Here is a 576,716-nt window from a genome sequence, read left to right on the forward strand (position 1 = left end):
GTGTGTTTGTTTTTCATAGCAAGAAGGGAGCAGCACAGAAAACAGAAAAAGTCTATTTGTGCCATCTATAAACTGTATAGTATACAGGCCTCCTAAAGAAGGAATTACAAATGTAGTAGGATGAGAGAATTTAAATTCTTTTTAAGAAAAAAAGGAGTTGTCTGGTATCTGCCAATCTTCTATTCTTTCGTTCACTTAACAACTACTTTTCACTACTCGGGCATAGTATGTAACACAGTGCATTAAGACCAAATTAAAAATACACTTGCACAATGAAAAAGTCCTTGCTCTCATGCAAGACAGGGCATACACTCAAAGAACTATTATAAAAGTCTGTAAGTGAGGGGTCAAGACCTGATGCTGATCTTATTTACGAGACTTTTATTTATATAAACTGGGAGGAACATTTTCAGGCCCTGGCACAGGAAACAGGAGAAAACTTTCTATCAGTTATTTCATGAAAAGAGAGAGAGATCAAATTCCATTAAAAAGAGCATAGTTACCATCTAAATTATTTTGTTATTTTTAGATTTTGGATAAGTGGGTCATTGACTAAAGATTGGAAGTTTGTTTTTGTAAAAGAAGTATTTTATTCATCACTTGTTACACTGGATTTTTTTGCATAACAGATTCTTTTAAGCCACTTTTTTTTCTTGTCTAAAAATCTTACTGGAAATGTCAGGTAGGTAAACAGACAAGACTTGCATTAGTCATGTTCCCATTTAGGGGAACTTACAAACACACACACACACATACACACACACACACACTCACACACAAACACACTTGTACAATTGTAGCTAGAAGTTCACGGTGTGCTTTAAGACTCTTGATTTCAAGTGAGGAAACTCAGTTTGAACTAAGAAAGAGAGACACCATTGATTCATAACAAAGGAATGGGTAAGAGTGGCTGGAACAAGGGACTCATACATCTTCAGGACTCTTGCTTTCAGGTTTCTGCTTCTTTCTGTATGTTATTCACTGCTTAATTTCTCCCAGACAGGCAGGGCTCTCCATGCTGTGAGAGATTTGAATGTGTTGCCAATAGCATCTGTGTTCAAATCATCCCAGATTCACCATCATAAAGAAGAAATTCTTTTCCGCTATTCTTGACTCTTTCTCATGCCAATCTTAGTCTGAAACCTCTCTAAAATGGACAATGGTAGTAGATGTCCATTTGGAATCACCACTAAAGCCAGTGAGGTAGTATCAGGTGGGAAGAAAGGAAGCTCCAATTCAACCATGTGGAGATAGCTGGGTGGGGGGCATGGGGAGGAGAAGGAGAGAAGTCTACAAAGGTAGGAAGAGCCAGTCCTCCAAAGAGAGGAATGCTAGACATAGAAGTAATTAATGACCTCAAATGTGGTTTAAATATCTTCAAATGTTTGATGCCATTGTGATTGTTTTTGTCAAAGCTTTATAGTTTCTGTGAAGGGTATATGTTCATTTGTTATTGATAAAGGAGTTCTAATCTTGTTTTGCAATTCAAATATAAAGTATATTACTTGTGATTGAAAATAATGGAATTATATCTGGGGGTATTATTTGATTCTTTGTATTTTATTATATTTTTACAATTATTTAACCTCAACAAAGGTGTTATAATACTTCGCTATTGCAGTGATAGTTGTAAAATCACACAAAAAAATATGAGCTTATAATGCCATAATTAGAAGCAACATATTAGAGATTTGGCCGTTTCTAGTACAGCCTATTTCTTTAAACATTTAGAGTCAACATAGATTTTTTTTTTAAGTGCCTCTAATAAATTTAGACAGATCTCTTCTTATAAAGCAATTTATTTCTATATTGTTACAAACAAAATGTCTTGTTCAAACTAACTTTCTTCAATGGTTTAGGGGGAAAAACGTACTTGTAGATAATTTTAGCCTTCTCAATGGCAATTTCTATTCAAGTTCAAATTGGAATTGACTCAAATGAGTGAAAATCAGTTCCGTTATTTTCATTTTCTACAATGCCCTTCACTTCCATTTTTTTAATACCATGAGCTAGTCATTTCTTATTTTCTTCACTTTTCTTCCGAGTAAATTCATATGCATAGCTTCTAATTTCCCAGATCTGCCATTTTAATTTCTTAAGGCATAGATTAGATTTCTAATTTTGAACCTTGTAGCACAAAAACGTAGAATGGGTCAGACAGCTGAATGTAATTAAGGTTGATTGGCCAATTCAACAATAAAAACAACTAGCCAGATAAGGGGTTAGTGTTTGTGCCAAGCAAGTAAAAAAGAATCAAATTACCTAATCGCTGGAATGAAACGCTTGAATTTTGAAAGAATAAAGACTGGTGACAAACTTGAAAGTGCACTATATGTACTACAATGTACTCTCTTTGGGCCAAATATAATATGCCTGCTAGGAAGATCCGTGGAGATGTGTTCAACCACAAATAATAAACTGAAACTTGTTCCATATTGGTGGGCGACCATAAGATATTTCCACGTAACCACAGAGCCCCTGGGTCTCAGAATGGTGTATAGCAGAGTTTTCATGAACCCTTCAGGCACTATTCTGTAAAATCCAGTGTGCAAAGTACTAAAAGTCATATGATCATTTTTTTTTTTAATTTAAAGTGTACTTATTTATTCTGAGACAGAGAAAGCACGGGTCAGGGAGGGGTGGAGAGAGAGGGAGAGAGAGAAAATCTCAAGCAGGCTCTGCACTGTCAACACAAAGCCTGACACAGGGCTCAAACCCACAAACAATGAGATCATGACCTGAACCTCAGTCAGAAGCTTAACCAACTGAGCCACCCAGGCACCCCCATGTGATCATTTTAGATGTCACACACAACACTTTCCTTTTCCTTTTACTCAACTTTTAATACATTGACTATAATATAAACATTAGAATTATATATTAGATAAAATACAATATCACACCCACATTTTAATGACTAGTTTGTTAAGACTAAGACTGAAGTTGAGATTTAAGATTAAAAAAGGATCAATTTGAAGAAAAATATCCAGTATTCAGTTGCTCATTCTACAAGTATTAAGCAGGTAGCCAGTGTTGACCTTGTTGAGAAGGTGAGATCTGAGCCAACTTGGAAAAGGTGAAGGAGGGAGCCAAGTTGATATCTGGGGTAGTGTTCCTTGCAGAGGGAAGTTAGAACAGAAGCCCTAGAGTAGAAGTGGCCCGTGTGTGGGAGGAATAGTAAGGAGGCCAGTGTGGCCAGAGAAGAGAAGGAGAGGGGGCCAACAGATTATGGGGATCCAGACCATGTAGTGCATTCTAGGTGGATGACTGTAGAACTATCATACAATCTGGGATGCTCACTAGAGTAAAGAACATGTATTTGTTTAGTAGTTACATCAAAACAGCATGTGTAAATTGGAGCTATCCCAGGAAAACTGAAACATAGGGTCACTCAACTCATACAACAATGTAAAGACTTTGGCTTTTACTCTGAGCAAAATGGAGAGCCATTGCAGATATTTTTAAAGGATTATCCTTGCTGCTATGTTGAGACTAGACTGTAGTAGGGTGGGTGTAAAAACAGACAATAGGTGATAATTGAGGTGATACAAGCATATGACCAAGTCTAGAAAGTACTGTTCTAGCACATATGGCACTGTTAATCCTCCTGATCCAGGATAATTCTGTCAGGTCCCTAGAATAGGTGATGTCAGGATATGCCTAAAGAGTTTGTTCCACATCCCAAGAGATTAACACTTATTTTCTATAGCACTGAGCTAGGTACTAGAAATATAATATTGAAACCATACACCTAGACTCAAGAAATTTGATTGGAGAGATAGAAAACAAATTTATGTGACAAATAATAAACCTTCAAAGATTGTGGATTGGGAATACTAGCAGCCTGGTGAAGTTATTCTCCTGATGTTAGAGGAGAAACAAGAAAAGACATTCTAGGCAGACTCCAGCAGGTGAGTTCAAAGAACTCATATCTCATTTTTTCTTCTGAAACTTCTGACAAACCCCCAAAAAGAGTGTGTCTAGTTTTAAACCTAGAAAACACTTCCTGGTGATTCTAATATTAGTGCTTAAGTTGAGAACCATTCACCATAGTGAAAGTACACTGGATTACGGGATATTCTTTTGGGACTTGTTTTCCTCATTTCAGAATTAAAAACAGTGTACAGTTACACCCCATTGTGAGCTGCTAAAGATAGAAAAACTTGGAAGAGACTAGACAAAAACATGGGTTGAGTCAAGTTTTCATTTGTATAAGGAAATGCAACTAGAGACAGACAGATAGATGGAAATGATAGATAGAGGTGATCCCTGAAGAGCACAGATTTGAACTGTGTAGATACACTTAAATGTAGAGTTTTTTCAATAAATATATGTAAAGTACTATAAATATATTTCTTCATCCTTGTGATTTGTTTAGTAAGATTTTCTTTTTCTCTAGCTTACTGTAACAGTGCAGCATATAATACATATAACATACAAAATATGTGTTAGCTGTCTATGCTATTGGTAAGGCTTCCACTCAATAGTAGGCTATTAATAGTTAAATTTTAGGGGGAGTCAAAAGTTATAGGTGGATTTTCAACTGCACTGGGTTGACACCCCTAAGCCCCACATTGTTCAGTGTCAACTGTGTATGTATTAGTCTGCCTGGCCAAAGGAGATACCACAAACTGGGTGCCTTGAACATTTATATCCTTACAGTTCTGGAGGCCAAAAGATCACAATCAAAGTGGCTTCAGAGCTGATTTCTGCTAAGAACTCATTTCCTGGCTGTTCTCACATGGCAACTTCTCTGTATGTATAGACATAGAGAGAGAGATCTCTGGAGTCTCTTCCTCTTATAGGGACACCAGTCTTTCAGATTAAAGCGCCACCCTTATGACCTCATTTAACCTTAGTTACCCCCTCTAAAGTCCCTATCTTCAATAAAGTCGCTGAAGATTAGGGCTTCAGCACATAAATTTTGAGGGGACAAAATGAAGTCAGTAGCAGTATACAGTAAAACCTCGGTTTGGGAGCATAAATTCCATTCTGGAAACATGCTTGTAATCCAAAGCACTTGTATATCAAAATAATTTCCCCAGGGGTACCTGAGTGGCTCAGTCAGTTAAGCATCTGACTTTGGCTCAGGTCATGATCTCACGGTTTGTGAGTTCAAGCCCCGCGTCGGGCTCTGTGCTGACAGCTCGGAGCCTGGAGCCTGCTTCTGATTCTCTGTCTCCCTCTCTCTCTGCCCCTCCCTGCTCACTCTCTCTCTCTCTCTCACACACAAGAATAAATTAACATTAACAAAATTTTAAAAAAAAGAATTTCCCCAGAAGAAATAATGGAAACTCAAATGATTCATTCCACAACCCAAAAATATTCATATAAAAATGATTACACTACTGTAATATAATACAAAATAATAAAGAAAATACAAAATATTTTTAAAAGTAAACAAATTAACCTGCACTTACCTCTGAAAACCTTCATGGCTGATGTGAGGGAGACAAGAGAGAGGAGGGTTATTTTGTAGGAGGACTTTCACTATCACTAACGGAATCACTGCTACCTATTGGCGTAAATGAATATTTTTCTTTTCTTGCAACTTTAACAAAGAACCTATCCAATGGCACTTGCTTTTGCCTCTTTTTGAGGATTTTGAGGAAATGTGACATTGCACTGATGATCACCCACAATCCCGCAGCGAGAGAGAGAGAGAGAGAGAGAGAGAGAGGGGAGTGGCTCAGATATGATCATGTGACATTTTGTGTCACATACGACCCATATTGCAAGACATCATTCATTTATCAAGTTAAAATTTATTAGAAATGTTTGCTTCTCTTGCAGAACACTCTCAGGAAAAAGTTACAATCTGTATATCTATAAATGTCTATGTATCTATATTTATATATGAATCTAAATATGTCTGTCTGTCTGTCTATCTATCTATCTATCCATCTACTAAACTGTTGGCTACAGGTAATTCAGTAGGGGATAAGTACTTTGAATTGCTAGGTCCAAGCTAATTGTTGCAACTCTTCTGATAAACAGCAGGCCCGTCACTTTGAGAAGGAATTGATTTCACTTTGACTACATTTAATTAACTCAGAAGCAAAAGAAATATATCATTTGTGTATATCTTTTGTCCAAGAGCTGATTCGAAATAAGAGCTCTGACTCAAAATGGTTGCCACATTACATAGCCTGATTATACCTCAGGAGGTAGATACAGGCAAAAACCCTTGTCTGTCTCAGAGTCCTTACCATTTCCAGACAAGTGTATAATGACTAACAAATGCACCAGTAGGAATTCTTGGTAGAAGTAAACGTGCCTCTTCTCAACTTCCTCTAGCACAAGATGATAATTTCAGTGACCTCTGTCCTATTCACCAAACCTGTTTCCCAATTGTTATGCTATATGATTGTACAGGTTCATCACCTTTTCCCCAATTTGGGCTTTAGCTCTTGCTTTAATTAGCTTATGTTTTAGTAGAATGAACTGAACTTGACACCTTTAAGCTCTCACTTTAAATTGATCTAAACTCTTTTGTATTATACATGCTGTTCCTTTTTATTTCTTCCAACTGAATCTTACAAATTGAATATCATCTGCATACTTGAAAGAAGAATTTCATGTCCTCTCTCTGCAGCTCTCCTGTCTCGTGGATAATAGTAATTCTAAGATGGGTTTGTGATAAATCCTCTCTGAAAGGAATTTAGGGAATATGCAAGTAAAAATGCACATTAAATGTAAACTCTTCATTTTACAGAGGAGGAAATTGTGGTCTATAGAGATTCCATGATCTGCTTAGAATTACTCAATTAATGTCAAAGCAAAACCTAGAACCCAGAGAACTTAATTCCAAATAAAAACAATGTTGTACTAAGAAAAGGATCTTACTGAAATGTTTTAAGAGATAATTACTCATTTTCTGAATTAGAAATCTAGACACCAATGTGCCCATTAATAGATTACCACTGGGAAATTGTATCTTCTTTTGTTATATGTTTATTTTATATGCAAAATAAAAGAGGTACTCTTGTCAAACACCTTAAGGGGATATATAAATTCACACTACAAATATTAGGAACCAGCAATAGTCACAAGTGATATTCTGTGATGTTCTTTGATATGCATCTCCCAGAAGCAGAATTGACAGGCACAATCTTCATGTTACATTTTTAAAAATGGAATGCACTGCCAAACATATAGAAAGCCATTCAGGCAAAGAGCAGTGTAGAACAAGCCAAGAGGTGATATCCTGGCCAAATAAAAGTCAGTTCTCAAATAAATATGTCTAGAAATGGAAATTTCAGTTTATGTCTTCAGTTGTATAATCTGATTATTGTAATAAGTAACATAACAATAACGATGATGATGATGACGACGGTGGAGATGACAACAGTTAACATTAACATGGTACAACATGCCAGGCACCTTTTCAAGCATTTTACATTTATTTGATCCTCAGAAAAGTCATATAAAATAGGTACTATTATTACCCTTTTTAAAACTTCTTTTATAAAAAGCATAGGTGTGTGTGGAAGGCAGAATTTGATAAGATCAATGGAAAAGAGAAAGGCTAAGAGAGTAGCCTTGATGAGGAAGCCTATGTTTGGTATATTAAGAGCAGGGATTCTTCTGTCTACTTGAGAAGAAAATCCAGCTCACAGTGGCTTAATTAAAATGGATATGTATTGGCTTGCATAAGCCAAAGGCTGGATCTAGGGGCTCAAATGGCGTCCTCAGCACTTGGTTTCTTTCCATCTTTTGCGTCTGCTTTGTTCTGTGATGGCTTCATTCAGGTCAGTTCTTCCTGGAGGGCTAGAGAGTAATAACCACAGCTCCAGGCTTAGATCTCATCACTTTAGCAATCCCACCAAAACTAGAACTTTTCCATTCCAATCATCAAAGCCATATTACTATACTGGAGTTTCATTGGACTGACACCCATCAAATTGGGCCTATGTCCATCACTGTGGCTATGGAGCTAGAATATGATTCAACCAGAACTAGGCCATATGCCTATTCCTGATGCTAATCATCCTCCAAAGAAAAATCAGTTTTTGTTATTAGATGAAGGGAAAATGACACCAGGAAAGCAAAAGTCAAAGCTGTCTACCAAAGCATAGAAATAAGTGCGTAAACATACAGGGCAAGACAGAAATCATAAAATAGTGGTGAAGGGAGTTAAGGTAAGACAGTTCCTTTAGGAGGGGAAGAAATCATACAGACAGAAAAGAAAACGTTAGAATGGGGTATAAAATGTTCTTGTCATTATGCAAGTAAAATAAAATCACAATGGGGTTTAACTTATATTATGACTTTTATTCTGCATTGGGTCTTGCTGTAATTCCCAGGCTCTATGAAAAGTAAAAGACTACATTCAGCTGGGTTCTGCATTAAATAACCTAAGAGCATGTAGCATCAGCTCCCAAATTTAACCCAATGCAACAATCAAGCTGTTTGTGAAGCTCTGGGTTAAGCAGTAAGTGACTGATGAAAAAGACCGACTTACAACCAACTACATCTCAAAACAGACCATGGTAAGTACTATAACAGAAATGCTGACAGTTATTTAGTGGGGGTGGGAATCTGGAAGAGGTTATTAGAGAGAGACAGAAGGTCACAGAAGAAAGCATCATGGAAGAAGTGGCATCTCCAGTAGGCCTTGAAAGATGAGAAGAACCTTGACATGAGAAATTATGGGGACAGTATTTAATGGTAAGAGGTGAAAGAAAGTAGCATCTAGTGATGTGAAAGCAGAAGTCTTGAAAGAATTCTAAAAATAAGACAAGGTTATAAATGTAGCTGGTGAACAGAGTATGAACAGCATACGGGGGGATTAAAATTCTTCAGGCAAAGAGGGACAATTGAAGAAGACCTTCAAGTATAAGCAGAGTGTCATTAGTTGTGTAGTGCTAATAGAATTGTCCTACAGAAAGAATAATCTGTGGGCACCTGGGTGACTCAGTCGGTTAACTATCTGACTCTTGGTTTCGCTCAGGTCACCATCTCCCGGTTTCTGGGTTTGAGCCCCGTGCTGGACTCTGTGCTGACAGTGCGGAGCCTGCTTGGATTCTCTGTTTCTACCTCTCTCTCTGCCCCTCCCCTTCTCGTGCCCTCTCTCAAAATAAGTAAATAAACTTGAAAAAAAAAAAAAAACATTCTGGTGGTAGAAGACAAATTGGCGGAAACAAGCCCGAGGCAAGGAATCCCACTGGGAGTTTATGGCAAAATTTTGAATGGAAGAATAGTGGAGATGAAAGGAGTAACAAAGGAAAGAAAGGAGAACATAAAGCAAGAAATAGTTTGGAGTAGAATTCATAGAACTTGTCAATAATTAGTTGTGAGAATTGAAAGAAGAGATGAAAAACAATTTCAAGACCGGGAGCTTAGGAGAATGGTGAAATGGCGATGCCATTAATGAAGCTAGATGTCACAGAAGGGAGGCTGGTTTGTCTGTCTTATTTGTCCAAATTAGTAGCGTGGGGCAGGGCGTGCATGGGGAAAGAGTGAAGAATAACCTCACAGCAAAAAAGAAACAAATGCATGATTGGAAACACTGTATGATGCAGGTGAAGAAGACAACCTTTCACAGGTTGTGACTGTTAAGCTATAATTTAAAGTATATTTAGACTTTTTAAAATGTTACTTATGTTCTCTAGCTCCTAACTCTGAATCAGATTCATATAAAATGAAAGCTTAAAAAATACCAGCTAAATCGATTTTCATTTCCCTGACTGCACCTTACTAATAATCCTGAACCCTTGTCATCTAGACTTGCTGCTTTCTTCATTAAGTAAGCCTAAACTTTTAAGAAGGAATTCTTTAACCTGTACAAACTTTAGTTCATTTCCTGTCATTTTCAGAGAACTGATTCTTGTCTTGTGCAGTCTCCAGGTTCTTTTCTCTAAAGATAGTGGAGAAGTAAATATTTAGTGACTATGCCCTTATCCTCTGACACAAGCTCTCTAGTCTGCTTTTAAAACACCCTGCAATTTCTTTCATCTTAAAACTAGCCAGGGGGAGAGGAAGAAGTTGGAGGTGATTGCTTGAAATCAAACATCATTTTTTGAAAAATGTCAAGCACTTGTTTTGAGTGAGATTCTAGGTGGACAGGGAAGGGAAGCAAATAACCTGACAATAGCACTCATAAGGGATGGTTTCAGTGATTATAATGCCCAAGCAAATCTTTTTCCTCTGGCCTCTGTGTTCTCAGATCAGAAGTATTCCGTGAAGAATTCATCCCAGATTTAACATGATAAACAACATGCACTGAGATAACAATGCATCAGGGAACCCAAAGTGACTTTTGGTTAACTATCAAAGCTAAAAATACTTATTACAGCTGCAACTCCCTTCCTCTTGTCCAAGATGTTGGGGTATTAACTGAAGACTCCATGAACGGGAGCACGGCAGCGGCAAAGACAAGCCAACCGTGAAAGGAAGAAAGAGAACTCGGACTGAAGGGGAAGACGGGATAAAGGGTCAAATAAAGCTGAATGTTGCCCTTAAAGATAAAGTGGTCACATTAAAAAAGAAAAAGAAATACTTATTACACAGGTAGCAGATTTGCCTTCCCCACTGCCTCTTCCTTCTTTATTATTGTTCACGAAGCTCTATTTTTTCCCACCTCTCCTCAGATGACTTAAAATTAAGTCCTAATGAAGTTTACCAATGTCAAGAAAAATAAATCCCATTGTTCATACCAGTGATGGGCTGAAAAATGAATGTATTATATAATTCTGGCCAATCGGATGAAAATAAAGATCTGCTGACTGGTTTCTGGTGAAGTTCCCTTGCTGCTGCGAAGAGGAACACACAAAAGGATGTCCATTACTCTGCTCCCCATATTCTTTCAGATGGTGTCAAGTGTGAGTGTGGCAACACCTAGAACTTGAGCAGCAACCATCTTGCTACCATGACTGGTGCTAGTCAAAGACAGAGTCAGATGGCAGGGCAGACACCAGGAGAGCTTGGGTTCTAGGGTATTTCATTTAACTGCTGAATTAACCAATCTGGAAGCCACTGTTAAAATTATTATAATTTACTTTAAAATACTTCAGCATATACAGGGGCACCGGGGTGACTCAGTCAGTTGAGTATCTGACTCTTGATCTCAGCTCAGGTCTTGATCCAGCATTGTGAGTTCAAGACCCACATTGGGCTCCACACTGGACATGAAACCGACATCCTACTTTAAAGAAAATTCACCATAGATTGTGATGTTATGTGAGTGTAACTTGGGTTGAGTTCTAAGCATTGTAATCAAACATGCCCTATCCCAGAGTGATCAATGACCATGGCAATCAAGAACCCAAGAGTGATCTGCTGGCATTCTCATCAGGACATCTGTACTTCCGAAAGGCTAATTACAAGCACTTCTGTTACCTGGATCTTGCTCAATAACCTACACTTTGTTAATTAGCATACTAAATGTCAGAAAAGGGCTTTGAGTGATAAAAATAGCAGCCTGTTGACTAGCATGATGCATGCTAAAATTGGGCTCTCACTGGTGAAACGGAAGGTATTTAAGTTGTGTTGATTTGCTAAAATTATTTTACAGACACTTCCTACTCTTGCATGAATAGAGAATAAGAGTTAAGCAAGGTCATAAACCTGTGCTCCTCAGGATTTTTTCCCAGGCTAAATTCCTAAACCACATAGTCCCTAGCCCTGGAATCCAGAATCCTATTTGCCTGCAGCCAGCTGCCGGGATGGCAGAATCTTGTCTCAGGAATCTTCGTGATTATCTTCAGTGGCCCTTTCATACAAGATGGTGATCTGAGACTGTAGAAGGGTAGGGAGATGGGACTTCCTCAAGCCTAGAGAACAGACTGTACAAATTCTTTGCATTCACGTGCCCACCAATATATGTTTAGCACAATAAATTTCTGTAACAGTGTCATTACACTTAGATTATTTTGTAACGTTACCCACCTTAAGGCTGCTTATTTTGATAAGAATGCTTTTATTTATTGTCTGAGATGGCTGAATCAAGATTTTCTATTACTTGCTGCTGAGAGCATCCTAATTTATGTACCCTACCCACCAATATGGTTCAGCAGTTATCTCTGCAACTTAGGTAATAATTTGAAGGGTATGAGTTATAGGAAAGATTGGGGGGGGGTGCCTACATGGCTTTGTTGGTTAAGGGTCTGACTCTTGATTTTAGCTCATGATCTCATGGTTCTTGAGTTTGAGCCCCATGTCGGGCTCTGCAATGTCAGCACTGAACCTGCTTGGGATTCTCTCTCTCCCTCTCTCTCTCTCTCTGTCCCTCCCCTGCTCTCTCTGTCTCTCTCAAAAATAAACTTAAAAAAAAAAAAGGAAAGAATTTTTTTTTTTTTACTTAGGAAATGTGTTGTAGAAGAAAAAAAGAGTGAAACAGGAACTCATGAGATGAAGTTTGAGACTCCATTCTGTGACAGCCTTGGATATATCATTCAACCTCCCTAAGAATGAGTGACAGGCAAAGTAGCAAATGAAGACGAGGGAGTCAGACAGCCTGGGTTTAATCCTGGCTTCATCACTTACTAGCTGTGTGAGCTTTTTAGGCTTTAATTTCCTTATCATATAATGGGCTAGTACCTACTTACAGTTGTTGTAAGGATTAAACAGGACATGACACAATCAACCCATAGCACAAAGCCTGGCATGGTAAATAGGAAGTAAATATCATCATTATAATCTCTAAAATAAGGTAATCAGTCTGATTGGTCACCTCATTCCTCTTCTTTCTTTCTTTCTTTTTAATTATTTACTTAATTTGAGGGAGGGAGGGAGGGAGGCAGGGAGAGAGAGAGAGCGAGCGAGCACAAGCAGGGGAGGTGCAGAGAGAGTGGGGGAGAGAGAGAGAGAATCCCAAGCAGGCTCCCAGCCATCAGCACAGAGACGTGGAGCTCAAAGAGCTCATGAGATCATGACTGGAACTGAAACCAAGAGTCAGTCACTTAGCCAACTAAGCTCCCCAGGCTCCCTCTCTTCTTTCTAATACTTTGCAATTTTACTTTCATTGTTGTATGCTCCAGAGAAAGCGTTAGTAAAGAAATGTAAAATTCATCTATTTTAAATTCAGTGTTAATCCTTGGGTAAGGCAATACCATCCACTCCCTTATTTATGTAGTCACACATTTATTGAGTGCCTACTGTAAACAAGGCACTGTGTAAACACAGGAGATATCTCTGAGGAGCTCCTAGTCCTGCAGAAAAACCAGGAATATCTGTTTTTCCCCCAAACTGAAATGCTTGCCCACATATATTCAAGTTTCATAACAGTCCTTTCTCAAAACAGGGCTTTGATACAAATTTGTGCTCCGTGTTACATAAATCTGTGTTCCAACTTTGAGCCCCTCACCCAATACGGAAATTAACATTCATCCCTTTGTTGGTGGTGAGGGAACAATAGCTATGACCAATGAAGAGCCTGCAGAGAGTTAAAGGAAACCATGAACCATGCAGTTCTGAAGGATTTCAGTGCCATTGTCTGCAATCACAGTCGCTTGTAATCTGACACAGACCACTAAGGAGACCTTCTATACTAATGAAATAAAGGGCTGAAAACAAGGATCTGAGACAAGGAGCTTCTTTAAAACTGGTAACTCTTTCTCCCCCTCTTCTCCATAGGCCTCAGTTTAAATTTGCTCCTTAAGCAAGAATGCCAATATTTTCCCCTCTGATCATGAAACACTGCTTACAAATTGAACTCTTTTTATCACATGCATTCTACCACGTGTGAGAGCGCAGTGAGCCTTGGCAACCGGAACAAAGCCCCCATGTGTTTGGACCCACTGTACTGCACACACTTGAAACACCATCTGCAGGCGGCCTTTCCTCTCCAACTTGTCAGGGTAAGCGGCAGAAGAGAATCATGAGCTGAGATGCTTCGTTGACTGGCAGTAAAGCTGTCAGTACGAGGGGAACATCTGTACCAGCCAAATCTGGTGAAAATTAAACCATTAACTAAGTCTGAACATACAAGCAAGTGAGACTCTCAATGTCCTTAAAACAAAAACCATGCCTCTAAAACCCCTGATTGTGTCTCCATATCTTAGCATTCACTGCAAGCACCAGGGTCACGTGAGGGTCATTTAAATCTTGGAAATGTCTTAGAGATGCTTCTTGGATCTTTAGAGTGCTGGTGTCTTAAGGGGTGTGTGGGAGGAAGCTGGGAATCAGTAAGCCTTGCCCTTGTCCTGATCTTTCTTCACCTTTCTCCATGGTGAAAACAGTGAATTATCTCAGCATGGACAATATTTCAAAATTTTCCCCTGAAACAGTCTCTAAAGCATAAGTGTTTATGATAGGAGGTTTTGTGAACTACAAATAAAAAAAAATTTTAAATCAAAACTCTCTACTTCTGCACCAATTGAAACAGGTTGATCCTCTCAGTGTGATCCCTGAGTTTAGATTTGTTAAGAAGTCTGGCTGAAAAATTCTGAAGAAAGCCTGTATGTGCACACAGAAAAAAATTGGACAGGTAGAATGATAGCCAGCCAGTGAATCTTATGTGGGCTAACCCATGAAGCATGTTAGGACTTCAGTTAATGATGGCAGTTGGGGAAAGGGAGTCAGGAAGGGAGTGTCAGGGAGGACTAGAGTTCATGGCTCAAAGAGCGACCAACATTGTGAATCATGGCTGCCAAAGTGTCAGAGCGAACTCTGGCTCCATCCATACCAGCACTCACACCTAACAAGGAAGTGACCTAGGACACAGGAGTTCCTAGGCTGTAGGTGGCGATACTGGTTGAGTAAAAGATCTGAACCGGAAACCACAGGTGCAGAAAGCAAGGAACATTGAGAGATAACCAAGACATTTGGGCTCCAAATAAGTGACCTAGTGTTAGGGCTCTATTCTGGGTGGGTACTTGTAATGCAGACAGGGTTATCTGACGAGTTGAGTATTTCACAGTGTAGGTAGAGAAAAAAGCTACCATAAGGTGCTCAGGTGATTGGGGGCTCATCTCAGGGACCCCCAGTTTCTAAGCTGAAGCAAGATAATTACAAACCCCCTCTTGTGGGAGGCAGAAGTATCCTATTGTATATGTTGGCAATATATATTTAGCCAGTATTGGCTCAGGGACTAGGTGGTTTGAACCTGTCTACAGCCTTCAGTGAATGCTGCTGAGCAGGGTCTGGAAAGGCAAGGACTGGCATCTGGCAAAATTTTCTTCCAGGACCTCTCTAAACTCACAAGCATGTTGCTCTTGGCCTAGGTGTTTCTTTATCTCCTCATTCTTGGTACTTGGTCACCACCCTACTAGTTAAAATGTATTTTTTAATATGGGAGTCCTGACTATATCTATACACACACCTGAGAGGACTGTCCTTATGAAGTTAGCCATCATCCCAATCGCAGCTCTTAGCCCATCATTATCCTGACCCCACTCTCAGCATGAACATCATTAAATATCTACTGCAACCACTACACTGACATAATTATCAGTAAATAGGAATAAATTAGGGTGAGGACCTGCTTTAAGATGTCACAATCATCATTTTCTTCTCAAATAATTAGAAAAGAAGAGAAAAATCTGGAGATAAAACAGTGGATTGAATAATATTTCCATGAGTCATTAGCATACTCAAAAGTGACTCACAATAATAAGTTCTGAGCTCTGGAAATGTTCACCTACTTAGCAAATTCTGGGAAAACATCAGAATCTTTGGGGATGAGGTCAACTCTCTGTAAGTATGTCACTCCTGCTTCCCATGATCTGTTGATGATTTAACATGTTTTTTAAATTTTTAAATGTTTATTCATTTTTGAGACAGAGAGAGAGAGACAGAGCATGAGCAGGGGAGGAGGAGAGAAAGAGGGAGACACAGAATCCAAAGCAGGCTCCAGGCTCTAAGCTGTTAGCACAGAACCCAATGCCGGGCTAGAACTCATGAGCCGGAATCAGACACTCAACTGACCGAGCCACCAGGGGCCCTGATGATTTAACATGTTTAACAGGGCGACTTTGTAAAATAATAATAATGATAATAATAATAACAATAATAATAATGGTTTTAGCTTGTAGTTCATTCACACCAACTCCCCAAAAGGATAACACAGAGTTCCTAAAATTTCTTTTGTGACAAATTGCATTGAGTAATTCATGAGGAGAGAGGTTGGGAGAAAGTAGCAAAAGGGAAAGACATGGGGAGGAGTTTGAGGTGGGTTTAGGGAAGAAGCAGAGATTGCCCTCATGGTAGCTGGCAAGGCCCTGAAAAATGGTTGGGTATCACCCATTTAAGGACCCAGAAAAGCTGCAAACTAGACTGAAACTAACAACCTCATCACAGAACCCATGTACAAGTAAAGAGCCAAAGGAAGCTTAGAGAGTGAGGGTCTCCACAGTGACCAGGGGGGAGCCAACTTAAGAATACCTCTCTCCTCTTCCGGACTGCCTCAAACCCTTCCTCTTTAGCATGGCTCTAAAGAAAAGGGAGTCATATTAATTACTGGGATTGAATTTCTATGATTCTGAATAATGGGGGGTTTATGGGCAAATATAATTTTATTTTGAAAAATGAAGGATGGTAAAACTTTCCCATTCTAGTTTTGAGGAAGGTAAAATTTATACCCACTGCCCATGTAACAGACTAAAGAATATTGCCCAACTTTGTGTTTGTACAAGGAAAGAAGAATACTAATAGAACATTGTAATAGGTAATGGGGGAAAGTCTGGAGAAAAAGAATTCGAAAAGATAGGGGAGTGGCTCCTCCATGGTGTCCTAGCACCCTTTGCTCCACTCCAGACATGCCATATGGGCAAAGGTGTGAACTGTAGCCTGAGTCATGGCAAGATGCCTTATGAACTTCACAGAGCAGAAATGAATGGAAGGCTAGGGATGGCTTGGAACCATTGCACACCTGCCTTTCTTTCTCCCCCAGGAGGCTGTCACGAGACAGTTTCCCACTGTCTCTGCTGAAGTATGAGAATTTCAGCCCCTCCTCCTTGAAGGTACAGTGACAGACTATGAAACCACTTAGCTATAGTCTAGAATGGGCTGCTTAGCAATGGGATAATCCACAACATGCAATACAGTCATTCAGTCCCTGTGGGTTCCGTGGCATCTGTTTTGTGGTGTGGGAAAGGGAACTGGCATTCGGCAGCTTTAATTACTCTTACATGGATGGTCTATGTAAGTAATAAACTCTTAAAAAATGAAAAGTGGCTCCAGGGTCACTGTTGTCAAATCAGGGTCAAATCAGTGTCAAATCATTTTGGCCTTGCCCTGTCTTCTGTGTGCAACAGGAGAAAGAAAAAAGCTAGAAAGGACCACTGAAGTCTCTAAAAGAAGCATGGAAAGCTATTCATGAAAATTTATTTTACAATAAACTTCTTAAAAGTAGTTCGAAAATATGTAGTAAAGGAAAAAATGGTGCTTGTTTTAAACTCCCACCTTGTCTACACACATGAAATGTACAAGCCATCCCTCACGAAGTGAACTGTGTGGTGTGGTCCCTCAGGTGGGCCAGTGTGGACGGTCAGAGCTGAGCAATGGAGGGCCTGCCATAACCAGGATCAGAGATTACGATGCCTGCGAGGAAGCACAAAGTGTCCTTCCCGTGCTTACATATTTCCATTATTGGTTTTTCTATTTTAATGTTTAATGTTATGAGATAGAAATAAGTTTTATTAAAAGCGGATTCTTTTTGTTTTCTTGTTCCTATATTCCAGGTGAAGTAATGAAAGTTCATTTAATGACAGGAAAAGACTTTAAGCCAAGAAGGAGCTCAAGTTTCTAAAACTGTGCTTCCTCCTTGCCCACGTAAACAGAGTCAAATCCCAAGAAAATGTCTTGGATTTGTTTTCGATATTCTGTCTGCAGCAAACACTAAACCATGAAGGGGGCACAATGATACTGAAAGGGCAGGGCTACACTGATATGCTATTAATATTTCCTAAACTCATATTTTGTGCCAGAACCAAAAAAAAAAAAACACACAAATTTTATTCATTCCCTGACTGTTATGTGAGCTAGTTGTTAGTAGAGCCTCTCACCATGTTCTTTCACATTTGTTTAGTTTAGCTGGTGGCAAAGGCTTAAAGAATAAAACTAGAAATTTAGAGAGAGAAAAATCCTAGAATACACACACACACGCACCTAGACAAACACTCACATATATAAACATAAACTTTGGCACTTATTTCAGGGAATAAGATGTAAAGCAAAAATGTTAACTAATTTAAGAAAACATCTAGAATAACATTCCAATTTTTAAAAAACACCTTAGGTTGAAATATGCTTTCATAAAGGAAATGTATGTGTATACTTCTTTTCCATAAAAACAGTATTCTTTCTTCTGAAGTACAGTCTCACATGATTTCATATTGAGTGACAAAGAGTCAATTTGTTTTAAGCTGTAATTATTCCTTTAGAAAAATTAATTCGTGGATGTCATTCAGTATAGGTTTGTAGTAAGTTTGCTTTCACCTATACTGAGAAACAAACTAACAATGACTCTTCATCCAGAAATTACTGTTGTTTCTGTATATATCACTCCATCCCCCATCCCACTCCCAACAGTGATTGATACATGTGATGAGGAAAATGGAAGCTGAAAAGGTAATGAGGCCAAAGAAATCCCATGAATTTTTTCGCCCTGCCTTTAGCAGCCTAGCCTCAATTAGTTAATAATACTCTGACACAGAGAAGAATGACAAAATGTCACATCTGTTTAAGTAGTTATGAACTTTCTTTAGTTTTAAATTGCATTTCTTAGAATATTCAACCAGTGATTCGCTAACTAGCAAATATTTATTGAGCTCTTCATGTATGCCTGGTTCAACCAATTAAAAAACCTAGGAACTTCTGAGTCTGGGTTATTGACAATGGTTCTAAGGCCATCTTAAGTAGCCTAGGACATCAGAAAAGATCTCTAGAAAGCTGAATTCTTTAGGACCACCTGGGTGGCTCAGTCAGTTAAGTGACCAACTCTTGATTTCACCTCAGGTCGTGATTTCACGGTTTGTGAGTTCCAGAGTTCTTGCTGTGAGCAAGGAGCCTGCTTGGGATTCTCTCCCTCTGCCCTTCCCTTTCCCTCTCTCTCTCTCTCTCTCTGCCCCTCCTTTTCTTTCTCTGTCCCTCCCTCTCTCCCTCTCTCTGCCCCTCCCCGTCTTGCCCAGGGATGTGTGTTCTCTCTCTCTCCCTCAAAATAAATAAACTTAAAAAAAAAAAAAAACAGCCAAATTCTCTATCTTAAATCAAGGGGATTTATAAGAAAACTACTATGGCTTTAGAAGAAAAATTCTATATATTATATTCTTAATGGACCTTCTTCCATTTTCTATTTGTCACTGGGTAGAGGAAAGGCAATTGATTAAGCATCTGACATCAGCTCAGGTCATGATCTTACAGCTGGTGAACTCAAGTCCCACATGGGGCTCTGTGCTTACAATGCAGAGCCTGCTTGGGATTCTCTCTCTCTCCCTGTCTTTCTGCCTCGCCCCCACTTGCATGTACTTTCTCTCTATAAACAAATAAATAAACTTAAAAGTGTGTGTATATATATATGTATACATGTATATATATACATACATATAATAAAAGTGCAACAACAAAAGTAGCTATAGTTTATTAAACATTTTTTATGTGCAAATCACTTAACACCTAATTACATCTTTTTCCTTGTTTAAAATCTGGGGGTCCATTGTTTTCTTCTTGGGAATATTGAAGAGATAACACATTTTAGATTGGATATGGTGGATTTGAAACCACACACACACACCTACTTAGAATTATTGCTATTTTTCAGCACACTGCTTAAACCACAAATTACTACTCTCACTACCCTCACTGACATCCAATTTTTTATGTTACATTTGTTTCTGTAGCCTAACTTCAGCATTTAAGAACTAAGAAGTAATAGGAAAATTTGGTTTCTTTACCTCTTTTTTTCCTATTTGTAAGTAGAGGAAAATGTATAATTCCATTTTATTTTTAAATTGGAATATTCCTTAACAGTATGAAAATAACAGTTGAAAAAAAAACTAATGAGGAAAGCACTACTTCTCTTGGAAAAGCAGTATCCTCAACTGAGGCAGATTATATGATTCTTCATGTTAAATCTCAGGAAAAAAAAGCTAACATTTGAACTTCAATTCAAGGGTCCAATTTGTTTCTGAATTTCAGACCAGCATTAAATATGATACAGTGTCAGGCATCATATTTGGATTCTGAAAATATTGGTTTTGAAAATATTCCAATATACTTAAAGGGATATTAGAGATTAAGGAAGATGAGCATCACTTCATGTATACTAGAAACTGGAACTGCAATAACTTGTTACAGAAATACGATTGCTCTAATCTGTCTTTCAGATAGCACTAGACACAAATATCATGCATATTTAACAAGGATTTAAACAAATATTTAGCCAATATTAACAAATATTTGCTAAAAAGATGATCATTTATTAAATCTGTTAAATGATCCAGCTAAATAAATGAGTAATTTTTCAGAATATTTATACATGTCAAGCCTAGTATATAACACATGCAGTACAGTACATTAATTCTCTCATGTGTCTCCATAGGTCAATGGAATAATAAACCCCAGTCGTTCATTATAAAGATGGAATGCTGATGTGATTTTCTTGGGACTCTAAGCCATAGGACTTCTACCCTGAAAATATTGAAAGATTTATACTTCAAAGATAAATTATCAACACAGAGATTATGCTTCCCAGTGTCGGAAAATGTGAAATAACAATAAGGTAGTGGTCAGAAAACCATATTTCTCTACTTATATTGTGTGACAGACATGAAAATAAACCATAGGACCTAAAGAAAAATTGGGACGGCTTTAGAGCATTTTATCTGTGTCTCTTTTTTCTGTTCCAGTTTATTTGGTTTTCATGAGATCCTGTTTATAAGATTCTCTAGGAGTCTTTGCTATAGAGTGCCTTTTGTTTCCTTGACCTTGTGACATGAAAAGTAGATGAATATAAAGGATGTGGGGAGGGGGAGGAGAAAGACATTTATTCAAGATAATATAAAGGTTCTCGCTCTCACAAGTTACAGAATTAATGATTTTTGACACTAATTCTAGGGCTAAAGAAATTCTTTAAGGGGTGATAGAAAAAAAGTGTCTAGTTGCTTAACTTATCATCATTTATTGCAAACCTAAAGGTTCTGACTATAGTAGATGGACTTTCTTTAATTCTACACAAAGACAAAGTAACTGTCTCCAATATTTTGCCCCCCCACCACAAACTCTAGTATGAAACAAAGTAATAAGGCCCAATATTCGCACATCTTACTATCACAGAAATTAAATAGATTTCTAAATCACCGCATGAGATTTTAAGTATATTCTTTTGACATGTATTACTATGATAGTAATTACCAGCTTATAAATACTCCTTCCACAAACATTTATTGAACACCTATTTGGTGTTAGACATATTGGTAGTCTTAGCAATGCATGGCCTATCTCTAACCCAGTACTTTTCAAACATTACAGAAATGACGAATTCTCTTATCTGTTTTTTCAAACAGACTTGTATTCCTTGAAAGCAAAATCACTGTCAGTAGAGTTGCCAGTAACAACTCCCCAGAGAAGAAGTTACTTGAACAAAATTTTGAAAGCCACTAATGGTAATCATAGTATTGATAATAATTACAATATTAAGAAGGAAGAGGAAAAGAAGAAGGGGCAATATTGAAGGGATTGCTAATTACTAGTATTCTCTGTTTATTTTTCCATTTAATCCTATCATAACTCTATGAAGGAGATAACATTATGGATCGATCCCATTTACACATTAGTAAGTCAAGATTCCAAAGTGTTAGTAGCAAGGTGTTAGCATGATCAAATTCATCCAAGAAATAGAAATGAGGAGGTGGAGAGTGGTAGACGGAGAGAGGGGTGTCTGTGGCCCATCATTATGAGGCACTAGATATGTATATCTGGATTTTGGAAGGCAGAGGTCTGGGTTGTAGACATAGATTTAGGAGTCCTTGACTTACACAGAGTAGTCAAATGCTTGTACGTGTATAAACAGGACAACAAAGAAGAAGAAGATGGGTTGAGTAGAATACTTACAGAATACAGAAGGGAGAATATTATGAAAACAAAAGAGGAAATGATGTCAAGGAAGAGTGATGGAAGTATCAGATTCTGCAGGAGAGGTGAAGTAGGATGAGAAGGGAAAGTGCACATCATTTGAGAACTTGGGGTAGAGGAGTATTTGTAGTCATGTGATTGAGCATGTGATGTGGCAAAAGCAAAAGCTGAGGGCTATGGAAAGAAACAATGGATACATGCATCCCAATATTTATAACAGCATTATCTACAATAACCAAACTATGGAAACAGCCCAAGTGTCCACTGACTGACGAATGGATAAAGAAAAGATAGTATATACATACAACGGAGTATTACTCAGCCATAAAAAAAAGAATGAAATCCTGTCATTTGCAACCATGAGGCTAGAGCTCGAGAGTATAATGCTAATAAAATAAGTCAAAGAAAGACAAATACCATATGATTTCACTCATATGTGGAATTTCAGAAACAAAACAAACAAGTATAGGGAAAAAGAGAGAGAGGGGGCAAACCAAGAAACAGACTCTTAACTATAGAGCACACACTGATGGTTACCAGAGGAGAGGGAGGCAGGGGGATGGGTTAAAAAAGAGATGGGGATTAAGGAGTGCACTTGTGACAAGCACTCAGTGTTGTATGGAAGTGTTGAATCACTATATTGTGTCACCTGAAACTAATATTACACTGTATGTTAACTAACTGGAATTTAAACTAAAACTTTAAAAGAAAGAAAGAAAGAAAGAAAGAAAGAAAGAAAGAAACAAACAAACAAACAAACAAACAAACAGGGGCACCTGGGTGGTTCAGTTGGTTAAACGTCCAACTTTGGCTCAGGTCATGATCTCATGGTTCATGGGTTTGAGACCCGTGTAGGGCTCTGTGCTGAACAGCTCAGAACCTGGACCCTGCTTCAGATTCTGTGTCTCCTTCTCTTTCTGCCCTTCTCCCACTCACACTCTGTTTCTCTCTCTCTCTCTCTCTCTCTCTCTCTCTCTCTCAAAGATAAATAAACTTTGAAAAAATTTATAAAAGGAAAGAAAAGAAACAACGAAGACATGGAGAGAAAACTTCTCTCAAGGAACTTGGCTATAAAAAAATAATATAGAAGTAAGGGCAATATAAGATAAAGGAAAGAGCTTTTACATTTTTAACATAGGAGATATATAAATATGTTTCTGAACTGAGGATAACTTAGTAGCTCCCAGGAATAAGTGAGATTTGAGATGGAGAAGAGAGGTGACTGATATAGGAGGTTGGGGATCATGGAATCCAGAACAAAGTTGGAGAAATTAGGAAAAGCTAGCAAAGAGCCTCTAAAATGAATGTGGGTGAGTTAAGCCATAAACTAAGTCATTAAACACACAAACATACTGGAAAAGAATGTGTGTATTATATTGTAAACAGCTAATCTCCGAGTATATACAAGGCTCTTTGAACTCCGTGAAAGTATGACCAACAATCAATAAAAATAGGGATATGATATGAGTAGCAAGGTCACAGGAAGGCAAAGCAAACAACCTATAAAAAAGATAATTAAATTCACTCAGAACAAGAGGTATACAAATGAGGATATACAGAGATATTTGTTTTCACTCATCAGATTGTCAACAATGCAAAAGTTTGACAACTTTGAACTTTTGTTATTGTCACAACCTTAAAAAGAAGGAAAACTTGCAATATATACATATCATAAATTTCTTTACCCTTTGAACTAGGAATCCCACTTCTGGGAGTTTATCTCATCCTTAATTTAAGAACACCTTGGTCTTTCAGGATTCCTTTTTTTTTTTTTTAATCTTTTGTTTCTTTAACTTTTCAGATTCTGAACTTCTTGGACTCAAAAATTCCATGTCATTTGAAACATTTTTTTTAATTAGAAAATATTTGTATCACTCACAAAATAACATATATTCAAGGTTATTTTTTGCAACATTCTTTATAATAGCAAAAGATTAGAATCTCTCTTAGTTTCCACGAATATTGGACTGACTAAAAATGTCTTATGGTATAGACCATATATATATATATATATATATATATATATATATATATATATTCTGTGTCATAATATATCATCAGAGTATGTGATGTAGAGTACCCTTGGATAGATTTAAAACTAAAAAAAAAAAAAAGAAAAGAAAACCATGGTGCAAGACAATGGATATAGTAGCCTTCATTTGTGAAATGAAAGAGGAAAATAAGAATATATATTTAAATTACATGAAGAACCACAAGTCAAAACTAAAAGTTAATGCCTACGAAAAGGGGCAAGAAAGGGAAAAGATATGAGAATGTGACTTCTCAGCATATATCTTTTCATATCATTCTGATTTTTGGATAATTTAACTATGTTAGCTATTAAAAAAATAAGAGCATTGAAAGAAAACATGAAATAAAATTTATTGTTGGCACTCCTAACCTTTATTCATGATTAAATCGGTAAATGCTGCACAAAAGCTGTTCTCAGCCATAAGGCTCTAAAACATTTTGTCTCCATCAGATGTGAAGTATTCTGTATAATAAAATATCAAGGTTAGGAATGATTTTTTTTAAATATATTAAAGTCAATGTTTTCCCCAATACTCTCATGCACTTAATATCCAATGTGCATTTGGAAATGCAGTGCAGTAGTCTTGACCTTATGCACAGGGATTCTTTCCAAGACCCCCCACTGGATGCCTGAAACCAAGCACAGAACTAAACCTTGTATATACTGTATTTTTTCACTACACATACATACCTATGATAAAGTTTAATTTATAAATTAGGCACAGTAAGAGATTAACAATAACAACCAATAATATAAAGTAGAACTATTATTAACAATACACAATAACAAAAGTTATGTGAATGTGGTCTCTTTCAAAATATTTTATTGTAGTGTACTCATCTTCCTTTAAAAATTTTTTTTAATGTTTATTTATTTTTGAGAGAGCGAGAGAGAGACAGAGCGCAAGCAGGGGAGGGGCAGAGAGAGAAGAAGACACAGAATCCGAAGCAGGCTCCAGGGTCTGATCTGTCAGCACAGGGAGCGCGCAAAGCTCGCATGGGCCATGAGAACATGACCTGAGCTGAAGTCGGACCGGTGCCCCTCACCTTTCTTTTTTAATTTTTTTTTAAGTTCATTTATTTTTAAGAGGGGGTAGGGGGAGAGGGCGAGTGCAAGTGGGGGAGGGGCAAAAAGAGAAGGAGGGAGAGAATCCAAAGCTCGTTCCTCACTATCAGCGCAGAGCCTCATGTGGGGCTGGAGCTCACAAACCGTGAGTTCATGACCTGAGCCAGTCAGAAGCTTAACTGACTGAGCCACCCAGGTGCCCTTGTACTCACCTTTCTTATGATGATGTGAGAAAATAAGTTGCCTCCATGATGAAATGAAGTGACGTGATGTAGGCATTGTGATGTAGAGTTAGGAAACTACTGACCTTCTGATGATTCATCAAAGAAGGATTGCCTGCTTTCCCGCTGAAGGATCGCATGCTTTCCGGCAGAAGGATCACCTGCTTGTGGTTGACTTGATCACAGGTAACTGAAACAGCCGAAAGCAAAACTGTAGACAGACTACTTTACTTGTGGTCTCAATTGGCGCCAGGGTCTCTTGTGAATGTGACTCACATGTGAATATTATGGCCACATTTTATTGTAGAGAAGCAACAAGTTTAGCAAATGCTATTCTAGGGTTCCCCCCAAAAATGTTTAAACTAGAAATCTCAGCTTTGTTTGTATCGCACTGTTAAAATGTGAGAGACAATTCCTAGGAATTTCTACCATCAAAACAGGAAGTATAATGGTTTACCAATATATTACCTGGAACCCAAGAAAGACCATGACTGCCTGGTTCTCTTTTGCTCAGGTTCTGAACTTCTTAGACACAGAAGTCCAGCTCTTGGGAAATATATATGTGTATATATATATATATATACACACACACACACACACACACACACACACACACACACACAGGGTTTTGTTTCTGTTTTTGTTTTTTTAGTAAGAAGGAGGCTATTTGCATTTGAAACTATGAAGGTTCACAGGCCAAATAATGTTTTTTAACCTCATGTCCAAATAAATTCTGACAGAGAGAAAAAGAATAATTTTTCATAGATGTTATTTGTATATCAGTCCCAAAGAATAAATGCTTTCAACACTGCTGCAAATAGCTCTCAGCTAGTGAAATTTCTGCAACAGACTTTTTCCTCTAGAAAGTGTAAAATAAATAAACAAAACCCATCACAGTGCATTTGGTGGCTTGAATTCTAGGTAGTCTGAATTTAGAGTTACAAATTAGCTTAGCTCTGTGTATCCAAAACCTAAAAGAAATTGAACTGTGTAAATAGATGAATAAGTAATAACTGTGAGTTTACCCCCTACCCAATGAGAAAATTGATCTACAGCATCAGTTCTGATATGGTTCCTTAATCAGTAAAATTAAGGGTCTTGGATTAGACTGTATATAGCCCTCACTACCTTAAACATTCTGATTTCCCTTCCTCTTGGTTGCACTAGGAAACAAAGTTGCATTTTCCGGTGGTCCTTACTCTGAGACCAACATTTCCAACCACATCACTCACTACGATAGACAAGAAAATCTGAGGCTTAAACTATACTTTCTGCCAAGAAAAATTTTCAGAGACATATTCTGGAATGAATGGGAGCCCTCTACAATGCAGAGCTCTGAGAGATGAGAATCTTCTTTTTTGTTCCAGCATTTTCTGAAATTCAAAAGCATTATCATTGCTTCATACCCTAGCTGAGCAATATAAGGTTTCTTTCCACAATCTAGGTTGAGAGTACCATATAAGAAAAAAAAAAATCGAAGTGATCTAACAGCATTCCTCTAAGGTGGTCTGCAACTTTTGCCCTTTCTTAACTGAATATTGAAAAATCTGAAAAAAACACAGCTCAAAGAAAATAGGTTTTATATCTTTATTAACTTTAGATGTTTCTCCCAGGAAAGAGAGATTGTTGGCAGAAAATAATGAAAACACAAGGGCTTGTGCTGTATGCTGAAAGAATTGCTCCTGAGATTATAAAGGTGAATGCAGATAAGGACCATCAAGATGCAGCCTATTTGCTTTGTTTAGTTAAAGAAAATTATGTTTCCATTCCATTCCTATCCATCCTGGCTATGAAGTAACTGTCAACCCAGAGATGTAGAAGCTCCAAGTAAATAATGTAGACTTAATTACTTTGGTGCCCTTTAGGTATCTAATGCATACTATAGATGATTGCACTGTCATTTTATCACTGGGAGGTACAAAATAATAGGTCCATCTTCAAAGGACATGGCCTTAACAGGACTAGTATTTTTACTTTTAGTATCCAGAATACTGGAATAAAGGTAATCATTAACTATAACTTAGGAGTATGGAATAAAGGAAATTACTAACTATAACTTAAAGCAGAAATATGCATACATTTTAGTCATTGCAAGCACTAAGTCATTTTAGGTATTCTCAATGCCACATTTTAATGGAACCAAATTTTCCTACTTGAAATAGGAATTTTATAATAGTCATATGTTAATGGAACAGGAAGAAATTTCTTGGGCCATCTCTGTGCCATGTGGTCCACTGAAACCCCAATTGTAAATAATTTGACCTATTTTGAGACACATATTATCACGTTTAAACATTCATCACCTCCAAATGCATCTTACATTAGGTACTGAATCAATTTAATTGGCAGTGTTTTTCTTTTTCATTGGTACATAAAATAACAGTGCAACTCTGTGATCATGAAGAATGGTAAGTGACTGATGCTTTTCTTGTCTCATATGGTAAGAGGATTACTTATTTCATGGAATGAAGCAAATAAATAAAGCATTAAAATCAGCGTATGTTTTCTCCAGGCACTAAGGGATGTTAATAGTAAAGCACGCAGTAAAGACCATAACATTATTGTGTGGTAAGCCGAATAATGTCTTTCAAAGATGTCCACATCCAGAACCCCAGAGTCGGTAACTATGTGGCCCAACATGACAAAAGGGATTTTGCAGATGTGATTACATTAAACCCCTTGAGATAGGGAGATTATCTTCGATTATCTGGGTAGAGCCAGAGTAGTCATAAGGGTCCTTATAACAGGGAGGCAGGAGGGGCAGAGTTCAGGAGAGATTTAAGGATGGAAGAAAAGGTTGGAGTGATGTACTTTGAAGAATGAGGAAGGAATGAAAAGATTGTTTTAGAAGCTGAAAAACATGAGGAAACATTTTCCTTCAAAGCCTTCAGAAGGAATGTAGTTTTGCTGACACCTTAAATTTAGCCTGTAAGATCTCAGATTTCTGCCTCCAGAACCATAAGATTAATAAATTCATGTTGTTTTAAGCCTGCGAGTTTGTGTGATATTTTTAAACAAAACGGACATTTTTACAGCAATAGGGAACTAATACAATCCTCTCCAAGAAACATCCTCTGAAAAATACAGAATATATTTTACACACCTTCTGGTTGGTCTCAATATATATACATATAGTAATAATTCCATTCTTATTTTATAAGAAGATACAGAGCTCAAAAAAAAAAAGATGGAACAATAGATGTATAGAAAGACGGGTAGATTAGTGAGTACATAATAAAGCAAAAATAGCAACATGCTAATTACAGAATTGAGGAAGTAAGTATATGGATATTGGCTGCATACTTTTCCTTTCAACATTCCCATATTTTTTTTAAACATTTTGTAACAAAATATTGGTAAGGGGAAATGTCAAATGCATATTTGAAAGCATTAAAATAGAGATGATGTTATTCTTTGAAAGAAAAAAAAAAAACAGCTTTCAGAAGCGACCCTGCAAAAAGATAAGCCCGTGCATGGCTAGCACTATGTAATTGGGTTAAATCACAACTTTTATATTAGTCGTAATTTTCATTTATGAGGTGTTTTATATATATAAAGCCAAAACCTGGAATGAAAAAAAATGATTCTTTTTCTTCATTAAGAATAATTTTTTATTCAAGCATGACTTTTAAAATGGTAAAAGAAATCACACGCAGAATTTAACAACATGTACTGAAAGACATGCTTGCTGCAATTCTTATGTCAGCAAAAGAATTATAAAACAACCTTAATATTTCCCAGTCCTGGGAAAAAAATGTGAAGTAGAAATTAGCCTTTAATTCTCTTCCACCCTGTCTACTAGGTCCCACTCTCTTGACCTCCCCCCCAACCCCTCTCTACAAAGGGATTTGCTCTGTATCAGAGTTGGAAAATGAACAGCTAGGTTGTTCTTTACCAAGATGGTTTTATTTTAGCCGGCCTCTGCTAAAAATTTCAGTGCCTTTAGTTCTTACAGTGAATGAATAAACAATGGCAGAGTTCCAAGTCCTGTTCCAAGTCCATGCCACAAAGTATCTGTGAATCTCCAAAGGATGAAGCCTGGCTTGCTTCCAAAATCAGTTCATGAGGTTAGCACTACAACCTATGCGCGGTGAATAGCTCCTGTTACCTGGTTAATAAGTGAAATCATGTAGGAACTGTAAAGTAGACTATTGTTTTCTGATTATTTCCATATCTTTGGATTCAGTTATGCTCACAGTCCACAGCACTGCTTCTGAAATTTTAGAAGAAAACACAATTAATAGGAACAATAAGGTATAAAACTTTTATTCCACCTTTAAATTCTGTGACTGATTTTCATTATCACACTTATATCTCAACTGGTTAATTGTATTTAATTTTTTTCATATTCCTTCTACTTGTTTCATTATATCTATTATCCTCTTAAAATTGCCTATAACCTACAGTAGAGTATCTTCAGAAATTAGCCAATTAAACAAAGGCACAGACCATTAAGTAACTTAATTGTTTGTTCAATGGACTTTGCCAGTTTATTTTAGATTATCCTATTTTAAAAATTCACTTAGATGTACTGCCAACATGTAAAGTGCCCTGCTTGATCTCAAGTGAAACCATACTGTTATTATACCTTTTTGACATCATCCTTGATTACTGTTGATAACATTTTCCTCCTTTTAGTTTTAAACTGAACTCCTCCAAAAAAGCATCCCTTATGTCTTCACCTTCTTTGTTAGTAATATAAAGAATAGAGTCCTCTCTCTCTTTTTTCTCTCTTTCTTTTTAATTGCATTGGATTAGATTCCTCAGCTGGGCCCCCAAGTGCTACTCAGCAATTCTTTTATTTAACTCTAATTGATTCCCTATTGCACTTGCCACAGCAACTGTTTGAAAATGCATCTCAAGGCTCCTAATCCACACCTGTCATCCTTACTCTCAGTAAATAATTTTGCCCTCTACCTAAATCACACAGACGACCAAAGCCCTCTGAAGGAAATTCCCATTCTGGTATATATCCAGCATTTGATATTTTCTTGGAAACTTATTCTTTCTGATTCCTCTATGATCTGAAGGCAGGAATGTTACTTCCTTCCAAGACTAAATCTTCTACATTTTCCACTACATAGGAAAAAACACTGCTTCATCTATAATGTTTGCCCTGTACGAACAAGTAGATTTCCCCCTTTCTACCCCATAGCACACCAAACAAGTCTGAAATATTTAAACATGACTTTACTGAGGGCTAGAGGATAATGAAAGAGAAAAAGTTCCAAAGAGGTATGTGTAACCAGAGGATCTGATTTGCAATACAATGGACCCGTCTTCAGTTTATGGCCTACTACAGGGTCCTATCTTCTTGGCTTCCTAGACTACCTACACAGAATCCAACAGCATGCAGGAGCATACATCTGGATAGATGTCCTCCTCAGGAAGAGGCCAAGATAGCAGGATACAAAGACGTAAGTATTTGCTTTCTTGACTTCCCAGGGACCACCTTCAGAGTATTCTTTTCTTTTCTTCTCAAGATGGAGGCTAGGAATATCTACTCTACCATGAAAATCACTCTGTGTTCTACCTACATAAATTTTTTGCCCACGTTCTGTAAATACTTTCCTTATCCTGATTTATAGTCTTTGTTCCTGGAGTACATTTCCTCTGCTTCCCTTCCATGAATTATCTACCCATTCCTTAACACATTTCCAACTTTCGTTTCCTCCAGATGATCTTCCCAGGATTGGGAAGGTCTCTAATTGCACTTATTTGTTTTTCCTCTGATGTAGATGATTCTCAACTTGTAGGATATTTGTTAGTTGTATATTTGGCTGCCTCTTTCACGGGATTGAACTCTTGGGAAGTAAGAAATCTGCCTTTTTCATAATAATATCAAAAATTACATATACGTTATTATTATAATTTATACTTACATGTATTGATCCCTTTAGGCTGCTTAACAAAAATGCCATAGACTGGGTAGCTTATAAACAACATAAATTTATTTCTACAGATCTGGAGGTTGGAAAGTCCAAGATCAAGGGGCCAGCAGATGCTGTGTCTGTGAGGACTTGCTTCTTGATTTATAGATGGCTGTTTTTTTTTTTCTCTATATCCTCACCTGGAGGAAGGAGAAGGGGAGCTCTCTGAAGTTTTTCAATAAGGGTTTTAGTAAGGTTTTTTTATAATCCCATTAGTGCCCTCATGATCTAATCACCTTCCAAAGGCCCCACCTCCAAATACTATCACACTGGGGATTAGGTTTCAACATCTGAATTTTTGGAGGACACAGTCAGCCTATGGCATTGTGGTCACATATGTATCCGATGGTCTGCTTTCAAAGTGTTATCTCATTTAATCTTTACCACAAACTTAAGAAATAGGTTCTATTATTAGCTCCATTTTACAAATGAGGAATAGGGGAAAAGAAGTTCGATAACTTGCCCAAATTCCTACGATATTAAGGATTGAACCAGGCTTTATGAGTAAGCATCTAATTCCAGTGATCTCGCCCTTGTGTCTTACACGACCCCCACAACAATCCCTTTCAATAACAGGTACTACATAAATGTTGGTTGACTTTGAGATTGCAATGGTTCTTCCACTTAAAGCAAGGTAAGTTTTAGCTCTCAACTATATTCCATGAGATAGAAAAGATTAGACTTTAAAAATAAAGTGCATCAAAAAGACCACTGCAAATAAGAGACCTCAACTCATACAATTTATAGGAAAAGGTATGGTTTGGGTTCATTCGGAATATCAACATGAGGGTTATTGGCTCCTAATTTAAAATTTTTTGCAGAAAAATAATAAATAAAAACCAAGAGACCATGTGAAACCACTTACATTTTCTTTATACACATATTCTTGCACACCTAAGTTATGTTACCAAGTCTGATTGAACAGACTATGTTACCATAACATGTCACCATTTTATTTAACCCTATCAGTAAACAGTAGTATTCCCCATAGTACTTTCCTTTTCAGGCTCTTAAGTTAACTAAGAGCTGTATCTTCTAAATGAATCATCTCTTACAGGGAATTCTTGATGAATGTTGGCTAATACAAAATAAATGAATTTTCTTGGGAAGGGCAGTTAAGATGGCAAAGTAGGGGACCTGGATTTTCCTTGTCCCTCAAACACAGCTATATTTAGGTCAAATCACTTGGGACACCCATGAAATAGATCTGCGGAGCAGCAGAAGGATCTCCATAGCTGGAGGAAGACAACTTGGCAGGACGGAGGTGTATATATGTGTGTTGGGAGAGATAAAACAGTGGAGCTGTAGAGGAAAGGGAACCCTTTCTGTGGAAAGACAAAAAAGAGAGAAAGAGAGAGGGGTTGTGAAAATATGGCATGGAGTTAGCACAAGAGGAAAACCTCTCTGGACCACGGACTTGTGCAAACAGCCTTTGGAGCTGAAACTCCAAGGCTTTGAAAATGCACGACTTTCTCCAAAGCAGAGCCACAGCGCGTGCTCCTGGGGAGGGGGAGAGCTGGCCCAGGGGTGCATAGCATGGTGTAGTGATCTCCGAGGCACACTAGGAGAAAATGCTTCCTTTCCTGGAGTACTTTGGGAAGAGGGCTTATTGCCTCCCCAAGGACAAAAGACCCTGCAGGTTCCAGCCACAGGCCTTTCATCAGCAGGGTGACAGGCTCTACTCGTGAGCAGGGGAGAGAATCCACACAGTGCTGGGTCCTTTTAAGACATGGGGTTTTGAATCCCAGCTGAGCGCCAAGAAGAAGGAGCAGGAGAACTGTGGTGCAGGGCAAGCCAACTGCCCTCACTCTTCTGTGAGGGCTGCCTGAACAGCATGGGTTGAGATTCCTGGTCCACAGTGGAGAAAGTGGGGTGACACTGACACCATTTTTCTCCTCAACACCAACATGGTGAGACTTCAGAGAGCAGCACAACAGCTCCCAGTGGAGGCAGGACAAGCTTATAACCAAACATCACCCTTCCGTGCCTGGCAAATGGTTAGTTACTGGAGCAAGACTGACTGAGCCAACACAGCCAATACAGTGACAGCAAGGATGGGAGAAGCAGAGGAGAAAATAGATGAGATAGAAAATAAAATTATGGAAAATAATGAAGCTGGAAAAAAGAGGGAAAAGGAATTACTAGATGACAAGGGGATGAAACAAAACAATACCCTTATCATAGGATTCCCAGAAGAGTGAGAAAAAGGCGCAGGAGGTTCATTTGAACAAATTATAGTGGAGAAGTTCCATATTCTGGGGAAGGAAACAGGTATCCAAGTCCAAGAGGCCTAGAGAACTCCCTTTTAAATCAACAAAAGCAGGTCAACAACACAACATATCATAGTAAAACTTGCAAAATACAAAGATAAAGAGAGAATTCTGAAAGCAGCTAGGGACAAAATGTTCTTAAACTAAAAGGGTAGACCCACAAGGGTAGTAGCAGACCTGTCCACTGAAACTTGGCAGGCCAGAAGGAAGTGGCAGGAAATATTCAATACTCTGAATATGAAAAATAGGAGGCCAAGAATCCTTTATCTATCGAGGCTGTCATTCAGAATAGAAAAAAGGACAGTTAAAGACTTCTCAGACAAACAAAAACTAAGAGTTCATGACAACTAAGCCAGCCCTGCAAGAAATTCTAAGGGGGACTCTGTGAGTAGAAATCAAAAGAGACTACAAATGACCAGAGAACATCACCACAAACATGAAATCTATGGATAACACAATGGCACTAAATTCATACTTTAAATAATCACTCTGAGTGTAAATGGACTAAATGCCCCAAACAAAAGACATAGGGTATCAGAATGGATAAAATAACAAGATCCATCTATATGCTGTCTAGAAGAGACTCATTTTAGACCTGAGGAACCCTACAGGTTGAAAGTGAGGGGATGGGGAACCATCTATCATGCTAATGGAGGTCAGAAGAAAGCTGAAGTAGCTATACTTATATCAGACAAACTAGATTTTTTTAATTTTTTTTCAATATATGAAATTTATTGTCAAATTGGTTTCCATACAACACCCAGTGCTCATCCCAACAGGTGCCCTCCTAAATACCCATCACCCACCCTGTCCTCCCTCCCACCCCCCATCAACCCTCAGTTTGTTCTCAGTTTTTAACAGTCTCTTATGCTTTGGTTCTCTCCCACTCTAACCTCTTTTTTTTTCCTTCCCCTCCCCCACGGGTTTCTGTTAAGTTTCTCAGGATCCACATAAGAGTGAAAACATATGGTATCTGTCTTTCTCTGTATGGCTTATTTCACTTAGCATCACACTCTCCAGTTCCATCCATGTTGCTACAAAGGGCCATATTTCATTCTTTCTCATTGCCACGTAGTACTCCATTGTGTATAAACCACAATTTCTTTATCCATTCATCAGTTGATGGACATTTAGGCTCTTTCCATAATTTAGCTATTGTTGAGAGTGCTGCTATAAACATTGGGGTACAAGTGCCCCTATGCATCAGTACTCCTGTATCCCTTGGGTAAATTCCTAGCAGTGCTACTGCTGGGTCATAGGGTAGATCTATTTTTAATTTTTTGAGGAACCTCCACACTGTTTTCCAGAGTGGCTGCACCAATTTGCATTCTCACCAACAGCGCAAGAGGGTTCCCGTTTCTCCACATCCTCGCCAGCATCTATAGTCTCCTGATTTGTTCATTTTGGCCACTCTGGCGTGAGGTGATATCTGAGTGTGGTTTTGATTTGTATTTCCCTGATGAGGAGTGACGTTGAGCACCTTTTCGTGTGCCTGTTGGCCATCCGGATGTCTTCTTTAGAGAAGTGTCTATTCATGTTTTCTGCCCATTTCTTCACTGGGTCATTTGTTTTTTGGGTGTGGAGTTTGGTGAGCTCTTTATAGATTTTGGATACTAGCCCTTTGTCTGATATGTCATTTGCAAATATCTTTTCCCATTCTGTTGGTTGCCTTTTAGTTTTGTTGGTTGTTTCCTTTGCTGTGCAGAAGCTTTTTATCTTCATAAGGTCCCAGTAGTTCATTTTTGCTTTTAATTCCCTTGCCTTTGGGGATGTGTCAAGTAAGAAATTGCTACAGCTGAGGTCAGAGAGGTCTTTTCCTGCTTTCTCCTCTAGAGTTTTGATGATTTCCTGTCTCACATTTAGGTCCTTTATCCATTTTGAGTTTATTTTTGTGAATGGTGTGAGAAAGTGGTCTAGTTTCAATGTTCTGCATGTTGCTGTCCAGTTCTCCCAGCACCATTTGTTAAAGAGACTGTCTTTTTTCCATTGGATGTTCTTTCCTGCTTTGTCAAAGATTAGTTGGCCATACGTTTGTGGGTCTAGTTCTGGGGTTTCTATTCTATTCCATTGGTCTATGTGTCTGTTTTTGTGCCAATACCATGCTGTCTTGATGATGACAGCTTTGTAGTAGAGGCTAAAGTCTGGGATTGTGATGCTTCCTGCTTTGGTCTTCTTCTTCAAAATTACTTTGGCTATTTGGGGCCTTTTGTGGTTCCATATGAATTTTAGGATGGCTTGTGCTAGCTTCGAGAAGAATGCTGGTGCGATTTTGATTGGGATTGCATTGAATGTGTAGATAGCTTTGGGTAGTATTGACATTTTGACAATATTTCTTCTTCCAATCCATGAGCATGGAATGTTTTTCCATTTCTTTATATCTTCTTCAATTTCCTTCATAAGCTTTCTATAGTTTTCAGCATACAGATCTTTTACATCTTTGGTTAGATTTATTCCTAGGTATTTTATGCTTCTTGGTGCAATTGTGAATGGTATCAGTTTCTTTATTTGTCTTTCTGTTGCTTCATTATTACTGTATAAGAATGCAACTGATTTCTGTACATTGACTTTGTATCCTGCAACTTTGCTAAATTCAGGTATCAGTTCTAGCAGACTTCTGGTGGAGTCTGTCGGATTTTCCATGTATAATATCATGTCATCTGCAAAAAGTGAAAGCTTAACTTCATCTTTGCCTATTTTGATGCCTTTGATTTCCTTTTGTTGTCTGATTGCTGATGCTAGAACTTCCAGCACTATGTTAAACAACAGCGGTGAGAGTGGCATCCCTGTCGTGTTCCTGATCTCAGAGGAAAAGCTCTCAGTTTTTCCCCATTGAGGATGATGTTAGCTGTGGGCTTTTCATAAATGGCTTTTATGATCTTTAAGTATGTTCCTTCTATCCTGACTTTCTCGAGGGTTTTTATTAAGAAAGTTGCTGAATTTTGTCAAATGCCTTTTCTGCATTGATTGACAGGATCATATGGTTCTTATCTTTTCTTTTATTAATGTGATGTATCACATTGATTGATTTGCAAATGTTGAACTAGCCCTGCATCCCAGGAATGAATCCCACTTGATCATGGTGAATAATTCTTTTTATAAGCTGTTGAATTTGATTTGCTAGTATCTTATTGAGAATTTTTGCATCTATATTCATCAGGGATATTGGCCTGTAGTTCTCTTTTTTTACTGGGTGTCTGTCTGGTTTAGGAATCAAAGTAATACTGGCTTCATAGAATGAGTCTGGAAGTTTTCCTTCCCTTTCTATTTTCTGGAACAGGTTGAGAAGGATAGGTATTATCTCTGCTTTAAACGTCTGGTAGAACTCCCTTGGGAAGCCATCTGGTCCTGGACTCTTATCAGACAAACTAGATTTTAAAACAAAGACTGTAACAAGAGATGAACAAAAGCATTATATCATAATTAAGGGGTCTATCCATCAAGAAGAGCTAACAATCACAAGTATTTATGCTCTCAACTTGAGCGCACCCAAATATATAAATCAATTAATCACAAAAATAAGCAAACTTATTGATAATAATACCATAATTGTAGGAGACTTTAATACTCCATTTACAACAATGAACAGATCATCTAAGCAGAAAATCAACAAAGAAACAATGGCTCTGAATGACACATTGGACCAAATGGACTTAACAAATATATTCAGAATATTTCATTCTAAAGCAGCAAAAAACATATTCTTTTTGAGTGCACATGGAACATTCTCCAGAATAGATCACATATTGGGTCACAAATCAGCCCTCAACAGGTACAAAAAGATTGAGATCATATCATGCATATTTTCAGATCACAACGCTATGAAACTTGGAATCTACCACAAGAAAAACTTTGTAAAGGCCTCAAATACATGGGAGTTAAAGAACGTCCTATGAAAGAATCAATGTGTTAACCAGGAAATTAAAGAAGAAATTAAAAAATACATGGAAGAAAATGCAATGAAAACATGATAGTCCAAACCCTTTGGGATGCAGTAAAGGCAGTCTTAAGAGGAAAATACATTGTAGTTCAGGCCTATCTCAAGAAGCAAGAAAGGTCCCAAATATACAACCTAATCTTACACCTAAAGGAGCTAGAAAAGGGTCAGCAAATAAAGTGTAAAGCCAGCAGGAGAAGGGAAATAATAAAGATTAGAGCAGAAATAAATGATATAGAATCCAAAAAAACAGTAGAACAGATCAATGAAACTAAGAGCTGGTTTTTTGAAAGAATAAGCAAAACTAATAAACCCCTAGCCAGATTTCTCAAAAACAAAAGAGAGGACCCAAATGGATAAAGTCATGAATAAAGGAGGAGAGATTACAATCAACACCACAGAAAATAAATGAATTTTCTTAATAAAAATAAAAGATGATCCAGACTTTTGATGCATAATATGTAAAATGAGTTGCACCCAGGCAGGAACAAGTTGCTGATGAAACTGTCAGTATCTTTGAACATAAACATTCCAGGACCAACTGAATTTTTTGTCTAAGTGAAAGTATTTTTCTTTTTCAAATAATTAGGGAAATGTATAATATCAAGACAGTAGCTATCAAGGGCATCCACCTAAATTGAGCTTATGAGACTAGAATATAAAATATATATAAACAAGAGACAGAAAGTAAAGCATTTTATTGGATGGGTTATTATAATGTAATATCGAATATTTTTAAAATATCTCATTTCCCAATTGTTTTCATACAATTGTTTTTGTTTTCCTTTAAGTGTATTTTAAAGTAAAACTGTGAATATTACCATATTAGCTGCTGCACAAAAAAAATTGTTCTGATATATGGCCCATATAAGAGATGACAAGTATTACATCTTCTTTAGCTCATTCCAACACCACTCAACTTCTTCTGCTGTACCTTACTTGAGCAGATGCAAAAATATGTTACAATATAGAAATCCTAAATACTGCTTTTGAATTCATACAGTTTGTATTTTATTGACTTTTTAAAATCAGTTTGTTTCTCCCCTTAATATTAGTAGCTCAGCACATCAATTTAAGAGAACTGTGCCCTGATGGATAGAGAGCCTGGATCTCAGCAGTATTTTCTTTCTACTAGAAGCAATAAAATATAGGATGAGCTATTAGGATTGGGAGGTGGTTGAGGGAAGAATAGAGGGCAAAGGTAAGGAGTGTCCAGAAAAAAATCATGAAGCATTCTTAAGCCTGCAGGAATTTATTGGATAATTTTAATCCTTAAAAGAGATCTTTGAAGATTTTCATGCTTTCTTGTTGCCAGCAGTGTTTCTGTTGAAATAAGATAATTTCTGTAATTGTGTACCTCAGAAAAGAAAAAGAAAAAAAATTGAAACATTGGCACATTTTTTCTAAAATACCAAATTAAACAGAATGACAGACTGAGTTAAGGACAGAGAAAAGTGGCAAAGCTTTCCACATGCCATGACCTCAGATATCCTGCCATAAATTATGTGGATGCTATTTATATGCTTAGAACAAGTATCTTTGTGAAACATTTACATAAAACATGATAAAGGTAGCCAGAGTTTACTGATGAAGTACCTAAGAGAACAGAATTTCTTTTTAAAATTGCTGAGGTAGGGGCATTTGGGTGGCTCAGTCAGTTAAGCAACCAACTCTTGGTTTTGGCTCAGCTCATGATCTCACAGTTTGTGAGTTTGAGTCCTGCATTGGGCTCTGTGCTGACAGTGTGGAGCCTGCTTGGGATTCTCTCTCTCTCTCTCTCTCTCTCTCTTTCTCTGCCTCTCTCTCTTTCTCTCAAAATAAATAAGTAAACTTAAAATGAAATAAAATAAAATTTCTGACTTAGGGGGTGCCTGGGTGGCTCAGTAGGTCGAGTGTGCAACTTTGATTCAGGTCATGATCTCAAGGTTCCAGCTCCACATCGGTCTCTGCGCTAACAGATGGATGCTTCTTGGGATTCTCTGTCTCCCTCTGTCTCTATCCCTTCTCAGCTCTCTCTGTCTCTCTCTCAAAAATACATACATATAAGCAAACAATTAAAAAATTCTTTCAAGTTAGAAGTAATATGTCAATTACATGAAGAACAATGTCTGGGTGTAAACATATTCCAAGTTTTCATAAAATGAACAATGTCTTTTTTTGTCTGAGGCAACAATAAAGTTGAAGGAACAAAAAGCATGGCAGGGCCTGGAATGATGATGTTGCTAACTAGTTTCATGAAATAAAAAGCTTTAAGCTAATATTATATGATATATATTTATATTTACATATAAAATACATAAAAATGTATTATGTATAATTATGTATTATGTATAAAATACATAAAAATACATATATTTCACAGATTTCCTTATTCAACCCTCCTCACATGGTACAATGTCCTTTAAAAATGTGTTTTTGTTGAGTTTATTATTCAGATTCATATCCTCATGGGATTTAAGCAAAGGCTGAGACACATTTATTAATGCCTAAATATGGTTCATCTCACTGCAGTGACATGAATGCCAAAAAAAAGAACCACATATTGCATTTTTCATCAAATATTGAAATAGAGATTATCTAGTAAATGCAGTTTTTTCCAGGAGCTTATGGGAAGTAATTGTATGTATGTGACAGATATCTGAGCATCCTTCATTTAGTGTATGTTTTTGTGTATATTTGCACATATTTTAAAAATGCCACCCTACTTTCAATGTCCTGAGCCTGCAGGCAAACTGACACTGACCAGAGCCCTTCCACCATCTAGACATCCCTCAGCAGGCCATGGAAAGCTTGGTGACTTGATGATCAAAAAGCAAATACCCATGACCACATACTCTCGTTTCCCCCTCTCCTTCTGCCTTTGACATTCTTTTATGCCATTCATGTAAAAACTCTGAGCTTATTCCTCCAGAAATTCCACAGGTTTTTAATCATCTACCTATCCAATAGGGTAAACCTGCTCACCTACTTCCTCTCAACCAGGAGTCTGCCTCCTGCTTCTCATGAGCCTGTCACCTTGACAACCTTCTGTGCTTCCCCTGTTACTTGTCAGTTACGTATAAATTCCCAGCTGCTCAATATAGTGTGAGAGATGACAGTATTTCATGTCGTATGAATTTTAGTGTAGTCCTAGTGAGAATATAAAAATGAGAGGTTATAGGTTAAAGCAGTAGTTCTCGAAGGTTTTGGTCTCTGTTTCCCTCCATACTCTTAAAAATCCCAAAGACCTTTTTGGTTTATGTAAATAATAGCTACTGATATTTTTTGTATTAGAAAGTAAAACAAAATTTTCAAATATTTATTAATTCATTTAAAAATAATGGGCGTTTGGGGCGCCTGGGTGGCTCAGTTGGTTAAGCGTCCCACTTCGACTCAGGTCACGATCTCGCGGTCCGTGAGTTCGAGCCCTGCCTCCGGCTCTGGGCTGATGGCTCGGAGCCTGGAGCCTGCTTCCGATTCTGTGTCTCCCTCTCTCTCTGCCCCTCCCCCGTTCATGCTCTGTCTCTCTCTGTCTCAAAAATAAATAAACGTTAAAAAAAATTAAAAAACATAATGGTCGTAAACCCACTACATGGTAACAATAATATATTTATGAGAACAAAATACCCTACATTTTCCACAGTGAAAGAAATTCAGTGAGAAGAAAGCCATTGTTTGCATTTTGGCCAATGTGTTTAATGTCTGATTTAATAGTCAAAATTAAATGTAAATTCTTGCTTCTCTTATCTGCTTCTACAGTTAGTCGCTTGTGATATCACATGTCATATAGATACTGGAAAACACTACCTGCTTCTGAGCAAAAGTGATAAAGGCAAATATCTGTCTTGTAATTTAACCTCACGGATTGTGGGGTCTTTTATACTTTGTGTGGCATAACTGTAAAAACGTTTCAGCATCTCTCAGCCACCCCCCGGATTTCATTGTGAGATCCTCTGGAATAAAGGACTCTGAGAAAGGAACCATTGAGAATACAGTGCAGTGCCTCTTAAAGGTGAATAACGAACAGAATCCTTCTGAAGTAAAAATAATTTCAGGGACTCTTCAATGATTACTTAAACTATCTTTAATATGATGTAAATATAAACTAAAATCTAGGTGGAAATTCATTGCATAAGCCTTTGGACAACTATTAAATTGAAATTTAAAATTACAAACTACATAAACAAAAAACAAAATTCTAATTCTTAACACTGATTTAATGTGACAGGTGATATTTGCTGGATATTTCTAACATGAATACAATACTCACTGTTCTAGCAGCAAGGCTTGTCAGTATGTGTGTGCTATCATGTCCCATGTGTAACACAGTCTTCTCTCTCATGCTCTCATTGGAACTCAGGTGCACAAAATTAGATAAATCATCATCTATAGTTCAGCGCACATTGTCATCATTAATCCATTAATAGTCCTCTTACACTTAGTTAGCTGGTTAATTTTTGTAGTGTTACAAACGACAGTAAACCCATCGCTCAAAATAAAACTCAGGATCCTGAAAAGGACGGTGATAGTGACCACACATTAGGGTAGACGTTTTAATTCCTACTCTCCCCTTACCTCAGGCTTTATTTCTTCAGGCACACAACTGGCCCTCTTTGACCCTCAATTCCTCACTTGTAGAAAGAGGAGGGCTGATCTACATTACTTCCAAATTTCCCGCTGGCTTTCAGAGGAAAAGAAAGCAGATTCTAGTCAGATCTTTTTTCTTTAAATTTTTTCTCCATCACCCAATAGCTTAGTTCTCACTTTAAAAAATGAGGATGTATACATAAGGGGTGAATCACAGGAATCTACTCCTGAAATCATTAGTGCATTATATGCTAACTTGGATATAAATTAAAAATAAATAAATAAATAAATAAGTTAGTCAGGATAAAAACAGTACTGACCTGATAGAGTTGTTGTGAAGATTAAATAAAATAATATGTATGAAACAGTAAAACACAACAACAAACACAGAAACAAAAACTTAGGATCCTGACAATAGCTTACACTGACAATACGACCTCCTATTCTATTCCCTAGGCTCCTATGCCTGTGGTAACCATCATCCTAAATTCTGTACTTACGATCATTTTTGCCTTTTAAAAGATGGTTTTATGTCATATACATAATTTTATAAATGTATAAGAAGGATTATATATTTCTAAAAAGTACATATTTTATTTTTATTGTTTTTAATTTCATAGGAGAAATATGATATTTGGAAACATTTTTTCCTTTGATATTATATTTCTAATATCCATCCATATTGTATTCCTGCATGGTGCCGCGCTTTATTCACTTTAACTACTATATCACATTCTATTGTGTGAATATGTAGCAGTTTATCCAGCCACCTTTTTATTTGTGGGTAATGGGTTATTTCCTATATCTTCACTATCAAGAACAATGCTTCTTTGAGCATTCTTATTCACACATCCTATTGTACATATGTAAGTCATTTCTTCTACCATTTTTCTCTATTGGAGTTATAGTAAAACCTATAGCATACCTGATGTCACATGCTCTTCACTTGGCTCAAAAACATAATTTATATAATCAAAAGAATAGAGCATTTTTGAGCATTTACTGTATGGCAGACGATATTCTAAGATCTCTACTCATATCAACTCCTTTAATATTCACACTAACCTAGTGAGGTTGGTAGTTATCATTTTGTCTATTTTACAGACAAGGACACTAGCAACTAAAAGTCAGAATAAATTTTCAGAGCTATTGCCAGGATTCAAACACAGGCAGTTGGGCTCCAGAGCATGCTCTTTTATTACAACCATCATTAATTCTTTATCTTTAGCTCACAAAAATGACTTGTGACAAAAGCAATGAAATTGCATGGCAGTCCTCAATTAGAGGGTCATCCAGATAAACAAGACTATTTTTACATAAATTATTTAAAGTTAGAATTGAAATGTAAATGAACATTTTAAAATTTGTATATTGTTTCTGGACATTCTGAAAATATGTCTGTAGACCCTAGTTTGAGAAATAATGCTATCAAGGAATGACTGGTTGGACCTTCTCTATAATCTAGGACTTCAGTCAAGTTTATTGTTAGTGATAGGAATGCAACTGAAAGTGGTATAACAATAAGATAATTTGTGGTCTCACAGATTTAGGCAGGATGCAAAGTAGTCAGATGAAAAAAAAAATGTTGCAGGAGAAATAGACAAATCTGTGACAATAGTTGGAGACTTCAATACTCTTCTTTCAATAGTTAATAGAATAAGGAAACATAAAAATCAGCACAAATAAGGAAGAATTTAATAGCATAATCTGTCAAAATGATCTAATCAACAGGTATAAAACACTCCACACTACAACTCTTCCCATTAAAATTAACTGGTCTATCTTGCATTTTAAGTTAACCCTTATTGAAGAATGATTCAATAACATCATGGATGGTCATGTGAAAAATGTCGGTTCACTGAGTTATCCAAATCTTCCCTATTTTATTGTGCAACATAAAAAAGTACGTTTGCTAACATCATCACTGACCTTTAAGAAAAATCTTTAAGCACTGGAAAATACAAGTTTTCCAAAATTCTAATTTTGCTTCAACGTCTGGTATTTATTACTGGCAACAAATATTGTTATTTATTTTCCTTGAAATCACAGGCCTGCATCGTTCATTTTCCAGAAAATATCTGCCAAATACCTAAGTCTAAATAACTACACTTTCTCTGCCAGTAATTTCTTTTCAAGTAAAAATGGTGTTGCGTGGAGACGCAGCTATATTAGCTCACAACTTCAACAATTGCCCCAGTGCTTTTCCTCATAACAATAGTATTTGAGTACGCAGAACGGCTTCATGAGTACTTTGCATTTGGTGACACAGAACATGAAAAAAATGGGTATTCAAGTAGCAAATGTAAGAGTTATTTTTACTGCTACATCTGTGACATTCTTAAGTAAAGTTGGCATTAAAATTTTTATAATGTAAGTGTATGGCTATAAAAAAATATTATTCATACAATTTGGTGCCTTGATTCATATTAAGGCACCAGCAGTTTTACCCATGATTTCTTTTGTGCCATCACTACAAATGGAACACAGTAAAAAAGGCAAATAATGTCTTAGTACTATTATTTTTTTTTAATTTTTTTTTTTTAAAACGTTTATTTATTTTTGAGACAGAGAGAGACAGGGCATGAACAGGGGAGGGTCAGAGAGAGAGGGAGACACAGAATCTGAAACAGGCTCCAGGCTCTGAGCAGTCAGCACAGAGCCCAACGCAGGGCTCGAACTCCAGACAGTGAGATCATGACCTGAGCCGAAGTCGGATGCTTAACGAACTGAGCCACCCAGGCGCCCCCTGTCTTAGTACTATTATTAAAGAAGTTTTGACTTCATGGACCCCCTGAAAAGGTAAGAGACTCTCAGGATTCTAGGGACCACATTCTTGACAGCACTGCTCTGTTGGAACAAATCTTTTGCTTCTCTGGTTCAACTAGTGTTTCCATCCTGCTAGAACAGTAACTAGAATGTAGTAGGTAGTCAATAAATATTTGTTGGATAAAGAATGGAGGGATGAATGAATTATCCCTGTAGACACTTGGTTGAAATTTCTTTACCACTCTGTAAATGTACAAAGACTAATAATTCATCCATGAATTAGTTAATTTACCTTTTTAAACAGCATCTAGCCCCAGAAAGGAGAAAGAAGAAATAGTTCTAGTTTGATCTCTAGTGTATAAAGTAAGATGCAGATAAAAGAGTACATCTAATACGGATATAAAACAAAGATATCAATAAGGCATCAGAGAAATGGTGGGTTTTTTTTTCTAATCTCAAACTTCCATGAAAATTCAAAGGGAGATGGTAGTAACACTTTTATATTGATATGAGTCAGATGATAAGTTCATTATAAAAATATGGCTTTATGGTTACTTACAAGAACCTATTAAGCCAGATTTTCCCAGGAGAGAGAGAAAAAGAATGTCCATAACAGTATTCCTTTGGCATGATTATTCAAACACCTAATACAATTATTATGATTATCTATTTTTGTTACAGATTAAATGCTCAGTAGACAATACTCTGCATTAAATTTTATTCTTTAATAAACTGTATTTTTATTATAAAACATGCCACTTCTTCACCTAAAACATAGGGAAAGAGACTCCATTACATAAAGTAGCTATTAGAATAAAAAGCAAGATTCAAAATCTTCCCCTTTGAATAGTCATCTACCATTTGCAGGCAGCAGTGTGTAGCCAAGACTTTGGGGTTAGAAGGAATAGAAACCAGAGTCAGAATCCCAGAACCATTTTTTTCCAGCTCTCTAAGCCCCTGGATGAGTTTTTTGTTTTTTGCTTTTTGTTTTAATTTATCTAACCTGGAGTTCTCTCATGTAGAGGAGATCACAAAATTAATTTCAGGTCAAAAGATTTTTGTGAGTTGCCAATTCATGAAGTAATGGCTTTGAAAGTGGCTGACGAATTATAAAGAAAAATCAACTAATAGTAATGTTCATTGCTATTTTTGCAACTCAGATAAGTGTGCTTATACCTAATCAGTCTTAAGTCACGTCAATATTGGAAAAGAATAAAGGTTTTCATCACGAATATTAACCTAAGGGAAAATGTCTCTTATTTTTGATAATAAAAAATACTGGCAATTTAAGTCATCATTTCCTATCTGCAAACTGATGAGCTCTAAATCTTGCATTTCTAAGGCTTCCAATAAAAACAGAAAAAGAGGATTATAAGAGCCACAATAGCAGATTAAGAAAGGATTAATTGCAATTTACAAACCACTGAACACTTAAAAAACACCTATTGGACATTTAAAAACTAGCTACTAAATATGACCACATTAAGGTAATATATTTTATTCCCCCTTTAAAATATCCTTTGCATGCAAAGTATATCTATCTATCATGTAGTCAATTATCTTACACAGCATGAGATCAATCCTAACATATGCACATGAGAGTAATAACATGGTATACTGTTTGTTTGAAAGTAATAGGTACACTAGAATAGTCTACCATACCGACATACCTTTAATGTCCCAGTGTTAAAAAGGCTCTTTAAGATTGTGAATTAGCAATAGTGTATGAATGCTCCAAATATGGTACTGATGCAATTACTTAGAATGTTAAATGCATTGGGAAATCTTTCCTTTTATTTTATTTTCTTCACAAATGCAGGAGAAAAAAGCTATTGGGATCATTTCTTGTCTTAGTCTGAGAACCCCTGTGGAGAGGATCCAAGCGTGATGTTTCCTTTGAAGTGAATGGAATATCCATTCTCAGATCAGCCATGAGGATATATAGAGGAGAACAAGAAACTGGCTGAATGAAAACTGACATTAGCATCTAACACAAAGAAACTAACAATACAAAATGTTCAAAAAGCTTAAAGGTTAGGTCAGATATAGGAGATCTATAGCATATTGAAATATCATAGATGCCAAGTATTCCTACTGTGGATACACACAAAAGTCCTGCAACAGCCATGGATTGTATGTGTCCCAAATCCTGATTTTCATTCTGTATTTAATACTAGTAGACTGGCAACGAATAAAACAAAACACAACAAAAATAACCACCACAAAACAATATTCCAGTTAAGAATTCAAGCATAAATCTTGCTGATGTGAGAAAATACAGCATAGGAAATATAATCTTCTTTTAATGCAAAATGTATCTGCCATCTATAAAACCAAAATAGAAACCATAATCAGTGATTTCAGCAGTATCCATCATCTGTCAGTCAAAAACTAGGCTTTGAATAGCAGCAGTGTTCTTGGTCTGTTCAGCTGAGTTTAAGTCATGGCTCCTGATTTTGATGTTTATACGTAAGAAGATAGCTAACTATATAAGGCAATATATGTTGAGCACCAAAAATTTTTTGAAGGAAGAGAATCTTAGTAAGTTAAAATTCCCTGAAAAGGTTTCCTAGACAGTTCTCAAAGGATGGAGAGCACCTAGCCCAACAGAGTGGAATGTTGAGGTCCTGCACATAGAGGGAGGTACCCAAGCAAAGACTTGGAAACAGGCAGGAAGAGTGAGTTTGAGGATGAGAAGAGGACCAAAGGTCTCTAGAGCAAAGAGACCTAGCAGTGTCTGGTGAAAAATAAAGGAGGAGAGGAAGGTTGGGATCAGAATGAAGAGGGCTCTCTAGTCAGAGCTCTCATGGCAAGTCACAGACCTAAAGAATCATAATTGGAAGGGCGTAGTGGGGTTGATCAGGCCCAACTTACCGAGTAACCCTTGACTGCCTCTTCAAGCACCCATGGCAAATTGTCATCCAGTCTCTGCTTGCAGAATGATGAAAAATTGATGTGCATATTAACTTTCTTAGGTCCCTGGTGTTTTCCCCTTGTATACATCATGAATTCATAAAATATGAACCCCCAAATTGTGTGTTGATGAATGACAGAATAACATACTCTTCGTACTGGGAGAATTCAGGGAATGGAAATGGAAATAGCCAGGAAAGGTATCATAGAAAAGGAGGACATCAATGTGCTTTGAAAAATGGGTAGTACTTAGGAAGTAGAGAGGAAAGGGATGGATTCTGCACAGGTAGATTTTAGGAGGAAAACCTCAAGGGCAAAAAGAACATACATTAAGGAGAAAAAACTACAAAGATCCACCTTTTTAGCACAGATTTTTCATTAAGAAGTGGTGAGTGTCAAGACCATCAAAAAGATATCAAAAGACTTTGGATTTGTTGATGTAGACAATAAGTTGCTACAGTAAATTCTCGAGTAAAATTAGCATTTAGAATGTAAGGAAAACATGCTGAAAGTAGCATTTTTAGGAAGACCAAATTAATGATAGTGGACACGATAGATGGATTTAGAAAAAAACTGGAGTCAGAAGCACTATTTAAGAATCTTTTTTTTTTTTTTTTTTTTTTTTTTTTTAAATTTTTTTTCAACGTTTTTTATTTATTTTTGGGACAGAGAGAGAGACAGAGCATGAACGGGGGAGGGGCAGAGAGAGAGGGAGACACAGAATCGGAAACAGGCTCCAGGCTCCGAGCCATCAGCCCAGAGCCTGACGCGGGGCTCGAACTCACGGACCGCGAGATCGTGACCTGGCTGAAGTCGGACGCTTAACCGACTGCGCCACCCAGGCGCCCCAAGAATCTTTTTAACTGGAAAAGCAATAAGAATGAAATCGGTGTAAGCATTTTGGAAAACAATTTGGCATTACCTGGTGGAGCTCATGGCCCAGTGATTCTGCTCCTTGGTATAGTCCCTAAAGAAACTTCACATATGCACCAGAAAACATGCATATGAATGTTTGCCGCAGTATTATTTATATTAGTAAAATCCTGGAAACCTCTCAAATATTCATTAACAGTAGAATAAATGCACTGTAGCATATTCATAAAGAGCAATGACAACGAGTGAACTAAAGCTCCATCAACATGTAAATACCACCAAAACATAATTTGACTGGGAAAAATAATTCACAAGAGAATTTTATATATTTGTTAATGTGTGTGTGTGTATATTTTTAAAAATATATTTATATATTCATGTGCCTGAACATAGATTCTCTTGTGGGAATTTTACTTATTATCTTGTTTATTATATATACACATTTATATATATAGTTGTATGTGTATACATGTATAAATTCTCTTGTGAATTGTGAATTTTTATAATTTCACAAACATATAAAACAACCATATTTTTGTTTAGGAATGCATAAAAATGTGGGAAACATATAAGGGATGGTAAGGGAATGATAATAAAGTTCAAGATATTATTTACCTCTGGGGAAAAGAGCATATGACTGAGGAGGGAGGGTCTTTCTGAGGTTTTGGCAACACTATTTCTTTAACTGCATGTATATCTGAGTTTATTTTGTTATTAAACAGTGTAGCTATATTTTATATACCCTTAAGTAGTTGTGATATATTTCACAAGTTGAAAACAAATATTAAGGATTTGATCTAGGGTGGTCACAGTGGGCATACAAAGAAATACACACGTGGTGACATTCACTGCTCATTTGTAAGATTACAACAAGTGTTAATTTTGTACTACTAACACTAGTGCTGAGGATAAACTGTGCAAACCAACAACGCACTAAAACTATGACTTAGATTTGGAATGAAAGAATAGCAATTCTGGAAGTCTATTACGTATGGTTTTTGACAAAGGGTAGCATGGTAGAGGGGAAAGAAGTCGTGAACTGTTGAGGCATGCTTGAATGTTGTCATCCACTCTGAAGTACAACGTGATAAGGCTCCCCTAACATGAGCTGCAACATGTTGGCCTTCCATTGTACCCCTCTTCCATCTCACCAATTCCATACCCCTTGTTGATTCCTGGCTAATTGTGAAAGTTCTCTTTCACTTTTCCAAAAATATTTGTGAAAAATGAAGACTTATGTCTCCCCGTGATACTTTGATTTACTATATGCATATGGTCCTTCAGATGACCAGAATACATTTCTCATATGTGTGTATGTGGTCTTCATTCAGTTCCTGGCTCATAGCTCCCCAAACCCTCAGAATTTTCTGAGCAATAACAGCAGTGGGAGCATCTTTTGTTATATTATTTGGTCTCTTGTCTTCAGTTTCTGAAAATGCTTCAAAGCCATAAAGGTAAAATGGGTGTCTTGTTACTCATAACAACCCCCTTTTTACACAACTGGGTTTATGTTACTGCAGTGACTTTTGGAAAGCACCTAAGGATGGGGCTGGTTGCCAGAAGAACCAACCATGATTAGAGGTTTGGAATTTTCAGTCCCACTCCTTGATTTCTGGGAGGTGAAAGGGGCTGGATATTGAAGGGTCATCAATGAGCAACTAGTTAACTCAGTCATGCCTATGTAATGAAGCCTCTATAAAAACCCAAAAGGAGGGGGTTGAGAGAACTTCCTGGTTGGGGAATCAGAATGTTTCCTTGTGCCACCGTGCCAGGCCCAAGCTCCATGAGGACAGAAGCTCCTTTGTTTGGGACTCACCATATATACCTCTTCATCAGGCTGTTGATTTGTATTATTTAATATCCTTTGTAATAAATCAGTGATCTAGTGAGTAAATGGGTTTCCTGAGTTCTAGCAAATTAAGTGAGTCCAAGGTGGGGGCCAGGGGAACCTCTGATTTATAGACATTTGGTCAGAAGTACAGGTAAGAATCTGAGCTTGTGATTGGAACCTGAAGTGGAGGGTGGTCCTGTGAGAATGCACCCTTTATTTTTGGAATCTGATGCTATCTCCAGGTAGATAGTGTCAGAATTGAGTTGAACTGAGTTGAATTCTCACACACTTCCTGAGAATTGTTTGTTGGTATGGGGCAGAGTCCACATACACAAGTTGGACTAGGGGTCCAGGAACTAACATACTATTTCTTACTCTCCCTCCCTTTTATCTTACTTTCATCACCCAATATTTATTCAAACTAAATGTCAATTCCATGCAAAGTACTGGGAGCCAGAGGTAAAGAGGCATGGGTCATAGCTTTCATTCAAGATACAGTGGATGCATTGCTTTTCAATAATTGTTGTAACAAATTACCACAAACTTAGCATCTTGAAACACAAAATTATTTTTATCTTACAGCTTTATGGGTCAGAAGTGCCAAGCGGGTCTCACTAAGCTAAAACCAAAGTCTGGCAAGGCTGAGTTCCTTTTTGGAGGCTTACGGGAGCATCGATATTCTTGCTCACCTAGATTATTGACAGACTTCAGTTTCTTGGGGTTATAGGACTGAAGATCCTTTTTCCTTGCTGGCTGTTGGCTGGGGCTCATTCCCAGCTTCTAAATCCATGTGCACTCTTTGGCTTATAGCCCTCTTTGTCTCCGAAGTCAGAAAGGCAGTTAAGTCTTTGTCAGGTCTTATCTCTCTGGCCTCTTCTCCCATCATTGAATCTCTCTGATGAACTCTCTTGCCTTCCTTATCCACTTTGAAGGACTCATGTGATTGGACTGGGCCAACCCAGATACTCCAGGAAAATCTCCCTGTCTTAGTCATATCTGCAAAGTCTCTTGCCATGTAAAGTAACATGGTCACAGGCTCCAGGGATCAGGATGTGGACATCTTTGGAAGCCATTATTCTGCCTACCACATTGGATTTTTTTTTTTTAATTATAAAATGAAAACCAAAGCCACATAATTATTAATGTGTGGCCATGGAGTGGTGATTAATAGTGCAGCCATGGTAACAAAGGATAAGAACTATCATTTGCTTCAGTACATTTTTCTATTTTTTTTCCTGGGAAGACAGAAAGATGCAACAGGTGAGGAGCACAGCACAGTGCCTGACACATAGTAAGCCTTCAACAAATAAGAGATCTCATGTGACCCAAATGCTGTCAATAATCCCATCCTCAGATGCCTTCTCTTTAATATTCAAACAGTTAGCCAGTCCTCCACCTAGCTGGACTGATAGGAAGGGCTGCCTTTTACTATATTTCCCATCCCAGACAATTTAAGGGTCATAAGTGTTTCACCATCAGGCACCGTTACCCTGGGCTGCTCTGAAGGTCACAACACCATCATTTCCGTCTCCTGCAGCTGTTACAGATGTCTCTCATAGAGCTTCCCTAAGCATTAACCCATATCTTTCCCTTCATTCTCCAAAACTCAGCAAAGTCAGCATGGTGAGATGAGAAAATGGATGGACTGCAGACAGGGAAACTTATCATTGGATCCATTACCTGTATCCCTACACAACCATCTTGCTACCGACCATCTGCTGTTGATGGCTTTGCTTCTGGGACCAAAGTGGCTGCCAATGACCAGAGTAGACTGTGACCAATCCCTCTATACGTGCTTCAGGTATTCAGGCATTCGGTGTCTCAGGTGTCCTTTCCTGAGAAGAGTCAGGCCTTGATCTCAGGAGAGTAAAAATACCCACTAATGCCTCCTCCCAACAGAAAACCCTTCCACAAAGGGCAGGAGCAGAGTGCCTGCTTGCCCAAGCCTCAAGAAAAAGCAGGCATTTAAAAATATGTACTTGTTTTTTGTAGCCATCAATATTTCAGAAACATAGGGGTCTAATCCCAAAGCACTTCCTTGAGTGAACTTTTGCTTTTTTTTTGTTTTCCATAAAATAATCTTATGTTATTTTTGAAGAAACTTGAAGTTTAGGCCAACCTCTCACCATGTACTGGAAAAAGGACAGAGAGGAGAAGTGATGTGCATGTGACACAACTCATCAGCAATAAATGCACAATAAGGAGAATCAGGTATTCTGACCTCCTGTATGCTATTTTGAAAAGCTTTTTTTGGTTCATGATAAAAACAAAAAAAAGTAACACCCATATGTGGTTTTCTTGCTGCTAAATAGCACTGGAAATTTTGTCATTCTTTACATATCCAGGATTTTGTTGTTGTTGTTGTTGTTGTTGTTGTTGAAAACAAATCTCCATTGCCATCCCACTAAGAACCTAAAATAGAGAGGCAAATTTACAGGTGTAAAATGAAAAGAAAATACAAATATGAGAAAGAAAACTGTGAAGCAAATTTACTTCATTTTCAGTTTTCAAGTCACTGAAAAGAAACAGGATGCTATGACAAAGGATGTAGATCATGCCTTTTGAAAATAACATTGGTCACTTTCTAACAATAAATGTATTACATGTTATTTTGGAAAGTCCGGAAAAGTATAAACCTTTTTAAAAAATTCAACAAAATTGAGGTCACATACGCAAATAATTTCAAAGAATCTATCAGTCCTTCTAATTTCCTTTACATGTACTAATAACCATTTGTATATTTTCTACTTGAAAAATATGGGGGATTACCACTTTCTATTAGGAAATCAAGTAAGTCCATTTGGTGAGAAATTAACTGAATTTCTTATTTAAAAAAATCTAAGCTCATGGAGCATTGTTGGAGTCATTGACTTGCAGAAATTTCTAGTGACTCAGTGGCTATTCTAGCCTTCATCTCTGCCGTACCACCTTTATAAACTGCTAGTAGTCACTCCAAATAAGGTAATGAAGGAAAGCAGTAGTAACTCAGATTTAACTTGACCTTGTAATCTCTACTGCCGAAACACTATTAGCTCATTCACCTTCTCCAATATATCAATTTCCTATCAACTGATTTCTTTCTTATATCCCCTTTTCCCACCTTGCTCTCTCTTATCCAAGCATGCTAAATTGTATGAAGAGAGCTTTTATGGTTTAAATATGATATTGTATATAAAACCTATCATGTATTCTTTTTCAGGTTAGATTATTTTCATTCCATAAGCATATTCAAAATATTAACTACTTATGTGAAATTGCCAGAAGCATTTTGACACTCCGTTTTCAGAATCAAATATTTCTTTCTTCATTAGTGCTGAATCTACATAAAACTGATGATCCTGGTTATTCTCGTAATGATTTTGTTTCTAAACCTTGGACTTTATAGAAATAATTAATTATAGCATGTATCCGTTTTTTAAAGGCTAAATTGGATAATGGTTTAATAGCTCAAGGAGATTACTTGTGGGAATTTAAGACTTATAAGATTCGGTTTTCCCCAAGTCTATTTTCCTACAGTGATCCATGGCTTTGATTCCAGTAAATCACCAAAACCAGGGTAGGTGATACACTTGCATTGTGAGCTAGCCTCGCTATCTTAGCCAAAAAGTTAGGTAGAGAGAACATAATTTGGTAAGGAAAACTTACCTTGTCAAACCAAATTAACAACTTTCGTGATTTAAAAAAAAAAAAAAAGTAAAAAATTGCACCCAATTGGTAGGTCAGTTCATATTAAATAGTATATTAAAAACGAATAGCTTTATTTTTATTTGCTACGTGTTCACATGCTGCCAGTGGCTGCCCTGAGTGCAAATAAAAACCACCTAGAGAATTAAAGGAATACCTATCCTCGGGCTCCACCCCCCATGGAGTCTTGATTATTTGGTTGAGGCAGGCTTGAGACATAGGATTTTTAAAGCTCCCCAGATAATTTTAATATGCAGTCAGGATTGAGAATCACTATGTCTAGCCAATAAGACTGAAATGTATTTTCCTCCCCAAATAAGGGGATTCTATGAAATTAGAGGGACCAGTTCCTGGGGAACGTGGGATATATGAATCATAATTAGGCCCTCTAAGTGTCAACCACAGTCTGGGCAGGGAAAACCTGTTGAGCCAAGGATTAGAAATGAATGATGCCCTTTGTACTGCAATGATAATACATTCTACTCTCTGGGAAGCTATTAAGATATTCCTCTTAAGAATTTTTTTAAAATCTATTTTAAAGTGTCACAAGTAATATGAGGTATTCAAGAAGGCTCTGTGTACTTAACCTGGCAGGGCTTTCTGAAAAATATTTTGGTATTTTATTTATGTGTGCATCATGCAGTGAAAGAGGGGAGAATGGGAGTTTGCCTGAGAAAAGAAAAAGAGAAAAAGGTTTTATATTTGCATTACATCAAGGAAGTTTGACTTGGCCTAACTATCTCTTATTGCACTTTTCAAATCTTGGGGTCTATTTGATGCATAAATTTCATAAGAATCAAGCCTCATTTAAATGATAATTTATGTCCTTAGAATGCCATTTCCAGCCTTGTTCTTCTGCACACCCCTGGAGCTGATCAGAGTGTGGTGATTCCTTTGTTTTCAAAGGAAACTTCATGTTCACATTCTCTCTACAGGGGTTAGTACCTCGACAAGAAAATAGTTCCATAGTGTTTCTGCCAGTTTATGAAGAAAATTTTTCCTCCTACATATATCACGGTACATAATTGAATTAGTACTCCAGTAGGAAAGGGTTTGCTATTTCATACTCCTATAGTTTTTTCTTAACACCATGAAATTAAAGACATGCCAGCATGAAGCTGCATATTCCTGATCACTTTCAAATAAGCAATGTAGTATATTATTTCTTTTATGTGCTTTTATAGCACATGCTGTGCAAGATAATTGACTCCATGACAGATGTCTGTATTTCAGAGGAAAATTTATTTGTGAAAGAACACACATATATTACTTTAACATGGCTCTATTCTTTATGTGGTCCACAAGGTGCTTTTTGATGACTTGTAAATTGAAATTAATATTTTCTCTTGCCATTCTGTATATGCATAAGCAAATTTGAGTGTTTGATATAACCAATTTGAAGCTTATTCTACTACTGAATATAACCCTCTGTTCTCAATCAGGGTTGGGTGCTCTTAGATCTTATTGGAAGAGCTGCAGAATGTAGAAGGATGCAGTTTTCTTTCTTTTCAGAGAAGCCCATAGGCCTGCACATTCCCCAACCGTCCAGGATAACTTCTGTCCATTGGACCTGTCTTTACAATGAAATGACTACCAGAAAGATCCAAAAGAGTACAGGAAAGATTTTCCATGGATCTCCTTTTATTCTGTCACTTCTGCTCAAAATGTCACTCTTTCCCACGACAAGCACTGGTAGGCAACAGCATCTGAAGTCCCTAACACTTTTCTGTGAGGTGTATTGGCTTGGAGAACTGGTAATATTGGGTGGATGAGGCTGCTGGGAAGGCAAATCGAAGCAGGAGAGGTTTAAGGAGGACATGCCCATCTCAGTGTACTTTGTAATACTTCCTGAGACCAATTCTCCTTCCTGTAAATAAACTCTCCCATTCTTTTTGGCTACAAGAATTTTCCTAGGGAAAAAAAACTGGACCCTTTATCCCCATCAGCTGGCTGGACACTTTTTGCCATAGGATTGTACCATATATATAAGATCAAAATAACTAATAGATATAGAGGGATTATCATATTCAGAAACGAGGCAAGTTTAATAAGACTCCATTTCAGAGATGGTTTTTCTTTTAATGAGAAGAGAAGAAGAAACTTCTTATTAGGGCAGGTCCCTTCTAGCCTCTGGGACTTTTAATGGCTTAGCCTTTTGTGCACTAGCAGAAATAAGGAAAGGAGATTTCATAGTTGAAATTGAGGTAGCCTTTACAATAGTAACAGTGGGACACCAGGGATGGTTCTGTAATGGCACTTCTACAGGGCAAAGCTCAGGGGAGGTGGAGCCCTGAGGCCAGGAGAAAAGAATCTTCTCACCTACAAAGTGGGGGTGGTTGGCTCTCTTCCATAAGTTGGTGCTAAGCTTGTGTGTGCTCGGTGGCTGGACTGCACACAGACTGGAACGTTCTGAGGCTGTGATGTCTGACTTCTGAGCTTGGGGGGGACTTCCTCAGGCAGACTGGCTCTGTGTCAGTGCAGGTGAAGCTGTGGCTGTGCGCACCCTCTCGAGACTGTGAGAGAAGGTTGCCATCAGGTAAAATAGAAAGCGCTGTCCCAGCCATTCTCTTATCTTGGAAAGGAAAATTTTCTTGACATAAAAATACACTGAACTGAACTTAAAAATAACAACCACCATAGTCTTAGGACTTCCATCCCTCCCCACTTCCTTCTTTTCTCATCAAAAGTGACTTCTTAGTTCAAGGGAGGGTTCCAAGTGTTTGTTTCAGTAAATAACCCAGGCCAGGAGGGAGGGATAAGTGAGTTAGAGGATGCCTAAGGCAGAAGAACAGCCAGGCCAGCTGTAAACCTGACCCAGCTGTTTCCTTGTATCTCCTCAATGACCCATCACTTCCCAGGATGAATTACTCATCTTTGGCCAAGAGCTAGAGGGGTTATCAGACTTCCCAGGAATTTAGGAGGGAAGTGGAGCTGGTGAAGGCATGCTCTAGGTCCTGAAGTTTATCTGTGACTCCACTGCTCTCTGGGAATTCTGTTGGAGATGGTCCAAATTTTCCAATCTGTCTACTGCAAGCATTGATGCTTTCCCAAGGGAGAAATGGATTTTCTTTCTTGGAGTTGCCCTATGGCTGGAGGGCTTTGCTTTCTGTCTTACAGCCTATCTCCTGAGTTTTCATTCGGTTTGCATTTTCCTTCCCTGCCCTCAGTCCACCGGCTTATTTTTCTTCCTCTTCACTGTTTCTCCTCCCAGATTGCTCTTCGCTCCCCAATCCCCCAACTCTCCCCGCCCCCCCCCCCCAAGACCCCAGGAGGATCTGCTATTTGAAGAACCAGCTGGAATGGGAAAGGCTGGGAGAAGACAGAGTGGGATTTAGGGAGATGAGAAACGGCTGGCGCTGGGGAGGGAAAAAGCACGGTGCATGTACCCAAGAGCTCACCTGTAATGGGATACAGAAAGTGGCAGACACGGCCCTCGAATTGTACGCGTATTAATTTGTCTGTGGGATCAGTAACGCTCAGCATGTCACCTCATGGGTACAGAACCTTCCCGCCGAAACTACCCGGATCCACGGCACCCTGTTTCCTCCTGCTTTGAGGTGAGGCCCGGAGGGAGTTGGCTCCTTAGTTCCTTGCCCGCACGTTAGGGGAGAAGTGGTCAAGAGAGTGCGCGCTGGGCGCGCTGCAGGATTAAGATTTGGGCGGGGCGGAGGACCTGCAGACCTAAGTGGGAAGCCAGGCTAGGAAAGGGGGTGCCCTTAGGCCTGGGGTGCGGGCAGGAAAGGACTGCGAAGACGTGAGCGAGGAACCTGAACTCAGGGACCGGGTTAGGGTGTGTGTGTGACTAGAAACCACACCTTTTCCGCAGGTTCAACCCCCAGTGCCCGGTCTGCTAGTTGCCTACCCTCTCTGTGCTAGAGTTCCCAGCCCCAGGCAGGAGCTGGGGGGGAGGGGTCCTCGGTTCCCTCGGGAAATGTCCTCCCAGCCCCTCGCTGGGCGGAGGGAGAGTCGGACATTTTCCTCGGCCTCTTTCCGGGCAGCCGGCGTGGCCACCTCGCAGGGCTGCTTTTAAGGGACACGGGACTCGGGCGGAGCAAAAGGAGACTTTCAGGCCCGCCCTTCACCCCCTGCCCAGGCTCAAGAACGAGCCCCAGCTCTTGCCCACCTCCTGCCCTCACGTAAGTGCAAACACCCAGGACGAGCGATCCCCGCGGGGAAACCCCGGCAAGCTGCGCGCGACCAGGAGGTGACTCTGCGGGGACCTCGTTCCCAACCCCCGCGGCCCCCCGCCCGAGGGGGCAGGGGCGGAGCGCAGGCGGGCCCGGGGGCGGCCGGGAACCGCGGAGCCGCCCCGGGGGAGGGACTGAGAGCTGTCCCCGGGAGGGGAGGGCGAGCGGCGGACCGGGCTGGGCCCCGCGCGCGCCAGGAGGAAGGAGCCCCCGCCACCGCGGCCGCCGCGTGCTTAGCCTGTCCCCGCCCAGGGAGCCGGAGCCTCCCAACTAACTCCGCCCGCCGCGCCCGTCGCTTCGCCGCCGGCAGGCTCTGGCTTCCGTCCCGGACTGTGCCCGCGGCCGCGCAGGTTGGTGCCGCCGCCGCCGCCGCCGTGGGGCGGGCCGGGCGAGGCTGGGGTGGGAGCGCCGAGGGGGCTCGGAAGTTAGGCAGATGCTGGGGCTGGGGCGCCGACCCTGCCCCCTCGGCGCCCGACGCGATTGTTGATTTCCTCCTCGGCTGCGGGTCCCGGGGAAGCCAGCGCCTCGGCCGGGGAGGGTCGCCGGGACTGAGCCTTCCTCGCGCTCCCCTGGTCTCTCCCTGGCCGCCCCGCCCCCCCCCCCCCCCCCCCCCCCGCCTCGGCCTCGGCCGCTTCGAGAGGGGTCACCCCCTCCTGGCTCTCTCACCTTCGCACTTCTTGCACCCATTAATTCGTTCTTTCTGCCCCCAACTTCGGGAACTCTCGGTGCCGGTGAGAAAGCCTCCATGGTTCCCGGCTTGCTCCTGAGACTAGTTTGGGGGGAAGCGGGGTCCGCCGCGCGGGGAGAGGGGCTGGAGCTGGGGAGCGACCTGGGGGGCTCGAGAACCGGCGGGGAAGTGCCGGGAAGCGGTGGAAATTCCCTCTCGCCCGTCGCGTCCTTGCCCAGCTCTGCCCTCCTTCCCGCCGTTCTGCCGGTCAGACGACTGCGCCCGCTAAGGGTGATCGCAGAGGCGGGATGGAAAAAGCCGCCACTTGGCGCTCAGTCGGGATTTCAGTCGGGTCTCGGTCATCCTCCTGTTTGCGTGGCCTTGGGACTCGACCCCTGGGCACTGGGTTGGTGTCTGCAAAACGTGCGTCCGCTCTGCCCACCGCGGAGGGTCGTTGTGAAGATCCAGTGGGATGACTTAGGGGTGTTCCTCGACTTCGAGCCTTGTCGCCCGTCTCTCGGGAAGCTCCTGGATGGCGGGTCCTGTGTTCTAATCATCGGAGTTCAGGTGCTTCTGCTGAGATGTAATTGTGTCTCTAGGTGGTTGGGCGTGTAGCTCTTCTGGGATAAAAGGCTCGTGTTTCCGGATCGGGTCAGGAGTGTTCAGGGTTGAAATCGTTTCTTCCCCACCGAACCCAAAGTACCAAGCTAGGGACCTTACGTATATATCTATGGCCATAGGAATTCAAACAGCAGAAGATCGTTACTGGCCTCGTTCTTTGTAAACGAGAATTGTGTGTGCTTCCGATGTTTGCCAACCTTTGCAATCGCTTTTCCATCTGTACTGAAATTTAAATTTGCTAAAAATTCAGGAAGTAGACCTTTATTTTAGTAGGTAAGTTTAGACATTTAGCTCAAAGAAAAGATAGATACTCTATCGTTGGCAACTTTTCAGTTTAAAATCATAGGCACAAGAAGCATGGTTAGCACCATTCTAATTACTGTATGAAGAAAGCAAGTAAATGGCCTAAGAAAGTCAGCTGTAGACTTGATATTAAATGTCTGAGTCCCGCCATCCATGAATTCCTGATTTTGTAGACATTTCCTAGGTTCCTGTATTGTACAATATACATGGTGATAGGTGCTTAAAAAGACAAATATACAATATATTCCTTGTCCTAAAGAGGCTTCCAGTCTAAATTAGAGAATAATATTTTTACTTCCTATTTTTATATGAACATCGAATATATCCTAATGCTACATACAGCAAGTAGAATGATATCAAGAATACATTATTGAAGGCCCTTTAAGATAATTAATTTGGTGAATCTACTTAATAGGTTGAAATAAAAAGTTAACCTAAGCCAGTGTTTTCTGAAGTGAAATTTCAAATGTTATTTCACCAAATGGGAGGCATTCTTTGTAATAAAATAAATTCTGTGTTTTTAGAATGAAAACTCAGAAAAAGTATCCATGCATATATGATATGGTGATCAAATGTTAAAAGCTATAGAAAGTTCAATTCTAATTCAGCTCTCTTTAGTCAAGTCAATTTATGGTGCCCATATATGTTTTTTTCTCAGCTCTTTGAGAAAGGAAATTAAAATGGCTAGAAAAAGTACAGAGATTGAATGTAATATTTTTAATAAATTGAAACTTGAACACTTAAAGGCCTATGGGCCCTGGATTGACTCTGGAAATTTGACTGAAACAGTTACAAGATTCTCAGTAAGAGGTTGTGTTTTTTTGTTTGTTTTGTTTTTGTTTTTCCCATTTTAAAAGAATTTAGCTTGGCACAAAGGATGGGCAAGAATTCCATCTGGAAAAGATTGACCAGGCTGTGTTGTATTTGGTGCAACATTAGTGACATCTCTGGTTCTTGTCAGTGAGGCAAGCCACCTTGAAGGACATCCTGAGGGAGATGAAGTTAACTTTACACTTGGCCTTTTTGCTTAGCACCTTTGGCTTTTTTTTATAATTTTGAGTTGAGATTAAAGATCCTGTCACTGCTCTGGAAACTGTGCGGTTTGGTAAATAGTCATGAGTCTTCAGCCAGGAAGCTTCTTATGTAAGAACTTTATTTACCCCTTTTAACTCCTTTAACTAGTAAAAGCTAATTGTTAAAACTACATACACATAGCTTTACAAAAAAAGTCTCTGAATAAAGTTGTTGGTATTATGTTCTCTCAAGTCTCCTTGGAGAAGTTTTGGTCATCTTTATCTCCTGTCATTTACTGTACTTGTGTAGAGAATAAGACCTTCATTTTACCCAGCGTTGGACAGCTAGTTAGTGGCGGCAAGAGTAGATCTATAATTCATATTGCTTGAATAATAGTTCTGTGGGTTTCTTTCTTTCTTCCTTCCTTTCTTAACCCTGTGTGGTCTTTTATCATCTAGGGTATATTAAAAATCTCATGTTTGTAAATTGTATATGGTTAAAACTTTTGGATTTGGGGTCTAGTGGGCCTGGGTTTGAATCCTGCCCTGCCATTTAGTAGTCATGTAATAATGGGTAAGTTACTTAACCTCCCAAGTCCTCAGTTTCCTCATCTCCAAAACAGGGATAATGGAAGTACCTAGCTCAAAGGACTGTTATTAGGATGAAATGCGCTTAGCACATTGCCTTTATTTAGTACAAAACCTACTTCTCTACTAAAGTAGTTATTTTAGTTTTTTGGGGCAGGGGATGATGTTTCAAAATATAAAAATAAATAAAATTACATTGCTATTTAACATTTAAAAAATAAAAGCAAAAACAAAACTATACGTCACCCCCCTCCCCAATATTTTGAATTGGTCATTCTTCAGCTAATGTTTGTTTATTTAGTCAGCAATGTTTATTGAGCTCCTACTGTGTGTTGGACTTTTTCCTAGGCACTGGCATACAGTGGCCTAGAAGGTAGTCATAGTCACTCTTTTATGACCTTAAGAGTCTGGGGAGGGATTTGGACTTGTAAACAGAAAATTATAATCTCATGTGATTAGTGCCATGATAGGGGTAATGCAGAGAACCACAGGAGATGGGATGGTGGGGGCCTGGGTGCAAGAGTGTCCTCCAGTGCATCACCTCATTGTACCTGGGGCTGGTGGTGGGTAGGGAAAGCTTACTGTGAATACACTAAAACCTGAAGAATTAATGATAATTAGCAACTGCAGAAGTTGGGGATTGAGGAATGTCGCAGACCAAGGGGAACAAACAGAGCATGATGCGTTAGAATGGAAGTCAGGTAGATAATGTAAAAGAATAAATGAATGAGAGTGGGAAGGAGAGGTGTGGCACCTGCAGAACCCAGGCTTTGTTCAAAAGAAACAGTGATACTCAACTCCAGCCAAGTGTTGTCAGGTTGGGATGCAGGCCTTGTATGGCCAGATGCCCTGGTTGTTGTTGTTTTTAAAAAAATTGTTTTTAGTGTTTATTTTTGAGAGAGAGAGAGAGAGAGAGACAGAGACAGACAAAGCATGAGCAGAGGAGGGGCAGAGAGAGGAGACACAGAATCTGAAGCAGACTCCAGGCTCTGAGCTGTCAGCACAGAGCCCGATGTGGGGCTCAAACTCACATATTGTGAGATCATGTCCTGAGCCAAAGTCAGACACTTAACCAAGTGAGCCACCCAGGCGTCCCAGAGGCCCTGGATTTTTAAGAAGAGCTGACTGTCTAGTGTAAGAGATTTGGGTACTCTAAGCTCAGGGTCCCCCTTCTGCAATGCAATCATTAGGTATCACTTGCCCTGTTTGCATCATACTGTGGGAACTGGGTTTCAAAGAGCTGGCACAACTGTATTAATACCCTTGCTATTGCTGTTTCCGTGAGTAGTGTAGTCCTTTGTCTCATACTTAGCAATCTCCTATCTTCTCCCAGCGTGTATAAAGCTGTGGCATGCTTATTTGTTAGCTTGCCAATTGGGTAAAATCTAAGATCCTTTACAGTTCTTTAAAGCCACTAGCTACATTGTTTAAATTTAAATTTTAGTTAATTAAAAAAAATGTTAATTCCTCTGTCACACTGGCCACATTTTAAGTGTTTAATAGCCACATGTGGCTAGTGGCTACTGTTGTAGGAAGAGCAGATACAGAACATTTCCATCATTGCAGGAAGTTCTACCAGGGATTGCTGCTTTAAAGCTTCAGATTTTTTTGTGTGTTCTTGGGTGAGTTGAGATGAGTTGTTGATTTCGACAGCCTAAAAATGATAACTTGTTTTCATGTTAGGCTCATAGGAGTTCCTTTATACAAAGGAAATATTTCAGTTTGGATAATCAATGCAGTATTTGGTTCAGGCCTCTTGGGAAAATAAAAGCAGAAAATTACCTAAAGTGTCAGTTTGGAGACTGGACAGACGAGGGCCATGTGGCAACAGAAATTCTCCATGTATATGGCATTCCTCAGTATCATGTGGAGATAGGATCTGTGCCCAAAGGAGCTTGAACTTCTGCACACTGTCTTCAGTTTCATCTACTAGGCATGTTTACTGTGAAAGGGTAAGAGGTGCGCATTCGCAAGGAGGTTCTGGAACACTGCCAGTCCACCAGCACCCAGGCTGCTCCTTCTGCCCTCCAGCTGTGCCATCTGAATTCATATAGAGGATGGAGGAAAGGAACAAGATTCCCAGTGGCTCTCATTCAGGGAGTTTAAAGGGACAGCCTGGAGGACAGAGCAAACTAGATTCAAACAGGAGAAAAAAAAAAGTAGTACTTTACAGCACAACTTTCAGTGACACCGCGTGGGTGGGAGAAAATGCCAGGAAACGATAAAAACAGCAGGTCCCCTCTCTGTCGGGGGGCGGGGGGGTGGCGGGAGGGCAGTTCATTTTGAGGAGGTCATGGATCACAAGTCCCGGGAAGGAGAAGCACAACATTATTTCTATCATTCTTTCTGTCATTCTGTAGGCCCAGGCAACAGCAGTGGCAGCCTCAGAGGACGGTTTTTTACCTGCATTGACTGTGAAATTGACTGCAGTCATGTAGGTACAACATAAGCAAAACAAAGGACAGTGGTTGAAATTTAAAAAAAATGAAGGCGGAGGCCCTTAGGGAAGAATCATATTACCACCTGCTATTTCCCTGGCTAGAAATGCCCTATAAAAAATTTCAGATTTGGGGAATTTCATTTACGTGTGGCAGAAGAAATTTGCTTGTACGTATTTCTAGTGTAATAAAATGGTTCGTACATGAAGACAAATTCAAAGTTTTAAAAATTTGAGTTTTAGAATATTTTAAAAATTGCATTTATTGTTCACAAGTTCTTACATGCATAACCCAGAGTACGCTATGGCTGTCTTTTAGAACTCTTTCACAGAAGACTTTTATAAAAGAGACAGGTTAATTTTGAAGTCGCAAGATGATTGGATGATTGTTTGCATATAACTGGAGGGCTTCTGTGTTATTTAAAGAAAATTTGTGTAGGCTACACATATAGCTCTTGTTTACCCTGCTAAATGCATAGACAAACCCTTATTTTCACAGATACTCTTCAGGTTTTAATAGATTTGGGGAGAGCTGGATCATGTGCTGTTAGGGTTTGTACCAATGTAGAGTCCCCTGCATAAATTTCTCAATTAGTAAGGTTTTACTCCATTTTGTGTTTCAGTGTTACTTTGCTCCGTGTCTTTTTGTGTGTGTGTGAATTTTGAAATCTTAATTCTGGAGGGGTGGAAAAGGTTTGTGATCTTCCCTGTATTCTTCCTGCCCCTCCCAGCCTAAATCTCACACCATCAGTTTTTTAGCATGCTTTCGTTTTTCCCTTTCTGTTTTGTTTGCCACAGTTTGGTTAGCACACTTCAGGCTTGCATTTCCTTGTGCCTCCTTTCTCTTCATATCAACAGCATGAAATTGGAAGTAATCATTGTCTGTTGTATTTCTGAAGATCAGAATTCTCAGCAGTTTCATGCTGTCCTTTCGCAGGCAGGGTGTGGTAAATCATCTTTGGAGAACTGGCTGCAGTAAAACTGGAGTATGTGGTTGAAACTGTTGTGCCCTTCTCAGAAACAAACCCAGGAGACTTGGCTGTTTATTGCATGAGTCACTGATGGGCTCAAATGAAAGGAGATGGTACTAGGTTGCTTTTCATTCACGTCCACGTTACCTCTTATTTTAAAAGAAGCCTGAAATAAAGAAAAACCAGTAAGTTCTTCCTTTTCCCTCAGAATTTAGAATTACATGGATTCAGCATTAGGTGATAAAAACAACAACAGTTGAGGGTTACAAATCAGGCTTTGTCGTTTAACCCCTGATTTCCTGTGGTGTTCAAAAATTTTTAGTGTGTACATTTCCTCAAGTCATACATGAGTGGCTTTAATCAGTAGCAAAGTGGGTTCTTTCTATTATATGTCATTTCCTCCATAGACCTTGCCTCACTTAGCTATTGCTCTATGCCTAATTGACCACAGTGAAATGTCTTTAAAACATTTTCCGGGGACTGAGGACTTTTTTGAGAATTTTTATAAGAGCAAATGCCAAGAAGGAAAGTTTGAATAGTTTCTTTGCAGAGACAATTGTTTCCAGAGAGACTGATGAGTCAAGGAGTCCTTAATAGGATATGTAGATGTAACCTTTCACCTAGTTACTGTCATTACCTAAGTCATAACTATGTAGTTTTAGCAAATTGTTTGGACTGGTTCTTGTCTAGTTCTTAATGTAACAAACTCTCTTCGTGCCATTCTTTTCCAGTCTGTAGTCAGTGTTGTTTCAAAGTTTGTATTGCCCTCGGCTTCCCCTTGTTCCTCCTGTTTTAGTGCCAGCTTGTTATCATATTGTACATTTTCACTAGTATCTTTGTCTTCAGCTCTTCTTCAGTATTTGTGGAAAGTTTTTATATGTGTATTTGATACTGGCTTCTAGCTCTTTGGTTCCTACCAAGGTGCCTTCTTTCACTTATTCAACAAATATTTATTCGGTGCCAGTCATGTACTAGGCACTGTTCTTGACCCTAGAGATTCGATAGGGAGCAAATTATTCATGATCTGTGCTGTCATGGAGTGAAGAGTCCAAGATGAAGACAATCATTAATTTAAAAATACCCACAGCAACTAAAATTACATAAATGTACAGAGTTAAATGCTCTGAATAGAACAATACGGTGTTATGGGCTTGTGTAACAGGAACCCGAGTAAGTAACACTCGATCAATATCTGAAAAATGAGGTGGAGAATTTGAGAGAGGGTGGGGAGAAGAATGGTCCTGACAGCAGACAGAAGTTTGTGCAAAGGCCCTGTGAAGGTGGTTGGTCATGGGGAGGAGATGGATGGCTGCTGCATTCCAAGTAGAAATGACCATGTGCATTACACCTGTTTGTATGCTGTGGAGTGGTAGTGAAGATGGATTAAAAAGTGTTTTAGAGGATAACATCAGCCGTATTTGGGAATAAGATTCTTTTATTCAGTCAGCAAATATTTATGAGTCCCTGCTTTATGCCAAGATTTGTGCCAGGCTCTGGAGATACAGCTGTGAATAAGACAAGCAAGATCCCTGTACTTGTGGAGTTTATGTACTGACGAGAGTAATGGCTAATCAATAATTTAAAAATAAATATAATTTGAGGTAATAACAAGTCTTATAGAGAAAAATGAAGCCATGTAAGGGAATGGAGAATGACAAGGGGAGAGTCTTCTTGTATAGAGTAGTCAAGAACGATCTTTCTGAAGAGGTGGGTCTTTTGAACAAAGACCCAAATAAAGTGGGGGAGCTAACCATGCAAAAATCCTCTACCAAGCAGAGGGAGCAGCTAGTACAAGGTCTTGAGGCTGAAACAAGAACCCCCCCCCACACCCTCAAAAAAAACCAAGAAGGCCAGTTTGTCTAGAAATATGTAAGCTGTCAAGGATGTCTTGGTCGAAGCTGAAACTTGGAGCATCTAGAGAGATTCATTATACTCTGTGTAGTCATGACCACTCTTTCAAAACCACACACTGTACCAGTCACAATCCCACTTTGCTCTGCCATTAAACTGTTGTTAACACTGCTACTGGGACAGTTTCCTTCATCACATCACACACCCGCTGAAAGTCAGGCATTGGTAACTGCTTGTCCATCATGTCAATGATAACCCTTTGATCGGCTCAATGGAAGGACCCCTTTTTTAAAATTTTAACCTATTTTCCATTATAGCCTTCTCTGGACTTCTCCATTTAGTCATTTGAAGGGCCCGATGTTTGTTTCGGCCTTACCCATAATTTGTTATCTTTCTCCTTGATGTTACATTTATTCACCATGGTGCCTATTTCCTTTTTGTTAGTCTGTTTCCAGCTCTTCCTTCAAGGCCAGGTTCATAAATTACCAGTTACTTTTTCTACCAGTTTCTTCTGAATTACCCCATTTTATTTGGATCACTGAGCACCTCAGCCTAGTCCGTCTGTAGGATACTATTTTTTTCCTTTGTTCCTTGAGTCATTGAAAGAGGCACCACTTTAAAGTGCTACTGTTGTTTCAAGTTAAAATACTTATGTTTCTATTCTTCCTAGAAAAGACTGGGCACCAATACTAGCTCTGCCATATGCATATGTGACTTTGGCCAACGCATTCAACCCTTTGAGGTTCAGGTTCCTTGTCAGTAAGATGAAGATGATAATCCTCCCCTATTTCATTCACAGTGTGGTTGTGAGAAGTAAATGAAGTAAAACACAGGAAACATGTTTTAAACAAATGTAAGTCATTATTTTAAATATTGTAGATGGGCATATTTCATTTCCTCATCTAAATTGCAAGTTTTTCACACCAGTTCCTAGTGTGGAATCTCGTGTGCTGCCGGAATTCTTTGAGGCTTCTTGAGCTTCTAGCCTCACTACGCAAGCTTGGGACATGCCAGTCCATGTCCTGTGTAATAGTTTCCTGGGGCTGCTCTAACAAAACACCAGAAACTGGGTGGCTTAGCACAACAGAAACATATTGTCTCATGGTTCTGGAGGCTCTGAGCTTAGTGTATGGTCAGAGTGGGTTCCCTCTGAGGGCTGTGAGGGGGCATCTCTTCCATTCCTCTCTCTTAGTTTCCAGGAGCCCCTGGCATTCCTTTGCCTGCAGATGCAGTTCTCTTGGTGTCTTCACATCACCATTCCTCTGTGTCACTGTGTCCAAGTTGCCCCTTTGTATAAGGACAGAGTCATTGGATTATAGCCCACCCTAATGTCCTCATATTAACTTGATCACTTGCAAAGATCCTATTTCCAAATAAGATGACATTCACAGATACTGGAATAAGACTTTAACATCTTTTTTAGGGGATGTGATTCAGCTCACATCTGCATGATTCAATACACATTAAGAAATGGTAACCACAAATATCATGAATTAGTTGTGTAGTATTAGAATGATTGATAGAGGTGATGGATTAGGTATGTAAGAGCTAATCTTCTGTATGACATAGGGCAAAATAAATGAAATACCTGGTCAAAGTTCCATGTGAAATTCTGAACGTACGTATATACTTATTTAAGAATTCTGCAATTCCTGTTAATTTCCAGTTGGTATAAATTAGAATAGAGAGGGACAACCATACTTTTCTTTTAATAGTACATTCAGATATTGTACTGATGTGAATGGAAACAAATATGTAATTCTTCTACTTATTCATATAATCTTTATGTAGACTCTTGTGTGTGAAAAGTTTTATTTCTTCAATTGCTTCTTTGGCCTAAGCATACTTCCTTTGACTCTCTGGAAGGCCACATGTGGTCCTGTGACACAGACTAACCACTCTCCACTAAACGTGTGGAAGGATCTGTGGCTTTTATGTTATTAGATGGCTCAGCCTCGGTTGATTAAAAACTCACTCTTCTCTTAGGCTTAAAAATCTCATATATTTGTTTTTATCATCAGTTTCTTTTTTGTTTGCATTTATTTATTTATTTATTTATTTATGATACCGCAGGGAAGAGTTTAATATGATTCTATCTGTTGATGTTGGAGAATACTTAAGTGCTTCTCTTGCAAGAGTTTTTATCATATTTGGCATTAAGGTGTTCCATTTTTCGTGTTACTCTTCAGACGGCCTCTTCTTCTAGTGTTCAGGACAACCTTTGTTACAGGGGCCCTGAGGAAAGGTACCTGCAGCTGGTGTGGTGGTATTTTCCTGTGTACCTGGCCGACCTGTTTAAAAGTCTGACCATTTTTTATTTTCTAATAGTCTAGCATGTAGATCACATCTGAGAAGCCTATGGTAGGAAGCCATTCAGATTTAGTGAATAGAAATTGAATACTTGACCTTTACCACAAAAGTGGCTATTTTTGGTCAATCAGAACTTTTTTAGCATAGCTCTTATATTCCAAATAATTATGTGATAGAGAAAGGTTTTAATTGTTGCACTTTAATTAATTTGTTTCACTGTTATTGCTATATTGAGATTTTTGCTAAAGGAAAAACGGCCATGGATTATTTCTGCTTATACTTTTTTGTAAAAATTTTTTAAAGAAAAAGGCAAGCAGTGAATTTCAGATTTCACTGTTATTGTAGAAATAAATTCCCTCTTGGTATGCAGTCAAGTAGATGTCATCAGGAGAAAAAAATGTTTTGATCGTTATTTTCCAAATCTACTAGAACATCTTCTTTCTGAAACTAGAAAAAAATTGAAAAATCATATGAGAAGGATAAAATCATCACAGGAGATTAAATTTATTGCTACCTTAATCTTCACTATCTGCAAAATTTGATTTTTCCTTGTTCTTAAGCAAAGTTTTTGACATATATTTTACTTTCTAAACATAAACACCAGAGGGTCAAAACAGTGACTGAAGCGATAACATCAACCAAAAATATGTTGAAGAGAGAACATGTTAGATAGAAAATTTCATGGGTTGAGGAGTGAGACGTGGGGAAAACATTTGAAAGAAGTATATTTGTTCCTGGAGTCAGGAAAGATCTTGATTCTGGTCATTTAAAATTTTTTGGTATTTTTGTTTTGGCAGCTTTTCATTGTTCCACTTTAAATGTGTATATTCTTTCTCCTGAAAACATGAGCTTTAAGCTATACTTGGGACTATTTGGTGTTTCATGTAATCTCAGCATGTAGTAGAGATATTTGACCCAAGGGGTGCTTAATCACTAGGTTCTGGGGCATTCATTCCAGAGCATCATCAACTTCATTGATACTGGTTGTCTCATTGAGTAAATTCTCTATACTTGAAAAATACAGTTTTTGTTTGTTTGTTTTGAGGTAGTTAAAAGGATGGACTTGAGAGTTAAAATGCCTTATGTTCAGACTCTAGGTCTGACTTTTACCAGTTTGTGACTTCAGACAAATGACTTATTTTCTCTATGCCTCAGTTTCCTAATCTCTGAAATGAAATAATAATAATAATAATAATAATAATAATAACAACAACAATGACTCCTCACAGGGTGCCTGGGTGGTTCAGTCAGTTAAGCATCTGACTCTTGATTTTGGCTCAGGTTATGATCTCACGGCTGTGAGATTGAGTGCTAAATCAGACTTTACCCTGAGTACTGAGCCTACTTGGGATTCTCTGTTTGCCTGTCTCTCTCTGTGCCCTTCTCCCACTCATGCTCTCTCTGACTCTCTCAAAATAAACAAGTAAGCTTAAAAAGATAATAATTCACCAGTAGCCCTTGTGATACTGGTTATATGCCAGGCATTGTTCTAAACATGTCACATATTTTTAACACATTTAAGTCTCACAGCAACTTTGTGCCATAGGTAGTTATTACTCCAGTTACAAATAAGGAAAATCAGCTACTCATAGGTCAACGTAATTTACCCAAGGTCACATTGATATTAAGTGGTGTGGCCACTATTTGAATCCAGGGATTCTGGCTTGGGGGCCTATGCCACCCTGGAACAGATAAGATGCTCATGTAATGCACTTATCCCGGAGTCACGCACTTATGAGCACTTGAACTACCGCTCCTTTTCACCACTACTGCTATTACAATAACTACTACTACTGTTTATATTGCCCACTCTGATTCATACCTAACTATATTTTAATAATAATCATTTTCCCAAACACTCTCTATAGACTCTGAAAAAATGACTTTACTAGTGTCTCTCTTATTGTTTCCCCTTTTTTAGTTATTTTCAAGGCATTGATTCCTAAAGGAGTTTTTGAACATAATATTTTAGCATGTCCATATAATAAAAGTATTTTGTACAGTGGAGCCATTTATAGGTCGTAGCTATACAAAAAAAAAAAAAATCCACAAGGTGTTGGTTAAGCTTTTGGGAGTTATAAATTCTTGACAGCCATTTTATTAAAAAATTAAAAAGAAAATTTAATGTTTATTTATTTTTGAGAGAGAGAGAGAAAGAGAGCATGAACAGGGGATGGGCAGAGAGAAAAGAGAAGGAGACACAGAATATGAAGCAGGTTCTACGCTCTGAACTGTCGGCACAGAGCCCACCTAATGCAGGGCTCGAACTCATGAGCCATGAGATCATGACCTGAGAAGTCTGACTGAACCACCCAGACACCCATAAAAAATTTTTTTTAATGTTTATTTATTTTTGAGAGAGAGAGAGAGCAAGCAAGTAGGGGAGGGACAGAGAGAGACAGGGAGACATAGAATCCTAAGTGGGCTCCAGGCTCTGAGCTGTCAGCACAGAACCTGACGTGAGGCTTGAACTCACAAACTGCGAGATCACGACCTGGGGTGAAGTCAGACACCCAACCAACTGAGCCACCCAGGTGCCCCATTGATAGCCATTTTAGTGTCTCTTCAAAGAAGTTAAGCCCTGTCACAGTTTAAAACCTTTATATTTCAGTACATTGTATACTTGATTCTGGGGCGGGGGGGAGGGTGGGCAGTAAGATGTGAGGGTAGTTGGGAACTAAATCTAATAACCTTTTTTTCCCATTGCTAAAAATTATAATTCTGATAATCATTTAGGATGATCTTTCTTTCTTTCTTTCTTTCTTTCTTTCTTTCTTTCTTTCTTTCTTTCCTTAAGTAATCTCTGCACCCACTGTGGGGCTCAAACTCATGATTCAGAGATCAAGAGTCTCATGTTCTACCAGTTGAGCCAGCCAGGTGCCCCTAAGATGCCTCTAAAAAATGAAAATAAACCCATTTTCCAGTTAGGAATGAAACTGAAGATTTTTGTCATTGGTACTACATTCTAAGCAGGGGAAACATAGGAAATGGCAAGAAGTGGTTTTAGTTTTTAAAGTATAACCCTGTATGGAGTTTAAACACACCAACTTTGCAATGTTAACCAAGATTTTTTTTTATTATTTGTACAAAAAACTTGGTGGTGACAATGATTTTGGCTCCTTCCCATAAGCACTGTGTACTTATGCCTAGTGACTTAGTCTAGAGTTATCAACTATGGGAATACAAAGGGAGGAAACACTGGGGGAGGAACCTTTTAGAATCCTGAGAAGAGGAAATTGATGTTTACACTGCTGTTGGCTAGTTTTGAAGCTTTTAAAAATAAAGTTGCATTGTATGTCTCAAATTTTGTAGGAAGAAGACTAATGCCAATTGGAAAATAGCATTCTGGGAAGGTTTATGACCTGAGTGGCTCGGAAACCCCCTCAGAGGCCATGGCTCACTAGAAGGTCTGTGGCTAGGTTTAAAAGAAGAAATGTTTATGTGTTCTCATTCTAGTAAACTATGGACATAAGTATCATGATAATTGCTCCCATTTATTGAGGGAGTTTTTTATAAAGGAGAAGAAAACCAGCTTCCTGGCCTTAGATATTTTGGTTAAGTCTTAGCTCTCCATTTTAATAGCTACGTGACCTTGGACAAATCACTGAACCTCTCAGTGTCTTAGCTTTATCATCTTTAAAACAAAGATATGCTAGTACCTATTATATGTGGTGTAGTGGTTGTAATTATTTTTTGAAGTGATGCATATAAAATGTTATGTGTGTATAAAATGCATACAAAATGCCTAGCACATGATTAACTGTATAGTAAATATTAACTATTAGTATTATTATTACTGTTACATGTTGTATACCTACCTGGAGTACTTCTGCTTTCTATAACCCTGCAATGCAAACCATTATCCCTGTTTTACAGAAGAAAACTGAAGCTCACAAAGGTGAAGTATTTTGTTCTGAAGGTGAATTCATGTGAAAATGGTCCTTCTTTTGGCATCATTTTCATCCTGATGGTTATGTTCTGCTGTTGCCCATTAATACCAAGCTTGTGAGATAGAGCATAAGGGGTTTGCGATTGTTTTTCTCAGAATTTATGTACTAGGATTATGATGCAATTTACAAGATACAGCATTCTCAAACTTATGAAATACAAAGGCCTCTTTTCATCCTTATTTCCAGTTTGACTTAATTATGTTTGTCGTAATGTTATGTAAATATATCCCAACATGGAGTAAATGTCTTAGTTTATAGCATTTACAGTTATAAAATAAAGCAAATTTACAAATTGAATGCCAACAAAACTGCAAAAACAATAAAATTCAAGTAATGACATTAATTTATGTGACAGATGTGTTATTCTGCTGCAAGTAAACTGTCAATTTTGGGTTTATCCATACTCCAGATGGGTTTTATGTTTAGTCTATGACTACCTCTTGATTTAATACTATTAATGTGTTATAAACCTTTGAATATCTATGGTTTCATGTGTTCCAGCTCAAGAAACAATGTCTTTTTAAATGAATGTTTTATGATTTGAGAGCAATTTCAAGCTGTTTGACAGTTCAGAATAATAGGACTTTAGGAACACCAGTTTTACCGGGTGTTACTTGACAAACCTGAAAAGCTGTTGTATTCCCTTCAGAGTCAGTGTTTAAGTGTAACCTTGACCCCAGTCCTGGCCCTGAGCATAGGACCTAGAGTCAGACTTCTTGGGTTCTCATTGCTGCAACAATACATTTACAGGAAACTTTAGGTGAATTATACATTTCTTTGTGATAAATGAAAATTACTGGGTCAACTCGTGTGAAGATATGCATATTTTGTTTTTCGTTGCATTTGATTGCCATTTACAGCGACAGTGTAGAAGAGGGCCCAGTTTACCATATCCCAAATTGGGAGACAACAAACATTTCTTGGAAAAAGCCAAATGGGATAAATATTTTAGGCTTTGCAGGCCACATGCAATCTCTGTTCCAACTGCTTAACTCTGCTGTTATTTGTAGACATTGAAATTAAACTTCATATAATTTTCACGTCACAAAATTTTCACGTTACATGATTTTTTTTCCCCCCAACAATTGAAGAATGCAAAAACCATTCATTTTTAGCTTGCAGACCATGCAAAAATGTCTGGCAGGGCATTTGAGTTCAGGGCCTGGTTTGTCCAGGCCTGCCCTCGACGACATGTGATAGAGTGAAAAGGTATCTCTTTTTTCCTTTTATTTATGAAGGCAGTAGAGTGTGGTGAAGAACACAGCAGCTCTGAACAGAGCCTGTTTGCCCTTGGAATATGACTTTTTCGTTGACTCCGTTTTCTCAACTGAAAAATAGGGGAAAGTTTTTTTTTGTACCTCGGTTGCAGGAGATGAGGTAAGAAACTGGACGTATAACATGTAGCACAGAGTACATCGTCTGCAGCTTTAGCTCTTGTGATTTCTTTAATTACTATTGAGGTCATACAGTTTTCATGTACTTATTGGCTATTTTAATATTTTGTTCTTTTATGACTTCTACAGTCATATTGACTCTTTATTTTGATGCAATGCCGTACTTATATATTATCAACCCATTGTCAGACACTTAGTGAATTATTTTTGTTTGCCTTCTGGTTTTGTAGTGGTGAGTTTTTTAAAAAAAACAAAATAGTCTCAGTTTTATATATTTCAGTTATTGAAGAAATGCAATTATTTCAGTTGTTGAAGATAAATGCAATACATTTATCTTCTCCATTGTTTTTATTTTTGTAAAAATATTCTCACACTAAGGTCAGATAATATTTACCTATATTTTTAGTCTAGTTGTTTTGTAATTTCACATCTTAACTGTTTAATTCTGGAATTAAATCTTACGTATGTCATGATTAATACTGTTTAATATAGATTGTTACAAATTCGTTCCACATCATGAATTGATGAGTTATTTCCTCCACACCCGTTTAAAGTGCCACTTTTTTCTGATTCCAGGTAATTTGGTTGAATGGAATTGGACCTGAAAAATATTTTGGTGGGGAGCACCTGGCTGGTTAATTCAATAGAGTATGTGACTCTTGATCTTGGGGTTGTGAGTTCAAGCTCCATGTTGGGTGTAGGGATTACTTAAAAATAAAATATTAAAAAAATTTTTATTTTAAAAACAAGGCTGTCAGTATGACACTATTCTTTGGCCTTCAGTATTGGTAATTTGGTACAATATGAAGCTTTTATATGACTTTAATAATTTTTATCTATCTTTTAATTGTGGTAAAAAACATCACAAAGTTTATCATATGAACTCTTTTTAAGTGTATATAGTTCAGGAGTATTAATTAAATTCATATTTTTATGTAACAGATCTCCAAAACTTTTTGTTACTTATAAAACAGAAGCTCTATACCCATTAGACAACAACTCTTCACTTCCTCCTCCCCTTGCTCTGGTAACTACCATTCTGCTCTATGTTTCTATAATTTGACATTTCAGATAACTCATATAAATGGAACCATGCAATATTTGTCTTTTTGTGACTGGCTTGTTTCACCTAGCGTAATATCTTAAGTTTAGAACTTCTTAAAAATATTTTTTTCTAGGACACCTGAGTGTCTTAGTCGATTAAGCCTCCTCTTTAAAAACAAAAATTTTTTTAACGTTTATTTTTGAGAGAGAGAGAGAGAGACAGACAGACAGACCTTGAGTGGGGGAGGGGCAGAGAGAGAGGGAGACACAGAATCCCAGGCAGGCTCCAGGCTCTGAGCTGTCAGCCCAGAGCCAGACATGGGACTCAAACCCATGAACCTTCAGATCATGACCTGAGCTGACGTTGGATGCTTAACTTGAGCCACCCAGGCACCCCTAGCCTCTGACTTGATTTCTGCTCAGGTCATGATCTCACGTTTGTGGGATCAAGTCCTGCATCAGGTTCTGCACTGAATCCCTGCTCGGGATTCTCTCTCTCCCTCTCTCTCTGGCCCTTCCCTGCTGGTGCGTGTTCTCTCTCTCTCTGTCTCAAAATAAGTAAGTAAACATTAAAAAAATTAAAGTAAAATTATAAAAAAAAATTTTCCCATTATTTGGTATCTTGGTAATTATGGGTGAGATTGAAATGTTTTTAAATCTAGTCTCTTATCTGATGGGATTATGGATGTCCTTTATGTCTTACTGCTTTCAGATATATCTTAATGTATTTATCATACATTTTGTAGGAAAAAATGATGCAAGAATTTCTGCTGGACTTTCAGGTTATTTTCTGTGTGTCTCTTGCGGTAGGACCTGTAGCTGGTCACTAGCCCTGTTCTGGCTCATTGGCTGCACAGTTATTTACCAGATCTTCTCTGTGTACCAGAGTACCAAATCTGATCATCCCCTATTATCAAAATTTGATTTGGTCCTAATACATCACTTGTATCAAATACTTAATTGTTACAACTTATCACTGTGATTGGACATTGAGTTTTTCCAACTTAAAAAAAAAATTGTGATGTGCCAGAGCAGGAATTTTTAGCAGACTGAAATTAATAATGAAATAAAAAAAAAAGAAGGAAAGGAAAGGAAGAAAGAAAGAAAGAAAAAGAAAGGAAGAAGGAAAGAAAGAAAGAAAGAAAGAAAGAAAGAAAGAAAGAAAGAAAGAAAAAAATACCAAAGCAATATATAGGAGAAAACACTTTTTAACATGAACAAAACACTTAAAACCAGTTTTAAAGCTGTTCTTCTCTTAGGTGCCCAATTTGCCATTATGTGAAAAATATCAGTGAACAAATTAACTACATAGCTTTGAAAAATAGATACCGTTTAAAGAAAATTAAAAGCTACAAATATATTGCATAACATTAAGAAACTGAACACAAACCAAAAGGGAAAAAGAATCAGCCAGAGTCAACTACTGTTAACGTGAGTATTCTTACAAATAGGTGTGTTGATAAATATAGAATAGAATCATGCTGTGCTTACTGTTTTGTAACCTGTTATCTGATCTAACTTGTGGATATATGTCAGTTGCTTCTTTTTCTTCCTTTCAAATGATTTGGTAAAAATAACCTAAATTTTCTTATTTTTTTCCTCAATCATTTTTTTTTCTGTGTCCCCATTCTTAATTCTTTAAGGTTTTTGTTTTGTTTTGATTGGTATGATTAAAATAATTTCAGGGGTGCCTGGGTGGCTCAGTCGGTTTAGCATCCAACTTCAGCTCTGGTCAGGATCTTGTGGTTCATGAGTTGGAGCCCTGTGTTGGGCTCTGTGCTGACAGCTCAGAGCCTGGAGCCTGCTTCAGATTCTATGTCTCCCTCTCTCTCTGCTCCTCCCCGTCTCATGCTGTCTCTCTCTCGCTCTCTCTCTCTTTCTCTCTCAAAAACAGTAAAAAATAATAATTTCAAAGTCTTGTCCACATGTACATTGTAAGTCGAAATCTGTATGTTCTACAAAGTGATCACCACTAAAAGTCTAGTTACAGTCCATCACCATACAAGTGAACCCCTTTCTTCCATTTTGCCCACCCCTTGCCATCTCCTTCCCCCCGGTAACCACACATTTGTTCATTGTATCTGTGACTTTGTTTATGTTTTCTTTAGTGTGTTCATTTGTTTTTTAAATTCTACATATTAGTGAAATCACATGATACTTGTCTTTGACTTATTTTACTGGGCATGATACCTTCAAGGTCCATCCATGTTGTCACAAATGGCAAAATTTCACTCTTTTGTTATGACTGAGTGGTATTCCATTGTGTATAAATACTGCATCTTCTTTATCCATTTATCTGTCTGTGGACTTTTAGATTGTTTCCATTTCTTGGCTATTGTAAATAACACTATAGTGAACAAAGGGGTATATGTATCTTTTCAAATCAGTATTTTTGTGTTCTTTGGCTAAATATCCAGAAGTGAAATAGCTGGATCATATAAGTTCTATTATTAATTTTTTGATGAATCATGATACCGATTTCCACAGTGACTGTACCAATTTATATTCCCATCAACAGTGCACAAGGATTCCCTTTTCTCTACATCCTCACCAACACTTGTTGGTGATAATAGCCATCCTAATTGGTGTGAGATGATATCCATTGTGGTTGTGACTCGCATTTCCATAATAATTAGTCATGTTGATCAACTGTTCATGTGCCTGTTGGTGGCCATCTGGATGTCTTCTTTGGAAAAATGTCTTTTCATATCCTCTGTGCATTTTCTAACAGGTGGTTTGGTTTTTAGGATGAGTTGTGTGAGTTCTTTACACATTTTAGATATTAATCTGTTGTTGGATATACGACTTGCAAAAATCTCCCATTCAGTTGGTTACCTTTTCATTTTGATGATGGTTTCATTTGCTCTGCAGAACCTTGTTAGTTTGGTCTGTAAGCCCATTTGTTTATTTTTGCTTTTGTTTCCTTTGCCTTTGGAGTCAGATGTACAAGAGCATCACTAAGACTAATGTTCAGGAGCTTACCACCTACATTTTCTGTATATACAAACCAAAAGACTCTGTCATAAAGCTGTTAGAACTAATAAATGAATTCATTAAAGTAGCAGGATATAAAATTGATGTATAGAAATGTGGCATTTCTATACACAAATAACAAATAGAAAGAGAAATGAACACTTACAATTGATGCATGTACATTTACATCAGAAAGAATAAAATACCTAGGAATCAATTTAACCAACGAGGTGAAAGACTTGTACACTGAAAACTATAAGACAGTGATGAAAGAAATTGAGGAAGACACAAATGGAAAGATATTTTGTGCTTATGGATTGGAAGAGAATCAATATTATTAAAATATCCATACTACCCAAAGCAATCTGTAGATTAAATGTAACCCTTATCAAAATTCCAATGCCATTTTTTTACAGAACTGGAACAAATAATTCTAAAATTTTCATAGAACCACAAATCATCCCAAATAGCCAAAGCAGTCTTGAGAGAGAACAAAACTGGATATATCGTGCTCCCTGATTTCAAACTATACTACAAAGCTGTAGTAGTCAAAACAGCATGGTATTGGCATGAAAACAGACACATAAATCAATGACACAAAATTGAGATCCCAGAAATAAACCCACACATGTATTAACAATTTATGACAAAGGAGCCAAGAACACACAATGGGGAAAGGACAGTCCCTTCGTCAAGTGTTGGGAAAACTGGACAGCTACATGAAAAGAATGAAACTAGACCACTATCCTATACCCTACACACAAATTAACTCAAAATAGGTGAAAGGTTTGAATGTAAAACTTCAAACCATAAAATTCCCTTCAATTTTTTAATCTACCTGGGTGAGTGAGTGAGTGAGTGAGTGTGTGTGTGTGTGTGTGTTGTGTAGGTCTGTGTAGTGTGAGGTATAATTTTAAGTTGATCCCTTCCCCACGTTGCTTAAAATGATTTAGAGCATAGTGTATTTCTTCTCCATTGAGCTGTGGTTTTTCCTTTATGTGTGAATACAGAACATGACTTCCTGGGAAGTTTATGGGTTTATTCTTCTCCATGAGAAGATGTATCTGTCTATTCTACAAGTACCAGACTGATCTTATTTTTTGTAGTTTGAAGATAGGTTATATGACTGGTAAGTCATGCTTTTTAGTGATCCTTTTTTTCCAATTAGATTCCCTATCATTTGTTATTCCCAGTCATTGATTCTTAACCAACGTTATGCATAAAAATTATCTGGGAAGCTTTGACCAAATATATGTGACATTTGTAAGTTGTAATTTCCTAAGTGTAAGGTGGGACACAGGCATGTGTATTCTGATAAAACTCTGATGGATTGTGATATATGCCTATGTTTAACAACCACTGTTCAGAGATGTTAGCATTGTTATGCTCATTTATGCTCTACCTTGAGATTTTTTTTTTAGTGGAATTGCATTAAATTTGCCAATTAATTTTGGAAGAAATAACATTTTTATAGTATTTACTCTTCTCATACAGGGTAACAATATTTATTTGCCATTGTTGCATAACTGTATTTATTGCTCTCATAAAAATTTTATTTTTGTGTATCTCACACGTTTTTTATTAGAGTTATTCCTATATATTTAGGGTTGTTTTGTTTTGCTTTGTGAATGGGTAAGGCCTCCCTTTTGCTCCCTCATATTTTCTTACTTGTTTTTGTGGGTATGCAGAAAAGTTTTTGTGGGGAGAGAAGAATGTTTGTATTGTAGGGCAGTTTTCTTTATAGTTTCTGGAACTTTATCTTAGTTGAAATGGATCTTTTTCACAATCACCATGTAGCAACAAAAATAGGGATACAAAAATGGAAAAAGTGAGGCAACATATGAGTTGACTTAAAATCTAGAAAGGAGATTTTCTGTGAATTAGACTGTTCAAGTTACTTTCTCATTGAGACCTACCTTGACTGTGCTGTGTGAATTTGCACCCCTGCACCTCTAATTCTTTATCCTTTTGCCCTGCTCTCTTTTTCTCCCGTAGAACTTGTTATTGTCTAACATATTACATAATTTACTTTAAATATTTTCCCCTTACTGTCTATCTTGATCAGAATCAAAGCTTCATTGGGCTCATTTTTTAGAATAGTGCCTGGAACCTAGGAAGTGTTCTATAAATTTTAGTTGAATAAAACTTTAGTTAGGGAAAAATCAAGTATTTAAGTGAGGGTTTCTGAAAATAGTGACCTACTTGTCTGAGTAAGGGTGAGAAATCTGTTCTACTAGAGAATTTAAAAATTAGCCAAATGAAGCTTTTTCTTTGCGGAAGGAACCCATAGGTAAAATGTGCATTAGGGAAGCAGGCTTTTAGCTAAGAGGTCAGTGATTTATATTTGAATATGTGAGAAACAGGATGTTGCTCTTCATGCTGAGGGCTCTGTTAACTATGTGGAGATCTATTTTCTTTCAGCAATAGCAGATTGGGTTACCCCTCTTGTTTCCCCTACAAAAGAGAGGTCATTGAAGCTATCATTCTCCATTTTTAAAGATGAAAATAAACATGAGAGAGAAAAGTTGTTTTGCTAGATTAGAGATTAATAGGGGCTCGTTCTGTTTATTTCTCCTGTGATGTTGTAAGTGAAATGTCATCTGCCAAATTTCTTCCTGCCCTTGAGAGACCTGTAGTCATTTCTGTTACAGGCAGAACTGTATTAATTATGGCTTAACACTTGAATGGCACCAGCCTGGATATCTGCTATATATATTTGTATTGCCCTAATATATTATCATGCCCTTTTATAGTATATATAATATTTATGATCCAATAACATTTCATGTAAATGCTTAGTTACAATTAAGTGAGAAGATGTAATGAAGTATTCAGAATCAACTCTTGGAGCCCCCACTAGTTCGAAAAAGTTCAAGGGAGAAAACCCACATCACAGAAAATTAAGAAGGAGACTTGGGAGGGCCGCCTTTCAGCTTCTCAGCTCCCCACATTTTTTTTTTTTAAGATTTGATTTGTCTTCCCTTTTAATACTTGTGTATAGTTCTTCCGCAGTCTCCTTGATTTTGCCCTATGCTTGTGTTTATATGTTTATATTTGCTCTGTCTCCTGTTTTAGGTGGTAACATTGTCAGTGGCAGACAGTTTGTCTCCTATTTTATAATTCCCTAGAGCATTCTGTACAGTGTTTTAAACAAGAAGCACTCAATTAATGTTTGCCTCACAAGTAAATGAGGGAAAATTAAGGTTCCAGGAAGGAGATTGTAACATTACCAAAAATTATATTAAGGAGTCAGAATAATCAAAACAGGCATTTGGTCTCTCTGGCATTCAGAGTGAGATGAAAAGTGGACCTCATACGGATGGATAAAATGAGTTTGGGGACTGCTCAAGTAGATTACTGTTATTGTTTGCTTCCAAAGCCTGGTCTGTGGCATTTGTTCCAGAGGAAATTCTAGATCGGTGGTGATTTAATCCTGCCAAATGACAAATGTCTGAAATGAGTCATTCCCATTTTCATTCACTTGGTTTTTATTTTATTTATTTATTTTTATTTTAGAGAGAGAGCACAAGCGGTGAGAGGGGCAGAGAGAGAGAGAGAGAGAGAGAGGAAGAGAGAGAGAGAGAGAGAGAATGAATCTTAAGCAGGTTCCATGCTCAGCACAGATTCTGACCCAGGGTTCTATCCCATGACCCTAGGATTATGACCTGAGCCAAAAATCAAGACTCAGACACTCAACTGACTGAGCCACCCAGGCGCCCTTCACTTTGTTTTTACATGGAAGACCACATGGACAACCAAATAAATGAAGCTGAGCTTTCTGATTGGTTGGCACTGACAATTTTCACAATTCATCCTTGTCGTGGTTCCCATAGTAATATTTTATATGTGGATCCTGTACAAGATGGGTTTATATTGTATATTTGGAGGGAATAGTTTGTGTGAATTTGAATCAGGCAGTCCCTACCACTCAGAGATCTTTTGATAGTGTGAATCTAAGACCAGAATTACCTGTCATGGAAAACTCTTGGACTTGCCATGAGGAACCTGGGCTCCTCTCCAGGCATCCAACTTGACTTCCATAAAATGAAGGAGTTGAATAAGGTATTCTGTAAAGCAAAGATTCTCAACCCTGTAAGATCCAATGCTTCTTTTTTACAGCATATGTTTTGTAGTACCTTCTTTGCTACCATGAAGTGAAATCCTATATAATATAACCTCCTTGCATGCATAATTTTATAAAAATATATATATTATTTATATTTATGTGTATATAAAATTCCTACCTGTAATATAAAATAACAATACAAATCAAGTAATTTATAATGAAATAATATACTTTTAATATGTAAATTAGTTACAGTTACACAGGAAGACATAATGAAGTATTCAGAAGGCTGTGCCTATATGTAGAATAACAGTGTATGTGATGGCTATACACATAGATTGATGTTTTTGTTATATTGCCCACTCAGATACTATAAATGGTGTTGGTGATGTTATTTTTCCAGAATGATGAGCAACTCTTGGCAGAGTTCCAGATTAAACAAAATGCTGCCTTCTCTTGATTTATGTAGTTTCATTTCTAAACATAAAAGTTTTTAAACCATACAAAAAATTTTTTTGTGTTCATATGTATGATGGAATTAGGCTCTGGCCTAGATAATCATAAACACGTTGATCACCATTGTGGTTCATGAGACATTTGAAAGTTCAGTAGCATACGGTATGGCACTCTATTAAGAGTGCACATTGCATGATGTATCCCTGGACCTGGCCACCTAATGCCTGTAGCCCCCTTTTGTCACACCAACCCTGATGCCAGATTTGTGCATCACCTTCTAGGGGACAGTACTGCCCCCATGGAAAACCATTGTCCTAGGGTGCAGTTTCTTAACCTTAGTAACACTTTTCACATTTTAGGCCAGGGAATTCTTTATTTAGGGGAGCTGTCCTTGTGTTGGAAGATGTTTAGCAGCAATCCCTGGCTTCTACCCACTCGATGCCAGTGCTCTCCCTTAGTTGTGATAAACAAAAATGACTTCAGACATTGCCAAATGTCTCTTGGGGGGTGAAACTACTCCAGGTTGAGATGCATTACTCTGAGGTCTCTACCAGCTCCCCAAATCTGTCATTAGAATTATGTAATATTTGTTTATATGGATAAAAAACATTGCATACCACACTAATAGGTAGTATTAATTTTTCTGTCAGGCTCAGCACTAATGGAGGCTTTTACCAATTTCTCATTCTTGATTTTCTAGTTATTCAACAGTGGGATTATTTTATAGCCTGGCTTTGGAGGGGTAGGAAGTATGTACAGTGTAGGATGATAAATTTCTTAGTATGAGAAAAATGAGAATTTCAAGAAAAACTACCCTAAGAAGACCCTCTGATAGGTAGGAGTTCATGGAATTCCTTTCTGACAAGTTTGACATTGATGTTAAAGGTTACAAAATCAGAATTTCAGTTCTGCAGGAAATATTAGAAATTCTATGGGTACTTTCTCATTTTACAGATGAGAAAAGGACTAAAAGCTAAAGTGCGGTCATAGTTTCAGTGTGAACCAGTACTTTAATAAATCTCATGGGTGTCTCCCTGATGCTCTTTGTACATTACAGTGTCTCCCAACCAGGCTATATTTGTAAAAATAGTTCTGGTTTTTTGCAAGCTCTGACTCTTGATGCGACATGAAAGACAAAATAATACTTTTCTTTAAAACCTTGATGTCCCATCATGCTTGCCAGGAAAAACAAGTGAGAAGGTTCACTATCAGATACAGGGACTTATATTCCTAGATTAAACAGAAATATTTTTAATACTAATGTTAATAACACCACTTCCATGAAGCTTTTGTGGACTAGGCCTTTTTCCAAGAATTGTATCTTTTAATTCTTACAATAGCCCTATGAAGTAGATACTGCTTTTATCATCCCCCTTATGTAGGTGAGGTGCCAAGAGCCCAAGAAGCCTGCCCAAGGTCATGGGGTTCCTACGTGGCAGAGCTGGGATCTAAGGCCAGTCAGTCGACTGCCAGATCCCACGCTCTTGTTCGCTACCTGCTCCAGTCTACTTGCTTCAAGCCTTAAGCACTGAACTCATGAAGGACAGATAGCTGTTACATCCTGCTGGTGAAACTGGTATTCTTAGGAGTTAAACGTTTGGAGCATTTCAAACCTGAACACTTTCGGGACACATTCTATTTTCTCCAAAGATGAAATCATTCTTCACACTTCTCCAACATTTACACCGAAGGTGAACTCACTCTTTATAGGGTATAAGAGCTCCTTTCATCTTGTCCATATCTGAAGCAAATAAAGCAGAATTCTGGCATGAAGTTCATAGCAGGAAGGAACCAGGATCTGAAATGAAAGGATTATATGAAGTCATCTTCCTTTTTGTTTTACCCTTTGTTATTCTCCCAGAGGAAGGAGAAAGGATTTTGAAAACATTTATTGCAAAATGAGTTCAAACTCATATATATTTGATTGACAGCTATAAGTAGAAAGAAAGAAAAATCCAACCCTTAAGTAAGACAGTTGATGGAAAACCATCTGTATTTATTGAGAAGTGAATGCAAACCTTTTCAAAGGTAATATTTGAAAAATCAAAATAGCATTGCAGGGTTTAGAAATATTTCCAAAGTCAATATTAGTTTTGTAAGTGCAGGTAGTAGAGAAGGCAGAATCAATTAAGTTCTGTATTCCCAGTGCTTTCTCTCTTTCCCTCTGGTTTTATATATTATTGGTGATACTGGTATAGGCAACATGTTGGCTTCTTTTTTCCATTTACCTTTTTTTTTTTAATTTTTTTTAACGTTTATTTATTTTTGAGACAGAGAGAGAGACAGAGTATGAACGGGGGAGGGTCAGAGAGAGAGGGAGACACAGAATCTGAAACAGGTTCCAGGCTCTGAGCTGTCAGCACAGAGCCCGACGCGGGGCTCGAACGCACGGACCGCGAGATCATGACCTGAGCCGAAGTCGGACGCTCAACCAACTGAGCCACTCAGGCGCCCTTCCATTTACCTTTTTTTAAAAAGAAATTGTGCTTTTGTGAAAAGTATTTCTTAAAATTTTCATTCTTTCCGTATACTCTCCATACTGTTGGTAGTGTTTAAATCTCTAAAGGGCTTTCATTTCCAGGTTTTTATTTCCTAGTTGGCAGCCGCACTTTTACACCTTCGTGCAGATGGAAACTTGGCAGGAAAGTTGTACATCAGGGTGTGTTTCTGTGGGGGATTTGAAGGCAGGAAAGGAAGATGCTGAAATAAAAAGAAAGTTTTTCATTCAGTGTGATCTCAGCTGGTGTTGTATATTACTCCGTTCATTCATTTACCTTATGAACTTAATGTTTAGATTTGCTGTCATGCTCAGGAGGGGTTACACAATTTGTTGGGCCCGGTTTGAAATGAAAATGTGGGTAGGGCTACCAGATTGAGCAAATAAGAATAGGGGACACCTGGCTACATTTGTGGGTTTTGGGGTCTTTTTTTCAGTGTTATTGAGGTATAATTGACAAATAAAATCTGTATATGTTTAAATTTTTTTAAATGTTTATCATTTTTGAGAGAGAGAGAGAGCAAGAGGGGAGGGGCAGAGAGAGAAGGAGACACAGAATCTGAAGATCTGAAGCAGGCTCCAGGATCTGAGCTGTCAGCACAGAATCCAACGTGGAGCTCCAACTCACAGACCGCGAGATCATGATCTGAGCTGAAGTCAGCCACTTAACTCACTGAGCCACCCAAGCGCCGCCCCCCAAATCTGTATATTTGTAAGATGTACAACCTGATGTTTTGCTATAGGTATACATTGTGAAATGATCACCACAGTCAAGCTAGTTAACATATCCATCAGGCCATATAGTTACCATTTTTTTGTGTGTGGTGAGAACACTTAAGATCTATCCTCTTAGCAAATTTCAAGTACGCAATACAGGGATGTCTGGGTGGTTCAGTCAGTTAAGTTTCTGACTTCAGCTCAAGTCTTGGTCACATGGTTTGATTCATGGGTTCAAGCCCTGCGTGGGGCTCTGTGCTGACAACTCAGAGCCTGGTGCCTGTTTTGGATTGTGTGTCTCCCTCTCGCTCTGCCCCTGCCCTGCTTGCACTCTGTCTCTCTCAAAAACAAACATTAAAATTTAAAAAAAGAATTTAAATTCAAGCACACAATACAGTTCACAATAGTGTGCAAATCAGAATGACCTGGAGGATTAAAAAAAACTCCACACAATGAAATCCTGCATGTATTTGGTTGAGGGTATATGGCAGGGCATTTTATGAAACTTGCCCACGTAGTTTTAAAGTGTGGTCTCTGGCCCAGCAGCATTATAACCACCTAGGAACTTGTAGGAAATGCAGATTCTTGGGCCCCATCCTAGTCCGGTCAAATCGGAAAGGGAGAGGGGTCTTATGGCAATCTGTTTTAACAAGCCTTTCTGGTGAATGTAATATACTTTATAGTTTGGAAATCCTGCTTTATTTTTTTAAATTTTTTAAATGCTTATTTTTGAGAGGCAGAGTGAGACAGAGTGCAAGCGGGAGAGGGGCAAAGAGAGAGGGAGACAGAATCCGAAGTAGGCTCCAGCCTCTGAGCTGTCAGCACAGAACCTGATGTGGGGCTTGGTCCCACAAACCGTGAGATCATGACCTGAGCTGAAGTCAGACGCTCAGCTGTGCCACCCAGGTGTCCCTGGAAATTCTGCTTTAAATGATTGGAAACTTAAAAGCTTTTAATTTTCTTTTTACGTTAGAAGAGAACTCTGATAGAGATTTATGAAGGACTGATTAAAGAATAAACCAGAGGATAAAGCAGTCTGTTAGAAGCTGTTACCATTACAGGTTCCTGGGGTAAGAAAATGGGGCTCAGAACTGGAGCAGTGGATACAGGAATGAAGGCAGGTGACAGATTCGGGAGATGTGCCAGTGATACATTTGGCAGAATATTGTGATGAATGATTGCATTGAAGGTATTGAAAGAGAGCACGGGCTGAAAAAAATATGAAGTTTCTTTTTTGGTTGATTAGATGATGTGATTAAACAAGGTAGAAATGTGTTTGGGAAGTGTAAGCTTGGGGGAAGAGATAAACCTGTTGAATATGAAGTGACCTTAACCATCCAAGAGGTTTCTTGCCTAAAATTTGGCTCCAGAACTTTGAAAGCAAATGGGGATTAGGGGGTAATTGTGAGTTCTCACTATGGTATTTACATTTTTAAAATCACTCATTTAAATGGTTATATATGTACTAAATTTTATGTATGTACTAAACATGTCCATTTCATATCAGATTGAACCAAAGATGCTGAACTTTAAACACATCTGTAAACTCTCTTATTTGGATCATTTATATGGAGTTATTTTTAGTAATAAAATCTGTAGAATATGTTAGCAAAATTATAGTAAAACAAAAGTTACTTTTTGTAAACTTACATTGTTCCATTCTTGGGTCAAACATACACAAAAGATATTCATTTCAGAGAAAGAACTGAGATAGGAAAAAGAAAAAAATCTTGTTGCAGCTTTTAATTAAAGGAGGTGGTTTGTGTCATGATTACAACTACAGGTTCTGGGGGCGCCTGGGTGGCTCAGTCGGTTAAGCGTCCGACTTCAGCTCAGGTCACGATCTCGCGGTCCGTGAGTTCGAGCCCCGCTTCGGGCTCTAGCCTGATGGCTCGGAGCCTGGAGCCTGCTTCCGATTCTGTGTCTCCCTCTCTCTCTGCCCCTCCCCCGTTCATGCTCTGTCTCTGTCTGTCCCAAAAATAAATAAAACGTTAAAAAAAAAACAAAAAACAAAAAAAACCCTACAGGTTCTGGAGCTAGACTGAGTTACACCCACTTACAGTAGTAGTGACTTTGGACATAGTACTTACACTCTGTGCTTTCGCTTCCTTGTTTGCAAAGTGGCTTAGTTGGTTGGTATTATCCATTTTACAGGGTTTTATAAGCATTGATGAGTTCATTTCTAAAAGTATTTTGGAAAGTGCCTCGCATTTAGTTAGCCATAATTAAATTTAAGCTCTTCCTAATACTGAAAACAAATTTTCCCTCTTTCTACTTGGTCTTACTTTCTAAATTGCTGCTGTTAACAGTTTCTGAGTCTTCTGTTATTTCTGTCATTTTTATGAACTTCCAGACATTGAAGGGAAGATTACAAACCAGCAGATTTCTAGGAATTGTATTCTGAAACGTTCATGGAGAAAAAGTAGAAAATACCAAAAATGTAGTACAATTTATATATATATGAAAACTAAACCTTCCCTTTCAGTTTTGACACATTCCAGTTTATTAGCTAAAAGTTGACGGTCAGGAGGAGCTAGGCTCCAAATTCTTTACAACTTTAAATCTATTCCATTAATCTTCATTCTGAGTAGTCAGTAGCAAATCAATAATTTACTCTGAACAGGAATAAGTAAATTACTACTCTTTTGATGCAAAGTATAAAGGTCAAGAATATATCATAACAATTTCTATATCAAAAGTTATGTGAAAGAAAGCTACCAAGCAAAGTGTGATTATAATTAGGTATAAAAATGATAATTCCCAGCTGTAACATTTGACCCTTACAACGCAGTGAGAAGAAGGTAGCACCTCTGGAAGCAGAAAATCATCTTATTCTTCTATCTGAGTTTTGTAAATTAAAACTGTTCATCACCATTCTTGAATTATAATGGCATGACTTTCACTTTAAATCTTCCCTTAGTTTAGAAATCATTATGCAGATGTAAAGGCCAGGGAGAAATGCTCCATCTTTAACATTTTGCTTATCCTCTTCAAAAATGGTTTTACAATCCACGTTTTCCAACCCATTTCAGTTGAGGTGGGGAGCTGGCAGAAGAAGAATAGATGTAGTCCTGGGTATTTGTATGTCCAGGCCCTATCAGACCCATAGGACTCTTGCAACTTGGGGATATGCCCAGCCAGGTTCTAAATATAGCTTTCACGATCCTGTGCTACTTGGAATTCTTGTGTTCTGGGAATGGCCCATGGTTGGACTCAGTAAAAGGTGTGGAAAATATGCCACGTTATGGTTTAAGTGCCTAAACTCAAACTTCATTTACCGCAGTCACCTTTACTTCCAGAAGAAAACTATTGTGCAACTCTCACCAAGGAAATCCAAATTAACGATATTCATGGGGGGCAAGTAGAGGTGTGGATTCTTTGGCAAAACAGATAGGGCTTTACAAAAAAACTAATGTTCGATATTCTCAGGAAATATTGGTTATTTCCAGTATTGATCAATTGCCTCCCATGTAAGGAATTGAAGTTCTCTATGTTAGGATTTAGCATGTATAGTGAGTACATTTTTGGGATTTATTAAGTGATGCATATATTATAGATATTTCAAAGTTGTTAGTATCAGTGTTGATGGATTTGGCAAAATAGATTCTTTAATTTTTTTTCAATTTGGTTTATTCATTTAATATTGCAAAATGGTGGCATCCTGGGGCGCCTGGGTGGCTCAGTGGGTTGAGCGGCCGACTTTGGCCCAGGTCATGATCTCGCGGTCCGTGAGTTCGAGCCCCGTGTCGGGCTCTGTGCTGACAGCTCAGAGCCTGGAGCCTGTTTCAGATTCTGTGTCTCCCTCTCTCTGATGCTCCCCCGTTCATGCTTTGTCTCTCTCTGTCTCAAAAATAAATAAACGCTAAAAAAAGAAAAAAAAAATGGTGGCATCCTAACTCTATCATTCTATCTTCACTTTACTTTTTGATTTAAGAGCTAAAATTGTATCACGTCGCTGAAAACTTATTGTTCTTCCTCGCTGTTAAAGTAGTTGAGGGAAGTCTTGTCCTATTTCAATTAATTTGTATTTCCACAGCTCTAACTGACTTCAGTATCAATCACTGGACCCTAGTAACATAAATTGTATATTTGATGTCTTGGAGGAGAAATGGACAGATATGAAGTAATTTTCCATTATAACTTAATCACATAATTCAGCTTGCTTCAAATTGTTTGTTAACAATGTGTGACAATTTATGTATTAAAGATAAAAATTTATAATAAGTAACTGCCCACATACTTTACTTGAAGGGTAATTACCCTTCATAAAATCCATAATTCACCAGCTTTGATGAAGGTGGCAGTGAGTTATGATGGTCTTTACCTTGTCAGAAAGACTTTAATAACTTCATCATGCCACTGGTATCTTAAAATTATGGATTGTATGCAAGGCATAATAACTCTATTTCTTTTTGATAGAAACTACATTTCTCTTCTCAAGTGGTCAGTAATTCACAGTTAGGAATTCAAATTGGCTTTGTATCTCTAGAGTATATTTCCACTCACTATAGTGATGAAATGCCTTTAGTATATTTACATAGTTTTAAAAACTACTCACATATTAATGTGAGTATAATCCTCACATATTAATTTTTTTATATAGTGGAATCCTTTTGTAGTACCACTGAATAACAGATAGTAATATTTGTATTCTGGGCCAGGTATATTAGATCTGGCTTTTATGGTGGTATGAAATTACATATTGTGTTGAGAGAGAGGGTCATGATTTGATCTGAAACATACTACCTTGTTCTTACTCTATTTGGTTGAAGTTCTTCCTATTAAGTAACTATTAGTTTAACAGCAGAATTGTGAGCATTGTGGTGGGCATTTTCAAAATATGTATGTGTTACTTGGAAGCGGGAGGTAAGAATATGTTAATAGTTGGAGGGGAACGTATCAGCTACAAAAACAGAATGGCTTGGTGGTTTAAGTGCCCTGATGATTCACACTGAAAAGCAGAGAATACAAAGTGTGGGGAAACAGGAAGAGTATTTATGGATGACAGTACCAAAGAGCGATGCACTTTGCTAGGGAAAAGTTGGCTAATGTTGTTATTAGCAGGAGGTTTACCATTAAGTCTTAAGTATGAAAAATTCTTTTATTTTTAACTTGGGTTTTTAAGGCATACCCTGAAAGAGAGTAAAATAGCTATTTTGCTGTTAAAAATTCAGTCTAGAGACTGAATTTGATACTGATTTTTAAAATATCAAAAGATATGTTTATTGAAAGTTGGAATTCTTAAAAGCAGAACTTACCTAGCAGTTCTCTTTTGTGTTTATTCCCAAAAGATTTGAAATCAGGAACTTGAACAGATATTTGTACATCAGCGTGCATAACAGCATTATTCATAATACCCGCAAGGTGGACATAACCCAAATGCCCATCAATGGATGAATGGATAAAGTGGGATATACATGCAGTGCATATTAGTGTTAAAAAAGAAATGAAAATCTGACACCTGCTACAACATGGATTAACCTTGAAGACAGTGTGCTAACTGAAATAAGCCAGACATAAAAGGAAAAATACTGTATGATTCCACTTGCATGAGGAACTTAAGAGTGTTCAGATTCATAGAAATAGAAAATAGAATGGTCGCTGCCAAGGGCTGGGTAGGAGGCGGGCAGAGAATGGGGAGTAATTGTTGAATGGACACAGAATTTTGGTTTGGAAAAGATGCTAAAGTTTTGGAGATGGATCGTGGTGATGGTTGCACAATAATTTGAATGGGACTTAATGTGAAGTCTAAAAATGGTGAAAAGGTAAATTTTATGCTATGTATATTCTACTTTAATAACAAAAACAAAACTTACTACAATGGTATCATAAAGTAATAAAATGGTTCCAGTTAGAGAACAAACTAATAAGACATATAGAAGGGTTAGCTAATTATTCATATTCATAAATATTCAGTAGTCATCGTTAGACTGAATTGGAGGAAATAAATTCCTTGTCTTGTATATGATCTAGGGAGTGATTTGCCTAAATAATTAAAAATATTTTCTTTCAGTACTTGACATAATTCATAGAACATGGAAGATGCTCAGTAAATATTTGTTGATTGCTCTTTGTTTATTCAGGAAATTATAGTCATATCTTCATGTGCAAAATAATCAGCTTAACTGTAACTCGTTAAGCCTACTTATAAGCTCAGTGAACAGATAGAAAATATAACCTTTAAAATATAGACAATAAAACTGCAGTATACAATATATTAGATTATGGGAACTGGTATTTCTTAGTTATTATAAAATAGGCCAAGACTTTTTGTCGTTGGTATTTAAAACAGTATTAGTATTATCTTGAGAAATGGACAGTTCGTCGCCTGAAAGATTGGCTATAGGGTCGATAGTGCTATTATCTTCATTTTATAGATGGACAGAGATCACTGTGGGTCTCGTGGCCATCTCGGTGCTTCTTTTACCATGACCACAGCTTCATGTAAGCCTGTGGTTCTTATGAGGGTGATTTGACTATTTTCCTGGGAAGAAATCTAAGTGGCGATGCAGAAAACCTATCTAAATAGTATGGTATTAGGTTATGTAACACTGCTTCATATGGCTGGTTTTGCCAGGTTGAGAGTGATGCCACTGTGTATTTTTTGTTGGCAAAGAGTTGATTTTAGTCTTTTATAGGAACATTATTTTCATTATTCTGAGCAGTATGATTCTAGTTACCAGAAACTATCTCCTACATAGGAACTTACAGTTTTGTTTTTCTGAGTTATTATGTTGTCTCCCCCTTCTCCCACCCCGGCCCATTACTTCTTGAATTATATTCATTCATTAGGCAACATTGGCAAATGCAAATGCAAAAAACAAAAACAAAAACAAAAAACACAAAGGTAATGCTATTTTTTAAATTACTCATATTTTACCACTCAAAGATAAGCACTGATATCATTTGTTTGCATGCCTGCAGTTTTCCTGTTCTGCCCCACATGTATGCACACACAGGAACAGAGATACAAAACTGGAAGACATAAAATTAGGATTGTAATGGTTACTGTATTTTATAACCTGCAATTTTTTTTTCACTGAGTGTTAAATAGTAAACATTTTCTCGTGTCACTAAATATTCTTTTACAGCTGCTTTCTAAGTAGCTGCATTGCCCTTTATTTTATGCCTATACCAATTCTCTATTACTGGGATTTTAGAATATTATTCTGTTTTTGTTATTATAAATGGCAGTATGCTGGAAATACTTAGATTAATCTTTTGCCTATTTCTATTTATTTTCTGTAAAAAAAATTGTTTTTAAGTTTATTTATTTATTTTGAGAAAGAGAACACAGGCAGGGGAGGGGCAGAGAGAGGGGAGACAGAATCCCAAGCAGGCTCTCATGACCTGAGCTGAGATCAAGAGTTGGATGCTTAACCGACTGCGCCACCCAGGCACCCCTCTATTTTTTTTCTTAAAATAAATTCCTAGAAGTAGAGTTAAGTAAAGGAATATGAACATTTTAAAAGGTGTTTGATCCATATATGCCAAATTGTCCTTCAGAAAGATTCTTCTGGTTTATACTTCTGTGACGTTCTATATGAGAGCAACAACTGCCCATTCTGGAATTAGTGTGCGTGTGTGTGTGTGTGTGTGTGTGTGTGTGTGTGTGTGTGTGTGTTTTAACTGCCAATTAGAGAAATGAAGAATTATGATCGTTTATTTTAATTTTCAACGGTGACTTGAGCATTTTTATATGATTGTTGAGCATTTATTTTTCTCCATGTCAGGGTTAATCCTATGTGTTCCTCTTTTCTATTTGTAAGACTTATTTATATGCACATGTAATGCCCCCTATTTCTAATCCGAGAGACCACCAAGGAGCAAATACCACTGCAAACGCATGAGGGTTTATTTGCAAGCTCGAGCTTGCGCCCAAGTATACCCGACACAGCGGAGCAGCGACTTGGACCCCTAGGTTAAGGGGCGTAGCAGTTTTATAGGGGCCAGTGGCCAATGAGATTGTAACACACACAGAAACTTGCATAGTCATGTCAGTCCACACACAGGTGGCCAATTGAATTACAATTTACCCTATAGTAACTGTTTGAACTAGCCTATCACTCTGGTCAGAATTGGCACCCAAGTTTGGCGGGCAAAAGGCGGGGTTTAAGAATTGGCGGTTAGGGGTTCCGCATTCCTATATGAGCCGGTTTCTAGTAAGGGTGTGCTCAGCGGCTTGACTAGGGTGGGGGAGTGTCTTAAACAATAAGTAGGTCATGTGGGGGGTATAATGAGATGGTGGGTGTAGCACAAAATGGAGTTAGTCTTGCTTTGCTTGTCCAGGGGTAGGGGATTTTTGTTAAGTTCCTTGGGTCCCACACACATTAAAGATATTACCCGTTTTATGTTATTTTTTTTTTTTTTGCAAATACTTTTTCTCCAGTGGATTTTTCTATTTTCAACATTTTGCCAAGTGTTACCAAGGTAAAAAAAAAAATAAATTAAAATAAATTAAAAAAAAACCAAAAAAATTCTTTTAGATAGATTACTTAACTTTATTTCAGTTTTGTCTCTGAAGGCAAGATAGTTTCCTTTCTTCAACCCCAGATGAGAAACATTTACCCTGTCAATTAGCCCTAAAGCATTCAGTCTTATAACAATAACTAGGTAACTTTAGATCCTTTGTTTCTAAAGGGATTTGTCTCTGATAAGGGGTTTTATCTAGGTGTTAGTAGTTTATTGAAGGAAAGTGTAGGTAGAGCGAACATTTCCATTTGGATATGTTCCATTACACCAAGTATTGCTGAAACACAACAGCAGTTGGCATTTTTGCTGGGTAATATGCAAACGTGGAGAGAAGGTGTACCCATGCTAATAAGGAAGATAATAATTTCATTGTGTAGAATTGTGTTTCTTACAGCAGAGTGTTTAAGTAACTAACACTTTTTCCAAGAAGGAGATTAGAGCCATTTATTGTTTGCAGGTTATAATTTATATTTAAACATGGTACATATGCAATTTAGGAAATTCACTTCAGATATGTGAAAGTAACACTGATGTGTATACATACATGTGGGTTTGTATATATATCAGAGGGGATGGGGTGATGAAAGTAATGCCAAAATCATAATGTTGAGAAATATATTAAAGGTAAATTAAATCTTTATGGTCATAAATTGCTCTCCAATCCAATAGTGATAAAGTGCATGTGAAAAGACTTTAAGGTTACTTTCAAAACAAACAGTTACCAGGTTCCAGGAAATGAATGTATTTGCATAAAAAGCACTTGGCAATTACAGAAGGCCTGTTCTTTATCTGTTTACCAAGCAATTGACTGTTAAGGTCTCTTAGGTTGTGTTAGGGGCCCTTGATGTGCACTCTCTTCAGCTTTCAAAAACATGATACAGGAGCACCTATTTGCCACCAACTGGCATTATGAAGAGTTGGAATGGGGGCAGTGTACTAACATAATCTGATAGCAAATTGAGTTTTTGTAATTTGAAATCCCTTCTAAATATATTAGAGGTACTTGCTGTTTAAAGGAGCCCTATAAATTGTAATTTTGTCAAGTGAAGAATTTGCAATTCAAATTACCATTGGTTTAAACTTCTTGCAAATCAGAATACAGCTTGACAGTCTTTGAGGCTTATGGTAGTTTCAGTTTGACTATGAACAAGAAATGTGCTGTCTGTAGCCATCTTAGAGAAAAAAAGTAACAAAGTCTCAGGTAGCAAGTAAGTTAATAGTGCTGCGAAGTAGACTCTGATGTTAATCAAGTATATAGAAATTTTTTTTTCTCTCTAAAACATCTGCCCTTTTTCATCATGGTTGGTTAGGAGTCTTGGTCGTCATAGGAACGGAATACATTCTTTTCGTTCTATACCAAAATGTCTTAAACCTACTTTTTCCTTTACAAATTGTGTAAGATAACTTGTATGAATTTGTGAATTTTTGTAGAACACCTGATTCTTTGGTTTTAAAATTCTTAGAAGAAACACCTAGATATATATTTGACTATCCATATACATTGAGTTATGTCTGAAGTACCTAGGCTTTTTCATTTCTAATGTTTAAATTAAAAGCTTTTGTACATGGGAATTTGTCAAAATTTGAAACTATTACAGAATGTTTAGAACAGTTACTGGTTCAGTGTGGTATTTGAAGCGTATTATATGTATAGTATATTTAAGTAAACTAAGTGCTGTAAGTACTGGTTTTATTTTAAAGCTCAAAAATCACAGATATAGTAATGTCTTATTTAAAAACTGAACTAGTAAAAGATTTTGAAGCATTTTGAAAATATTAAATGTGTTAAGTAATTATAGCAACACTGTAAAAAATGTTTATTTATTTTGAGAGAGAAAGAGAGAAGGAGAGAGAGAATCCTAAGCAAGCCCTCACTGTTAGCACAGAGCCCTATGTGGGGCTCCAACCCACATACCATGACATTATTACCTGAGCCAAAATCAAGAGTTGGAGGCTTCAGTGACTGAGCCACAGGCACCCCAGAATAGATTATTTTTACATTAAGAATTTAAAGCTTAAATTTTTTTACACTTAAATTCAACAATATGTGAAACATATTGAATATATTGTGTTATATTTACCTGAGAGTTTCTGGTTTAATAAATGAAAGGCACATTGCTCTCTTTTTAAAAATTTGTTAAACAGGCACGCCTGGGTGGCTCATTTGGTTGAGCATTCGACTTTAGCTCAGATCATGATTTCGTGGGTACAAGAGTTCAAGCCCCGCATTGGGCTCTGTGCTGTCAGCCTGCTTCGGATTCTGTGTCTCCCTCTCTTTCTGCCCCTTTCCCGCTCACACTCTATCTCTCTCAAAAAAATAAGTAAACATTAAAAACATTTAAAAAATTTGTTGGGGCACCTGGGTGGCTCAGTTGGTTAAGCCTCCGACTTTGGCTCAGGTCATGATCTCACCGTTCATGGGTTCAAGCCCCGCATCAGGTTCTGTGCTGACAGCTCAGAGCCTGGAGCCTGCTTTGGATTCTGTGTCTCCTTCTCTATCTGCCCCTCCCCGACTCACGTGTGTGCTCCTTCCCTATCTCTCAAAAATAAACATTAAAAGATTTTTTAAAATTTTGTTAAGTATATGCATTCATTCACAGATCTCTTTATTGAGGAATTTTAAATAAAATTTATTACTTATCTAATACTTTTGAGTTCATAATGTACTTAAAATGGTTTATTTATCCTTGGCCAGTTACTTCTTGAGACTCATACTTTCTATTTTATAGGGCTAATTTAAATGATCATTTAAACATGTTTTGTTACCGGTTATCTTCTATTTCTGGTATATTGAGGGTCATACAGGACTGGCTGTGATCACCAGGTCTCACAAAGATGGGAGTAGAGGCAGAACATTCATCTTAATAAAGTCCAAGAATGACCCAGCCTGGAGCAGAGGTGTGATTTGGCAGGTGGAAATGAATATTTTCCTGGAATGAATTGGCAGAAGTAGGTTCTTACTGATTTAGATACATTTTCAACCAACTAAAGGTAGGAATTATTAAATCTAGGATTGAACAAAGCATTTCAAGCATTTTATTAGAAGTGATTAGATGAGGGAGATTTTTCTGTCCTTAAAATTAGACAGAAGATATTAGTATGATTATAATAGCAGATTCTTCTTAATCTGTAGTATTTCTAATGTAGACTTTTACTAAAAATTTAACTTTTGTAGAAAACTGAAGCCATTTGATTAAATGTGAAATTTAGTGAAATTTACAAGTATTTAGTTATGCTGTTCCCCACGAAAAAATTGTTGTGTGTATGAATTAAAGATTATCAGCTTTAAAAATGTATATCAATTGGACATGTAAAATGTAACTATGTAAATTCTGATGTTGATGTTTTGCTTGATAACCACGCACTTCAAAATCTGACACCATGTTTCATGAGAGTGATGATTTTATTTCCACTGTTATTTACTTAGGTTATGTGACTTTTCACAAAATTAAATATATGTTAGCTGGTTCCTCTAAGCAGCGACAAATAAAAGAATAGAAAAATGGTTGGAAAGGAAGATGGGTTATGTTGCCCTCATAATTATTCTGTTTGCTTACTGCTGTATCTTTCTCAGCACACCCTTAGGTAAAACTCTGTACTTATTATTGAGATCTTTGTGGCCACCAAGTGAGACAAGAAGAAAAGTTTAAAACTGCTGCTTGACCCCTAATACTAGAGATGCTCAGTTGTTTGAGTGCCAGTAAGTTTAAAAGTGCTTATCAGAGCAACTCTTTACAGCCTTAATTTGTGTGTAGATTGCTGTTTGTGTTGGGACTATCTGCTTTGTATCAGGCTTGCTAGCTAATTTCCTTGTTTATTAGCTAAGTGATTTTCTTAATGGCTACCCTTTTGACAAAGGAAGAAATCTTAGCTACTCTGACAGGGAAAACAAATTTAAAGACTCACGGTGAAATGAATGAGGAACATCTGAATTCATGCTGCTGCTGTATTGTTGGTGTGGGAGAAAATCTGGTGACTGACCTTGAATCTTGACTGAAGTCACAAAAATATGCATAATTTGGCCTTTATCCATAAAACAAATAGCAACAGTCTCCAGTCAAGGCAGGGATTCAGTTTCCTTTGTTTGGGGTGTGGAAAAAGGAATCTTTTCCAACCTTATTATCTGAGATTTAGTGAATTTTTTACTGAAATATTTTAGAATCTTCATTTTGACAGATGCATTTTGTATGATTCCATGTTTTATTAACAATGAGGTATTTTGTTTAATTTGTGTTTGAAGATTTACAGGCTTCCAATGTTGTGTTTTAAGGGGAAATGTTTTTGTTGTTGTTTTATTTGTTGAATAATCAAAGAAAATTCAAATACCCAGTTGCACCAACAAAACCTCTCATGATCCGATGATAGGTTTTGGATTAGGGCCCTGGAAAGATCACTGGGCACTTATATTGGAGAGCCAGTTTAAGATTTCTTACAAACAAATTTAGCATGGCTCAAGTCAGTGAGGGTAACACCAGGGAAGCTGAGACCTCTCTAGAGCTAACAGCCTGGGAACTCCACTGACCCTTTTTGAAGTCAGTCTCCAAGAGTTGCCCTTGATCCATCTTAGAAACCAGGTTTATTTATTTATTTTATTTTTAACATTTATTCAGTTTTGAGAGGCAGAGAGAAACAGAGCATGAGTGGGGGAGGGGCAGAGAGAAACACACACACACAGAATCCGAAGCAGGCTCCCGGCTCTGAGCTGTCAGCACAGAGACCGATGTGGGGCCTGAACCCACAAACCATGAGATCATGACCTGAGCCGAAGTTGGATGCTTAACCAACTGAGCCAGACAGGCGCTCCTATCTTAGGAACCAGTTTTATAGGTGAATAACATAGGGCTCTTAGAAACCCATTTCTGCCTCTACAGTTTGCGAATCTGACATGATACCAAAATGTGTATTTATCCATTGGAGGTAATCTCAGGGCTTGAGCAGTGAGATTGGGTATTTGCAGTCCACAAAACAGAAATCCATCTTTTAAGTAAGACAAGAAAACGTGATCTTCCTAGTGTTTAAGTAGAAGTCATCTTTGCCTTTGCAAACCAGATTACAATTCTCTTACCTCTTTATTTTGTTTATTAAGCACACCACCATCAGTAAGATTAGAGAAGATAGTAAACAGAAATAAATAGAAACAGAAAATAGAGAAAAATAAAAAGCCTTTGTTTCTCTTCCATCCTTTCTTTTGGCTGTCCTTGACTTAGACCTCTTTTGTTTTCTTTCCTGTGGTTGCCCATCACATCAGGACTTCACATTTTATAAACTGTAAGTGTCCCTCCTTGAAATGTAGCCATCTGCTGTCTGTATCACTGTGAGCAAATTCCTCAACCTCTTTGTGCCTTAATTTCCTTATTTGTGAAATACTGATAGGATAATACCTATATCATCAAGTTGTTGTGGGGATTAAATGCATTAAGATTATGTCATGTACTGAGTTTAGTACCTGGCTATACAAAGTGCCACATGACCAGTCATCTAATAATTGCAAATAGAACCTATTAATATATTAATGATATTGAGCTATATACTTCATTGCCAAGTTTCAAAATGTTAAACAAGACAGGGTTGTGAATTCTTTATGTGCAATGGCACAGAGGCTGGTGTTTTGCTTCCTTTTTCTGAATGACTTGTAGAATGTCTTATTGATACAAAAGGACTGTTGGGTCAGTCCCCAGAAGACTACTGAAGGGTGAGAGAGAATGTCCTAAGAATCCCAGGAATCAAATTAAGTCTGTCACTTTATTGGAAAAAGAGACAGTGGTAGCCATTGTGTTGAGCTGCTTGGTTATTATATGTTTTCATTTATGTATTCATTTCTCTCATAGTAGACGTGGTACTTTCTTTATCTAATGTGAATACTCCAAATTATATGACCCTTATTAAATCTTATTTTGAAATTAACTTCTGGCATGGTGAGTGTATTTCCTTTCAAGGCATCACATGTTAAAACATTTAGAATATAACTTCACCCATTTTACATTGAGAATATTGTATGCAAAATAATTTTGAAGGGCATTTTATTTCCTAGTATGTGTTTCCAGCAGGTGGCTAATGGCTTTTGACCTGCTGTAGCAGCATACAGAACTGAATGTCAGACAGAGTATTTTTTAAAAGCTGCATTTTCATCTTGCATAATGTGCACAGTGATTTTTTTTTGAGATTGTCTTGCATATTTTTCCAAGTAGTTATTGATAGAGATGTGTCAATTTGATAGGAAATAGAAAATGTAATGTTACAGCATTTAATTTTTAACAATATTTAAACTTGTTCAGATTAGTAAATATAAGTATCTTAATAAATAATATCAGATCTAATATGTTTACATGTTAAAAACCATTTAAAATTCATGGTATCAGCCTTATATCTTTCCCATATCTTTGAACCATTGTTAAGAAAAATCCCACATTTTAATCCATTCACTTCTCTTTTTAGTGATTTCCATTTTCTCTTGAAATTTATACAGGATATTCCATGGCCTATTTCACACAGCCTTTGAGAATTATACATACTAAATAATAATTCTCAATTTTTGTGTGAAAACAGACCATGATATATACTCTATAAATGATAGAGATTGCTCAGGGTTCCAGGATTAGCAATTATAGATCATTGTCAATGTTAGTTTGAAGTTAATGTTGGCACAAATTTTCATACAACCATAGTCTTTACAAGGATTTCCCACATGGCTTGTACATGTGAGTAACACTCCTGATTTCAACTTTGTTGGATTTTTGAGATGAAGTTGCATATGTAGCTTGATTAATGCCCAGAGTACCTTGTGGGGTGGTGAATCAGAAAATGCCAATGTAAATAGTTCTGTTTCCTGTACTGAGCATATTAGAGCTGGCATTTTGCCCCTGAACTGTATGATGAAGGAGGAATATTGTTTGTGTGTTAATGCATTTAAGGCTTAATTTCTGAGGCTGAGTTCTAATCTTGTTTATTCCCTCAAGTAATTACTGGTTTTCAAAATGCAAAAGAAGTATATCATTGGATTTTTTCAAATGGTTAAACTTGTAGATGTCCTTTTTTTTAAATTTAGGCACTAAAAATTCTCACACATCAAAGTAGCTTGTGATTCTCATTTGTGGCTAGAGAGTTAATCATCTTTCAGTAGTGCTTTGAAGTTGGCTTTTCTTCTTCTTCTTTTTTTTTTTTTTTTTTTCTTAACCCAGCATGCATTCATGAATAAAACTAACCACTCTGTTAGGTATCGTGCATTATTGCTTTTGCCTATGGCTCTTGCTAATAAAAATTCAAACTCTGGGTAGTTTGCTGGAATTAGATCAATGTAGTATGTGGCATACTTTTTTCCTGTTATGAAGCCCTCTCACAGAAAATAAGTGCAAAGGAAAGCATGGTGGAGGGAAGAAAGGACAAGGCAATTCAAGATTAAATATATTTAGCTTTTCTGCCTATGGTGTGGTTAGTCTGTAACCTACACAAGAGTTTTTATTTCTCAGTGCCCTAGAATCCTTGAAATTCAAATTACTATTCCTTAGGACATTAAATTCCTAAAAATTTCTTTTCTTTAGTCAAAGTATATGAATCTGCTTTTGTGTGTCAGGATGGGGTAACAATAACAATAGCAGTAACTTCATTGATACAGGGTATCTGTGGGCTTGCCAATGCAGCTAGATGGGAAGCCATCAGCTGAAGAATAGGTAGGTGATGGCTAAAATAACTTGGAACTCTGACAGTTGCTAAAATTAAGTCATTTTGCTTACAAAATTACCTAATAATCAAATAGGATTTGATATTTTAACAACTAGGATGTTTTCCACTAACATCAGCACAGAAAAAGAATTGTGCCAAGATGCTTCCTTAAGAAAGCAACATGTTAATTTAGAAACCAGCGAACATGCCAGAATTAGAGAGATGATTGAACAAGACATTCCATCCTAGAGCCAGATGTGCTAAGCTCAGCTGGAAAGACCCTTAAAGTGCAGTTAGGGGAATACATATAAGGACTTATTTAGCAAATTTACATGAATATATTACAGTGGGTAGGAGCATGGTCTCAGGAGTTAGAGATGCCCAGATTTGGTTCTTAGTTTTAATTATTTGAAGGCTGGTCACTTTGGGCAAATAAATTATTCCCTCTCAGCCTCAGGTTTCTTAATTACGTAATAGGAATAGTAATGGTATCTAATTTATATTATTATAAGAAAAAAGTACCAAAAATTTAAATGAAATTTATAGTGAACAAACACTGCTAATTCTAGAGCCTTGCTCTAGAATTCTAGAGCCTTGGAAATATGCTACCATTTATATATCTTGCATATATTGGAACACGTTGTTACCCAGGCTCATACTTGGCCTCAGAATCCTGCTCAACACAGAATGCCCGGAATTTTGTAGAAGTTGGCAGTCAACGTGAAACATTCATTCTCCCTAAACTAATCCACTTCTACCAGTCTTCTCTCTTCCTTCTGTTTTGCTGACAGTATCCCTAATGCAGGTGTCAATTCAGTTACTTAAAAAGTGGGAATAGAGAGATTATTCATAATCATAATGTTCAGACATTGTGCTGGGTGTTAAGTAGATGTTTCCCAAATTTACATTTCCAGTTCTATCCTCTACCCCAAGCACCATTCATGAGTTCATTACTTGGCTTCTTCACTTACTAGTCTAATAGGTATCTACATTTACTGCTCATTGCTCTCTGTCCTCCAGCCACATTGGGCTTCTTTATGTTCTTCATACATTATGAGCTTGTTTCTGTTTTAAAACTTTTATTCTTCCTGATCAGTTATTTTACACATCTTGCTCCTTCTCCTTATTCAAGTATCATTTCTTCTGAGGTTCAGGTTTCTCTGACAAGTGTATCTAAGTCATCTTCCCATTCAGTCAGTTTCTTATCTTCTCATCCTATAAGTTTCTTCACAGCCCTTTTCCATACATATAAAATTATGTTATTTATATAATTTTTTATTGTTTTATCTCCCATCCCAGAATGCAAGCTTCCTGAGAGGAGTGACCTTGTGTGGTGTGTTCAGCACTGTGTATTCTCAGTACCTAAAAATGTGACTGTTTCCTAAAAGTGCTCTCAACTACATTCAGAGGTAGGATTATTCTTTCCTTAATTTTATAGGTAACAAAAGTGATGCCAGGGAGGTTGAAAGCTTGTCCAAGATCACAGGAATGGAGGTGACAGAGCTGAGATTTAGACCCAGTGCTGCGCCCTAGGAACCTGTGCAACAATGCCTCCCTTTTCACAACTGAAGGTCAGGGACATTAATGGGCGGGAGGGGGCTCTGTTGAGTTCTTGGAACTTCTCTGAGTCTCTGGGCCACAGTTATTGTTCCTATAGCATTGTCAGACAAGCCCTGGTCCTGATCACTACACTCTAGTATTCTTGGCTTATCTTCTCTTCCCTTTGCCTTCCCGACTCAGTGCCCAAGACATGCATGATTAATATTTTACAAGAATGCATTCAGTCCCTTGGGAAAGACAATGAAACAGTGGACTTTAAAGAAGCTCTTGAAGGGCTAGAATTCATAGTTTTGAACCCAGATGTAATTTTCCACCTGGTGTGGTTCTTCCTCTTTCGTAATGCTATATCCTGAGCATCTATTACTTGACAGTGGCATTTATTAGGGCTGTAGCTTTTTGTGTGTGAATTTGCTTTAATCACACAGATAATGGTTTGCTTGTAGTTGGCCCCTATTGACTAGACTAGAATAGTTCGGCTTCTGCCCTTTTCTCCTCCATCCTCTAACCCCCATGCAAAATGTGATGCTGAAGCTGGACCACTTATATCGTTTTAGTCCGACACACTGTAGAATACAATAGGCAATCTTGTAATGTATATATATCATTTAAATGTAGAAATATGTTGTAGCTTTTGGGGGAAAATGAACAGAAAAAGAAAACCAGGGCAGTTGATTAAAAAGGGATAATCCACTGCATAATGAGTCACACCCAGCAAATTATAGAGGAAGAAGTTATTGGTGCTTTTTACTCTAGGACATTTGCTGTGTGTTGCTGCATTTGACCTTTTAGAAGCTATTGACATCATTTGGGAGCTGCCTGTAAACCTGCCTTAATCAGTTAAACGGAAGGAATCTTAGCATTGTGGAACTGACCGGTTGATTAATTTCAATCCAAACACGCAGTCCTGCCTGGATGCCCTCTGTGAGACCCTTGCACAAAAGGATTTCATTCAGAAGCATTATAACCCACATCCTGCTGTCAGACCCTTTCAGCTCCGTTGGTCTCCTTAGACTGCAGGCAGCTTCTTTAACCCTGCTTATGCTCCCTTTTATTTCACGAAAACAATATCTATGCTGTGATTCATACAAATGCTCTACATTTCCTTCAGAGTTCTTTATTTGTATCCTAGGGAAAATGTATTTTAAAGTTCCACTAATTGAGAGACTAAAATGGGAATTTATTTTAAACTGGCTTCTTTAGAAAAAGTGTATTAGAACTTAATCCAGAGCTTCCTCTGGGAATCATAATCAAAATTAGAATCACGAAATGTTGAAATAACTTTTTGGTATTAGACTAAGCCATCATCTGTAATTCCTTTGACTTTTAGATTCAAAACATTGAAGGCTTTATAATCTGTGTTTAGCTTTGGGAAAACATTAATTGACTCTTGAGTGAGTTCAGAGGTAGTATAAAGATCTAGTTCTGGATCTTTAAATGAAAGCAAAATTAAAATTCTTTAAGGATAAAACTTTGAATAATTTCAGTCTGTTACATAAAGTGAGAAAAAAATCCACACATTGGGTTCTCTGCTGGGCTTGGTTACAAAAGAGGGCAGATATCTGTGGGGAGGAAATGAAAAAAACTGCATTCTATAGAATGCTTCCACACATGGAATATTAGCTGGAAAAGACCAACATCCCCATTTTAAACACCAAAAGACTGAGCCCCCACCCACCCCCACCCCCACCCCCACTCCCACCCCCACCCCTGCCGGCTACTTGATTAGTCAAGTTCTTAAGGGCCCTTACTTGGTCAGTTTCTACTTCCTCATCACCTAATTACAACACTTTTCTGGAATACAAAGGAAGCTTTTCAGAGATGGTTGTATAATCTGCTTCTCTGGTTTTGTTCATTTTCGTTAATTTTAATAACTACTACTTACTGAGTGTTTGTGTTGTGCTGGTACTTTGTGCCTTATATTTGTCTTCATAACTACAATACGAGGTAGCACTCTTCTTCCCTGTTTGAAAATGAGGAACTGATGTTTAGCAAAGTCAGGGGCTTGCCCAGCGTATCAGTTACTCTGAGAAGGTAGGATGAAACAGAGGAAGCAGCCTTCCTATGATGGTAGCTAGATATAGGGAAGATAAATTGTAACAAAAGATGTTTCTCCCAAGCCTTGTAAGTTGACTTGAGAATATTATGGTGAATGCATGACTATGCCATGGATCATTGGTAAGATAGAAAAATTAAGGCCATTTTGGCCTGAATTCTTCAGAAACAGCAGATCCACTTTGTAGGAATATGAGGGTACCTCCTTTCTGGCTGCCATTAGAAGTAGTGGATGTCCAGGTGGGGAACATGTTGGGAAATCAGGGAATCTAGAAGCTGTGTGACACAAGAGAATTCATGGCATCATTCTGAGCTTCTGCTTCTTATTTTTACTTCTAAAAGTGAAATTCCAATTTCTACTTTATGCTACCTACCCTGCTAGCTTGTTTCAAAGATTAAGTGCAATAATTTCATCTTAAGCACTCTGGAAAATGAAAAAAAAATTAAGACATAATAAATTTTTGTTCATTTATCCGATAAGTATTTATTGAATGAATGCCAGATGCAAGGCAAGGTGCCATGTAGAGAATAAGAGGCAAATACAGACTTTTGTCTCTACCTTTCAGAAGGTTAAATGGAGCAGGGAGATAAGACACATGCTAATAACTAGACAGTGGAATGCTTTAAATGCAGTTAGTAAGATAGAGAACACTGGTGTTTCTGAGGAAGAACCCATTCCTGATGGAAGAGATGGGCCGTAGAGGATTGTTAGATTGATAGGGAGGAGAGACAGGAGTTGTGGATCAGGAAGTAGGTGTGGGATTTCATGAGGAAGAGACAGAAAGCTCAAAGGCCTGGAGGAGGGAAAGGATGAGGACATATTAGTGTGCCTCACCGGCTGTATGTACCTCATTGGCTGTATTTAGTTCATTGACTATGTAGCTCAAGGAGGTAGGTTTGACAAAGATGGGTTTATAGTGAAGCTGTGAAATCTGCAGTTGATTCCGTGGCTCACAAGGGGCCTGTTAAGATGTTGGATTTTTGTGGTAACCTGGTAAGAAAATGTTTTGTGATGACTCATTAAGGACACAGTGATGCATGAAATGATTAAAGAAGTGAGCAAGACACTGAAGTCAGGGAGACCCGAGACCACAGCACTATGGGAGGACTGATGGAGAAGGCTGCACTAGAGGGGCAACTATGGGACAGGAACAGAAAGGAGATAGATCACTGAAATTTGGCCCCTGACTGGACTTAAGGACAATGGGGAGTTACAACCCTTTTGCCATTGGAAGTGATACTTTCTTGTGATACTTTTTTTTTTTCTTTTAATTAAATCAGTATGAATTTGTTTTAGTGAACTAATTTGAACCCAAATGCTAGTATAATCCCATATGCCACTGTCATTTTTGATTGTTTTTGTACTTATAGTATGTCTAACTGAAATTAGGAAAAGGGTTGTATTAAGACCAGAGGAGCCAAGAACATTGCTCATCTGGGCTAGAAATTCAATGTAAATTATGAGGCAGAGCTGATTTGGGATTAAGGGTGTTTATATATATCATCAGAAAAGTGATTTGGGGGAGGAGGTAGGCTGGCTACTGTGGCTGACTATTAAGGCTTTAGAAATCCTGGCCGAACATCTCCTCATAAGTGGCACTTTAACCCCCATTTGCTTCTGAATCAGCACTTGCCAACATAAATTTACTTTAGTTTAAGAAACAGGGTCAGCTCAGGGCCTTGTTGAACACTAAACTTTGATTTAAGGATTACGGTGGTTGCATGGGAATTATATGAGATTGATCATACTTTGGTAGTCAAGGGGTGACTTCTTTGGGAAAAATGCTGTCTTTTGTTGTTGTTGTTGTTGTTGTTGTTGTTGTTTTTGGAAGAGTATTTTCACCTTCTAACTTTGGTTTTCTTTCAGTTTGAGAAATTATAATGTTGATTATCTGTGAAGCCTTGGGATCTGCTAGGAAATAAGAAGTGGATTTTCTGATGTTTAGGACAAATTAAAGGGGTGTACAGTTATCCAGCAAGAATATGTCAGAGCTTGGTGGAGCTCATGCTGTCATTGGGTAGATTCTGTCCCTGATCCCAGCTCTGTGCTGTGAGTGGCTTAATGTAGGTGTGTACTTCACAGGGCTTCTCTGTGAGATCCTCAGGGATCCAAGGAAGAGGTAGTGATTTTTGTACAAAGTTGTCCATTTAGGAAAGCGTTTATAATCTTCTCTAAGAAGGTGGTGAGATTGCACTGATTATAAAGTGTATTGGAGTGGCAAGAGGAAATAGAACACTGATGAGAAAATGATTTGTAGATTAAAAGGAGAATAAAAACTAAATGAAGCCTGGAGTTAGGGAATGGAAGTTGGAGAGATTACGCTTCTTTTCTGTAAAGTAGACATCTTTTAACTTTATTTTTTAATGTTTATTTATTTTAGAGAGAGAGAGACAGAATGCAAGCAGGGGAGGGGCAGAGAGAGAGGGAGACGCAGAATCTGAAGCAGGCTCCAGGCTCTGAGCTGTCAGCACAGAACCCGATGCGGGGTTCTAATCCACAAACCACGAGATCATGACCTGAGCCGAAGTCGGATGCTTAACCGACTGAGCCACCCAGGTGCCCCTAAAGTAGGCATCTTTAATAAGACCCATAATCTGGCTACCTGGGGCCATTTGTCTCAGTGACACTTGATTTCTATTCCTGCTGGTGGTCTTCCATGTTGCGTTCAGCCCTTTGGTCGGAAATCTCTTGCTTTGGCCTTACTTTTGGATATACTGTTTTTTAAGCTGTACCTTTTTAAAAAATGTAACAAACTAGCTTTACTGTTGGACTATTCCTTTTTGATTGTCAATTTTCTACAAAAGTCCATTCACCTTCTCCCTTTTGTGTGTGTGTTGTCCAGATAGCCTTTATTTGCTTTTCCCATCCAATTCTGTTTAGACAGGTGGATCATCTTCCTTCTGAGAACTGTTTAAAGCAACCTTAAAATTGTCTGGCTGGCATATTAGGATATAGTCCACTAAAGCTGTCATTGGTCTTCTCTGAGAGCAAGTAGAATAGAATAACAAGTTCAAACACATTTTCCATTTTTTGAATTACAGTTGTAATTCATATCCATGGGTAAGAAAAACACTTAAAAGTATAAAACTATTATATAAAGTAAAAATTGGAGCATACTCTTAGTCTGTAATTGGATATGTAACTTCTAGACATTTTCCAATGCATATTCAGGTAAGCAAACACATTTATTTTAAAACATGAATCACATATATAATATATATGTATATATGTGTGTGTGTGTGTATATATATATATATATATATATAACTATTGTCACTTATATCATGATACACTTTGCATATGTATTTACATTTTCATTTATATCATGATAAAGTGTGCATATTTTGCTTCTCAAACTGAGGATCTCAGGAAGAACAAGTGAAATGAAGGGAGTAATTCCATTTTGTTGGAAGGCTTTTTCATCTTACCAAAGTTAAGGAACCCTGAATTTCATGTTTTTTTGTGACAGCTGACTATTCTACTTTCACAATTCTCCCTAACCTCTACAAGCAGTGAAAAGTCCAACTTGTCAATGAGTATAAATTCTCTACATTATTCCGGGTTGTAAATCGGTGCTGTTGTATTCTATTTTACTATTTTTTTAAGCAGTATTATCGCTATGCATTTGTACACTGTTTACTCACAAGGGAAACATTAAAAGGCGGGCCGCACCTCATCTAGATTGAAATAGAGATAATAATAGTTTCTTTGAAGTAGCTTAGATCTAAGTATACTGTACAGAATGACAACCTTCATTTTTTATTGCGTTATGAATATCTTAAAGACGATCTGCCAAGTTACTTGCGTTACAATTACAGTATTTGCAGGAGAAAAATTAGACCAGGGTATTGTTTAAAAAACATGTCAATCCAATCTTCATGGAGAAGAAAACAATAGTTTTTATAGCACAGATGATAAATTGTATACTTATTAAAGCATCACATCTGATCGAATAAACATGGTATATCATTACAGATTCAGTCTGATGTTGAAGTGTTGTTATTTTGAGCAATTACTTTAAACCTGGTATTTTTTAAAGGGATTGTATTCCCACGAACGTGGGTGACAGATGTGGAGGAGGACAAATAGTTCAAAGGGAGATTTAAATTATGTGTAGTTTTAGGGAATGTTAGAAGTAGAAGTAATTCTGCGTGTGATAGAAGAGACTTAATCAAAAAGACTGTGTGGCAGTAAGACAGCAGATTTCTTCTGATTTTATCTGGGTGTCATAATTAGGCATTTCGCTGGAGGTGTTTCCTGGATAAGTGATGTATTGGCAAGGCTTTCCTGGAGCTTGGAGATAAATGGAACGGGCAGCTGCTGCCTCCTGGAGAAGTAAATAGAATCAGTTTTCATTGTTATCAGCACATTGACCTCCGAAGGCACAGATGTGAGCTTTCTTTTCAAATGGAATCAAGTATTCATCCTCAAGGAAAAGGATGTTTGTAATGCAATAATATTAATGCTCGTTAAGTGAGAAAACCATCTATGAATACTTACACTGTTGCTACCTGGGAGCATTATTTATTGACCTGTGACTTTGTCAGAGCTTCAGCTGTGAGATGAATATTGCTAGTGGAATCATGTAATGACATTTGTCATTAAAAAGTCGCGTCTCAATGAATAGATTCAAAATTCACTGAGTCCCCTTGCTCTGTGTCACATTTGCCGCTTCTGTGACAATCTTCACTTCCCACTTAGCAAATCTGAGCCTGGTAGCTTGAGCCCCAGGAAGTTGTTAAAGCAATTAAAGGCTTCTGTCTCCCAGCACATTGCTTGGTTACCATAGTATCCTCTGCCTCCAAGTCTCTCCTGATGATGTCAGTATGCATACAGGGGTTGTTCAGAGCTTTTATGTGGGGATGATTCACCCCGCAATAAAGCCCCTCTCCCGTTGCTCGGTTTCCAGCGCACTTTCAGACGTCCCTAGAAATGGAAGGTGAGTGCCTTGTTTTGCATATCAGAGAATTACTAAATGCCTCTATTATTCTGTTTTAGGTATGTGAATGGTTTCTTCTTTCTAAGATATACTAATAACTGAAATCATACTATATGGGAGCATTTCATCCAATTACCTGGAATAGACTTACAGTTTGTACTCAAAGTGTGTGTTTGTGTGTGTGTGTGTGTACGCATGTGAGATAGGCTTATAAAAATAACTGAATGCACAATGTAATGCTTGCTGCTCTCCCTGGTAAGCAGCATTAGCAAACACAGTAGGGCTTTTGATTACAAATTATTTGAAATACATAAATTCCCTAAAATATTTTGACAAGCGTCACTGTTTTTAAGTCTGTAAATTATATATTTTTATTGGTAGTTTGTATATTTTATCCAGTTTAAATATTAAAATTTTAAAGGTCAAGATGACATGGGCAGATACTAGAAAAGAAGGGCCAGGTTACATTGAGAATTTGCATTGTTAGAGAAATTAAAACTTCCATTATAGCAACAAAGATTCAGTTACAGGGAGATGTATGAAGAAGCTTCAAGTATATTAATAACTACCATTTCATACTTATGCTTTTAATGCTTTTCTAAATAACTCACAATTTGATAGTAAAAACAATGCTCCTATTGTCATGTTAAATGAAATTAGGGCTTTATAAAAGTTTTCCTTTAATGCATATTCATGCTTCTTAATGATAAGCCAGCTGAGTTCAGCTCTATGACAAGAATACTTTAGAACCACTTACAACATTCTCCTAGAAGAGCCATGAACAAACATTTCCCTTGAAAAGTTAGTTTTGTGTTTCAATTTTTCTACTATGGTATGCCTCTTCAATAGACAATAAATGATGACACACAAGGCAGGTTTCTTCCTCCCAGCCTGCTTCTGAGTCTCGATGCATTATGAGAGTTCTGTCCATATGACAAGATTAGTCTTGCATTTATTTCCTCTTCTTGATTTCCACAGGACTGGTTGAGTATGTCTATGCAGACCATGCTACTGTGTATAAATGAAGTTGGTAGGTGAAGGCAGTTTCTAATTAATTAATGGATAGCTTTGCAAGAGAAAGAAAGAAAAAGAGTAGAGTGGATGGAGTAGAGAGCCCCTCTCCCCCAATTTTAATGTAACTGAACCTTCATTGTGTGTGGAAGTAAACAGGTGGCTCTTTTGAGATGTGGGTCAATGGTTTAAATGGTTTAGTCCATTCCTAGAGAGACATTGATTAAAATTTTTGTTTTATTTTCGGAATCTTCTAGAATATACCCTCCTTTGTTTTTGTGTGATACTTAGTGGACTGGTGATACCTTTCACTCACCTTTCTACAGAGAATCTGTGAGAAATAAAGTTGTGAGGGAGTGTGAAAAAAAGGTTAAAAAATTTAAATTTAACTACTTGTACGTGAAGAATTTCTGTCTTAAATATCATAAATGCTTATTTATGAGTTCTATTCTGAAAACATGCTAAACTACTTTGACTTTTAATTACTTTATGTTTAGAATACTTAATCCTGTTCATGTGTTTGAAAATTTGCTAGTTAATTGCTATCAAAAAAAATTCCTGGGGCACTTGGCTGGCTTAGTCAGTAGGGCTGTGGCTCTTGATCTCAGGATTGTGGATTTGAGCCCTGCATTGGGTATAGAGATTACTTAAAAATAAAATCTTTTTTAAAAAGTTCCTGAGAAGTAGAGAGATATTATGACTTATTTACATATTGAGATATGTATTACATATATTACATTTTTACATTACATTAATGTAATTAATAAAGTACATTACATTAATATTACATTACATAATTACCTTACTACATATATTGCATAACTTAGATCATGGTAGGTTAAATACTAAAGAAATTAAGTCATTGTAAAGTGTTTTCATACTTTGAAAAATTCTTTTATTGAAAACCTCTTTCCAAATGCTTGTGTTAAAAACGAAACTTTTATATCCAGGCTATGTTCCATGAAATTTTTGCTCATTGTTGTATTAATGTTTTGGGTGATATAATTTAATCTATTGAGTAACTAACTGTAATTAAAAAATACTTCTGTAATTTTGAGCCCTTAATATAACCATGAAGATATTTTCCTGCTGACTTAACAGATATGGGTGGCAGTTTATAGAGAGTATGCTGTGAAGATTACAGTTTCTTTTATCCTTGAGTTAAGAAGTAATTCCAAGCAGTTTTAGGCAGGGGGTTTTAAAAATTGTCTTAGGAGAGTTTTCATTTTATTCTTTCATTTTATTCCTATGTCATAATAAGAATGTTTTAAGTTTGACAGATACTCAAACTTGTTCTTGCTCGAAATATGAAAATGGCAGGTCTGTAGAGTTTGCCATCATGAGACGATGGACAATGGCAGGAGAAGCATCACTTTGGTTGTCACCAGAAAGACAACAAGCTAAATGAAACTAGTATCCAAAAGAATTGGAAGAAGCTGTTTGGAGCAGATAGACCTGAAAATAAACATTCTTTTTTCCAATGAGAGAAAACGGTTCAACTTGTAAGGGACTGGTTAAGTGCTTTGCCCCAATTTTTTTTTTTTTTGTTATTGTTTGTTTTGTTTTTTTTTTTTTGTTCTTTTAATGGCATAGCCAGGGCTAGAATCTGGACGCCCACACTCTCATAGGCCGGTTTTCATTATCATGGCAGCATTCTCCCTAGTTGGAGGTGAGCCCTTTTTCCTAGTCAACTTTTCAACCTACTTCTCCCCTGCAAAAGGAAGGATTACAACAATATAATAAGTAGGGAGTTTATTAGTTTTCATGTGTTGCTGTAACACATTTAGCCAACATGGTGGCTTAAAGAATACGGTATTTTATAGCTCTGTTGGTTAGTAGTCTGGCACAGCTCTCAATGGACTACAAAGTCAAAGTATCAGAAAGGCTACATTCCATTCTGGAGGCTCTAGGCGAGAATCCATTTCCCATCTTTTCCAGCTTCTACGAACTGCCTGTATTCTTTGGCTCATGGCCACTTTCCTTCCTCTGTACAGCTAGCAAATGCTGAAGGAATCCTCATGCAGCCATCTCTCTGGTTCTCTGCAATTGGGGCAGAGTCTCGACTTTTAAAGAATTCATATGATTAGATTAGGCTGATTTTATAACCCAGGATAATCTCTCCATTTTAAGGTCCTTAACCTTAATCACATCTGCAAAGTCCTTTCTGTCCTGTAAAGCAGCATATTTACAAGTTCTAGGGATTAGGAAAGAGGCATCTTTCGAGACCTTATCCTGCCCACCACAGAAAGCTTACAAAATGTATGGCTGATTTTATCAACATTAAATTCACACATTGGATATTTTTATTGACAACTATAAGTTAAACTGGTGATTGCCTACAGACACTATGAAATTTTGACCTAATTCGGTGGGTGCAGCCATCCCCTGCATAATTAATGAGGAAAAATCAGATTAGAGAGTAGTGTTTCACCAATTCAAACATTTAAAACTCTGAGGTATGGATCTGAGCCTTATAAAGTGACACAATTCTCAGTTTAATATTTTTAGTGAACGGCTCATGTCAAATGAAGTTAATTAAACAAAACTGATTTGGGAATGCAAAAATTCCATTAGTTACCTCGTATGTGAATCATCCTGGGTTTCTTTAGATACTGAAGGGTAATAGTGGGGCTGCCAGACGCAAAGGTGAGCCCTGGTAACCCTGAGTTTTGAATAACGCTGTCATTCATTGATCTGCCGTTAAGCCATTTGCGTCAAAAGACACAGCAGATGAATCTGACAGGTATGCCCTAACTGGTTTCCTAGGAAAGGCACAATATATTCCCACAATCAATAACACTAGACTTGAGGCCAACAGCTGCAAAAATAGTTTATTTTATTGTTCATATCCTGTGTTTATCATAGATTTGAGCCAATTCATGGCACATGTATCCATCCATACTAAGCATTAGGTCATTTATATCTAACAGTAGTTTTTAAAACTTCTTTGCTAAACACCAGTGGTAAAAGATGCAGAGGAGAGAGAACTGTAGCATATTACTTTTGGACAGAAAGCCTAAAATTACTTTTTGCTGTGGTTCTCTGAAGGAAAAGAATGGGAAGAAAATCAGCTATATTCTTTCTCATATTCCTTTTTATTTTTGGAATCATTTTCTAAGGAAAACTGAACACTACCTTACGACCCTTGCTTAGAAGACATGAGCTTGTGGAAGGCACATTTCTTTGCAAGAAGTAACTATGGGTCCTTTTGGTACTAGAGGGGTGCAACATCCTTAGGATTCTATATAAAAGCATAATCTGATTTCATCCCATCATGGGATTTATTTTTCAATAAAAATATCATTATTAAAAGAAAGGTGTTATTTGACAATGAAGTTGAAAATAAAATCAGCTAAACAATTTGATAAACAACAAAATAGCTGTGCATCTATAGAAAATATCTCTAAAAATTTAGTTGAAAGTTTCTTCATGCTCATATTAAACTCACTTCAATGTTTACTTTTATCAATAGTATGTGTTAAATGCTAATATAAATGAAGAAAACACAAACACTTTTAAACATTAAAAAAATGTGTACACAATACTGAATACTGAATTCCCCAGCTATAGTACATTAGAGATTAAATCTCTTTGTTTCCTTAAAAAAAAAAAAAAAAATCATGGAGCAGCTGCCTTCTCTGATAGAAGAGACTATTTAATCTTTAAATCATTTTGAACTGGCTCAGTTACTTTGCCGATCCTTTAACTTTGTTAAAAATTATCTTAAAAGCTTATCTTTGAGAGAAATCAGAGATAAAGGAACTAATTAATGGAGATGAGAGTTTTGAGGTTCTGAATCATATGTGGTCAGTGAGTGGTGGATAAGGTGGAAGGAAACTTCAAAATCGAAACTTAAAAGATTGTTATGATTTCTCACAGACTGTTTTGAAAACCAGCACGGTTTTATTTCTAGGGGGATTTTCTCAGGCAATGGGAATAAAGGCAATCAGCAAAGAAAGGATGGAACTAGGCAGTTATCCTAAATCTTTCTTGTTCCAAAGCCTTTGTAGATCAGAGCTCTACTCACTTTCCTCACTGACCTTGCATTCCATTGTTTTCCTTTAATTGTTGCTTTAATTTGACTTCTGTCCTTAAAATAGGTGAGCCTTGCAAAAAGTTAAGCAATTATTGAAATTTTTATGAAGAAAGTTCTGTTATTTTAATTTGTGGAATGCCCCTGTTTCAATTTCCACTATGGAAGCAAGATTCTATAACCATGGACCAATTTTTTCATTAACTCCTTCTTTGGAGCGAGTATTAATGGAAATAAATGGTTCCCATTCTGCTTGCAAAATCTGTGGTGGGGCTGGGGGGCAAAGTCAGAGCAGCAGTACTTAAATGACAAAAGGCACAGGGAGAGAGTCTTGCCATCTTCTGTCAGGGGGTTGCAGTGAGGAGGGCAGCACAAGACCAGCCAAGAGGCTGGAAAGCTTAGCACCACTTCTCATGCCTGGTTCTTATTGTATCCTAGATGACTTTACAACAAGTAAGCCTATGTTGGGGGTTAGGAGGTTGATTCCTGGGATTTAGCCACAGTCATGCTAGAAAATAGAGCTGTTCTCAGGTGCTTTCTTCCCGTTCCAAGGGTGTTGGAGAGGGGAGGCAATTGCAGACCATCATGTGGCCTTCAATATTCCTGAGTAAGGGAATGAGCTCACCAATGATTTAGCTAAATTGAAACCTTCTGTTACCAAATACATACCACAAGTTAAGTTTAAAGTTTTCCCTAGAGTCTTAGGAGAGACAGTGACAGATGAATGTAACTTACCAATTGGAATATTAGAGTATGACAGGAGTCAGGTGGCATTGTTTTCCTTTGTTGGCAAAGGTCAGTCTTGTCCTCTTCAATCAAAGTGCAATCTCAGTGATTACTATTGAATGCTGTCACGTGCATGGTGGTGCACTAAACACAATGCAGAATTAATCAAAGGACGATGTGACCTTATATTTCAAGGAGTTTCCGCTGAAAGAGGAACTACATATGGACAGTAACTTTCTTATCACTTAATAACCCATATTGTCTTATTTTCATGGTTATTTTTACCAAGTGGCAAGTTCCAGTTGGAATTTGATAAAGTCATTTTATTTACATTCTACTGAAAAGTAATGTTTTTAAAAATGGTAAACGAGGGGCGCCTGGGTGGCTCAGTCGGTTAAGCGGCCGACTTCGGCTCAGGTCATGATCTCACGTTCCGTGAGTTCGAGCCCCGCGTCGGGCTCTGTGCTGACAGCTCAGAGCCTGGAGCCTGTTTCAGATTCTGTGTCTCCCTCTCTCTGACTCTCCCCCGTTCATGCTCTGTCTCTCCCTGTCTCAAAAATAAATAAAATGTTAAAAAAAAAAAAACGGTAAATGAGTTGATGTATTTACTTGGTGGCAGACTTATTGTTATGCTGTTAAGCATTTTATCCTCCCACCTTTTTGGTCCTACTTGCCTGACTTAAAAAAATTTTTTTTGATGTTTCTTAATTTTTGAGAGAGAGAGTGAACAGGGGAGGAGCAGAGATATAGGGAGACAGAATCAGAAGCAGGCTCTAGGCTCTGAGCTGTCAGCACAGAGCCCAATGTGGGGCTCGAACGCACAAGCCACGAGATCATGACCCGACTGAAGTCGGACGCTTAACCAACTGAGCCACTCACTTGCCTGACTTAAAACTCACATACTTTCTTTGTGTTTTTTCTGTTGTAGAATGTCTTTCTCTTCCTTATTACCCACACAAGTAACATGCACATGCTGACATACATGGAGTTACTTCACAATGAATGCTTCCTATGTCAGTCCTTCTCTTTACTCTTGTTTGCCTCTTCCTTTAGGCTCCCTATAATATTTAATGCAAGCAGCCCACCTCCTGTTTATGGGATCCCTATGGAGTGTAAAGCATCATGCTACACTTGGAGGCCTCTGCCTCTCCCTTTCTCCCGCTGCAGAGCCTTGATTGTATAGTTATCAGTCTCTTCCATGGGTGGAAGGCAGGTAAAATTAAAGGAGAGACAGGGCAGAAGGAAGAGGCATGACTGGTTCTAGAGAAAAGAAATTGAAGGTCGATTTTGTAAACCAGGAAAAGGAACTGAGAGCACTGATTGTGTTGAGACACTGGAGTCTTGTTAAGTTGATAGGACAAGGTAAAGAAGCAGCACCAGCAGAATTATTTTGACTGTTTCATAAGGCATTTTATGGTGAGGAAAATGGATTGCAATATTTGCACATTGAAACTTCTGCACTAAGTTACCAGTGTATCCTTTTCAAATGGCTAACACCCAAGTGCAAAAACCTCAAAACCTTACATTTCTTAGAGATCACCTCAACTATTCTGTTACCCTGCCCATTCTCTGGCCATCATTTCTCAATCTTGGATGCTAAACTTGGAAAGTGAATTTTTTACTTACTATTTAGAAACAATGTGTGTTTTCTAAATGAAACTTAAAGAGCCCAAGATTTTTTTTTATGCCAAGAAGCAACATATATTAGGCTTGATAATAGTTATCTAGAATTGCCTCCTAATATGTTAACTCTATGAGGACTTTCCAGTAAAATTGAACCATTGTTGAAAGACTGATTGTGCAGAAACAATAGCCTGAAATTTGCCCAGACGTAGTAAAATGTTGGAAGTTTGAAGAAGAATTGATTTTTCTTGTCGTTGTATTTTTCACTGTAACAATCTCCTATATTGATTTGGTTTACAGTCTATGGTCTTTTTGTGTCCTAGCAGATAACTCACTGGTTATCTGCCTGAAGTTTCAGTGTTTGGGATTTTTTCATCTTTGCAGTAATGTCAAAGAAATGTAGTGGTTAGTAGTTTTTAAATGCGAAATTTGGCAAAAAGAAAAAGCATCCTTGATGAAAGTGTTCACTGAGGAATTTTTACTTAGGCTTCATGACACCCAGTAATTATCAGATTGCAGTTACTTTTCAGAGGTGTTTACCCTGAGTTGAAGTTTTCACCAATCGATGATTTGAATCATGAATTAACTTTCATGTTAATCCATTGATTTACCTCAGCATTCAGTATGCCAGCTTGTGTAAAATTACTATATTGTTGCTAGGCACGTATTTTTAATTCGTTGCTGCAAAAGTTAATACTGGGCTCAGACAATCCCTGTTTTAAGAAACTTACATCAGAGTGGGAGAGAGAACCTGAGAACATAAGGCTATGATTCTACCCTCATACACCGTCTTTCTTTGCCCTCCTACACAGCAGAATGCTCAAGTGTGGTTGTTGAATTTTTCTGCAGTTCATTTCCTCCTGGTCTGTCTTGAACCCACTTCTTTTGGAGCCCCCTTCTCCACCAAACCTGCTCATGTCAGGACCGTGACTCACTTTCAAGTCAATACCTGGGTCAGTTCTCAGTTCTCCTTGGATGTTACTTGAAGTATCTTTTGAAAGGGTGGTCCTTTTCATTTTCTACTTCTACAACTACCACATTCTTTTTGTTTTCTTTCAACCTAACTTGCTGTCCTTCCCAGTCTTGTTGGCTGGTCCTTCACCTCCTTAGAGCTTAGGACTCTTTACAGTCCTCCTTACTCTAAATGTTGGATATCCTAGGGTGCAGTCCTTGGTCCTGGTTTCTTTTCTGTTGAAACCCAGTTTCTTAATGATCTCATACATTTTCTTGCCTTTAAATTCTATCTAACATTGACAGTTTCCAGATTCATAGTAGTGATCAGAACCTCCCTCTTTAACTCTAGATAACATATTCCACTTGGGGAGTCTAATAGGCATCCTAAATGTAATATATTCAAAACTTCTGATCATCCCCCTGTGTCAGATACTCTTCCTATAGTCTTTCCTCTATCAAATATCCCAGAAATGATCAATGTTAATTAACACTTTGACATACGTCTTTCCAAGCTCACGTGTGTGTGTGTGTGTGTGTGTTTCTCATTGCTATTCATGAGATCATTTTGTATATACCATTTTTTCCTCTGATCCTTCCCTACCCACCCCCTGCCCCACTTTACTATGAACATGTTTTGTATACTCTTGAATGTTCTTTGGGAATCTTGCTTTTAGTAGCTATTTGGTTGTACCATAATTTATTAATGACTCTTATGAGTGAATATTGGATTGCCTCCCATGACTTGCTATTATAATTTAAACTATAACTAGCATCCCCATTACATCTAGTATCCGTGTTACAAAAGGAAAGAAAAAGCCACTTAATCATTTTAGTTCTGCAAGATCCCAATATGGTAGCCACTAACCATATGTGGTTTTTGAACACTTAAATGTGACTAGACTGAAGTAAATGTGCTGTAAATGTAAAATACACACCAGAATTCACAGAATTTGAAAAAAAGTACAATATCTTATTAATAATTTTTATATTGATCACTTATTGAAATAGTATTTTGTTTTATTGGGCTAACTAAGATATACTTTAAAAATTGATTTCATCTTTGTCCTTTACTTATTAAAATGTGACTATAAGAAAATTAAAAGTGGGGCGCCTGGTGGCTCAGTCAGTTAAGCCACCAACTCTTGATTTTGGCTCAGGTCATGACCCCAAGGTTGTGTGTGGGATCGAGCCCTGCGTCAGGCTCCGTGCTGATCATGGAGCCTACTTGGGATTATCTCTCTCTCTCTCCCTCTGCCTCTCCTTCACTCATAGGCTCTCTCTCAAAATAAATCACTAAACACTTAAAAAAAAAAAGAAATTAAAAGTTAACATGTGTGACTTACACTATGTTTCTTCTGTTGGACGGTGCTGTTTTAGTAGCTCGGGTCAAAAACCTTGGAGTCATCCTTTTCTCCTCTCTTCCTTTTCTACTACTTATCCTGTGAATGCTACCTAGAAGCTGACCACTTTCCCCACATTTGCTACTGCCACTCAGATCCAAGCTGTCATTATTAACTCTTGCTTAGATTCTTGCAACAGGCATTTAACTTGTCTCCTGACTTTTACAGTCTAATTTCAATATATTGGCCGAGGTCATTGTTTTAAAACATGTCAGATCGTGCCTCTCCTCTTCTCAAAACTTTCCAGTGGCTTCTTGTATTCAGGGTAGAGGTTAAGTCCTAAAAAAGCTGGTCTCCATCTACCCCTTGGACTGTATTTCTACACTCTCCCTGTGGTGAGCCAAACTTGTTGCCCACCTGAGGTCTTTACATTTTCTCTTACGGCACCTGGAGTGCTCTTCCTCAAGTTATCTGCCGGGCTGTACCTTCACCTCTTTCAGGTATTTGCTTCTTTGTGAAATCTTCCATTAACACCCTATTTAAAATTATCAGCCTGTCCCGCCCAACTGTACCCAATAATCCCTAATTCCCTTTCTCGATTTTTTTTCTTAGTGCTTATCATCTAACATATTTTTCTTATCGATTGAGTTGATTTTCTGTCTTTCCCCACCAGAACATAAATTCCATGAGGGCAAGAACCTTTGTTTTATTCACTGCTATCTCTTGAGCTCTGAAAACAATGTTTAGCATATATTAGGGGATAGATAACTATTTGTCAAATGGATGAGTAAATGAATTAGCACTACAGGTGCTCTAAGGACTTGAAGTGAAAGATTATAGGTGTTTCGTGAGATAAGACAACTGCTGCTTTCTTTACTGAAATGAACTAAAAGGAGGTAAGATTGGGTAATCATGGTGGGGCATTGTTAGAGAGGACCTTAAATCCTAGGTGGAGGGATCTACATTTAACTCAGTGGACTATTAGGAGCCATTCAAATTCTTTAAGTAGAAACACAATAGACTGACACTTACTTTAATCCTGTAGGTAAGAGAATAGATAGATGGACAGAGAGACAGTTGATGAAACAGTGCATAAAAGAATAATTGATTATATCACAGAGAGACCAGAGACAAGAAGACCAATTGAATGGATAATGAGGTCATGCAGTTGAAAACTAAGGACTTGCTACAGGAACCTACAGGTTTTGACAACCAATTGTATGTGATAAGGGAGGAATAAAAAGATAAAGATGACTGTTCTTTAATCCCCAATGGCAGCCTTGATGGTAAGGTAAGAAGAAATGGGGAATCCTGAAGGAGGCAAATTTTGAGGGAAATAAGTGATTTCAGGCTAGGGAAATCTTAAGCTTAAAGAGATATGAATTCATGCAATGTTTTCATGCGCATTTCAAGTTTCTTCAATGATGAGAGCACATTTGACCAAACTTGGGAGCTTGCTGCCCCTTAAATTCATGCTATGAAGATGTTCTGGGAAAGGTAGTAGAAGGATGACCCTGCTTTTATTAGTATTTGCCAATGGAAATATAGTGAACTCTGCTTTAGATTTGCATATTGCAGAAACATTAATTATTCCCAAATCAGTCTGGGCCTAACAACAACCTGGAGTATTGGTGAAAGAGATAATGTCTAGTGTAGAGTGTTTGCTTGCTGCTAATTAGTAGTGTTGGGATTGGCATGTTTGGAGCAGTCATTAGGACTGAAACTGAATTATTTTAGTCATGTTTGCAAAGAAAGTCACAGAATGCATTATGAATTAATTTGTGAAATTACATTTTCTGACTTCATATAGTCTTTAAGAACTGAAGTTTGCATGTCCTTGCTCATTCAAAATGTTTCTGTAGTATAATCAAGGAGCTTTAAGTAAAGTTGTTTTACATGCTATGCCAGTGTTTGTGGGCATCATAGATAATCTCATTAATTTCTTCTGGGTATTTAAGGATAGATTCAAATTATTGACCTCACCAATGGGTTTATCTCTTCAACGTTTTTTTTTTTTTTTTTTTTTTTTTTTTTTTATTTTTTTATTTATTTTTGGGACAGAGAGAGACAGAGCATGAACAGGGGAGGGGCAGAGAGAGAGGGAGACACAGAATTGGAAACAGGCTCCAGGCTCCGAGCCATCAGCCCAGAGCCTGACGCGGGGCTCGAACTCACAGACCGCGAGATCGTGACCTGGCTGAAGTCGGACGCTTAACCGACTGCGCCACCCAGGCGCCCCTGGGTTTATCTCTTATTTTTGATTTTTGGTGACATGTCTTTTTTTGAAGTTATGACTCTACTTCAGAGGTAGCTTGTTAGATGGTCTTCCACCTAAAACATAAGTTGCAGTGAAAGCTCATAAAACTTCCACCAGGCTAAACTTTTAACCACTATACAAGAAATGAAGAGGTTTATGTATCATTAGCAACCGTCTGTTTCTGGAACTGATTTGATTCATTCGACAGATATTTTTTGCAAATCCACTATGTGTCAATACTATTGATCTACCAACAAAAATTCCTCCCTTTATGGAGTCTGTATTCTAGTTGTGTAAAACTGACAATAAACAAATAATTAAAATATATTGACTGTTTGAGTATGGTTAGCACCGATAGAAAAATAACAAAGCAGGCAGTAGAGGTAGGGAGTGATGAAGTGTTTGTGGTTGGGTTTGCAATTCTATTTTGAGTGGTCCGAGAATGACTCACTGAGGGTCATGGTTGAACCTTTGGAGGTGACAGATGAAAAAACAAGGCATCGAGGGGCCTGGGTAAAGAGTGTTTAAGCCACAGGGAAGAGCAAGGGCCTAGGCCTTGGGTGTGTGCAGATGTGTTTGAACAACAGCAAGGAAGTCACTGTGTCTGGAATGGGGTGAATGAGGGTGAGTAGCTGGGGATGAGGTCAGATAGGTAATGGGGACAAGATGGTGCAGGGCCCTTTTAGTCCCAGCAAGAGCAGAGGCCAGTGGGAGTTTTGAACATGGGAGTGACTTGGTCCGATTTGCCTTTCTTAAAGCTCACCCCGGCCAAGGAAAGGAAATGATCAGTTGGGAGGAACTGTGGTAACCTTGGTGAAAGGTGCTAGGGACCAGAGAGCAGTGGAGAGATATTCTGAATATACTTTGAAGATGGAGTGGAGAGAAAGGATTGGGTATGAAAGAAACAGAACTGGGGATGACTCCAAAGGTTTTTGATCTGAACAACTGGCAAGATAGAGTATCTAGATAGAAGATTATAAAACATTGTGTAATATTTCCTGGTTGTTTGCAATGATGCATAAAATAGTTTACTTTAGTTGGTTTTTGGTAGCCTGGAGTGATTTTTTTAGACTCCAAGGTTATGAATATCGAAGAATTTCCTTTCACTCACCTGTCACTTCCTAATATTCCTCTTTTTTACTCTTAATTTAAAATTTTCACCTTTCTCATACATAAGGAATCTATTATTTCCTGAACCTTATATCCATTGCTGTAATGGATTATAGCTGCCTTCTCGCCGTTTTATTTAATTGGATGACAGGCTGCAATTATAAATCTAGCAAGTCAGGGGCGCCTGGGTGGCTTAGTCGGTTGGGCGTCCGACTTTGGCTCAGGTCATGATCTCATGGTCCGTGAGTTCAAGCCCTGCATCGGGCTCTGGGCTGACAGCTCAGAGCCTGGAGCCTATTTCGGATTCTGTGTTTCCCTCTCTCTCTGACCCTTCCCTGCTCATGCTCTGTCTCTCTCTGTCTCAAAAATAAATAAATGTTAAAAAAATAAAAATAAAAAAATTTAAAATAAAAAAAAATAAATCTAGCAAGTCATATACATTTTCTTGTATGGAGGAGAAAAAAAAAACCTTTGATGTGGCAGTATAACAAAGAGTATAATGTATTTTGTGCTACTCCACATTTAGTAAGTTGGCCTAATAAATACTTTGTTATATGGAGAACATATTTCCTTAAAAAATAATCATGATTTTTTGGAGCAGGGAAAAGGAGTTGGGTGATGTGGTTTCTAGTCTTCTAAGAATTTAAAGTTAAAAAAAAAAAGGAAATAAAAACATCTAGTTATTAAAACATCTCATTGTTTGGTGTTGGATTGGTAACCTAGTTACCTTTTATATGTGGATGAGGTAGCATTTGATTGAGGATCAAGGTTCTGATAATTATAAAATGGTGGTGATTTTAGGGTGATAATGGTGATCTGTGATATATTTCTAAAAGTTTTGTGTTTTTAGAACATTTTGAAAGTGTTTCTCTTAGTATACTCATTATCTGTGTCAAGGGACTCTGATAGTGAATTGATATCTGAATTCCATAGCAAATATGAAAATTGGCTCAAGGCAAGACCATTTCTTTACCAATGCTGTGAAAAGGTAGCATATATTAACTGTCTTGTCATTACTTGTTCTGGGGATAAAACTGAGAAAAAATATGAGAAGGTAGGTATCATTAAGGGTGGGTGATAATTTGGATAAGAAAAAATAAACTGGATTAGCAAAAGTTACATATGATTGTATAAACATTTTTGGTTATTTAATGTAAAAGGAAATAGTTCTTTACTTGATCAAGAATAATTCAATGAATAATTTTGAAGAAACGTAATTCTTCAATTAGTTATAAAAATAAACCAAACTTTATACAGTCCCACTAAGAGCAGCCATTTCTGTCCGATTTCAGCCTGCTTAGTTCTGAAATCTTCTTTCCACCCTGTCTCCTCTTAAATACTCACCCTTCTTCCTCGCTCTCTCCCCTTTCCTCTTCACCTTTCCCCTACTCCTCTTCCTGCTAAACTGCTACCCACTTCATTTTCCATGTATTTTGAAACCTGCTTCAAACCTAAGACTGTTCTGTAAAAAGTCACCAATAATTTTCAAATGGCTAATTGTAATGGGTCCCTTTTAGATCCTATGCCAAATAATCTCTTGGTTGCATTTGACCTTTAGATCACCATTCCCAAGAGATAAGTAGGCAGGAGGGAACATTATGAACTGTCAGGTGTCCCTGCCTTTCTGCATGCTGTCCCCCCCATTTGATATGTCTTCCCCCACTTCTGCCTTATTTGTCTCAGTGAAAGCATTTATCCTTCTGAAAGTCCCCCTGAATCCCAACAAGATTACTCTTTCCCTCCTCTCTGCCACCATTCATGTACTTTATTTATACGTCTCATTACATGTTTTTGTTTTGCCTTCAGGTACTTACGGTGTTGGCCACTTAGCTAGACTCTGAGATCCTTTAGGGCAGGGGCCATCTTTATTCATCTTTACTCCAACCCAGCATATAATAAGCACTTGATAAATGCTTATCGGATGAATGAAATTATTTTGTCATAATGCACATTTAGAGTTTAGAAATCCTTTTACTGTCATTACTTGTGTATGTTCCTATAGTTTCTCAAACTTCAAAACGTAACTAAAACTTTGAGGTCGCTGTGAATCCCTGAAGTTACTCTATAATCCTTGATGCTAAATATTTGGTGCTAGTGAGAGGTGGCAGGGAAGACTGAGTTGGGAGAATACAAAATGTTAAGGCAAAAGAGACCTCTTTCCCTTTAATCCCTCCCTATACTCTTCTTGCTTGCTTGCCCATCCCAGTCATGGGGAGCCCCTGAACACATCCAGGGTGGAAGTGCAAAGTCCAAGTCCTGTCTGTACTTCTACACTTCCTGTCCACATGGTGATGAAATAAGGTGAGTCCCAGAATGAACTCATTTACGAGAATAATAGCACGATAACCAAACAGCCTAATATCATTTGGGAGAAAATGAACAGGGTGTCTGTCACTTACCAGAAACGTTTTGAAAGCTCTGGTATTTCTCTTACTGACATGAATTTTTATAATAATCTAAAGATATATTAAGTATAATATATACTATGTAATTACAAAAACACAATAATATAAATTTGCATATTACAATAAATGAGATTTTCTCATTTTATTGAATTTTAGTAGGATTACTCTTTGGTGTCCAGAATATTTGGATCATATTTTACTTTTCAATGATTACCTCTTTTGTGTATATAATTCTCTCATGCACATTAGAATTGCCTTAGAAAAAGAGTATAACATAAAGCTGAGGTAAAATAGAAATATTTTTGAGAAGATATTCACACTATCACTAGATTTTGTTCTTAATTGACAGTGCTCTTTTTTTTTTCTAGTACATGGCAATTTCTACTTTAGTTTTTGAAAGAAATTACGTGTTATGTCTCTTGTACTCTATGAAAATGTGCAGCTCTGGCAGTTACACTGGATGGTTTTGCTGTAGTAATTAAAACACAGATGGAGCTCATTTCTTTCCCAAGTGTTTGATTGGCAGATAGTCTGTGATCAACGCTTCCCTCAGCTGAACATGTCAGCACCATCTGCCTTCAGTCAGCTTGGAGAGGGGGGTCGCAGCAGAATTTCCTGATCATCACATGAGCCAGTTTAAATAGAGTATATTCCTCTTGCTGAAGCCACCAAATGACTTATGTAAAGTTACGTATAATATATAAGGGTTTTCAAGACAGTTGGTTTGCAACTTGATGAAATATTCATTAATTAATATATGTTTTTTAATTCACCACTTCCTTCCTCTGCTTAAAATATTTGGAGCATAACATAAAGTCACCATACCTTACAAAGTTAAAATTTCTAAACAAATTGAGCTGATGGGGCGTTTTGTTTTTAGCGAGGTTATTAGAGATGATTTTAAATCAGGGTCCTGTGTTTTGAACTATTAGTGCAAGCACTAGTTACAAATAAAAATTCTTCAGTATGCTGTCTCCTAAACCCAACACAAAAATCATTTAGAAGAATATGCTAATTTTAAAAAATTGTGTATTTATAACTGTTAGAAATAAATTATGATGAATGGTGCTTATTTAGATATCAGGGTAAGAAATGGATAGAAATTTATGCTCATCCAATTTTGATGCAGCCGAATGAATGGGGGTTGATTGTTATGTAGAAAACATACATTTAAGGCACTGGAAGCACCGAAATAAGGACATTTTTTAAAAAGAAGAAAAATATAGTTATTTCATATTCCTGGAAATGTATTTTGGAATCTATGATACTTGTGCAAACAGATAGTCTAGATTTGTAAAGACTGCACATGTATTCATAATAACATGAATTCTTTTTTTTTATTTAAAAAAATTTTTTTTAATGTTTATTTATTTTTGAGACAGAGAGAGACAGAGCATGAATGGGGGAGGGGCAGAGAGAGAGGGAGACAGAATCGGAAGCAGGCTCCAGGCTCTGAGCCATCAGCCCAGAGCCTGTCGCGGGGCTCGAACTCACGAACCGTGAGATCGTGACCTGAGCTGAAGTCGGACGCTCAACCGACTGAGCCACCCAGGCGCCCCACATGAATTCTAAATATAATTAAATAATGGAAAACTGATTTGACTTCCCCCTTCCCTGTCCAAATGGATACATAGTTCTGAGTGCCAAATGAAAAACATGGTCTACCGCACTTGTGGGGGCAAGTGAATGAAGGAGACTGTTGCTCACAGAATGTTAGCACAAAGAATAAAGGAGTTGGATTGAAAATCATTCTGAAGAATGTGGAATACACTCATTGCTCATGGTTCCTGTGGAAACCCACTTACAGTAAAGGGCAAGTGACTTTGGGGACTTTGACAAGCATTTGAAGATTAAATTGGTAAAGGTAATCACTTCCCAGTTGGACGGAAAAATACGATGAGTTGTGGAAGGGAGAATACAGAAAAGAAAGAAAATAATTATGTATGTATAGAAATCTATCATCTTCTATTACCAGAAACTTTTAAAGATAAAACTTTGGATTAGTTTCTCATTTTGTTTGAATATATAATCACCTCTGTTCAAGCTTGCAGTGTTTCCAGGCAAAGAGTAGGGGTGGGAAAGAAGAAAAGTTTTAATTTTAGTTACGTAAAATGCATTTTAGTTTATGTAGAAAACATTTATCCCAATGATCCTACATTCTCCGAAGGGGAAGGATGGGAATAATTTTGATTTAACAAAACAGATTGGGATAAGAACCATAAACAAAGTGCTGCAGAAATTCAGAGAAAGGAGTTTCCAAATTGAGAGGCACCCCAGAGCACCTGAACATACAGTCATTTGCTTAAATTCTCCTTCTGTAACTTACGTTGTCTCCTTTCCCAACCTGTTTCTTCTTTCTGTGACAGTTTTATTGTGTGTCAATATTTTCTATATAGTTTATGTTTGCCAATATCCATCTCATTATGATTATCTATCTAGTGTGGATCTCCAGAGAACTTTGGCAGATGTCACTTGGCTAATAACAACCAACATTTATTGAAGACTTCGTGTGTGCCTGACGGTTTTCTAAGTACATTCTTAGTTCATTCCTACAGAAACCCTATTATTATTCATTTTGCAAATGAAGAATCCCATAACCCAGCTAATCCAGTAGAGGGATTGATATTACTGTGGGAAGATGGGCTCCAGATTACTGTTCCCTAGTGCCATTTAGACCCACCTGGCTCCTAGAAGTGTCCTGCGTGTGAAGAGTACATGTCCCCTCCAACCTCATCCTCTCCAGATTAAACCCAAGAAAGGGCAGCAGAGGAGACTGAGAAGATGGTGTCACAATGAAGTGTTAAACTGAAAAGAGGGAAAAAAAGCTGAGAAGGGCATTTACGTTTGGGAGAGACTGAGCAGAGGGCAGACTGCTCTAGACATGCACCCATGACAGGTATGGACTCCCTGCCATTGTTGCCCACCTGGCTTCCTCCTCATCCCAGTGTCCAATGTGTATCCCCCCCACTCATGTCCAGTCCAAGTGCTGATGGACAACCGAGAGACAAGGGGAGGAAAAGTGCTTCTTAGGGGAAAAGACGTTTCATCTCATTAATTATTTTTTTCCAGTTAAAAGAGATTTCTGAGCACCTGGACAAGGTATTGAATGGGATGTGGAAAAGTGAATCTTTTACTTCAAACATGATAGAAAGTGTACTGGCCTGAGAGAACGTGAGTTCCCTTGTCTTAGTCCCAGGATTTATGCTAACTTTCTGTTCTTCGTTTTCTTGTGGGTCATGTGAGGGAGTTGGGTCACCAGTTCTAGAGTCCCTACTAGCTCTGAGAAAATTGGTGATGATAAGGAGCTTACAGTTTAGCTGAGCAGATATGAGGCCTGTCCACACAAAGTTAACTACAAGGAAAACTTAAAAATGGGGAAAGAGATACGAAGAGAGGTTCCCCCTGGTGGTGTGGGGATTGGTTGGACTAGAAGTTCCCTACTGATGTGGTGATGGCACAGGTGTATAATTCATTAAAATTCATTGAATTGTATATTTAAGATGTGCATTTAATTCAAACAGAGCAAAGAAAAAAAGATGTGATATATTTTTTTAAAGTATCTCAAATCAGTGTAGAAATTCCATATAACAAACTCTAGGTATGGTCTAAGGGTTTAAGAAAGGTGCTATATCAGGAAGGTGGAGGGTCAAATGTGATAAATATATAAAAGATAGCCCAGTAATAGACCCTGCTTTTTTGTGTGCGATAAAATACTATTTTGCTTCCCTTAACTATTTTCATTTCTTTTTCTAAAGATTTTTTATTATTTTTAAGTAATCTGCGTACCCAGCATGGAGCTTGAACTCACAACCCCGAGATCAAGACTTTCATGCTCCACTAACTGAGCCAGCCAGGCACCCCAACTGTTTTTATTTCTTAAGATAGTTTTTAGACTATTACATTTTTTTTCTTTTTCCTTGTCTTTTTTAAGTTGCGTCACATTTTTCTTTATCCTTTCTTTAAAAAATTAGCTCTGCTATTTCTTCAAATTTCCCTCAGTTTTTTTTTTTTTTTAATATGGCAGTTATTGTGTGAGTCTGGCATGTCTAGACAGTTCCTGGCACATAGTTAACACCCCATAAATATTGGTTACACAAACCAAGTTTATATCACTATAGTTGTTTCTCCAATTAAACAATCACCTACATTTTCACCCCTTTCCTAAAGAGATGATGCATTAGGTATACTTTGGGCTGTTCCTTTAAAAACTTTTTGTTCTTATTTAAAATTTTTATCCAAAAAGGTGTTTTTTTTCTTTTTTTTAATCTTTGGTTAAAATCTTAAACCATTATTTCATTGTCACCTTTCACCTAACTTACCCATGCATGCCAACAGCAAATTGAGTGACGTTGATCGAAATTTTTGTTGTTTTTGTTATATCCAAGTGTATAAGTTAAATAAGTGGTTGGCAATACATGATCTGCTATTACACGACACCAGGATTCAAAGATAATATAATTAAAAATGCATTTTACTAAAATGTCTTGCATTTAAACAAGATGAGGAAGATTGGAAGAGAAGGAATAGGTGAAAGAAGTCGGAATAATGCATAGCTTAAGAGATGAAGTATTAAGCATGGAAAGAAGCAAAAGAGAAGGGAGGGCAGCAGTTCCTGCCCTGCTCCTGACACTCCTTATATTCTGTACTATCCTGATGCCATTATCCAAGTTATCCAACCTTGGTTTTTTGCTGGTTTGAATTCATTCTGGGCCATGCTGATTTACTGTTGGTTATTTTTGGTCTTTTTTTTCCTCCTCGGTCCCCTAAGTTCTTAAAGTCTGTGCCAATGTTACTTGTTTCCAAAATCCAAAAGGCAAAACTGGCCCTGGAAAGGGTCCTGCCTCCCAGGTGAATCTAATTCAAAAGTGCCCAAGAGGTTTGATTTGACTTTCAATATCTAAAGGTGTCCAATCTAAGAGTTCTGATAGAACAAAAATAGGTTATGGGCAGTGGTGATGTCTGAGATCTTGAGGATGAAAGGGGTGGGATTTAAAACTTTAGGAAGAAAATAAATATGTTTGTAAGGTACTCTGTTCAAATTTAAAATGCTCCATTCTTTGTAGTGTAGTTCAGTGGGAGGCCAGATTATGTTCTAAACTCTAAGATGAATGCATCTCCAAATGGGCAGTGAAGAGAAGCTCATAATCCCAAGTTTTTAGGCTCCTCAGTTAAATCTGAATGTTGACACCAGGTCACAGAAACTGTGGTGTATTTTGAATGTTTTCATTTAATTTGTTAACTCCTCTTACCACAGTCCCAAAATACAATGACTGGGTGTATAATATAGTTTGAGGATAACAGTGTAAGTTTGAATGAAGTTCAGCCAAGTTGCTGTTTTCCCACTGCCATCCTTGTGTAACGTCTGACTAATGAATATTTAAACTTTTCCAGATGGACATGATAAAGAATATTTCTACAGAATTCTACAATATTGAAAAAAAATTCTCAGAAGTTATCTTTTGAAATATAATTTTGGTGGAGAAGAGGAGAATGAATGAAGAGTATGGAATTATAGAGAAGATAGAAAAACTATGAGGAAAAAGCATTAGCTCCTTTAGAACTAGATCTCTCACATTTGTGTTATCAAAGCTGAGAGTCTTAGGAATATGGGATGTTGGGACGGGATCAGAATAAAATCACAATGTTTGTTTAGCCACATTAGGTTAAAACAGTCATAAACTGCTACAAGATCTTAACTCACTTTAAGGGAAGAGAGTTACATGAAAATTTAAAAAGATTTTTAAAAATATAAGTAGGAATTAATGGTATATAGTTCCCCTAATTTTAAAATCAAAGGCTAAAATAAATTTTTTTTCTCCTTAGAATGTTTCATTTTAAGTATGTGACCATCATGTAGAACTTTCATGTGGGAATTAATTAGACAGGAAAGACTGAACAACTGGATGATCCAATCTTTCTTGCATCTGTGACTTGATTCCTGGAAGGAGCCCTGGAACAGATGTCAAACTACAATCAGGGTGAACAGTTAAAACTAAGGAGTCGTAGAGCATACTTGCCTAGGAATTAGAGTTATGGATCCTCTCTTTTTCTATGGGCATTTTTCTCCCCAAGAGTGGCCATGAAGAAAGAAACTGCAGTGATTGGTACCAGTGGTCTTGAGTTTAAATTTACTATAAATCTTTACATTCCTGTTCTCATTTCTACTTTGTAAGGCAGAGTCTGAACTTAGGATAATCAAGTCACAAAAGGAAACTAACTATATATCAAAAAGACTCTGACCCTGGAAAAGAGTTTTGCTCCCTTCTCTGTTTAGGAGAAAAATACTTCAACTTTCATTACTTAATCTTTTCTTTGTGTGTTCCTAGTTTATTAAGCATTAATTTAACCTAATGCTTTTATTGTGGTTAGGAGCATTGGAAATGGAAACATTTAAGATGACATTTGGTTTATTAAAACCTCCCAAAACTAGCAGATGGTTTAGGAAAGCAGCATTAAAGATGCTACTTGATCCTTAATTCCAGACCATACTTGATGCTGCATCTGGAAGAAGAACTATGCCAAGAAAAACGCTATTGAGTTAAAGACTGTGTTATTCATAAATATTTAGGAAAATAAGAGACAAGTGTTCATGAGCATAGCTTGTGAAACCAAATAGATATTCCATGGGAGAAGGGTTCTGCAAACATTTCCAAATCCGTGGTATTTATTCTTAGAACATTTTAATAAACCTATTGAGAATAGAATTTTATAATGAATCCAGCCAAAACTTGATAGCTGTGGTGCTTTATCTTATCCATTCTCTGTACAAATGGAAGTTGTCATTTGTTATAGTCACTAGGATGAATAGTCACTGTGTATTTAAACTCCTTCACACCAAATATAGAATCCTCCAAGTTTTGACTTTAAATATTTTCCCAGCACTTAAAATATTAAAAAGCTGAGTGTAATTAATTGGTACCATATATAACTGTGATAGGTGGCATCTGGTTACTTTTCTGTTATTAAGTTTACTCTTTTGCTGTAACCATTCTGTTTGTGAAGTTGTGCTTCCTGCTTAATACATGCTAAATGTTTTGTTTCCTTTGGGTGAGGCAAAGGAAGCTTCAAAACTGTTAAATACAAGTGACAGTGTTTCCTAATTAGTTTTATGGGAGTAGAAATAAATTACTTAAAAATTGTGAGAAATAAATTACTTAAAAATTTAATTCTTTTATTAAGAAATGTAAACTTTATACAATACGGGCTTTTGTAAACAAACACTTTTATGTTCTAATCGTTGTAGTTACCATATTGTTGCTGACCTATGTCTAGATGGCAAGTTAGACTTCAGAGACCCTGTCAGATGCTGAAATGGTCAGGAATAGGAAATTACCCATTAGTTAATGAAAGATCTCTTTGGACTTCCTAAGATCCAAGAAACTCAACAGTGGGGGAGACACTGCCTTTTCTACTTGAGCAATCATGGTCTTTGGGAGCCCTCAGGCTCTGAGTTGTAACATAGTCAGCCTCTTGTGTAAGTTAACAGAAAATAGAAAAATCTAAGTCATACTCAAACATACGAATTAAATGGCTAATAATTATATTTTAAACATCAAATATTTCCTTATTGGACTCCTGAGAAGAAACCTTGGATAATGGATCTCTCTAGAGAGAAATGATTTTAGATTCTATAATACTATTATCTTTTGTTCAACGTTGCAAAATTTAGATCTAAGTCTTGGGTAGGAAATTATATATTATGTAAATCAAATATATTCTTAATAGTTGAAGACAACAGAATCAGAAGAGAATCAGTGACATGTTTAATAGTAACCTGGCCATTTACTGTTTGCCTGTGTATGAGATCAAATATCTAATGTCAGATTTTAATAGCAGCATGATATGCCAGAAAGACCATCTTATGTGGCCCCAGGAGACCATTTAATGTAGCCTAAAATTCAAGCTCCAAGAGTACAGACTGTGTGGACTTGGCCAAGTCATGGAACCTCTTTGAGTCTCAATTTCACCACAGTTAATGAGTAAATAGGAGACTAATCCTACTTTCTAAAGTACTGTGATATGTAAATAAGATTATGAAAGTGATTTATGCATTGTAAAAGCTGGGCTTGAATTCTGACTTTACCACTTTCTGGCATTGTAATTTTGGATAAATTATTTAACCCAATGGAGTCATGTTTTTCACAATTTAAAATAAAGATAAGAATCCAATATTTGCAAACTTACAAAGTAAGAGCTTCAAAAATGTTAGTTGCTGTTATAACTTACTATTTTTACTAAATGTCTACACATCTCTTGTCATTTGGAGATCTAAAATAATGTAATAAAATTTTATTTTGTTTGAAGTTATTGAAAGCCTATTCTAATAGTTTTTTTTTTGTTTGTTTGTTTGTTTTTTTACTTGAAGACTTGTTACTCCCCATGCTTTCTTGTAAATTAGAATAACTTAAGCTAAGGCAGTATGTAGAATGAGGAGCTTTCTTCCTAAACTGATAATGCCCTCTGTATGTAATGTTTTAGCTTTCTGATACAAGGGACTTGAGGAGGAATGGATGTCCAGAATTCTTTCATTGTTTATACTGTGCCATAATTAATTACAATTTAAGTCTTTTTGTTGGTGTGTTTGGCATAAAATAAGAGAAGCTTGTATGACTCTATAGAGAGAGGGTAAAGTTTAAAAAAAAATTGCAATGAGAAGACATTTGAAGCCACTCTGAGCTGCTGGTGCCCTCCTGTAGAGAACATATTTGAGACACACAAGCAACTGCCTACCTTTTACAATCCATTTAGAGAGTCAACCTCAAACCTTTCCTTAGGTAATGGGATTAACACTCTGCTGGGACTGCAATCTTTAAAGATACAAATTTGTTTCTAAATGTTCTAGCTAGTAATCCTATGCTCTTTAACAGGTTTTACAATGTAATTGACACTCTTGGAATGGAAAACGCAGACCTCAGACCTCTTTCTGTCTACTGGATTAGGAAATACGAAGGCTTTAACAGAAAGCACTCTGTTTTGAGAAAGTTATAATTCGTTGCGCCTCATCTTTGTTCTTCAATGGTAGTATCATTGAAGGGATGTGAAGAGTAAGGTGAATTTAGAATACAGTGATACACAGTTGCTTTTATAAGCCATTCAACCATACAGGAAAAAATTTCCTTTTAATATCCTTAATTTGTACTACTTCAGAAGAAAAGTGTGTTAAGAAACATTTTCAGTTTAAGCATATTGCTTGATAATTAAAAACCTTCAGATCCAGTTAGTTTAAATATAAAAGGAATAAAAGTCAAGAACTGTTCAGTTCTTCTCTTTACTGTCTTCTTTGAACAAGCCATACCTTACCTCCCTGGAAGGACAATATAAGTATTTTGAGACATTATGATCCTTGGAAAATAAAACAAGATAAAATCTTGGTAAACTTCTTTTATAACACATTCCTGATCATATTCTAATATTTTTATTCCCTTTTATTTTTAATTATATCCTAACATGAATAATGACTGAACATTGTAAACAAATATTATTACTTTTAGAAAAGTGCCTATAAATTGATCTATTCCAAGTCCGTTTTCATGAAGCATACTTTTTTTTAGAGCTAGGATTCCAATGGTCTATCAAATATAAATTATAATATCTTTTGAAGGTTACTGTGAGTTTAATATAAACACCACTCTTGTTACCACATCGAGTAATTTATTTTTTTTGAGTAATTTAGATAAAAAAGCAAATATTATTCTATAGTAAAATTTTACCCCACATTTGTTGTAATTTTTCTTTTGAAACTACACTCAATTTCTTCTAAGATGTTCTATTTCCCTTTCTTCTTTATGTACTATATTGACTATATCTTTACCTTGTCTTGATGGCTTCTGATCATAACTCTGAATATGAGTTGTGTCTATGCTGTAGAAATGCTGGGGTACACCCTAGGGAATACTGACTTTGGCATCAGAGGCCTGATTTACCACTCTTTGACTACCTACTGTAAGTTATTCAGTTTTTTCATCTGTAAGATGGGGCTAGTCATATACATCTAGGGCAGTGGTGAGGGTTACATGAGATTGAATTGTATATAACAGTGTGTGACATATAGAAGGTGTCTCCTAGTTCAATAAGTTTAGTTTCCTAGTTCATGGTAGATAGAATGGAAATGCAGATGGTTGGGTGTGGTTTGGGGTTTGGGTTTGGACAGTTCCATGCTTATATGCTGAGTGAATCTGTGGCCTTGATGTTTATCATATTATTATTTCTTTGCTTCCTTTTTATTAATTGAAAAAAGGAGAGGAAGAATGAACCTATGTAATCTCCAAGGTAGTATCCTTTAGCTCTCAGCATAGGCTGAAAGTATATATGACTTAATCAACTGCATTTGCAGATAAGAAGTTCCTACCTCATAGGGTTATTTTGAAGATTTAAAGATATAATAATTCAAAGAGCTTATTAGCACCTGCTAAGTGCTCAGGAATGTAAGCTGTTACTAATATAAAGATGTGACTCTTGTGATAGACTTTTCATACTGTGAATTTTGGCCGAAAGTTATATGTATAAAACATTTTCTGGGTACTCCAATTTAGGCTAATCTATATGTACTCCATTTTTTTTTAAAGACTAAGCTTTTAATGGTTATAATTATCAATAAAAGTTGCTAAATTGTAAGAACATTTGATATATATTCGTGTAAACAAACAATTCCTTTTGGATTTTTAATATGTAGTCTTTAAATAAAAAAGCCAAAAATTAGCAAGTAAGAGATTTTTGTCTTTAGAAAAGAGTACCTGTTAGGAATAATTCTGAATATATCTTATATTTTATCCAAATATATACAGATTATCTGTGTGTATATTACCTTTGGAAATCTCAGAATCTAGAGAGAATTTACTTAGTCTCTTTTTCTGGGCCCTGGTCGTGCATCATGTCAGTAGTCCACTGGTCAAACAACATATATAGAGCTCTTTCAATATACTAGGTAAATATTTGCCTGTAACCATGGCTGATGTCTAGCTGGGATACGCTCATCTTCTATTAATTAAAAATCCTATACACAGCAAATTAGGCATTTTTGCTTTGAAAAAAATGGAGGACCTAAAGGAGTCTCACAGATTTTATAGGAATAATGCTCATCAGTTGTTAAACTTCTCCCTCTGCTCATTGTGGTTATGAGTGTCAGGGTCGCAGGGTAAGTCAGAAGTCAAGTATCTCAATTTATAGATCAGAATATGAACTTCAATGTGGTTAAGGTACTAGCCTAGGGATCATAAGTTTCAACTTCTGTGTCAGCTCTGCTCAGTTGGGTTTTGGCTGCTTGAAGGTCATAGACTTGCCAGTCAAGGTCACACAACTAGTTTGTGGCAGACCTTGGACTAGAACCTAGTTCTTTCGGTTTCTAATCTCATTTTCGTTTCTCCTGGCCATTTTATTATAAAACTCTTGGAAACCTTTATATTGAATACATTTTTATAACCTTGTAATCCATTATGTAGGCATAAAAAGTTAAGATTCTGACATTTTTATTATATGCAAAGGAAGTGAAAATTATCTTGTTAAAAATATCATGCTTATTATTCAATTTTGAAAATGCAGACAAGATGTGTGAAAGAGGAATGTAGCTTCATATGCATATCTTTTAAGTGTGACCCTTTGTTACTGTGCTCTGTTGTACAAAGTATGCTATCAGCTTTTTTAAGGACCCATTTCAACATGGATTAAGTCTTTAGGGAATTAGCTTGAACTATTTTTTGGCAATTGCCAAAACATGCATATGTGTGGAGTAGAAATATATTATCAATAGCTGAAAGTAATTGTGATGCTATGTATAATATGACTATATTTCATACGGTTTTTAAGCCCGGTGGGTGAAGTTTGTGTATTTCCTGGGTAGCATTGTTAGCACACAGTAAATATCTAACAATATGATAACTCTTTCCCCATATAGTATTTGCTTTAACTGGAAAAAATTTACTGCTATGCTAATATGGTACAGTTCTTAAATTATGTTAAGATGCTAAGTGAAATTCATGGCATTTTGTTACAATATTGTCATTTTTTATAGGAACTAATTTGTCTTTCTTCCTCTTGCTCTTCTTCTGCACACACTACACCTTCCTCCAGTCATTGAACTTTCCTATGACATGCTCTATGTTTTCATCTAACTGCCTTTGTAACCAGTAGTACTAAAGTTCTACATTCCCTTAAAACCCAGGCTTTAAAGATGGTTTCAGAGCTGTTCCCTTTACGTCTTTTGTCTAGTAGTTCTTTATAACCTGAAAAATTTATAAATGTCTGAATCTAACCATGATTGCAAATTTCCAAACTTTTCTCTGTTTTTATAATTGAGTCCTACTTTACCTAGTAGTGTATTGATTATTTGGGGACACACAGTAATTCCTCTTAACAAGAATACTAAAATATTATTGGAGCTAACACCGTTTTAAGTCAGGCCTGACATTGACCCATGAACATAGCTAGGGCAAGGCCAAGCTAGTCTGGTATAGCTTCAGGAGCTTCCATGTATGTCCCCTTTCTCCCAAATATTGTCCTCCTTTTATTCTTACATATTGCTCTTTATTCTGTAATTAGATATACCAATTTTTCAATAACTGGTTAGAAGGATAAGTCACGGAGAACTCATTCACATGAAAGTGTAATACCAGACAATTGGGTACATAACCACCTCTAGAGCAACGGGAGGTGAAACAGCTAAGTAACAAGGGGCACAAGCTTTGAGTCAGACACTCCTAGGGTTAAGTCTTTTTTTTTTTTTTTTAGATATTTTGTCATTTTGAACAAGTTAAAGTTTGTAAGTTCATTCAGACCACTGTTTCCTCACTTGTAAAATGAAGATGATAATGTTTCATCAACTATATTATTAGAAAGTGAATAAATGAGAAGCTGAGGCCCCTCCAGGCATGTTTTGTGGGGATCATATCTTTGCCAGGAATCTTTCCTGTTTACTTCTATTGGTTGAGGAAATGTAGAGGCCATGTTAATGCTTACAGCTGTGCTTCCCGTTATTTATAAACATTCTTTGCTTTTCTTGGATGATGTTATAAGTGGATTCATCCTCATCAAACTGAGTCTTTATTAATTGAGGATTTCTGCCCTCAAGCATCCGTCATGCAGAAACAGTACGGACATACAAGAAACAGTTAAAATACAAAGCTTTTTATATAAAGGTCATCAGTGCTACAGGATGTTGGGGAAGGGAAAGAACACATTGTGCAGATCAAACACCATATGAATGACAACTCCACTTTTCTCTTTGGTGTGGCCATTGAGATAAGTGGCATAAAAGGATGTTTGATACTGGGACTCAATAAGGGTAGTCCCGTAAAAATCTGTAAAAATCATAATTTTGTCAGATCTTGTTTGCAAGGTTTGGTTTCATAGAAGAAATTAGCATATCTTTTAAAAATATTTAATTCATTTACCATCTATACTTGAAAGGCAACTTGGTTTTTTCACATTCCAATGAGTGGAGCTTAGTATTATTCACAGGGTGAAGGATGCTGCGTTCCCCACACCTATCCCTAAGGGCTCACATTTTCTGAGAACACATCCTACATTGAATTTGCTATTGTCCATGAAGCTGTTATAGAGTAATGGCTGAAATACAAATTTTATCTTTATGTGTTTGTGGCAGCAAAATGCAGAGTTCTCCTACTTGTTTGAGTAGCAGTCTTTATTTCATATACAGAGGAGAAGCAAAGGCATATATAATTAACTTAATTATTGAATGTGTCTAACACTAAATGGTTCCCTTTTTAAAAAATTTTAGTCAAAGATGGATTTGAAATGTGTTCTTTAATTCTACGTTGACTAATTAAGTAAAGGTTTTATGAATATGTTGGAGCTCTCCTGAGTTTAATGCCAATTAGTTTATTTTGTTTTGGATGATTTTTTTAAATTTCACTTTTGTTCCTCATCTTTGTATAATCTTTTCCTCTTCTTTTGCAATGGCTCTTTCCCCCTCATGCAATGGCCATGGTAATTTCTATATCGTTTCAGTTTTCGTATATGTGCTGCAAAGAGAGCACCCATTCTTTTTGGAACGTTTATCTTGAACTGAGTACAAAAGAGTTTGTTATAATATTGTACTAGTTGAAAGTTGCATATCTGTTAACAAATATTTGCTGATGTCTTGCTATGTGTGAGGCACTATGCTAGGTATTGGGGGTATAATAGTGAATAAAGCTTTCAAAAATCCCTACTCTCATGGGGCTTACAGTCAGAAATTAAAGTAATAAGTAAAATAGGTAATATTGTAATTAAACTAAACACTTTGGAGCAGTACAGGGTGGTGGGTGATCCTAGGAGCATGGGAAATGTTGCAATTCTAAATGTCAAGGTCAGTGAAGACCTCACTGTAAAGGTGATAATTTATCAAAGACCTGAAGTGAGCAAGAGAGGAAACCAAATGGATACCTACCTACGTGGGGTGAGAATATTCTTGGCAGATGAAACAGCAAGTGCAAAGACTCTGAAGTGGGAACATGCTTGTGTGAAGTACAGCAAGAAGGCCAGTGTCCCTGTAAGAGGAAGGAGGGAGGAAAGACCCATGAAGAGGGGTGGGCGGTGGGAGAGGTTGGTTTTGTAGGGCCTCGCATGCCAGGATGATGACTCTTGCTTTTACTCTGACTCAAATGAGAGGGGTGTTAAGCAGCGAGATATGAGCTGCCTTACCAAAGGCTTACTATGATTGCTGTGCATTGAGAACAGATTATAAGGTGTCAAGGGCAAAAGCGGGGAGATGAGTTAGGAGGCAATTACAATAACCTGGGTATGAGAAGATGGTATCTAACTACTTACTGTGCATTCATTGCTGCGTGCATTGTATACAGAGACCAGTGCAAAGGGACCATTTCTATTTAGTTTTTAGTCTCTGCATTGTTTCCCCTTGTGGCACAAATCTTACATGAAAGGAAAACAAATCAATGAAAGTGACATCCTTCACATTGTTTTAGTCGTTACTGTGATAATATGAATCTTGTGTGTGTATGGCATTATATAGTTTTTCAGAGCTTTCTTATATATATTGCCACATCTAGCCCACACTATAGCCTATTTAAAGGATGATAGTCCTGAGGTTTATAGGACATGGCTAGAGTCATGCAGCTGGTTCCTTCTTTTTTCAGGAGCGTGCACGTTGGCTTCTGTGAATATGTATAAGCTAAGCAATAACCAATAACCATCTATTCATGGAAGATGGGATTTGGGTACACTTAAAGAAATTTACTCAGCTGCTGACTCATTAAAGAGTATATTTATCATTGGTGGTGGCTGGGTTGTCAAGCTGAAAAAACAGCTTTGTTATTGGAATTGACTGTAAATTCTTCAGAGGAGATACTTTATAAACAAGAATATGCATTAATTTTCTCCTTTTAAGTTCATCATTTCTGTTTGCAGGATTCACATGTCTAAAGATGAAGTAGATAAAAGTGTTCTAAAACTGGAAGAAACTTCCCCCCAAATGGGGGGGGGGATTATAATACCGAAAGATATTTAATTTTTGCTGAACAGTATTACTAGGTACAGTGTCGCCTTGTGTATATCAAAATATTTCAGACAGATGATTTTCATATATGGAATTTAAATAACAAGGCTCATGACATTTTACTTTTAACCTACAAGATACATTGAATACAATTAAAATAGTCAAGTTAATGTCAAAGGAAATAACAAAAATAACTTCTCTGATTTAATTTAAATTTAAAATATATTTTCAGTGTTTCAGAGAAAGAGTGAGGGTATTGCAGAAATTGCTCTATGTTATAGTAGTTGAGAAAGCAGAGTGTGTATTTTGTGTGATGTAACACCTATTGCAACATTTGAATGAACAAAATCTGAATGGGAAAATACACCTTTGTAGTCAAAGGGAATAATATATCACTTGAATTGTGTTCCTGAATTGCCATTTGTCTGGGAGATTGAATTTTTGAACATAACAGCAGTAAAATGCAAAAAAGGCAGATTAATATAGTGATGACTGTGAAAAAATTTAAGTGCTCAGGATCAGAATTTGAACTTATGGTCCACACAATAGTACTCCATTTCTTTCTTACAAATATGATTATTGAAAAGATTAATATTTTATGTTGAAAAAGCCACTTATTTGAATAAGCTCTCAATTATAATATTCCCCATTAAAGATGTTTTTCCCCCACTTTTTATTTGAAATAGCAATATGTATAAAATGCAGTTGATGTTCTGGCTTTCAATCTGACAAGCTTTTGCAATATGTAGAATACATGATAGGCAGAGCCCTTTCAAAATGTTCTTTTTGAGCTTTTTTCTGGGTAATGGTTTCTGGATTAGCCTAGGGATTGGTGCCGCGGGTAGCATCTGAGATAGTGGTTTCTTTTTCTCTAATCCTGTTCTTTCCTATGTGGCCCACTCTTTAAGTCCTTCTTCTTCCCTCCTTTTGCTTCTTTTCTTGTTGATTTCATTCTTCTGTTCAACAATATTATCGAGTGCCTCCTATATGCCAGGCATTATTCAATACAGCTCCTTGCTCTCTTGAAGCTTCCCATCTTGTGAGGCAGGTGAACCATCACACAAACAAGTGAAAGTATTCACTATGATTAGGCCCAGAGAGTAGTGAGAGAGAGCAGGGCACCTTTGTGCTGGGGAGGTGGGGGGAGGCAAAGTCCGCTCACTTCGTGTGGAAAGATGGAGCTGTTACTTCCTTCTTGAGCCTTTTTCTGTTTATTCTCAGCCTGATTCCTAATAGCCTGACTGCACTCACAACTTTCATGTACCCGGAGTTGAAGCCAGTGCCACAGTGTGTCTCTTCTCCCACTTAGAGATCTGCCAGTGACAGAAAAACATCTCCCTAATGTGCTTTTGCTTTTCTTACTTCCTGTTAAGCATAATGATTGAGTATTTTACAAGGCATTCCTGATCCTTCCACCACCACCTAGCTTCATTCTCTTAGTACCACACATGTTGTATTTGCTTCTGTTATAGACCCTCTCACATTGCCTTATAACGTTTCTCTTCCATCCCGTTATTATGCCACCCCAGCTGCCCCTGTAAAAGCCAGGTAAGCATGGTTTCTGTTTATCTTTGTTTGTTTTTTCCCCCAGAGGTTAAACAGTGACTGAGGCAAATAAGTTTCAATAACTTATGTTGTATTTTGTAACCATATTAATAAATGGGTTATTTTTATAGTACTTACAATAATTCCAAGCCACAAATATACTTTTTTCCAAGATGTAAATTGTTAAGTGAAAGCACAAAATGTAATATATTATGGGATTAATTTCAGAAACTAAATGCACTCTTGTCAATTAAATAAAATGTAAAAGGTACATTAATAACTAGTTTCCTCTGTTTCAGTATTTATATTTTTCATAGCCAAAGACAGCAGGATTCTGAACCACATTTAGAATTAATCAGAAGAAACCTAAGAGGCATGTAGAAAAACAACGTAATTATATATGTGGTTTTATATATGCACTGCAAAGTGAAATTAGATAAGTCATTTGAAGAGTTGTATGATTCATTATAATGCAATCCATTATGTGGCTCACCTTAAATTATAATGTAACACTGCAAAAAATGCCACGGCCCTAAAGAAATATTTTATGTGAGGGATGTCATCATGCATTTACCGGAATCAGTATCGATATTTATAAGTTTTCATAGAAAAACTTCTAAACATTTTAAAGCAACATTTAAAAAGAACGTTACATTATGAATATTTAGTTACGTGTTTTTATTTGTTCACTACTAAGATGGAGAAAAATTGATTATATTGAGATCATTCTTAAGGTTTTAACAGTGTTTGCCATTATTTCCATTAGTTAAAAAAAAGTGAATAAGTATCGATTTATAGATCAGCAGTCATTGACTTGAAACATCAAGGCATTTTTGTATTTTGTACAGCCTTTTAAAGTCTACATACGTTTTTACTATCTTTAGTCATACCAATTTTATTTTTTTTTTTTTATTTTTTTTTAACGTTTTTTATTTATTTTTGAGACAGAGAGAGACAGAGCATGAACAGGGGAGGGGCAGAGAGAGAGGGAGACACAGAATCGGAAGCAGGCTCCAGGCTCTGAGCCATCAGCCCAGAGCCCGACGCGGGGCTCGAACTCACGGACCGCGAGATCGTGACCTGAGCCGAAGTCGGACGCCCAACCGACTGAGCCACCCAGGCGCCCCTAGTCATACCAATTTTAAAGAGTGGTCATTAAGTTCTTTGGTCATGAATTACTTGCCCCCAAAAGAAGAAGAATATTAATAATACAAATACTTATGTTTATTTTTTTGTAAAAATATCTGCATTTAAAGTTTTATATTGTTCCTTTCAATATGTCAGTTAGTAGATAGTAAAATGATAAATTCAGCTAAATATAATGGAGAGAAGGGAAGAAAAAATGTGAATACAACTTAATAATTTCTTAACCTTTGTTTTCTTCTATGTGTCAGAGAAACTTATTTAAACTCAAGTTTTAGTTGAATGGTAATTTTTATTATTTAAAAGAGAAATGTGGCATCATTGTAATTATACTCTCAAGGTGTATGTTTGCTTTGTTTTGTTTTTAATTTATTGTGAGTTCAAAGGGAATAGCTGTCTCATAATGAGTTTCTGTCCATGATCAGGAAATAAAATTAAGAAGAAAATAGTGAGGAGAGGGTCTCTGCTTCATATTCTAATCCATCAGGATAACACATATGTCATGCATGTTCTTAATTCTTGATTAAAAATCTCGATTAAGATGGAAGAGATTCTGGTTTTTCACCTTTAAATATTCTTTAATATAGAGAGTTGACAGTGATGGATTGACTAATAAGTAATAAATATAGAATCAGAGGTCTGGAATAATCTTTGAAATATCACCTCCAACTCCCTGAATCTCAGAAGTAGTACATTGAAATACTTGAATTCCTAAAGATCTTTAAAGAAAATTTCATCACTTTTTTATTGTGATATATATCATACATACAGATGAATGCATAAAGCTTAGACAGTTTAAAGAATAGCCATATATTCCTATGGGACCAACACCCAGTTCAAGAAATAGAACATTACTGTTGCCCTAGAACATTACTCTTTCTCTCTACATGAAATTGCTTTTACTTTCTATCAAAACCAGTTCCAGTTGTCAAAGTTTATGTTCAAGGATTACATGTAGAATCACTGTGTTCCCGTTACCTCCCAAAGTTTCAGGGCTTTATTACTGGAAAGAGTTAAACTCAACAGAGACCCTGCCTAGACCAGAAGTATTTCTATTCCTGGTGATTCTGAAATGCATTTAGTGGCTGAAAATAAAAGTGTGTCATTTAGGTAATTGTGCCAGGTGATGTGTTTGTTGAAAGAGCTGTGGGGAGCATCCTCCTATCTGTCTTCAAAATGCAGAGGCTTAAGATGAAATGTAGAGATTTGGGCAGATGGGACTGAGAAGAGATTCTTGGGTTGACATCGATTAAATCCATCTTTCAGGATGATAGAAAAGATCCAGTAGTACCACAATCAGCTGAAATAGTAGGGTAGAAGGTGACTACTGGGAGGCAATTTTCAATTAAGACATCAGACAAATGTGGGCACCCGGTGGCTTAGTCAGTTAAGCCTCCAACTTCAGCTCAGGTCATGATCTCACCATTCGTGAGTTGGAGCCCTGCATCAGGCTGTCTGCTGACAGCTCAGAGCCTGGAGCCTCCTGCTTTGGATTCTGTGTTTCCCTCCCTCTCTGCCTCTCCCATGCTTGCATTCCGTTTCTTTCTCAAAAATAAACAAACAATTTAAAAAAGACATCAGACAAATGACTTCAGTGAGTGTAATCAAGTTTTTCAGAAGGAAAAAAACGAGTACTGTCATTTTTTACTAGACACTAGATCTTTAAATATACACCTCAGTGTTCTGCCCACAAAACATGTTGCTTTTCTTCATTTTGATAGGTACAGCATTATGTCCAAACTTATTTCTTATGCCACTTCTTTTTTTTTTAAGTTTATTTATTTTGAGAGAGAAACAGAGGAAGAGCTTGAGCAGGGTAGAGAGAGAGGGGGAGAGAGAATCCCAAGCAGGCTCCATGCAGTCACTGCAGAGCCCCACACGGGGCTCACTGTGGGGCTCACTTTCAGGAACCGCGAGATCATGATCTGAGCGGAAATCAAGAGTCAGACGCTTAACCGACTGAGCCACCCAGCCTCTCTTCTTATGCTACTTTCTTACATTAGGGCCCTTTGTTTGGTTTTGTTTTATTGTATTTTGGATTATTAATCACTGAGCAGATACTTTATTATTATAAAAGGAATTATAAATATCATTGAAATGGTGCTGGTGTTGAAGGAGCAGATGGGTGCTGATTTCTGCAGTTTTTTGTCTTTGTTTTTTAATATTTTCCCAAAATAGCTGTTGGCAAAGTATAATAATCTGTGATCAGATTACTGGAACAGAAGAAAAAAAAAAAAAAAAAGGAAAAGGAAATTAACCATACATAGGTCTACATATATTTTTTCTAAAAAGAGAAAAAACCCAACACCTCTAAATATGGATATTTGTTATAATTAAAGAACATAGAAACACTTCTATCAGACTTAATATTGCACCTCTCCCATTTCATGATTTTCATTTTCCCTTGCCCTCCTGTTTACCTCTATGCTCTGTAGTGGATCTGTGTAATAATCATTGCTGCCAGGGCAAAGCTCCCACCAGCCAGAGATGTGACACTTCACAAAGAGAGATGTTTTGGCATTCCCAGACAGAGAGGACATTAAATTTGGTGTGAGACAGAACAGGTCTTCTTTATTTTGACCTATAAAACATAGATGCTATTGTAAAAAATATCACTACACAAAATATCTTCAGCCAGTAGCTTTGGATGATATCAATCTTCAAGGTTTGCACTGTATTTTATTACTGTATGTTTTGCCTCCTCCTCTTTATATTTTGAAAAGAAAACCAAGGGGATTCACTATACTATATATCAATTTTGAAGCAACTTGTCTGGCTTCAGAGGCATCTCTGAAAGGAGTGTCCCATTTCGTTGTTAGAGTATATTCTTTAACATGTTAAAGGATCACAGGTTTTAATATCACTAGCTGGGGTAAAGGGCAAGAACTAATCAATATTCTTTCCTAGATCTGTCCCAGGGTGTCTTGCAACCCTATCTGTTTCCTGTTTCTCCTTTACTTCTTCTGCTTGAGAGCTTTTCTAGTTAAAGTCTCCCACATCTCATACACAGTCCATTAGGATATCCCACTTTCTCTACCTATAAAGTATACTTGGAATCCAACCACTTGTTACCTCAACTGCTACCACTTTGGATTGAACTACCAGGATAAGACAGAAAAAGATAATAAGATATGAAAATACTACCTAATAATAATATAATTTATAATAATATAAATGTATAATGATTTCATAAATTAATGAAATAAATTTATAATTTATAGGGGCACCTGAGTAGCTCAGTCGGTTGACCATCCGACTTCTGCTCAGGTCATGATCTCAAGGTTGCTCAATTTGAGCCCCACATTAGGTTTGCTGCTGTCAGCACAGAGCCTGCTTCAGATCCTCAGTGCCCCTCTCTCTCTGCCCCGCTCCCGCTCATGCTCTCTCTCTCAAAAATAAATAAAGCATTAAAAAATACTGTAAATTTATAATACTATAATATAAAAAGAAGAATATACTTTCCTTGCTTTATCCCCTTTCTCCTCCATTCTTTCCCTCAGTCCACAATCTCCATAAAGAAGCCAAAATGATTAATTTGAAATATAAATCCAATCATGTCCTTCTTCTCGGCCTCTGTAGTGACTTTCCATTTGACGACAAGCCATAGTCCTTACAGTGACCCATAAAGCTCTACTGATCCAATCTCCATTACCTGCCTGAGCTGCTCCCCTGACTTGATTCCAGCACATTTGCCTTTTTGTGGCTGCTTTGCTCCAGCCCTTTCATCTCCCTGGAGACCTCTGTAGACAGCCAGTGTTCTCACTCCTGACCTCCTGGGAGTCTTGGTCACCTGTCACCTTTATAGTCTCATAGTTTACTGCTTGTCTTATCCTAACATTCTCATTCTCTTTTCCTCTGCTCTCCTTTTCCCATGATGATCATCACCTTCTAACATACAATGTTATTAAACTATTGTGTGTTTATGGTCCATTTTCTTGCTACGATGTAAGATGCATGAGGGCTGAAATCTTCCATTTGTCCATGGTGTATTTTAAGCACTTAGAAATTATTTATTCAGTAAATGAATCCGTATAAAATAAATGATTGGTATACACCTTACTGGCTCTTCACTTTTCTTCCTTCCAGATCTCACAGCCGCCCTTATTTGTAACTAGACAAATGGGTGGCATCAGCACTAAATCTCTTAGATGTAGCATCCTAAACCAAATATTAGAACCAAAATTTTAAAAGGAAAGTGAATCTCAAATATAAATATCTTTAAGTCGTTTTTTAAGCATGACCATAACACCCTTATTTCTGTCTCTCTCAAAAACATCTACAAACTTTCATTATCGCTTTTGGTTCCAAAAAGGAGTTACCAAAAAGAGATGTTTTCAATCTAGATTTAATATCCCTATTGATATCCATGTTACTCTAAGGGTAATTCAGTTCTCCACTAATTTATAGATGGGAGGAATGAGAATCTTGGAATAAATGCTGAATATGATCAGAAAAGAAAATAGATCAAAATCTTCTTGTCATAGTCCTTTTAGGCTGCTATAACAAAATACCATAGACTGGATGGCTTATAAGCAAAAGAAAGCTATATCTCAAAGTTCTGGAGGCCAGGAAGTCCAACATCAAGATGTCAGCAGATTAATATCTGATGAGAACCTGCTCCCTGTTTCATAGGTGGCCATCTTTACATTGAATACTCATGTGGAAGGGACAAAGAAGCTCCTCAATGTCTCTTATAAGAACACCATGCCCTCCTCATGTACCACTGCTACCTAATCATCTGTCAAAGGCCCCACTTGCTAATATCATCACATTGGGTGTTGGGATTTCAACATGAATTTTGAGGAGGGACACAAACTTTCAGTCTATAGCACCTCTCTATTCACAGAGATAGAAATAAAATTACATCAAGATTAAAGGTGGAAAGTTTTTAGGAGAAAGTTTGGCATTAAATACCACAATAATATGGGATGCCTGGGTGGCGCTCAGTTGGTTAAATCTCCGACTCTTGGTTTTGGCTCAGGTCATGGTCTCATGATTGGCGACATAGAGCCCCACGTTGGGCTTTGCACTGGCAGCATGGAGCCTGCTTGGGATTGTTTCTCTCCCTTTCTCTCTGCCCTCCCTCCCCTCAAAATAAATAAATAAGCATTTCTTTAAAAAAAATGAAAATCCACAAAAATATGAAAAAATTCGTTTCTGGCAATAGTGTTTAAAAAGCAGCCACTCTATGTATCATGACCTTGTTGAAAAGGGTAATTATTTAGGTCAGTATGTGAGTATTTTGTGTGAACTTACATGATAACATTTGAAGACAGTACAGGTTCTGAATGAAAGAGTAAAGATCTCATATACTCATATACTCATATTTTTCCATCTATAATGGAAAAATATAGATCCACAGAAAGTGTAGTGGAAATATGGGTTGGGTGCTAGAACAGGAAGATAGATTAAAAATTTTACCAAAAAATTTTAACCAACTTTGGCTGAAAAATTTTACCAAATGCTAATCAGTGAAGGGAGGAACCTTTTGTTTCAGTTTTACCCCTAAAGTAGGTCACAGTGTCATACGCTAAAAAGCTAGAAGGGGGGCGCCTGGGTGGCTTGGTCGGTTAAGCGTCTGACTTCGGCTCAGGTCACGTCTCACGGTCCGTGAGTTCAAGCCCCGCGTCGGGCTCTGTGCTGACAGCTCAGAGCCTGGAGCCTGTTTCAGATTATGTGTCTCCCTCTCTCTCTGCCCCTCCCCTGTTCATGCTCTGTCTCTCTCTGTCTCAAAAATAAATAAACATTAAAAAAAATAATAATAAAAAAATAAAAAAATAAAAAATAAATAAAAAAAAATAAAAAGCTAGAAGGGACAGCAAGTGCATTTGATTAGAAAATCAAGGTCCCAAATATCATTTGAAATGGGTTTGAGCAAAACAAATATAATTTAATGCAGTAGTGAGAACTTCTATAGTTAGTCCAAAAAAAAAAAAAAAAAAACCTGCATAATGAAAAGATGGTAAAGCTGTATAGCGTAGAAAGATCATTAGAATTCTAGTAGCTACCAGAAAAAAGAGTCTGATGTGAAGATGAACTATTGTAATGAGCACTCAGGGTACAAGGATACTTCCTAGGATTTTTTGCTTTCAGAAACCACAATTTAAGAGGGACTTGAAAAATGGAAACTCCAAGAATGTTCATCAGAGTGGGAAATGAAGGAAGAGGAATGAACTGTCTGGAAAATACACTGCTTAGGCACTGACCATGAAGCTCATTTAATCCCCTTAACTCTGCAAGTGGATTAATGTCTCCACAATATAGAAAATTTAGTATTGCTCTTTTTACTAAATCGAAATTATCAATGAAACTTTCAAATGGACACCATCTTGGGAAAATATCTCAACAGAACTAACTCAAGAAAAAATAAAAATTGGAAAAGGTCTGTAACCATTAAAGGGATTCAGTCACTAGTTAAAAACTTATTTACAAAAAAATCTCAAAAGGCCTAAACATTTTTGCAGGAAACTTCTATAAACAATTTCAAGAATATACAAACTGAACAAAATACAGTCTAGAAGAATGTTTTATTTGCAAGTCATTTTATAAGGCTTGGATAATCTTGATGTCAAAACCAGAGAAGAGAATATGATAAGATAAAATTAAAGGTAAATCTTATTTGTAAAATTAGATGAAAAAATCCTCAGTGAAATAATAAAAACTGAACCCAGCCACATATTTAAAACATGTATCATGACCGAAGGTGTTTTATCGAAAATGTTAAAGAGTGGTTTGACCTCAGAAAATTTATTAAGGTAATTTCCCACATGAGTAGATTGAAGGTTAAAAAAAGCACATTAGTAATGATTTCACAAAAATATTTGATAAAATTCAGTGTCCCATTGTAATAAAAACTCTTAGCAAACTGGAAATAGAAAGTAACTATCCCTAACTGGATAAAGGGAGTCTACTAAGACTCACAGCAGATGTCATGCTTGATGCTGAAAGATGTGAAGTGTTCGCTTTATATTAGAAATGAGGCATGTCTACTCTCACTGCTCCTATTTACTGTTGTAGTAGATGTCCTAACCAGAGCAGTAAAACAAGAAGAATGAAAATTCAAATATTATATATAAATGTAAATTAAAATTAATATATAGTTACATATGGTTAGATTAAGATACGTTAAAAATAGTAAACATTCTTTTATTTGAAACAACATTGATCCAAACTATTTTTAAATGATGCATAAAAGGGAGGAAAATTAGGTTGTCTTTATTTGTTACTTATGGGTTTTATAAATATGTTCTTTGTTTCTATTCAAAAGTGCTGATATTAATGGGAAAAAAGCCATGGGCAAAACAAAGTCTAGAGGAAACGATTATTTTGTTTTGGAAACTCTTTGACATAAAAATTCTTTAATTAAACCGTATTGTCTTAGACATAGTAGATTCAATTTAACTAACATATAGTATAGTATTGGTTTTAGAAGTAGAATTTAGTAATTCATCCCTTACATATAATACCCAGTGCTCATCTAAACAAGTGCCCTTCTTAATGCCCATCACCCATTTAGCCTATCTCCCCACCTACCTCCCCTCAATCAACCCTCAATTTGTTCTCTCTGTTTAGGAATCTCTTAGGGCTTGCCTCCCTCTCTGGACATAGTGTATGTTTATAACAATGATAAAAAAATTTCTGTAGAAAACTTGTTTAATACATTGGGTCCCACAGACTTTAATCCTACTGGGCAGTAGTGGTATATAATTTGGGAGTGGATTTGACTACATACAGCAAAACAAATGAAAATATTTCAATAAGATAGCAGTTAATTTCATTCACAAAGGAAAGAGATATATGTGTTTTGGAGATAAGGTGGTCTGGCTTTTCCATATATTCATCAGGGACCCAGGCTCATTCTAGCCTACCACTCTAGCATCTTTAGGTATAGTCCTTGTCCTCATGGTTCAGCCCAGCTGTGAAACCTCCAGTCATAGCATGCCCTTTTTAGCCAGCAGGATAGATGAAGTGGCAAAGCAGGACGTACAAATAATACTTTGGCTTTACCTATCTGCTGTTGAGGGTGAGGCATGTCATCCTATAATTGAGCAGCAATGTGACTAGCTAAAAATTAGGGTTTTTGTGCTGAAGGTGGAAAGGGAAAGGGATATTGTAAGGCTAGTGGTCCTTGTTACAGGTCAGGTGGCTGTTTAACTTCATAATAATGATGGTTTAATTGTTGGAAGATTAGAGGAGACATACTATTTTTTAAAGTTTATTTATTTATTCTGAGAGAGAGAGAGAGAAAGAATCTCAAGCAGGCTCCATGCTGTCAGTGCAAAGCCAGGTGTAGGGCTCAATCCCATGAACCATGAGATGATGAACTAAGCCAAAGCCAAGAGTCAGATGCTCAACTGACTGAGCCACCCAGGCACCCCACAGAGGAGACATACTCTTCACTTGATTTTTTTTTAATGTTATTTATTTTTGAGAGAAACAGAGTGCGAGCAGGGGAGGGGCAGAGAGAGAGGAAGACACAGAATCTGAAGCAGGCTGCAGGCTGTGAGTTGGCAGCACAGAGCTCAACATGGGGCTCGAACTTACGAACCCCAAGATCATGACCGGAACCAAAGTTGGATGCTCAATCAACTGAGCCACTCAGGTGCCCCTTTACTTGTTTTTACCTTGTCCCTTTCAGTATAGGAGTAAGTCTGTCATCGAGCACTTATTTTTTTTAAGATGACTTTGTCATTATGAATGGTAAACACACTAGCATAGAAACAAGAAATAACACATATAATAAGCTTCATTAAAATTCAGTTATTTAGAGTGAAATTGCCTAATTCTTCCAGGCAACTCATACTAACAAATTGTACTTAGCATAATTGCTGGGTTAATATTATCTCTTTTTCTAAATTACATATTTTTGATTCACATTTATTATGGCAGTTGTCCTCTGCACTTGGAGTGATAACACACTGTTTATTTATACATTCTAGGACCCAGAATCAAGCTTTGATTTTTCTACCATCTCTACCTGCTCACTCCTGAACTGTTACAAACACACAGACATACACACACAGACACAGACACACACACACACACACACACACACACACACACACACACCCACATCTTCATTATCATTTCACCTATTGATGGACCCTTATGTTACCTCCATATCTTGGCTATTGTAAATAGTGCTGCAATAAACATAGGGGTACATATATCCTTTCAAAACAGAGTTTTTGTTTTCTTTGGATAAATGCCTAGTAGTGAAATTATTGGATCATATGGTATTTCTATTTTTAATTTTTTGAGGAGCCCCCATACTTTTTCCACAGTGACTATACCAATTTACATTTCCACCAACACTGTACATGGGTTCCTTTTTTCCACATCTTCACCAACACTTGTAATTTCTTGTGTTTGAGTTTAGCCATTCTGACAGGTATAAGGTGATATCCCATTGTGGTTTTGATTTTCATTTTCCCGATGATGAGTGATGTTGAGCATCTTTCCGTGTGTCTGTTGACCATCTGTATGTCTTCTTTTGAAATATGTCTGTTCAGGCCCTCTGCCCATTTTTTAATTGGGTTGTTGTTTTTTTGGTGTTGAGTTGTGTATGATCTTTACATATTTTTGATATTAACCCCTTATCATTTGCAAATATTGTCTCCCATTCAGTAGGTTGCCTTTTGTTTTGTTGATGGTTTCCTTTGACGTGCAAAAGTTTTTATTTCGATGTAGACCCAATAGTTTATTTTTGCTTTTCTTTCCTTTGTTCTTAGGAGACATATCTAGAAAAATGCTGTTATGTTCGATGTCTGAGAAATTACATCTTGTGTTATCTTCTAGAATTTTTATGGTTTCAGGCCTGACACTTAGATCTTAAATCCATCTTGAGTTTGTTTTTGTACGTGGTGTACATGTAGCTGTCGAGTTTTCCTGACACCATTTATTGAAGAGATTATCTTCTCCTTAGTGTATATTCTTGCCTCTTTTGTCATAGATTAATTAACCATATAATTGTCGGCTTATTTCTGGGCTTTCTATCCATTGATCTATGTGTCTGTTTCTTTGCTAGTACCATACTGGTTTGATTACTACAGCTTTGTAGTATATCTTGAGAACTGGAATTGTGATACCTCCAGCTCTGTTTTTCTTTCTCAAGATTGGAGAAAAAGAGAGCAATTAATGGATAGGCTGTTTTGAATAACTTTATGAGCCAGACTTTGAGTACGACATAATTTCTCCACTGGATATGCACAATGATACTAGGATTTGGGTAGTTCTGGAATCTAGAAACATTCTTATTCCACTATCAGGGGCTATTCTAAGAGAGGAGGAAGAGGGGGGCATTAACATTGTTCTAAGAAGCAAGTCAGCACAATGCCAAATGATAAGTCTTAACAGCTTGGTCAGTGATATGTTGTACAGTGTTCTATCCTCAGTCCTGATGCTTTAAAGAAATCACTACAGCCTAAGGGCTTGCTGATCCATGAGCAGAGGCACCGCCACATGTGATCCAGCACATGATAAAACATTTTAATATTTCTAGAACTGTGCTTTCTTACTTTGGATATGTACATTTAATGTAATCACTCTTGTTTTTGTTTTTTTTTTTCCTCCTTGCAAAGTTTCTATTAAGTTGAGGGTATACTTCAAAAGTGATGGTTGGCCCAAACAAATAGAAATTCAAAGGAAAAAAAAAATAAAAATAACTTCAACCTAAACCTCACAGCTTATATAAAAACTAACTTAAAATGTATCACAGTTAAATGTGAAACATAAAACTACAACACTTTTACGAAAAAAAAATAGGAGAAAATCATCAGGACCTAGGGCTAGGTGAAAAGTTCTTAGACCTGACACTAAATGCACAATCCATAAAAGGGAAAATTGACAAATTGAAGTCATCAAAACTAAAAACTTTTGCTTCGAAAAAGATGCTGTGAAGAAGATGTGAAGACAAGGTACAGAGGCAGAGATATATTTGCAAACCACATATCTGACAAAGGCCTTTTATCTAGAATATAATATAAGCTTTCAAAATTCAACAGTAAAAGAAAAAAAAAGCAATCCAGTTAGAAAATGGACAAAAGACATGAGTAGACATTTCATTGAAGAAGATATATAGTTGGCAGATAGGCGTATGAAAAGATGGCCAACATCATTACTTACCAGGGAAATGCAGATTAAAAGCAAAGTAAAATATTACTACACACCCACCTATCACACTGGCTAAAATGTAAAAATAGCGATAACACCAAATAAAGCCCAGGGTGTGGAGAACTGGATCACTCGTACATTACTAGTAGAAATCATTTTACACATAGCCACTCTAGAAAAGAGAATGACAGTTTCTCACAAAATGGCCATATGACCCAGCAATTGCATTCTTGAGCATTTATTCTCAGAGAAACAAATTTATGTTCACAGAAAAACCTGCACATGCCTGTTCATTGCAGCATAATTTAGAGAAGCCTCAAGCTGGAAACAATCCAAATGTCCTGCAAAAGATGATTAGTTAAACTATGGTACATCTGTACCATGAAATAAGACTCAGCAGTAAATAGGAATGAATTATTGATATGTATAACAGCTTGGATGTGTCTCAATGGAATTGTGCTGAGAAGCCAATCTCAGACGATGATCCAGTGTATGATTCTGTTTATAAAACATTCTTGAAATGACAAACTTATAAAAGATAGAGACCAGATTTCCTCATGTGCTGTGGACGATAGTTGAACAGGATGTTACCATAGGGAGATATTGGATGAAGGTTATCTGGGATCTCTCTGTATTATTTCTTCCGAATTCATGTGAATCTACCATGATCTTAAAAGCAAACAAACAAAAAACTAAATGGTCCCTTCAACTCAAGGGAAAACGGACAAAAGACTCAACCTTGTAGTTAAATAACTTGCCCATGATCCCACAGCGTGTGAATATAGCAGTGCTTAGACTTGAACTCAGAGAGCTGACTTTAAATCTAGTCTCTGTTTCCACAGCACATGCCATCCTCCTGGTCCCACTCAAGGTAAATGGCAGTAATTTTTACATGCAGGCCTTTGCAGCCATTTCTCCAAAGGAAAAAAAAGTGAGAAAGAAAGAAACATTAAAATTAAAGAAATTCAAAGAAAATTGGGATCAGATGTTAGGTTGTAGTCAAACTCTCCTCAACTGTGCCTCTCAAACATCTCAAGGTCACCTGGGGTTCTTGATAAAATGCAGATTCGAACTGAGTCAGTCTTGGGTGGGGCCTGAGACTAGTTCTGATAAGCTCCCAGGTGATGCTAAAATTGTAATCCATGGACCAGTCACTGAGCAGCAGGGATAAAAGGATAAAAGAAACAGGGATAGCTGTTTGTAACTAAGGTAACGAAGAATGCCTTACAACAAACAGCATTTCAGATGCGGTTAGGATACTGCACTCCAGTGGCACATGGAATGAGAGAGGAAGAAAAACATTGTCGGGCTGTAGTTTAAGCCTGGGGAATCCATCCATAAGTGAAGACAGCTGAGTGGAAAGAGACACACACTCAAGAGTCAAAGCGTTGTGTTAAGATGATGCTTTGAAGTCAGTTGCAGCAAACAGCTGTTGTAAATGTGAGGTTGTCTACTTTTTACATTTGTGTGTAAAAGAAATTATTGATAATGTAGGAAGTTTATTGTGTCCACAGCCTAGACTGTCATCAGACCTGACAACTCCAGTTCCATTCAGTTAAGTGTTTTGGGATTTGATTTGTCCTGTTATCTAAACTAATTAAGGTCAGAATATCCAAAGTTCCATTTATTCAGGGGTACGTATGTTTAATTTTTGTATTACTGAATAGCACAAATAAATTGTGCCAAAGAGTTTTAGATGCCCTTCTTTGAAAGTCACTCTTTAATTATTAATGCTTTTATCAGGCTTTCTGAAAGGTGCCATGTTTCCGAGAGTAACTAAAGCTTGATGGGGCTTTATGTTATGATAGGAAATTAATAAATGAGTATGAGAACTGAGGAAATGAAGTGTGAAATTGTGTGGTATTTCAAAGTGTGAGCTTCTTTTGTCATCTATATTTTATCACACACTAGGTCATATTTGGTGGAGTATTTGCTCATGGGTCAGCAAGCCCATAGGCTGTAGTAGTTTCTTTAAAACAACAAGCATGAAGGGTGGAACACTGATCAACTGCACCCCTGGCCGAGCTGCAAGACCTTTTAATTTCATGGGGTGTTGTACTGACTTGCTTCTTAGGAACAGGCGAATGCCTTTTTCTTTTCCCTCCTCCCTTAGAACAGTCCCTGATGGTAGAAGTAATGACACACAAAACTACCCTTGAGAAGCTTACTTTCTCATTAGTCTCTCGTCTCCACTCTTGCTCCCAGTTCCTCCACTTCAGCCTCCACTCCACAGCCAGAGTTTACAACACACCTGTGATTCCATCACCTACAGGATGAAGTCTCAATGTATCTCGGCATGGATCACAGGGCCTCTTGTGTGTTGGCTCCTGCCTTTCTCACCAGCCTCGTTTTCTAGCCCTCCCCACTTCCAGTGTTCCTTGAGCTCTGGCCCTACTAAACTACTTGTAGTTCTTAGAACTCACCTTGCTCACCTGCCTCTAGGTTGACCTATAAGCTGTTTTCTCTTTTTGGCATGTTTTGTTTGTTTGTTTTGTTTTGTTTTGTTTCCGCTTGGCCACCTGCTGGACACTTGATCCCTAGCTTAGTCACCTCCTCCATGAGGCTGCCTTAGTCAAGGCTGTTTGGTTTCAAGGTCTAGAAATCCACCGAAATTATCACCAAAAAAGTGTTTATGTAAATGAAAATCAGGCCACTTCATGCTTTTCTGAACAGGACAGGAAATATGCTAGGGCTTTGGAGAGAACCCAGTTAGGAACCAAGTTGGCTCCCTTGGTGTTGTGTAGTTTCCATCACTCCTCTCTGTGACTGATCCATTCTTCTCTTGATTTGTGAAGGGATGTTCTGGCTTCTCTACCCTTTTGTCACTTCAGCTTGCTAATGGCTTTGCTTTGGATTCCCCTGATACCATTTGGCCCTGATATTACATGAATTTCTGACTCAGCTAACGTCTCATTTTCACAATATCAGATTTTTAGGCAGAGATGTTTACACTGGCCCAGTTAGGTCAAGTGGCTGATTAGCTGTATACAGAGCTATATACAGGATTGTATACAGAGTGAGGTCCTACCGTAACTTCCATGGAGCCCACCATTCAAGGCTGGGAGGTGTGTTTGGTGCTGCTTCTCCGATTCTACCGCTCAGAGGGAGATGGTCCTTCCCCTTTCTCCGAAGTCTCACTTTACAGAGTTCCTACACACAGTTCTACTTATACTGTATAACACAGTTATACTTAAGTTATACTTAAGTATACCCTTCACTCAAAGGGTATACTGATCTCAGATTTTAGGGCATGACATCTCAGTTCATATGAATAAGCCCTTTTCCAAATTCTGGGGTGGTTTTCCCTCTCATGGTTTTCTTGCCAAGTAAGAAGAGGAAGTTCACTTTTTGGAATGGCCGTGTTCTCACTGGGATTATTACAAAAACTTTGTTGTTGTTGGTGGTGGTGGTGCAGGGGACTCAATTCTGTTTATTTGGGGACAATTATAATTAAATTTAAGAGAAAATTAGGTTTTTTAAATCTCTTGTGCTGTGATAATGTATCTACTTGAGTGAGCTAAAGATAGTAAAATTACATCTAGGTTAATATCATTCAGCTCTCTAAACTCCTTCCTGACTATTCCGGTGAGAGTGCTTTAGATGATAAGGGGCAACATTTTTCTAAGAAAACTTATTTAAGTGGAAATATCCTAAAGAAACTCAATTAAAGCTGAAATCAGAGAATTATGGAGTTTTCTCTTTAAATACATACCACATCCTACAAATTGTTCCATGATGCTCTATTTTGAGAATTTATCTCACAGAATACCAGTTCTATAATAGAATAGGAACATGGTGAAGATTTTATTGATTAGGGCAAAGAAAAGTACTGTTTTTGAGAGGCCTATTCCATATAGCCTGTGTGATCCTCTTGACACACCTCTTACTTCATGCTGAGATTTGCTGAATATATAGAATGATTTCCCACTGTGACTGTCAGGAGAAGGGTATACCTGAGGAGAAGAAAAATTGGGTAAAAATTTTTGAATTGTAAAATGTGATCTCTTTCTTTCTCTCCATTACCTTCCTCCTCCCCCCCCCCCTTTTTTTCTTCTTTATCCAGGAAGCATAGAACTTGATTGTGCTTTATTTTTCCCACCCATAAGAAAATGAACCTATTGCCCTTATGTACTATGATTATTTGGGGGAATCTTGTGCATGTACCTTATAAACCATAATGTTTTAGAAAGGTGAGACACTGTTAAGGGTCTAGTATGTGCAGTGAAGGGAACAAAGATGCCTCACATGTGACCCCTACCCTAAAGGGTTAGCACTTATTTGGGGAGTCAGGATAATCTAGTCTCCTTGTCTGAACAAGAGAAAAATCATTTGGAGTAGAATCTGCTCCTATTTTAAAAGCCCTTTCCCTCCTATCCCAGATTATTCTTATTATTGGATCAGTTTGGGAAATACTGACAAAAGATTTCATTTTCATTTTCTTCATTCATTAAATGGAGGATAAAATGCCTACCCAGGAGATTGTGACAAAGTATGAATAAGGTAACATTCCTGAAAGTACCCGCATGGTGCTTGGAACATGATAGGTGCTTAGGAAATGGTAGCTTTCCTTCCTTTTAATAGAACGAAGAAAGAATTGACAGAACCTGAATGGAAGTACAAATTAAAGTGTCCTGGTAATTCAGAGCAGAGGAAGAAGAGTTTGTTTCCATTTGGGAAGGAGAGATGAATTCCCTGTACTGGCCCATCACTCTGAAAGGTGGTGTGTGCAGCAGGTTTAGCGGACAGGCACTGGCATCTCTTAGTTCTACAAGACTGGGTTTCAAATCCTGGGTTTTCACTGAACAGCTGAGGAACCTGAAACATGTCACTTAACCTCATGTTATCAGTTTTCTTATTTATATAATAAAAGTAATTAAAAAAACCTAACTCATAGGATTGTTGTCAGACAATAAAGCCCTCATTCATTCATTCATTCATTCGACGAGTATTTTTGAGCACTTGCTTTCTGTCAGGCATGGTTCTGCATGCTAGGGATATAGCAGTGACCAAAGAAAAAACAGCACCCCACCATATAGTCAGTGCTCAACAAATGAGAGCCATTGTTATGCTGTAATAAAAAGTATTCCAGCCCTGTTAGTCTGATTTATATTTTGTTGCCATGACAGATATATAAATTACTGGAGCTTTAACCATTTGCTGGAACCACAGAATCAAAATAATAAGCCTTAGCTGGAAAGAGCGCCAGAGCTCCTATGGGACATTGCTGATGTTGCCCATTGTATACACATCTGGTAGCTGTTGATGCACAGTGAGTGTGCCCCATTATTTATTTTTTTAGAAGTAGTGATTGATTGATTGATAACTGTGTGATCTAGGTACATACTCCTATTAAATCCTTCTTGTGAGTCAGGGCTCATATTTTGAAGCACTTGATGGTGGTTATACTTGTAATCATTGACCAAAGGCATAATAAATTTAACAAGTCCACATCATGTGTGCATATGCATATTTTGAAGGCAGGGCATTGACAAGGAAGATGAAGGAGAGGACAGGAGTAAGGATATACCACCTTAACTTCGTTATCATTAGCTACAGTTGGTCAACAACCAGTTCATTATGGTCAGGATTACCATATTAATAGTTTGTGCTGAATTGTTCCTAGTCTTAGTTTGGTGCTTATTTGTTTTGCTGAGGATCCTCTTTGTATACATGCATTGGTAGTGCATCAAGACCTTGAATTAGAATTTTGCAATGTATCGAAAAGCCAGATACTCCTTGTTAAAGTGTTATGATAACAGAAATAGTCAAGAAAACCAGGTGGGAACTTAAAAGATGGTAGGAAGAGAAATGCCATTATTACATTTTAGAGGCATTGTTCTTGAGTGCAAATGCATGGATGTCTTCGTGAATTATGCGAGCTGAGAATTAGCACTATGAGCTTTTGTGAAAATTAGTGTTTGTGCAGTTTATTGATGGTGTAGATGCTACACGAAAGACATTTACCACCTTCATGAATAAGAATTCTCTTTTTTAGTTCTATTTTTAGTCATTTAGTTAAGGAAACAATTGTCTTCACCTTAAGATAATTTCAGTTTTGGATAGAAATTTGAACACAATTTTGTCAAAAAAACCTCATTCATGTACATACTATTTTCCAGAAAAAAGTGTTGCCTTCAAAGTAGACGTATGTACATTAGATTTTAATGAACAAGTCCTTTGTCAGTTGTCCATCCCTCTATTTATCAGCTGTCATAAGATGTATGTGGATTCATACTGACCTGTTTTTAACATTTTAGATGGTTAGACAAATATCCAAGTTCACCTTATTCTCATTCAACTAACAGAATAATTTCCTGCTTTCTGGGAATAAAAACATTGAATGGAAAATGAATAAAGGTGTGCAAAACAAATGCTGGATTTTTCATAATTCTGCAAGGTGGTATACTCCCTGACATCTCATGTTTCTTTTGGTTCATGTGAAGCTTCTGCTTTTGCCAAGGGCCAGGAGATAGCTACAGAGGCTCCAGTCATCCTTGAATATACGGTGGTCTGAGCCAAGTAGGGGTCAGAGAGAACTAAAATGCACATGAGGCCTTCTCTTGTCATCTTGCTCTGTTTCAGTCATAGCCATTGACATCAAGAGATTTCAGTGTATCATTACTGGAAGGGAAAGGAGTGGGGATAGTCTACCATGACTAGAAGACTATTTGGCTGTGTCCGGTTTCCCTTATACATCAAAACCCACCTATTCCCTCATGGTAGCCTCTGAGCTTTTTATTCTTATCCAGATACCATATTTAGAAACAAGGTATATTATCCTAGATTAGTGCAAGTGGAATGGTTTTCCAGTACATCCTGTGTTGTAGGTCAGTCAGTTATGGTTGACCCAAGAAAGTGAAGACCCAAGGAAGAAAAGTCAAGGAGGATAAGTTTCGTGGAAATAATAGACTTTGATCCTAAGGGGCCCTGATGGGATCCTGTTTGTTTAGAGCACTTACCAGTAGGGTGGATTATTATGCATCAGATTTACAGAAGTCTGAACATCATCTTAAGACCCTGGAACACCATGCCTGTTGCAGAGTGATCAAAACTCCTAGGCCATGGTTTCAAAATTGATCCTCACCCCACCTGCATCAGAATACGCATTCCAGGTCCTTACCAAAGCTACTAGATGTGAGTTAGTAGGTGTGTGCTCTGGAATCTGCATTTTTAAAATAATCTTATTAAGAATAGAGAATTTAATTACAAAGAAATAATTAGTGGCAGCTTATTTTCTTTTTGAAATTTTTAAAAATTTCAATTTAAAATTTGATACCAAATTCTCAAAACTAATTTACCCTCGGTTTACTTAATTTAAAAAATATTTGTATACATTACTTGAAGTCAAACAAACAATATTGTGATGCATTTTTAAAATTTAATTTTTTTCATAACAATTTCCAAAAAAATATTTTCATTGAAGAGTGGTAAGTGCACTCTTTAACCCTCATTCCCTATTTCCCTTATCCCCCCATCCACCTCCCTTCTGGTAGCCATTAGTTCTCTATAGTTAAGAGTCTGTATCTTGGTATTTCTTTTTTTTTTTTTTTTTTCTCCTTTTGCTCATTCGTTTACTATAAAAAGTTTCTGCACAGGGAGGGAAACAATCAACAACACTAAAAGGCAAACCTACTTACTGGGAGAAGATATTTGTAAATGACATATCTGATAAAGGGTTATTATCCAAAATATATAAAGAACTGATACAAGTCAATACCCAAAAAAGAAATAATCTGATTAAAAATGGGCAGAAGACATGAACAGACATCTCTCCAAAGAAGACATCCAGGTGGCCAGCAGACACATGAAAAGATACTCAACATCACACATCATCAGGGAATTGCAAGTCAAAACCACAATGAGATACTACTTCACACCTGTCAGAATGGCTAAAATCAAAAACATAAGGAACAGCCAGTGTTGGAGAGGATGTGGAGAGAAAGAAACCCTCTTGCTTTTTGGTGGAAATACAAACCAGTATAGCCACTGTGGAACACAGTGTGGAGGTTCCTCAAAAATTAAAAAGAGAAATAGTCTACAATCCAGTCATCACACTACTGTGTATTTACCCCCAAATACAAAAACCCTAATTCAAAGGGATACATGCATCCCTAGGTTTATTGCAGCATTATTTACAACAGCCAAACTATGGAAGCTGCCCAAGTTTCCATCAATAGATGAATGGATAAAGGAGATGTGGTATATATTTACAATGGAACATTGGTCACCCATAAAAAAAGAATGAAATCTCATCATTTGCAATAATATGGATGAAGCTAGAGAGTATAACGCTAAGCAAAATAAGTCAAAGAGAGACAAATGCTGTATGATCTCACTTATGTAGAATTTAAGAAACAAAAGGAGCAGCGGAATCTGTATTTTAAGCTCCCTGGGAAATAATAAAGTTTGAACAATATTGTGTTATGGGGTTGTAGGAATCAAACTCAGATTTAGGAAGACCCAATAGTGACCTGAATCCAGAAGATTTTGCTGGAAACAGTGCTCTGATTTTGCCTCTCACCTGACCCATTTGGACAATAATAGATTGGCTTTGGTGAGAATGACATTGATCTGCAGAACAGAGATTCACAACCTGGAGAACTTTTAAAAATCACACATTGCTTACCCTACCCCTCAAAAGGTCAAACTGAGTAGGTCTGAACTTAAGCATTTATATATGTATGTAAGATTCAAAGATCCTAGAATCGGAGGACTCTTGTACCAAGCAGGTGTATGACTTTATTTATCTAGTCTAATTTTTTTCAAAAATAGGCTCCCATCTCCCACTTTGCTTTTTGACATTTCGTAAATACTTTGGAATAGTTCAGCAACTGGACATAGATCAGTTTTGATACTGTAAGACTGATGCTAGAGTATATTGGACTTTTTGGAGCAGTTTCTGTCTTCATGACTGATTCTCATGGAAGAAAGTCTTTTAAAGTAAAATATGCAGAGCCTCTCATGGCTATTGTCTTTCTTTGTCTTCCAAGAATCCCTATGAGATAAAGGGGACAAGAATAGGTTTTATTGTTCTCTTTTAAATACTTGTAATTAGAGCAAGTCCTGGAAGATTCCTTGTGAGAGCAAGCTTGGATATGGTACATAGACATGCATTCATGAACAAATGAAGACATTTGCTTCAAGAGCAAATTCAGGAATGTATCTTGACCTAATGGTCAAGAATCCCCAGTTACAGAATACTTGGGTCTATTTCTATTACTAATTTAAAGGGATTTGAATAATCTAAGTCTAAACCTCTCCTCAATTAAGTTATAGTTTATTCAAAATATGGTTTAATTGTATTCTAGGTATTGGGGGCTCCCACTGCATTCCTGAATAAATAGCTAAAGCACACATATTTTAAGTCTCTAGTCCTAGAATTTCAACAGAATTAGATAAGGCAAAAAAAAAAAAAAAATAGGAGGAAGTGTATGGAAATGTTTTTGCCACTGATTACATGGTTTTTGTTTGTTTATGCCTCATTAATTAAAAGCATTTGTTTTATTTTGAAATATCCAGTTGCATCTTTATAACTATGTTGACAAAATTAAATAGAAACTATCTTTTTTCCATTGAAAGAGGTAGTGTATATGTTAAGGTCATAGGCGAGTAGATATTTGGTGATATTTTAGCTACGAAAGCTGCCTTGAAGTATGAACAATAACAAATATAATTGCTGTTGTGTTTTACCTATCTTATTTAGAATTAAGCATTTTATTGTTTTCCTAAGAAAGGTAAGTATTGAATATTTTAAGCTTTTCTTTTATTATCAAGAGTTATTTATTAATGCTTTCTGATTTCTTTTGATATATGACATAGAAAAAAAAGTGCCCAAATTTTAGATGTTTTTGGTGGCATTCAGTTGAATTTTTAAAATTCTACCTCATCCAGCCATATTTTTGTCCTATAACCACTGTTTTAGTCCTTAAACACCGTGTCTTACTTATAGATATTGAAGCTGCTTCATAAAATTCGGAGTGTATCACTTTTTAAAAAATGGCTATCAGATAATGAAACTGTAATAAAAAATGAAGAACTACCCAGTGATTCCACAATATAGAATACAGAGAGTAAGAGTCAACATAATATAATTGGCTTGTGCAGACGGACAGAGTCCAGAGAATCAAGCAGTAATGTTGGTGGTTTATGCATTCTGGGCACGTGTCAAAATGCAGGACATTGCAGGAGTGGATTCTATGTTTCATGAAAACAGCCTTGGTGAAAATCTGTGAAGCATGGATCCCTCATCGCTCCTGACATAGAACCTCTGCCAACACACTGCCTTTGTTCTCCCCTTAACTGGAGCTCCCGTGGCAATATCTAGTGCAAATCTCAGCTGCTTCGTGGAGCTTTTTGGAATTGCCCTGTCCCTCAGGGATGTCTCCTTCTCTCAGCTCCTTGCTGCTCATTATTTTTGACACACAGCATTCAGTGTATGCTCCCCTGAGTTATTAGTTTCCTCTTTAATTATGTAATTAGTGGATGGTTCAGTGGTATATTTCTTGTCCCTTATCCAGAAGGCCAGAAAAATGCTTTTCTTAGAAAGACGTTCTACTGGGAGTCACAGAAATCCTGGACTAATAGACAGGAGACATTTTATCCCTGGTTCTCCTCTGATTGTGGGAAAGGAACTTGGAGCAGAGCACTTAACCTACCTTTGTTTCTTTCCTCTGCTATTAAATGAAGGAATTGAACTAGATAATCTCCAGATAATCTACTTTAAAATTGTGTTTCTGAGACTTCAGGTTCAATGTGGCAGATTAAGTACATGATTTTTATCTTTTTTATCTCCCCAAATCTCTCTAAAAAGGGTGGAAAAGGAGTTTTAAAAATTATAAACCTGAAAAGATAAAGAGACTAAGAGAGATTCTACAGCAAGTAACAGATTAATACATATTTGGAAAGTGGAAAGTAGAGAACTGGTAATAAGCTTCGTATAACAGGAGGTGTTACAACTAAGTGTCCTTGAGAGGTAAGCCCCATGAGAAGCAAGCTGATTGGTCTAAAAGACCACATGAAAGTTTCAAGCCTTGGTGATGGGCTATGTGGAAATTGGGAGTGCTATCTGGGGTTGCAACCAGGGAATTAATATGCAGTCTGTTCCAGCCTCCTCTCTCTTCCTGCAGAACACTGGCAACATATTTGACCCTTTCAGGAGATGGGCAAGTTCTTCTCTAGAGAATTGAAAACCCCCCTGATGAAGAGGAACTTAGGTGTCTGAACAGAAAAGGAGAATTTAAAAAAAAAGAGAGAAAAAGGAAAAGAAACTCATTTGGAACAAGCAATGTAGAGAGGAATAGAAATTAGAAATAGCTGAACACAGAAAATAGAAAAAGTTGAGGAAATCTCTAAGAAAGGATGTAAACAAAACAGACAGTAGAAAGGAAATGGTTTTACAATTTGAAGAGCATTCCAGCAGATCCCACATGGAAATATGGAATTCTGAAAAAGAGAACAGAGATAGAGAAAAGAAATTATCAAAGACATATATAAGAATATTTATCAATAGAATGATTTAAATCTTTAGATTAAAATGACTTCATAAGATGAATAAGAAATGCCTGAGAAAATGAATGAGAAAAGACTTCATTAGGGCACATCAGTAAAAGTTCAGAACAGGAGGCTAAAGAGAAGATTTTTAAAGCTTCTGGGGATGAGAAAGGGGAGATTAAGAGAGATCATAGATAAATTGTGAAAAATCAGAATTAGGTTGGCGTCTGACTTTTCAACAACAGGATTATAAGAGAGAATATAGAGAAGTAATATCCTTAAATCTCTTAGAGGAAATGATTGTCAGCTTGTAAATCTATATCCAAACACAATGAAGGATGAAGCTAAAATAAAGATATTTTATTTTTAGATAGATATTTTAAAGATAAGTGAAGGTGATTAAGAGGTACAAATTTCCAGATATAAAATAAATAAGTCATGGGGATAGTATAGCATAGGGAATATAGTCAATGAAAAAAAATCCAAACATGGTTCAGAAACCATGCCATAGTTCTTGAACTCTAGTAAAAATAAAAAGGTGTTCAAGAAAGTTAATCATAGGACAATTACTTGGCTCAGTGAAGAACAACATTTATATATCTTTAAATTATGGTTTTACTAAACCAGTGCTAGTATTTAATACAATCTAAATACTGATTTTACTAAAAATTGTGATATGTCCAGTACTGAATATAATAAAGGCCTTATATGAAAAACCCACAGCAAACATCATACTCCGTGGTGAAAAACTGAGACCTTTTTCCCTTAAGGTCAGGAACAAGACAAAGATGTCTGCTTTCACTGCTCTTATTCAACATAGTATTGGAAGTCCTAGCCACAGTAATTAGACAACATAAAGAAATAAAAGGCATCCAAATTGATAGGGAAGAAGTAAAACTCTCACTGTTTGCAGCTGGCATGATTATATAGAAAACTCTAACGACTCTACCAAAACATTACCAGAACTGATAAATGAATTCAGTAAACTCATAGGATATAGATTCAATGCACGGAAATCTGTTAACATTCTTATACACAAATACTGAAGGAGCAGAAATTAAGGAAACAATCTCATTTACAATTGTACCAGAAACAATAAAATATCTGGGAATAAACTTAAACTAAAGAGGTGGAAGACCTGGACTCTGAAAACTATAAAACACTGATGAAAGAAATTCAAGAGGATGCAAAGACATGGAAAGACATTCCATGTTCACACATTGGAAGAACAAATGTTATTAAAATGTTTACCACCTAAAGTAATCTACCATTTAATGGAATCCCTATCAAAATACCGACATCATTTTCCACACAACCAGAAGAAATAATCCTCACATTTGTATGGAACCACAAAAGACCTCGAATAGCCAAAGCAATGTTGAATATGGAGAAAAACAAAACTGAAGGCATCACAATTCCAGATATCAAGTTACATTACAAAGTGGTAGTAATTAAAGCAGTATGGTACTAGTATAAAAATAGACACATAGATCAATAGAATAGAACAGAAAACCCAGCAATACACCCAGTTGTATGGTCAATTAATCTTTGACAAAGGAAGAATGAATATCCATGGGTAAAGATAGTCTCTTCAACACATTGTCTTGAGAAAACTGGACAGCAACATGCAAAAGAATGAATCTGGACCATTTTCTTTCACCATACACAAAAATAAACTCAAAGTGGATTAAAGACCTAAATGTGAGACTTGAAACCATAATAGTCCTTGAAGAGAGTACAGGCAGTAATCTCTCTGACAGCAGCCATAGCAACATTTTTCTAGGTAGGTATCTTAAGGGAAATAAAAGTAAAAATAACAATTGGGACTGTATCAAAATAAAAGTTTCTGCACTGAGACAGGAAACAACAAAGTTAAAAGGCAACCTACTGAAAGGGAGAAGATACTTGCAAATAACATATCTGATAAAGGGTTAGTATCCAAATATATAAATAAGTGGTACAACTCAACACCCAAAAATCAAATAATCCAATTAAAAATAGGCAGAAGACATGAACAGACATCTCTCCAAAGAAGACATCCAGGTGGCCAACAGACACATGAAAAGATACTCAACATCACACATCATCAGGGAATTGCAAGTCAAAACCACAATGAGATACTACCTCACACCTGTCAGAATGGCTAAAATAAAAAACATAAGGAACAGCCAGTATTGGAGAGGATGTGGAAAGAAACCCTCTTGCTTTTTGCTGGAAATACAAACCAGTATAGCCACTGTGGAACACAGTGTGGAGGTTCCTCAAAAATTAAAAAGAGAAATAGTCTACAATCCAGTCATCACACTACTGTGTATTTACCCCCAAATACAAAACCCTAATTCAAAGGGATACATGCATCCCTAGGTTTATTGCAGCATTATTTACAACAGCCAAACTATGGAAGCCGCCCAAGTTTCCATCAATAGATGAATGGATAAAGGAGATGTGGTATATATTTACAATGGAACATTGGAACAATGGAACATCAACCATAAAAAAGAATGAAATCTTGCCATTTGCAACAACATGGATGGACCTAGAAGAGTATAATGCTAAGCAAAATAATTCAGTCAGCGAAAGACAGATGCCATATGATCTTACTCATGTGGAATGGAAGAAACAAAACAGGTGCGCAAAGGAAAAAAGAGAGAGGGAGAGAGGGAGAGAGGCAAACCAACAAACAGACTCTTAACTATAGAGAAAAAACCAGAGGGAAGGTGGGCAGGAAGATGAGTGAAATAGGGAAGGGGGATTAAAGAGTACACTTACCTTGAGGAAATAAAATAAAATGATAAAAATTTGTGATATGTTTATTAGAAAGCAGGTGGTATGAGAAGGGTGGTATAAGAGACTTCAATCCTCATCTTCCAAAGTAATAAGTCAAAAGATAATGAATAGAACTGTGAATCAGTAAACCAGAACATTAACACATTTGGAAAAATGAAGTAAAATACCTGAATAGTCTGCTAACAGTTTGCAAAAAGTTGCATCTGAGGAGTGGGACTCGAGGTAGTTGGGCAGAGGACGGCTGTTTTCACTGTAGGATTTTAGCATTATTTGACTTTTAACTATGTGTATATACTACTTTGATTTAAAAAAAATTATTTTAAAGTTTACGTCCAGTTTTATACAATGTAATATATATGCAAATTTTGGTATATATAATTTTCTCAAACTTTACTGTGAGCCCCTCGAGAACTGTGTGATGTATTTCTTTGTATCCCTTGTTGGCATTCATTTGCTTAACATTTATTGAGTATGTCAATGTTGGAACAGGTAGGATGAAGTCCCAGTCTCCCTGGATTTAAAAACAACAACGAACAAACTTTTTCTACATGGAGATGAGTATGAGGCCTTAGCAAACATAGTGCATTGGGTAGGAGTAGGCATCCGAGTGTATATTGAAAATCACACCCTTTATTCTGTGTAACTCATATAAACTTCTTCATAATGCGTACCCTCCTGGGTAGTTGGGAAGTAATGAAATTTGCCCATTGGAATTACCTGGTTCTTCTGCGTTAACATTCTTTTTTCATGTAAATATTTGCCTAATTTCTAAATCCAAGTCCCTGTAAAGATGGCTGTTCGTTTTATTTGCCCTCTCCCTTCCCCAGGGAGGGTCTTGGTTCAGGCTCCTGGAGCAGCCTCCCTCTCACATCACCCATCACTGAGCAGGAGGAGTGGGGGTATTTCTGTAGGTAACACAGAAGGAAAAGAGGGAAAGAGAGTGGTGAATTACATAAGGGCTTTTAAAACTTGAGTTTGGATTCACACAGTTCACTGCTATTCCCCTTTCATTGGTTAAAGTAAGTCACATACCCATTTGATGCCAGTCCTGGTGATTCCCCTACTCAGCTGGGCCATAAGCTACCCAGCTGTGGGGAAGTGAGGTGTGTTTCTATAGCAGATAAGGTGCCTACAAAACTCAGACTCCGAAAATTGGGACATGAAGAATAGAGAAAAAAGACAGAAGAGCAGCAGTAGCCATTGACTACCATTAGGCCTCAGATTGAAATACCTTAATTTGTGGGCGAAATATGAGGGGACAGGAACTTAAATTAGCAGACTCCATTTCTAGAAAGCTAAAGACAGGATAATGTGCTGATTGGATCAGTGCTGAGCAGTAGGGATGTGGGATCGAGAGAACCTGAACATGAGCACGTGTGGAGAATTCTGCTCCAGAGTCAGATGCATTCTCCAACTTAGAAGATAGTTTTACATGCATAAAGAGTAGGATTGCTTCTCCAAATTTTTCTATAATTCTATTAATTTTGACTTTCTCCTTAGAAGACAACTTCAGAAGGCTTCAGTAGTGAATGAAATACTTGTGTGCATATGTATGTATTTTGATTATGTATTGGAACATACTGCATAATTAAACTTAAATATTTTAATGATATCTCATTTGCTATATCCTTGGAGGATAATTGTAACTCCATAATTTCCCCTCCAGTGTGTTTTGTTTTTACATAACAAAGGCTGCCTTAATGAACCTTTATCTCATTACAATGTAATACCAATAGTGATTTAAATATCAAAATGAAAGGGAAATTTTAGCACAGCTTTATTCTATTTTAGGCAAATTAATACTGCTTAATCCATTTATTTTTCTGGTTTTGATATTAGCATTTGGTTAAGATAAAACCTACTGGTAAAAAAAATGCTGACCTCTTTGATAACAAGCAAATTTTTGGTATTTTATGAGAAGATAACAAGGCAATTACCCAGTTTTAGGAACAAGAAATAAAGTAGGCCATCTTAAAATGTTACTTTGGCTAAATCAGAATGAAACAGTTAGTAGTATTTTTTTAATATCTTAAAACAGCTCTGTGGCTTTGAGTTCAAGACTAAGAGAGCTGTATTATTATTTATAGAGGGAGAAATTCCACATTTTTTTCCCTTAATCTTGACCTAATCAAATACTTTAAAGTATATTTTCCCATTGTTTGAATTGACTCTACTCATATTTAATAATATTTTTTTTGTTTCTGTCATTTAGCTTTTGTTTAGTCATGAATGAAGATATCATGAAGTAAAATACAAATTCTGCCATGCCCAAAGAGCAGGATCTGGTATCATACTTTCCTAGCCGTATACCAGCATCACCAGCCTGGCACTGCCTTCCCTTTTGGTATCCATCCCTGAATCATTGAAGCACCTATCTGCCAGCCATTATGATGGTGGGAATGACCCGCTGATCAAGCATGGGCCATTAATTTTGAATCCGTTGATAGAGACATAAATTTCCCAGAAATCATATTGAAAGATAAAATGGTCAGCTTCTTTTAAGTACATGCTAATATACCTCAGGGATGATTGGAACCACTGATTATTTTATAGTTTTATTTTGCCATTGGAATTTTAAAAGTTTTTTTTTTTTAATTTTTTTTTTTTAACATTTATTTTATTTTTGAGACAGAGAGAGACAGAGCATGAACGGGGGAGGGGCAGAGAGAGAGGGAGACACAGAATCGGAAGCAGGCTCCAGGCTCTGAGCCATCAGCCTAGAGCCCGACGTTGGGCTCGAACTCACTGACCGCGAGATCGTGACCTGAGCCGAAGTCGGACGCTTAACCGACTGCGCCACCCAGGCGCCCCTGTAATTACTATACCTTTATGAATAGTATGTTTAAAGGCCTAAGGTCCTATTTGTTTTTACTTCTGTTTTTACTAAATATTTAGGGATGTGCTGTTTCAAAAGAGAGAAGTCTTCTGGTGGAATTAGTGGACTGGCAGTACATTGTTTGCTTTCTCAGTAGAGTTTTACATATTGTCATGAGTTGTATTATGGCCACATTTTTTTATCTGCAATGATTTCTTTGCTATTTGAAAGAGTCTTAACCTTATGATAATGGAAATTCATTATAACGGGAAGCAAATTTTTAAGAAAATAAAATTTGTGCATATACGCCAACTATTAAAATTTCATTTCAAAGGCTCGAAAAAAATTCTATTTCAGAAGAACCAACTTCCAACAAAGTAATTCACATAATCCCTCTATTTAGGAGTAAATATTAAATTCAGTAGGGTCAAGTAAATAGTAGTAAACTTGATACCTCATATAACATTTAGTATTTGTGTAGCAGTAGTTACACAGCACATTTCATCTTAAATGCTTCAGCAACAATAAGTTATGTTTCTTGTCAATATTCCTATAAGGGAATAGGCAAGTGTTACTAATAAGAATCTATTTGTCTCACTTAAATCCCAAGCACCTAGTTGGGGCTACCATTTTATATTTATTTGTTCCCAGAAAATAACTGCTTGTAGAATATAAATTCATGTTATTTACCTCTACCACAGATGTCTTTGGGCAGCTGTTTCTGCAAGCCTGACTCTGTATAGTTTCCTTAAGTCATGTGACACAAACTCAAAGGCCATGACATACTGTACCTGTCAGTGCCCATACCCAGTAAATGTTTCCTAATAATCTTGACATAACATTGGTAATTCCCTTGAAATATAAATGTTATTCCTGATTACTGGAGCACATTTCAAATGATTTAGGTTGACTTTAGTTCTCTTTTTGCTGAATGACAGAGTTCCTGCTTTTGCTCTTATTTTTCTTGTTAGGAAGAGTTTAAATTTGGATCTTTTAGCCCTATTTTTTTTCCTGACTTTTCAAGGATAGTTTTTGGTTTGTTTGTTTGTTTTTGTATTCTCAAGTTAGTTAACAAACAACGTAGTCTTGGCTTCAGGAGTAGAACTCAGTGATTCATCTCTTACATATGACACCCAGTGCTCATCCCAAAGAGGGCCCTCCTTAATGCCCGTCACCCATTTACCCACCCTCCCACCATCAACCTGCAGTTTGTTCTCTGTATTTAAGAGTCTCTTATGGTTTGCCTCCCTCTCTGTTTTTATCTTATTTTTCCTTCCCTTTCCCTATGTTCATCTGTTAAGTTTCTCAAATTCCACATATGAGTGAAATCAGATGATATCTGTCTTTTTGTGACCGGTTTACTTCACTTAGTATAATACCCTCTAGTTCTATCCATGTTGTTGCAAATGGCAAGACTTGCTTCTTTGTCATCTCCGAGTAATATTCTGTTGTATAGTTGTATATCACATCTTCTTAATTCATTCATCAGTTGATGGACATTGTGTTCTTTCCATAATATGGCTATCGTTGATAGTGCTGCTGTAAACATTGGGGTGCATGTGCCCCTTCGAATCAGCATTTCTGTATCCTTTGGATAAATTCCTAGTAGTGCAATTGCTGGGTCGAAGGGTAATTCTATTTTTAATTTTTTGAGGAACCTCCACACTATTTTCCAGAGCAGCTGCACCTGTTCCCATCAGCAGTGTAAAAGTGTTCTTTCTCCGCATCCTCGCCGACATCTGCTGTTCCCTGAGTTGTTCATTTTAGCCATTCTGACCAGTGTGAGGTGGTATCTCATCATGGTTTTGATTTGTATTTCCCTGATGATGAGCGATGTTAAGCATCTTTTCATGTGTCAGTTGGCCATCTGGATGTGTTCTTTGGAAAAGTATCTATTCGTGTCTTCTGCCCATTTCTTCACTGGATTATTTGTTTGCAGGTGCTAAGTTTGGTAAGTTCTTTATAGATTTTGGATACTAATCCTTTATCCTGTATGTCATTTGCAAATATCTTCTCCCATCCCGCCAGTTGCCTTTTAGTTTTGTTAATTGTTTCCTTTGCAGAAGCTTTGTATCTTGATGAAATCCCAATAGTTCATTCTCGCTTTTACAAAAATGGATAATTTTACAGTATCTCTCATCTGAAGATGTTCTAGTACTCCGAAACTTTACTCAAAGATGAGGTATAAGTAGATTCAGAATGTACAGTACAAAATTAGAAAAAGAAAAGATTTAAAAATTTTTCCATTGATAAAGCTGAACCTAAAACACCAATAAGAACTTCTGTCTCTGTGACTCTTTACTCTTTTCAGAATTTGCTCACGGTAGCCCTTTGGTAGTACGTTTATCAATTATCCCTCTTTGGTACAGGGAGAAACCAAAGTGCAGAGAAATGTGAAATGAATCCCTAAAATGGGACTTGAAACCACAACTTCTGATTTCAAGTGCAAGTCTTCACGCTCCATTTTACACCAGTAGTTTGCATCTTTGGGTTCAGAGTCTGCTGGAGGAGAGAGATTTTGAGATTTAGCCTGGAGTCACCGATAGAAAGCAGGCGTTATGAGATGGGAAATATCATGTCTCATGCTTATGTGTATTACTGGTTTTAGTTATATTGGGAATAAAATAGAAATTCATTGAAAATCATTACTCAGTCAGTAATAGTTTTTTTAGCCTTTACATATTTTCTTAATAAGCAAATACCAGACTTACAGCCTTTATCAAGTGTAGCCTGACATTTAATAGCTCCTACCTCTGGAATCAGCCATTGTCAATGTCAAGCAAATTCCTTAACTTCTTTGTGCCTCTATTTCCTCATCTGTAAAATGGAGATAATACTCTAGTTCATAGGATGTTGTGAGAATTCAATGAAATAATACATGAGAAGTACTTAGAACACTGTCTAGCATTTAGCAAATACTAACTGTTAAATAATTTAATTATTAAAAGTATCATTTATTATTATGGATAGGTCCATGAAATGTTGTGACTTTAGAAAGAGGTTTTCTTACTTCAAATATGGGAACCAATTTTCCATATGGTACTGTTGTGGGCCTCTTTATTTTGGTTAAAATTGGCAAACACAATTGGTCTATTTCACATTTTTCTGTGACTTAAAAGCTCAACTTTTAGTTACGATATAAGTCAAGGTTAGGGCCTATAACTTCCACAATGGAAAGAGGAGGCAAATAAAATCAACAGGGTGTGCTCAGGCCTCCCCTCCTGGGGGAAGTACCACCAGGACTGTACCCGGTGTGTGCTCCCAAGCCCAGAGGGTCATGGGCCTCATCGTTTTTCAGCGTTCATTTTCAGTGTCCGGGTGTAGTGCACATCACTATGGGAAACCTTGTAAAGAAGACTAAAAATGGGGGAAGAGCGAGCTGGTCTGTAAGCATCTTGTTAAAATAAACCACTTCTTCCAAAGCTCAAGGCAGCAAGAAATGGTTTAGTAGCAATGAAATAAATTCACCACCTGTTTGTGCAGCGGTATCAAAGAGTTCTAGCAAACATAAGAATGCTTTGATCCTTTCAGTCAGAAGAAAATTATGAAGCTCCTCATTGGTAGTTCATGGGGGAGTTTGGGGACACTGATCAAAGAAAACTATTGCTGTAGACGAGAAATTAAAATGTCTGAATATTAGCTACTTTAATACATTATATTTCTTTCAATGGTGGATTGCATATTTACAGTTTCAAATGCTGTTCTTATTAAGTTAAATTTTATTGTAGCTTCTATGCCATAAAATAAAAAACTTTAAAGTGGTTTTAAGCAACCATGTTCCTATTGTTAGTGGCTTTCAAATTATGTAGCTGAGACGGATTGAGGGGGCACTGTGTGCCGTAGATTTTATAGAATCCCTCTAGGTTGCTATAAACTCACTTGAGCAAAATTATATAAATGAGAGAATGTTTTGACATTCTTTTATGATCCTTAAGAAAAATTCCCATGTTTTTCAATTATATAATAACATTATCTAATTATAGATACCACTGTTAAGTGCTGTAATTATCGAGCTGAGAGGCTTGAAGAAAAGGATAGCCAGACAAACTTATGTAATAAAAATGGGTATGTTTATAGGCATTTTATTGTAAGGATTGAAACATTTGAAATGAAAAACATGAGAATCATTTGAAAATTTAATTCTGCTATGGGAGAAAATGCTTCTATGTGAGTATCACAAGAAGCAAAAGATAAAGTTAAGTCTTATTTTTGAATGGGAATCTAGACATTTTCCTCTAGATTTTTTACTTATCAAGAAAAAGAATTCTTATTTTTAAACTTATTTTTAGCGTGTTCTGGATCTGAGGTTTTATGTGTAGTTAATAGCTCCTGCCTCTGAAGTCATCAGGAGGCATTTAACAAAATATGGAGTAAAATGCTTTGGAAATAACCATGCCTAAGGATGTAGAATCAAACAGGAAAAAGAACCCTCAAAAGAGGACATCTCATTTAAAAAAATGTGTTGATAATTGCAAGACAGAAGGAGAGGCAGATCCCAACTATAGACCACATCCGTCTAAGCCCAGTGGCTGGCATTAAATATTTGAGCTTAAATATGGTACCTCCCACCCAATTCTGTACCAACTTCCTCTTCAAAATGGGAGAAAATAATAATGCAAAGACCCACAAAGGAAGCATTACAAAGGTAATGCAAAAGACCTTTCAATAGCAAAATCAGTGGGCCTTTCAGTGATCTACACTTTATTGAAAACCACAAGACATTTGAAATTTATTCAGGTCTTGGGCATTAGTTTCAAACTAGTTTCTTAAAAACTTCACTGAAGAGGAAGAAGAGAGTTTATTAATTTTCGAAGTGGAAATAGCCTGTAAGTTTAGGTCCTCACATCTAACTCTGTGAGTTAGCACAGAAATCACTGAGGGCTCTCCACTTTGCTAAGAGACTCTGCAGGAGAAGACTAACACCCTGTGATCCAGCACTTGATGGGAATATTTAAAGGAAAAGAGTGGTGAAAACTATAGATGTGCTTTGTGTTCTTTTTCTGAAACTAAATTCTATGTGATATTCTGAGCTTGTAAATAAATAAGATGCCTGCTAGGCAAATGAGTAGCATACAGAGGAGCTGGTCTACTTCTCTGACATCATCAGTAACAGTTAATGCTTTCCTGTGCAAGAAACTAGTTTCCTGAGGACTGCCCAATGTAGTCCTTAGAACTAAAAGATGTGTGCTGATTGGAACCCAGGGATCTGTTTTCTCTTACAGTAAGATATGCCAGCAGTGACTTTAGATACATGTGTTATGAAGTAACATTTATATTAGTCAAAGCTGAAAAATTTAATTAAGAATAATGTCTCTTTTTTTTTCCCCATGGAAGTATTTACAGAACTGAGCGATTTGATGACTAATGAACATATTTAAAGGGCATCTGGTACTGATCATGGAAACCAAAAAATAAAAGAAAATTTGTTACTGTTGGCAAGTTGTTATTCCAGTAGAATCATATGCTGAATGGTACCCCTGAGATTTTTTTTAACATAAATATTCTATAGTTACCCAGCCAGTTTTGACTTTCAAGTGAAAAATACTTCAAATTGGCTACATATTGAAATAACGAATTCCAAACAAATCCACGTGCAGAAAATGCCACTCAATTTGGTGTGCCTTAGTAATGAAGAGCGAGAGAAAGAAAAGGAGGAAGGAAGGAAGGAAGGAAGGAAGGAAGGAAGGAAGGAAGGAAGAAGGGGAAAGAAAGAAAGAAAGAAAGAAAGAAAGAAAGAAAGAAGGAAAGAGGGAAGGAAAGGAGAAAGGAAGGAAAGGAAAGGATGGAAGAGAAAAGAAAAGAACAAAGAAGAAAAAAAGAAAAGAAAAAAGAGCAGCAACTTAGTATATCAGAGTGGGCAAACTCTACCCTACGTACAGGGTCAAGTTTACCTTTTCACATAGAGAAATGCTGTGCCTCTGGGGTTACCACACAGATGATTTTAGGGTCCAGCTAGTAATGTTAACAAACAAAACAAAGACCTCCAATGAATAGACAGACAACAACTATACCTTCATGCTGAGTGGCAGTTGCAACAACTACTCTTGTCTTCAGGATCTGGAAGTAATAGGGGGAGAGTGGGGACCGCGGCAATCTGCAGAGCACTGGCCTCGTCTAAAAAGAAGACACTACTTGGCTCAGTTAGTTGTTGCCATATGGAAATGTGGGTCCAAGGATGCCAGATTTTACAATTCTTCAAAAGACACTTTTTATGTGAAATCTTTTCATTTTGAAATGTTTTCTCAGAATTCAGATTCAGTTGGGAAAAATTCATGCAAGCCAAAAGAAACCTAATTTTGGACCAGACTTGGACTTTAGTCATAAATCTTCAATTTGTTCTTTCTGAATTAGCTAAATGAGTAATGTTAGTAGATTCACAGAGGAAATGTGAATGCTTCCTAATATGTGAATGAAAAAAAATAAGACTCGGTAACATTGCTAGCTGAGTAGTTAAGGTCTTCAACTTTGGTATCCGATTGCCTGGGTTAAATCTCAGCTATGTACCCTGGGTAAATTGCCAGTTCTCTTTGTGTCCAGTTTCCACTCTGTAAAATGTGAATGATAATGGTATGAATTTCGTAGAGTTGCTGTGAGGATTCAGTTGAACTTATTGTCCACACAGTGCCTAGCACACAGTAGTTGCTCAATAAACATTGGCTATTAGTTTATAAAATAATGATCTTCAGAGGACTTGGCCTTTTTGTTCTTGAAGAAAACATTCCCTGTGAATGTAGAGTCTTTTTTATGTTGAAAAATAGGAACTAAGAGAATATATTCTGGAGTCTAAAGCCAGGATTTGAATCCTTACCCTACTGCCATATAACCAGGGCAACTTATTTTTCTAAGGCTCAGATCTGTCATCTATAAAATGAAAATAATAGCCTGTACTTTAAAGTCATAAGAATTCAGTGAGATAATATGTATAAAATCAATACTTGGCATATAAGTCAATAAATGTTACCTGCTTTTTTGATTGTTATTTTCCTATTATTTAGAAGTTCCATATTTGCAAGCACTTTTGTTTCTGGCAATTTATGTCTCACTATATGTATTTGAAGGAAACTGCATCACATTCGATTTACAGATTAAATTTCATGTTAATGAACCATATTATAACATTGCTTCTCAACCAAGGTGATTTACCTTCCAGAAGACATTTGGCAATGTTTGAGACATTTTGTTGTCACAACTGAAGAAAGTACAACCGAAATCTAGTAGGCAGACTCCAGAGATGCTGCTGAACATCCTGTAATGCACAGGCCAGTCCCCTACAACAAAGAAGTATTTTCCTAAAGTGTTTCTAGTACTGAGCTGGAGAAATCCTGCATTATGGCCATATAACCACCATAAATATTAGCTTATAAAGTTCTTGCCAAGAAAGGAGAGTTATTCATTTTTCAAAATATAACCTAACTCAGATAGAAATTAACATGTAAATTGAAATATATAGATTCATATCCAATAAAATATTTTAAAATGCATATCTATATCTGTATATATTTTTTCTGGTTACAAAAGTAACATAAACTTATAAAAGTTGAAAGCCTACAAAAACATATAAATGGAAAGTGAAGGTCTGCCTTTTTCCCCACCTGTCCCCATTGAAAACCGCTGGAAATACAACTGAATTATATTACTTCAGGTTTATAAATGCATGTGTATATTGTTGTATAATTTGATTTCTCTTTGAACAATTCAGTCCTACAGTTATTATGTGGGGCAGAGCAAGGTAGGCATTTAGAAAGGGCAGCCTGGCATAGGGTATGGAACCAATCTCATGGAAGGAGAGTGTCCATGTGGTGGGTTGGTGGCCTTCCATGGGATGCCATAGCCCAAACAAGGTACAGAGGGCATCCATGTGTGTGAGCAGCCCGCTATAGGATGTCAGCGAAGGCCAAGTGGGGTGAAGAACACAAACAGAAAGCCCTGGTGCTAAGAGGGTTTTGAGCCCAAATGAGAGAAGAGGCAAAAAAGCAAGAAAGTGCTCTAAGGATAATGGGACAAGTCAGAAGGACACAAAAGCTAGCTTAAGGGGGCCACAATTGAAGTAAATAATGTAAATAAGTAAAGTTAGTAGCAGATTAAAACCCACTGAATAAAATGAGTCCGTTATGATGTAATAAATAGTAAATAAAATGAAAGTTTACTTAGAATTATAATATTTACAAAGTTAAAAAATAAATTTTCCACCAAAAAAAATAATGACAAAGGGAAAAATATCTTTACAGTGGAAAAGCCTGGAAGACACGCCTTAATCAAATGATTTAACATCATCAGCAATGAGACAAATTAAAATTGCATGCCATCTCATGAGAGGCTGTTGTAGCCAGCTTCCAAGAAGATGATCCTTGCCTTCTGGTATTCATGCTCTTGGGTAGTTTTTGTACACACTGAGTGGGACTGACCTGTGTAACCATAGGATATTATAGAAATGATGGCATGTGACTTCTGATGCTAGATGCTAAAAGACCTTGCTCACTCTGGCGGAGGGCAGCTGCCATGTTGTAAAGGCCCTTAGGCAGCCCTGGAGAGAGGGCCACATAGTGAGGACAGGTTGTTTCTGCTAACAGCCAGCACTAATTTACTCATCCAAGGTGAGTAAGCCACCTTGCAAGCAGATCCTTCAAACCTTCAATTGACTGTAGCCCTTGCCAACATCTTGATTGTAACTTCGTGAGAAAATCACCCCACTAACCTTCTTCTTTTCCTTATGCACAGAAACTATTTGAGATAATATTTGTTGTTTTCAACTACTAAGTTTGGGGATAATTTGATATGCTTCAATGGACAACTAATACAGATACATTGAAAAAATACGGATACATAACCTTCTGTGATATTCCTACCAGAGATGCACAACCAGAATCTAGTCCTTATGGAAAAGATAACAAATACTAATTGAGAGGCATTCTGCGAACTAACTGGCTTGAAATCTTCAGTAAAGGTCACAAAAAGTAAAGACAGACTGAGAAACTATCTTGTCATGAAGGAGACTAGATACATGATAACTGTACACATAAGGCTTGATTCTAAACTGGACTTTTGCTATTAGAGATATTATTGAGATAGTTGGCAACATCTGGAGACTGAGGATTAGATGGTAGTAATGTGTAAGTGTGAATATGTTTATTTTGATGACTGCATTGTGATAATGTAGTGGAACGTACTTAGGAAATACATACAGAAGTTTTCAGGGATGATGAGGCACCATGTCAGCAATTTACTCTCAAATGGTTAAAGGAAAAAAATTCTTTGTAACTGTACTTGCAACATTTCTAAGGTGCTCCAGTGGAGCAGCAGTCAGTGGTTAGCTCCACAGCAACATTTCGTAAGTTTGATATTGTTTAAACATTTTTTTAATTATGCAAGAAGAAAAACAATATGTCATAGAATATGACCTTGCCTATAAAAATAGACCCATCTTGTCCTATTTGTTTGTTTGTTTGTTTGTTTATTTATTTATTTATTTATCATTCATTTATTTAGAGAGAGAGAAAGAGTGTGTGAGCTGGGGAGGGGCAGAGAGAGAGAGAGTGAGAGAGAGAGAGAGGGAGGGAGGGAGGGAGGGAGTGAGAGAAATCCCAAGCAGGCTCCACACTGACACAATGCGGGGCTTGAACTTAGGAATCTTGTGATCATGATCTGAGCTGAAACTAAGACTCCAACACTCAACTGACTGAGCCGCTTAGGCTCCCCTCTTGGCCTTTTTAAAAGGGATTCATAGTATTCAAGTTTTAATATTAAAAAAAAAAAGCTTTTTGCCATTCTCTCATTGATGAGCATTTAAACTGATTCCAACTCTTTGCTTATTATAAATATCCAGTTCTTTGTTATTATAAACCATGTCAGTAAATATCACTTTAAACATGTTTGTGCTCTTGTTCAATTTTTGCTTAAGAATAAATGCGGAGAGTTGAATTGCTATGTGAGTGGATATGCATCCTTTAATCAGTTTAATCATAAGTCATTGTAGGAAACCACATAAAATCTTCGTAAAAGAAAATGAAATTTATAATTTGGTAGTTATTTTCATTTGTTTCCCCCCCCCCCACTAGAAATTAATCTCTATAAAAGTGAGAACTTTATCTGTCTTGATTATCACCATCCCCAGCATTAAGCAGTCTTAGGCACTCAATAAATATTTGTTGCAAGAACAGTAACAGTGAACATTTATTATATGTCTAGCACTATTCTAAGGATATAAATTCATGTACTTCTTGTAACAGCCCAAGAATAGGTAGTAGGATTATCCATTTTACTTTTGAGGAAACTGAGGCAAAGAGAGGCTAGGTACTTGCCCACTTTCACAAGGCTATGAAATGATGGAGCCAGGGATCCAGGCAGTTTTCCTTTGGTTTACATGTTCTTTGCCACTGTGCTATCTTGGTTCTCTTGTTGAATAAAGGAATTAATGGCCAATGTATTTATTTGATTCTTTGGTCAATTACAGATTTCAACTACTTTTTTTTTTCAAATGAAAATTGAAAGGAATGGAATTCTCACTTTGTAAAAGCCAAATTCATTTTATGGTCCTTTCTACTAGGCTGTACTTAACTTCATAATGTTACTGTTCCTGAAATTAATATTCTGTACTGTATAAACTTTACATCATTCTTGCTACAAATTTACGGACATGGAAACAGAATATTAGCTTTGTATTACAAATAAAATAGTAACTCTGGGTCTGCAGCTTTAGTCTAGCAGGCAGAATCTTTGTCACTTATTTTTCAAACATATCGTCCACTCCCCACTTGGGCGCCTCTGCCCCTGCCCGTCCCTCAACTTGGAATATGTGTGTCCATCTCCCCACAGTGGAAACCTGACCCTCCAAACTCCCACTTCCATTGGCAACTCCTATACCTTTCTCTTTTTCTTATTCTCCTCTTGAAGGTTAAAATTATCTTTTCTTCCTCAAAATTCCCTGAGTCCTTTTTAGAGTACTATAGTATAGTATAGGAATACTACATTCTAAACATATATTAACTGTGTTAAGTTCTCATCCCCCTTAATAGACTATATTGTCTTTTCATTTTATTCATGTTACAAAACCCAAATATATATTCCAACATTTTGAACAGGATATGAAATTCAGTATTGTGGTTTTTTGGATGAGGGAATGGATTATCTCAAGGAAATATATTTTCAATTTTTCAACTACTGAATAAAGACTACTAAGATTTGGATATTATATATTCCACAACTTTCAGGAATTAGAAAATAACAAATGAAATGGCTACACTTTTTTTTTTCATATGGTGATTTGTATTTTGTCTTTAGTTTACGAGGCATCAAGAACCAGAGTAATTAGCTTTCATTTCGATGGGACCTTCTTTTCAGTTCATGGCTGTAAATACCAGCTTTGCTTCTACCTACAACTTTGGTTCCCTTTTCTTTTAATGGGTGTTTTAGGGACATCAAAGGTAATAAAATTAATCAGAGAGATAAGTGGAATATTTTTTCAAAGGCTAGTACTTAAGGATGTGTTCCTGTTAAAGAATTTGAATACTGAATTTGTTTCAAGTGTTTGTATAATACCATATCTCCCTGCCAACTGGAAGAAGGACTGTCCTTGAATCCTGTTCTGCATGAAATAATAAAATATAATCCCTTCTTCACATACGTTTACAAAAAAAAAAGAAAAAAACACCAGGGAATGGGAAGTATTGTCATTAGACAGGATTATATTTTCTTGCTGGCAGAGGCAATACTATAGCCTTCGGGCCCGTTTTTTCTCTTCCCCCATAAGGACTTCTTTCCTTTACCCACAGGATTCAGACAAAGCTGAAGGTTTTTGTTGCAGAAATCTCAAACAGCAAACCAAAGAGAAAGTTCAAGCAAATATCATCAGACTTTTAAAAATGTCATTGCTTGTGTAAGTTAATTGTGGTCTTTTGGGTGCTGGTGAGCCCCGAGCACCCCTTGGATTGGTCAGATATTCAATCATTTTATTTGTATTTGGTGTAAGGTATTCTTCTGGAAAGCACTGATCATGAGGTTTTCTGATTTAATTTAACGTTAGTGCATGCTTTTTTGTTTTAACTTTGTTTTTTGCTTGTTTGATTGTTAGGTGTGTGTTTTTTTTCAATTAGCTCAATATCTTGTGCATTCCAAAAGATAATTTAGAGGCTAATGTATTATTGTGATGTACTTCTATATGATCTTACTGATTTTTTGTTTTTACTTTTATTCATCTAGCTAATAGATTTATTTGAGTTTCCCCAAACCATGTTTATAATTGGTGATTAAAATAAAACTTTAAGGAACACTGCATGTTAGCTAACTTGACCTCAAATTATATGTAAAAAATTAAAAATAATAATAATAAAGAAGAAATATTTTTCTTTGGAACTATTTTTATATTGCGAATGATACATATGAAAATAATGTCTTCTATCTAAAGTTACAAACGATGCATAGTCTGAGTTAAGTTCAGAAAAACAGTAAAGTCAACATACCTCTTTTTCAGAATTTAGCCTATTTGACTCTTCCTCCTAAAATCCTGAGTTCTGCAGGGCTTCTCATTTCTATTAAGTTCTTGGTCATACCCTGTGTAGGTGAAATTCATTTGGGGGCCAGCTGAGATTTTCCCTACTGTTTCTAATTGCATTGCATTGTAAATCTCCAGACTTTATTCAGGAAAGTTTATCTTTTGTGAGGCATGCCTTATAAGTAAGAAATTATTACTTTGTGTATCCAATGTAGAATTTTAAAATCGGCATTTACATTTCATATATCATGTCAGCTGTAGATCTTTTATTTGTTTTAACATTATCCTGAGAACTTCAGAAATTACTTCTTTGGTGATCATTCTTGAGGGGGGAACCGTTCTCCTGGAATCTGTAACTCTGGTGCATGTATATAAACATGCCTTTGTTCTCAAAGTCTTTTTCTATTTGATTACTGTTGTATCCAAGTGCTTTGTCTCTGCCTTAGTTGTTTTTTTTTTTTTTTCCTTCCCTTTTCTTGTACCTTAGTGTGTCGTTTGTGTGAATAACTTTGTTTACATTCAGCAGAGGTACTAAGTGCATTTTTGATAATAGAAGGGAGTGATACAGGCAGTAAGGAGAAGACATCTGGAGAATGGGGTGGAAGAAAGGGAAAAGGAGGGAACAGTTAGGAAAGGAAAAGGTGTGATGGAGGAAGAAAGAGCAAAAGCCAGAATGGGGGGGGGGGTGGTATGCAGGTTTGTGAGATCTTGGGGGCTGGTCGTGGGGGAGGGAGATCAACAGACCAGCATTTTCCCCAGGCTTGGGCTCAAGCTTGTGAAAACTCCTAATGTGTTAAACAACCTCAGCTGGGATTTGCTGAGGACAAATGCTGTAATGTGTTAGTCATCCATTATCTGCTTCTATTTTTGCAGGTTCTGAATGATGACTGACGCGCGTTTGTGTGATAGCCCTCACAGTCCCTGTCATTCCCGAGTGATAAGGCGCCCGCACCACTAGCCCCAGCACCGGGGCAGAAGGGAGCTCTGGAGGCTGGAAAGCTTCCGCTCGCGGACCGGACAAAAGTACCGCCTTCCCAGGGGCTTGTGCGTGCGGCTGGTGATCCAGGCGCCTCACCTCGTCCGGCTCGCCGCTCTCGCGGGCAGATGGTGTGCGGCCGCCGCAGGACGCCCGCCGCGCCCGGGCCATGAAGTAGCGGCTGCTGGCGGCGCCGCTGCCCGACCGCCGGCCCCAGGCGAGCGCTGCGCTGCCGCCGGGTCCTCTCCCGGCGGGGCCGGAGCGGCGAGGACATGGCTGGCGTGCTGAGCCTGCTTGCTCTCCTTCTTGTTTTCCCAAGCAGCTGTTTGGGTTTCAGAAGCCCGCTTTCAGTCTTTAAGAGGTGGGTGTGTGTTTTTTCAGACGGGCGGGATGGTGTTTGGATGGTTCCTGTGCATGCTGTTGAAAATGTAATCACTTTTATGAACCAGAGTGTTGTGGAAATATGCGAGGTTGATTTACTTGGCTGAAACGACTTGGGATTTTAGCACAGTAACTTGTTGTAAAGTCCCTCGTACAGAAAAAGCCCACTGTATTGTCGCCAGGCTGCACTGGCTTTCAAAACTCCAATTAGAAGTTGTGATTTCCAATACTAATCACTCCCTCTCCGGGAGATATTTCAGAAACTGCAGTAGAGTCGTTTAGACTTGAATGCTTTCTTGTTTAAAACAGCCTGAAGAATAAAATATCAAGATAGATAAGTGGTGGGGAGAAGCAGATCATGGACTGTAATAGCTCAGGAGAAAACATTGAGCTGTATATACACTCCTCATAATTACCATATTAAATATTCATGCACTTGTACATTTGTAATTCACATCGCAGTCTTTTTCCCTCCCTCATACAGCTATGCCTACTAGCAATATTATTGTTGGTGTTTTGTTTCTGGCTAGTGATCCTGGATACTCACAAAATAGTTACAAAATTTTTACTTGGTTATAGTTAATGTTTATGCCATTAGAAAATTGATATGCCTGTGTTGATTTCTAATTTATGAATACTGTATTAATTGAGTAGAAACAAATATATGTTTTGACAAGCTTTTATTGAATGGAGTTTTAAATGTAGCCAGCCTGCTCGCTCGCTTTGGTGATATTTTGTTTCCAAGTTGGGCATATGTTGCTCCTAGACTATAAAATGCAATTCTGATGTTTTAGAACATTATATAGTCATTACATCTTTTAGACTTATCTTTGGAACTAAATCAATAATCTTTTATCTTAAGATCTTAGAATTCTTTTTTCCCCCTTCTCATGTTAAAATTCCATTATGTTCAAGGATATTGAAATGTTCTTTTTCAAGGTTTAAAGAAAGTACCAGATCCTTTTCCAATGAATGTCTTGGTACCACCAGACCAGTAATTCCTATTGATTCATCAGATTTCGCGTTGGATGTTCACATGCCTGGAGTCACGCCTAAACAGGTGAGAGGCATTCTGCATTTCATGATTCCTTGTTCTGTATCCTGTCTGTAACTGAAGCAGGGAAAGTGCATTTACAGCAGTAGTAACTTCTTTGAAAGTAGGCATTTGATTTCAGGACTCCTCAGGTAGGCCCAAAATAATTGAATATTATAAAGAGGAGTAAATCTTTCAGGGTAAATCTTTTGGTTAAATTTCTTTTTTAAAAATTTTACTCATATTGTTATTTGTGTTTTGAAATAGAACCTTGGAAATTTATGTTTTGAAATTCTCAGTGGACTAATAGCCTCTGTAATGCAGCATGTAAGGATGTATTAAAATATGAAAAATTATTCTAATAAAGGGAAATGATATTGAGCAGCTGCATCTAAGAAATTATTTAAATACCCTTCTATCACAGCCACAAATTAAGAAGTAAAAGCATTTGTTTTCCTGCCAAGAATTTGAAAAACAAAACATCACACACTTTTAAGAAAACTGTTCAAACAGGTGGTTGATTGTGAGTTTTCTTTGGTGTGATTTGCTTGTTATAAAAAATATATATTTTGAAGAAATAATGGCAGAGCTCATACAAGTATGCCCTATAGAGTATTTTGAGTAAAACTAGGTTGTTGCCAAGGTTTTCCCTGTTTTAGAAGAAGCTCAAACTCAGTGCTGTGGTGTGTGCAGGGTGTCTCATTAGGCATAAAAAGGCCAGAATTAATTATGCTTTGTAGTCAGGCACTGCGGGGATTTATGTGTGTCATTAAAAGATAGTCTTCTTCTTTTGAAGGGCTGTGGAGACAGGGAGAGACCTGGGTGGTGTTGTAGAGCTGCAGTGACTGATGACTCATTGTTGCAGATAACATTCTAGTTTCCTTTCCTTTTTTTTTTTTTTTTTTTTTACGTATTGAAAAAACAAAAGTCGGAGAGAATTCCTTTGAAATTGACATCCAGATGCTCTAAGAAAATACACATGGCCCTTTTTTGGGCGCCTAAGGGTTGACATTCATTTGTTTGAAAACCTGTGTATGATCTAGCTATCTATAAATAACTACTTTACTATTGTAAAAGGACCCTCACCCCCACCCCTGCCCATTCTCACATGACCAGGCAGATGACTTTTCTGTACATTCAGTTGTTAGTGTCCTGGCCTTTAATTCCATAAGCTGTTTATTTAGTACATAGTCAGAAGAGGTGTAATGAGATTGGGAATAGGAGAGAGCAGTGACAGTTGCTCACTTGTGAAGAGTGCTCCTTCTTATCTCTTTTCACTTTTTTAAAAATTTTTTTAATGTTTATTTATTTTTGAGAGAGAGACAGACAGACAGAATGTGACCAGGGGAGGGGCAGAGAGAGGGAGACACAGAATCCAAAGCAGGCTCCAGGCTCTGAGCTGTCAGCACAGAGCCTGATAAGGGGCTCAAACCCACAAACTGCGAGATCATGAGCTGAGCCGAAGTTGGACGCTTAACTGACTGAGCCATCCAGGCACCCCACTCTCTTTTCACTTTTAAAAGTTTTTTTTTTCACCTATATTTGCTTTATGTTAAAACTGATTTTTTTTTTAAATCCACTAATTGGCCTTTAAGCCCTCTTTTCCCCCAGGAAAAAGTTATTTTCTCAAGTAGTCATTTGTCATGGTTCGTTATTATTCTGTTTTTTCTTCCTGTTATTTTACAGAAATAACATTTAAGTTATTTAACAATAGTAATAATAGGTAACTATGTTGGAGTCAATATTGTCAGAAAGATTCCTAGAGGAATTGATTATTTTAAAAAAATGTAGAGAAGATCAATTTTCATAAAATAAAATGTGTTTACTCATTTTTATAATTTTATAATTATCAAAATAAGTCCTTGACAAAAGAACTTACATGAAGTTATAGCTTGCTATTCTCCACCATCTGCATCCAGTTTTTGCCTTATTCAGTGGGCAGTTTCTTCCCAGCAGACGTCTCCTCGTTGCTCCTTCTCTTTAAACCGTGTGGTTTCCAGGAGCTTTCTACCCAAGATCTAGAGGGTGAGGATTAGCCAATCACTGCATCCCATCTCCCCTCCCACACTAATTGGTTCAGAAGAAGGTGTGTGACCTAGAACAGTACAATTAAACCTCAAGACTTTTGCTGAGAATGCATTTGTCTGTTGCATGTGAGCAGGAGGCATGCACTCTTAGGGTCTGCTGCATCCGTGAGGGCAACCGTGCCTAGAGTAAAACTAATACCATAGAAGGTAATGCAGAGACAGGGAAAGAACAGATGTTCTAGGTGACCTTGCTACTTAGGAAGTTTTCAGTTACATTAGGCTTTTTGTTTCAACCAGGTTGAGTTGGGTTTACAAGTTCTGACTTGTAACTGAAACTACCTAACAGAGTAAGTGATTCAGTTGTGCTGCCTCATCAGCTCAGAACTGGTTGTTGAAGGTTTCTTCCACTTCCCCCATCATGTAAATACCAAGAGTATTTACTCACGTGATCCAGCCAACCTAGCTATACCTTGGAAACCTTCCTGAGAAATGAATTATACTCCCTACTGAGTGTAGCCGGGAGGAGATGGACGCAGAAACCCATTTCCTTCCTGAACTTGGTGTTGTTGGTGAGGAAGACCAAGAGTTGTGATAGTATGAATACTTTTGGTAGAGAAAGTATTCTTTTCCCAAAAAGCAGATGAAACCAAATTTAACACAGATACTTAGAGGAATGGAGATTACAAGGCAAGAAAAGGAAAGTGAAACATATTAGAGGAAAGAAATAAAAGAAAGGAATAAAAAGAGTTGGTCCCCCCCCCAAAAAAAAATTCAAGAGAATAGAACGATCAAGAACAAAAATAAAGGACAAAAAAAATAACTATAATCTGAAGAACAGAACATTTTAAAAATCTTATAAGAAAATGAGGAGTAAGGAAACATAAAAGCAAGGAGAGGCATGGAGGAGTTAAAATCTTTTTTTTTTTTTTTTTTTTTTTTAAAAGAGCAGATCATGAAGAGCAACACAATTTAAAGAAAGAAGTATCTGAGGGCCCCGAACTTAAGAGTAATTGAAGCAGACCAAGTTGGTTAAAGAGATATATTCACTCAACAGATTTTTTTTTTTTATAACACATATCTTAAGTTTTGGCAATAACAAAATAACAATGTACATCAGTGAATCTGCTCTAAGACTTTTCCTTGGGAAACTTGAGATTGTTAGGTAGGCTTGAATAGAGAAACAAACAGATGCGGAACAGAGGTGGAGAGAATTTAGCTATAATACTAACACAGTATAAGTAACTAATTTTGCTGGTGGAATACAGGACAAATTAGTGTGTTACCAAAAAATCTCCAGTCATGTCAGGTCTCTGAGTTGCAATCCATTCAGCCATATCATAGACTCCAGAGCAACCTTTAAAGAGTACTCTCGTTGAACCAGCTCTGGAGAGTCTGGGGAAGGTAGTTTAATTACCTATTGCAATGTCAATTTTATATTCAAGATAAGCTCACTGTCTTCTGTGACTTGAAATTTTAAAAAATAATTTCTGTCTTCTTTAATAAATTTCTTATTAATCTGTATGTTCTCAGACTTTGGGAAGAGAGGGAGAAGAGAAAGCAGCTAAGTAGCCTAGAGTAGAGGTAAAGTAAGCACATCTGGTTTCTGATGGCACAGGCCTCAGACCCAACAAAGGTGCAGAGTGTAGTGTCTTGAGGCTCTTAGCACTTTTTCTTCCTCATTTGCTTCCTTTTCTCACCAAAGACCCTGCGGGCTTTTGCTGTCGCCAATTCATATCAACAAACAAAGCAATTTGATAAACTGCCAGTTGATGGTCACAGTAAGGTGCTATCATCAACTTGATGTGCATGGACAAATGTCCATTTTAAAAACAAAATAAATGAGGCATAATCATGACGATTTTATATAAAGTCTGTTGTCTAAGTCTAAGCCACATCTGGTGTGTTATGTAGACTTCAGGGCCAGGTTGAGAGCATTCTTGTCCCAGCTTTTGTGGTGTCAACTATGGTGTGGTTTTTAACCAGCAGGTCCTGCTCCTTCATCTATAGATGGAATAATAATTGTCCTTACCCAGGACTATTTTGTGGACTGAGCAAGATAATCCCAGCGGCATGTTCAGGTGCCATGCATATGATAAGTTCTCATGAACTCTGAACTTGTATCATTATTGTGATTTTGTATGTTGAGGGAAATGTGAATGAGGGTTTTTTTTTGTATTTTTTTTAAAATTTTTATTTATTCTTGAGAGAGAGAGAGAGCATGGGAGGGGCAAAGAGAGAGGGACAGAGAGAGAATCCCAAGCAGGCTCCACACGGTCATTGCAGAGCCCGATGAGGGTCTTGAACCCACAAACCATGAGATCATGACCTGAGCTGAAACCGAGAGTCAGACGCTTAAATGACTGAGCCACCCAGGCACCAGAGTCTTAAGAAAGAAATTGCCAGCCTTTATGCTTTCGGAAATAACTTCGTGGGGAAGGTAAAACATTGTAATAATTTTGAAAGAGAGGAAAGTTAGCCAAATGAAGAAAAATAGAAAGCATGAACCTGGACAAGAGGAACCTGGGCAGGAAGAAGTAAGTGAGGAAGTCACTCTTGCAGTGTGCCCATTCCCCAGAAGTTATTTCTATTAAAAATGGCTCTCATGATCAGAGAATGAAGGAACACTGAGGATGAATATGTTTTTCTCAAAGTTCTTATATATTTTTCATACTGCTTAGAAAAGCAATTACCAAAAGCCATTTCATCAGTATAAAGTCTTATTTTTTTTAACATCAATTCGAAATTATCCTGGATTTCTTCACTTTGCTGGAGACTTTATACATTGACCTTATTTAAAAAAATCACTCTTACCTAACATAAGTCTTTTCAAATCCTGGGTTTAAATAACATTTTGTTTATTTGTTATCTCTGCTCTTAGGCCCTCTGCAGTCTTGCTAAGGACTTACAAATGTTAATTAATTTGTAAAAATATAATTTTATAGAATTAAATATTTTCTTTGAACCTAATAACTTGAAATCGTGTAACAATTGAATTTCTTTACATTAGGATATGTTAGGCTGTCACTAATGTGGTCATTTTCCTCCCTTATTTTGGGAGCAGTTTGAGAAATAAAAAGGAGTACACTTTTCCTTTCTGAACCTCTTGCAGATTCTTGTCGCATTCTGTATTTGTCTTTTGAAGAGTCACAGATTATGCTTTGAAATCAGAAGGCAGCCTTCCCCTGTGTTCCTGAACACAAATGTCTATCACCAAGAAGAGCAGGAAATGGAAAAATTCTGAGTTTAAAGATTATATCTGATATCCCTGAACATCAAGCTGAAAAACCTTAGAGTCTAAAGTTATCACTTATTTTAAAATAACACTGAAAGAATGTAGTCATTGAAATAAAACCATGATGAACAAATTACTCCTGTGAGATTTTCTCAAAAGCTTCCCACAATGTTTCTCTTTGCTTTTTTCTCAAAATTGGACAACTATTAGAAAATGTTTACTAACATATTTTAACTTTTCATTCTCTGACATAAAAAGAAAGAGATTCCCTTTGCTTTCCCTATGCATATAAACATGTAATAAGAACCTAGCTTTTGTAGACTTTTCTTACTGCACCTGTTTAAAAAATCAGTTTCAGAGGCACCTGAGTGGCTCAGTCGGTTAAACATCGGACTCTTATTTTGGCTCAGGTCATGATCTTAAGGTTTGTGAGATCGAGCCCTGCCTTGGGCTCTGTGCTGGGCTTGGATCCTGCTTAAGATCCTCTCTCTCCCAACCGCTCTGGAAAACAGTATAGAGGTTCCTCAAAAAATCAAAAATAGACCTACCTACAACCCAGCAATTGGCCAACTAGCCATTTATCCAGAGGATAACAAAAATGCTGTTTCAAAGGGGCACATGCACCCCAATGTCTATAGCACTATCAATAATAGCCAAATTATGGAAAGAGCCTAAATGTCCATCGACTCATAAATGGATAAAGAAGATGTGGTGTGTGTGTGTGTGTATACATATACATAAATACACACACACACACACACACACACACACACACACACACACACTAGAATATTACTTGGCAGTCAAAAGGTATGAAATCTTATCATTTGCAGCAACGTGGATGGAATTAGAGTGTATTAGGCTAAGCAGAATAAGTGAAAGAAAGAAAAATACCATATGATTTCACTCATATGTGGAATTTAAGAAACAAAACAGATGAACATAGGGGAAGAGAAGGAAAAATAAGAGGGAGGCAAACTATAAGAGACTCTTAAATGCAGAGAACAAACTGAGGGTTGCTTGTGAGGTATTGGGTGGTGGGGTGGGCTAAATGGGCAATGGGCATTAAGGAGGGCACTTGTTGGGATGAGCACTGGGTGTAATACCTAAGTGATGAATCACTAAATTCTATTTCTGAAATCATTATTACACTCTTTGTTAACTAACTTGGATTTATATTTTAAAAAGAAGAAAATAGGTTAAAAAATTCTTTCTCTCTCTGCCCCTCCCCCACTCACGTGTGCATACTTTCCCTCAACACAAACAAACAAACAAACAAACAAAAATCAGTTTTAAAAGATCAAGCTAGTATCATAACTTCCCTTATAAACAGCATTTGCTTAGGATATATGTTTATCAAAAGTAGTATACAAAAGTAAATGAAGAAATCGCTATAATGTCTTAATTTTCTTAAGTTCAAAATTGCTGATAAAATTAGATGTTTTCTTGTAGTCACTTGTACAAAGTTTGGCTTATGACTGACTTGTGGAATATTCTAATGTATTAAATCTATATGTTTTTATATTAATCATTATGGGGGATAAAAAGGAATCCCAATCAGTGCTTAAAATTCAGGACAGAATTATCAAGGACACCTGCCCTGCAAATGAGGCTTTACTGGAATAGTTTTCAGTTCTTTGGGGGTTGTGATTTACTTGTCTCCTTCTCTCTAGTTATTAATATGTAATAATATTTGCATTTTTTTAAATAAAAATTCCGAGGTATTTTTTGAGCATGAGAATAAAAAAGAGGGATGTACTCCATATCCCATTTCAAGGCTAGTTTGACTTTCAGATTAAGCCTCTTGTACAAGTGGAGAAAATTAATCTATGGGCACCAACAGCCTTCTGGGCACCAGCAGTAGGTTATCTGTTGCACTCGTTGGAGAAAGTGGATTCAAGGTCTTCCCAAAATAGCAGGATGATTGCTGGGAAATGCCCAGAGAAGATCCCTATCTGACTCTAGAGTTTATGTATCTGGAACCCCCATAGATTCACTGACCACCCGTATGTGGCCAGTGGCCATGTCCCATCCTGCCTTCCCTAGTCCTGTGACCTGTTCTTCCACTGCACCCTCATCCTCTTCTCATTCAATCTATGCATTAGGACAAACATGGCAAATAGGTTTGCTTTTTGAGGCAAGTCCATTTGAATGAGAGGAGGTGCCTAGAAACTGTTAAGAACTGTGAGACCATGAGTGTGAAAGACAGAGGTAGTGGCTCCAGTAACCAGTTCTATGCCAGTGCATTTCTGTTGCCAGAAAAAATATATCATGGGTAAAGGTTGATTGCATTAAGTCATTGTCTTAAAAAGAACATGAATCACAGCTTTTAGTGTTTCTTAGTTCTTAGTGTTTTAGTTTTTTTTCCCTTTACAAAAACATTAAAGGAGCATGGTTGTCTTGCTACTGAAGGAGGAAAATCAAGGAATATCCTAATTCTGGACGAGTATTTGCTTTTTATTCACAAAGACTTAGGCAATGTGTATAAATTTCCAAGAGTTAGAAAACTAATAACAAGAGAGATTAACATGCTATACCTTCCACCTTCCCTAAACCAAGGAAGTAATATTATCCATTTTACCAATGGAGAAGCTAGTAGCAAAGACAATTCAGTGATTATTAGAAAGGAAAGTCACCAGACCTTTGTTTTGTTTACTTAGCTGACTCACATTAAGTTGTTTTTTCCACTTTATTTTTTGAAAGTTCAGGATTGGTGTCGTTTAAGATGCTACACGTCAAATTCTCTGGCTGGATTTGTATAATTCACCTCCTGCTTCATCAGCAAGGCTCAGTTATGTGAATTAGGTAGAATACAAAAACACTAAATGGATCTTGTAAACTGCAAATTAAAGTCATACATTGTTCACTGCTAATTGTTTAAGTTTAAATCATGATGCTTCCTCTTTATTTTTACTAAAACCTATATAATGTCCACTTGGGAAAGATATGATTGAACTATTAACAGTGTTTTCTTCTGTGAGAATAATCTGAACATCTCCCAAATCTGGGTTCAGAGCTGCAAATACACATCAACCTTTTTTTTTTCTTTCTTTATTAAAAATGAGAAACAGGACTTTTTGTTTTCAATTATTTTTTGTTATCTTTATATCAATATGATATTTAAAGAAAATATTTTACAAAGTAACTATAGTCTAAGAGACTCCCTTATGATCACCTATTTTCTCAATAAGATTTTGAGTTCTTGTTGTTTTTTATTCTAGTAAATTTTTTAAAGGAGAAAATATATTTATTGAGTGCTCATTATGTAATACCATTCTATTAGGCACTATATAAGCATTGTCTTATTAATTTTCATAAAAACATTGCATTTACGGTACTAGTAGTCCCGTTTTTATATGAGGTATAAAAACTCGGGGAGATTAAATAACGTAGCAGTCACCAAATAGCCAGTAAATAGGAGAACAAGGATTTAAATACAGATTTATTTGAATCTGAGACCATGTTTGTTTCATAAACCTGTTAATGGTTTATATGTATTTTCCAGGGAATGTTTCTATATATATATTTTATGTGTGCATATGTGTGTACACAGACACTTATACTTTTTCTTACACATGTATTATACAATAAAAGCTTTCTTTTGTCACATAAACTAAATAGAGATCACTGGTTCCATCCTAAATCCTTGAGTAACTTTTTTCTTCTATTTTCTCATGTCCATCCAGAAAGAAATGTTACTAATCTGAATTCTGATAAGGTATTTCTGATCACCTCGCTGTTAAAAGAGCCTAGTTCTGTTTTATACAATTTTGGCGTATCCCTCTCTGAATCTAAGTCAGAGATTAGCAAATTATTTCTTAAAGTGTCACATAGTAAATATTTTCAGCTTGCCAGCCGTATGGTCCCAGTTGTAACTGCTGTAGTGAGAAAGCAGCCCTAGACAATATGTAAATGAATAGCTTGGCTGTGTTCCAGTAAAAAAATTTATTTACTAAAACAAGCAGCCACCCATGCCCTGTAGTTTCCTGATCCCTGATTGAAAACCATTGCATATGCCATTTAGGCTAATAAATGGATTTAACCTTTGACATCTTATGAACTGTGTCTTCTGACTTCTAGAACATAAAGAATAAAAATACCAATGCAAGGTTAACAGCTCTTTGATCTTTGTTCCTTAGTTACCTATTTGGTTTTCGTGAGTTAAATGGTTAAAAACAAGACTTTTCTTATTTGGAATATTGTGTTTCAGTCTCCTCCATCTCAGTGAACAGCAGTGCCTGTGTTACATAGTTCCTGTAGGAACTAGAAAGACACTGGAGTCTTTCTTGGTTCCTCTTTCTCACACCCCATGGACAATACGCCAGCAACTCCTGCTGGTTCTACCTTCCAGATATATCCAGAATCCAGTCCTTTCTCACCACACTCATCTCTCCCACTCTGGCCCGTGTAACATTCTCTCTTCCTGTATTATTACAGTAGCTCTCCTCACTGGTCTCCTTGCACCCTTTATTCCTATAGTCTGTGCTCCATCTAGCAACAAATTGCACAATATCATTCTATAGAATATTATGCAGTAAGTGGAAGACTGAGAGAGATCTACATGTGTTGCCCTAGAAGTATTTTCACTGTGTGTTGAGTGAGAGAAGCAAACTATAGTCATATGCAGAGTGTGATCCCATCTTAATAAAAATAAATAATAACAAAACTCCTGAATGTGTGTGTGTGGTTAGATATTTTTGTACAGGCATGGAGGAAGCTGGAAGGAGATACATTAAACTGTAAACACAGGTTCCCTTGGAGAAGTTAGCAGGTGAAGGAGGATAACAGCAGATTTTTTAGTATATATCAAAGTTGTTTCATCATTAAAAAGATCATCTTTTATTTTGTAATTGTTAAAAATTAATAAATAAATAAGCACTATCACCAATGAAAAGAATACACAACAACAACAACAAAAGATCTTCGTTTCTGATATAAACCCTAATGTTCTAGAAATCTCTAGAGGGGTTTTCTACGCAATGCCTCTAATTGATAAATTTTTAATCCCTATTCCTCTGCTTTGCAACAATGCTATTAAGAGAGCCTGATTAATTAAAGAATTTAGGAAATTGGTACACGTTTAGAAACAAATAGAGCCTTTTTTGTAGGGGGTCATTCTTCTATTTTAGTTGGTCTGAAGATATTTGTCGAAGGCAACCATGCATATCTTTCCACATTAGCAAGAGAAGTGATTCTCTTTGCACTTATTAGCCACCAGAAAAATCCTCTTTGTTTCACTTGTTTTCAGATTTATGTAGTCTGAATTAATATTTCAATAACCCTATTCAAGAGGAGCATTCGGAACCATTCCACGTGAATGTTGCCTTCTTTAAGCAAAAGTGCAGAACACACTCTTTCAAGGCACAGATTGCTTTTCACAGATAATGTATTCTACTTAATCATATATAAAGGGACAAATCTGAGGTACACATTAAAGGAATAGCTTTGTCTCAGCATGCAAAAGTCACCTCATCCAACAAACCTCAGTGCAGTTTTAAGGAGGAAGATATATAAAAATAGCCAGTACATTTCTGCTGTACATTGTGTCATACTCCCACCCTCCGCGAATCCAGTGTTAAATGAAAACATTTGCCATGGCAACATCGATTTACAAAGGGCAAATGATGTTTCTGAGATATTGGAGTACTTCCTTTCATAGATCTCAGATGTACACACAGTTAACACTTTAGCACTCTTATTTAATAATTTTATATATAACTGAACTTGATTATTCTTAAATGTTTTAACTTGGAAATAGAATACAAAACAAAACACTACACTCTCAACAAAAACTGACACCAAGTTAAATATACGCTGGAAAATATCACTAAAATATTTCAGCTTTCACTGTTTGTGGAAATCAAAATTATTTCATGTGGTAAGCTACACTGAACTATGGTTAAATCTTTTGCTTTCAACTGAATGAACATTTTGCTTTGAAAATGCAAATTATCTGTTTACCTCACTATTTCTATAATTGATGTTACTAGTTATAATATTTAGCTTCCCCATTTTGGACACATTAAAATATTAATTTTATCTCCTTAATGTATTTTTCATAAATGCTACAGCAGTACTCACAGATATTTTACTGTTGTGGTTTTCATCCACTTGCCTCAGACTTCGAAAGCAGACTCAGGAGCTGTAAGAAGGAAGATAGATTGGTAGCCTGGGTAAATGTGAGTATTAAAGAGGTGACTGTAGTGGGGTCAAACAAGTTTAGAAGTTAACAAATAGTCTCTGTATTGTTTTTGTGCTCTCATAACCACTCTGTAATACAAAATGGAAAAAACTATGCTCAGGGGTAAGGAAATTAAGTTCCCGCCCTAAACAGCTCAGAGCTAAGGGTAAAAAATTTATCTTACTCAACATGAATTCTTTGACTCTGCCAGAGGTATATACTGTTCTATCTTACACCTATCATTTATTTAATCAGCACTGTAAGCTTGGGTCTAAGAAGCCCATGGCTGTTAGGTGTAAGGGGACTTTTAGTCCCTCAATCAATTATGGCAGGAGTCAGTTGAGATAAACAAGGTATTTCATACAGTTACAACCCACAATATTCCCTTTTCACTTTGGTTTGTGATGACCTGAAAACCTTCTACAATAGCCAAAGAGATTTGAAGCACCACTGAAGCAAATAAAAGCCAAATCTAGCGTTCTTTTAATGCTTTCAAGTCTGCTGCTGGTGAGGGACTCCAAATTTATTGGAAGACTGTGTATCATTTATTTATTTCCGCTTCCCTTCCTTTCTCAACATGTATTCCCCAAGATTCAAAAATGTCAGTTGTCCAAAAAAGGTTTACAAATATATGAATCCAAGGCAGTTTCTTTGCTTTTAAAAGAGATAAATCTTCCAGAACCTATTTATTGTAGTTATGAACTTTAGAGAGAACAGGAATATGCAAACCCATGAAATACTCTGTTATGAAGGAGGACATTAATTAAAAAATGATCTTGTCACTTTATTGTGGTAGTCAGTTCAAGACATCATGGACTGACAATGCTTTCTTTGAGGTGTGTTCAAATCTGGTAATTCAGGCATATATGACGATGTTCTAAGTAACTTCGAAATGTAAACAAGATTGAAATGGTTTTTCCAATTCTTTCCTTTCTAAATATCAGTCTTCCAGACCGTTTCTCCCCAGGTTTTTAAAAATAATCTTATGTAACCATCGTGACATCATTATATAGCAGTCATTATACTACACCTAGCCTATCACATATTACAGTGAATAAAATAGTCTCGATAGCTAGCCCTTCCTTATAAAATTACTTGTATGAGTCAGGGGAAGAAGTCTGAATTCAGTCTGAGTAGTCATCACTCAAGGAACAAATCCCTGTTTCGTGTCCACTCGTTGAAGTATTATCCCCACTTCTGTCTTTTTCGAGATATACGGTCAAGAATGTAAGTTCCTTAAGAGAAAAGGCTTGTACAAGTTTCGTTCACTCTTGTATCCCCTGGGCCTAAAACAATGCCAAGTGTCCAATAAAGATTAGTTGAAAATTTTTTTTTTCAAAAGGGAAGGAAGTTACCTTCATACTGAGGATATTCCCTGCCCCTTCCCGATACCCCCAAACACACACACATACATGCACTTCCTAGTGACTGTGGTATTTTTTTTTTAATTTTTTTTTTTAACGTTTATTTATTTTTGAGACAGAGACAGAGCATGAACAGGGGAGGGGCAGAGAGAGAGGGAGACACAGAATCTGAAACAGGCTCCAGGCTCTGAGCTGTCAGCACAGAGCCCGACGTGGGGCTCGAACTCACGGACCGCGAGATCGTGACCTGAGCTGAAGTCGGACACTTAACCGACTGAGCCACCCAGGCGCCCCAGACTGTGGTATTTTTTATGCCTCCACACTGATGACAAATCTCCTGCTTGTGAATCCCCTGCTGCCATGCTCCTAATATGTAAGAAGTCTTCATCAGATCAATTATTTTTATTTCAACTGTAATCTTTTTACTTTTGCGTGATTTTTTTCACTTTTATCAGCTTGAGATGAATTTACTTAAAAATAAAAATCACCGATTTCAAGAGTAGAATTCGATGAATGTTGATAAATATATATGCAGTTGTATAATTGCCCCTTAGTCATGGTAAATAACATTTTCATCACCCCTGAATGTTCCCTTGTGTTCCTCTGTGCTCTTTCCCATTCCTTCCCCAAACCCAGCCTCTGGCAAGGACTGATCTCTCTGTCACTACTGTTTGGCCTTCTCTAGATTCACATGTAAATGTAATCACAAGAGTATATAGTCTTTGGTATCTGGCTTCTTTAACTTAGCATGAGACATTTGAGATTCATCTGTGACATTGTGTTTATCACTAGTTTGTTCCTTTTTAGTGCAAGTCATAGCCGTGAGGGAGGCTGGACTTTTTGCCTTAGGCAGACTGGCTCCAAATCTTGTGCTTTTAACCATTATGTTAGGATGTTTTTCAGTTCATATAATTTTCTTATGATCCCCATTAATGCTGTTCTCTTACTGGGAATCTTCAGTGACTCCTTGATCTGACCTCGTATGTTTCCTCGTCCACATTCTTGAATTCTATGTCCAGTGGTCCCCATCCATCTGTGCCACTTTAACTTTTGTTCCCTGCATTGCTACTTCTTGACTTTCCCATTTTCTACCATGCTTAGCCTGTTTGTTATTCCTACAAGTAGATGCCCTGGAACTGATGTCATTCTTTTGTGCCTGTTATAATGTCTTTGCCCTGCATCTTCACTTATTGAAATCATACACTATTAAGTTAAAGAATCCATGTACCTTTCATCATGAAGCTACCCGATTCCCTCAAACTGATCTCATCTCAGTGCCGTGATCCTTTATACCACCATTCTAGACCTGTTGTATTTTCACTTACAGTGAATCTTTCTCGTGTTTTAAATCTCTCCCACTAAAAAGTCTCTCAAACCAATGACTGCATCTTATTCATCATTGTGCATATTTTTGTCAGTTTACACTTAGGCTGAGCAAACAGACATCACAATCTTTAAAGAAGTCAGCTCATACCTGTCCTGCAGATTAGATATTTTTGCACAGTGTTTTGTATCATGCCTTGCACATAGAAGGTACTCAGTGAATATTTGTTGATTAATAGATCTATCTGCCTTAAATCTGTGCCCAGCTATTTCTTCTGCTTTTGGGTACGTGTAGGAAAGCAGGTTGGCTGATGACTCATATGATGTGATAAAGATTGTCTGTCTAGTTAAGGCTATATGTTTACAGATTGATGAGGCTGTTGCAACATCTCATCTCCTTGGTTAAAATGATTGGAATAGCATTAGACTGTGTTCCCTTTCTAGTGTCTAAAATCGAGGTGTCTACAGTTTTCATTTCTTCCTTCGAAATGCCTTTCTGGTCTGTCCCTTTTCGTCTCCATCCCAGTGACACTGGTTTCTTCATTCTCGGGTCTTCCTGCACTCCCTGTCCAGTTTGGCTCTTGCTGTGTTCCTGCTGTGCTTGCTCTTCCCTCCCTGCTTGCCTTGGGTGATGCCTTCCCAGCTTTCCAGCTTCCATGTCTCAGTCTGATCACCATTCTTTCAGAGGAGCTTGTCCCGACCACCTCCTCTTCCCTCCTTCCCTGTGATGCCCCTACTCCACCTTTCAGGGAACTGTCATAGCCCCCCCAGCTCCTAGGATGTGCTTCACCACTGCAGTTTTACACTTGTTCGTGTCATTACTCTCCTCATGCCTCTGTTTCGTCATCAGACTGTGGACCGTGTGAGGGCAGGAAACATACCTGTTTTGCTCACCATTGTCTGGCAACGCTAGACTTAGTATATATTTGTGGGATCAATAGATATATGGACCGTATGGCCAGATATATGGACATATTTCACTGCTATTCTCCGGTTACAGACTTAACCCAGACTGAAAGCAACATCTCCTGGTTAGTTTCCAGACTCCACTGCCTTCTCCCTCCCATTGTGTCTTTATTGCTAATTCTCAGTTCCATCAGTGTATTCTTCCTAAAGGACTGCACTCATGACTTAATGCCCCACACCTCACTCTCTTGCTATAACCAGCCTCACATCTAAATAGATCAAATTGAAATTCACTTTATCTCCCAGGCCCTTTCTATTACCTAGCTTCATTCAATTTTTTCAACTTCCTTTCTCAGAATTCCCTAAAATGTCACCTCCACGCCTGTTCATCACACTTGCTCCCATCTGGGTTTTGTTTTTGTTTTTGTTTTTGTTTTTTTCAAACTAATTTTATAGCTTAGAGGGGCTTTCTCTTACCTCTGTTTATCTGAATTCATCCCCTCCTACACAGTGACTCAGCTTCTCTGTTCAAGGTCTCTCAGATGCTAAGAGAACTCTAGGCCACTTCCTCTGTTTTTGTGGCTTCCATTTGATCATGGAATATTAAGAAATGCCAAACCAAGAGTGTAAAAGGAGGGATGTATTCTACTTGCTGGGAATTCTTCATTGGCCTCTCCAGATGTACTTTCCACTCATCTCTAGCCTTCTCTGCTCTGCAGGAGACTTACCTTTATGGATCCCATCCATAGGCTCCCTTACTCTCTGGCTTCCTGTTGGCTCTAGTAATTGGGAGGCACAGACAGAAAACTGAAAAGCAGGAAGATGTGCTGACAGAATTTATTTCCTTGGCTCTTTCTCTGTTGGGCAGCTGGTTGACACTGACAATTTCTCTTGCTTTTCCATAGCTCCTATTCTCTCTTATGGCTAAAGCAGCTTCTGGTTTTGACAATTCTTCCTCTTATTGCCTTATATGTCTTTAAGTGGTAACAGCTTGCTACTTTGTGAATCCCTGGGGTGTTTCAACATCACCCACATGCTTCTTTTAACCTAGCCCCTACCTTTATTCTTGGTTCCTTGGTTACATTTTCCTTAATTGTCCCCTTTATTTTGCCTTCTGTTTCCTAAAGAAACTTGACTGATATATTTTAATATTAAGTATAGCAAATTAATACTTTTATTACAAAGATGGTACAGTGCCATTCACAAGAAAATTACAAGATTTGTAAAATATGCTAAGTCTGTGAATTACAAGTGGTGAACAAGTTGGAACTTGTAAGATAAATGTCATCTTTTTTCAGTCTTGTCTGTGTGTCTCTCTCTGCATAATCTTGTTAGGAGAAAAGGCCCTCTGAATGTTAGGCCCTGCCAGATGGCCCTCCTCCCTGTCCCCTGACTGGTCCTATCTAGGACCAAGTCATCACTCTCCCTTTGCTGAACTCCTCTGTCACTCTTCTAGCCCTTAACACTAAGCTTTACACCTCACTCTTCCCTAAGCCCAGTAGGCTTTGTCTCCATTAGATTTTAAAGTTTCTGAAGGGAGAGAATTATTTGTGTGTATTTTTGTGTACCAGGATTAAAATATATATGGACTCAAGATATGATGGTTGTTCAGTTTGTTTGTTATTGTATTAGTTGGTTGATAAGTTGGTAGCAATGATTCTTTGGGACAAACTGTACCTTTTTTATATTTTAAACATTTTTAATGGAAACTTCTAATGTACACAAAATTAAAAGGCTTATATAATGAACTCCCACATACCCATTCATGATGATAAACTCATGCTCAGGCTTATTATCATTCCTTCCCCAACACACACACTGAATTATTTTGAGGCATCTACTAGACATCATTTCATTTCATAGTATTTCAGTACTATTTTTAAAAATAAGTACTTTATTTGGAAACATAGCCACAATTACCATTATATCATCATATATCTAGTCAGTATAAAATTTCTCTGATATGTATTTTTTTTTTTAATGTTGGTTTGTTTGCATCATGATCCAAACATAGTCCCCATGGTAAATTTTGTTGATAGGTCTCGTTTATAGGGATTCTTGAAATTCCTTTTGTCTCTTTTTTCTCCTGTAATTTATTTGTGAAGAAAATGGTATTTGTCCTAAAACGTTTTCTGTGTTCTAGGTTTTGCTGATTGCATCACTAGAGTATCGTTTAACATGTACCTCTGTCCTTTGTATTTCCTCTACTGCTACATCTAAAGTCTTGATCAAATTTAGAGTTTTTAGGAAGAATTTTTCATAGGTGATGTTATATTAAACCAATAGGAAGCATATAATGACTGGTTGTCTCTCTTCTTATAATGTAAATCCTAATAAACAAATTAGGAATTGTGAAATTGATTGACCCATTATAAAGTTCCCTATAAGTTTTTCACCTATTGGTTTTAGCAGCTATGAATATTTATCATTGCCTCGATTTGTTAGAAGTTGCATATGATGAGTATTCTAATTATGTCATTTCTCCCAGATTTGTCAATGAAAATACTTTTATAAAAAGAAACTTTCCTCCAGGGGAACTCTTGTGCATTGTTGGTGGAAATATAAATTGATATAACTACTGTGAAAAACAGTATGGAGATTCCTCGAAATTTAAAAATAGAAATACTGTAGGAGTCAGTAATTCCACTACTGGGTATTTACCCAAAGAAAATGCAAGCGCTAATTTGAAAAGATACATGTACCCGTAGGTTTATTGTAACATTATTTTGCAATAGCTACATTATGCAAACAACCTGAGTGTTGATTGATAGATAAATGGATTGTATATATATGTACACACACACACAATGGAATATTACTCAGCCATAAAAAACAATGAGAGCTTGACATTTGAGACAAGATAGATGGACCTGGAGGGATTATGCTAATTGAAATAAGTCAGACAGATAGAGATGAATGCCATATTATTTGCCTTGTATGTGTAATCTAAACTACAGAGCAAACAGACTCTTAAATACGGAAAACAAACTGGTGGTTTGTCAGAGGGGTGGTTGGTGAGGAGGATGAAATAGATAAAGGAAATTGAAAGGTACAAACTTCTAGTTTAAAATAAATAAGTCATGGATGTGAAAAGTACAGCATGGAGAATAAAGTCAATAATATTATGATAGGGCGCCTGGGTGGCTTAGTCAGTTAAGCGTCCAACTTTTGATTTCAGCTCAGGTCGTGATCTCACGGTTTGTGAGATAGAGCCCCACATTGGGCTCTGTACCGATAACACAAAATCTACTTGGTATTCTCTCTCTCCCTCTCTGCCCCTCCCCTGCTCAGTCTCTCTCTTTCACTCTCTCTCTCAAAATAAATAAATACACATTAAAAAAATAATACTGTGATAATATTCTATGGTGACAGATGGTGACTCTACTTATAGTGGTGAGCACTGAGTAATTCATAGAATTGTTGAACCAATGTGTTGTACGCTTGAAACTAATATATTGTATGTTCATTATACTTAGCCAATAATAATTACAAAAACCATTTGATCACTCTTAAATTCAGTTTATTATGTTTACACAGTTTATATCTTGTAACTGCTAGATATAAAAGGTCATATTTTCTTATAGCACCTACTAAGGGCTACTGATTGTTTAGTTTATTGTTCTTATTATGCTGTGTATGTATAAGTCTCTGAAAACTTCAAGAAATGAAGCTGATTTTAAAATGTTGAATCTACTTTTTCTTTTAGTGTCAGGGATTTCCCAAGCTGGTTTAACAAAGGATGCCAATACTAAAGTGCAGTATTTATGTTTATAATGTAAAATTAACTGATGACAAGTAAAAATATATCTGGGAAATGGACATTTTCAGTTTCTAAGCTCTTTGGTTCATTGCAATAATAACTCCATTAACTATATGACAAGTATCCACCCCTGGGAGTTGAGATACAAAGAGAAGACAACCTTTGTAGAGTCATTCATTTTCTTGAATTATTAATTTGTCTTTCAATGGAAGTTGGAAAGTTGCAGTGGGATAAATTTAGTTTGATAGTCTTTTTTTTTAAAGCATAAATAAAATCCTTAAAGGAAAAAATGACTCACTGCTCTGGAGCTATTTTTGTAGGAATAGGCCCTTTGTGAAATGTTACTAGTCATGCAGTTTAAAAAAAAATTCAACAAACAAATTCAACCAACATTCACTACATACCCAATTCTTATGCCAAGTGGTCTTTGGCAATACAAACAAGAATAAATCAAGGCTTCAGCCTTTAAAACACAATGTAATAACAAGGGAACACACTAGCAAACAAGGAGCTTTGTTCTAACCTGCCTGATGTTGAAACAGAGATGTTTATGATGTGCGAAGGAAAAGCAAAGAGCATTCCAAAGAATATTTTTATATTTGATTTTATAGTTCCTCTTAGAAATTCAAGGCAAAGGATGCAAATCTGTAGTAATGTTTTCTTTATGAGTTGGAAATCTAAGGAAAATGAACAGTTTGCAAAATCACTGGGAGGGAGGTTCAGAGAGACAGAAGTGTAAGCATATCATGCCTGTGGTACCTCTTGTTTGGAAGAAAAAAACATTTTTCGGAAGGTACAATTATCTTTTTTTCACTTACAGTTAAACTGGTTTTCCATCTCTTATTTCCCTCAAGATCCTCAGGTTTGCCAAACTGGGAATTTGGCATTTTATCCGCTCCTGGCCTCTAAATCTTAGTGTATTTTGGCACCTACTCAAGAGATGCAACAGAAAATGTCTAATGTAGTATATATTTAGTTGACATAATTATTTTACTAGGCAAGAAGAAAAGATTTCAAAAATTCTGAATATTGCAGAACAATACATTGAAATGGACCCAGCTACCCAAAGATTATCTACCACTGGTTAAATTCAGAATTTTGAGGATTTTTGTTTTTGTTCTCAGTAATATTCTGTCAGGACATTTTGGTTGCCTACTCTACCAGCATTTTTTTTCTCCCTTTCTTTCTTTGACCTTCCCTAGCCCAGAAAGTGAATCTTGATTAGACTAAGCCAATCATAATATTTGTTTTACCTTGTAATGATTAGTTTAGAAAATGGCATGTGATACAGTTCTGGCCATTTAGATGTAAAGGGAATTCTGCTGGAAGCAAATGCTTCTGGGAAAGCTTCACTCTTGAAAGGGAACTGAAGGAAGGACTTTCCCTCTGTTGGCCTTTGGGAATTAACCTGAGAATATGACATTGAAAGCTGCTGCAACTGTCTCGTAATCACGAAGAAAGAATCCTACAGATGAAAAGCGATATACTGAATATGATAAAGTTGATAGATGGCAAGAACCTAGTCTTTGATGACATTGTTGAGTTGCTGGATGAAATAACCATTGCTGCCCCTGTCTTGTTTCTGGAATTCACACACACACATTATGTGAGAGACTGCATCTCTGTTTAAGCCATTTTGAGTTCTTCTGCAATTTGCAACAAAATGTACTCTTAGTGATCACAAACGTTTTCTTAGGCCTTTTACATATGACTGAGATGGTATGTATTTGATTTAGTACGGTCTTTGTGATATGTCCTGGTGAGTGTATGCTCAATCCATTACAGGAGAAAAGGGCTGTTTCTGATAAACACTTTCCTTGATAATAATGCCTCCTTCCCTTCCATTCAAATCCGCTCCTAAGTCATGTCTGTTTTACCATTTAAATGTCTCTAAAATCTGTTCTCTTTTCTCCTTCTTTAGTGCAAACACCCAGTTTCAAGCTAATATCATCTTTTTTTCTGAATAACTATGTGGCCTTTTTACTTAACTCATCTAATCAATTCTAGCCTCCATGTCACTTTCCTACAAAAAGTTTCATTGGCTTTCTGTTGCTCTCAAGAAAAACAAAACGGGGGTACCTGGCTGGCTCAGTCGCAAAAACATGCGACTCTTGATTTTGAGGTTGTGAGTTTGAGCCTCACATTGGGTGTAGAGATTACTAAAAAAATAAACTTAAAAAAAAAGATAATAAAAACAAAAAAAATAAAACAAAACAACTGGAGTCCTCAACATAGACCACAAGGTCTAGCTGTATGTACTGCATCTCCTTTTCCAGTCCAGCTTGACACATGTGCCCTTGTCTCTATGCACTGACTTTTGTTTCCTCGATCACATCAAATTCTCTCCAATTACAGGACCTTTGAAAATGCTGTTTCGTATGCCTAAAACTTTGCTAACCCCCCTTCACCTGGTCATTTCACCTGAATTACTGGCTCTTATAGCAACTTGTACTGTTCCCATGTATTATTTAAAATGGGAAAAAATTAACATTCATTTGTGTGATTATTTGTCTGCTCTGTTAGTAGACTGCAAGCTCAATGAGAAGAGAAACGATATATACCTTTGCTCACAGTTTCATGAGTGTAGCCTAGTGCCTGGTTCCTAGGAGTCTCCCAACATATATGTTTGTTGAAGGAACAAGTGAATGGGTAGATGAATGGATTTCTACACAGACATTAAAACAGACCTAAAGGTAGGCAAGTATAACAATAGCAGAGTGGCGCAGCGGAAGCGTGCTGGGCCCATAAAGGTAGGCAAGTATTAATGAGATGCCTATGACAAGACATGTGGGAACAGGCCCAGAAATTGTATTGACCACTTTGTTTGCTGATGGTTCCTTTTAAATTTCAAGAGAATAGGAGGCAACTCAAGTGGGAAGGTAATTGACAGACCTGTTGAATTCTGGAGCTTCTCTTCCACGATACTGTATTGCCTCAGAATCAAATGGAAGGCACTTATCACAGAAGCCTGGTGTTTGGGGGTAGTGACTGTGGGGCTTTTTTGTTCTGAAGTGTCTCCAAACAGATCTGAGGTAGTTATTTTCCAATTTGCTGTGCTAAAAGATAGAAACATAGGCGTGGCTAGTTAATGTTGGTCAAAGTTTCTGAAAGTTGACTCTTTTCATTCTGGGGAAATGATGAAAAGCATAAACCACTGGCTTAAGCTTGGAGAAGGTAAGTAGTAGAGGCCATCAGCAACCTCTGTTCAGAACCCTAGTTTCCTCTCACATAAATTCCCCATAATCATGAATCCAAAGAGAAACCCACCACTGTCACCACCTGTTGTTTCATAGGTGATTAATTATAGACTGTTATTAGTAAGCTCCTTTCTGTTTTCTCTTAAACGAAAGCGTGTGAAAGCTCTAAGACAGATGTTCACTCACCAAAATATTTTTTCCGTCATCATTTGCTCACACAGATTTGTAATTCCCAAAGAGCCCTTGCCAGGAAGTAGCTTCCACTTGAGCTAGTTGGCATTAAGAATCTTGTCATCATCAGCCACAGTGTGATTATAGTTTAAAAATGCAAATGGGATTCTGGGATGAATCAACTGAAGGATGAAATTCATATGAAAAAGTGATGCTGTATAAAACCCTAATTAGGCAGCATCTATAATACAGGTTTCAGTTCAGCCTTTCTTAAATTGTCAGTTTATTGCCACCAAAGGAAGAAGGTACATGCAAAATTCAGCAAATATTTATAGAGCTCCCAGTATGTGCCAGATATTATTCTAAATAGGATGCAAAACAGACACTGTTACAAGAAGATTACATTCTAGATTGGGCTAAACATCCAAAAAGTACGAGGGGCTGGGGCTTATAGCTTAATATTAGGGCAAGTGTGGAACAATTTGGAGAATACTTTCTTTTAGTCAATTTGGGAATGTTTTAACATAAAATCTGCACGATGACTATTTCTTCCAGAGCCTGATGAATACAAATATAAATAGGCACATATTTTTTATTTATATGGTAAGGGAAAGACAACAGCAAGGGAAAAATGAAGATCGACTATATACAAAGTCACAGTTTAAGGGATTTTATCTGTCAGTATCTTAAGTTCTGGTTTTAGAGAAGTACACTTTTTTTTTTAATTAAAGAGTTTTTTATTCCTCATCTTCCTCCAACTTCGCAACATAAGTATATATTGGTGAAGAAGTTTAATAGCTTATTATTCTTTTAATATTGAATACAGCATCTAAAATAGAAAGTCTTGTTTGTCTTCTTTCTTGATATTTTTTTCTCCAAATTTTCATTTAAGTTCCAGTTACTTTGCAATGTAATATTGGTTTCTGGTGTAGAATTTAGTGATTCATCACTTACATACAACACCCAGTGCTCGTTACAAGTGCCTTCCTTAATGCCCATCACCCATTTAACCCATCCCCCATCCACCTCCCCTCCAGCAACTCTCAGATTGCCCTCTAGAGTTAAGGGTCTGTTTCTTGGTTTGCCTAGAGAGGTGGACTTCTTAAACCTGAGTTTTTCACTTCAGAAAATCCTCCGTGCTTTGCTATAATTTTCCTTTGCTTTAGCTTTCTTTTATACTAGGATGATGTTGAAAATACAGACTACTTTCTTTTATACTAGGATAATATTAAAAGATACAGTATAAGCTTAATAAGCATGCATTAAAGTCACTTTGGGAAATAGCAGTTTGATTCCATTTTCCATCTGGATCAATTAAACGAAAACTTTGAAAGATAATTTTCCAGTTGCTTCCTTCCTCTCCTAACTGAAATCCTTGTCAAAGAGGCCTGATCACTTCCTGGGCCTTTCCCTTGTTGGACTGGCATCACCACCATTAGTCCCTGAGATTTCCACTAGTTCTTTGCAAAATGAAACTTACTTAAACCCAAAGTGAGTACTGTATGAAAATGAAGGGCTTTGTGGATCCTTCACACTTTGTCTAGATCAGATTTAAACTGTGCATGATCTGGGTTGGTAAAGAGGTTACTACTTGCTTTGTAAGCAATACTCTAAGGCACAAAGTCACAGTTGCCACCATGAAATGGTTTCACCACTCTGGTTATTTAGCAAGGGGTGGCTGAGAAAGGTTACCAGAGACCATACCATACACAATATAATATTTCTACAGGTTGTGGCCTATTAACAGAAAACAACCAATTTGCAAAGGGCCACGGAAATAAACATGTCCAGGTAAAACTGGGTCATGTCTATTTGTAAACCTGTTTGTGTCATTACACTGAGTAGTCTCCTTAAGAGAGGTTGTCTGCAGGGATTTTTCAAGCTCAAACAATATAAAGACAGCGAGGGGGGTGCCTGGGTGGTTCAATTGGTTAAGTGTCCAACTTTGGCTCAGGTCATGATCTCGCGGTTCATAAGGTTGAGGCCCACGTTGGGCTCTGTGTTGAAGCTCAGATCCTGGAACCTGCTTCAGAGTCTGTCTCCATCTCTCTCTTCTCTCCGCCCTTCCCCTTCTCGCTCTCTCTCTCTCACACACACACACACACACACACTGTCTCTCTCTCTCAAATATAAATTTATATATATATATATATATATATATATATATATATATATATATATATGAGGCTATATCAGTGAGGATATTATCTAATCAAGATCAAATGATAGTGTTCAACACTAGAATCTGAATAGTACCTCTGGTTTCCCAAAACAAAAATTACTAGTTTTATGTGAACAGATGGTTTTGTTTGTCCCATATTAATTTAAATAAGCAGTTGATTTTGTTAACTACTCATTCCTTAGAAACCACTGCATCTCTGTCTCACAAATGACTAAATCAAAATAAAGAACACTTTTTAAATAATGTAAGGAAGGTGTTACTAAACCCTATTGTCTATGGGAGAACTCTCGTTTTAAAATGGCTTGATTTAATAGAATATAATAGGAGTTCTTTAATAACAAGTACTTTTTTTTCGTTTCTAGTGCATTTCTTTTGTTGGAAAAATGTGCTTTTCTTGGATAGTTCCCAGTAGCAGCAGTAAAGAAGCATCAGCAATATCATATCCCTCTTGATTCAGATTTGGCTGATGTGCCATAACAGAGAGCACTGGGAAACACAGCTATGTAGATTCACATTATTTCTCCCTTTTTGTACATCTGAGCCTTATGTTAGCAGTTTGAATCCACAGTACAGTACAGACAGTCCCCTGGCACCAAGCTCAGATCCAATGTTTTTCCCACAGAGAGAAAAAGAGGATTCATGATGATGATATATGGAAAATGGTGAAAGGTTGTATTGGTAGTTTGGGTTGAATTATGGAAGCATCCTTTCTGGGACAGTGTGTTCAAATGAAGAAGCTATTATAATGGGCAGTAAGGTGCTATTTTTGTGTCTACAGAATGTGTTGGAGAGAAGCATTGATCTGAGTTATGTATATGCTTTCAAATAGCTTTACTTTACAGAAACAAAATAATGGCAAAATTAAATTGCTGTGGCTGTAGACTAGTTCCTTGCGGTTTGTCAACAGGCTTTCATGAAATACTCTCACGTGCTATTGAAAATTTAGGGGACTTGGACTAAAACTTCCTGTTAAATGTCATGTGTCTTTGATTTCTTTATTTCTCCCCTTAATCAAAGAAACAACTAAAGTTGTGTCTAAGAATTGAAATTTTCTTTTCAAATATTAGAGAGGTTTGAAAAACAACCTTTTAATAGCTGTCTTCCTATATTGGAAAGAGAAGTGCTTTAATGAGCTGGGTTCAAATTCCATTTCATCAGTTTCAAGAATTTTGTTTTATCACAAACATGTTACTTACCTGTTTGAGCTTCAGTTTTCCACCTTTAAAACAGTGTCTGCTTAAACACCACCTGGCAGTGTTATCATGGCAAATAACTGATGGAAAGCTCCTAGAATAAAGTAGAAGGCTCAGTAAATGTTTTCCCTTTTACAAGGTATCATACACCAAGTGCTGATTGAATGTTTAAGTCATTTGAATTTTTTTTTTTTTGTATTGTTGGTTGACAGAGAGTATGAGATTACATTGATCTGATGAACATATTATTAAATCGTGTTCTTGATGGTCATCCTGCAAAAAAGAAAAACATAACTGGTTACTTGTTCATATCAGTGATATAATGATTTTATTACTTTGAGAAATATGTTGTCCCACTTTTCTTAATATTGTTGTCTTCAGAGGCTTTGTTTTTTAAAAAAGTTTCTCTATCACAAGGTTGGTAGCAATTAACTATGTAATTACATGTTATTATAGCCTTAAATTTATATTGACTGTTGTTTACAGCATGGAATTTAAATTTAAGTAACTGTCCCTTCTTGGTGACCTGCTATAGATATTAACCTGTATTGAGGAAACAGTATTTTGTAATCACCAAAATAATTTTTCTTTCCCTCTGCTATAATGAGTTCATAATAGTTTGGCAAAGGCCGCTGTCCAATCCATTATTCAGCAAATTACCTGTCTTGCCAAAAAAAAAAAAAAAAAAAAAAAAAAAGCTACTCATTTACTTATGAAGAGTCTTACATTTAATTTTAAATATAGGATTTAGTCTCATAGTTCGAGAAAAAGAGGTATGAAGATTCAAAGACTCTCTCCAGAATCACAATTTAACTAGATTAAAATGGCAAGAAACTAGATTAATGACAAGAAAGTAGCAGGAAAGATAGATAGTTATCTCTAATCGTCTTAAAGGCATAAACTTGAGGACTTTTAATCCTTATTCTGACACTAACTACCTGAGTAGCCTTAGGTAGATCAATAACCTTACTGTAAATCAGTTTCCATTTCTGTAAAAATGATGCAGTGCCTGTTAGACCTACTCACAGCATAATTGTGAGAAGAAAACAAAGTAGCACAAAAAGAGTGCTTACTCAGACTCAGCCAGCCTAAGGCGGACAGAACTTGGCCCTGAGTCATCTTTAAGATATGGCTTCTCCGATTAGTCCCTGTAAATGATCGTTAGATCATATGATCCCATATGATCATACCCTTACATAGATCTTGAGCTCTCAACTAAATTCTAGGAACCAAACTATGTTACCAGAATGTTACAGAACAGATCACTGACACCTTTTACACTTGCAGAGAAAAGAATAAATTACTTTTTGTTATTCTCTGTTCCATCGAACTGTGGTCTTCAGAGCTTTTAGCTGAAGGCTAATTATTGATTTGATACATACTATTTTTTCATGTGCTCATTTTTAGAAAAAAAAAGTTTTACCTTCTTTTCTTCTAACAGAATTATTTTTATCTTGAAAAATGGGGTATAAGTAAAAGACTAAATCAGAGTATGATGGGGCATGGTACACCATTGATCAAAGTATAAAACAGACTTTGCTGTCCCAAAACAATTTTGCCAAATTGTGCAGAGGCTCTCCCTCATCTCATCCTCGTTTTTTTTCTAAACTGGTTTCCACAGAAAAGGAAAGAAACCATTGAAATTTGAATACATTCTCACTATCGGAGAAGGTATAAGCCAAGAAATAAAAATTGGTAAGAGGAAGACGTTCCCAAGTTATTCTGTCCTTTTAAATTGTGCAGCTGCTGATGAGAATAAGAATTGCAACATGGATCCAATCAATTCTGAGTATGATAGTAGTTTCCTTTGTTCCGTCTATGGAACCATTATTGTGCTTCGTTGTTTATTTTTAATCAAAAGAACCAACTTTTTAAACTTGATATATGTATTTATTCCTATAACTTACTATTCCAAAAACAAGTTGAGATGGTTTATAATAAAATGAAAGGTAAAATAAAACCAAAAACTGTTAAATCCAAATATAAAAGAAGTTTTGTTTGGTTTACATTTAATTGCAACCTTTGATCCTTTATTATTACAAATATATGCTTAGCTACTCTAAATTGACTTTTGTTTTTATGTTTGCTTGTAAGTCATTAATTGTTCATATTGCTTTGAATGATCTGTAATGCATTAGTCGGACTGCCTGTGTTCACATGCCAGCTCCTGCACGTGTTAGGGTAAAAGGTAAATCAGGTGGACACTAGTTGAAGTGGTAAGGACAGATTTTCTTCAAAATTAACCATTGTAATAGTGAAGGAGGTCCAGTGTGGACTGAACTCAATTTTGCCAAAACAAAGAACAGAAGACCTTTGAAGCCTTGGAGGGTACTAAGGGAAAAGCCCTGAAGGGTTTTAGGGAGGTTGGTCCATGTGACTAGTGCTTCTGGCTTTGTTCATTGGCACCTATCCACAAGAAAAACAAGCTTCTCCTATCTTCATGACAGGAAGCAGTGATATAACTTAGAGCAAGGCATCCACTGGCTGACAACCAGAGCAGAATTGTCTCATTGAATGTCAGAAGACAGTTCTGGGTTATAGAAGATTTATATCTCAAAGAGGCAGAGCAAAGATTTATAATTGCCAACTTTCTAAAGCAAAGTGGGGGGGGGGGTACTACTCAAAAGCCTATCAGCCTACTGTCAGGTTTTGGCTAGAGCAAACAGTGAAGTTACTTAACCTCAGTTTGCCTCAGTTTCCTCATCTGTAAAATGGAGAATAATAGTATCATATCATAGAGATGTGTTTTGAGGATTAAAGAAGTTAATACATGTAAAGTGTTTAGAGCAGTGCTGTGAATAAATATTAGTGATTATTCTCACTGTCTTTAAAATGGAGTTCATAATAGTATCTATCTACCATATTTGATTGTTTTAGTTATTAAATGATATAATACAAGTAAAACAGGAAGAGCTATGCCTGGCACATAAAAAGCATTCTATAACTGTTGGCTTAGAAATAGCAATAGTTGCCGCAGCTCTGTAGTAGCTACTAAATATCTTCTAGTCCTGAATTATTTCTAGATCAGGACGACCAAATCCTGAATTGCTTCTAGATCAGGACGACCAAATAGCAAAGAATCTTAAACATCCTGTGTTTTATGTTAGAATGGAGTAGGTACGTTTTGTAATGGTAATAATTCAGAGATTGGAAAAATATTTATGAGCAATATTGTGTGTGATTTTAAGATCGTTAAGCATCATTTTGCCATTGTATTTCTCGAGTTTTAGATATGCAGGCCACATGTCCATCATTTATGTCGCTTAACCTCCTTACTGTTCAACCTTCAATATTTCCCAGCATATTTCCTTCTTAGGAAAGTAAAGGTGAATCTAAATAATTGTAAATCCATTAAAGAAACAAAAGAGTTCGGGGTGCCTGGGTGGGTCAGTTGGTTAAGCGGCTGACTTTGGCTCAGGTCTTGATCTCACAGTTCGTGGGTTCGAGCCCCGTGTCAGGCTCTGTGCTGACAGCTTGGAGCCTGGAGCCTGCTTTGGATTCTGTGTCTCCCTCTGTCTCTGTTCCTCCTCTGCTCTCACTCTGTCTATCTCTCTCTCTCTCAAAAAATGAATAAATATTAAAAAAAATTTTTTTAAACAAAAGAGTTTGCTTAATTGAGAAAAAAAAAATGGCATTTATAGGAGTAGTAATGGGGGTGCCTGGGTGGCTCAGTCAGTTGGACATCTGACGACTTCGGCTCAGGTCATGATCTCACAGCTGGTGAGTTCGAGCCCTGTGTCGGGCTTTGTGCTGACAGCTCAGATCCTGGAGCCTGCTTTGGATTCTGTGTCTCCCTCTCTCTCTGCCCCTCCCCGACTTGTGCTCTTTCTCTCTCTCTCTCAAAAATAAACATTAAAAGTTTTTTAAAATAGTAATAAAGACTGAACCATATTTATCAAATTTTTCAAAAGTTGAGATGTTGATTTGCTGTATATTTGAACTTCCTTGTTTCCCACCCAGTACAGAATTTTAAGAAGAGGTACAGATTTCACAGTTTTTCAACGCTAACTAGTAGGTTCAGAGATACCCAAATGATCTCTATCCATGTTTATGGAATCTCTTGATCCCAGCACTGTATAGTAATAATCCATGAAGTATGAATTACTAAATGCAGTATTTGTGTTGGGTATATTACCAACTATGGTGCATAGGTCTTCCACTAATGAAGTGGAATGCATAGATGAAAAGAGAATCCCATTCTCCTTAAATTACAGTTTTCATCACTAAAAATTCTTGGTGTTAATACATTTGATAGTGGAAAAATGGCCATTTAGGTAAGAGACTGGTTGCTGGAAAAGAAAGAATAACTTGAGTTAATGTTGATTTCTTCAATGTACTACATAAAAATGTTAAAGTAAGGGAGAACCAAATATAATATTACCTTTTAAGACCAACTTTTTTTCATTGTACTTCTCTAATTAATATTTGGGGCAGTTGTAAAGTGATTCAAGAAATTGAATAATTATGCATATAGTGAAGATGGTCAACACCAACTAACCTACCATTTTAAGGTCAAGGGCATAAAGTAGTTCACTCTTTTTATAGAAGTATCTAAAATGTTGTCTTTTAACTGTGACAGAACTAGAAATATCAGTCATAATAATTGGTGTTATAAATAGGATTTGAGGTCAATTAGGAAAGAGTCTTAGAAAAATGTTTGGAGTACCTAAGTTCTAGACTTGGCCCTTCTATTAACTTGGTCACACCCATTCAGCAGGCATCTTCACCTCATTGGGCCAATAGTTCTTTTTCAGTCATAGAGCCCATGCTTTTACTTGTTATTTTTCCTTCTTTACTAGCTGCAGATTAATTCAGATTTTGTATCTTTCTTTCTCTACCAGTCTGATACGTACTTCTGCATGTCAATGCGCTTGCCAGTGGATGAGGAAGCCTTCGTGAGTAAGTATTAATTGGATGGTGTGCCAGGGTGGGCGGTCGAAGGGAGGGCAGCTATTTGAAATCAGTGAAAGGTTCTCTTTGATGGTTATGAGCATATTAATCTTTTACTGTCAGTTTCTAAAATGCACTTATCATGCCTAATGCAGAAACAAACTAGAGAGAGCCACTCAGAGACAAGGTTGCAAACTGTATCTGGAGAGATTCATGAGTAATAGTAGTTAAGGAGTTGCATGCAGATGTCAATGGTCGCCAATACCGTGTGGTCCCATTTGTATAGTATTGGCTTTCTGTCTGTGGCTGGATGCTTAATTCCGCTCCACTCAACAGACTGTTTATTTACCTGCTGGTTCATGCTATAAATCGACTGTACTTAGAATCAACATTGGGGAATTTAAGATTTTACCTGTCAAATAGTAGATGGATAGAAAGGAAGGAAGGAGAAATTGAAAGAAGGAAAGAAGCGAAGGAGGTAGAGATTGGGAAAGGCAGGAACATTGGTCCTGTGGTTTCTAATGTAGAATAAGAGGACTCATAAATGGCAGGTCCTTCCCCAGCTGAGCTCTTAAGTCAGATAAGAAAAGTGAAAAATACCATCTGTTTCCATCTAGGTTGTTTTCATTGAAATATCCTTATGACAAACTTTTAACTGTTTGGGAGGAGGTGTGATTGACAAATTATTCATGGATTTGTTTCTGTCTCCCACTGCTTCACTTTTCTGGTTTGAGATGTTAATTTTGGAGAGAAGGTAATGGTAATGAGAGTTGTGCTTTGGTCCCATGAAACTAATCTTCAAGTAGGCTGTCTGAAATGGCCATTATCTGAATTATAAAATGTGTACTGTTGCCTCGGGGCCATCTGAGGATAAATTTTCATGAGATGTTCCCACAGGAGTATACATTACAGACCTGAAAAGCCAGAGCAATGTGCATTTTTTTCCACACACCTTGGTGGCAATTCCAACAGAAAATACAACTTAGAATAGCACTCTACAAATTTGTTCCCAGAGTTAATTCTTAAGAATGAAAGGCCTTAGGAAGTTGAGCATTGCCTGTGTGTCCTTACTTTGTATAATAATCGAATATTACCAAGAAAAAAGGTAGAAACGACAATGCTCCCAGATCCTCAACTTTAACTTTAAAGACAGAGAAAATAATTGTAGTGCCTTGTGTAATAGTAAATGTGATTTAGGTTACAAATTCATCATTGAAATATCAACAGTAAAGGTTTTTTCAATATCATATCCACATTTTTGGCAGCCTAGGAGAAAATAGTATTTACTCACTAAAAGGCATTTACATGATGTTTTCTTCTTTATGATTTTATATTTTCTTTCCAAGCTCCAAGAAAGCTTGATTCCTCCTATTTCACATTTGCATAGAAGAGAAGGCCATCTCCATGCCTGTATGCATATGAATGTCATGTTTCACAGCAACATTATAGGTCTCACATTAAGAGGTTATTGACTTGTTTCTGGAGGTTGGTGGTAGTATATGATTTCAGAGCTGGTGACTCTAAGGACTATAAATATATATCCTGGAATGCGTTATTGCTCTCCTAATAGAAATGTGTTTACTTTCACATAAATTAAAATCGAGAAGTACAAGTGAATATATTCAGTCAAGGAAAATATTCATGGGAAACTCATAAAGGACTATATTAGAACTAGGGTACCAAATGGTTTTGCATTTTCTTAAGCACCTCCCTTCTAAGATTAAACTGTTCCCAGTTTGAAGGTCCTTAAAGGATCTTGTAAGATTAATAATTATTTTCAATATATTTTTTTCTTTTCTCTGTGGCTGGGAGGGTTGCATGAATACTAAAGATTTTGTCACTTGTTCAAAACAGGGTTGTTTCTTCTTCAATGTGAGTCCTTTAATGTACTAGCTCCAGGCGTTTGTGGTTACTACTATTTGCATAATCCAGCAACCACAGATGTTTAGGTGTAAGCAAATTAGAACTGGAAAGTTGAAAACCAAACAATCATTCATATAAGGGAATAAGTAAGGGGAAGTTTGCGTGTATTGTCTCATTAATTCTTAGGGCAAACCTGAAGGTAGCCCCAGTTTATAATTAGAGAAACAAAGGAACATCTCCGTCTTTGATTTAATCAAACAGGAGGGCAATAGTTTGTATAGGATCCTTGTTCATAGAATCAGCTCATTACCACCCATAATTTACCAGGGGCCTACAAGACACTAATATACTTACACCTAAGCATATTTAAGCCATTTTATAGAGAGGAAATGGATGGTCAGAGAGGTCAAGGAACGTGAGCAAGATTTTTACTAGCTGTGTGTTACCCTGTCATAAGAGATTTGGATGTGAGGATAGTGAATCGGGGAAGAAATGAAAGAAGTTATCAAATGGATAGATAGAGCTGAAATACAGCAATCGCACATCTCTGTCTTACATCAAATACAATTCTTTGATTTCCTTACCTTTCAGTCTCTACTAGGAACACTCTGGTCAGTTTTGTCAAAAACAAAAATAAACCTCAAACCATCCTACAAAGCGAAACCCAGCATACACAAAGGTGAAAGATTTGCAGTAGGAAAAGTGGATATATAGGTTGTATGTTGGGAGGGTGATCATGCATAGCTTTTCCCTATTCCCAGAGTGAAAGTTCTGCTAGTGGTAAACAGGGTTTTGCCATGATTGAAATATGTGGGTTCTCCCAAATTCTAGGTCTCAGGATGCCTTATCATAAGATAAGATATGGTTGAAAATGAAGACTTGTAAAGCATTTACTACTTTTATTTTTTTCTTAAGAGATTTATCAATTTTATATTTTCTGCTTTCATTATCTGTGCCTTTTCAATTTTTGAAGGCCAGCAGGATATGTGCTACTGGATATGGTGGGGACTCAATATTGCTTGCTCAATACATGATTGAATACTAAAAAAAGTGTTGTGCTTGGCTATTTTTAAGACAATGTATCATCTAGTAGACACTTTACCTTTTTGCCTTAAATTTTACTCTTATTTGAATATAAGGGAATAATTCTTTTTTTAAGAAAAGCCACTTGTTCATACATTCGGCAGACTTTAAAAATTCTGTTGTGTGCTAGTTATTGGGCAAGGCAATGGGGATGTGAGGTATGACACCAATTCAAAGAAATTATAGCCTGGCAGAATTCTAAAGACAAGAATATAAATATTATAACATCTGAAAAGAACTTTCTCCTTTGGCTTTTCAAATTTCTAAAGAAGATCACAAAAGGCAGAGTACAATTGAGATTGCTTATTAGGACTAAAACAAACTCTCTTCATGGTGTTAAAAGCCAGAATTGCATTTGAATAATTCATAATTTGGCTTTCTGCTTGTGTGACTAGTTATGTAACTCATTTTAGATAAACATATTTCTTAATTCTGAGAAGATACCATCACAATTGTCATAGAATTTATATGTGCATATGCCCAGCATTTTTATGTATAAGCATGCACAACATCTTTGATGTATTTATAGGTCTCCATTGAATTAGTAAATGTGAATTAAAGTAGTTGTTTGGGGAAATACTCTAATGAAGATAAATATAATTTTTATACTTTGAACAGAATCATAGCTTTCCCTAGAGCACTGCTTTTGTTTATTGTTTTAATAAGAAATCACAGATTGGAATGGGTGAAGGTATGATAAAATCTGCATTTGACCACTGAACTGTGATGCTGTCTAAAAGGTGTTTTACAGACACTCTGAGGAATTGACTCTGACAGCAGCCCACTCAGCCAAGAAATTTGACTGTCATCTTCATCCACTTGCTTTCCCTCACATGGATGACCAGTAAATAAATGTGTCTTTTCCTTAGTGAATGATGGCGGGTCCCTATCTATCAAATTGCACTATACAAATGAGGTAGAAGCCATTGAATTTAGAAATAGATGAAATTAATCTAATGATTCATTGCTTTTCCTTTCCTTGGGCTTCTCTCTTGAATGTAGAACAATGTCTTCTGCAGAATAGCACCATGAGACTTAAATATTTCTGAATGTGACCTTTCTTAAACAAAGCACATGTTCAGGTGATGTTGAGTTACCTCAAAAAATACAGGAGCAGTCTAATTTTGATCATGTTTATGGGTCATTACATAAGGTCATTACAAAATTATAAAGACCAAGGTCGGGTAGGATACAGTGCTCAGATAATCACATTTTATGGCATGGCAGCAGTAAATAGAAGGGTGTGTGTGTGTGTGTACATACGTGTGAGTCTCCATCCCCATGAAGTCACTCTGTCACCTTTCTGCTTCTGATTAGTTGCCTGCATAACTTTTCTTTTCCCTCTTCTAGGATTTTCTCCAACATCAAAACTGTAGTCTGTGTCTTCACGTGACCATTGGGTATCTTCCCGCAATCACCCTCAGAAGTTTTTCTAGCATCATAGTGAAAGTTACTTGGAGAGCTAGCGCAAATAAGATATGCTACACCTATAGGTCTGTGATGTGCAGATAAAACCTGATTTGCTTGGTCATAAACAAAAAAGAAAAGATGTTGCTGCCTGCCTTGTCTCAGAGTATTTCTAGGATGTCTTCTATTGTTTGGTCACCCAAATACCACATTTCCAACATGACAACCCCTGACAATGCCCAGGGTTCTTTCAAGTAATAAAACAAAGGGAGATGGAGGAGTAGGAACCATCTCATCATATTTTATAAAGCTGAGAGTTAGGATGTCTTCCGTTACATACATCTAGAGATCACCAGAAACTAACTGACACGTTGACTGTGCTGCTTTATTGCATTAATGTCAAAATGCCACCCCCCCCCCACCTCTGCCGACACTCCCAGGAAAATGGCCAATCCAGAAAGCCCAGGTCTGAATCGTATTCGATGTGTGAATGCCCTTCATTAGTGAAGGGTACATGACATTTTGACAGTCATTCTGAAGTAGCCATTTCTGCTATTTCAGTAGGGACAACTGTAGGGGCCAACTCTAAAAAGATGAACGTGAACTGTTCTAGTCAGAGAAAACATCATGTGAGAGACAGACAGGATTTTATGTGCATCTGGGAAGATGGTCTATTTGGATCTGCAGAGGGGAGGAGAATATTCCAGTGGCTAACAGTATGATCAGTGAAGGAGCACACTGGGCACAATGTGAGCCTCACCACCTGCTGGCTGCAGGGTTGTACACAAGCTACTCAGCCTGTCTCTCCTCAAGGCTCATCTGTTTGAGGGGAAAAGACCAGACATAGGGTCACTGTGAGCAATAAGCAAGCCTGGCAGGGGGTGGCCCTCAGTAAATGCTAGTGGTCGTGGGTGGTTATTAGTTGCAGAGGGCTGTCCGAGGGGAGGGGAGGGTGAGTGTAGGGAGCTGTCATGTTGGAAACATCGCGGACCAGGAGACTGGTCAGAAGGGGCTATGGATTTTGTTCCATAGGAAGTTAATAGGGGACTACTAGAGGGATGACGTTACAAATATAGGGATTAATGAAGCTTATACTATTTTAGCTTGCACAGCCTGGCTGATAAAGTCTGTTTGTTGATTATTTAGTTGGTTCTGACATATACCAAAAAAGTTCCATTTTAAAAGGTATATCATCCAGAAATCTAAATCTTTTTTGTGCTTAAATTATTTTATTCAGAGGCAAGGATTATTTCATTTTAAATTCATGTTCAATTTAAAGGCTTGCTCAGGTGTCTTATTTCTTGCTTAATTTGGCAACAGCAGCTTAACATCCTCATAAACCACATTAGGGATTCTTTCTGAAGTGTACATCATTGTCCATGCTAGTGAGGGTTAACAACAATTTATCTATTAAACATTCTGATTAAAAACGTTCAAGCAAAAGGTCTTTATTTTGGTGCAGAATTGCTTTACAGTTTTGGAGGAAGCTGGTAGAAGATAATATAATATGTGATTGCTGTGGGTTTTTAACATGCTGCTAAATGGTTTGTACTGCTATGAGCTCTACATTTATCTGAACCTTTCTGACCCAGCTGCAAGATTATGAACATTAAGGGTGATCATATCCTACACTTTCATGATAGTTTACAGCCTTATCTTCAGTTGCAATGGATTTTGATATATAATCTTTATTTTTTGGGAAACAGAGAAATGTTTATGGAAGGGATATTAAGATTTGGGGCCTGTCATTTTTTTAAAATTTTAACAGCTCTTTTACGTTATTATGTCTTAAACCTTACATGTCTCTAGTCTCCATACTGAATATGACTGGAAACACTAACAGTAGTAGAAGACTGACACTACACAGACATGACTGTAATCACCAGAGGCTCCATTTGTGTGCCTGCTTCAGACCTCGGCCTTAAAATGACTTCAGGTGATATAGCTGAAGCTGTACAATGTACTGCAGAGTTCCAGTGATCTCTTTTAACACACTGATTTTGAGGGATCAGCTAATTATTTCCAGAAAATTTTTCTTTATAAATTAATTTTAAAAGAAACTTTGTTCTTACTGTTTGCTCTGTGCCTTTAAGAGAGTAACACAGCTACATTAACTAAGATGAGTTAACCAAACTCTAAGCATGCTTATATAATATATATATTCAGGCACTAAAAATGTCGACTGGGGTCAGAATCACCTGTGAATCACCTGTGAAACTTTTCAAATGTACACATGCCTGGAATGACCTCTGAGATTTAAATGAGATATTGATGGGGGAAGGGGTAGGACTGACCCAGGATTAACTCTGAGCATCTCTTCTTTTAATAAACTGCGTAGCATAATTCTAATGCACACTATTAGATAAAAAGTATCATTGACAAAAATTGTTTAATAACAGGTAAAAATATCCACAGCATAGGAAAGAAACCATTTACTATGTATAATATGATTCCACTGGGAGGAAAAAGGAAACAAAGAGAACAATAATGATCTCTAATGATATATATGAGCAATAATTCCAGAGTGCCTAAATTCTGAAGATCCAAACTTGCATTGAAAAGTCAGTTCCTTTTTATTTGATAGGTTAATTATTGGTGGTCTATAGTATTCCTCTATGGCATATCTTTAGCTGAGAGGGGTGTACCTCTTATATTCAGTGGTAATTTAGGGTTGATTGTGCATGGATATCTCCTAAGTCTCTAGTTCCTATACTTGGCCATGTGGGTTCTTCAAAATCTTTCCATGTCCCACGTCTGGCAGATACATCAACATTTGGTATGCAGACCTGGATATCCAGTTGGAGAGGAAAAACGGAGAGAAAGCCAAGTGCTAAATGAAATTCCATCCTAGGTCACATTCTTAGAGAATTTTATGGTCCTGATTTGTGTCTGATGTTCGCTAAAAGAAGCCATAAATTTCAAACAACCTCATGCAGTTAGAACAAATTTTGCTTAGAACGCCAGAAAATAGACCTCACTGTCTCTGCTAAGTACGTCGCCCACACACATCCTTTCAAGTCTTTCATTGCAGATGACATTAACCTTTGAGAAGTCCTCCACCCTGTGCACTTTCAGAGCCATTGCATTTCCTTTAATTAATGTGCGTGAGTTACTATTTCTGGAGTCTTAGTCCTTCAGAAATATTTGATTCCCAGGACTTGCTCACACTTGCTTGCCTGTAAACTGCTCTCTGATCTTATACATCAGGCAGTCTGAACTAACACCCATTGAGACTGAAGTTCCATTTCCACTTAAGTAACTGTCATCTTATTATTGAGTTAGAAGAGTAGGTGGCACTTTTTAATCTTATGGAATATTCCCTTGCATTCTCACAAGGCTGTGCTTCTGCCTGTTTGTGGCCATCCCAAGGCTGCCTTTGTTTATTCTGCCTGTTAGTTGTCGTAATTATCCTCTGGCTCCCTTCCCCTTGGATCCTGGACTTCTTTGGCGTATGATGGGAGAGAGAGAAAGAAGGGAGAACTTTTTCTAAGATGTGATTTGAAAATATTTTCCCATATTCTTTTTGTGTAGTGTTGAAATCTCCAGCATGGTCATATGTGTATCTTGTGCCCAACAGATCTCATTCTTATTCACTAGGGGTGGGATCTTGTTTTGCAAAGCTAGGGATAATAAGTAGGAATGGAGCAAACCCAGGTAATGAACCTGTCAGCATAATCTTTTCCCAGTTGACCCCCCACCATTGGCAGCAGGCCCTTCAAAGAAATTGTCCAAGGCCTGCTTTATTTTATGGCACCTACTGTTTGTTTTAGATTTACATTTTGATATGACATTCCTTTTGCTGGCAGTACTTTTCATTTCAACTTGCAATGAATTGTACTTTGAACTATAATCATATAAATACTTTGATATTATACTCTTTCTTTAGGATGTGAAAAAGATGGTTATATACAACTCTATACCAGTAATTTACTTAGCATTCAAATGAGATCTTGAGTTTCTGGAAGAATGCATGAGTCACGAGAGTAAGTTTCTATGAGAGGGAACTCTGAGGAATGTTCTGTTAACTACCTCTTAAAGATATTGATTTGTTTCTAATTATAGAAACTAAAATTAAACACTAATCTGGTAAGCTTTCAATGTGGAGCAAATAAGTGGTTCTTAAAGCAGTATGTCAGAAGGAGAAGAAAATCAGAAAATGGACAGAGAAGTTATACTTTGAATAATTTTTGCCCTTTACAAAGGACAATTAGTCCTCTGCATAAGCAGAGGCTCAGGTGAAACATTTGACTTTCCTTCCTAATGAAAAGCCAAAGAGATGGTATATCTTCATGATCTGTTTTTCTCTCAACAAGTCTCCTCTCCATCCTTCCCTAAATGTTTTTGCTTAATAATTCATTTTATAAATTTAATGATGGCCCCCTTTTTTTCAAAAATAGTATTTGCCTCGTTTCCCAGCAGTACACACAGTGATTTAATATTTAAAAAACAAAAAACAAAAAACAAAAACTGTTGGGGTCTCCTACACAGATCCTGACAGCTCAGAGCTTTCCCGAAAATTCTGTCCTGAGCCTTTTGTTCACCCTCATGGCTTGAGGGTTCAATTTTTGAGTGGTTCCCAAGTATGTAATTCTCTGACTTCTTTCTTGAGCAAGAGTCCAATCTTCTACTGGGTATTTCCACCTGGATTTTTAGATGACACTTCAAATTCGTGTTGCTTTGCACCAAACAGCTTAATTCTTCATAAAATGCATTTGGCCATGTTGGTTTATTATCAAAATTCCTAGAATGATTCAAACTTTGGAAATCTAATATAATCCACCCATAGTAAAAGAAGTTAAGGGGGATGAGAACCATATGATCATCTACATAGGTTCTGAAAAAAACAGAGGAGTTATCTTCTTGTTTGTCAAACCCCTCGTGTATTGACAGAGGGATATTGAAAAACAGAGAGAGAGTAGAAGGTGGATACAGTCAGATCAAAAAGTTAGATGTCCATAGAGTGAGATAAGCCATTTCATAAAAATGAATGTAAGATAACAATTACATCGCATACCAAAATAAATTTTAAGTGAATAAAAAACAAAGGCCAGCTACTCCCACCTCAGAGCTTTTTTCAAATTCCCTTCTGCCAGGGATAATACCCCGGGAGGATTCTGAAAGAAAAGAAGGATATCCTGTACTTGAGAGTGAGTCTATGGAGATAGAATCCCTCTTATTCCTTCTATTTCTCTTGGTAACAAATGTAGACTTGTTAACAGTAGGATTTTCTATGATTTATGAACTGTTGTAACTTCCAATTGATTCTTTCCTTCTAAAGTATCTTCTTCAACCTCCTAGGCTTATTGTATTCTTTGGTGGTAGAAAACAAAGCCTTAAGTTCTAGCAAGTCCATTTTCCAGCCATTTGTTAGGTTTTTAAATGGTGGTATTAATATCTCATGATGGGATTTTTGGACTTTAAATTCTTATTTTCAATGCAGTAAGTGAAAGACTTTTTATTTCCCCTGAAAGTTGTGAGTCAAATGGCTCATAGTAGGTGTTAAGTTTTCTAACCAACCACGCTTTCCAAGTCATGACACTATACTTTGATGTAGAACATATTTTATTTTGTAAATACACCTGTACTCACGTATTTTAACAATAAATGATGTTTTATTTTATCAGACAAGAAAAGACAAAATATGCAGTTTTGCATACACCTGCGATTCAAGATCATTTTAGATTGTTTAGCATGTTTCTATGTAAAGGTGACTGGTAAACTGTGTTGGTAGAGCAGCAGTTTGAATGCAGACAAAAGTAGCTGAGCCAAACCCAAACCAGAAAAGGCAGCTCATGCTGAATATTGACCATGCACAATAGTATAATTTATCTTTAATTTTTTGTCTTATCTCCAAACTCATTTTTGTTTACTTTAATGTCTTTCAACCACTATTATTAGAAAAATAAAGAAGTGACATTTAATAAGTTTCACTATCCTTGTAACAAGCGCACAGTGCTCCTCTAGGACAGTGATTTTTCTCTCTTCTGTACTTTCATAAAGACACATTTTCCAATTTTATTTTATTTTGTAGTAAACTGTTTCTTCATATCACATCCTAGTGACTACTGTTGGTTTAAGATGGTGATAAATTTGCGTTAAGAATCCTTCCGCTCATGTTCTGACCACTCACTGTGGTTTCTGTTTCACTGCGGTGTTGTGCAGTATTTTATAGTACTCAGCACTCTACTGAAATCTCGAAGGGAATCTGTTGTGAACACGTAGCCTGGAGCTTTCGTTTTGAACCCGCATACTGTTCTCAGCACTTTAAAAGGGGTCTTCCTTTAAAAAGTATGTGGGTGTATGTATAGCTGCAGCCTGTACATTATTGCTTTTCTCTTTTCGTTCTATAATAGTTGACCACTGTCCTGCAAAATTAAATTGTCAAATCATGCTCATCTTAAGGAATAAGATAGTTTATACAATCAGGAGCAACATAATATCATTGTTACACAGCTATTGGAATGGTTGAATGATGGGGTCTCTTGGAACATTTGTGCACAGACTTGTAACTTGTATTCACATTCATGTGTCATTTTCTTTTAACAGTTGACTTTAAACCTCGTGCCAGCATGGATACTGTCCATCATATGTTACTTTTTGGATGCAATATGCCTTCTTCCACCGGAAGTTACTGGTAAGGGATAATGGGCTCATAGTCAAAAGGGGTGTAGAAAATGTGTATGTTTTATAAATACAAATTGCATCTGTGTATGTATTTTACAACTGATTAATAAATAGGTAGAATGCTTACTTTTCAGAAAAGAACATTGTTCTTTTGCATCACGTGGTTATCATGGTCTGATTATCAGTTATTTAGTCTGCTATGGAGCACATCCATCAGTCTTAGACACTGACTTAATAAATGTATGTCTGTTGTCGTAGATAGTGTATCAAGGTACAGACAGCTTATTTAAAAAAGACAGACAATTTAGATAATGGATGTTCTGATGTTTACTTTTTTTAAGATCTTGCTTTAATCCAAAGAGCACCATGGCTCTGTTCTTTGAGCACTCTTTTATCCTAGACAGTGTGCTAGGTAATCTGTATACACCATTTCATTTTCTCCTAAAGTTTTTGTAGAGCAGTTACTATTGTCCCCACTTTACAAACAAGAGCCTGAAGAGAATCAGTATCATGTTTAAGGTAACACAGCTGGTTGGTGTCAGACCAGGATAGAACCCTAGGTTGTCTGGTTCCAAATCCAGCATTTCACCACGCTGCCTCCCATTTCTTCGAGCAACTGTTGCAGTTTTAGAATTTATTTTAATCACTATGTAGAGTCTTAATATCATGTTATGAATGATCAGTAAGCATCTATTAAATGCCTCTTGTATCCTAGAACTATAGCAGATGCTGTGGAATAGAGTACATAGATATATTTTTAACCCCCAGAAGCTTACAGCTTAATTTATGACTTGAGATCTGTCCTTCCCTTTTGTTCTTTGGAGTTCATGAAGATTGGTGAGCTTTGAAAATAGCCATGCATTTAAGCCTCATATTTTGCACCGATAGCCAGAATCACTGTTATGTATTTCACAGTCCAGAATGACTAGTGTGTCTTGCTTTGCACTGAAAAAGTATCTGTTTTGTGTTCCTGTCCGTGCATAATCATGTAGACTGATAGACCCTTCTCTGTGCATCCTAATATTCATCAGGCTGATGCAAGGCACACAGCAACTGTATTCTAGTCGTTCTTATAACAAACGACTGTAATATGTATTTGGAACTGTTAAAAGCACAGGGCAATTAGTGGAAATCTCCAGGGACCAAGTACCATCAAAGCATTTGTTAATAGGCTTAAGTTATTTGATGAAAGGAGCATATCACATAGGAATCCTGCTCACATGACTGGGTTTATATAAAAATGGAGCCAGCAAATCACAGTTAACACTCTTTGATAGCAGCAATCCAGTTTTTGCTCTTCGATAAATTTTTGTAAATAAAATTCTGGGATTAAAAGATTATTCTGGGGGCGACTGGGTGGCTCAGTCGGTTAAGCATCCGACTTCGGCTCAGGTCATGATCTCGCGGTCTGTGAGTTGGAGTCCCGCATTGGGCTCTGTGCTGACCACTCAGAGCCTGGAGCCTGTTTCAGATTCTGTGTCTCCCTCTCTCTCTGACCCTCCCCCATTCATGCTCTGTCCCTCTCTGTCTCAAAAATAAGTAAACGTTAAAAAAAAAATTTTAAAGATTATTCTGTGACAGCTTTTTCTGAATCTTATACAATAAATCACATCCTTTGATTTTACGTTTTAAAAATATTTCTTGTGAAATTGGAAAAATTTAGTTTGAATTGGAATTAGTGAAAATGGCAGGAAGGAATATAAGCTTTTAAAACCTGTTGTAACTTTACCTTGGTAGAAGAGAATGAGGGAAAAAACAAAACGTCACTAAATGTTGTTACGCTTTTAATTGAGAAAGATTATATACAATGAACTAAGCCTGGTTTACTGTTCTCCTTTCAAGGGAATATCAGAGCAAATGTTATTTGGGCCCTGTAGAAGTATTTATTAATATTCTTAAATATACTGATTTGAAATTAAGTCTGGTAAAATATGTATATTTTTTTTTCCAAAAGACTTCCAAGTTGGGGAAAGAGAGAATTCGAAGAAAAATGTAAATGAAAGTGAAAATGGCAATTTTGAGTAAAGTAATTGCTAGATGTATTATTTTGCTAAAATTACTACTTGAAAGGCAACATAGTACAGCGAAAGAGTAGTGAACTAACTAGCTGGATTCCCTGGGTAAATTACTTATTTCATGTGGACTGGTCTAAGTTTCTTCATTTCAGCAAGGGACTACCACTGGATCATTTCTAGAACTCCTCTATGCTCTGTAATTCCATAATTCTATGAATATAAATTGCATGCAGATGCTGAGTCAGATTGGAAAGTCATCATTATAAGGCGTTGGAGATATGTGCACTGGTTGACTCACCTCAAGCAGGCCTCCCACTGCATTACTGCTGAGTAATTAGAACTCTGAATGGCATTATACCTATATCATTTTAAGGGGATTTTAGTAATCTACCCTGCAGCCCACATTCCCACTTAGTCTATAGGTTTGTTACGATTGACTTTATAACCATACAAGAAGGACAGTAATTGATGGTGGTATTTATCTTCTTTGAGCCAAGCGCAAGTGTTCATCTAACATTTAAAGTAGGATCTTTTTAATCTACATATCTAGGATCTGTTCGATAATGTAAACCAAGAGGTATGCATTAAGGAAAACTCTTCCAGTGACTCTGGCTTCCACAATCCAGTCTTATTCTCCATATAAAGATGGTATAGACTTTTTATCCCCCAATATTTGGCAAGATCCTTGCTTCTTTAAAGCATTGGCACTCACAGAATATTTCACAGACTAAACTCTTCAGTTGCTTCACAGAAACATCTCATACCCTGTCTCCTCACAGCCACACAGGCACAGCCATGGAAACAGCGGATGTTTTCAACTGCTTTGCCCCTTATCCTCCCACCTGAATTACAATACTAATAACAAAAATCTATCAGTGTCAAAGCCTCGCATTATTTTTCTTGAATGTTTGAGTCATAGAATTTATCACACTCATTTTACAGTTGCAAATCTATTCTTCAACAGCTCCAAGATACAGACAGTAGTTAAATTAAGATTCCCCAACGTTCACATATATTTTTGGTTATGCTACCTGTAATGTTTTTTGAGGCTTCAGAAAATCAAGAACTCCTTCACACTCTGGGAAAACCTTTATGGAAATACAAAGCTGTTTTAGTGAAAGAAGAAAAAGCTAATGGGATATTTTAGCACCAAAATGTCAAGCTTTCCTCTTTTTTTTTTTTTTTTCTTTTCTGTTTGTTAGCTAGGATTAGCCCCCTGTTTTCACGTCACTGTTCTATTTTCATTGCCAGCAGGTTGGCAAATAGGTATGTGTCTCTAATAAAGTAAACATTTCCCCCCTGAAATTATGAAGTTATAATTCATCCCCTGTCTTCAGGCAGCACTTTTAATATGAAAACAAAGAGCTATTCTGATATTTCACTGTTGTGCTGCCCTCCTTTGCTCTTTGTAATTGCCTCTTTCTTCTGTTCATTAAAATATATTTACAGTTATATTAAGTTTACATGAAAATACTAGACACAGCATGAAGCAGTTTTCATTATGTAGTCATTTTAATTTTAAAGTTTTTTTTTCCCCACACATATTCCAGTCTTTTGTGTCTCATTCCAAATTAGCAGCCCACACCGCTAATGTGTCTAGTTAATTATATGCATGTGCATTTAAATTGCATACATTGATGTGAACCTTTTAATATACTGTGGGGTGGTCCCTTTACAGTTAGAGTGGGCCTGGTGCTCAATTCCAAATTAACATACCTCTCGAGGATGCAAACAAGGACCAGCTGATGGAAAAGCTGCTGGCCCTTGTGAAGAAGGCAGCAGTACCTGTCAGATGTAACCCTCAAACCTTCTTTCCCAGGCCCTTAGAGGAGGAGACAATTAAGTGTATCTAGGGACCAACAGAAAGTAATAGCACCAAGACTGGAGCAAAGCGTAGCAATGGCATGATTTGTTGGACTCCACTGGTGTTTGCAGACTTCACTCAAAGCGTAGCAGCTCTAAGCTCTCCAGATTTGTTGGCTACACGTGAGCCATAGGTGAGTAGATGTGCCTTTTAGGGTCAGTAAGGAAATGAGGTGCTGTAAACTGGGTAATTTGGACATAAAACATCTATTACAGCTCCTTGCTAAAAAATGGTAAATTTCTAAAGATCTTAGAAATACTGCATTTGTCTATTCTATGAATACCTTTCTTTATTCTGTTTTTATTCTCAGTTTTTAAAAATAATGCATGGCTGGCTATGGAGAGTATTTCAGGCTTTGAAAATCATGATGTTTTGTTCATACAAGTTGTTTGACATTTGGGGTAGTTCAGGAGCACCACTTTTTGTAATGCAAGTTTGTACAGGCTTGTGCACTTTTATCTGCTGAGCACAGGACTTAGGGTTTAAAGCAATTTATGACTGCAAACTGCAAGATTATGTGCTCACAATATTGGGTGATTAAAGCGAATGGGCTTCTCATGTATCCTGCCTTGTACTTAGGCGTCATCTTCTATACATAACTAAAGTCATTATGTTTAGTCTTAGCAATTAATATTTGATTTAAAAACTATTTCTAATGATGCTTATGACCAAGTACTTTTTACAAATCAAAGATGGCTTCTACAGGGTTGTTTGATCTTTTTTGAAAAGAAGAATCCCAGCTGGTTAAATGAGGCTGTTTCCAGCTGTTCTAACTTGGAATCCTTCTCAAACTAAAGCAGTAGTGCTTTACCATCCTATGAGGCTTCAGCTTCAGTCCCTTTCAACTGCTTCTATTTATTAACCACCTGCTGTGTCTTTTTAAATGCCACTGTCTCCACAGGGTTACAGATGCTGATGTGGTGAAAGAGAAAAGTAGCTAAAACATACAAATATATATATCGAGAGAGAGAGAGAGAGAGAGAGAGAGAGAGAGAGAGAGAGAGAGAGAGAGGAGCCAGTATGTGAGACACCCTGCTCGGTTACTCATTTAAATGACTGTTTTTTTTAGGGTGCTAGTACTTTCCAGATACATCTACAGTTTTGTTGCCTCCCTCATGATGCTAATGATTCTTTGGTTGAGAGTGGCATTCGCATACACTGCCTTTATGCACCCTCTCCATATCCTAGCTATGTGTCATCCGTGCACAGTGTATGTTCTGCAGTCTCTTCTTTGTTTCTTCTGCTGTAAAGAAACTTGTAAAGCTAAACGTACATAACATCCTCATCAGTATAAATAAAAATAACAATCTCCAAAAACTGTGCTGTTCCTCATTCTAAGCCATGAGGACACAAAGTGTGTCTTTGAGTGTAGTAGCAAATTTTAGACATAAATTTCTACTAGGCTAAAATTAATTGTATCCATTTTCTTTTTCAATTGGAATGTAATAGATTCATATGATAGCACATATCAGGGTAGCATAAGGGATCTTTGATTATATAAAATACACTTGGTACTTATTCTTACTTCTAGTTACCAGTGAACCTATTCCTTGGCTAATTTGTAGGTGCCTGGATTAGAGGTGTTGATAGGAGTTCCTTAGCAACTGACCAGTTCTTAGTAGACTAGTGTAAACTTTCATAATATACAATGGCATGATTATAACCATTTGGACAGTTTCAACAGAAACAAAAATTACATAACTTTGAATATGGTTCTTTCTTGGCAAGACGAAGCATAGTGCTATAACACCTAGTTTAGAGCCAGTAGTAATAAACATTGGTCAAATTATTTAACCTGTGTTCGTCTGTTTCCTTATCTGTAAAATGAGACTACTAATCCCACCCGATTGGGTCATCATGAAGTATAAGTAAAGGAGTGTAAATAATGTGTTTGGCGCGGTGCCTGGCTCGTAGAGGTCCTTAATAAATGGTAGTTGTTATCCTCATTTGTTTATTAATATTTATTAACCATTCACTATGTGCCAAGTACTTTGTTAGGCACTGAAAGTTTGGTGTGAACAAAACAAACCCACCCTCTTTTTTTATGGAACTTATGGCTTCTTTAATCTTGCTGGGAAGGTGGGAGTGTGGGTATTGTGGGGCTATTTATCAGGCCACTTTAAATCACCACTTTTATTTAGCTTTTCCATTAAGTATCCTTCTAATTACTGTGTTATTAGCAATACCTGTTGCCTACCCATTGCACTGATATTCACATAGGATTTGTCTGAATTGGGAAATAATTGTCTATGGTTTTATAGAGCAGTTAATGAAATTTGAATATCTGATTATTCAGGATGCAGTTTTGAATGATAAAGACATTCCACATGTGCCGTTGATTATATATTGTGTTTCTTAAAGAAACATTCTACATTTGGATTAGTTTTTCAGTGGCCCTGATATTTAATTTATTAAAATTGGAATTTAAGGCTATATAGACTTAACTTGAAGGCATGACAATTTTATTTAAAAAAAATTTTTTTTAGACAAAGAAGAAATGACTTGTCAGATCTGATCTTCCCTGAGTAACCTTGGATTTTAAATAGCCTTTAACTGATACAACTAGAGAGTACTTTAACAGTCAATCATGCTTTATTTGGATAATTCGAAATGACAGGTTAGCATTTTTCAGTGCTTGGCATAGCCTGAAAATATTCATGCCATCTGAATGGTTTCCCCATGGATTAGAGGTGAAAAGGTTCTAAAGCAACGGTCCAGGAATCCAGAATAGTTTTCTTTTCAAAAGTTAATTCTCATCATTTTCACTATGACTACTAAGAAACCACAAGGGAACTGTGTGAATCTTTTCACAATTAATAGGCTTAATCTGGAGGAGCCTTTAGGAGAAGCTGCTAGATTTATAAGAATAAGACACCCAATTGATGAAGCCTGAAATTACAACAGCCATTGATCAAGGGTTACATTGCCGCCTAGCCTGAAGACTTTTCTTATTAATAAGAATAGTAAAAATCCTCTCTATTTTTACAGTACTCTTTGAAAAGCCAAAATACACAATACTGTCTTTATCCTGGTGGTCATCTTATGTGGAGAAAATATGATGTTATTTTTCACTTAAAAGGGAAAATGGAAATCTGAAAATGAAAAGATTGCAGGGATTTTAATTAAATGTTTTTTGCCACCCGTTTGCCATTGTATTATCTGTTCTAGAACCCATTTCTCTTGGCTTTCTTATTTTGCCTCTTTACCTAGTCTCTCACATATGAAGTTTTAGGATTAGTTTGAATATCCCAGTGCCTTCCAGTGAGTCATTCTTTATTCAGTCTTGAGTTTAATAAATTTCTTAAAAATTATAAAACAGGACTTAAAAGAATCAAGGTTTGCTTTTGGAGCTCTACTTTTACCAGAGCTCAGAAGAAAATGAAATGTATGGAGCACCTGGGTGGCTCAGTCATTTGAGGGTCCGACTTCAGCTCAGGTGGTTTGTGAGTTCTAGCCCTGCATCTGGCTGTCTGCTGTCAGCAGGGAGCCTGTTTTGGATCCTCTGATCCTGTCTCTGCCCCTCCCCCACTCATGCTCTGTCTCTCAAAAGTAAATATTAAAAAAAGAAAGAAAGAAAATGTAAAATCATTGTCTTCTTGTGAATAAGTGAGGACAACTTATTTTATCTAGAATTTTGTTTTAGAATTGTGTACATACATTGCAGCTTAGTTCAGATATGAGAGTAGTGTAGTCATCGAAGCTTATCTTCATAGAATATAATTTTCTGCCCATACATCAATCTCATGAATTGAGACAGAAGGGAGTGTGACAGGCAGAGCTTTGAATCAGGGCTTGAATACGTGACCTTTGGAAGTTAAACTCTCTGAGCTTAATCAGCTGTAAAGCATAACCTCTTTGTATTCTTCTTGTGAAAGCTGATTTCTATAAAACACCAGGCAAGTAATAATTCAGATTTATCATTATTTAATGTTTTAGTTAAAACTTTTTAAGTAAATTAAAAAAAATTATATTTGAAAGTGTACAGTAAAATTAAGGTCAGTTCAGATTTTTTAAGTGTTCATATATGAAAAGTTAAAAACATACTTGGAAGGCAACTTCACCAAACACCTGTTGGATGTTGACTCAGTGACAGGCAGGTATGCAGGTGCTGGGAGTTTATGACCTTAAATCACAAAGTATGCACAGGATATTAGTAAGCTGATACTTGATGAACACTATGGTTAACAAGTATAAGTTGGCCTGGATAGGGACCAGAGAAACTTCCTCGAGGAGAAAGCCTAGAGGGAATCTTGAAGGAGAAAGTCAGTACAGGTTTGTCAGGCAGAGATTTGGGGAAAGGGTTTTCCAGGCAAAGGGAATAGTACAGAAGAGAGACTTCACAAACTGGCAAGAACTTAGAGTGCCTGGGTGGCTCACTTGGTTAAGCAGCTGACTTCAGCTCAGGTCATGATCTCACAGCTTGTGGGTTCAAGCCCCGCGTCTGGCTCTGTGTTGACAGCTCGGAGCCTGGAGTCTGTTTCAGATTCTGTCTCTCCCTCTCTCTCCTCCCCTCCCCACTTGTGTCCTGTCTCACTCTCTCTCTCAAAAATAAATACATTTAAAAAAAAAAGAAACTGGCAGAAACTTGGCATGAGTATAAGGGGAATTTTTTTCTGAGATATAAAAGATCCCAGATAATGAAAAGCCTTAATATGTTGTGCTACAATGTTTGGATTTTATTTTCATGTTATTTGGGAGGAAGCATTTGAAAGATTTTGTGCCAGTGAATGACATAATCGAATATGTAGGTTAGAAAAACGTACTAAAGCTGTTTTCTCTGTTATATTTCATTCCGGTTCTCTCTACTCATACACTGAATTGACTTCCATATCAGAAGAAACAATTATCTTGTTTAACCTAAGACTGTCATCACGTTGATGTTAGGCACTTTTGTATATTTATGATCTTCGTTGAAAGCTCTGTAAACTGCCACCCGAGTCTGTAAATTTTAGTAGCTCACAATAGTGAGATATAAAGTTCGTCCCATCTGACAGTCTCATTTCTTAAACTATAATAGCATGAGTCCAAGGAGGAAAATTTTGCTTTTGGGCACTGTCCCATTCCCTATGCCTTTGGTACGGTTGGCACAAGGATGTCACAGACATGTTCCAGTGCACAAGTCTCACAGGATGATAATAATCCTTCATCATAAATATATTGTTCTTGACAGTGAACACTAAGAAACCACAGGTTGATGTGTTTTACACTGCACACTAACCAGTTTCTTTCTACAGCCTGATTGAGAGAAGCAAAACATTTGTTAAATATAACCTTATGGGGACCTCCTGGTTCCCAGTCCCTCAATCATTTATCCAGATGGATAACAACTGTCTGCACTTACTGCCTTTTCTCCCACCCATTTCTGTCTATAAGCAGAGACATGTCCGTGCCTCTGAGTGTGAAAGTACATTTTACCAATGATTTTCTTATCTGTGACCTGGGTGTTGTCCCAGTGTCTAGCCTCAGTTCCTAACCTGTTTAGAAAGCTACCACGGTCTGCCTTCATTTCTCTCCCAGCCCATGGGCACTGCCCATTTTCTACCATGTGAGCCAATGTCCTGCCCAAGAAGCTGTCTCTGTCCTTCTCATTGCTAGTCCTGAAACCTTTCAAGTCTGCCCAAACTCCTGACCCTGACCTTGCTTGGTGCCAGTTTCCCAAAACACAAATATGGAAAGGCACTTAAAAATATCACCAAATGGTGTTTTGAACAAATCCAATTCTTAGAACGGAACAAACTAAAAGATACAGTGTAATGGGAAAAAAATGTGTGGCTTGTAATCAGACAGCTTTTCGCTTATGAAATTCTATCTACCGATGTAGATTCCAATGTGCCGGTTACCATAGTGAGTGTCTTACCCACATCGCCACCACAGCCCGATCAGAGAAGTTTCCATACAGGAACCAGGCCTGGGAGGGTTTACAGACATGCCCAGTCTGTATGAGGGGGGAGGTTCAACTCCAGATACGTCTTTCTGCCTGGGCTTCTGTCACCACACAACACTGCCTCTCAATAATGAGTCTGTAGATAAAGTGAATGTTTTATTAAATAATGCATTGCCCTGGTATAGTGCTTTGAGGTTTATAAAGTGCTTTTATTTATATCTCATTTGATTTATGGAATAACTGTGAGGTAAGTATAACTAACCCTGTTTGTCCAGAGAGAAAACTGAGGCTCACTAGTTCAAGTGACTTGCGCAACATGAAACAACTTATAAATGGCACAACCAGTATTCATAAACTTAAGAAAAAAGTCACATATGTATAACACCAGGAACATCTTAAGTGGGATATACTTGTACTGTTCCCTCTGCTGAGAGTAGGCACTGGGTACTACTGTTTCTTGCCGTGGCCAAAGACATATTGACAATGCTGATCCCCAAAGGGGACATGTGTATGACATTTGGCTTAGTCAACTTCCAAAGTAACAGTGTTAGCTTTGGTTTATATGCATTCTCTGTGTGATGCTTACGTTCCTACCCAATTTACACAGAATACATTCCACACAGGGACATATCACATTATAAATTGTATATCATCTTCACAGGATCGTTTCACATCGGGCAACACACAGACAAATCTCCCTTTGTGTTTACTTTTTTTACATGTAAAATTATTGTTTAGTCTTTGTTAAGATCTTAGAGCTGGTATGACTACAATCATGATACAATGACGTATTTTACTGTGTTTCCAAATGCCTTCCCCTTAACCTCTCTGCCCTCCTTGGTGGAGATTTTTTATGCATTTTGCTACTTGAATCTTCATTTATGGCTACTTTTTTTTTTCTTCTTCAGGTTTTGTGATGAAGGAACCTGTACAGATAAAGCCAATATTCTATATGCCTGGGCAAGAAATGCTCCCCCTACCAGACTCCCCAAAGGTATATCTGAGGCCTCTTGCATAGTCTTCTTCTATAAAGCTGCTTAATTTCTGACTCCAAAGTACTTTTTATTATATGTTCTTTCCACAGTTGTTGACAGTGTTCCATTTTGCAATTTCACACTAAAAAAATACCTGTATTACCTGCTTTGTATTGAAAAGGTTTCATTTAAGTAGTTGCTCTTTCTCTGCCTCTCTTTGGTATAACTTGCCCAGCACAACAGCTTGGATAGAATTAGAAAATACCCTAGAATACCTCAAGCCACCTTTGGCCTACAGCACATTGGTTCCTGACAGCAGGAGCATTTCAGAAGCCAAGAGAGCTAGGAATTAAATAAATTGCTGTTTCAGCAAACAGATTAAAAAAAAAATTGTCTTGGAACCTGGGTATTTAATGTAATACCAAACCTCAGCTGGCTTTCTATCTTCACTCTAAATTGCTCATCACTACCAATGTGTGAATGAATTATCAGGCTCTCTTCTATTACCTTGATGTTTCTTAATGTCAAAGGGAATGTGCAGTTCTGTAACAGAATATGTCTGCCATGGTTCAGGGATGGTGTCTTATACACCTGTTTCTCTCTTGCCTCCCTAACTTTGCCAGCTCTAACTGATACCTCTTTTGCTTTGCTTCAAATGAGCTTCTGAATCCTCTCCATAGTTTACCAGGCAGCTGCTACCAAACACGTTTGCAAACTAATGGGGGCTGGGGGAAGGCTGTTATAGATTTGTTGACATTTTAAAGATCCATTGGTTGAGCAGATAAAAAAAAAATTTTTTCTCCACCTGTAAATATTTTCTCTGTAGATGTTTAAAAAGCTTCCTAGGAAACTCTATTAATAGTAAGACCATTAGGAACCCTTCAGATTCCAAGCACTTATTGACACACTGGACTTTGTAATCTAATTGATAACTGATTTCCTCAATGACCTTTCCACAGATACCTGTTTTCATATGGGAATAAAAGCATTTCCCCTGAGATATTTTTAAGAAGTCTGTTTTCTATATTCAGTCAGAAACTAAAAATGAATGTGAATATATTCAAAACAAAATGAAAGTGGGTTTATGTATGTCTGTTATGTACTCAATAATGGCAGAATTTTGTTTCATTCTATTTCTTTCAAAATGAGTAAATTCTTCTCTTAAAGTGTATGTATTTACTCTGGTTCTGAAATGGGAAGTATGGATAGAAACCTATCAGAGCCTGTAGAAGGAATGATAGATTATATTAGAAATTTTCAGTGAATGCCTGGTTCATTTCCTTTTTCATATAACATAATTTCATATGTTATATGCTATTTTATTTCCCTTTGGATTTCATAGATAAGCAACCTGAGATTAGTTCCATTTTAGACTTTCATTTCTAAAATATTAATTTATCATCTTTATAAATCTTTAGGAGTTGGATTCAGAGTCGGAGGAGAGACTGGAAGTAAATACTTTGTACTACAAGTACACTATGGGGATATTAGTGCTTTTAGAGGTAAGTTTTTAAATTTTGGAACTAAGCACAACTTTCAATACTATAAATATATAAAATACATACAAAAACTTAAAATGTATGTACACACTATTGACCACACTCTCTGCTCACTGGGAAAAAACTGCTTTTGTTTCCTTTAATTTGAGACGATTGAAGCAATGACTTTTATTTTGGAAATGATGCCATCTTATACATTCTACTATTCTGCTATGCTTCTTTCTCTTATGCTGACTTCATGGTTCCTTTGCTTTCCAATGTATTGTCTTATCTGTCCTCTCCTTGCAAGCAGTATCATCAGAAGAATAGGGACTAGCAATTTATTTCCATTGCTAGAGGCAAGCCACTGAGTGAGTCACCATACTTTGCAGTACCAGGGAGGTTCTCAGACTCTAGGGCTCATATCAGTGCTTTCTCTGTAATCTACACTTGCCACTTCATGAACTCATCCATCATCCACTGCAGTAATGCACAGACCCCACCCACTCTTCTGACACTGCTGAACACCCCCCTAGACACTCATTGGTCTGCCCATGATTACGATGCACTTCATTTTTTTAATTGAAGTATAATTGACATACAATATCCGATTAGTTTCAGGTGTTCATCACAGTGTTTCAATATTTTTATGCATTATGAAACGATCCCCATGATAAGTCTACTTACCATCTGTCACCATACAAAGTCATTACAGTATTATTGACTATATTCCCTATGCTGTACATTAATCCCCATGACTTTATAACTGGAAGTTTGTACTATGTACTTCATTTAAACCCTCCTTTTCTTATTATAGAATCATTAACATGAGGAAGGGGCCCTGTTCCCAAGGCAACAGAGACTGGTACTTGTTATTCCTTCTGCTACATTTAGTCAAACTCCAACTGCCTTCCAGGTTCACACTTCAGTGTTCACGGGAGTGTAAATATTAAGCAGTCTTCTCCTTGGCTTATCAGCCTTTCCACTATGTCTTGCTGACTTACACATATTGCCCCAAGTTTTCTAATTTAACGTTATATTTCTGCTAACTAACCTGATACATTTTCCTCTCCAGACACATTAGCTTTCTATCCAGTAACTAAGTCTTGAAGTACATGTCCATCTCTGCCTATGAATTATCCTCTGGGGCCTTTGCTGAGAGTGCCTCGTGTGGTGATAGTTTCCATAGATTCCCAGTATTCAGGATGGGGACAGTAAATGCGGTCTTCCTCTGGGAACAAATGTTAGAAAAATTGTATATAATTTTTCAATTAGAACTAACATTGCAGTCAGACATATTATCAATTAAACAACCTCCTGTGGACCAGCCCATGAACCTGCCTTCCAAATGAAACTTGTTTTTCTATTAAAAATATACTTTGAGGTGTAGTATGCAAATAGCTTTCCATTTTTGGAACAGAACCTAAAACCTTAAGTTGTTAACTGTAGTGTTGATAGAGGATTCTGTTGAAAACAATGAAATAAATGTGTTTGAGCAACAACGACAGAACTTATCTCTTCTAAAAATTGACTGTGTGGGTGTGAGTGGAACAGGCAGATGCCACCACTGCTGACTTTCAAAGCACTGACCTGACAATAATTTTCCCAAGAAGGCAAGGAAGGCTTTCCCTGTTCCCACAACTAAGGTATCCGGTCATACCTACACACGCTCCCCCACTCCGACTCTCGGTCCCTCTATAGAGCCCTGGACTTCACTTTTCAATCTAATTCCTCTTAGCTTTATAGTACATGCTAACAGATACCACAATGATACCCTAGGCAAGATGGATGATATAGACTAGTTTTTAAGCTATATTACTGTCATAATATATATTAAGTTCTTACTGGTGAGGAATTAATTTTGTTTTATAATTTATATTTAATCTAGGGATAATTTAAGTTTTGATATTTAGGGGTGCCTGGGCGTCCTAGTTGGTTAAGCATCTGACTTTGGCTCAGGTCTTGATCTCACGGTTCGGTTTGCGGGTTTGAGCCCCACATCACTCTCTGTGCTGACAGCTCGGAGCCTGGAGCCTGCTTTAGATTCCGTGTCTCCCCCTCTCTCTGCCTCTCCCCTGCTTTAACTTTGCCTTTCTCTCAAAAATAAATAAACATTAAATAATAAAACTTCCAATATTTAATATGTAAATATATAGTTATTCTTTACTATAAGAGACTGATCAGAAATTTTTATACTAATTTTTCATTTTCCACCTTTTTGAGAACAATTTTCCTAAAAGAAGGTACAGATGAGGTATGAGTTAGAAGCATTACTGGTGCTATAATTCATAGGCCTTATTGTAATATAATAAAAATATAAACAACAAATTTCACCATGTAATTTTTTCAGTAGCCTTAGATACAGTTTTGTGCCTTAAGCTATACACGGGTACATGGCTCAGAATAGTAAATAAACACACGGGAAAATATCAAATCTCACTAAAACTAGAGAACATTTTATATTTATTAAATTGGGGGTGTGTGGAGATTAAATTATAAAACCCAGGACTGCCAGGGTTTGGACTAATCTGGTGGTACAGTTTGGGGAGCTTTTTGAATTAGTGCACTGTTTTGGAAAGCAACATTATCATATTAGATACATTTTATATAGAACAGTAAAATCTTGCTCAAGGCTCTTATCCTAAAAAGAGTTGTTGTTTTTAAATGAGCTACCTACCCATGGTTGTTTCTGCTCCATTAACTATTAATATGAAAAACTGGAAAGTTAACAAATGTCCCTAATAATAGGGGACTAGTTAAATAAATGGTATAATAACAAAAATAATAAATCAAAAAAATGTATAGAGACCACATAAAACCATAAGTAGGCTTGCATGTTTCCAAGTATTATAAGGAACAAGGAAAAAAAAAGAAAATAGTCAATAAGCATGAAAGACAGGTTTGTGTGATTATTTTTTTTTCTTGAAAGTGTTATAACATTATCTTGAAGTTTTTAAAATTCCACAAGTAGAAGTAATATGTTAAGTCTGTTAATACCTACCAGTTAGCGTGCTGTATTCTCAATCATACCCTTCTGACAAAAAGCATCAGTATAAATCTCCTCTATATGCCTGATTTCCTATAAGGAGTGATTTATACTATATAAAAATTCTATGTTCTGATGACACACTTATATCTAGATATACCTAGAAGTAGAAAATAATTATATCATCTTATCTTCTAGTGATGAAAAATCACATATGTGCACATATACATACACACATATATCGTCGTATTGGTGTTGGTCAGGATTTGAACCTAATGATGTTGAAACTGTTGATGATATTTTTGAGTATAGAAATTATACATCAAAAGCAGACTAACACTACAAGGAAGTTACTGCACCCCTGAAAAATAGGAAAATGTTCAGCTTAAGGGTGTGAGTATTCATCCTTACAGGGAATGTTTTAGACGTCTGAGAAGCCTAGGACTTTTTTTTTCTTTCTTTCTTTTTTTTTTTTAATTTAAATTCAAGTTCGTTAACGTATTGTGTAGCCTTGGCTTCAGGAGTAGAAAGAACCCAGTGATGCATCTCTTACATACGACACCCAGTGCTCATTCCAAAAAGTGCCCTCCTTAATGTCCGCCCATTTAACCCATACCCCCACCCAGCGTTCCTCCAGTAGCCCTCAGTTTGTTCTCTGTATTTAAGGGTCTCTAGAACTTTTCTTTAATAGAAACACCAATAGTTAAGGTAAAATATTTTAAAATTTATTGGAATGTTTTAAAGTATCAGAAGCCAGATGGGTGTGTCTTACACTGTGGTCTCTATTAGTGGGAAAAATTGAGTGTGATTTTAGAGTGAGTTCTGTGGAATTACATGAAATATTTGTTTGGGTTTGGGTCCTTGTTTGTTTTGGAAATTGCACAGAATGTGAAGCTGTTAAAAGCATCATTTAAAAACAGCTATCTTTATTAAATGCCACGTCAATCACAGTGTCAGACCCATGCTGGTGCTGGTATCCTAACCTTCCTGCCCAGAGGAGTTTAGTATATGCCAGCAGGAGGGACAAGCACAAAACTGCATTTACAGACAATTCTAGAAATGTATATCAAGTACTGAGGCTGTGGAGGGGCAGAGCACGCAGGTTTGCTGGGAAAGCAGGAGACAGCGAGAGGAAAAGGCTTCTTAGAAGGTGGAAACAGAGCAAGGATTTGCGTGGTGGTCAGGAGCCCCCAGGTAGGCAGGGGCAGGGGGAAGACATGTTCCAAACAAAGGTGAAAGCATGTGTATAGACACAGGGAAGTGAAAAGCCCATCCATGAGGAGATTTCTGTAATTTGGTGCTCCTGGAGTGTGAAATGTAAAGACAGAAGTGGCAAGAAATGAGAACATTGGTGAAAGGTGAGGGCCAGACCATACAGAGCCTTGTCAGGACTTTATTCTCACAAACACTCAGAGTGCTTGTCAGCCAGACAGTAACCTAGGCTTCAGTCCTAGGCTTGACTGTGGAAAAGCCACTAGCCTTATGAAGAAAGCATTGAGGCTTTAGGAGGCCCAGGTAACCCAGAACTGAGCCTCCGGAAAGCCAGAATGAGTTGTTTTTAAAATATAGACTCACTAATTTTTATAAATTAATATTCCATGGAAAACATAATGTAATATAATTAGAGATGAATGTCCCAGGGAGCCTGGCTGATTCGGTCGGGAGAGCATGAAATTCTTGATGTTGGGGTTGTGAGTTCGAGCCCCATGATGAATGTGGAGATTACTTAAAAATTAAAAAACAACAACAACAAAAAGAAACGAATATCCCGCATAAGCAATAGCATTCAGGGGTTAGGTGTTTAGACTCTAAGACCAGATGGCCTGGCAATGGCACTTGCTTGTTTTGTTACCCTCACAAACTTTCTAAGCCTCTCTGCCCCCTCATCTATAAAATGGGATCATAATGGTTTATAGAAAGGTACCTGGTAAGTGCTCAATAAATATTAGCTAGTATCATTATAGTCCCTATAAAAGGCTTCAAAGTGACAATAAATTGCCCTAAATGCAACCTTTTGTCGTAGTTGCCTATAATATAAAGGGTGTGTTGGTTACTTTTCAGGGGTGTTATAATGTCTTGTTGTATTTAGACACAGAACTAAGCTACTAGAAGTTTCCTGGTTATGCTGTTTCCTGTTCTCCACAGCATTTGTTGTTATTCATAGTTCATTTATAAGAAGATAAACTACAAGACAGTCCCTGCCCTCAAGGGAATTAGAATAATAGGAAATAGAGATTCCTCCTCTTTTTTCTTTCTTGACAAGTTTTTTTTCAGTAATGTCTTGTTCCAAGAAGAAAATTATCCTGAGATTGCTGTAGAAATTTGGCACATTTCTTCTGGATGCTTTGGCCTAGGGGAATCTTAAGAAACTGGTCTCTCCAGAGTTATCGGCATTAGCTTGCTAGTTTCCAGCAGTAACTCATTTCTCAAATTGGAAAACTTGCTCACTCACTAACTGAAGTTGGAACGGATATCCTTAAAATGGAGATAAGAACCTCTGCCCGAGTGCAGAAGTTCTGACTATCTTTGTGTGGCAGAATTTCCAAACTGTCTTGCTTTCCAACTACTTACTGTCCCTTCAGCTCTTGTTGTTGATAGGAAAACTATCAAGGATACAGAGCCCTTTCCACAGCCTCCCCCCAAACACACATACATATCTAGGGCTTGCTTTTACCCCTTCATCACAGCTCTCAAAATCCACATACATTTTAGCATGTTCCTTGGAATATAGCTAAAAGATTCATTTTCCTTTAGAGGGGTGTTTAATACTTACACTCTAAATGAGATGATTGAAACCTGAGGTACCTGTTTTCAACTCTCTTTTCTGTGAGCTCTCAGAAATTTAGTCTCCAAATTTCTGGGGTTATAAGTAAAATCAGATCATAAAATTCCAGTTAGAATCCTTAAAGAAGAAATCATTTTTAATAGCCAAGTTTTTTAGAAAGCCAAGGTTTTAGCTCTGTAAGTATTATAATTATAAAATATTTTAGACAGAAATCTTTCCCAAATATATTACATGTCTTTTCAAATTAAAATAGGTGGTAGATGTTAAATGTCTATAGTTGTGTCCAACACAGCTGTTCGTTTCCTTCCCTATCCCCATCCCTCTTTTCTTTGTAATTTTGGGATATCGTTCTAAACGTCAACGACTGCACAATGATTTCCCTCAAAATTGAATATATGGAGTTTTTCTGTGTTATTGGGCTTGTTGCCTCCTTCTATCTGCTTTTCTATATTTTCTGTGTGTTCCTCTTTGTCAAGCTACCACTTCAACTCATTTTAATTCCCACAGAGCACTGCGTGGAAGTAAAGATGAGTAGGCTCAAAAATCTGCCTTCATGTAGGTCACCATCCAATGGCAAAAAATAAAACAATAGCTATAATCACATGAGTCAGTACACAGTCCTCGCAGGTGGTGAGAGAGGGGATTGATAAGCAGGTAAGACCATACCCAGTTTAGAAAGAGATTGATATTTTTAAAGAGTTTTTTAAATGTTCATTTATTTTGAGGGGAGGGGGGAGGGGCAGAGAGCGAGGGAGACACAGAATCCAAAGCAGGCTCCAGGCTCTGAGCTGTCAGCACAGAACCCGACACGGGGCTTGAACTCAAATTGTGAGATCATGACCTGAGCCAAAGTCAGACGCTTAACCGACTGAGCCACCCAGGTACCCCAGAGATTGATTTCTTATAGACATTGTGCTCCCTTGTTCTAAATTGATGCATTAGATATGAAATCCAGGTGACTAAGTTTCATATAATTGTTTCCAAATTTAGAATAAACAGACTCAGATTTAAAGCGTTTAAAAGGAACTTTCTGAACAAAATCATGAGAACACTAGTGCCTGAACTTGGTGACCTTCGGATTTGATTTCTACTTGGCTTCTTTGTCTTATTCCATCCTATGATCCATTAGGTGTGGCTTCTGAGCAGCTTAGTTCAGGGGAGGTGGGTATTCTTGGACATAGGATGTGAGTTCACGCATTCACACGTCACACTCATCCACATGCACACCCTGGGGGTCCCCGTCTCACCACCACTGCAGGAACAGTAGAACGAGCATGAAGGAGTCAATGGCAGGCAGAAGGGAAAAGAGAGGGCTCTCGAGGAATTCTAATTCCACTGTGACTTATGCTGCATCTCTGCCTCTTACAAGACTACTGCCAGGAAGCTATCGGAAAAAGCTTTGAAATTGTGAGCACAGGAAAAATCCCTTGCTAATGCATTTTTGAACAAGATGGAGTATAGATCAGTGGCAGGGCAGCGACACTTAAAATTATTTCATTCCAGTATAAAGCAGACTACTCTGACTTCAGTGGAAGCGTGAGAATGCTCTTGACTCCCTGGTACCTGGGTCCTGGATAACAGCAGGGAAGGTCACACCCCACCGCTTCCTCTGTTGTCTTCTCTAAATCTCTCTCAGAGGCTTCCTCCTGCGCTCTCTCCAGGAAGATACACCCATGCTTGACTTTACTTCTCTACAAAGTGAGGGATACTATAGGTGGGGTGTTTAAAGCCAAGTATTTTCCATTGGTTTGGATTACTTTCTATAGTTAATTAACCTCCTTTGAAATTGCAAATGTGGAGACTGTTGTTCATGCTTCTCCTCACCCCCAGCCCCTCCCCACCCCCCAGATGCCTGAAAGCCATGGGCCTTTACACTGACAGAGAAACCTAGATGGCACCTTTCTAGTCCTCAGCCTGGCCTTCCCTGAATAGGACCGTTAGTGCACGTAGTCCAGAAAGCCTAATCCCCTTCCAGAATATAGGAGGTTCGTTCTCACCATGGTCTTTTATTCCAGAGTACACATAATGTGCCCAAGTTCTCAACACCAGCAACAGCACCCCTGCTTAAGCAACTGTACCTTCAGCAGATACAGAAATGTGGCTCCGGAAGGCTGCACTTTGCCCTTTTCTCTTTCAAGGCTGTGATACCCATGCCATTCAGCAAGTCTCCTTTCTTCCCTCCCCAGCTCCTACTTTTTTTAAAGTTTATTTATTTGTTTATGGAGAGTAAGAGAGCCCATGCACATGCACATATGTGCACTCTCGCAAGGAGAGGGCAGAGAGCAAGGGAGAGACAGAATCCAAGCAGGCTCCGTGCTGTCAGTGCAGAGCCTGATTCCGGGCTCGATTTCACAAACTGTGAGATCATGAACAAAGCTGAGATCAAGAGTCAGATGCTTAACTGACTGAGCTACCCAGGCACCCCCCAACTTCCACTTTTTATTTCTCTTTTATTACTTGATAAAAGTACAAACTTTTCCTCAGGTGCTTTGGGCCACATGTGGTTTGGAAGTAAGGATTGTAAACCTGATAGAAAGGTGCTTAAGCTCATAATCCATGTATTACATTATGTCACCTTTGGGAGGCTGAGGCACCATCTCTCATCAAATATGCTGACATTCCTATAGCAAAATATTCAAATAGTCACATTACAAGGGATAAATAAAGATATAAATAGCATCGCATCCATTCAGCCCAGATTTTGCTGCCAAACATTATTAAAAAACTCTTTAGGCTTCCAGAGCTTTTCAGATTTCAGAATTGCAAAAAGTTCTATTAGAAGAAAGAAACCTATTCCCTAATACTTGAGTTATCAGTTGCAATACTAACAAGATTGGAGGACTCTGGATATATTTGAATATTTTCCCATTAAAATAATCTCTCCCAAACTTTATTTTTAATCTTTTGGAAAATACAGAAAAATATTAAAAAAGAAAAGTAAAAACTCCCTCACAATGCCTTACTATTCAAAAAACCTGTGATATGAGGTGAGGGTTGTACATCTCTATGAATATACTAAAAACTGTTGAATGATACACTTTAAAGGGGTGAATTGTGTGGCATATGAATTATATCTCAATAAAGCTATCAAAGAAAAGGTATATAGATGGCAAAGAAAAAAAAATCTATAATACCCTCTTCACTTGTACCTCCCTTTCTCACTGGACACCCAGCTTCAGGTAAGTATCATTTAGATCTGCCTACTTTTCATATGCTTATCCTAACTAACATTTGTATACACACAAAAACCACAGATATGTATATATGCACTTTTTCTCTTTTGGACAAAAATCAGACCACTTTTCACAGTTCTGCATCTGCTGTTGTTTTTAATTTAACAATGTACCCTGGGCATATTTCTGAAGCAGCCCATGTAAAACTCTTCCATTATTTATAATGGCTGCCTAGTATTCTGTTGTGCAGATATACTATAATTTATACATCCTTCTCTCTATTAAAGACATTTAAGTTCTGAGTTGTTTGCTATCACAAGCAATGCTGCAGTGAACTTTAATGTAAGCAGTGTTTTAGGTAACGATGTATTGTTTCTGCAGGGTAGATTTCTAGAAATGGGATTTTTGGGTCGTGGAGTGTTTAAACCTTAACAGATTCCACCAAATTGCCTGACAAAACAGTTTTTCCAATTTACAATCCAAGTGAATGAGTGAGCCCCATATCCTTCCCTCCCCTAGATGTTTTCACACTTGAAAAATTTTGCCCATTGTTTACTTAAACAAAGGAACTCCTCTTACTGTTTCATTAAAAGGATTGGGATTAGCTGGAAGGTCTTAATAGAATTACCTCTAAAGTACATAGTCTAGTTCAGGATTTCTCAAAATCTGATCTGAGTACCACCTGCGCCAGAATCTCCTTGGGGTGCTTTTTAAAATGAAAATTCTTGTTCCATCCGGACCTACTGAATCAGATGCATAAAAGGTAGAGGTGAGGCACAGGTGTATTGGAGCTGCCTCATAATGACTCCAAGACCCAGTTGTTAATTTTCACATGTTTTTTGAGCTGTTTGCTAATTATAACCATCATTAAAAATGAAGGCAATAGATACTCAAAAATCATCATCTCCTAATTATTTCACCGCATTTTACTATTACTGCTCTTGGGGATATTTAAGTTATTATTTCTATTGTATCTGTATGGTGGAAATAAAATAAAGTGGCGTGTTAACTGCTCATCTCTTCCCAACCTAGTGTTCACTGACGTCACATTGATAACTTGAAATCAACCATTACATTATGGTAATTGACAAATGCTGTAGATCTGTGCTTGAGAAATTATTTTGTTGGATCATATTTTTAAAAAATGATGGAAAAGATGTCAGTAATGCAGATTATTGTGAATAGTCAAAAAATTTGAGGAAATATTCCTCCAGTATTCAAAAACTATTAGCTAGTACAGGAGATTTTGCTCACATCATTGACAAGCAAATGCAGTTCTTACATATATCTTTGTTGTTTCAATAACCAAGAATATCAACAAACATTCTTTTCTGAATTACTCCTCAGTTACAACTATATATCGGCTATGGAAAAGTTCAGCAAAAATTAAGGAAATAATTCTGTGAAATTCAACTGGTGATATGGAATTTACAATAAAGAATATTATATATTTTATTATTATTTATGAATTATGTGTTGCATATCTTTTATATTAACAAAAACTATAATATATTTATGTGTACACACAAGCATATTTTTCCCGAGAGACAACAATATGTTACCCGCACACCAGGGAGCCCAGAATTTTGAAATTTTAATGAGCTACCCAGTTGATTTTGAGGCAAACTAAAATTTAAAAACTGAGGCTCAGATTTTTCTAGTAAGAATTGAGTTCCTTCTACATTTTTCCCCCCATGCTACAGGTGTGTCAGGGCATTCCCTGGGGACTTGGGACATGAGCAGAATAATTTGCATTTACCAAAATAAGTATAATTAAATCTCAATTCTCTTAAGAAAGGGGAAGCTTTGAAAGAGGAAAATGAATTTAATTACTGCCTGGTTATTCTAGCACTTTCTTGATTTCACTTAGAAATTTAAAAGAGAGTTTGTTTTTATTCTTAATGTTTTCACAAAATTTGGTGTAAATCAAAAAAAGTGGTGTAAGTAGAAGCCACTTAGAGTGAATAGATGACTGCCTTGGACATGTCCCTCCCTATATATAGGTGTGCAAATGTTCCTTATTTACATTTAATCTAGATGAACCTTTTTGAAGGGCAGCAAAAATAAGTTCTATCCTCCCCCCAGTTTTTACACTTTTACTTTTTTTCATGTTTATTTTTATTTATTTTGAGAGAGAGAACAGGCAGGGGAGGAGCAGAGAGACAGAGAGAGAGAGAGAGAGAGAGAGAGAGAGAGAGAGAGTGAGTCTCAAGCAGGCTCCATGCTGTCAGTGCAGAGCCTGATGCAGGGCTCAATCCCACGAATCATGAGACCATGACCTGAGCTGAATCAAGAGTCAGATGCTTAACTGACTGAGCCACCCAGGCATCCCTTACATTTTTATTTTTAAGTGGAGCTTATGGAGTGACAAGGACTAGAAAGTAAGAGAAAAGCAGAGACCATGAGACCAATTCTGAAAGAGAAATGACTGGCAAGCACTTGGTAACATTCCACCTGCACAAAATTTCCATAGCTTCTTAGGCCTTTTCAGATAAGAGATGGAAATGTGGTTAAGAATTGTTAAAAATAAAACCATAACTTTTCTTTTCTTCTGTCGTAAAAAAGGAGTGAAAACCATAGACCTTTATGAGTTGTGTACTAACTTGTTTTTAAAGCACTGGTTTTTAACACCAGAGACTGAGTGTTCAGGGTGACACAGCATGAACAATGTCCCTCAAGGGATCATCTAGCCCAACCCCTCCATTTTACAGAAAGGGGATCGTTGCTGAAAAAGGTTAAGTGATTTGCCTAAGGTGATATAGCTACTAGTCCAATGCTATTAAAAACCAAAGCAATTTAATTTGTGTTGGATTTCTAGTTTGTCTATGAGCCAAAGTTCATGTCTTGACTGTATAAAACAAATAATGGAGTCAGTGTTTCTAAGAGTCCTTTGAACTGCTAGGAACCAGGAGGAATGAGCTCTTTGAATGAATGTGGAGTCGTTTACCTCATCTCATTTCTGCCTTTCATCCTGACGTATGAAGTAATCCACTTCCCTTATCCAGCAGGGATATTTCTAAATCAGGTTGCTTGATAGTACCACTGATTTCAGAAGAACTGTAATCGGATGTTCTTCATGTTCTTGTCTACCCTTCATTATACACAAGCAGCTTGATATGAGTCATGGGAATGATTTTAGGACTATTCAGTATCTCTCAAACGATCCAAAAGAAGCCTATTCTCCTGCAATATTTTTTTTTGCTCTTGCCAATCTCTTCACATAAATGTGAGCTTTCTGATTCCCTAGCTTTTTCACTTTGTTAATCATCTTCAGTATGGAAGACTAATGATCCTTATTCATCTCATTCATTCCATGGGACACCTGTTTATTTTAATACCTAAATATGGTCATTAAGAATCAGAAATTGCATTTTCATTCATTTGGTTGTAAGAAGACATATTAAACACTGCAGTATTATTTCTTTGTTAAAGAATATATTCAGAACATTTTTATCCCTTAAAATGTGTTTTTTAAAGCAATTTAACATTGAACAATGTAATATTTAGCTTAAGTGTGTCTTTTTTTAGGAAGAAAAGTTCCCCTAATACCATTTACTTTTTCATATTTTGAATTTATTTTCTAGTTGTTTTTGAAGCAAAGCTTATATTTTACCTTCATTTACCTCTTTGCAACTCATGCCTTTATAATCACTCGTACTTATTAACTCCTCTCTTGAAGTTGGTCAGGGCTACATAGTCCCAACTAATTAATTCTGTTTAAATTAATAGCAGATAACATTTCATTTTTTAACCAAAAGAAATTAAGAGGAGAAATAAAGTTACTTGCCCATTGGCTCACATTAAAATAGGGAGATGCAATTATGTTTCAGTGAAATCTAGTTCAGGGCACTGACACTCTCCAGGGCATCATCCTTGGATGTTACCCATTTTGCACATACTCCAGCTAGTTTCCTACCCTTCACCCTGTCTCTCATTGCTCCCCATCATTGCCTTAGCATGTTTATGTTTGTTTCCTATGTTCTAGGAATTCTGGCAAAAGAGGAATTTTTAGAGAGATATGCTAGGATTTGCACATTCCATTTCCCATTTACTATTAATACCCTTTTATGGTAGTTGACTGTCTTACTTGTAAAATGGAAAAGATACCCTCAATAAATATTTGACAAATAAAGCATTTGATGAAAATGATCCAATTATAATATTTAGTGATACTTACAAAATATTGTTAGAAAAATAGAATCCACCCTTCCCTAGACCTGGAGGAAACCCCACTAACCTCCCTGTTTCTGCCAATGGAAACATTTCTCTCTTCCTCATTCAATTTGAAAACCCTTCATCCTGCTCTGCATTTCTTCTCATTACAAATTAATTCTTATTTTCTCTATCTTTGAAAACTTTCAAGAATTTTTCTTCTTGCAGCAATATTTCTCCTCTTCACACTTGTCTATCCCCATCTTTTTTTTGCAAATGTTTCTTATTCTTGTTTCCCCAACTTAACTGAAAGAAGGATAAAATCTGATCAATAACCACAGTCCCTTCTACACTAACCCTTTATGTTATGGTATAAAGACTTGCTTAAGGACTAAGGGAATTTTGAGAGATAAATCTGGTCACCAAGGGGTTTCAGTATTTTTTTCGTTAATGTAGAAGTGATACTTAGCACTTATATACCTTATGTAAGTATAGTTACAGTATAAGTATACTATATATAAGTATACTTATAGTATAAGTATACTTAGCACTTAACACCTCTCAACTCTGAAGTGTTTTATAAATGTTACTTTATTCACATTACAACATAAACATATTTATTGAATTACTGAAAACTAATGCTAAATCAAATACAGGAGCTATAATGTTCAAAGTGTATTCCCTAATTAATACCAAGGACTACATGCATGCATAATTATATGTAAATTAGATTTTTTAGATTATTTTTTTTCACTGAAGAACCAAGCACACTATACAATAGTATTTTAAGTTGAGGAAGATAATTGGGTGGAAAATGTAGCCACTGATTTTAGATTGAGCTTCAAAAGGCATATATTGCAGTTAAATTACTGCATTTGCAGAATATGAAGTTCCTGTTGTCAAAACAAAGTAGGATAGTGTTGCCATAGCATACCCTCTTTTTGTTTATCATTCGTGAGCATTTAGAGGTTTAAATTAAATAAAAGGTGGAGAGCATCTTGCACAAAGGAGTTAAGAATTCTAAAGGAGGTGAAAGGTTAACCTTTTATATACATAAAAAAAAAAAACCTTCCAAAATGATTTTAAAAATCATGATAGAGCATTTTATATGAGAAACATTTTTAGCTTTATATTTCAAATTGAATTTAAAACAGTATCTTTGACTAAAACTTTGAAAGTCCTGGAGTATCTGGGTGCCATATTCAGTTAAGTGTCAGACTCTTAATCTTGGCTCAGGTCATGATTTCACTGTTCATGAGCTGGGGCCCCACATCAGGCTCTGCACTGATGGTGCAGAGCCTCCTTGGGAATCTGTCTCTCCTTCTGTCTGTCCCTCCCTGTTTGTGTGTTCTCTTTCAAAATAAATAAGTAAACTGAAAAAAATAATTTAAAAACTTTTCAAGTCCCTTTTCATTCCATTATTTATTTAATACTTTTTCTGTGGTTCCTAGACTTTTGCATGGACATTCAGCCCTCAGTGGGGAGAACAAACAAAAATTGGGAAGAATGCAGAAGAAAATTTAGATTATCATTTTTAAAATGAATATATACTAAAAACAGAGATACAGAAGTAAGAAAGTTGATAGGGCTTTCACTGAGAGAAAGGGAAAAAATATTTCATAGTAACCAGGTATGATATTTAAAATAGTCCAGTTTAACTAGAAGCTAGTTAAGTGTGCTGGGTTTTACCTAAAAGACAACTCCAGAAAGACTAATAAATGTTTACATAAGGCATATCCATGACATAAAGATTTAAAACTTAATGCCTTAGGAATGGGACACAAATGGAGGGTTTTCCCTCTTGATATGCATGCTGATTACAAGGGTATGTTAGCATTTTTAAATTCCTGAAGCTTAAGTACCTTTTGATTTGTGCACTTTTCTGTATATTATGTAGTTCAACAAAAAGTTCAAAAATCAATCAACAATTAAAAACTCAGTGCCATTTTTAAAAAATATTTACCTAGGATTGGTGGATTTTGTCTTTTACTTCCTTAGAATTATGATTCTGGGGCAGTTTTGTAATTCTGACAGAAGTCACATAAATTCTAAGCTTTGCTGTAGATACTTTTTTTTTTTTGCATTCATAAAAGATGGAAACAGGAAGGTGCTTTGACATTAGTCATGCCTTAACATCCTCCACCAACAGAGTGATTATAAAAGCACGTTGGTGAGCCTGCCTGCCTGCCTTCCATTTGATCTCTTTTGGAAACAGCACAGGCCATCATTTGTGCAAGTCGTCTTCTTGCAAGATGGATAAATGCATTTTCTCTTCCTTGCCACAGGACAGATGGAAGCTAGTAATTTCTAGTCCCATAGCAGAGAATACAAAATCAAAAGAGGCCTACTTGCTGCAGTGACAGCTTCAAAAGGAATCCCTTTTTGAAGATTTTTTTTTTTGTAGTGCTGGTTTATTTAGCACCGAAGCTTGTCTGTTAAGCCAGCTTTCAACGGCCTCCAGGTTGTGTCTGTATTAGCAGTGCCCCTATTGCAGTTATATTTGCTAAACAGATACACATTTGCCGTGACAGCTCAAGGTATTCATGCTTTTTGAGTGAAGATTATTTTATATCAATGGATCTATAACTGGAGAGTACTGATATTCTGAGATTATGATTTCAGGGATCCACGGATTCTCTAGGAGCAACTTGGTGCTTCAAATTTTGTCTTGAAGAAACTCTTAAGAAAAAAAACTTACAGGTATACATTTTTTGGTAAATTTGGAGGATCATTTTTTACTGAGTACTGTCCAGTGACTTTGAGACCTGTACTTATGATACAGGTGGTACCACAAAAACAATAAAGGAGCTGTGTATTAGCTTCATTAAAACCAGAGTGAACACAGGAAAAGACCCCAATTTGCTGTTCCCTCTGCCTCCTGTGCTGTGTCCATCTCATCAGCTACAGCTTTTCCAACTTACAGAAAGAACCTTTTTTTATATAACCACACAGTCCAACTGTATAGAAATAACTTTTATTTTTTTAACAACATAGTCCAGCTGATAAAACTGACAGCAAGCTGTTCCAATGCGAAGGCGACTGGCTGTGTTTAATCTATTAAGAGACCACACCATCTACACTCCTAAGGGATTTTCCAAGTAATTTTGTCTACATGAAAATTTCCCTGACTTTAGAAATGAATCCCCAAGTACTCTCCCATTCTTGGTCACCTTGGGAGCCATGATGTAATCTCAGAAAAACATCATCTGTCTCATTAAGTTAATATTGTTCATTTAGAACAAAGAACCATAAGGTGAAGATCAAGCCAGTTTAATAAGCAAATAGTTACCACGCTATCTGTACAAACATTATTGCAGAATTATTGGTGTATACTAGTGATATCCTTCATTCATTTTTGTTTGTTCAAGACAGGGAAAAAGTTGGGAAGGTAGCCTTTAACTTTTGTTCAGAGCACTCTGAGAGAGTAGAAAGGTATGATACAGTTTACTATTTTCTTACAAATTTTGTGAAATATGTTTTTTATCATTAAAGATGTTACTTCTTTGTTTTTCATAAGACCTGGCAATGGTTTCAGGCATGCTTTGTCAGTACTTCCATAAGGAAAGGATCCATTATCCAAAACTGTGGTTGGAATGGTAGATAATGGGTATGCTTTATCCTTTACCACCTTAAGAGAGTGCAGTGAATTGAAATCCACTCTACAACTGTCTTTCTGAGGATTTTTCCAATTAGTGGGATGTAGTTTATAATAATATTCCCCCAGGATTGATGGTTAACCTATTTTTTTTTATTAAAGCAGGAAACAACCAAGACAAGATGAGCTCATGAAATGTAGAAGGCTATCTCTAGAGGGAAAGATTAGGAGACACCAAGAGTCTTCTAAGGACTTACAATGTAATAGGTTATTATCATGCATTATTCCACAGTTACTTTGCTACTTAACTATGTATCCAAGCAGGAACTACAAGCTATTATTAGAAAGGCAAGCTAAATAGTTTGGAATGGATAACCTCACATCCCATGCATTCACCTGCCAGCCATTAAGAGAAATGAACTTCCTGCTTAAGTGGTTGTCCTTAAGTACCACTGGTTACTTATCCATTCTTGCTTAATTCCTTTATCTTAGTTTCAGGATATTTCATAAATAAAATCCCTTGGAAGTGTTTAAGAAATAGAACCTTTTTTTTTTAAGTAAGTAATGTTTACTAACTAGTAACATTGGAGAATTAGTTTTGATACCCAGGTATGACCCAGTTAGCTAAATTACTTTGGCCAAAGCTCCTAATCCCTGCAGCCTCTTTTTCTCTATAAAGTGCCAGAGTTGAACTCCATCATCTCCAGAGTCCCTTCCAATTCTGAAATTCTGAGTCTATATATTTGATAAACTATCTTGCTGTGATTATAGGTCTCAGCCTCAACAGAGGAGAGCAATTTCTCAAGAGACAAGCTTGAGACCCTTGTGGAGTGGTCGTCCAGTTTTCATTTTGCTCAAGATTAGATTCTGATTGAATGCTGTTTTCAAGTTTCATCCAGTGTCTGGAAATACTTGTTTCTTCCATTATCAGACTACTCTCCAGAAGTCTAACCATTCAACTACTAGTACTCTTTACTGTCCTATGCTGTGATGTGCTTCTAAGACATTATTAGACTTTCTTATTTTACATCTTTTAAAAAATAATTCTTTTAACTTTTCCACTGTTAACATCTTCACCATTACTAAAGCTTCAAGTACATACATATGACATTATAATGGAATATAATGACATATAATGAAATATATCCCATTGTCTTCTGATACCTATCTAGTGAGTGAAGTTTCATCTCTGTATCTTTAAATCCATTAGGCTATAATTATGTCTTACTAAAAGAGAACAGCGATCATGAAAGATCTCTTTAACAGGGACATCTTGGGTTCAATCCTCGATAAGTACAGAACATTAATAGCTAGGAGTCAAGTATTCACCAGTGTACCTTGAAGAAAGAATGAACCTATAGCCCAATCCAATGAGGAAGAGAATAGTTTACTTTGGGATAAGAAAATTTTAAAAAATAAATGAAGCTAGCTGGAAGGAAGACCTGTCAGGATTTTTGCATGAAGACAGTTGTGCAGTATAAGTGAATAAATGTAAATTAAAGCAACAGTTTCGGTATCAGGATAAAAATGGCCTTGCTGTCTTTTCTGCAAACATAGAATCCTATTGAACTGACCTCTAGTCCAGACCTCAGAAAGAAGCAGATTGTCTTCAGTCTGATCAGGGGATGCTTTATTACTAACAGTTGTGGAAGGATCTTGAAACAATGCATTATCAACTTTTTCATGGTCCTGTGGTACCCAGTCCAAGAATTTCATCTTAGCCAGACCATGGTACTTATGTCTTACTAATATTTCTTTATTTAGTGATTACTCTGTTCTGTATCTACCTAGTACAGACCCTTCTTAATCAGCATTTCTGTTCCTACTTTGAGAGTATTCCTATTTTGTGCAACATCTTTAAAATACCATTTCAATTCTAATTCCCTTTTTTAACCATGTCTTTACTCATTTCACATTCTCATGTTTGGGGTTGGTGGGTGGCCCCGTTGGTTAAGTCTGACTTTGGCTCAGGTCATGATTTCATGGTTCGTGAGTTCAAGCCCCACGTTGGGCTCTGTTCTGACAGCTCAGAGCCTGGAGCCTGCTTCAGATTCTATGTCTCCCTTTCTCTCTGCCCCTCCCCCATTCTGTCTCTCTCTCTCTCTCTCTTTCTCTCTCTCTCTCTAAAATAAATAAACATTAAAAAATATTCTCATCTCCTTTTCCCCTTTTTTATAACTTTCTTAATAGTTGAAGAAATTTTATGTGGTCTAGTTTCTACAGTTAAAGAAATTCCATACCTATGACTATGAAATTATATTTGTTAAAATAAAATATTCATGTGTTGAAGATTTTTGGGATCTACCAATGAAAAGAATAATAATAATAACAACTAATATGTATTGGATATTTACTGTGATCCGCAAAGACTGTACGTTCTTTACATAGATTATCTTATTTATAGACTGTGGTTTTTTAGTGGTATCAGTATTGATTATGAATACTAAATCTACCAAGTATTAAAATTGATAACCTTCCAGATCCTACTCATTGTAGACAAAGGAACTCAAAGAGCACCTGGCTGCAACTTACGATCTTATAAGGCACTATGATCAAGTAACTGTGTGTGATTAAAATACACAGATTAATTTCAAACTTTCCACCCAACATGTCGTCCACTGTACAAACATGTACAAAATTTATATGGAAATATAAATTGGGGAAGTTGTTCACTTCCTAGTCTAGCTTTCTTTCAAATTCAATCCTATAATTTCAGGCTATTTTAGTTATTTGACTCATTACTGTTCCTATCTATTTTTAAGCTATGGAATTCCATTTCTCTGGTCTTCTGCCCTACATTAACTTTCCCATCTATTTCCTCTTCTCTCTTCTTTCCTGTTTACTTTCATTCTAGTCACAGAATCAGCCTTTCCGAGGAGTTTTTTCAGCTAGCTTAGGACGTTGACATTCTGAGTTCATTTTCTATACATTTCTTAATGATCTCAGTCCTTATTTTGATTTTTTTGTTTTATGTGGTAAAATATTAGCAGAGGCACTGATGTATTTTTTAATGATAATAAACCTTTTTTAAGTTGTCATCCATTTTTATGATGATGCATGTCAGAGACAGATTCATATATAGCCTAGCGAATTGAAATGAATTAATTCTTATGAAGCTTCGTATCCTGTCGCTGAAGTACTGTGTCGCAATAGAAGGGCAAAGTCAGAGCACACTGGAAACCATCAGTGAAATATGCAAAACTAGGAGAAGTTTCTGAGTTCACCAGAAGTAAGATCAGAGTAGAGGTTACGGAAATAAGAATGCATCACTATGGCAAGGATCACAGTGGGAGTTAGAAGGTCATAATCTCCGCACCAAACACTAGGCTGAAATATGCTTCTCTCCAGAGCTACCACTTGCTGTAGGAATATCAGTGGATCCAGGAGCCCTCCAGGCCCCCAGACCACCTTGTTTGAAGGAGTTTAAGTTGCTCCCTCGGGGACCTCTCACTGTGTGTGTATGCAAGCACACGGGATCTTCAGGGTAAACTGTAAAAAGTAGCATGAGAAGAGATTACAACCATTTACAATAATAAAATTTGACTTTGAAATGATATATATGTAGCAGTTGACTGTAATAATGTCTAAAATGTATATAAGTAATGCTTTATAAGTATTTTCCTCACTTGGAGATAACTTCTACAATTTTATTCAACTTAAAATATCATTGTTAATGGGTGCCTGGGTGGCTCACTCAGTTGAGCATCCACTCTTGGTTTCAGCTCAGGTCATGATCTCACAGTTTCATGAGTTCAAGCCCCACGTCAAGCTCTGTGCTGGCAGCACAGAGCCTGCTTGGGATTCTTTCCCCCTCTTTCCCTCTCTCTCTCTGCTCCTACCCCACTCACGCTGTCTCTGTCTCACTCAAAAAGAAACCTTAAAATATCATTGTTAAAATGTGTATCCATTATTAAGTAACTGTGTGTGATTAAACAGGATTTATTTTTTTTTATGCTTATTTGTTTATTTAGAGAGAGAGAAAGTGTGAGGGGAAGGGCAGAGAGAGAGGGAGACAGAATCCCAAGCAGGCTCCACAATGTCAGAGCCCAACGTGGGGCCTGATCTTACCAACCGTAAGATCATGACCTGAGCTGAAATCAAGAGTTGTCACTTAACTCACTGAGCCACCCAGGTGCCCCTAAGTAACAGAATTTCTTAAAGTAACACAGAATTATAACTCTATTACCCCATGATTAAATAATGATGATAATCCAGAGTGTTCTGTTTAATTTAAAACATACTGTCTACATGCTTACACACATACCCGTGCACACACACAGCATAGTTTTTAGAAATGCCTTGTTTCTTGCTGATTCAGTGGATCACATTGACCAGATAAATTTGATGTAAATAAATTCCTTCAGCAGTGACTCAGAAATTCTATCTAGTGTGGTTTTTAAGTGTATCTTGTAACTAACTTTAATTCTATATATTGTTATTTCTTGAGCTTTTTGTAAAATAGGCAAGATTTTTACTTTGGATTTTTATATGTATATTCACCAACCCTCTACCCATATAAGAGTCACATTATATAGGAAAAAAAAACAAAACGTAGAGCCTTAAAATTCAATCTTTCCTAAAGTCATTATGATATGTGAATCAGAAGTTCAGATGTTTTTCTTAAGAATGTGTTGATCATCTCATATTACTACTTGAGTTTTTAGCTGATTTGCTATGATTGTGTGGTATCCTTGACCTTTTTATAGGATATGGCATGTGGTTGATAAACATGAGTTCAAAAGAAAACCTGTACTGTGTCTTTATAGTGGAGTGAGTGGTGAGACTGTGACTCACTCTTAAAACTCTGGAGTGAAGTAAATATACAACAATTACATAGCAATGGCTCTTATTTAATTTGGAGAAAACTTTTATAAGTCTGGGTATTTAAAAAAAAAAGTCCTCAAATTAAAATTTGACATGTATAGACTAACATAAGTTTTTTACTTATTTTTGAGCTTTTCTCTGAGTAAAAACCCTCTCCATTTAGACAATTCTAGTAAAGAACATTATCTAAAGGAAGACACACTGTCCCTGGCATTAGCTGGCATGTTACTATTATTAGTAACATTCCTGCTACTCTGAATTTGATGACATTTCAGCCTTAATGATGAATTTCCTTAATAGTTTCTGAAATGTGTTAATTTATTTATTAGTTGTTCCTGATTTTCTTTAAGTCATGGTAAAGAATATTAGCCAAGTCGGATATCAAAATGTGACTCACTTGGTTCTTTTAATGCAAAAATGTAATGTAAATCCAAGAAGCAATTCTCATTGCACACTGGCCCTTTTGTTTGGATGGACATCATATGGGGAAAAACTCTCTCCTGGTATATCGTTAATTAAAAAAATTTACAAAGCCTAACATTCAGTAATTAGTCATCTATAAGTGCCAGGTACTGTGCTAGGTGAACACCTATATGATCCTATCACTTCATTCCTTAAAATCTTCCAGTGGCATCTGTCAGACAGAGAATAATAAAACTTTTAACACACTCTGCATGGCCTGCACAATCTCTAGCCCCAAGACCATGCCATCCTTCCTGGATCACAGTGGATAAAATTGCTATGCACTCTCACATTATCCTGTTGAGTTTACTGTAACATTATTTTCTTTATATATTCGGTGTTTTGTTTTTCTGTATCTCTCCTACCTACCTCATTTCCTTATCCCTCCATTTGCATTAGAGCGTAAGTACCGCGAGAGCGGGAAACTTGAATATATTATTTTTCACTACATCCCCCATGTATAGAATAGTGTCTTAATATAGCAAGTACTCAATAAATATTAACTGAATGAAAGGATGATTATTGTCTCTCAAAATAACCTTATAAGATGGGTATGATGTTTTTTATACACACGAGAAATGTTTCCTAAAATTGACTAAGCTAAATTAGTGAGTCTCTGGAGTTTGGAAATCATTTGGCATGAATGCATGGTATACTTTCAGCCATTCTCTTTTGATCATGTAGATGTTTACATAATTCTGGGTGAAGTCCTTGGCTAATCATATTGAAAGTAGTACAGACTAGGCATATTTACTATAGCTCATGTAGTTCATTTAGGAAACCTTAGTTTTAAAAAATAGTCCTTTGTAATGTTTAATTTAATTTTAATTTTGAGAGAGAGAGCATGAGGGGAGGGGCGGAGAGAGAGAGGGAGACAGAGGATCCAAGTCGGCTCTTCACTGACAGCAGAGAGCCTGATGCGGGTGCCAACTCACAAACCGTGAGATCATGAGCTGAGCCAAAGTCGGACACTTAACTGACTGAGCCACCCAGGTGCCCCCAAAATAATTTTTTTAGGACCTTAAAAAACAATACTTAATTATCCTTTCTATATTTAAAAGCATGGACAAAAATTAAGATAAACCTGTGTTGTTATTTGTTATTATTTTCTCATCTCTTTAAATGTTTATTTATTTGTTTTGAGAGGAGGGAAGGGGAAAAGAGAGAGGGAGCAAGAGAGAATCCCAAGCAGACTCTGTACTGTCTTCACAGAACCTGATGCTGGGCTCAATCTCACAAACTGTGGGATCATGACCTGAGCCAAAATCAAAGAGTTGGACATTCTACCGACTTAGCCACCCAGGTGCCTCATCTCGCCATCTCTTTAAAATTCACTTGAAATTAAAAAAAAAAAAAAAAACCTCACTAATATGATTATGAAAATATCACCACATTGGAATTTGATTTAGGAGATTAGATAGAGATCCCTTTGTAAAGTGACCAAAAAAAACCTGATTAAATATAAAATGTTTACCTTTGAATTTATTCCTGCACTATCTTTGTTAAAATCAATCTTAATACTATATCGAGAAATTTCCTTTGTGTTTTATGGCCAAAGTATTAAATAATGATTTGTTATACTTTCTGAATTTTATATCTGGTAAATCAAAATGTATATCTTGTTAGTTAGGTTACCTATTTTTATATATTACTGTATGAAGCTACCTTTGTTTTTCTCATAAGAATTACAGCTGAAACAAGGAAATTCCCATAAACTATTCTATCTGCTGTTATTTGTTAGCATACTTCACTTCTTAATTTCAAGTATAAATCTGTCAATCTTGCACACACACAGTAGTTATTTATATTAAATCAACTCAAAATTGAGATATAATGTGTTATAAATACTTACAATAAAATGTGAAGTAAAAAGAATTTAACATATACAGAAATAGAAGGAATGAGTAAGTATGAGTTACTACTCATGGTCTCTGTGGTGACAGATCAGCAAGTTCAACAGAGATAAAAATTAGGATGGGTCATTTAAATGTTTACCTTCTTTCTACTTCAGGAAGGCAAAGGCATAAGGAAAAGGATTTGTCAGAGGTCTCTAAAGGGTCCTTGACAAAAATAAAGAGATGGTCAGAGGCTTTCCACTGCAGTTGGGGTGAAAATTAGCATCAGGTCTCTATTTAGGAGGTAAGAATGGGCAAGGCATAGAAGTTAAACAAAGTGATTCCTATTCATATATCAAAAACATTGCAGACTCTAAACATGGCTGTATCTTGAAAGGTCAAAGTATGGACTGCTACAGTTTTTTAAAAGTAGAGAAACTAGTTGTCTGGAGCCACCATGCAGCAAACCATCCAGTTAATCAACTTTTCTGGATGTTTCAAAGAGGTCGCTCATTCATAAAGAGCAGCAACAACTTTCTTCTCTAAGCTTTGACTAGTATCTTGAACGTCTGCAGGAAAGCAGTTGACTTAGCAGTTTGCGGTGTCAAGAAAAAACCACAGACTTTTGTTGTCATGATGCATTGGAGATTAAATATATTCATGAATATGAAAGTACTCTGCAAAAAAAAAAAAAAAAAAAAAAAAGAAAGTACTCTGCAAACTATAAAGCACCATTGAGATAAAACATAGTTGGGTGTTTTTAGTGTTGAGTTATAATCGTTTAAAATTTATTGGTTTGAAATTCGATTTTCACATTTTCATATTTAAGATCTGTATTGTGTGTGTGTGTGTGTGTGTGTGTGTGTGTGTGTGTGTATTTTCAGATAATCACAAAGACTGTTCTGGTGTGTCCTTGCACCTCACCCGCCTGCCGTAAGTACTTCCAGTTACCCCAGCTCAGTGACAGCTTTAAGATCTTTGAGAACTTAAAAGTGGGAAATCCACTGGATTCATTGTCTATTGCTGTATAACAAATTACTCTAAATTTAGTGGCCAAAACAACAAATATTCTGGGCACAAGCTTAGCTGGGGGCTGTGGCTAGTGGTCTCATACAAAGGCTGTGATCAAAGGCTCAGCCAGGGTTTCAGTCATTGGGCTCAGCCAGGGTTTCAGTCATTGGGAGCGAGGGGTGGAGAGGGGTCCCCTGAGGTGGAGCCACGTCCGGGATTACTCACATGGCTGTTGACAGGATTCAATTCCTTGCTGGCTGTGGGCTGGAGGACTCCCTCATTTCTTGCCTCGTAGGCTCTATACAAGACAGCTCACAATATGGCACCTGGTTACCATCACACCCAGCAACAGAAAGCAAGAAAGGGCGTGTAAGATAGAAACCATAGCCTTTTTGCAGCCTAATATCGGAAGTTACTGAATAATATAGAAGTCTGATAGGTGAAGAAAAGAGTTGCCACAAATCTTTATACTCTGACTCCTATGGAAAAAAAAGTGAAATTGCATTTGCCTTATTCTGCTTGTTAGAAATAACAAATGCCTAAGTCTAGTTACTGTGCCCAATCCATGCTTAAGGGAAGAGGATTCCACAAGGGCATGAGTGTCAGAGCTAAGATATTGAGAGCTAACTATTGGGAGCTTTATTATAAGCCAGGATTCTCCAGAGAAATCAAACCAGTAGAAAGCACACACACATGCATGCGTGCACGCATGCGTGCGCACACACACACACACACACACACACACACACACACACACACGTATAGAGAAAGCCAGATTTACTTCAGAGAATTGGCTTACATGATTGTGGGGGCTGGCAAGTCTGATCTGCAAGGCAGGCTGGAAATTCTGGCAGGAGTCAGCATGCAGACTCGAGGCAGACTCCAGTGCAATCTGGAGGCAGAATTCCTTCCTCTTCCTGGGACCTCAGTCTTTTCTCTTAAGAGACCTACCCACAGGGTAAATGGTAATCTGATTTACTCAAAGTCGATAATTAACATGTTAGTCACATCTAAAGAATACCTTCACAGCTACATCTAGACCAACGTTTGACCAAGCAACTGGGCTATCACTTGCTTCACCAAGTTAACACATAGGATTAACCATCACAGGAGCCATTTAGAGACTGCTTTCCAAGTGCACCATGCCATAAAAATGTGTTTTTAATTCCTTGCCCAGGAAATTAAGTTATTTTAAGAAAAACATCTATTCTACCTCTTTTTCCATATTGTTTTGTTTTAGTTTTCACGTGAATCTTATAGACTGGTGTACTGAAGTATATCTTGTTTTTCTAAGGCCATAGTTTTGATGTTTCAAATAGTTAAGATAAATATTATTGTTTCCCGCAGACAGCCATTAATTGCTGGCATGTACCTTATGATGTCTGTTGACACTGTTATTCCACCAGGAGAAAAAGGTAATTATTTTTTCAGATTTACGATGATCTCATTACTTAATATATAGAAATGCATTTACAGAATATTTTTAATAAAATTTTGAAATGACCAATATCTCTGAAAACTAAAACAATTCTTATTATCATCCTTAGATTTAAAATAGATTTTTGTATTATTCTAGGCCAGTAGCTTATTATCATCCATTCTTTTATTGAGATGCTAAGAATTAAGGTCCATGGGTAGGTAGTAAGTTATGTAAATGAAAGAATAAATCCTGAGTATTTTACAAATCAGTCTTCCATTCTTTAGATGCCAAAAACAAACCTCATAGCATACTGTGACATAAACTTGCTACAGAGAATATCAGGTTCAAAATCAAGAAGTTAGCAAATCTTGATTTGACTCAATCTTCGAATTCAGATATACTGAGCTTAATTCTCTGTTTGTAAAATGGGGATAATAATAGCTGATTCTCCTAAACTTACTAAAAGCTTTTGGAATAAGTGTAATATTATTTATCAATGTATCTGATCTTCTGATGAAAATGCCCTATTAAATATTATTCATTTGTTTTTACTGGGAATCTTTTAAAGCTAATGACAAGTATGGTATCATTGTTACTGCTTACTTATTATCAAAGACATATTTATTGAATAACTACAGTGTTTTAAACTGAAGGGAAAGAGATGTATATGAAGTGGTTCCTTCTCAACAGGAGCTGTCAATCTAATTACCTTAGGTGTTTGCAATTTTTCAAAAATCCCTATTTTCTAAGAAATAAAAACAATTTTTAAGCTTTTTCAACTGCATAAATTTCATGGTAAAAGTAACAGATTAAGCCTATGTTTTTCCTGACGGTATGTCTTGATTTGGTCCTAGACATTTTGTTTGTGAAGGAAATTAAATGTGAGGGGAAGAGGTTATTGCAAGAGGGTAAGAGGTCATCTTAGTAAATTGGCTGGCACATAATAAGCATGTAATATCCACTGAATACATGAATGCATGTCCACTTTATAGGAAAATCCCTGTGCCTAGCATCTTGTACATACTACTACCTATACATACTTTTAGACAAGAATAATGTTATTTTCCAGCTGGATAGTGACCTGTTTTCTGTGTTTTCATTTCTAACAGTGGTGAATTCGGATATTTCATGCCATTACAAAAAGTATCCAATGCATGTCTTTGCCTATAGAGTTCACACTCACCATTTAGGTAAGAACTTTAAACTATAGGTTAAATTATAAATATTTACCATTGTGCTTGCTAATGCTATAAATGTACAATGTAAATTATATTTGACCTTAAGTCTGTTTCTATGAGAGATGTTGTTACATAATACCTTGAAATTCTATATTTTTTTCATATCTTTTCATTAAAATACCTAGCGTTTGGGGTTCTGACAATATTCAGATTTTATTTTGAAAAAGGAAAGCAAATAATGCCTTTTATTTTTCTAATACTTTATGATATTATATGATTCTAATTTATGTTCATTACAGGTAAGGTTGTGAGTGGGTATAGAGTAAGAAATGGACAGTGGACACTGATTGGACGCCAGAGCCCCCAGCTGCCACAGGTGTGTAGAAACTAGTTTAATTTTGAGAGAAAAAATGTTAATCAGCAGATAATAATTTTAGAAACCCTCATAGAATCCTTGTGAATGTCTCTAGAATCCTAGCGTCTCTAAATCTACCATTATTCTGTATCTAAGCTGTGTGTAACTGCGTTTTTTACAACTTCCAACTTGATGGTTTCTCTTAACATTTCTAAACAGACGATGAAGCGTGTGTCTGCATGTGTGTGTCTTCATCCTTTCTACCCAGGGCGTGCCAAGCCTCACATTATTAAAGCATGCAGTTCTGGGGTTTATTGGTAATATTAATGAATTGTGTTTATCTTCTTGGCAGGCTTTCTATCCTGTGGAACACCCAGTAGATGTTAGTTTTGGTGACTTATTGGCAGCAAGATGTGTATTCACTGGCGAAGGAAGGACAGAAGCCACGCACATTGGGTATGGTTTTGCGAATTTCGCTATTTAAAAGTGTTTTATTGGGGCAAGGCATGATTATAAGTGACATTTATCTTTGTGGCTGAATCACAGACTTTCTCCTATCATGAGCAATTATAATAAATTATATATAGCCTTTTCTCATTTTAGAACTGAGTGATGAGGATAAACTCCAGAACATGTGCTTATTTTTTTATGCTTGCCTTCCTCCTTTTTATTCAAAGCCTTCCATATCACACCTCCATATATTATACTTGTCACAAGAGTGTATATTACTTCCTCAGGCTCATTTAATGAAGAAAAGCATAATGGAAAATGAAATTTCTTTCTCAAGTGTCCTTTTGCCCTATGTTAAAATTTAGGTAAATATATAGCTTCCACATTTGGTGGTGTCCATTAATTACTCAGAACTGTGATTTTTTTCTGCCTGTTAAAACTTCTATGTATTCATTGTTTTCCAGTTGTTTAGTCAACCAAATGAGAATAATAATATGTAGCACTTTTCTAAAAGAGAACATTGGACTTTAAACAGTTTTTAAATATTGAGCCTCTTTGAAAGAAGTATATTTTTTATAACACTAAGTAAAATTTTCAAAGCACTATAAACTCTTTCAAAAAAGGTTTGCCTAAATTAAAAATGAAAGATAAAGGCCCTTATCATAGTTTTTTGTTGTTTTGTTTTCTTTTGTTTTGTTTTTGCCAGAAAAGAACCAAGGAGCCTTCTTTCCATGTTAAACTAGGTTATAAAATATTTACTGATGCCACCTGGAAGCTGGAATTTTAAACTACTTGTCTTTGATCAAAGAGAATTTATAGAAAGTAGGCACCTGAAAATATGCACTAGATGTACTAATGATGATTCTTACAATGACAACACCAGCTATTGGTTGTCAGGGGAAAGGGAAAAGATGCTGAAGCAAGTAAAAGGAAAAAAAGGCGTTTGAGACAGTGGAGTAGGATTTTTTATCTCTCTCTAAGATGATTTTTATATTAATAAACATCAATTTTAAGGCTAAAGATAGAACAAACAGAAAAAAATTATTGTTATATTAAACAAGAAGTTTCTAAGAGTTTTGCTTTTGAATAAATTTTTTAAGTTTGGGAGTCTTGAGGAAAATAGCAAAATTACTGAGTCGCATGAATGGTAAGTAAGAAAAGGCTTGACAAAGTAGACAAAATTAGATGTGAAGGAAAGAATTAGACATTTACTTCTCACGTGAAGTAATAGGAGTCACAGGGTATTGATCAGCTATTTTCCACTCTGTTAGCGTAGACCTCCACAGCTTTACTTAAGTACCATTGGTGATTTTATTAACCTTTGAAATAGGTAAACAAAGTAAGAAAAAAATCCCTTTCAACACATTCTGTGTATTAGTGTACAAGTTCAAGTGTGGAATAGGTAGAAATTTTTGCTGAGAGCCCCCTTAGCAATTTGGAAGGACTTATAACTTTGACCAAATTATATCCTTTGAGTGTCCTCTGTGAGGCAGTATCCAACATAAAAATTAGTAACTTGTTAATAGTGCCAAAATGAGAGGCCAAAGTAATCTCAGGAAGGCTCTTTCATTTTTCGGAGTTCAGAACTAATTCCAAATAATTCTAGTTTTTTTAAAAATATGCATTTTGCTTGGGGCACCTGGGTTGCTCAGTCGGTTGAGAGTCCAATTCTTGATTTCAGCTCAGGTCATGATCTCACGGTCATGGGATTGAGCACTGCATCAGGCTCCATGCTGGGCGTTGAGCCTGCTTGAGATCTCTCTCTCTTGCACGTGCACACACACTTTCTCTCTGTCTAAATAAATAAGTAAATAAATAATAAAATAATACCCTAAAATGACTGTACATCCCATGTGGGCTAAAGGGAATGCCATTTTGAAATATAAATGATAATAGAGGGAAATTACAGGAAATTAAGTTATGGGATGAGCCCATATTCGGAATATTTAATTTATATTAAGAAAGCAATTTTTCCCAGTGAAATGATAAACTGATAAGACAGGCTTGAATAAAATTTGAATATGAATAATAATTCTCATAACAACACATGGTATTCCTATAGCACTAATATGCATTTTAGTTTTAGAAAGGTTATAGCATCAATGCATTCATTTTGTAAAATAATGGATACTACTTCCATAGGGTAGTATAGAATTACAGTTGAGAATGTAAAAAGTAAAAAAAGAAAACCAGTATTTTATGAATCTGTTAAATGATACTCTGTAAAGTTCCTCTCCCTTTTCTCCCTTCCTGCCTAACTCCCAACCCACATACATGAACATGCACTCCCTCTGGGCACAGGTGTGAGCCATGAGCAGGAAGCCTACTAAGATGCAAGCCCACTTACCTGCAGGTCATATGGGGCTAGGAGATGTCCCTCCATGTCCTGGAAGAACCACCTGCATCAAATGTTTAACTTTCTTCTTCTGCAGCCACCTGGAAATTAGGTTTTACGGGGAAATTCTATCAGTGACCTACCAGGATTTTCAGCTGAGTATTCTTCCACCCAATCTGAGCTTAAGTTTGTAGTAAGCTAAAAATCTTAGGACTGGAGAAAATTTTGCCTGAGTGGAACAATGATAGTTAAAAGGCTTTTAAAAAGCACTTTTTAAAAATAGGGACTGATATTTTCATAGCAGGGACTCAACAGAAAATACAACCATTAAAAAATGGTGGATTTGGGGGGGGGGGTGGTGCCTGGGTGACTCAGTCAGTTAAGCGTCCGACTCAATTTCAGCTCAGGTCATGACCTCACGGTTCCTAGGATCAAGCCCCATGTCAGGCTTTTTGCTTATGGCATGGAGCCTGCTTGGGATTCTCTCTCTCCCTCTCTCTGCCCCTCTGTGCTTTCTCTTTCTCTCTCTTAAAATAAATAAACATTTTCGAAAAAACAAGGGGATTTGGGGGCATCTGGGTGGCTTAGTCAGCTGAGCATCTGACTCTTGGTTTTGGCCCAGGTCATGATCTCGCATTTTGTGGGTTCACACCCCGCATTGGGCTCTGCGCCGACAGTGCACAGCCTGCTTGGGATTCTCTCTCTCTGCCCCTCCCTGGCTTGCTTTCTCTGTGTCTCTCAAAATGAATAAATAAGCTTAAAAAAATTGATGGATTTAAAATAAGACATATTAATTTACTTAATGGTAATATTTTTTAACCTAGATATATTAAATTTCTTTTTAAATAGTAAATATGAACATGTCTTAGACAAAGTTGCACCGATGTATATACTGGCAACATAGTACTACCTAATTTATGTAAAAGCAGTATTTTGTGGCTGACTGCAGTACATATTTTATATTCAATATGAGACTTCTCTAAATTCGTTTCTAACATTTAGTCAAGTTTAAACAAACCAAAAAAGAATTTTATTAAGTCAGTTAATTAAGCTAATTAAGTCAGTTAATTTCCCAGAAAGTTTATATGCTAAATTTTTAAATTGACTCTTGAGAATTGGTAGATAATATTTACCTATTTGGTCATTTTTCTGGTCGTATTTTTCATTTGGAACCAGTTATTTCATGTACATATGAGAATGTCTGATGGATATTCATAGATATCAAATACAATACTTTAATCAACATTTTAAAGTGTATTATATGCAAAGATAAAGGTATATGATCAATAACTCCTTAATGTATAAGTTTAAAAGCACCATGAAACCCCTTATGAAACAATCCGAAGTTTTGAAAATTAAGGTTTTTTTTAACGTTTATTTATTTAAAAAAAAATTTTTTTAACGTTTTATTTATTTTTGAGACAGAGAGAGACAGAGCATGAATGGGGGAGGGACAGAGAGAGAGGGAGACACAGAATCGGAAGCAGGCTCCAGGATCTGAGCCATCAGCCCAGAGCCCGACGCGGGGCTCTAACCCACGGACCTCGAGATCGTGACCTGAGCTGAAGTCGGACGCTTAACCCGAGTGAGCCACCCAGGCGCCCCCGTTTATTTATTTTTGAGACAGAGAGAGACAGAGCATGAACGGGGGAGGGTCAGAGAGAGGGAGACACAGAATCTGAAACAGGCTCCAGGCTCTGAGCTGTCAGCACAGAGCCCGACACAGGGCTCGAACTCACGGACCATGAGATCATGACCTGAGCCGAAGTCGGACGCTTAACCGACTGAGCCACCCAGGCGCCCCATGAAAATGAAGTTCTTTAAAGTGTTCATATTTCTTTCCAAAATTAGTATTTCCCATCATTCTTTTTTTTTTTTAATGGGATTAGGGCTGAGGGCATGATCAATGGAAGGAGTATCAGAGTCACAGTGTACAACAAGATTTGGGTTTCTTTAAAATGGGACATTTGAGAATATTTTGTACTTTCTTAAACCTCTATTACATATGTTTATATGAAATAATATATTTTACTAAAACCTTCACAGAACATAGATGATAAATAGGTAGATAGATAAATAGATAGCTATAAATATTTTTCTGGAATGCCTTAGACCAAGTTCATAAAATTAACCTGACTCAGCAGTATGATATATTAGGGGTAACTGGTTATGCCATAACAAGTTGTAAACATTTATTAAAATAGATTATTCATTCTTTCCTTCAACAAATATTTATTGAGGGCTTAACAATTTTCAGGTTCATCACACTTTGTCAGATTGAGAGCTAGCTGATATAAAAAGTAGTAATCACATAAGCACTTTATTTTGCTTGATGAAAGACCTGCACCACTGTAATTTTGGAATACAGCTGGTACTAGGAGGCATTGTTCAGGGAATCACATTGGCATTAGGAAATGCATAAAGGGCTATTCAACAGAGCCAGGGCCTACGTGTGAACACAGCCTCCCAACATACTTTCTCATGTTAATAGTCATTAGGTTGACAGAGTTGAATTGCACGTGTTGTTCTTTATGGAAAATAAGGGTAGATGTGTCAGAATTCTCCCTTAGGAATACAGAAAGCAGTTTGATTTTTTTTTAAGTTTATTTATTTATTTTTTGGGGGGAGCATGCACACTCATTTGCATGTGAGCAGGGGAGGGGCAGAGAGAGGGAGAGAGAGAATCCCAAGCAGGCTCCGTGCTGTAGCACAGAGCTGACACGGGGCTCGATTTTACAAACCTGGAGATCATGACCTGAGCCAGAATCAAGAGTTGATGTTTAACCAAAAGCAGTTTGATTTAACGTCATATTTTTTTATTACTGTTGAGTGGAAGAAAGAAGGATGTGGAATAAAATAGGCAAATTAGTTTGCTGATATTAAGGGTGTCTTGAGTCCTAACCCATTTAAGAAGTGATAGTTTCCCTGTCAGATAGGAACTCAGAGTTACCTCAACTACAAGTTCAGTTATGGATGGAAAGGAATAAAGTATGACTCTTTTCTTTCTCTTTAGCTCTTTAATGAAATTTTCTGTATGACAGCAAAGATTCTTAAGTTATTTGACCAGCTCAATTTTGTATCATAAAATCGGTATCTTAAAAAAACTATATTGGTGAGCAGATTATGCTATCTCACAGGCATGTGTTTAGAGATGAACATGGGCATGATGTTCCCATACAGGTAAAATATGGGAGGATCTGTCCATGGATTGGTTGCAAGTTTCATTTATTACTATATAAATTTATTAAGATTTTACTTTCACTAATTGGAGAAGCATACATGATTATTTTGCTTTCCCTCTCTGCATGATGATTCAAGGTCTCCTAAACTAGAGCCACATCTTGAATTTCTTCTCCCTCATCTCTGTCCCTTGATCTATATATTTTACTTCCTTTTGAACAGGGGAAGGGTAGATAATATGGTGAGAGGTTCTGGTTTTATTACTTTGACACCAGCCATTTCTTTTATAGCGCATAGTTTTCTGACCAACTCCAGCAATGTTAAAATGGAATTCTTAGGAATGGTGTTTTGACACATGAAGATCTGTGTAGTGAACAGGTGTTTGTTTGGGATTGCACCTCACCATTTGCTTATATTTCACGGGAGAAGCAATTACACTGACAGGTATCAGATTCAGAGAATGAGAAGCCAAATGACTTTTAAAGCATGAAAAGTGCTTCCCATGGCAGGGATTCAATCCTCTGGTCTCTCAGGGGCTTTACATTTTCAGACCTTACAGAAACTACATCCCTGTTTTGAAAAAAAAAAAATTTTCCTTCCCTTGCTGATGTCATTCTGTTGCTATGGAGAGGAAGAGAGTGCCACATGACATTGCTGGAAAAATCACCACTGACGTATTTTTGTAGAGCAAATAGTCCACTTCATAGCTTGTTTTTTATTAGCAGAGGCTTGCTAAAAATTGTCAGAACACCAAAAAGGAAACATTCATCTGCGCAAACTACCTTGGAAATGAAAGTCTCATGATGGTGTACCAAAATAATTCCCTCCTAATAGTAATGCAGAGAATGAAATACATGATAACCCACATGAAAGAAAGAAGAAAACATGTTTTAAACTACTAGGCATAACTTATATTATTTGGAACTTTTATCTTGGAAATGTCTATCCCACTGTTTTATTTTATTTATTTATTTTAAGTTTATTTATTTATTTTGAGAGAGAGAGAGAGAGCGTGCACGAGCATGTGTAAGCAGGGAAGGGTTGGAGAGAAAAACAGAGAGAGAGAATCCCAAGCGCGCTCCATACTGTCAACAAAGAGCCCAACATGAGGCTCAACCTCACAAACTGTGAAATCATGACCTGATCCAAAACCAAGAATCGGACACTTAACTGACTGAGCCACCCACATACCCATCATCGCACTGTTTTAAAATCTATTTTTAATATTGAGTCTTTCAGTTGTTCAGTGCTGCCCCATGGAGGTCTGAGTCTTTAGAAGAGCTTAGGATTGCTTTCATTTTGTATCACTCCTGAGGCTCCCTTTTCTTCCCTGGTGTAGAAGCCAAGGTGCCAGTTCAGGTTTCAGGGATACATTTATGATGTCTTAGGGTCAGTACATGACTCTCCGTTCATGTGACCATGAGGAAGAAGGCAGTTACCCAAAGCAAGATCCTAGACTCTCAGGGTTAAATGGAAGAAGGCATTTTTGAAGGCTTGTAAATAATATATGACATTCCTGTTAAAGTGTCCTGAATTTTACCGTTATTAAATGAATAATTAAGATTTTTCTGTCAGAAAAGTACTTTGCCCAATCTCTGAGTTTTAGCAAATGGAAGAAGGGCTAAAGAATAAAAGGACTTAAAAGAGGAAAGAATGGCTGCTTAAATGCCATTTCCATCTGCCGTACTTGGTACTGCATGGAGTGAGTGCGAATGGATACTCCATTAAGAAGTGGAGATAGGCCTTTGACACTGTGCTTTAGATACTAAAAACTGTGATGGGCTTTAATGAAAGCTATAAAATAAGTGCACAATATTTCCACCTCTGAACCCATTGCTGGCAGATTTACTGGTTGTGTTTTTCTTGCATTAAGAACGTGTTTTATGTGAACGGCTGATTTGTTATGTCTTTTTTTTTTTTTTTGCTTGCAGTGGCACATCTAGTGATGAAATGTGCAACTTATACATTATGTATTACATGGAAGCTAGGCATGCAGTCTCTTTCATGACCTGCACGCAGAATGTAGCTCCAGATATGTTCAGAACCATACCACCGGAGGCCAATATTCCAATTCCTGTGCAGTCTGATATGGTTATGATGCATGGACATCACAAAGGTAAAATGGGTATTAATTTACAGTACAATATGATTTCATATTTTATATTTTCTTGCATATCACACTTGACTGTATGATTAATATTTAAAATCACCCTCCTCCTGTCACAATCACTTGTACACACAATCCAATTCCCACTTTCCCTTCTTTTGTAACCTGTCGTCCCTCCTGACATGTCCCCATCAAAACAGTTAAAGTGAAAAATCTCAACTGGTGATGAAACAGATTAATTTGGGCGCCAATTCCAGAAATGTACCTCTTTTTTTCATTCAATTCATGTTTTCTAGTTTCCCCATTTGATTCCTTCCATAGCAAGTAATGACTTATGTAATTTATGAATTTATACACCATGTTCTGAAGAGTGCTTCAGTTTGCCAATGAAAATGGTGATTGTCTCCAACCATACCCTAAATTATCTATTTTAATGGGCCTCCTCAAGCAAAGAAGAGTTTGTGATTTATGAGGCATTTCTAATCTTGGCCTTTTTGGTCTCATTCTCAGAATTGTTGATGAACTTGCTCTTCCTCTGCAAAATGATCATACTGATTGTCATTTTGTTAGTTTAAAATTGCAAAACCCACACCCTGTTTTATTGGATGAAGTATGCTGAGACTTCATTGAGTTTTACAAGTTCAATCTTAAAGTGTCAGAGCACCTTCTTATGTCTTTCTATTAGAAATTTTATGACTGAAGTTTACATAGCAATTAGGTCACTTATTAAGATCTTAATATATTTATAGAATGTGCCTTAAAATGTTCTTAAAATATCCTTAAAATTTCAGTAAGTTCAATTTTTAAAATTATAAGCAGTTTTATTAATGCATTTTTAGTTTGGTATCATGTATGTATTACTGAAAGGGTAGTTGATTTAATTATTAAGTCAGAAATCTTCTTCTTAATTGGTGGTTACACTGGAGATTTTTGCAAATTAAATTCTTAATGCTATTGTTTTTATGAAACATAAGACCCTGAAAATATTTTTATGTTGACAGCATATTTCCAATAAGCTATTTAAAGTATATGATATATCCCACAAATTTATGCTCAGTTTTTTTGATCCTTTACAGAAACAGAGAACAAAGATAAGACTTCCTTACAACAGCAGCCAAAAGGAGAAGAAGAAGTGTTAGAACAGGGTATGTATGCATAGTTTTATAACTTGGCCTATAAAAGTGTTCATACTCCAATTGGGCAGCCAAATCTTAAAGTTACTAAGATATTTTAGGTCTTACCAGCCTCGATCCCTGTGTATTGCTGTGTTTATATAATATATAATTCATGAGAAAATGGTCAATTGTTGTACTTTAGCTTTGAAATTAAAATTCCTTGATGTGATAATTTGGACCTATCAGATATTTCTTTGTTTTGGTTTACTTAATATTGTATCTTTTATATATAGCACAAATATAATTGTTAGAAACATTCATTGGGCAGCATTTTAAACTTGAAAGGACTTTACCATTTAAAATCTTGTGTATTTTGTATGGTATGTTCATTGACTGTATTTAAGATAAATTAGGACTTAAACTTGCATCTGGCCTCTCTTAAGTCTTCTCTGCCTTCAATAAGGTAGGTGGGATTACCAACTTAGGCATTTATAGTTTTATATTAAATTGCCATCTGATGAATCAGGAGAGCATCCTTCTTCCTCTGATCCATTTATTTGAAGCTGTAATACTTGGTCCTTGCATGTCATACACTGCGTATCTTGGCACTGAAAAATATTTTCCTCAATTTTTTCTTACTAGTTGTTTCAAAGATGATACTTTGTGTTATGTGTTGGAGTATGTTATCTTATCAAGTCTTTTTGGCCTAGATAGGATATATTTTAAAACATTAATGTTAATGCAAACATACTTCTTAGGACAACATAAAGTGTACAGGAAATAGATATTTTCTATTGGCAACAGACAGAAATTTCTCACTCTTTGGATATTGTAAACCACTATTGGAATTCTTCAGAATGTATCTAGGAGGTCTAGGACAAAGATAATACTCTTGCATTAAGAGTATTTGCAAAATTAAAGAATACAGACTTTTTAAAAGGAAACATGCACTCTGAAAGGGAAATAAGGTAAACCGTAATAGAAATGTTTTTTCAGTTATATAGAGTATGTTCCATAGCATCTCATTCCAACAAAATGGCCTTTGGGAAAAATAAAATAGGACTTTAGCTCAAAGTTGTTGGTACTTTTCTGTTGAGTCAAAAAAAGGGAGATGATGTTATACTAAATGGCTCATACTAAACTATTGAGTATGATTTAAATTAGCTAAATTTATCAATCCTTTGTGTATAATTGTAAGGAAGTTAGTAATTATAACCTAAATATGGTAGTAGTAGTAATAGTGTTTGCTATAATTGTACTGAAATTTGATCAGAATTAAAATGAATCATTTCAGTTTTGATAATGAACACACTGTTTGGAATATATGTCTTTGAAATAACTTGAGTCATCTTAGCATACTCTTCCAAATAGTAACATACGTGATACAGTATGGAATGAGACCATCATTTAGTAGATGTGTCTAATAAAAAGGTAAGTTTCTATGGAAACTTAGGCAGGGCTGTGTTTTCCTTTTCAAGTTTGTTGAGTTGATCAAGAGAGACACTGAAACTTCTGAAAGGTTAGAAACCCAAAAGTTTCACTAGGTGAAGAACCTTAAATGTCAAGTTTAACCTGTTCTTTTCAAATAAGATTTAGGACGGGTCTATCACTTATGCCTAAAAACCAAATTCTTTAAAACACTTTCATGTTTTGCCAGTCATTTACCCTTTCACATCTGATAGCATACATATAATATTAAGAAGTTTAAATATATCCAAAGACTTACTGATTCCAGAGAAGAATTCCACGGACACAGAAGAAATTATTTTCTTATAGTTAGTGCTTTATTCTACTTACAAATAAAAGTTCTGTAAAGTTATTTCACTTGAGAAGAAAAAATATTCTTCTGACTGAATTTTCATACTACCAAAAATGGGCTATGGCATTCACATGTTGACATTAGTGGGTCCATCAAAATGTCACCTCCCAGGTTATTTGAAGACAGATACCTAACCAAAAACCATTCAATGTCCATTGTAGCCTATATATTATTCTACAGGCCTTTGGGGACCACCAGCCTGTAAGTTAGAGAATATAAAGGTATGCCAAATGCATATTTGTACACATAGTCCATTTGATTCGCTAATGAGGTCAATCTGTCTCCTTGCGCTACACGTGGCGAATCTACTCATTACTGAGAGAGTAAGTACCCCATTCTTCTGAAAGATATTGATTTGCACAAATTGTGTATTTGTATTCATTCCCTGAGTTGATAGATTGATCAGGGCTCTAATTATTCAGATGAATTATGCCACATCTGCTGATTTTAAAGTAAACCCTCCAACTCAACCTCCTGCCTTATTTTGGTGCTCTGGACAAAACAATTTATGTTCAGGTACTCCTCCAGGTTGTACTGATTCTTTTAATATTTTAAATCCCTAATAAATAAAAGCCATGAATCATTTCAGTTGTGCTAGCCACAAGTTAACAGACAGCATCTATGTTGGTCACACAGAGGATGTCAGATCCCCAATGGAAATAGAACACTTGTGGAGCAAGAAAGAAAAGACCCCAAATGTCAGAAAGGCAAGTTCTATACCCATCAGTAGCTAAATAATAGAGATAGTTCTTCCTGGAGAATACAAACAATATTATTTTGACTTCCTATCTTAATACATTGGAAAGCATACAGGAAGATAAAGGTCAAGATATATAATAAATGCTCCATTGGAAAGAAGGGATGACTTTTATTAAGGTAGTAAAAAAAGAGAGAGAGAGAGAGAGAAGTATTCATATGCTATAGGCTGAAAAAAAAATGTAGCTCTGTCACATTATTTATCTGATACTCTGTTTCTCCAGAAGGAATAGAAGTGGGGTGTTTTTGAAATTCGAATCACTGAAATTGCTAGCTATTAATTTTTGTCAGGATATTAACCTTGATTGGAAATTTTACTAGAGTTTGAAAGAGACAGCTCAGATCTATGAATCTATGTAGTACTGCCCAGCCTATGCTTACAAACACGCTTACCTTCTGCAGTATCCTTGTATATATTTGCTTCCTGTAGAACAAAATTTGGTGTAAGGCAAATGTATCTCAGACCTTATCTCAAAAGATGTAATTATGAAAACATCAGAAGAGCCTCATTGTATGACAGCTTTACCTATCAGGTTGTCCTGGATCGTACAACAATGAGACACATTTTAGTGAAGCTTTAATTAAGTCTGTGGGAGGGCGGTGGGGGCGGTTAAAACATAATGTTTATTTGACTGAGTTGTTAAATAATATTCATTTAAAAAAATATGGAATTTAAGGAAAAGTATAAAGAATGAAATAAAAATCATCCATTATCCCCAGAAATATGGATGTATATGGACATCTTTGTGTGAAATATATATTATATATACATTATTTTAATAATGTTTAGATCATATATGCACAGTTTTGTCTCCTTTTTTTAAAATATTATATCTTGAATATTTCTTCCAACTACAGAAATCACTAGCAAGCATGATTTTTAATGCCTGCATAGTATGTGTATATTCCTACCTATACTGCTTTGAAAATAGCCTGTTTGCCTGTAGGTGAGTTAATCTGTTAATGAGTTGATTGTGTCTGCCTCCAAGCAGAAAAACACTAATAGGTATTCAAAATGAACTGAAATGTTACTGTCCTTTGAAAACACTGTAAGTGAGGAATCACCTATATCTGTAATAAGTACAGTCAGCTAAACAGTACGACTCAATTAGACATTGATTCTGAGTGGAGAAAATGAATCCCAGGAGACTTCAGAATGAAAGGGTGGTGTTGAGGTTTCCCAGAGCAGACACATGAACATATCCTTTACTTATATCTTATGGTTGGCACTTTTAGGAAAGTAAAGTGTGTTTTGTAATTTCTCTATATTTCTTATGCGTATGACTTCTCATATACGTTCACTCTACCTGTGGTACAACCTGAGCTTTCTTTCAACATTGTTTGGGTGAGGAGCTTGGGCTGAAACAAGGAAGCTTACCAGCTTCAAGCAAGCATCAATGCAACTACTATTAGGCGTGCTGATTTTGAGTGTTTCTCTCCTTTATAATTCAAAGTATAAAGTGCAGTATTGAAATTCTGCATTGAATTCTGCATTCTGCAATGAAATTCTGAACATTGAAATTCAGTGTTAGTTGTAGTGTGAAGATTTGATGTCTTAAAAAAAAATCATGGCAGAATTGAAAGTCAAAATCTACAATGCCAGTTGTCCTTGTTATTATACATTATGCTCTAGACAGCATTGCTTTTGCTGCAGAAAGGGCCTTTTAACATGTTTTACTCGGTTTTCTCCAAACTCTTCTCATTGTAGTCTTTGTGCCCTCATATAATCAATCTTTCTACTCAAAGGTCAGCATGAGTGACTATATTCCCAAGGCAGGGAGAATATGACAAAAATACAATTTGTAGAGGGAAAACACTCCATGACCCCAGATAGTTAAAGGTCTTCAGACACCTTCTGTGAAACAGAATAATTTCACCCTGGTTTTATGCTAACAAAAATGAATTACCATTGGCATGTTTTATCAAATAAGCAGAATCAAGGGAACAAGGTTTCAAGTTTAAAAGACAATAGTCTACTGCAAAAGCTTGTTAAGGTGACAGTTGGTAAACCATTTATAGAGGAGTGGAGCAAAGTCCGGGCTTAATCACACAATTTGTATTTCTTTGCTTTATTCAAAATAGAATACTTCATTCATCCGTTAATAAAGTCCAAATGGTTTTAGTAGCATCTTCTTGGCTAATTCTAAGCGCCCTCAGTGCCACTTTGCTGTTTGAAAGAAGTTACAATTCTTGTTTGTATTCCTATTCGCTAAAAATTTATTGGTTTGTTATGATTTATGAGCAGCTCACAAGTCTTTACATATTGAACTCATCTATCAAACGCAATTCTAAATACCCCCCAAGGCTCTGGGAAGCTGAGTGGATGCTGTTTTGAATTGGTTTCCTAATAGCAGAATAGGCAGATGAGAATGATCATTTATCACACAGTTGTGCTTTCTGATACAGATCTGTGTGCATGGTAGTTGCAGAAGCCATCATCTGCTAACTTCTCCTTTTTTATATTTGTCTCATTTTCTTAGGAAAAGGTGCAGGGAGAAGCTCATTTCTGATTGTTCAATTCAGTAGAAGGAAAAAATAATAAAGTTCACTTCTTTTGAGATCCTTGAGCTGTCATCATGATCATGCTTTATTTCTCTAAGGCTAGTGGGATAAATGTTAGTGTTAAGTAAGTGCTGAATAAACCAAATCAACTAACCAGAAAGGAAAATCAACTATGACTGAGTTACAAACCAAAAATATTAAAATCTGAAAAGAAATGCTTTTATTTCTCCATTCCTCATATCTCTGTCATTAATCAGTTACATTGCACATTGCAATCTCACTAGCTTAGTTACTTGGCATATTTTGTCAGGGGTTAAACGCTGATGAACATCCTATTTACTTTCCATGTACCATAGAAATGACAGAGCAGTAACGAGTGTTATTTGGTTTGGGTAATGAAGTACTAGTGGTATGTGTGGGAAATAGGACTTCATAATCTGAAGATTACCACGATGTTTCTGATTTTTTTTTTAAATGCCTCCACAATTAAGATTTTTCGCTGTCTAGGAGTGCCTGGGTGGCTCAGTTGGTTAAGTGGCTGACTCTCGATTTCCACTCAGGTCATGATCTCACGTCAAGAGATCAAGTCCCACGTTGGGCTCTGTGCCGACAGCACTTTGGAGCCTGCTTGGGATTCTTTCTCAAAAATAAATAAATAAGCTTTAAAGAAATATATTCTTAAAGATTTTTTACACTGTCTAAAAGTAGAGATACTTATTTTTTTTTTCCAATAATTTTAAAGCATTTTATTAAAAAAAAAACTCATGGGGCAATTTTTCAATGTATGTTTTTATTTCAGTTTGATCTCACTATATTCCTGAAGGTAAGCCAGAAAAATTTTCATGTTGATGGCAGGGAATGCGAATGGTCCCTACTAAAGAAAAAAGGCCCACTGAGTCATGAAGTAGTTAATGCAAGCATACAACTTAACACATTGGGAGTTTAATTGGTAGTGTTTTAGATTTTCTTCTACTATGCTGTGTACTTTTTCCTGGCACATTAGCTGCTAGCACAGTCATGTTTTCCAAATCCAGACCCACTCAGCCAAATGACATAAAAGAACTAGAACATTTGTGCATTCTATAAGAATCAAAGCTTGAGTGAGAAAAAAATAAATGGACTCACTGCAGCCTAAAATCATCAAAGAAATATTTTTATTTCTACTGATGCAGAGGCAAAGGGTGACATTTTTAACAAATTATTATTCATCCCATAATAATTTACTGGGTAGCTGCTGTGATAGGAATAGTACTAATCACTGGAAATACGACAATGTGTAAGAAATGAGAGATTTTTAATGTTTCCATAAAAAATCACATTTATCCCTTGCCACTTGTCCCTTCTCAGATAATTTAAATGTACCATTTTTTTAAGAAAATCTTAGAGAGTTTGATCATACTACACATAAGGTATATTAGAAGTGGGAAGTGAAAACTATTGAAGAGAACAGAAAACCCTCCTACTTTTTCAAACCAAAGGTAGCCAGTCATTATTCTTTAGGCCAGCTTTGTCAAATCACTATGGTATGGAGGTATTAACTAGTTTACAAGCATCTTATGTTATGATGTGGAGAAGGCAGGCCAGCAAAGGACAAAAAGAAACTTGTTCAGTTAAAGAGCACACCTGGCACAAAGCTCAGAAGACGGTTCATTTAAATAGAAAAACAAATATAGTAAGATTGACAGGTCTGAGGTAAATTCACACGAGTTTATTAGCCACTATAGGGAAAAAAAAAAAAAAAAGTGGAACCTGGATCCAGTATAGTCATCAGTTAGAAGGTGTGCCCTTAATACAGGTTGCTCCTTCAAATCCCAGTTCACCTTCCTACCAGATGTGCAGGTTTGTACTGTACCGTTGATTTCCTCATCTCAACTGAAGACAGTAAGTATTTTGTAGAGATGAAATGTGTTAAATCATATACAGCAACTCAGCAAAGCAACTAGGTAATGCAAAGCTCACAAAAAATTTTAGCTATTACTATTGTCATGTGCAGTTTATAAAGTACTTGTTTATCCTCTTATCTCTGTCAACAATAGGTAGGGTAACTGTACATCCCAGTTTTGCCAGAATTGTCCCATTTTATACCTAGTATAAATTTTACCATTACCCTTTTTCTTCTCAAATATGTCCCAGTTTGGGAAAGAAATTATATGGTCATCTTAGCAGTGGGAGCCAGAATAAAATTAGAGAGTACCCCTGAGAAGTATATAGATTGACAGAGCCGAGAAAAAGGTGGGGCATAAGCAAGGACTGTCCAGGGAAGCAGGCTACCATGAATCAGAAGTCAGTTCCACAGAGGTAGAACAGCTTTAATACCACTACAGACAGATTTTGACATTGAAGGCAGGGATGAAAATCCATTCTGAGGAAGGAGGGGAAGAGTCTTTAAGCACGCCAATCAGATGATAAGAATCCCAAATGAGTCCTGGTGGTAGGGAGGGAAAAAATGATGTTGACATATCAACATTGATGAATCAGTTGATTCACTGGTGAGAGAGGGACGAATCCAGTTTTCTGGATTGATGGACCCAAAACATGCTTCATCATCAAGACAGATACTATAAAAAGATAAAGTATGGGGAGGAGATTAAGAGCTCAGTTTAGGACAGGTTGAGTTCAAAATTCCTATGAAACAGACGTCTAGGTGGAAATTTCCACAGGGTGGTTTTATAAATCAATTTGGTATTAGGAGAGCTCCAGATATGAGGGTCATTTGTCTGGAGGCAGCAACTTAAGCCTTGTGAATGGCTGATATTTCTCAGCAGGAAGAGGCCTTAGCCAGCGGAGAGAAAGGATGCCAGGGACAGACCTCAGAAAACAACATTTTCATATGTTGGGGAGAGGAATATGAGAAAGCAAAGGTGACAGGTAGAGGAGATCTAGAAAGAACAATGTTATAAGCAGAGAGTTTCTGAAGGGACTTTTCAGCAGTGCTGCATGCCGCTGATAGGTTAAGATGGCTGTGGCAACTAAGAGCTCTTGAGCAACTCATGTGGAAGTCATACAGGGATGAATGAAGAAGTGGAATCAGATGCCTTTGGCTTGGGAAGGAGAGAGGATGTTGTGAGCAAGGATGAAGTAGCCTTGCACGGTCCAATATGGTAGGCGCTAGCCACATGTGGTTATTTAAATTGGGGTATAAATTAATTAAAAGTAAAATTAAAAACTAAACTCCTCAATCACATTAGCCACATTACAAGTTCTCAGTAGCCCCACGTGTCTAGTGGCGTCATGTTGGGCAGCACAGGAACAGGGTATTTCCATTATCACAGAAAGCACTGTTAGGCCATGTTGGAACTTGGAAAAGGGAAGGCAGAAAAGTCTGAAAGATAGACTGTGTCAGAGGAGGGTCTCCCTTGCTTCCATGACCCACTCAAGATAAATGCAGACTGAGTGTGCTTTTATCCTGAGTCAAGTCTTTGGCAAAGAGACTGAATTAGGAAAAGAAAAGGAAGCAAATAGGAAAGGCTCCAGAGGGTAGTGAGAGGGCTGGCATCCAGAACACTGGAGTAGGGATAGTTCTTTCTCCAAAAATAGACTTAAGAAAAAAGAGAGAAAGCGCAAGTACAATTTACTTTGGCAAAGCGAGGACGCAAATCACTACAACAGCCATAGTGACTTGAGAAAATATAGGGCTGTAAAGTTAAAGAGACCTTTTTTTTTTTTTTCTGTTAGGAAAATCCCAATACCTGTATATGAGATAAGAACTGATTTTTTTTTTTTTTTTAAGTTTAGGTAAACAATAGATGGAAACAGATGCATGTGCATGTTACAACTGGAATTTATGTCTTTTTTGCTGGTAATTAGCTATAATTTAGTGATACCTCCTTTATGATATACACAGAACTGGGCCTTGTACATTAACTTCTTTAAATCCACCAAAGAATTCTTAAAGGTAGTGGTCATTGTCTATATAATGTTAAGGCACAAAATAGCTACTAAGCGTCAGGGTTGGATTCAAAGAAGAGTGTGCAGTATACCCCAGACACTGGGCAGTAACAATACAGTGAAAGACCTGTGGGCCATATGTGCACATAGCTAAGACCCCTAATTTGATAGTCAAGGAAGGCTTCTTGGATATAAGTAACACCTCAGTAGGATCTGAAGGCTTAGGAGCTAGTTGGTTACTGGGGAGCAATTGTCCCAGGAAGAAGAAACAACATTGTAGAGTGACATTGAAGGAAGGGGAAGTCCAATATGTGTGTAACATAAACTGAGGAGAAAGAAAGGAATATTGAGAAATGAGATTGGGGTAGAGACCCCACAACTTGCTCCATTAGTTTTCTACTCCATCCACTGCACTCAAGGTTAGATATACCTGGCACAGAAAAATATTTAACATCTCAGGATTCCATATTTCCAATACCCCAGAAGCGAAAGAAAAACTCTCTAGTTTATGTGTAAGAGTGTAAGAGATAGCCATCTAGTGGTCTCTCTCTCTCTCTCTCTCACATGTCATCTCTATAAATGAGATGCAGCCCTAAATTTCATTTTCATAAGGCCAGTGCACTCTGTATGCAGCGAAGCCTAATACATTGCTAAAGGTTTACTTTCCTCACCCAATGATAACTGTAAATGACAATTTCAAAGGAACTGGAGTGCTGTGCATTTCATATTTTATCACAGCTTTTAGATTTTTACTGACAAACCTGAAGAACCATGCATAGTTGCAAGTCTGTGTTCCTCCATCAATATTAGACTAATGACATGGATTCAAGTTTTAATTTTTTTTTAATGTTTATTTATTTTTGAGACAGAGAGAGACAGAGCATGAACGGGGGAGGGTCAGAGAGAGGGAGATACAGAATCTGAAGCAGGCTCCAGGCTCTGAGCAGTCAGCACAGAGCCCGACGCGGGGCTCGAACTCACGGACCGCGAGATCGTGACCTGAGCCGAAGTCGGCCGCTCAACCGACTGAGCCACCCAGGCGCCCCGGATTCAAGTTTTAAAATTCTGGTTTTTACTCATTCCTGAAATAATCTTGTGTTTTATTTTCCATGTAAATGTTTCATTGCACAACAGCACATTAAACTATTTGTATTTAGTGTGAGGGCAGGTGAATTTAACAGTAATGAATTAATTTCTTCCCTGTGAGGCAAAATGCCACTGTGGCCTAACAGATTTGGTTGAGTTGTAATTTGCTTTGTTCATTTTCCTGAGATTGGCCCTATTACTTGGTAATTATTTTTTGATTGAAGATTTCACCTGGGATAAGCCGCTTTCATGGGAAAGAATTGAAAGCTTTGAGTCATTAAGCCAAGACTATTTGTAAACATGACAGGATCTCTTAGCATCATTTTGGAAAGACTTCATGTCCCCTTGCACCAATTTTTTAATAATATATTCTTTGGTGGAACGCATCATAGCAAAACCGGTTATCATTTTCATTTCCTACTGGTCATAAAAAAGATTTTGTAAATGTTAACTGATCATGCTGTAAATGTAATTAAAACTTAAGCAGTAAGACTCCACGGTCATAACTAATTTCATTAGCAGCCCTTAGAATAGGGTGAGGGAAAAGAACTGAGTGTTTGTTCAACCTTGGGGTTTGGCTTAGAAGAGCAGATTTGTTTCTATCAAGAACGTAGACATGTTTCCGATTCACATAGTTGATGTAAATGGATTTAAAGCCATAGATGTAAATGATAAGGATTAAAATGCTTTGTGAACTTTCCATAGTCATATTTTATATCTCTCATAATGTTTTATAAATAATACTGTCTTGGTGATAATGGATGATCACATCCAAGTTTACTTTTTAGTACAGAAAGGCATGAAATACATCGTGATGAACCATTCCAATGATATTAGTTTGTTAAAATCTCTTTTGTTTGAAACTGATTTGAGGTATTCTTTTTTCACAAAATTATTTTTCTGGAACTTGTTCATTTCTTGTCTAAAATGAACAACTGGAGCTACACACAGTAGCACTGCTAACAAAATAATAATAACAAAACATGGGTTTTTTGCTTGCCAAAGAGATGCATATCTGTTACGTTTCTTGTGTTTTATAGCATATGCTGAAAAAATATACCTTTAATTTCTTGTGCATTATACTTTAATAGGCTTTTAAAGACAACTTCAAAGGGTTTTCCTTGAAGGTAGCTCTTTTCTGATGTAGCTGTTGATCATACTTTTAGAAATCTGATGAACTGTAACTTCCAAATCAACCCGACTCTACTGTGAAAACCATTTACTGAAACATGCCGTGCAATCACATGCACATCGTTTTGTTTCCACTAATATGCAAATAGAGGTTATCTGGTGTTATTGGCTCCTGAGATAATAGAACGACATAGGTGGTATATAAAATGAAATGTGAAGCCTATTATTTTTTTCACTGTTCTGGAAAATCATCCTTTTTCCCCTGATGCTTAAACATCTGAGAGCAACCTTCTCTCTCACTTATTATGACGAATCAGGCGATGGTATTTTTAAGGCACAAAATTTTGTAAATTTTGCAATCTTATCAACCCTCCACCCCTTCTCTCTTCTCTTTTTTCCACAGGTGATTTCTATTCACTACTTTCCAAGCTGCTAGGAGAAAGGGAAGATGTTGTTCATGTGCATAAATATAATCCTACAGAAAAGGCAGAATCAGAGTCAGACCTGGTAGCTGAGATTGCAAATGTAGTCCAAAAGAAGGATCTTGGTCAATCTGATGCCAGAGAGAGTGCAGAGCACGAGGAGAGGGGCAATGCTATTCTTGTCAGAGACAGAATTCACAAATTCCACAGACTAGAGTCTACTTTGAGGCCAGCAGAAAGCAGAGTTTTGTCATTACAGCAGCCCCTACCTGGTGAAGGCACCTGGGAACCCGAACACACAGGAGGTGCGTTTAGGGCTTCTTTTAAAGAACAAACTATGAAATGCTACAATCCACATTAGCAAAATCTGAAGGGAATAAAAATGAATGGGTGAAAATACTTATCGATAAAAAAAAAAACTCATGAGAAAAAAACATTACTATGATTTGGGTTATCAGATACCACCTTTGTTTGAGGTTTTAATTTTGTTTTGGTCCAATACTTCATAAATTCAGCTTCTGTTCAGTTGATGAGCCAGAATTACCGGGACCAAAAATACCTAGATCGTGTTCGGAGAGTGGCACGTGAAATTCAGCATAACAAATTCTTACCAAATCAGTATTCTCTATTTTGCTCAATGGAAAGAAACTGAAAATTCAACACCTGATCTGTAAAGTCTCAGTGTATGAAATGCTTATATGCTACCTTCTTTAAGGTAATTAAGGTCCTCTCAAAGGAATCTTCTATTTCCCAGCATTCTTTTCCAACTGACTTGTAAAATATAACCATTTTTATGATTTTGTTTCTTAAGTTCCATTATCAATTACTATCTTAATTGAAAATTTAGTTTAGTTTTTTTTTTTTTTTCTTTCCTGAGGGGACCTCCAGCAACTCAGAAACTATCAGATTTATCTTTATTTCTAACCAGGATTCCTCTGGTTATGGCTTCCATAATTAGAGGACAATACCTTATTCCCTTCAGGTTTCTGTACCAGCAAGCTATAGATGCCTCATCTTTGTCTTTAATTGTATTGTGGCCTCTTTCATATTGATTGTGTTTCATGTTACTTGCTAATGTGGAAAGCCAGATAATACAGCATGTGGAGATAATCTCCAAAAAAGTAACAGATATGGGTGCATGGCAGCTGTCCATGCGTGGGCTGGAATGGCTCAGGCTGCCAGCTTGGTGTTTTCAAATACAGCTTTGCAGTAAGCCATAAATTATTCAACACCCAGCTGATTTTTATTTATAATTGAAAAAAAGCATGTGGTGCCTTTTGCTCACACAGAAGTTTCAAGCACTGTCCATTGGGTCTGGTCTAATACTTTCTATGGGGTGTACTGGGACTCAGTTTTTTACATCTTCATACTTAAACAGAGTCAGCCCTGCTCTAACTCCTAAATTTATCTAATGAAACTATTTCTCAAGAGGGTTTCCTAAACTCCACTGCATTAGAATCACCTCACCTAAGGTGCTTATGAAAAATCTAGACTCCCGAATACTACCTAAGAACAACTGAATTGACATTTCCAAGGGTGGTGCCTAGAAAATCTGCAGTTTATCACGTCCCTATCCATTTCATAGACAGACTTGAGTGTCTTTCTGAACCTCTATATTAAGGACAGCAAATGGTAACCCATACGACATGAAAATATAAAAGGCAGAAGGGCTTCTTTGGCAAGAGTACAATTCTATTCAAGTGCGAAATGTTAGAGTTGCAATATATTTTATCCCATGACTTCTCTTTGTTACCCTGGATTTGAAATAATGTGGTTCTTATAATTTACCTATAGGTATCATAAGTATGCATGTAAAAATCATAGTTTGGCTTAGGGCATTGTATTCCTAAAACCTAGTTAGCTTTTCTAAGAAAGAAATATTTAAAATACCCCAAATACATTTACTTGCCAGATCTCATACCTTATAGGGTGGTCAAAATGGCAGTGTCCAGGAGTAAAATGTTGCTTCAGGATCTCGGTCAGGAAATTTCCTTTCATTTAAAATATGTGGGTAAACGTCACTGAATTAAATAAAATGATGAGTCATAGAAACATACAGCACAGATCCTCATTATAGAAAGAAAATGTGCCTGTGTTTCCTTTCTGCAATGATTTATTTTAGTGTTATTTCACTACTCTGATTCAAAAACCTTTTAAACGTTAAATGTAAAATAGCAAAATTCATATTTAGGTAAGCTATTTCTGAAAGTCTTTTTCTTTTCACCCTTCTGTCACTGTTTACCATAGCACAATATAAAACCTAACCTTAATTGAAAATGTTTCATTCCCTTGTGTAAGCCAGAGAATGCCCTATCCTCAGGAAACTTCCATTTGCAAAAAAAGAAAGTAGGCATTATTAGCATGTAACACCCTGGTAAAATACATTAGTAGTCTAATTCATGTATATTTCCCAGGGTATGAGCAAGGGGGATAAATTTGATGGATAATCTCCCATTGTTGTTCTCATAGCCTTTTCTTTACTTCAGACAAAGCTGAGAAGGGGACCCTATAATAGTCTGGAGGAACTAACTGTCTCCCTAAATGCCTAATTTGCTGTAAGGAATTATATTACCTTCAAAGAAGAAGGTAGTTTATCATATGAGATTATTACTCAAACAAAAATGCGAGGCTATGGTGTTGCTTAATGTTATAGCTCCTACTCATTTCAGATGCCTTTGAGACCTGTTTTAATTTTTAAATGAAGAAACTGAAGCCTAGAGAAGTTAACCCATTTCAGTGAGGTCACAGAGTCTGAATTTAAAACTTGGACTTTATAACTGAATTTAAAACTAGAATGTACACTTCCTAGTTCTTTACACTTCATTACAGTTTTGCTCAAAACACTGAGCTAACTTGTTCGCCCAGTTCAGATATGCCTCCCTGGAGCTCTGGGCCATAACTGCTGACAAGCTGGAGGCTTCCACTTAGGACTCTGTTCTAATGTCCACAGTTCATGGCACTAGCACAATCCAATACAGGAGCATTTTATGCCACAGCACTTTGGATTTCATTGACTGGACCATACTTTGGAACTACAATACAGTAATGTATCCCATCCAGCTGATTTGAGAGATCACAGGTGAAATTATTGGATCGGCTCAAAAATCTGGATGTGACTATATGTGGTAGGCCCAGAACTACCTCATGGTTTCAAAAACACCATTTTGTGGACTTTTAGATTTGTCTGAATTCCGCTTAGTTCCATACCTTGGCAGCTGCCTTTAAACTTGAATCCCCACCTCATAATGGGATGAGCATCATTGGACACAGCTGCATGAAGAGCACAACCAGAATGACATCTTCCATCTTTTCTATGAAGCCTTTAGCATTCCCGAGAACAAGATGGTTAAGTATTGTGTCTTCAGCGTGTCTCTAAGAGCGCAAATATCCACAACTAGCACCTCTTTCTAAGTCTTGTCTTCATGACCTGTGGTGAGTCTGTTCTGAAAACTCTTGTCCCAACAGTTGTGAGAACAACATTAGAAACAGGGAAATTTCCCGGACAGGTGTAGCTAGACTAGCACAGAGGTTTTGCAGCTATTTTTGGAAAGGACGTGCCTCACATAGGAAGCTATAGCTGCAGTCTCCACACAACATACACACATGCATGCATACAACACACACATGCATGCACTGCGCACACACGATTCAGCTCACCCCAGAACAGTTCTGCATTTGGCCAAAATAAAATCTGAAAACCATTCCACGCAGGTTGTATGCTGTGGATCACTTCAGACTCTGGAGCCTGACTTCCTGGCTTTGAATCCTAACTACACCACTTATTATGTGGTCCGTAGGAAAAATTAGAAAAGAAATTCTCTGGGCTTTAGTTTTCTCATCTATAAAAATGAGGATGATTACAGTACAGTCCTCATAGGGTTTTAGTGAGGGTCAAATAATACTTCCATGTATTCCAGGTAATGCATGGAAAGGGCTTTGAACAGTTTCTGGCACACACAAAGTATTAAATAAATGTAATACATTAACAATACATATGATTATAATTGCCACCGTTAACATCATGTCGGATTAGGATTTCAAAATTTTAAACACCAAAGCAATAGGAGTAAATGTTAATTACTATAACTTAAGCAGCACCCATGAGAGAATTTTCTTGGAAAGTGTAGGAAAGCTGTAAAATTTGGCACTCTAATTTGATAAATTCAGAAAATGACTTGGCAGTGTTCTGTCGTAATGGCAGTGTGTGGCTCTCAAATCTCTGATCACTTACATTGACCTGCCTTGACGTTTTCCTGTGATACATGATGTACAGTGTGGAAATATTCGACTAGGTAAACTGAGAAGTAAATACACTCACTTTTACACCTAACATCATTTGTTTTTTTACCGTTAATTTGATATTTATATTGAGACAATATTCGTAGGATAGGAACAAAATCCTAGTCTTTATTCTAGTGGCCTTCTGGAAACCACACTCACTGAAAAATAAATTTAAAACTATATTCTCAGTGGCAGATTTGATTGGAATGCTATTGCTAGCATATGGAAGCCTGGTTCAGCATGTATTGTATACCTGTGAACAGAAAATAGTATCTGCATGTGTGTGATGCTTATCAAAGTATTCACAGACTCTTAATCAACTCAGAGTCTATATTTCAGTCATATGCTTACCTCTAGGTTCACATCTTATAGAATTACCAGGTAAAATAAGGCATTCAGTTGGCTGAAATTTCATCCCTGGAGGGAAGGAGACTAATAAAGACAAACATATACATAGCTCTCACTGTGAGCCAGGCTAAGTGTTTTAGGTGCATTAACTTATTTAATCCCCATAACAACCCTATTTATAAACCCTTTTAGAGAGGAAGAAACAGGCACAGAAAGGTTAAGTCATGTGCCTAAAGTGCCATAGCTGAAGGAACCAAGATTTGCTCAAGTCTTGGTTTTAATCACTTTGTTATTCTGCCTCACAATAATATAAAATGATAGATAGATAGATAGATAGATAGATAGATAGATAAGAGAGAGAGAGAGAGGTAGGAAGGCAGGCATGCAGGAGGGAAGCATGATGACAGGTTTTATTCCAATCATCCCATCATCTCATCTACACTTGTAGTAACTCTTGGTGTAGATTACTTTTGATCATACTTTCTCAGTCAGCATCCAAACATTTTGACCAAGTCGAAGATCTCATTTGCAATTAAATTTTAAAAAGAAAAGAAATTCTGCTAATGCTTTTGGCCCCTATGTCTAAATTCTCTTCCTCACTTCATCCTCATTAAATGAAACACTGTAATTTAATCCTTGTTTTCTTTCTGACTTGGTTATAAACATTTCTCATCTGATTTCAGTTAATTATCGCTATGGCCGACACTTCTGATGAGTAACAGTCTCTGCCCAAAATAAGTCACCTTTCCTCACTAGATGAGAATTCCCAAGTGTAGAAAAAGCAGCCATTACATTTGTTCTTGTTGAAGTCATCTAGTGATTTCACTAAAACTAATCTTTTAATTACGTAACACTGAAGTCACAGCTCTGGGTTTAAAATTAGATTTTCTCTTAACTTAATTCTGTCATTTCTTCTGTAACACAGATAAATGAATGCCCTTTTAAATGCATATTAATAATTTCATATGAAAGTAGCATTGATCACTACATTAATCTCTTTCTTGGAAAGGTATAATTCATTAATTCTTAGTGATTTATTGATATAATTTTAATAGTAATGTTTATTTTTTTTCTGAAGGTCGTTAACTTTTTTTCTAAATATATAGAATATGAGGCTGCACATTGACCTTTATAATGAGTGCAAGAATTCCTCTGAAAAAATCCTATTATTTGACATCTGAATTTAGAGCAGCTGACAGAGTTGGGAATGGCTTGCCAGATGTCATGCGTAAGAAATTTGTATTAATATTCAAATTAAAACTGAAAGGCTACAACATTAGTCACATACTGAATCGCCTCTTAAATGAAAGCTAAGAAAAATATGAATTCTTAATTTTTAACTTCTCCATGATTGAAAAAGTTAGGTTTAAGTTAGAACCCAAATATATTTTATCATGTAATTTCTTTAATAAGGATTTGAAATATTTCTTAATTGGGGTCTAGAAAATAATCAATCTTGACATTGACAACTGAAGTCTGGCCCAAGCCCACAGTTCCTTTCCTGTGAAGTGAGAAAACGACCTGGGATGACCCAGTACTGTTCTGACATTCTATGACTCTCATGTAGCAACAGGCAGGGATTGGAGAAACATGTTATTGACTCCATCCATATACCTAGACCACTAGTCCTAAAAGACTGCTTTGAATCTTGATCATCTAATCTTAAAGGGAACAGCTTTTAACCACCTAATAATGAAAAAGATGGTGACACTGGAAGCAAAAACATCAATTAACTGAGCTAATGTTCACAGAGGAGACATGAACTCAGTTTTTCTGTAACTATTTTACAATTTCTATTTAACCTGGAGACCTAGATCCTAAGAATGTTGAGGTCTTGGGTTGGTAATCTTAAAAGCGTGTGATGGTATTTTTAAATGAAATTTTAAATAATATAACCTCTCTAAAAATTTTGCGATGCACAAAGTAGTTCTCCTTTGCATTGACTCAGTACTCACAGTGTATATATTTCTTCTTATATATTTCCTTACATATTACCTTTACTGTTTTGAAAATTCACCAAACCTATACATTTTAATAATATGTTCTATTTACACTATTTTTCCTTCTTGAAAATTTCCAACCAAATGGACTCTCATATGTGACAAAATAAGCTGTTAACAACCTATCAGTCAATGCTTTTAGCAGACTTTTGAGTGCTTACCAATCTAAGGTCATTGGTAATTGGGGTCATTCATAGCCAGTTTAAAGTTGATTATGCAATATTTCCAATAGTTAATGAAACTCACATGTGTCCCGGTTTGTTTATTTTGGACGCTGCATCTATTTTTTATCAGAATTAGTATCTCTGGACCTTCATGAGCACCTAGCTTCCAGTACCTGCTGGATGAACCACTGAATAGAAATGTTCTAGGAAACATATCTGTTTATTTTCTTTAATAAAAATGATTAGCCAATTAGCATTTTTATTGAGTCTCTTAACGTCTTCAGCAGTGTGGAGAGTAAAAAGAGGTAGTACAAGTGAAATATAAGATTATAAGCGTGCTTAAGTGCTGGTTGACAACATAAATAAGTAGACTGGACCACAGCATTCTGTTTAGTGTATTTATTAGGCCATAACAGGCAGCCAGGTGCTGTGTTAAGACTTTACAACAAATAGTGAATACGACACGATCCCTGCCCTCAAGAAGTTCCATCTGGGTGAAGTAGTTCCGGGCACTGAGAATCTGATGAAAAGCAGCTAAATATCTGTGTTATCATGAGGTTCAAGGTTGCCTTGAAGACCATCCGGACTCTTCAGGAGCTGATGAATGAGCATAGAACAATGACCACCAAATGGACAAGCTGTAACGGAGATGGGAGTGAATGACATACAACCTGAGAACTTTAAAATAATTGAAAACATTTTCTTTGGGGGATGATTTATCCATCTGTTGATCTATCTAGACATCTCTAATTGTCATGCTCATACCACTGCTTCCAGATTTCACTTTCAAAAACACAGTTTTAATCATGCCACCCCATGCTTAGAAACCTTCAGTGGCTACCAGTCGCCTGTAGCAGCAATTTGCATCCTTTTTTCCTATTATGACAAATGTGATAGATGATGAATGTTATTCATCTGAGCAGCCCCATTCACATCCACTGCTGTGCCCAGAATTGTTTGCAAATGTAAGCGTGCCAGCTGTAACTCTGTCCCCCTTCTCTTCAACTCAAGAAGGCGTATCAAAACACGTGAGTGAGAATGACATTCTCATGGGCCCTAATATATTTCAAAAGTAAATTATTCCAAACTGTGTGCTTTACTGATACTAATAATATACTTGCAGCATGCCTCAAAATTAATCTTCGTATAGATCAAGACACCACAGCTCAGACTGACATTCATTCGTTGTTAAATCCATACTCTGTCATATGGTATACAATATATTTTCCAGCCTAAACTAGATCTCCAGGTCTGTTAATCCCGCCTTTTGCTCTCCTAAGCCCCACCTGGACACAGAGAGGTATCCTTTCCAGATTAAAGATCTTGAAACACATTCTGCAATTGTAAACATCCTCGCTTTTGATCTTTCTGACCAAAATATTCTCTGCTCGCTTCTGCACTCAGTGAACTCCTCACTTACCTTGAAGTGCATACACAAGTGTTTATTTCTCTGGGAAATCTCCCAGGTCTAACCTTAACCCTACCCTCTCCCAGCCAAGCCCCAGGAAGGATTATGGGCCCTCTCCTGTGTTCCATCACTACAGTGTGTCATAAGTATTTGGTTTCTGTTTTTCTCATTTTATTCTACAAGGTCTTCAAGGCCAAAAGCCATGTTTTATTCCCAGAATCTAGCAATGCCTTACATAGACAATACACTTAGTGAATACTTGAAGATGCTTCTGCAGAAGTTGTAGGCAGAACTGACCTAGGCATTCAGTTCCGCTGTTTTCTTAATTTTTATTAAAGAAAAAAATTAAATGTGCAGAGGTAAAAAGACTTTGAATGAAGCAGTACTATTTCCTTAAGTACAGTTGAGAAAATTACTTCAAAAGTGTTTATTCTCATACCAGCATGCTCTCAAGCTTTCATAAGCTGATCCTACAAGCCCTGTGCTTTCCTTTCTTCCTCCAGTCTTTAATGCCTGTCTCTAGGGATTTCACTGCATGTTGCCACATCCTCCAGAGGATGGGAAGGAGAAACGAGACTCGAATTGCTGCATTTCTACCTCTCGGCATCTCTGTTGAAGTATTCGAGAGGGAAAGAAATATGGAACTGATACAGTTGATTTCACAGTATCTTCATAACTTTATATCCTCAGTCAGTACAGCTACTTCATACATCATACCTCTTTATTCATAAGCATGTTTATAAAAGGGCCTAACACAAATAAATGCAGGTATTCTCTAAGTATAAAGGTACTCTGATTAGAAATCAGAATAACTTGAGAGTCACAGAGTTTGTTATGTTTCCCTTCTCTTGTGTCAGGAAACAGTGAAATATAAGCCATGAAAGAGAGTGTCCCTCCATTCCCATTGCTATAGGAACCCTCACATTCAGAGAAATGAGATTGGTATCTTATATAGATTCCTTGTACGATATAATTAGCGATGGTTTATTATAGGGTCTTGTGTCTATTGAACATCTAGAATTTACACAGGAGTCAGATCACACACACACACACACACACACACACACACACGCACACACAGGCTTACTGCCCATGCTTGCTATTGATTCACACGTAAAAGCTCTGTATTAAAATGATGCCATTCATGTGGTCTTATTTCCCAAACATACTATTTTTAAATAATCATGTCAAGAAGAAAGTAGTCTCAGATTTGTTCTATAAGGACTTCCGGGTAAGCTGTTTTCATAGGCATGTTACCAAGAGGAAAAGAGGGCATACGGTCCCCAAACAAATTCACAGTCACTTCATTTCATAGCTCAGGAAGCTACTCGGCATGTGCATGTGGTTTATTTATTTAGAGCACGGCTTGACTTTTTTTTTTCTTTGCATCTAGTGACATTACTGCATGAGTTTCTTATAACCATTGTGCATCTTCATGAGGTTATACAGCTTTCCTTTTTACACCAAATGTCTGTATTTATCTTATAGATTTCCATGTCGAAGAATCACTGGATTGGCCTGGAGTATACCTGTTACCAGGCCAGGTCTCTGGGGTGGCTCTGGACCCTAAGAATAACCTGGTGATTTTCCACAGAGGTGACCATGTCTGGGATGGAAAGTAAGTAATATTTTTCCTTCAGGGTGTAAATGAAAATAAATGTGGCATGCATCACTTTTTGTTAAACTAGGGTAATAGTAAGAGAACTACCAAGGTTCTTTGTGAACTTGATTTTTGTGAGCAAACCATATTTATCCTTTTAATGCATGACTCTGATAAGTAATGGAGAGGAAGTCTTGGGCATTTTAAAAACAATTAAAGTAGTTTCACAAACTAGTTGATGGAAAGAAGACAATGACAATCTGATTCTGCCTACTTACCATTTTCTTCCCTTGTCCTTGAAGCCACCTTCACATTCTTAAGGAGGATAATATTAAAAGGCAGTTAAGAGAGTACATTTGCTGAGGCGTTTCAAGACTTCAAAGAAAGTGCATCCTGAGAAATGATCAACTAAGAAAAGTTACTAGTTGACTACAAGAAAACACTTTGTTATTTCCGTGTGCATGCTGCATAAAGAACCACTTTAAGACCATTGGACTCTCCTTTTCCATCAGACTGCTGCACAGCAGGGAAAACAATTAACCTTCTGGAGATTATGGTTGAACCAGTTTAGCCACCACATGTATAGAAATAGTAGCTTGACTTCATATTTTCATACAGATTAACTTTATCACTCAAATTTTCTCTTTTTATGAGCACCAAAGACTTAAGAATAACACGAGGACTAATTCCCCTGCTTTTCCTTTGGGTTTCTCTTTCCAACCTTTTATTCTACCTTCCACTATCTACTTAGAAGGATTTTGACTAAAAATGTCTAACATTTATTGTTTACTGTGGGTCTGTCACTGTTTTAAATGTTTACCTAAATCACCTTACAACAGCTGGGCACTGTTACTATCACCATCATTCACATTTTCCAGATGAAACCAAGAGGAGGTAAGTGTTTTGCCCCACGTCTCTGAGTTAGAAAATGGCAAAACCAAGCTTCACTTCCTTTTCATCTGACTCCAGGGTTGGTCCAGTTGCCCACTTTGCAATATTGCGTTTTATAGGATTGTGAGCACATTCACATGATGACATTTTTAAAAGGTTGGTCTCAACTCTCCTGAGTAATGAATATCCATTTATTCATTTATTTTATCACAAATGTGCATATGAAGGTGAATCTTAAACTAACAATTAACTGTAACGAATCTTCTCCTTTCAAGTGTATAGCTGTAGGGTCTCATTTGGAAAACGGAGAGCCTACATATATAGTTCAGTTGTTTTTTTCCCTCTAATTTCAGAGATAGTGATTATACTTATGCTGGTGCTAACTCTGCTCTGTCACACAAACGTGTATGTATTTTTCTTTGTGCAGGTCAAGATGGCACTCATTCAGCATTTCACAATACATTGGTAGTTTGGTTACTGTGTAATTGTCCTCTCCAGTTGTCACACTTGAAAATGGAATCTGAGAAAGGAATCACTTCAGAGTTCAAAGCAATCGAACTCAATATTCGTATTCATACATCTCTGTTACATCGTCTCAGTCATTATTGAACATCTAATGGTATTTTAACAAGTGCTTTTAAAAGCAAACTATTACTATTCATTGTAGCATATTCTTCGTTTTAATGAATATTGCTACATTTTCTGCATGGATTTCTAGCCACATTTTACCAGAGGAGAAAATTACAGCATCATTTTCTCCCATTGATACTGTTTCAGCTGGCTAAAGCTAAATTGGATAAAGTCCAAGTCTCCATTTGAATGTGATACTCATTCCAAGTAAACAGCAGAGGCTGGAACAGTTTCACAGGAGAAGGGATCAGTAAAGGCCAGCTTGGGGTGGGAGACGATGACACAACACTGAAATAAGAGCCACATAAGAACAGTTTCTGTGACTTATATGATAGTCCTCACTCAAGAACTGCTTTTTCCTGGCATCTAGCTTTCATCTAGATAACCAGTATCATGTGCAAATGGATTCCAGCTTCAGTGCCAAAGCCCTGGTGTGTTTATCCCGATAAATGGCACCAACAAAAGGGTGTTGTTAAAAATGCAGGACTTCTTCAGAGCAGATGTGCTGATTTAACTTATTAAATCTCTATTTCTTCTTTCTTATTCATCTTTATCTTTCAGGTGTAAGAATTTTGTTAGCTGTCTTTCCTTGTGTCTCTCTTGTAGTGTCCATTGGCCTCTAGCAGCCTTTTCAGTCAGTGGTTGCAAGGAAATTCTCTTCTGGAATGTACTTCTTTGCTTTTAACCACTGTCTGCTTTATTATTCATGAAGAGAATTAGAAGTGGATTACTCTTTATTTTTTTAGAAAAATAGATTTGGATTTGTAGGCTCTGTTCTTTGAACAGTCATGCATAGCGATCCTTCATATATAAGCTGCATTATATAAAATAGGCAAAGTACATAGTTTTTGTTCTCCCTCATTAAATATCCAAGGATTGTAAAAAGAAAAAGACAGCACCTTCCTGAAAAATTTATGATGTACTGGTGAGAGACAATGGACATTAAACATTGGGAGGAAATTGCATTCTTATTGCTACCACTGTTTGAATAGAGTAGTGAGAAATCCTGTATTAATCTTCCTTGGAATTTTTCTCATCCTGATAGTTCTCATGTTCACAAAATTGTAGTTTCCTTAAGGTCAGGACTTGCTCTAAAACTAAGCACTCTGTGTCCCCTAATTTTTAGGATGTGATCATTCTTTAACTATTAGGCATGCTTCATATTAATAATCCGTACTTAATACTTAGTACCCAAAGCTCTTTGATATCATCATATCAACTTTTTTATAAGTAGTATTACTCTTCATTTCTACCTGATTTCCCTGATCACCCCCTTACTCTTCTATTTAACCATGCTAAATAAGCATGGCAACCAAACTGAAATAATAATAATAATAATAATAATAATAATAATTAATAATAAACCACTTGACCTCCTGAAAGGTGGTCATCACTCCCTGTCAGTATTTGATTTCCATTTTCTTTCCTGTCCATCTCTGACTACAATATGGCTACTTTAAGAAGCTTCTTCTAGCTGCAATAAGAAATGCCTATTATCAGAAGGATGTAATGAAATGTTTAAGAGCCTGCGGTCTGTCCTGGTGTTAGGGAGGCATCACAGCTAGAGCTCTTTTCAAGTTGAAATGTGTCCCAGCAGGAGGTGGGTAGCTCCTGCCTCAGTAACAGCTGTTCCTGGGTCTCAGTCTTAAAATCCAGACTGCTGTCAAATCTTGCTTCCTGGCCTTTCTTTTATTTATCTCAGCTATGGTTCTGGTTCCACTGTGCAAGACTCACATCACATACCCACTTAACTAAACCATGGGCTTTACCCCTTATTTTTAGGTGTTAAAAAGTTGTTTCCTTTGTACAATTAGTAAGTTTTCCACATGGAGTGGAAAGGAAAGTTGGAAGTTGTATCACTTGGAATTCTTTCAGTGAGAGAGAAAAACAACTCAAACTACCTTAGGAAAAGAAGAAATAGATTAGATTGTATAAGTGAAAACTTCAAGGGTATGGTAATCCAGATGACATCACTAGGATCCATTTTTTAACAAATTTTCTCCTGCTTAGCTCCATTCCTGCGCCCCGATTGATCTCTGTCCCTGCTTTCAGCTTCAGAATCACATTATCACACTAGTCTCACAGAAGATGTAGTCTGTGTCCTGGACAGGTCAACAGAAAATCCTTAAATTGAGTCTGTTAGCATATTTTTTGGTCTGACTTGGGTCATGTCTCCTCTATCTCCAAACCAGTCATTGTGGCAAAAAAATAAAATCCACTCTTTGGCTTAGCTTGAGTTTTTTTCTTCTGTGTCTGGAATGTAGGAATAGAGTTGACATCAGAAGCAAATGCACCGACAGCGGGCTTAGAATGTTGGGTCACCTAAAGAAACATTGAAGTTTCATTAGCTCAGTGTGGGGCAGCAGACATTGGGCACCCAGAAGAGCAACTGTGCACCAGAGAGCTCACCTCCAATCTCCCGCCTAATGTACACACACCTCTTAGAAGATCTTCCACAGTCATCCAGTGCTTGGACTCTCAGTACCAAGAAATTCCCTATGATATGAGACATACTTTCCAATTATGGGACTCATCTAGCTGTTATAAAGTTCTTCACTATGTTAAACTCAAATCCGAGTCTCCTAACTCCACCTGCATGACAACCTAACGCAGGGTGAACTTACTCCCATTTATCCATGGCAATTACTTACACATTTGAAGAAAGTTTTCTCTTCTCTGGAATAAGTATCCCCAGGCCATCAACCAGTCTGTATGCTGACATGATACTGTCATCTGAAGGTAGTTTGATTTCTCATCCTTTTAAAGTGTTTTGTGGAGAAGTGGCCACAATACCTCATGTATTATCTGCTCAGCAATGCAATTACTATCCTTAATGTGTATTCTAGATATCTCTCACTGTAAAAAGTTTGTATTCACTCTTATTCAGCATTCATATCATCTTGTTGTGTGTTGAATCTGCTAAAATCTTTAAATACATTTCATAAAACTTTTACTGGAAATTTATATTTATGTGGTGTTTTTATTTTTTAGCATATATTTATTTTTGAGAGACAGAGAGAGACACAGCATGAGCAGGGGAGGGGCAAAGAGAGAGGGAGACACAGAATCCGAAGCAGGCTCCAGGCTCTGAACTGTCAGCACAGAGCCTGACGCGGGGCTTGAACTCACGGACTGTGAGATCATGACCTGATCTGAAGTCAGACGCTCAACTGACTGAGCCACCCAGGCACCCCACTTATGTGGTGTTTTAAAAATACTGAATTCAGGACTTTATTCCAATTATATTTCCCTTCATTAGATTTAACAATTTATAGATATTATTTAACCAGAGAATGAGCTGTCCCTCCCAGCTTTGTATCAAGTCTATTCATGTACATGCCTTTCATATCTTCATAAATGTTGTTTATAAAATTTGAATAGTTCAGTGGTTGGCTTAGCAAAGTTTTGTTCTTAGATATGTGGTCTTCTGGGATTCTTCTCCCATTTGCCCCCCAAATAGCTCACAAAACATGTCTTCATCAGTGCTTTATGGAATGTTGCCAAGCTCTATTGTTTCAGAAATCTCTCTGCATCCTTTCAGAAAAATCGGTTCAAGATTTGTCTCACTGGTTTTCTGGAGCCTCAGTTAAGATATCTGCTTCATTTAAGAATTAAGTGAACCTGTAAAACAGAACTCAAAGTGACTGAATGGTGCCTTAGTACCTTCATATCTGAGAGAAAATCATGAGGGGTTCTACAGAAAGAATGTTTCCATATTCTAGCATTCTCTCTCACATTGTCATTTGCCACTCAAACCATTTTCTTCCAGATTTATGTTAACTTTCTCTAGTTCTTCGTTATGTGACTATTCTTCTATCGCTTTTGCATACACACATTCAGTTTGATAACTGGCAGGGAGATTCTCCAGTCCAGTGAGGTCAGTCCTACTAAGAGGAGACTATATGTATAAATATGCAAATATGTAAAAAAAAAAAAAAAAAAAAAAAAAAAAAAAATATATATATATATATATATATATATATATATATATATATATATATATATATCTTAAGACAGCTAACCTAAGTTTGAACCTTGGTTACCATTTTCTAGCTCCTTGGTTACCATTTTCTAGCTCTGAGACCTGCATGAAGATGTTTGCACTCCTTTTACCTGCAGTTCCCTAGTCCAAAAAAATGAGGACTTTAATAAGTGCCTCGTTCTCTTGAGTAACAAAAAGCACTTTGTTCAGTGACTTCTACTCAGTGGCTTTACTGACCCAGCAGAGCTGGTGCTATAATACCTAGCTCTTTGTTCTTTTCATCCCTGTTTGTGATGTCTCCATTGCTAGGTCCATTGGGGCACTAAAGAGTCATACTGGTTTCTTTGTCTGTCTACCTAATTTCCTCCTCACAGAGATTTTTTGCAATGTGTATATATTCAGAAGTGAGTGTTTTTAACATATTATTTAAGTATATTCCACTTAAAAACTCTGGCCTTTATATGGTATATCTTTGCTTTCCTAATATTGAGGGTATCTTTCCACTTATTTTCTCACTTGAAAACTTACAGTTCTAACAGATGGTTAGAGGAGGTGGTGGCGGGGGGCGGGGCGGAGGGAGATAGGTGAACTAGGTGTAAGGAATTAAGAGTACACTTATAATGAGCACTGAGTAATATATGGAAGTGCTGAATCACTGTATTGTACACCTGAAATGAATATAACACTATGTATTAACTCCACTGGAATTAAAATTAAAACATAAAAGGAAAGAAAGAGAAAACCTATGGTTCTCTCTCCAGCTTCTTAATTTATGTAATTGCAACATTATATTATACTTCTCCCTTCAGTTGCTATTATTTATTTTGCATTCCCTTAATTTTGATTGATGGCACAGAAGCTTATTTTCTTCTTACTGGAGTTTATTTTTTGTGTGAATATAGCAGAGCATTTCTTCTCAGCCTTATCTAAACTATTTGATTGGCTGCTAATGTGCAAAACCATTAATGGGGGATTCAAACTGCTAAAATAAAGAAGTGATGAATTCCCGCCCATGAACCATAGTTCAGTCTTTTTGACTGAGTGCGTTTTCAGAGAAGCAAACAAAAGTCAGCAGTGCTCCAGGCACTGTGTGAAATTTGCAGGGTATTATTATATCCTGTAAAAAGTTAAATGTGGTTGAAATAAAGACTTCTCTGCAGCATATAATGTGGGGTAGCTGCTTTAGAACACTAAATAAGCAGTTTGCTATAGCAACAGTATATCCAGTTCTGTAATCTGACATCCATTTGTGAACTGTTCAAGGGTTACCGTTCTTTGAATTACAGGAATTTATAAACTACTTTATTTGGCAGATTTGGTGTGCATGTGTATGTTTGTGACTTTCCCATTTAAGAAAAAATTTCAACTTCTTCTGTCCCTTGCCCTGTGTGACTACCATGCACGAACTGTTAGTGGCACAAAGCTCCACTATCCCAAATGAAAGGATCGCGACTGGCCAGCCAATCAGCTGAGTGACTGTCTCTTGATGTGCAGCTATAGGTATGCTGCGATCTGTTATGCTCCAGCTTTATCGGGATATACAGTAGGCATTGTTGCCACTATACAGTGCCACTATTATTAAGTATCAGTAGTGGGTCAGAACACCATGTATCAAGTATATAGCACTTGGTAAGAACTATGAGGACTTGGTAACTTTCCATATTACTAACTCACAAGTGGGGGCAAAGTAGATAAATAATACACTAGTATGTTTCATGCCCAATCCAATAAACTGCAAGAATACATGAAAAATTTAGAAAATACAAAAGGGAAAAGGAAATCTAAATACAATCAGTAGATTTTTAGCAATATCCATAAATATCCTAGTTATGATGCTGTATTGTAGTTGTGCAAAATGCTACTTTTGAAGAGAGAAGTACATATGAATCCACAGTTCAATTCAAAATTTCTTTTCAAAAAAGAGGAAACAGATTTTAACTCCTTACAGTCAGGGAAAGCATAATTCTCACATTATTTAGACTGCTATGGTGCTGTCATAAAGCACTGGAATGTTCCTAGATAATGAAGAATATGCCTTAAAACAGATCATAAATGAAGAGACTATTCTATTGTACATGAATGTGAACCTTATAGCATACTCTGAGTCTCAGACATGCTGACCTTATGCTATCCAATATCATAGACATGTTGGAAGAAAAAGAAAACAACACTGATGGTTGAATCCAATGCCATTGTTTTCTAGAAGAATAGTTATGATGTTTTTAGTATAGAAATTCATATTGAAAATAGAGTTTCAGATACAGAATAACTCTTTGGTGTTTCATTAAAGAATTACATCATGTTTGCCCTTTACCAGTCTCCCATGTTTTAATAACACCTTGTACATTCTTACATTGGTTCTAATAAAATTTCACATTTCAATTTAATGAAGATCCCATGAATATCTTAGAAAATCTACTTTGTTAGTGATGTTACTTCTATTTCATAAACTCAGGTATTTTTTTTTCTAGGTACTGCTGTGTGGTTTTAACTACACGTAATAGCATATGTAAACAGTATTACTTAAGTTTTAGGTTGACAAAGTTGAATCAATATTTTGTTTTTAATTGAATGCATCATTAATAAGAACTACTTCAGGGACTTAGTGTTATCTTTCATGGAAAATATCCCCAAAGACTCTAACAGTCAAGAAGCTCAAATAATCAAGTGATGAATTTTTTAATGGCAAGAGAATGTAATTTTGAAATTTTTATTCATCTACTGGGACTCTACATAAGTTCCACAAAAATGTCAACCAATCAAATATCAACCTAATCAATAGGTCTGTGACAGATCTGAGCACTCTTTTGCCTTTCCAAACTGCAAATGTATCTCCATTAATAGTTAATATTATTCAGGTTCTTCTTTTGCTTACACAGTTGAACTACAACATATTAGTTTTTTTCACAGCTTTGTCTGATTCTATAAAGGAAATTCTGTTACAGCTTTGACTGTATCAAATAGTTTCTGTTACAGAAATATTTGTTGATCATCCACTGACTCGTCTGGAAAAATATGTAAATATTGTGTATATTTTTATGTAGATACACATATGTATGGCTCAACTATGTGCTAATTCAATTCTTTGTTCTTTAACATATAAATTGGTCCCTTTGTGATTTGTAGATTTACCTTTCTGTTATATAAGCTTATATTACAAGATTTTATCTTTGTCATTTGTCTCAAATAATTACCCAAACAGGAATTGAAATAAATATAGTATCTATGCTAATTGTCAATTTAGGTAAAGATACTACCAGCAATTTATATAGAAATATAAATGGAAAAAATGTATATAAACATATATGTTCATAATATTTTATAACCTGGGAGATAGAATTAAAAAGCAGAAACCGTCATGTTTGTTTTAGCTTTATATTATTATGTAGTTGGTCATTTTGTACTTAAAGAAAAGTTGTTTTATGGAAGAAGTTTTATGATTCCAGAATCAATTTATGTTTTATATTTTTTAAATACTTTGAACATTATATACTATATCCTTATATTATGTATTTGCATGTTGGGGCACCTGGGTGGCTGAGTCGGTTAAGCGTCCGACTTCAGCTTAGGTTATGATCTCGCAGTTTGTGAGTTCGAGCCCCACGTCAGGCTCTGTGCTGACAGCTTAGAGCCAGGCGCCTGCTTTGGATTCTGTGTCTCCCTCTCTCTCTCTCTGCCTCCCCTGCTCACACTGTGTCTCTCAAAAATGAATAAATGTTAAAAATAATTTTAAAAATATTTGTATTTGCATGCGGTTCTTATGGCAAATACTATAGCAAACATTTTATATTCCTTCCTGCTATCATTTACACTTTCCTTATTACAGTGTGAGTTAAAATAAGTTATGCTTCCTTCTGTAGTTTCAAAGAAAATAGCTATTGAATTAAAATATTTTGAGGAGCTTTGAAAAAATAAGAGTTCTTGGTAGTATTTCTTAAATTCTCATGTGAATATGAATCACCTGGGGTTCTTGTGAAAAGTATGGACTTCAGATTCAGTGGGTCTGAGACCTTGCATTTCCAGGCAGTCCCCATGTCGTTGTTCCCCTGGCCCCTCTCAGCAGCATAGTTCTACAGTCAAACGGTACAGATGTAATTATATTTGTAATTATGTATGTAATTACCCCTATATATATTGGTATATATATATATATATATATGTAATCAAAGGTACAGAAATGTGAAGGACAAAGAATGAAATCAAAGTCTAAGCTCTTTGGTTGACTGTGTATTTAGAATCTCAAGTGAATGGTCTGCATTTCTCAAGCTCATTGACCTTTCTCATTGGTTTATTTTCCATTCTAATGCTTTTGTTTGTTTGTTTGTTTTAAGCTCTTTTGACAGCATGTTTGTTTACCAGCAAAGAGGACTGGGGCCAATTGAAGAAGACACTATTCTTGTCATAGATCCAAATAATGCTGCAGTACTACAGTCCAGTGGAAAAAATCTGTGAGTTAAATTACTTATTTTTTTTAAATGTTTTATTTTTGAGAGAGAGCGAGAGCGTGCACGTGTGCGAGCGCATGGGGGAGGGGCAGAGAGAGAGGGAGTCAGAGGATCCCAAGTGGGCTCCTTGCTGAGAGAAGACAGCCTAATGAGGGACTCAATCCCACATGTGAGATCATGACCTGAGCAGAAATCAAGAATCAGACACTTAACCAACTGAGCCACCCAGGCTCCCCTACTTATGTTGTTATTAAGGCTCTTGCTGCATATATTTTATCAAAGTGTGTCACTGGCTCTGGTCCTGTAAAGGGTGTATTGTACAACAGTGGCAAAAAAGCGGAGCTTAAGAAAGCAGGCGACTAATTGGGCCATCCCATCTTTCATTTTCTAAATAGGTGGCTCTAAACTGAAATTAGAATCACCTGGGAAGCTACAGAAAAATTAGTCTGGAATGAGGCCCAGGCATCAAAACAGTACTTTTAAAGCTCCCCAGGTGATTCTAATAGGTACTCAAACTTCATAGAACCATTGATACACATAGCTAATGAAGTGAGCTGCTAGTCAGCTTAGATTTGAAGATTAAAAAAATTTTTTCAGCGTAAAAGTTACATAACCAAACTCATCAAGTAATCAACATTAAGGAAAAAGGCTTCTTTCTTCCCATCTCAAAGGGAAGACTAAACAAATGGCATTTTTAGCTTTTCTTAGCATGCATAGGTAATTTGGCCTTGAAAGCCGCTTATTATTTGCTCTTATTCCTAGATGACATTTGGCAACCAAAAAAAAAAGTTGGCTGATATTCGTGGTCATTGAAAGGAAGGGCACCTGCTTACAGAGTGTCCTCAACCATTTTAACCTGGCAGCTTGAGGAACTAGACCCTGCTCCGTCTGCTAGGCACAGGAAAAGCCAGGGAGCCATCCATCCACCTGAGTGCAGCTGCTTATGGAGATGGTGATACTTTTTTATAGGATTCTAAGATGGTGGAGTCAGGGGCCAAATCCTAATACCAGCTTTATCACTTCGTGTATTTGAACCTGTCTCTTCTATGCTTTACTAATGAATCAGAAACATTCTTTTTCCAGAAGGGAATCAGAGAAAGGCAGAGCAACTGTTGCCGAATGAACCTGGCCAGCCATGGGGAGTCTGTATTGAAAGCAAATCATAACTCTCACATTCAGTCACCAAAACACAGATGTAGTTCAGTCAATTAGTCAAGGTCAGGGTGTTCCCATCTTGGCACATGAAAAAAGAATCTGTGGTGTCAACACCTTGGTTAAGGCTAGAAGCTGACAAACAGCCTGTGGATTGTTGGATGTCATGTGACCAAACCACATTAAGATATTGTCCAGGTGTTTGTTAATTCTAAGTTCCTTAAGCCTGTGAGCCTCTGTGTACATTACAGTTCTCCCACCCACATCATTCCAACTGATTTTGTTAAATAGATTAACCTTCTCTAATGATTATCCAGAACACTACTTCACTTTGCTTAGATGAACACAGCCCCTGTCTGCTGGAAGATGTTCTGTTGGGTTTTATTGTGTTTAGGAGACGCTCTTAAAGCTTTTGAGTCATAGAATTAATATTTTATATTAATACGGCATTCATTACATTACCTTGAAGTATACTGAAGCTATTCAAACTATATAAATCCATTTGTATTTTTCTACACAATTTGCTTTATGCACATTTCTAAAATGGTAATATTACCCTTGAACTCATTTTTAAATTGATGTGATTTGTGTTGTTTAATATACCATACTTTGTAATAAATATTTGTAATTGGTTGTAGGCTTCACTTATGGGTTTTTGAAAGATTAAATGCCATTTAAGATTTGTCACAAGGAGGTTTCTGTGATAACAGGCATTTTCATTTAACTTATGTTGGTCTTTAGGAATGCAGGTACCCATTTATCAATTTATCAATTTATATTACCTTTACAGATTAATTATCAAGAAATTCCTCTCATGTGGGCTTTGGGAGTAATTGTACAATTAAGACAATTATTTTTATTTTGCAGGTTTTACTTGCCCCATGGCTTGAGCATAGATAAAGACGGAAATTATTGGGTCACAGACGTTGCTCTGCATCAGGTAATCTTCCATTTGGCAGTTATTCAACTAGAAGTTCATGGAGTTATGCTTTTGATATGCTCTAGAGCTGTGTGGGTATTTTTCTGTCACCCAGGAAGTTGATAACAAGAAAATACAACTGCCAAAACTGAAAATTTTCTTTTTGAACTCAGTGCCAGGAAGAGCTAATATGTACGTAACCGAGTCACCCTTCTCTGCAGGGCTGGTGGGACACTTAAGGGCCTGATGTGAGGCTTCACCCTGACCACTGTATAGGCCATCCCACCCTCCTTCTTGGCTTTTCCACATTTGCTTTTCCTTCCTGCATCCCCAAGTCTTAGTTCTGTTTTGTCACTTGTTGTTTTAAACTACCTTAATCTATAAATCCTTCAAGGTCTTTAGTACATTCATGTTTATGTATAAAACATTTTTGTTGTTTTTAAAGGAAATTATATTTCTATCACAGAATAGCCTAAAGTCTTCCTCTCAGAAGATAAGCTCTACTAACCATTTTATGAATAAGTGGCAAAGAGGTATGAAAACTAGAAAAAAAAAACACAACTAGAACTCAGAAGACATAACTGTAAGAGTCTTCAAACATCATCTCAGTAAACATTCATTGCTCATGTATTATTGGGAGAGCATTGTACTATTATTACATTAGCCAAGGAGAGACCCAAAAGGAAGTGTGAGGTGGGTGGAACAAGACATCCAAGTACTAGTCTCCCCTCACCACTAATTACCTGGATGACCTTGAGCAGATTACTTAATGTCTAAGGGCCTCCCTTATCAAATGAAGGAATCAGACCAAATGATCTTTAGAGTCCCATCCAGTTCTACAAAGTATCTTCCTCTAAATAAATCTCTGGGAGCTTACACTATAATTGCCTGTGAAAGTCTTGTAAGGCAGGAGTGTGCCACTAGTAACCATGCGAAGTGGGTAAGGCTTTTGTTCCTTGTTAAAAAGGTGTTCAAACTGGATCCAAACAGTAAAGGTGGTCCTCTGTTAATCCTGGGAAGGAGCATGCAACCAGGCAGTGACCAGAATCACTTCTGTCAACCCACTGATGTGGCTGTGGATCCAGACACTGGAACCATCTATGTCTCAGACGGTTACTGCAACAGTCGGATTGTGCAATTTTCACCAACTGGAACGTTCATCACACAGTGGGGAGAAGGTACTCAATAAGACTTGATCTCTAATTGTTATTCTTAGCCAATAACACTAGGAACTAGAGATTGGCCACCCCTCACATTCTCTAGGATTTAATTGTCCCCTCCAGTGGGAAAAGCATGGCCTTTGTTTGCACCCAGTTGCCAGCTTTCTCACACACATACATACACACACGCACACACACAGTCTTGTGAAAGGGAAAAAGAATGCCTCAACCTGAAAACTTTGTCCAAAAAGGGAGAAAATCTGTAATGTGTTTGTGGGTAAGAGATATTCTAGAACAAACTTAGTACCTCATTTTTCCCCTGGTTCCAAATATTTAATGGTTTACTATCATGAATTTGGAAAACTAGAAAACTTTAACATTAGAGGTTTGGGTGATTTTACAAATTGTATAGCCGAGATTTTTCTTTCTTCTATAGAATCTTCTGGGAGCAATCCTAAACCAGGCCAGTTCAGGGTTCCTCACAGCTTGGCTCTTGTGCCTCATTTGGGCCAATTATGTGTGGCAGACAGGGAAAATGGTCGAATCCAGTGTTTTAAAACTGACACCAAAGAATTTGTGCGAGAGATTAAGCATGCGTCATTTGGAAGAAACGTATTTGCGATTTCATATATACCAGGTATTTCATCTTTATTTGTTATATTTTATCATGCTGTCCTCTATCCTTACAAGTTACTTCTCTTATCTTAGTATACTCTTATAATTTTTTTCTCATTAAGGGATTGAAGATGCTTTATCAGATCTTACACTCTTTGAGTGTAAAGATGCCTTGTAAATCATTTTCAACTCAGGTGACCCTGTTCTTTATTCAGCAATAAGAAAGAACTCAAACTTAACTGTGTGTAATGGATTCAAAAATTGTTTCCAAACATTGATTTTCATTTTTCCTTAATGATGATCATTTGCTCTAGTTATTAAATGATTCATATTATGTCTTCACACATCATCAACAGATGGTGTGTGTCTGAAAAATCAGTATCCAAAATGCTTCTGCGCCACATTTTTTTTTTAAAAGCAGTGGCCAAGTTTTTTCCCGAAGATAAATATGTAAATTAAGTGAGGCTTGTATTTAAATGTCAGGAGGAGTGACCAGTAAAATCCAGAATTTTGTTTCCTATTTTCAAAATAGATTTTCTTGGTGTGAAGAAAATCAGAAAAATAATATAAACTTATGACATAAGATCCAGTTAATTCATATTACAAAATAACTTGCATAAGATTTCTTTAAATCATTAATACTGAACAACTGAAAATATATTTCTAAACTATATATAATTTTTATAATGTATTTCATAAATATAGGTGTACCTATATTAAAGTAGTATTGACTATTTGTAGCCACCACTGTTATATTTACATTTCTTGTTTTATTAAAGTTGCATATTCCTGCTGTCTTCCCAAGCTGCCCCCAGTTTATTTAGGACATGGAATAAATGGATTCAAGTATGCAGATAAGGAGCAAATTTGGCTTCCACAAGGAATAAGTAATGAAGTGATAAAAGACTCATAAATTAATGTCAGTGAAAAAGAAATTCTCATGTTGGTTTTTATTTTATATCTAAGGAATAAATTTGGCAAGTCCATTCACTTAAAAAGAGGGTGATCAAGTTCATAGTGAATAAAAATAAATCAAATATGAAGAGAAAAACATTAAGAGAGAAGATGAGAGAAAATCTGGTTAAAAACAATCTAAGCAAAGACAAAGTGTATTATATTTGGAATTCTCTCTACAATATTGCACAACAGTAGTTGATTGTCATAGTATTTATTTTTTTCTTAGTATGATACGCTGAAGAACCTTTTCCTGGAATCCTTAAAAAAAAGATGAAAGGATCTTCAACAGTCATTTAGTTTGATGTGTATTTTATTGTGTTTCACTTGTTGTTTTTTTTTTTAATTTTTTTTTTCAATGTTTTTTATTTATTTTTGGGACAGAGAGAGACAGAGCATGAACGGGGGAGGGGCAGAGAGAGAGGGAGACACAGAATCGGAAACAGGCTCCAGGCTCCGAGCCATCAACCCAGAGCCTGACGCGGGGCTCGAACTCACGGACCGCGAGATCGTGACCTGGCTGAAGTCGGACGCTTAACCGACTGCGCCACCCAGGCGCCCCTTGTGTTTTACTTCTTTAAAACATAATATTCAATCATCTGAAGTGTTTAAGCCAAACATCACTGTTTCCATTATTTTTTATAAGTACTACTATATTAAGAAATATAATTTTGCTACAAAAAGTATTCATGAAGTTAATATTAAAAGGGTGGTTTAGGGGCACTTGGGAGGCTCATTTGGTTAAGTGTCTGACTCTTGATTTCGGCTCAGGTCATGATCTCATGGTTTGTGAGATTCAGCCGCGCGATAGGCTCTATGTTGAAAGCGTGAAGCCTGCTTGATTGAGATTCTCTCACTCTCCCTCTCTCTTTGCTCCTCCCCCGTTCACACTCTCTTTCCCTCTCTCCCTCTCTCAAAATAAACATTTAAAAATAAATAAATAATGAAAAGATGGTCTGATTTTTTTAATTAGGAAAAAGTAGGTCTTTGATAATCTGAAGTATGCATCTCACATTTTCAAACTTCATTTGTTTAAAATCATATTATTCTGTTTCTGCTATAACATCACGTATTGCCTTTGTGTATTTTTCTCTGATTCTTCTGGTAAGGATAGCAGATATTATTTTTTAAAAGATCTAACATCCCACAATAATTTATGTAAAGGTTATCACTAGGATGTCTGTGATATGTCTCTCCATCTAGATCTATTCCTAAGCCTATGTATCTATATCTATATCAGTATGTGTGTATTCCTGATTTTTACTGTCTTCCTAAATGGAGAGGCCTTGTAATTCCTGGTTTTCCTATTGCAAGATTAGTCCCTTAACCTGTTTGCCCCTGTTGTTATTACTTAAGAAGATAAATTTGCTTAGTGTATTATTTTCTTTTGTTTTCAATTATAAGGACCAGGCTGACCCTATATTAATAGTCTGTGTAACGTACATGTATATATTTGAAGGCCAGTTTTCTCCATATTTTAAAGAGTGTTTAACTGGATGTGTTGTCACAGGTTTGCTCTTTGCAGTGAATGGGAAGCCTTACTTTGGGGACCAAGAACCTGTACAGGGATTTGTGTTGAACTTTTCCAGTGGGGAAATTATGGATGTCTTCAAGCCAGTGCGCAAGGTATTCACATATATTGCCTAGGTATCAGTTTTCATGGGAATAAACTAAAATAGGAATCTTGGCATTCGATTTGTACTTGAATAATTTTTAAAATCTTTAAGGAGATGTGATAACCAACCGTCTTAGCTAGGTTGATAGGGGTTTCCTGTTACTATGTTTTATTTAGAATAAATATCCTTGTCTGTTCTTAGATCAATTTCTTCAGATACAAAGCAACACTGTATGCTTTCTAAGGTTCTTAGTAGACTTCACGCAGGATAGCAGGTTGAAATTCACTGTAGTTAGAACACCAAAAAAAAATAATAATAATGTCTTTTCCTGGTTTCATCCAAGTAGAGAAGATACCACAGTATATCAAATTGTACTTTTGTAGTTCTCTTAGATCCAACAGAAATCTCGTTTGCTTTTTGTAAGCTGTTACTACATTGAGCAACAAGACTTCAAAATAGCACTTCCTGGAGTTTAAGTCCTAAAGGCTTGGTTTAGATAAGAGACTAAAGGCTAGTTTTGACTTCACAAATGGCTTACCACTGTTTATTCTAATACTGCTTGTTTACAAACACACTGTCTGGTTCATCATGCCCACAGCTCTTTTGTCTCTTCAATGTACTTTCTCTTCAGTATGACTGCCTGAATGATCAGATTGTTCGTATAAACTTCCTAGATGTACTTGTGGCAGCACATCAATTTTAGAAAATTCAGCCTGCTCACTATCGACAGTAGCCAAATTAAAGAAAGAGCCTAAATGCCCATCGACTGACAAATGGATAAAGAAGATGTAGTATATATATACATAACGGAATATTACTTGTCAATCAAAAAGAATGAAATCTTGCCATTTGCAACAACATGGATGGAACTAGAGTGTATTATGCTAAGAGAAATTAGAGAAAGATAAATATTATATGATTTTACTCATATGTGGAATTTAAGAAACAAAACAGATGAATATAGGGGAAGGGAAGGAAAAATAAGGTGAAAACAGAGAGGGAGACAAACCATAAGAGACTCTTAAATACAGAGAACAAACTGAGAGTTGCTGGAGGGGTGTTGGGTAGGGGGATGGGCTCAATGGGTGATGGGCATTAGACGGGGCACTTGTTGGGATGAGCAGTGGGTGTTAGATGTAAGTGATGGAACATTATTACACCATATGTTAACTAACCTGGATTTAAATTTTAAGTAAAAGAAAAAAAAAAAAGAAAAAAAAATTCAGCCTGCCAAAATGCTGCTTTAATAAGAGTTATTTTTCAAAACATGCAAATATTTATTGGCTTTACTTGGATCAAAATGCAGTTGCCATAAAGCACTGGACAAACTATCTCCATACTCATAATTCTTACAGTATTCTTTAAAATACCAAATTTGCTAGATTAAAAAAAAAAAACAAACTTTAAAGTGTCTCAATATTTGAGAAATATGTCTGTGAGACTACTGACAGCTAGTCTGGGATTTATTTATCCTAGAGATATTTATTAACTCCCTACTCTGTCATACGCCATGTTAGATAACTAAGGATATGGTGGTGAACAGAACAGGACATAGCCTACATGGCCTCTTCCTCAAATGGAGTTTTAGCTAAAGTTACAAGATCTGAGCTGAACCAAACTGAATCTGAACTAAAGACTGTAGTACAAATTCCTTATTTTTCCTAAGTTTCTATTGATATGCAACAAGAAGGACTTTTCACCGTATTTTACCTGAAAAGCTATACAGAATCAAATATCCAATCATAGTACCCTTCAGAAAGAAATTCATTACATTGATAATATCTATTTTACTTCAGTAGTGTTGCAGATCCTTACTGATTATCTGATATTCATTGTTTTGCCCCTTTGAGTTAACTTCCTCATATCTATTGATAAAGTAAGAGACTTAACTTTCTTTCAGGTCTTCACTTTGTATTAGAACAGTGTTTGCCTTGATTGTTCTTTTAATGCTAATATAATAATTGTTCTTTTAATGCTAATATAATATACTGTGTCAACCAGGACATTAACTTTTAATTCATATATGCATCTAGAAAGCAAAACTATGGGCTAAGCAAGAAGCTAAATTCTACATGAGCCTTATTCTCATAAAAATATGAACAGCCATGAATGAAAATCTTAGAAAGCATTATGCCTAAACATTAGCGTTCATCAGACATTCAACAATGAATAAGTCACAAGATGTAAGTCGTAAGTCAGTATAGCAAACTTAAATAGAGAGTCTAACTCCAAGGTGAAATTTGCTTTTCCTTTCAATAAACAGGACTTACAACAAAATGTAGAAATTTGTTCTGTGTTGACTCTGTAAACTAACATCAGTTGATGAATCTCTCAGAATTCCCATTTAATCACATTATCATCACAAAGATTAAATTTGGGTGAAGGGAACCATATGGTACTCTGATTCCTAAGTATGAAGAGATTCTTCTTTCAAATCAAAAGTCAGGTTTTGCATAATGTGTACCTGTTTGTGCCTGTCCACTACATATTTCCCCATGTACTTCAGTTCTCTCTTCTGTTACATTCTTTAGAAAAGTTTATGCCTGAATGTATGAGCTTCATTTTATGTCTATGCAGGGAGGCTCAGACCGTAGGACAGTAAAGATCAGGGCAAAAGATACACAGTTACCTTCCACTTTCTTACCCCCATTATCACAAGAAAGCCTACGGTCCCTAACATCTGGTTGCACACACATTCTTCAGGCTGGAATGGAATGGATCCCTGCCACTCCAAGCGAAAAGAAAAAAAAACCAAAAACAGAAAACAAAAACCAGCCTATATTTATGTTGTTTCTCTAACCTTAACAATGGAGATTAAAATTACAGTATTTGATAGGATTTGAACTCCAAATTTCACACAAGTGAAATTACTTATCCAAAGCTACAGAGTAAGTAGCACACCTGGATCATAAACACAAGTCTTTAGACCCTAAAATGTGTTTTAACCTTTTAATTCCCGGAGGTACACATCCATATACCAATGGATTATATTAAACTACAACATAACTCGGTGCAACTTCTTAGAGAGCTATTTTACTTCATATTAAGTAAGTTTAAACATTATTTTATGTTGAAGAAAACATAACTGTACAGAGAACACAAATCCCTTATGCAGTTTTAAGACAGAATATAAGATTTTGAGAGCAGGTTGATTGCCCTGGGCTGTGTCATCAGATGCCCCAGGAGGATGCTGTCATTCTTTCTTGTCAGTGTTACTTTGCTAGGGAGGGGTACTTCAAGAGGAGAGAGGAGAAACCTCAGAAAAGTTTACAAAGCCTAGACTGGAAGGTCTTTAAATCCATTCAACTCTGAAATCCTAAAGCTTACAACATGATTTTCTGTTTCAGATAACACAAAACAGAATAGTTCATTAAAGAAATTACAGTTGAGTGCATCCACTATTTCTCCCCCCTCAGCCCCTCCAATGGCCGCAGAGTATCTCCAGCAGAACCCCTGGTTCCCTGGATCAGCTTGAGAACCAGAGAGAAGTTCATTGTTATTGTAGCATGGAATTGATGACATATTGTGATTTATTTAAACCAAAGTCCTTAGCTAATGACGAGTTCACACATTTCCCCCTCACCTATTTATATTATTTTTCCTATCAGAAAATATGTAGCACTTTACAACCATATGCTTTGCAAAGCAGTTTCTAAGAACATATTTTGGTACAGAAGAGGAACTGCCTAGAATTTACAAGTCTGTTGCCACGTATTAGCTGAACCCAAAATAAAGATGAACATTTAATGACTGGCTTGTGAGATTTCAACAAGGCAACATTTTGATTTCTGGCTTTCTGTTCTTCTCATGTGCATTTGTCACAGCTCATTTGATAGTATGAGGGAATGAGCCTCCTTGGCATGGCTGTCTCATGTTTCTTTTCAGGGTGACAAATTGTTGCTGATTCGCAAAGTACAATAGTATCTCCACAGCATGTATTCTGCCCGCCTAAAGTGAGCTAGGAACAGTGGTTTGCCTCATCGGTGCCCTTTGTACTCAGCAAACTGAAGTGGGCAGATTCTGTTTGATAAGACCACAGGCAGGATAATTGCTCCTGTTCACACGCACTGGTCATATTTCCGAGAACTGTATACTCAGGCCTACTGACCTCAAAGGTGAAAAAAATCATCCATGTCCTACCAGCTGGTGGACACGTGGCACCTCCGAAAGCTTCAGTAGCCAGACAGAAATGGCAGCAGCACAACATTTTAAGGCTGCTTTTCCAGGAACTAGTTTAGTGACCTTAGGAAAGTCACAGAAAGTGCTCCCCTGTCTCATGTCCTCATGACTGAGATGGCAATGATTTGAAATGGAACTATGTCATGAAGAAAAACATTAAACCACTGAATATTGAAATAGGTAAAAAAAACAAAAAACAAAAAACAGGAAGTACTTGCAGGAAACACTCTATTTGTTTCCTTTTGCTGACTGAAAATACTACAAATACTGGGCTTCAGAGTAAGCAAACCCCACATTTGCTGCGTATCACTTTGGATGCATTCAGACTGAATGCCCTGAAACTTTGAAATGACTCCTCTTATCAGTAACGTATAAACAGCTTGTCAGGTAGCATATGGTAGGTAGCTTGATGGGAGCAATAACAAAAATTAATACTCAGTCTTTTTTTACTTGTGTAAATTAAAACAGGCAAATGTGATAGTGATTAAAAGAAGAAAGAAACATGGAGGCAAAAATACATATAACTAAATAGGTGGCTAATGTAACAGCAAGTAAACAAAACTGTAAAAAATTAATCTTCCTATAAATGCTCACTTTTAAAAGATTTGAAAGTCAGTGGTGAGGGTCCCTTGGCATTTCCCGAGGTGGCAGAGTCGGTGCCTGGTGAATGAGTGAATGCTTCTTCTTGGCCTAGAGTTGCTTTGACAGATTATAGGTTGTTTGGTTTGATTCATAGGCTTCTTGCTTTGTTGTGTGCTTTGCTTTGTTTTTCTGCCTTTTCATGAAGAATTCAAGTGTAGGCTCACCACCCTCATTTTTATTCTGGCAGCACTTTGACATGCCTCACGATATTGCTGCGTCAGAAGATGGGACTGTGTATGTTGGAGATGCTCACACCAACACTGTGTGGAAGTTCACCCTGACTGAAAGTATGATTTTTAGAGTATTATTGTCCACATTTTCCCTCAGTTGCATCGCTTAAGAGTATGTGAAAAAAATATTTGCATTCCCTTCTCTTTTTATTGATAGGAGAAGGAAATCAAAGCATAATTGGCAGTTGTTAAACGACCTGTTTGGTTTCATTTCAGGGATTAAGCTGATTTTTCAAAAGTAGAGAGAAACACTTTTTTTTTTTTTTTTTCCTGGCAGTTATCTCCTTGTTTCCACAGATACTCCACAGGAAATTCTTGATGCCTGGAATAATGTCTGTTACATTGAAAGCCAATGTTAATTCCAAGTTAGTTCCAGAGGGAGATGATGGCTTTGGCAAAGCAGAGGAGCTACTGGCTTCCACCCTGGTGTCACTTCCCATGTGGCTCTTCAGCTCTCGGTAGCTGCCGAGCACCTAGGAGCACCAGCACATCTGTGTCAGACACATAGTATCCCAAGCAGGAAGCACTGCATTTTCTCCTTTAGACTTCAGCTTGTTCAGAATACTGAACTGTTGTTTCACATAACTCAAAATTATGTCTGGGGACAGAAGAGTTTCCCCATTAGGATCAAGCCAGCTACTTTTGGGGATTTTCTAATGGCAATTTGGACATTATTTCTAATTCTTGAAAAGTATACTAACCTAGCCTCTGACATCATACTAAAAACAAGTTTCTCAATTAAACAGGGTCCAGGGCACCTGGGTGGCTCAGTCGATTGAGTGTCTGACTTTTGATTTCAGGTCAGTCATAATCCCTGGGTCATAGGATCGAGCACCACGTCAGGCTCCATGCTGAGTGTGGAGCGTGCTTAAGATTCTCTCTCTCTCCCTCTGTCCCTCTCCCCCACTCACATTCTCTCTCTCTCTCTCTCAAAAAAAAAAAAAAAAAGGGTAGAAACAATAGGAGAAGATAGGGTTAAGGAAAAGAATTAAAGAATGGAAGACAGTAAAGCTGAGGTATCAGGAACTGCAACAAGCAATTTTAGATAGATAATAAGGTCATTTGGAATTAATGAAGATAAATACTAATTATAACAAGGAAAAGTGAAAATTACAACAAAGAAAAGAAGTAAGTTATAAGAAAGAGAAGTAATATCAAGAGTCCAAAAACTTTAATCGTTGAGCATACAGATCTTGGAACCCAAGTAAATTTGATAACTGCTATCTTCAGAATTGTCCTTTGAGTAGCTTTTGCTGTTTTGTAATAAGGACCCAGTTAGAGTTGAGGGCACAGAGATGTCTGTGGACTGTTCTATTCCAGCAGTAGCCTTACATTCCCCTTGTAAGTGTAGCTTTCCCACCATCTGCCTCCTCAAAGAGGAACCAGAACGTGTGGCAGACAGGAAAGTAAATAGATGGATAATTCCCAAATCCAAGACTAAATCCAGGCTTTTCCAAATTAAAAAAAAAAAAAAATGAATAGCTTTCAAGATAGAAAAGACCTCAGAAATCTAGACAGTATCTTCATTTTGCAGACAGGAATATGATACTTGAACTCATTAAGATTCTGGTCTGAGGGTCTTTATACCATCCTAGTGGTCAGTACTCAACAGAGATGCATATCCAAGTCACGGTGGGGAGGGCTTTCAAAACACGTGGCCAGATCCTACTCAAGATCTATAGAAAGAAGAGGGTGACAATATGTGTATTTTGGAAAGTCTTCCCAAGTGGTTTTGACAATCCCTTGGTTGAGAAGCGCTGCAATAAACATTCAGCTTTGAAAGAGAAAAACGCTCTCTGGAGTCCAGAATGCAACTGAATAATAAATCTCGAAAACAGTACTTTTGGAACAGTAAGACTGCCATCGGAGGCTAAACAAATGTCCCCTGTCTTTGCATTCTGCTATTTAACTAGTGAAATCTACTTATGTAGCTAGAATACTGGTAATCAAACATGGCAGAGTTAGTCATCAGTCCATGTCCATATAAAAACAGAACCACTTGATATTTCAAAAATACATTCATTATGAACTCCACAAGGAAAATCTTATTTTGAATATGAAGAGCTTAGAAATGTTTCAGCTTTCCCTAGGAGACTGTATCCAGGATTCATGGGCCTGGCACCAAATTAGTGGTTTGTCTTAAAACTCTTCTGTAATATGATATTGCATTTGATGAAGTGAGAAAATATTTGCTATTAAGGAAAATTAATGTCAGAATTAAGTTTTCAAATCTTTTTTGGAGATTTTGATTTTCTTTTTCCTTTGCTGTGCTATTTACAGAAATGGAACATCGATCAGTAAAAAAGGCTGGCATTGAGGTCCAGGAAATCAAAGGTTGGTCAGATTCCTCTTATGACTGTGAAACCCAAGACTATTTGTGCTGAATTATTTTATGGCTCTTGATTGCACATTAAAAAATATCAGACTAAAAATATAATCCGGTAAATCATCCATAACTTCTACTATGTACTGAGCCTTTAAACCTGCATGTTGCTACTGTTTTCTCTCTTAAATGGACTGGTAATAATGAGCTCAAATTCACTGATTTCAAGTGATAGAAAGTGATTCTGAACAAGCGGGCCAAAGACATTCAAAGAGGAAAAAAAAGTAAGCCAGCCACTTTTAGAAGTACATTAACCTCAGACAAGCAGAAAAATACCATCCAGTATACTGGAAAAGGCCTTCCATAATGGGCTGTAGTCTAAATGAGTGAAAAACATATCTTTGGTGAGTTACTGTTATAGGGGCCTGACAAGATGAGCTGTTCCCTAAGCTCCAATCTTAGCACCAATCGCCCCAAAATTTACTGAGGGCCATCTATGTATAAGGGGCTATAATTGGTTTAAGGGAAGTGTAACTGTGCCTGACTTCAAAAGACTTATAACCTATAAGGGGAGAGAGGGGGAGAGAGAGAGAGAGAGAGAGAGAGAGAGAGAGAGAGAGAGAGAGTGTGTGTGTGTGTGTGTGTGTGTGTGTGTGCATGCGCACGCATATGCATATACACAAATAAGTATAGCTTTGGTACATACTATCAGGAATGGGAAATGGAATTTAGCTACTGTTAAGCAACCACTGGTTTAATTCGAAATCCTAGTCAAATTATTCTCTTCCTTTTCTAGGATCAGTTTATATTTGTACACGTTATACTATCTGCAGGGTTTTGACATGGTCATGTAAAATTAAGAACTCAATATAGGGTGCTCCTAATGTTTAAGAAGCAAAGTGATTCCATTATTAGTTGCTTTACAAATGATTCACCTAGATATTCAGACTTAACCCTAGGCTTACTTGTTTTCCTTTCTCATGAAAGCAGATGGGAAAAGATACAAAGAAGCAAGAACCAAGAGGGAGCTTAGGGATTTTATATAGGCAGATAAGAGAATATAGCCAACTCAAGGTTGAAAGGGGTAAAATAATATTATAAAATAAATAAATAGCAAATGTTTGGCATTTATAGAGATTCAACACAGGTGACTCTACTGGGTGGCATTGATACCACACTCATATTGAAGAGTTCCTGATCCTTTATTTTTCTATGATTGTTACATACAGAATTATTAGTGAGTTGTTTTCCCTGGAATAAATATATTATTATTAATAATAGCTATCATTCATGGAGCACAAACAATGAACTATACAAAAATTACTAAATTAATTCCTTACACCAGCCATGTGATAATTTGGTATTATCCCCATTTTACACATGAGGAAATCGAAGATCAGAATTACTACTAAGTGATAGAGCCGGGGTTAAACCACAGTTTATTTGCCACTGAAGTCTGTGCTGGTAACCACTATTCCTGTACTACTGAGGAGAAATGAATGCCACCAATTCATTTACCATAAATTCTTCCAAGAGCTATAGGTTGGGGATGGTTGTATTTACTCTGAAATCTCTGGGATTTCACAGTGGCCTCAAGCCACTTCTGTTTAAATAAGTCCCACCAAAAATAAAATAAAATAAAATAAAAATCGTAGATTATAGTGTTTGGATTGTTGAGAACAGCCCATCCACACTGATCTCTTCTCGCCTGGCCAATGAAGGATGAACAGTGAGCGCTCTCCCCACACCATGTCCTCTTTCCTCAGTGCACACCACTGACTGAATTCAGAAAACCTCCCAGCCTTGTGGCGGAACACAGGAGTTCAAATAGTAAATGTCATTGAGCTATCTTGTCATGACATTCACATTTTAATAGGAATACCTAAACTCAAATACCCAAACTCAAATGAAGTTGTTCTAGTCCTCTGTTGGATTCATATGACTCTCATTAAACCTTTCTTTTTTTAAGATTATTTCCTTATTACACAAAGGAGTATAAAGCATGCTGAATCTCCAAAAGTTTGTCTTTTATCAAAATCTGAAAACTTAATTTAAACCATCCCTTACAAAAGAGAGGGAGAAACATCATTCCAGATTTAGCTGCTGTATAAATTTCCAAATTTGAGTAACCTCTGATGACCTTCATCCCAACTGTGAATGGTCATATAACTGATGAGTAATAACAGGGTTTCAGAACCAGTGTTGTGTTCACAGGGAGTTGCACAGTAAGAGAATGTGTGATGACAAGAAACTTAGGAAAAGCATTTTCAAATAAAGTTGCTAGGGATGAAAGATGTCAAAATCGTAGCCTTTACCCCTAGCTCCCCAAATAAAAGATGATGATAGTGAATCAGTCTCAGTAACATAAAAAGAAACTCTCTAGGGCAGCTAGCGTCTTAGGCCTTATGGAGAACAACATATTATAGGGGAAACACACTGCATTAAAAAAATAGTAATAAAAAGAAAGGAAAGAGTAATCTCATTGGTGCTATCTGCACTTTTCCTGTTACTTGCTAGTATGCCATCTAAAACCTTCAGTCGTCAGTTGTGTCTGTAATAAACTGGGTAATAATTGCTGTATTGCTGTATTAAGAATGTCTCTCCTTTACTGTCCGAGTTATTCCAATTCCAAGAGGTCTCTGGGCTTCTCCCCTCTCTCAAGGGGAAAGAAACATGTTCATGCTTGAGTGTGTGAGCTCACACAAGAATGCACCTAGGCTCCCTTTCTAAACTCAGGGCTTTAAAGAAGGGAAAAAACTTCCTGTATGTCAGCTTTTCAAAATTATACTTATTTCCAAGTATGTATAGGGATGCCAGAAGAGCTTGTTTGAAGACATTTTTGTTTAAAATGCAGTACATCTGGCATCGTACATGATAGAAAAATGTCACATGAGGCAGCCCCTCTCTTCCAGAAGCCCCAGGTTCTGGATAATATTGGAGCTTCTTCACTGCTCCTTCATCAGGGATGCTCCAAATTAAAGAATTTAATTTTCAGTTAAAGAATTTAGGATAAAGAATAAAAGTGGCAGAATTTGAATTGTTACTGTTTTGAAATTCCTTAATTCCTTAAATCATAACTATTTTTTAGACTTTTTATTCCACTTATAAAAGTTCCTGAGAAAGAACAATATTGTTGTTTTGTTTTGTTTTGTTTTTTTACTGGGAAATCTAAATTTATCCTCTTTCTTTAAGATATAGAGTATTTTTTAAAATCTAAACATACTTCAGCAGGTTCAAAAGTTAGAATGTTGGTGTATTTTTAGTAGATGCACTCAGATTACCAAAGGGAATGTGGACATCAAGAATTTCTCAAGTGTAGTGTGTATACCTTAGTGAGGTTATTACCTCATTCTCAGCATACTCTCTGTGAATGCTAAACTGATTCTGTTAGTCTGTCACCTACTTCACAGTTCTTGTTTCCTTTTACTGGAGCTCACTCCTAGCTCTGCCTTTATAAAAAGGGAACTGAAAATGAGCTGGTACAGCCATTGTCTCTGGTGCCAGCAAACCCACTAAATGACAGAAAATGCTATGTAATTATTCTGGTTATAGTCACCTTCAAATAGAAACAAATCCTTCTTTCAAGGCAACAAATTTTTGACTACCAATCTGTATCTTTGGTCTGTTTTTTTAATCTTGTCTTCTATTTATTGTTATTTTCCTGCTTAAATATAGAAGGAATTTAAGTAAAACAGAACAATTTGCCTATCTCTCCTATAGTAATGAAGAAAAAGATGTAACAATTAGTGATCAGGAAGAGTAAGAATCACACTTATATTCCTCTTGGAAACTGAGATCCAGACAGGTTAAATTGGAGCCATCTAGATCTACGAACCAATCCCTTTCCTTCTCTCCTGCTGAAGTTTCAAAGAGCCACTCCAGTGGACAAAAAATTGAAATAATGGTTTCCCCTTAACCATAGTACAGAGAAGGAAATGAAGACTATGGGGCCATCTGTAAAATGGTGATACTAACAATGCCTACTCATAGGCTTGGTGTAATGATTAAATGAGAACATTGCCTGAAACAGTCTAAGTGCTCAGTAGGTTTCATTGAGATCATGAAGGAGGCTGGCTCAGAACATTGAAGCAAATAGCTGCAAAAAACTTATAAGCAAAAAGCTTATAGTGTCTTAAGTAATTTGAGAAATCCTTCCTTGGAGAATTGTCCAGCAAGCTACTAAGAATGTGAACACATATTAAACATTAACCAAAGATTTTCCTGATTGTGTTGAACCAGCTATTCCTGCCATTTTGTCAAAATTTCCATGAGGCCATATGATACACTCTACATCACACCAAGAAACTGAAGTTCCAGAAATCTTGTGAGCATTTTGGCAAAGATGATAGTAACTTCTAGACTTTGCACACTAGGGTTTTTGTACAAGCACACATATGTGCTTCTGGAGGGCAAGAATGTTGGAAGGCTCAACCTTCAAGTCAGTAGTTGTTAAGATACCTGAAGCAGTTTATATGGTTCAGTTGAATCATTTCCCAAACAGTACTTTAGGCCTGTTATCTACCCAGTACCAGTCAATACCAGAGAATTGTTCTATTTTCATCATACACAGAATCATATATACAGTGCTTCTGTGTATACTTACGGCTTGCTAGGAACTGTATAAAAGAACCTGAAAAGGACACAGTTCTTTTTCCAGTTTGAAATCCTAGAATTAATGTGTGTCACTGTGCATGTGATGTGCCAGTAACTCATTGAACATTAACAAGATTCATAAACTAAAGATACAAGGAAACATGCTTATTAAACACCATCTCTATGATAAACATTCACACTCAACAATTTTATAAAGGAGGTGTTTTGTTTGTTTGTTTATCATCATAGTTCTACAGATGAGGTTACTAAGGCCCAGATTATTTAAGTAACTTGCCCAAAGTTACACAGCTAATTTATATAGGAGAACTAGGATTTCAGCCTAGATTCATTTGACTGTAGTATGCACACCAATTCTTTGCCTGCACCATACTGCCTATTAATTTTAACTTTGAAAAAAATGCAAAAGGAGGATATTTGTTTTGTGGAATTATGGGGAATAAAGGGTAGGATCAAAGAAAACCAACTTAAAGGTACAAAACCATTGGGTGGATATTACTAATCACAATACCTGCTGCTAGCTTGGTAGATTCAGATATTGAAATGTGAACCCCACATGCACGGAACTCAACAAGTTCTTTATGAGCAGTTGTTGATTTGACTGGGTAGGGGTGGGTGGTTGGGTTTTGGAATCTTTGAGTCAGTTGAATATTGTGAACTCTTCTTTCCCTGAAGAATCCGAGGCAGTTGTTGAAAACAAAATGGAGAACAAACCGGCCTCCACAGAGTTGCAGAAGATGCAAGAGAAACAGAAACTGATCAAAGAGCCGGGCTTTGGAGTGCCCATTGTTCTCATTACAACCCTTCTGGTTATTCCGGTGGTTGTCCTGCTGGCCATTGCCTTATTTATTCGGTGGAAAAAATCAAAGGCCTTTGGAGGCAAGTAAAATGAGCCCCTTGAACTTGGAACCTACCTTTGAAAGAGTGTTTGGCCTAAGTATCCCCAAAGTTTGGTTGTGATTTTTTTCAGTGTTTTTTCTAAATGCTCTCTGCCTTTTTGGATATTATTGTTTATGTTCCAAATATTGTTTATAGTTAGTATCACCATAGAAAAAGTATCTGAAGCCTCAGAAATTTAGATAGTTAGATTAAAATATAACTTTTAATACTGCCTTTTAGCAATTGGCATAAGCCCAGTTAATGTCTCCACATGAAATTGTGTAGATATGTAGTCACTATAAATTAGGGTCAGGAAGGAGGAGATCCTTGCTGTTAGAAACAGGCCCAGGCCTCAAAATACCTAGGTCCATTCTTTGGGAGTTATATATTTCCCCTGCTAGTCCTGGCTTTTAGCTCCTAGCTACATGACCTTGGGCAAGTTACTTAGTCTCTCCAAGCCACAGTTTCCTCATCTATAAAGTAGGGATAAAATACTCACAAGGTTGTGTGAAGATTAAGGGAAATAATAAACATAAAGCATTTATCAACAGTATCTGCCACCAGGTAAGTGCTCAAGTAACACCAATGATTGTGAAAAACAGTCATTGGTAATACAGTAATAGAAGTCATAAGTCATAAAAGATACTTATCTTAAACCTCAACTTTCTCAGGAAATTAACTATTTATTCCTACAATACATCATTCAGTAGCTTTTAAATAGTCACAATTTGGGCCATCAGCCTTCCTTCACCAGACAAGGCAGGGTCCAGTGTTGGAATCAGTATTTTATCAGATCATTATCATAGTGTAGGAAGAGGAGCTGTGTTCCTTTCAGGACATTCAAATAAACAAACAAATAATCCAACCCATGATTCTTACCTCCCAGGAGCAGTCCCTTGGCTGGCTTCCCAGGCTCTAAGGCAAGAGTCTACAACTGTGTTGGGGAAGGAATCTGTGGGCCAGGGTGGGAGGCAGCATTCGATCAAGAAGTAGCATCTGATTCTATTTCAGGCCAAGGCGACCATGGCAGGGATTCAGTGCCCACGGCAAAGCCCTGACACAGAAAAGCACACAGAAACAAAGAACAGAGGATTCCATTTAATTAGTTGTGAAAGGGAATTTTTCTAGGACTTTGGTTTGCTGTTCATCTGCAATTGATAAAGCTCTCAAAAATACAATTAACTCTCTAAAAGGAACTTCTTTTGAGCCCCTGTTAAGGGTATGGAACTGTGGTAAGCAGAAGCAAAGATAAACATAGTCGTTGTCTTCATGGAGTTAGATGGAAGCTTCAAAAGAGGAAAAATCTTACATGTTGACTTGTTTACTTATGTATCCTCAGCACAGTCACAGTTCCTGGCACTAGAGGTTTGATAAATAGTTGTTGGGGAAATGACTGAATAAATAAGTGGAGCTCACAGAATAGATGAAACATAAAAAAAGAGAGGACTGTCTATAAAGGTAACAACAGAGGGTGGTAAGTGCAGTGATAAATACGCAGAGCATCAGGAACACAAGGGGCTGGGACCAGGCAGCAGGAATGGTGGTATTCAGCCACACTGGAAGGAGTAGTAGCTGGGGAGTTAAGAAGGTTTGGTCTCTCCTGTTCACCGGTAAGCACGTGTGACACGGCACTGTTACAGAATACTGAATTTACAGGAGTGTGTTGGGAAGGCAGAGACCTAAGTCAGACCATATGAAATTACCTTTATTCATATTGAAATATTCAACGGAAATATTGCAGTTTTATATGGTTCCATATAATACATTTAATTCTAAAAGTAGATCAGCCTGTCACCTTTTTTCAGCATTTGTTCTGGATAGATCTTGTCCAATTAATGAGTTTTTAGTAACCCTCATAAAAGACCTTCCATTTATTCAACACATACTTATTGCATGTCACTTCCACATCAGACACTGTGGTAGGCACAGGGAATACAAAGCCAGCTAAGTAAAGGCTGTCCTGCATCCTTATAGAACTTACAATCTAATTTGTTGGCTCTCTAACAGTCTTAATCAGATTCTTCCCTTCTTGCCTATTTTTCTCCACACCCACTCTTCTACCTTTCCTCTGCCATCTGCTTGCTAGCTTTTTCCTCGAGGCTGCCTCTACTCCTGGTTAGAGGCTTCATAGGAGAACCCCAAGCCTCACTTCCCTGTCTACAGCCCTTAGGGGAGTAGCCCTTAGGGGAGGTCAGGACAAAAAGTACAGACAGATACAGAGCAAAGGGAAAAATAAGTCCATTGGGAGTTCTGCCTCCCCATAAAGAAAGAAAGTCCATCCATCAGGAAGATGGGAAGCTCCAAGGGAGAGTTTGGGTCACTTTTATGACTGAAATTATTCAGTGTTTCAGGTCCTTGCCTTCAGTTAAGTCCTACACAAAGAAGAAATGATGTACGTGAATCCAAGGCTGTCTCAAGCACAACATGTACTGTGCTTAATAGAAAGATTAAAGCCTAAGACAAAAGTCCTAATTTATAATAACCAAAGCTTCCCAAGTTGTTATAAACTCTTGGTAATTTAATTTTGTCCTAATAAAAATAACTAATATTTATTGAGCATTTACTGTGTAGCTACCAGGCACTGTTCTAACCACATCACATGCAGTATCCCATCTAAACCTTGCAGATGGGTAGGGAATTATCATTGATCCCTCTTTTCTCCAATGAGAAAACTGAGGCTCAAAGAAGTAATTTATTGAGACTGCACAGCATTGAAGTCGAACCCAGCTCTGGCCCTCAGATACATCACAATAACATATCGCCTTTTTTCCCCCTTAGAATTGCTTACAGACAAACACAGGCCTTGTTTTTAATCATTTATGAACCTCTGATTCGGTATTGAAAGTTGAGCCCATGGTTGAGGAGGGTGACTGGGACTCATTTTGAAATGTGCCATCTTTTTCTAGCAGATTCTGAACACAAACTTGAGGCAAGTTCAGGAAGAGTGCTCGGAAGACTTAGAGGTATGCCTGTGACCTTTCAGAATCCTTCACATGTGGCTCAGAGTCAACACGCTCATGTCCTTTACAGAGCAGGGATCTAATTCCCATACTCTCTCTGAAAAGTAAACTCATGTGCAGCACAGCAATGTTAAATACAGAATGCAAACCGTAAACTAACCTGAAGTATGTGGCGCTGGCAGCACATTTCCCAGTTTCGTTTTTTTCTACCTTGCCTTTCTATATTTAATTCTCTTCCCCTGCCTTTTATCTATCTGGCTTCATTTGTCTTCAGTAAATTTTCTTTCACTCCTGTCAGCATGTCAGTGCTTGTCATAGTGAAGATGACCTTTTCATATAGTCATTGAAATGAAGAGCTCCTCAAGGGATCCCAGTTCCAGAGAGCCTGGAAAAAGCAGGAGCTGGGAAATGAATCTTAAAGAATCCTACAGAAACACATAATCCTGGGGAGCTTTTTTCTTATTTATTTTAATAAATCAGTACAAGTAATATCTGACTCTGTAGGTTAAGTATCTCTTTCACTTATGTTGTTGTTGTTAATATCTACCCTTTCCCATCCCAATATCTAATGTGTTTACCATTTAAGAATTTACAAGTACACCGAGAATCATTTGTGCAAACTTTCCATCAGTTCTATGTCACTGTGTGCTTTCTCCAGGAAAGGGAAGTGGAGGCTTAAACCTCGGAAATTTCTTTGCAAGCCGGAAAGGCTACAGCCGGAAAGGGTTTGACCGTCTTAGCACCGAGGGAAGTGACCTAGAGAAAGAGGAGGATGATGGAAGTGAATCGGAAGAGGAGTATTCAGCACCTCTGCCTGCGCCCTCACCTTCTTCCTCCTGAAGACGGGCTTTGATTTAGGTTGATGAGATTTTCCAAGAATGCCCGATTCCTTTCCCTTTAGCACGTTTAGAGTTTTGCGTATTTAATTGTAAACTGTACTAGTCTATGTGGGACTGTACATGTTTTATTTCATTTGTTTTTAGTTGGCTTCTGTTTCTAGTTGAGGAGTTTCCTAAAAGTTCATAACAGTGCCATTGTCTTTATATGAACATAGCCTAGAGAAATGGTCCTCTTCTTCCATCACACTACTAATTTAATGATGGAAGCTTTGCTTATTTACATTTTTGAGACTTTTCTGTAGATGTAAATAACCCCATTCTCTGCTTGAACACAGTATTTTCCCAATAGCACTTCCATTGCCTATGTCTGTCTTTGGTGCCTTTCCTGTTCAGCATTCTCAGCCTGTGGCAGTAAAGAGAAACTTTGTGCTACATGAGGACAAAGCTGCTAAATCTCCTATTTTTTTAAAATCACTAACATTATATTGCAATGAGGGAAAGAAAAAAAAGTATTTAAATTCGTTTTTTAATTTTCTTCAGTTGGTGTGTTTTTGGGATGTCTTATTTTTAGATGGTTACACTGTTAGAACACTATTTTCAGAATCTGAATGTAATTTGTGTAATAAAGTGTTTTCAGAGCATTAGCTGTCAGAGTGTATTTTGCAATTTTTGCATACTTGCAGGGTTTTGTATACAACTTTTGTAATAATTACACAAACCACGGATATAGTGAAAACTACCCAATGTCTTCAGCAGAAAGAAATGTGTTGTATTGTATTAAAATGAAGATGATATTTTGTTATGTAGCTGATATAAATTAAAAACCAGCATCAGAGTTTACATACATGTGTAAATCCAGGTTCTCTTTTAAATTTAAAGAGGGGTTTTGCCTGTGTATCAATCAGGAGGTAAATAATTTAATAAAAGGTGATCTAGCTAAGAGGAAACCTGTGTCTCAAGTTACATATGCAAATAGACCCATCAATATAGGTTACTACTAGTTTTCTTTTTAAACAATAATTTCACTCCAATTCCATGTATTCATGGGAATATTCATCTCTTACAGGAACTATGAATTACTTTTATAACATCTTTTTCATAATTCATCAATGCAGTTTAGTAAGAACGTGATCACTTTTCTTTGTGTAATAATCAGACTCTAGAACCCTTTCTTCAAAATGCCTGTATTTGCAATCCAGGCATCTTAGTAGTGGCACATTAGAGATTTAATTGACTCATCGTGAAAACAATAGAGTGCTTTGCAAAAAAAGTATATTAATTAGAATGTCTTCCAGCTATGTTGTTTTTAAAAATCTAACATAACCTAGATTTTTTTCTTATACACCAAAGAAGATCTGATTGAAAGATTTATTACTTCCCATATATTCACCTTCCTGGTATAGCTTAATTTGGGCATCCTACCCAAATAGAAGCTTCACCTTTTTTTTTTTATTCTTATCTTCCTTCTCAAATAAGGATATATTTACCTCCCTTTGCCCACTCCTTTATGCCCCTTTCAGTGCATACTGGTAAACATGTAAATGTAGAATGATAACACTATTCTGAGGTATATGTGCCTGTTCACAGTATGTAAGATATTTTTATTTCAACATCAGAATTAGTCCAGTACCCCCCCCCCCGCCCCCACCAAGACACATGTTTTATAGGTTGACTTTGATGCTGTTCAAGTTTGCTTACATTGAGGAAATTAGTTGACTTGCACTAAGGTCATATTTTGTGGTGCAATATTTGATCATCAGCTCTATTAGCTGCTTTTTTAAATGTTACCTACATCAAATCTTATTCCTAAACAGTTTACAGTGACTCAATGGATGCAAAAAATAAATAAAAATGATAAATGATAAGGAGGTGAAAAAGATAAATGGAGAACAAAGATAAAAATGGAGAACAAAGATAAAAAGAAAAATTAATACGAGAGTAGTTCCTATTACACCTGCTCAGGCCAAGACGTTGGCTCTAAGCTTTCTAGCAGCTCATTAAATAAAACTTGATTAGTTATATAATTCATAAATCCATTAAACATTTAGAATTCCTAATTATAAGGACAGAAAAACTTGTTCCCAAATATCTTCTGAAAGACAGCAGCAAGATGTGTGAGTCAAGTCTTCAACAATATCCACAGAGTAGACAAATACATTTTGCAAGTCTGTTCTTACATATATCCCTCAATATAGCATGTGACATCTTATATCTCATATAAGCAAATGGCATTATAAAAAAGAAGATACAGAAAAAGAAAATCTGGGGCATTATAAACCCGTCCTAGTACACTACCCTTATTCTACTAACCTGGCTTAAAGATGGTAGACTAGAAATGAATGAACTGCATTGCCTTCAAGCAATCTCTCCATTGATTATTGTTCTTAGCTGAATTTCATTCACTGAGACACTCAGAGAATGCACTGCCTGGGAAGCGTCTCAAGAAGTGGATCCCATCCCTGGCTTCACAGTAGAATCCCCTGGGGAATTTAAGGAAAAAAAAAAAAAAAAAAAAAAAAAAAAAAAAAAAATCGGCACTCCTTCCAGAGAGCCTGATTTAGTTGACTTACAGTAGGACATTGGTATAAGTCACGTTTTTTAATTTCTCTAGGTAATTCTAATGTGCATCTAGAGTTGAAAACCATTGTTTTTGAGAATTGGCTATTCAACTTTGCCAGTTACTACAAGTAGATAGCTATATTTGCACATAAATTATAGTTTACAGATGTTTGGACAGAGGAGACAGGGTCTGAGGTATTTTAACCATTAGTACCATGATCGGAATACCTCAATTGTTCATTGTTTTAAATTAGATAATTAAAATAGGTATAACTGACTTATTAAAAAGGCGAAGAGAAACAGCTGGGCTTTGATTTTTTTTTACATTAAATTATCCAGATACTATTGTTTGGGGGACGTAAAAGAACACTCATTCACTGATTTGGCTCTGAATTATCATATGCATAAAATCTTTTGTTCTAAGCTTTCTTCTTAGTTTATTATAATTTTTAATATATTAATTTTTTTAAGTTTTATTTATTTTGAGAGAGCATGTACGAGCAAGGGAGAAGCAGAGAGTAGGAGAGAGAATCCCAAGCAGGCTCTGCACTGTCAGCATAGAATCCTACAAGGGGCTCAAACTTATGAACCGTGAGATCATGACCTGGACTGAAACCAAGAGCTGGATGCTTAACCAACTGAGTCACACAGGTACCCCATCTTCTTAGTTTATTAAATCAGCATATTATTTTTCAAAATTCCCATGTATCTTTAAACTCTCATTCAAATGTTATATAAATTGAGTATTTAAGTAGCTGAATGATAAGGGAAGCCACAGACTTGGTTTTAGGGCTTATTCCCCAGACTGTCACCTACTTAGTAGCCCAAAGTCGATGTCAAAGTTAACGTAGCCTATAGCAATACTTCTCAGACTTCAGCAACTGTAAGTATCAACTGGGGCTACTTATAAGGACTAACTCTTGGTCCCATTCCCAGAGTTTCTGATTCACTACATTGAGCGGGGCCTAGATCTCTGCATTTTTTAAAAAAGTTTATTTATTTTGAGAGAGAAAGTGCATGTGAGTGGGGGAGAGGCAGAAAGAGAGAGAGGAGAAAGAGAATCCCAAGCAGGGTACACTCTATTAGCACGGACCAGGAAGCACGGCTTGATCTCATGAACCATGAGATCATGATCTGAGCCAAAATCAAAGCTTAACTGAGCCACCCAGGAGCCCCAGATCTATGCATCTTTAAGAAGTACCCCTGGTGATTTGGATCCAGGTGTTTCATGGACCATCTACAGGAAATACGGTCCTACAAGGATTAGCTAAGCCTTAAAACAAATTATTAGGCACACAAAGCCGTTTGCTCAAATATGTGGTCTCTATAGAGCAAAAGGCCCAGAAGCCAACTCTCCTTATCATCCTCACTCCAAGGAGAAGCCACATTTGACTTCTCTCTCAAATGGCCATGCCCTTACTGTCCTTCCAGCTTCTAGACATTTTTCCGGATGCCTAAATAGACTTCCCCTATCAAACTCTTACCTCACTGGGTTATAATTAAATAAGAACAAAATTTTTTGGCTCATTATTTCATAACAGAGGATCTAGGGACACAAAAACTATCATCAGATCTGTCTCTCTCTGTCTCTCCCTCATTCTCTCATTCTCTCTCTCTTAACACACTCTCTCTCCCCTGCAGCTGTTTTCCTCTGTGTTGGTTTCATACTCTAGAATTTTCTTTCTATGTGATATGAAAGATATCTCTGGTAGATGTCTGAAAATTTGAGAGAGCCTCCCCTACATTCCCCATATCTATATCACTCCGCCAAAAGGATTCAGAAACACAGTAACACTAGTATTTTCTTCTTCAGGAATGACAATAGATTCACAAAGATATATCCATCAGCCCTTATAGTTCACTCTTTTAGGAGTGAGGAAAGTGAGGAAAAATTTTCCTTGGACCTTCTATGGCCATGGTCATTTCTGAGCTAATCCTTAGCAAAGGGAATGGGATCATTTTTATACCACTCAGGCCCATGCATGAAGCTTGATGGGATGAAATTTCCCTAAGTCTCATGGCTCCAAAAGAGAAGTGCTAGACACCGAAACAAAATTCAGACAGGAAAGAGAGGTAGAAGAAAATGGTTGTTAAGGAGGCAACCAACAGTCCACTACAGGCTAGCTGTACTCTAAGTTTAGAGAATAAAATTCATTTATCAATAGATACTTGCCAAACTCCCAAAACCTCAAAAAGCTCACAATGTTGAAGGGCAAAAAGCATAAAATCATTGGATTAAACTCAGTGATTGAAGTAGAGCAACACACCTGACAAAGTTTGTAGTCAGGGATCATAGAAGTTATATGTTAATACTCAAGAAGGCATTTAATAGAAAAAAAATTAAATGGAAGTTGTTGGTGGGCAAAAATTCTACATCGTTCTTCAATAATTAATTAGCTTTTTAATCACCTTAGGGCTTCTCTAAAAATCAAATATTGCATAGTTTGTTCGATATGTAGTTGATACTCTTCCAATAAGAATATAATTTCAGAATACCAACAAGTATCTAATAAAAATTCCAAAAAAGCAAAAGTTCTGGGTGACAGTTGAAAGTATGTTCTGAAACAAAGGCTGCAAAATATTGCATTGGTCCCAAAGTTCCTGGACTAAAAAGAGCCTGAATTCCAGATCAAAGTTTAAAAAACATTTTAGTGTCATTTTCACATTTGTATATGATAATATTTAAACTCTAAATCATGTTAGTTTTCTTAAAATATCTAATATATCCCTTTCATTATTTATTTTTATTATTTTTTGTTTTTTAAATTTTTTTAATGTTTTTATTTATTTTTGAGACAGAGAGAGACAGAGCATGAGCAGGGGAGGGGCAGAGAGAAAGGGAGACACAGAATCCGAAGCGGGCTCCAGGCTCCGAGCTGTCAGCACAGAGCCCAACGCGGGGCTCGAACTCAAGGACTGTGAGATCATGACCTGAGCCGAAGTCGGATGCTTAACCGACTGAGCCACCCGGGCGCCCCTCCCTTTCATTATTTAGATAGATTAGAAGAGATATGTGCATTCTAATTAAAATATAATAAGTCAATTGATTATTGACTGACAGTCATAGCGGGAAGGAGGAAAAGAAGGACAGAGGGAGAGATGAAGGTGACATCCACATACATAGATTTCTCATCAAGAGTTCTTCAGGATAGTTATTACCAGTGCAGTGAATGGCTGACATCTGGTGGTAAAACAAAAAATTTGCATGGATTTGTGCACTCATAAAAGGGGCTATTCAGTGAATGATGCCTGTGTCTTCAAGAACAACTTAAAATGGTACTAGTCATCCAGTTTTTATGTTTACATCATGCCATACATCCAGGTATTCGAAAAGATCTGGAACATCAGGTGTCACATAGATACTGACAGTACCCATGTCCTCTTTGCCAATGCAGTCACCAGAGAACAGAAAATCATGAAATTGTTTGGCTATTTTTTTTTTTAATGTGAGCACTTGAGGCAAAAATAAACATATATAATGTCTTTCAAAATCATTTTCTTACTTTTAAGAAATAAGAGAAAATAAAAATTTGGTCCATAAAAGTAAAAAAGTTGGGGGCTTAATATTGATCCCTGGGAAAGAAGATGCAGCCAGTAATTATGCCAAAGGCCATGACATCATTGGCAAGGAGATTACTGACCTAGACTTGATCTGAAAACTGGTGGATCTGTGTACAGGGCTATGGGACTTGCATATCTTCCACAGCTTCAGGGGCAGCACCAGCTCTAGGTTTGTGCCTCTGCTTATGGAACAGCTCTTGGTAGTCTATGGCAGGAAGTCCAAACTCAAAGTTGCCAATCCCCCAGGTTTCCACAGTCACGGTGGATCACCACAATTCCTTCCTGATCACCCACCCGACCCTGGATCATTCTCACTGTGCCTTCACGGTCAGTGAGGAAGCCATCTATGACATATGTCGACACAACCTAGATACTAAACAGCCCATATATACCAATCTCATTCATGTGATTGGGCAGATTGTGTCCACCATCACTACCTCTCAGCAACTTGACACTACCCTGAATGTGAATTTGACAGAATTCCCAAACAACCTGTTCCCATATCCACTTTCCACTGGCTACCAATCCCCAGGCATCTCAGCTAAGAAGGCCTATGATGAGTAGCTGCTTGTGGCCAAGATCACCAATGCCTGCAAGCCAGCCAATCAGATTGCCAAGTATGACCCTTGCTGAAGCAATACGTCGTCTGTAGCATGTAACTGGGACATGGTCCCAAAGATGTCAACACAGCCATTACCAGCATCAGGATGAAGTGCACCATCCAGCTTGTGGATGTTGCCCAACTAGATTTAAAGTGGGGTCAACTACCAGCCCCCCAATTGTCATCCCCAGGGGAGACCTGGTCAAAGTGCAGCAGACTATGTGCATACTGTGCAACACCACTGCCATGGCTGAGGTCTGGGCCTCCCTGAACCAAAAGTATGATCTCATGTAAGCAAAGTGAATATGGGAGAAGGCATCTATGAAGGGGAGTTCTCTGAGGCCCTGAAGAACCTGGCAGCTCTGGAGAAAGATGAAGAAGAGGTGGGCATGGATTCTGTGGAGGAACAGGCCAAAAAGGGGGAAGATACTAGAGTGCAACTGGCAGGTATTTCTCTCAGGTGGCTTTCTCCTGCTACCCCTCAGAATGGCTGGTTTCAAGTTGTTTACAATTAAAGTTTCTGCATTAAATGAGTAAAATCATAACTCTATGAATACTAAATGATTGAATTTTCACTTTAAATGAGTGAATTTTATGGTATGTTAATTTTACACACACACACACACACACACACACACACACACACACACACACACGCAATCATATTCAAACCCAGTAAACCACGTCCATCCTCAAAGCCTGAAAACTCCCGATCACAGGTGGGCCATGGAGAAATGCCTCCATGTCTTCCAAAATTGAGTCATAGCTCCTTCAAATACTGAATCATTCCTACCCCAGCCAAGCGCCTCACTAAGTAATTCCCTAGCTTTACACTTGTGAAAATACCCTATAGATGTCCTGCTTAGGCCAGTGCTATACACTTCTCCAAGGACATTCCTGCGACACAGCCTTCCTTGCTTAGGGAGAGACCCACAGATACTGGAATGTTTCTGTTGCATGTGGAAGTCTGTGTCCCACAGCAGAATTTCTCTGCCTGGTGTTTTCCTCTTGCTGTATGTCCCCATCCCACCATCAGGTAGATCTATTGCCTACTTTAGATTTCTCAACTCAGGGAGCCTCTTTCCGTGAGATTCAAAACCTAAAAGACAGAGGGCCTTCCAGTAGGGAGAGATGTGAAGCTAGCTATGGAAAGAGCTGCGTATGTGTGGGAGGAGAACAGAAAGCATTCAGCTTTCTGCTCCTTCACTACCTTCACTGCCCATTCCATCTTCCCTACTCACATATGACCAGTCCTTCATCACAGTTGGAATAAAACTCTTTACCAATGGAGCCAAACACAGCTTTCTCCTCCGAGTTAACTGAAATGTCATATTGCTTCAGTAAAGCCCTGTATCCCAATGACCTTGGCAATCTAGGTATCTTAGTAAAATTATACACTATGCTAAGACTTTTAGGTTATGACAAGAATTCAAAGGAAGATTTAGAATTAAAGGCTAATAACTCAAGTTTGTGAGGTAGGATAGGAGATATTCCTAAGAATTTCTGATTCTTTTTCTGGAAAAAAAAAGTTCTCTCTCCAGTTTTCCAACTGAAAATTGAGGTAAAAATAGGAAAAGTGATATTCTGTATAAATTACACTGGATTGTAAATTCCTCAGCAAAGACAAAGTACTATGTGATTGCAAAGTAATATGTTATTGCTAAGACCAACGCTCTGTCTCATTCAGTATGTACTGAAAGATGAGGATGAGATTTTTGAGAACTTGCAAGCTTTATTTGCAGTCCCTTAAATGTGGTGTTAGCATCAGCTGTATCCATCAAAAGGGGGAAGGGGGCCAAATGCTCTGCTGCCATCATTCATAAAGCTAGAAAACTTGCTTGAGCATCTGTTTGATCTGCCAGGTAATATAAATAATGCCATAGAGTATGTACAATCAGTCACCAGATGCTTTGGATCGCTGCCTCAGCAGTGATTAACAAGAAATGTGGCAGGTCAACTATAAGTGCAGCAAAGAGAATGTCTTGGCCTCTCCAAAGGGAAACATATTAATTAAAGTTTTATTCTGGAGAGTTCTGAACTGTGCATAAATGAATGCTGAATTTTTATCCCCTGGATTCCAGACTCTTATCCAAATATCTACCCAACAGTTCTACGTCAATGTATAATAAGCATCTCAAACTCAACACGTTGAAACTGAACTTCTCTTTTCTTTCCCAAGTCTCTTCCTCCTAGTCTTCCTCATCTTAGTGGCAACTCCATCTTTCCAGTTATGCAAGCCTAAAAAGTTTAGAGTCATCATAGATTTCTCTCTTCTTCTAAACATCCACCTCCAGTGTCAGCAAATCCAGTTTACCTTCAAAATACAACAGATATTAGCCATTTCTCACCACCTCCATTACTACCAGTGCCATCATCATCTCTCACCTCAATTACTGCAACAGCCTCATAACCAGTCTTCCATTGCCCTTTCTCTGTCCATTCTTAATCCAGCTTCCAGAGTAATTATCTAAAAAAATAAGAATTGATATCATGTCACTTTTCTCAAATACTTTCAGTGAGTTCCCATATTACTCAGACTAAAAACAAAGTCAATATGAGGCCTGAAACAATTTATTCTACCACTTTGCCTCTATGATCTTCTGTTATACTCCCTACTACTCTGTTCTAGGTCTCCTGGGCCCCTTACTATTCCTCAAAACCACAGACACAGAAACACTGAAGCATCTTTGCGCTTGGTATTCCTTCTCTCTGGAATGCTCTTCCCCCAGGTATACACATGGCTCCTTTTCTCACTTTATTCAAAACTTTGCTCATGTGTCACCTCCTTCTGTTAGTTGATTTCTCTGCTCCCTATTGTGTTCCTGACTTCATTCATGCTTTTTTTATGTAGCTGTAATTTATTCATTTTCACTGCCACTTAGTATTCTATTGTATGAATATGCCACAATTTATTTATCCATTCTATTGATGGATAGCTATGGTGTTTCTAATGTTTGCTATTGCAAAAAAAAAAAAAATCCTCCTATAAACATTCATGAACACAGCACCTGGTGCAAAATGCTGCATTATAGACTTGTGCATCTTCAGCTTTGCTACAGAATGCTAAATTGTTTTTCAGAAATAGTTGTATCAATTTATACACTCACCAACTATATATAACTGTATTGTCTGCTCTACAGCCCTGCTGAGATTTTTAATTATTCCCAATATGGCAGTTTTTAAATCATCTTTAATAATGGTTTTGATCTGCATTTTTTTTCTGGCTATCAATGAGATTGAGCATCTTTTAATATACTGATCAACTGTATCAGGATTTGAAGAGGGAACAAATGACATGTTAGGATAATCAAAGGAACTAAGTACAAAGATGTTCATGGAGTGTAGGTGAATCCAGACTGTCAGCAATAGAGCTGCTTCTACTCCTAGATCCAAAAGGATAAGAGGAGGGAAAGGTTACTGGAAACCTAGAGGAATAGAGTCTTATGAAGCAGGAAACTTTGGTTGGAAGAAACAGCTAGAGTGAGGAAGGGATTAAGGAGAATAAATATCTCAACTTCACTCTCCTCTCCTGATCTTCTGCCAGGTATCCCCATTGGCTGAATCCAAATGGATGTCAAAGAGGATGAGAACGCTGCTGAGGCCAGGATCCTAAACGAAGCATGGGGTGAAGAATGTAAAGTTGGTATATAGGGGCAAACAAAAGATATTTGCAGGAGCTATTCATTTTTACTTTTCTCTCCTATGAGTAGGAGACTTTCGCCCATTTTTATATTAGGTTATTTTTTTCATATTGATTTATATTAGTTCTTTATGTGGACAATTATTTCTATTGCAAATAAAATTAGTTTCTTTCTGATTGTTATGACTTTTCTTTCTTTTTGCTTGCCTTAATATACTGGCTAGAGCCCCCAATAATTAAAACCAGTGATATTTGTCTGGTTCATGATCTTATACAGAATATTTGCAAATTTGTCTTCATTAAGTATAAAGCCTATTATAGGCTTTTTTTTTCTTAACACCATATACTGAATCAGGATAAGGAAATGCTTTTCTGAGTTTGCCAAGAGGTTTTTGTTATTGTTGTTGTTTTAAATTTCAAATGGATGTTAACATTCAGCAAATATTTTTTCTCCATCTACTAAATACAGGGTCTACAAACTACTGTCCTCAAAGGCCAAATTCAGCCAACAATTTTTTTTTTTTTTTGTAAATACAGTTTTATTGGAAAAGAGCCACACTCACTTGTTTAAGTACAATATGGCTGCTTTCATACTACAATGGCAAAATGTGTAGTTCCGTGGCCTGCAAATTTAAAAATACTTACTATCTAATTAGCCCTTTGCAGAACTTTGTCAACTAGATGGTTATACAACTTTCCTTTTTACCTCTGATCATATGGCTTAGCTGGCTGTTCTCAAAGCGAACACCCCAAATCCATTCTCTGTCCTTTACTGCTCTATTCCCTCTGAGGCTTATTTTCACTAATTGCATCCCCAAGCTCCCTTGCCACTGGCTTTTCATGAGGGCTGACAAATGAGAGGCAGTACCAGGAGATGGGAGGGTGGTAGCCCTCATTGGTCACAGTTCTGACTTGTTATGGTTCTGGCAGAGGATACATTCCTCTACGGCTACAAAGACTTATGGTTAAACCCTTTTCCATAATTCCATTTCTCGCTAAGCATTTCCTCTCTTTGCCTTTGCCCTTTCAATCCTAGAGGTTTCTGGCTATTGTTAGTCACCAAAAGGCTGTCCAAGTATCTGTTATGGGTTCCATTAATCCTTCTGTAAACTGTTCCTTAAATTTCTTTCAGTTATAACTATCTTTTGTGTTTCATCTCTTTCTTGCTATGTCTCTTAGAAGTGCAGCTGTTAATTATACAAACTGCTTTTCTAACATTAAACCAACCTTGAATTTTGGGGATCTACTCAATTGGTCATATTGCATATTGTTATATAGGTCACTGCATTCAGTTTGCTTTTTTTTTTTTTTTCCTTTGAGGTCTTTGTATTTCTATTTATGAGAGAATAACCTGTTATTTTCCTTTCTTATTCTGTCCTTTTTAGATTTTGATATCATGATTCTTCTACCCTCATGCCAAGATTTAAGGAGTGTTCTGTTTTTCTAGATTGAATAATTTATATAAGATAATATGTATTCTTTATGTTTTGTTACAAACTTTTGGAAAAATCATCTGGCTTATTATTTTAAAATCACTTTTGCAAGTTAAATTTTTTTAGAATTTATCCATTTTATTAAGTCTTTAAATTTATTGAAACAAAGTTGTGACACCCTCTATCTTTTAAATATATGCCTCATATCTGGTTCTGACCCTTTTTACCTCACAGTATTATTTATTTACAAATTCCCTAGATTTATTGTTTTAGTAGGATTGCTAACTCTTCCCTCAGTGCATGTCATTACATGTTTATTTTCTATTCCATTAATATCTATTATCTTCATGATTTCATTTATTGTATTTTCTTTAGGATTATTCACTTGTTATTTTTACATCACATTAAATTAAATGCTAAGCTCATTACTTTTTAACTCTTATTTTTTTCCAAGATAGGCACGTAAGTCATAAATTCTCCTCTAAGGACAATTTGGGCTGTATCCCACAAGTTTTTTAAGCAGCTTTCATGAGACATAATTCACATACCATATGATTTACCCAGTTAAAGTGAATAATTCAATAGTTTTTGGTATGTTACATGTTAACTTTATGGTAAAATATATACAATATAGAAGTTGCCATGTTAATCATTTAAAGTACACCATTCAGTGGTATACTTACATTCACAATGCTGCGCAACGACTATCTATTTCCAACATGTTGTCATTACTTCAAACAGAAATGCTAAAATCAATAACCATTAGCTCTCCTTTCCCCCTCCCGTATATCCTGGTATCTACTAGTATCTACTTTCTGTCTCTATAAATTTGCCCGTTCTTCTATTTCATTAACTGAAATCATACAATACTTCTCCTTTTTTGTCTGACTTATTTCACTTAGCATAATGTCTTCAAGGGTCAATGATGTTGTAGCATTATTCAGAACTTCATTCCTTTTGATGGCTAAATAATATTCCATTCTATGTACATACCACATTTTGTTTATCCATTCATCTGTTGATGGACACTTGGGTTGTTTCTGCCTTTTGGCTATTGTGAATAATGCTGCAATAAACACTGGTGTAGAAGTATCTCTTCCAGTCCCAGCTTTCAAATACTTTGGGTATATACCTAGGAATTAAATTACTGGGTCATATGGTAATTCTATCTAGCTTTTTGAAAAACAACCAGACTGTTTCTCTCAGGGGCTGCACTATTTTACGTTCCTATTAGCAATGTACAAGGGTTCCAATTTGTCTATATTCCCATCAACATTTGTAACTTTCAATTAAAAAATTATTACAGCCATTCTTGGAGATGTGAAGTGATATCTCATTGTGGTTTAGACTTGCTTTTTCCAAATGACTAAAGATGTTAAGTGAGCATCTTTTCCTGTGCTTTTTGGCCATTTGTATATCTTCTTTGGGAACTGCATAATCAAGTACTTTGCACATTTTTTAATTGGGTTGTTGTCTTTTTGGGTGTTGAATTTTTAGGGTTTTTAATATATTTGTATTTTTTCTGGATTTTATTTATTTTTTTTTTAATTTTTTTTAATGTTTATTTATTTTTGAGACAGAGAGAGACAGAGCATGAACAGGGGAGGGTCAGAGAGAGAGGGAGACACAGAATCTGAAACAGGCTCCAGGCTCTGAGCGGTCAGCACAGAGCCCGATGCGGGGCTCGAACTCACGGACTGTGAGATCGTGACCTGAGCCGAAGTCGGCCGCTTAACCGACTGAGCCACCGAGGCGCCCCTTTTTTCTGGATTTTATATGTTTTTTCTACATTACATAAAAAAGAAGCTATTACCTCTTCAACCCATAACATATTAACTTCCTCAGGTAAAATTAGTGATTATTCAACATAATTTGTGATCAGTATGGCTTAACAGCGGTCTGACTCTAAGTCTTATTCTGAAAGCATAGGCAGATTTGCCAGTAATTTACTTCTAGCTATGACCAAGTCACATAAACCACCACTATGATCATTTTATCATTGTTTATGTACCACATAAAATTGAAAAATGAATATATATGTAATATGTGTATATATGTGTGTGTTTCATATATATATATATATATATATATATATATATATATATATATATATTTGTAAGGATGAAATTCTAAATAAAAAGAGCAAAACCCAGTATAAAATACTGCTCAGAAGCCCAGAGACAATAGATTTTGTACTATGATGCAATAGAAACATGTAATATTGGAGGAAGAGAACCATTCCATTTAGTATTTTTCTCTCTACCACTATATGAAAATAGTACAAGGCAAGGATTACAGTCAGACTTACCTTTCCTTTAGTTTCTCCTCCATTCTCCACTTCAATTCTTGAGACCTTTCAGAACTAACAGAGGTTTCATTGTGAGGTAGGGGAGAGGAATGAAGTTGTCATTGGCTTTCTGGTCTCCTCCAGCTACTCAGCAGACTAAGGAATTCCTTCTGTGTGCTCCTCACAAGGACCTTCAAAGGTTGGATAATTGGGTGGTCAGATAAGGGAAGTCCCCCAGGCCCAGGGCTACTTAACTTCTAAACAAGGTGTGAGTGGGTACACAAGGGATGTAGCATTAATGGGCATGAGGAAGTAAGAAAGGGGGTGAGGAGAACATTGAGGGATTAGAAGAAGCAAAAGAAACATTTGCCTGGGCCTCACGCTCAGAGCAAGCTACCAATTTAGATACTTTTTAATTTGATGACACTGAATTGATCTTTGCCTGCTTAACATTAATTGTTAACACTGCACGAAGCTAGCATTTCCCATTTAGTAACAGATGCACTTGTAGAAAACAAGTTTGAAATAAGTTTGCTTTTTAAATGCTTATTTTTGCTTTTAATTATTAGAGTTAGAAACTCCCAATGGAAGTGGCACAGTCCTTTGTAGAGCTCTGAACAAAACAGTTAAAACTTTCTATGCAGTCACAACCCTGAAATCAAGACCTGAGCTGAGATCAAGAGTCAGATGCTTAACCAACTGGGCCACACAGGTACGCCTTCCCCCACTTTTTTTAAATACATACCTTTTTTTATTGTATGAATGAATCCGATAACTAACCATGTGGTAAGTTTTCTTTTATAAATCTTAGTGAGTTGCTTTTTTTAAGACGGTCATATAAGAAAATTCTACACTTCACAGGTTAATCATGATATTTAAAAATAACTTTTCAAGGGGCGTCTGGGTGGCTCAGTCGGTTAAGTGTCCGACTTCATGATCTCACAATTCGTGAGTTCGAGCCTGTGGCGGGCTCTGTGCTGACAGCTCAGAAACTGAAGCCTGCTTTGGATTCTCTGTCTCCCTCTTTCGCTGCCCCTCCCCAGCTTGCACTCTGTTTCTGTCTCTCTCTCAAAAATAACCATTAAGCAAAATTTAAAAATAACTTTTCAAAGATATTATTCTCATTTAAAATATATTTTTGTTTTATTATAGTCCAGCATCTCCATTTCCTCCTATAACATGTTTTTAAGTGTATACCACAAGGTGGCATACAAAACCTCATAAAGACATTTCTGGACATCTGTCAAAACTTTACTATATACTTATAGAAAACCTCCCTTAAATCCAGGCAAGAGGGACTCCAACCCTGGACCCTTTGCTTGAGAGCTAGGCTCTGTCCCATTCTATCATATGTCCCTCCCCACACGGTAAGATCACAGCAACTGGGGACGTGTCCCTCCTCACCTGGAGAACCTCTTCCAAGGCCTTCCTGGTCCAAGGCCTTCCTGGTCCATCCCAGGACAGTGGATGAAGCTGGGAAGCACATTCCAAATGTCTGGACCGCTGAAGCAGCACACCTGCAGGAGCTGGGGGTGGGTTGTCCTTGGGACAGGACGGCGTTGGGACAAAGAGAGCTGAGTCCAGCTCGCCCTGCTTTGCTGCTCATCAGTGCCGGGCTCGAGGAGTCCGAGAATTCTGGGAACCTTAAGAAGGCATGTTTGCCAAGGTAGGAACAGTTTGTTAGTGTGATTTATAACTTCTCATTATTTAGGCATATGGTATGTGGACCTCCATTTTCATGGAGAGTCCTGCAAACATTAGAGATGAGACTGTGCACATACAAAATTTGTTATTTTTTGTGTATATTTGCTTACTTATAATCTGTACTTGAAATTAGACTACATTAGAATCCTGAGATTTCAGCAATAAAATCAGCAGCTTATATGACTAGCTTGTATTGGCTATTTATCAGGAAGTAAAAATAACTGTCATCAAAATGGCCTATAATAGAATTTATAAACAAAGGTAAACAAGGCAGCTATTATAGCTAGCCACCACTATTTCAGTTTTCCTCCTTCCAGGAATATAGGACTGTACTAAACTATCCTTAGGTATTACAGGTGTGGCCATGTGGCTAGCTTTTTTTTTTTTTTTTTTTAAGTTTTGGTTTAGACTCTTTATAATAATCTTACTGAGATGTAGCTCTCACACCATAAAATCACCCTTGTAAAGTGTATAATTCAGTGGATTTTAATATTTTCAGTTAGGCAACTAACACCACTAACTTTAGGACTTTTGTACCATTGCCACAAAAAGAAACTTGTACCTGTTAGCAGTGTATGACTAGGTTTGACCACCGTAATTGGAGATGGAAGGTTGTGCATGACGTGACAGCAAGGCTCTTCATGGTGCTGGGTATGTTCTCCCCTTGCCGTGGTGGCGGTATTCCACAGGTGAGGCTACACCAGCTTGTCTCTTGGGAGTGAGGCTAAAAATGGAGCCAAGGCCTTAATGAACCAAGAATGTAGCTAAGAAACACTTTCATTGTGTTAAGTCACTAAGATTTTTGGGTTCGTTCGTACACACAGCATAGTGTAGCCCACCATGATCAATGCACACAGGATAAAGATCAGTTTGATCATAAATTAGTTAGGGAAGGCAGAATTTTTTTTAGAGTGTCTAGAAATTGTAATTATGACTTTTGGGGTGCCTGGGTGGCAGTCAGTGAGCGTGTGACTTGATCTCAGCTCAGGTCATGATCTCACAGTTTGTGGGACCGAGCACCACATAGGGCTCTACGCGGACAGCATGGAGCCTACTTGGGATTCTCTCTCTCTCTCTCTCTCTCTCTCTCTTTGTCCATCCTCCATTCTTGCACTCACACTCTCTCTCAAAATAAATAAATTAAAAACATAAATGACTCATTACTAATTACCTTGTTACAATGAAAAAGAGGCTGATTTTGAATGAGATGATCATTGGAGGAAAGTCATTTCATTTGAGCAAGGGACACTTGACCATTATATTAACCATCAAGGGCCCAATATGACATCATCACAAACCCTGTTCTGCTGATGGGAGGAGCATGATAGCTATCACTATTTTGGACTATACTTTAAGATTTCTTTCTGGACTCCTACCCGGAATTTGATTGGTCTATGGTATAGGGCCCCAGATTCTTTTTTTTTTCTTCCTTCAATCACATATCCTTTAGCCCATATTAAACATAATTTAATCTTTCCTTTTTTAAAAAATTTTTAATGTTTATGTTTAAGACAGAGAAAGACAGCATAGTATGAGTGGGGGAGAGGTGGAGAGAGGGAGACAGAATCTCAAGCAGACTCCCGATTCTGACCTGTCAGGACAGAGCCCAAGATGGGTCTCGAACCCATGAACAGCAAGATCATGACCTGAGCTGAAGTCTGACTCTTAACCAACTTGAGCCACCCAAGTGCCCCTAATCTTTCTTCTTAAATGAGTAATTACAGTATCTCAGGTCTCTATTTCCCGTATCATATCACCGTTCAGTAAGGTTCATACATAATGTGTGGGATATTCTGTTGATCTTAAAATATGCTCTATTCATTAACAGTTTAGGTTCCCATTACTCATCACTGCCAAACTGTATCAAATAATCCCCATTCTTTTCTTCTCTCTTCCTCTAACCTTTATTAGCTATCAGATTAAACTTCCTAAAATGTATTTTTTATCATTAATTTTAATGTTGATTTTTGAAAAGAGAGAGAAACAGAGTGTGAGCAGGCAAGGGGCAGAGAGAGAGAGGGAGACACAGAATCTGAAGCAGGCTCCAGGCTTTGAGCTGTCAGCACAGAGCCCGACGCGGGGCTCAAACTCACAAACTGAGAGGTCATGACCTGAGCTGAAGTTGGATGCTTAACCAACTGAGCCACCCAGGCAGGAGTCTCTCTAAAATGTATTTCTGATCATGACACCTCCCTATACAAAAACCTTCAATGGGGGTGCCTGACTGGCTCAGTCAGTGGAGCATGCAACTCTTCATCTAGGGGCCATGGGTTCCAGTCCCATGCTAGGTGTAGAACTTATATTAAGAAAGAAAAAAAAAAAAAAAAATCGGGGCGCCTGGGTGGCGCAGTCGGTTAAGCGTCCGACTTCAGCCGGGTCACGATCTCGCGGTCCGTGAGTTCGAGCCCCGCGTCAGGCTCTGGGCTGACGGCTCAGAGCCTGGAGCCTGCTTCAGATTCTGTGTCTCCCTCTCTCTCTGCCCCTCCCCTGTTCATGCTCTGTCTCTCTCTGTCCCAAAAATAAATAAAAAACGTTGAAAAAAAAAATTTAAAAAAAAAAAAAAAAGAAAGAAAAAAAATAAAAAGCAAAAACAAAACCTTCAATAGCCCTCGGAAAATAAAAAATAACTTAGCTAGGTATTTGTATTACTTTGGTAGGGCTGCGATGAAAAAGTGCCATAAACTGGGTTGTGTATAAAAAAGGTTATTTATTGCCTCACAGTTCTGGAGGCTAGAAATCAACAATGAAGGTGTTAACAGGGATGATTCTTTTTGAGGCCTGTGAGGAAGAATCTGTTCCATGCCTCCTCCTTAGTTCCTGGAGGTTTGCTGGTAATCTGGCATTCTTTGGCTTGTAGAAGATATATGCCCAGTCCCTGCCTTCCTCTTCATTCCTCTTGAGTCTGTGTTCAAATTACTCCCTTTTATAAAGACATCAGTCATATTGTATTAGGACCCCATTCTACTCCAATATGACTTCATCTACACTGATGTTTACATCTGCAATAACCCTATTTCCAAATAAGGTCACATTCTGAGGTACCAGAGTTTAGTACTTCACAATTCAAACCATAACCGTATTCAACACCCTCCACAAAGTTTCATTCATACTTCCCTTTTCAGCTTTATTTTCCCATACATTACACCTGAATGTAAGTATCTGAGGTACTATAGACAACCAAAAGCCCTGCCTTTCTGTGAATCACTATAATATTTTTCTGACTCTGTTCATTTTTCTTCCTCTCTTTTGTACCGTCTCATCACATCCTGTGCATTCTTCAAAGTCATGTTCAAATGATTCTTCTTTTGTAAGCATAATCCTAAATTTTCTATCTAGAAGTTAAAATCTCTCCTTTATGACACTCTCTGTATATTACCTGTACTTCTCTAATGGACTTCAGCATGTAATTTGTAACTTGTGTTATACATGACTTATATGGTCTATAATCTTTACCACACTGTAAATCCCTTATGAAGATGAGACACACATCTAACTCATTCTTTAATCTTCCCACAAAATTCTTCAAAGTGTTTTACAGCAAATATTTGTTGAATAAAGTTATAAATATCAGAATATCAGAGCTTATAGTTTAAAATCTTTTATACTAGTTAGCATTATTTACTTCTCTAAGATTGAAGAAAAATGTTATTAAAGGTGTTTTTGGCTTAATATATACTATGGAAATGCACAACTGTTTTCAAACCAATACATCGATTCAGATACAAATTCTGAGCCTACAAGGTGAAATTATCAATACCCTTTAAGAGCTTATTAAACAACTCTAAAATTTTTTCCCTACAATAGTTTTTAAAAGTTCCTATGACACAGAAAGAAGTTTCACTTAATTCATCATTATGGTTGAATAAATATTTATTAATCCCATTCTAGGTAGTTCAAACTTACTTTTCAAAGGGGGAAAATATTCCAAAAAAAAATTAAACTGAAAACATGGCACCAATAGCAGAGAAAGATCTGAGAGTTCTGAGCTGGAATTCAGTTTCCTTCCTAAGAAGTAATCATGCTTTGCCTATTCTCTTTTCAGAAGAAAAAGGGAATTCTATATATTATATGTTTTCTTTGCCTTTATATATATGTATTGACATTCAAACATAAGTTTATATAAATTAATAGTTATAAAATAAAACTTCAGGATTTAGTCATCGAGAGTGTGTCAAGACACTTCTATACAACTTTTTTGAATGGAAAAGATATCAAGATTCAAGGAGTTATACATTCTAAACAAACACTTTAAATAGATTTTAGTATTTACTAACTTAAGTACTCAAGGACTTGGTTTGAAGAGTCCAACAGACTGAAAGTCTGCTTTTCAAGAGTACTATGATCTTCCAGCAATGGAGAGATTTTGGCACTTCTATATTCTAATAGTTCACCATCTTTGCTTGATGTCAGTAATTCATTATCGACTACGCCAATAGTTGCATCTTCTACCAGAATATTTGCTTGGTATGCTCCAACTGGAATTTCAGGCAATCCGATGTAGTCATGATCTGCCACTACCGAACCTTGCAAGAGATAAAGACTGTCTGAAAGAAGAAACATCATAAGGTCACCTTTTAGTATTATAATTAAACATCATTTTAAAATTAAACAATGTTAAATAAGGATGAAACCCCAAGTAATAAAAATTAACAATAAGATTAACTTCTGGTGGGTTCTCCTATCTACTAAATAAATATACATGTCAAAGGATGAATAAAATGATATATACAGGGGCGCCTGGGTGGCTTAGTTGGTTAAGCACCAGACTCTTGATTTCAACTCAGGTCATGATCTCATGGTTCATGAGATCGAGCCCCACATCAGGCTCCACGCTAACAGCACAGAGCCTGCTTGGGATTCTCTCTCTCCTTCTCACTCTGTCCCTCTCCTACTCACACATGCATGCTCTCTCAAAATAAATAAATAAACATTAAAAAAATGACAAATACAGTTCATATGCATAGAGTTCAGGAAAGACCAAAAATTTTAAAAGAGTCAAGTTGTCCTGTTCCCTTGACCTGTCTTTGGCAGGTATGGGTGAAGGGATAGAAGGGGCTGAAGATGATGGTAAAGATTAAAAGCAAAGTTATAGAACTCTATTTCTGATGTTGGTGTTATCCTTAAAAGCACCTCTGAGTGAATTAATGGGATCTTGAATGATATTTAACAAATTAAATCCTCACATTTGTAACTTCAGATAACCTAATCTTCATAGAATATGTAGTAGAGCAATAATATCAAATTGTTTATAATATGAAATTATAAACGAATAATAATATGAAGTTACTAGAATGAGGCTTCTGTGAGAGTTACTAAAGTCAGGCTTATATGATACAGGTAAGTAGGCAAGCTTATGTGTAAGTGGGCTTAAAATACTTAGCTTACCTAAGTCTAATTTAATACCAAAATGTTCATGAAGTTTTAAGGTATAGCTAAATTCATACTGAAATACTGACAAGGAACTTTCCTTGCCAGCATTTTATTCTATTTTGAGCAAAGTTATCATCACTATCAAGAAAAAAAAATGCTTAATATGAATGTTAAACTGATGGAAAAGCAGTAGCATCTTTGCAAAAGAAAAAAAAAAGATTAATGTATATAAAAGGATTCCTCCCAACCTGGCATTTTTTAATTCGTTACAACAAAGAACTCTTCCACGATAGATGATTAACTTCCCGGACCCCTGCTTTCTCTTTCTGGATTTTTCTCCCAAAACATTCATAATTCTACGATTTTAATGGCTTAAAGAATCCTCAAATTTTAAGTTCAAGAAATATCAAAAGGAAGATTAATTGCCCATTTAGATAAGAGATTAACAAAAACTTCTCAGAGCATATAAATTTCCTAATAAACCCTGGAATATGATCCTCTTCTACCCATTCTCATGCTAACTTGTGGAAAGCTTACTGAGCCTAATCCAATCCCATTAAGTTTACAACATTTAAGCACTTTTGATTTAAAAACTTCCAAAGATCAAAGCCATGGTCTCTACCCACAGATGGTATAAATGGACTTGGCTTGTGTGGGCATTTAGTTTTGCCCATTTTATTCTTCATTAAGCAAAGTATACTTGGTATTTTAGTTCTGAGAGGTTTTTCCAAGTTTTACCCCACCAATTCTTATTTATGAATAGTAGGAACTAAAATTGAGAAGGATGGTAAGAAGATACACATATTTATGATGAAAATCAAAGTATGGATAATTGAAGGTGGTTAAGAATGAGTTTTGTATGTTAGCATGATGAACTGTTGGACAAGAGGTACTCTGAAAGATAAAAACCAAATCATACAAACCATGAGAAGTGCTACTGCCCAAGAGCAGTAAGAAAGAACAAAATTGTGATCAATGCATTTGAAACACTTTTAGCATATGTTGCTAAGATTCAAAATCAAAGTTCACTCTTAAGGCTCTTAATATTGGAGAAGGCTAGATACTAGTATATAAGAGAACTTTAAAAGGTTAGGTATGATAAAAGCATTGCTGATGAAATTTTTCAAATAAGCCATGGGAATTCCTGCACAAAGCTGCAAAAATATCAGTGAAAGCAGATACCACAGCATTTAAGGTATTTCCAAAGATCCTTGCCAAGATCTTTGATGAAGGACGTTTTTGGTCTCAAACACTGTTTTCAATGCAGATAAATCAGGTCTCTTTTAAAAAATATGTCCAGTAAACATGTATCAACAGGAAAAACATGCACAGATATAAAGTTCTTAGAAGTTACCACTTTGGTATCTTGGAAATGTACTCACAGACCTTCAGCTTAAACACCCCCTTGTTACACTGAACTTCGAAATAAATGGATTTTACCAACTTCACTTGTTTATGAGAGGAGAGTTTCTATATATGTCTTTATATAATATACATACTTTTTCTTTTAAATAAGTGATACATTTTAAAGTACCTATTGCAATAACACTGTAAACAACAAGAACTATACCTGGCAAATTCTATACAAATCACTTTATATGCAATGGAAAATTACTCTGGAGATTTCAAGCCTTGTTTGTGTAAGAAAAAAAACAAAATTCTCATTCATTCAGAAAGGTCAAATATGTTTCAACTCCTACTATGGTCTAAACCTACTGGAGCTAACAGAAATGCTCTTTAACTTCAAAACAAATTACCAAAAATTACCTGAAAGAGACTTTCGATCAGGCCCTACTCACATGATTAAATAATAATAATTAGATACACTGGGTTATATCAAATATATTATTAAAATTATTTTCACCTGTTTCTTTCTACTTTATTCTTTCTACTTTAATGTGACTACTAGAAAATTTAAAATTACACTATTAAATAATTTTTGCATTTTATATATATCTACTGGATGGTACTGATGTAGAATAATCCTGAGTTAGGGATATTAAAAAAGAAGAAATTAAGTTTTTACCCCCAAGATAGAGAGGTAAACATACAATATTAAAACATTTTCAATTCAGTCACATTACATGATAAACTTTACTTAATTTTTCTTTTCTCATTCTGTTAATTTAGTTATCATTATGACATCTGTTTGCTGAAAAGCATTATTTCAGTTTTGACCAGACTGAATAATTAGGTCTTTAGTTTCTCACAAAAAGAGGTAAGGTGTTACCAGCAGTTTGACATACTTTTCCTTACTCAGTTTTTGGTTTTTTTTTTTAAGTTTATTTTTATTTTAAGAGACAGCAAGAAAGCAGGGTAGGATGGGGGGGGGAGGGGGTGGGCAGGGAGGGGTGGGGGAGGGAGGGAGGGAGGGAGAGAGAGAATGAGAGAGAATGAGAATCAGCATGGAGCCTGACATGGGGCTTGAACTCAGAAACCATGAGATCATGACCTCAGCTGAAATCAAGTGGGACGCTTAACCAACTGAGCCACCCAGGCACCCCACCTTATATAGTTTTAAGCGGTAAAAAAATAAAAGAAACAAATTTTTAGATTTCCCTAAGAAGAAAAATAAGTTAAAATTAAAGTCTCAAAAAAGTCCGCATAATTCGGTTTAATTTGTTTCTTCAAACAGAAAAATACATGGTTTTAAAATAATTTTCTTATTCTGAAAAGAGGTGACCAGACTAATTCTATATATGGCCTGATAATCCTAAAAGTATTAGAATGTATTGCCACACTAGTATATCCTTCCTTATGATAAAATAACAATAATTATAATTTGATACTACATAATTGTCACTATAATAGATAAGCAATACTAACAACAGAGAACTGAAGGACTCTTGATTTAGAGATTATACAACTAGGAGCCCAGACAAAGGGAGGTTCTGTGGATGAATTACATTAACAATAAAAATCATGGGCTTGACAATAAAGAACTAAGGTTAGTTTTGTTTCCTGACTGTAGACCATAATTGTGGTTGGGAGAATAATGGGCCCCTAAAGATGTCCATGTACCAAAAACTCCCTGAACCTGTACTTATATTACCTTACATGACAAAGGAAAATTAGAGAAGTGACAGAATTAAGGTTGTTAACCAGCTGACCCTAAAATAGGGAGATTATCCTGTACTATCCAGGTGGCCTCAAGAACATGGTCCTTAAATGTGGAAGGGGGAGGAAGAGAGAAGTTGCAGTGCCTGTGACCTGAGAAGGACTCTACCAGCCATTGCTGGCTCTGGAGAGGCAGGAGACCACAACCCACACGAGGTGGGCAGCCCCTCAAAGGTGGGAAAGGCAAAGAAATAGGTTCTCTTCTAGAGTTTCCAGAAAGGAACACAGCCCTGCCAACATTTGGCTTTAGCCCAAGAAAAATTATCTTGGCATTCTAAGATACTGAATTGTAAGATGTGCATTTTAAACCACTAAATTTATGGTAATTTGTTATGGCAGGAAAAGGAAACTTACAAAATAATGAAGACCATTTCATAAATTGTGAAGGGCAATCAGCAGACAGATATCTATCACAACTTCCACCCAAAACAAAATAAAACTACTCAAAATGTATGTTGGATACGATAAGGAGTCAGTAACATTTTTCCTTTCAAAGGGAACATTATGATCACAAAAAGATAGTATGGAATGTCATAAAACTTCTTGTTAAAATAATTAGTCTTGAAAAGGTACCTGACATTGAACTACTAAACAAAATGACATAGGGTTGCTAAAAATAGCAATGAGAAATATTGTAGACCTAGTACTGAATGTGTTCCCTCATGTTCTAGATAAGAATGGATAAGAAGTTGGCAACAGAAGCTTATCTGCTTTGGACAGTGAGTCTTTAAAACAGCTACGAGATCTCATGGCTGGTAAGGGTAGCAATGATAAGTGCAGACAGACAGTGCACAGCAATGATAAGTGCAGAGGCTATACCTCTTTCAAATTTATGTCAAATGAAAGAAAAGGATTTAAGTCATTCAAAGACATTTAGTTTGCTTCACATTCAGCTCAAGGACTCTTTAAAATCAGCTTTTGAATTAAAGATTTTCAAGAAAATGTGTGATACTGAAGAAAAAGATGGCAGAAATCACATTTATTTTGAATCTAAGAAAAAAATGAAAAGAAAAGAAAAGAAAAAGAAACACAAAATAAGAAACAAAGAGTAATCAAGAACCAGATTCCAGGATGGCCAGACCACACGTCCTCTGATTAACAAGAAAAAACAATTTTACCCATTTATCTCAGGTTTCTTATATGTACACTAGTACTAAAATTGTGATTTCTTTTATATTACTGGAAGAAATATCAGCAGAGAATTCGAGCATGAGGCAAAAATTAGACTGCCTCTGTTTAGAAACTGTTCTCCTCAATTGGATTCTGAAATATGCAGGAGTAGCAAAATGTTTGGCCTCCTTTCTGAGAAAGTCTTTGGTAACAGCAAACTGTAAAATGTTGAAACAGATCCTGATATAGCAACATTTTCAATGTAAATTTTGTATTAATTAAGGAAGGTTTACACATTAGAAGGGAGCAAGTCCTGAATGCTGAGACTAGGGAGAAAATCATGCTAGAGAAAAAAGGACAACATGTACCTGTATAATCAGTTTTTTTCCTACTTAATTTGCATAAGACAAATCATGAAGGGAACTCAGTACTGAGAAGAGGTACAAGGAATGAAAGCGCCGACCTTCCAAGAAAGAGAATGAGTACTGTGAGATTTCAGAATTAGAAGAGTCCAAGGTAAGTTTACTAATAGAGCAATTAGGCTGTCATAAGCAGAAGGAAAGGTGCTAAGAATTTTAAACATGAGAGTTGTAACCCAGATCGGAAGCAAAGCTAAACTATTCTTGAGCAGCCTCCAAGGCCTTTTTTATCCTAAAAAACTAGGGTAAACATAAATAGTCTATTATTGCTCTTATAATATTCACTTAAGCCTGGTACTGTATTATCTTCCTTTGTTATTCATATTCAAAGAATACTGCTTTATAGGAAAAGCAAAATTAACTGGATGAGGTACCAATTCACTCCCTGTCAGTTATCCACCCAAGAGAATCTGTAGGGAGCAGTTAAAATAGGCTGGAGAAAGTGGGATTTAATCTGAAAGCCATGGCAAAATGTCACTTATCTCTTAATCTCTGAACGGAAGAGTTAAAGAAATCAGGATATCATCCTGACTGTTCAAAACCACATTTGGGGGCAAGTATAACCTTGCTGTCAAAAGGCTATCACCTCTTCTGACAGTACCTTAAAGCATTCTGACTACACCCTACTCTGCACCCTCCTTGCATCCATCATGACCTGACTATGGTGCAACATTACAAATTAATCACTTTTTTTTTTAAAGTTCCCTAGTGTATTTATCTCACAGAATTATGGTTAGTACGGTTGGTTCTGGCATTATTTATCTTAGTTGATATTTTCTGATGCTAAACAAGGCACAAAGTGACAAGTAAAATATTGTGAAAGTAAAAATAGAAAAGGTATTAATTCTTCCTTCTGTGAAATAGGTACAGCATCTCCTATGTGAACTGTGGGGCAAATGTGTGAAAAGTAAACTAGAAATCAAAATAAAATTTCTTCCAAGCCTGACAGTTTCAGAAGAGACATTGTAATAAAACAGAATACCTGGTATCTAAAACTATACCACATTTTATAAAAATGGGAAGGGGAAAGAAAACCTAACTAAGAGAAGGAGTTTAGGCCAGGGTCGGGGGATTCTTATATTATTTTTAAGTTCTCTCCTCATTCAAAGAGTAAAAATTCAGATAAATGACAGATGTTTACCTTGTTCACTGGACTCTCTTACATAGGGCTTAAGGTGGGACATTTTGATAGGTCTTTTAAGTCTAGTCCCAGTGTTGTCTCTCAGAACAGCACATCCACTTTCGGTAATATAGTCTATGACACAAGGACCAACCCATTCAGACTGGAAACGACCATCCTTCCACCAATTCTTCCTTTGTCGTAAAACTTCATGACCTACTTTTAGATGAAATGGATTTAACTGCTTTGGTTTCTTTTTAACAATGACTTTGCTTTTATTCAGTTCCTCAAAATTGTTGTTCTCCACCTACAATAGCAAAATAAAAAAGAGAACAAAGGAATGAAAGAGCTATAGTATCTTGAAGGTAAATGCAGATAATAACAAAATGGTTATTTTACTGAGATACTACTACAAAGTGGGTATGAATCCCATTTGAATCTTAAAATATTTCAAAACCAGTATCATTAATACCCTAACTTCACAAAGAAGTTAAACTGAGATTGGTTAAGCAATTGGCCCAAATCAAACAACTGGAAAGCAACAAGACCAGAAATCTGAGTTCAGCTCTACTTGATACCAAAATACAAGGTTCTCCCATTATTGTCTCTCATGATTTTTAAAAAAATTTTTTTTTACATTTATTCATTTTTGAAAGACAGAGAGAGAGACAGAGCACAAGCAGGGGTGGGGCGGAGAGAGAGGGGGACACAGAATCTGAAGCAAGCTCCAGGCTCTGGGCTGTCAGTACAGAGCCCGACGCGGGGCTCAAACTCACAAATGGTGAGATCATGACCTGAGCCAAAGCTGGACACTCAACCGACTGAGACATCCAGGCGCCCCGGTCTCTCAAGATTTTATAGCTAATAAGCATACTGTTTTATCAAGACAAACAGAATTTAACAGAAAAAAATTTGGCTTAGTATATTATATATATGCTTATGGATGTGTGCGTACCTCCGTGTGTATGTATGTGTATGCCAAAATTTTTTAAATTGCCTTATGGATTTTTAGATTATAGAGTTTTCTATTAAATAGAATCACCTGTCGTCCTGATGCTGTCTTATTCTCCATTTTTGATAATTTATCAGCTTCTTTAACTGCACCTAGAATTTTGGCAAACATACTTGTATCATCACCATCCACTTCATGAAGAATATCTGAAGTCTCAGGCATATAAGGATTTCGAGTAAACATTTGAAAATATGGTGTATTTTTAGTAGGTTCCTATTTTAACGAAAATAAACAACAATTTGTAATAAATTACATAGCAAGAAACAGTCATCACTCAAAAGTGAGGAATTATAAAAAGTATAAAAAGACACACACCAAGTGAGTTACATTGAAGGCAAATGAAATGGCTGATAGGTGATCATCCCAGTTGTTTGGGTGGTCAGCACAGTGTTTACAAAGAAATGCTTTGATTGTGCTAGATGTACTTTCAGTTCGATAAACAGCTTGGGAGGCGTGAGAAATTACAATTTGCTTTGTGCCAAACAATCCACATAGTTCAACATTGATCTGAAAAATATATAAACAAAGTTGACTTTAAAATTTGTATTTTATGCTGATTCAAAGGGCCACATGCACCCCAATGTTTATAGCAGCACTATCAACAATAGCCAAAATATGCAGAGCCCAAATGTCCATCAACTAATGAATGGATAAAGAAGATGTGGTATATATACATACAATGGAATACTACTTGGCAATGAGAAAGAATGAAATCTTGCCATTTGCAACAACATGGATGGAACTGGAGAGTATCATGCTAAGCGAAGTAAGTCAGTCGAGAAAGGCAGATATAGGATTTCACTCGTGGAATTTGAGAAATTTAACAGATGAACATAGGGAAAGAGAAGGAAAAATAAGATAAAAACAGAGAGGGAAGCAAACCATAAGAGACTTTTAAATACAGAGACCAAACTGAGGGCTGATAGGGGTGGGAGGGTGAGGGAGTGGGTTAACTGGGTGATGAGCATTAAGGAGGGCCCTCTTCGGGATGAGCATTGGATGTCATATGTAAGAGATGAATTGTTGGGTCCTAGTCCTGAAACCTAGACTACATTGTATGTTACCTAATTTGAGAATATAAAAATTAAAAAATTAAAGAAATAATAAAGTTTGTATTTGAATCTTGCCTTTTTCACTGATCGTAGCCGTTCTATATAAAAGCATACATATTGTATTAAAAACAGCAATGACTATTTATTGAGTCATTATGTGGTCAGTACACTAAATGCTTTACATTAGCTTAGAACAATCATAAGTTATCATTAACTCCATTTTACAGATAAGAAGTTGAAGCTTTGGGAGGCTAAGTGCCTTGCTAAACATACACATACAGCAAGGAAATCAAAGAATAGAATTTAACACTAACCCTGAGTTCATGTAACATTTTAATTCAGCAAACAATTTCTCAAAAAAACACGAAGTCACATAATCTGGTTAATAGCTATGTGACTTTGACAAGTAACCAAACTTCTGTGTACTCACTTTCTTCATCTGTAGAATGAGGAAAATCCTACCCAGGACTCTTGAGCATTATAGGAGTAGATGTTTGTAAAGCACCTAAAACAGTTCTTGGCAACTTACTAAGTACTTTATAACTTGTAATGTTACTATTATTGTTGTGGTTATTTTATTATCTGCAGGACCTAACAAAAGCCAAAATGAGTTTAGAAAACTTCTAACAGTAAGTCTATAAAATGTGGAACAACTTACTTTTCCTACCTTATGCCTCGGACTATGTTTTATTATTCTTAACTGGGTAAATGTTTGATTAATAAACCTGTCTTTTGAAAAACTATATTCTTGTTGCTTAATTGTAAGAAGACAAGTATCACAGTAACTAAAAAGGTAAAGCTAATAAATTAGGAAAAAAAACCCAACAAAAACAAAATCATATTTCCCAAGCTGCTGTGCAGGTAAGGGTAGTCATGTGATATAGTTCTGGCCCAAAGAGCTGTAAATGGAAGTTGCTGGGCAGACTCAGATGGTACTAGCTTTTTTGGTCTGTTGTCCTACCCATTTCTTCTGTCTGAAACACAGACTTTGTGGCAAGGGCTCTGGCAGCCATGTCATGAACATAAGATTGAGAGTCACATCTCAAAGATGATGGAACATAATACTAGAAGCATGGGTCCCCAATGACATTCAGAGTTACCCTTCCAACCTTGGACAGCCAAGAGAAGAGAGGGGTACTCTCTTGTACCTTACTTGGGGTAAGGATATCAGGATAGCACCTTATTCTCTTACTTGTAGCTAATAGAGTTCCTAGCTAATATATGTACTAATTTAGGCTGCCTCCTTTTAATTCAAAAGTAATTTAGAAGAAATCCTAGAGGGGCACCCACATGGCTCAGTGGGTACAGCATGCGACTCTTGATTTCAGGGTTTTAAGTCTGAGCCCCACATTGGGTGGGGAGGAAGGAGAGAGGGAGAAAGAGACAGAGAAAGAGAGAAATCCCAGAGAATTGGTATCATTTGGGATAGCCTCAATCTGAGGTTATAATCAATGGCTTTAAATGACTGACCTCTGGAAAAGGGTCAGACAACTTTGTTTCAATAAGTTGTCTAGGAATGATCCAGTGAATTCATTTGTGGGATGCTATCCTGATATCCTTACCCCAAGAGCCTTTTTTCTTCCATCAACAAGACATTCTATTAATGGTTATAATTTTGGTTTTCCTTAAGACCTATCTTTAAAATCAAAGAAGCAGATTTTCCTTTGACAATGTTTATTGTCTTTCCTTCAGAGACTTACAAAAAGTTCGTGCATTTTATTAAAACATCTGTATTTTCATCCAACTGTGTAATACACACACACACATTGTATTCATCCACACTGTAATATTCTAATATTATTTCAACACTTTAGCAGTGTTTTCTATGTATTTTCTGGAAAAGAAAACATTACATTTTGTCACCATTATGTTCTCTCAGTAATATTTAAACCACTGAAATCACAGCAAAAAGAACAAATTTTCTCAATCTTCTGTGAGTTTTAGTTTTTTGCTATTAAACCTCACAAAAGAGGCTTATAAACATTTACTGATACCTTTGGTAAAATTTCCAAACTCCTGGATTATCACATGACTTTAAACATAACTGGAAAAACTGGTGATTCATAATAGCTTCACAGTGTTATTATTATTATCTCTAAGCACTATATGCACTTAGGGTGAGGCTTTTCATTAGTTACTTTTCATTACTTACTGAAAGGTAAGTAAAATATGCTCTTAGATATAAGTTATTTATCTTACCTCATGAATGAACTCCTCTCTTTGGTCCATTATTATTTTCTGTGGTGGTCCATATAAGAAAAATATATTGATAATAGCTTTAGAAACTTCTGATGGTGAAACATCACAGAGAGGCAAAATCACAACCCATTTTGTGAACAAATCTGTCATGATTATAGCATACACGTGACTTCTGATGCTTGTATGAAATGGGCCCATCAGATCAACAGTAACTATACTCCATGGATTCTCCACCTTGAGAAAGTGCTGTTTAGGAGCTAGAATAACTGTATTTTTTGCCACTTGGCAATGCTGACAAGCATATACCTATAAAATAGGCACACAGTAAAAAAAAAAAAAAAAAAGAAATGAAATACAGATGTTAATATAGTCAACATAATACCAGTCTTATAAATCTGAACTTGAAAATGGTTAACTGGTACTTTGTGTTCTGAAAGAGAAACTTTTAGACTATTCTCAGAATAGAATAAAACCTTCTATTTAGAATAATAAGCAAAATATTACTTGTTATTACAATCCAAGGACTACCTTAACAGGTCTTATTCACATGGAACAATAGTTTATATTCAATATATATTTATTAAATGAATAAATCTTCAAACAAATTTCTTATATCAAATTTGTTAAAATTTGAAGTCAGTAGCTGAATATACAATAATTTCTATAATCAAAAGATTTTTTCTTTTAAAGTTATCATTCTAATAAATGTAGTCATTAATCTATTCCAACAATATTTATTAAAACATAATTTTATTCAAACAATACTTACAGATGCCAGAAATCCCTCGAGGTCTCAAGAAAACAGAAAGACCAAAAGCAAAGCCCATGCTGTCATGGAGGTTTTTACGTAAGTGGGATGAGAATTGATTAACATATGGATGCTGCCACTGCTCAACATATTTCTAGAATTCCACTTAGGAAACTTCTTTTAAACCAACTTGTGAACAAAATTTTATAAACTGTCTTTGCATTACAGTTACTTTTAATCAAAAGTCTTATCTTCCAACTTATATACTAGTTTTCATAATAACCTCTGATTATTTCCAAAAATCATATCCATTCTCAAATGATAAAGATTTGGCAAATATTTCACTGAATAAAGTAATGTGTGGCAGGTTATAAAGGCAAATACAATTACTGAGGTCTTAGAATATATGCATAGACTACAAACTGATAACTCATAAATGATTTTTAGTTAGTTGTTGGTTTAATTTTTTATACCTGAAATGACAATCTTTTCAATGTACTATTATAATTATTAAAGGGATCTCATATACGTACCAAGGAATTCCTACCATTCATCATATAAAGTACACTAGAAACAGTAGGAATCAGATGACCTACCAGTAAGAATACCACAATTCCTAGATGAATTTCCTATAAGAAGAAGTTGAAGGTTTAATAGGTCATAAAGTTACAAAACTCAGACGAATTTCATTATTTTGCAACTTGATTTTACCTTTAGTTGATTTGGGGTATCTACCATATTTGATATTTTCTATATCAAGATGAAATATGCACAAAAGATGAGAGCATACAATGGATCTGACTTATGAACATAGTCTCCTCTCAAGAAAAGATCACATGATTGCCATCAGAGAGGTAATCATTTAGTCAAAAGAATTTCAGCCCCATTTGAATTCTGCCTATACAAGAGTTGAATGATGAAAACCTGGTTCTAAATAATCTATTTAAATATGCTATTTTTCAAATGTTTAAATAACGTTTTAGTTCAAATTATACTTTAGTGATTTTAAAGGAGAATTTTGATGGGAAGTAAAACTCCTTTTAAATGTTTTTGTACAAAAACTACCATACAAAAAGTGCTTAATAAGAGGTAATATCTAGAATAAATCTGGAGCAATAAAGAATTTTGGATATCTACTACAAAGACATTATTTAAAATATTCTCGTGCATGCACAAGTGGGAAAGGGACAGAGAGAGAAGGAGAGAATCTTAGGCAGGCTCCACGCCAGTGAGGAGCCTACTGTGGGGCTCGATCTCACAACTGTGATATCATGACCTGACCCAAAATCAAGAATCGGACACTTACCGACTGAGCCACCCAGGTACCCCTAAGAAATTCTTAATACATAAGCCATACCCACTGTTTGACATCATTGGTCACAGAAGTCCAATAATAACTGGATTCCACTAGAGTAAGGGTCCTGGATATGCCATGATGAGCTCCAGTGTCATTTTCATGGCATTCTCTTAGGACTTTCTTTTTTTCTTCTTCTGAAACAATCACCAAACGATTTTGTTTTCTGTCTTTTCCAACATAAAACAGCTTTTTTTCTAGAATAAATAATGCCAAAAAGATATAATTGCAATTTTTAGAGACCAATATAGTTTTAAAATAATCACAGCCTTATCTTCAAGCCGTTACGTTTTTTTTTTTTTTACTCTTTTTTTCCCTCTAAGATAGCATATTTATTTGTAATGAATACATGCAGTCTGAAAGGTTTTCAGCTGCTAAACTTACTAGATACATAGGAGGAGCACCAGTTGCTGTAATTTTATAACTATACCAGTGGAGCTAGCTTGCTCACCAAAACATGTAATAACCACAGAAGTATAAAATTATCTTTTCATGGGAGTACTCAAACTGGAAAAAAACTCCAAAATACAGCATCAAGTTACTAATGTGCTTAATTAACTATATGCTGAGTGGAACATTCCTTACTTGAATTAGAAGGTAAGCAACTTAAGAGCAGGAACCTCATCTAAATTATTCATCAATGTATTATCCTCAACCTAACATGTGATTGGCACACAGTAGGAACTTGGTAAACATTTGCTGCGTAAATGATTAAATAAATAAATGAATGAATCCTAACTTTACCAAAAAGTAAAACGTGTCCTTACTAAGTGTAGAGGAATTATAGGAAGGGTTATACACAGAGAGATAAGGGGAGGTGTTTATTTATTATTTTATAGTCTTCATGACCCGCTTTTAAGGAAGTCTGATTTTCTACCTATAGACAAAACTCCCATTAATAGCACCAACATTCATTCATTTATCTGGTGACTACCAGCTTATTTCAACTCAAAACTTCTCTTCCCTGTGAAGAGGAGAAAGAGAAAAATTATCATAATCTTTCAACATAAAGATTCTACTGCCTTTCAAATATTCATTCCATTCAGGGGGATTAGGTGTCCAAAAATGAATGTGATCCTGAGAATATCTGATGGCAGGGGGAGACCACAGGAATAAATATAGCAAGAAAAGTTAACGTCAACACTTTCATGTTAGCATCAATTAAGCTCTTCATTAATAGTGACATAAGTGGTAGAAAGTGTCATTAAAGTTGGAACCACCTGAGAACAAAAGCAGGCAAGGTTAATTTAGGTGAGTGTTTAATTTTTCATGGTATCATTTTCGGTCTATGATTTAAAATGGCCTTTTCATGCTTGCTGGCATTCAGTTAGCTTCAGTGTCATTTTTATTTTGCTTTTGAGTGAGTGGCATCATCAATTACACTGGTAACTGTTAAGCAACAACCAGTTACTGCAGAAATTCTCAGGACTCCACAGAGAACACACATGGAAAAGCATCTATATTAACTTTTTACTTAAGATGTAGGGCATTAATGTTACCTCTGAAGATAAATTTTTTTGCTGCTCTTCTTATGCCACTCCTCTCACTTGGTAGCGTAGTTGGATGATATTCACCAGTTCGTTTATAATACGCAATCTGCTTAAGATGAAGGTCACCATTTTTTCCACTACGGACCATCATGAACCTAGGTAAAAGATATTTAAAGGTATAACTTAAATGATAAGCTTGTGCAGTTGCTATTTCAGTGCAGGCTGCTGTCATATTTCTGCTTACATATGAATTGAACATTCCCAGGATATTATCTGTGACGGAGATAATTATAGTACAGAAAAGGAACTGTGTGACGTATATGAACTAAAATATTCAAAAGCTATTTTTGAGATACATCATGACACATTATCTTGTCTCTTTCCATGTGAGAATAAATGCTGAAAATTTTCCACATAATGGGAAAAAAGAAAATAAACAAGTACACTTCTAAAAGTTTTGCTTCAAGTCTCTCACTACCATCAATTGAAATGTCACTTATTTAAGATGGTTGTTATGTGACATTTAAATACATGATAGGTTATAAAAGGCAGAAATAGTTTTATATTATTCCTAAATATATTTATGGTCATTGGGAAATGCAAAAACAAAGCCTATCCAAATAATTTATGAGATTTTGGAAATGTTCAAATGATAAATGAAAAAGAAGATATTTAGCTATGCTAGATCTCATCATATGCTCTTCTGAACTGCATCTAAGCTGCTTTTTCTTGAAGAGAAATGATTTTTGGTCCTGTACATACTTTATGTTATAAAGAAAACTCTGGGTGCACTGGCAAAATTAAAACAAAATAAAATGTGTCTATTTTAGACCATAAATTATATGGAAAATCACTAAATTCAAAAGAAAAAAAAAGACCTTGTCTTTCATATTTTCAGCTAAAAGGAATTATTCTGTGCAGAGTATTGGGTGTGCCACCACTCTCATCAATCCAGATCAATTTTTGGCCTTTCTTTCCCTGCTACTGTGCCCAAAGAGACTGACCCTTACAGACTACATTTATAGTTTTCTGATTAGACTTGTCCAATGGGAGGTACCAGCAGGCAAATCAGAATGGAGAAGAAGTCAGGATATTCGTTTCACAGGTCCTTCCTTGGTTTAGGCTGCAACCTTCTATAACTACAGCTCCTGTTGAGTAGCCCATCCTCCATGTCTGTAGTTCTCATTAGAAGTCTATAACATCATTTCTTCTTGTTAATTCAGAGGTACTATGCCATCCTTATTTCCTGCTGTTACTAATCTCCAGGTTCCATGTTGATTTCCCGTACCCTGTTCTTATGTCTTTATAGAGGAGCTTCGTTAAATTTTCTTCAAATTCCCAGTAAAATGTATCTTCTATTTCCTACCAGGGCTCTGATACAAATACATAAAGTTTTTATTTCTAAAAATAATACGGATGTTTACTGACCACTAGAAAATCTAGGGAGGAGGCTACAAGAGAATGCTACTGCAGAGAGAATGTTAGAACAAAAAAGAATAGAGTGTGCCTAGGAACCCATGGCTTAAATAGCCTATTAAGTGTCTTCCCCTATGATATATCACTTTCCACATTCAATAACTATGTTTCTGATCTTTTCATAACTTCCAGTGAAGATATCAGTACATTTATAACATCTTTTAATCTTGGGTTAGCATGAACTATAAGCCATTTTTGAAAGCAAAGTTTCTGCAAAGCTAATTCTGTCCTCTCATAACCTAAAAAACAAGTTAATTATCTCTGTAATGTATTATAAAACAGTTTGTTCTAAGTTTATTCACTTTCAACTAAATACTAAGTATATGCATTTTTCATTTTATAACAGATAGCTATATCCCAAAATCAAACAAATGTAACTTATTACAGTTTCTAAAAAATATCAAAAATGAATGGATCAGGTTTTAAGACTTACTACGAAACTATAGTTAATACAACAGTGAAGTATTGGCATAAGGATGGACAAATACGTCACTGGAACAGAACAAGGAGTCCAGAATTAGATCCACATGTATACAATCAATGTACAACAAAGGCATAAATAAATACAAAGGGGGGAAGAGAAAGCCTTTTCAATAAATGATGCTGGAAATATCTGCTATATGTACGGGGGGGGGGGGGGGGGGAATGAATCTTAACTACTTACATCTTCCACAAACTTAATTCCAGATAAGTCACAAACCTAAATATGAAAGGTAAGTTATAAAGTTTCTGGAGAAAATATAGGAAGATCTTCAAAACCTTGGGATATGTAAAGACTGCTTAAACAGGACACAAAAATCACTATTCTTAAAAGAAAAAAATTATAACAAATTGCACTTCATCAAAATCAAAGCCTGTTCAAGAGGAAAGGAAAGTTAATCCACAGACTGGGAGAAGATATTTTTAATATATATATCTAACAAAGGACTCATACTCAGCATATATAAAGAACTTTAAGCCCTAAAAACTGAGAAACCACTTGAAAAATACATATAAGCAGAATAAAATAATCTTTTTATTTTATTCTTACATAATTACAATTACTTATAATGGCATGCATGTACCTGCTAGTCAGTGTACAAATTCTCAAAGCTTGCAATCAGATTAGACCCTGCTGGCCTCATTTCCTCTTCCACATTGATTTTCATGCAGTATTTGCTTTATTACCACAGCAACCATCTAAAAAACCAGTTTTGCGAAGATATCAAGAAAGCAATGTAGTGTGACCATATGTTGAAACTGTGAACTACCTCAGACTAGTAGTCCACAAGAGATCTGATAGATGTTGAGTACAGCTGTGCTTCTTTGAAAGCTTAAAATATTCCATGGCATCCTGTCAATTAACTATGATGTCCAGGAAAGCTTTGGCACACAATTTGAGAACCGCGAGTTAAAGCATTTAACAAGTAAATACAAACTAGATTTATTGAGTTAAATATCTAGATGTTAAGGAAAGGCTGTAGACTGAGAACACTGATTATATATATATATATATATATATATATATATATATATATATATATATTTATTTCGGTTGTTGTGTGAGTTCTTTTTTTTCTTTTTTAAATGTTTACTTATTTGAGAGAGAGAGAGAGAGAGAGAGAGAGAGAAACAGAGCATGAGTAGGGGAGGCGCTGAGAGAGTGGGAGACAACAGAATCCAAAGCAGGCTCCAGGATCTGAGCTGTCAGCACAGAGCCCGACACGGGGCTTGAACTCACAAACAGTAATATCATGACCTGAGCTGAAGTCAGACGCTTAACTGACTGAGTCACCCAGGTACCCCAGAACACTGATATTTATTAATTATAGGTTCATGGGCGCCTGGGTGGCTCAGTCAGTAGTGTCCAACTTCGACTCAGGTCATGGTCTCCCAGCTTGTGAGTTGGAGCCCCAAGTCAGGCTCTGTGCTGACAGCTCAGAGCCTGGAGCCTGCTTCGGATTCTGTGTCTCCCTCTCTCTCTGCTCCTAACCCACTCGCATTCTGTCTCTGTCTCTCTCAAAAATAGACATTAAAAAAAAATTTTTTTTAATTATAGGTTCATCAGAGGTACAGACTGAAAGTTTTTGTCAAATGTTTAACTGGAACCAAAGAAACCTGGCAGATATCAATGTTAATACTAAGTTCTATAAGTATATGACAGAAAGCACCTATTAGGTCAATCTCTTATTTCTGTTCTCTAAGCACTTCCAAATAAAGAAAAAAAAAAAGCAAGAGCTAATTTCATAGAAGAATAAGATTTCTTATTTCATTTTCTCTTTCAAAGTTAATTTTTACACTTTTAAAACATACACCTTTCTTGGTGATACGTGTTTCTAGCTTCCAGAAAAAAAAGTTCATTGAAATAAGGGTTTCTAATGTGAAAGACCAATTTTATTAACAGAAGGCTTACTATATTTCATATTTCTATTCTCTGGTATCACACAAATATAGAAAAGGATACTAAAAGTAAATTTAATTTTCAAGAAGTAAGGAAATATGAATAAATTTTTGAAAAATTAAATATACCACATGGCAAATGTAAAAATTAGATCTTTGACTGTAGAACACAGTAGGTTACCACTAAAAGGAAGGCCAGAGATTATGATTCAATCTCACACTTTCCAGATAAGGAAAATAACTTCAGGTGGTTAATTTAGATAGAAATTGGTAAATTATAATATTCAACAATGGAAATACATTATTCCTTTCTGAAATAGCATTAAAAAATCCCCACAGAAGCTTCTGTCTTAGAATCTAGAATGCTGGAACAAGAGCCCTTCCCATCCTAATAATGAGAAAAAGCTGGGTAAACTTCCTAAGATGTCAGTTCTCCTCAAAGTGATCTACAAAATCAATGCAACACAATCAGAAACCCAGCCAGCTCTTTTGTACAAACTGACAGGCTGATTCTAAAGTTAAATAGAAAACCAAAAAGACTTAGAATAGTTAAAACAAGTTCAAAAACCAAAAGACTTAGAATAGTTAAAACAAGTTCAAAAAACACGGATATAGTTGAAGAATTTCACATTACCTGGTTTCAAGACTTCCTTTAATCTATAGTAATCAAGACTGTGGTATCGGAAAACGATAGCCAAAGATCTATGGAACAGAATAGTGTCCAGAAACAACCACAAAGAAATGGTAAATTAATTTCTGACAAAGATGCCAAGAAATTCAATAGAGAAAGGATAATATTTACAACAAATGATGCTAGAACAACTAAGCACCCATATGAAAAAAGATGAACCTCAATTCATAACTTGCACCATGTGTAAAAAGCAATCCCAATGGGTCATAGACCTAAATGTAAAACCTAAAACTACAGAACTGCTAGAAGTCAACAAAAAAGAAAATCTTGGTGAGCTTACATTAGCTATGATTTCCAGAGAGCAAATAAAAAGAACCATCCATAAAAGAAATAATTTAAATTTTACGAAAACAGCAATCTCAGCTGAGAGAAAATATTTGTAGTACACATATATAATAAAGAACTTATGTCCAGAATTTGAAAAGAACTCTCAAATCTCAGTAAGGTAATGATCAATCCAACTAAAAAATGGGCAAAAGATTGAACAGACATTTCATTAAAGATGACTTGCAAGTAAACAGGTGAAAACATGTTCAACACAATTAGACAATTAAAAAAATACAAATAAAAACTAAGATACTACTACACATCCATCAAAATGGCAAAAAACAACAAAAAAGAAACAAAACCTGACAATACTAAGCACTACAAAGGGTACAGAGCATTGCTGGTGAGAATAAAAAATGGTGTAAACATGTTTGAAAACAGTTTTAACTAAAGAGAAATTATATGTTCATACAAAAATGTATATGTGACTGTTTCCGGAAGCTTTATTCCTAACAGCTAAAATCTGAAAATGAACCAAATGTTCATCAGTGGATGAATGGGTAAACAAATTATGGTAGATCCATATGATGGAATTGATAAGGAACATCGATAAGGAACAAACTGAAAATCTACTTAATAATAAGGATGAATCTCAAAAATCATTATGCTAAGTAAAAAAAGTGAGACACAAAAGGCTACACACTATATGCTACTGTTTTATACAATATCCAGAAAAGCCAAAACTATAGGAACTACAGGAACAGGGAACAATTTTTTTTTTAAAGGAGAATTCTCTAAATAACTGCAAAAGCAATTTTTAAAAATTGCAAACATTTATACAGTGCTTTACTGTGATGATCCTCTCAACATCCTGTCAAGTAGGTACTAGTTGTATATCTACTTCATAGATAAGAAAATAGAGGTTCACAGACATTATCCAATTTGTACAAAGCAACACAGTAAGTGCAAGCACTAGGCATTTGCAGCCTGTTCTATGTTGCTTCAAATTTCCCGTTGGCTTTTTTTCCCCTGCTACACTAATAACTGAATTAATGTCCTCAGATTTAATAATTCTTGGCCCAGGCCTCTGCTAGAAAACTTATAAAATACTTTTTAATAATTCAGGTTATATATGAGAAAGCGATATTAATTTTTAATCATTTCACATGGTTTGGGACACAATGGACATTCAACTATTTGTAAATGAATAAAGAATTATTTGCTCTTCCTCATAGGAAAGAGAGCACTGAATTAGAAAAAAAAAAGAAAAGGGCACATGTTCCAAAGATAATTGTTATTTCACTTAGGAAAACAATACTTCACTTGCATATCTATCGCACTCCAAGAAGGGTGTGTCAAAGAAGTCAAGACTTTTAGGGGTCAGAATTTCTAGTGTAAGAGCTACCTAAGTACCTAAGTCTCAGTATCCACATATGAAAAAAGAAAATAATACTTATCCCTCCTTCTTCATAAATATCAGGATCAATGAGATTGAAAAGACTTGGAAAGTCCTTTGCAAATAGTCAAGCAATATACAATTACTGTTAAAACATTTCACTATTATCAGCCACATCAAGCTGTTCAAAGTAGTAAAGAACACTTTCTTTTCTCAAAAGCTTTCCTTACAAGTAAAAAGATTGAAAATCTTGTCTCTTCACTTATGGTGATTAATGTTTTATGGCAATGTTTGTTTGTTGTAATGCTAACATCAAAACCCAGAAGACTCAAGAGTTATTTAATACATTATAATGAGTTTATAGTCTAATGGGGTTCACAAGCTTAAATACTTAAGAAAAATCAGTTCACAGAAAGGAAAATCGTGTAAGTTAGGTTAAAGTTTGCTGTTAATATTTGGCATTTATAGGGGCGCCTGGGTGGCTCAGTCGGTTAAGCGGCCGACTTCGGCTCAGGTCATGATCTCACAGTTTGTGAGTTCGAGCCCCACGTCAGGCTCTGTGCTGGCAGCTCAGAGCCTGGAGCCTGCTTCTGATTCTGTGTCCCTCTCTCACTCTGCCCCTCCCCTGCTCAGGCTCTGTCTCTCTCTGTCAAAAATAAATAAACATTAATTTTTTTTTTAATTGGCATTTATACACAAGAGTAACTCAAAGAACCAGTAGTTTTTTCTTGTCAAAGTACACTCACCATGTGATCCCTAAAAACCATCCAATTGAGTAGTGAATATAAAGAAAATGGCTTTAAACTGTAATATTAGAACAAACCTAAATATCTTCCTATACCCAAATGCTGAATGAAGGTATCGTTTACAGGATAGAATTAAGTGGTTTAAGTTATAAAAATGAAGTTTAGGACTTCTTTAAATATGTTCTTATTTTTAAGAATTTGTGTATTAAAAAAAGTAGGAATGAGAAAAGGAGGTGAAGGTGGCTGACTACAACTTCTAATTTTGCAAGAGGAACTGTCAGGATCAAACTTGGTTGAGCTTTAACACTGATACAACGTCCCTGATACAACGTCAAATAAAATCAGTAAGTACCTGTGTAAATACTTATTACTTAATTCCTTTAATCATTTTATTTTGTGTGCAATAAAATGAAGTGGTTAAGTATCACTTTAAATAAAATTAGGATTGGACAAAACCCATCAAGGCTACCAATTTAAGCCTCCAAAAAGTTGTTAAATGCATGTGTTCCACCTTAAAAACTTAAAATCTGTAACATTTCAATGAACATGTGAACTTGTGATCATTATTTTTACTTCTGCGTTGGTCTACTTTAATCTCTGACAAAAGGAAATGCATAATTTTATGTAATGTTAAAGACTGGGAAATCTAATTACACCAGGCACTATAAATTGGTTTTAACAAAAAAATGCCTTCATCCCTATATGCATACACATGAAGCCACATGTGATAAGTGAATTTCCATTTTGAAAATTATTTCTCCACTTTAGTTCAGAAAAGCTCATTTAAAGGAAAAGTCCACAGAAAAAAAGTGTGTACTTTGCCTTTAGAACTACGGGACAAGATTGTCCCTTGAATTCGCGTCTCCCACCGCCACAGGAGATTGTAATTTGGGGCGAAAGGCGAATATTTCAGATTAAATGGCAACTATGATAAAGTAAGTAGGGAGACTTCGTTCATGTCAGCCAACTGCCACGGTCAATTTTTGAACCTGCTCTGACTCTCGGACGCTATTTTAACTATTAGAGAGCATTTCCAGGGAGGCTTAATGGCTCGTTAATCAATTCTTCAGGGCAAGGTCCAGCTAAATTTAACAAAAGCAGGAAGACCATCAAGTAAAACTCGGTTACACAGACTAGGCACCTCCCCACGCCTGACAACAAAACTCGCCCCTTTTCCACTCAGCGGCCGCGGGACGCCGTAACGCCCAAGCAAGGCCCTCTCGCCCCAAGAGCGCCTGCGCAATCTCCACAGTCAATTAAACCCTTTTTTAAACTAGTCGATAGAAATGGTTTTGAAATTACTGTCAGGTGATGCCTCACTTTAAAAATCATCAGACATAACAAAGCATACCGGGACGACCACTCACCGAAAGTGGTCCTAAAAGCAAACGACAGGATTTAAGCTTCCTCTCGCGACTTATCTGGTGCTGCCGGAAGCGGAACTACCGGTGTCTTTAAGAGGTGTGTGCTTATGAGGGCCGTGCGGACTGTTTGGCAATTGCCGGAAATCGTTCCGCCCGGGGAGATTTCTTGGTGAGACCCGAGGCGGGCGGGGAGAGGCGCGACCGAGATAAGGGAGGTGGTGTAGTGCTTTGCAGAACCTCTGCGTGGCCCTTCATCTGCTACTGTAGAGAGGAGACCGACGTCCTACCTAACAGCTGTAGTCTTTTGACGAACACCTCACTCCTGTCTCCGGCATTAAAGGGGAAACCGAAGCCCGAGTGGGCTCGGCTATCTCCTGCAGCTCGCGTGGCTACTGCAGCGGTGGCAGGTGAGGATTCCGGGACCGGAGGAGAACCGAGTTGCCGAACCCGGTCACCGAGGCCGCTGCTGGGCAGTTGCTTTGTCTCCTGCGCGTTGCGGAGCCCAGACACGCGCTCTTCCCAGGGGCGTGTGCCAGAGCAAAAGGCAGCGTGGGCGAGGAAGGAGTGACACTACAGCCCTGAGGCGCTTTTCGCGTCTGGATTTCTTCTTCTCTTCTATTGCGTCCCTTTTTTATTTCTTGGGTTTGAGATACACGAGATTTCAGCCCAGCCAGAAGGGAACTGCCGAGCGCCTAAGCTGGTACTCTAGCCTGTGGGCTCGCTCCACCAAAGTAGGCAGCCTCGAGTTTGGGGACTGCTGTGGGTCGAGATCGCTGTTTTTGTTTTCAGTCTTTGCCCCTTTTCTCGCCGCCTGCACCCCCACTTCAAGAGAACAAAAAGGCCCTTGCGTTGCAGCTTTCCAGAATAAAAACGGAGGCTGCAGGTCTCTCCCTCACCTAATGAGTTCGATTGTTGCACCTCGCGCGCTTGGAGGGAGAAGGAACGAGGGTGGCGACCATTGTATCACATTTACTAGTTTATGGACGACTTCTGGCAGTTTGCGACCTTTGAATTCTTATGGGTGATACTTGTCTTGATCTAGTGTGCTGGAAGGCTTAGCTGGGGAAGTAGGAAGCATGGCTGGCTTTAGCACCTAGCATCCTTGCCCGACGCTGGGATAGGGTATTGTTTTGCTGTTGAAAATTCTTCAATGAAAAATACAGTTTTTGTTTCAGGCAGATTAAATATTAAAGATAGCCGCCATTGACTGAGTTCTTATGTGTGCCAGGTGATTTACATATGTTCTCATGTACTTCTCAACAATTCCATGATGTATGTTAGATTATTCGTCTCATTTTCCAGAGGTAGGTACTGAGGCTTGGAGAGGTCACTTAACTCGTCCTAATAAACTTTTGCTACTAGTAAACGTTTGAACCTCTGTTAGAAACCAGATTTTTCAGGTTCCAAAATCTGTATTATTGACTGTTACTATTGTCTTACCATTGTGCTTCGTTGCTTCCAGTTACTTCACTAACATTTTAAGTGGTTGAAAGTATTCATTAAAAACAAGTTCAGTGTGCCTATTTATGTCTGACGAAATGATCTCTGTCCTCATGGAGCTTCCTTGTTCTGATGCAGAAGTAAATAGTTTAGAAACCAAAATACTGACGATAGCGTGGGTTTTTTAAAGCGAGTGATTAAACTGACGTGCAGAAGGTTCAGAGTTGTCCAGTCAAATCTTGCCATTTTGGGTTTTAAACTCCTATGACTTTCATGGTAGTTGTGAGGATATTACACTTAGCGTTGACAGCAGCATTGTCACCATTCACAGCAATGTTTCCATCTGGAAAATGCTTTTGGGGTTTCAGGAAAATTGGTCATGTGTCTATTTAGACTGAGCAATTAAGAGCTGAGGGTCCTCAAGAAAGACGGACTTCTGTACACTACATAGGACTGATGGATGATCCAAGTTGTCATTTTAAGGATTAAGTAGCTTAAATTTGGGGAGAAGATGAGTATTTATTCCAGGCAGTAGTGTTCATGACAGTCTGAAGCAGTGTGGTAAGACTAGAAAACGTAATGAGGTCTCCAGCAGAAGCAGTGGCAAAGAGGAGTTTCTGTGGCTTCATTGCAAGGGCAGTAAATAGGTACATTCTAAACTAAATTGTTTGTCTTTGTTCTGTGCCAGTTAAGTTAGATCAGGAATCTCTTTTTTAATTATAAAAGCCAATAAAAGAAACACCTCACATTTACTAAATGTTTACCCTGTGCTAAATTGCTGCTTTGGCATTTAGTTTTCAAAATAATTTATTAAATTTATCACAGTTTACAGATGGTGGCTAGAGAGTTTCAGTAACTTAGTTATGGATACGGATCTGAACAACTATTAGAAAAAGCTTTCTAACCCACTTTTGTCAAAGTCTAGAACAATGGTTCTCTCTCCTTTTTAAAAAAGTTGATTTCTTTTGAGAGAGCACGAGCAAGTGGGACCCTGAGCAGGGGAGGGGGCAGAGAGAGAGGGAGAAAGAGAATCCCTCCTTGGGGTCGTGAGATCATGACCTGAGCTGAAATCTAGAATCTGACACTTATTAGACTAAGCCATCCAGGCGCTCTTAGAGCAGTGGTTCTCAAAGTGTGATTACCAGTCCAGCAGCATCAGCATCACCATGGAATTTTAAAAATGCAGAGTATTGGCTCCCACTTTGAGACTTTAGTATTTTAACAAGCCCTCCTGGTGATTCTGATGTATGATGAAGTTTGAGAACCACTTCCTTAAGTGTCGATACTTTAGTAGCATGGTACTTTCCAATTTATAAATCGGAGTTGAGTAGCATTTGTCTTTTGAACAAGTATTTCTACCTTTTTTAATCACAAACTGTTTTAAATTTCATAACACCATGCAATTTTAATTTGAAAATTGGATACAATGAAGCCTGCCTAGGTACACTAGGGTTTCAGTATTTAATAGGGAGCCACCAATTAAACTAGAATTACATCTTTAGAAATAAGAGTTTTGGAGTTACACCTTACAGTTTTTTATCTAACATACACTCCCAACTCTTAAGAATATTTGATCAAATAATTTATTATATTACCAGTAATCCAATGAATTATTTGATATATAGTTTCATCTTGGTAAGTAATTAGTTTTAATGTGACCAAGAAACAAGTACATGTCAACAACTTTGGTGAAGAATATTTTGAGATGTCACTGTTACATGAGATTTTTTGAACTGATGTTGATAGACATCTGTTTATGTGGAAAGCTTGGGTGTCAATCACATAAAATTTTTGCAGAATTTGTTACACTTGTACATTTTTTTTTTTGAGGAGAGAATCCATAGATTTTTATTAGTTCAGCAAAAGAATTTTTGACTTCTAAAACTTCAAAAGCTGCTGTTAAAATGAAATATTTTCTTTACTCTCGTTTTATTGATATTTTTTGAGACTAGAATGCAGAAAGGTTTTGTTCCCTAAAAAAGATAAAAATAAAAAAAAGCCTCGTTTGCAAGTTGAACTTTCAAGTTAAAACCTTTTAAAAATTGATTTAATGAGTTTTCAAATTGATTTATAGTTGTCAATGGGTTTTAAATTTACATTGCATTTTATCTGGGGTTTTTTTCCCCCAGATATTGATCTGATCTATTCAGATATTACTGAACTGTGTTGCAAAGGAATTCAGCTTTTAATGGAATTTTGTTATAATTTGAATAATTTTCTCACTTATTAGATATTTTTGGACTTAAAGAATTTACTGTGTATTTTTGTTACTGTCTTTTTGTTATTTTTGAATCAGTGCTGAATTGTTAAAATGTAGATTATTGAATATCAATGCCTAATTTTTTAATATCATGGAAGAAAATGTCTTTGTATTTGAAGGTATGCATCAAATTACTGGTAATGATTTTACAAGTATCATTTTACTTTTACATGAATGTTTTTGAAGTACAGTCTCCAAAATTAATTTTTTCATTGTATTTTAGGTAGAAAGATTGTTGCATCGACTCACTGAAGCACTAAGCCTCTCTCTTTTAAACTTCATCAACAAATGAAGCAATGATATCTGAGAACAGAAGAACATTTGCCAGCTAACTGTCATCACAATTTCAAGTGATTGTAAAAGCAAAAACAAGCTGCAACAGACCTTGTATAGTAGAGAGAGAATGGTTTATTTAAAAGCAATTTTAGTATAGTGCTTTATATCTATATCAAATGAAATAAAAATGAGTGAAGCCCCCAGGTTCTTTGTTGGGCCTGAAGATACAGAAATAAATTCAGGAAATTATCGACATTTCTTCCACCATGCAGATGAAGATGAGGAGGAAGAGGATGACTCTGTAAGTTGTTTGGTGAGAGAAGACCAGTACAGTATAGACTTCTTACTCATCACTGTTAAAGTGAATTATTACTGTCTAAATTGTGAAGCCATTTTTGCACATAGTAATTTGTTGGAAGTCTTTTGCACTAAAACAGCATGTTTCATTACAACATTATTGAATCTATGTTGCATCAAGAAATCCAATCAGGAGTCAGAGTTCTAAGTTGTTTAATGATGCTTATTCTAGTGTCTTTCACTGGTATGCCTAGCGTGACACAAGACTCAGTTGAAAACATGGCAAAAAGAATAGGGCCATAAACCAAAAGGATTTCTTGTATGTAGAAGTACCTAAAAAACATGTCAAGAGAAAGAAGTAAGTTGAAGGAAATCATTTTAAAGTTACAAAGAAGGACTTCTTAGCTTCGTTAAGTTTGTCATGTTGTCAATACAAGTGGTGCTTGACTCAGATAGCCTTATGTATTAACTATTCAGAAGCCTGTAACTGTGTGGCTAGGAGAGGCTACCTCAAGTATCCACAGGGGTGTGTAACTGTGTAAGTCTTATTTTCTTTTTGATCTGATCTATTAGGATGTATAACCATAGTGGATCTTCAGGAATAACACCCATTTATTATGTTCATTTTACCATAGCTATATTAGCTCAACATTTGTCTTGTTTTCCCTTTACACATAGACATTGCTTTACTGTGAAGACTGATTCAAGATACAAACTTATGTTTTTTTCCCTCATATTTCCAATTCGAAAGAGAATTTTGTTTTCAAACCTGTTATACTTGGTAAAAGTAGTTAAAAACAAACCAAAAATAGCTATTAGATTATTCTTTAAATCTTTTTTCATAATTATTTAATACTTTTCCCAGTACAGTTATGCGTGTCTGAAATGTGAATCAGACAGCTTTCACTTGAAACCTTTCCCACCCACCCCTCATCCTCAGTCCAGGAAAGATGATTTTCAAGCTTCTCTTACGAGCAGTGCTTTTCTTCATCTGAAGTATTGTCTAGAAATCCAATAAGTAAAACAGGAAAGCAGACCTTCTCTGGCTGACTTAAACTAGGAAGTGCTATTGACTCTGCTTCAAGTACTGCTATCCCTTTTCACTAGAGTACATCTGAACACACTGTGAATGTCACTGACCATCAAGTCCACTTTTTCCAGATAAGGACTTCTGTCCCTTATATCCAGAACTCTATTTGTCTCTCTTCCCTTCTACCTTTTATGTTTTAGCAGTATCAAATTTTTGCTTTTCACGTGTTCTTCTATGTTGTGCCATGCCTCTTCGCCGTTGGGTATATTCCTTTATCTCTATAGAATGCCCTTTTCTGGGAAGGGATACCTTGTGAATAGTTTTTCATTCTTCAAAACCCTGCTCATTATTCATATTCATTCTTCCCCTTCTCCTTGTAAACTTGAATACTTCTTCCTCAGTACCATTCTATACCTTAACACATATACTTGTATTCCATGTATCATAATGTACTGCATTGTTACTGTAATCCCTGTTAGATTCACAGCACTTTGAGTGTAGGTAGTTTCTGTATATTTAACTTTTAGTTTAATTCTTAGACTATTGGTACTAATTAAATTGAACTCACATTTGTGATGTATAATTGTCACTTTTGAGTAGCTTCAATTTGGTTCATTTGACCTATAGATTGTTGACCTATAGAACAAAATGATTTGTTCTAGGTCATTCTGTTTTTAAGATTAAAGGTATGAATTTAATTTTAGACATTAAATCTGACAAAGTAATTTAGATCTGTTTAAAAAGTAATTACATGCTATCACGTAATTTTACCTGATAGAAAAATTCTGTGATTTTGTCTTAATAATGCAGCTTTATTTGTGTATTTTAAACTTGGAAGTTTCTAGTTGATCTCAGCCAATGAGTAGATATTAAATAGATCTGTAATAAACAAAATTTAACATTTTAATATTAAATAAAATAAAAGTAAATAAAATAAAGTAAAAGTAGCCTTTTAATCTGTAAAACAGTAGGAAGTGTTAGGTTGAATGCTGTTTTTACTGAAATATAATTGACATTAGTTTCATGTGTACAACATGGTGATTCAGCAATTGTATACATTACAGAATGCTCACCATGATAAGTGTAGTTACCATCTGTCACCATACAAAGTTTCTACTTTGTATGCCCTATGCTGTACTTTTCATCCCTTTAACTTCTCTATTTTATAACTGGAAGTCTGTACCTCTTAATCCCCTTCACGTGTTTCACCCATCCTTGCACCTCCCCTTCCCACTGAGAGCCACCAGTTTGTTCTCTGTGTTTGAGTCTAGATGTTTTTTTTTTTTTTATTTCTTTCAGTTTTTAGATTCCACATGTAAGTGGAATCATAAGGTATATGTTTTTCTGTTTCACTTAGCATAATATCCTATAAGTCCATCCATGTTATTGTGAATGTCAAGATTTCATTCTTTTTCTTTTTCTTTTTTTTTTAAGGTTTATTTTTGAGATACAGAGAAAGAGCACAAGCAGGGGAGGGGCAGAGAAAGGGGGACAGAGAAGCCAAAGCAGGCTCCAGGCTGATACCAATGAGCCCGATGTGGGGCTCAAACTCAAAAACCGCAAGATCAAGACCTGAGTCGAAGTTAGATGCTCAACCAGCTGAGCCTCCCAGGCACCCCTTCATTCTTTTTTATGCCTGATATATATATATATATATATATATATATATATATATATATATATATATATATATATAGCTATAGATATATATACATATACATACATGTATATATATTCTATATCTATATATGTATATATACACATATATACGTTATATATACACTATATATGGTATGTGTAATATATATAATATACATCACATGTGTATCCATTTATGGATGGACACTTAGGTTGCTTCCATATCTTGGCTGTTGTAAATAATGATGCAGTAAACATATCTTTTTGAATTAGTGTTTTTATTTTCTTAGTAAATACCCGGAAGTAGGATTAATAGGTAATATGCTATTTTTAAGTTTTTGAGGAACCTCCATACTGTTTTCTACAGTGGTTGCTCCAGTTTACATTCCCACCAATGGTGCATGAGGATTCCTTTTTCTCCACATCCTTGCCAACTCTTGTTATGTCTTGTCTTTTTGATACTAGCCTTTTTGACAAGTGCGAGGTGATGTGTCATTGTGGTTTTGATTTACATTTTCCTGATGATTAGTGTTGTCGACCATCTTTTCATGAATCTTTTGCCCATCTGTATGTCTTCTTTGGAGAAATGTCCGACTAAGGTCCTCTGTTCATTTTTTAATTGGATTATTTGGGGTTTTTTGATGTTGAGTTGTAGGAGTTCTTTGTATATTTTAGAAGTTGACCCCTTAATATATATATCATTTGCAAGTATCTCCTCCCATTCAGCAGGTTGCCTTTTTTGTTTTGTTGATGGTTTAGCTTGAGTACTTTTGTTGGCTAGGGAAATATTCATTAGGAACATCATGAGCTGGATAGAGGCTTTTGATCAGGAAATAATTGAATAAGGGAACATAAAAGTGGATAATCAAGGTGGAAAGACAGCAAATCCTGGGAAGGTTAGGATTTACAATCAAATTCAATACCAATTTGACCTCTAGATTTTATGAGTTAGAAGAGGCAATGAGGAAATCTAATTTTAGGCATAAAGAATAGCAATTTAAATCTGATGTTATCCTATTTTATTTTTAGATTTATAAGAGAGAGTCTAGTAAAACACTTGAGCACGGATTATATTGTCATCTGAAATATATAAAATATGGAAGGGGGAGAACTAAAAAGAAAAACTAGACACAGCTTTATTTATTTGATAAATTATTAACTATTTAAATGCAGAGACCTCAGAATGAATCTTGAGTGGTTTTGTAAACCTGTGAGCTGCTCATAAATTATTTCTGTCTCCTCCTTTTTTTAGTTTCAGGATGAACCATGGCCTTTGAGCTATAGTAGGGGTGCCAGAGATGAGCAACACCATTAATGGGAATATTGAGTATAAAGATAGGAGCTTCAAAGAGCATTGACACCTCTGTTAGCAGTTTGGCGTTCTCCAAAATTTTCTTCCAAGTTGTCATTGGTGACCAACTCCTATTCAAGCTCAGTCTCCAAAAAATAGTTCAACACTGTAGTACAGCTTTGTAGTCAGAACATCTTATTTTAGGCAAGAGAATTCTTTATCTCACTCTCATTGGTCTTTTTACTTGGATTAGATAAGTTTTGGCCCTTATTTTCCCCTTTCTTTTGTAAGGAGAACAACAAGTGTTGAAGACAGTCAAGAAAGGAGTATTTAAGTTTAAAATCAGAATGAAAATAGTAACGATGTCCTGAAAGTGTATTGTTTTAGAATTTTTTCCAAACCTTTGTAAACAACTATTTGTTATTTATTATAATAACAATGTAATTTTGAAAAATGCCTTTTTTGGTTAGTGTGTCATTTGTATTAATCACATCCCTCATCTACTTCTGAACAAGATTTAAAATAGCTCTACTTTGCAGTTCGTGTCGAGTCAACCTGATTTTTTTGTTTTGTTTTCCTTCTGTTTTAGCCGCCGGAAAGACAGATTGTGGTTGGAATATGTTCCATGGCAAAGAAATCCAAATCCAAACCAATGAAGGAAATTCTTGAACGGATCTCCTTATTTAAATATATCACAGTAGTAGTATTTGAAGAAGATGTTATTTTGAATGAACCAGTAGAAAACTGGCCTTTATGTGATTGTCTTATTTCTTTCCATTCTAAAGGTATTAAAGATTGGGGTGGGAACTACTTTTATCCTCTTATAATAAAACCAATACATACTAATTGTAGATTATTAGATAAAATAGAAAAATAAAATTAAACTTACCCACTCTCACAGATCAGTGTTGCTAACATTTTGATATATTTCTTTTCAGCCATTTTTCCTCTGTATATTTTTTAAAAACAAATTTACTATTACAGTGTATATGTAATTTTATATTTAATTTTCCATTAACTATATCGAGGTTTATTTTCCTTTCATTACATTCTTCAGAGACCTGATTTTTAATGACATCTTGGCTTGTCATCATGAGGATATACTATAACATATTTAGCCAGTATCTTAACAATTAGTCTCCGGTTTTCACTATTAAAAATAGTGAAAAATAGGTTGATGAATTCTTTGAAAGTATATCTTTGTTACTCTAAGTTATTTAGAATGAATTCTTGAATTATTGAATATTTTAAGGTCTATGCTTTTGTCATATAGAAAATGATGTTTCCTCATATACATTTTTATATTTTATTTCTGAGGCGCTTAATATTTGAATTTTAGACTTTACTCAGTTTCTTTTATAAACCAAAGTGAAATATAATTAAACTTCAGTATTACTTGATGGTAAAGTATGCCTTCATAGTAAAACCCACTAATCAAAATTATTAGTGAACATCTGAAATTTTTATTACCCAGTTATCTGTGAATTAAATGTATTTCTTGCTAAGAACTATAATTTAAAAGATATGTACTCAGTTATAAATGAATTCACATTAAAGCAAACTTGTTACCAAAATATGTAATCTCTAGCTGTGTTAAAGTTTCACTTTACTTAGGTATTCAAGAAACGTCTTCAGCCAGAAAGGGGTGGAGCATGTTTGAGACTTCTTGTGCTCCTATAGCCTATAGAGAAGCCAAGGCCCTGGTCTTCTTTATAAAACTGAAGTCCTTTATTTCAGAGAATATGAAAATTAGCTTATCTTTGAGGGTAAGGTTTCTTCCCTTACTACTACATGGTTCTTCCTACAGAGCTATTTATTTGCTTGTAAAAACTAGGTGCTCTCCAAGGTGATATCCCATATGCTGTCTCTTGGTAAGGGAAATGTCCTCTTTAACCACAACAACAACAAAAGCAGGGAACTGAATAAGGGTTCCTATATGCTGAGTTCTGTTAGGAAACATGAAATCATAGACATTGAGATACCTTTATGACAAGTGATGAATTCTTCTGAGAATCTTTACAAAAGTAGAAGGGTTTGTAATTTGTGGCCAAGTGATTCTAGGTATAGAGTACTTTCATTACATTTTAAAAACTAAAAGGAATTTAGGAATAAGTCTTTTTTAACTGACTATGGTTTTTTGTTTAGTTTTTTTTAACTTCAGTATGCCTTAGTACTTAACTTCTCCAACCGTTCCGATAATGCTACAAAACACAGCGTCTTCACAGGTATACTATAGTATGCTATAGTTAAATTCTAAAGTTATGCATACCTAATGATTTTTACTCTGTTTCTTCAATTAGATATTCATTAAAATATTTTCATTTAAGGAATAATAATATTTATTGGGAGCTTATTATGTCAGGTACTGTGCTAAGTGTTTTATGTATACTCCTTGATGGAGTTCCTCCAAAAACTACTAGGTAAGACTGTTAAAATACCCATTTATAGTTGTGAATCAGGGGCTGAGAGATTTTAGGTAAATTTGCCCGAGATCACGTAGCTAATGAAAGATGGAGCCAGGACTTTGGACCCTGTTATATTAACCTCTAGGGAATACTGCCTTACCATCTCTAAGTAATAGGTATTGATGGATAAAACTGGAGCTTTTAGCATCAATACAGACAGCATAGTAGAATCATTAAAATGCTTTAGATACTTTAGACCTCTTACTATATCTGCCATTTGATTTATTTTCCTTGTAATTAGTAATTTTACCAAAGTCTAGTCATTTTTGAGTTAATTTCTGATATCTTAACGTTGACCAAGTAACAGCAAGTACGATTCTACTCATATACTTTATATTTAGAGCATATCTTTGCAAGAGAATTAACTTCTGTTTTACTATTTTAAAGATGCATAAATTCTTTGAATTATCAACAATTTATATGTATAGATATCAAATTTTAAAAGTGAGAAAAAGAGTTATATATATTTTAAAAATCACCAAGTGATTGTGATATATTTATTTATATATAGATTTCTGTTTGTGTATGAGGTAATCTTAACTTTTTATCATTGACTTTGAATAATCAGGTGTTGACTAATGTGTCAGTGGTCTAAATTTGGTTATATAACCACTAGCTTATTGTGCCTTATCAATCAAATTAACTAGGAAAAAATAAGACTTATTAATAGTACAAGTTAAGTTTTATGTGTTTATTTTTCCATGATTTATATGGAAAGTAGTGATTAATAAAACTAACCTTTTATCAGAAATGGCATAAATTCAAATTGATAGAGTTATAGATGTCAACTTATCTTGAGATTGTACAGAATATGTTAATAATATGTGTTCTTAGGATTTCCACTGGACAAAGCAGTTGCCTATGCAAAACTCAGGAATCCATTTGTAATCAATGACTTGAATATGCAGTATCTCATACAAGATAGGTGAGTGATGGAGATGGCTGAATAAGGGAAGGAAAATTAACATTTTTTTAGTATAGACTGTAAGCTGATATGGCATCAGGTGTTTTCATATACGTTAATTTTGGTATCCTCTAAATAATACTTAAGAATAGGTATTTATACCCAATTTTGTAGATGAAGAATCTTGCAAATCAGGGAGATGAATTGATTTGCCCAAAGTCACAAGTAGTCCTGCAAATAGTGGGACGAGGACTTAAACCAGGTTTATTTAATTTCTGGAGTCTACTGAACCACTGAAAATTATGAACAACTTCTCTGTCATGGTGACTGATGATGAAATTAGGACTATACTAGATTATTTTTAATGGTAAAGTGCAACTGTTTTGAAAAATACCTCACTATCTTAGCATTCATTTTACAGGCCAAAAGCATGGGTTTCCAAGAGAAACTGTAAAATGCAAATATATTTATTTATATTGTTTGATGTTTCACTCTGATGGCTACCCTTATGATTTCACCAACATTTGATTTTCCTTTATGTGAACATTACAATATGAGATTATGTGTATGAAAATACTTTATAAACTATAAGGCCTTATGGTTTTTTGTTTCTGGTATTCTGTTCTTCCAGATAGTGACATTATTGATATCTAAAACTTTAAAACATTTTTCCTAGATTTCCATATTAATACATGCTTATATATTATATGCATATATATGAAAATGCATATTTACTTTAAGAAATTTGGAAAATAAAAGCATCAAGGAAGGATTTTACCCTGCCACCATATCTGTCATATTTTTTTCATATAGAAAGCAATATGTACATGCACTCACATTTTACACAGGGTCACTTTTCTCTTACAATACAATGAACATTTTCCCATGCCATTAAATATTCTTTAGGTATAAAGTTTTTAATGGTTAGGTAATATTCTGTCATTGCTTATAGCAACTTTATTTGACCATTTCTTTTTATGCATTTACATTCCCAATTTTAAATGTTAGTATTTTAATATGCCACATAAAGTATTGTGCAGACGTTTTTGTTTTAATATTGCATAATATTTCCTTTGAATACATATTTTTTCAATACTTTAAATGACAAATTTTTGTTTAAAAAATAAGGCTTGATATCCATGCCTTTTTAGTAATACAATAGTAATAATGTACTCGTGATATAGAATAAAACAATAAAGGATGTTTTCCCTTTTTTTCAGGAGAGAAGTATACAGTATTCTTCAGGCTGAAGGTATTTTACTTCCACGTTACGCAATTTTGAACCGTGACCCAAATAATCCCAAAGGTAAGAGTAAGAGATTTTGAGCGAGCTGCCTTTTGTCACTCAACATACTTTTGAGCCACTTCCCTTCTATAATTAAGTACAAGGAATTTGAAGAATTCATAGTATTTTGTTTACTTTTTTTAAAGAAATGAACCAATTAAGTATTATGTCCAGTTGAAGTGTAGCACTATAAGCTAAAAGACCCAGTAATAATTTAAGAGTTATATATCCTACTTTTCTTTGGTTTGCATTTGACATCTATTTGGGAAATGTAAAGAAGAATTTTTAAATTATGTGCTTAATAAATTTGTATTGATTAGTGTAAACAAGTGATTTATCTGTGACTCTTGAATTAAGCATTAGAAACTTCACACTAGAATGCTGTGATTAAATTTCTGATGACTAGGAACTTTGGAGTATTATTACCTACTAATGTCTTAAAGCACCCTTTGCTTCATTTTTCTGGTTATCTAAAACATACCATGTAAGTTATATATAGCAGTCTAAAAAAACCAAGATAAATGTTTATCTGCATTAAGATTTAATATTCTGATAAGAGTATTTTAGGGAATTCTGATGATTTTATTGTATCTAAAAGCAACTTTTATTAAAAACAAAATATAGCATTTATTATCTGTAACAGGGAACTTCCCTCATTTGTCTAGAGGTAAAAAAATAACTTCCTAATTAGATTGCTTGCTTACTTTGTATAGGTTACTTTAGTAACCTGAATAATTTCATGTTTCATGGTATCTGTGATACAAATGATCCCTTACATTTTTCAGAAGATGATAGCGTTCTAAAATTATTTCTCAGTCTTTCTTGTTGGTGTCATTTCCTATCTAACTTTGTATTCTGTGGATTGATAAGGTGAAATGACAGGTTCATAAGATTTTGAAGAAAAACTATAGTTTTTAATGTCATAGATCATAGATGTTGATGTATGTTGTTTGCATAAATAGTTTTAACTAAAATCAAATCATATATTATCCAAGCTTACTTTTCTTTGTAATCTCCATTGTAGTAAAAACTTCAATAATAATACTATTTCCAGATAATATACAGTATGTAATTTTTCCTGATGTTCTGTTTGACTTTTAGAGTGCAATCTGATTGAAGGTGAAGATCATGTAGAAGTAAATGGTGAAGTTTTTCAAAAGCCATTTGTAGAAAAGCCAGTCAGTGCAGAGGATCATAATGTTTACATTTACTACCCAACATCTGCTGGTGGTGGGAGTCAAAGACTTTTTCGGAAGGTAAACCTTTGTTATCCCAGGGAATACTGTTCTTCATACTTTGTGCAAATTTTACTAAAAGTAATCAAGTATTTAATAGAATTAAGACTAAGAATGTATCATTTAGGAATAAATGAAAACTGGTACTCTTCTTTGTTAGAAAAGCAAGGCATTATTTTATTTTTTAATGTGATGCATGCAAAATTTCTAGGTACAGAGTATGAAGAGTATTATTTGATTTCATTTGCATCTTCCCGTTATGTATCTGGCCTATGAGAAATCAGGTAAAGATCAGCAGTATTTAAGAAAAATGGCACCTTGGGGCACCTGGGTGGCTCCGTCAGTTAAGCCTCCGACTTAGGCTTAGGTCATGATCTTGTGGTTTGTGAGTTTGAGCCCCGCGTCTGGCTCTGTGCTGACAGCTCAGAGCCTGGAGCCTGCTTTGGATTCTGTTATCTCCCCATCTCTCGGCCCCTCCCCTGCTCATGCTCTGTCTCTCTCTGTCTTTCATAGACAGAGTTAATAAGTGTTAAATAAGCAATAAATAAGTGTTAAAAAAAAAAAAAAAAAAGAAAGAAAAAATGGCACCTTAGGGCACCTGGATGGCTCAGTTGGTAGAGCATGCGACTCAGGGTGTGAGTTTAAGCCCCACATTAGGCATGGAGCCTATTTAAAACAGAGAGAGAGAAGAAAAATAGCCCCCAAAATGGATGATTCATAGACAAAATAATACCAATAATTTTTACATACATGACAGTATGCTCAAAATTGCACCCATAAGAGGATGTGGAGAAACGGGAACCCTCTTGCACTGTTGGTGGGAATGCAAACTGGTGCAGCCGCTCTAGAAAAGTTTGGAGGTTCCTCAAAAAATTAAAAATAGACCTACCCTACGACCCAGCAGTAGCACTGCTAGGAATTTACCCAAGGGATACTCAAGTACTGATGCATAGGGGCACTTGTACCCCAATGTTTATAGCAGCACTCTCAACAATAGCCAAATTATGGAAAGACCCTAAATGTCCATCAACTGATAAATGGATAAAGAAATTGTGGTTTATATACACAATGGAGTACTACATGGCAATGAGAAAGAATGAAATATGACCCTTTGAAGCAACATGGATGGAACTGGAGAGTGTTATGCTAAGTGAAATAAGTCATACAGAGAAAGACAGATACCATATGTTTTCACTCTTATGTGGATCCTGAGGAACTTAACAGAAACCCATGGGGGAGGGGAAGAAAAAAAAAAAGAGGTTAGAGTGGGAGAGAGCCAAAGCATAAGAGAGTCTTAAAAACTAAGAACAAACTGAGGGTTGATGGGGGGGTGGGAGGGAGGGGAGGGTGGGTGATGGGTATTGAAGAGGGCGTCTTTTGGGATGAGCACTGGGTGTTGTATGGAAACCAATTTGACAATAAATTTCATATATTAAAAAAAATAAAAAATAATAATAAAAAATAATATTAAAGATTTAAAAAAAATTGCACCCATAATAAAATAAATGCAAATGAAGTCTAAAAGTTAATGACATTGAATTACTTTTTGGATTGCCAAAGATCTAAAAGATTGAGGTAGTTGGAAAACAAGCACAAGCCCACATGTTGTTGGCAGGAATGCAAGTTAATATAGCCTCTTAGCAATATAATTTAATAATACATTAAGATTTAAAATGTGTGTACATTTATAATCATGGAAATGCAAAGAAAAAACTCAGTGGGATACTATTTTATATCCATTAGAGTGGCAAATATTAAGTCTAACAATACCAATTATAGTAGAGCAGTGGGAACTAATATATGTGCTAAGAGAACTCTAAATTGTTAAAACAGTTCATAAAGGATTTTGGTATTATCTTTGTATGTTGAATATGAGCACCTAGCAATTCTATCACCTGGTAATTCTACTTGTAGAACATACATTAGAAACCCTCTTGCACATGGGACACATATAAGAATGTTCCAAGCAAAACTATTCTACTGACAAAAGCTTAGAAAACAGCCGAAATATCCATTAATGAATGAATTCCGTGTACGTACACAGTGGAAAATTCTATAGTAGAGAAAGTGAACAAACCAGGTTACATGCAACAACATGGTTGAATCTAAGAAACATTATTCTTACCATTCATTGTATATTTATGCTATTTAACTTACATATAAATTGTAATTACGGTAGAAAATAATACAGCGTCAACTGTATAGTAAATGTTGTTAAATACTTGTGCACCAAAAAAATTTTTTGGAAATATCTAAGATGGAAAAATATGGTGAAAGTTTATATTAATAAAATGAGATGAATAATTTAGTTTTTATATTAATGGACATCTTTGTTTTCAGATTGGCAGTAGAAGTAGTGTTTATTCCCCAGAAAGCAATGTACGAAAAACAGGCTCATATATATATGAAGAGTTTATGCCCACAGATGGTACTGACGTAAAGGTAGGATTGATTACAGTATATTTTAATTTTGTATTTAGTTTACCGATGGCAACAGAAAAAGAGATTACCCTTTAATTAGTTATATCTATATTCTGGATCTCTCTCTCTCTCTCTCTCTCTCTCTCTTTTTTTTTTTTTTTTTTTTTTTTTTGGTGACTAGAGATTCTTAATCTGTTTTGTATTATGAATGCCTTTGACAGTCTGAAGGCCATGGACCCTTTTTTTAGAATAATGTTCTTAAATGCTTAAAACAGGATTGCCAAGGAGACAAATTTTATTGTAATACAGTTATAAAAATATTTAATAAACAACTTGGTGATATAATAAAATGTATGCTTCTTTAAAAGGACATTAAATAATAAAGCAGTAAAGGTCTAATAGCCACCAGTTTCTAAGCATTGATTAGCATAAATGATGTTTGAGATCCACAGCAACCGTAGCATAATGTAAAAATATGTTTGACTTCTTTTGGTGACAAAGACCTAGACCTTGGTCTAAGGTATAAACCTGATCATGAGCCTCTCCTTTAAAATTCTCTTATGGATTTTTGTTGACCAGAGGATAATAATCAGGTTCTTAAGTGTGGCATACAGAATGTTTTAGTCTGTCTTCTGTCAACCTTATTTCTTACAGTATAAACTATACTAAATAATTTACTCTTATCTGAATACATCATGCTCTTTAACACCTCTGGCTTCTGTGTTAATTACCTGTGTTTGGAGTGCTGTTCTCTTTCTTATCTGCTTTTCATTCTATGCTGTCCCTCACCACCACCCCCATTTTTTAACCTTCCTTTTGGCCATTACTTTCTTTTATGTTTTTATAATTAACTTGTACCTCTCCTTTGTTAAACTTAAAACAATTTGAAAAAGATCACCTCATATACAACCTAGTATTCCCTCATAATGCTCAGCATAATCAGTCTCTGTAAAGAACAGAACTTCACTTTACCATTTTTTTGCCATGTTATTGTTTATAACCTTTTCCATTGTATTGAAAATTTTGGCATGTGAAATAGAAAGAGGTGTGAAATGAATAGTCTGGAGACTGAAGTAAAGTTTTATTATTTTTCTTTAGGTTGTTGTCTGCTGTTTTTTAAAATACATTTTAAATAATATAAAATTTTTTATATATTTTAACTTTAATGAAAGGTTTATACAGTGGGTCCAGATTATGCTCATGCTGAGGCTCGAAAATCTCCAGCCCTCGATGGCAAGGTGGAACGAGATAGTGAGGGAAAAGAAGTTAGATACCCTGTTATTCTGAATGCACGCGAGAAATTAATTGCTTGGAAAGTCTGCCTTGCTTTTAAGGTAAGATGTTTTAAAGGCCATACAGGCCCCTGTCAAAGAAATTCCAATGTCTTTTTTGAGTAAAAGAAATGTTACTTGGGCATTTAGTGGGAGAAGTAAGCTGAGAAAATAAAAATGATACATTTAAATGGTTTATGTACTTTTCAGGGGATTCTTATAGCGCCATTAATAAAAATATATAATAAGTGAAGGCCTTTGTTTCTCTCTATTTTATCTGTTATATAAAAGGCAATTTTGTCAATTTATTCAGAAATTAAAATGATGGAGGAAAACTTAACTAAAACAGTAGCATTAACCAGTGTTTAGAGGTATTATTTAACATGCTTAAAACAACTGGTTGCAAGTACTATTTACTCAGAATTGATACGTGATTGTTTTCTTGAATAAAAAAGGTCTTCAGTAGTCTTCTAGCCTTGGTAATACATCCTTTAGCCTATTTATTGTATATAATAAAATGTGTTTTTGAAAGCAATACAAATAACATTCCTTAAAGAAAACTTTTTACTTCTAACATTTGACTAGTTCCCTCAGTCTACATCATTAGGTTTCCAGTAATGTATGGTAAAGATTTAAATAGAAGTAGTGCAACTTGCATCTAACAAAGGATAAACTTCACCTTTTTGAAGTCTTGTCTTGAGTTATAATGTAAAGACTAGGATGTGTTACTGGTTATTAAATAATACTTTATGTCTTAATAATTTGAAGTCACTTTTATGGAAGGAATATTATCCTGTAAGTATATTTTAATAGCTTTGTATGAATTGTCTTAACTTCATAATACCAGGATTCTAAAAGACATGACTTAAAATCATATTTATGCTAATGTGTCATGATTTGAATGTAAAATGCAGAAGTTAGAAAATTCTTGGAGCCTGAGTAGGAAATTTATACCTTGCAATGGTTTTCTTCTCCCAAATAAAATGTATTTAATTTATTTCAAGTGCTCACAAGTATATAGTTGTCAAGTTTTAAAAGATTCAGAACGAAGGGCACCTGGTTGGCTCAGTTTGTGGAGCCTGCGACTCTTAATCTCAGGGTTGTGAGCTTAAACCCCACAGTGAGTGTAAAGATTACATAAAAATAAAATCTTTCTTTAAAAAAAGATTCATAGGGATAATTGGACATTTCCTCTGGGACATATCTTCAAAACTATTTTTTCTTTATGTTTTCCTTGATGCTTTGGATTAAAGTGATATGATTTCTACTATCACAAAATTTTACAAAGCCTTTAAAAATTTTTTTACTCTTTTTAATTAAATATTACTTGAAGAACTTCTTGATACAGTAGGTTATTTTTTGGCCTCTCTAGTCCCTGAAGCATTTTTGTTCCATATTTACTTCATGGTGTGGAACTAAAACAATCATATAGTATGTTTGACATATTTTCAGAATACTCAGATTACAGATGAGTAATTTCATTACTTACTATGAAGTAAACTAAGATGCAGTAGTACATTTTTAGGCATTTATAAAATTTGATATGTTGTAATAAGACTAGTACATTGTGAATCCTAATTCAAATGTAACTTTAAAGCTTACAATTTATTTTAAATAGCAAACAGTTTGTGGTTTTGATTTGTTACGGGCCAATGGACAGTCCTATGTCTGTGATGTCAATGGCTTCAGTTTTGTGAAAAATTCCATGAAGTATTATGATGATTGTGCAAAAATACTTGGGTAAGAATTTTTTATCTTTTTCTTCTATACCTTTGTTATAGATAATGCATAGTAGGTATTCAGAAACCAAATAATTGTGAATGCATCAAATGATCAGAATCTTGTAAGCACTCTAGAGTAAAAACAAATGTTCACAAAATGACATCTCCAAAGAACTATGACAAATCTTGAATTATACTTCAGGTTGTCAAAGGCGGATTAATTTAGGGCCAATATAGATGAAGTTTTAAAGATATTTAACTTCATAGATTCACAAATATATACCGTGATTATTACAGTGATTGTTAGTCGAAACAGCTAATTTGTTAGGTTACTTTGTCCCTCAAGATTTTGATACATAATTGAAAAGGTTTAATTCTCTTACTTTAAGGTACAGAATGAATATTCATGAAATAAGTAACTAGCGTAAAATAGAAATATTTGGAATTCAGGGTTCTTTTGAATGATAATGCTTTCTACAAGCATATGTCAGTTAAAGATAATCCCATGAGATTATTAGTGAATCCAAAAGAAATTACTGCATGTAGAAATACCATTTTTATATTCTTTGACCTATTTTCTTATAGTTTGATTTAGAAGATTCATAAGACAAATATTTTTGAACCATTTCAAAGTATATATGACAGAGCCATAAGAAACTTACATTTTAAAATGTGTTATCATGGGGCACTTGGGTGGCTCAGTCGGTTGACCATCTCACTCTTGATTTCAGTTTAGGTCAAGATCCCAGGTTGGTGGGATCCAGCCTCATGTGATGCTTAGCTTGGAGTCTCCTTAGGATATTCACTCTCTCTCTCGCTTTCCTTCTGCCCCTTTCACCCACTCCTGCATGCACTCTCTCTCCCTCACTCAAATAAATATAAATAAATATTTATTTATTTATAAATAAATAAATAATTATTTATTATAAATAAATAAATAAATAAATAAATGTATTGTCCTAATTGGAGTCAGCTTTTATAGAATATTTTAAAGATTGGTGAACTTAACGCTTAAGGTGAAATTTAGGGGAGCTTACTAAATTTTAGCATGAATAAGTGCTAAATTTAAGCAAAACAAAAAATGTTTTATAATTACTTAACATGTTTTCTGTTTTTAACCCTATTAGGAAAGTATAATAGAAATTTATTAAAAAAGAGCCACAGTATTTAGAGTAACTTCAAAAGTGATCAATAAACTTGTAAGAAATGATCCGTAGCCATAAAGAGGAGCCAATCTTGGTTTTCAGATTGTATCTATAAGTGCATATGATGCAGTTATAGTGATTTATTTGAATCCAATGTGACTTATATTTTAAAACTAACGTAAATAATTAATAATTCCAAATTCATGGCATCTCTTTAGGGTGTTCTGATATACCAGTTTAGAACTGCTAATCTAGTTTATCTTTATCAGGATTGATTCTTTGAGTTAATTTTTGTGTGCTGTAATCACAGAATCACTAGTTTGACTTTAATTTCATTGATTATATCATTAGTCATTAAGTACTGAGGTTTGCCTTAAAGTAAATTAATTCTTAGCTTTTTATTTTTGTATCAAAGCAATATTGTAATGCGAGAGCTTGCTCCACAATTTCATATCCCTTGGTCAATACCCTTAGAAGCTGAAGATATCCCAATTGTACCAACTACATCTGGAACGATGTAAGTTTGAATATTTTCATTTAGAAATTCCTTGGGTTTTGTACATCAGTCTCTGCTATTACAATAAAGATTAAATTTCTAAATGATCATTGGACACTTTGTATGTTTTCATATAATTCACTTTGCAGATGGAAAAATATATGCTTTTGCAAGGGTCCACCTAGACCAAAACTCTTTTGTATTGTTAAAAATAAAATCTGAAAAAAAATTAAATAAAATCCTGAAAAATGCTTGTGTAACTATAGAACTATTGAATTAAGTCACAAAAATAAAGGAGGTACCAACAGGTATGTCAATTAAAGGTTCATAGTCAGTGGCTGTACAGCTTTTATTCTCTTATTGTATAAAGAAAAAATATACAGTTTTATCTTGAGGTAAATTAATTAGACCAGTATTGCGAAACTGTTTTATAATATTCTAGTGAAAATTACTGCTTGAAACTCACCTGCTACTCAGGTGGGTTGACCAAATGCTTCATATTTACAAGTTAGACATTTACATTAGCATGTTAAATATTCTGCGAAGGGCTGGTTGGGATGGAGAAACACAAATATTTAATTTTGTTTTAAACCAGTATTCTCAAACTATTTAACATAAAAATTTTTAGGTAACTTATTAAAATCCTGCAGGGTTGTGTTCTGTGGCCTGTAGTTTGGCAAACACTAAATTATACCCTAGCATTCTTTCTAAGACAGTTTTATCTTCTAGTAATTTGAGTTTGAAGTACTTGTTCTTCTTACAAGGGCAAAATAAATATAGCAGCTATCAAGTAAAGCTTTATTTTGCTTTGATTTAATGAAATCTCAGTCTGTAATGATCTCTGCTACAGACCAAGTATTTTATGAAGTTCCGGGATTGTCATCCATTTACTTTTATTCCAAAGTTAGCATAGTCATCTCTAGAGAAGAAGCTGATATATAGCTTAATATTACTCCCCCTCCAGCTTCTTAAAATCTTTTTAAGATTGGATTTGATAAAATTGACTAGTTGTTACAAGTACTATCTTCATAGGAAACTTTTTGAAATGGTAAAAGATGGCTCTAAAGAAATGAGATGTTGTGTGAGTCTGAATTATATAACACAAATCTTTGTTAGAAAATTGAGAACTTTTATTTTATTTTAGGATGGAACTCAGATGTGTCATAGCTGTAATACGTCATGGGGATCGAACACCAAAACAAAAAATGAAAATGGAAGTGAGGCATCAAAAGTATGTTTTAAGGGGAATAATTTAACACTTAGGAGATAATTTAAGATTTCTGATAGGTGATTAGCTATTTTGATCAATACATCATATAGGAAAACTGTTTTCCCATTTCTTGGCCATTAATTTAAACCACTGGATGGAGACAAAATCCATTTAAAGTAATTGTATATATTAGCATCTGAAAATTATGATGGCAATATCCGTAAATTATCATCCATCTGACCCACCTTTCGTTTATTGTAAAAGTGTAAACATCCTAAGATGTTTAATCTTGGTTTGTTATTCTCTCACATTGCTTTCTCTGAGTCCTTTAACCTCTCAACCTTGTAGAAAAAACTTGGTAGAATAAAAGTTTGTTATTTCTATTCACTATTTGATTTGGAAATAATAAAAATTTAAAACTTGAGCCAATAAATATGTGTTGAAACATTTTTTATATGTATACGTATGCAGTGACTTCAGAGAATATGATATGCAATTTTACAATCATATATTCAGTTTCCATCATGAGAAAACTTTTAAAAATAATCTATAGTGATTATTAGCTTGCCGTGGTTAGGAGAATACCAAGTTTTGTCACTGACAGTAAATGAGCAACCTTCTATAGTGAAAGAGGACATACAGTATTTGAAATCCATAGACCAAGTCCCATGTCTTCATTTATAATTGATTTATGTTAAGTATATGGTAGTAATATTAATTATTGCAAAGGACTAACTGTGCTCTTTTGTTTTAATAAGATTTTTCGATCTTTTTGAAAAGTGTGATGGATATAAATCTGGGAAATTAAAACTCAAAAAGCCAAAACAATTACAGGCAAGTGCATTTGACTGCTTGTTGGTTATAAATTGCTAATGGCAAAGTTACATAAAAATTCAGTTCTTTATTATTTTATAGGAAGTGCTGGACATTGCCCGACAACTTCTTATGGAGCTGGGGCAAAATAATGATTCTGAAATTGAAGAAAACAAGTCAAAACTTGAACAACTTAAGACCGTATTAGAAATGTGAGAATATTTTTGAAACCCTTAATTTTGATAACTAAATTTGATAACAGTGTTCTTTTATAATGTATGACTTTCTATGTTACGTTGCCTTCACAGTTTGATCGTTTTCCACTTTAGTGCTGAAGCTGAAGAGAAATTAGCGAAAGTCTAGTGAGACTTTTATTTGCACCAGTGAGAAAACAGATTGTTGTGTTGAAGTTTCTTGTTTTAGTTTTACTTTTAATTTTGATGAGAAACATTTGGATCTTTTATGAAGTACCACTTAGGATGAAAGCAACATGTCTAACTTGAGCACAGATTAAATGTTGTTTAAGTAAAAAACAATTTTGAACTATGCTTTAGTCAAGTGAAATTGATAACACCATTATTACTATTGGAAGCTTTTACACTTGGCCACCTAGAATCTTATTTCCTTAATTTTTTAAATGCCCATACATTTCTGTTTTATATATTTCTATACTTTGTCATCTCTTCAAAATTGTCTAACTTTTGTAGAGAAACTTTTTTGTTTTCCTTTCTAATGAGATTAGAATGACTACCTATGGTACAGACTTTCTGCTACAGTATTTTAAAGAATTCAACAATTAATTAAAAACAGAGGAGGGCATTAATATGTAGATTTAATTTTTATCTAGATGGATTTTGGTTTCTCTTTAAGAGGTTTCATTGAACACTTACTGAAAATCGTTCATTCTGCTTGCCATTTTGTTTTTCAGGTATGGCCATTTTTCTGGAATAAATCGTAAAGTCCAACTAACTTATCTCCCTCATGGTTGTCCTAAAACATCTAGTGAAGAGGAAGGTATATCACTATTAATGCCTATTGTGTTTTAATTATATGTAGAGACTTATTACTCATTGTACTGCCTTTGTACCCTCTCCTTTGTAACAGTTAAGGAGCTGACATGCTGAATAAAGGAAAATTAAAGTGGAGTTTTGTCAACTTTGCTTCCTATCCTTTAAGTAGAGGATAGATTGGGGCTCCTGGGTGGCTCAGTTAAGCGTCTGATTTAGGCTCAGGTCATGATCTCACGTGTTGTGAGTTCGAGCCCCGCCTCGGGCTCTGTGCTGACAGCTCAGAGCTTGGAGCCACTTCAGATACCTGTGTCTTCCTGTCTCTGTCTGCCCCTCCCCTGCTCACATGCTGTCTCTCTCTCTCTCTCAAAAATAAATAAAAACATTAAAAAATTTTTTTTTAAATAATAAATAAATAAAGGATAGTTTACCCTTTAAGGAAAGGATCTATTTTATTTTAAAAACTGTAGGACTCCCCATTTACTCTGGGATTGTTTCAGAAACCTTATTTATAACTAAATGTTACTTAATCGGTCCCTTTCTTCGTCTTTTGGTAGAAGAGGGCAGAGTGTTCAGGAAGAAAGCTCAAAAAGTACAAAAAGACTATTTGAAAGAATACCAATAATCATGTTTCTAATTAGTTAATTTCCTCCACCAATTAAGTCTGAATAAAGCATTTAAATAAGGTCATTCTCCTAAAAGCAGTCAGCATAAAACTCCAAAAATTCATTTATGTTTTAAAGTAAAAATGGGCAGAGGGATGCCTGGTTGACCTGGTTGGGTCAATTGAGCATCTGACTTAGGCTCAGGTTATGATCTCATAGTTTGTGGGTTTGGCCCCGCATTGGGCCCTGCGCTGACAGCTCAGAGCCTGCAGCCCACTTTGGATTCTTTGTCTCCCTTTCTCTCTATCCCTCCCCTGCTTGTGCTCACTCTCTCTCTCTCTCTCTCTCTCCCCCCCCCCTCCCTCCCTCTACCTCTCTCTCTCTGTCTCAAAAATAAATAAATAAGCATTAAAAAAATAATAATAATGGGCAGAAATTGTAGAAACCATTTCATGAAGAAATGTAGATGCCCAATAAAACAGTTATAATAATAGTAATAATTACTTTTGCCTATCTCACTAGCAGAGTGTTTTCTTATTATTTTGTCAAATCATTATTAAAGAATGTTGATGAGAATATAGTATGAGTGGATTTCAGTCTGTTGGTAGGAGTATAAATTGATGTAGCCCTTTGAAAGGTAATTTGGCAATATAAGAAACTTCAAATATGCTTTTACCTTTTTTTTAAGTTCATTTATTTATTTTGACAGTGTGTAAGAGAGGGAGGGAGGGAGGGAGAGAGAGAGAGGGAGAGAGAGAGAGAGAGAGAGAGAAAGAATCCCAAGCAGGCTCTGCACTGACAGTGCTGAGCCCCATGTGGAGCTCAAACTCACAAATCATGAGATCATGACCTAAGCCGAAATCAAGAGTCTGATGCTTAACCAACTGAGCCACCCAGTCATCTCTCATATGCTATGATCTTAATTCTACTTATAAGGATTTATCCCAAGGAAGTGATCAAATATTCAGGGAAAGATTGGCCTGTGGGGATATCCAAAATGGCATTATTTATAGTGGCATAAATTGAAGTAGTGATTATTTTAATGTGAACACAAGTTTATTTATATTGATCTTCATATATTTATTTTAAAATTTGACATTGCTACTGTGTCACACTTTGTGATTGGTAGCAATACAGATTAATTTCCTATACTTTAATGTTTGTAATCAAAAATATTCTGTATATAACTATGATTGAAAAAGTCTGTTAATTAATTGTCCTTCCATAAATTAATATTAGCCTGCATGATGAAGCACATACAACTACAAGGTACTACCCCTAGCACAAAGTTGATTCCTATCACTTTTCATGAATCATCATTAAGTTTTTTAGCACTTATAGTGCTCATTTTTAAATTACCTCTTTTCTGTAGCCTAATGCAGATCTTAGGACATAAAGGGCAGATAAATTAGGTACAGAAATTCATTCGCTTGTGGAATATCTGAGAAAAAACTTTGGTCGGGAACAGAAAAAGATTACACAATTCCAAATTTAAATTTTTTTTTTTTTTAACGTTTATTTATTTTTGAGACAGAGACAGAGCATGAACAGGGGAGGGGCAGAGAGAGAGGGAGACACAGAATCTGAAACAGGCTCCAGGCTCTGAGCTGTCAGCACAGAGCCCGATGCGGGGCTCGAACTCACGGACCGTGAGATCATGACCTGAGCCAAAGTTGGACGCTTAACCGACCGAGCCACCCAGGTGCCCTCACAATTCCAAATGTAAAAAGCTGCTCTTGGCTACATTTTATTGTATATCTCATTCATAAGTTTAAATTATAGTAAGTTTTAGGCTCTCTCACATCTTTCAAAAAATTATACAAATCATTGATTCCTCTTTGTAAAAATGTATACATCTTCACTTTGGCTAACATTACCTTTTATGCGAGCCTCTTGATATAAAGACAAGATCTCGATGCTGTGGTGAGGGAGCTCTTAATGTAACAGCTGTGACAAATTAAATATATTGGACAAATACTATTGCTGTCATATCACTATGAGAACAGGGAAGGTGGAAACATCGCTTCCTTTCAGAAAACTGGGAAAGAGCTTTCTTCCTAAAGTGAGGAAGAGATTATGAAATTAGAGTAAGATTTTAACAGGTAGAACAAGGGTTGTTCCCTACAGAATCAAAAGCATACAAAGATAGGTATGTTCAAAGGAACAAAATAATTTACATAAAAACTATTTTCTGCTACAGAAGAGAAAATAAAGAAAAAATTAATCTTGAAACACGCCTCTTTAAAAGAAACCAACTTGACATTTATTTGCTTTTATTCATTAACATATATCTTAGACAGCCGAAGAGAAGAACCATCCTTACTTTTGGTTCTAAAATGGGGAGGAGAACTAACTCCTGCAGGCAGGGTCCAGGCTGAAGAACTTGGAAGAGCTTTCAGGTGTATGTATCCTGGAGGTCAAGGTAAATCTTGGAGTTTCTTTAATTTGGTTAAGTTTATGCATTGTTTTTTCAAATCTTCACTTATTTTGAGATGTTACTAAATATTTATAGAAATACACTGAGACAAAAATATAGCTTAAGTGATTTGAGTATTTATTTTCAGGAGATTATGCAGGATTTCCTGGTTGTGGTTTACTTAGATTACATAGTACCTACCGACATGACCTCAAAATATATGCCTCTGATGAAGGACGAGTCCAGATGACTGCAGCTGCTTTTGCAAAGGTATAAATAAATGTTTTTCAGAATTACTAGAAATTTCATCTAATACCACATTTTAAAAGATTTTTGCTAAGGCAATATTTAAACATTCCGAATTTGAAATTTCCAGCTCAAGCCCTGAAATTGTGATAGGTTGTATTATTAATAAAGTTTATTCATTGCAAATAGTTAGCTTATTCCTTATGAAATTCAGCATGTAACAAAATAATTATGATACTTTTCATTAATTTGCATACTAATTTTTGAATTTGTGTTGGCTTTATTTAATATGTTTAGGGGCTCTTAGCTCTAGAAGGAGAGCTTACACCCATTCTTGTTCAGATGGTAAAAAGTGCGAATATGAATGGTCTTTTGGATAGTGATAGTGACTCTTTGAGCAGTTGCCAGCAACGTGTGAAAGCAAGACTTCATGAAATACTTCAGAAAGATAGAGATTTTACGGCTGAAGATTATGAAAAGGTGGGTCTTAGCAAACTCTTCTACATTGTGAAATATGCACACACAGAAAAGTATATAAAACAAAAACTTAGAGCCTATTGTATTATAAAGCAGTACTCCTAAGAGCGCCTGGGTGGCTCAGTCGGTTAAGGGCCTGACTTCGGTTAAGCGTCTGACTTCAGCTCAGGTCATGATCTCACAGTTCGTGGGTTCTAGCCCGGTGTCAGGCTCTGTGCTGATGGCTCAGAGCCTGGAGCCTGCTTAGGATTCTTTGTCTCCCTCTCTTTCTGTCCCTGTCCTGCTCATGCTGCCTCTCTCTCTGTGTCAAAAATAAACATTATTTTTTTTTTTTTTAAATAAAGCAAATACTCCTATAGTCCCCATCCAGATGGAGAAATAGAACATTGAGACTCCTCTGATCCCTTTGTGCCCCTTCTCAATTGCAACTCCTTCCCAAACTCCTAGAAATAATTACTATCCTGACTTAATAGTGCTCTTTTTTTATAGTCTTCTTATATCAAGAATACTTATTTGGATAAGTAATCATCCCTAACTACTATGGTCTCAGTTTTGGCTGTTTTCTAAGTTTCTTACATTAGATTAGGTTTTCTTTTATGTTTGGCTTCTTGTGCCCTATGTCGTGTTTGTGACATTTATCTGTATTTTTGAGAATTTCCATAGTTAACTAATAATCAGTTCTATGTAGTACTTTATTTCAGGGACTAACAAACTTTTTCTGTAGAAGACCAGATAGTAAATTTTAGGCTTTGCCGGTCACATGTGGTCGCTTGATGCATACTCTTTTTGATTTTTAACCACCTTTTAAAAATACTGGGGCACCTGGGTAGCTTAGTCGGTTAAGTGACCGTCTCTTGATTTGGACTCAGGTTGTGGTTCATGAGTTTGAGCCCCACGTCAGGTTCCGCACTGACAGTGTGTAGCCCACTTGGGATTCTCTGTCTCCTTCTCTCTCTATGTCTCTCTCTGCCCTCCTGCATATGCACTGTCTGTCAAAAATAAATAAATAAACAAACTTAAAAAAATAAAAATAAAAATGTGAATACCTTTCTTTGTCCATGGGCTATGCCACAGACCACATTTGGCCTGCAGGCCATAGTTTAATGACCCGTATTCTATTTTATGAACATACTGTAATTGATATATACCTTGTATCATTGTTATAGTTTTGGGCTGTTGTGATTAATATTTCTATGAGTGTCCTTGTATGTCTCCCACTGCATATGAGCATACATTCTCTTGGGTACATTCTAGGATTGGAATTGTTGTGACCCACAGTATGCTTATGTTTCAGTATCAGATAATGTCAAACTGTTTTCCAAAGTCATTGAACCAATTTATACTCCCACTAGAAGTCCATGAAAATAATCATTGTTCTACATAGTCTCTATTCTTTGCATTCTCCGACTATTCAGTTTTGGCCATTCTGAAGATGGATGTGTAGTAGTTCAATGTGGCTTTGATGTTTTTTGACCATTTAGATACTGTCTTTCATGAAGCCTTCTATTAAATCTCTTGTCCTTTATTTCTACCTTTTGTCTGTATTTTTCTTATTGAGTGGTAGAGGTTCTTTGGATATGTGTTCTAAATACCACCACCTATTCTGAGCCTTTATGATGTCTTTCAGTAAGCAGAGGTTCTTATTTTTCATGAACTCCAAGTTGAATTTTTTTCCTTTATGGTCAGTGCAGTTTTGATGTCGTCAAATTTCTTTCTTTTTTTTTTAATTAGTGAGGTATAATTGACACACAGTGTTGTTTCAGGTGTACAGTATAGTGATTAGACAAATCTATATGTTCTATGCTTTGCTCAGCACCACGAGTCTAGTTACCATCTATCACCACACAGTGCTATTACAGGACCACTGACCATATTCCCTATGCTGTACTGTCTGTCCTCATGACTTCAATAACTGGATGCCTCTATCTCCCACTCCCCTTTGTGGTCAGTGCATTTTAATGTTTCTTTTTCTAACTAGAGGTCATAAAATACTCTTATGTATGATCTTCTATAAGCTTTATTGTTTTGCCCTTCACATTTATCTGTAATCCAACTAAAATTGACTTTTGTGTGTGCTATAAGGTAAAGATGTCAAACTTAATTTTTGCCAACTGTATATACATCCAAATATACCAATACCACATACCAAAAGTCTCCCCTTTATAGTATCACTTTATAGTATCATCTTTATAATCTGGTGGTCTATTTCCACACTATATTCTTTTCTCGATCCTGGGCCACTGAATAAGATCTCTCAAGTCCTACATGCTTCCTTCTTCAAGTTGTTCAGGACTTTTTTTGCATTTCCATATAAATTTTAAAATATGCTGTCAAATATCCTGTTGTTATTGATTTAGATGCATCAAATCTAGTTTCTGAAAATTTATCTTAATATATTTTTATGCCATTGTAAATAGTACTTCTAAAAATTTTATTTTGATTGTTGATATGTAGAAATAGCTTTTTAATATTGACTTTATATGCATCAACCTTATTGAACTCATTTGTTAGTTTAATAATATTTCTGTAGATTTTTTGATCCTTTAAAAGCATACTCACAGGTTTGTTTCTTCCTTTCTGATCCTTATTTGTTTTATTCTTTTTCTTGTTTAACTTCAATAACTAGCACATTCAAAACAATGTTCAATAGAAGTGGCATTTATTTTCTTGTCCATGTTCTCAAAGAAAGCCTTTAATGCTTGTCCGTTAGGTATGTTTTCTGTACATTTTGTAATAACTATTCTGTTTCAAAATAAATTTCACTCTGTCCCTATTTTGCTAAAAGTTTTGTCATGAAAAGTTACTGAATTTCATCATTTTCTTTTCATCTGTTGCATCGTATGATTTTTTGTGATGTAAAGCTATTTTGGCTCTTCCGGGGCACCTGGGCAACTTAGTCAGTTAAGTGTCCAACTTCAGCTCAGGTCGCAATCTCACGGTTCTTGAGTTCGAGCCCTGCATCAGGCTCTCTGCTGTCAGCACAGAGCCTGCTTTGGATCCTCTGTGCCCCTGTCTCTCTGTCCCTTTCATGCTCCCTTTTTCTTAAAAGTAAATAAAGTTAAGCTATCTTGGCTCCTAAAATAAAGTCAATTTACATAGATACATAGTGGTGGTGGTGGTGGTGTTAATATATCTCACTGGTTTGGGTTTACTATTTTTGGTTAGAAGTTTTACATCTATGTTCAGGATTCAGATTAACCTTTAAATTTTAATTCTTATGCCTTTGTCTGCTTTCAATATCGGGATTATGCTAGTCTCATAAATTTAGTTAGGGAGTCCTATTTTGGGAGAATAGTTTGTATACATATCTTTAATGAAATGTTCGGTAAAATTTACTGATAAATCCTATGGACATTTTCTTTGTGGGAAATCAAATAATCATTATAATCATGGAGTCCAGAGTAATTGTTGTTATGTGTTGTGTCAGTATTAAGTTACATTGTTGTAAGAGTTTATCGTATCCTCTTTAAATTCTTTGTGATGTCTATAGGATTTTGTAGAGTTGTCACTTCTTATTTCATAACATTCTACAGTTTTTTTTCTCTTGATCAGTTTAACCATGGTTAATATACTTTATTACTCCCTTCAAAGAAATAACTGATTTGTTGGTCTTCTGAGTTTTACACTTGTTTTCCACTTGATTAATTTTTGCTTATATTTTTTTCCTTCCACTTTTGTAAACCTGTGTCACTAGCTGTCTACTTATTAATTCTTGAATGTTCAATCTTTTCTAAAATAAGGACTTTAGGCCATAAATTTCCCTTTATGATTATATGCATAAATTTTGTGGTTTATGCAGTTTGGGATATTTTCTAATTTCCTTTGTGATTTCTTCTTTGGTCATAGATGATTCAGAGCTGTAGTTTTAGAATTTCCAAACCTATGACATTTTTAAGTTAAACTTTTTTTATTTTGAACTTTCTATCATTTCAATAAAAACAAAACTTTGTGACTTTTTTCCTTTCTTCACTGTTGTGTGTTAAAATTTCTCACTCGTGGATTTTCCTTGTCTTTGTAGTTCTCTTAATTTTTGCTTTACATATTTGATACCATGTTATTAGGTAGATTACAAATTTAGAATAGATACATTTCAATCAGTACATTTTGCCTCAAAGTTTTGAGATGAATATAGTAACAACAGCTTTTCCCCTCTTACTTGATTTTGGATTGTATATCTTTTTTTACTTTCAATCTTTTGGAAATTATATTTTTAGGTATATCAAAATCTGCATAAAGCTAGTTTTTTTTAATTTATTATGAAAATCTTTGTTTAAGGCAGTTTTATTTACATTATAAATTACTGATAAATTTATATATGAATCCATTATAGTTTATCCCACTCTTGACATACTCTTGGTTTGGTCTTAGGCAAGTTGCCTAACCTCTGTTAAGTACCTCATCTGGAAAAAGATGGTGAAAATAATAGAGTCTTAGTGTTATTACATGTAAATATATGTCAAACGACTAGAACCATATTGAGTCAGCAATTTGTCACTGTTAGAATAAACTCTCATTGTAAGTTAGAGTACTTTTGCTAAATTTTCTCTGTGGACAATCTAATGATAGCTTATGTTTGCTATTTTTTTAACATGTAATTCTGAGATTTTTACTTCCTTCTTGATGTTATTACTGTATTTGGGGGGTCATCTTCATGTGTGGTATTAAATTGTTCTCCAACTACTGGAAAGTTTTGTATATTGTTCTCTTGGACAATTAGGCATAACTACATGTGAAATATATACTTTACTCATTTGTAGCTTACTCCATCTGGGAGCATTTCTCTTATCAAATCAATGCATTTAATTAAAAATCCTGTGAAGACCTGTGACAAAGTTTATTCCTTGATACAAAGTTTGACTTCTCAGATCAGACATCGAATGGAAGATCCCAAATCATCAGGTAAATACTATGTGCCTTGGAACATAAAGCAAATAAAAATATTAACTAATTACTATAAACATTTTAAAATAAGATACATCAGTTCTTAAAAAATTAAGTCTCATACTGTATCTAGGTATGAGTTAACATACATCCAGCAAAAGAATAATAATTAGGTTATGGTTTATTTTATCCATGATAGCATGACAAAGATAGTAAAATACTATTTGATTAATTATGTAGCATTGTCATATAGTTAGGCAGCAAATAACTAGCATAATAAGAAGCAAACAATTGGAAGAAGATCTGGACTCTCACTCTGAGATTAGCTTGGTTTTAATTTGGCAACTTTGAAATCTAGGATTCTTGGTGGTAAGAATAAATCCTTTCAGCTATTTAATTTCTAAGATTCCTTTCGGCTAAAGACTGTCTATTCTGTTAGTTTTGTGAATCTAATAAGAAAATTATATAGTATTTAAATTTTGAATTGAAAATGTATTAGCCTAAGAGTTTTGTTATTGTTGTTCTTTTTCTTTTGATTATTGAAGTGTGTAACATGAGGATAGGTCTTTTACAAACCCAAACCCAAGTCCTAAGCCATGTATTTATATCTTTTATTTAAGTGTATAAAATGTATGGTTACTAATAGTATACTCCTATGGTAATATTCCCTACTTTCTTAACAGTTATACCTCTGATATTTAAAAATGTTTCTAATTGTCAACTTTTTAATATATACCCTTAATCTGAGTCTAAGTTTAATATGCTAAATTTGTTATGTTGTTTTAGATATTCAACTTTACCATAGTGAAACATTAGAGCTTATGCTACGTAGATGGTCCAAGTTGGAAAAAGACTTTAAAACAAAGAATGGAAGATACGACATTAGTAAAATCCCTGACATATATGACTGTATAAAATATGATGTTCAGCATAATGGTTCCTTGAAATTAGAAAATACAATGGAATTATACAGGCTTTCAAAGGCATTAGCAGATATTGTTATCCCTCAGGTGAGTAATTCCTAGGAATCAGTTTTCTTACAGTGTTGCGTAGATTCTTTTACAATGCCTATCACTGGATAAAACATAGTTGGTTTTGGGGTGCCTGGGTGGCTCAGTCGGTTAAGCGGCCGACTTCGGCTCAGGTCATGATCTCACAGTCTGCGAGTTCTAGCCCCACTTTGGGCTCTGTGCGGACAGCTCAGAGCCTGGAGCCTGCTTCAGATTCTGTGTCTCCCTCTCTCTGACCCTCCCCTGTTGATGTTCTGTCTCTCCCTGTCTCAAAAATAAAATAAACGTTAAAAAAAAAAAATTAAAAAAAACATAGTTGGTTTTCTTCTCTCTATAAAATCCATAACTTTTAAAAGGAAACTGAATAATTGTGAATTTTATATTCAAAACTTTTTACTATAGTAAGTCATTACCTGATTTTCTAATAGTTTGATTGTAGTGACTTTTTAAAATTTAAGAATTGATACTCTTAAAGAACAGTAATATACTAACAAACAAGACAACTAAAACAGGGTGGAATAAATTACTTAAGTGTTTGCTGGGTACCCATTATGTACCTATCAAGTCTGTGCTATGAAAATATGTGAGGAATGGGAGAAAATCGTACCTGTGGCTCTAAATTTTGCAAGTCTTTTTACTTCATGTGCAAGTATTTTGAAATTATTATTTAGAGGTCAAGGTGTAAGTTGTTATCAGAGGGGTGTGGGTTGGGTCATGGGTCTTTTCATTTATAGGAGAATAAAAATAAAGGTGTAACCAGAATTCAAATAATTTAAATGTAATTAGGGCAGAGAATCAGATTGATAATAAAGAGGTAAGTAACAAGACAAATTGAGATACAGGAAATGTTAGCAGATACCCTTTTGGGACCTGTTTTCAACTCAATTACTAATGATTATGTGGATACTGTAAAGAGGAGATTGGAGGGGCGCCTGGGTGGCTCAGTCGGTTAAGCGTCCGACTTCGGCTCAGGTCATGATCTCGCGGTTCGTGAGTTCAAGCCCCGCGTCAGGCTCTGTGCTGATGGCTCAGAGCCTGGAGCCTGTTTCAGATTCTGTGTCTCCCTCTCTCTCTGACCCTCCCCCGTTCATGCTCTGTCTCTCTGTCTCAAAAATAAATAAACATTAAAAAAATTAAAAAAAAAAAAAAAAGACCTTTAAAGAGGAGATTGGAGTAGATCAGACATTCCAACTATGAGCAAACTTAAAAAGGAGGAAAAAATGGAATGCATGAAGAGTATGAGGATTCTGAGCAAAAGTTGCTTCACTTAAAGATACATATAAAAATAGTTAAATAAGATCAGTGTCCTTAATATTTACAGAAAGTTCAGGAAAAACTGCAGGCTTTGACAAATTGGAAATTCAGACAGTGCACAACTTACCTATAATTACTTGTGTTCATGTTAAAGATTAGCTTATTCTTTCAGCATGAGAGAACACTATTTGTTTGATCAGATGTATAATATAGACCATCTTTGGTATATTACATGATTCAGTGGTTGGAAGTGTAAGATCCAGGTTTTTTTCACTGTTTTGTATTGCTTTGTGCATATTAGGTTCAGTGCACATTATTTATACTTATTCTTACAGTGGAGATTATTTTTAAGTATGCTGTTTAACAGGTGAGCTGTTAATATAAGATTCTTAAATATTTCAGGTGACTGTATTCATTATTCAAAGTATGCTTTAAGTATATCTAAACTTACCACTTTAGTGGCTAAATACACAAATGATTTGTTACATAATCATGTCTGTTTTGTTACATGGCTTATTTTACCTCATATCTCCTCTTTTTCAGTTATGTATATACTACATGTTCTAGAATCGGGAATGAAAAGTTGGTTTCTTAGAGTTGGGCTTAAAAAGATAGTCAAGTGTTAAAAGGGATTTAGATGTAATCTCTCCTATGTGTTATGTATGTATTTCAGGTATATTACTTACATCACTGAAGAAATTTCTTACCATCTCCTTGTAACTTAAATTTTTATAATGAATTTTTTAAAGTACTGTAATTAAAAGAACCAGTAAAAATGAGAATAGTTTGGGAAAGATTTGAGATGTCATTTGTATCTTTTAAAGTAATTGGTCTTGCTCAGTGGTTCTCAGTCTCTGTTACATTGTCTTTTGATGCACTTAGCTTAGATCTTCTCAGCAGTCTGAGACCTTATTTGAAGACATCTCCAGAATTTTTTTCTTGGATAAATTATTTATTTTTTAAACCTTACATCTCTTCAGACAACATTTTGTCCAAGCTTGCCAGAATCAGTCTTATTTTTGGTAAAATCATAATTATATTTTGGTAAAGTTATAACTTTAAAAGCTGAGGTTTTTTTTTTACATGCTTTCCTAGAGTTTTGAAATTATAATTTGAGGAAAGGACAACTTTGGGTTTACCTCCCTAACTTTTTGGTTTGATATTCTTTATTGTGGCAAAAATTTGGGATCTCTTCTTTTCTAGTGAAGTGCTGAATTCATTCCAATAAATAATATTTTGTTTTGTTACTTTAAGTAAGCCTTTATAAATCCAGAACCATGGACAAAAAAAAAAAAAAAACAGGCATTTTCAATCACTGAACAAACTAAAAATTACTAATGTATATGTAGTAATTGTAATGATACTATAGTTTATAATGGGGAAAAATGAAAATTTTGCCTACCTCATTTTCAAGGAAATAAAGAGTATTTCAAGCAGAGAGACTTGATTCAGTCAAATAATGTAAAATTTTGACTTGTTTAGAATATACTAATTTAGTTTTAGAGAATATCACTGTCTGTGCAAGAAAAATGCATATATGCTCTGGTGTACCTCAAAGTGTCGCTATACCTCTAAAAATACATTTCTACTCTTACATTGAACTGATTAATTTTTATATCAGTGCTATGTGAAATATGTGCTTCTAATCATATCTAAGCTTAAATACAACATAATTACTTTTAATTATTTTAACAGTTAAACTAATTTTCAGCTGTTAACAGAATTTCTGCTGTGATAAAATTAACTTTTCACCTTTTGACCAGTCTCAATTTTCAGCAAATAGAGGCCCTGGCTTAAAAATGATACTTTAAAATCATCATGATTGTATGGCAGTCAATAAGAGTATCTAAAGACTAAATTTGGTATTAAGGTTTTCTTAACAGAGATCACATTTAAGAAAGTTTGAAAACCGTGTCTTTGAATATTTATGGATTGTGAAATGCAGAGGATTGTTTATAACAGTATTTGCCATAGAAAGTCAATTGACACTCTCATTAAGTAAAACCACATAATAAGCTTTCAGATAGCCTCATCTGGTATTTTAGTTAGTCCTATTTATGGCAGAAATATTGTAATTACACTTGAGAACTAAGATATCTAACAGTTATTTGATCCCAGTTGGTGGTAGCAGATGAACAAAATATGTCAATATGTTAAAGGGAAAGGTTTCTTTATTACAAAATTAATATACTTATGTGTAAATTTAGAAAATGTAGAAATAGCAAAAAAGATCACTGTGATGTTACCAACTAGAGAAAAATATTTTAATGTTTCGGAAAATTCTTAAAGGACTTTTCTCTTGAATCATGAAGATACAGTTTTTCTCATAAATTCATACATATAACAAATGTATTCTTTGCAAAAGGGAACCAGGAAAGCCATACTATTTTACAACCTGATTTTTGTCTCTTCACTTAGAACGAAGAACTTCTTTCATTTTATTAAACCTATATGTACATCGTTATTTCTAATAGCTAAATGGTATGACGTAATAATTATGTAACCATTTTTTCATATTTGGGAATATGATCTCTTTTATTTCGCTCTCTTTAAATATCTTTACATGCACTCAAGACTATTTCTGTAGCTCCAGAAATCTTTTACCAGTTTTCTTCCAGTTAAACAGTGTAGAAGACTACCTGTTTATTCATACCTTGGTAACAACACACACACACACACACACACACACACACACAATTTCCCCCTGATGATTTTTTTTTAATTAAAAAATTTTTTTTAAATTTTTATTTATTTTATTATTTTTTTAATATATGAAATTTATTGTCAAATTGGTTTTCATACAACAAAAAAAAATTTTTTAATGTTTATTTTTCAGAAAGAATGAGAGACAGACTGTGAACAGGGGAGGAGAGAGAGACACACACAGAATCCAAAGCAGGTTCCAGGCTCTGAGCTGTCAGCACAGAGCCCAATATGGGGCTCAAACCCATGACAGCGAGATCGTTACCTGAGCCAAAGTCGGATGCTTACCCGACTGAGCCACCAAGGCACTCCTCCCCTGATGATTTTTAATGCCAATATTTTCCTTTTGTTCACATATACACAATTATATGTATACATACATGTTTTTTGCATACCCAATTCACAGTCACCTATGTTGGTAAGATTATTGAACCAATGAAGCTTTAGTTTTAGATAAATGACACCAAGAAGTATTTTCATAGGCCTTCCATCTGTAATCAATCAACCTCTTCTTTATTTGGCACTTTTCAGATCTGTTATCCATAAAGAATTTTTGCTATCTGGGAAGTTCCTGATAGCAGGAAGTAGCCTTTAAATTCAGATATCCTGAATGAACTTGGAGAGAGATAGTATGCCTGTTTCTTCCCTCCTTCTCTCTTCTCTCCTTTCTGTCTCTGTCCCTCCCACTCCACTTTTCTGCTTTCTCCCTCTTTCCATCTACACAGCTGTCAAAGCTTTTTCTCTTCACACATCAGGTCATTTTTAAATCTACCTCTTTGATCTCATTTTTATTACAATTATGAGTATGTTCTCTTAACACTTCATACCGTAATTCCTCATTGTAAATTTAATTAACTCATAGGCATCATTAAATTTGACAGTTTCATGACATTTCTTGCTCACCACTAGGTAAGTCTTTAAAAGTATTAGCCAAAGGCTTTTAAATAATTGTTTAGCCTTTTTCATCTCGGACATTTAAATCAAATCTCATGGTTTCATTTATATTTCTTTTCATAGGGTTATTGATTGTTGTTCTGTGCTTTAGTGTTTATGTCCTTAATCCATCTTTCTTTTAGGATTATTTCTTCATTGAAAATTTTATGATTCAGTTGAGCTTCTGTCCATAAAGATTACATTCATCCATTCATCCTTCCCTTTTAAGAAATCACTTGCTTTTTCAGTTCTACCAAAAAAATTTTCCCATTATACTTAATAGTTGTAGGAATAGTATCCTTGCAGTTGCAAAAAATGTAAACTAGGAATTGTGTAATATTAAGAAAAAAAGCTTAATAGAAATATTTTGTCTGTTACTAGAATGTTTTAGCAGTGCATTTGTTAGAGTGCTTTGTCATTATACCCTTTTTCTAATATCATGTATTTTCTGCTCAGGAATATGGTATAACTAAAGCTGAAAAACTGGAGATTGCCAAAGGCTACTGTACTCCTCTAGTTAGAAAAATTCGCTCAGACCTTCAGAGGACACAAGATGATGACACTGTAAATAAACTCCACCCTGTGTAAGAGACTGTACTGGTATTTAAATCTGTAGGCATCTGTTTTTGCATACTTCAACTCTAATGTTCCTATGAAGAAATCAGGAATGTGTCACTTAGCGCACTATGGAAATAAGGATTACCTAGATTCCTAACAGTTAACTTCCAACCAAGGTTCTTTAAGTCTCCAAATTGAGGAAAAACTGAGGTGTACAGGAAAAGGTGATATGTGTCATCATTCACATGGGATCATCAATGTGTACCCCATTCAGCACCATAAATGTCTGTGAACTTCCTTAGTGCTAAGACAGTTGTCATTGCTAATAAAGGAGCTAAAATGACCAAATTATTTGCAGTGAACTTGACTAATGTTAACTTTTGTTTTGACTAATCTCAGAACTTCTAGTTAGTTCTAGTTAATCTTCATGTTAGAGGAATATCTACTAAGGTAACTCCTCCTTGTGGTTGGAAGACTGATAGATTTACTTATTGTGGTCTTTGACTTCTAGTAAGATTAAGTTCCACTTTACAAAATAATGTCAGTACTTAATGAGTTTTGACTGTATGCTTATATTCTAATACTGTCTGCTATTAACTTCAGGTATTCCAGAGGTGTTCTGTCTCCTGAACGTCATGTCCGTACCAGGTTATATTTTACCAGTGAAAGTCATGTACATTCTTTACTATCTATTCTTCGCTATGGTGCCTTATGCAATGTAAGTAAAGTAAGTTATTCCCATCTACTTAACAAATATGGTTCTGTGAATTTGTAATCAAATCACTAACACCGGTCTTTACTGTGCAGTTTCAACAGTTGATCATTTGCCATCATTTGTCAAGTGTCTACTATATTCCAAGCCCTGTGATAGATGTTGGGAATAAAGACATGTTCCCTTCCCTTTGGAGAAGATTAATTTAAACAAACAATAATGCAAAATATTTTTTTTTATTTTATTTTTTTTAACGTTTATTCATTTTTGAGACAGAGAGCATGAACGGGGGAGGGTCAGAGAGAGGGAGACACAGAATCTGAAACAGGCTCCAGGCTCTGAGCTGTCAGCACAGAGCCCGACGCGGGGCTCGAACTCACAGACCGCGAGATCATGACCTGAGCCGAAGTCGGCCGCTTAACCAACTGAGCCACCCAGGTGCCCCAAATGCAAAATATTTTAGATGATGTTATAGGCTGGTGGTAATAAGATAAAGAGAAGCTGATAAATTTGAGTTATTTAGGGGTTAGAAAGAACTTGGTGTTTGTTTGGATATTGCTCCTCTCATCTACTGTTAGTAATGAATCATACCAAAGTTTAGCTTAAAACAATCACATTTTTATCTCACAGCTTAAAGGATTGACTGATATACTTAGGCAGTTTCGCTTTGGGTCTCTCATGAGGTTGTAGTTAGACAGTGACTGGGGTTTGAATCATCTAAAGCTTTCCTCAGGTCTGGTGCTTGATGCTGTATGTCAGCTAGAACTTCAGCTTGAGTTCTTGACCACAATACTTACATCTGGCCTCTTCATGTGACCTGCTTCCTCCAAACATGGTAGCTGAGTTCCAAGATTTAGTTTCAAAATGGAACAAGGTGCAAGTGCAAGACATTTTTATGACCTAACTTACAAAGTCACATAACATCACTTATACTGAGCTGTACTGATTGAGGCAATCACAGAGGTTCATCCAGGTTCAAGAGGTGGGGAGATAGATCCACCTTACTACATGAGTGGAGTGTCACTGTCATATTATCCGATGAGAATATGTCTCATCTTGACCACACAATCCATATTTCTCCCATATTCAAAATTCACTTAACCTTTTACCCAGTAATACCCATCCTATCCTATTTAATTATAAACTTGGCATCCCAGGCTTCTTCATGTAAGTCAGGTCCAGATGTAGATGGGGCTTCTTGGACACAACTCCTTGAGTGCTCAAAAGCATTCAGTCTTAAAGACCTATGCACTGAAGAGACCAATTATCTGTCCTTCAAATACCCATTATACAGTGGTGGGTTAGGCATGAGATAACTATAGTAGATAAACTTCAAGAGAGGGTAAAACAGAAGGTATACTGTAGTCATTGGTCATAGCAATTTTGAAATCTACCTAGGTACATGTTGCCCATTCTTTAATTAGGGTTCTATCATACTGGAGTAATTTGAAATATATTGTACTAAATAAATCATACCCAAAGATCTCTTAAGGATAAGCCCTTTTCTACCTTGGGTTCCCTCTGTGGTAATTAAGGGATGGCACTCAGCAATCCTTATTACTTAATTCTGAGCATCTGAAAAACATATTCCTAAGATCCTGAGGAAGTCTTCTGTTTCTTTGGAGGATTTGAGGTCTTAACAAGTGTTTTTGCAGTCACATCGTTTTCATGGCGGATTCCTGTGTACCCTTTCTTCCTGAAAGCCATCTTTTAATTACAGCATTGTTTGTTCCCTAAAAAGGCTCGGAATGAGGAACAGTTTTTTTGGTGTTTTTTTTTTTTTTAAGTCTTGGCTTCTTTGTAATTGACAATTTGCCTGCAGCTTAGCTGTCTCCTGTCACAGGCAGTGAGAAGAATCTTGATGACATGTTCAGTACTTTTCCTAGAAATCTCCATAGCTAGCTCATTAGATATACTTTTTATTTTCCACCATCTACAGGCTAGTGTTTTTACACTTTATGCCACTACATAGCAAGAGTTCTTTTTCTTATACCTTCCAGTAACATTTTTCTTTCTATAATCCCTCGCCAACAACCTTTTCACGGCCCATTAGGCTTTCACTAATGCTCTCCTTGAGAGCCTTCCAGTGCTCACAGGTATGAAGGTTAAGAAAGAGAAGAGAATTGAGAAAGATTCCCATATCTCTAATATGGGTAAATTGGTAGATATTCCTACCCATTCACTGATAAAACTAACACCTACGGAGAGGATCAGGTCTTAGAAAGAAAGTAGTAAGTTTAGTTTTAGACAGCTTGAGTATGTCCATATGTGAGGACACAGATGTGAGTTAAAAGTACAGAGTTAAGCCAACATATTAATGACAGTAAAGTAGTGGCTGGTAATAAGATTCCCAGAGATTTTGCATTTGAAAAGATAAAAAAAATGACATTGTAGGGATTGACAATGGAAGTGATAATGTACCAAAGAGACTTAAAAATTTGAATATCTTCTTTGTTTCTCAGTATACCCAAACCATAGATTATCCAAAATACAATGTCACCCTGTTATATATAAAAAATATTTTTGCATCATCTGTAAAATAGCAACAAATAAGAATTTTCCTTTAATTTTCTTATTCTATTACATCCTAAATTTGACATTGGTATATATATTGATGTACACATCTATACACATCTGTTAACAAAATGGTCGGTCCTTAAAAGAAAATCCAGCCTTGTTTTCCTACTTTTTTAGTAAAGGGAAATTAGATGTATAACAAAGATTTGTTTTTATGTCTCTTGGTTCTTAATTTTATTATTAGCCTTGATGAATAACTAATATTAAAGTAACCCTGAAGTTATTTCAGTGTTCTGTTCTAATCATGTTTTCTAATTCATATGTTCTTCCCTCTTGTTTTGGTTTCTTGTTGGTCCCTAAGGAATAGCCAAGTGACATCCCTTGCAGCTTTAATAAACGAAATAGTTGGGGAAAAAAATGACCCTTAATTAGCAAGGCAAGAATTCACATATCCAATAGTAATGATGGAATTGTTTTTGGGGGAGAGAACTACGTCTCTTACATGGTTCATTTTTTACTCTCTTACATTTACTTAGGGGATGAAGCATGGAACATATAGGAACCAATAGAACAAGGCTATGGAGCATAATAGTGAGCAATGGAGAAAATGGCAACAAATAAGGATGAAGAGCCAGTGCTTTGGGAATCCTAAAGGGATTAGAAAGCCATTTTTAAGCAGGGAAGTAAATGGCTTTGGTTGCTGTGTGGACAGCAGATAGGCTGGAGTAGATATGAAGAAACCAGTTAGGAAGCTATGGCAGTGATCTAAAAAAGATGATGTAATTTGGACTAGGGTGATGGCAATACAATAGAGCTTGTTGAGTATATCTCACGCTCAGCTGCATTTGTAAAACAGAAACTGAACACCATTCTTTTAAAACTCTGCTTCCAGATTTTTGAAAAAAAAAAGTATTTTTCACGTTAGTAAATACATGTAAAGTCTATAATATCAATATGATGTCCCATTTGCTAATTTTAAAAAATTAATTTATTTGAACTATAAATCATTGTCCCAGGTCATAATATCTTTATAAGACCCTGTAACTAATATACTTAAAACCTTGTTCATTCTCTTCCCTGTTGAAACTGTAGATTTTTCAGTGTGAACTCGGTAAAATCTAGCTCTCCATAATAGATTTTTTTTTAAAGGTGTTTGTTAAGGAAACAATATTGTAAACAACATTTCAGGGACTATATTGAATGAGACTTAATTTAAAAAAAAAAAGGTTTTATGGATTTTTGCATACTGACTATATTCAGGAAGTTACTAAATATATGCTAAATATACTAAATATGTAGTATATATAGTGCTATATATATTATATACATACTACACATAGTATATATATGTATATTATTATATATACAATATGTATAGTACGTAAAGATATATAGTACTATATATAACATATATAAATATAAAAGTGCTACTAAATATTATTTAATTTCATCTCTTCATTAGCACTGACCTAGCAGAACCTGTACCTACAGCACTGAATTAGATATTATTAGATGGTGTTCTTATTCATAATGTAGGATCATGAACCTATTGAAAAATTTTAGTATTTAATTTAAACCCTTCATTTATAGTAATTCTCATTTAGTATAACTCAGAAATGTTATACTAACTTATATTTTTCTTTATTAATTTTTAAAAAAATGTATATATCTTTGCACATATACCTTCCCCAAATACACTCACAAACACACAGATGCAGTTGTTTCTCTGGAGTATTGCTTAGGTTAAGAGTAGCAGCTTTGATGGCTTGGCATTACAGCATTTAGAGGTGTGGATAGCCATTTGTTATAATGATGCTAAGCACACATGGAAGAATACAAATTATATGATGTATATTTAATTTTACTCTTCCATAAACTTGAAAAGGGGCATGCTTCCTCAGGGATGTCGAGTGTCTAAATTTGAAAAGGAAATACATGCTAGTTTTGTTTTCTGGGGTTTTTTAATATGCAATTAACATGTGGTGTTATAAGTTTGGGCTTTTGTATATCAAATTTCATTTCTTAAAACAATGCACATTTTATACTGAAGTGCAAAATACTGAACGCTCTTACTATATGCAGAAAATTGTTGTATGCCTTTATTTCTAAAGTTTATGACATATGGAAGAGTTTTCTGTGATGTGGACCCTATTGACTATTGACTGTAGACTTTGTACCTTGACTAGTTTAACCTTTTCAGATAGAATTTTCTACTTAGAATGTTTGTAGTTCATGTTCTCTAGGATCCCTTTCAGTTCTGATGCTCTGTGATTAGATGTTTAAAGACCATGATTATCTAAATGAAGGTGGAGGAGCAATGAAAGAGATGGTAAGATTAATGGAACCTACATGTGCCACCTCCTGCTGATTATTTTAAATACCACTGCAGTGTAACAAGGCATATTTACGGATAGGCATGTAATACATACATGCACTATTTGATGGTGGAAAAATAGCTCTATTCTTAGACGATGGTATTCAGTTTACGAAGCATGATACTACATCAGGTACTTTGGAACTTAAGGTTAACAACTCACTGCTCCTTACCCTCAGAATTCAGTTGTGGGTTTGTATTTCAAGAGATTTTTAATTTTTAAATTCTAGAAGCTATTAAAAAAAAGTTACCACTAGACTCTCTAAGAATGCCATAACAGATTTTTAAAATAATTAACCTAAACATAAGTAATTTATCAAGACTTAAAGATAGTGGAGTTATTTTGAGAGGTTGAGCATATACTTATTTACCTTATTTGTATGGTATCACTCAAGATTAAATAACTACCATAATGAAAATAGAGTGACTTTCAAGTAAAGCAATAGGAGAAAATGCTTACCATATACCTTTTGTTTAGGAATCGAAGGATGAACAGTGGAAACGGGCTATGGATTACTTAAATGTTGTCAATGAACTCAATTATATGACTCAGATTGTTATCATGCTTTATGAGGATCCTAACAAGGTAAAAAGAGTTCTTGATTTGGGTGTATTACCATAGGTAAATAAATAGCCTGACGTTTTTCATTTTGAAAATGTTCTATAATATTTTTTAGGATCTTTCCTCAGAGGAACGCTTTCATGTTGAATTACATTTTAGTCCTGGAGCTAAAGGATGCGAAGAAGACAAAAATTTACCATCAGGCTATGGATATAGACCAGCTTCAAGAGAGGTAATAAAGATGAAATTCTCAGGGCTTGGTTATATACTGTGAGATCATGACCTGAGCCGAAATCAGGAGTTGAAGACTTAACCAACTGAGCCACCCAGGCACCCTGGGAGGACAACATTTCTGAGCATACTAGAATTTTATGTTTTATTTAGATTTTTTTGTATTTTTTTCAAAATTTTTTTGATGTTCTTCATTTTTGAGAGACAGTGACAGAGACAGAAACAGAGCTCGAGCTGGGTAGGGGCAGAGAGAGAGGGAGACACAGAATCCAAGCAGGCTCCAGGCTCTGAGCTGTTAACACAGAACCCAATGTGGGGCTCGAACTCACAAGCCAGGAGATCATGATCTGAGCCCAAGTCTGACACTTAACCGACTGAGCCACCCCGGGGCCCCTAAACTTTTTGTATTTTTAAGGCCATTATTTACAATGCTTAACTATAGTTTTGGTTTGGGTTTTGGTTGTCATATTACTTGAGCACTGTTGAAAGGAGTATGGCCTGTCGCAAAAGATGAGTGCGCAAATAAAGTGCAGTTAAGCAAAGGTCCTCATACTGGATGGAATGAGGCCCCAGGGCCCCCCGACTCCAGAATGAAGCTTTTTGTTAGGATAATTGTGCATAAAGTCATCTAAGCAAGTGTTAATTAATCTAATGGTTTAGCTTTTCAAGGTTGAATTTCGAGTTAATTGTTGCTATAACACTAGGAAGGGTCAGGTGTGAAGGAGGATCCGGCCCTGGACAATGTTAATGGCTCTAGGCTTAGGAGTCTAGCCAGCCTAGTTCAGGTATGTAAACATTTCCTAAGGCCTTGCACCTTCTCCAGCCTTTCCCTTTTGAAGTCTTTTCCTTTGATGCTTCTCTCCTGCATCTCCCACAGAGCAATATTGCATGGTAAACATTGTGCTAATAATAATAAGCACTTGGCACAAATTATTGTATTTTAATTCTTAGAGTGATTTTACAAAGTTAAATATATATTAAATTTAAAACTTTTTACTAAACTATAACTCATATTGATAAATCCAAAGTGTATAGCTTAATGATGTATTGCAAAAGGAACACAATTATAAAACAGCCAACCAGGTAATAGATAGAATAATATCATCATTCCAGAAGATCCAGTTGTGCCCCTCCCTGTCATAGTCTCCCTGTCTTCTCCCCAAAGATACCTATCAAGACAGTTAGCACCATGTTTTAATTATGAATATTTTTGAACTTGTTATAAATGAAATCACAAAATACATGCTTTTTTGGGGGGTGTGAGGTGGGTTTTCTTTCATTATGTTAATGAGTTTCATCCATTCTGTTGTTTCTGTTGTCATATAGGATTACATGGCAACAATATATAGAAGTAAATATAGTGCAATGTGTTCATCTATTCCACTTTGATCATTTGTTTCCAGTCAAGCTATGAAGATGAGTGCTTTCATGAACATTCTTGTACAAGTCTTTTGGTGAATATATGTACATATTTCTTTTGGATATACATCAAGGAGTAAACTTGCTAGGTCATAGGGTGTGCATATGTTCAGCTTGAGATAATACAGTCAAATAGTTTTCTAAAGATACTGCCATCTTTGTCAGCCCCTGGTATGATATAGATACAGATATAGATATAGATAGATAAATAGATTTTTTTTTTAATGTAGCCATTTTGAGGGATATGTAGTGATTTCTTGTCATGGTTTAAATTTACATTATCCTCATGACCAGTAACGATTGGCACCTTTTCATATGTTTATTGGCCATTTGGATATGCTTTTATGAAGTGCTACTAGCTTGGACCAGTATGGTGTTGAATAGAAGTGTTGATACTAAACACTTAGACATTCTCAAGCTAAAGCAAAAAGTAATGTTGCAAAGAGATCTTTTTGGGATTTTGATTGAGATGACATAAATTCTCCAGATCAATTTTGAGGGCAATAACACAGTATTTGAGGGCAATAACAAGGACTTGGTATATCTCTGAATTTATTTAGCTATTTTTATATCTTTTTGGTACAATTAAGGGACTTTTTTCATGTGTTGTATCTTTGTCAGATTAGTTCCTAGGTCTTTGTATTTTTATGCTATCATAAATGGCTTATTCAAATTCTCCTTTGTTTGTTATTGTCAAATTGAATTTTAACTCATTTTTATATGAAGATTTTATAACTAGCAGCCTCATTGCATGCTATTATTCATTCTAGTAGTTTATCCATAGAGTCATTTGGATTTCCTATGTATATGACCATATCTATTAATTGTGACAAATGTCCAGTACAGTGTTGAGTAGATTTAGTAATGGTAGACACACTAATATTTCAGTGATTTATTAACTGATGATGTGTCAAGATCTTTTTTTTTAATGTTTATTTATTTTGAGAGAGAGAGAGAGAGAGTATGAGCAAGCACGAGCAGGGGAGGGGCAGAGAGAGAGGGAGACACAGAATCCAAAGCAGGGTCCAGGCTCTGAGCTGTAAGCACAACCCCACACAGGGCTCAAACTCATAAGCCGTTGGATCATGACCTGAGCTAAAGTCAGATGCTCAACCAACTGAGCCACCCAGGTGCCCCGATGTGTCAAGATTTTAGATATCCCTTAACCAATGAAAGAAGTTCCTCTTCATTTCCTATACTCCTTAGTTTGATGAGGGGTTTTAGGTACTTCTGCTTGACTTCTTTTTGCTAATCTTATGTTTGTGAGATTCTTTGATATAATTATATTTACTTTTAGTCTGTTCATTGTTGCTGCTTTACAAAACGTGTTTTAGTGTTATGACTATGCCCCAATTTACTTATTCTATTATAGATATATATTTGGTATAAATTTTTTTAATTTGTTTATATTTTACCTGGGACTTCATCTTATTCATCTGTGTCCTGGCACACCCAGTAAATATTTAGTAGGTCATCGCATGATTATTTATGTATGCAGTCATCACATGTGTTGGGAATATTTGGAACAGAATTTAAATATTCTGAAATTTATAAATTAAAATGCTATTTTAGTTTGTGCTCATGCTGATGCCATTCCTATATAATAAAATTGATGTCTGTTATTACTGTCATTTGTTATTATTTCTTATTTATTTTGGCATTTGATAAAAATTAAGTACTTTGTTTTAGATGGCTTTATATTGTCATTTAGCTGTTTAATTTCTCTGTGGAGTATATGTTTTTATTAAAGTTGGGTACTCTGTCATCTGTCTCATGATACCTAGTACAGTACTAGGCTGTTGTAAAAATTCAATTAATATGGATTGATTTGAATAAACAAACTTGTATATGTACTTCAACTGACTTCACCAACTGGTGGTTGAATTTGTTCATCAGAAGAGAATTTATCTGAATTTTATATGTTGTATTCTTTGCCTACAGAATGAAGGCAGGAGATCTTTTAAAATTGATAATGATGAGGAACCACATACTTCTAAAAAAGATGAGGTTGATCGTGCTGTGATACTGTTCAAACCAATGGTATCAGAGCCAATTCATATACACAGGAAGTCTCCACTTCCAAGATCTAGGAAGATGGCTACAAATGAAGTAAGTATATGTGTCAGAGCATGTTTTCATTAAATAAACTAACTATATTTTAATAAACCAGAAAAGAAAATACAGCTTTAATTATGGAACTTGGGACCCTGACAGATTTTTTATTTTTATCTTTGCCTATTTTTATAATAAATATTTTAAAAATATAGAGGCTATTAAAAAAGAGATCAGTTTTAAGAATCTGGAGCTCTATGTATAGTTTTTGTAACCAAGTTGAATAAATACGGTAAAATAAGACCTTTCCAAGAGCTGATCTATTTTTTTTTTTTTTTTGTCCTGTCACTTTAGGTTATTCTAATAAAGAACTTTTTTAAGAGTTTGATGTAATGAGCAGAGAATAATTTTTGTCTGAAAGGAGAGAGGTATTGCCAGAAATGCTTCAACAACAACTGATTCCAGTGACACTGTAATAAAGATATGAACTTCTAAAATGTCAGCCTGATTGCAAAAACCAGTATAGGAATTTGAAAATTTGAAGAGATAGTTGAAAGTTTACCTTTGTCTACAGTTAAATAAAGCTAGTTCTTATGTTCTCTAATAGAATAACACTTAAATAACTACTAAAAGAAGACTTAAGAGGAAAGTTGAATAGTTGGATTGTAGCTAGTTAAGTAAATATTTAACACCTGTATATATTTTTATATTTTAAATACCTTAATTTTGGGTTATCTGTGTTCTCAGTAGCATGATTCTCCCCAGCACTGATTGAGATTAGTGCTTATAAATGTTGTCTAAATGCTAAAGTAAAAGCATAGAGCAAGATTGTAAGATAGAAACAACCATAAACTTTTAATTAGAAAAATATTTTTTGTTGATAATTAAACATGCCAAGACTTAAGAGTTAGGTATAACATTTATTTAGCAGTTGTTGAGTCAGAATATAAACAACAAAAAAGAATTATGCTCATTTCTATAGCCTCAAATTATACAAACATAAGTGCTTTACGATTCTCAAATTTCAAATGTATCTGTGACCCAGTTGGGCAAGTATGAATAGGAAAAACATCCATCAGTAAAATAGATTGTTATAATTTTATAATGAAAATTGTGTACTAGTTAGGATTTCTATGATATTCTAAGTTAATTATAAAAGAGGACGACTAACAACTGTAGAATTTGGGATTATGTTCTACTATACTTAATTTAAAAATGAGATACCTGGGGTTATGTTCAGGTATCTTTAATTAAAAAAAATCGGGAAATGACATATTAATATAACCTAAACTACCATTTGTGTGAGGGCAGTGATTTTGATGTTGTTGAATAAGAGCAATCTGCAAATTAATCAGATTGTTCAAAATTTCACCATTAAACCTTCTCCTGCACTCCAAAAACGTTATAACACTGATACAGCCAAATGTGTTGGGAGTCCATTTTGCAACACATTTATGTTTATAAAATCTTCAACAAAATTACTGCCCTTTGTTAATTCTTAAGACGCAGAACACATTTATAAACCTTTTTCTCATACTTAAATAGTTGCTTTCAAGAGATTATTTCTATGCCATGCTAAACTTTTACTTCCATAAGGTAAATAATTCAAGTAAAACCTTGAAGACTTTTTCCAGCGTCCACCATCTCCATGGATATCAGAAGTTTGTACTTCCAAAAGACACACAGAGAGAAAGACTATTCTCTTCATTTTGTGCAAGTAGATTTTACTCTGTCCTCACTGTCTGAAACCTGAACATGCAAACATGTAAATGAGAATGTTTGCTGCATGTTTTGCCTATTGAACTCTATGAATAATCTTTGGAGGGGGTAAACAAATAAATAACTTGAAAGTGGAAACAAGTGCAGTTTGAATCCATCTTACCTCTTTTTTTTTTTTTTTTTTTTTTTTAAATATGGCTGGCAGACAGGTTTTCTTTTCTACCTTACATACATTGAAATCTCTTTAACCCTTTGCACAATTCTTTAGTGCTTTGGGTTAAAAGGTTAGTATAGCACAAAACGTCTTGAATATCTAAAATTAAACAATACTTTCATATTTTATAAGTTGCTAAGACAGAAAATTGTTAAATCTTTCCAGTTTTAAGAGACAAGGAACAACTATTAAGCAGTATAGATATTTTGTATATTTAAGATAATAAGGTAATTCTTACAGTTGTTGTCACATGCAATTAGATTTGTAAGCCATTCCTGTCAGTTTCTCAAATATTTGAATTATTTGGCTCCCAAATTACTGTTTAATAGTTTTTTAAAAATTGTTAAACAAATGCAAACAAACTGTATTTTTTTTTCTTTCTGATCATTTGGCTCTGTTGTATCTAACTTTGCATGCTCTGCTTTTTTTTTTTTTTTTTTTTTTTTTTTTTGCCCCTTTCTCACTTCCAGGAAGAGAGCCCCCTGAGTGTGTCTAGCCCAGAGGGTACTGGTACCTGGCTGCATTATACCAGTGGTGTGGGTACTGGGCGTCGAAGACGCAGATCAGGGGAACAAATCACTTCTTCCCCTGTCTCCCCCAAATCATTGGCTTTCACATCCAGTATTTTTGGCTCATGGCAACAGGTTTTTAAACTTTACTTCATTAAAATTTTCTACCTGCATTCAGAGCAACAAATAGCTGTCTTTGAGGACATCTAATCCCTTATATTTAACATCAGAGTAAATCCTTCTGTATTTTAATTTTTAATTTTCAAATGCTTGTGATATCTGACAATATTTGAGGGAAAGAAACCACTTACATTGCATGTGTTTAGGATTTTTACTGGGAGGGTTTTAAATATCCAGGAGTAAAAAATTAATAAGTTTTATACTCCTGGAACTTTTAGTGTTAATAAAAAAATTTTTTTAAAGGAGAGAAATCGTTTTTTTGGCATAGTTGTCCTTTAAAACATTTAGAAACAAAATTACATAATTTGATGGTAAGAAAATTCAGTAACCATTTCCCCCATAATTGAAATATTAGACTCCGTTTGGAATTTGCTGAGAGTTTGAACATTTTTTAAAATCCAAGATTTACATGGTCCTGTGTTAATTAGCAGGGCTCATGTAATACTGATTGTTCTCTCCCTCACTATTGCATTATCTGGAAGTATCTAAGGGATATATACAGCATGGGGTTTAGTTGTGTAATATTTTAATGCTCTCTTTATGAGAGGGTATAATGTATAGGTGCCCACTAATAATGTGGGCCAAAGTTAAATGATTTCAGAAGGACTTTCTGTGATGACATTTGGAAATTTAAAATACTAGGGTTTGGGGTTTGTTTTGTTTTATAGTGGAAGGTTTTACACTTCCATGCTGTTACACATGACTTTTTTGAGAATTTCAGCAATTTCCTTTTGGAAGTATAATGCATTTGATTATAGGAAAAGGGATTATGGTATCCATTAAGGCTGTGAATATTTAAAGGTTACTCTGATAAAGCCCGTGCATGGATCAGTAATTGTATGGTGACCTCAACAGTCTCTGTCTGTCTTTTCTTTTGTTTGTGATTGTTTTTTCCCCCCTTCAAATACAGGAGCTGTTTAAAAGTGGGCATTTGGCTTCTTTTAAGAGAGTGTGAAATTTTATCAATCTATTAATTGTTTCTTTTCATCTGTCTTGTTTCATACATGATATTTCATTCTGAATGCCTGCTTTGCACCACTTCATTGCAAGGACTTCATATGAAATGGACTCCCTTCAGAAGGGGATCTTGCATGATCTTTCATGTTTTATGTATTTCTACTAATATTTATCATACAGCTTATTAACCTTTGTCTGTCTGGAACAGGCTGCAAATGAAGTATGGACTTTTAAATTGATTTTACTGTTTTACCTCATTTATTTTGCTTTCCTTGTGCAGGTTGTATCTGAAAACGCTAATTATCTGCGAACACCAAGAACTCTTGTGGAACAGAAGCAGAACCCTACTGTAGGTATGTGGTCTAAAGGAAATTGAACTCCAGACCTTCAACTCCCTATTTTGCACACATGTAAAACTAACTCTTCAGTGACGAAAGCATGACCAAATGCTATGCTTTATTTTTATTTAACATACACTAATTCAAAAATGTTGAGTTGTACAACTCAAAGTATACAATAAAGTTTTGATAAAATGAACAAGAAATAGCATTTAATTTTGATGTATAATTTTTTTTAAGTGTCCATAATGTAAACTGCTTAGTCCAATTGCCAATGGTAGTTTTTAGTCTTGTATTCTATAAATTAAAATCCCAAAATTCTTTAATTTAGGAAGGAACTTCATTTTTCCCACTTGATAAAATTGTGAATACGTTATTGCATACAAAACAGAACCTTCTACTTTTCTGATTAAAAAAAAAAAATTTAGGGGAGCGCCTGGGTGGCTCAGTGGATTAAGCATCCAACTCTTGATCTCAGCTCAGGTCTTGATCTCAGGGTCATGAGTTCAAGCCCCGCGTTGGGCTCTGTGCTATTGTGAAGCCTACTTTAAAAAATTGTTGTTGTTGTTGTTGTTGTTGTTGTTTTTAAGTTACTTAGTAAAGAGTGTTTTAAACCCTTTCTTGGTGTATTAATTTTCCTTTTGACTATTTCCTAAGAAAAACCAAAGCAAAACTAATGCACAGGGATAGTTGTTACTCTTTCTTGACCTATAGAACATAATTGGTTCTTTGCAAATAATGTTGCAAAGCAACATCGAGAAAGATCTTGCTAAACTTATCGGTTTTAAGCTCACTGTTGATAAACTATATGAGGTAATAGCATACTGTAAGTAGTTGTCTAAATAGGTTTAATAAAAGTATAAATAAGTAATTTTCAACTATATATGTACTTTGCTCTGTATACTAAGTATATGAACTGCTTGTTGATGCCTACTTACTTGAAGATCTTTAGTTAATTACGTATAGCTTGTGTTGGTAACTTAATATTGCCACATGATCTTCCTTTATGTATCAAAATGTATTTGATAGAAACTTATTTAATCTTCACCTAGTGGTAAAAGTTTTACTAGGGTGTGAAGACTTTGACTACAAACTAAGCATCAGTTGGATTGGCTGTGTTTTATTTGCTAATAATGTGTTTCATAGGGTCTTATTAATTAAGATCTTAAGTCATTCAAGTATTAGAAGTGTAAGGTGATTTAGGCCTGGATGACCTACAAGAAGTTGTTCTTACCTGGTCTTCTCACAAATTAGCAAGCTTTGTTTTATTTCATAACATATGTTGATGATTCTTAACTCAAGGGTACCAGAAAAAATTCTTCATTTACAGACATACATTCAAAAATGCTGATCTATTGTGACTAGATCTGTGCGAAGAGAGATTTCTTTATATGACCTGTTAATGCAAATTGACAGAATCCCTTATCAACCTAAATTAACTTCTATAGTAGTGTTTTTAATAGTTTTAAAATGTATATGTCTAATTGTGTAGGCATATTATTTTCCTCAAAGACAACATTTTATACAGTGTTAAGTACCCTTATTTGTACATATGATAAATGGTGGTGGTGATTATATTAAACTTGACATTACAAGCGAATTGTGAGCCTGTTCAAGGCACTGCCAGATAAGTGTGGTAAGAGCCATGTTATTGCATGCTGCATGAATTCCCAATGTGAATGGAAGAACACCCGTTGTGTATGTATTTTCTCTAACTCCCATCAGGGTCTCACTGTGCGGGCCTGTTTAGCACCTCGGTGCTCGGGGGTTCTTCAAGCGCACCTAACCTACAGGATTATGCTCGTACTCATCGTAAAAAGCTGACTTCTTCTGGCTGCATAGATGGTATGTGCACACATGCACACACAGATTCATATCCACACCCATGCACACACCCATGAGCATATAGTACTTCTCAAAGACAAGCCTAAGCCCACTGACTAACTCAAATGGAATCCTAGCACCCTTTGCCTAAGTGACAACCAGTGCTCTCTCATCCATAGCTTGGATTCATGTTTCATCAAAGAGTTAATAGTAGTTAGACATACAGTACTTATTCAATAAATAGTTTGTTCAAATGTGAAGTTTAGAGCTGCATTACATGTATTGGGTCTTTTAGATAGTTGATAAGCCATATTATAAAGAATAAATCTTTCTTTGATCTTTTAAACTTTTGTTTATCGTTATCCCTTATTTTACTTACTGATATTGATAAAAATAAAATAAAGTGAATGGAATGTAGATAAGTAGAAGAAAATATACTTCTATACTTGGCAATATTTTTATAAAAACAAACATATGATGAGAATATTTTAGAATCCCTAGTTGGATAGCCTCTCACTGTTGTTAATGTACCTTAAGTTTTAATATTTGGACTATCCTTGGAGGCTTCTGGAAGCTTGTCCCTTCTATTAATAGGAGTGTTTATTACCCTTTGATTTATTTAAAACTTCTTTTCATATATCCACAAATTTACTTAAGTCAGTAAAACATGGACTTAACAGAATTGCTGGCTCATCCTGCTTTTCTTTCTTTTGTGTATTTCATTAAACACTTTGCCTCTATCCTCAAGCCATTTTACTTTTAACCAGTACCCTCTCTCATTCCCTTCTGCATGTCACCTAATTCTAACCTCCTTATATATTTGTTTTTTCCCTCTTTTTTTAAGTGTCCTTCTTTTGGTAGCTATTACGAATTTCAGGTACCTGTTTTTCTCTTTCTCAGACGCCACACGCGGTTCTGCTGTTAAAAGGTTTTCTATCTCATTTGCTCGACACCCAACCAATGGTACGTTTTGCTTTTATTTTAAAAGATACTCCCCTGCTTCATCCTTTTTTATTTTTCTTTTATTTCAAACTGTGGGGTATACAGTATCATTCATTTCTCCATTCTTAATTTCAGTTGGCATGTAATTCCAACTTACTATTAATCCAAAATATTGATACTGTCTCGCTCCCTTTATCAGCTGTAATTTACACAATCATTTAACATCACTCATCTCAAATTTTTAAATGACCACAATGATGATGAGTTTTAATACTAAATTAGCACCTAAAAATCCCTTCTAATTTCTCAAGTGATCAGTCTACACAAATTTTAAAAATACAACAATTAGTATTGTTTTCTTTTTAAGTCTTAATTATTTTAATGTTTTTTTTTTCTTCCTGAATTCTTTTCTGATCACATAGTTATTTTATTGAGCTACTTGATAAAAAATACTGAGCCACGCTTGTCAAACAGCCAGATGATGTCTTTGAAAAGTTCTTGGGATCTAGGAGATGCAGATTTCACTGTGTAACATTTATCAGTGGCTCTTTGTCTAAAGCAAACTCAACCTGGTCTGGAGACCTCTGAAAATTTTATCCAGTATTTACTTTATCCTCATGTGGCCGTATGGTTTGCTGTTGTCAAGCAACCAATTCTTTTTGGTACCACTGCTTTTCGTTAAAATTTGGAGAACTTCTGATAGGAAGAACACTAAGCTAAAAATCTAGAAAGCTCATTCAGTTAAATTCAATTTCTGAGGCTGAACAGTACAGTAAAGTGTTTTTGTGGCCATTGTTTATAAACTGAATTGTTGCATTATTACAGCTTTCTTACACAGAGCTTGTTCTTCTGGGTCAAGAGGGAATATTTACTGACCACTTGTAAATAATTGAGGATAGAAGAATTTAAAAGAAAACATACCCGTTTTTGCTTTTATTCGGAATGAAGGTACTTTTATCCCCTGGAATTTTTTTTTTCCTTTTAACTGCAAATACACCTTTCAAAAATTCAAGTCAAGTCTTTCAAAAACTTAGATGAAACTGAAGGATTAAACACAAGTTTATAGCCATTCTCCCCCTTCTGGATCCTATAGAAGTGCACTAAATACTTCTGGAGGTGGAGTAAGAAGATCTCATCCTCAACAAGAAAATTTACCCTTAAAGCTTATGTGCTTTTCCTCCTTTGTAGCTCTTTAAATGCTACTTTCTGAAGAAAAAGATCCTTATTTGATACAGCTGCAGCTTCTAAAGAACTTCTTAGAAGAAAAACCAAAGTCACAAGAAAAACAAGTCACAAAATTCTAAGAAGAGACATTGCAGGTTTAAGACTGACTATAGTTTTTGTGCAGAATGCTTATGTATTTACAGCCAGTATGGAAAGTTTTACATAGGAGAAATCTGTGTTTACTGAAGCTTTAAAAAAAAAAAAAAAAAAAAAAAAGTTAAATTTAACAGAAAATAGAGTAACTTTATATTCCTTTGGCTAAAGGTTTTTTAAAAATGTGGATTTTCCACACATGTGACTTAATGCGTTTAAAATGCATTTCTTTCAATTCTAGAAATGTTTCTTTGGGGTTTTCAAGATTTTTTTTTCTTTTTTATACTGTGTTGTCTTATCTGTCCTATGAATTGTCATTTGACTCTTTCACTTTTTATTTCCCCCTAACTCTCATGTTATTTCCATCTTAATACATATCATGGACTTACCCCCTCCCTTCATCTTTAGTTCAAGGAACATGGTGAAACAAGTATCTTCTGACAGTGCTTTACCTTATTTTCTGGGCCTCTGTGCAGAACACCTACACCTCTATAGGTGCTGGTCCGTTTCCTCTGTGGAATGTCTAGGCTCCAGTGGTATGTTTTTATAGCTTCTAAACATGACAGCAGGGTGGCTTTTTAAATTGCTGCGCTAACCCTTTCATTGTGCATTAAATACAAAGTTTACTAAAGATAAATGGGGAAAAAATGCAGTCCTGAGGAACCTGATTATATTATTATTTGCCTGTTATAAAATCTAACAGGCAAATGCAAGGAAATAGCTGTTACAGAATACTTAGCAACATTCTGATGAAAGGATAAAAAACATAACATTGCTAAGTTCAGTGTAATGCAAAGAAAGGGTTTGCGCTTATTTGCATGAGTCTTATACTTTAAAAAAATGTATTACTTGTGCAAGCCCAATTCTTTTAGTGCTTTATTTAGGTGCTTTAGCTGCTGTTATGGTATAGTTTGTTTTGTTTTGTTCTTTAAGCATATGTAACATTCCGTCATGCTTTGGTTTGCACCTGAAAATCAAACATACCAATTTTGTAAATCCTTTGGTTATTTTCATAGAAAGATTAGATTCTCTTTTAACCAGTTTCCCTATTCCAGCCAAGAATTAGTCAGTTCTTGGGTCACTGTTTCCTCCTGAAATTAAGTAAATATCAGTCAGTGTTAAAATGAGCACATGCCTATTGAAGCAGAGAATTTTGTAGTCTGTTTGAGTTTAATTAATTTTTACTTTTTATTTAATAACGTTAGCCTTTATATAAAATCTTAATCTAAGTATTAAAAGTATTTCCTTTGGAGGGAAATTAGTTTGAATGTTAGAAAGAAGAGGTGCAGGAAGACTTACTACTTTAATTGTTTATGAGAGCAATTTTAAAAGCCATTCAGTTGAATAAAATTTAAATCAACAGGCAATTTTTATAAAAAGCGAATAACCTATATCTTGTTTTTTAAAAAAGTGTATATTGTAAGCAGTTTTGTTTCACTGATGGTATTAATATTTATGTGCATGGTTTGTTTCATGAAATTTTTCTATTTCTGTGCCATTGTTGAATGCAAACATGTCTGTATTTTGTATTGCTTTTTACTTGGCCTAACGGTACTCAGCTAGCAATTTCCAACAATAGAATATTTGAGTTATTTCAATAAAGGTAGGTAAAATGTGTTTTGGAATTTGATTTTCAGCATAAATGAATGAGTGTGGTTTTCAGGTCACACTAGAGAGTATTGTTGGCCTTGGTATTGCTAGAAAAGTTACTTAAAATCACTCCTCAAGTAATTACAATGTAATCATTTTTCAACAAGAAGTTAATTTTAACATCCTAGCATCAGAGACACATCATGGCATCAACTTACCTGTCAAATAGACCTGATTTTTATAAAGTACAAACTTAATGTAATTTTTCTGTCCCCCCCCCCAGGTTTTTTTTCTTTAAGTATCATTCTTAGATTTTACTAAAGTGTAGAATGAAATGGTGTGCATGCGGTACTATGTGAATACATTTAAAATGAAATATTTGTCACATCTTGTTCCAGTCCCATATTGCATAGCATCTGGTGTCATGACTTCAGAGATCTCATGTGATTGCATGTGATAGATTGGAAAGACCTAACCTGTACAGTTCTAAGCAATGGTCTTCTTCCTTCTTAATTATTTTTTAAATATCCAAATTTTTTTTCATTTCTTTTTTTCAGGCTTTGAATTGTATTCCATGGTGCCATCTATTTGTCCTCTAGAAACTCTTCACAATGCCCTGTCTTTAAAGCAGGTGGATGAATTTCTTGCTTCCATTGCTTCTCCATCAAGTGAAGTTCCACGGAAGACCCCTGAAATTTGTAGGAAAATAATTATTATTGTTATTATTGTTGTTGTTGTTGTTGTTGTTATTGTTATTAGTTTCATTATTTTGTGGCAGTGATATTATCAGACTATTAGAAGAATTATTACAACAAACTCATGTAGTGATAGTGAATAAAATTTTAGGAGAGAAGGGGGTATAAAGGAACATTATTTGAAATTCTTTGGTGTTATTGATGTGGAATTCACCACTTTTCTTTATAACTCCCAAAAAACTTTCCTCCCAAAAAAGGAAAAAAAAAAAAATCTAAGACCCAGCAATAGAAGTCAACAATATAGACTGATGGCCTTTTTTTCGTTTTCTTATTGTGTGTGATTTTACAATAAACTTTTTAAAAACTACAAAATACCATTTGTCATTAACCCACACATGCACAAATAACCATCCATGCCTCACCACCTCTGGTACATATTCACAATGATTCAGAAGGAGCTCTTGGCTAAAGAGAGCAAATTAGGACAACAGGTTTTCAAATTATGTTCTTCAGAAAATATTCTGCAAAAGTTAATGCATGTGTGTGAAGAAAAGGGATTCATGACTCAGTAAATTTTGGAAACTGTATTATATCCCACCTCCCTTTGGAGAGACAGAGTTACATTACTGTAGGAAAACTGTATACTTAGATTTTCCAAAACTTATTTTTTGAGAAGACACATTTTTGGTGACACATTTAGACACCATGTAGCACTATTCTGAGGGACATCATTCTGGGAAACCTTTAGGGCTACCTTTTTTGGGTATGAGAAGTCAGCTGACTACTATGATCCCCAGCTCTATAGGATCCTTCAGCCTGTGGGAATTTCCAGTTTAGGAAGCATCCAGTTTGGGAGAGCATGCTCTGCTTAGTTAAGAATCTTGCTAGGGCTAGTCCTTTTTTTGGAAAGTCACAAACATTGAGTGTATACCTTTCTTCTTTTTGTAAGGAGCATACTATAAATGTGTTTCTCTGAAGAATGAAACCAGAGGTCTTGGAATGAAAGCCACTTTCGTGTATTGCTGTTCTCTTCCCTTTTCTGGCTTCCACATTGTATTATTCTAGAGAGTTCTCGTCACATTGTATTCTGTCTAAATGGCACCCCTTGCATTTCTCCAGTATAGTGGGCTTCCCTTTTCTTCCACGTCTGGTAGTAGAGGTCAGGTTTCAATCATTGATGGCAATGGAGAGATACTTGGGTTTATGTTCTAAAATATTTCACTTTAAGAATGGTTTTAGGAAGTAGGATTTAATTTCAAAGTTTTCCTGTGAATGTGTCTGACTCTGAGAATTGATAATACTCCAAATGAAATAACTTCTTTAAGCTGTGTGAGGTCAAAGTTAGGAAAATGAAGTATGTTTATCTTCTTTTCCCTGTTAGCTGATAGAATGGAAAATGCTTTTCCTCAGAATGCAGTGGAGAACCTGAATTAATTCTCATTTACCATTTACCCCTTTATATTTGATGTTTCACAGCTTCACTGGGGCAAGGATTTATAATCTTAAAATAAAGATGAAAGAAAAGTTCTAATTAGTAAAAAAGAACTTAGGATAGATAATCAATGTTATTTAGAATTTAGAAGATTTTCAGTGAGTGACTTACAGGTAACAGCAGTAATGACATCTGTTTTGGAAAGAGAATTGGTAGAACATTTACAGAAAGAAAATCTCTGAAGGTATATTCTGTGGTGCTGTTTTATTATGATGGCTTTATTTCTGTGGTTAGTGAATTCAATTAATCAGAGTATATTATTGAGGTGTATTAATGAAGGATATTAAATTCCTTTTCCAGTTCAGATTAGCTCTTTTCTATATCATGGATATAAGTTGTACCCCATATTCTCTAGTTCTCTTAAAATTTCATGCCATTACTTACTAAGGAAACTAGATAAGAACGTAAATACAGTTAATGCAACTCATTGAGTTGAATAAACCTTAAAATCAAGCTAGTTCATTGATCTTCAGACTGTATTCCCAAGAGCTTTTGGAAATTCCATTAGGAAGATGATGCTGAATGGTTAGGCCTTTTGTCATGCATGGCTGCTTCAACTAGAGTATATGTTTTCATCTATTTGATTTAAGATTTCATTTGAGAAAAAATTATTCTTTAAAGAAAAAAAACTTAGACACCATTGAGGAAATCAAGTGGTTAGTGGTCAAGCAATACTAAAAAACCCATGTCTTCTGAGTATATGGTTTTCTAGTTCTCCTTGAGTAGTAAAGAAAATAGGTGCCAGCTATAATAGAAGCCTCTGAATCCTCTGTTTTATACTGTAACTGCAGAATTAAGTGAGGTTTGATGGGGGGTGGGAGGGAGGGGAAAGTGGGTGATGGGCATTGAGGAGGGCACCTGTTGGGATGAGCACTGGGTGTGGTGTGGAAACCAATTTAACAATAAATTTCATATTAAAAAAAGAAAAGAAAATAGGTGCCAGCTGTAATAGAAGCCTCTGAATCCTCTATTTTATACTGTAACTGCAGAATTAATATTTAGTAATCACAGTATATTTATATTATTTTATACTTAATTCCCTGAATTGTCAAGGAATTAGCATTATAATGTAGACTATATTGATTTTGTGCTATTTATAATGAAGCCTATATTGTTAATCCTCTGTCGTTCAGAAAGGCTTTTTCCTCACTTCAAACAAAATTAAATCAATTTTGTGGCAACTAGAAGGTAGCTTACAATGGAACACTAACAGTATCAGATGGGGGGAAAGGTGTGGAAATACTAACTGGATAAGTTAGAGATGGAAGTTAACGAGACAGGATCAAACATGTAAGCAGGAAAGAGCTTAGTAGTGGTGTAGTGCTTTACATGATGCTTTCGGGATTTTTGTCATCACTTGTATGTTATATCGTTAGTGACTACTTGGAGCTTCTGCCAGTGGGATTTGTATTCATTCAGTGTAGATACGGGTCAGCCACATGAAACACATTTGCTGTGACTGGCTCACGTATTTGTTTTTCAGAGACATGCTGTTTATTGCTATCAGGTCCTCCAAAAATTGCAAAAGCAGGCGAGTTGGTGTTTTGTTAACTCCTCACCTCCCTTCAGTTAAGAACCTGGAAGCTCATGCCAGAAGCTCTCCTTCCCCAGAGGACTTCATACTTCAGAATTACCGTACTTTTCCTTTTCATGCCTCTCAACCACTCCACCTTGATTAGAAAGAGAAAAAAAATCTTTAAAAGTCCTTGCATTAAGATAAATCTCACTAGGTAATATAGGGAGACAGTCTGATTTATTACTTATAAATACAATAGATTAATAGACCATAGTGTTTACAAAGTAACTGTCCCTGAATCTCTACTTCATATTTTTAAGAGAAAAACAATTTGGGACTTTTTTTTTTTTTTTTTTTAACTAGGCAGTAAAATTATGCCATTAGCTCTCTGCCATCCCTTAAGAATCTGAGTTTCTATCAGGACAATAAAATTAAGTCCATTGCTCTATTCTTGGCATGCCATTAGTAAATACTGTTAAATGCTTATTATTTGCAGTATAAACAGAACATCTATTGGGCTAAGAGCATGAGAGAACTTTTTATAGGAAAGATGATGTATCCGAATTTACTTTGTAAACCTTGCATTGTCTATTTTCTCCTGTAACGTATAGTCCTAAGTCCACTAAATATGTCATTAGAAATTTCTAAATGTAAGGACTTGGTAGGAGATTACTGAACTGCCATATCTGTTTTGTTTTTTTTTTTTCTTTTCAGCCTCTTCAGCTTCACGTTCCAGTCCAGTAATGAGAAGAAAAATATCTTTAAATACGTATACACCTGCAAAAATCCTCCCAACACCACCAGCTACCTTAAAGAATACGAAAGCAAGCAGCAAGCCAGGTTAGCAGTGTGTGAATTTGTGGATTCTGTAGTGCAATTAGAGGAGTAGTAATAGCTTGCCTTTTGAGTTTAAAATCTGTTTTTAAAAAGGATCATTATACTTCCTAGAGTTAAAAACCGTTATTGTAGTCTGTTGATGTATTTGTATTTTTTCCTCTGTTGTCTCCCCCGCCACTGTATCTGTTAATAAAATATATTTCATACTCATACTGTTCTCAAAACTAACTTATGAACTGTCTCCTATTGCTTTTCTTTTGAGTCTAGGCTTTATTTTAGTCATTTTATATGAAAGATTTTTTTTTTTAATTTTTTAAAACATTTATTTATTAGTATTGAGAGACAGAGACAGAGCATGAACATGGGAGGGACAGAGGGAGGGGGAGACACAGAATCCAAAGCAGGCTCCAGGCTCCAAGCTGTCAGCATAGAGCCTGACGCAGGGCTCAAACTCATGAACCATGAGATCATGACCTGGGCTGAAGTTGGACGCTTAACCAACTGAGCCACCCACACGCCCCCTATTTTTGTCTCTTTCTTTACAGTGTTTTAATTCTCCATGCGCAGTCTAATGACATGAGTACCAAATTCAACTATCTTTTATCAGCTTTTTTTCTATTTTTTTTAAAGATTTTATTTTTTAACTAATCCCTGCACCCAACGTGGGACTTGAGCTCACAACCCCAACATCAAGAGTTTCATGCTCTACTGACTCAGCCAGCCAGACACCCCAACTGTTTTTTTGTTCTTATTTTTTGGCATATTTGACTGTGTGGTTGATCCTTGCTGAAATCCTCTCTTACTCTGACTTCCACGGTGTACTCTGCCTTGCTGTTATTTCCCTTTACCCGATTCTTCTAGTCTTATCTGACAGTTGTTCTTCTTCCTACTTTGCTATGCCAGACAGGGTCATCCAACTGTTCACTTTTTCTTACCCTATACCTTTTTTTTTTCTTGAGAGAATTCTATATAGCTCCAAGGTTTGACTGTATCCTCACTGGAAATTTCTTCATTCTTTTCAGCATTTTAGTGCTCTCACAAATTCTTTTGGTTAATAGTTTAGGCTTGGGAGTCAGAGGGACCTAGATTAAAATCTCAACACTACTACTTATTAGCTTTATGACTTTGGGTAAGTTACTAACCTCTCCGATCCTCAGTTTCATAGTCCTAAAATCGGGGTAATAGTACTCCTTTAAAGGTTGTCAGAAATGAATGCAATAACCTATGTAAAGTACTTGACATACATAGTAAACACTCACTAAATGTTAGTTGCTGTTGTTACACTGTTGCCAAACTGTTCACTGCCTCCCAAATAAATCCTTGTGATACTCAGGTCATTTTTCTTCTAAAATGTTCTCCCTTTACTTCCCACTCCCAACCCAGCCCCCTCCACTGGTGATGTATTTATATGATTACCAAAACAAGAACTCTTACAGCACTCTGTACCACTGACTTGATCATTTATCCCTGATAATAGTTCTGTCAGGTTATCCGGCCTTATAAATTAAAGGCAATATCTTAAATATAGTTAAAGTTTGCACCGTCTAAATAATCAATATATGCAGGTACAGACAACTGAAAAAGTATCTTAAATATAAATTACAGTGTATTCCATATGCAACTCAAAGCTAACATTTGTATAGTTTTTTATGCTACAAAACACTTTTTTTGTTCATACATTTCTAAACATGGCCTTCAGAGATCAATACCATTCTTATGCCATTACGGATGAAAAAATTGCAGAGGTTGTGACTAATCCCTGTTCACATAACAGTCGTAGGCCTAAGATTTGAATGCTCTTTGAATCATGGTCCATTGTTTTTCTCTATATATTAGACACATAATAAATGTATTATTTCATATGCCTTTTTAAATAATAAAGATGAAGTGGTGTTATTTTGACTTTTTCAATATAACATAAGCCTATAAAAGCCAATCTTGCATTCCTGGAATGGACCCCACTTGGTCATGATGAATAATTTATATAAATGTTGCTGGATTCAGTTTGACCTTGAGGATTTTGACACCTGCATTTTTAAAAGATAATGATTCGTCTGTAGTTATTTTTTGTTTTTGTTGTTGTTTTTGTTTTCATGTTGGTTTTTGTTTTTGTGATGTCTTTTAAATGTTGGTATCAGGCTGATGATGCTGGCCTCAAAATGATTTGGAAGTATTTCTTCCACTTCTATTTTCTGAATGAAGTTTTTTATAAGAGAGGTATTTCTTACTTAAATTTTGATAGAATTAATTTTCTGTTACATTTTAGTGATGGCTTTGGTAACTTGGTTTTTCAAGGAATTTGTTCATTTTATCTAAGTTGTCAATCTTATTGTTACTTCATTATCCTTTTTTAATTTATTTTAAATATTTTTTAATGTTTATTTTTATTTTTGAGAGAGAGAGAGAGAGAGAGAGAGAGCAGGGGAGGGGCAGAGAGAGAGGGAGACACAAAATCTGAATCAGGTTCCAGGCTTCAGGCTCTGGAACACAGAGCCCAAGGTGGGACTCGAACTTACGAACCATGAGATCATGACCTGAGCCAAAGTCAGGCACTTCACTGACTGAGCCACCTAGGCGCCCCACTGCACTATCCTTTTAATGAATTTAGTAATAATTTCTGTTATTCATGATACTGATAATTTGTGTTATGATTTTTTTTTTCATTATTCCCACTAGGGATTTATCCCTTCTGTTGGTGTTTTCAAAGAAACAGATTTTAGCTGTTTGTTTTATAGTTCACTGATTTCTCTCTTTTAATATTTCCATCCTCCTACTTACTTTGGGTTGACCTTTATTCTCTTTCTAGTTTCTTAAATCACTTTTTATTAGGGGCGCCTGGGTGGCGCAGTCGGTTAAGCGTCCGACTTCAGCCAGGTCACGATCTCGCGGTCCGTGAGTTCGAGCCCCGCGTCAGGCTCTGGGCTGATGGCTCGGAGCCTGGAGCCTGTTTCCGATTCTGTGTCTCCCTCTCTCTGACCCTCCCCCGTTCATGCTCTGTCTCTCTCTGTCCCAAAAATAAATAAAAAACGTTGAAAAAAAAAAATTTAAAAAAAAAAAAAAATCACTTTTTATTAGACATTTCTTCTCCTGTTACAGAAACATTTAAGGCTTTAAGTTTCCCTCTGAGTACTTCTTTAGCTACATCTCACAAAAGTTACATTTAATTCTCATTCTCATTCAGTTAAAAATACTTTATAATTTGTGATTTATTCCTTGAGTCATGGAGTATTTAGACACATATTGGTTACTTTCCAAATATTTGGGGGTTGGGGTTTGGATGTCTTGTTACCAATTCCTTCATACCGTTGCAATTACAAAACATATACTGTACAGTCTTAGTATTTTATTTTATTTTTTTTTTTCCAACGTTTTTTTTATTTTATTTTTGGGACAGAGAGAGACAGAGCATGAACGGGGGAGGGACAGAGAGAGAGGGAGACACAGAATCGGAAACAGGCTCCAGGCTCTGAGCCATCAGCCCAGAGCCTGACGCGGGGCTCGAACTCACGGACCGTGAGATCGTGACCTGGCTGAAGTCGGACGCTTAACCGACTGCGCCACCCAGGCGCCCCGTTAGTATTTTAAATGTGAGCTATTTTATGGCTTAACATTTGGACTTGGTACATCTTAAATGCAGCAAGAGCACTAAAAAAGAATTTTTATTCCATAGTTCATTGATGTAATGTTCTATCAGTATCCATTAGGTCAGAATTGCTGATAATCTTTTTCATATCTTCTGTGTTTTTCCTATTTTGAGGGGTGGGGACATGTGGATGGGAGGAGAGGTTCTGAATGTGCTATCAATTGCTTAGAGAGCAATTTCCACTCACAGCTGTATGATTGTCTTTTTCTTCCTTTAATTCAATCAGTTTTTATTCTGTGCTTTGAAGCTTTGTGATTACATACATACATATTTGGTATGCCTTCCTAATGTATTGACTCACTTATCATCATGAAATTTCCCTTTGATTCCTAGTAATGCTTTGTCCTAAAGTTTATCTGATGTGAATTTTGCTACCTCACATTTCTAATGCTTACTGTATGCATGGATTAGTTTTCCAAACAACCTGTGGTCTTCATATGTAAGGGATTTTTTTTTTTTTTTTTTTTGTAGGCAATATATATTTGGCTTCTTTAAAAACCCATTCTAGGGACACCTGGGTTGCTCATTCAGTTAAGCATCCAACTTTGGCTTAGGTCATGATCTCTCAGTTTGTGGGTTTGAGTCCCACATTAGGCTCTGTGCTGACAGCTCAGAGCCTGGAGCCTGCTTCGGATTCTGTCTCTCTCTCTCTCTCTCTCTCTCTCTCTCTCTCTCAAAGAATATAAATATTTTTTAAAAATTTAAAAACCCATTCTAACAATATCTGCCTTATAGTTGCAATGTTTCTGGTTCATTAACATTGTAATTATTGATATGGTTGGGTTAGATCTACTATGTTATTATATTTTTGGTTTATACATTCTGATTGTTATTCTTTTATTCTTTTCTGCCTTGTTTTGTATTCAATATTTTTTAGAGTTTTATTTTAACTTATCTATTGACTTTGTAGCTTTACCTTTTTGCATCATTCTTTAATTAGTGGCTATAAATATACCTAACTTTTCATGATCTACTTAGAGATAATTTTATACTACTCAGAGTAAAATGTGGGAACCTTGCAACTCTGTAGATTCATTTACCTTCCTCTCCACCCATCCTTGACACATAGTTATCCATGTATGTTACTTCCACATATATTATAAAGGCTACAATACAATGTTAGAATATTTGCTTTACACAGTCATGTATTTTAATGACACTTGGAAGAGAAAAAAGTATTTTATTTATCCACACATTAGCCATCAGTCTTCATTCCTTTTTCTAAATCTTTGTTTCCATCTGGTTTTATTTGCCTTCTACCTGAATCTCTTTAGCATTTTTATACTGCAGATCTCTTACTGTATTTGAAAAAGTCTTGATTGACAATTTGAGGAAGAAAGTTTTTTCTTTCAGTGTTTTAAAGGTGTTGTGTCCTATTTAGGGTTCCCATTGTTTCTGATGAGAAGTCTTTGGTAATTTGAATTGTCCCAATGTGTGCAGTGGGTTGAATTATTTTTTTCTGCCTGCTTTCAATATTTTTTCTTTATCTTTGATTCTCAGCAATTTGACTATGGCAAGCATGCTTAGAATTTTTTTTTTTTTTATAATCTGGGTTGATGTTCACTTTTACCTATCATCTCCATTCTGCTGTTAAGCTATCTAGTGGGTTTTTTTCAGATATTTATTCCTTAGTTTTAGATACTCTTTTTTGATTCTTCAGAGATCTCCAAAATTTTATTTATCATAAGCATATTTTCCTTTGTTCTTGAGTAAGTTAAAGTACTTGCTTTAACATTCTTGTGTACTAATCTAGCTGACCTCAGAAATAGTCTCTACCAATTTATCCATTCCCAAGAAGAAAGATGTTTTCCTGTTTTTTTTCATACATTGAGTACTTTTGGATTGCATCCTAGACATTATGAATGAGATGTTGTATAAACTCCAGACTGTTATTTTTGTTACGCTTTTCCCAAGAGTATTGAGTTGTTTGGGTTTTTTTCAAGCAAAGAGTTAACCTTGGGCGAACTCATGTTGCAAAACTGTGTTCCTTGAAGTAGTCAGCAGCTCATCTTTCACATCTTTTCTTTTGGCCTTAGCTACACTCTTGGAGCCTACCCTCCCCATGCCATAAATGTGATCATGCTTTATACAAAGAACTGGAGACTCTCCCTTTCTGGGATCTCCCACCTGATTTTCCAGCAGCTATAGTTGCTCCAGTACTTGTCTTCTGGTTCTTCATGCTAGTAAGAATGAGTTTCATGTTTAGTTGTAGTCATTGCACATGGTTCAGACCAGATACTCTCCTTAGGCCTACAGCTTTCAAAAAAATGGGGGTGGGGGGGACTCAACATGAGTTTCCTTCCTCCAAGTGTTGATTTTTTTTTTCCAGTATACACCTGCTTTTGTTTACTCTTCAGTGTCTTCGAGTAGTTGTTTTTCATATTTTATCCAGAGTTTATACTTGTTAACCTGCAGGAGAATTAGTCTGATAGGAGCTTGCCCATCCATACCAGAAGTGTCATCTGTCTTAGAATAACTTTTTAATAACTCATAAGGGCTTAATGTTGGTTTGGATGTAGAAGGATGAGTTCTAAGTCAAGACTGTGTATAGTTTTCTAATATTTGAACTTTTTAAGTAGTGGTGATATAAAAGAGGAGAAAATAGATTTAAGGGGAAATGACAAGTTCATTATTAAGCATATTAAGTTTATGTTTACTGTCAGTTTTATATATAGAGAGATTTCTGATAGGATGAACAGAATAAACAGATCTTGAAGTAAGGGAAAAGACCTGAACCAAAAGTATACATTTGAATATTGTTAGCACAATAGATAGATGGTAGTTAAAAATGATGGAATAAATTAGTTTTTAAGGAAGAATGTAGAGTGAAAAGACAAATTTGGAACACACCCCATTGACCTTACTTTCCTGTATTGATGTTGAATTCTAAAAAGTTAAAAGGTTAAAAATGCTCTATTGGATGTTTACAATGTTTCATTTACATCACAGTTATAAAGTTAATTATTTGTCACTTAGCAGTAGTATTTGAACGTGAATTGCTTGTGAAAATCTAAACAATTTTTCTTTTTTTGTATAGCTACCAGCGGACCTTCTAATGCCGTTGTTCCTAATACCTCATCTCGAAAAAAGACTATAGCTAGCAAAACAGAAATGCACGAACACAAAAAAACCACTGGGAAAAAGAAATGAAATCTTAGCGGAAGCTGGAGCTCCATATATTTATAAAAATCACGTTGTTCGATAGAAAAAGACACGTAATAAACCTTGACTGAAAACTGTCAAAGCAAGTAATTGATGTTTCTCCTTATACACCTCTATATTCATTTTAAAATATGTTAAATCTAGAGAATTCTTTGTATATATTCAGGTAAGGACCTTTTCTCATGATCTTGAAATGTTTAAAACAATGTTTATTAACATTTTAGCAGAACTTACGGTGATGAAGGTCTGTCATTCTTAATATTATGTTTGCTATGTTCCCTCTGTAAAGAAAACGACAGGAGACCTCAGCCTGCCTGTCCCAGTGTCTCACCAGTAATGCTGTTTACTCAAGAATCTGTGAGGTGACCTCTGTACATACTTTCATTTTCATGGGATTGTATGTCAGCTATAAAAACCTATAGCTTGAGTTGGAATTTGACAGCCAGGATTACATATTACAGATTTTTAAAGTGTATTTCCAAAGAGATTTCACTGACCATTTGGATTAGAAACTTTTTTCCTCCAATTGTTAGAATTACATATATGCTGCAATATTTAATAACTGGAGTACTAGCATATGGGTTATTTTTCCAATATGTGCTTTGAGGTTTTTTTTTTTTTATTGTGTATTATTTAAAATATTACATATACAGCTGGGGTGACTACACCTTTATGTGCATAAATTTCTATATTAATTTGTAGAAAATACTTGCTTTATATATTTCCTTATCATAAGGTGCTTTTGCTCATCAGGAAAATACTGCTTTATGTATCGGGAAGAAAGACATCTTTAGAATTTCTTTTTAAGAGACATAGTTGATAAGTTTATAAATGTTACACTTATTTTCAGAGTTCTTTTTAGATCTAAGGAAACCAGTTCAAAAATGGATATCAGCAGTGTGAGGAGAATGTCTCAATTCTGTAGTTAGGAGATATTATGCATAACACCTCTTTTTAGCATTTCCATTCTTATCTCTAGTGTATCAGTTGATCTCACTAAGAAAGCTTAAAGATTGAACATTGGATATAAATGCTCTTTTCAAACTATTAGATTTTGAAAGGAAATTGAGATCATTGTTTTGTGATTTCATATGTGATGTGAAAAAATATTTACTGTATTGGTGCTTTTTTATCCCCTAGTGCACAAATAATTATAAGCCACTTGAATGACTTAAACTGTAAACCAAACAATACAACCTGGTAAGAATTCCATGCATTGCCAGTCAGGTAACTTAAGTTGCTAAAGCTTTACTTTGAAGCTTATATTTAGGATATTATTGAATTCTCATACGAACACAACTATTAAAACTCTTCAGGAGGCTCTCCTAACTTTAAATCATCACCTATGAATTGACATTTAGAAAATAAACATATTAAGTGTTAGTTTTAAAAGGTACCAGATGCAAAAGTCACAAATATATACAATTATATAAGTTCATATACTTCACGTGAATGTACTTGTATTATATGGAGACATGTCTTGTAAACAGTTGAATGTACCTAAACTTTCTGTATGTGAAAATGTTAATGTGCTCAGTGTGGGAGTAAGAAGCTACTTTTATTTTTTAAGTGGAACTTAATTAAAATATTTTATTTCCAGAATCAGAGAGTCAATGAAGTGGCAACTTATTTTTGATTTCTAGTCTTTATCTCTTTACTTTTAGCTTTCAAAGTAGAAATAAGAAAACTATTTGAGTATTAAACGATGCTAATCTCAGATATGAAATAAAACTTACTGTTGGCCATATCTATTTCCTAGAAGTTAGCTACAGAAATTCAGCATAGCTCATTTTTACCATTGTTATACATGAACTATGATTTCACCGTAGTCACTAAACTCTGTAATATTTTTGTGTAGACTGATTAGATAAACTGATTTGAAAGAATCTTTGAATCATTTTCTAAAACAACAGAAGTCTTATATATCAGAGCAAGAAATTACAGTTATCATTCTTTAGTGCAGGTTTGACTGAACCATCCGTTTCTCCCATGATTCTATCCCTGTATGGGTTTGTTTGTTTTAAATACTGCAAGATACTGTTTCTTGCAGCCCAGTCCTCCAAGCAGCAGAGATGAGAAAGCCCATCCTGAGGAGCTGTCCAGCCATTCTAGGATGTTAGTCTTCATGGTGCATTATTCCATCTTTCCATCCTTAATCCCGCATCTGAACGCAGACCTCACTTTCCCCTTGAAGCAATGCTGGCAGATTTTGCTGCCCTGGTTCTATAGGATTCTCCTAAGTCCATTCTAAACACCAGGAAATACATTTGGGGTGTTGTACCAACATTGGATTAAAGAGCAAAATGTGCTGAACAGCTTATCTCAGGTTTCCTTTGAGCAGGAAATGGAGGCATTTCCATTTCCATGTAAAGGGACAGAGAACATGTGACAGTGTGCTTGCATATACATGGAACAAAAGGGCAATAGACAGCAATTAAAAGAGAAAAGCTAAATGTATCGCTCTTCAGTAAAGATCTAATTACAATTCTTAAGACAAGAGAAAAGCCTCTTTTGAACAGTATTATTACCCAGGGTTTCCTCCAGGTTTTGCTGACTCTAATGTGCATGTCCACTATTACCTAGTTTCATGCTAAATTTTTTTCATGCTAAGATTTTGCTTTTACTTGGTCTTGTGTGCATACTTTAATGGAAAGTCCACAGTATTTCCTTGTGTGCTTATCAAAGTTTGCTTTACATATAGTATTCATTAATATGACCTCATTTTATCCTTGGTTTATCTGGGCAGAGTAGACTGCCTATATTATTCTTAGTAATGTTGGGATTCTTAGTAAACTCTGTGAGTTTAGACCCTCTCTAATTCTCTTGAGCTGTACCCAGAGCTGTCATCAACAGCAGCATTCTTGCCCATGGGGACAATTTTTATCCTTCTGAAGGGGTCACTTGATATAAGGAATTCAAGTAGAAATAGCTCTCCCTTTGCACAGAATCATTCATAGGTACCAAACTATTGCCGTGTAAGGTTTTCTTTATATGGGTCAGTTTTTGTTGAAGGGTCTACTCTGTATTTTCAGAGAATGGAAAACTTTATAAAATCTATTCTTTTATTACATATATAAATTATATCTCAAATATATCACTTAGGTTTTCTATAACCTTTTCCTTTGGCCCATGTGCTTAGTCATGACTTGAAAGAGGTAAAGGAAACTTTCCATATAAGGATTTTCTCCTTTTATTGCCTGTGGTTTTTTTTTTTATTTCTTTCTATGTTTTTATGTCTTCTGTTGCATATGAATTCATGACTGCTACATTTACAATGTGGGTTTTACATTTATCATTATAACAATATCTTTTGTTGTTATTTCATTGGATGCTTTTGCCTTATAGTTTAAAATGTCAGATATTAAGATTATGACGTTTTATTTTAAAGTACATTTGCTTGATACACCTTTATCTATCCCTGAATTTGTTTATGTTTGTGTCACTGTGTTTAGGTATTTTAAAATAGTGTGGTTTGCTTTGTGATTCACTTTTAGGATTCCTCCTATTTCATACATTAGTGTAGTGTTTTTATATGTAATATATTTCTGCTTTTAGATTAATGCTTTCTGTTTTTATTGCTTTTTTAGTTTGTTTTTTTTTTTATCTTTTTTGTAGAACAGTTTTCATTGCAAGTAAGAAAAACTCCAGTTGAAACTTAAAATCATAAGGAAATTTATTACCCATTTTGGGAAGTCCACAGACGGGGTGCGTTCTGGACATAGTGCTTTCAGTCATACTGTCATCAAAGACCCGGGTTCTCTACCTCACTCCTGTAGCATAGTACAAGTACTTCATCCCAAAGTTGCTTTCCCACAATGTTCACACATCATGTTCACACGATGGCTGCCAGTGGCAGTCAGGGTTTTATGTTCTCTTGTTCATGTCCAACACAACAAAAATTGAGGAAAATTCTCCCTCAGCCATGGAATAGTCTTTCATTTCAGTATGATTAGGCCTTCTTATTTGGTCATCTATCGCTCCTGGATGAATAACATTCTCTAGGAGAAATCCATGGGCTTATTGGCTCTGGAGGTGGTGGTGATGGAGTCAAGTTCTGCCAAATGCCTCAGCCCTGTTGACAGTTCGGACCGTTCAATGCTTTTCTGGGAGCTGTTCTCTGCATAGTAGGATGTTTAGCAATAATCCTATGCTAAGCTGCTAGTTGAGGTAGTCAGTTAAGGCAATGAGCCAAAATGAAAATAATAATCAAATTTTTATTTACTTACTGTGGCAATATAAGCAGGAGACCAAAAAGGAATGTAGCACTGGCTCCTCACTATTCTTTCCTAGCCCCCCACTGAATGGCACTGGGCAAGGGTCAATCAAGCAGTGCAGGTGGAGGAAATTGTCTCAGTGTTTTGAAAACAATTTTTGGTGGAAATTTTGATCATTGCTGAGGAGCACTGCCATTTTATGAACCCAGGGAACTGGGGACAGGGAGAGAAGGAAAGGCTAGAAGTGGAAAAACAGAGTGGAGGAGAATACCTTGGTCAAGACCTGTCCCCGGGAAGGTCTCGGTGGAGACACCTGAAGGAGTCCCATAAGAATGAGGCCTCTGAATGGAGGTGTCAGGGCTAGGAGTGCAGATATGAATATAAGCATGCTGGCCCTTGGTGTCTTTGACTAGATAGCTCCCTTAGAAGACTCTGTGTATGGGGGACAGCTTTTCCTCATAAAGACTTCCAGGCAAAACTTTTTTAAATTGCCCATGATAAAGAAGGCCTAAAAGATCACACATAGGGTTTTGGCCTGAAATTGGTCTCCTCGTCCCGGTCTCTAACCTAAATGCCAGTAACACCCCCGAAAGAGAGTCTAAATTGTCTCCAGACATTGCCAAATGTCCCCTACAGAGGCAGAATCACTCCCAACTAAGAATCCTTGCTTTTAAGCATAAGATTATGTGAAAAAAGGATAGATATATGACCAAAATTAGGGTTCTTTTAGGAAAGGGGTGGAGGAATGAATAAGGGGTAAGTGATCAACAATATGAACACTACACTTTCATTGTACTATCCGTGTTTGCTGTACTTCCCTTTGTTCCACTTGTTCTCTTCTTAACTGTAATTTTGATTTATATATTTCATTTTTTAGATGCTCTTGATACCCTGTTAGGAGCAATGTCCAATTAGTGTACTTTTTTCTGCCCTTCCTCTAGAGCAGTTTAAGTTGACAGTATTATTTCCTTGGTTCTTGTGTTTAGCTTTATACCTGTAAATGTTTTATGCCTTTATTACATGCTTATCAGTTTAAATGCTATATTTTGAACCCCTCATTAACAGGTTGAAATTATTTCCACCTTATCCCCTCTTGGCCTTCTCTCAATTTACCCATCTCTTGTATTCCCTCTGGTGTAGCATTGTTTGGAGGATGGTCGTCTTCTTCTCTTTTCCATTTCTTTCCTAAAGTCTTTTAGCTCCTGTTGCATTTCCTTTGGTTGTGTCACTATGTGGTTTCTGATCGCTTGTATCTCTGGATGAAGTTTTTGTTTCCTTATTTGGTCATATATTTCATATGCTCAGTGGATTCATTTTTTCCAATGAATGGTTTTATCTGCTATTGTTTCTCCCGTTCCAGTCCTGCTTTTTTTGGAGTATATTTGTATGAACACTATTATGCAGGCTCATTTTCATTTACCACTCATCTCGAAATAAGTTCCTTTCTGGATCACCTATTTGATATACTTCCATATGGTAGTTAATAGCATTTTGGGCTAACAATTCTTCCTGGGTAATACGGAAGCGACTTATCCCAGGTCTGCAGGTCTACAAAAGTTGTTTTTTAGCCTTTTTATTCTCTGCAGCAAACAGTGACTGTCAGCCACAGAGCTGCTCCCCTTTGGGGCGTCTTTCCTCCACTCTTGTCTCATCCACATACTGCTTCTTGTAAGTGACATGTCTATATTTCCTCCTTGGGCTTTGCAGCTCTGCTCCTCTGTGGTACCAGGAAGTATCCAGAAAACACCCGAATGGTGGTGCTGACTCCATTTCCATTGTTTCAGACAAGGAATTGGCTTTGCCCCTTAGAATATGCCAGCTATTTTGGAGTCTGTTGCTCTGATAACTTTGAGGTCTGGAGCTGTAAGCATCCTCTCCAGGGATCTTCCTTTTATATCTTGACTGCATCTGTTAGCTCTTTCTCAGAAGTTGTGGCGGAGGTTACAAGTGTTTTATAGTTTTGTTGAAGACTGTTTATATTTCTTTTATTTTAAGATAATTTATATTTATATTTGGGGATGATCATTTTTATTGAGAAATGATTTCTCCATTTTCAAACTGGATATCACTTTTTTTATTACTATCCTTTGACATCAAGGAATAAGAAGAGGAAGAAAAGGAGAAGTTTTCTATTTTCTTACCACAGCTATGTTTTTTTAAATGAAGTTAATAATGCCACTTATGCCTAAAGTCCAATGTTGTCAGGATCAAATGAAATGATAATTTGGTAAACTGCAAAAGGAAGAACAAATTTGAAGCATTATTTGTGTTCTTTTGTTGTAATGGAGTTGTATATAGTCCAGATGTCAACCAGGCTTCTGTTTTCAGTTGTATTTCAGCATTTTTGCAGTCAAGGATGTTCTAGACAGCTCCCAATACTCTTCTGTGGTTGCTTTTGTTGCCACAGGAATAGCTTGCCTAGTAACAATCTGACAAACCAAAAAAATAAAAAAAATCAAGGTTATTTCGGCATCTTTTCCATTTATAAAATCTTTCAAATAAGACAATACAGTCCTTCTCAAAGCAAGGTTTAAATAAAACAACAGTATTTAACAAAACAAAATGAGGCCTTCCCTCCCACCCATCCATCTCATGTCATGTGTGGTGTGAATGACACAATTTATGTGACCCTGGTGAGATAACGGATATATGATTTAGATACCCATTTTAAAGCCCTTACAAGGATGTATCTCGATGAAGAAAGTAAGCTGTTTATTTATCATTCCATGTAACGTGCTTCAAGAGTCCTTGATATATGAAGGATGATTTTTTTAAGAGCTAAAAAAAACAGTGTGCCTTCTGAAAGTGTTTTGCTACTTTCGAAAACTAGATTTTTCTGAAACCAGTCAATTGACTAGAATGCTCATTGTTAAAGGTGGATGGATGGATGGATAGATGGAAAAATGAAGGGAAAAAAATGAGGGAGAAGTGAGGCAGAGAGAATAAAAGAACGTAAGCTCTACTGTACTACCAAAAAACATTGCTGATATGAAGAAGTTGGAGGCCAGATAATTAAAGACTCTCTTGCCATACATAGAAATGCTAACTTGTCCTATAGTAAAATGAGACCTGGGAGTCCCTAATGTTTTAACTCACAACAGTTTTGTATAACTGATTCTTCATTAGTCATTTAGAAACCTTTCTGAAAGTTTCTAATATGCCATATGCCATACCTACCTTGTTCTTGAACATTAATTTAGGTAGATAGCATAACTAAAGTAAGAGTTACTGGTACTGATGGCCATTACTACTCCCTCTTGCTCCCCAGATGCTCATTTAAGGAACTTACTGTTAACAGTAAGCATAAATAAAGTTTATGCTTCAATATTTATAATTTTAGAATTATCTATATGAGGATTTTACTAGCTCCCATTTGTTAACCTGAGTTCATTTAGTTCTGGATATTGGTTGATAATATAAATGCAAGCTTTTTTATGTTTAAACAGAATAGAATATAGTTATGGAAATGTTTTTACAGCAAGAACAAGAAAAAAATTATACCCAGCATATTGATGATGTAGTACTATGATTGTGTAAAAGCAGATGGCTAATAGGAAATCTTTGAGTCTATAGAATAAGTTCTATATTTCTACTACATGTGCATTATTGCCTTGTCTGGTTGTTAAAATGGACATCTGTAAAGTTGTGGCATAAAATGATCATCTGGGTTCTCAGCTGTCTTTAGTCTATGGTGATGTGATTCTAAGAAAGTTCTTTTCCTTGTTACCTTCTGCCCTCTATATTCTGACCAATGCTGCAACCACAAAGAAGTGGATGATTTGTCTTGCTGTGTGAGAAATAATAGACTGATAACATCCTATCATAACATGGTTATAACTCATTTTGACCAAAAAAAAAAAAAAAATTATCCCTAAAAAACTAGAGTTACTCCATAGGAATCAGGTGACCCCCATATTACAGATTTGGGCCAGGAGGCTACGACCTGAGCAGGAAAGTTGGTTGCTAAGTAAGGAGTAAGAATTTGGGAGGAATTTATCTGCTCAAAATCTTACCTACTTGCTGGATACAGTGTCTATGTAGGGAGAATCATTAAGAAAGCTCAGTGAACTCCATGCCAAACACATAGATAACCCCTTTTAATATGCAAATACCCTTGGAAGGCTTATGTCATTAATCTGGCCATTAACCCCATAATTTATCAAATGCTTTTCTCACTGTCTTCCGAAAGGCATTCCTTCACCAAATGCGTGGTGGGTGCTGATTATAAACCCATTACTGTGCTAAACCCTGGTGAAAATGAAAGTCCTGTTGCCATTCTTCAAGGAATTTACTATCTATTGGAGACCAAGTGCTCTAAAGCAATCACAGAGACCATGGCAAAATGAGTGAGCAACTTATATTTCAAACACTTAAAAATTCTGGATAAAATATTTATTTTGGAAATGCATGTAGCAGCTCAAAAGCAAGAAATTAAAACCAGAAGGTATCAGAAATGAAAGGAATCAGCAATTGAATCAAGTCTGAAGTCCTTTTGTCTAAGGGACTCAAAGGGTACCTGAATCCCTGATTTTTCAGGGATAATTTACTTGATCAGCATGAACTATATTAGCTAAGGGTACTGTTGAGGAAGCCTTGAAGTTGGAAACTGTCTATATGGCTGGAGCTGGGTTCCATTCGTAAAAGCAGGAAAGGCTCTACAGTGTGCAAACCAGAACTGTAAGATCTTATACCTACCCTTGTAGGTCCACAAAAAGAAGCAAATGCCAAAACATACACTGGGACACTTGCACAATCCAGGGCACACACAGGGCACTTCCATACTAGAAATCACACTGAAAAAAAGCTCACTCAAAAAACAACTTGCAGGGGTGCCTGGATGGCTGAGTCAGTTAAGCGTCCAACTTCAGCTCAGGTCATGGTCTCACAGTTTGTGAATTCAAGCCCCATGTCATTCTCTGCGCTGACAGCTCAGAGCCTGGAGCCTGCTTCAGATTCTGTGTCTTCCTCTCAATCTGCCCTTCCCCCGCCTCACACTCTGTCTCTCTCCCTCTCAAAAATAAACATTAAAAAAAAAAAAAACCTTGCAAATCCCATGAAAAAACACTTGGCATCCTAGGAGATTTTCTGAGGAAGTAGATGGTGGTGTGTTATTGTGGCATAAAAGGAGCAGAATAAAGTTGGGGCAGGAAGAGACGTTTAAAGGGAAGATAGGAAAACAGCGACGACTTCATGAATGTGCTTGGGGTGGTGTAGAGTAGGAGGCTTTAATTTAGGAGACTTCAAGAATTTCATAACATTGGAATATAAACTGTTGGAGACAAGGATGATTTCCATGCTGACATAATCCCAAATAAAGTGTGTATTTCAACGTGGTATTCTGTAAATTTTAATAATTTTTCAAAAGTGATGTCAAGCTAATATTATAACAGTAAGTAAAAAATTTTTAAGTCACTTTTATTCTATTACCCTATATGTGTTTTCATTTTTTCATGGTCTCTTATAGTTACTGTTCTTAAGTATCTTTACATAATTGTAATTATTGCACCATAAATATAAAATGTTTTTCCTAGGTTCTTTACTCCACATTACATGATATTTTCCCATGATCAGTAGTATTTATAATGGTCATAATTGTCACTTTAAAATCTGGCATTTTACTTAAAATTAAGATTATTAAAGTAATACTTACATATTAGGTCAAATGTTACTAAAATGTAACAAAAGAGCTTCACTTTCCTTACTCTTTTTCTCTGACCTCTACCCATCCCTACCCCAAGTCAAATCTCATTTTCTTTTTCTTTTTTTTTTTTTTTGGCTTTTTTATTTTTTTAATGTTTATTTATTTTTGAGGGACAGACAGAGCACGAGCTGGGGAGGGGCAGAGAGAGAGGGAGATACAGAATCCAAAGCAGGATCCAGGCTCTGAGCTGTCAGAACAGAGCCTGACGTGGGCTAGAGCCCGACGTGGGCTAGAGCCCGACATGGGCTAGAACCCAGGAACCACGAAATCATGACCTGAGCTGAAATCGGATGCTTAACTGACTGATTGCTTTCTTTTTTTTTTTTTTTTTGTTTTATTTTTGATAGAAATAGGCTGTGTGTGTGTGAGAGCTGGGAAGGGAGAGAGAGAGAGACCAAGGATCTGAAGCAGACTCTGTGGTGACAGCAGAGAGCCCAATGCAAGATTCAAACTCACAAACCATAAGATCATGATCTGAGCTGAAGTTGGCCACTTAACCAACTGAGACACCCAGGTGCCCCCAAGTCTCAATTTCTAAAGGCATCTCCAGCCCTTTCTTCAGATATTCACCCCCATATTTCTGTATAATAATCTTCTACAACTGTGTTTTATCAATTTTAGATATTATCTATTGACTTCTTGTTATGGTAAGTAAGAATTTAAATTTCTAAAGTCTACCTTCCTTGTCTCTAATAATGTTAAATCATTAATCAGTGCATACAGTTAGTGGTTCTGTAAATACTGCTTATTGCTGAGCCAGGTAGAATGCTCTGATTGTTCCTTTTCTTGTAAAATACTTGGTCTTCTTGAAACTGTTTCATTGGTTCCCATTCAGTATATGTATTGTGAGTTTTTTAAATTTTCCAATGAATATATAAAGCAGAGTTCAATATTATTTTCAAAGTAACAGGTAACTAATTAGTTCCATGTTTTCCCCTTGAATATCACCTTCTTGTTTCTTGTCAGTAGGATGACTTTAGAAGTTGGGCCCACAAAACTAGACAAAAAAACAATGACAGATACTCAGAGGTCAATCCAATGACATCTTTCTATCCCTAAGAGTTGTGTGGCCTTACCAGTCAGGAAAAATTCAAAATGAATGAAGGGTTCGTAAAGTTCAGTTTTTAAAGTTAGACAGGGAGATATTTATACTTGAAGAAGGGCCAAAGAAATTCAAAATCCCATCAAGTCATATAGCCAAATACATGGAAGTGGTCGACTTAAAGAATTCTTTGAGTAGACAAAAAAATTAGATAATTTGTGTTTCCATTCTAAGAGTTGCAGCACACTTAAAATCTTCCTTCTTTAGGTCATGACTTTCTTAGTATAGCAGCTATAAGCAGTGCTCATTAAGTCCCATCAAAGTTGAAGGCAAGAATCCCATCCTTGCCTAGTCCAAGGTCTTCTCAGAACAGAAGGAAACTGAACAAGCTGAGAAGATGGCCATAAAAATGACGTAGGATGGTAAGTTCAATATTTTATTGGTAGGTAGTGGTTTTTTCCTTAGTGGGAAAGAACTATTTATCTTTTAACCTTGATAAGACTCAGAATTTAGAGGAATATTTAGGGAATCAAAGTAACAATGTTTTTTTGTGTTAAAGAATCTCTGCAGGGGTACCTGGGTGGCTTAGTTGGTTGACCATCCAGCTCTTAATTTTGGCTTGGTCATAGTCTCACAGTGGGTATAAGATTGAACCCTGCCGTCCTGTCTCCTGTGGGGCTCCACCCTGAGTTGGAGCCTGCTTAAGATTCTCCTTCCCTCTAACACTGTCCCTCCCTCACTTGCACAGACATGCTCTCTCTCAGTCAGTTGAGAGACCAGCTCTTGATTTCAGCTCAGGTCATGATCTCATGGTTTGGGTTCAAGCCCCACATGGAGTCTGCACTAATGGTACAGAGCCTGCTTGGGATTCTCTGTCTCCCACCTCTCTCTCTCTCCCTGTCAAAAATAAATAAATAAACTTTAAAAATTTTTTTAAAGGGGCGCCTGGGTGGCTCAGTCGGTTAAGCATCTGACTACAGCTCAGGTCATGATCTGGTAGTTTGTGAGTTCAAGCCCCACATCTGTCTCTGTGCTGAAATAACTTCTTTGAGTAGACAGAAAAAATAGGTAATGTGTACTTTCATTTTAAGAGTTGCAGTGTACTTAAAAGCCTCTTCCTTCTTTAGGTCATGGCTTAGTTAGTATAGCAGCTATAAACAGTGCTCGGCAAGTCCAATCAAAATTGAAGGCAAGAATCCCATCCTGCTGGGAGTCTGGAGCCTGCTTTGGATTCTGTGTCTCCCTCTCTCTGCTCCTTCCCTGCTCATGTTCTCTCTCTCTGTCTCTCAAAAAATGAATAAATGTTAAAAACAATTAAAAAATTTTTAAAAAAGAATCTGCAGTTTTGAGTTTTATGTAACTGTAGTATTTAAGAAAACTTTAATTGGACTTAACAAATCAGCTTTATGATTCTAATTTTAAGATGCGTAATTGATTTAATTTGATTTCAAGTTGAAATCTAACATTAAATTTATAAGAATTATATGAGCACCTTGGATTGGAATATGTGTCGCACATTTAAAGCATTTAAAATGCAGTTTAAAAAGTTTAAACAAGTCTCATGAACCAAGCTACTAAATGGGATTGAATATTAATAAGAGGATCCCTGAAAAGTGATTAAAATTTACTAGCTTTATAAATATGATACTGTTATCTTTAAGTCAAGTGCTTAAGAATTTTGAATTTGTAACCTTACTAAATTGAGCATTTTAAAAGCCAAAGTGCTCTCTGAATAGTCTTTTTTGTGCCCTCAAGCTGCCCTTGACCACATGCATTGCAGAACTCAATTAACAGAGTCGCTCCAGGGTGGGCCCCTTCTCTAAGCCTGCCTCCTTGCTTTCCTGTGTTAGCTTTATGTTTCCCAGATTCTGTGCCCATGTCCTCCTCTGAGTCACATGGTCCCACTCAGAGAAGGACACAGTGTTCTTCCAAGAAGGAGAAAGGGTGAGCCTGTAGAAGACTGGGTGAGAAACAGATGTTGAAGAGAAATCTATCATTGTCTTCCACACAACCTTTCCCCCAAGCCACATCCCATCCTTGCCTCCCACTGAGCCATATGCCCCCAGCCCTTCCCTGCTTCCTGGAGTGGCTGGTTTGCTTTTCTTTGGTGTCCCCATCTGCAGTGCCTTCAAGTGCAGTTGCCTCTGCTCTTTAAATCCAGTAACACAATGTGCTGGGCTTTTTTCTTTCCATAAATCCGTTGACACCTCTCATGTGATGTTCTTTCCATTCATACTCTCTTTATGTTGTTCCCCCCCCCACCCCCACACACACCCCCCAACCCCCCCCCCCACCCCCGCCTTTCTTGTCACTTTAGAGTGGTTTGGGAAGAAAGGGTAGGTACATTGTAAGAGTTGAACTTTTCATTAATAGGAAGTCTCTTTCACAATATGTAAATAGCCTGTTAGTTCATCTACCTTAATTTGTTTAAATGTGTGTTATTATAGACACCTTAAATTCCTTCTTTTTCTTTCCTGACAGCTTGTTTTCTTCTGATAAATTATTTCCTTGTAGTAAATTACAAGAGGTGGAATTATGGGATCAAAAGTTGTAAAGAGATACAGTGTGGGGTAGTAGAAGTGTGGGTTTTGGTATATAGTTTAATTACTAATTAAATGCATTGCTGTCTGTGTGATAAGCAACTTATTTTTTTGATCTACCCCAATTTAGATTGAGACAGAATATTTATTGCAAAAATCAAAATAATCTGTAAGGAAAATAAAGTAAAATTAAAGTAAATAAAATTTAAAGTAGCTATAAGTATGGCTTAAAAAATAAAAAATAAAGTACTTTCCTTGGTGTTAAAATCCTGCTACATAACCTCCTTAACAAATTTAATTCCATTACTTACCATTTTCCTTTCTTAAAACATCTCTAGGTTTGACAATTTCTATGCATCAAATCACTTCTAAGTTTAACAAACTGTCTACACCCTCAATGCTTTTTTACAAACTGTCTACACCCTCAATGCTTTCTAGCACAGGCATATGAAGGTTGAATAATGTTTTTTTGCACCTAATTAGTGCTTAGCAAACTGTATTACAATAAAAACAAGTTATTTCACTAACAGCCTTTTGCAATTCGTGTGAAAAGTTATTAAGCTGGGGCACCTGGGTGGCTCAGTCAGTTGAGCATACAACTCTTGAATTCATCTCAGGTCATGATCTCAGGGTTGTGGGATTGAGCTCTGCATCAGGCTCCACACTAAGTCTGGAGCCTACTTGGGGTTCTCTCTTTCTCTCTCTCTCTCTCTCTCTCTCTTTCTCTCTTTCTCTAAAAGAAAAAAAAGTTATACTTTTCTGGAATCTTGCCAGCTTTTAAATAATGACTAAGTACAAACAGGAGAATGGTGTCTTCACCTCATTGTCCTAACTGCATTACTAAGAAGTTGATTGCCAAAACTGTACAGATAACAGATTCCTAGCTTTTCCATTTCAGTTTTCACTTTGAAGAGGCCAGTTTACTACAGAATCTGTTTGGATTGAAGCCTGCCCAATTTTTGGTTCTTGCTTCACACTCCTCAAACTATGGATAAGACATTAAATATTTCCTTGAGTATACATTTCACTTTCAATTGGCATCTTTATTAAAAAGAAAAGTACAAGCAAAATCAGAGTAAATGGGGGTAGTCATTAGAACATCAGAAAGGAATATAAAATTGCTTGTGTTTTTCTGAAATGTTGCATATATTACCAGAAATAAAATACACGATTTTTAAAATGCTAAGCCTATTTATTATTCACATGATTTAAAAAGAGAAGAAGTTCTAGTCAAGTAACTCAGCTACAGGCCTTTCATTTGAATAGAGACATTATTTTCAACTTCATCGTAAATTATTTTTCCAAGCTCCTTAGAGCCTGGGGAGATTAACAGAGCAGGTATTATTATTCTTGATAGATAAGGAAGTTGACCTCCAGAGAGTTTGCCAAAGGAAACACAGTAAGTCAGTGACATAGCTGGAAAAGGAATTCAGGTGGCCCAACTTCTGGGCATTTTTGTCTCACAGAACCATCTTTCAATGATTAGCTCTCTCACTGCTTATTACTTTAATTTGCTAACCTTGCCAAGTGGCTGAAGTCCTGAGGAAGTATCATTTGGTGTTTGCAATTCATTATGCAGTTACTGAAAAAAAATATTTTTCAAATCAGAAGTATTTTAGTGCACAGAAATTCTGGTAGCTTGACTGGGTTTCAGGAATCTTCATGCAAGAAGTATAGCTTGGGGCACCTGGGTGGCTCAGTCAGTTAAGTGTCCGGCTTCAGCTCAGGTCATGATCCCACAGTCCATGGGATTGAGCCCCACGTTGGGCACTGTGCGGACAGCTCAAGAGCCTGGAGCCTGCTTCGGATTCTGTGTCTCCCTCTATCTCTGCCCCTCCCCTGCGCATGCTCTGTCTCTGTCTCTCTCAAAAATAAATAAACATTAAAAAAAATTTTTTTGAAAAGAAGTATAACTCAACCTTATCTTTTATTCATTCAGTCTGTATGTCAACTCTGACCACAGTGTGGTTATGGGAAGAGAACTGAATGAAAATCTGGGAGGTCTGTGGGTCTCAGCCCTGTCCTCCACTAGTACATCTCCCTGGGCAAACTGGTCACCTTCCTCCAACTTCAGTTGCCTTTTAGGTAAAACTCAAAATAATATCTGCTTTTCCTGCTTTCCAGGCTTTTTGTGATAAGCAACAGTAAGATGATATATGGGAAAATGTTTGGTAGACTATGAAGCATACCACCAAGGTAAGATATTATTATTTCCTCAATACCACAGAACAGGTGAAGAGACACCTCTTAGGTTCCTGGAAGTGGAAGGCCACTTAAGACATTTCAGCCTTTGCTCTTGTTAGGATTTATTTGCTTGAATGATACAACTTGACCTTTAGTAAATATTTCCACCACGAAAGCAATTCAAGTGTGGCAGTTTACAATAGGCTGGGTGTCTCTTTACAAAGTACAAAGGTATACCAATTAGACCTATGTGAAATTCCTGGTCTTTAGGGATGAGCGTAATAGGGAACAATCTGTAGGATTAAATCCAGGTTTATTATAATTTGGTAGCTTATGAGTTGTTTTCAGACTTGCTATGTGGCTACTGGGTTTTCAAATTCTCTTACCAGTAAACAGTAGGTTTTGAAAGAGCAATAATTTAGTAAACTCTATGTTTGTGTGTGTCTGTATACATGAAGGTGCTCATGCAGGCAAGAATTAAATGTTTGGAGAAAAACCGAATTGTTCAAAATTGTTGTTGACCTTTTATTGCAAGCAGAGTTATCACTCATGGAAGATTCATGATGCCAAGAATACAATCTAGTGCCCAGCATAGAATACTCATTTAAAGACCTGACTGAAATGTGGCATAATACAAGTTTAGATTTAAGTTTTCCGTTCCATTTTGGTGGAGGGAGTGGGCAGGAGAGCCTGCGAAATTAATATGTATCTGTGTGGCAGGTTGTACCTGTGCTTGTCCAAATGTGCCAGGGCTTTAGGTGCACTGAAGATATACAGCGGTCTGTCCATTTGTACCCACTCTGTCTGACATTTGAAATTCCTTTACTGTAGAGTTCTGAGATAAGAAATTTGGATCAATAAACAGGTGAATGAGAGAATAGAAGAGAGGCAAAAAGGAAAGAGAATTGATTTTTAAGTCAAAAAGTACTGTAGAAAATATTTATTTTTCCAATTGTGAGATAATTTATTTTCTAATAGATTTGAATCCCCTCTAATATGTTATTGGCATTAATGTGGACCTTTAAGAAAACAACATATGGGTGGGGCACTTGGGTGGCTCAGTCAGTTAAGCATCTCACTCTTGATTTTGGCTCAAGTCATGATCTCATGGTTCATGAGTTGGAGCCCCACATCAGGCTCCACACTGACAGTGCAGAGCCTGCTTGGGGCTCTCTCTCTCTGTCTTTCTTCCTCTCTCTGCCCCTCCCCCACTTGTACACATGCACTCTCTCTCTCTCTCCCTCTCAAATAAAATTAAAAAAAAAAAGAAAAAGAAAACTACGTATGGGACATTGGTCAATTCATTAAGTGATGATGGTCAGAAGTCCCTTAAACATATAGCAGTTATGTAAATGATCTTTCTGCATCAGAATTGCCCAGTGCTATGCCCCTTATTAAGTAAAAAAAATAGGCTTAAGTTTTCAATTTTCTGATAAACAAATGTTTATGATTAATAAAACTGATGTGAGAAATTAATGCCACTCTTCTCCATAACATACATTTTTGGGATTGCACTATATGCCTCACAAAATGTTTAGAAATGGTTCTTACTTTCATGGCATTTATAGTGAGGCAAGTCCCTTTGACTAAAAACTAAAAAGCAAAAGCAAACACTTCTGTTCTTTCACGACTACTGTCTTGCTCTAATCTTTCCTAAACTCATCCAAAATACGGCCTGTCCACATGGAGCATTGGGCCTTTTAGAATGGTTGGTAATACACTGTTCAGTTAAAGCTGAACAGTTGTTAATGCAGGTCTTTTGTCTGTTATTACCAATTACTTGGGGGAAAAAGTTCAATGATTAATTAAATCTGGGAATAAGCCCAGGTTAAACAAAGTTAAATGTGCTTCATTAATGCAAGGGTCCTTCATAGCCTTTAAAAATGATAACAAGTCTGTGATTCTTCCAATGGGGAACTTAATAGACAGTGTTCCCCAAATGCATTTGACCTTGAAATTCTTTTCTCATGGATGTATCTCTTGCGAGAGAAAGATCATTTAGAAATTGACATTAGTATGGATATTAGGAAAGCCTTTTAAATGGTCTGGTTCCAGATTATAATCAGACAGAGTTCTAGCACTAGCTCAGCTACTTATTAACTATGTCCCTGGACATGTCACAAAACCTTTTAAGTCTTAACTTCCTCATCTGTAAATGAGAGTACAAATACTTACTTCAAATTGTAATTATAAGAATAAAAACAAAACAAAACAAAAAAAGCTATGTGAAAGTGCCCTGCAAACTGCAAGGCATTTTAAAGATAGTAAACATTATGAAAATAATGGGCATAGCATTAAATGTTGGTCTCACTATAAGAATGTTTGACCTACTCATTTTTTTTAATGTGCTATGACATTAGATTAATGATATGCAATTATCAGATTTTCTGATTCAGCAAAGGAGAGCTGTTCTCCTCCAAACCATTCAGGTAGTGAAGTATTAACTTTAGGAGAAATAACTATAAAGTAATGAGGCAAACATTTCCATGTGGATCATTATTTTATAACAATATCATGTGAACTCTTGCATAGTGTTTATTGAACTAGAGATGATAGATGTTGAAGAGTAAGCTTCATTATGGTTGGTGAAATACCAGACTGTAACTTTCCTCACTTGGATTGGTGGTAAAATACTCAGAAATGAGGAAAAGAAAATTATATGAGTAAATAACAAAATGATTTTGAGTTTCTCCCTAGTATCAACTATATGGCTGGTGGAGATAATAATGAACCCATAAAATTACAACATCAGGTTGGAGAAGTGTGAGAAGGCAGAGGGTCTAAAACATCTAGTATTACTGAAATAGAGTGAATTGGTTCTCCTCTATAGAAAAACATGACAATGTAATAAAAGACTGAGGTTTGGAGCTAGACAGCCTGGGATCAAGTCCTGGTCCTGCCAGTGTGTAAGTCATCTATAAAATGGGTATACAAATAGTACCTATTTTACAGGGTCGTTGTGAAAATTAAATGACTTAATGGATATAAAGTTTCAAAAAAGCCATTATCCTAAAGGTGTTTAATAAAGGCAATTCATATATTCAACACCAGATGGCAGTGTAGCCATCCAAGGTCAGGTTGTCTGATAGGCGATGAGCCAGCATGAATCTCTGAAATACAGGGTAATCAAATTCTAGAAGATTTCTATGAAAATAAGATGAATTTAAAGGCTCTATGCAAATAGTTCTATATAAAGTCACAGAATATATATAAAAGAAGAGCTTTAAAAAAAAAGAAAAGCTTAAATAAAATATACCTGATTACCATTAGTTGCTTTCTGTCACCAATTATTCAAACCATGGCTCCATGGTTTTCTAGGTGACTAAGTTTGGACAGGTTACTTACCCTTTCTAAGCCTCAATTGTCTTATCTGTAAAATAATACATAAATTTAACAAAACTTTGTTGAGCCACTGTATGTCAGGCTCAAAATGTTCTGGGAGCTGGGGATATAGTACTTTTTAAAAGGATAGAAATCCTTGGCTGTGTGATGCTTATACTGTACTCCAGTAACTAGTCTCTAATTAATAATCAGAGAACATCTATCACTTGAAATCAGACACTGGTTGTATACCAGGATGTTAGATTGAGACCCCCTACCTCAGTTTACACTGAATCCCCAAAGGCTGAGAACTAAATCATAGGTTCAACATATCTCCACATTTTATAGCAAGGTATTCAATAGGCCACTGATGCAGTACCTGAGAAAAGAGTTATCAACCACTGCAAACTTCAGCTCAATACATACCCCCAAGCATGTGAGAGAGCTTGGATGGGTCAAAAGAAAGAATTGTTTTTAAAGAGAATTTAGAGACACCTGGGTGGCTCAGCTGGTTGGGCATCCGACTTTGACTCAGGTCTTGATCTCATGGTTTGTGAGTTTGAGACACTGGGAGGACTTGACATGAGTGTCCTGGAGTTGAAGCACATGAAGGTCATGTGAGAGGCTGTGGCTGGTTAGGCCTGAGGTAGCAGAGCCAAGGGAGGAGAGCTGAACTGCTTGCGAAGTACACTTCTATTGCTGACTGCCAGAAAGCATGGCTGTTTCTCATGGACAAGATGTGAACTCCAAGGATGTGAAGGATCCCTATCTGGAAAGACAATCTGATACTCAGTGTTACAGGGTAACCTGAGGCCCATTGCAATTTTCAAGAGTTTATTAGAGCAAGTGTGGATAGGGATGGAGCACTGCATGGACAAGAGGTGGGAGAAAAAGGCTTTTATAAAGCAAACCTGGAAGTAAAGCAAGGTAACTGATTGAATGTAGCTTATGTGGTTGCCTTATTTAGGAGCAACCAGTTGGCTGTTTGTGATTGGTTGTTCTTAAATTTCGTTTTCTTCAAAGGAGTGCATTTACAGGAATTGACTCATGTTTAAGTTTCTGCTTGCTTACACAGGCTACCAAGACAGTAGAGCCAGCTCAGTCTCATGGCTTCCTTTTTAATTCCTTGAACACCACAAAGGAGATGGGTCACCAAGTAGATGCCCAGGGCAGGGGGGAGGAATCATGATGACCAGTTGGGGCAAGGTGCAGTGAGCCTCACAGTGTGAGGGCCCCAGCAGCAGTGTCTCTGAGGAGCTCTGCCAGAGAAGGACTCAGCCCTAGGGGTCCACCAGCTCAGGAGCCCCAAAGGTGCAATCTGTGCCAGCCAAGCAGGGCTTTCCTGCCCCGGACTCTACCTCTGCAGTGAGGGTGTGAGGAGTTGCCCACGCTGGGACAGGAAGGGAGGACTAACTTGGAAGAAAGCTTGGAACATGAGTTATTACACTGCACTGAGCATTTAAATTATTAAACTGAGAATATTCTTATGCCCAGATGGGATTAGAAGGCGTATATTCTTGTTAAGATTCCAAAAATTCAGGTATCTGCCTGACATTTCAACCAGGGACAGGAATATACTTAGCCCTCCACGTAAAGTAAAAGCAGATTTAACATATGTAAAGTGCCTAACGTAGTAAATATTTTCTATTTTCATCACTGTTTTTATTATCAGCTCATGTAACTTGTTGCACTCTAAGTTGTACCATTCTTAAACTGAAGATCGAGTGAATGTTGCCAAGGACACTCGAATGCTGTACTGTAAAGAGTGGACCAAGCAGAATTCACGTGACTGTTTACTTCCTTCACAATCCATCCACACCTAGGGTCTGGCTCTGTTTCCTGGTGCCATAAAGTGGGGGGTAAAGTCCCTTACCTGAATGTCTGATCCATATTTTCCAATCTTCAGCACATAGTCCTTCTCAGCTGTCCAGTAAGGCTCTGTGGTCCCAACCAAGGAAACAAAGTCAGGGGTGCTCATCTAGCCATGCAGTGGGCTCTCCATAAAAATGTGTAGAATGAGGGGCGCCTGGGTGGCTCAGTCGGTTGAGTGTCCGACTTCAGCTCAGGTCACGATCGCACGGTTCGTGAGTTCGAGCCCCGCGTCAGGCTCTGGGCTGATGGCTCAGAGCCTAGAGCCTGCTTCTGATTCTGTGTCTCCCTCTCTCTCTGCCCCTCCCCCATTCATGCTCTGTCTCTCTCTGTCTCAAAAATAAATAAACATTAAAAAAATTTTTTTTTTTTAAATGTGTAGAATGAATACACATATGAAGACCTGGGGCAGGATGAGGGATTTCAAATCACCTTCAGGATTTTGATGATGAATCTATTCTGGCCACCAAAGCAAAATGGTGTAATTTGAATGGTGTCTTCAGAAATATTTCTTCCCCACAAGACTGTGGACTGTTTCCACCACAGAGTGCCACTCCTTTCAGCAAAGGCATGCAGCATTTTTCAGAGCGGTGTTCTGCCAACTCTTCCAGGTGTCAACAGGAATAGAGAGAGAAAATAAAAGTTTCCACAAGGCAAATAAGCTTGAGAAATGGTGCACACTTTTCCCTCCCTACTGGAACATACACGTGAGCATATTATAGAGTCCTCAAAATTGCATAGATTAGTTTTGCTAAACCCAGAATATTTACTGACTTCCTAGGAGTTCTGAACACCATTTCCTTTGCCTCAGCACACTTGCTTAATGTCCCTCTGACGACTGTTCTTTGTCACACCATTCTGGATCCATAGGATTGATGCATGACCTCCAGAAAGGTTCTGTGCAAAGGAAGAGCACGTAAAGAAAAGTTGGTGTGGAGATTATCCCCAGCCATGATTCTGGAAAATAGAAAATAGGACTGCAAGGATGCAGGATCCATGGGGAGAGGTAGCTTTTGAGGAGGTGATGGAAGATAAAGAAAGGGTTGAAAACCACTGTATCTAGAAGACTAGGAGACCAAAAGGAAGCAGGAGCACAATGGAAAAATGGAAAAATGCAATGTGTTTCACAATTCTGTGTATGACAAGATATAGAAATAGTACTTTATGTTACTCTAGGGGACAAGAGCTTGGTGGAAGATGGAAGTGCCATAGACTACAATTCAGTTATCTATTTTGTCTGTTTAATTAAGACTTCTACAACACTCACTGTGTTTCAGGCACTGTTCAGAGCATGTTACAAACATGAATTCGTCAAATTCTCAAAATAATTGTGAGGTAGGTAATACTATTATCATCCCCATTTCACAGATGAGGGAACTAAGGCACAAAGACATTTATTAGCTTAAGGACTGGGACTCAGGTCTAGATCCTGTCTCCAGAGGCCATGCTCTTAATCTCTGCCCTCTGCTGCCTTTGTGAATCCATGAAGTCAAATAGAACACTGCTGGAGGTGATCCCAAACCATCTAATAATACAAACAACAATTGAAAAATTAAAGGAAAAACTCCCTCTCTTTTAGGTCCTCTGGAATGGGAGAAAGTTTTCCACTTTAATCAAAATTGACTGACATTAATGTTTATTCCTGTAACTTCTTGCTATGACCTTTCATATACCCAAGATGAAACTAAAATTGATGTGAGGGATAGTGTTCCAGGTAAAACAACTTAAGTGATAAAACTTGTTACCTCAGCAATGTTGCCCGAGGGGCAGACTTACATTTTTCATGGAAAATGTTAGGCAGAAGGTCTTGATGCCATTTCATGCACCATTTAATCAGGTTTAGCTCTAGAAACAGGGAGAGATGAAAAGCTATATTTTTCTTTTTTAAAATACAACTCCTATTTTTGGCATAAAAGTAATTCATGCTCACTATAGACAACTTTGAAAAAAACATAAATTATAATTAAGAAAATAAAAAGTATGCATAGTTTACCACCCAAAGACAACTACTTTGATGTATTTACCTCTATTCATTTTTGTCTTTTTTTAATTTTAAAAAAAATGTTTACTTATTTTTGAGAGAGAGAGAAAAACAGAGCACAAGCAGGGGGCTGGGGGACAGAGAGAGAGGGAGACACAGGATCCAAAGCAGGCTCCAGGTTCTAAGCTGTCAACACAGAGCCGGACGTGGGGCTCGAACTCACAAATGGTGAGATCAAGACCTGAGCCAAAGTCGGATACTTAACCCACTGAGCCACCCAGGTGGCCCCATTCATTCTTTTTCTATGCTGAATATATATGTGTGTGTTTAACATAATTATGGTCATTCTGAATACACGTTTGCATCTCACATATTATATTTAACATTTTGTCATGAACATTTTTTTTGCGTGTCTCAAAGAATCTTTATGTATGATTTGTCTGTTATGTTGTTTTAAATTCTTTATTTTTATGTGTTGGTGCCAAGCCCCGTGCTCTTTGTCTTTCGATATAAGGAATTTGGTTCTTTTGCTTTTGTCTTTTGCAGTGATTTGTACGGGTTTCATTTCTTGTTTGTACTTGCATTGAAAAAACAGATCTCTAATTATGCAAGTGAAGACTGAAACTAACTTTTTTTTTGACTCAGTTCACTTCAATAGATAGGAAGCTTTTTATGTTTCTGTTTCTTCACACCTGTCCTTCTCCACTTCTTGATCTTTGCCAGCATCATTTGGGGTTTAAACTATTATTTAATATAATATTATATGATATTTAATATTATATTGTATATATTTATACTTTAAATATTTATTATATTTGTATATGCAAATATATTCTTAGAGATGATTTAACATTTATAATTCCTGTGACCATATTCATAACAATTTTCTTCTTTTTTACTCTTTTACTCAAGTAATTTCAGACTTCTAAAATACTACAAAAACAAAAAAAGTATAAACACTTTTGAAGGCACATACACTCCTATATCCAGATTTGCAAAATATCTCAATATCTGCTTCCTCAAAGAATTGCATAGATGTGTATGAAAAATGCATAACATTAATTGTCACTAAGAAAATATAAATTAAACCCACAATGAGATACTACTACACCCTTGTTAGAATGAGTAAAATTAAAAATGCTGATTGTACTAAGTGTTGGCAAGGAAGCAGAACCACCAGAACCCTCATACGCTATTAGTGAGAATTTAAAATGATATGACCATGTTGGAAAAGAGTTTGACACCTACTTTAAAAATTAACATATACGTATCATATCACCCAGTCCTCCCACTCATACATATCCACCCATGATAAATGAAAACATAATGCGCACAAATACTTGAACCTGAATGTTCATAACAGCTTTACTTGTAATGTCTACAAACAGGTGACTACATAAACACATTGTGATATATCCAAACCATGGACATGTACTATTCCGCATTAAAATAGAACACTGTAGATACATGCAGGAACAGGAATGAGTCTCCATATAATTGTGATGATTGTAGGAAGCCAGGCGTAAGAGAATCTGTACTATATCATTCCATGTATGTAGCATGTTAGAATATGAAAACAAATCTAATGACAAAGCAGATCACCGGCTGCCCAGGTGGGGGACGGGGTGGTAATGCGATCGCTGTGGGAGGAAAGGATGACAAAGGTACAAGGTAACTCTGCAGCTGATTGATATCTTCATTATCTGGGTTGTTGGGATGAGTTCACAAGTGTGTACATACATCAATACTTAACAAATTGTACTTTTTAAATAAGTGCAGTTTGTTTTATTTTAGTTATACTCCAATAAATCTATAAAAAATCATAATAGACATAGTATTTTTATATATATGGTACTGTTTTCTGGCTCTTTATAAAACATAAAAGATACATAAAAGCATTTAGCACTCTAGCAGGCAGTTATAGTAGAGGTTCAGTATAATTTAGTTGAGAATTAATCTGATTTATGACTCTTGTTTATGAATATGTTTGGCATAGAGTAAAAAGTATACCTCTAATTCCATATGGAATCATAGTTTCCCTTTGGTATATTTTTGGACTAAACAAAGAAAAATGAATGCAAGAAAAAGTTTTCCTGGCCCATGGAACCCAATGACAAAACAGCAGGAACAAGAGTCAGATCATTGGCCTTGCTCTCTCTTTAGATATATAGATACAGAGACATATATGTACATGTGTCTATATATATTCATACATAGTACACACAGAGAAATGTACAAATTTAAATCCATCTAAGAGGATTAGATAGATTTTTAGAAATCTATTCATTGTTACCTGAATGTCAGAGATTTCAAAGTGAATTTATACAAGATGCCTTAAGTACAGTTGTGTTCGATAGATTTTTTTAAATGAATCTATTTTGTGTTTTGAGTTACTTATATATTCACATAAAAGTCTTTTAATGAAGATGACTTTCAGTATTTTAAAACATTAGTTTTGGTCATCTAGCCCTAAACGTTGCTCCTACCTATGAAAATCACTACTCTAAAAAAGCTTCCAATTGAAGATACTAAACAAAAGAAATACTGTTTCCAAAATTATTCTGGCACTGAAGTTAGCATTATTTGTGTAACAGTCATTAGAGACAACTGATAAAGAAGATGGTCACTCAGTGGTTTAAAGCAGGAAATAAAGGGGCGCCTGGGTGGCTCAGTTGGATAAGCGTCCGACTTGGGCTCAGGTCATGATCTTGCAGTTCATGAGTTCAAGCCCTGCATCGGGCTCTGTGCTGACAGCTCAGAGCCTCGAGCCTGTTTCAGATTCTGTGTCTCCCTCTCTCTCTCTGACCCTCCCCCATTCATGCTCTGTCTCTCTCTGTCTCAAAAATAAATAAATGTTAAAAAAAAATTAAAAAAAAAAAAGAAAGCAGGAAATAAAAAATAATACTTTGCTTTCTTGTTTACTTTTTCATCATTTGAATATCCTCATGCTGTTATTACTTATAAACTCTGGTTTATCAAAGGCCAGAGTTCATTATACAGTTAATACTTTTTTTGTAATAGTAAAGTTAAGGTGTTAAGGTGAAAAAAAACTGAAAAGAGGAGAAATGAGAAAAAGGAGGTAGAATGCTGAAGATTTATACTATTAAGTTTAAAAGATTGCTAAATATGCATACCAAATATAGAATTTCTAAAATCACCATTTAGCTTTGAGCTCATATTTAATTAGCTCATCAATAATTCAATATTTGTTAGACTTCTATAGTTAAGGAACTATGAGAGACACCATGATAGATGATTCTTAAATCTTCAAGAAAAATAGTACATAAGAAGTGTAGCATATGGCTGGAAATTGAACCTTGGGAAACATATTTATAAGGGATGTGAAAGAAGTAAATCCACTGGGAGAAAAAGTGAATAAAAAAGCTAAGAGGAGAATCTGAGTAGTGTATCATCTTGGAAACCAAGCTTATATCATAAACACATTTGACACAGCATTGAGGACATGTGGTAGCTCGTCAATATCCAATCTCCTCTCCTTTGAGGCATATGGAAAACAACACATTCCGGCCGTTGGGGGCAGACCTGGCAATTTGACTAGTTCTAGCCAATGAGCTTTGAGCAGCAGTGGTGCAGCAGAGCAGATCTAAGATGTCCTTTCTCTCTCTTCTCCCACCATGTGTTGGCATAGTGGAAGGTCCATCAGCCTGTGTCCTTGAATGACTGTACGAAGCAGGGCATTTTTATGGTGACATATAACACGAGAGAGAAATGTTAACTCGTGTGGTGTTAAAGGACTGGGATTTGACGGTTGACTGTTTTTAAAACACAAATTTAGCAGCCTAGACTAAAGCAAGCAAGAAGTTAGCACTGCTATATATCAGAGGAGCCAAAGCAAATTCTGCCAGCCAGATTTGGGTGGGCCTGTGATGCTATCTTAAAGGATTTTCTCTTTCTGGATCAGAAACACAACACAATCATGTGTCTCAGATAGAAGAGATAAAACAAACACGGCCACATTTTTGGGTGATACGTATTGACTTATCATTTCCAATCTCACAACCATAATATATTTTATCATAGAATACCATTTACTTGCTTGAAAGTTCCGTATTGCAATGAAGCATCTTGTCACCGTGGGCCTACACAAAATGTTAACAATGTTTATGAAGCGCTGGAGTACCATGCATGATTTTATATGGAGTTTCAGTAAGGTAAGTTTTTTTTTAATGTTTACTTATTTTTGAGAGAGAGAGAAAGCAAGCATGAGCAGGGGAGGGGCAAAGAGAGAGGGGAACAGAGGATCTGAAGCAGGCTCTCTGCTGACAGTAGAGAGCCCAATGTGGGGCTCAAACTCACGAACTGTGAGATCATGACCTGAGCCAAAGTTGGCCACTTAACCAACTGAGACACCCAGACACCCCAAGTAAGATAAGTTTTAATCACCCCTTCCTATCAAGACACTGTGCTATCAGGCACCACAAGATCACTGCCCCAATATCAACGCCAGTGAAAACAGTGGAAATAGAAACATCAGGATAGACAGCAAGCTGTCAGAAATTCCTGGGAAGATTGAGGGCTGTTTTGAATGGTTGCATGAGGGAATGAAGGTCCTAGTCCAGGGCATTCTCGATCTTGCCTCAGTTGTGCCCAGAATCCACATAGATGCAAGTGTCCTCAAGTGTAAAATCTTGGCAACCCAAATGTTGGTTAGGAGTTTCAAAAACAAGCAGGTGGAGATTGATAGCCTTGGATAGTCACCTCTCTTCCCCTGCCTCCTCACCCAAACCTCCAGGACTGGTGACACAAACTAAGATGTTTTTCTGGTGCCCATGGCACTCCACCTTTAGGCGCACACCTGTCCGCTGCCCCACAAACACTCCAAGGGCATCAGGTCTGAGTTAGACTGGAGTTTGACCTTTCATCTTCCCCCACATATGTTTCTGGACAGAGCAATGTGTACTCCAATAGCAATATTAACTGAAAGGTTAAAGTAAGGAGATATCTAAGGAGCACAGCTATTTTAAAAGAAAACAGCAAACTGCATTAGAGTCCATCAAAAGAATAAATTTTACAACTGATGGGACAAGGATTCAAAATAAGCATTATAAATACACTCAAATGGCTTAGGAAAGATATTACCAATATGAAACAGTATGAAAATGTGAAAAGTAACAGGTGGAAATATTATGTGTAAAATAGTATAGGACTTGAAATAAAGAGCACAATAGACAGGATAAAAAGTAGAATTGGCACAATAGCAGAATTAATGAATACGTTGGAGATTTGATGGAGGCACTCTCCCAGAAGGGAACAGGTAAAGATAACGACACAGAAAATATAAAAGGAAAGCTAAGCAATGTGGAGGTGATAAGTATAAAAGCTAACATCTTGATATTAGGAGTCCCAGAAGTAGAGAGAGGAGTTAATGTTTGAAGAAACAATGGACATCAATTGCCCAGAATGAAAGGTGAATGTTTTCAGTGAAAAAAATATATATAGTGTGTGACAAAAATGAGAAATAAAGAAAAAGCCACATTTAGGCATAGTCTATAAAATTTAAGAATATCCAAGATACAAAGCTTAGTAAATTTCAGGAAAAGCAAATCAGGTATCCCTAAACACATACAGCTTATCCCTGTATGTACTGTTCATAAGAAATTATTACATTTCTAAGCTATCAACTTGTCTGTAATCAAAACAAAATAGCACTTGTTTGCAAAGGCTGATTATGAAGATAATCCAACCTGGTTTGAGGATATGGATAATTAGTAAAAGAGCAAAACAGCTTATTCACCACAGCTGGGGGAAATATATTTTCCCTTGACTAGGTGCAATATTTTCTTTGACTCTTTTAAAGTCCTAAGCAATATTCTGAATAAACATCACTCTACTACCTGACAGCTATGAAGAAGTATATATAGATTAATACTTCAGTGGGATAAAATTATAATAAAAGTAAGCTCACCTATTAAAATGTTTATTATCATTATCATATTGCAAAGTAGTCTGGCTTAGATAGAAGTTGTTCATGTAAATGATTGTAACTAATATTATTATAACCGGATCAAAGTGTGTTCTTTCCTCAATTTTTTAGTCCTCCAGTTAAAAATCAGTAAATTTTAAGTAAGAAATATTATCATTGTCACCATCATCATCATCATCACCACTTTCACGTGTGTTAGTATCTTCCCTCTCCCCCATATATATAAAATGGCAGTCTTGCTTCTGAGTGATCTTAGGCATTGGGATTTCCTAACCACCAACCCCTTTATGCCATGCCATAAAAAGTAAGCACCCAGTTTTTTGTTTGTTTTTTGCCAGATCAATTGCAAAATTCCCCTTCCTTCCTTGCTTCTCTCAATATTTATTGAGTGCTCACTATGTACTAGCACTGAATTATGGTGATAAAAGAGAAAAAAAAAGCTTTGATCTCTGATCTATACCTTCTGCAAGACCTGGAGGGCTGGTGAGCAATTGCTCCTTGCTCAACAGTTCTTTGTTGAATATCCTGGGGACTAAGGGATTTGAGGGAATAGAATCTAGACCAAGAAGGTATTGATTGTATGTCGCAGGTATGCTCCCAGAATGTGGGAATGAAGAAAGTTGCTCATCCAGGATTTGTAGCAATGGAAAGGCAAGAACTGAAAATGTGACTACAGAGACATGGTAAAGCTAACCTAGGTTTTAGGGGGGAAAGGATGATCAGCCTTCCTCCAAGAATGTAGTAATGTCTCATCTCTCTCTCTCGCTCTCTCACTCTCTTTCTCTCTCCTCCACCCTCTCTCTCCCTCCCCACCTCTCATACATACATACATACATACATACATACATACATACAAACACACCAGGTTTGATTTAAGGCCCAAACTTAAGCATGCACAGTGTGATTTTAAAAGCCAACTCTTTACTTTCTGATTCTGTGATTTAGCATGGAGAAACAAAGCTTTCATATGCCTGGTAATAATCATAATAGAGTTAATAACGTAGCATTCCCAAGATGGCTATGTTACTGAGAAGCACAGGAACCCAAGAGCCGACTTACAATTTCTGGCTGTGTCATTAAGAATGGGCTTAAGTTTCAAAAATAATCAATAAAGTGATAGTGCAAAAATCATAATGCCTTATAAGGAAGTCATAGCAAATAGTCATCCTATTTGCTAAGGTACTTAAAACAATAATTGTTGATTAAACTCACTAAATTGTGGTGGATGGAGGTGCCACGTCCTCAACAAACCAGATACTGTCTCTTAAAAAAAAAGGTTGATTCAGAGAAGCTTTCTTTGTAAGACAGCCATGGGGGCTTTTCCAGGTAAATACTTAGAGGTTCAAAGAACCGAAAGGGTAGCTTGGAGAAGTGGAAATCTAGGCTTGGAAACCATTTAGGGCTCTTGTCTTTAGGTTGCCCAGGAAAGAGAGGTCAAATGGGCCAACAGGAGGACCTGGATAATCTACCCAACCCCGTGAGGGTATGTGCAGTTCTTACTGAAATCCTAAATGGGCAGACTTCTAATATCAAGTTGCTTTCTCTGCCAGCGAAATATTTCTTTGAGAAGTGATTAAATGGACTTTCTACTCCAAATTTGTTTTATATGACTTTGGGTAGTGGATTTTTCCAGGAAATGGATAAGTTGATCTTTACAGTTGTTAAATCATCAACTTTAGCATAGGATGAGAGAGAAAAAAACTGCACGAAGCTTTTTGAACACCAGCTTATCCTTCACAGATGCTACCTCTCAACATTTCAAAGCTTTGGTCATGTGCAACAAAAGGAGAGTCCAGTCTCCTAATAAGACTATCTTTTTCAATAATGAGTACAGAGAGACGGAGGTTAGTGACCATTGATATCTAGACCATTCTGTCCCTATGAGTCTTCTATTCATGAATTCTGCTGAATACTTAGGTAGGATGATGACTTCAATATAAAAATCTCTTTGAGTTCCAAAAAGCCCCCAAAATGATAATCACCCATGTGGTGCGCATTAATATATGTGTGCTATTTACAGAAACGAGTGTATGAAAGTTCTGTGATTTGACTGTCCTTTTGACTACATTAGAGTTTGAGCTAAGAACTTATTGTATGCAAATTATACATCAACAAGGGCAGGATACTTTGAAATGTAAATGTCAGAGTTAAATGTCAATGTAGGGACTTCAACTGGCAACTAGAAACTTACAGTAAAAGAGGCATCTTAAATATTCTTTAGCTACAACATTTCACTTGTGGCTATTGAAACAATATGGAAATACAGAAACATCAAAGAAACTTCACATATCTTCATAAATTTGAGTTGATGTACATTAGGTTAATGCCTTATGGAACTGTGGCTCTGTGCCATCTTCAATTAAGGTGGATGCTCATGTAGATACAGTATATTACTGGTGTTAATCTACTGATTTAATAGGAACTAACCTGTTAAAATGGTCTCAGATTGATTTGTTGTCTTATTTGATTAGGTGACTACACAGCTGATAATTCTCTGACATTGGAAGTTTGTTCCTAATGAAAGAAAGCACCCAAGATAAGAAGGGGAGAGGCAAATGTGGGAACTGGGGTTTCTTTCACGTTGTGAGTAGGGATACTTTGTGTCTACTGAGTGTGATCTATGTGGCAACCTCTCCCATTTCACCGACTTTTACTCTCTTTATGAGATTTGTGAAGGAGAAGGTTCATTTCACATCCCCCACCCCCACCTCCGAAGCCTCATCTTGGTAACTGGTCCTCATGCCGCATCCTCTCCATTGCCCTCAGTTCCACTGGGGGCTACTACCTTCTAGAACTCCCTACTGTCCGCCCTGCTAGGGTACTGGCCTGGACTCCATGTTCCTGTGGTTGGAAATTCTGCACTTTGATTTATTACTATGTAGTCTAATTCCCCAAAAGTGCCAGCAGTCAAGGCTGTATGGGTGAAACAGTTTTCTCTGAAGAATGAAGAATAATTTAATAAAATTAATTACAACAAAGGTTAAAAACCTTTAATATTATTTAATATTATACCCCAAATATGTCTGTTTCCCTAGTCCAAGAGAAAAGAAAAACAGGCAAGTTCTGCCCATCAAAGGGATCATTTAAGAGCAAACACTATCTGTCTTGTTCTTCTTCCTTCTTTTTCCTTGCTGCCAATGTTCACCCTCCCCGTTTTAGTAAAACCCTATGGCCTGCCCCACAGGGACTTAACCTGCCCTTCTTTCTAGCCCCTTCCTCCAAGGAATGTAATCCAGAAAATGAAATCATCCTCAAGCATATTTTCAGTGAGATATTCAATCTGGAACAACATCAAGGAATTTCAGCAGAAAGTCCATGTTGGCTTTGGCTCTCAAAAAGTGAAGTGTCCTAAGGTTTAAGAATAAGCTATGTCTGGGGCACCTGGGTGGCTCAGTCAGTTAAACGTCTAACTTCAGCTCAGATCATGATCTCACAGTTTGTGAGTTCAAGCCCTGCATTGGGCTCTGTGCTGACAGCTCGGAGCCTTGAGCCTGCTTCAGATTCTGTGTCTCCCTCTCCTTGTGCCCCTCTCTCTCTCTCTCTGCCTGTCCCCCACATGTGTTCTCCCTTTCTCTCAAAAATAAATAAACATTAAAAAAATAAAAAAATAAAAACAGAATAAGCTATATCCATTTATCCTTCCTAGGGGTAACTAATGAATAAAACACACACACACACACACACACACACACACACACACACACAGAGAAAGAGACAAATACACGGGTGGGGGAGGGAAATGAACAATAAATGTCAGAGCACAAAAGTTTAAATTCATAGTAAGGAATAGAAACATATTTCTAACTGTAATATAATATGGGAGATAATGTGTAAGAGAATGTATCTTCACCTCTTACCTGACTAGTTAATTGGCTTAACTTCTTAAGGCCAAGAAAATTCCCCAAAGTCCTTTCCACCTGGAAAGATTTCTTGGGTTGCTGCATTTCTGTTGCTGTGTTTAACTTGGGACGAGGGAGCCCCAAACGAGCCTTGTGGAGCCAGTTCACTCCCACAGGTGCACAGGGCCCAACACAGTGGCTACCATGAAACATGCCCAACTGCAAACAGCAAGGGAAAAGGCAAGGACTTTGTCACTTTATTACTGTCCCCTTGCCAGTACTGAAGAGTTTTAGCCAAAGGAAAGGGATAATTTCCGAATTAAAGGGATTTGCCTCTGCAGCTTGAGGAACTGGAAGGAGTTCGTGCACCAAGAACCGTCATTCCGAGCAGCTCACACGTTTATCAGCCTTCGGAACGTGGGTCCACTTAAGAAACAGACACGCTCCCTGCCACCGCCTGTGGCACAAACCCTGTTCAGACTGGGGAGCCAAGACACCTCGATGATGAACACTAGCTTCTCCTCCACCAATGAAGCCTCTGGTTTTTACATGAAGTGAACTGTGATGTCACGAAGCTGTTGCCCGACAATACATTCTTTATTTCATACACTCACCCCTCCAAATTTCCCCAATACTACTGTTAGAAAGCTCAACTTGACTTCTTTTCTTTTGTAGGTGTTTCTTTATTTTTGAGACAGAGACAGAGCGTGAACAGGGGAGGGGCAGAGACAGAGGGAGACACAGAATTCCAAGCAGGCTGCAGGCTCTGAGCTGTCAGCACAGAGCCCGAATGGGGGCTCGAACCCACCAACTGTGAGATCGTGACCCGAGCCGAAGTCGGAGGCTTAACCCACTCAGCTGCCCAGGCGCCCCGGCAACCTGACTTCTTAATTCAAGTAATACGATTTTTAATGGGGAAAGGAAATTAAAGAAGAAACTAAGATTTTTGAGCACCTTCTGGACGCCAAAAGCCCTACACCATTTGTTTTCACTGCATCTTAACTTCTACTCCACGAGGACGTATCCTCCCCAGTGTAAGTATTCCATCAGGTGACGCTGTCTGAACCTGAACCCCATCTCGTCTGGCTCCAAAGCCCACTGACGTTGCTTTATATACATGTGGCCTCTGTTCAGCCATAAGCCCGGATGTACAGCTTTTTACACAATAACCATGTTCCTGAAAAATGTAAATTAATTTCTGTAAATGGAATTCTATTTCCAATGTGTGGGGAGGCACTTTATTTTAAAGCTTTACTGCCTCACTTGTGAAATGATTAGCGGGAGGTAGTTTTAGCTACTAGTTCTAGTGTTATTTCCAACTGGAAAGTGTTAGCATGTCACAGCACATAGTGCAGTCTTCCACGAAGTCATTCTAAGTCACGGGGGCCCTTTCTTCCAGGAGCGGGTAAGATACTTTAAAATCATAAATCGTAAGGCAGAAAAAACACGTATCAACCAGTGGTTGGGCATCAAATACAGATCGACATGTCCGCTGAATATTTCAGGACTACATCTATCACAAAGTGAGATAAACTTCATTTAGACTTCTGGCAATTTTAGATTGAAAACCCAGCAGGAGGAACATGGGAAAAGTCTGGATCTGGTTTAAGTCTAAATCAAAAATCGTTTTCAAAAACAGTGTAAAATCTCAATCAAACTTTCATATAATTTGCACCATGTACTTGGTGCTACATGCTTCCTTTCAAACTTGTAAATGCACTGAAGAAATGTATTGTCCAACATTTTTTCAACAGCAAAAGAAAAATCAACCTAAAACTTCATTCTGGATTGGAAAACAGAGGAGCCTTAAAGTAATTATCCCACTCGTGCCCCGGAGCTGATGTGGAAGTCTAGGAAATGGTGGTAATTTCATAGTAAACAAACTGTAGTAACTACACTAGTAACAAAGAGGAACAAAGATTTTCCCACCAACTGCTTTTTATTCTGGAAAAGAATGAGTATATAAAAGTGAATGTTCATAATTAAAAAAAAATAAAGATTTTGGCTAAGTGTTTAGGAAGAACAAAGTACTTGTAATACTGCAATAGGTTAATGACTGGAAGGGGAAAAGAGCCACTTCATGTACTTTCTGAATAGAAAATTAACAGGTTAATCAAGACTGTTAACAATTGGAAATCATCAGGCTTTGATTGGCTGAGGAATTACAAAATAGATATGTGAAAATTTATTTTTTGAATAGGCATTAATTTTGCATAGTTCAAAATTGGAAATATACAGAAGAGTATATTTCAAATTTACCTCCCACTGTGTTCCCCAGCCATCATCTTTCCTTTCCATCATCTTTCCTCCCTGGGGGCAACTAATACTTTCCACTTCTGGGCTATGCTTCTAAAAATATGTTCTAAATATGCAGATGTGCTGCTTTTAAATCCAATATTTTAACGTTTGTTATTTTGAGTTATTTTGCAGTTATAGGAAATAATACAGAGAGATTCCATGAACTCTTTAGCCAGTTTTCCCCATTGGTAACTTACAGTATAGTGCTACGTGGTACTATATTATGGTGCAATATCACAGCCTTAACCCCTGGCAACCATTAATCTCTTCTCCATTTCTATAATTTTGTCATTTCAAGAATTTCCTATTTATGGAATCATACAGATTGTAAGATTTTGAGATTGGCTTTTTTGTTTCAGTACAATTCTCTGCAGATTGTTGCATGAATCTATAGTTTTTTTCCTTTTTATTGCCGAGTAGTATTCCATGGTATGGTTGCATCACTGTTTAACCATTCACCCATTGAACAACACCTGGGTTGTTTCCTGTTTCTGACTATAATGAATAATGCTGAGCATTATTATGAAGGCTATAAGTATTCATGTAGAGTTTGTTGAGTAAATGTAGGTGTTCATTTCCCTGGAAAAAGTGCTCAGGAGTGTAATCGCTGGGTCATATGTAGCTGCATGTTTAATTTTTTCCAGAGTGTTTTTCCAGATTGTTTTCCACAGTGGCTCTGCCATGTTACATTTTTACCAGCAATGTGAATGATTCAGTTTCTCCACATACTCACCAGCATTTGGTGTCGTCACTATTTGTTATTTTAGCCATTATGATAGTTATGTAAGTAGTATCTCATTGTGGTTTTACTTTGCATTCCCATAATGGCTAGTGATCTTTCCATGTGCCAATTTGCCATCTGTATATCCTCTTTGGTGAAATATCTCTAAATATCTTTTGCCTATTTTCTAATTGGATTGAGTTTTTTACGGTTGAGTTTTAAACATTTATAATGTATTCTAGATTCCAGTTCTTCATTAGGTATATGATCCGTAAATATTTTCTCCCCATCTTCAGTTTGTCTTTTGATCCTCTTAACAGGGTTTTAAGCAGAGCGAATGTTTTTAATTTTCATGAAGTCCACTTTATTAGTTTTTCATCTTATGAATCATGTTTTGCATGTTTTAGCTAAAAGTTTAGCGTTTTTGAAAAGTTTTATAGTTTTTATAGTTTTATGTTTTACATTTAAGTTCAAGATTCATTTTTAGTTAATTTTTGCAGAAAGTGTAAGACACGTTGAGCTTCAATTTTCTTTTCCAAGACGTCCGATGGCTTGGAGCAATATTTGTTCTAAAGGCTATCTTTCCTCTGTTGAATTGCTTTTGCTTCTATGTCAAAAATCAGTTTCCAAAGGAGTAGACTGATTCTCTCTGCTTTATTCTTCTTAAGATTTTTTTTTTAAGCTGTTCTAGGGACTGTGCCTTTCCATATAGATTATAGAATAAACTCATCTCTGTCTACAAAAAACCTTATTGGGACTTTGGTAGGGACTTCATTAAACCAGCAGATCAATTTAAAGAGATCTGACATCTTTACTAGGTTGAATCTTCCAATCCGTGAACACAGTATGTCTCTCTGTTTATTTAGATCTTTGATTTCTTTTATCAACATTTTATAGTTTTCAACATATAAGTCCTATACCTATACCTAGATATTTCTTTTTTGAGTGATTGTTATTGATACTGTATTTTAAATTTTGGTTTCCATATACTCATTACAGGTACACAGAAATACTGTAGACTTTTGTATGTATATCTTGTATATTGAGGCCTTGTTGAACTCTTCAAATGGTTTTAGGAACTTGTTTGTTTATTTGTTTTTGTTTGTAGATTTCTAGGGATTTTCCATAGAAAATTAGGTCATCTGAAAATAGAAGTAGTTTTCTTTCTTCTATTCCAATCTTTTCTTGCCTTATTGTACTGGCTAGAAATTCCAGCACAATTTGAAGATGAGTAGTGAGAACAATTTTGTATTTTCCCAAGTGCTTAGGGGAAAGCATTTCATCTTCCACTATTAATATCATATTAACTGTAGCTTTTTTTTATAGATGCTCATTATCAAATTGAGAAGGTTCCTCTTCATTCCCATTTTCTATGAGCTTTTTTAAAAATCATGAATAGCTGTTGAATTTTGTCAAATGCCTTTTCTTTATTAATTGATGAGATCATATGAGTTTTCTACTTTAATATATTACTATGATGGATAACATTGATTGATTTTTAAGTATCAAGCCAGCCTTTCATCCCTGATATAAACTCCCTCAGTCATAGTGTATACTTCTTTTTATATATCACTGATTTTTATTTGCTAATATTTTGTTGAGTTTTTTTACAACTATATTCATGAGGGATATTTGTCTGCGGATTTCTTTTTTTAGTAGTGTCTTTTTCTGGTTTTGGTATCAGAGTACTATTAGCTTCATAAAATGAATTGGGAAGTGTTCATTCCTCATCCTTTTTCTGAAAGGGACCACAGAGTTGGTACTAATTCTTTTTTTTTTTTATATATATTTATTTTCATGTTTATTTATTTATTTTTGGGAGAGAGAGAGAGAGAGAGAGAGAGAGAGAGACAAAGTACAAGTGGGTGAGGGGCAGAGAGAGAGGGAGACACAGAATGCAAAGCAGGCTCCAGGCTCTGAGCTGTCAGCACAGAACCTGACACGGGACTGGAACTCACAAAATATGAAATTGTGACCTGACCCAAAGTTGGACGCTTAACTGTTTACCCGCTTAACCAACTGAGCCACCCAGGCACCCCTGGTACTAATCCTTTAAATGTATGATAGAGGTTTTAGGAGTTCTCTCAACCCAGATATTGCTTTTTGGAAGCTGTAAAGTTATGAATTAAATTTCTTTAATAGTTACATGGTTGTTCTTATTATCTACTTCATATTGGGTATATTTGGGTAGTTTATATTTTTCAAGGAATTGGTCCATTTCATTTAAGTTGTCCAATGTATGAGTGTAGAGTTGTTCCTAGTATTTTCTAACTGCCCTTTTAATGTCTTCAGGGCCTACAGTGACATCCTCTGTTTTATTCCTGATTTTGATCATTTGGATTTTCTTTTTTTTAGTTTTGCTAGAAACTGAGTTTTACTGATACTTTCAAAGAACCAGCTTTCCATTTCATTCATTTTCTCCATTGTTTTCTGTTTCAATTCCATTGATTTCTGTTCTGATTTTTGCTTTGGGTTTATTTTGCTCTTTTTGTTTGCTTGTTTGTTTTTAGATTCTTAAAATAAGAGATTATTGATCTGAGATTTTCCTCTCTTCTAATGTACTCTTTTTAGTGCTACAAATTTCCTTCTCAGGACTGCTTTACCTGTGTCCCACATGTTCTGAAATGTTGTATTTTCATTTTCACTCTGTTAAATAAATGTATTTTTAAAATTTCCCTTGAGATTTCCTCTTTGATTAATGGATTATGTAGAAATTTGTTGTTTTGTTCCAAGTGTTGGGCATTTTCTGGTTTTCTTTGTGGTATTGATTTCTAGTTTGATTTCCTTATAGTTGGAGGAAATGCTCTGTATGATTTGTTGTTTTAGATTTGTTCAGATTTGATTTATGAACCAGGATAGTCCTTCTTGGTGTATGTTCCATGGGCATTTGAAAAGACTATACAAGTGCCCCTGTATGGCTCAGTCAGTTGAGCGTCTGGCTCTTGATTTCGGCTCAAGTCATGATCTTGCTATTCATGAGATTGAGCCCCACATTGGGCTCTTGTGTTAACAGCGTGGAGCCTGCTTGGGGTTCTCTCTTTCTCTCTCTCTCTGTCCCTCCCCTGCTCATGCTCTCTATCTCAAAATAAATAAAATAAACATTAAAAAAAAAGTTGTACATTCTTCTCTTCTTGGGTGGAGTGTTCCATAGATGTCAGTTACAGCCTGTTGAGTGATGTTGTTATTGATCCTTGCTGATTTATTGTCTAGTTGTTCTATCAGTTCTTAATAGAGGGGTGTTGAGGTCTTCAACTGTAAGTGTATGTTTGCCTATTTCTCTTTTCAGTTCACCAGCTTTTGTTTTACGTAATTTGCAGCTCTCCTATTTGGTGTATTGCACAGTAGTCTCTGGGTATATTGACCATTTAATCATCTTATAATGCCCTTTCTATCAATTTTCTTTGATCTGAGGTCTACTTTATCTAATATTAATGATGCTACTCTTGTTTTCAACAATATTTGCATGATGTATCTTTTTTTTTCATTCTTAAACTTTCAACCTGCCTATATCATATGTTTGATAAAGGACCCTAAATATAAATGACTGATAATGTGTGAGGCTTAGTAGGACAGTCCTAGACCTTAGAAATATTCTTTGGCTCCAAGTGTGTGCTAGAATAGGAGAGGGCTAAAGGGAGGATTCAAGTGTATAGGACAGGGCCATCCCATCTATGGACATGTTGTGCACTGCAGCCTGCTGCCATAGGTGATAGTTCTGGGAAGGGACAATAGAAACCTCTGTGGATAATTGCATATAAACCAAAGGACTTCTTCCCACTGCCTGTCATCACTACCTACCCATGGCCTGGAATGGAACTCTTGGAACTTTGACCCTACCCAAGGGAGTGGGGAAAAAAACTGGGAGAAAGACTGAAGCCTTGAAAGTGAAATAAAAAGATGTGCTGATCTGGGGCCTGTTTGCCCTTAGATGCACACCCCATGTCCTTCCCCTGTTTGCCTCCATGTTGCAGAAGGGCTAAGCCCTGAAGGGTGTTTTCCTGGTTCTCATGATGGCGGGAGTCTACATTTGGCTAAATGTCAGGCACTGGCAGGAGATCAGAGGGCAGGAGGAGAGGAGAACCTATTTACATTTCCCCCTTTTCCCTGCCATAAAGGACTACTTGGCAGTAGCTGTTTCTCCTCTACGGCCATAGCTCCCAGGTTGGCCATAGCTCCCAGGTTGGCCATACCTCCGGGTCCCTGGGTTCCAGTAACCCTCTCTACTCCCCTTAGTTCTCCAGCAAGGGTCTATGCTCACTTCACCAACCCCTGTTTAGCTTCTGAGTTCTTCCATTGCCTGTGTTATCCTTTCCTTGTGTTTAGTTGTCTGTTTGGAAAAACTTGAAGTGGTCTCTATTTTCCTAGTTAGCCCCCGATGCAAACAAAAGGGTTTAGAGGAAATGTGCAACGTGGTATTTCTTACACACTTGGCTTTGTAGTTTCTCTTTTCTTTTTTTTTTTTTTTTTTAATTTTTTAATATTTATTTATTTTTGAGAGAAAGAATGTGAGCAGGGGAGGGGCAGAGAGAGAGGGAGACACAGAATCTGAAGCAGGCTTCAGGCTCCAAGCTGTCAGCACAGAGCCCTACCTGGGGCTCAAACTAACAAACCATGAAGTCATGACCTGAGCCAAAGTCCAGCGCTTAACAGACTGAACTACCCAGGCGCCCCTGTAGTTTCTGTTTTACATCCACTATGTTATTATCAAATTTACCTATCCTGTTCTCGTAAGCTGGCTGTTTGCTATTTACTATTTACATCATAAATACTATTTACATCAATGTATAATCCTTCCCAGACAACCGTCATTTTAAAGTGATTTTTCTGGGGAGGCTGGCTTGAGGCAAAGATGGCCTTTCAGATCACAAGGTCTATTCTACCTTTGTCCCTATTGTTTATAAGCACAGCATTTTTCTTTGTAGATTGAATAGATCATCTTCACAGAATATGGGAAAGCTCTGGCAAGAGCTTCCACATTCCCCACCTCCCTTGAGCTCCAGCCCCTACAAGCCACAACACATCTGAATTAAGGCAGTCCCAGTCAGAGTCTTTAGGTGGCACAGACATGTCATTGAGGGGCCACACATAAAGCTATTATCAGTCATTAACCGCCTCACAAATTGGTTTATTAGGCAGGTGTTCTATGTGACAATCCTAGACTGAAGTTTTGATTGGATGAGGAGTTAAGGCAAGGATGCAAGCACCACCCAAGGAGCAAGGCAATTTGGAGACAATGCTCTCCTAAGAGGGTTAGCCTGGAGCCTAATAAACTCAAGGGCAAGGGCACCTGGGTGGCTCAGTCATTTGAGCATCTGACTCTTGATTTCAGCTCGGGTCATGATCTTGCAATTCGTGGGATGGAGCCCTGCACTGGGCTCTGCACTGTCATGACAGCAAGGAGCCTGTTTGGGATTCTCTCTCTCTGCCCCTCCCCTGCATGCCCCTTGAGCACAGGTGCTCGCTCTCACTCTGTCTCTGTCTCTCTAAATGAATAAACTTAAAAACAAAAAAACAAAAAACTTAAGGACAAATCAGCACTTTGTTGCTTTTGGTCAAAAAAACATCGCTAAACGTTCAGAGCAAAGAGCAAGTACAAGGCATTCTTCTGAAAAGGTTTTAAGATTTCAGACAGGACAGAATGAAAGGAAGTTTCCTAATATAATATACACATTGTTTTGGAAGTGGTTTTATGAGAATGATCATCAGAACAATTCACTGCTATGTCACAGATTATAATCTGCAATAACTTTCAGTGTGTTCTCCTGAAGTACTGATGCAAAAAAAAAAAAAAAAAAATCCATTCGTTTATTTGATACTTAGTATGTTGTGCCAGGTTCTGTATTTGAGAAGTTATGTACACATCTACGTTTGAAATAAAGTAATTTATGCTTTTTGGGGCACCTGGGTGTCTCAGTCGGTTAAGCGACCGACTTCAGCTCAGGTCATGATATCGTGGCTAATGGGTTCGAGCCCCACTTTGGGCTCTGTGCTGACAGCCCAGAGCCTGGAGCCTGCTTCAGATACTGTGTCTCCCTCTCTCTCTGCTCCTCCCCCACTCACGCTCTCTCTTTCTGTCTCTCAAAAGTAAATAAACATTTTAAAAAAATTTTAAGGGGCACCTGGGTGTCTCAGTCGGTTAAGCGACCGACTTCAGCTCAGGTCACCATCTCACAGTTCGTGAGTTCAAGCCCCGCGTCAGGCTCTGTGCTGACAGTCTGGAGCCTGTTTCAGATTCTGTGTCTCCCTCTCTCTCTGCCCCTCCCCTGCTCATGCTCTATCTCTCTCTGTCTCAAAAATAAATAAAAACATTAAAAAAAATTAAACATTAAAAAAAATTTTAATTAATTTGTGTTCTCTAAAATTGTTCTTTAGAGAATATTCTTCAAAGTCTTCTTCTCCCTCTAACTTCCCATACTTACTTTAGGACACAGAGAGGTAGTATAAAATGTCTTCTAGCGGAGAAGCCGATGGGCATCGCTCTTTTGAAACAGGGGTGTTCGGGTTTATTTGTTTTTATGTTATCAGAAGCATATACAGATTTGGGAACAAGTTTGAATCAAGATTTGTTTAAATTTCTATTACGTTTATGCCTTTTGTGTTCACATAAAGTATTTTGTTAAAAAAAAGAACAGTAACAACTCTCTTGGATTGAGACTGGAACATAAATTAGCAACATCTACAAACAATTTCGTGTTTCCAGTGCCTGGGTTCAGACTCAGCTCAGGCACTAAGTACAAGTGTGACCTCGAGGAAGTTAAACTTTCCAAACCTTTAGGATGTGGATAATCGGTCACTCCCTCACAAATTTGTCGAGAGGTATAAATTTGGAAATTCACGTGAAAAGTCTTGGCATATATTCTTATCACTGAGTTTGTGAACCTGTTTGGCGGAGGAGATGCATATGAATTGAGAACAGAAAATCTTGATCAAAGAAAAGAATTTCTTACAAGAATGGAAAAGATCAAGCCTGAGGCTTCAAAAATAGCTAATCCAATCAGAATGTGAATTTGAATTCACCTCACTCCATTCCCTAGATATTTAGCAGTTTTCTAAGATTTGAAGGGCCAAATTTGTAATTTCATGGGCTTTCAGTCTGCTCAGGGCTGAGTCCTTTAAGCAGAGACTCACGAATGACAAACATCACCACACAACCTGAGGAAACGTACGTGCAGCCTAGGCCAGCGAGTCGGAGCTCTTCAGTTGGGCTGCAGGTTTGGACTGGGAGGAGGTGTTACGACTCCTCCTCCCCTTCCCAGTCCGCAACTCCCCCGCCCCCGCCAACTACTTCGGGCCTCTTAGCGCCTTTCTCCGGCCGGCCCGCCCTTCCTCCGGGTGTCAGAGCAGGGCGCAGGAGGCGGGCCCAGCGCAGACGGGCTGCGCCTCCGCAGCCGGAGGGAGGAGGGCGGGAAGGCGGGCGGCGGCGGCGGCGGCGGCGGAGGAGGAGGCGGGGACTACGCCGGGCGGTAGCTGGCTCCGAGCGCGGTGGGAGAGGAGAGGGTACCCGGCTGGCTCGGCTGGCGGCCTCTGCCCGGCTCTCGGCGCCGCAGCCCTGCGCCTCTCCCGCCCTTCTCTCCGGCTCTGCGGCCCAGGCGCGGCGGAGGTGGCAGAGCCCTGGGCCACCGGTAGGTTGCACGGGGACGGCGGTTCCGCCTGCAACCTTTTGTGCTGCAGAAAAGGTGGTGGTGATGGGTGGGTGGGTTGGGGGGTGCTCCAGTCACCGAGCTCCGGTGCCAGCCCAGTCGCGGCACCGCCCCTTCCTCCCTGCCTCGTGTCGGGGCCGGGCGCGCGGTGCCCGCGGTGCCCGCGCGGTGCCGGGGAACCCCAGGCAGGCGGGTCGGCCTCGGGGTGGACGACGAGGCGACCCCAGGGGCCCCGAGCCTCGGCGGGCTGGTCCCTGAGCGCCCGAGCTGGAGGCTGGGGTCTGGTGAACTGGGTGGGGCCCCTACGGGGTGCGGGGAGCCCGCGGCTGCTTGGCACAGGGGTGGGGCTGGAGACGCCGTGAGTGTGCAGCGCGTGTGAGTGTGCGGGGGCGTGCGCCCCCGTGTGCGCGCGGCGTGCGCTCGCCGGGGAGGTGCGGGGACTCGGCGATCCGGAGCGCCTCTCCCGCGGTGCGGCGGTGCGGAAGTCCAGGCGCGTTGGCGCGCACGCTGGTTCCTCCGCCGGCGTGCCCGCACCGCGGGGCAGACGGCCTCGGGGCCCCATTGAGAAGTAGCTCTTTCCCTGGCCTGCTGCGCCTCTGGCGGCGCGCCACGGCCGCGCGCCTGGTGCGACTGCCCCGGCCAGATAGCGCCCACGGGCGAGCCCTGAAGGTCTTATCTCGCCGGCCCTCCTCGCCCCCACTGCAATCCTGGGGGTGAGGTCGCCCGAGAGCCCGCAGCCCGCGCCCGCTGCGCGTCTGCGGGTACAGCGGGGGCGGATAGGCCGGCAGTGCCGGGAGGGGCGCGCTTGTAGATTGGGGCGGGTTGCTGGCCAGAAGCGAAAGCGGCAGATTTGTTGTTGGCCATTGCCGCCCTCTCCCCACCTGTCGCGGGTGGACTTTTGTAGGGCGGGTGATAAGCGGGGGAAAGGGGTTTCCAGGCGGGCGGCAGTCAGACGCTGAGCAGGCGGCCCCATTGTGAAGCTGCCAAACTCTCTCTAGTGGTGGAATCTGCAAATCTGCCAGCAAGGAGATGGGAACATGAAGGGAATGACGGCCCCGTCCTTTTCCCCTTGCAAGTGTTCCACGTCCTTAGGGTTTTCCTGCTTCTCCACCCACTTCGGTTTGCATCCGGGTGGGTTTACTGATGAGTGTCGAGCCAAGATGCTGACAGTGTCTGTGCATGGTGGTTGTACATAGGTAAAACTGGGGCTGGGAACTTTTTAATCATTTGAGGAAGAATGGAGGCAGTAGCATTTAATCGCATGCTTGCTACTCCTAGCCCAAAGAGCAATTCTTGCAAAACATTTCTGACGTTACTAGACTTCATTTTACATTGTTTTTCTCAGATGAGCCACTCTACAATTTAGAGTTGTTAGTTGCTTTGTATGTTTTTTTTAACCCTGTAGAAGTTACACTCTCAGGGAGATATAAATGATCTCTTCTCAGTTTATTTTCCCAGTGATTTCAAAATAAAGTGTTGGTTATTATTGCAGAAGCTTTTGGTGCTTTATTAATTAAAGGCCATGCTTTGTGCTTACAGTTATGTTTAATGAATGTTTCACAGATTTCAGTGTTTTTATCATGTAACTGTGTATGCATTATAAACTTAATAAAATGTCCAGGATGAAATACAAGGCTTAATGAGCCCCTAGACCTCTTCATTTGATAAGAATGGTGTATAGAAAATGCTTCTGTCAGCATTTTAGTTAATTGCAAATGAGACTGTTTAATAGTGACTATTCCAAGATATAAGATACATAGGATATTCATTGACCTTGCATAATGGTCAGTAAATTTGTTTACCTTCTCTGTGTAACTTTGTATGCTTCGGGAAGCTATTGTACACTCTTAAAAGTATGTAGTGTGGTAGAAGTGATAAAACTTTATATACAGTGTTTAAATTTTCTTTGCTGTTGCCAATTTATATCCTCTGGGGGAAGAATCACCTCTTTCCTCCAGAGAGAACTCTTGATTTCATCACAGGCCTATCAGAAGAAGTTTCTGGTTTTAAGCTTTCATGTGGAAGGTTAGCCATTTCCACCGTGTGCACCTGTCCCATTTCAGTTATGTTTCCTAGGAGGCAAATTTCTTGTAAAGACTGCATGTAGACCTCCAGTTCCAGTTACCATCAGTCATATTTGTAGTGAAACTCCCATTTTTTTTTTTTTCTAAAAGTAGAAGGTGACTTCACATAATGGTAAGACAACATTGGTAATCTAGCTTTAATTTCTACTAACAGAAACAGAGGGGAAAATGAATGCTGCACTTTGAGGGGGTTGCTATTGAAAGAACTGATACTAGCAAGAGAAACACATTTTTGTCTACTGAACCAATTATGGGTTGTCTTACCACCCTGGTGAGATTAGTGATTTGTTTGTAAGGTCAAGGATGGTTTCAGAACAGTCACACTCAACAGCTCTTAAAATTTTTGATGTTAGTTTTTATGAGTTACGAATGGAAAAGTAAGATTAAAGTAATCTTTAAGAGGATCATGTAGGGTAGGCACAGCTAAGCATTTTGTTTTCATTGTGTGTGTTGTGCTTTAGCAGCTAACCTGTTTTATTTCTGCTCAGTGTTTTGTGACTTGAGAGATGTTTTGGTCTGTGTCTTTTTTGTTTTTAGAGTAATATTTGAGACTGGTGGTTGCAAAATATTTTCATTAATCTGCAACTTTTAAAAATAGCTGTTTTTTTTTTTTTTTTTTTCCAGGTGCTTTTTTAAAATTACTGATCGGTCCTCAAAGAGCTACTCTGAGAAATACTGCCTGTTTCCTTTTTTTTTTTTCTTTGTGTTTTTGAATCTAGAATTAGAATCCATAACCTCTACTCTACCAGTTTCCTTTGCCCAAAATTTATCTTTTCATAACATAATCTTTAATGATTAGTGGGATTTATTTACCAGAATTTTGCAAGGGCTATTTCCTGGCCTTCATATTTATAACCATATGGTTTGGAAGTGATAGATGTTAATTTTTTTTCTTACTGCTATTTTGTTAGTGGATCTGTGCTGAAGTCTGATGCTTAGGGCTTTTTTGAGTGTAGAGATTTTGTGTGTGGGTTTGAACATTTCCATGTGGGAGCTTTCTGCAGTTGGGGAAAAAAAACACTCCCTTCTCTGGGTTCCCAGGACCATTCAGGTTTCCTGTTCTGTGTATTAGATGTATATTATTTCCATGTCTGTCTGTCTTTCCTTCCCAGCTTCACTTTTTCTATTTGCCCCAGTGCCTGTACAATGCTGGGATATAATGAGACTCCAGAAATACTGTTGAATGACAGAATGAGTAAATGAATAATTGAAAGGCTCAATGGATACACCCAAAGAAATACTCCTCAGATCTGTATGGGAAGCCACTGTGCAAGCAGAAGGGGCTTTCTTTCCCTTTTCCCCCCTGTTTTAATTCATTGCCTTTTCATTGTTAAATATTACTTTTGAGTAGAATAACAATGTAATTGCCAAACTGGGACACTTTTGAGAGATAAAGGGCGTGCTATAAATAATTATGCCAGAGAACGGGCTCTGACAGAGACGTGGCCACCCTACTTTTGAAGGACATTCTTCTTTATTTACCTGTTTTGCTATCACCTTGCCTGTGAAATTTGACACACTTCCTAGTTAATGTTTGCAAACTTTAAAAAACATTTTTTTTAATGTTTTTAGTTATTTTTGAGACAGAGAGAGACAGAACATGAGTATGGGAGGGTCAGAAAGAGGGGAGACGTAGAATCTGAACAGGCTCCAGGCTCTGCGGTGTCGGCACAGAGCCTGACACGGGGATCGAACTCATGGAGTGTGAGATCATGACCTGAGCTGAGGTTGGACGCTTAACTGACTGAGCCATCCAGGCGCCCCAGTTTGCAAACTTTTCTATCTGCAGAAGATTCATTTGCAGTCATGTGTTGAGTGTCTTTTGCTTACTCACTCATGGCCTCCCTATCCAGAGGCCTGTGGGAAGTCCTTGGCCATGCTCAGTTTTCCCTATTTACAGTGCTTACAGGATAATGTCACAGGGTTTTCTGTTTGTTTCAGTTGTTTATAGCTGGAAGCATTATGTACTCTAGCCTCTGGTCTGTTTACTTCAGTCTGTCTTTCTACACAGCATTTAGTACATCTTGTAAGAATTTCACGTGAATTCTTTTCCTTCTTGCTGACTGTTTTTGAGAGGAGATGCATTGGTATGTCGCCAAGCCTTCATGTTCAAAACATTGGCCAGAATCAGTTGCAAGTGTTAAGAGATTTATAGATTTTAAAAGTATTCTAAAAATGTTATTTCAATCTAAAACTTTATTCTAGATTTGAAAGCAGAGGAACCTTAAAGTGATTATCTCCGCCAGCCCTGGAGCTGAAGTGGAAATTTAGGAAATGGCTGGTAATTTCATAGTAAACAAAGTGTATTAACTCATCTTCCCTATTATGACAGTGTCCGTGGGCTTTGGAGTCGGACTGGTAGGCATTGAGATTCTTGCTTGGACTCTCAAATAGTATTATTTGATTGAATACTTTAAAATGGGGGTAGTATTTTCCTCAGGGAGTAGCTATAAATCGCTTATAGCTTTTGGCGTAAAGAAGGTGTTCAAAAATACTGGTTTCTTTTTTATTAAAAATCCCAATCTGTTGGAAGCTTTTATATTAGACTCCTAATTGTTTGTAGTAGATGAGGGTAAGCCCTTACTATAGTTTTTTGTTTTGTTGTTTGTTTTTGTAAATAGTTTCCTTTATAGGCAATCTCTTTAAAGAAGTTATATTCTTATATTCGTGTCTGGTCTCATTCTTTTAATTCTTCCCCTTTTTCATCATCTTTATCCTCCTCCTCCTTTTAGCCCCTGTGCACAGATAGCAGGTGGTACACGCCCGACAGAAAGCAAAGTCAGAAATGAGTAAAACTGAGACCAGGAAAGGAGCTGCCGTACCTTGGTGTTGACCGGGTGGCTCCCTTGGACTCTGTGTTTGTATTCTATTTTTGGCTTGGCAGTGCCCTATTAGGGATAATCAGTTACTACACTTTGTTTACTATGAAATTACCACCATTTCCTAGACTTCCACATCAGCTCCGGGGCACGAGTGGGATAATTACTTTAAGGCTCCTCTGTTTTCCAATCCAGAATGAAGTTTTAGGTTGATTTTTCTTTTGCTGTTGAAAAAATGTTGGACAATACATTTTTTCAGTGCATTTACAAGTTTGAAAGGAAGCATGTATCACCAAGTACATGGTGCAAATTATATGAAAGTTTGATTGAGATTTTACACTGTTTTTGAAAACGATTTTTGATTTAGACTTAAACCAGATCCAGACTTTTCCCATGTTCCTCCTGCTGGGTTTTCAATCTAAAATTGCTAAAAGTCTAAATGAAGTTTATCTCACTTTGTGATAGATGTAGTCGAAATATTCAGCGGAAATGTCGATCTGTATTTGATGCCCAACCACTGGTTGATACGTGTTTTTCCTGCCTTACGATTTATGATTTTAAAGTATCTTACCCGCTCCTGGAAGAAAGGGCCCCCGTGACTTAGAATGACTTCGTGGAAGACTGCACTATGTGCTGTGACATGCTAACACTTTCCAGTTGGAAATAACACTAGAACTAGTAGCTAAAACTACCTCCCGCTAATCATTTCACAAGTGAGGCAGTAAAGCTTTAAAATAAAGTGCCTCCCCACACATTGGAAATAGAATTCCATTTACAGAAATTAATTTACATTTTTCAGGAACATGGTTATTGTGTAAAAAGCTGTACATCCGGGCTTATGGCTGAACAGAGGCCACATGTATATAAAGCAACGTCAGTGGGCTTTGGAGCCAGACGAGATGGGGTTCAGGTTCAGACAGCGTCACCTGATGGAATACTTACACTGGGGAGGATACGTCCTCGTGGAGTAGAAGTTAAGATGCAGTGAAAACAAATGGTGTAGGGCTTTTGGCGTCCAGAGGTGCTCAAAAACCTTAGTTTCTTCTTTAATTTCCCTTCCCCATTAAAAATCGATTTACTTGAATTAAGAAGTCAGGTTGCCGGGGCGCCTGGGCAGCTGAGTGGGTTAAGCCTCCAACTTCGGCTCAGGTCACGATCTCACAGTTGGTGGGTTCGAGCCCCCATTCAGGCTCTGTGCTGACAGCTCGGAGCCTGCAGCCTGCTTGGAATTCTGTGTCTCCCTCTGTCTCTGCCCCTCCCCTGTTCACGCTCTGTCTCTGTCTCAAAAATAAAGAAACATCTACAAAAGAAAAGAAGTCAAGTTGAGCTTTCTAACAGTAGTATTGGGGAAATTTGGAGGGGTGAGTATATGAAATAAAGAATGTATTGTCGGGCAACAGCTTCGTGACATCACAGTTCACTTCATGTAAAAACCAGAGGCTTCATTGGTGGAGGAGAAGCTAGTGTTCATCATCGAGGTGTCTTGGCTCCCCAGTCTGAACAGGGTTTGTGCCACAGGCGGTGGCAGGGAGCGTGTCTGTTTCTTAAGTGGACCCACGTTCCGAAGGCTGATAAACGTGTGAGCTGCTCGGAATGACCGTTCTTGGTGCACAAACTCCTTCCAGTTCCTCAAGCTGCAGAGGCAAATCCCTTTAATTCGGGAATGATCCCTTTCCTTTGGCTAAAACTCTTCAGTACTGGCAAGGGGACAGTAATAAAGTGACAAAGTCCTTGCCTTTTCCCTTGCTGTTTGCAGTTGGGCATGTTTCATGGTAGCCACTGTGTCGGGCCCTGTGCACCTGTGGGGGTGAAGTGGCTCCACAAGGCTCGTTTGGGGCTCCCTTGTCCCAAGTTAAACACAGCAACAGAAATGCAGCAACCCAAGAAATCTTTCCAGGTGGAAAGGACTTTGGGAAATTTTCTTGGCCTTAAGAAGTTAAGCCAATTAACTAGGAAGGTAGGAGATACAGATAGATTCTCTTACACATTACCTTCCCAGGTAGGGGGAAGACACAAAGGAGATGCTAGAAACCTTAAGTACTGTGGTAACTCCAAAGAAGTGTTTTTCAAGTTGTTGCTGGGAAGGAAGGAAGGAAGGAAGGGCATTGTTTTCCAAGACCTTTCCGTTTATTTGCTTCAGAGCAGCAGTCTTATGAAGGATTTTTAATTGTTGCTATTTTGTGGCTAAAATGAGTAGACACCAAAAATTAATTGCATGACAATAACATCACACATCCATAAAGGACTTTGCAGAATATGTTCACCTGCCTCCTCTCATTAGATCCATACAACAACTGTATGAGGAGGAAGGGTGGTACTGTCCTCATATTAAATAATTGCTCTTGATGCAAGGTCAAGAGGCAGCGTTGTTAACAAGGCCAGGACTAGGACCTGTTCTTTTGACCTCAGCCTCAGGGTTACTATTTCCATAGGATACTCTGAATCTCTTGAACACACGAATTGGTGGTGGAATCGACTTTGAACCCCCCAAATTTTTGTGTCTCTGTCTTTAGTCCAGTTAGCTGCTCTTAGTCTCAAGGTAGAATTTCAGCAGCAGAATACAGAGGAACAAACATGATAAAGTGTTTGAAGTTAAAATTTAGCTGAACTCAAATTGCTTTAATGAAATGAATTAATATTGTGTCCTCTCTAACCTGTACCTGGTGTTAGTACCTCCTGCTAGTTTCATCCTCTTTTGCAGTTAGAATTCTTATAATTGCTTTTTAAGTTGTGTTACTTGTTATATTAAAGGTTTATTTTTATATTCCATGTTTAGTATCTGGAGTAGAGCAGAAAAAATAGTATGCCTGTGTTCCCTTGGGACTCATTGGACATTGTACAGTGACATCTTCTGGGATTTAGTCTGGTGAGTTATATTTTGCTTTTTCTGTTTGTTAACCAGTTGTGTGAACATAGTATCGTAATGTAATTTAAGGACCACATAAACAATCAACATGAAATGTCAGTATATCATTGCAAATATGTACACTACAATTACGAATTTTTTCATGATGAGAACTGAAATTACTGTTGCAGAATGAGACTGTTACTATCTTGAAGCGTTTGCTTCATTGATTGAGTAGGTTTTTTTTTTTTTTATTTATTCCCTATAAGATACAGGACGTTTTATGGAATAAGATTTCAAAATAGAGTAGTTAAGAGGTAGTTGCTCTAATTTCAGGGAGATTTTAGTAAAACATGAATCCCTAGGGATTGGCACAATAATTTGCAAAAAGTTCTAGTTGTATATTTTCCCACATAAAGAATGGCAAACAGGTGACTGAATGGAGCATCATTTTCACTTGGTCATGTAGCAGTTCACTGCAAGTATGACGTTCCTTTTATTACTCCATGAATTTAAACTTGTTCAAATTATGCAGTGCTGTTGTCTTCTTTTAGTTCTTTTTCAGTGTGTCATCTGTGTATCTGTGCTAACACAGGTGTCCATGTGACTCCATCTCTTTGAAGGTGAAAAACATTTAATAATGATCATTATAGCTTTTAGCATTTTAAAAAGTGTGTTAGTGTGAGTTCATGCTTTGGTATGTCCTTCTGCTTGGGCAATGTTTTTGTAGGTCCTTCCTTTGAATTAGAGTCATCATAATCCTTGGGGGGTGGGGGGAATCCTTGGGGAAAAAAAATCTAGTTTCCTAATGAGTGATTTCCAAATTAGCAGTCAGCAGCAGAATGACTCAAAAGAATGATGGGGGAAAACCAACACTTTGGTGTCAGTAGGTAGATATAGCTTATTAGATTTATGAAAATGCATTTTAAAACATTGACAAAATGGAAACATTACTACATTTTCAGTTTTGAGAAAGAAAGCAAGAAGTACAAAATACTTTTAGAGGATACTGAGTAAGAAGTACTGTGGCTGGGTTATTAACTCATCTGATTTAAATAAAGCACAAAACTACTTGCAGTGAGAAGAAGCTACAGGAATGTGTGTGTCTGTCTGTTTGTCTCTATCTTTCTCTCCAGATCCATGTCTGTAGACAAATGCATGTATACATAATTATAGATATATTTATAAATGATAGGACAGTCTAGCATAGCTGCAGAAGGTGAAATGAACCAACTCAAGAGGCAGTAAGTTACTTGTAATTGAAGGTGTTCAAACACACACTGTAACAGCCATTAAGATTCCTTCTGATTCTGAGATTAGATAATGTGAAGAATTCTAAAAGTAGGACAGTCAAAAACTTGGAAATATGTGATAGACTTCTTTTATTTTTAAAGTCTGAATTGTTGATATATAAATTATATATAGTGAAATTCACCCTTTTGTATATAGTTTGATGAGTTTTGACAAATGTAGCCAGTTGTAGAAAGACCACTACAGTCAATATGTAGAATATTTTAATCACCCCCCGTTGTAGCATTTTGTAGTCATTGATTTTTTTCCAGAATGTCCTATAAATAGGATCACACAGTATGTAGCATTTTCTGTCTGCAACTTTCACTTGTGTAATGCTAGTCTGCACCTTTTTGTTGCTGAGTGGTATTCCACTGTATGGACAGACCATGGTTTCTTTTTCCATTTCCCTGTTGATGGACATTTGGATTGTTTCCAATTTTTGGTGATTAAGAATGAAACTGTTAAAAACATTCGCATTCAGGTCTTTGTGTGAACATATATTTTCATTTTTCTTAGTAGGTAAATGCCTACAAGTTGGGTAGGTGGGTTTTTTAATAAGTACTTATTTAACCGTACAAGTAATTGCCAGACTGTTGTCCAAAGAGCTGTATCTGACAGAGGCTGCTAAGAAACTAAAGAAACTGTACCAAAGTATGTGCAGATGAAGGGGCCTGGTTCTCATTCAGCACTGATTTATTTTTATTTTATATCCGGTTTTAACAAGGTTGGTTAGCAGATCATTATTAAGCCCACAATGGATTAGAAACAGTAAGTTAAAGGTCTTAGGGATAGGTTGTTAGCAATTCAAAGCATACAAAAATGATATCCACTAATATGACAATAATCACTGATTGAAAGCTAGCAAACAAACAAACAAAAAAGGCAGTGAAATTCTCCTACTCGGTAAGTTCTCTGACAAGTTCCTGAACATGTCTGCATAGTAGAATCTCCTGGAGATCTTTTGTAAACTTCAGACCCTAGGCTGTACCCCCGATGAATTAAATCACAGATCTGGGGTAGAGCACAGACATCAGTATTTTTTGAAGCTCCTTGGATGATGTTAGCATGTGTACAGGTTTGGGAACCATGTGCTGCAGGCCCAGCATGATGAAGTTGATGGAGACAGGAAACCAGGAAATGTCTGCCTGACTCTGGGCAGGCCCCTGCCTTCATGGCTTCAGAAGTTCAGCATCCATGCAATCCAAGATCATTCTGGCATTAAAACTAGGTGGTTCTAGATATTACTAGATTGACAGTAGTCATGCTTAGGAGACTCCCCATTTTCCAAGAGCCGGCTTTATTCCAAATGGTTCATTTCTTGAAAAGGATTTGGTTCACATGGTGACATTTTTGTTCTGTATATTTAGACAGTTATATCTGTTTTCTTTTAAATGGAATTGCTGTGTGTTACTAAAAGCGGTTCAAACATATGGAACAATTTTTTGATTACTGGTGGTGACTTTTTTCGATAGGCCTGATTAAAAAAAAAAAAAAAAATTCCCAGAATGCAGTATTTCTCGAAAAGAATTCTTTGTGTGGCAATTGTGAAACTTCTCAGCTATTTTCAGAGCTGGTCTAAGGAGCTAAGGTGTTTAGGTTATATTTTTTTAAGGCCCCTTGTGCCACATGCTTAGGAAGTTAGACTTCCTGGGGAGTGTTCAAAGCTGAACACATTCTAGACAGGTCACAGTCTTTTGAACGTGCTCATCTTGCTGTACTGGGTTCCCCACATGTGTGTTGTGGTTTGTACCTGTTGGCATTAGTTGCAACCAAAATTCATAATTGCAGGCTGTACCTAGTGTTTTTAAAATATGCACTGTATGCACTGTGTACATTTTTCTAGCAAAACGTGTTACCTTGTCTAGTGTTGTCTAATTTTGAATCCTCATCTATTTCAAAGAAATAAATGGCATCCGTGAACACTGTCAGTCTTGCATGTTTTATTAAGTATATGTTAGTCCCCTTGTGACAGATTAGATTGTGAGGCAATTTGATATGGAATTAAAGAAAAATTTTTTAATTATATAAAATTTTTAAAAAATATATGAATTATGTTTGTTCTTGGAACGTACTTAAGAAACTCACTTTTAAAAGTACTATTCAGCTACAAGTTGACTTTTCTATTCTCATTGTACTGTGTTGTTCTAGACTCTTCTATCAACAGAAATTTTGCTGCTTTTGTTATTATTAACAATACTTTCCCTGTTTTCTGTTTCCAGTTTTTATTTTTGCTTTAAGCTATATATGAAAGGCATTAATGGAATCAATAAGGATATTGTTGGTCTCTGATTTCTAGTGTTCAGCAATGCAGAAGTTAGCATTGTGCCTGATTTCCTGCCTCATGTTTATTCTTATTGATGCAGTGGGAGAGGGTGCCTGTTGCACACACCCGCAGTGTTTACAAGAGTTCTTGTAATCTTTTACCTTGGCAGTATGCATTTATGATGCACAGTTTATTTTAGGATATGAAGCAAAATGCTTAGTCATGAGCAGTTTATGAAGAATAACAAACCTATAAGCAAATTTTTCATGGGAAAATATGAAGCATGTTCTGCCAAACAAAGGCCATCTCCAATTGTAGTCATGGTAGCCATGTTTCCTGATGAGTGCTTTTAGTGAGAAATTTTGCAATGTGAAATATTGGACATCCATCTTTAGCATCACTGGTGTATTACTATTATTATTATTTTTTTTTCTGTAGGATTGCAGAATTAGAAAGTACCTAGACTTCTTCAGAACACACTAGATGTGATCTATACTACTTCTACCCACTTAAGAGATAGCCTGTGGAAGCTGATTTGCTAACTGTTCCCAGGATCTTGCTCCAGTGTGCAAATGCAGTCAGGAAATTCTAAGGAATTTAATAGCATAAAAACTTTGCTTTCAGTCACATTGAAGAATGGAAGGCATGCTGCTTAGTCAGCATTCCACCTAGCTAAAAACAAAATATTTGCCAACCAGCATTCTCTTTTCTGAAACCCCGCCGCCACCTAGCTTCCTTAGTGCTGCATAGTAGATACTCTTTAGAAAGGCCATATATTAATTAAAAAGGATCCTTTAAAACAACAACAACAACAACAACAACAACAACAAAAACTAAGTGGTCTGCAAGAGTTCAGGTTGTTGCAGCATTGACATTAATTCCTACGTGAATATTAAGGTCTGAAGATGTTCTCATGAATTTGGCAGCACACTGCAGAAACCAGTGAAGCCACCTAAAAGAGCTGCTAGTTTTGAGACTCTCTTAGTGTTTGGAGCAGAAATACTGATGCTTTTGTAGCAAAAATGTGCACAGTTCTCCAGAATTTACAGTTGTGCATCAAGAGAGATTGAGTAGGTTGCAGCTTTATGTGTATTTCAAACAGCGTTTTTATGTTCCAGCACAGTGAGACTATAATTCAGAAATCTGACGTAGAGTATTGACCTTAGTTACTAGGCTAAATATTTGTTAGAGTGTATAAGAAATGCTTATTTCTTTGACTTTCTGGTTCGTTGGTGTTTTCTAACAAGGGAGCCGGGTTGTTTACCTTAGCAAAATCACGGTAGGTTTCTTACACCAGGGCTGCTTGGCTGAAATTTCCAGAGCTCTTTAACCACATCTGTTCCTTTTGTTTGACAATCTGGGTGAAATCATTGTCTATCAGGTAGATGCCTGCAGATCCTGTTAGGCAGTTTTGCCCAGGCCAGGTGATATTTTTGTGTGATGTTATGGCTGCTGGAAACTTATGCAGTGGTGGTTACGTACCTCATGTTTCATGTTCCATCAGATTTTGACCTTTATACATCACTTTACTCACTGTCTTAAGTTTTCTCATTTTCTAGGTGCTTATTTTCTAGATAATAGATAATTTCTGCCTTTTACTCTCAGACCTTTGTATCCTGCCACCCTTTATCCTCATCCTCTAGAGAGTTTCACAGTTCCTGATGGTCTGCCTTGATGCAGCAGAATTGGCTTAGTATAGGCACACACTTCCAAGTGATTCTGTTGATCACGGAAGCCTGTGCCTGCTCTTCTTTGTGGTGATTTTGTGTGTTACCTTGTTTAGCAATTTTTATCCTTCAGAGGCGAAAAAGACTTTCAGCCTAGCTCCGTTTGAATTATTACCCAAATCAGAATGGGTGGAGTGTGAATTCATGGATTTGGGGAAGTTTATAATGTACCAAATGAGAATGCAGGAACGTGGCTGGTGGAGATCTGTGGACTGTCGTGGGGTACCAGATTTGGAAGAGACCTAAACCATTGTGTCACTTAATGTGGACTAACTGCTGGAGTGTCATCTCCTGGGTCATTCTTGAGTGAGGTACCCATCTGGGTGTGTGTTCTCTTTCCTCTGTAGCCTGGGTTATTTTAGCCTCACTGACCCTCCTCGTCTTTCAGAATGGAGTATCAGAGAAACACTGCGTGCCTATAGCTGCCTGTCAGGTTAGGTAGGTTGGAGGCCTTGAATCTGTCTTCTTGTGCTTCTTCTGGGCTGTAGAATTAGCGAGAAAGAAAGTATTAAATTAGTTTGTCATTTGGCTTAGGGTCAACATTTTTTTATTCAGCATAAGGTTTGATGAGGCTTGGGTTCTCTCAAGTTGATTAGGTAAGAAATCTTAAGTTTTTGTATGCATGTCAAAGTAGCTGATAGTCGCCTACTATTCCTGTCCTGTTTTTTTAAAAAAATTTTTTTTTTTAACATTTATTCATTTTTGAGACAGAGAGAGACAGAGCATGAACGGGGGAAGGTCAGAGAGAGAGGGAGACACAGAATCCGAAACAGGCTCCAGGCTCTGAGCTGTCCGCACAGAACCTGACGCGGGGCTCGAACTCACAGACCACGAGATCATGACCTGAGCCGAAGTCGGACGTCCAACCGACTGAGCCACCCAGGCGCCCCCCTGTCCTGTTAACAGAGCTATAAATTACACGGTCAAATATAAATTTATTTTTACATTAATAATATAGAATAAAGTCAATCACTTTAAATCCGGAGGGTCTGAAGGGCTACAGTATCTTGATTAAATTAAATTTGGGAATGCATAGTCTAAGATTTAGAATAGGAAGTAAGTAGAGTTCTGTGGATCCCTTTGGCGTTTGCTGTATCTCAGGAATCCTTATTAGTGTTAGTTTTCAGTTGTGCTATAGATGTGGGCTGTAGTGAGGACAGGATAGTATCTGGGAACTTCTTCATAGTCTTGGTTTATTTTCTAATGAAGGAGAGTATAGTGTGTAAATGAGGGAATAAGGTTCTTTTTTTTTTTTTTTCTTTCTTCTAAAGCTTTAGAATTGCTTGGATTTTAAATGAATACCCAAAGTTTGGGAAGAGCTTCAATTAGGGAAAGGTTGTTTTACAACGAGATTTTATAAGAATTATTTAATAAATTTATTTTTCAATAAATTTTTCATCTTAAAGTTGACATCTTAATAGTTGACTCTTAGACATCGTTTTGATTAGCCATCTGAGATTCTTAAAACTGTGTTTTCTACTTCTAATTGATGATCAAGTAGAAATAAAGTTTCTCTGAAATGACACGGCCACTCGGTTTTCCTTAGTATTTTATTTTCCAAAGTTTGATTTATCTGCGGCTTTCTAGAAACGTGGCCATTATTTGTGGTACTTGGTGTCAGTAGGGTTTTCCAAACTATGTAATGTGATAATCGTGGTGAATAATATCAGCATTCATTGAGAATTGTTCTGCCATTTTTTACACTATTCAAAAGTACAGTGTTTTAGGTATTGCAAAATAAAATAACTCTCAGAGCAATAGCTGATTAAACAGTCAAAGTACATCTGATATTTTATATAAATTCACTGTTAAAAATGACCTGATGTATTGGATTGGGGTTTATTTTTAAACTACAAAATGGTTTGCTCTAAACAATTCATTGGGTGTATGGGAGGAACAACATTTACAACATTTGGGGAACTTTCCCTGAAGGCTCCCCATACCTTAAAAAGAAAAATTGGGTCTGATTGGAACCTTTGCAGAAAGGTTTTTATCTTTCATAAAAGTCCCTTAAACACAATTGAAAAACAAAATTGTGGGCGTGAGGAGCTGAGTGCTTGTTTTCAGTTACATGATGGAAAATGTAAAGATTTAAATTTTCAGGTTGGGAACGTTTAGTGGATTCTTGCTAAATAAGCTGTGTGTATTTTTATTTGCTTAATGTTGAGATCTGTATTTGATTTGCTTAATAGCACATCGAGAAATAAACTTCGTGTGATTTGTGTGGAGTGCCTCATTTAGAGAAGTATTGTTTTCTGTTTGCTTCTTGTCTGAACCTTTTAGTAGTACTCCAGACTTTAATTTAACCTGCCTTTGAGTTCTTGAAGGCAGAGAAGTAGTAGTCATTTTATGCCTGCTCTGGAATGCTTTATAGACACAGATAAAAATCTGGCGGTTGTTCACTGGCTTTTCTTCAGGCCAGTGTTATTTCATGCTCCCTGAGCCTTCCAAAATTATCAGCGTGGCCCAGGATTCTGTGTCTTACACCTTTACAGTCTGAGTCTGTTTGCTTTCAGGGGTGTGCAGACTGGTGCCTAAGATGGAAGTAGATGTTAATGGAGAGTCCAGAAGTACCCTGGCCACCCTGCCCTTGCCTGTGGCGGAGGCGAGCTCCCCAGGAAAGGCAGAAGCAGAGAAGCCGCGCTGTTCCAGCACGCCGTGCTCGCCGATGCGCCGGACTGTGTCAGGCTACCAGATCCTGCACATGGACTCTAACTATCTGGTGGGCTTCACAACTGGTGAGGAACTCCTGAAGTTAGCCCAGAAGTGCACAGGAGGTGAAGAGAGTAAGGGAGAAGCTGTGCCTTCCATGCGCTCCAAGCAGCTGGATGCAGGACTTGCACGTTCCTCTCGTTTGTATAAAACCAGAAGTAGGTACTACCAGCCATACGAGATTCCGGCGGTCAATGGCAGGAGGCGAAGGCGGATGCCCAGCTCGGGAGACAAGTGCACTAAATCTTTACCTTATGAACCTTACAAGGCCCTCCATGGGCCCCTGCCTCTTTGTCTTCTTAAAGGTAAGAGGGCTCACTCCAAATCTCTGGACTACCTCAATCTAGACAAAATGAACATCAAGGAGCCAGCCGACACCGAAGTGCTCCAGTACCAGCTTCAACACCTAACCCTCAGAGGGGACCGTGTGTTTGCTAGGAATAACACATGAATGACTTACAGAGAGTGCAGACCAGTCTAGGCCAGCCTGCACTTGGCGGGAAAAGACCAGTCTAGGCCAGCCTGCGCTTGGCGGGAAACCCACTGTTGTACTCTGTACAGGACTCTTCATGTTACAGATGGTTATATCAGCTCAGCGTTCCTGGAACAGAAAAATTGTTTGGATCAGATTTCAAATGCAGGGATGAAATCACAGGTACTTTGGGGGAAATCATTCTAGAGCACGCAACTGCAAAGAACACAGAATGTTGGCCGTTAGTCTGTATAGCTTTTTAGCTAGGAAAAAAGGCTTCGGGTACAGTAATACCATCTTTATGATTCTGACACTCAAATTGGGAATGTTACATGCTTGGTTGTTGCTGATTTGGTATGATTCATTAGAAATTGATATCCTTAAGTACTCAAGTACTTCTTTAATCTCTGTATTTTACTATAAAATGTATGTAATGATTTGTTTTACGAAATTTAGAACTTGAACATTGCTGAATTGGACCACTTTTTATTTTTAAATATTGAGTTTAAAGATTTTATAACTGGTTTTGCACTGAAAAAATTAACATTTCAGATTGACAAGAGAATAATCTTTCTTCACTTGCCTCAATAATACTATTGAGCAATGAATTTTCTTATTTCCGCATGGAAAGTTATTGATCTCTATGGCTGTAAAATATTTCTTTATAGCATTATTAAAGTGTGTCTTAATACAATTAAATTTGGGATACAAAGTATTTATTTTACAATGGGTGGGGGGAAGCTTTTCCAGAAAGTTTCCAATATGAAGTTTTCATAAGTTAAAAAAGTTTCCTTAGTGCTTACTTTCTAAGTTAAAATTCATCTGGAACTTTAAAATGGAAAGGATTCTTTTAATTGTGGATGATAGGCATAATACTGTTTGCATCTGAATGTTCTGTAAGTGAATGAAACTTTAATAGAAGGACTCATGATTTCTACTATCGAATGCTTAAACTAAGTATGAAGTGATACCATTCAGCATGGCATCGGGTCATTCCAGTTTTAGTTCTGTGCAGCTCAAAGCGCTCATTGAAATTTCAGTTTCTAGGATTAGTGTGGGAGCCTAAAGGGCTTCTACAGTTTTAATGGGTTAATCCTGGATTACTTAACAATTTATGTCAATTGCACTGGTTTAATTTGTTGCTAAAGAAATAATGCCCTGGCTTTAGTAACAAATACAGCTCAACTATTCTTGAATATATTTTGAGGAAAATGTATGTAACTTAACCTTTTGTAAAAGTTTCTATTTTTTTTTTTTTTTCTTTTTTGACTCTTGAAGGTGCAATTTATTACCGAATTGGCATTTCTGGCAGCATAGAACTGCTTATTTGAAATTTTATTTTGGGGACTGTTTCTTAGGTGTTAGCCATCTTGCTTATAAAATAAGAACACCTTTTATTAATGAGTGGGTCATTCCTGGTGCAGATAATGACTTTTATTTAGCCAGAATGAATGGCTAACTCTATGTAGAGCAGAGTAAGTATTAGAAAACCCTAGGAACTCTTTAAATCAACATTTATTATACTTTCACTGAGGCAAATCGTGTGAAAGAGCCTTGGGGAAGTTGACCCATGTCTTAAGACTGTTGGTCAGATTTCTTGGTGGGCTGGAAATTTTCAGCTGTTGTATATTTTAAAGTAAATTGCACCTTTGTAACATATTGTATTGACGAATGATCACTAAGATTAACTATATCTATACAGTCATTAGTTTGACAAGAAATAGAATCCTGTCAGATGCCAAAGAGTTGGGATTTTTACGTTTAATGATTAAACACCGTTATTTATTGATGATTTACCCTGTGGAACTGTATTATTTCTAACTATGAAATAAAAGGGTGATGTAAACACACATTGTTGTGTGGTGCTTTAAACAAGGTCCATCATCAGCAGGCTAGTTACTGTTCAAGAATTCCACCTAAGGACTTGTTTTTAGGCCTCATTTTTGTAAAAAAAAAAAAAATTACTTTTGTAGCTCATTTGTATTTCAGGGTAAAGGATATATTCATGGCAATGGTATGCATTCAGTCCATGAGGAAACACAACTGGGTGCCTGTGACATCTGTCCCTGCTCGTGCACCTAAGTAATTTCTTGAGCTAAATAGAAATATGTAGCTCTTTTGTTTTGGTTTTAAAGACTAGTGAACCTCTGTGGCAAAAATGAAGGGGTAGGAAGTTTGAGATATGACATATTTGCAATGATCTGGTTAGTAAAGAGAAATAATTTTCAGCTTGGTTGTAAGTTTTGAAAGTCTAGGTCTGTAGTTTACAGAGTGTGTTTGGAGAGCTCCTTTTGGTGTTGTTTTTTGTGCTCTCCATGATCTTGTGCTCCTAATGTAGGTAGTATCCCATCAAGAAAAAAGGGTAGGCTGGATCACTTTGAGCTGCAGGAAAAAAAAAATCCCATTTTCTATAGACTTTTCACATGGTTTCTAATTTTGAACTCTTTATTCCTCCCCCCCATTTTTATTGAATTTAGTATTTTATACTAAACAGGGCTCCATTGGCCATAACACAACCTGCCTTTAAACAAATTGCCATCCTATATGGCTTTATTTTTTTTTTTCCTTTTTGGAAAAATACCATGTTTTAGAGGCTTAGCTGATGTAGCAGTGGAATTTCACTCTTTGCTCAAGTCTGAGGTGAGCTGCTTTTGTGCCTCTGACTTCTACCTGGCTGCGTTTGCACCTCTGTTTCCAGGGCTCCTGTAGTCAGCAGTCAAGGAGGGAAAGACTTTTGGGGGTGGATTAAAATGTAAACTGGTTCAGAACCCCCAGATCTTCCAGACTCCGGCTCAGCTAGGCTACTGTTCCAGGCTATTGCTCCTTATGTAATGCCCGTGTGTGTGTCTTTTTCCTTCCCTAACATAATTATTTAAGTGATTCTAATATTTGGGATTTGGGAAGCTTTTATAAGATTGTAAGTTAACTTACAAAAGCAAATTGGCCTTTAACTGAACAAAGAATGTTTCTTCAACTCTTGAGAAAAGCAATGGATTTTTACTTATTTTCTCATTCTAACATACTCTTATCTTGGAAAGACTTTTATTTTGTTACAACCGTTGAAACCATTTTAAGGGAACTTTTAAATGACCCTGGCCTAAGTGATTTGTTCTAGGTCAAAGAAAGTGGGAGGAGAGGCTGTCAAGCAGTTTAAAGTGGCATAAATGCTTTGGAAGGGTTGGGGTGGAGAGAGCAAGGGTACACGTTCTCATAATGCAGAGGGAACGGTGCGTATTAAGCAAAATTGCCTTTTTAAACAATATAATTTGATGAGGGAAGTGCAAATTGATGAAGATGGCCTTAGAAATAAAATAAATCCGATTATAAAACTAGAAGTGGAGATTGTCCCTGCTTGATGTGCTTTGCTTTTTGTAATATGCTTCTTTAGATAAGAATTATGAAATAGATTCTTTGATCTTTTACATTACAAAAAAAATTAAGGATTTTTCTGGCTGAGGGGAGCACTCCCAGGAACAAATCCAAAGAAGAATGGGGTTTGATATGTTATTTTGAGTTTGCTGAGCCCCTAGGACGTTTTTTTGCTCCTGTTGGGGGAGATGTTGAATTTATATTCTCAGCCATTGTGAAAAGACTTTGTGCAAGGTTTTATCAAATGATTTCAGAGGAAAAGTCGGAAACCGAATCTCTTAATGTTGTTACCCCTGATCTTGGGGTTGTCTTTGATGTACAGATTTATGGGAAAGCACAGGATGAAGCGAATAGAGTTCTTTAAACGGAAAGATGCAGCATCTACTAGAATGAAAGAGAGTAGCTGCACCGTCAGTGGAGTCCTTAAGTGATCCTGGCTGGTGTCGCTTCTGGAACTAAGAGCTTTGATGCTTTTGCTTTTGTGGAAAAGCTATGGGCAAGACAAGGGAACACTGGGTCCGTCATGTTGACCTTTCAGTCTGATTCACCAGGAAGAGTATTCTTTACCAAACTTTTATATAAAAGGATACATAGCAATATATATCTGGAAGACTTTTGAATTCTCTATCCCTGGCCTAAAGCTTCAGTTAGGAAAGGAACTTAAGCAGTAAGAAGTTGTTGAACTTACTGAAATTGAGATTTTGGCTAAGTGCTTAGAGCTAGGATGGCAAATGCTGAGCATCCATGTCACCATGCTCCTCACCAGTGCATATGGCAGACATCACTAATCCATTAGTGCAGTCTCTCACTCAGTCCAGAGGTGGCCTCGTTATCTTTCCTAACCCAGCGCTTTAGGCAGCTGCTCCTGTATTGATCAGCATTACACAGGAGATAAAACCTGTTTCTTCACCACACCCTCACACCCCCACACCCCCTATAATAGGTTATACTGTGAACTGGTAAATGGTCTGAATGTTTTTGAGTAGGAGGCTGTTCCAGGGCCTGTCTCCTCACCAGAGACCACAGGAGAACGGCCCATCCCTGTTACCATCACCCACAGGGTGCCCACTGAACATATGCTGGCGCTCTGGTTACAAAAAGGCTTAAGATAGCTTTCACCTTCAAGGACCTGACTCTTACTGGGAGAGGAGAAGGGTAAGTAAGGTAGCCTAAGATGCATGCCAAGTAAGTGTTGTGTTGAATAAATAGCAATTGAAGAAAGAGGAGCTGAAATCCTATGGGACTGAAATCTGAGAAAGAACTATCTTGTTCCCATTCAGTAGCCTGGCCAATTTATTTTGGATATGCACACTTCATTGCTGATCTGTGTGGAAGGTGAAAAAAGAGAAAAAGAAAAAGTCTTCAGAGGGAAGTTTGGGGAAAGCAAAAACTTAACAAAATAATTGAATCTAAGAAGGATCAGGGCATGGCAACAGTGTTCACTTGGTTATCTCTACCTTTCTCCTTGGTTACTGACCTGCGTCCCAGAGGAGAAGAGGTAAGGCAGAGGATAGTTAACGGAAATAGTGGAATTGGGAGTAAGGGAAGGTGAGAGCTGTGAGGGAATAAATAAATGGATATTTTAGTGATTTGTTTTCTCTTGCACTGCCCTGCATCCTGGCATAGGTGGGCTGGGGATTGATAGAAGGTTTGCTTTATTTAGGGTCAGAAGTACATGTAAAAATGTATATTCTTGGGGCGCCTGGGTGGCTCAGGCGGTTAGGCATCTGGCTCTTGATTTTGTTTCAGATCATGATCTCAGTCAGGGTTTGTGAGATTGAGCTCCCACATTGCATCCAGCTCTGTGCTGGCAGCACAGAGCCTGCTTGAGATTCTCTTTCTGCTCCTTCCCTGCTCACACACGCTCACTCTATTTCAGAATAAAAAAACATTAAAAATAAAGATGTGTATTCTTGGCATAATTTATATAAGATATTGAACTATATCAGAAGTGTTTTGCACAAGGAGTTTCCTCATATAGATCACCTTTTAATACAGCTAACTAGGGCCCTGCGTTACTTGGTAGATTTCTGTATTTTACTTTCTAATATTTACAAGATTTGAGTTTCGTTATTCTCAATGTTTCACATACAGATTTGGTGTCATGCTTCTATAATAAGTTACTAAATTTAAAAGGAAATTTTTTTTTTGTTTGTTAGAGCGCAAGCGAGCACAAGGCGGGAGAGGGACAGAGAAAAAGGGAGACACTGAATCGGAAGCAGGCTCCAGGCTTTCAGCTCTGAACACCGACCCCATGAGGGGCTAGAACCCACGAACTCATGATCATGATCTGAGCCCAAGTTGGATGCTCAACCTCCTGAGCCAACCAGGTGCCTCAAAAGGAAAATTTTAAGTTAGGTTATTTCTAAGATTGAATATTCTATGGTAGGCCACATAAAGTAACTCACTGGTAGTTCAGAAAGATACTAAACATGACAGATGGACTCTTTGTTGGGAAAAGGACATACACTACATTTGGTGTAACATTGCCTAACTATACCCCACCCTGAAATTCATTTTTTAAATATTTGCTTGATGAAGCCCTCAAAGTGAAATAGAGGGGGATTTTTTTTTTCAGATTTTATTTTTTATTATTTAAAAAATTTTTTAAAAATATTTATTTATTTTTGAGAGAGAGAGATCGGGGGAGGGGCAGAGAGAGGGAGACACAGAATCAGAAGCAGGCTCCAGGTGCTGAGCTGTCAGCACAGAGCCCGACATGAGGCTTGAACCTCTGAACCATGGGATCGTGACCTGAGCCCTTAACCAATTGAGCCACCCAGGGGCCCCCAGATTTTCATTAAATTGTAACTTGTTTTTTAAATTAAAAACAATTGTTAATGTTTATTTTTTATTTTTATTTTTGAGAGAGAGAGAGAAAGAAGGTGCAAACCTCTTTCTTAATAAACATAAGTTTAAGATCTTTTGAAGTGCGCAGAGGAGAAAGTTCCTAATTCCACGTTAAGTGTGGGGAAAGCTTCACATGGAAGCCCTGCTCGGGTGCCAACCATGAAGAGGATACTAATCATGAAGAGGGGTTTGCTAGTGGGGAGAATGCCTGTGTGGGAGTATAAAACTGGAGAAGGCCTCCAGATTCATCCATTCTACTTTTCTTTTTTTCAAGTTTATTTATTTTGAGAGAGAGAGAATGGGGGAGGGGCAGAGAGAGAGGGGGAGAGAGAGAGAGGATCCCAAGCAGGCTCCATTCTGTCACCACATAGCCCTATGTGGGGCTCGAACCCCCAAACCATGAGATTGTGAGGTGAGCTGAAACCAAGAGTTGGGTACTTAACCGACTGAGCCACGCAGGATCCCCCCATTCTACTTTTTCTACTATCTAAACCAACCTGGACAGAAGCATGCCATGTATCTAAAAATGTCCAAGAAAGGAAATCATATTCAGTCACTACTGTATTTGACTCATGTTTTCCGTTCACGAGTTCAGCAGTGAAATTTCAAGTCATGGTACTTAAACCGCCAAACAGAATATTTCAATCAGCATTTCTCCTAATCCAACCACTTTTTACCTTCACGTAACTACCCCAGCCTCTCTGACCCCATCTTTTGTGTGTCTCTGTCGGTCCAGAGTTTTCAGATTTTCGTTGTATATGCATCTGGAAGAGGAGTAAGTTTTGGGGTATGAAGAAGCCAGTTTCAGACTCTATTTGGGAGCGTAGCTGGAAACACTGGGCCCTGAGGGAAAGTCCAAGATGCTCCTGCTACAGAGTCAGGCTGGTGAGAAGGGTGGGGAGGGAAGCTGGCTTTTCGTGCATCCACTGCTCTTGCCCTTCCTCAGTGCAGAACAGAACACGAACACTGCCAGCTCCAAAACTCATCCTTCACAAGTTCTTTTTAAAGCCTACGGGAGGACCTTGTTTGGGGAAACGGTGCTGGTTAGGCTCAGAGGTTTCAGACAAGTGGAACCCTACCCTGGGCCGAATGATTTTGACTGCTGTAACCACTTTCAGAACTCAGGCCTGCAGACCTCTTTCTAGGACTTAAAAGGGCTGTTTGCTGGAGAAGGGGAGAGGAGCAGGTGGAAATGTCTGAGGGCTGTTGTTTTTTAAAACCAAGGCAATTTTTAATAGCCAATCATTTGTTTCTAAGTTCCCCTCTTGGCCTTAAGGAACCAGCTGTAAATAAAATATTGAAAGAGCTAAAATGCTGGCCCTTCACATAATGTCCTATAGTTGCATCATTTTGATTCTGTGGTTTTAAAGATACCCACCCTGGCTCTACCACTTATTTATAGGATACAGTTGATCATGACACTTAGTTTCATTTTTTTTTTTATAAAATAGGTGTAATAATTTCTACTTTATAGTTCTTGGGAGAATTGGACGTAATTCATATAATATAAAATGTCTCTCACATAGTAATTGCTGAATAAAGTGCAACCAAATAAAAACCATCTTTGCAACATCTGAATTGCTGTCTTAATTTACCCCACAACTGCTTTAAGAAGGTTCTACACAGGAGGATTTGGGTGGCTCGGTTGGTTAAGCATCCAGCTTTTGATTTGGGCTCAGGACATGATCTCACAGTTTATGAGATTCAGCCCTGTATCAGGCTCTGCACTGACAGAATAGTGCCTGCTTGGGATTCTCTCTCCCTCTCTCTGCCCCTACCCTGCTTGCACGCTCTCTCTCAAAATAAATAAATAAACTTAAAAACAATTTCTTAAGGTTCTAGACAGTAAAATAAAAGCACGACATTTAAAATTGACGTATTTTGAATAAAATATTATAAAATCTCAAATTGTGAGCTACGGGTAACTATATGTTGCCACTCACACTCAGCGAACTAGTGTTTTCTGAAGTGGGCTATCGACATTCCAAGTTAGGCAAAGATCATGCACTTGCGTGTGGGAAGAAAATATTAGAGCTGCTTTAAAAATATTATTTATCTTCTCCTTTAAAACTCTTTTTTTGTTGGGGCGCCTGGGTGGGTCAGTCGTTTGAGCATCCGGCTCTTGATTTCGGCTTAGGTCATGATCCCGAGGTCATGGGATTGAGACCCATAACGGGTTCCACACTGAGCATGGAGCCTGCTTGGGATTCTATCTCTCCCATTCCCTCTGCCCCTCTCCCCTACTGATGCTCTCTCTCTCTAAAATAAAAAATTGTATTTGTTGTATATATCATTTATATAGTGTGCCAGTATAGTAGTAAATGCATAAATTATATAAATGTCTATTTATATAAGATATCAACTCAGTTTTTTAAATTTTTTTTTAACTTATGACCATAAGCATTTGGAAATCACTGATCTAAGTGGCCATGTCCATTATAACATGCAGATTCTTGTCAAGTCCAATTTCTTAGAATTTTATCACATTAAATGTTTGAACATGGGTTTGAGATTTAGCAAGATAAAAAAATAAGGACCATTTAAAAAAATGTATGGGCAGTTTTATTTGATTCTTATTCTATATCTGTTTGCTAGTAATTTTCTACCCAGTGCAGTGTTTTTCAAGTTTTTTGGATTTGCTTTTTAGTTCCTAATTTGAGGAATTAATACAATTTGGGAAATAAAAGACACCAGAATGGAACCCATCTGCCTCAATAGGTTTCTGAAGTTTCTATTGTGAACCTTTTCCTGTGCACACATTATAGTTTTGGTTAGGGACTCCTGAACCATGCGGTGAAACGTTTGCTGGATATCCCATTTGCAGAATCCATTTTTTGTGCCTCAAGTGAGGTCGTGTTCTTGGTCATGGGTTTTAGTCATGTGTTTTAAAGGCACGATACTGCCTTACCCTTCAGAACTTTCTGCTGCTTACCCAAAGTTCTTCCAGGTAGCCATCTCTGATCATTTGAAGACTTTTTTATCTTTTTCTTTTTTTTCAGAAGATTAGCAGAATTCCTGATCACATTTTCTGGCCCATGACTCCCATACAAAATATATCTTCCCAGAGGTCAATTTCTCTTGCACTGACAGGTAAATTGTGCATATGGTTACTCTCCTATCCTGGTTAAAAAGAAAAAAAAAAGTAAAACCAGAGACTGTTGTGATACATTTTGTTGCCAGAATCTTTGGCAATGAAGGGGTAAATAACAATGACAGAAAGCGTTTAGAAACTGGCTTCTTCCTCACTCCCCTGATTCTGCCACAACTAAGAGCTGGAGTTAACCCCACCCTCTCTAGCACAGGCGGCTGGTGCTCAAGCAGTGAGTATGAAGTATCGGGTTGGGTGTGGTCCAAAGACCCACCTGCCCATAACCCACATATTGTTCTTTCCATCTTTAGGACCAGCTGGCTCTCATGGCTCCCATCAAACTATGCAACATAACATAGTCCTTCCCCACCAATTATTTGCTGTAGTTAACTTTGCTACAGTTAGTTACAGCTAACTTCCTGTAGGGCATACCTGTTACTTGTACTTAATAAGAATAGAGATCCATTTTCATCATTTCCTTTCTCTCCTTATGGAGAGGAAAATATTTACATGTACCATAACCTGCACGTTTACATCTCTTTGTTAGATTTGTTTGGCCATCATCTCAATGCCTGGTCTAGTTTCTAGTGTGTATTTTTGGTTTAAGGGTTGTTTTTGTTTTGCCTAGGGTAAATTGAGCACCCAGAGGGGAAATTTTCAATTATTTCTGCAGGAGTTTTCCTGAGTTGCTAACAATGCCCTTATTTGTTGTCTAGCCACTGCAAACTGACTTTGACAAGAACCGCTGAGAATTTAGTTTGTCGTCTTTTTTCATATAAAAATATATTAGCCATCCTTTGATCTGTTTTCCAAAAATCTCTTATGACTGGTGCAGCTTACTTTTTCATAGCTTCTGAAGTAAAAACACATTTTTTAATGCACAACTGTAGATTCTTCATTTTGTAACAAAGCCTCAAATTATATTAATTCTTCTCTAAGATTTTGTGATATATCTGAAAGATGGACATACTGACAAAAACCTTAAAAATCAAATTTTATTTGGATGAAAATGGAAAAGCAAAAGAGCCTGTTTGGCTGAAATCTGCATTCACAATATCTCTGTAGCTGCTAGTTTTAATAAAAACATCTGAAGCAATGGAAAATTGGGGTGGAGGAGGGTGAGTGTGTTATTGGACCTTTTTGAAATTACAGAAATTCTCAAAACATTTTGTACCTGAAGGCTTTTTAAAGTAGTGTTCCATTCCTGCAAATTGTGGTACATAATCAATGTTTATAATAGCCCTGTGTGCAGTTGGTTGCTCCATAAAAATGTATACTAACAAGCATCTTTATGTGGGCTGTTTAATGAATGACTCCCCATTCACAGACTTGCATTCTGTACCTGGGGGGTCTTATTGCCCTTTCTGAAGGCCTGCCTGATACATGGTATGCCTCATACTCATTCTATCAGTGTTTTGTTTTGAAATTAGTCACTGTTACAGAGTGTGTGTGTGTGTGTGTGTGTGTGTGTGTGTGTGTGTATACTCTCTCCCACCCCCACCCCCGCTCTGACAATTTCCTGGGTTGAGTGCATGGGCGCTTGGGGCACCTGGATGGCTCAGTCAGTTAAGCATCCGAGTTTGGCTGAGGTCATGATCTTGCAGCTCCTGGGTTCAAGCTCCGTGTCGGGCTCTGTGCTGACAGCTCAGAGCCTGGAGCCTGCTTCCGATTCTGTGTCTCCCTCTTTCTGCCCCTCCCCTGCTCATGCTCTGTCTCTCTCTCAAAAATAAATAAACATTAAAAAAATTGTTTTAAGTGCTTAGCCTTATTCAGATTAAAAATTGAGAACCTACTATGTGCACATAGTGCTTTGACACTAAACCAAATTAGGTAGTAGGTGGCTTTTAAGGATAATAGTTAATGTTCAGAAAGCCTATGAGTTTCTCTGAAACTACAGATAGCATGCTCTTTGTTTTGTGTACATATAACCAAAGGTTTCATGCAGTTGGGTTATCATGACATATCATCGTTTGACAATTTGATAATAGTTATTTGCTATCACTGTTGTACTATTCAAGAAACTGTGAAATTACCGTTCTAAAAGGCGATGAAGAATCTTTTCAAGTAAGTAACTTCACTTAATGTTTGAAGAAATATGTGAATAAAAGGCCTCAGTATGATGAAGTCGTTCTATGTGTGAGGGTTTCCAGATAATTGCTCTAGATTTGTTCAAACCCTTATGACACTGATAGTGCCAGAAATGAAAGGAGCAATGCAAACTGTATGGAAACTGAGAAACCTAAGTTGGTTCAGTAACACTCACCTCTTCTTCTTCTTTTTTTTTTTAAAGTGTTCACCTGCTTTAGATATAAAAATAACTTTGCAATTGCAGACTTCCAAGTTTATCCCAATGTTCTCAGTGCTATGGGCTATATGTGGATGCACAGTGTGTGTTAAAAGTACTTTTGTAACCATCTCAGGATTTTTAAAATGACTCGTTATTTCTGTGAAGTCACAAAAAACCTGACTGCTGAAATATGCAAGAATTAGAGCAAGGTGATAGAATCTGGAGCACCTTATAAAAGCCTGACCTTATGCTTTAATTTAACTCCCACACAATCTTTTTTTCTCAAAAGTTTAATTGAGCTGCACTTGGTTTTTGTTGATTAGGATAATTATGCCGGAATGACTTTAAAATCTCTTTGCATGCACTGTTTAGCTCGGGCACTTCTTATAATCACTTGGAGAGGGACCAGGAGTGTCCTACCCAGAATTCCCAGGGTAGGGCGGTGGGAGAACAGAGCAAGGTGAGTTTAAGGAAGCAGCTACCTTTGTTCTGCAGCTTTTAGCTATTCAGCACTGCTGGGGTCGGTCATCGAATTGAAAGCGGCAGGACTGGAGGTCTGACTGCCAGGTCAATCTGAAACCAAGCAGCAGAATATGAGATGGAAAAAACATGGGCCTTAAAATTGGACAAAACCTGGATTTGAATTCTGGGCATGAACCCTGCCATGGAGGCTTTTAGCTGTATGACCTTGAGCTACTGAATTCGAGACTCAGTTTTTTAAATTTATTGTGGAGGATGTGAGCTAAGTTAACATGCCTTTGCTTAGCACAGTGTCTGGTGTAATAGTTAACTCATTTTTTTTTCCAGCTTATGATAAAGAAACTGACATCTACTCACCTTTGGCATATAATTAAGGATGTTTGCATCACTCATTTTTATTGACTTTTCATTTTTTAACCATTAAAATAATGTCATGGCATTTCATAGACCATGAAAACTCAGTTTAAACAATCTTGGGCATATTCTTCTGCTATGACGAGCGAGCTGTTCTCTCAAGGTATCTTTGATATTTGGTATCGTGCAAGAGAAGTGATATGGCCGATGTCAAATCTGAATTGATTTTCCCAAGAAGAGTATCAAGCAATTGTGCATTCACAACAAGCTGAAATCTGAAATGATTTTCCTCTCTCATTTGTGCAACTCATTTTCATTGTGAAGGCAATTCATAAAAACAATGCATAATCAAACCTGCCTACCAAGATAAAACATTCTCTAGCCCACTGATTTAAATTTAAGAACAAACAGCAAACAAAAAAAACCTAGCCCTTTCATGACTAAACTACAAAGCATCTTTTAAATAGATGGTAAAATTAATAGAATTACCTAATTTATAATAAACTTTTTTAATTAAAAAAATGTTTTAATAATGTTTTTTATTTATTTTTGAGAGAGACAGAGAGTGAGTTGGGGGGAGGGGGACAGAGAAAGAGGGAGACACAGAATCCAAAACAGGCTCCAGGCTCTGAGCTGTCAGCAGAGAGCCCGATGTGGGGCTTGAACCCATGAAACATGAGATCATGACCTGAGCCGAAGTCGATCGCTCAACTGACTGAGACACCCAGGCTCATTTTTTTTAATGTTTATTTTTGAGAGAGAGAAGAGAGTATGGGTGTGTGTGTCTGTGTGTGTGTGCGTGCACATACGCACACAAAGTGGGGGAGAGTCAGAGAGAAAAGGAGACAGAGGATCCCAAGTAAGCTCTGTGCTGATACAGGGCTTTGAGTTCACAAACTGAACTGTGAAATCATGACCTGAGCTGAAATCAAGAGTCAGAAGCATAACCAACTGAGCCACTCAGGTGCCCATAGATAAGCATTTAAAAAGCATTCCTAAACTACTTCCAAGCCTAGGGGTGCCTGGGTGGCTTAGTGTGTTGAGCATTAGAGTTTAGATCTTATGGTTTGTGAGTTCGAGCCCCACATTCAGGCTCTGTGCTGATAGCTCAGAACCTGGAGCCTGCTTCGGATTCTGTGTCTCTGCCCCTCCCCCACTCATGCTCTGTCTCTCAAAAATAAAAACATTAAAAAGAAAGTTTTAAACTGCTTCCTAGGCTAGACCTATATATTAGTTACAACAGGTTAGATTTAAATATTTTCCTAATATTTCCTGCTATGTGGTAATAATTAATTGTGTATCCTCTTGGAATCAGGTATTATAGTGTAGCTAAACAAACAAAATTGAAGATTAATTTAGAGAATTAAGTGTTGAGGTGGAAATGTTAGCCTCACCTTAGTTTCAGACAACATCACCTCTTAAGTAAGATATAATAAACCTTGAGTCCTGAGTCTTTTTTTTTTTTTTTTGGTTATTAAATTTGCTTCGTATTTGGCATAATCCTAGAGTAAGACCTTTCAACTTTCCCTTCTTCTGAAGTCATTAAATGATAGCTATGTAGTCCTAAAGATGGTCTGTCTCATAATTATATCAGTTTATGAACTCCGTTTAAGAAATAAAAGAACAATTGCACATTTAATCCAGGAGATCATCTACTGACCATATTGAAGTAGAGGGTCTGTTTTCTGTGTGATTCCCTAACCCACTTATTAATACTTGAGGACTCAGCAGTTTTCAGAGTCTGTGCCCTGAAATTGCTTATTTTGAGAGCAGCAGGTTTCTCTAAGGAGTATTTACTTGGGCCTTTTTTTTTTTTTTTTTTCTTTTTCCCTTGGTGGTACTAGTCAGAAACTTTCTAGACCAAACCAGAGCTATTCTGATAAATATAACCTCATTTACACATAAAAAAAAAATGTCCTGTTCGGTCTCGTCTGTCACAAGGGAAATATTTTTTTCCTTTAACATACAAATGAGAGAGCTAGGTTAAATATAGCAGATAATCTTAATGCAGTGAACATGCTGAGGACCCATAAGTATGGCTATTTTCCAATTTGAGTTCCCTAAATGAGGGCAGTTAAGCACAGGAGCCTGTGGTCAGCTGGAATGAATGAGCAAAACGAGCCGTGACCTTTTGCATCAGGGGAAACACATCGTTCTGTTTCTGGCTTTTCACAGCTTATGTGTTTGCGTTTTTAATGTATGACTGAACCTGAAAGTTCATCTCTAATCTTGATCCACAGGGAAATGGCAGAAATCCTAACCAGCCAAATGATACAAATTTAAATTTCCTGTGGAAGAAAGGTCAGTAATGTTCTGCTCGCTGGGGACAGTCTTAACTCAGCAAGCAATCCTTCTGATTAAAATTCCTGTTGAGAGCTAGTGGTTTGTCTGATTGAAAAACTAAATAAGTCCTTAATCACTTAGGTAAGATGACATCACTGGGACATCAGAAACTGTCCAAGAGATGAAAAACCCCTCCCGGGTATCAACTTCATTTTAAAATTGAAAAACAAAAACATAGGGCTGCATTTAACAGCAACTATTTATAGTTCTGTGATGTAAGACCTCCAGCTTCCTATAATCCCCATTGTTCTCTAAAAATAAAGACCCATTTAACCGAGGAGGACTGGCGAGTGATCTTGTGATGGATTTGAGTTATTGTTCAATGTGCCAGTCCAGGCAGGGGACCACAACAGCGAGTCAACACTGCGGGGAGCCTCTGGCTTGATTGGGTGCCTGCTGCCTTTGCTCACTGTACTTACCTGTTTGCACACTGGTACTGTTGAGAAAATAGCACTCTTGTGGTTGGCTTCTGCTTTTCTCGTGGAAACCTAGCCCTTTTATGAGATGAGCACACAGCTGGCATATTTAGTTGGTAGCAAGTGACTGACCTAATGAATTAGGTCAGCATGGCGAGGATTTAGTTTCTTTGCCCCAACCTTAAAGTTCTTGTTTTTTTAACCATGGAGCTTTGTATCTGTATCACCTACATCTAACTAAGACCTTCCCATGAAGTCTCAAGATAGCCTTTATCCTGAATTTAAAATAACCTCAGATGCACCATTTTACCAAGAGGCCAACAAAATGATGTTACACCCTTGTTAATGTTTCTAATATTAGATTTTACTTGACAGTCCCTACTTACAGTTTGCTTCTTTTCTTTCTCAGTTTTTATGTGCCTGCTGTTTTTCTTTCTTGCAAGCCAGAAGAAAGTAATAAAAAATAAAAGTTAAGAAAAGACGTCCATGCAGATTAAGTGCATTTCCAGTCTCCCTTTGAAATCACATAAAGCGGCTCTGTGTCTCCTTGCTCTGTGGTGTAAGCGGGGAGTGCCTGAGGAGAGCCAGGGACTATGTCTGCTTTCAGAAAGGCCCTGGGAGTCCCTGTTTGAGGCTTCTCATCTTGTCAGTGCTGAAGGGCTGGAGGAGAATTCGGGGATTTCTCACAATCGGTAAACCCTGACATTTTGTCTTTAATCTCTTTTTCAATGTGAATTCTGTCAGATGATCTGAGAAGACACCCAATTACAGTCTGAGTTGCTACCCAGTGCCTAAAACTGCTCAAGAAAAGGGTTTTCTTTTCAGGAATATGATAGCATATGTGTTTCTGAGCTTTTAGCTTTTCGTATGAAATTATAATAAATTGTGCATGAAGGTGAAACACTGAGGATGATGCCACCTTATTAAATTGAATTTAGTGGATGGTTAATTCTGATGATGCTAAAATATTGCTCATTCCAAAGTAGGCACATTGATGCCAGGAAAGACCTTGGTATGTTTGGCATGGAACAGTGACATTTAGCTATTAGGCTGGAGTGAAACATGAATGGAGCTGACAGGGTGAGTGGTCTCACTTCTAATGCCTTTGGGTAGTTCTCTGTGTGCCTAATTATAATTGAGAGCTTTTTAGATTTACTACATAGTAAATATATGTTACATACTCAAATAGATTTAGAAGGCTTAATGGTCTGATAAGTAGGTTGGGGATGTATTTTTAAATATCTAGGTTCTGATATCGGAATCAGACATATCTTGTGTGTGAAAGTGAATGTAAAAATCAAAGAAACTGACATTTGACTAATGCTTAGTAGGTTTCCAAAAACAAAATAATTTCAAACATTTATCTATTTTTAAAATGGACATGTATTGTAGGGACGCCTGGGTGGCTCAGTCTCTTGAGCATCTGACTTGGGCTCAGGTCATGATCTTGATTAAGCATCCACCTTTGGCTCAGGTGATGATCTCTCAGTCCGTGGGTTTGAGCCCTGCACTGGGCTCTGTGCTGACAATCTGGGGCCTGGAATCTGCTTCGGATTCTGTGTCTCCTTCTCTCTCTGCCTCTACCCTACCTGTGCTCTGTCTCTGTCTCAAAAATAAATAGACGTTAAAAATAATTTTTAAAAATGGACACCTATTGTAGGAAACAATGGACAAATGGAGACAAGTTCAGAGTGAAAGCTTGATAAAAGTTTCTTTGTGGACAAATAAAATGATAATAAAAATGGAAAAAAATAAAACCCTTTACACATTTTTGTCGAGCCCAATATAATTTCACCCTAGTAAGTGCTGATAAGGCTAGTGAACCTCAAGAAGATGAAAAGGGCTTTTCCTCATTATTCATATCGAATTAGCTACAGATGGTTGTGTCTTGAGTGATAATCTGAATTTTAACCCCAATTCCATAGTATCCACTTTTAAGGCCCTGATATTGTGAAATTATTTTACTTCGATACTGAATGGGTTTTCATCAGTGAGTCTTCACGTTTTAGAGAGAGAGAAAAAAGTCAAAACTGCTTTATCTGCTTGGTGGCCATAAGTGCCTTGCATCGTGATTTGCTTTGCTGACACCCTGGAGGGCTGTGTGTGGGTGACAGACCATGTCATACAGTCTCCGCCTCAAAGGCCACTCAGGCAGCATAGGGGGCACACAAGGACATCAGGAATCTGCAAGAGTGGATTATTTTCAAGAAGGCTCCAGATGGGATTGACTTATTTAGGTTTCATTTGGAAATACATCCAGTTTTGAATTATCAGATATCAATATAAATAATAATAATCAGAACTGCTCTTTAGTGATTTGTAAAATATATCCTCTCTATCATGCTTTGTGACTTTCTACAATTCTTCTGAGTCTATGAAACCACATCTCTCATACCCAACAATATTCACTGAATATATTTGACCAAATTCACTACACATAAAAGGGTACTAAAGTTTGAAATGTTTTTTTTTTTTTTTAATTTTTTATTTTTATTTTTTTATTTTTTAATATATGAAATTTACTGTCAAATTGGTTTCCATACAACACCCAGTGCTCATCCCAAAAGGTGCCCTCCTCAATACCCATCACCCACCCTGCCCTCCCTCCCACCCCCCATCAACCCTCAGTTTGTTCTCAGTTTTTAACAGTCTCTAATGCTTTGGCTCTCTCCCACTCTAACCTCTTTTTTTTTTTTTTTCCTTCCCCTCCCCCATGGATTTCTGTTATGTTTCTCAGGATCCACATAAGAGTGAAACCATATGGTATCTGTCTTTCTCTGTATGGCTTATTTCACTTAGCATCACACTCTCCAGTTCCATCCATGTTGCTACAAAAGGCCATATTTCATTTTTTCTCATTGCCACGTAGTATTCCATTGTGTATATAAACCACAATTTCTTTATCCATTCATCAGTTGATGGACATTTAGGCTCTTTCCATAATTTGGCTATTGTTGAGAGTGCCGCTATAAACATTGGGGTACAGGTGCCCCTATGCATCAGTACTCCTGTTTCAAACCAAGCTTAAAAATCTTTACCCAGGTCACTATTTGAAAAAAGCATTGACTCTTTTTAGTAAGGGATCCCTTTTCCCCTACACCCTATCTAAAACTGCAAAACCATGTCTGTCTCAATACACTTTTTTTTTTTTGCTTTATTTTTTTCTCTTAGCTTTTATGACTAAGATACTAAATATCTTTCTTATCCTGTTTATTTTTGGTTTCCTTCCATCAGAGTGTAAATTCCACGAAGGCAGAGATTTTGTCCGTTTTGCTCACTATTGTTTGTCCATGCCTAGAACAGTGCCTGACACAGAGTTGGCACCAAATAAATATTTGTTGAATCAATAAATAAATTTTAAGAGACATAGCCTTCATTCATTCATCAGACAGTTATTAAGCAGACACTGTGTGCCTATGCCTCATTTAAGTACCTATCTCGGTTTGTGAGTATATTCATTTAGTTAACACTTTATTAAATGTGCAATTTTTAGTGCCCTCATGTCTAAGGAGTCTGTGATTTTCAGTATTTGTGTTCAACAGGGCCTTACTGATCTGGAGGAATTAACATGTGCATTAAAAAGATTTCTATAGGTATAGTTTATTTATTTTTTTATTATGAAATTTATTGTCAAATTGATTTCCATATAACACCCAGTGCTCATCCCAACAGGTGCCCTCCTCAATACCCATCACCCCCCTACCCCCCCATAAACCCTCAGTTTGTCTATAGGTATAGACATACTATATAGGTATACTGTATAGGTATAGGTATTAAATACTAAGATTATCTGTTTGAATCATAATCTAAGTGAATCATGTACTTTTAGAGAATGGGAAGAACCAAAGAAAAGAGAAATCTTCAAATCCTACAATTCTTAATATATGTGGCCAAATAAGATCATGATTTCTGTCACTTGAACAGCTGTGAGAGGATGTTGAGGCACCGAGAACATGTGCCTGGGGTTGAAATCTGGCTCCACCACTTCTGCGTTACACAGGGCACAACCCTTAGCCTTTTTGTATCTCAATGATCAAATCTGAAAAGTTGAGTTAGATGAGGATATAGTGAAAGAAGACATGTAAAGTGCTCAGGACAGTGCACGTAGTACGTGCTCATTAGGGTCAGTGTTGGTGTGGCTCTGTCTACCTCAAAACAGTTTCTATACTTAGCCTGTTTTTTTTTTTTTTTTTTTTTTTGTATTTGGAAATAATGTCTATAATATTTTTCTCACATGGGAAGCAAGTGGCAAACTGAATAGAAATATATTCAATGCGTTAGCATTCTTTTTCAGATGCTCTATATTTTCTTGTGTGTGTGTGTGTGTGTGTGTGTGTGTGTGTTTTAATTAAGTACTGTGTCATCCACATGCTAATATTTTTGCTTTATTGGAGAAGGAGAAATAATGACTATTGACTGTTGTCTAATTATCTTAGTTCAAAGTTGCTTTCCCTCTCTAGGGGAGTCAGGGATTCTCAATCTTATCCCAGAAATGAAAACGAAAGGGGGAAGCGTGTGAATTCAAGAGGAGTTTAGAGGGGACAGTTTTCAAGTGCATTGTACCCTGGGCACTTGTGTCTGGCCTGGTGCTACTGGGGGGACAGACAGTACGGCAAGCAGCCAGAGAACACTCAAAGTTGCGTTGGAATCTCGATCCTACTGCTTGCTGGTAATGGGATTTTGATCAGTCCCCTGACTTCTCAGAGAAGCAGAAAGAGTGCAGACCAAGTACAGTGTAGACAGAGAACCTTAGTTTGAATCACATCGCTAACTAATTAGCTGTGGATTTGCGGCCATATTGTGGAATGTGCCTTGAAGTCTTACTCTTCCTATCTATATGTTGGCCACAGAAGAATCCCTGTCACAGGGCTGGTAATGGAAGACATAAGTTAAATCACTTCCCACTTTGCCGGGTTCATGAAAAATGCCAGTACGTTGTTGTTGCTATGATGATGGGTAACATCAGCGTCTACCTTAAAGATCTAGAGACTAAATGGGATATATAAAGTACCAAGCACATAGTATATGCTTTCAAAATGTTCTTATCTACTTCCTTTGTGGCTTTCCCGGGAATGGGTGCAATTCTCATGCTTCCCTAGAGGGCATCTGTACCTTCTGCTCCTCCTCCTCTCCAGCCGCATCTCCTCATCAGACTCCGGGAGTGATGCTCACAGCCCATCTGCCCACATCTCTCGCTTTGTGCTCGTGAAATGCAAGATTAGAGGAGGATGGCAAAACGGGCCACTTAAGGAATGCCACACATTTCATCTTTTTGAGCTCTTGCACTGAAAACAGACCCACCTACACCTCTCTTTTCTTCCCAATGATGATTATATCTACTCAGTACTTAAAATCACAGAATTCTGATGCTAAATAGTGTTTCATCCAGAGGCAGAAAATGGAGGGCCTGTGGGCCAGTGCAGCCTGGAGACATTTTCTTTCACTTCCCGCAGGTGGCTTAGGTGGTGTTTAAAAAATTTTGAATCACTTGATAATATTTTTAAAAGTCAGCCATTTCAAATTAAAGCATGCACACAGATTCACACATGTCTCTGGCTATTCTGGCACAAGGGGGACATTTGGGCCATCCTCAGCCCAGATTCCTGAAGGCAACCGTGGCCTGCAGTGGGGCAGCAGCATCCCCTGTGTGGACCCAGTCCCCCAAGACCGTCTTCCTTTATTCATGCCTGCATGGCTGCTGTCCATGCAAAAATCCAGTTCCTTCCATTTATAGATATAGCACCTGAAACCAACTGGGGCTTAGTGCTGCTTACAGATCACAAGGTGAATTAGTAAAATGAGTGAAAATGAGAATTCTAGTTTTTAGATTCTTTGACCCCTGCTCTTTTAATCTTCTTAGCTGATATTCATGGAAGATCATTATTCAACTGAGGACAGGTTATTTATTTATTTATTTTTATGACTAATTTTCAAAACATCTTTGTTCATTATCTTTCCTGGTTAGAACATGAACAAGTCAAAATAAATCCACAGGTTCCATCTTTTTTTTTTTTAATTTTAATTTTATTTTAGAGAGAGTGAGCACGAGCAGTGGGAGGGGCAGAGGGAGAGAGAGAGAATCTCAAGTGGGCTCCACGTTCCGCATGGAGCTCAATGCAGGGCTCGATCCCACGACCCTGGGATCATGACCTGAGCTGAAATCAAGAGTCAGACACCCTGTCAACTGAGCCACCAAGACACCACAACAGGTTCCATCTTGCTCTTCAGTCTTATTTCTTTCCTTCATTCTGTTTTGCAGCTTCTAGCCACCCCCCTGTACCCGTTCCCAAGTTGGAAGGCAGTGGCACTGCTTGCAGACAATGTTCAGAATATGAGGTGACTTCTTTTGATATAATGAATCCAGAAATGGCAAACTCAGATGCCTGTCCATCAGAGTCAGGCAGTTAACTTGTGTGTGTGTGACAGGCTGGGGACACCTGAAGAAAGAGCACAGCCATCCCTTAGGTGTCAGTTGCTATGAGGAAATCCTGGTGCTATCGCATCTTTTTTAATGCTTTTATTTTTAAGGAGAAGCCCATGTCAGGATTTTACATGAAATCTCTGGCTTTAAATTTGGCAATTAATGCACGTTTGTAATTGAAACTGTTCTGTCTAGAAAGAACAAAGGCTCAAGTTTGTGAGCCCGCCAAGGAGAAGTCAGGGTATAAAATTGGGGAACAAAAGTAACCCCTGCTACCAGAGGGGCAAAGAGACATGTACAGAAAGAACATAAGCTGTGGTTTTAGACAGACTTGGGTTTGAATCTCAGGTCTATCACTACTCCTCTGTGATCCTGTTCAAATTACTTTATCTCTGAGCTTCAAAACCTTCATCTGAAAAACGTGAAGACCAAAGGAAGAATGTGGATACAGTGCCTAGCACAAAACAGGTACAGACTTGATCTCAGCTCCTTTCTTCCTTTGTGTTATCATCGTGGTTTTTGCAGGATGGTGCATTTGAATGTAAAACTGTATAATTTCTTTGTTCCTCCCCTCCACCCCACCCCCATCTCAGAATACCATGAAATTGGTGGGTTGAAAACTGCCCCTACTATTTTGGCTCCCTCATGCTCCCTCAGACATAGGATTGTAGGATCCAAAGGAGATCGATCGTTAGGAGGAGATAGGCTATTAAATGCTGTCTGGTGCATTTAAAAAACATTGAAAACAAGCTGTTATTTGTGTCATTAAAACCAGAATCAGCAATTGAAATACATTCAAATATGATATTATAAGGTAACAATTCATTGAGAGGAAATGTGCTATGTTCCCAAGCAGCATTTCATTTAAAACAACACATACATATCAGAACAATCCAGAAATGCCGGAAAATTCAGATGTTCCACTTTATTTTTAGACATTATTTCAGTTCTCATGGCAAAAAGACATATTTTATAGTTTTCTGGTTTTTTTTCCTGGAAAAATCAAGATATCCTCTACTGGATTTGGATGAACTTTGAGAGAATTCTAAGTGCCTTTTTGAATAATGAAAGCTTTTTAGACAGAGGGATGACCAAAGAAATGCCCAACTTCTCCCTTAATATCACCACTGGCAGCTGGGAGTGGGAAATGAGGTTAAGTAACTACAGACAGAATTATGGGATTTAGAGCATCTATCTATTGATTCTGTTATTATCCAATTAGAAATTCTTTGATTTGGAACAATTATTCAGTTAAGGATGGAAACAAGAAGAGCCACAAAGAAAGGAATGGAGTCAGGGTTACCAAACCAACTATATCCCCTGCTGAATTGGTGCCAGAGGCAGGGAATCCCCTCCCTACCTACTTCCCTGTTCACACCTCTCCTCTCTCTCTCTCTCTCTCTCCCCTGCTTCCCTCTCATCTGATGGTACAGAATGGCTTTCCATCTTTTTGCCCTTAGCAAAGGATGGGTAATTCTGGATACATCCTTTAAAAAAATGTTTTTTTCCTGGTGTATGGCAAGTCTTAATTTCCCTAGGCATATCTTAGTTTAGGGAAAACGTTCCCATGGCAAAGATAAAAAATATTCGATAAAAATCTTTTTATATATTTTCCTATAATTTCTCTTGAAGCTTAGAAGTGGGCTAAGAGTTGTGTGATGTAGCCGTTGCTAGGGAAACTTGCTTTTTAGTGAGCAGCAATTTTCCAAAGCAGATGCATTTCCTCTCTTACTAATGAGTGTGTAAATGGTACCTCTATTGCTTTTTGCCTCCATATTTTGGAAACAACTTGAACTATTTGCTTAGGACAGCAGACATCTGCTTTATAAAATTGAGGCAGACAGACTCCTAGAATGTCTTATTTATATGCAACTTGTGCTGCATATTTCAAAAGCACATTTGCTGTTCTGCACTTTCTTGTTAGGAGACATTTTACACCTGTTAATGGCAGAAATAATTGCTTAGATTAAAAAAAGCAGTCCTCTCTCAAAGGTTTAACTGTGTTTGGTTGCATTGTGCATCTCATTCCCATTGAGCCAATGGTAGAGAGGCGAACTTTCCTGATATGGGCTGGGCAGCAGGCTGGAAGTCGTGCTACATAATAGCAAACTGAATATTGTTATGCAAAGTTGAGCGGGAGCAAGGCTATTTCAGAGGCAATAACGTTTCCTTCCAGTTCACTGATCCACTAATTTCTATTCACTTTAAACTGCTCTTGTATTTTTCAAAGGGAAAAAAAAAGCTATTTTCTACCATTTGCACTGTTCTAATCTTTGGCTTTCAACAGAATCTGCCTGGATAATAAGGAGGAATGGTCACCCTCCTGCTTTTACAGACAGCTGGTAATGGGTCCAAACACATGCAAATAAGGAGCAGAGCTATTTCCATAAAAGGTGGAGCCACATGCCCTCTAATTATGCTCTCTGATTTTAGACAGAGGGGAAAGATGGATTTAAGGAATTAGGAGAGAGAAAAGGCCAGAAAAGGAAAGCAGCAGCTTGGATAACATAAAAGATTATCTGAGCAAAAGATAATGTACTCACATTTTTAAAAAGTATCCCCCTCCCTGAAAGAGTCCTCAAAAAGTTTCTAAATTGGGTGGCTTTTTACAGTACCACTGAAATGAGAGTATTATTCTGCTTATTAGTTTAAATTTATAAGAATGGCCCTCTGATATGATTATACATGTCTTTTTCTTTTTGTTAAATCATTTACTCCTTTTTTTTTTCTCCTGGAAGTTTTGTACCCCTTAACAATCTTCCTTAAAGGGATTAAAGTTGCATATTAGCATTGGATATATTATGTGAATGGTTTTAGATCTCAGTTTATTCAACTTGAAGCCCCCCCCCCCCACCTTTTTTAAACTAAATAATATACTTTCTTAATATAGTTTCAAGCTGACTTGGCATTCTGGCTGTGGCATGTGTAAGGGAGAATAGAAAGCAAGGCAGTATTCTTCTAATATATCTTATACAAGATTATCAAGAGGATTCTACCGTACACAGAATGACAGCGGAATTTTCTAACAAGTTACTTTGAATAGGGACTTTCTCTGTGGGTTTAATGAGGTTATTGTAACTTTTCCCATTCCTGTATTGAGAATATAAATTACCTTGCTTCTATGGAATTGTGAGATTTTTTTTTTACCCAAGTTAGATATCAGAATAAAGTTTTCTATTCTTTTTAAAAAAAATTTTTTTAACATTTATTCATTTTTGAAAGACAGAGACAGAGTGTGAATGGGGAAGGGGCAGAGAGAGAGGGAGACACAGAATTTGAAGCAGGCTCCAGGCTCCAAGCTGTCAGCAAGGAGCAGGACGCAGGGCTCGAACTCAAAGACTGCAAGATCATGACCTGAGCTGAAGTCAGCTGCCCAACTGGCTGAACCACCTAGGCACCCCTAAAGTTTTCTATTCTTGATAGTCTTTTTTTTTTTTTTTTTTGGAACTTTTTAAATTAAGCCCCAGACTTCATTTGGACTTCACCAGTTTTTCTGTTAATGTCCTCTTTCGGTTCTAGGATCCAGTACCGGGTGCCATGATGCATTTGTCACCTCCCCTCCCTCGGTTCTGCTGGTTTTTGACAGTTTCTCAGTTTTTCCTCCCCCACCCCCCACTCCCACCAAGACCTTGATGGTCTTGAGCAGTATTGGACACATATGCTATAGACTATCTCAAACCTGGATTTGTCTGATTTTCTTTCTTTCTTTCTTTCTTCCTTTCTTTCTTTCTTTTTTTGAAGGTTAGGGTAGGATTGTGCGTTTTGGAAAGAATACCACAGAGATGAGAACATGATATCCACATCAGGGTGGTCCTTGTTTTAGTCATTTTGGGCTGCTATAACAAAGCACCGTAGACTGGGTAGTTTAAATAAGAGACATTTATTTCTCACAGTTCCAGAGGCTAAGTCCAAGATCAGGGTGCTAACAGATTTGGTTCCTGATTAGAGCTCTCTTCCTGGCTTGCAGCCAGCCACTCACTTTATCCCTACATAGCCCTGAGGGTGGGGGGAGAGGAAGGAGACAGAGAGAAAGAGAGAAAGCAGATAGGGAGAGAGTGAGCTCTGGCCTCTTCTTCGTACAAGGACATTAATCCCATTATGAGGGCCCTACCCATCTAAAGCTAATTAGCTTCCAAAGACCCTGCCTCCAAATACCAGCTCACTGGGGGTTAGGGCTTCAGGATGTGAACGGGGCAGGGAGGGGGGGGCATATTCAGTCCATAATAGCCCTAAGCCAATAGAACTGGTGTCCTTGTAAGAAGAGGAAATTAAGACGGAGGGACGAATAGATCAGACACAACCATGTGAGGACACAATGAGAAATTGGCCATCTGCAAGCCAAGGAAAGAGACCTCAGAAAATATCAAAACTGCCAACACCTTGATATTGGACTCCCAGCCTCAAGATTGTGAGAAATAAATTTTTGTTGGCTAAGCTACCCAGTCTCTGGTACTTTGTTATGGTAGTCCTACCAAACTAATACAAGTGATATATTTATATATGTATTTTTAAACACTTTGAAATTAGCAGTCCTGTGTGGGAGACAGGTATTAATGAAATAACGAAATGATGGTGATAGTGGGGAAAATAGTTATAGAGAGTATGAAAGCATCCAATGAGGGGACCTGATCCAACTGGGGCTAGTATGGGAAGAAGGGGAGAAATGGACAAGTAACATTTTACTCAGGAAGCCACACTTAAGTTGAGAGCTGAGAAAGGCAGAAGGCCAGCGCACTGAGGGCAAGGGCAGGCGAGGTAGACAAGCACATTTCCACAGAAAGGGATTTTGCTTCTTTCAGTTGGCATCCTTCTCCACATGGGCCTCTCCACAGGGCTGCTCGAGTGTCCTCACAAATGACAGCTGATTTCTCCAGAAGAAAACATTCCAGAAAGTAAGGCAGAAGTTGCATTGGCTTTTATGACCTCGCAAAGGAAATCACACGCTGTTGCTTCTGCCATTTTCTATTGATTACTGTGGTAAACGGAATAATAATCCCTCAAAGATATCCTAAAACAATGGAACTTGTAAATATGTTATCTTCTTTGGCAAAGGGAATTTACAGGTGTTGTTAAGTTAGGATTTTGAGATGGGTAGAGTATCCTGGATTATCCAGGTGGATCTAATATAATCAAAGGGTTCTTATAAGTAAAATAGGCAGGCAGGAGAATTAGAGGCAGAGAGGGAAATCTGATTGCAGACATTGGTGTCAGAGCGGTGTGATTGCTGGCTGGAAGGAATCCACGAGCCAAGGAAGCTGGAAAAGGCAAGGAAACAGATTCTCACTGAGAGATTCCACAGAAAACACACCCTGTTGACACCTTGACATGAGCCCGTTGTGGCCATTTTTGAACTTATCGCTTCCAGAACTTGAAGGTACTAAATTCACATGGTTTAAAGTAGCTAGATGTGTGGTAACTTGTTACAGCAGCAGAAGGGTGTTATTGCCGTCTGGCAGCCATGATTCACTGTGGGAAGGAACTACACCCAGGGGTGGGTTCCAGGAGTCAGGGAGCATTAGGAGCCATCTTGGGTGACACAAAGGATCTGTCTGCTTTTAAGGTTTCGATATCTGTATTGTCAACCTGCTCCGTAGAAGGTTTTTTTGAATCTCTACAACCAGAAATTTGGATAAATACAGATTTCAGCAAGATCAGAGAAAGGGTCTTTCAAAGGAGCAATCTTTCCTGCCCCTGCATCCTCCAGGAAGTGGAAGAGAATACAAAGGCAAAGTAGGCTCTTTAACTGCCCAACTTCTTTTCTTCTGACCTAGTGGGAGAGTAGGTAGCAAATGGGAGGGCTACAGCCAGAGGACCTATTTCCATGTTTCTTGAGACCATTTTCTTTTCCTACCACAGTTGATTCCGACCTCCTTCCCTAAAAGGGGATTCCTAGTTGCAATTCCATAAATGTATTTTTTTCCTGACAGAATTTAAGAACTACATCAGACTTTAAAGCCAAGAGATTCCTAAATAGGAAACAAAATTTTTTTTTAAGTTTATTTATTTTGAGAGAGAGAGAGAAAGCAAGCAGGCACTATGCACAGAGCCCAATGTGGGGCTCGATCTAATGAACTGGGAGATCATGACCTGACCCGAAATAAAGAGTCAGACACTTAACTGGCTGAGCCACCCAGGCACGCCTAGGTGAATTTTTTGTTCCCTTTGAGTATTATTCTGAGACTTGTCTCTCAACCAGGTGAACATTTTCATACTGTTTCAAAAAGACGAGCTTGAAATGAAGACGTGTGTTTAAGAGAAAACAAGTGATCTCCGTAGCAGCTGAGGTGAGCCTGTTCTTTGCAGAAAGCAAAGTCTGTGCTGGGGAAAAATTTTTAAAGCTTATCTCTGGCTCCCTGTTGATCATGCCTAATATCTGAATGTGTTTCCATAATGTGGATATTATATCACAGTTTTGGGCCACAATGAGTGAGGGAAGACTAATTTGTCCTACAGAGTATGTACTGCCCAACAGAGACCTGCCAAGCAGGGGTCTTTCTTATTTTGGAAGCCATTCTCTTTTTTCTAGAAGATATGAAATGCTTTAAAACGAATTAAACCAAGAAAGGAGATATGCCAGTGAGCAGATGGATTTCCAGCAAGGAAGTCCAGATTTCACCGTGCACTTTCCCAGGTTTTCCTCATGAAACTCACCCAATTTCTCAAAGGGGATTTAGAGGCCACTTAGTTCCCCTCATCACATAAGTGAGGGATCCAAGGGCTAGAGGCTTGATCTGCCGTAAAACTCGGCATCTGTGAGCAGTAGGCTAAGTCCTTCAGGGAAAAGAATATAGTTTATTTATCCTGCAAGTGGTTTTCTCTTGACTTTCTTTTCCCTCTCCCCTTGTAATCAGACAGGAACTTTCAGCTGAAAAGTCTTGGAAACCACAACTCAAGCCTGTTTGAGCCTATCATTAAATAACCTAACTTAAAAAATCCCCAGGGAGGTTTGACTCTCAGGAGGTTTGATTAAGTGCTTTCTCCAAGGCCCTGATTTCTCTCTGTCCCTTGGTTCTACATCCTCTGTGTCAGAGCCATTTTCAAATACACTCTGTCTTGGCAGTGATACCAGCTTCTCATTCTCCAGGTTTACCTCTGGTAGGAGAGAGTTCTTGTCTCTCTCGTGGCTGCCCACCAAGTTTCCAGCCTCCTATTGTCTGTGATCGGGTCCGATGCTCATCACTTAACCAATATCATTGGCTGGGAGGTTGCACTACTCTGCTTTGTCTCTGAGCTGTGTGCCCTAACCCTGGAGCCAGTGGGTAGAGCCGATACTTAATCACAGGGACTGAGAGTTGCAGGATATTTTGGGTATTGTTGTGTGTGTGTGTGTGTGTGTGTGTGTGTGTGTGTGTGTGTGTGTTTAATGTTTATTTTTCAAAGAGAAAGAGACAGAATGAGAGCAGGCAAGGGGCAGAAAGAGAGAGACAGATAGAGACTCCAAATCCAAAGCAGGCTCCAGGCTCTGAGCTGTCAACACAGAGCCTATATACCGGGGCTCAAACTGACAAACCATGAGATCATGACCTGAGCCAGAGTCAGACTCTTAACCGACTGAACCACCAATGCACCCCAAAATCCTGGGTATTGTTAACAAAAGAAGGGCAATGGATTCTGTCTGGCCCCCAGGTTGCAAATGGTTTTCTGTATTCACGTTTAAAATTTCTTCCTTGCTTGTTTACATTTAATTTATTGAGCACCTATGTACCAAGACTATAATTAGGATAAAACAGACTAGGTCTCTGACACATGGAGTTTGTAATCTGAGGGAAGGATAACAAACAAGCATTAAGAGAAATAATCCCACAAATAGGTGAAGTAAGAAATCAAGTGGTTTAGTGCTTGTATATTAAAGATATATGCTGTAAATATAGACTCATAATGTGATGTCTGGAATATTCAAAGTTGTCTGGGTTTGTGGAGGAGGGTGGGAGTGTAGCTGAAATAAAATTTGATAGGTAGTTGATGAAGCTAGTTGATGGGTATATGGGAATCCATGTACTATTCTCTCTGCTTCTGTATATGTTTGAAATATTCTATGATAAAAAGTTTAAGAAAGCAATCCCACAGAAAAACAGGCTTTGGGATAAGTGACATGGAATGGAAAATATATATGTAAAATTATATATATAATAATATAAATAATATATTTAATAAATAAATTATAAAATAAATTTAATAGTAAATTATCAATATTAATATATTAAAATTAAAATTATTAATATATTGTTAATATATTATCCAATATATTTATTTAATTTAATTATTAATCATTTAATATTTAATCTATTAAAATTATTAATATATTAAATTTAACAAATTGTTAAATATAATAAATAATATATAATATATAATAAAATATAAATATTATATTTTAATATAATATATATAATAAAATATAAATATTATATTATTATAATATAATATACACAATAAAAAATATATATGGAGGGCTATATTCACCCTGGAGTGTTTCCAAGGTAAATAAAACAGTATGTGCAAAGGTCCTGTCTACTGCTGTGAACAAGGCCCTGTGCCTAATGTTGGGGGTATACAGGGATGAACCGAGTTTGGTCTCCACCATCATGTTGTCTACAGTTTATGTGGGAGACAAACACAAAAACATTCAAACACAATAAACAGGATACACTTCAACACTGAGAAAGCAGAGTAAGTGCAGTAGAGGTTAACATCCTAGAGGAAGTCAAGATGAATGTACCAGTGGAGGAGAGGAAGGAGGGGAGAGCAGAAGAGGAAGATTGGGAAAGGCTTCCTGGAGAAGCAGGTATTTAAGTGGCCCTTAGGGGTGGGTAGAATTCCCATAAGGGGAGGGGCAGGGAAGGACACTCCAGGCAGAGGCAAGTGCATGGTGCGTCTTCTGGCCTATTTTTGTCTGGGGTTCCCACCTGTAGCTTTGTCTCCACATTGTTCCAGCTTCTGGTGGAAAGGAGGTTCCTCCCATCACCCCTCCCTCCCCTGGGTTCTGGGAAGTCTCAGAGCACAGACCCCACATTCAGTGCTCTTGGCCTCCTCCTTCCTGTGTCCCACACAAAGTGATCCTACCCTCACACTTCCTGCTGTTGCTGCTTATGTGACTCGTGTTGGTGGGCGGCTGTTAGCAAGTTCATAATTAGGATGGTCTTCGTAGCGGTTTGAGGTCAAGATTGCAGAGGATCAGAATTTGCCTCAGCAGAATGGAATACATTTGAGTGAGTGGCAGAGGAGTTTTCATTGTATGCTGTGGCTGTCACGGGGAACGACACTGCCATCCTTTTCTGTTCCACCTACTTTGTAAAGCGTTTAAAGAAACAAGCTTGAGGAGTGCCTCTTGAGAAGTGGGAGGAGTAGTGGGAGAGAAAGTTTCCCTCTCAGGAGCACATGTGACAAGTCTCTCTCTGATGTCTTTTGCATAAATAGTGGGATTCCCACGTAAGACTTAGTCTTAAATAAAACAATAGATTGAAAGCCTGTCTGTTTTCAAAGACTGCTTCAAGAGCTGTCTATGTTGAATACCTGAAGGTGTTTTTCTTGCCCTAAAATAATTTGTATATGGTGAAAGTGAAGGTGAGGTCTTGCCGCACTGAATGTTTTTGAACCTTTTAGCATTTACAGCCAGAGTTGACACCCAGGCAGTTTTAAGGGATTCGCACCTACTAGGGAAAAGGAGGCAAGCTTTGATCAGAAAAAGGGTTTATTGACAGGCTGGTATTAAGCGACTGTAGCAGACAATTTGGAACAGGGCTCCTGTTAGAACCCCTCAGGTTTATAGCTACTCAGCAAATGTTAAAAAGGCCATTCCTCTAGCTGGAGGCAGTTCCAGGCCAACCTGCTAGAACTTGGTGCTCAGAGCACCTGCTGGGTTTCGGTGCCTACTCTGTGCTTTAGTCTAGAGACTTTGTTCATTGATTCACCTGCAGACCTGTGGCTGCATTTACCAATAGACTTAAGGGTTAGTAGCTACTCTGGTGTGAGTTGCTGAATTTCCTTATTTTTGCCAAGATTATATCTTCTTATTTATTATTATATCTTTTTTTTTTATTTTTTTTTTAACGTTTATTTATTTTTGAGACAGACAGAGCACGAACAGGGGAGGGGCAGAGAGAGAGGGAGACACAGAATCTGAAACAGGCTCCAGGCTCTGAGCTGTCAGCACAGAGCCTGACACGGGGCTCGAACTCATGGACCGTGAGATCATGACCTGAGCTGAAGTCGGACGCTTAACCGACCGAGCCACCCAGGCGCCCTTTATTATTATATCTTAATGTTTATTTTTTTGAGAGACAGAGTGTGAGCGGTGGAAGGGGCAGAGAGAGAGGGGGAGACACAGAATCTGAAGCAGGCACCAGGCTCTGAGCTGTCAGCACAGAACCCGATGCAGGGCTCGAACTCAGGAATGGCAAGATCATGACCTAGGTTGAAGTCGGATGCTTAACCGACTGAGCCACCAAGCGCCCCAAGATTACATACTCTTAAACTTGAGAGTTGTGATGGTTTATTTTATGTGTCACTTTGACTGGGCTAATGGTTGCCCAGAGAACTGGTGAGATATTATTTCTAGGTGTGCCTGTGGGGATGTTTATGTTTAGATCGGCATTTTAATCGGTAGATTGAATAAAGCAGATTGTCTTTCCCAGTGTGGGTGGGCATCATCCAGTACCTTCAGGGCCTGTATAGCAAGAAAAGAAGGGAGAACTCTCTCTCTCTCTCTCTCTCTCTCTCTCTGTCTCTCTGCCTCTCTGCCTAGCTAATTGAGCTGGGAAGTTGGATTTCGTCTCTCAGACAAACTGGGAGGTCCACCATTGTTGCTGCTGGTTTCAGGCCTTCAGACTGTGGACTGGAAATATACCAAGGCTCTTGTGGCTCCAGCTTGCAGACTGTGGGACTCGGCCGATTCTCTTTCTCCAGAGAACCTTACTATAAGAATCAATAATGGTATAAAATTGTTTGATTTTTTTTTTTTTCACAAATACACCATGGAGTTTTCTTTTTCTTGACCAAAGGATGTTCATTCTCCATTAGATGCACTTCATTTTTCTATCTGATTTCCCACATTACTTCTTTTCATACCACAGCATTGCTCATCTTCCTATTCTTTTTGTTTCAGACTACATTTTTATAATACAATTCTGGACTCCTAAGTCTGTTCTGGGTATTCCAGGTTATTCACGTCCATCTGGATAGGAATATTCTGGGGAAGGGTCAGGGAGTCAAATTTTTTATTTGGTTACTTTAGAAATGATTCATATCTCTAAAACTGTTAGCTTAAGAGTTCCTGCACATTCTGAAGAGATTTTTGAAGCTATTAAACAATATAGATTTCATAAAAACTTTATATACTTGATTTATTCATCCATATATTGAGTGCCAGGTACTGAGCTAGGTGTCATGGAGAAAACAGAAGATTATGACGTTGACCATGGCAACAAAGTTCTTAAAATTTAATGAGAGTAGACAAAAATAAACATATTATGGTACAACACACAGTGGATCTAAAAAGCAAGTTCCTAGTGCTGTAACAGTTCAGATAAAGGAGAGCACTCTTCTGGTTTGTAGGAGCTGGGAAAGCTTGATGGAAGTGACTTTTGAACTAAGGTTGAAGAAATTGGATGACAATGGGGTAGAGAGAGAATTACAGACAAATGGCATGGCAAAGCACAGACAGTACTGGGGGTGGGGTGGGTATGCAGTTGGTTTTAACTGAAGGATATGGTATAATGATAATAACAATGAGAGAAATTATTTACTGAGTACCTACTAGGTGGGTGCATTGTTTTAAATCTGTGAACCCTATAAGATAAGCATCATTATTCCCTTTACAGATGGAAAGGTCATCTCCTAGAAGTAACCTGCCCACAGATCTATAGCTGTTAAGTGATGGTGTTGGGAGTGCAGATGTACCTGTCAAAAGCCTGTGTTCTTTCTACCACACTACTACTGTCCTCAACTTGCGTATATGGAGGGGAAGATGCAGAATGGCATTTTATTCATTCAGTAGATTGTGTAGGGTAAGAAAGAAGAGGCAGAGGCAAGGGAAAGAATACGCTTTGATTGAAAAAGGCTTGTTAATAGGGTGTTTCTCTGGCAAAGGCATACTCATAGCCAGATGACACTGTAAAACTGATGTCGATGATAATAAGTAGGTGTCAGTGGATGCCAAAAACAGGCCAACAATTCTATCAGCTCTGATGCTCACAACTATATGTATCACAGTTAGGTGATTCATTACTCGGTGTGGTGGAAAGAACAGAGGTGTAGAGACAGCGAGAACTTGGTTAGAATGTTGCCTTTACCCTTTTCTAGGCTTTGAACTAGATTAAATTAAGTAGGTTATTTAAATTCATGAGCCTCAGTATTCTCATCTGTAAAATGAGCATATATGCATATGTCATAGAGTTCTTATAAATGTTAGAAAAAAGTTTTAAGAACTTATAATACATTTTATAATAGACAAAGCAGAAAAATTAGGTAATAAAAATAAAATTCTACTGTAGAGGCAAGAGTATCTCTGAGCGTATGTAAATGAAAAACATGATAATAGTATGATAAAAATATGAATATTCATAGTATCAAAATTAACCTACCTTTTATAAAGATTGTTCTTTCCTTTACAAAAAGAATTCTATTCTAGACTAGGCAACTGAGGATTGACCATGAATTTAAAAATATTCTAAGAACTGAGAGGATTTATATTAATGTATCTAATAGCAAAATAGACATAAAAATTATCAGTTATAGAATCTCATGAAAAATACAACGCATTCTACTGTGTTGAAATAGGCTTTTACATCCATTGTGTTAATGCAGTTCTGTCTGAATTTTTAATGACAGTTTTTAATTCTTTTTGAGAAAAAATTCAGTACATCAAAAGTAGGTCAAGCTGTGCATAGATTTCTTTTACTAGCTTGATGTATGCTAACATAGTAGATTGAGAATTGAATCTTCTCAGAATGAAAAATGGATGATTCTGACATGTATATTGAGCATCAAAAATAATTATAAACATATTGATTGAAAGTATTGCTCTGGTTGTTTTGAATGGAATATTCTTACAAAAAACACTTGTCTAGAAGCCTTTGTTTTTGTTAATAGACTCTTTTAATTGAGACTCTTGTGTGGAAACCTCCCAGAGGGAAATCCTATAATTGCTGAAAGCAGGGAGGGAATGTACAGCATGCCAGATAATTTCAACCTCTTCAAACCCTAGCCCCTAATGCTTTAATTGATCTCTTACCCTATCCCAGGGCACTGGAACTCGATTAACTTATCCAAAGAAATATTTGGAACAACTTTTAAGCATATCCAACTATCAGAGTCTTGAGGATGTGTTGATGTTCATTTTGAAAAGCATCAAATAACTATTCCTAGAACATAAAGTGAAGAACCCTATTGAACTACATCAATAGTGTTAGAGATTTGTAAGGCAGAATCAAAGACACAAAACAAAACCCAAACCACAAACTGGGAAAGCATATTCTCAAGAGTTCTTTTCAAGGCACTTGGGCACAATGCTGGAAAAGAAGTCTATCCTGCAAAACACTTCCTCATTCTTGCTATGGAGTGACCTATGCACAAAATAGTTTTAAAAGTTGAGTAAATGTTCACAATGAACTGATTAGTCTATCCCTGCCTTGCAGTCTAAATCTGAGTAATTTGTTTCAACGTACATACGTATAAATGCTACAATATCATTTACTGCTCTTATAGTCTTAGTATTCCGGTATCGCCAAGTCTTAAAAAAAATTTATACATCTGGGTAACCTGGGTGTCTCAGTTGGTTAAGTGTCTGACTCTTGATTTTGGCTCAGGTCATGACCTCACAGTTGGTGAGTTCGAGTCTCTTACCAGGTTCTGTGTTGACAGTGTGGAGCCTGCTTGGGATTCTCTTTCTCCCCTCTCTCTCTGCCCCTACCCTGCTTGCTCCCTCTCTCAAAATAGATAAATAAAAACCTATATAAAATTTAAAAAAAATTTAAGTCTTAACCCTGGAATTTATCCTATTTGAGGCATTTGTCCCCTGTAAGTTGCCATAAATTTAGATGCATAAAATGTACAAATATGGTCACTGTAGCATTATTTATAACAGTAAAAATATTGGAAAGATTCTATCTAATAATAGGAAAATGTTTAAGTACATTAGACTAGACTCATAAGTTGGAATATTGTGCAGCCACTAAAAATGGAGTTTTCCTTGGATAAATACCTAGTAGTGCAATTATTGGATCCTTGGGTAGTTCTACTTTTAGTTTTTTGAGGAACCTCCATACTGTTTTCCAGAGTGGTTTCACCAGCTTGCATTCCCACCAACGATGCAAAAGAGATCCTCTTTCTCCACATTCTCGCCAACATCTGTTGTTACCTGAGTTGTTAATGTTAGCCATTCCAAAAGGTGTAAGGTGGTATCTCATTGTGGTTTTAGTTGCTATTTCCCTGATGATGAGTGACGTACAGGTGTGCTGTTTCGAAGGGACACATGCACCCCAATGTTTATAGCAGCACTATCAACAATAGTATGTAAAGAGCCCGTAGGTCCTGAATGTCCATCGATGGATGAAGGGATAAGGAAGAGGTGGTATATATATACATAGGAGTATTACTCGGCAATTAAAAAGAATGAAATCTTGCCATTCGCAGCTATGTGGATGGAACTGGAGGGTATTATGCTAAGTGAAATTAGTCAGAGAAAGACAAATATCATATGACTTCACTTATATTATGACTTTACTAGACAAAACAGATGAACATAAGGGAAGGGAAACAAAAATAATATAAAAACAGGAGGGGGATAAAACATAAGAGACTCATAAATATGGAGAACAAACAGAGGGTTACTGGAGGGGGTGTGGGGGGGATGGGCTAAATGGGTAAGGGGCACTAAGGAATGTACTCCTGAAATCATTGTTGCTTTATATTCTAACTAATTTGGATGTAAATTAAAAAAAAAAAAAAAAACAAAATAAAAAACAAGGAAAAAAAATGGAGTTTTTGAGCAATAGCTTATAATTTCAGAAAACTCTTAGAGTTTTATATAAGGATGAAATTTAAAATTGTAGAGACAGTATTACCCAAATTATAAAAATATCAAAATATGTTTACATTAAAATTATTAGCAAGAAATATACAAAAATATAACGGCTTATTTTGGGGTATTGGAATTTTGAATGATTCCTTTTTTCATTCATTCATTCATTCATTTATGTAAAGTCTTTATTGAGAAACTAACGTGATAGGTACTATACCAGAACTGTACAATTAATGATAAACAAAACTTAAATAACCTCTGTCATCATTGGAAGCATAATCTATTGAAGAAGACATATGTTAATTTCAAAAAAAAAATCACATGCAAATAAATGTAAAATTGCAACTATGATAAGTGCTAAGAAGGAAGGTGACCATGAGAGCACACAGTAGGGGACTTAGCATAATGTGGGGTTTAGTTCACTAAAGCGCTGACAAGCATACTAAAATTGGACAGGTGGGTAGATTTAAGCAGATACACAGGGGAGGAGGATTGGGAGAACATTCCTTTGCCAAGGAATACCACTGCAAGGTCCCTGTAGTAGGATGGAGCCCGGTGAGTTTATTTTTTTTATTTATTTATTTTTTTATTATGATATTTATTGTCAAATTGGTTTCCATACAGCACCCAGTGCTCATCCCAAAAGGTGCCCTCCTCAATACCCATCACCCACCCTCCCCTCACTCCCACCCCCCATAAACCCTCAGTTTGTTCTCAGTTTTCAGGAGTCTCTTATGTTTTGGCTCCCTCCCTCTCTAACCATTTTTTTTTTCTTCCCCTCCTTCACGTTAAGTTTCTCAGGATCCACATTGGAGTGAAAACATATGGAGTCTGTCCTTCTCTGTATGACTTATTTCGCTTAGCATAACACTCTCCAGTTCCATCCACGTTGCTACAAAGGGCCATATTTAATTCTTTCTCATTGCCACGTAGTATTCCATTATGTATATAAACCACAATTTCTTTATCCATTTATCAGTTGATGGACATTAAGGCTCTTTCCATAATTTGGCTATTGTTGAGAGTGCTGCTATAAACATTGGGATACAAGTGCTCCTATGCATCAGTACTCCTGTATCCCTTGGGTAAATTCCTAGCAGTGCTACTGCTGGGTCAATAGGTTAGGTCTGTTTTTAATTTTTTGAGGAACCTCCACACTGTTTTTCAGAGTGGCTGCACCAGTTTGCATTGCCACCAACAGTGCAAGAGGCTTCCCGTTTCTCTACATCCTCTCCAGCATCTATAGTCTTCTGTTTTGTTCATTTTAGCCACCCCCGGTGAGTTTAAAGAAGTGAAAGAGGGCTGAATATAGTGGTGTGTGAAGAAGAGTTATGGATCATAATATAAAATTTGTGTTTTTAAAATTTCACTCTTTTCTGCACTGTATAAAAGAGATTGGAAGGAGAAGCAGAACCAGGGAGCCAGCTGGGGGATTATAGTGCAATTAAGTGATCATGGTACATGGAATTAAGAAGATGAAGTTGGAGATAGTTAAGTGGATGGAATCAAGATATATTTAGGTACAATAAATTTCATATATTGGAAAAAAAAAGATATATTTAGGAGGTAACAATGAAATGGGCTTGAGGATGGATTAAAAATGGGGGTGAGGGGTCAGGGAAAACTGAAGAAGAGTCCTAAGTTTCTAACTTGAGCAACTGGTAGGCAGCTGGTGGCAATAAGTACTTGGGAAGAGGATTAGACCTGAGGAGGAGACCATGTGTATGGTTTGACACATGTTACTATGAGATGCCTTTGAGACATTCAAGTGGAGATAATAGGCAGTTGGATATATGGGTCTTAAACTCAGAAAGGTTTGAGTTCATTCACCCTCTATCCCAAGTGACTGGCATATTCTAGGCATTTAGTAAATACTTACAGAATGAGTGAATAAATGAATGGACTAAAGAAGTCAATTTGGGAGTCACTGGCTTATGGTTGATAACTGAAGTCCTATTGGATGAAATTTCTAAGAGCATAGATTGAGAAGAAAAATTCCATTTAATGACTTTGAAGAAGGAGAAAGAACACAGAGAAGTAGAGAGGTTGTAAGAAAACTAGATGTAATTCTGTCCTGAAAACCAGGAAGGAGAGGTCAGCCATGGCAAAACTGCTGATAAATCACATACGGTTAGGTTCCAAAATCCTTTGGGTTTAGTTACTGAAAGCCATTAGTGACCTTAGCAAGAGTTATTTTGGTAAATAGTGAGTGAGATGTTACGGAAGAAGAGGATAGAGGTGGTATCTAAATTGAGATGGAAGGGGGGCGCCTGGGTGGCTCAGTCGGTTGAGCGTCTGACTTCAGCTCAGGTCATGGTCTCACAGCTGGTGAGTTCGAGCCCCGCATCTGGCTCTGTACTGACAGCTCAGAGCCTGGAGCCTGCTTCTGCTTCTGTGTCTCCCTCTCTCTCTGCCCCTAACCCACTCGCATTCCGTCTCTGTCTCTGTCAAAAATAAATAAACAACAACAAAAAAAATAAAAGTAAATTGAGATGGAAGGGCCAAGGTAGGTTATTGATTGATTAAGTGATTACCAGGAATTTGACTTTGGTTAAAGTACACTGGGAAAGATGGATTCAGATTGTATATGCACGTGTATGTATGAGATTTGAAAATACAAGAAAGAGATGAAATAATCTATTATATAAATTTCCTATGAAGGTCAGAGGAGATAAAATTCAATGCTATCATAATCCTAAAGGAATATTTTTTTTGAATAATAAATAAAAGCCAAGGGAGAGAGTTCATTCTGAAAGAGGAGAGGGGTAGTTTCTTTTTCTAACAGGTGAATGGGAAGGGTACAGAAGTAAGTTGACATGTTGAATGAGACAGTCTCTGTTCCTTCTGTGAAATAGAAATCCTTCCACATCATCTCCTGAAGGAAGGAGGAAGAAGAATCGAGAGTGGAAAAGTTGGAGGTTTGAGAAAAATGAAGGCACTATGAGTAGTCATTTTATTGTTTTAATGTTTATTTCTTTTAAGATTTTATTTTTAACTAATTTGTACAGTCAACATGGGGCTCAAATTTATAACCCCAAGATTAAGAGTCACATGTTCAACTGACTGAGCCTGCCAGGTGTCCCTAGGTAGTCATTTTAGAGATTAAGAATGAGGGGGTCTGAGAAATATCATAGGCATGTCAGGTAGAGGTGACCACCTGTTTGAGGTTGGTACTATTAGTTCACAGTGATAGTAGTCAGCCCTGGTGGTGGACTTTATGAGACAGTGCTCAGCCACTCAGGTTGGGAATGGAGAAAGAAAGTAGCTGGGTCCATCCAGAGGTGGGATATTGCCACACCAGTGAGATATGAAGACAGTGGAGCAAGAGAGTGCAGAATATTGAAGAATTTTTCTGCAATGAGGGGCCATGAAAGGTAAGCTGGAAATGTGAGGAAAAGAGAAGGATTCTAATGTGTTGTTGATGGATTGACACTACAGGGATCCATGGACTCGTGTTTCCAAAGAGGTTGAAGAGCGATCATAAGCAAGCTTGAAGTGTAGTTTTTGTCAAAGGATGGAATTCTTGAATAAGTAATATTACATATGAAGGACTGTATGTAGTCCCTTCCAACCCCATTCGTGGTTTCGCTTTCTGTAGTTTCAAGTTACCTTCAGTATCTGCAATCTAGAGGCAGATGATTCTTTTACGGTGAATGTCGGAATGTCAATAGCAGCCTAAGAATATATCACAGGTCTACGGTGTTCACCTGACTTCATTTACTCATGTAGACATTTTATCATTTCACATCATCACAAGAAGGATGAACATAGTATAATAAGATATTTAAAACATTTTTTCGGAGTATAGTTGACACATAACAGTTTCAGGTGTACAACATAGTGACTCAACTTTGTCTATACATTATGCTTTGCTCACCACAACTGTAGCTACCATCTGTCACCATACAACACTATTACAGTATTGTTGACTATATTCCTTATGCTATGCCTTTTATTTACATGACTTACTCATTCCATAACTGGAAGCCTATAACTCTCACTCCCTTGTACCCATTTTGCCCATTCCCTAACTCTCCTGCCTTTCCTCTGGCAACCATCAGTGTTCTGTGTATTTGTAGGGCTACAAGAAGGTATTTGGAGAGAGAGAGGGAGAGACAGAGACCACATTCACATACCTTTTATTGCAGTATATTGTTATACTTGTTCTTTTTTATTATCAGTTATTGTTATTAATCTCTCTTTATGCCTTTAATTTAAACTTTCTCATATGTAAGTATGTATAGGAAAAAATGCAGTATAAAGAATAAGATACTATCTTCAGGTTCAGGCATCCACTGGGTGTTTTGAAATGTATCCCTCATGGATAAAGAGGGGGGGACTACTGTATTTTAAAACATTGAACAAATTTAACTCATAAATTAGTATATGTTCTTCTCAATCAATGGTGTCAAATATTTTTATTATGAGAAACTCTTTATACTAATGGTTTTTGAAGATCCCCACACTCATATTGTAGTGATATGGTTTAGTAGCTATTAGAAGACACTTTGGAAAGATACTGGGCCATATGTAAATCTAATGAAGAGAGTATTTGTAACAGACATAAATTTGAGGATATGTGTGTTTGAGGGGTATATATGTAGGTGGATATAATAATTTTATAATTCTAAACAAATTGGCTAGGGTTTGGGAAAAGTAACCATTGAACTCCAATACCCAGGATGAAGAATAGCTGGGCCATAGTCATTCAGTGATCAATTTTGAAAGGATTTATGGGGAAAACAACACTTGAGGAGATTGGAAATTTGTGGCAAAGAATGGCTTGGTGGTTTTGAGGGAGAAGCATATTATAGGTCCTTGGACTTTGATTGAAAAAGGTTTAGTGGTGGGCATAGGGTGATGAATAGACTGGGTGTGCACAGGTTATATCTCAGATGAAGTTGAGGTGCAACAAGTCATTCAAAGGGAAAGAAAGTAAGACTGTAAACTCCCTGACTCCATTTTCCTTTTTATGTTTCTGACCAAGTCAGAATTAGTTGACCTTAATTCCCAATATTGATTTGGCCTCTGTGAGGTGATTATTTATTTTGTGCCATGATCCTATGCACTCTTGTGTATGTTAGCTATTTTCTAATTCATGTTATAAAATAAAGAATTGTGCTCCAGGTGTGAAACGAGTTAGGAAATCCAGAAGGTGGTTGCATATCATCCATGCTTTGTGAATGTGGAAGAAAAGGAAAGAAAACTGTATAACAGCAGCATAAGAATTTGTCCTTATGCAGCTAATATAAAACAGTTTCAGGCATAGCTATATGGAGATGTGATTTATAATTCAGTATACAGGCTATACAACATACTAGTTTAAAATAGGGTATCTGGAGTAAGAATGTTTTGGTTCATATCCAGTATCTACCCCTTAACAGCTGTGACCTTGAACACGCTACTGAACCTCAGTACATCTCGCTTCTACAATATGGAGTTGTTTGAGGATTCAGTGAGATAATCCACTTAGAATAATGCCTACGACTTAGAATTCAACTAATGTTAGTTGTCTTTATTATTCTTTCTCATTAGTGAAATATTACCAGTGGTATTCTATACTGCACAATATGAATGTTAGCTTTTTTATTTGCACAAAACTCCTTACTGGTTCATTAGCATGAATTCTTGATAAAGCTAACCAGTTATTAATACCCATTAAATCATTATTGTGAGTGGATGAAAATCTGATTTTGGGCATTCACCTAGTACATGAAGTAAATCTGTTCATTAATATTTTCAACTTTTTCTGATCTAATGTTTAGCTAGAATGATCAGAATCAGAACATATTAGAAAAAGCATGGGACAGCAGGCTCCTTTCCACATATTGCTAAGCATGGAACTCCCCAGCCATTGTGAATTTTGACTTCTGATGATCTCTGAAGACAGGAAAAAAAAAACCAACTATTTTTTCCATGCCATTTACGGTGAAGCCATTATACCACAAGCAACAATGATTACTCTGAAATGAGTGATAACACAGTGGCCTTACAAAAATAAGGAAATGACATTTTGGGTTTTTTTTGTTTTTTGTTTTTTGTTTTTTTTTTAGGTGGTAGGTGAATTACAGTCAATATTCTTGATCAGGTTTGAGGCAGTTTCCAAAGTATTACAATATAGAGAGGCAAATATTGATTGGAACAGAGAACGGAGATTCAGGAAATTCTGCAGGGATTAGTTTGAATGCTTTATATTTGTACAGTGGAATAAGTATCATTGACAGTAATTGGCAATCAATATATTCTGTACACTATACCCCAACTGATGATGCATCTAACAATGAAATGTCTACATATATAAGTGCAAAATATCTTCAATTAACATTAATATCCTTTCAGGCTATTTATAATTTATACAGTGTGTAATATAGTACTATTTGTATGAATCATTAGTTAATTGTACTGCTTGTATTAGTCATTAATTGATCATTAGCTACTCCCAAACAATAGAATGTTAAAATTCTCCTTGAACAGTTTGAGAATCTATTATAGATGCATTTCTGAAGTTCATAAAACTCAGGTAGCTTTCTTTATGTCAGATTGTTTATCAGGGGCCACAGATACAGCAGTTTTCTATGCAATTACAGCATTATAGAGTCATACATCCATTCAAATGCAGTTCTCTTTTATGTCAAATCCTCCCAGAGACATTGTGCTTTGAGAACGTTGGTGTGAATGACTTAGAACATGATAGAAGAATATGGAACAGATCATAGTTTCGGTGAACAAGACCTTTGTAGTGGTTTTTACTGATTACTTTCATTTGCCAAGTTGCTTGTTGAAACATTTCTTATACTGAGCCAATGATGGAGAAATAACGACACATTTATCATATGCAAAGGTTTATACAACCAACTAAATTAACTGTACAGATTGGGGAGCAAAGATCACAGAGTTAGTAAAAATCCTCAGGTGATCCTTAAGTCTCATAAGTGTTTCAGCTTATTCCTCTTCCAAATTTTTTGCAGAGCTACAAAGATGAAACAAAAGGGCTGACTTCTATAACATCATGACCTTTCTCTCTATATATTGATGAAGAAGGTAATAAGCAGTGAAACAGAATAAGTAGGCAGTCGAGGGGGAAAAGGGGGCTTAAATAATCTGCTAGCATGTTACATTTAGCATAATCATAAACTGACTGCTTTTGGATAATCTCTTTCCAAATTAGATGAGGGCAATGTGTCTAATTTTTATTTCTGAAAACACTATAAACACCCCCCTCACTCCTCATAATGCACATAATACATGCCCTTCCAAAGTGGCTTGATTACCTTCCACTGAATTGTTCCATTAGTAAAGAAGCTTTCATTGCTCTTGGGCAAGAGGGCAGACATGATGAGAGGATGTGGTCTGCTACTTAGTTACAAAGTACAGCTGTGCCTTTGTTTCTTGGTACACACTGAACAAAGAATACTACAACAGACATTCCTGCCTGAACAGATTTAGATTCAGGAATTATCAGGCCAAAACACAGGGAAAAGGGAAGAAATGGTTACTAGCAAATGTACTAGACCGTCCCCTTCAAAAGTCAGTTATTAAAATCTGGGTTAGTGTAAATCAGAGATGGAGATTCTTTCTTCTCTTATTTTCCCTACCTTCCTTCCTTCTTTCCTTCCTTCTTTCCTTCCTTCCTTCCTTCCTTCCTTCCTTCCTTCCTTCCTTCCTTGCAGTTTATTTTGAGAGAGAGAATCCCGAGCAGACTCTGCACTGTCAGTACAGAGCCCAATGGAGGGCTCAGAACTCAAATTCTGATTGTTGGGGATATCCCCCCCTCCCGCCCCGAATATCTTTTCAATCTGCTTTAGGAGGAGAGAAGAAATGAATGCAAGCAGAGTCAGGGGGAAGGAAAGTTAGGAGGAGGAGGGGGAGGGGGAGGAGGAGGAGGGGGAGGAGGAGAGGGAGGAGGAGAGGGAGGAGGAGGAGGAGGAGAGGGAGGAGAGGGCTAGGGAGAAACAGAATGACATCCCTAGCAGAGTTTTGGCTTTTTCCTATGGGGTTCTCCTTGATCATGAGAGGAGTCTGGGTTCCATAGCTAACAGCATGTCTCTGGAGGCCCTTGTGATTTTTTGCACCATCTGTAAATGAAGTGAGGAGTAGCTGAAGTGTTACTGGATGGCATCACAAACTGGCAAAGAACAACTTTTCGACCAAACTTATCAGGGATGAAATCAATGTTTTCAACTCTTAACTGAAAAGTCCTGCAGGAACTCAAATCCATGGTTCATACTTAACCAAAAAATCTCCTTTTGGACACATCATAACCTCTTTTCCTTAGATGATAACTTTTTAAATAAGCGAGTAGAAAAGGGAAGGACAGCCTCACTTGTTAGCCGGGATGCATCCAAGGTGACGCTGCTTCAGTAACTGCAACAGCCAGAGAACTATTGCTTTTTTGATTGTGTGACTGTTAGGTCCTCAGAGGTGTATCCAAAAGAAATCAATGTCCACTGGCTTTAGAGAAAATGTTTTAATGGACGTGTTGTTGCCCTAGTCTCCCTGGGATGCCTGATCAGTGTCTCTGCACATTGATAGAGGCACTGTGACTTCTGCAGCCTGTTTCTGAGCAAACCATCCCAGGGGCTCAGATTCTTTTTTTTTTTTTTTTTTAATTTATTGTCAAATTGGCTAACACCAGGGGCTCAAATTCTTACAGAGGTCAGATAGATAGTATAAATGTGTGGAACAATTAGATGTATGACAGTAAGCAATGCGGGGACTGTGTGAAATTGGAAAATGTCTCTCACCAAAAGGAGGTAGCTGCTATTTGTCCCAGTCAGTGCCCCGAGAGAACCAGAACCCTGTGTTGTGGGAACATCTCTTAAGGTTTCTTTGCATATCTAGTATAAGAAACAGACTAAGTTGGGGTTACATATAGTTAACCTTGTGAATGGGTCATCCTGAAAAAAAAAAAAAGGGTTAGAGAATCTCTCAGGGAGGCTGGTACTACAATCTCTCAGGGAGGCTGGTACTACAATCTCTCAGGGAGGCTGGTACTACAATCTCTCAGGGAGACTGGTACTAAAATCTCTCAGGGAGGCTGGTACTAAAATCTCTCAGGGAGGTTGGTACTAAAATCTCTCAGGGAGGCTGCTATAACAAAATCTCACAGGCCGCGTGTTTTCACCAGCAGAAACTTACTTTCTCACAGCTTTGGAGGCTATACGTCCAATATCCAGGTGTTGGCAAGTTTGGTTTCTTTGAGACCTCTCTCCTTGGCTTGTAGACGGTCCCCTCACTGTGTCCTCACATGGTCTTTTCTCTGCTCTAGCATCCCTGGAGCTCAGACTTCTCTTTGTGTGTCCAAATTTCCTCTTCTAAAGACATCATTGTGATTGGATCAGGTCCCACCCTGGTGGTCTCATTTTAACTCAATTACCTCTTTAAGGACTGTATCTCCAAAGATAGCCACACGCTGAGGTACTGGGGGCTAGGATTTCAATATATGAATTTGAAGTTGGGGAGACACAATTCCAGCCCATAACAGGGCAGCACCCCGCAGTCTGCATTTTTCAGAGGCAGGCAGCTTGGGCATCTGCATCCCATTTTCCTTATTCAGACCAGTAGACAAGTATGTATTATAAACACGGAGAAAACAGTTCCAGCATCACACATGCAGTGACTTAATTAACGGTTTAAGCTTATCCCTAGACAAGAATCCCCAAAGAAGCTTGTGATTAATGCAGATTATAAAGGCTTGCTAGAGAGAGTGTGAAAATACCTAACTATTGCAACAGAATCCACTTTTTCATAATTGTGAACCTTTTTCCATTCTGGAGATGGCATCATCCTTAAATAGTTAGTAATTGGTACTTTGGTGCCTTCTGGCATTTGTTACAAGCACATCTCCTATCCTCTCGCACAAAGCATCTGTGGTGAGAAATGGTGGTTTATATGCTCTGTCTGTGTGTTGCCACAGTCTTCGAAGTCAATAAATGCTTAGCCTTCCAGATAGAGGCTCCCACACCGATGATGGGAACAACTATACAGACTACTTTTTCCAGTAAGTAAAGATGAGTTTATCTTTTGTGGGGGGAAAATGCATAGTAGAAATTGAAGATCATAAGAATATGCTTGAAACTCTTCACTTGAAAAAGTGCCTCTGCTTTTTGTTGGGTGAGATGAAAACCAAAAATATTGATCTGATAATTTAAGAATTTGGAACCGAATAGTCTCTTTTCATGTTTTTATAACTTCACTTGGTTACTGGATGAATCAAAATGCTGTTGTAGGTGCTGAAGTATTTCTGCAATCCTATGAGTAGACCTCATGACATGGCATCACATCTGGAGTCCCAGGAAGCGTCACATCTGGAGTCCCAGGAAGTAGAGTCTTCTGAAAAAGTCACAGGTAACCAACATCAGGGAGTGGACACTTGGCCTAAGGTAATCTCATCAGTCTCTCCGCTTAAGAATTTGGAATTAGGTTCAGAGGTTTTAGTTCATCCCTGCTGGATATGAGGGGGTAGAGAAACAGGGTTTTGGGTATGTGTGTCATATTTGGGCCATGTGCATCCCAAGGTAGAGAAGGCCTATCTGCAGAGAAGGAGAAGAATAAAGGAGACAGAGCAAGATACGCGGAGATGGGGGCATCTTATCTTCTAGGAAACTCCCATGGTCTTGTTTCTTTCCTTCCCTGGTGTGACCTAGGTAGATTTTCTGCCATTTGGGTTCAGTGAAAGATCCATGTATCTTCTTAGTAAATACCACTGTTTGCTTAAGGGAGGTTGAAAGTGTCTGTTTCTTCCAATCAAAATATATCCTAGACCAAAAAAAAGTCATCAGTTACATCATCATCCAATTCTGAATAACCACCCCAAATCTTTTAGTTTCTTCCTTTCTAGGAGATTACCTCCATAGGCAATTGTACTCTGGGTTTATACTCCCTCCAAGTTTCGAAGAAACGAATATGCTAATTGTTATTTGCTGGTTTATATTACTTATAATCAGATGTTCTATAGTTTGAAAGTTTTATTTCTGAAATATGGGATCTATTTATGCTAATTTTAATGCTAAAGTATTTAACAAACTGCTGGTCCATATTAGAGCCTAAATAAATAACTGTGAACTGATTCATGTTGCCTTCTTTTCTGAGTCCCTCACATGGCACAAAACTTTGTATTGTTGAATAATAACATACTCTGTCTGCCTTCTTGGTAGGTATTGACTTGCTCTGTGCTGTGAAATGACTATGTTAGAACTGGTGTGATGAATCTATCAACTGTCTGAATTCAGATACTGTCAGTGTATTTCAAATTCCTTATCTCTTTTCTTACTCTTCTGCTATCGATGATTGCCATCTAGTCCAGTCCAGAGAAACTGAGGGCTAGATGAAGATTCGTTTTCTTGGATAAAATGTGGGATAATACACTGTTGGACTAATGGCGTCTATTGTGTCTCCAACATCATGTAGGGTATAGTCAGTTGGATAATCAGGGTCAGGCTTCAAGTAAACTGGCTATCACTGTCATGTGTGAAGCCCATGGGATTCTTAACACTAGAAGTGCCGTCTGAAACACTTGTCCTTTGGAAGAAAACACCCTCCAGTTACTGTCATTTGCTAGTTTTGCCTTCAGCTCTAGAAGGGGCACCCGGTGATTAGTGATGCATCCTTAGGGTAGCTGCTGCATAGCTGCCACATGTTCTTCAGGCAAGAATCCAGCCTCCTTGAGTCAGAGCTCAATGCTTTTATTTGTCCTTTTTACAAAGGAAGATAGAATTTTGCGTTTATCTAATTAAAAGTGGCCTGTGCACAACCATGTGAACACACTTAACACCACTGAACTGCAAAAAGTGACTTAGATAACAAATTTAATGTTACATGTATTTACTACAATTAATTTTTTTTAAAATTAACAAGTGGCTCATGATCTTATGAGGTCATAGGCAAGTGCTTATATAGGCAGGTGGTCTGTTTGGTTTTAAATTTATATTAAATGTTTTCTTGAATTAATACTATCCCTCCATTTGCCTTGAATGCTAAATATTCTCAGCCGTCTCATAAATACCCCTGCCTTCCTCCTGTCTGTTTTGCTTCTGTGAACATTCATTGAGATCTGGAACCAGAGGGTTCCAGAAGCAGGATTTGCTTCCTGCTCTTAAGAGGCTGCAGACTGGTTGGGGTGACTAAGAAGCAAACAGTGGGGCAAAAGTTCTCAGATGTGTCTACATGATGTTGAGGAAATCCTATAAGGGCATCAGCTAAGTCTGTGGTGGGGGTAGATGTGCAGGGCTCAAGGAGCTGAAGCCTGGGCTGAGTCAGGAAGACTGAGTAGGAAGTAGCTGGATGAAGAAAGGAGAGCAGGGCATTGCAAACAGAAGGAAAACCATTGAAGAAGGTGCAAACCATGAGGATGCATTAAATAGTACAAAATACTTTCTTTTGTCAACAAGGATTTGTGCGAGAAGGAGCTGGGCAAGAAATGAAACCAGAGAAATAGACAAGGTCAGACCTTGGTATACCGTGCTCATGAGATTACATTTTATCGTAAAGCTTTCCCTAATATTTGGGGGTAGAACAATTGAGGGAATTTAAACAGGAAATGACACCAGATGTTTGGTTAGGAAAAATCACCTTGACGGTGCTCCAGGAATGAATTAAAATGAAAGATACTGGATGACTTTTCAGTAATTCAGATGAGAAATGACAAATGTGTGAACTAAAGCTGTAGGACTGGGGAGAGGAGAGGGAGTTGAGAAATATGGAAGGTGATTAGATATGAGAGGAGTAAAGAGGAAGAAGAAAGAGTCAAGAATGAGTAGCTCTTTGAGTACCACTGAAGATTTGTGCATGCAAAATATGGAAATCCTCTTCTAAAAATAACTGTAGCTAAAAATAAGAATGCTCTAGCATTGTAACGGTGAAGTCTACAGCCTACCTTGAAATAAGATGGATTGATAGAAGTCTAGATGGACTGATGTGTGATAAAGCAAATAAAGCACAAGTGATGGAGTAGAATCTAGGTATATGGGTATTCACAATTCAATTATTTCAATTTTTCTATAAGATTGGTAATTTCAGAATAAAATATGGGAAGGATAATGTTGATCCTAATGTGGAGAAGTTTTTATGCAGTGTGAAGAAGTTATAATAGGTTTTTTTTATGTTAAAAAATTAAAAAAAAAATTCAACTTACCAAGACCATACCCAATAACTTGAAAACCCCATCACATGTACTGTTTCCATAATAAATAGCATTTCCACACTATTGCCATATTAATAAAATAATGGGTATTTTACTTTAATCTGTTTGCTTTTTTTAAGCCATGTATTTTTTTCCTTCAAAATAGCTAGTTGGCAAATGACCAGGAAAAAAAAAACATGGATTGCTCTAGACAGTAATAGGTAACATATATAAAATATCGCTTACTGCAGAATGTTATTCCAGTTAGAAACTAGTGTAATGGACTTTGGGTATTGTGTGTGAGATGGAAATTTTAAGCATTTTTGAGAACAAGCAGACAAAGATCTTCCTGATTTGTTATGGGAACCAGGGCAATGATTGTGCATTTAAACAAGGTAGATAATCTGGGCAATAGAATCGATTTGGGGTAAAGGGGCATAGGCAGAGAGGATTATTTTAGGTTTGGACACACTGAGTCTGAGGCATCACAGATAAATGGTTTGGGAACTCAGAGGAAGTTTCTGTGATGGAGATGGGGAGTCACTGGAATATAGCCATGTGGTCACATGGATGAGACTCTGGGAGGGAGGTAGAGTGTAAGAAAAGATGACCAAGATTAGGGCTCTGGGGAACATTTGAAGAGATACAGAAGCCAAGCCTTCTGAGGAGACTGGGAAGGCACATCCAGATGGGCAAGAGGAAAATGCATGCACATGAGGAAGAGACAGAGACATCACTGACCTAGAGGGAATAGTGAGAAGGGAGGAGTGGCTAGCCGTGCCAAGTGCCTCTCTGAGGTCAAGGTTGAGTAACTACTAGGTTTGGTGGTTCTAAATGATCAGAAACCTTGGTGAGAGCAGCTTCAGTGAAAAGGTGGATTCAGAGGCTGGGATATAGTGTAACAAGGAGTTAAGGAGCAAACAGGTTAGAACTTGGATACAGCAAATATAGATTATTCTTTAAAAAAGTATGACTAGGATAGATGGAGGTAAAATATTTTTTATAAGATCAGGACTCAAATATGTCTGAGGGGGAATATCCTTGGAAACAGATTAAACAGAAGAGAAGATGGTAATAATTGAGGTCAAGTGCCTGAGTAGCTGTGAGGGCAAGGAACCCAGAAATCAGGTGAAGAGTGTAGGCCCGGATGGGGGTAGGGAGACCTCCTTGTCCTCCCGCTGAAATGGGGACAAAGAGGTGAGATTGAGTATGGATAATTTCCTTTCCTGGGTGGGAGTAGAGGGCAAACAGGAAGTTGAAGAAGTTCTAATTACTGGCATCTTATTTTTTCTGTGAAGTACCATAGGAGGCCACCAGATAAAAGTGATAGGGAGAGTGATGGGGGCAGGGCTTGTGAAGTTGATTTGAAAGAACTATTAAGGAATTGTGAGCAGGATCAGAATAGAGACATGGGAAGGAATGCCAGGTCATCAGAAGGCAACGTCGTAGAGTTTTCTTCAAGAGCTCTTAGCTACTTAGATGTAAGAGAGTTCTCTCTAGCCATTTCCACTCTGAACTGCTCATCAGCTCTCGGATGCCTTCTGCTATGGGTTTAAGCCTCATCATTATATATAGAAGGTAGCTGAGGCTGATCCCTTTCCTTTTGTGAAGGACTAAATATTTTCCACCTGTACAACTCACAACAAACAATGAAAAAACTAGTTTAAACATGTTTTCCTTAGAAACTTAATTTGAAATATATTCCTTTTTAAAAATTATTTTATTTTATTAAAGTTTATTTATTTTGAGAGAGAGAGTGAGCATGCACAGGGGAGGGGCAGAGAGAGAGAGGGAGCGAGAGAATCCCAAGTAGGTTCCACATTCAGTGCAGAGCCTGATGCAGGGCTCAAGCTCATGAAACTGTGAGATCATGACCTGAGTCGAAATCAGGAGTTGGATACTTAATTGGCTGAGCCAAGCAGGCACCCCTAAATTTGTTTATTTTAGGGAGAGAGGGTGTGTGTGCATGGGGGGGGAGGGAGAGGGGGGAAAGAGAGAATCCTAAGCAGGTTCCATGTTCAGCACAGAGCCTGACGAGAGGCTTGATCTCACAAGCCTGGGATCATGACCTGAGCTGAAATCAAGCGTTGGACGCTCAACCAATGCAGCCACCCAGGTACCCCGAAGTATACTCCTTTTTGATATTGGTATTATAATTAGATAGACCCACAGATGGACATGACTATGGAAGCTAGATATGACCTAGTAGTTTATATTTTACATCTTGTCTCCTTGGACAGGTAGCATATTTTGGTTTTACAAGCCCAAATGTTGTTTTATGGCAAGACAAGTTTCCCAGACTAACCCTACATATTTGGGTGGGAGTCAAGATTTTCCAGCTTTAAATCAAGATCTTATTATTCACCTTTTACTTTCCCACTGACTAACTGTCATCCCCAATGTTGTTTCTGGACAAATAACCTCCAGTCCTCATCTGTACTTTCTCAGATATGGTCGCAAAGTAGGAATCCACTCAAAGGGAGGGTCAACCTCTGGCCTGTGGCTTCCTGTGTGAGTCCTAGATGCTTCATTTTGACACCTTGCTTCTCATGTGGTTTTCATCTCAGTCTCAGTTTCAGCGGCAAGTCCTTCTCAGTTTCTCTGCCAGCAGTCCCTGGAAGTGAGGATCCTCTTGGCTTCTCCAGTGACCATCACTCCACTACTCCTCACTGCATCCAGAAAGGACCACCACTGAGGCTTACCTGAATCACTGCACTCAAGTGACAAAACTTGTTTGAGTCTCAACTGTCACTTGGTTTCTCACAGACCAAGTTCAGTAAACGTTTCAGAAACAGTTTGTGATATATTGAGTCAACTCTGAATCGGAACGCAACACAATTTCTTGCTTATTTCATTTCAGTTTTGAAGGTTTAATGCGATTCTTTACATATGGGCAGCCATTTGGTGTGTTCCACTTCCCCGCCTCTGCTTACTAAGAGGTGCTCCTCAGGGTCCCAGTCAACATATAAAGGCAATAAAGAGACCAATAAACCACAGTACCAGTCATCAAAGGCACTTATAGTTTGGTGAGAGACAAGCTAATAGTTAACATATAGTGGCGAGTCTTAAAAGATAGTGTACATGGAGGCCTGGGTGGCTCAGTTGTTTGAATGTCTTTCAGGTTCAACTCCGGTCATGATCTCACAGTTTCTGAGTCTGAGCCCTGTGTTGGGCTCCGTGCTGTTGGTGAGGAGCCTGCTTGGGATCCTGTCTCTCTGGCCCTCACGTACACTCTCTCTCTCTCTCTCTCAAAAATAAATAAATATACTTTAAAAAAGATAGTGTACAGAATCATCACTGATTAGAAAAAAATGCAGATTACTAGCCCATCCTTACATGTATTCCAGAGAGCTGCTAGAGAATCTGCATTTCTAATAAGCATGTAGAGGTGGGTAGGCTGGGGAATGATGGAGGTGAATCTAATGCAGATGGTGTGGGAGGCACACTTGGAAAAGCACTGCAAGACAAGGTAGGAGGGGTTATAGAAAAGGTGTCTTCCCTGAGTGCTCTGAGTGCTCCCAGTGGCTGACTGGCTCAGCTGATAGAAGTGGTTATAGGGTGGGGAGGCTGAGGAAAGGAGGTTTTGTTGTTATGTCTATATTCACATCTCACGTGATGTGTAAAGATGAAGTCCTACAAATCCCCTTGACCTTGGCCCTTTGTCTACACAACCCTACCTAAAGCCTGCTTCAGATTCTGTGTCTCCCTCTCTCTCTGCCCCTCCCCCACTCACACTCTGTCTCAAATAAACATTAAAAAAAAAAAACTCTCCTAAAGGATTTCCTACTTGATGTATAGTGTGCACCCTTTTCTCTTACATATGTTTTTATGTTTTTATGGAACATATTACACTCTCTGTGGCTTCACGGGTTTTGTGTGTCTCTGCCCTTTCTAGACGTGTAATTTAAGTAGCAGTTTCCTCCAAAGCTGAATTTCCCATCTACACCTCCTTATTTCTCAATTTCAGTTATTTCATATGCCTTTTGTGTTTAACAAACAAGCTCTTTTCCTTAACTCTGAACTGAAGGTATAATCCTTACCTCACCCAGACTATGAATGCATTGTTTGTTTGTATCAATTTGTGATGCTGGCCTGCAAAGAAAAAATGTTCAGCCAAAACCAAAACATTTTCTTTCTAAAAGTCCATTAGCTTTAATGGATCAATGTCTGTACTTTTTACCCTTGGGAATTTTGCCGGGAGAGGACCACACAAGCGGACTGTGTTAGAGTAACTGGTGGTAAGTACTATGGAAAGTTATCACAGGATAACTTAGCACCTTTCCATGTATGTCTGAATTTACACTTTGTGGAGGAAGTGTGAGATGTACCACAGGCAAATCTTTATGCGCTTAGTCTCTCAAGTTACCGCTGAGAAATGAGAAACAATGTCAAACCTTTTTTATATCCAAGTATTATTTCTCTCCCATTGAAAGGTTGAAATAGACAAAATTTGTGTCACTTTGGCAGAGGAAGGAAAGATGTCAAAGAGACGTGTCATCCATTTTATGAAAGAAGACGCTCTGGACTAAACTGTGTTCCCCTAAAATGGAAATGTTGAAGCCCTGACCCACCCCCTGCGAGACTGGATTTGGAAAAAGGGCTCTTAGGAGGTAATTAAGGTTAAATGAGGTCCCAAAGGTGGTATCCTAATCTGGTAGGATTGGTGGTTGTATAAGAAGAGGGAGAGAAAGAGAAACAGATACCCATCTAGGAAAGGCTGTCTGAGCACACAGTGAGAAGGCTGCTGCAGCTAGGAAGTGTGGCGTCACTAGAACGTGACCACGCTGATACCCTGATGTCATACTTCTAGGTTCCAGAACTGTAAGAATATACATTTCTATTGTTGAAGATACACAGTCAATGCCATATTATTATGGCAACCCAAGGAGATTAGTACAGAAGATACACTTGGTAGCATGGGGGTCTGTATCTGGGTTCTCATTCTGATTATACCACCCTTCGCTCTTGTGGTTCTAGAAGTTTCAGGAGACCTCACTTTCCTGTCTACAGCATGAAGGAGTGAGACTGGCTGACTCCGAAGATATTTTTTAATCTTTTAAATCTTTGATTCTAATTACATAAAATGCACTGCTTTGCAGGGGCTTGGGTGGCTCAGTCAGTTAAGCGTCGGACTCCTGGTTTCAGCTGAGGTCATGATACCAGTTTCATGAGTTCGAGCCCCACATCTGGCTATGCATTGGCAGCATACAGCCTGCTTGGGTTCTCTCTCTCTCCCTCTCTGCCCCTTGTCTGCTCACTGTCTCCCTCAAAATAAATAAGCTTAAAATTTTTTTTTAAATAAAATTCACTGCTTGGTTGAATATCATATAACATTGAGCTGGAGGCAAACTTAAAGGCCTTTTTTGCCTAACTCTCCCATTGAGTGGAAGAGGAAACTAAGGCCCCAGTAGATTAAGTGGAACCTTTCCCAGTGTCACACTGATACTCCTGCCAGTGCCCAGACATGTAGTCTCTTCGTTGTTCCTCCTTCTGTTATGCTGCTTTAGTGGGATGCCAGCTGTTAAACGGGAATAATGTTTTCTATCATGGAACTATTTCATTGGGAAAATGCAGTGAGTTAGAAAATACCAAGATTTTCAGAATAAGGAATTTTTTATTGTATTGTGGTGACTTACGATAAAAGTATCTTATGAATGTTTTGAAGTTACCTATTGCATTTAAGCGTTTTCTCTATTAATAAGCAATGCCAATATGTGGGTATAACAACATTTTATTAAAAGTTTTTGTTTTTTTTTTTTTCAAAATAACACATGCAGGAGCACCCGGGTGGCACAGTTGGCTGAGGGTCTGACTCTTGATCTTGGCTCAGGTCATGATCTCATGGTTCAAGAGTTCAAGCCCTGTATTGGGCTCTGCACTGATGGCATGGAGCCTCCTTGGCATTCTGTCTCTCCTCTCTTCCCCTCCCTGCTTGTGCTTTCTCTCTTTCTCAAAATAAATAAATAAACTTAAAAAAAACCCCAAAACACTGAAAACTATATAAAGCTTATGAAAGAAATTGAAGAAGACACAAAAAAATGGAAAGAGATTCCATGCTCCTGCGTAGAAAGAACAAATATTGTTAAAATGTCAATATTACCTAAAGCAATCTACATATTCAATGCAATCCCTGTCAAAATAACACCAGCATTCTTCACAGAGCTAGAACAAATAATCCTAAAATTTGTATGGAACCAGAAAAGACCCCAAATAGCCAAAGCAACCTTGAAAAAGAAAACCAAAGCAGGAGGCATCACAATCCCAGACTTCAAGCTATACTACAAAGCTGTAATCATCAAGACAGTATGGTATGGGCAGACGAACAGACACTCAGATCAATGGAACAGAATAGAGAACACAGAAATGGACCCACAAATGTATGGCCAACTAATCTTTGACAAAGCAGGAAAGAATATGCAATGGAATAAAGATACTCTCTTCAGCAAATGGTGCTGGGAAAACTGGACAGCGACATGCAGAAGAATGAACCTGGACCACTTTCTTACACCATACACAGAAATAAACTCCAAATGGATGAAAGACCTCAATGTAAGACAGGAAGCCATCAAAATCCTCGAGGAGAAAGCAGCCAAAAACCTCTTTGACCTTGGCCGCAGCAACTTCTTACTCAACGCATCTCCAGAGGCAAGGGAAACAAAACCAAAAATGAACTACTGGGGCTTCATCAAAATAAAAAGCTTCTGCACAGCGAAGGAAACAATCAGCAAAACTAAAAGGCAACCGACAAAATGGGAGAAGATTTTTGCAAATGACATATTAGATAAAGGGTTAATATCCAAAATCTATAAAGAACTTGTCAAACTTAATGCCCCAAAATCAAATAATCCAGTGAAGAAATGGGCAAAAGACACGAAGAGACACTTCTCCAAAGAAGACATCCAGATGGCCAACTGACACATGAAAAAATGCTCAACATCACTCATCATCAGGGAAATCCAAATCAAAACCACAATGAGATCCCACCTCACACCTGTCAGAATGGCTAACATTAACAACTCAGGCAACAACAGATGTTGGCAAGGATGCAGAGAAAGAGGATCTCTTTTGCACTGTTGGTGGGAATGCAAGCTGGTGAAGCCATTCTGGAAAACAGTATGGAGGTTCCTCAAAAAATTAAAAATAGAACTACCCTATGACCCAGCAATTGCACTACTAGGCATTTCTCCACGGGATACAGGTGTGCTGTTTCGAAGGGACATATGCACCCCAATGTTTATAGCAGCACTATCCACATTAGCTAAAGTACGGAAAGAGCTCAGATGTCCATCGATGGATGAACGGATAAGGAAGAGGTGATATATATATATATATACGTATATATATATACATATATATATATATATACATAAATATATATATATGTATATATATATATATTTATGTATATATACATATACACACACACACAATGGAGTATTACTTGGCAATCCAAAAGAATGAAATCTTGCCATTTGCAACTCCGTGGATGGAACTGGAGGGTGTTATGTCAAGTGAAATTAGTTGAAGAAGACAAATATCATATGATTTCACTCATATGAGGACGTTAAGAGACAAAACATGAACATAAGGGAAGGGAAACAAAAATAATATAAAAACAGGGAGGGGGACAAAACATGAGAGACTCTTAAATATGGAGAACAAACGGAGGGTTATTGGAGGGGTTGTGGGAGGGAGGATGGGCTAAATGGGTAAGGGGCATTAAGGAATCTACTCCTAAAATCATTGATGCACTATATGCTAACTAACTTGGATGTAAATTAAAAAAAAAAAATTAAAAACAAAAACAAAATAACACATGCATATGGTAACTAATTAAATAATGTAGATGGGTTTATGACAAAAAGTAATAGTTTCTCACCCATATTTCTCCCTTCCTAATTATGGAGGCAAAATCTTTTAGCCTTTACCTTTTAAATTTCTTTTGATTTTACTTTGATAACTTTAGAGAATGTGCTTGTTCCTGTTCTCTTCCTTAAATCAATAAACCACATCCATAGACTTTCTATTAAGAAAGTTGAGGTAATAACTTCCATTACCCCGTCTGCATCTGCCCTCCTAAAGTTTGATATTCATATTAGTTTTGGCTTTTCGAAGCCTTTGTAATTTCAAAATCATCATAAAACTCATTTTAGGGGCAGGATTGTTTTATTCCTAGCTTTGTAAAATGAGTGCATGGAAGTAGTAGGACTCCTTCTCTTTTCTTACTTTTTCTTTCCTATTTCCGACATCCTCCACCAATCAGCTAAACTTCTGTTGTTACATTGTTAAGGTTAACATTTACCGTCCTTTCTGAAACCACAAATGTGTCTTCCAGTGTGTACAGTTCTTGAGTCCAAATGTTGAAGCGTTGAAAAAATGTTTAATCTTTCATTTTTAAAGAGTGTTTTGGGGGCCCAGATACTGTGTTCAAATGGATTTTCTGCAAAAGCAGAAATTGAAAATTTCTCCTTAGGCAATTTTGGATTAAAAATTACATTTTTGAAGGATGATAGGAAGTAAATATACCATTATTCTCTCTGCTTTGCTTTTAAAAATGACTTAGCATAAATAAAATGCAAGAAAGAGTGTTATGAATATCATTTAAATATTTCTTAAACTGTTAATATTTATAAAATTGGAATTTCTGGTTTGGTTCAAAAGGTACGATCAGACACTGCATTAAATTGTATTGCTTTAGAAGTCTTGACAGTGACTCTCTGACAACTGCTTCACTCATTAAATTCAGTAAAATTCTACCTTTAATATGCTTCTGCCATGTGAAGCTTAAAATTATTCCAAATAATTTTAAATCATCCTTAGAGTCACACCAAAAAAACCCTGTTATTGTTAAAGTGTAATTATGATAGTTGGTTTGGGATGAAGGGGTGGTCATAACCTTAATAATCTCCCTGTACTAAATTCTCTTCTGTCCAGTGAAGCTTGTAGGAGGTTTCAGTGGACTTTGGGTCAAGTGCGGCTATAGTTTAAATTATATCACCAACTCTAATACATTGCCTTTTTTTTTTTTTTTGTGGTCATATTTCCAGTATGGTTGCTAGGGAGTTATTTGTATAGCAGGGACTACAAGTCTCTATGCCTTTGTGATGAAAATATGTTCTTGAGCTTCCTTGCCTATTTAGCATTTCATATCTTGCAGACATAAATCCTGGAGCTAAGCTTAGCTCGCACAGCTCTGTATATTTTTACTTCCCCAAGGATAGTTATATCATTTCTGAGGTAAGAGGATCAATACGGAATAGGGTTCTCTAAGTAAGGGCTAAACCAGCACCAAATATAGCACTGATGAAGCATTTAGTGGCTTCCTGTTTGTGATGTTCATCAGAGCTATAAAGCTGACTAATACCAGGATTTGAGCTCTGCAGAGGACTATATGGTCATAAAATATCTGAGACAGTCTTCAAACTTGTCATGGTGCCTGAAGGTTTCTATTTTTACAGCAGATTGAAGAGGAATTTCCTTGTAAAGCCCTTAACTCCTGATTAAATCACATTTCTCATTATGGCAGAATTTATTATAAACTAATGTCACTATATTTCAGTAGATTGTTCTTGATTATGAACTCTTGGAGAGCATCCATTATGCTTTGTTTTATTAATATTTTTTACAGTATACTACAGGATGATTCTCATGCATGAGAGTGTTGTTTTCTGCCCAGCACTGTGCTAATTAATTTAGATGAATTATTTTCTTTAATTCTCACAACAAGCCCATGAGGGAGGTACTTACTGGTCCCATTTCATGGATGAGTAACTTCAGGCAATGAGAGATAAGTCACTTGACTAGAGGCAAATAGCTAGTTAAATGATAGAACCAGAATTGATCTCTGTGCCTGAACTCTTCCAGAATGTCCTAAAGTTGGAATCATACAGTATGTAGCCTTTTCAAATTGACATCTTTCACTTAATAATATGCATTTAAGGTTCATCCATATCTTTTCATGGCTTGATAGCTCTTTTAGCCCAGAATAATATTGCATTGTCTGTATATACTACAGTTTATTTATCCATTCACCTGCTGACAGACATCTTGGCTGCTCCTAAGTTTTGACAATTAGGAATAAAGCTGCTAAAAACATTTGTGTGCAGGTTTTTTTGTGGATAAAAATTTTAAAATTCTTTGGCTAACTACCAAGGAGCCCAATTCCTCGATTGTATAGTAAGATTATGTTTACTTCTGTAAGAAACCGCAAAACTGTCTTCCTCATTGGCTATATCATTTTGCATTTCCATACACAATGAGCGTTCCTGTTGCTCCACACCCTCATCAGCAGTTGCTGTTGTCAGTGTTCTGGATTTGGACCACTCTAGTATGTATATTGTGATAGCTCAGTGTTTTAATTTGAAATTTGCTGACATGATACTTAACATTTTTTCATAGGCTTATTAACCATCTGTATATCGTCTTTGCTGAGGTGTCCGGATCTTTGGCCAATTTAAAAAAAAAAAAATTATTTTACGTTTATTTATTTTTGAGACAGAGAGAGACCGAGCACAGGTGGGGGAGGGGCAGAGAGAGAAGGAGACACAGAATCTGAAGCAGGCTCCAGGCTCTGAGCTGTCATCACAGAGCCCGATGTGGGGTTTGAACTCACAAACCATCAGATCACAACCTGAGCCGAAGTCGGACGCTTAACCGACTGAGCCACCCAGGCACCCGTTTGGCCAATTTTTTAATCTGGTTGTTTCCTTTCATATTATGGAGGTTTTTTTTTGTTTTTTTTTTTTTTAATGTTTATTTAGTTTTGAGACAGAGACAGAGAGACAGAGTGAGACAGTGGGAGGGGCAAAGAGAAAGGGAGACACAGAACCGAAAGCAGGCTCCAGGCTCTGAGGTGTCAGCACAGAGCCCAATGCGGGACTCAAACTCATGAGCCCCGAGATCATGACCTGAGCTGAAGTCGGACACTTACCCAGCTGAGTCACCCAGGTGCCCCTCATATTATTTAAAGTTTAAGATTTTTGGTATATTTCAGGTAACAGTGATGTATGAAATTTATTTTTTTCCAAGTATTTTCTCCCAGTCTGTGGCTTCCCTTTTCATTATCTTGACACTGCCTTTTGAAGAGCAGAAGTTTATACTCTTAATGAAGCTCAGCTTTTCAATTATTTCTCTGATGAATTATATCTAAAAAGTCATAGCTTTACCCAAGGTCATCTAAGTTTTTTCCTGTGTTATCTTCTAAGAATTTTATAGTTTTATAATTTTGTGTTTTACACTTAAATCTATGATTCATTCTGAGTTAATTTTTGTAAAGAGTGTGTGTCTAGATTCATTGTTTTGCATGTGAATATTCAATTATTCCAGCACCATTCATTGAAGAGACTCTCTTTCTCCACTATATTGCCTTTGCTCCTTTGTCAAAGATCAGTTTACTGTCATGCAGAAGTATGAAACTGGACCACTTTCTTATTCCATACACAAAAACAAATTCAAAATGGATGAAAGACCTACATGTGAGACAGGAAACTATCAAACTCCTAGAGGAGAAAATAGGCAGCAACCTTGGCTGAAGCAACGTCTTACTGGGCATGTCTCTGGAGGCAAGGGAAACAAAAGCAGAAATGAACTATTGGGACTTCATCTTCTGCACAGCAAAGGGACCAATCAACAAAACTAAAACGTAGCCTACGGAATGGGAGAAGATATTTGCAAATGATAAAGATTTAGTATCCAAAATCTATAAAGAATTTGTCAAACTCAACACCCAGAAAACAAATAATCCAGTAAAGAAATGGACAGAAGACATGAATAGACATGTTTCTAAAGAAGACATACCAATAGCTAACAGATACATAAAGATATTCAGCATCACTCATCATCAGGGAAATACAAATCGAAACTACAATGAGATATCACTTCACACATGTCAGAATGGCTAAACTTAACAAATTAGGGAAAAACAGATGTTGGTGAGGATGCAGAGAAAGGAGAACCCTCCTACATTGTTGGTGGGAATGCAAACTGGTGCAGCCACTCTGGGAAACAGTATGGAGGTTCCTCAAAAAGTTAAAAATAGAACTATTCTACAACTCAACCATTGCACAACTAGGTATTTACCCAAAGGATAAGAAAATACTGATTTGAAGGGTCACATGCATCCTAATGTTTATAACAGCGTCATCAACAATAGACAAATTATAGAAAGAACCCAAATGTCCACTGACTGATGAATGGATAAAGAAGATGTGGTATCTCTCTGTCTCTCTTTATCCATCCATCCATCCATCCATCCATATACATACAATGGAATATTTCTTAGCCAACAGAGAGAATGAAATCTTGCCATTTGTAACAACATGGGTGGAGCTAGAGTGTAAGCCAAAAAGTCAGGGAAAGACAAATATCATTTAATTTCACTCATATGTGGAATTTAAGAAACAAAATGGATGAACATAGGGGAAGGGTGGGGGAGAGAGAGGCAAATCATAAGAGACTCTTTTTTTCTTTTAACGTTTTTTGAGAGAGAGTGTGAGTGGAGGAGGGGCAGAGAGAGAAGGGGACAGAGGATCTGAAGCAGGTTCTGCACTGACAGCAGTGAGAACCATGAGATCATGACCTGAACCAAAGTCCTACGCTCAAGCGACTGGGCCACCGAGGTGCCCCAGGAGACCCATAACTACAGAGAGCAAACTGAGGGTTGCTGGAGAAGAGGTGGATGGGGGATGGGCTAAATGGGTGATGGACATTAAGAACGGCACTAATTGTGATGAGCACTGGGTGTTATAAGGAATGAAACACTAAATTCTACTTCTGAAACTACTATTACACTATATGTTAGCCAACTAGAATTTAAATAAAAACTTGAAGGAAAAACAACAAAAGATCAATTTGCTGTATTTATGTGGGTTTATTTGTGAGCTCTTCATTCTTTATTCATTTATCTATTTGTCTATTGTTTAAAAATACTACACTGTTGTGATTATCGTGGCTTTTCAGTAAGTCTTAAAGTTGGGTAATGTTGATTTTACAATTTTGTTCTTCAACATTGGATTGGCTATCCTGAGATTTTTGGCTCTCCATATACCCTTCAGAAGCAATTTTTTGACACCCACAGGTAATTTGCTGGAATTTTAATTGGAACTATGTTGAATCTATAGGCCAAATTGGAATGACTGATGTCTTGACCATATTGAGTCTTCCTATCTATGAAGTTTTTTTCCATTTATTCATAAGTTCTTCTTTGATATCTTTCATCAGAGTTTAATAGTTTTTCTCTTTTGATCTTAGATACATTTTGTTGGATTGATACCTAAATATTTCCTCTTTTAGGGTGCTAATATAAATGATACTGTGTTTTCAATGTCAAATTCCACTTGTCAATTGTTGATGTATAGACAAGTGATTGCCTTTTATTGTATTCTGCAACCTTGCTGTACTCACTTATTAGTGTCAGACGTTTTTGTTGTTGATTTTTTGAGATCTTATACATAGATGATTGTGTCATTTGTGAAAAAAAATAGTTTAATTTCTTTCTTCCAAATTTGTATACCTTTTATTTCCTTTTATGGTCTTATTGCATTAGTTAGAACTTCTGGTATGATCTGAAAATGCATGGTGAGAAAGGAGTTTCTTGCCTTGTTTCTAATCTTAGCTGGAAAGATTCAAGTTTCCCATTATTTTTTTTTTAATTAAATTAAAAAAAAATTTTTTTTTAACGTTTATTTATTTTTGAGACAGAGAGAGACAGAGCATGAACGGGGGAGGGTCAGAGAGAGAGGGAGATGCAGAATCTGAAACAGGCTTCAGGCTCTGTCAGCACAGAGCCGGACGCGGGGCTCGAACTCACGGACCGTGAGATCATGACCTGAGCTGAAGTCGGCCGCTTAACCGACTAAGCCACCCAGGTGACCCTAATTAAATTTTTTTTTAAATGTTGATTTTTTTTTGAGAGAGAGAGAGCACGAGCAGGGGAGGGGCAGAGAGGGCGGGGGTGGGGTGGGGTGGGGTGGGGTGGGGTGGGGACACAGAATCCGAAGCAGGCTCCAGGCTGTGAGCTGTCAGCACAGAGCCTGACATGAAGCTCAAGACCATGGACCATGAGATCATGACCTGAGCTGAAGTCAGAAGCTCAACTGACTGAGCTACCCAAGTGCCCCTCAAGTTTCTCATTATTAAGTATGAGGCTGGTTCTAGGTTTGTGTGTGTGTGTGTGTGTTTTTTTGTTTTTTGTTTTTTGTTTTTTTGTTTTGTAGATGTTCTTTATTAAGCTAAGGAAATTTCTCTCTAGTTTCAGTTTCTTGAGAGTTTTTATCATGAATGGGTGTTGAATTTTGTCAAAACTTTTTTGCAACTATTAATATGATCATGTAATTTTTCTTCTTTAGCCTCTTGATGTGCTGGATTACATTAAGTGATTTTTGAATGTTGAAACTGCTTTGTATTACCTGGGATAAATTCCACTTGGTTGTACTGCGTAATTCCTTTTATACATTATTAGGTTCAATTTGCTAATATTTTGTTGATTTTTGCATCTATATTCATGAGAGGTATTGGTTTGTATTGTTTTTTTAATGTCTTTGTTTGATTTTGATGTTAGGATACTACTTACAGAATTAGTTAGGAAGTATTCTCTCTTCTATCTTCCAGAAGAGATTGTAGAGAATTGCTATAATTTCTTTCTTAAATATTTGGTAAATTTCATCAGTGAAATCATCGGGGCTTGATACTTTCTGTGTGGAAGGTTATTATTTTTTTAATTTTTTGAAGTAGATATGGGACTATTCAAGCTGTCTATTCTTGTTTGAGTTTTGGTAGATTGTGTCTTTCAAGGAATTTGTCCCTTTCATCTGGGTTATCAGGTTTGTGGGCACAGAGTTACTCACGATATTTCTTTATTACCCTTTTAAAAGTCCATGGGATAGTGATGTCCCCTATCTCATTACTTGTATTAGTAATTGGTGTGTTTTCTCTCTTTTTTTCTAAGTTAGCCTGTCTAGAGGCTTATTGATTATATTTATCTTTTGAAAGAATCAGCTTTGCATTTTGTTAATTTTCTTTAATGATTTCCTATTTTTATTGCAATTGATTTCTGCTTGCTTTGATTTTTATTACTTTTACTTTGGATTTGATTTACTCTTTTCTAGTTTATCAAAGTAGAAACTAAGATGATTGGTTTTAGATATTTCTTCTCTTCTAATATATGTATTCAATGCTATAAATGTCCCTGTAAGCAATACTTCCATTATATCTCACACATTTTAACAAGATGTTTTCATTTAGTTCAAAATAGTTTTCAATTTCTCTTGAGATTTCTCCTTTGACCCACGTATTATTTAGAAGTGTATTGTTTAATCTTCAAGTATTTGGGAGATTTTACAACTATCTTCCTGTTACTGATTTCTAGTTTAATTCCGTTGCGGTCTGAGAGTATACATTACATCATATACTCTATTATTTTAAATTTAATAAGGTGTATTTTATGACTCAGAATGTAGTCTATCTTGGTGAATGTTTCATGTGGCCTTCAGAAGCATGTGTATTCTGTTGTTTGGTGAAGTAGTTTATAGATGTCAATTACATCCAATTGATTGATGGTGTTGTTGAGTTTAACTATGTTCTTATTGATTTTCTAGCTTCTGGATCTATTTTCTGATAGAAAGGTATTGATGTCTCCAACTATAATAGTGGATTCATCTATTTCTCCATGTGGTTTTATCAGTTTTTGCCTCATGTATTTTGATGCTCTGTTGTTAGGCACACACGTTAAGGATTATTATGTTTTCTTGGAGTACTGACCCCTTACAATTATGTAATGCTCCTCTTTATTTCTGACAACTTTATTTTCTCTGAAGTCTCTGTCTGAAATTGTGATTGTTCTTTATATTTTATTTTAATTAGTATTATGATGTTAAATCTTTCTTCATCCATTTACTTTTAATCTACATGTGTCTTTATATTTAAATTGGGTTTCTTTTAGATAACATATAGTTAGGGTCTTGTTTTCTGATCCACTCTGATAATCTCTGTCTTTTATGTGGTGTATTTAGACCATTGACATTTAAAGTGATTATGGATGTAGTTGGATTAATATCTATTGTTATTGTTCTCTATTTTTTCTTTTGTTCTTTGTTCTTGTTTTTGTTTCCCACATTTTTTCTGCCTTTTGCAGTTTTAAGTGAACATGATATGTGATTCAATTTTCTCTCCTTTCTTAGCATATCAATTATACTTCTTTTTAATTTTTTTAGCAATTGCCCTAGAATATATAATATACATTTACAACTAATTCAAGTCCACCTTCAAATAACACTGTACTACTTCATGGGTAGTATGAATACTTTATAATGACAAAACCTCCCTAATCCTTTCATTATATATACATATACATATACATATACATATACATATACATATACATTCTATTATATATATTACATGATTGTATATAACAGAATACATTGTTACTATGACTATTTTGAACAAATTGTTATTTGTTAGATCAATTAAGAATAAGGAAAGTAAAAGTCTTTATTTTATCCTTATTCAGTTTCCAGTGACCTATATGGTTTTTCTTCTTTCTAAACAACTTCCTTTAAATTTTTTTAGCAGATCTACTGACAACAATTTCCCTCAATTTTTGTGTATCTGAAAAAGTTTTTATTTATCTTTTACTTTTGAAGGTTAATTTTACAGGGTACAGAATTCCAGTATGTTGATGGCTTTTTTTCCTCTCAACACTCTATTCTTGCTTATGTGGTTTTTGAGAAGATGGATATAATTTTTTTCTCCTTATTAGATAATTTTCTCCCCCTCTGGCTTCTTTCAAGATTTTAAAATATCTTTGATTTTATGAAATTTGAATAATTTTTTGTTTATTTTTGTATTTGTTTCTTTAATATTCATCCTGCTTCATGTTTCTAAACTTCTTGGGTCTATAGTTTGGTGTCTGGCATTAATTTGGGGAAAATTCTTAGTCATTTGCTTCAGATATTGCTTCTGTTCCTTTCTCTATTTCTTCTCTTTCAGGTATTCCCATTATATGTATGTTGTGTAACTGTCCCACAGTTCTTAAATATTGTGTTCTGGGTTTTTTTTCTAGTCTTTTTTTTTTTTGCCTTTGCCTTTCTGTATTGGAAGTTCTATTGTCATATCACCAAGCCCAGATATTCTCTTCTCAGCTGTGTTTAGAATACTAATAAGCCCATAATAAGCATTTTTTCATTTGTTACAATGTTTTGATCTGTAACATTTCTTTTTGATTCTTGGACTATTCATCTTTCTGCTTAAATTATCCATCTGTTCTTGCATGTTGTCTACTTTTTCTATTAAATCCTTTGCATATTAGTCACAGTTACAAAAAATCCCTCGTCTGTTAACTCCTGCCTTATCTGACTCTGGTTCTGATGTTTGCTCAGTCTCTTCAAACATGTTTGCCTTTTACCATGCCTTATAATTTTTTTGTTGAAAGGTGGACATGATGCACTGGGTGAAAGGTACTGCAGTAAAAAGAACTTTAGCAATGTAGTGGTCAGGTTTATGGGGAGGGAATGAACATTATAGTCCTCTGATTAGATCTCAATCTTTTGGTGAGTTTCTACCCGTGAGCTTTGAACTTTACCAGTACTTTTTAGTCCTTCACTGCTTAGGTGTGACAGGTTGGCTAGAGAAGGCTGGAATTGGTATTTCTCTTACCCCAGGTAGGTTAGTTTCTAATAAAATCTCAGCAGGCTAGGCTGTGGTGAAATAATTTCTCCTGAAAGCAAATCTTTTTTTTTTTTTTTAATAGTAACAGAATGTTCTGATGTATTTCAAGATGGTTCCTTTTCTTCTATGATGGAATTCTCTGAGATATATATATACATATATACATATATATATATACACATATATATATATATGTATATATATATACATATATATATACATATATACATATACATATATATATATATATATATATATATATATATATATATATATATATAGTGTGTGTGTGTGTGTGTGTGTGTGTGTGAGAGAGAGAGAGAATCTAGTAAAGCTTCTGGAGGTAAAACCCACAAAGGTAGGTGGCCACCCCTCTAAAAACCCTGAAGTTTTTAAACTTTCAGTTGTCTACACTGAGTCTTCATCAGTCTGTCAAGTATAGTCTAGGTTTCATATCCTTGCACTGGTTCTCTCAGACGTTTCTGCTCTGGTAAGTTGTAATTTGTTGTGTCAACCTGGTTGTCTTTCCAATTTTGGAGCAACTGTTTGTCCTGTGACCTCATGGTGCTGATGGATCTAAGAAGAATTGTTGATTTTTCAATTTCCTCAGATTTTTATTTGTTAGGATGAAGTGGTGACTCTAAGTTTCTTATATCCTGGACCAGAAAACAGAAGTCTGCCTGAACTCTTAATAATCATTACGCCCCGGGGCACCTGGTTGGCTCAGTCGGTTGAGCATCCGACTTCAGCTCAGGTCATGATCTCGCAGTCTGTGAGTTCGAGCCCCACATTGGGCTCTGTGCTGATAGCTCGGAGCCTGGAGCCTGCTTCAGATTCCATGTCTCCCTCTCTCTCTGCCCCTCCCCTGCTCATGCTCTGTCTCTCTCTGTCTCAAAAATAAATAAAAACATTAAAAAAATAAAAAAAAATCATTATGCCCCATGTTTCCCCATTAACTACTGGTAGACTCGAATTCTGTGTGTGGTGTCTTAGCCTGGGTTATCTAAGAAACAGAGTCTGAGCTAAAGTCTCATGTGTTCTTATTTTATTACAGAGTTCAATCCCAGGGAACAAGGGGTAGGGCAAGTCGTGAAATAAGGAAAAAAAGGACAACGAATATGAGATGTGTTTTCAAACTGGCCATTGCCTGGTATTGAGCCTCACTGACTGTTAAACTTCAAGAGATCTTTGAAAAGGCCATATAAATGATTACTTTTCAGAAAAAATGTATGGGGTGGGGTGAGAGTAAGACTTTATCTGCTGATTCAGTCTCCCATTCGTTGCAGTTTTACTCCATGGTTTAACTCTTTTACCTGCACTTTTTAGATTGTCTATGTGTTGGCAAAATATCAGTTCCATGGTGTATTAATTTGGGTTCCCTTGAAAGAAGAACCTGAATAAAGGTTTGGGGTTCAGGTAAGTTGTTTGGAAGGTGAGCCCAGAATGCAAGAGTGGGGGAGTTGGGAGAAGGAGGGAAGGAGAAAAAGACAATATGAAGATGCTTTATTGAGGTCCCTGCTGTAAGCAGTAGAGGCTCTATTCCACCAAGAAATCTGAGAGGCAGTATGTACATTTCTCAGAATTGTTCATATATAGAATGGGAGGCTGGGGCATTTATCCACTCTCTCCCATCCCTTATCATCTACTGAGAGCTGCCTTGGGGGCTAGTAACTTTCTTCCCTTTCTGGGCAATGCTTACATGTAGACTGAAAAGACGTCTGGGATTTTGGAGAAGCCTTCTAGTTTGAAAAGCAAGTATTTGAGAAGTCAGCGTGAACCTGAGCTTGTGTACAAGTGCCCACTGCAGAGGTGGGCCGAAGAACTGTGCCATGGATTATTAGATGCCTCCGAGAACAGGGAAGCCTTGGGGTAGATGGTCAGAGTAGTATTTCTTTTGTGGGATAGTGTGAAACTGGGCCTCCAAAATGGTGCCGACATGCTGATTTTAAGTGGCTCACATTGTTTATATGGTCACTGGCTCTGTTAAAAATATTTGCCCAGGATTCCATATACCTTAGGGGGAGCCCTGCCACTGTGAAGCAGTTGGCTGATCTGCAGCTGGAACAGAAAAGTAAAAGTTAGAGGACTTACCGTGTCATGCAGGAGGTAACTGATAGCCTAGGTTAGGGGTTTCTTCAGAAAAGTTTTTTACAGACGAGTTTAGACTCTATGTTTTTCTATCCATAAAGAATAACATCTGTAAAAATTTTACGAGTGAGTCATCATCATGTGGGGTGGATTGGAAAATGTGGCTGCATTTTCATGCAGTCTTCTCATCATAGAATGTATCTTCCCTCCATTCACAGTTGGAGTCTATTTCTCCACTCTTCTGTATCTAGACTGGCAGTCAACTTTTTCCTTAGTTTCTGGGTCTCTAATTCAGGAGGAATTACACTATTGGAGCTAGCCTGTGACTCCCATTGACCAAAAGAATTAAGTGGAAGTGAAATTGGGCAAATTCTGGGACCTAACTATCAAGACATTTTGTAGCTTCTGCCTTTACCCTCTCCACTGAGACCACCAGTGTAGAAAGCCAGTCTAGCCTACTGGTGGATGAGAGGCCATGTGGAAGAGAAGAACCACATCCTAGCTGATGGCCAGCACCCATTCCTAGACATGTGAGTAGGCCCATTATGGATCCTCCAGCCTGGCCACCCCATGAGTAAATCACATGAATGAGTCCAGGCAAAACCAGATCAGACTGCCCAACCAAGCCACAGAATCGTGAGAAAAACTAAGCAATTGTTGTTTAAAGACACTAAGTTTTAGATGGTTTGTTATATGGTAAAACAGGTAACTAATAGAACATGGCCCAAATCCTAAGTCTTTGGAAGCACTTTTCATGCCTCAAATAAATAAATGGCTAAATTAAATGAGGTGTAAGTTTGCAAATACTAACAGGGTCTCCTGGTGAGTTTTAGAGAATTCCTTTTCCATATTTAACCAATGAAGAAATCACAAATGAGGAGTCACTTTTCTGTGCCAGAAAGTAAGCTTATGAAAATTATACCTCAGTTAAACAAAAGGGTAAATAGTACTTTTAAGTAGTCTCTCTAACTACAAAGAGCAATTTATATGTATGGATTCTTTGCTTCTGGGAAAAGAATATCATCAGTTTAGTGACTGTCAGGACTTGTTTGTATAGACGGTGCAATTTTGTACTCTGGTCTGATTCTAAATCTGGTCTGATTCTGTGCATCATAGCGTTAACTAGCATTTACTAAAAGGGCCTAAAGGAATGGAGCTCTTTTGGCTGAGTAGGGACTGAGGGTGCCGGTAGTGTTCTGAAGAGGTTCAGAAACTGACAATGACAGGAGCGTCTGGGTGGCTCAGTCAGTTAAGTGTCCGACTTCAGCTGGGTCATGATCTCACGGTGCATGGTTTTAGGCCCCATGTTGGGCTCTGTGCTGACAGCTCAGAGCCTGGAGCCTGCTTCAGATTCTGTGTCTCCCTCTCTCTCTCTGCCTCTCCTCCACTCACATTCTGTGTCTCTCTCTTTCTCAAAAATAAATGAGCATTAAAAAGATTAAAAAATGTTTTTTAATTAAAAAGAAACTGGCAATCATAGGAAAGAGGAGGAGAGACCCAAGAAAATAGATTCCTTATCTTTCTGGCTTTGCTTGGCTCTGTGATGTATAAAAAGCCAGAGATGCCACATTTTCTAATGATGGAGAGGAAATCTCACATCCTGCCTGGATAATTTGTAGAAGCAGAAATTTTAGTTTGGTTAAAAATGGAAAAAGAGAGCTAATGGATTCTCCCAAGATCACTGATTAGAAGAAGTTAGAAATCTGGTTCTTTGACCAAGTGATACACTTGTGTTTAGATTATACAAATCGGTAATGTGCATGGGCCAAATTTATGTACCTTCTAGTGTATTTTGTTTAGCCTACACTATGTAGAAACATGGTGTGTTGTAACAATTGTGCTTCATTATAAAAATACAAGACCTTTTGCACAAAAATCCATATTTTCAACATCTCTTGAAGATTGGATGATCTGGCCACAGCTCTAGGGTGAGGGATGGCACCCACCATAGACAGATCCCATATTCTTCAGCCAGCAGAACTTACTGTTTCACCTTATTACTCTTCTGGCTGT

At 36.9% G+C, this 576,716-nt stretch overlaps 4 protein-coding genes, 2 long non-coding RNA genes and 1 pseudogene across 53 annotated transcripts; 6 read left to right on the forward strand and 1 right to left on the reverse strand.

Annotated features, from left to right (window-relative positions):
* Nucleotides 1-25,434: 25,434 nt before the first annotated feature.
* On the forward strand, nt 25,435-52,103 carry LOC122223674. The gene is made up of 4 exons (XR_006204386.1): nt 25,435-25,515; nt 30,656-30,746; nt 31,836-31,893; nt 52,023-52,103. It is a non-coding gene; the product is annotated as an uncharacterized LOC122223674 (long non-coding RNA).
* Nucleotides 52,104-58,537: 6,434 nt separating this feature from the next.
* On the forward strand, nt 58,538-333,157 carry PAM (peptidylglycine alpha-amidating monooxygenase). 13 transcript variants are annotated; one of them, XM_042944532.1, is made up of 27 exons: nt 58,538-58,633; nt 103,572-103,681; nt 185,984-186,447; nt 187,407-187,527; nt 217,878-217,935; nt 228,826-228,913; nt 239,575-239,660; nt 241,059-241,142; nt 265,815-265,863; nt 267,289-267,356; nt 268,471-268,551; nt 268,839-268,915; nt 269,247-269,350; nt 276,791-276,975; nt 278,043-278,111; nt 289,667-289,990; nt 299,375-299,504; nt 309,321-309,437; nt 311,454-311,526; nt 312,473-312,683; nt 313,102-313,302; nt 315,745-315,860; nt 320,859-320,958; nt 323,182-323,235; nt 328,511-328,714; nt 331,621-331,677; nt 332,333-333,157. In XM_042944532.1, exons 3-27 carry the CDS (start codon nt 186,359-186,361, stop codon nt 332,512-332,514), a joined length of 2,928 nt encoding a protein of 975 aa, XP_042800466.1. In that variant the 5' UTR covers nt 58,538-58,633; nt 103,572-103,681; nt 185,984-186,358; the 3' UTR covers nt 332,515-333,157. The 13 variants fall into 13 exon arrangements, with proteins under 13 accessions (XP_042800466.1, XP_042800467.1, XP_042800468.1 ...); XM_042944533.1 differs by lacking the exon at nt 103,572-103,681 and having other exon boundaries at nt 58,559-58,633; XM_042944534.1 differs by lacking the exon at nt 58,538-58,633 and having other exon boundaries at nt 331,624-331,677.
* On the reverse strand, nt 296,863-375,702 carry GIN1 (gypsy retrotransposon integrase 1). Of its 16 annotated transcripts, none has more exons than XR_006204369.1 (16): nt 375,612-375,702; nt 367,299-367,444; nt 365,803-365,996; nt 365,042-365,074; nt 363,698-364,003; nt 360,762-360,953; nt 360,477-360,659; nt 359,456-359,741; nt 352,573-352,842; nt 348,861-349,009; nt 347,999-348,237; nt 346,616-346,785; nt 341,620-341,701; nt 329,594-329,768; nt 299,765-299,801; nt 296,863-297,075 (listed from the first exon to the last, which is right to left on the reverse strand). XR_006204369.1 is itself a non-coding variant. In XM_042944620.1 (10 exons), the coding sequence occupies exons 2-10, from the start codon at nt 367,438-367,440 to the stop codon at nt 351,109-351,111; spliced, it is 1,716 nt and encodes a 571-aa protein (XP_042800554.1). In that variant the 5' UTR covers nt 367,441-367,444; nt 375,612-375,702; the 3' UTR covers nt 350,986-351,108. The 16 variants fall into 16 exon arrangements, 3 of the variants coding, with proteins under 3 accessions (XP_042800554.1, XP_042800561.1, XP_042800568.1); XR_006204366.1 differs by having other exon boundaries at nt 296,863-297,116; XR_006204364.1 differs by lacking the exon at nt 299,765-299,801 and adding an exon at nt 320,624-321,374 and having other exon boundaries at nt 296,863-297,116.
* LOC122223666 lies at nt 338,616-339,981 on the forward strand (annotated as a pseudogene).
* On the forward strand, nt 374,364-447,300 carry PPIP5K2 (diphosphoinositol pentakisphosphate kinase 2). Of its 16 annotated transcripts, none has more exons than XM_042944516.1 (31): nt 374,364-374,588; nt 379,532-379,885; nt 384,430-384,625; nt 387,140-387,230; nt 388,430-388,515; nt 389,596-389,750; nt 392,070-392,171; nt 393,323-393,484; nt 395,040-395,161; nt 396,703-396,804; nt 397,928-398,014; nt 398,752-398,827; nt 398,909-399,018; nt 399,735-399,820; nt 402,715-402,840; nt 402,983-403,104; nt 403,378-403,560; nt 408,315-408,456; nt 409,225-409,448; nt 414,795-414,922; nt 415,500-415,614; nt 420,978-421,085; nt 421,177-421,293; nt 424,653-424,820; nt 427,167-427,340; nt 428,623-428,695; nt 430,406-430,525; nt 431,405-431,467; nt 434,911-435,051; nt 438,771-438,896; nt 445,574-447,300. In XM_042944516.1, the coding sequence occupies exons 2-31, from the start codon at nt 379,772-379,774 to the stop codon at nt 445,684-445,686; spliced, it is 3,732 nt and encodes a 1,243-aa protein (XP_042800450.1). In that variant the 5' UTR covers nt 374,364-374,588; nt 379,532-379,771; the 3' UTR covers nt 445,687-447,300. The 16 variants fall into 16 exon arrangements, with proteins under 16 accessions (XP_042800450.1, XP_042800451.1, XP_042800459.1 ...); XM_042944517.1 differs by lacking the exon at nt 374,364-374,588 and adding an exon at nt 375,727-375,777; XM_042944515.1 differs by lacking the exon at nt 374,364-374,588 and adding an exon at nt 375,792-376,015.
* Nucleotides 447,301-488,766: 41,466 nt separating this feature from the next.
* On the forward strand, nt 488,767-507,057 carry MACIR (macrophage immunometabolism regulator). Of its 6 annotated transcripts, none has more exons than XM_042944645.1 (3): nt 488,768-488,974; nt 496,672-496,761; nt 504,540-507,057. In XM_042944645.1, the coding sequence occupies exon 3, from the start codon at nt 504,563-504,565 to the stop codon at nt 505,184-505,186; it is 624 nt and encodes a 207-aa protein (XP_042800579.1). In that variant the 5' UTR covers nt 488,768-488,974; nt 496,672-496,761; nt 504,540-504,562; the 3' UTR covers nt 505,187-507,057. The 6 variants fall into 6 exon arrangements, with proteins under 6 accessions (XP_042800593.1, XP_042800579.1, XP_042800591.1 ...); XM_042944657.1 differs by lacking the exon at nt 488,768-488,974 and adding an exon at nt 489,997-490,123; XM_042944649.1 differs by lacking the exon at nt 488,768-488,974 and adding an exon at nt 490,023-490,188.
* A 3,694-nt stretch (nt 507,058-510,751) lies between these two features.
* Nucleotides 510,752-521,467, forward strand: LOC122201131. The gene is made up of 5 exons (XR_006194096.1): nt 510,752-510,906; nt 514,426-514,516; nt 519,876-519,936; nt 520,804-521,086; nt 521,378-521,467. It is a non-coding gene; the product is annotated as an uncharacterized LOC122201131 (long non-coding RNA).
* The last annotated feature ends 55,249 nt before the right edge of the window (nt 521,468-576,716 follow it).

This window comes from Panthera leo, chromosome A1 (assembly GCF_018350215.1).
Source record: "Panthera leo isolate Ple1 chromosome A1, P.leo_Ple1_pat1.1, whole genome shotgun sequence".
NCBI lineage: Eukaryota > Metazoa > Chordata > Mammalia > Carnivora > Felidae > Panthera > Panthera leo.

What these genes read in the sequence shown, in the direction of transcription:
- PPIP5K2 (XM_042944516.1), top strand. Translation starts at nt 379,772, where the DNA reads ATGAGTGAAGCCCCCAGGTTCTTTGTTGGGCCTGAAGATACAGAAATA. An exon ending in CAGATATTGTTATCCCTCAG is followed by an intron (nt 409,449 to 414,794) that starts GTGAGTAATTCC and finishes TTTTCTGCTCAG; the next exon opens with GAATATGGTATAACTAAAGC. An exon ending in GCTATGGTGCCTTATGCAAT is followed by an intron (nt 415,615 to 420,977) that starts GTAAGTAAAGTA and finishes CCTTTTGTTTAG; the next exon opens with GAATCGAAGGATGAACAGTG.
- PAM (XM_042944532.1), top strand. Translation starts at nt 186,359, where the DNA reads ATGGCTGGCGTGCTGAGCCTGCTTGCTCTCCTTCTTGTTTTCCCAAGC. An exon ending in AGAAGAAGTGTTAGAACAGG is followed by an intron (nt 278,112 to 289,666) that starts GTATGTATGCAT and finishes TTTTTTCCACAG; the next exon opens with GTGATTTCTATTCACTACTT. An exon ending in TGCGATTTCATATATACCAG is followed by an intron (nt 313,303 to 315,744) that starts GTATTTCATCTT and finishes GTGTTGTCACAG; the next exon opens with GTTTGCTCTTTGCAGTGAAT.
- GIN1 (XM_042944620.1), bottom strand. Translation starts at nt 367,440, where the DNA reads ATGATGGTCCGTAGTGGAAAAAATGGTGACCTTCATCTTAAGCAGATT. An exon ending in GAATTGTGGTATTCTTACTG is followed by an intron (nt 364,004 to 365,041) that starts GTAGGTCATCTG and finishes CCTATTTTATAG; the next exon opens with GTATATGCTTGTCAGCATTG. An exon ending in GAGAGGAGTTCATTCATGAG is followed by an intron (nt 360,954 to 363,697) that starts GTAAGATAAATA and finishes TATATTTTTCAG; the next exon opens with ATCAATGTTGAACTATGTGG.
- MACIR (XM_042944659.1), top strand. Translation starts at nt 504,563, where the DNA reads ATGGAAGTAGATGTTAATGGAGAGTCCAGAAGTACCCTGGCCACCCTG.